Here is a 576716-nt window from a genome sequence, read left to right on the forward strand (position 1 = left end):
AGAAGCAGAGGTGACTCTTGGTCTTCCTTTCCTGGGGCAGTCCTCATGTGAGCCAGTTTCTTTGTAGCGCTTGATGGTTTTTGCAACTGCACTTGGGGACACTTTCAGAGTTTGCCCAATTTTTCGGACTGACTGACCTTCATTTCTTAAAGTAATGATGGCCACTCGTTTTTCTTTACTTAGCTGCTTTTTTCTTGCCATAATACAAATTCTAACAGTCTATTCAGTAGGACTATCAGCTGTGTATCCACCTGACTTCTGCACAACACCACTGATGGTGCCAACTCCATTTATAAGGCAAGAAATCCCACTTATTAAACCTGACAGGGCACACCTGTGAAGTGAAAACCATTTCCGGTGACTACCTCTTGAAGCTTATCAAGAGAATGCCAAGAGTGTGCAAAGCAGTCATCAAAGCAAAAGGTGGCTACTTTGAAGAACCAAGAATATAAGACATATTTTCAGTTGTTTCACACTTTTTTGTTAAGTATATAATTCCACATGTGTTAATTCATAGTTTTGATGCCTTCAGTGTGAATGTACAATTTTCATAGTCATGAAAATACAGAAAAATCTTTAAATGAGAAGGTTTGTCCAAACTTTTGGTCTGTACTGTATGCTCAGGTAAAACTTTTTACTTAAAGTGGTTTCTCATGAACAAAGGTTCATTAAAATCAATGGCTGTGTCTGACCATGTACGGAACATGGTCTGATCATACCACATCTCCGGGGCAAGGGAGGAAGCAAAAGAGAATACAGACATTACAGCAGGGGATCACAGAGGATTCATTTTGTGAGGTAAAACATTTTACTGCCTGTTTTTAAACAATATTTTACCTCACAAAATGAATCCTCTGTGATCCCCTGCTGTAATGTCTGTATTGTCTTTTGCTTCCTCCCCTGCCCAGGAGCTGTGGTATGTTCAGTAAATGGTCGGACGCAGCCATTCATTAAAATGAACTTTTGTTCATAGGAAAATCCCTTTAAAGGGAATCTGTCAGTAGGATCAACCCTCCTAAGGCATCTGTATGGGCATGTAGGTCATAGGAAGCTGAATGAAATGATACCTTGATACCTGCAAGTCTTATTACAGAGAAATACACATTTTCCCTCATATGTAAATAAGCTGCTAAGATCTATGGGCCGGACACTCATCTGTCTGCATGAGATTCTATGTAGAGAGCTTATTTTACATGAAGGGGTAGTTACAAGTGTGATATATAATGGCCGCGCTCTGCTCTCCTGATCTCACTGCAGAGCTGTGTGTGATTATAACTAACACATTTCTGCATTAAACACATCTGCGGGTTCCTCTCAGCTTCAGTTACAGGCAAACAGTGGTGCAATAGTGTTGCAATACAGCAGATCTATGAGAGCTGCAGCAAATATGTTTGTAAGAAGACAATGTTCAGTTCTACTGTACTGTGATAATTACATGTCTCACACTGATAACGCCCCCTTTTATTACAAAATAAGCTGTGGAGGCAGATTCTCATACAGAACTGTGTCCGGCCCATAGCTCTCAACAGCTCATTTACATTTAAGAAAAATGTGAATTTCTCTGGAATAAGACATCAGATCGCAAATATCAGGGTACCATTTTATTCCACTTTCTATTATCTATATGCTCAGATAGATGACTTAGGTGAGTCTATCCTACTAATAGATTCCCTTTAATAAAAGTAAGCTTATTTTTTAGTTAACAAATAATTTATACCCTTTAAATAACATTATATTACATGCATAATATATTCTCTGTCACATAAAATTAATTAAAAATGCTCATGCTTACAATGTGCTATCACCACAGCAGTCAGTTATGATAAGTGATATATGTTCTCTTTTCTGTACACTTTAGTGGAGTGGTACCTGGACTGTGCTTGTGGAAATGAAGAATCCCTTTTCAAGGTAAAAAGCCAAATGTCCACCACAGAGCCCTGATCTCAACATCGAGTCTGTCTGGGATTGTATGAAGAGACAGAAGGATTTGTGCAAGCTTACATCCATAGAAGATCAGTGGTTACTTCTCCAAGATATTTAGACCAACATCCCAGCAGAGTTCCTTCAAAAACTAAGTGCAACTATACTTAGACAAACTGATGCTTTGATTCTGTATTGAAGGCAAAGGGTGCTCGCACCAAATACTGATTTGAGTTAGCTTACTGTTTTGATGATTTACTTTGCATTATGAAAATTAATAAAAATAAACTATTAAAGTATAGAGAATATTTGGAATGACTCATAATCCAAAGCATACCACATTTTATGTAAAACATGATAGAGGCAGTGTGATGGCATGGGCATGCATGTCTTCCAACGGCTCTGGGTCACTAGCGTCTATTGATGATGTGATTGAAGACAGAAGCAGCCGGATGAATTCTGAAGTGTACAGGGCGATACTTTCTGCTCAGATTCATCCAAATGCAGCAAGGTTGATTGGACGGCTCTTCACAGTACAGATGGACAATGATCCAAAACATACTGCGAAAGCAACCCAGGAGTTTTTAAGGCAAAGAAATTAAATATTGTCCAATGGCTGAGTCAATCACTAGATCTCAACCACATCGAGCATGCATTTCATATACAAGAAACAACTGAAGTCAGCTGCAGTAAAGGCCGGCAAACCATCACAGAGGAGGAAACCCAGCGTTTGGTGACATCCATGTCTTCCAGATGTCAGGCAGTCGTTGCCTGCAAAGGATTCTCTACAAAATATTAAAAATAAAAATTTTATTTATGGTAGAGTTTATGGTAAAGTCCAATTACTTTTAAACCCCTGAAATGAGGAGGTTTCTAGAAAAATGGTTGCAATTCCTAAACGTTTCACAGTTTGTTTTAATTCAACCCCTTTCAGTAAATCTGAAGGGCTACACTTCAATTGCATCTTAGTTGTTTCATCTTAAATCGAAAATAGTGTCATGCAGAGCCCCAATCATGAAGATTCTGTCACTGTCCAACTAATTCTGGACCTAACTGTATATACAGTGGGGAAAATAAGTATTTGATACACTGTCAATTTTGCAAGTTTTCCCACCTACAAAAAATGGAGAGGTCTGTAATTTTTATCATAGGTACACTTCAACTGTGAGAGACAGAATCTAAACCCCCCCCCAAAAACAGAAAATCACATTGTATGATTTTTACATATTTAAATTGCATATTATTGCATGAAATAAGTATTTGATCACCTACCAACCTGCAAGAATTCTGGCTCTCACAGACTTGCTTGGTTTTCTTTAAGAAGCCCTTCTACTCTGCACTCATTACCTGTATTAATTGCACCTGTTTGAACTCATTACCTGTACAAAAGACACCTGTCCACACATTCAATCAATCACACTCCACCCGCTACACCATGGCCATATAAATATATGCAAGCATGATCCCCTAAAAATTGTGATGCCGTGTAAAATATAAAGAAAGAAAGAATGCAATCATTTTGAAATCTCTTATAGCCATGTTTTATTCACAAATGAACATAAAACACATATCAGAAGCTGAAAGTTAGACACTGATAGCAGCAACACATCTCAAAATAGTTGAGACAGATTAACAAAAGACTTGAAAAATAAGTGGTGCCAATGAAAAAACAGCTGAAGGGTAAATTTTCAACTAAGTCACATGACTATGTATAAAAAGAGCATGTTAGAGAGGGAGAATCTGTCACGCAGATGTCACACAATTTAGGAAAGACAAAGTGCGAAATGAAAGTATGAGGGGAAGGGAGCCCAGACACTAGGGAAAGGGAGAAGTGGAGACCTCCTAGACTGATCTGCAATCACCCTGCCTCCCCCTACCATCCCTATATTGGTTCCTCACCAATCACCACACAGGAACTTATCCCTGTATTTCCCTAGCGCTTGACCCTGAATAGGGAAGGGGGGATGAGCGCTAGTCGATCCCCACTGACAACTAAAGACAGCAAGGGGAGACAGACCTGGGGGAAGTAGCTTAGCTTGAGTCAACTTCAGAAAGATGGCACACACGTCTTCTTAGCACCAGAGAGGAAGTAAAAACTGCACTTGCTCCAAGCCTTCACAAGGGGTCATGTGAATATCACCGGCACCTCTGTGTAGCAACCAGGAAGCATTTAAATACCCAGACCTGATTGTCAATTAGAGCAGGAGGGAGGTAGCCGCTGGGTCCTAGAGTGAAACAGCTAAGAAGGTGTCTGAAATGCCAAACGAAGAGATCTCCTGCAACCAACTGCAGGGCCACTGTCTGTCACATCGGACACACCCGTGACAGAATCTCTTAGAAACAAAGATGGTCACAGTTTTACCAATCTGTAAACTGCATCTAAAAATTGTGTAACAATTTGAGAATAATATTCCTCAAAGTAAAATTGCAAACCCTAACATATAGTACAATCTACAGTACATAATATCAAAAGATTTAGAGATTCTGGAGAAATCCATAGGCACAATGGACAAAGTCAACAGTCAATACTGGATGCTCCTGATCTCTGGGCCCTCAGATGACACTGCATTAAAAACAGGCATGAATAGGTCATGCAAATCACTGCATAAGCACAGGAATACTTAATTCATTATCTGTTAAAACCTTTTCGCATGCAATCACAAATGCAAGTTAAAACTCTATTATTCAAAGAATAAGCCATATATCAATATAATCCTGAAATGCTGGCGTGTTCTCTGAGCCAAAGCTCATTTAAAATGTACTGAAGAAAAATGAAAAACGTTTCTGTCTGATGAATTGAGAATTGAAATTCTTTACGGAAACTACGGATACTACATCCTGCGGACTCAAGAGTAGGTAGATCATCCAGCTAATTATCAGCATGCATTTATGATGATATGGGGTTGGATTAGTGTCAATGACATAGACAACTTACACATCTTGAAAGGCACTATCAATGCTGAGCATTATATAGAAATTTTAGAACAGACAAGAATGGGACAACTTTGCTCTCCCAAAACTCCAGTAATTGGTCTCCTGGTAGACTCCATACTAAATAAGGAAGGAGTCACTGACTGTGGTGGCCCCTCCCCGGGCCATGGCGATTGGTGACCCCCCCTTCGCTGCCCCTTACTGACCAGTGATCCTGAAGCCCCCGGAAGGCTCCAATGAAGCGAAAGGGATGGCAGCTACAAGCCGTCCCATGGATACATAAACACCGGGACATCCCACTTTACTTCCTTTCTTTGCTGGTCCCAGAGTCGAACGTCCCACCCACCCTCCCTGATATGAAGACTGCAAGAAGGACAATCATAGACTTTTCAAGTCACAGCGGCCTGAAATAGAAAGGACATGTTGGAAAGTTACTCTTGTTGGCCAACTTGCCGGTGTGGAGACACAGGGCAAGCTGCAACAAGCGGAATTAGTTTTGGAAATAAAATGCCTTTCTAATGGAATGAGTTAAAGAGTTAATAAAGCTGTGACCGATCCTCACCCATCCAGTTGTAAGAGTTACATTATTGTATTGTTAAGGAAGGGGTGGTGGTAGGGGGGCTGAGCGTCTGGGTTTGGTTGGGGGTGCCCACAGTCTTACTTTGCAGATGTTTACAGACTGTGTAAGAAAAAGAGAATGCTACACTCAGAAAACATGACCCTGTTTTGAAGCTTTTTGAGATCTGTTGCTGCCATAAGTTTTGAAGTGAGTTAATTTTTTTAAATTAAATAGAAAACTGTCTAATGCTAAACTTCAGTTATTTGTTATATGTTCTGTTGTGAATAAAATATGGCTATAAGAGATTTCCAAATCACTGTTTTCTTTACATTTTACACAGCCTCCAAACTTTTTTTAAAATATACAATGGATATAAATAATCTACACACCCCTATTAAAATGCCATGTTTTTGTCATGTAAGATCATACCAAAAAGAATAATTTCAGAACTTTTTCCACCTTTAATGTCACCCAAAATCTGTACAAATCCATTGAGAAAAAAACTGAAATATTTTTTTTTTGAGTGGAATAAAAATAGCAAAAATAAAATAATTGTGGTTGTATAAGTATTTTTACCACCAGGGGGTCTACCTAGCACTATCGAAGTGCACCCTTACAAGGATAGACACCCTAATTTCCTAAACCAACACTAAAAGGGCCTAGCCACACCCTGCAAAAGATGAAAAATGTGTAATAAAAATGATGAAAAATGATGTATAATATATATGCGGTATTGGTCGATATTTTGTCCAAAATGCACATGCTCACAACCCACACCAAAGTTCCTCACTGTTTTGCGAGTCCATGCACTAAAATTTAAAGTACATAAAATAAAAAACATCACAAAAATAGACAGCCATATTACCAACAATACTAACCAAGACACAATATTAAGTGCACTGCATGATGTCGCAGGCCCCCACGACAAAGGCAGAGGCAGCAGAGGTGGAAAATACTGCAGAAATAAACACTCACATGCCTACCATTTACAGTACATCACAAACATAAATACACCCCTCACATTTTTGTAAATATTTTATTATATCTTTTCATGGGGCAACACTAAAGATCTGACACTTTGATACAAAGTGAAGTAGTCAGTGTACAGTTTGTATAACAGTGTAAATTTGTCTAAAACACTGGCAACAAAAGTGAGTACACCCCTAAGTGAAAATGGCCAGATTGTGTTCAAAGCATCAATATTTTGTGTGGTCACCATTATTTTCAAGCACTGCCTTAACTCTCTTGGGCGTGGAGTTCACTAGAGCTTCACAGGTTGCCACTGGAATCCTCTTCCACTCCTCCATGATGACATTAAGGAGCTGGTGGATGTTAGAGCCCTTGCTCTCCTCCACATTCCATTTGAGGATGCTCCGTAGATGCTCAATAGGTTTTAGGTCTGGAGACATGCTTGGCTAGTCGATCACCTCTACCCTCAGTTTCTTTAGCAAGGGAGTGGTCATCTTGGAGATGTGTTTGGGGTCGTTATCATGTTGGAATACCCCCCTGCGGCCCTGTTTCTGAAAGGAGGGGATCTTGCTTTGCTTCAGTATGTCACAGTTCATGTTGGCATTCATTGTTTCCTCAATGAACTGTAGCTCCCCACAGCCTACAGCACTCATGCAGCCCCAAACCGTGACACTCCCACCACCATGCTTGACTGTAGATGGGACACACTTGTCTTTGCACTCCTCACCTGGCCACCACCACACGCTTGACTCCATCTGAACCAAATAAGTTTATCTTGGTCTCATAAGAGCACAGGACGTGGTTCCAGTAATCTACGTCTGCTTGTCTTCAGCAAAGTGTTTGCGGGCTTTCTTGTGCATCATCTTTAGAAGAGGCTTCTTTTCTGGATGACAGCCATGCAGACCAATTTTATGCAGTGTGTGGCATAGGGTTTGAGGATTGACAGGCTGGCCCCCCACCCCATTAACCTCTGCAGAAACACGCTGAACACGTGCACTCAACTTCTTTGGTCGACCATAGCAAGGCCAGTTCTGAGTGGAACCTGTCTTGTTAAATCTCTGTATGGCCAGCGAGCTGCAGCTTAGTTTCAGGGTGTCGGCAATTTTCTTATGGCCTCGGCCATCTTTATGTAGAGCAACAATTCTATTTATCAGATACTCAAAGAATTCTTTGCCATGAAGTGTCATGTTGAACTTCCAGTGATTAGTATGAGAGAGTGTGAGAGCGATAACACCAAGTTTAACACACCTGCTCCCTATTCACATTTGAAACTTTGCAACACTAATGAGTCACATGACATCGGGGAGGGAAAATGGCTATTGGGCACAATTTGGCCATTTTCACTTCACAGGGGTGTACTCGCTTTTTTGCCAGCGGTTAAGACATTAATGGTTGTGTGTTGAGTTAGAGGGCACATCAAATTTACACTGTTATCCAGGCTGTACACTGACTACTTTACATTGTATCAAAGTGTCATATCTTCAGTGTTGTCCCATGTAAAGATCTAATAAAATATTTACAAAAATGTGAGGGGTGAACTCACTTTTGGGATATACTGTGTGTAGAAGGTGCCTGTCTTGTATTAAAAATGCACACAGATAAGGCTTCTATAGGGCACCAGTCACACAGATAATTGTAATTCACAGTGTCTGACTTACAGCCTACTCACAAGACAGGATCCATTATTTTGCCTTGGGGCTAGTTTTTGGCTGCCGAATCTGAGGCATTAGTCAAGGTGGAGGAAAAGTTCCAAATGTCAGTCATTTTTGGAACAAAAACTCTGCTAAAAAGCTGAAGATGAAGACGAATTTCACCTTTCAGCATGATGAAGACCCTAAGCATATCTCCAAATAAACAAAAGAATGGCTTCACCAGAAGAGGATCAAAGTTTTGGAATGGGCCAGTCAGAGACTAGACCTCAATCCATTTAAGAATTTGTGGGTTGACATGAAGAGGGCTGTAGACAAGAGATGCGTTTTCAATCTGACAGATTTGAAACACTACTCCAAGAAAGAGTAGGCAAAGATTACCAATACGAGAAGAGCCATGCAGATAGACTCCTACTCAAAAAGATTCCCAAAAAGAGGTGATTCATATTAAAGGGAGTATGCAAAATCAGAAAAACAACTTATAAGAAATAACTCCTCAAAGTACAAAAATCTGTAAAATAATCAATCTTTTGTAATACAAAGACAAATTATTTTAAAATTGATTAAAAAAGGTTAAACTGCAGACACAGACATTCTTGTGGTACATAGTAGTATATCAATATGCTTGTTTCCAAAAATGCTATATCTATGCCTAGAGTTATTATAACATTTCCATAGATTAAAGATAATTTTTAAAAAGTTATAGCCCACATGGAGAAATATATAAAATAAATTATTAAAAAGATTAAGTCATATAAACCTGACCCAATCTACTATATAATCGGCTTATCCCGTCTGTCTGTCCGTCCAGGAAATCCCGCGTCGCTGATTGGTCCGGCCGCGGCCAATCAGCGACACGGGATTTCAGAACAAGATGGCGGCCGTTAGCGGCTCATCTGCCACATGGAGGTCAGCGGCGATGCAGCCGGGAGATGACCGGCACTCCCTTCACACTTGCCGTCGGGAGATCAGCGGCCCTAGCCACTGATCTCCCAACGGTAGCCACATGGAGGTCAGCGGCGATGCAGCCAGAAGTACCCGCACAGGCAGCGTCGCTCCCCGGTCCTCACTAACATAGATCGCTGGTGGCCGCGACCAATCAGCGATATTGGCGCGAAATTTAAAACACCGCTGTCCTGACAGGTCGCGGCCGGCGGCCGCCACCAATCAGCAACGAGCGCAGTCCGGCCACGAATTGGTGCCGGATTTGAAACACGCTTCGCTAGTTGGTCGCACCCGCCCTGCCGCGACCAATCAGCGATTTTGGCTCGAAATTTAAAACACCGCTTCTCTGATTGGTCGCGGCCAGCCGGCTGCGACCAATCAGCGACTGGCGCAGCCCGGCCGCTAATTGGCGCCAGATTTGAAACACGCAGGCCACCATCGGGAGCTCAGCGGCGACGCAGCTGGGAGATGACCGGTGCTAGCCGGTCATCTCCCGGCTGCTCGCAGCAGAAGTACCCCGACCGGCAGCCTCGCTCCCCGGTCCTCCCTTCACACTTGCCGCGTGGTCAGCGATGTTGTCACAAGCAGTATTGACAACCTGACGTAATTACAAAATTCATTAGGGGCCCCGGGGGGATACATTGGGGGGTTAATTTAAAGTAGTGCACAACCCATTTAAACACTGCTTCGCTGATTAGTCGCGCCCGGTCGGCCACATACATATTCTAGAATACCCGATGCGTTAGAATCGGCCCACCATCTAGTAATCACTATAATCATAAATCCATATATTTGTATGTATTATTGTAATATCTCTCCCCAGTGGGGTGATTACAAACAAGCATCAATATATAGAAAGTAAACAGAAAAAGTACAAGTAATGATATTGTACAAATAAGTACAAAGATGCACACAACCAGTATAAACTAACATAAGTGCAATGAATGCAGGAAGTATATCAAGAACATACAAGCACCAAATGTTAAACAGGCATATTAACTATAGAAGAACATAGAGGAACATTAAAGAGAATATGTAGCAGAAATAAGCTCATAATAATTACCACCAGACCCCCTCTGATGGTAATTATTATAAGAAAATAATTTTGGTGAGTCCCAAAAATAAGTAGAATCCTCAATTTATTACAAAATAATTAAAAGATTATACAGGTTGGGAATACATCTCAATTATTATGTGCTTATCATGTGCTTATTTCTCCTACATATTCTCTTTAATGTTCCTCTATGTTCTTCTATAGTTACGCTATACTATAATTATATATTATATACCACCAGAATGTCTGCCTCTGCAGTTTAACATTTTTTAATGCATTTTTAAATTATTTGTGTATGTATTTAACAAAAACTAATTATAAGGCTGGAGTCACACAAGTGTATGTTGTCTCATACGAGAGAATCGGGCCAATTATGCAAATGACACTCGGGTCAAACTATGCTGCGAGTTTGAGCCGAGAGTCAGGGCACTGTGTCCCGATATTGACTGTGCTCTCGCATTAGAGAATCGCAGCACAGATGACATCCGAGTGCAGTACGATATTTCACATGCACCCATAGACTTGTATGGGTGAGTGCCGATCCTTGGATGCAATCACAGCATGTTGCAATTGTTCTCTTATGCTGAATCGGCATGAGAGAATAATCACAGATCTGAGCTGCCCCATAGAATAACACTGGTCCGAGTACTATGCAATGTTTAATACGTTAAACTTTGGGGAGTTATTTCTTTTATGTTGTTTCTCTTACCCAAAAAGCCTAAATGCTGTCATAAATGTAAGGGGTATTTCAAGAAGTGTTAGTTTAAGAGAAATCTGTCAGCAGGTTTTTGTAATCAGAGGACAGCATGATAAAGGGGTTAAAATATAGGGGTTAAAACACTGAATTCATGCAACTGCTAGACCAACCACGCCTCTCCTGTGATAGGCCGCTCACTGTTTATAAACAATGTACATACAGAGCCTGGTGTGGGCAGGGTTAGCTTTCTCAGCTCTGCTTCATGCTAAATCTAAAAACTATGATTGTGTCAGAACTGCTGTATCCAGTAACTAATAACCCACTAAGTGATACATCACTAGAACCAGGGTCTCTTTTCCTACCTTATGCTGCTTGTCAGATACAGTAGCAAAAACCTGGTGACAGATTCCTGTTAAGGGTTTTCATATTTATGCAACCGCATAATTTTACTTCTTTATTTTTTTTTCTTCACCCGAAAAGATTTCAGTTTGTTTTCCAATTGATTTGTATAGATTACGGGTGTCATTAAAGGTGTACAAAGTTCTGAAATGATTATTTTTGGCATTTAAACATGGGTGTGTAGACTTTTTAAATCTACTGTATGATTATGTATATGAGCAAATTCTCTATTTGGCAAATCTTCTACCCCAGAGATGTGGCTTCCAGTTCTAACTGTAAATTCAATCTGGATGTTGAAATAAATTCAGTTTGGCAATGGCTTCTTCCACAAACAGCCTTTTTTTAAATAAGGATGAGAGCTAAGCAGCACATTTTCTCATGCCACAATATTCAATTAGAAACATCTGTTTTATTTATACAATTGTTCAAATAGTTTAAAGGATAAAATCCAAAAAATAATACATAAACATTATAGCAAAAAATATACATATAATAAATTGGTTTTCTTTGCTTATATAAACGATGTATAATTTGTATTTATATTTATATATATCATATTTATATTAGTCACTTGTGTCCATGTGTGTGAATGTTTCAGCATGTATTCATTTTACAAGGTCCATGTCCAAACACTTGAGTCCTTCATTAGCTGAAAGTTTTATAGAAACTCTCAGTATTAAAAAGTTCTAGATGATAAATCTGTGTCACCGCTGAGGACAGAGCGCTGGCTTGATGCATTTTCCTCGATGAAGTACTAAATTAGCCGGGCAGTGACAACCCGCCACACAGGGTCTTGTACATGGACCAATTTCATTCCAGTTTTCACATGACTTTAGGCAACCAGGACCACAGGTGTCGTATACTGCTCCATGTTTGCACTGGGTTGCTGCAAGAAAGTAAATTGCTACAATTAGCAGGCAGAAAACAGACAGATATGTTGCAAATTGAAAATGTTGGAATTACCTTAAAGGAAACTCCATTAAAATGACCTTCCAATTTGTCATAGGTAATTGTAAAAAGATTTAATTTGTAATCTCAGGCTGATAGAAATCTCTGAGCAATGCCAAAGTGGTTAAATTCTTATTTAGCTACATGTTATACTAAAACTAAGGTGGCCTGAGATGAAATACTTCACTGCTCAACTCCTTTAAGCCTTATATCTTAAAAACACAATTTTTCTGTTATTTCATTACATGGATGCTATCAACATAATGTTACATCTAACAGATGAACAATTGGAAATCATCATTTAATCCTTAAATCCTAGTTTATACAAAATGCCAAATTAAAATTTCTCCTAACCGTGGTGTTTTCTTCCATCCAGATGAAACAAAAAAATGGTGGAAAGTCTATTTTCCCTATTCTCTCCATAAAACAAATATAATAAAAATCAAATTATAGGCACCCCAAAATGGTGAAAAAAAAGTACAATTCCTCCCCTCCAAAATACAAACCCTATACGACTACATTGCCAAAATATTTAAATAAAGTCATGTGTCTCGGAATGTGATGACACAATTTTTTTTCTATAATATATGCTATTATTCAACAAAAGTAAGAAAAAGTAGTAAAATAAAACCCTACATAAGCATGGTATTACTGTAATCGTATAAACTCATAGAAGAAAGTCAACATATTATTTTGATTGTCTTGTCCATGGTATAGAAAAAAACGAGATAAACAAGGTGAAATTGCATTTTCTCTATTCTCTGAAGAAAATGAACAAAAGGTAGTCAATAAATTATACATACCACAAATGAATACCCATAAAGTTGGAAGTCTTTCCTAAAGTCCCATTATAGCCTGGTTCTTAACCCCTTAATGACCCAGAGCCGTAGCCTTTTTATTTTTCGGTCAATATGGCCATATGAGGTCTTATTTTTTGTGGGACAAGTTGTACTTTTAAATGCCATCACTGGTTTTACCATATCGTGTACTGGAAAACGGGAAAAAAATTCCAAGTGAGGTGAAATTGCAAAAAAAATGCAATTCCACAGTTGTTTTTAGGTTTTTTTTTTAACCATATTCACTGAATGCTAACAGTGACCAGTCATTATTATTCTCCAGGTCATTACGAGTTCGTAGACACCAAACATGTATACCGTATATTCCGGCGTATAAGACGACCTGGTGTATAAGACGACCCCCCTACTTTCCTGTTAAAATATAGAGTTTAGGATATATTCACCGTATAAGACTACCCCTTTTCCAACGCATACCAAACACCGGTAAAAATTAAAAAAAAACAGATTTGAATTTAACATGGTCCTTTTTTAATTTAAATTCTTATGACATGCAGGTATATAGCAGGAAAACTGTCACTCATAAACATATTAAAATAGGGGGGACCCCACGTCATTTTTTGGGGGGGTCCCCCATTCTAATAGCTAGTAAAGGCTAGGTATTCAGCTGGGGGCTGATATTAGTAGCCTGGGAAGCTCCGTGGGTATTACCCCCTTCCCAGACTTCAAACATCTGCCCCAGCCGTCTGCTTAACCTCCGCTAGAGACTATAATGATGGTGGATCCCACGCCAATTTTCTTTTTAAAAAATCCTTTATTTTAACACTAAATGACAATTGAGGGGTTAATAAAGATGCAGTCCCTAAATTATTAATTTTGTAATTAATTTTTCCCAAAAATGTTGACGTGGGGCTTCGCCATATTTTTGTGTCCAGCCAGGTACAGCAGGCAGGAACGGGCTGCCCCCAACCACCAGCTGCCTATTTGTACCTGGCCGGACACAACAATATAGGGAAGCCCTTTTTTTTTTAATTATTTCATGAAATAATAAAAAAAAAAAATACGTGGGGCTTCGCCCTATTTTTGTGTCCAGCCAGGTACAACTAGGCAGCTGGGGGCTGGAATCTGCAGCGCAGGGAGGCCCAAGCTTTCTGGGCCCCCCCTGCTGCAAATTGCAGTCCGCAGCCGCCCCAGAAAATGGCGCGTTCATAGAAGCGCCATCTTCTGGCGCTGTACCCAACTCATCCAGGGCCCTGGTGCGGTGGCTCACTGGGTAATAAAGGGGTTAGGGCCAGCTTGGCATTATCAGCTGGCCCTAAGCCCGAAATTCATGGGGTCACGCCAATATTAGACATGACCGCCATGAATTTCTAGTAAAGTAATTAAAAAAAACACAACACCCAGAATAAAGTCCTTTAATTGAAATAAAGACACAATTTTTTAATGTTCTAAATTAAACCATACTTACCATCACGCCCATTCCAGCTGAAGCCAACGATCTCCTGCAATAAAAGTAAAATAATAAAGCAACCTCATCCTTACCTCTCCATGGTTCCCAGGACAGCTCCAGCTCTGCTACATTCACATGACAGGCTGGACCGCAGCAGAACGCTGCCGTTCAGCTTGCCATGCGGCAGACACTGAGAAGCGCAGGCATGCTTGTGCTCCTCAGTGTCTGACTGTGACGGCATCCAGATGAGCCGAGATCATGTCCAATGAACTCAGCTCACCTCATGCACGTCACTGACAGCGTGGGAAAATTCTCCTGCTCCCCGCATGCGCAGTAGAAGTTTCCCACGCTGTCAGTGACGGACGTCCAGGAGGTGAGCTGAGTTCATTGTCGGCTCATCTGGATGCCGTCACAGAGAGACACTGAGGAGCGCAAGCATGCCTGCGCTTCTCAGTGTCTGCGGGATGAGAGGCTGGATGGCAGCGTTCTGCTGCGGTCCAGCCTGTCATCTCGATGTAGCAGAGCTGAAGCTGTCCTGGGAACCATGGAAAGGTAAGGATGAGGTTGGTTTATTATTTTTCTTTTATTGCAGGAGATCGTTGGCTTCAGCTGGAATGGGCGTGATGGTAAGTATGGTTTAATTTAGAACAATAAAGAATTGTGTCTTTATTTCAATTAAAGGACTTTATTCTGGGTGTTTGTGTTTTTTTTAACTTTGACTATGGGGTTAGTAATGGGGGTGTCTTATAGACGCCTCTCCATTACTAACCTGGGCTTGATGTCAGCTGGCATTATAAGCTGACATCAACCCCAGCCCTATTACCCCACTGCCACCGCTACAGGGCAGCGTGGAAGAGCGAGGCTAAGTGCCAGAATTGGCGCATCCTATGGATGCGCCATTTCTGGGGCGGCTGACGGCTGGTGTTTCTAGCCTGGGAGGGGGCCAATATTCATGGCTCCCTTCCTGGGCTATTAATATCAGCCCCCAGCTGTCTGCCTAGCCTTTGCTAGCTATTAAATTAGGGGGGACCCCACGTCATTTTTTTTGGGGGGGTTCCCCATTTTAATAGCTAGTAAAGACTAGGTATTCAGCTGGGGGCTGATATTAGTAGCCTGGGAAGCTCCGTGGGTATTACCCCCTTCCCAGGCTTCAAACATCTGCCCCAGTCGTCTGCTTAACCTCCGCTAGAGCCTAAAATTAAGGGGACCCCCACGCCAATTTTTTTAATAATAAATCCTTTATTTTAATACTAAATGACAAGTACAGTAACCAACACTATCACTGTACTTCATATATATGTGACTGACATGTTTCTATCTATCTAATCTATGTGTGAAGCTCTATTCTGTCTGTTATAAATTACAGATGCTGAATTGCCGGCCGGCTTTTTTAAAGAGACAGTGCATGAAAACACTATTATTTGTTTTAATAAATCCTTTACACTAAATGACAAGTACAGTAAGCAATACTGTCACTGTACTTCATATATATGTGACTGACATGTTTCTATCTATCTAATCTATGTGTGAAGCTCTATTCTTTCTATTCTAAATTGTCGGGTGCCGGCTTATGCCGCTGCTGAATTGCCGGCTTTTTATATATTGTCACAGAAGCGATGCGAACTTCCCTGCTCCGGACACAGCGCAGCGCTTCTGTGACAAGTGAAAGCTGTTGGCACAGAAGTCCTGCGCTGTGTCCGGAGCTGGGAATACGCAGCGATGTGTCAGTTTCAGCACAGAAGCGCTGACTGTCTGGACCTACCGCCGCCGTATTTTAACTCCCTCCACCTTATATTAACTCCGACATGGCAGGGATACGGCCACGGCAGCTTATTAACACCCCCAGAGTATCCCCGCATGTCAATTTCTGAAAGTTCAAAAGCATTACCGGCGTATAAGACGACCCCAGACTAGACAGAAGATTTTTCAGTCTTCAAAAGTCGTCTTATACGCCGGAATATACGGTAGGTTCTTTTTTAGTTAAGTGGTGAAAAAAAATCCAAAGTTTGCTTAAAAAAAAAAAAGGCTCCATTTTCCGAGACCCGTAGCGTCTCCATTTTTCGAGATCAGGGGCCAAGTGAGGGCTTATTTTTTGTGTATTGAGCTGACATTTTTATTGATACTATTTTGGGGCAGAAGTAATGTTTTGATCGCCCATTATTGCATTTTATTTCAATGTTGCGATGACCAAAAAAATGTAATTCTGGCGTTTAGAATTTTTTTCTCATTACGCCGTTTACCGATCGGATTAATTCTTTTTTTATATTGATAGATCGGGCGATTCTGAACGCGGTGATACCAAATATGTGTATGTGGGTTTTAAAAACATTTTTTTTCCACTTTCCGCATGCTTCAATAGTCTCCATAAGAGACTAGAAGCAGCAACAGTCCGATCACCTCTGCTACATAGAGGTGATGAGCAGATCGTCTCTGTGTAGCAGAAATGCTCATGTGCTATGAGCGCCGACAACTAGGTGGCGCTCATAGCTAGCAAGACATGACAACCACAGGGGTCTGTTGTAGACCCCGGGTTGTCATGCCCACGCATCGGTGACCTGTGATCACGTGGTGTGGTCACCGATGGGCTGAGATGGAGTACCTCTGTGGCAACTGGACCCACAGGGGTGCCACATTATCAACAGCAGAAGGTATTTACAAGAAGTCTTAGGGACCTGGGGGGGATACATGGGAGGTAATCTAAAGTACAGCACAACCCCTTTAAGTGGGTAGAAGGGACTTGTAATACCTGACAGAGCCAATGGACAAGAGTGGCACTGTTTGCACAAAAAACATACTTTTTTTCTAATTCTAGGAAACCTATTAAAATATTATTTGCAAATATATTCCAGTTTGCTTTTGTGCTTTTTCCAGGCTTATACCACCATCATTAAAATAATTACATGAATCATAAAAAGTAATATAACTATCTTTTCTGATTCGATGATATAAGCTTTGTGTAACCAAATACTTCTATGTCAACATGTTCTGAATATTCTTCTTTCTTGAATTTAACAGCCACTGGGGCATAATAAAGAATAAATTGTTACTCAGGCACCCTGCCAAAGAGCACAGGGGATTCATCGGGGGACACAGAACAGTTGCAGGAGCTACAAGAGGTTAAGACACAAAGAGGCCAAAGCAAATGAAACATTTGAAAGTGTGATTTACGCAGGGCAAAGGCGGCGCTGATGTAAATACAATTCTGTGTATTTTACTCTCACAATGTCAACAAATTATATTTTACAGAGAAACGAGCAGACTGAATATGTGATGAGAGAATGCTTTCTGTCACAGTCACTTAATTGAATGCGTTCTCTCCAGTCACAGTGACACCATTTGTTCTACCTGGCACATACTTATTATAATGGTGATAAAGTATATTTGACATCATTTTGTATGTGTGAAGGGTCATTTCTTTTCAGCATTCCAGCTTAACCTATTAAATTATCAATATGGTTACAGGTGATGGGGATGAGATGACAGATAGCTGAATACAATATTTAGTTAAAAAGGACAAAACATAGGAAAAAATACATTAATGGTCCTAATTCATACCTAGCTTTGTTGCTACATTTTAAAACACAGAAAATAATTGTAAAGATGGAAGCATATTTTAGGCTTTGTTAACACGCTGCATCTTTAGGCTTTTAAAAACGCAATACATTTCAAGTTCCATTAAGAGAAAAATAACCAAGTACGGCTCAGGATACGGCAACACAAAATGAAAGGATTTCTTTAAATAAAAATGCTTTTGTTTTGCAAAAGTCATAAAAATGAAAATAATAAAACACTATAGACATTTGGAATCACAATAATTGTCTTAATGTGGAGAACAAATCTCTCATTTATAGAGCATAGTGGATAAATAAAAAATTAAGACAAAAAGTGGAATTGAAACTTTAAAACTTTTGAAATCATTTTTTGAGTATGTGTAGATAGTGTTTCTTTCAAAGTGGATTCCACTTGGGATTCTCCTGAAAACGTGGCGTAAAACCACTGAAAAAAATGGTGCACAGTAATTAAAAAAAAACATTTCTGTGCACATGTTCTATCTTTTGTTAGCTGTTTTAACTGCTCCAGGGTTTGGAAACCATGAAGTGGTTAAAAGTAGTAGCATGTTTATTTTTGAGTTGGCTCCCAGTGGAAGCCTCTCGCCACTTTAGATTAAAGAAAGGGGAAGAGATGCTGTCGGGAGAGCAAGGCAAGGCTACCAGCGGAGTGGCTTTACGAAGAAGACTTCTGACGTTTTCCTGAAGGCTATGCCACCAGAAAGATGTAATATGTACAGTCATGGCCAAAAGTATTGAGAATGAGACAAATAGTAATTTTTCCAAAGTTTACTGCTTCATTTTTTGTAATGGCAATTTGCATATACTCCTGAATGTCAAAGAGTGATCAGCTTAACAGCAATTACTGTACTTGCAAAGTCAATATTTGCCCAGAAAATGAACTTTAACCCCCAAAACACATTTCAACATCATTGCAGTCCTGCCTTAAAAGGAGCAGCTAACATCGTTTTAGTGATTGATCCATTAACACAGGTGTGGGTGTTGATGAGGACAGGGCTGGCGGTCAATCAGTCATGATTAAGTAAGAATGACATCACTGGACACTTTAAAAGGAGGCTGGTTCTGGGTATCATTGTTTCTCTTCAGTTAACCATGGTTATCTCTAAAGAAACACGTGCAGCCATCATTGCACTGCACAAAAATGGCCTAACAGGGAAGAGTATCACAGCTACAAAGATTGCACCTCAGTCAACAATCTATCGCATCATCAAGAACTTCAAGGAGAGAACTTCCATTGTTGTCAAAAAGGCTCCAGGGCGCCCAAGAAAGACCAGCAAGCACCAGGACCGTATCTTAAAACTGTTTCAGCTGCGGGATCGGACTACCAGCAGTGCCGAGCTTGCTCAGGAATGGCAGCAGGCTGGTGTGAGTGCTTCTGCATGCACTGTGAGGCGGAGACTCTTTGAGCAAGGGCTGGTTTCAAGGAGGGCAGCAAAGAAGCCACTGCTCTCCAGAAAAAACATCAGGGACCGACTGATATTCTGCAAAAGGTACAGGGAGTGGACTGCTGAGGGCTGGGGCAAAGTCATTTTCTCTGATGAATCCCCTTTTCGATTGTTTGGGACATCTGGAAAACAGCTTATTCGGAGAAGAAGAGGTGAGCGCTACCACCAGTCTTGTCTCATGCCAACTGTAAAGTATCCTGAAACCATTCATGTGTGGGGTTGCTTCTCAGCCAAGGGAATCGGCTCACTCACAGTCTTGCCTAAAAACACAGCCATGAATAAAGAATGGTACCAGAATGTCCTCCAAGAGCAACTTCTCCCAACCGTCCAAGAGCAGTTTGGCGCCCAAAAATGCCTTTTCCAGCATGATGGAGCACCTTCCCATAAAGCAAAGGTGATAACAAAATGGCTCATGGAACAAAACATAGAGATTTTGGGTCCATGGCCTGGAAACTCCCCAGATCTTAATCCCATTGAGAACTTGTGGTCAATCATCAAGAGACGGGTGGACAAATAAAAACCAACAAATTCTGGCAAAATGCAAGCATTGATTATGCAAGAATGGACTGCTATCAGTCAGGATTTGGTCCAAAAGTTGATTGAGAGCATGCCAGGGAGAATTACAGAGGTCTGGAAGAAGAAGGGGCAACACTGCAAATATTGACTTGCTGTATTAACTCATTCTAACTGTCAATATAACCTATTGGTACTCATAATATGATTGCAATTATATTTCTGTATGTGATATAAACATCAGACAAACACTAATAAAAACCAGAGGCCAGCAGATCATGTGAAAATATAATTTTGGTGTCATTCTCAAAACTTTTGGCCATGACTGTACATAGCATTTGGGCAGCTTTTTTGCTCCTTTTTTGTTTATCCTTTGGTATCGTTCAGGTGGGTGTATAATTGACCAGCTGTGCTCTCCGTGTATGCTGTGGACTGCATATTGAGAGCAAATGGACCCATTATAGTCAGAGCATTAATGAGCATGGCCGAGTTTTCCATATGGACCGATGGTCTAGTGTGGGAAAAAATCCTATAATGCATTACTTTGGTCTGTTTTAAGACCATAATGATGCATTAAATAAAGGGCAATTTCAACATCCGAATGCAGGGCAGACAAGCACACAGAGCCACACATGGATCTAGTCATGTCGGCAATTTGCTTGATTTTCAATAAGGCCCTGTGAACCCAGCCTCATTGAGATGCTTATTGGCCTCCTACACCAAGTGCTTGCAAATTTCAGAATTCTTTAGTGCTTCCCAGAAAATAAAAATGTACCACTGCAAAGAGGAAGGAAGAAGGGGATCCATTTACAGTGGTGGCCAAAAGGATTGGCACCCCTACAATTCTGTCAGATAATACTCAGTTTCTTCCTGAAAATGACTGCAATCACAAATTCTTTGGTATTATTATCTTCATTTAATTTGTCTTCAATGAAAAAACACAAAAAGAATTGTCCTAAAGCCAAATTGAATACAATCCCACACCAAACCTAAAAAAGGGGGTGGACAAAAGTATTGGCACTGTTTGAAAAATCATGTGATACTTCTCTAATTCGTGTAATTAACAGCACCTGTAACTTACCTGTGGCACCTAACAGGTGTGGACAATAACTAAATCACACTTGCAGCCAGTTAACATGGTTTAAAGTTGACTTAACCTATGTCCTGTGTCCTTGTGTGTACCACATTGAGCATGGAGAAAAGTAAGAAGAGCAAAGAACTGTCTGAGGACTTGAGAAACCAAATTGTGAGGAAGCATGAGCAATCTCAAGGCTACAAGTCCATCTCCAAAGACCTGAATGTCCTGTGTCTTCCGTGCGCAGTGTCATCAAGAAGTTTAAAGCCCATGGCACTGTGGCTAACCTCACTAGATGTGGACGGAAAAGAAAAATTGACGAGAGATTTCAATGCAAGATTGTGCGGATGGTGGATAAAGAACCTGGACTAACATCCAAACAAGTTCAAGCTGCCCTGCAGTCCGAGGGTACAACAGTGTCAACCCGTACTATCCGTCGGCGTCTGAATGAAAAGGGACTGTATGGTAGGATACCCAGGAAGACCCCACTTCTTACCCCGGGACATAAAAAAGCCAGGCTGGAGTTTGCCAAAACTTACCTGAGAAAGCCTAAAATGTTTTGGAAGAATGTTCTCTGGTCAGATGAGACAAAAGTAGAGCTTTTTGGGAAAAATCATCAACATAGAGTGTACAGGAAAAAAAGAGGCATTCAAAGAAAAGAACACGGTCCCTACAGTCAAACATGGTGGAGGTTCCCTGATGTTTTGGGGTTGCTTTGCTGCCTCTGGCACTGGACTGCTTGACCGTGTGCATGGCATTATGAAGTCTGAAGACTACCAACAAATTTTGCAGCATAATGTAGGGCCCAGTGTGAGAAAGCTGGGTCTCCCTCAGAGGTCATGGGTCTTCCAGCAGGACACTGACCCAAAACACACTTCCAAAAGCACTATAAAATGGTTTGAGAGAAAGCACTGGAGACTTCTAAGGTGGCCAGCAATGAGTCCAGACCTGAATCCCATAGAACACCTGTGGAGAGATCTCAAAATGGCAGTTTGGAGAAGGCACCCTTCAAATATCAGGGACCTGGAGCAGTTTGCCAAAGAAGAATGGTCTACAATTCCAGCAGAGCATTGTAAGAAACTCATTGATGGTTACCGGAAGAGGTTGTTCGCAGTTATTTTGACTAAAGGTTGTGCAACCAAGCATTAGGCTGAGGGTGCCAATACTTTTTTTCGGGCGCATTTTTGGAGTTTTGTGTGAAATGATCAATGATTTGATTTTTGCTTCATTCTCTTTTGTGTTTTTTCCTTGCAAGCAAATTAAATGAAGATAATAAAACCAAAGAATTTGTGATTGCAATCATTTTCAGGAAGAAACTGAGTATTATCTGACAGAATTGCAGGGGTGCCAATACTTTTGGCCACCACTGTATAGTGTACTAATTACCAATTTATGAAATAAAAAGGACAGCCCCACAGGGAAATTTTTTTAAATATCACCTATTAACAAAAGTGTCCAGAAAGTTAAATGAAATAAATGAACTGGAGAATAAGTTGGTATATATGTAAAACAGGAGCATGTTCACACTGGCCATTAAACAGACAAAACAGAAAAAACATAAAAGCCATCCCACCAGCATCAAGGTGTACTACAATAGGGATGGTCATAACCTCTAGTATTAAAACCTTACCATATATCAGTGACATCAATATGGATAAGGATAGAGCAGGACCAGGTCCTGAATATGGATACCCAGCAAATGGGAAGCTATTTAAACATTATGTCCAGCTCAAAGGAAGGGATGCCCCATCCTTACCTGCACTAAGTGCAGAAACCTGAAATTGAACTAAAAAAAATGAACTGGAGTATAAGTTGGTATACATGCAATGTGTAGAAGCATGTTCACACTGGCCATTAAACAGACAAAACCTAAGACAGGGACAAAATAAACATACAGTACAGACCAAAAGTTTGGACACACCTTCTCATTTAAAGATTTTTCTGTATTTTCATGACTATGAAAATTGTACATTCACACTGAAGGCATCAAAACTATGAATTAACACATGTGGAATTATATACTTATCAAAAAAGTGATATGAGGCCCAATGGGTTGCGGGATCCCACTCTGCATGTGGTAATCCCACAACCTGGAAGTGCAGGCCTGACTTTTGCTAGAATGTCAGGCACATTCGGGGGACAGTAGAGATACTTCTGGGCACTTTTGTTAATAGGTGATATTTAGAAAAATCACCACTATAGGGCTGCCTGCTCTTCTATTAAATAAAAATGCAGCCCTAGATTGGTGATTGACACGCTTCAAAATGGATCCCCTTCCTCCTCTTCTTTGCTGGGAAGCACTAAGCAAAGCAGATCTTTATAAATCCCTCTCTGGATCTCTCCATTTGATAGCTCTACCTACGTCTCCATTTAGTGATATATAAGTATTGGAATTTCATGGAATTGTATCATGTGGATCCTATACTAGATGATGAACCATCACAATCACAGATGTAAAGAAAAATGTTTGCCACAAGAATGTTCCAAATACTTGAATTCTTAATATGTAGTGTATCTGCAGTGATCTATTCTAACTCCTTCTCTCCATGTCCGTGCAATGAGGAGGCACTGGCGATTTGGGACCACCTTCTAATGATCATATAGGTTCTACCATTAACACATGTATAAACTACCTTGCGGATAGATAATAAATGAATGCCAATGTTCAATCATTTTAAGGAGGCAAACATAACAACATAAAGAATATTCTATATGTCATGATTCACAATGCATTTGATCTGGCATGTAAAGACATAAAGGAACTTGAAAGAAGCTGGAAATAATAAGCAGCTGGCATCATGTAGAGCTGTATGAACACGACAGAATTCTCCTACAGATAAATGATCAAACTACACAGCAATTATCGAGAAGCTAGAAGGACACACAGTCCAAAGAACAGGAAACACGCTTATTTGTCTCTCCCTAAATTGGTACCAGGCACTTTTTCATTCGCAGGCCGTGTTGTGCCAATGGACTAACATGTGTTGAAACTGTTTTCAAACTGAAATGAAAGAAATAAAAGGAAATCTTGAATCCATCACGGCTATGCCTCACCCAATTGTGTCTGTTTTTTTTTTTTTTGGAGTAATGAGAATCCTTCAAGCTGCTGTGTTTCAGCTGTCAGAATAAAGTCGGATGTGGTAAAAAGGAAATAAAGGCTTCAAGAAGACAGATGTTAGTGGCTGTGCATGTGCGATCAGACAGATGTGAAAAAATGGTTTTAGTCCTGTTAAAAACGGAGACGAAAGGGACCACTGGCACACTTAAGCACAAGCTGTTATTCAATTCCACTAAAATTAACACCTTCCAGCAATGAAAAATACCACTGCATAGCCAAATAAAACAAGCCATAAAAATTGTTGAAAAAGCTCAATATAGCTCTCGAGTGGCCTAGACTTTCTAGAAGTCACCTGATCTACAGAAGTGCTTATTACCCCACTTATGTTTCATTATACTATCCTTAGCTGACCTAACGCCTCTAAACCTCTCTATATCTGTTTTTGGTTTCTCATTGCAAAAGAACCAATCAAGAACAGAGGAAACCAGCTAAAGGAGAAAATGCGAGGCAAATAATATCTCATATAAGCTAATATATCCAAGATCCAAGACACCCCCACTAATTGTCCTCAGCGGCCATTCTGAAGCTTACCAGATCCCAGCTCTACTTCCTGGCCCTGTCTTGGCACATAAGAAGCACCCGCTCTGTCATTTACAGACCCCTATATAACAAATATAGCTCTTTTAACTCATCCCAAGAAAAAAACATCTCCATTAACAGAAAATTAAACAAGCTATAGCTAGATTAGAATATGGCAACAAAAAATCAAATTTTTTTTTACAAAAAAAATGTTTTTATTATGCAAAAGTAAACCATAAAAAGATCTAAAAAAAAACTTGGAATCCCCATAATCGTATTGATGTAAAGGATAAATGCATCATTGATACTACAAGGTGAACAAATACAAAATGAAGACATACTGTATATGCAGCTTTGGTTCATATCTATTATCAGGATGTTACATACTCTTAAAGAAGCACGTGCACTAAACTTTTTAGTGCCTAAACCTACATCAATCTATATGTATTGTAGTGTGAGTGTAATGCACACGCCCGGGCTGAGCGGCGTGTGCGTGTGATTGTAGTGATTCCACTGGACCGTGCCGGAGAGTGAATGCCTGGAGGGGCGTAACTAGGTATTCACCCGATCCGACCAGGGTCGCACGACGGCATACGACGCCAGTGCACCAAGGAGGAACCGGGCAGAGGGACCAGGTGCTACTCCAGGACAGACCCCGGACACGGCTGTTGACCCACACAGGGGAATACAGGAGCAGACTGGTAGGCTGGCACACAGACTGGTGGGTATAGGCTGGCTCGACTGGGATGCAGGCAGGCGGGTATGCAGGTAGGGGGGTACAGGCAAGCACAGCTAGAGTGCAGACAGGGAGGCACTAGCAGGTAGGAACACAGGCGGGATAGGACCCAGTACACACTGGGACTCAGGAACAATACAGGCAGAGGGGTACAGGCAAGCACAGCTAGAGTGCAGACAGGGAGGCACTAGCAGGTAGGGACACTGGCGGGATAGGACCCAGTACACATTGGGACTCAGAAACAGAACCACAGATGTGGCGGACAAACACAGCAGAGTGAGCCCGCCCAGAGAGGTGAGCGAGAGCAGGGCAGGACGAGGCCGCCTGGAGCGGTGAGCAAGAGTAGAGCAGGACAAGGCCGCCAGGAGCGGTGAGCAAAGGGTCAGAGCTGAGCGAGACTGCCGGAGCAGTGAGCAAGAGTAAAGCAGGACGAGGCCGTCTGGAGCGGTGAGCAAGAGAGGAGCAAGACTGCAGGAGCAGTGAGCAAAAGGATAAGAGCGGAGCGAGACTGCCGGAGCAGTGAGCAAAAGGGTCAGAGCGGAGCAAGGCTGCCGGAGAGCAGTGAGCAAAAGGGTCAGAGCGGAGCAAGGCTGCCGGAGCAGCGAGCAAAGGAGCCAGAGCAGGCTAGAACCGCCGGAGCGGTGAGCAAAGGAGTCAGAGCAGGCTAGAACCGCCGGAGCGGTGAGCAAAGGAGTCAGAGCAGGCTAGAACCGCCGGAGCGGTGAGCAAAGGAGCCAGAGCAGGCTAGAACCGCCGGAGCGGTGAGCAAAGGAGTCGGAGCAGGGGGGACAGGGCTCTGTTCACACGGAACAGACAGGAAGAGAAAGGCAGAGCCAGATACCCACAGGGTACTTGCAGTGAAGTAGCGAGTGGACCACAAACTCACAAACGGGAGTACAGAGACAACAAGCAGGAGTTAGGTACGAGTTCAGACTCTGCAGAAAAAGGAAGGGAACGGACATAGAGGCAAAACAGGTAAAGGATAGGAGAGAGTTCAGACTGGAACTGAGTGTACGGAGGAGACCGACACTGCAGCGGGATACAGGAGCGGGTCTGGGAATACTGCCCCCAGAGAGGCGGGACGAACAGGCAAGGAGCATGATCAGACAGGACAGACAAGATACAGGAGCGGGTCTAGGTAGTCGGCCCCTAGAAGGCGGGAGGAACAGGCTAGGAGCGTGTTCAGACAGGCCTAGAAATACAGCCTCCAGGATAGGCAGACAAGAGAACACAGAACGGGACCTGGCACCTTCAGAGTGCAAGCACACACTGAATGAAACACTATGCTCAGGCAGGGATTGATTGGAGCAGCTGAGCTATATACCAGGTGACAGACAGCAATAGGCTGAGGACGCACAAGGGGTGTGCCCACAGCAGGTACAAAAAGCAGGAAGTGATCGGGCGCCGCCCTTAAGCAGCAGAAACAGACACAAACAGACAGCATGGAGGGAAGCCAGAGAGACATTCTGGACTGGAGATCAAGTGCGCGCTCTTGCACAGTGGGAGATAGACCACCATGCAAGGACGCCGCCAGGTATGTTACAGTACCCCCCCCTTACGCCCCCTCTTCTTCAGGCCTGCCAGAATCTTCCGCAGGGAATTCGAGGACCAGTCGTTCACTTCAAGGAGATCACTTCCACTGTCCACAGGAAAAACTGATCCCATCTGGTTAGCTAGGATGCTACCTCCTATCCAGCCATCCTCAGCAACAGACGAAACGGGTGGAGTACCAGGAACAGCACACAGGGAAGTCTCTCTCCACATATTTTCAGGTGGCACCCCAGAGGGTACAGGAGACAACTGGAAGTCCTTCACCGGGTTGGAGGGGGACAGAGACTTGGGGGTAATCTCTGCTTCGAGGTACATCTTGTCAAGCTCACAGGAAGAAATAGATGGGTTATCAGGTACATAATGAGGAAAAGTCACTGTCTCTTTGTTATCTGGTGGTACCCCGGAGGATTCAGGAAATAACTGGAGGTCCTCCGCCGGGTAAGAAGAGTGCAGAGGCTCAGAGAAAACATCTGCTTCAGAGTACACTAGGTCGGACTCACTGGACGAAGCAGGCGAGGTATCGGGTACCGAGTATAGGAAAGTCTCTGTCCATTCACCACCAGGTGGCACCCCGAAGGGTTCTGGAGACAACTGGCGGTCCTCCACCTGGTCAGAGGGGTGTAGAGACTCATGGGTAACCTCTGCTTCAGAGTACACTAGGTCGGACTCACTGGACGAAGCAAGCGAGGTATCAGATCCAGGATATAGGAAAGTCTCTGTCCATTCACCACCAGGTGGCACCCCGAAGGGTTCTGGAGACAACTGGAGGTCCTCCGCCTGGTCAGAGGGGTGTAGAGACTCATGGGTAACCTCTGCTTCACAGTACACTAGGTCGGACTCACTGGACGAAGCAAGCGAGGTATCAGATCCAGGATATAGGAAAGTCTCTGTCCATTCACCACCAGGTGGCACCCCGAAGGGTTCTGGAGACAACTGGAGGTCCTCCGCCTGGTTGGAGGGGTGTAGAGACTCGGTGGTAACTACCACTTTGGGGTACCCATTGTCAGGCTCACAGGACGAAGCGGACAAAGTATCGAGTACCGGGTGTAGAGAAGTCTCTCTCCATTTGTCAGCGAGTGGTATCCCGGAGGATTCAGGAGGCAACAGGGGGTCCTCCGCCAGGTAGTAGAAGTGCACAGACTCTGAGGTAACCACAGCTTTGGAGCATCCTTGGACATGCACACCGGTTAAAGTGGGTGAAGCATCTGATGCCGGGTGCAGGAAGTTCTCCTGTGTGGAGTCTGGTTGGGCAGAAGTCTCTTCGGGCAGGAGAACTGGTGCACTACCCACGCACATTACCCGTTGGGGCTTCTCCAGGATACAGGGAGATGAAGCTTCAGTAGGGACTTCAAGGTTGGGGTCAGGAGGTCTCAGGGAGGACAGACCCTGGCGTGACGGCTTGCCTCTACGTCTAGCACGTCTGGACTGCCTCTTGAGGTTGGGAGAAGTATTCCGGAAAGCGTAGTCACCCTGTGAGGATTCTGGGTGGGCAGTAGTCTCATTGGGCTGGAGGACTATTGCGCTACCCACACACATTACCCATCGGGGCTGCTCCGGGATATTGGGAAGTGAAGCTTCAGCAGGAGCCTCCGGGTTAGGATCATCGAAGAACATTAGAAAAGCCACCAGGAAGGCCATTAGGTCCAGGAGGATCGGATCCTGTGTTTCAAATAGGGGGTTGATCCATTCCAAGGCATCACCCGCTAGGTAAGACATAATGAATGCCACCTTAACCCGATCGGTGGGAAAACATAGAGGGTAGAACTTGAAGTGTAGCATGCATTGCTCCACAAATGCACGACTTTGTCTTGGATCCCCATAGTAACGTAGCGGATCCGCAGGAACGAGAGCAGATAGATCCATTTGGACGGGTGCGTAATTCGCCTGGAACTCAGCTAGAGAAAAAAAAAAATTATTTATTTATTTAAATGCATGTATTCGCTGGAAAACTTCTCAGAGAGCGAAGGCCGTGGGGCTCAACGGGAACCATGGCCTGAGCATGATGTAATGCACACGCCCGGGCTGAGCGGCGTGTGCGTGTGATTGCAGTGATTCCACTGGACCGTGCCGGAGAGTGAATGCCTGGAGGGGCGTAACTAGGTATTCACCCGATCCGACCAGGGTCGCACGACGGCATACGACGCCAGTGCACCAAGGAGGAACCGAGCAGAGGGACCAGGTGCTACTCCAGGACAGACCCCGGACACGGCTGTTGACCCACACAGGGGAATACAGGAACAGACTGGGAGGCTGGCACACAGACTGGTGGGTATAGGCTGGCTCGACTGGGATGCAGGCAGGCGGGTATGCAGGCAGGGGGGTACAGGCAAGCACAGCTAGAGTGCAGACAGGGAGGCACTAGCAGGTAGGAACACAGGCGGGATAGGACCCAGTACACACTGGGACTCAGGAACAATACAGGCAGAGGGGTACAGCCAAGCACAGATAGAGTGCAGACAGGGAGGCACTAGCAGGTAGGGACACTGGCGGGATAGGACACAGTACACATTGGGACTCAGGAACAGAACCACAGATGTGGCGGACAAACACAGCAGAGTGAGGCCGCCCAGAGAGGTGAGCGAGAGCAGGGCAGGACGAGGCCGCCTGGAGTGGTGAGCAAGAGTAGAGCAGGACAAGGCCGCCAGGAGCGGTGAGCAAAGGGTCAGAGCTGAGCGAGACTGCCGGAGCAGTGAGCAAGAGTAAAGCAGGACAAGGCCGCCTGGAGCGGTGAGCAAGAGTGGAGCAAGACTGCCGGAGCAGTGAGCAAAAGGATAAGAGCGGAGCGAGACTGCCCGAGCAGTGAGCAAAAGGGTCAGAGAGGAGCAAGGCTGCCGGAGCAGTGAGCAAAAGGGTCAGAGCGGAGCAAGGCTGCCGGAGCAGCGAGCAAAGGAGCGAGAGCAGGCTAGAACCGCCGGAGCGGTGAGCAAAGGAGTCAGAGCAGGCTAGAACCGCCGGAGCGGTGAGCAAAGGAGTCAGAGCAGGCTAGAACCGCCGGAGTGGTGAGCAAAGGAGCCAGAGCAGGCTAGAACCGCCGGAGCGGTGAGCAAAGGAGTCGGAGCAGGGGGGACAGGGCTCTGTTCACACGGAACAGACAGGAAGAGAAAGGCAGAGCCAGATACCCACAGGGTACTTGCAGTGAAGTAGCGAGTGGACCACAAACTCACAAACGGGAGTACAGAGACAACAAGCAGGAGTTAGGTACGAGTTCAGACTCTGCAGAAAAAGGAAGGGAACGGATATAGAGGCAAAACAGGTAAAGGATAGGAGAGAGTTCAGACTGGAACTGAGTGTATGGAGGAGACCGACACTGCAGCGGGATACAGGAGCGGGTCTGGGAATACTGCCCCCAGAGAGGCGGGACGAACAGGCAAGGAGCGTGATCAGACAGGACAGACAAGATACAGGAGCGGGTCTAGGTAGTCGGCCCCTAGAAGGCAGGAGGCACAGGCTAGGAGCGTGTTCAGACAGGCCTAGAAATACAGCCTCCAGGATAGGCAGACAAGAGAACACAGAATGGGACCTGGCACCTTCAGAGTGCAAGCACACACTGAATGAAAAACTATGCTCAGGCAGGGATTGATTGGAGCAGCTGAGCTATATACCAGGTGACAGACAGCAATAGGCTGAGGACGCACAAGGGGTGTGCCCACAGCAGGTACAAAAAGCAGGAAGTGATCGGACGCCGCCCTTAAGCAGCAGAAACAGACACAAACAGACAGCATGGAGGGAAGCCAGAGAGACATTCTGGACTGGAGATCAAGTGCGCGCTCTTGCACAGTGGGAGATGGACCACCATGCAAGGACGCCGCCAGGTATGTTACAGTGAGTATGGTAATATACTTATTGATCGCCGTTTTACTTGGTTGCTATCACCGAGCCAATCCTCTTCCAGGTCACATGATGGCTGTTCTAACATGTCGGATCACACTGGATTCTCTGTGTGAGATGGAAGTCTCTTTTGACACTCCATAGGCTTACATAGGAAAAGTAATGTTCAGATCACACATAGACCCCAGTGTGATCTGGTCAATCAGAATAGAAGTCACATGAGTGAGAAGTGGTCTGGAGCTGCGCTGGAAACAGGGTAAGGGCTCACTCACACTGGTGTCAATTCTCTTGCTGCTTATGCTAACGACATTCACCTCAAACCCTGTCAGAATGTGATCTGAGTGTCATTTACTGTGATCCGATTGTCTCACATGCAAGAATTGTATCACAGGTGTGGAGAAGAGGGAGAACTTAATTTCTCCATCTTCTCCATTGTCTCTGTGAGCGTACATCGGACTGCACTAGGATGACAGCCAAGTTCAGTCCAATGTTTTACACGCACCTTGAATGGGTGTGTGTGAGCCGAGTCTCACAGCCACTCGCAGCATGCTGCAATTATTCTCTCATCCCAAATCGGCATGAGAGAATAATCTCAGATCTGTACTGCCCCGTAGTATAACACTGGGCCGAGTGCTATCCGATAAAACGGAGATGGAGCAAGTTGGAGCAAGTTCAGAGAAGAGCGACCAGAATGGTGACCGGTCTGCAAACCATGTCCTATGAGGAACGGTTACAGTATTTGGGAATGTTTAGCTTGCAAAAAAGAAGACTGAGAGGAGACTTAATAGCTGTCTACAAATATCTCAAGGGCTGTCACATTGTAGAAGGATCAACTTTATTCTCATTTGCACAAGGAAAGACTAGAAGCAATGGAATGAAACTGAATGGGAGGAGACACAGATTAGATATTAGAAAAAACCTTTTGACAGTTAGGGTGATCAATGAGTGGAACAGGCTGCCACGAGAGGTGGTGAGTTCCCCTTCAATGGACGTCTTCAAACAGAGGCTGGACAGACATCTGTCTGAGATGATTTAGTGAATCCTGCTTTAAGCAGGGGGTTGGACCAGATGACCCAGGAGGTCCCCTCCAACTCTACCATTTTATGATATGATTCTATGAAAACATCACATAGCACTCGGCCATGTTATACGCCAGTGTGAGCGAGCCCTAAGATGGCAATCAGTAAGTATATTTGTGTACTTATACTACAATACACATACACTTACACAGGTTTAGGCAATTAAACATTTAGCAGAAGGGCTTCTTGAACTAATACCTGAGCACTCCGTTTTGTGTTGCAATGTATCACCAATAGAGATCAGTGAATCGATTCGGTGAACTGAATTCACTTTAAATTTCACACAGGAACCCACTTTTTTTGAGATTTGAATACACCAATGAATAAAAATGGCAGCCTGTGTTGTAGTGATGACATCCCTGCTGCAGACAGACAACAAAGATCAGAGCATCAGCGGAGAGGCAGCGCTGGACCTGCGGAGGGTGAGTATACTGCAACGGGGTGTTATTTTCAATATCTGCAAGCCTATATAGAAATAAAAATGAATGCCAGACAACCCCTTGGACAAAAAAAAGAATTATTTTTAAATGCATCACATCCAGAGATACTTATATGTCAGATTATAACATCATTGTAGTCTGTAGGCAGAGCTATAAGCTATAATTGGAGAGGAATAGGTCATGAAGCAGTGGTATTTATTATCTGTACTGTACGTATTGCCTAATGTGATCTATCACGCCGGCATCACAAAGCTGCCGGACTGTAATAATAAATCAGATCTTGGCAAGCTGCAGAAAACCAATTAATTTCTTTACAATGTTTAACAATAGTCCAATTACTTCATGTGCTGCGATTTGACTTTTGAGGAAAACATGGTACAGTTCAGCACTGGCATTTATACAAAATAGTTAATTTGCGAAATAATCTGGAATATAAAGATATCTCTAAGTAAACATGAGAAATGATGTCTTTTCTGTGCCTATGAATACATTCAACATGCACAGAGAGAGAAAAGCAATTTACAACTGGTTTTACAAGCTACAAATAAAACATTTACACATTTCAATACTTGGACCCCTTCAGACAGCACTGCATTGTCTTTCAGTCTAACTACTATAGGGGTTATCCAACACTAAAAAAATAGAATAAAAACAGCTGCAAATGTTATAAAAAAAGAACCTGATGAACATTTATCTGCTTTCAACCATATTATGTAACTTTGTAGCTTAGTTTTTCGCCGCTGATCCAGTGCTAGTGTACCAGATTTTTTATTTTAGAACATCTGCACCTTATTTTTAGAATCCCATTTAGAATCACCCAACTCTCCAAACCGACAATTTTTATTTAAAAAACAAACAATAAAACGGGGAAATACTCAGTAAAAAATGAAAAGTACTTTCAAAAAATAAAAACCTATGTGTGAAAGTGTTTAGGCACCATTCATATTAAAAGGTACACCTTGATGTGGATGGATGGCTTTTGCGCTCTTTGATCACAAAGCGCTAAATACCTTATATTTTTAAAGTTTATAGCGGAGTTCATGTATTCATGACTGACGCACCGTGTATGTATATGTATATATGTTTGAAGCCACACTTAGGTTATATTCACACATTTGTGTGTGTGTTACCATCCGAGAGAAATGGACCGATTTTTTCCTCCAATGTCATCCTAGTCGTATCAATTTTTTTCTCATTCATTTTTGTTCCACTGAAGCAGGTAGACTGGGGTTAAAAACGGATGAAACTCAGATGGAACTCTGAGGTACAAGGTATGTTTTCTGTGTGTCATCTGGTTTACAGAGATCACCATAGACTTTAATGGCTGAGTCTGATCTGTAAAACGGATGAGAATAGGACCTGCTCTGGGTCTCATGGACCTGAGGTACAGACCTGTTTTTAAAACTGATGTGTGCATGGAACAGTGAATCTCTATGGGTCACTGTGATCTGTCTGAGAAAAAATGAACAGTCCTACAGATGTGACTAGAGCCTTTCTTTGTCATTGGACACTTTTACTGCCATACTAGCATTTTCACATTTCCCATGAGATGATCTGTTCTACCATGGTGGTGCCTGGGCACCAGAGACCTATGCGGGAAGTATCACGCTTGGTGCCATGAGCCTAGGAAAAGGCAGGTGTTTTTCCTGCTACAATAACCACAAAATTCTGTGGAGTTTCAAAACATCATCTGCACAGTTCTCTGTTTAGCACTGATCTCAATGTCACAGTCCTACTGCATTGTGCTTCATCTATCAGAGGTTATTCTTACTGTAAATATGACTCTTATTTGCCTTCTGGCAAGAAGTTAGCTCCCTATTATCCTCTTTAATATCCATTCCAATTCCATATGATCCCCTGATTTGCCTTTTTCGGGTAATGGAGGATGATGCCTGTGACCATCACATTAAGATTTTTTTGAGAGAGACCTTTTTTTTGCCCAGGAAATTATTGGCTCTGAGATGGATGGGTAACACACAGCCAACATTGCGTTCATGGATTGCTCTGGTTAACTCAGTAATTCCATTTGAAAACATTATGTACCAAAATAGAGGTTGTCCATTAAAATTCTCCAAAATATGGGACTATTGGAATTCTTCACGTCTTACAATCTCTACTTAGGAGAAAGGTTTGAGCTTGAAAGTAACTATACAGGAGATGTGCATATGAATAGCAAATCATGTGTTACAAGAGACAAATGTTACTTATGGAGGCAGATATCTAGATCCTTATACATTATGTTGTGAGATATTTTAAGCATGGAAAAGACAGCATAAGTTTGATAAGTTGTGGTTAAGAGTTTGGGCTGTATCCTAATCAGGAAAATATCCTAATTTTTTTTTTTTTTTCATCTTTTTCTCTGCATATAATTTCAGAAGATGTGACATTCCTAAGACAAGGAAACTATATATATGTATGTGGTAACACATTTGACATGTTTACTTGGATATGTTTTTCTTGATGTATATCTATGTCAATATGCTATATTTGGATGTTTTCCGATACCAAATACAATGTATAATTGTTTAAAAAATTGTTTAATAAACAAATCAAGTTTAAAAAAAAAAATATGATTCTTATTCTCATGAATAAGGCACTAAACCCTACACTGCCTTAGACTACCCTAAAATTAATATTATCTAAACAATCATGGACCACCGATCCCTTGCACTTGCATTTCATTAGCATAAAAATTTGCTGATTGATTTCTAAAAAAAGGAGGAATGGACTTATAATAAGAAGGTATGGACATTATCAACATTACAGGGACTTTACATAAAAGACATTAGTTTAGGGTCTAAAAACCTGCTGACAGATTCCCTTTAAATGGAAATAATCTTTATGTATTATAATTGCTGTGCATGAATTTTTACATTCCACCTGCTCAACAAAAATGTAGAAAGTAATTTGTTACCGATATTAATTACATTGCAGTACTAATTAATAGGCTACTTAGTTCTAGAAAGATTTTACTCCCTCCAGTGGTCAAAATAGGGTATAGCAATTACAATGACTAGGTTGCAAAATACCTGATATAGAAGTAATAATAATGATAATTAGAATACTCAAACTACAGCTAATATATACACTAATCTTCATTATTTCTAATTATGATCATTAAAAAAAACTACATTTCACAGCTCGCATGAAAAAGTATACTGGATATGTGCAAATTTATAGTATAGTTTTTATAAAGATCCCTAATCAAAGCTCAAAAAACTAAATATTAACAATAAAAATATAAAACAAAATTCAAAAGAAACGTTAGGAAAATATCAACATTTATATTGCTTTATTGTTGCTTTATTGCTATACTGTGAAGAAGGAGATTCAGAAATAATAAATGAAATTATATTTTTTAAACTGATGTTTGAAGTAAGCTACAGAATCCTGGATCATGACCTTCTTCTCAATATACATCATTCATAGAGCTGCTATAGATCCACACAGTGGTGTAGCTGCCATAAATGGAGAATGCAAGCACTGGACCCATAGCTACAATAATAAAATCCTGGCTGCCTGCTGCCACACCCGTTGAGATCAATGGATATGAAATAATCTCCTCTCAGTGGTGGCTGCTGCTAAGTAGCTTTATACTTGAAAAGGTAGCTACAACTTTCAACAAAGAAATAATACTTCTCCATCTTCAGACCAATATAATAGAAGAAATAACCAATGTTTTTAAGATACATTATGTCTAGGTACTAAAGATGAAAAGCATATCAAATAATAGAATGAAGTATTAGCATTGTTAAAGGGAACCTGTCATCAGAATGATGCTGCCTGAACCACGGACAGCATGAATCTGACACTGGCTGCACCACTGACGCCATGCATGTTTATGTCTGAAATGCTTCTGCCGTTTAAGAAAAATGAAAAGACGGTCAGGGACTATGTGTCTCGGTTGACTAGTTTTAGGAAATCCCTGTGGCTTCTCACTGACACTCTCCAGTTGACTCACAAGTCTCTTCTAATGTGTGTACATACGGAATAAGCTGTCAGTCAAAGGGAGAAGCCAGCCTAGAAACACACTGGTCTAATCAGCCAAGGCACAAAGGGGCTCATGAGTATGATTTACGCCATATAATAAATTTGGCGCATCTTCTTGGTGATGTGCACCTCATCAGAAATGCTACTCCAATCAGAGGGTGGAGTAGCATTTCTGGCATAAGACATGTCAACCTTTTTTGCTGATTTTCATGGACGGTCTTAACCAAGCCCCTCCACCCCATTTTGGTGGAGCTACTTCAAACTGAAGCCACAACCTTTTTCCACAACTCTACATTGCACAATAATGTTGAGACTTTTCAAGCCTTCACGCCAGTGTGCTGATGTAAGGCCACGGCCCCACGATCAGTATTTGGTCAGTATTTTTCCTCAGAAATGAGAGCCAAAACCAGGTGAGGAACAATCAGAGAAAAGGTATAATACACTGTGTGCAGAATTATTAGGCAAGTTATATTTTAGAGGATTATTTTTATTATTGATCAACAACTATGTTCTCAATCAACTCAAAAGACTCATAAATATCCAAGCTTAATATTTTTGGAAGCTGGAGTGGAGTTTTTTTAGATTTGGCTATCTTAGGAGGATATCTGTTTGTGCAGGTAACTATTACTGTGCAGAATTATTAGGCAACTTAATAAAAACCAAATATAATCTCATCTCACTTGTTTCTTTTCACCAGGTAAACCAATATCAGTGCACAAAATTTAGAAATAAACATTTCTAACATGCAAAAACAAAAAACAAAAAAATTAGTGATCAATATCGCCACCTTTCTTTATGATGAAACTCAATAGCCTTCCATCCATAGATTCTGTCAGTTTCTTGATCTGTTTTTGATTAACATTGCGTGCAGCAGTCACCACAGCCTCCCAGACACTGTTCCGAGAGGTGTACTGTTTTCCCTCCCTGTCGATCTCACATTTTATGATGGACCACAGGTTCTTTATGGGGTTCATCAGGAGAACAAGGGGGCCATGTCATTATTTTTTCTTCTTTTAGACCTTTACTGGCCAGCCACGCTGTGGAGTAGTTGGATGCATGTGATGGAGCATTGTCCTGCATGAAAATCATGTTTTTCTTGAACGATACCGACTTCTTCCTGTACCACTGCTTGAAGAAGTTGTCTTCCAGAAACTGGCAGTAGGTCTGGGAGTTGAGCTTCACTCCATCCTCAACCCGAAAAGGTCCCACAAGTTCATCTTTGATGATACCAGCCCATACCAGTAACCCACCTCCACCTTGCTGGCGTCTGAGTCGGAGTTGAGCTCTCTGCCCTTTACTGATCCAGCCTGTGGCCCATCACGAGTCACTCTCATTTTATCAGTCCATAAAACCTTTGAAAAATCAGTCTTAAGATATTTCTTGACCCATTCTTGACGTTTTATCTTATGTTTCTCGTTCAAAGGTGGTCGTTTTTCAGCCTTCCTTACTTTGGCCATGTCCCTGAGTATCGCACACCTTGTGCTTTTTGATAGTCCAGTAATGTTGCAGCTCTGAAATATGGAAAAACTGGTGGCGAATGGCATCTTGGCAGCTTCACACTTGATTTTCCTCAATTCATGGGCACTTATTTTGCGCCTTTTTTGGCCAACACGCTTCTTGTGACCCTGTTTGCTATTTGCCATGAAAAGCTTGATTGTTTGGTGATCACGCTTCAAAAGTTTCAAGACTGCTGCATCCCTCTGCAAGACATCTCACAATTTTGGACTTTTCAGAGCCTGTCAAATCTCTCTTCTGACCCATTTTGCCAAAGGAAAAGAAGTTGCCTAATAATTAAGCACACCTTTTGATGTCATTAGTCAACACCCCTCCTCATTACAGAGATGCACATCACCAGATTTACTTAATTGGTAGTTGGCTCTCAAGCCTATGCAGCTTGGAGTAGGACAACATGTATAAAAAGTATAATGTGATCAAAATACTCATTTGCCTAATAATTCTGCACACAGTGTAGAAATAAGTCACAAATTCTGCATTGATCACACCTCCTGGTTTTGGCTCCCACTCCTGAGAAAAATACTGACCGAATACTGACCAAATACTGATAGTGGGAACATGGCCTTAGAGCCACAGTCCCCAGCTGGCTTTCTAAACTATGTTTACTCTGAAATACCACAAGTATTTCAAAGTAAAGAAGACTGGGCTGTGATCGTGCAGACAGTGCCTGATTGATGCTGCTCATAGTTCAGGCAGCATGAGTCTGATGGCAGTTTCCCTTTAATGATTATTCACAATTTATTCTACAATTACTGTAGCTGATAACAATACCTGCACAGTTATTTTCAGGCTTCCAAGGAACCTTCACACCTTCTCGTTGACAGGCTCTGGCATAAGCTATTAATGATTCACAGTAGCAATTTTTATGCACCGGGCACTCACACATGTCTGTGACACACGATCTAAAGGAGGCAAAAGAAGTAAAAGTGAATAATTTGGTAAATGTCATGCATTCGATTTATAACAGAGGAGAGAGACACAAAGAATTAGCCACATTTATTGTCTCTATCACTGTAGCTGTAACTAAATATCAGAGCGAACAATGAGTTATTAAAGGTTATTCCCAATTTTGAACATTTATGGCAGATCCACAGTATATGACATACATGTTTTGTAGATGCAGGTCCCATCACAATAAGGCATTTTTGGCATTTTCCATGCATGTGCCATAACTCTCCAAGTTGTGGGCCTATACCTTTAGAAATATTCCATCAACTAGGGAGACATACCACAGTCTGTATGTAAAATATTGTGAAACAATAACAATAAAAAATTTGATAACATAAGTTGGTGCCTGATTCATGGACAGCTACCTTTTGTTAGAAAGATCCCCAAAAAATAGGGTAATGACAGCCATGCTGCTAAAATTCAACTGATCTGCAGGAAAAACATCAACAAGTGTTTAAATCTCCGGCATTAACAACCTATGGCCCTCACCGGAAGGAATGGGCTGTCCATGGACAGGCTGGAATTAAGGAAGGAAGGAAATTGTTGATTACTCCGCGCTGCTGGAAGAATGATAAGGATTCAGTATACAAGGAGCTGTATTTTTGCAGCTTTATTATTGACGCATTTCGAAGTATAACACACTTCTTCTTCAAGATACAACCACAACCATGTACAGGCTGGGACCTCCATGGACTGGCTGCATGGACAAGCAGGGTCCTCCAGAGAAGGAGACACTATTTTTAGCTACTCTCTGGTCCGACAAATTAATGAAGGTTTCAAATGAGGGACTCAGAACTGTCAAGCTTGAATGACCTAAGAGGATTTTTAAAGGGAATCTGTTAAAGGTTTTTTATCTAATCTGAGGGCAGCATGATGTAGGGGCTGAGACACTGATTTCAGGAATGTGTCACTTATTAGGCTGTGTGCTGCTGTTTATTCAATACAATCAGTGTTTTATCAGCTGGAGATTATCATTGCCGGACTAGCGGTCTCCTGGTCCAACCACACCCTCAGCACTGATTAGCAGTTTACTGTCAATAGGCAATATACATAGAGTGCCTGGTGTGGGCGGGGTTAACTTTCTGAGCTCTGCTACAAGCTAGATCTAAAAACTCTGATTGTATCACAACTGCTGCACCCAGTAAACTAAGTGACACATTGCTGGAATCAGGGTCTCTTTTCCTACAATACTCTGCTCTCAGATGAGGTAACCAAAACCTGCTGACAGATTCCCTTTAAAAACAAATATTCTGAATCACAGAAGTACTTTAATGAAAACTAAGCTCATGAATAAAAAATCGACTATACACCAAAGGAAAGATAATTGTTATCATAATTCTGCTGTAAGGAACTTTTTTTTGTATATTGTTTATTTATTATATGAACAAATAGAGCAAGAAAACAAGAAGGAACAAAACACGTATGAAGGTTACAAGACTCAAGATGCATTGTTTTTGGTAAGTCTGTAATTAAATGAATTTTTAGACAGACAGACAAACAGACAGACAGACAGACAGACAGACAGACAGACAGACAGATAGATAGATAGATAGATAGATAGATAGATAGATAGATAGATAGATGGATATATGGATATATAATAAGAGAACTGACCAGCACATCCTGAGGTGCCAGCTGCAGAAACTGCACAATATATATAAAGAAAGCGCAGCAGCACTCCATTATGGCCAAGATACATAAAGACAATAAAAACATTTGATCTAAACTGTGTTATTACTCAGTAAGCTTTAATTACAAAAAATGGAGGTTCTTAGCCCCTAAATTGGCCAATTCATGTGTGCCCATCAACCGCTGCAAGGCGACCTCCCGTCTGATGGGTACTACTCTGCCTACATGCCTCTCTTGGGCTATAAGCCTATAACTCTGGACAGAACATGTCACTTTTGGGCTAAAACACCTACAATTCAATAGGCTGGTACATGGGCGTACCCAGGATCAAAACTAGGGGGGGGGAAAGCCATGGTCACAGATACCGAAGAGAAATATATATACAGTATAGTACAATGCAAAGATTTCACTTCTTACATTACATGAATGATATCTATTGTAAATTCCACAATAGCTCAGAAACTGGCGAATCGCTCCACACAGTATACTGGCCCCCATAAAATGCCCCCTACAGGATACTGGTCCCCATATAACGCTCCATACAGGATACTGGCCCCCATATAAAGCTCTATACAGAATACTGGCCCCCATATAACGCTCCATACAGAATACTGGCTCCCATGTAACGCTCCATACAGGATACTGGCCCCCATATAATGCTCCATACAGGATACTGGCCCCCATATAATGCTCCATACAGAATACTGGCCCCCATAAAATGCTCCATACAGAATACTGGCCCCCATATAACGCTCCATACGGAATACTGGCCCCCATATAACACTCCATACAGGATACTGGCCCCCATATAACGCTCCATACAGAATACTGGCCCCCATATAACGCTCCATACAGAATACTGGCTCCCATATAACGCTCCATACAGAATACTGGCCCCCATATAACGCTCCATGCAGGCAGTTCCCCACACAAAATGCCTCATGCAGGCTGTTCCCCCCACATAATGCCCCACACAGGCTGTTCCCCCCCACATAATGCCCCATGCAGGCTGTTCCCCCCCATATAGCGCCCCATGTAGGATGTCACCCCCCCCTTATAATGCCCCATACAGGATGACACACACCCCCCTTCCTTATAATGGCCCATGCAGGATGTCACACACCCCCTCCCTTATAATGCCCCATGCAAGATGTCACCCCCCCCCTTATAATGCCCCATGCAGGATGTCACCCCCCCCTTATAATGCCCCATGCAGGATGTCACCGCCCCCCTTATAATGCCCCATGCAGGATGTCACCCCCCCTTATAATGCCCCATGCAGGATGTCAGACAGACCCCCTCCCTTATAATGCCCCATGCAGGATGTCACTCCCCCTTATAATGCCCCATGCAGGATGTCACCCCCCCTCCCTTATAATGCCCCATGCAGGATGTCACACACACCTCCTCCCTTATAATGCCCCATGTAGGATGTCACACACCCCCACCTCACCCCCTTCCCTTATACTGCCCCATGCCTCCATACAATAAAAAAAAAAATAAATCAAATACTCACCTCACGTCTCACCTGCTGCCGCTGCTCCGGACTCCAGCGTCGCCGGCCTCATCCCGCTCTGCGCTGTGACTGCTCAGTAGAGAGCACGGTGTAAAGACGTCACCGTGCCCTCTGACCTGAGACGTCACAGTGCAGCAGCCGCGGAGGATGCAGGAGCTGCTGAGGAGGCACGGGGAGGGGGAAGTATTGTGCCGGGTGCCGGGGCCCTGAGCAAGCGGGGGGGAGCGGGCGCTGACCGTGAGGGCCCCCCGCCTGCTTAGGGCCCCGGCATTTGCCCGGTTGCAGCCATTGGCCCTGGTGTGCGGCGTGCGGCCCCGCTTCTAGGGTAGAATAGAATATACATCACCTACTGGTTAAAGATAGATAGATAGATAGATAGATATGGACAGATAGATAGATAGATAGATAGATACATAGAGATATGGATAGATAGATACAGTGCCTACAAGTAGTATTCAACCCCCTGCAGATTTAGCTGGTTGACACATGCGGAATTAACTTGGCATTGTGACATTTGTACTGTAGATCAGCCTGGAAGTGGGAAATGCACTGCAGCAAATTTTTTTTTTTTTTTTAAACGTAAAAAGTTAATTCAGAGTGTCATTTATTATTCAACCCCTCAAACCACAAGAATTCTGTTTGGTCCCCCTAAAGTATTAAGAAGTAGTTCAGGCACCAAGAATAATGAGCTTCACATGTGTGGATTAAAGATCTCTTTTGCCAGCCTTTTCTGACTATTTAAGACCCTCCCCAAACTTGTGAAGAGCACTCAGACATGGTCAACATGGGAAAGACAAAGGAGCATTCCAAGGCCATCAGAGACAAGATCGTGGAGGGTCACAAAGCTGGCAAGGGGTACAAAACCCTTTCCAAGGAGTTGGGCCTACCTGTCTCCACTGTTGGGAGCATCATCCGTAAGTGGAAGACTTATGGAACTACTGTTAGCCTTCCACGGCCAGGACAGCCTTTGAAAGTGTCCTCCCATGCCGAGGCCAGGCTTGTCCGAAGAGTCAAGGCTAACCCAAGGACAACAAGGAAGGCGCTCCGGGAAGATCTCATGGCAGTGGGGACATTGGTTTCAGTCAATACCATAAGTAACGTACTCCACTGCAATGGTCTCCGTTCCAGACGAGCCCGTAAGGTACCTTTACTTTCAAAGCGTCATGTCAAGGCTCGTCTACAGTTTGCTCATGATCACTCTGAGACAGACTGGTTCAAGGTTCTATGGTCTGATGAGACCAAGATTGAGATCTTTGGTGCCAACCACACACGTGACGTTTGGAGACTGGATGGCACTGCATATGACCCCAAGAATACCATCCCTACAGTCAAGCATGGTGGTGGCAGCATCATGCTGTGGGGCTGTTTCTCTGCCAAGGGGCCTGGCCATCTGGTCCGCATCCATGGGAAGATGGATAGCACGGCCTACCTGGAGATTTTGGCCAAGAACCTCTGCTCCTCCATCAAGGATCTTAAGATAGGTCGTAATTTCATCTTCCAACAAGACAACGACCCAAAGCATACAGCCAAGAAAACCAAGGCCTGGTTCAATAGGGAAAAAGTCAAGGTGTTGGAGTGGCCTAGTCAGTCTCCTGACCTTAACCCAATTGAAAACTTGTGGAAGGAGCTCAAGAATAAAGTCCACATGAGACACCCAAAGAACCTAGATAACTTGGAGAAGATCTGCATGGAGGAGTGGGCCAAGATAACTCCACAGACCTGTGCCGACCTGATCAGGTCTTATAAAAGATGATTATTAGCTGTAATTGCAAACAAGGGTTATTCCACAAAATATTAAACATAGGGGTTGTATAATAATTGACCCACACTTTTTTGTTTAAAATTTAATAAAATTCAACTGAGCAACATAACTTTTTGGTTTGTAAGATTTATGCTTCTGTTCATAAAACCTACTCTCGTTTGCAGTTTGAAGGCTCTAACTTATTTGCATCTTATCAAACCAGCTAAATCTGCAGGGGGTTGAATACTACTTGTAGGCACTGTAGATACAGTAGTGGCCAAAAGTATTGGCACCCCTGCAATTCTGTCAGATAATACTCAGTTTCTTTCTGAAAATGATTGCAATCACAAATTCTTTGGTATTATTATCTTCATTTAATTTGCTTGCAAGGAAAAAACATAAAATAGAATGAAGCAAAAATCAAATCATTGATCATTTCACACAAAACTCCAAAAATGGGCCGGACAAAAGTATTGGCACCCTCAGCCTTGGTTGCACAACCTTTAGCCAAAATAACTGCGAACAACCGCTTCCGGTAACCATCAATGAGTTTCTTACAATGCTCTGCTGGAATTGTAGACCATTCTTCTTTGGCAAACTGCTCCAGGTCCCTGATATTTTAAGGGTGCCTTCTCCAAACTGCCATTTTGAGATCTCTCCACAGGTGTTCTATGGGATTCAGGTCTGGACTCATTGCTGGCCACCTTAGAAGTCTCCAGTGCTTTCTCTAAAACCATTTTATAGTGCTTTTGGAAGTGTGTTTTGGGTCATTGTCCTGCTGGAAGACCCATGACCTCTGAGGGAGACCCAGCTTTCTCACACTGGGTCCTACATTATGCTTCAAAATTTGTTGGTAGTCTTCAGACTTCATAATGCCATGCACACGGTCAAGCAGTCCAGTGCCAGAGGCAGCAAAGCAACCCCAAAACATCAGGGAACCTCCACCATGATTGACTGTAGGGACCGTGTTCTTTTCTTTGAATGCCTTTTTTTTTTCCTGTACACTCTATGTTGATGCTTTTTTCCAAAAAGCTCTACTTTTGTCTCATCTGACCAGAGAACATTCTTCCAAAACGTTTTAGGCTTTCTCAGGTAAGTTTTGGCAAACTCCAGCCTGGCATTTTTTATGTCCCGGGGTAAGAAGTGGGGTCTTCCAGGGTATCCTACCATACAGTCCCTTTTCATTCAGATGCCGACGGATAGTACGGGTTGACACTGTTGTACCCTCGGACTACAGGGCAGCTTGAACTTGTTTGGATGTTACTCGAGGTTCTTTATCCATCATCCGCACAATCTTGCGTTGCAATCTCTCGTCAATTTTTCTTTTCCGTCCACATCTAGGGAGGTTAGCCACAGTGCCATGGGCTTTAAACTTCTTGATGACACTGCGCACGGAAGACACAGGACATTCAGGTCTTTGGAGATGGACTTGTAGCCTTGAGATTGCTCATGCTTCCTCACAATTTGGTTTCTCAAGTCCTCAGACAGTTCTTTGGTCTTCTTTCTTTTCTCCATGCTCAATGTGGTACACACAAGGACACAGGACCGAGGTTGAGTCAACTTTAATCCATGTTAACTGGCTGCAAGTGTGATTTAGTTATTGCCAACATCTGTTAGGTGCCACAGGTAAGTTACAGGTGCTGTTAATTACATGAATTAGAGAAGCATCACATGATTTTTAAAACAGTGCCAATACTTTTGTCCACCCCCTTTATTAGGTTTGGTGTAGAATTATATCCAATTTGGCTTTAGGACAATTCTTTTTGTGTTTTTTCATTGAAGACAAATTAAATGAAGATAATAATACCAAAGAATTTGTGATTGCAATCATTTTCAGGAGTATTATCTGACAGAGTTGCACCGGTGCCAATACTTTTGGCCACCACTGTAGATAGATATGTGACATCCAATTACACTTGTAGTACAGAATGGATCGAAAGACCCCCCCAACCTACTGTCTCCCTCCCCACCATCCTGTAGAATGTAAGTCCACAAGGGCAGGGTCCTCTTCCCTCTGTACCGTTCTATCATTGTTAGTCATTTATTATAAGTGATATCTGTATTTTCTATGTAACCCCTTCTTATGTATAGCACCATGGAATCAATGGTGCTATAAAAATAAATAATAATAATAATAATGAAAAAAAAAATCATGGAACCAGTGGTACGGCTATTTCTCCAAAGTAACAAAATGATTAATTACTAAGGAGAGATAGGTTGTTGTTACTCAGGTATCTGTTACTCATATGTGTCAAAATATGCAACAACGGCTTGGTATATAACACTGTATAAGTCGACCATCTTCCCTTCAGCAGCCAGGGAAAGCTGTGTGACCGCTCACTGAGGAACAGAATTATTGCCTCTGTCAAAACAACAAAGAAAGCTCAAATCTAAAGATTGGACTAAGCAGAGGTTTAATTTAAAGGACTCTCAGACCCAGGGCCCACATATGTCTACAACGTCAGTATCTAGGACAATACCCATATCTAAATCAGCTATTTCATAGTTTTAAGATGGAAGAAGAGACAAGTCCATAAAGTTCAACCCATGACCTGACATATTCACCCAACAGTACGACTGATTATAGTAATGAAGGAATGCACACGATCAGTCGTACATTGCAGCAGAAACAGTATTCACCTTATGAGAACTAGAAGGAATATTCAGTACTTCAGTCACTGCTGCCCTCTAGTGGCTAAGACTGGTATTTGCCAGTAGTAATATTAGTCACCAACACCAAGATCTTCAGAATTTTTGCATTTTCTTGTCATCACACTGAAAGGCTTTTTAAAGTCGACATTGGCACATAAGGCCTTTTTTTCTTTTGCTGTATAAGGTGTATTTATAAATGTCACCATTTTTGATGGTGGGGATAATCTAACTAATTGACACCTTTTATTATGAGATAGAAAAAAACAGCTTTACTGACATTGATTTTGCATCTAAAATTTTACTCCAATCACAGTGTGAGGACTTTTAGTAATTTTCTATTGTCTTTATGATGATGACCACACTAAATATGCATATATTTGTTGCATGTTTTATTACTTTTGCGCAGTAATATTTTTTTCAATTACCACATGATAAGAGCTTTAGCTTTTTCGCTTTCTATCACTAAGGGCTTGGTTTTGTGCATTATTTTTAATACAACTTTTTTGAAGTCCATTATTAATGATTAGATTTTTATTGTTTTACGAGAGAATGGAAAAACAAACAATTGTGACGTTTTTAAGGACGCAGCCCAGAATTTATTTTAGCATTCACTTCTTGCTATCAGAGCAGGAATCATATATATTATCATATGGTAAAAGTGATGCATCATCTTCTACTACAGCTCCTCCTTTCAGTGTATCAGATGTCATCAGACTTGTCACCAATGCATGGATTTTTAAAGAGAATTTATCACCAGATTTTTGCTACCGCATCTGAGATCAGCATGATGTAGGGGCAGAGACCATGATTCCAGAGATGTGTCACTTACTTTTTTCTTGCTATAGCTTTGATAAAATCACTGTTTTCTCTATTGCAGGTCTATGAGTTCTCTGAATTCTGAGCTGTGTATAAACCCACCCACAACAAGTACACTGTGCATAGGCAGAAAGCTACCAATCAGTGGTGGGGGTGGAGTTACACAAAGCTCATGAATATGGAGGACTACATGGTAGCAGGTTTACTAGTCCTATAGTGATAACCTCCTGCTGATAAAACAGTGATTTTATCAAAATTACAGCAAGCAGCCCAATAAGTGACACATCGCTGGAATCAGGGTCTCTGTCTCTACATGATGCTGATCTCAGATTAGGTGGCAAAAACCTGGTGACAGATTTCCTTTAATTAGATGTATTCATGAAGAGTCATAATTTCAAGCTTGGAGATAACTGCATGACATATCTGGTGAGACAACAAATAACATTTGTAGACTGGTAATTAAAAGATAAATGCATTCTAAAGGTAAGAATAAGGAGGTAGAGCTATATTTTACAATATTCTGACTATTAGCATGAAATAGTTTACATATGATAAATAGCTGTGTATAGCAATACTATGATTTCAATTAAAGTTTGGCCGCATGGGGACAGTCGTATTATTAAAGTTTTTTGATTCCTTTTTCTAATATGAAGCAAAATAATTCCAGCGTCATTATACTCATAAAAATACAGAAGCAACACTTCAATGTGAATATATTACAATAGAAATGAGCTATGGACATCTCAGAGCTGGCGAGGTCCATTTGAAAGTTGTGTAAGCCCACCCACGTAGCGCTCCCTCTCATTCTGAGTCTACGGCTGCCAACATTTCTCTATTCCACACTCCCAGGGAGCATATGAAATTCTTACATTTCATCATATTGGTCCTTTAGTGACTATATAGTCAGTGAGGGTGTTTTTTTCTTTCTCTGTGGGGTTCTTTTTACTGATGACATAAATGTATTGTAACGATCTGTGGGACTTCAGTACTGAGACCACTAACATACAGCTTCTACTTATTTCTTTTTTTTTGGTAAACACAAATACTATAGAAATGAAAAAGGTCTTCATATGATATTATCGAACTATTAAATGTATCAGTGTCAATACTGAAACATTCAGGGTGGGGTCTCATATAGCACCCACCGTTCAGTCACGATACAGGACAAAGAAAGTCACTGCGGATTGACACTCAATTTCTAACAACCAGTTTGAAAGTTTCTGTGACTTTCATGAAGGAGGTTTGGTGTCGCACTGCTGCAGCGTCTCAGTCGCTAATAATAATAAGAATTCTTAATAATTATTAATACTTTCAACTCACCATGACTGTGGCAGCGATATTAAAAACTGAGAAATTCTATATTCATTTAACTCCATGCCGCTACTGCAATTTTTTGCCTTTATGACAGTACTAGTGTTGAGCATTCCGATACTGAAATATCGGGTATCGGCCGATATTCGCGGTATCAGAATTCCGATACTTAATTCCGATACTTTTACAATATCGAATACCGGAATTGGAAGTTCCCATAATGCCTGCGCTCTGCAGTGTCTCTGAAAGATGACAAGCTGGATGGCAGCGCTCAGCTGCGATCCATCCTGTCATCAGAATGCCATCCCAGCGTGGGAGAATTCTCCTGATTGTTTAAAAGCCGGCGGGCGGTAAAAAGCCACTGGCTTTTAAACAATCACACAGCCCCATACTGCTTCCCCGCAGCCTCCCACCCCGATCCTCCGCTCCCCTCGCCACCTCCCATCCCGATCGTAAGTTAGGACTGGGCGGGGAGCGCAGCACCAAGGAGCGGGGAGCGAAGGACCCGGGCGGGGAAGCGGGCAGTGAAAAGACTTCACCGCCGGCTTTCCCGTTCTGTGCTGCGCTTTCCCGCCGGTTATTTCAAATGAACAGCTGAGGTATCAGGTGATGCCGATCAGCTGTTCATTTGAAGTCGCCGCAGTGCCCTCGGAGGGTTCATGTGAGTTCATGCTTCACTGCATTGCATGAACTCACATGAACTTTCCCACGGTCGCACAGGTCAGCCTCACCTCCCAGACCGGTCATGATTGGTGTGTGTGGGTGTCTGTGCGGGTGTGCGCGGTGTGTGGGGTGTCTGTGCGGTGTCTGTGCGATGTCTGCGAGTGTGTGCGGTGTCTGTGCGATGTCTGCGGGTGTGTGCGTGCAGGCAGACATAGGCCGATGTGACACTACTACTCCCATCGGCCTATGTCTGTCCCCCGTCCACTCGTGCCAGCAGGATCAGCTCGATGGGAGCAGTAGTTCCCATCAGCCTGATCCTGTTATTTAAATTGCCCTACTGTGTCCCCAATAAATTTTAAATACATGTCATTGGTGGCCAGTGGTTACCTACAATAAATTAGTTCATACATTACCTGTCCCCGCCGATCGCCACCTAAAATAAAGTAAAAAATAAAAAACTACACCTATACTCACCTAGACACCTAATTCCCCGAAGCCATCGATCTCCTGTAATAAAATATAAAATAATAAACCACAACCTTATCCTTACCCCTCCGTAGTAGTCCACGAGTGTCCCACGATGATCTCCAGTTCAGAGCAGCCACATAGAATGTGACCGCTCTGAACCGCTGCCGCCGCTAGAATGACGGGGCCGTAAAGCAGCCCCGTCATTGCATAAGCGGGTTCGCCGGAGTTCAGGCAGCGCTGCTCCGGTTAGCTCCTTTACGGCCCTGCTGTATCGTGAGAAATTCCCACAGTACAGCAGTGCCGTAAAGGAGGTCTCCGGAGCTGCGCTGCCTGAGTGCACTCCGGTGACCTCAGTCAGTGGCTTCCGCTGCCGGGAGCGGACGTGTTCCCGGCAGCGTGAGCTTACAGTAGCCATGCACAGCTGTCACCATCTCCAGATGTGACAGCTGTGCATGGGAGATCAGCGCAGGAACGTGGACAGGTAACTATTTTTTTTTAGTAAACTAAGAATTAAATAAAATGGTGTGTTTTATTTCAAATAAATTATTTTTTTCTGGGTGTAGTGTGTTTTTTATTTTTAACACTTTGTAGGTTAGTAATGGGGGTGTCTTATAGACGCCCATCATTACTAACCTGGGCTTCATGGCAGCTGGCGCTGACATGAACCCCAGCCCCATTACCCCCTGCCACCGCACCAGGGCAGCGTGGAAGATCGAGGCTAAGTGCCAGAATTGGCACATCCTATGGATGCGCCATTTCTGGGGCGGCTGACGGCTGGTGTTTCTAGCCTGGGAGGGGGCCAATATTCATGGCACCCTTCCTGGGCTATTAATATCAGCCCCCAGCTGTCTGCCTAGCCTTTGCTAGCTATTAAAATAGGGGGGACCCCATGTCATTTTTTTGGGGGGGTCCCCCATTTTAATAGCTAGTAAAGGCTAGGTATTCAGCTGGGGGCTGATATTAGTAGTCTGGGAAGCTCCGTGGGTATTACCCCCTTCCCAGGCTTCAAACATCTGCCCCAGCCGTCTGCTTAACCTCCGCTAGAGACTAAAATTATGGGGCATCCCACGCCAATTTTTTTTTTAAATAAATCCTTTATTTTAACACTAAATGACATTTGAGGAGTTAATAAAGATGCAGTCCCTAAATTATTATTTATTTTTTAATTAATTTTTCCCAAAAATTTTGACGTGGGCTTTGCCATATTTTTGTATGCCAGCCAGGTACAGCATCCAGCTTCTATGAACGCGCCATTTTCCGGGGTGTCTGCGGACTGCAATTTGCAGTGGGGGGGAGGCCCAGAAAGCTTGGGTCTCCCTGCGCTGCAGATTCCATCCCCCAGCTGCCTAGTTGTACCTGGCTGGACACAAAAATAGGGAGAAGCCCCACGTATTTTTTTTTAAAATTATTTCATGAAATATTTTTTTTAAAAAAGGGCTTCCCGATATTGTTGTGTCCGGCCAGGTACAAATAGGCAGCTGGTGGTTGGGGGCAGCCCGTTCCTGCCTGCTGTACCTGGCTGGACACAAATATAGTGCGAAGCCCCACGTCAATTTTTTTTTAATTATTTCAGGAAATTCATGAAATAATTAAAAAAAAATTGACGTGGGGCTTCGCACTATATTTGTGTCCAGCCAGGTACAGCAGGCAGGAACGGACTGCCCCCAACCACCAGCTGCCTATTTGTACCTGGCCGGACACAACAATATAGGGAAGCCCTTTTTTTCTTAATTATTGCATGAATTTCATGAAATAATTTAAAAAAAAAATACGTGGAGCTTCGCCCTATTTTTGTGTCCAGCCAGGTACAACTAGGCAGCTGGGGGCTGGAATCTGCAGCGCAGGGAGGCCCAAGCTTTCTGGGCCCCACCCGCTGCAAATTGCAGTCCGCAGCCGCCCCGGAAAATGGCGCGTTCATAGAAGCGCCATCTTCTGGCGCTGTACCCAACTCATCCAGGGCCCTGGTGCGGTGGCTCACTGGGTAATAAAGGGGTTAAGGCCAGCTTGGCATTATCAGCTGGCCCTAAGCCCGAAATTCATGGGGTCACGCCAATATTAGACATGACCACCATGAATTTCTAGTAAAGTATGTAAAAAAAACACAACACCCAGAATAAAGTCCTTTAATTGAAATAAAGACACAATTCTTTATTGTTCTAAATTAAACTATACTTACCATCACGCCCATTCCAGCTGAAGCCAAAGATCTCCTGCAATAAAAGAAAAATAATAAAGCAACCTCATCCTTACCTTCCCATGGATCCCAGGACAGCTTCAGCTCTGCTACATCGAGATGACAGGCTGGACCGCAGCAGAACGCTGCCATCCAGCCTGTCATCCCGCAGACACTGAGAAGCGCAGGCATGCTTGCGCTCCTCAGTGTCTCTCTGTGACGTCATCCAGATGAGCCGAGTTCATGTCCAATGAACTCAGCTCACCTCATGCACGTCACTGACAGGGTGGGAAAATTCTCCTGCACTCAGCGCTTCAGCGTGAGAATTCTCCCACGCTGTCAGTGACGTGCATGAGGTGAGCTGAGTTCATTGGACATGACCTCACCTCATGCACGTCACTGACAGCATGGGAAAATTCTCACGCTGAAGCGCTGAGTGCAGGAGAATTCTCCCACGCTGTCAGTGACGTGCATGAGGTGAGCTGAGTTCATTGTCGGCTCATCTGGATGCCGTCACAGAGAGACACTGAGGAGCGCAAGCATGCCTGCTCTTCTCAGTGTCCGCGGGATGACAGGCTGGATGGCAGCGTTCTGCTGCGGTCCAGCCTGTCATCTCGATGTAGCAGAGCTGAAGCTGTCCTGGGAACCATGGAAAGGTAAGGATGAGGTTGCTTTATTATTTTTCTTTTATTGCAGGAGATCGTTGGCTTCAGCTGGAATGGGCGTGACGGTAAGTATGGTTTAGTTTAGAACAATAAAGAATTGTGTGTTTATTTCAATTAAAGGACTTTATTCTGGGTGTTTGTGTTTTTGTTTTTAACTTTGACTATGGGGTTAGTAATGGGGGTGTCTTATAGACGCCTCTCCATTACTAACCTGGGCTTGATGTCAGCTGGTATTATAAGCTGACATCAACCCCAACCCTTTTACCCCACTGCCACCGCTACAGGGCAGTGGGAAGAGCGAGGCTAAGTGCCAGAATTGGCGCATCCTATGGATGTGCCATTTCTGGGGCGGCTGACGGCTGGTGTTTCTAGCCTGGGAGGGGGCCAATATTCATGGCTCCCTTCCTGGGCTATTAATATCAGCCCCCAGCTGTCTGCCTAGCCTTTGCTAGCTATTAAATTAGGGGGGACCCCACGTCATTTTTTGGGGGGGGGTCCCCCATTTTAATAGCTAGTAAAGGCTAAGTATTCCGCTGGGGGCTGATATTAGCAGCCTGGGAAGCTCCGTGGGTATTACCCCCTTCCCAGGCTTCAAACATCTGTCCCAGCTGTCTGCTTAACCTCCGCTAGAGACTAAAATTAATGGGAACCCCACGCCAATTTTTTTTTTAATAAATCCTTTATTTTAACACTAAATGACAAGTACAGTAAGCAACACTGTCACTGTACTTCATATATATATGTGACTGACATGTTTCTATCTATCTAATCTATGTATGATTCTCTATTCCTTCTATTCTAAATTGTCGGGTACCGATGCTGAATTGCCGGCTGGCTTTCTTAAAGAGACGGTGCATGAAAACACTATTATTTTTTTAAATAAATCCTTTACACTAAATGACAAGTACAGTAAGCAACACTGTCACTGTACTTCATATATATGTGACTGACATGTTTCTATCTATCTAATCTATGTGTGAAGCTCTATTCTGTCTGTTATAAATTGTCGGGTACCGCTGCTGAATTGCCGGCCGGCTTTTTTAAAGAGACGGTGCATGAAAACACTAATATTTTTTTTTAATAAATCCTTTGCACTAAATGACAAGTACATTAAGCAACACTGTCACTGTACTTCATATATATGTGACTGACATGTTTCTATCTATCTAATCTATGTGTGATGTTCTATTCTTTCTGTTGTAAATTGTCAGGTACCGGTGTATGCGCTGATGAATTGCCGGCTTTTCGCATAATACATTCTACATTATTCTTAGTTGTTTTACTTCATGTAGAATTAACCTACAAGGAAAGAAAGGGTTTATTTTCATTCCGATATTTCTGTCCCATTGACTTGCATTGGTTTCCAGTATCGGAATCGGCGATATCCGATACTTTTTGAGTATCGGTCCGATCCAATCCGATACAATATTTCCTGATATCGGAAGGTATCGCTCAACACTAGACAGTACCCTTTTTTGTTCTTTATAGCCCTCTAATGATGAATAATGCTTTATTTGTCCATTGATATAGGTTTATTGGCCTTGTTTCTTGAGGCATGAGTTACTTTTTTAATTTATTCATTTTTTGGAGGGACTGAAAAAACACAGTTTTGGGTGTCATTTGCTGTATATGACATTCACTCTGTTGTGGGTCAGAATAAATATGGTGATATTAAATTTATATATGTTTTGTTCTGTGAAAACATCTTTTAAATCATCTTTTTTAGGTGTTGTCATATTCTGAGAGCCATAACTTTTTTTTTTTATTAGTGAAGCTTTTTTTAGGGTTCCTTTCTGCAGGGTGAGTTAATGGAGTTGTCAGTAGGAAAAAAAAACACTTTAAAGAAAGTCTGCGCGGCTGGATAAAAAGTTCTTTGTGCTGTAGTAGTCGAAAAAAGTTTTTTATTTAACTATGCATTTCAATGCTGACCTGGCGTGTTTTTCTAGTTAAAAATAAATGACTGCCTTTTCATTTTAACTTAAAAAAGATGCTAGTTTGGCATTGAAACGTGTAGTTAAATAAAAAAAACTTTTTTCAACTACTACACCACAAAGAACTGTTTATCCAGCCCCTCAATCTATCTTTAACCCCTTCCCGAAATATGACGTACAGTTACAACATATGTCAGGCTTCTGACTTTGATGCATGCTCGCAAGCCAAGTACACATCTTTCCCGGCAGATGATGGCTGAATTATTCAGCCATCATCTGCCTCTAGTAGTTGTAGGTGGAGCTTCACTTCACCCATGGCTGTTAACCTGTTAAATAACACTGTCAATCTCTTACGGCGGCATTTAACACGCGGTGGCAGGGAAGCACGTCATTCCACGCACCCATTGGCACGCCCGTGATGTGATTGCAGGGCACTGATTTATTGCCAAGGGGTCTGCTGAAGACCTCCATGTTTGTCATGATGATCCTTCTGTGAAAGCTGGTATTTACAGTAGATGGTGTTCACTGGAGACCGATATTTTCTCCATACATAGCAGTGCTGATTCATTACTATGTACAGAACAAGCGATCAGACGATCGCAGCTTTTAGGGCTCTAACAAATACAGTAAAAATTCTAAACAATGTTTTTAAAAAAATGAAAAAAGTACAAAAAATATTAAAAATAAAACAATTTAAAAAAAACATAAAAAGCACATATTTGGTATCGCTACATTCGTAAAAGTCAAGTGTATCAAAATATAAAATAAATTAATCCGATTGGTAAATGGCATGATGGGGAAAAAATGGAAGCACCAGAAATACATTTTTTTGCCCACCACAACATTGCAATAAAATGCAATAACGGGTGATCAAAACATTGTATCTACACCAACCTGGTACCAGTTAAAATGTGAACTCAGGGCACAAAAAATAAACTTTCACACGACCACAGAACACAAAAAAATAAAAACTGAAAATGGTGACACACGCCACGCCATTTTTTTTTACAAATCTCCAAACTTTTTTTAACCACATAAATAAAAAAGTTAAATAAAAAACTATACATATTTGCTATCTGTGTAATTGTACTGACCTAGATAATAATATTGCCTGGTTATTTTTACCATATAGTGAACATGGTAAATAATAACAAAAAAAAAACATCGTGGCATTACATGTTTTTTTCAATTTCAATGCACTTGGAATATTTGCCTGCTTTCCAGTGCATCACATGATAAAATGAATGGTGTCACTCAAATGTACAACTTGTCCCACAAAAAAACAAGCCTTCATACGGTTATGTGGATGGAAAAATAAAACAGTTATGGCTCTTGGAATAAGGGGAGGAAAGCACAAGAATGGAAAATAGCCTGGTCATGAATGGGTTAAAGTGTTTTTTTTTGTTGTTTTTTTTTTTTTTTTTGCTCATCAATTTTATCTTGATGTTATCTCCCAGCCAAAAGACAGCAATAAAGTTATTTTTAAGGAGGAAGGTGAAAAATACCATTTTTTATATATTTTGTGCGCTTTCTTTCCCTCTACAGTATATCCTAAAAGGGGTTGTCTGGGCATATAATATTGATTACTTACCCCCCGAATATGGAATCGGAAGCAGACCAGTGCATAAACTGTTATCAGCTCTGGGGTGTCCAGATTAAAGAATTGAATACTGATACTTTGAGGTCCAGTGGAAGTTGGAGCAGAGTAGCCCTTTATTGGGCTGCAGCACTCACATGGCATAACAATGATATGCAAGCACCAGGAGACCAGGCATCAACAACACTGTAACGGTGCTGGTGGGGAAGCTGAGCACCTGTTTTTTTTTCTATCTTTAAGTTGAATAATGCATTTAAGAATGAATTGTCCAAGTAGTGGAAAGTTCACTTTAATGTGTAGCAGCTACTGCTGGGTAATGCAAATCAGCTCATATTCAAATGATAGAAGCTGGTCTGCAGGTCTAATTCTGTCTAGATGTCACTGGCAATCAGTGGTAGAAAACAGCTCATACACATGAAATTGTTACACAGAGTCTATCTGACGCTGGTGAAGATGATGCCGATGGGTAAACTTTCCCAGAACAAAACATATATAAATGTATGCTTTATATTGTTCATGTTAAAACTACAAAATAAAAACAATTTAATAAATTATGCTTTTTGCTCCAGTGCAAAACAGTTTAAGACTCGCATGTGAAACACCAGTCCATGCAAATCCCTACGTTTGTATTTTCGAATCGATACTGACTTTTCGCTCAGTCTGCTTATTAGTGTACATAAACATCGCATTATGGTCTCCACATGCCACAAATTGTGTAGATCGGACATTGTGCACATATCATTCAAGGAATAATGACTTGTTTTGTTAGAAAGGAAACTGGTGTGAAGACCACCAATGGAGTAACACACTTCCTAATCAATTTACACGTCTATTTAGGGTTGTATTCCCAAATATGTGTGCTTGATGCCCCAAGAGAAAAATATATTACGTGAAGATGTCAAAACTAGGAAGACCCTACAAGCATCTGTAAAGAACACGGCAGGGAATGTGATGTCTGTCATGCACTGTAACTTATTGGCGGATATCAACTGGTCGGAAGTAGGCATTTACTGAGCTCATTGACACTACATTCATGGCATGAAATGAAGAGAATGAACACTTTGCTACAACACACAGAGCTGAATGTTAGGATGAAGTTCCTTTGTGTGTGCGTTCTTTGGACTCTTGTAGTGTAATAATAAACCAAAGCAATCTGGTCAATGAAAGTCTGGACCATGCTCAGCCAGCTCATACTGTGAGCAACTCAGCAGTGGTTTCTCAGAATGTGTTTAGCTTTCTTCATGACCAGAAGTCACTTCCTTACATATATGATTTTTTAAACAGTTGTTGAGTTCATGTTGTAACAAGCGAAACTATGAACGTTTAACAAATATATATATACAGTATATATATGTATACTGTATATCTGTATGTATATATATATACATATATAATTGCTGTGTAGGTTGAAAAAAAACATCTAACAAGGTCTTGTAGATAAAGTCTGCCTTTTTTAACTATGAATTCCAGACAATTTTGCCTTTTCAGTTAGTCCATGAAGAAATATTATTGGAACTTAAAAGTGTTGACTGGTGAAAACAAGTTGTCACCTGTCTACTGGACAAATGATAATGTGTTGATCGGTGGGGATCCAATTATTGGAACCCTCACCAATCAGCACAATGGGGAACTTTTACCCCCTTAGAATGGAATTGCAGTATGATCGACCACAGCACTAGTCATTCCCTATTGGTAAGTCAAGTGCTATGCTCAGCTTTTTACGGTAGCCCTATATAGAATGATTAGAGCAGTGGATGGGTGTTTGACTGCCAAGCCATTTTACAATGAGGATAAAAGTTCTCCATAGGGGGAAAAAATTCGCTGATCTACTTATCCGTGCAGTTCCCAGCAGTGGGACATCCACCGATTAGCAAGTTATCATCTATCCTGGGGACATCCCCTTTAATGGGATGGTTCAGGTAGGGTGATGAGGTGTGTTCCTTTTAAATAGACTGCTCACTGCATTGTATTACAGGCTCTCTGAAGTGAATGGAGAGCTGCAGACAACAAATTCTGAGATTTTTAGAAAATGGGTACATGAAAGCGCATCAATGTTTTTTCAGAGGGTCACAGAACATACAGTACACACTTACTAATCACATGTAGGACAAACTAGTCAAAAGGTACATTATTGGATCAGTATATTAATAGAAAAAGCAATAACTTAACATCAATAAAAGAAAACAAATGAATAGAAATAGTAAAAAATGTTGTAAATCTAAAACATCCTGTATCTTGTCCCAAGATCACTATCACCGTCACATCGTATCGCAGGAAAAAAATACATCCTAATGTCACTAATCAGATATAATGCACACAGTGATCTGTAATGGGGTAACATACAGTGAAGAAGCCACAGAAATGGGATATCGAACACAGATGGGCACAACAAGGATCTATGGAGCTCCATAGCAATTTCAAGATGTGGTTCTGACGCGTCCCCTGGGCCTGTGCTGTGCAGGGGGATACCCGGAGCCGGATCGCTGGGGGTTGTAGTCCTCCTTGGCGGTGACCCGGTCCGTGCCCAGGGCGGTCAAACCAGTGGCAGTCTTAAGTAATAACAATGTCCGACTACGCCACCCATGGATTGCGGTCAGTGGGGAGGCTGATGTACTTTGCGCAGCCGAGTATGGAATAACTCCCCACGGGAGAAGTATTGCCTCAGGGCAGCTAGTGTGGAAGATGGGAGTGATGGTGTGAGCGTCCCAGTAGTGATGGTGCTGGTGCGGCGATGAAACACAGAGACGTGTGGTGCAGTTCAGGGTCTTTACTGATGGTATAATGCAGACCCTCCCGGGAGTACTGGTTAACAGTAGGGGCCTGGTCAGTCTGTAAGCAAGTAGGATCTCCCCTGGCCAGGTGGAGTTGTAGGCCTCCCCGACTATCTGCACTCTTTCCTGGCTACCTTGCTCTATGCGGGTAGAAGTAGCCCACGTCCCTGAGTATACCGTGTGGTGCTCACCCGTATGGCCGGTGACTTGGGGCCTTCCGTTAGCCTCCGCTTCACGATGGCGGTGCTGGTCCCTTGCTTGTGACCGTGCCTCCGGGCTTCTATGGCCAGAGGACATGGAATCCCCTGCCGGTTGGATTCTGCTGCTGGACCTGGATGTCCCCACAGCCTCGGACTCCGTGTCCGGGTTTAGTCTCTTCAGCCAAGGCGAGCTTTCTAGCTTCCAGCCTCTGGCACTCGCTCCTGCTCCTACAGAGCTCCTGTTGTAACTCTCCCTGTGTCTGGAACTTTACTCTCTAATCCCGCCCCAGACCCAGTTTATAAGGGCAGATTCCTCCCCTCCCAGGCCTGTGTGTGCCGTGTGGCATGCTTAGGGCTCCTGACCAGAGAAACCTCCCACTTGCTCTCAGACATAATATTTCTATTACTATGGTAACCAGACCCCTGGGGTGCCACAGTTCCATTAAATTTCCCATAACTCCCTTCCGTCATTCATAGTTATTACTAACTGCACTTACTTCTGAGTGGAGATATCCTTCTTTATTTGTGGGGAAGAATATTAACTGCAAAGCTTACTATCCTAATAGTTATGCCCATGTATCGGTCTGTATCTCAATCAAAGCAGGGAGCTACACCCATTGATAGAATCAAAATACATCAATAGATGGTCTCCAGTCTGTAGTGCTACTTTATGGTGCGAGCAGTCATTTTATATTTTGGGAGGTCTGGTAGTAGGACATTATTTCCAGGTTAGAGGGTTTCTTTAACGATCATTCTCTCAATAATAGTTTCTCCAGGTGTGACAGTACATGATCAACATTGGCCAGTGCTCCATTAAAAGTAATAATAATTTTATGAAGACTTGTTCCATGTAAACATATTACAAATCTTTATTTCATATTAGAAATGTATTTTTATAACAATGATGTACTGCCACTACCAACACAACAGTTTCAGCTAGAGGAAGGAAAAGCACCTGGAGGTGTATCATATTTCCACTTAAGTTCCTTAAGACCTAAATCCAAATCCAAATTACATAACGCATGAAATACTTGAGGTCTGTTGTCTTAGCTTAGGCAGAGCTCCTGCAGGACCTTGGTCTACACAGGCAGTTTGGCAGGAATTCCATCCAATTCCTGAGGGACATTATGCACCAAACTGATGTGGAAGAAGAATTTCAGGATGAATTAAAGAGGCTGGATTTAAGTAGAGAAATGTATAATTTAGGCTTCGATAAAATCCCACTCACTTTGCACTTCGAATACATAAGTTAAAAACAGTTTAATTAGGTTTTACATTTGTATCTGTACAGTATATATTTTTCAATCCACTTGTGCCTTCAAACTGTCCCATGAAATGGAAACAATTGGTAACAGTCATTGAATACACAATGGATGACCAGATAATGCGCAGGTCAAAGCATCTGATCCTTCATGCTGCTACAGTCATTCCTCAGGTTTTTTTTTGCCCGCACTGAATTCATTAATGTATTTGCACCTTTTTTCTATGTCATATGTGCGTACCTGTTTTTTCTCTTTAAGGCGTTATACGCAGAGCTTAGTGATTCTAGATGTTTTCAGCTGACTCTTATGTGCAACTTTTGAAAATGTCACAAAACATGGCGCAACTCTACTCCAGTCCCTTACCTAGTGTGTTTTTGAGTACACCAGGATTTTTATCGTAATTTTTTGCAACAATTTGTGAAAAGTGCAACCTTTTGTTTTTTTGGATAAGAACAGTTCAGGACAGAAAAAATGATCAGCTTTGATTTTGCACCAAATTAATGAACCACGTGCACCCTTTTGAAGAATTTGGTTAAAAAGAACGGCAATTAATACCACAATACAAGAAAGGAAAGAAAATGCAAATGATGAATCGTGGTCTTCTTCTACAAGAACACAAACCACTCCTCTCATCCACTTTTAAAAACTGAAGGGGGGTAAACTTTTTTTCCATTGTCACCTAGCAATGGGCCTGTTATAAATACAAAATATGAATGGAAAATGGATGGAAAACTGTAAGACTTCCAGTGCGCAAAAAATAAAAACTGATGGCGGTTTCAACGGACATGTCTCTCTTTCTTTTCTGCAGTCTGGAAAAAAAACACAGAAATGTTAACAGCCTCATAGTCTGAAAAAAAACCCAGATAAAATACGTAAAAACACCTGCATAAATGCGCTTACAACGCATGTGCTTTTCTTAACTGCGGATTTTTCGCATTTAATGCAAGTCTATGGGAAATTCCTCACAGAAGACTGAGCATTCCCGCAAGAGAAATTGCCATATTGCGGCTTGGAAACCAGCACTGCAGGTGATTTTACGCAGTGTAAAAAAATAGCACAGTGGGCATGGGATTTCTATTAACCCTTTCCCGATCTTGGAAGTACTCAGTACGTCTTGGTTGGTAAGTACTTACCGACCTTGGACGTACTGATTACGTCCAGGTGATTTTGCGCGCATAGAGACTGTGCACTCGCGATCGTCACCTGACACTGACACCCATCACTCAGTGCCAGGAGCGATGCCCGTACTGCTCCAGGAACTTTAACCCCCTAAATGCTGCAGCCCTGCATAACTAACTTGTGTCTGTGTCTGTCAGTGCTACTGCATTGCTATGCCTTATAATAGCGATCAGACTGCAGAAAGTGAAAGTTCCATAGAGGGACAATGTAAAAAATGAAAAAAAAAAGTGAAAAAAAGTTGTAAAGATATTTAAAAAAAAAAATCACAAAATAATAAAAAAATAAAAAATATATTGTACCCATAAATAAATATTATTATGAAAAAAATAAATAAACAATAAAAGTACACATATTTAGTATCGCCGAGTCTGGAACGACCCGGTCTATAAAACTGTCACACTAGTTAACCAACCCCCTTAGTGAACATCATAAAAATAAAAAAAAGAATAAAGCAGCCTTTTCAATTTTACCACATGTGGAACGGCATAAAAAAAAAAGAAACCAATTCCGGAATTGCTGGGTTTTGTTCATTCTGCCTTCCAAAAATCGAAATAGAAAGCGATCAAAAAATGTCATGTGGCTGAAAATGATACCAATAAAAACGTCAACTCGTCCCGCAAAAAACAAGCCCTCACATGACTCTGTTAGCCAAAATATGGAAAAATTATAGCTCTCAAAATATGGCACTGCAAAAACTAGTTTTTGCAAAAAAAAAGCATGTTTTAGTGTGCGATAACTGCCAAATATAATATATATAAATCTAGTATTGCTGTAATCGCACCGATCTGAAGAATAAAGTCGTCTAATCACTTACACCGCAAGAGGAACGGCGTAAAAAATAAATTAAACCAATTCTTCACCCGCTGCTGATTTGTTCATTCTACATCCCAAAGATTGCAGTAAGGCTCGGTGCACGTCTATCCTGCGTTCTGCGCTGTGCGCTTACTCTGGAGTTTCCGTATAAATCTCTGAAATACGTGATTCAGACGGAAACCCGGAAGAAGATTCCCTATAATGAGGCAGATGGAGGCACCATAGATGCCGTCTGGCCTATGATCCGACGGTGTCCATCTTTTAAGGTGTTCATACAGTAAAAGGGCCATCGGCCACAGTTTTGTGCACCTCTGAAAAAAAGGACACAGCTGAACAGAGGCCAGACGGAGTCCAGAGTAACTCTGCTACCTCATTATAGTGATTGGATATCTCGGGGGTTTCATCTGAATTACGTCTCTCGGAGATTTAAATGGAAACCCTGATATCAGTGCTCAGCATAGAGCACCTGATAAATGGGAACATTTTACATAACATTTTGGATCACAATAAAAACTTAGACTCAATCCAACAAAAAAGCAAGTCCCCACTCAGGTCTGTCATCAGTTAATGGAAATATAGGGGGCCACATTACTGGTAGCACAAAGGCTCTGGAAAAGCTAGATGACCCTTGCCCCCAAAAGAAATTCAGCAAATTCTGTGCTCCCAAATCCAAATGTCCCCCTCCCTTCTGAGCCCCACAGTGTGCATAAACTGCAGTTAGCGTACACATGTTTGGCATTTCTGTAGCAATGAGAACCTGCCTAATTTATGGGTGCTTGTCTGGTGAAGTATGAGCTGGGCACAAAGTACTGATCACTACAACATACTGGTCATTACAACGTACTGGTCACTACAATGTCAGTTTGCAATTTTCACACAACATTCACTGCTGTTGGTTCCGGAAAACACCCATGTCGTTAAAATCATTGCCACACCTGTAGATAAATCCCCAAAGTGGTAAAATTTCCAAAGTGGGGTCACTTGAGGGGTGATTCTGCTGTTCTAGCACATACTATTCTCTGAAAATCTGCGCTCCAGGAGGATAATAGTGCTCCGTCCCTCCTGAGTCTCGCCGTGTGGCTAAGCATTACTGTACAGCCACATAAGGGGTATTTCTACATTCAACAAAAATTGTGTGACAAATGTTGGTGCCATTTTTACCCATTTCCCAGTGTTAAAATGTAAAATCTGGGGCTAAAACAAAGTTGTTGGTAAAAAATGTAATTATTATTTCTTCACCGCCCAATGGAATAAAATTCTGTGAGGCACATGTGGTGTAAACATGCTCATTGAATGCCTAGATGATTTCATTGAGAGGTGTAGTTTGCAAAATGGGGTCTCTTATGGGGGGTCTGCTGTTCTGGCTCCTTACAGGTTCTGCCAATGTGAGATGACACTGTCAAGCAAGTTCAACAAAATATGAACGCCAATATGGCGCACCTTCCCTTCTAAACTTTTCCCTGTGGCTCAAAAGCAGTTTTTGACCACATATTAGGTATTGGTGTACTCAGGAGTAAATGCACAATAAATTTTGGGATCCATTATCTCCTGCTATCCTTGTGAAAATTAAAAAAAGTGGAGGCTAAAACAACATTTTTGTGGGAAAAATTTCTTTTTCATTTTCACAGACCAAAGTTGTAAAATTCTGTGAAGCACATGTGGGTTCAAGGTGCTCACCACACATTTAGATAAATTCCTTGAGAGGTCTAGTTTCCAAAATTGGGTCACTTGTGGGGGGTTTCACTGTTTAGGCACATTACGGGCTCTCCAAACATAACATGGCATCCGCTAATTATTCCAGCAAATTTTGTATTCAAAAAGTCAAACACTTTTTCAAGCCCTGCTGTTCACCCAAACAGTAGTTTTCCTCCATATATTGGGTATAGGTGTACTTAGGAGAAATTTTACAATAAATTGCATGGTGCAATTTTTCCAGTTACTCTTATGGAAATGCTAAATTTGGGGCTAAAAAATATTTTTGTGGGAAATATGTGAAATTTTTATTTTCACGGCTTTTGTGAAGCTCCTGGGGGTTCAAGGTGCTCAACACACATCTAGATAGCTTCCACTTTGAGGTCTAGTTTCCAAAATGGTGCCACTTGTGGAAGGTTTCCACTGTTTAGGCACATCAGCAGCTCCCCAAATGCTACATGGCATCCGCTAATTATTCCAGCAAATTTTGCGTTCAAGTCAAGTGGCACTCTTTCCCTTCCGCACACAGCCGTGTGCCCAAACAATGGTTTTCCCCAAAATGTTGGGTATCGGCATGCTCAGGAGAAATTGCACAACATTGTGTGATTCATTTTTTCCTGGTACCCTTGCAAAAAAAATTGGGTCTAAATTAAAATTTTTGTGAAAAAAATTAAATGCTCATTTTTTTCTTTCACATTCTAAAAATTCCTGTGAAGCACTTGAAGGATTAATAACCTTCTTGAATGTGGTTTTGAGCACTTTGAGGGGTGCAGTTTTTACAATGGTGTCACTTTTGGGTATTTTCTGTCATACAAGCCCCATATACGACTTCAAATGTGATGTGGTCCCTAAAAATGGTTTTGCAGATTTTGTTGGAAAAATTAGAACTTGCTGGTCAACTTTTAACCCTTCTAACTTCCTAATAAAAAAAAATTTTGTTTAAAAAATTGTGCTGATGTAAAGTAGACATGTGGGAAATGTCATTTATTAACTATTTTGTGAGACATATCTCTCTGATTTAAAGGCATAAGAATTCAAAGTTTGAAAATTACTATATTTAATTAATTTTCGTCAAACTTCCGTTTTTTTTCACAAATAAACACATGTCATATTGAAGAAATTTTACAACTATCATGAAGTAAAATGTGTCACGAAAAAGCAGTCTCAGAATCAGTGGACTCCGTTGAAGCGTTCCAGAGTAATTACCTTATAAAGTGACACTGGTCAGAATTGTAAAATTTGGCCTAGCCATGAAGGTGCAAACAGGCTTGGGGGGTAAAGCGGTTAATCCCATCCACTGTGCTTGTACTGTAAAATGCAGCATTTTAGATGCAGAGAAAATATGCTGCATCCAGTGCGCTAGTGTTACTGGTCATGGGCACGCAGCCTTAGGGTAGGTTCACACGAGCATATAACAGTCATTCAGAGTTTCATCCAGAAAAGTGGGACGATTTTTTTCTCACTTGTCATCGGTGTGCAGTATGTATGCAATCTGTGTATTTAAAACAGCAGCTATTAATAATGTGCTAGACGATTTACAGTCTTCTAAATGTATCCATAAAAATCAAATGCTATATTGTGGCTCTGTATGGCATCCAATATTTTTCTCGCACCAATGTATTTGAATGGGTGAGTCTCATCCAATTGACGGGAGAAATTAGTACATGCTGCAAATTTTTTTACATTCAGATTCGGTCAGTGAAAAAAATTGTTAATTTGCACTGATCCATTGAATAATATTGGTCTGAATGCTGTCCATTTTTTTCACAGACAGAATTTGGACCGAAAATATGGTCGAGTGAACGAGACCTTTCAGTTTCATGTTCAAGTCAAATATTCAAAATATTCATGGATATATTTATATTCCGACTTGTTCCAATCGTGCTTCTACTTAATTTCCATCCCCTAAGCTCGATATCGCAAATCTTTTTTTTGCGCACGTGATAAACTGAACGACTTTTATCACATGAGAGAATCGTATCACAAGTGTGGAGAAGATGGAGAACTTAATTTGTCCATCTTCTCCATTCTCTGAGTCTGCTGATGTCGGACTGAACTCTGATTAATTTTGAGTGCAGTCCACTGTTTCACACGGTATGAGAAAAAATTTGCAGACCTGTTCTGCCCCACAGTATAACATTAGGTCAAGTGCTATCGGGCAAAACATTAGATAGCACTCGGCCAAGTTATATGTCAGTGTGAGAAAGCCCTTAGAGTTTAACCAGCAATGGATGCCTTTAAGCTGCTCATTGCCCTAGCATATCCAGTACCAGTTCACGAAAGTCAACTTCTTCTAAATCAATCATTAGTCATAATAAAAAACAGTTAAAGGGCGTCTGTCACCCCAAAATGCACATTAAAGCAATTAAATTGCTATATAGGGGGCTTAGCCTATATACAGGTGCATCTTACTAAATTAGAATATCATCAAAAAGTTAATTTATTTCAGTTCTTTAATACAAAAAGTGAAACTCATATATTATATAGAGTCATTACAAACAGAGTGATCTATTTCAAGTTTTATTTCTGTTAATGTTGATGATTATGGATTACAGCCAATGAAAACACAAAAGTCATTATCGCAGTAAATTAAAATAATTAACAAAAAATACCTGCAAAGGCTTCCTGAGCATTTAAAAAGGTCCCTTAGTCTGTTTCAGTAGGCTCCACAATCATGGGGAAGACTGCTGACTTGGCAGATGTCCAGAAGGCAGTTATTGACACATTCCACAAGGTCCCAGAGTTCCAATTTTCATTTTGAAATCAAGGTCCCAGAGTCTGGAGGAAGAGTGGAAAGGCACACAACGACTGTACCACACGACTGGCGTATAGCAAATGTGGTGCCAATATTCAAAAAGGGGACAAAAACTGAACTTGGAAATTATAGGCCAGTAAGCTTAACCTCTACTGTGGGTAAAATCCTGGAGGGTTTCCTAAGAGATGCTATAATAGAGTATCTGAAGAAGAATAACCTCATGACCCAATATCAACATGGGTTTACGAGGGACCGTTCCTGTCAAACTAATCTGATCAGTTTTTATGAGGAGGCAAGTTCTGGACTGGACAAAGGAAATGCAGTGGATGTTGTGTATATGGACTTTTCAAAAGCTTTTGATACGGTTCCACACAAAAGGTTGATACATAAAATGAGAACAATGGGGATAGGGGAAAATATATGTATGTGGGTTAAGAATTGGCTCAGTGATAGGAAACAAAGCGTGGTTATTAATGGAAAACACTCAGGCTGGGTCTCAGTTAACAGTGGGGTACCACAGGGGTCAGTATTGGACCCCCTTCTTTTTAACATATTTATTAATGACCTTGTAGGGGGCATACAGAGTAATATTTCAATATTTGCAGATGACACTAAACTCTGCAGGGTAATCAATACAGAGGAGGACAATTTTATATTACAGGAGGATCTATGTAAACTAGAAGCTTGGGCTGATAAATGGCAAATGAGCTTTAATGGGGATAAATGTAAGGTAATGCACTTGGGCAGAGGAAATAAAATGTATAATTATATGCTTAATTGTAAAACACTGGGCAAAACTGTAACTGAAAAAGACCTGGGTGTTAGGGTGGACGACAAGCTCACGTTTAGTGGCCAGTGTCAGGCAGCTGCTGCAAAGGCAAATAAAATAATGGGATGCATTAAAAGAGGCATAGATACTCATGAGGAGAACATAATTTTACCTCTATACAAGTCATTAGTGTGACCACACTTAGAATACTGTGTACAGTTTTGGTCTCCGGTGTATAAGAAAGACATAGCTGAACTAGAGCGGGTGCAGAGAAGAGCGACCAAGGTTATTAGAGGACTGGGGGGGTCTGCAATACCAAGACAGGTTATTACACTTGGGGTTATTTAGTGTGAAAAAAGAAGGCTTCGGGGTGATCTTATTACTATGTACAAGTATATGAGGAGACAGTACAAAGACCTTTCTACTGATCTTTTTACTCTGGGGCCAGAGACGGGGACAAGGGGGCATCTTCTACGTCTGGAGGAAAGAAGGTTTAATCATAATCACAGACGGGGATTCTTTACTGTAAGAGCAGTGAAACTATGGAACTCTCTGCCGCATGATGTTGTAATGAGTGATTCACTATTAAAATTTAAGAAGGGCATGGATGCCTTTCTTGAAAAGTATAATATTGCAGGTTATATATACTAGATTCCTTGATAGGGCGTTGATCCAGGGAACTAGTCAGATTGTCATATGGAGTCGGGAAGGAATTTTTTTCCCCAATGTGGAGCTTAGTGTTTGCCACATGGTTTTTTTTTGCCTTCCTCTGGATCAACATGTTAGGCTATGGGTTGAACTAGATGAACTTAGGCTTCCTTCAACCTTAAAAACTATGTTACTATGTTACAATCCAAGCTGCTTGAGGTCTAGTGTGAAGTTTCCACAATCAGAGATGGTTTGGGGAGCCATGTCATCTGCTGGTGTAGGTTCACTGTGTTTTATCAAGACGAAAGTCAGAGCAGCCACCTACCAGGAAATTTTAGAGCACTTCATGCTTCCCTCTGCCGACAAGCTTTTTGGAGATGGAAATTTCATTCTCCAGCAGGACTTGGCATCTGTCCACACTCCCAAAAGTACCAATACCTGGTTTAAAAACAACAGTATCACTGTGCTTGATTGGCCAGCAAACTCGCCTGACCTTAACCCCATAGAGAATCTATTGGGTATTGTCAAGAGGAACATGAGAGACACCAGACCCAACAATGCAGATGAGCTGAAGGCTGCTATCAAAGCAAGCTGGGTTTCCATAACACCTCAGCAATGCCTCAGGCTGATCGCCCCCATGCCACGCCGCATTGATGCAGTAATTGATGCAAAAGGAGCCCCGACCAAGTATTGAGTGTATTTACTGAACACACATTTCAGTAGGCCAACATTTCGGAGGTTAAAAACATTTTTCAAGCTGTTGTTAGAAAGTATTCAAATTTACTGAGATAATGATTTTTGTGTTTTCATTGGCTGTAAGCCATAATCATCAACATTAACAGAAATAAACACTTGAAATATATCACTTTGTTTGTAATGACTCTATATAATATATGAGTTTCACTTTTTGTATTGAAGAATTGAAATAAATTAACTTTTTGATGATGTTCTAATTTAGTGAGATGCACCTGTAGGTCATATAAGCAATATATGTTTAATTGGTCTAATTACTTTTAAAACTCCTTTTATTCAATATGCAATTTAGGGGACTTCGGTGAACCCTTGGTGTAGCCAAGAACTTAGAGTATTGTTATGTCCACCCTGCATACTGCGCAGTTTCCTGACTCTGATTGACAGTACTCAATTGGCTACAATAACGGCAACCTGTGCCCGAACCGCTGCCCTGTTCCTGTATACACTCACTGTGAAGGGGTCACGCTCACCAAAGGGGTCAGCGGTGCGCATACAGTGTGTGGGGGGGGGGGCCTCCCATTTATCTTTTCCTCCTGTTAGCTGTCGCCACTCCCTATGTCCAGAAGTGCCCTCACTACTTGCTACAACCTGTCAGCGTTGATATTAACCAATTCTGTGATGCACTGAACACAGGAGGAGTATGTAACTAATCCTCTCCGCAAAGATGAAAGGGGACCCGCCACCACTTTGTTTGTGCTTTGCTGACTCTTTCACAGTCCATGTGCATGTGCAGAGCCATGGTTAGGGCTCAGGCAACACTCACTCTGGCCAAGGAAGTGCTGTCAATCGGAGTCAGGGAAATGCACTATGCAAATTGAGGGGTGCACCGAGCCCTTGGCCACGCCAAAGGTGCACTAAAGCCCCCTCACTTTTATATGTAATAAAACAAGTTTTAACAGTAATGAATTATACAGCCTACATGATTTTTGTAGGTGCTAAGTCTTCTATATAACTGATTAATTTGCATTTTGGGGTTGACAGACTCCCTTTAATTAGGTTAAAATCAGTAAACAATGTACTATATTGTTAATTTTTAATTTATAAGGGAAAAAATTCATGCTGGTTCGTTCATCTCACATAGTATACAATATACTCAGCAGTAATGCCACCCTTGGGATCCGGACGCGCTTTCTGTCAACGCAGCTGCGCATCAATTATCATGAGGACAATAGGCTGAAGACTGACCTTTGGATCCATCCCTATGAATTCTCCATGGGCATTTATCGCATAGTGTTATAATATGACTCATAACACTAGGTAGTAGATGTCCTTGTCACATTTTTACACTTTTTTTTTCCTTTATGTGATTTCCTTTTTGCTTCAAGTACTGTATCTAGCATCTACTGTTGTACATGTAGTCATATTCTGTTTGGTATCCAAGTACCTTGTTTGTTCTTAGAAATTATCATTTAAATCTATATATATAATTTCCATGAAAAGGTTTCAGCAAAAAAAGTTTATTTGTTGTATAATAAAAGAATGATAAAACTTTCTGATATGGTTCATGTATCAGTTACTCTGGATTTTCAAGATCTCTGCTTGCTGCAATTCAAAATTCAATGGGTATCGTCATTCTCTTTTTACTTTCGGAGGTTGTAATTCTGTGCTGGGCATTTCATTCTGACTTTTAAATGCAATCTGCCATTAAGCTGTCCATTACATGACCAAAATGATTCTCACCTTTTAGAAATAAAAAACTGAAGATTCATATCTAATTACAACAAGCAGAGATTCTGAAATGAGTTTGTACACAAAGTATTTAAAAAAAAATCACCAAATTTATCACAATGGCTGGTGAATTTGATGCATCTTAATACACTTGACACCACCTAATAGTTGCCTTACTTTTGCACCACTTTTTTTAGCTAAAATTTTAAGCAATGTTTTTTCAGGCTATGTTCTCATGATGAGCTTTTAGTGAGTTTTTGATGTTGTAGATTTTCTGCACCTATTATGTAAATTCGGTTACTTGCGTTTTTTCATTGTGTTTTTGAGTGCAGTATTATTGCGTTTTTATTGCTGTTTTTTGTCTCATGTCATGTTTTAAATAAAGCTGCTTTGTTTTTGATACTTCCTGGTATTTAGGTTTGATAAAACTTTATTGATTCAGTTATATGAGGATTTTATAACTTTTTTATGTGTTACCACCACAGAAATGGACTAAAAATCTGTGTGTTTTTACCTACGGATTTTCAACATCTAATGCAAATCTATGGGAAAAATCTACACAGAAAACTCATCGTACATGCAAGAGAAATTGACATGTTGCGGATCTGAAACGCTCCATGGGTCAGGTAAATAAAAACATAGTGGGCACGAGATTTCTATAAATTCCATCAACCTTGATGGGACTGTAAGACGCTGCATTTTTGACGCAGTGAAAATATACAGCATCAAAAACTCACCAAAATCTCAATCTTAAGCATTTTTATAGCATTTTGATGCCATTTATTTTATTTTTATTTGTGTATAACCTTTTTTTTTCATGTATTAAATAGAGAAGCCTTTGAGAAAAATACCAGAGCATATTGCATTAAAAAATGCAAATAATCTGAAAAATGCCACCAAAATGCCACTTCTTACAGCAAAACTAAATAAAAAAAGTAAAAAAAATTTAGTTAAAATAAAAAATAGCATCATAGAGACATTTCATTCAAAACTGAAAAGTATTTATTGCAGAGAGGGAGGCTTCGCCTGGTGAGATTACTTTATATTTAGTTGATATCTTCTGCTCTCCAGCTAAGTGCATGGATATTAGCCATGATGGCTATGCCACCAGTACAGAAGCCATCTCAGATTTACTGTAACAAGTGATTACAGGTGAATCCCATCTACTGTACCGCCATGTTAGAAAGCAGAGCACAGGCCAGCTGCTTGCTACTAGATAGCTATTTTATTATAGCTGCTCTGGAATATATTATTGCATGTAATCGAATGTAAATTGAATTTCCCATAAAAGTTGCACAACAAAGCTTTTAAAAGCATTCCACTGATGCTGCTGAAAAAGATTCTTTAACCATTACTAAAATTGTGCATGCCAATTCATATGGTTATTCTATCAAGTATTCAAGAAAGAAGCCACCAGTACATTATATAAGAAACTAAAAAAGAACCTGGGTCTGAAAAGAATCATACGCTGCAAAGCCTGGATAGGAGCCAAAGGCTATCCCAGGTGAACACATCATTGTCCAAAACTATAGCCTGGTCAGATTCTTGTGAAAATCTCCCTCCAGCCTTATTTCTTATTTTATGCTGTACTCAGAGGGAAAGAGACACATCTGTGATTCTTCTGGCAGTGGGTCAGTATGTTACAGCTGTGATAACTCTTGATACAAAGAGAATTATGTGTTTCAGATTCAGTCCCAGGCTGCTGGAAGAAATTTTGTGAACACACACAAATGTGTGGAGGGCTGGGGAAACAGACTTGCTTAGGTCAACAGGTCTCGCGAAGAACCAGGTTTACATTCAAAGCAAGGCCTTCTACTTTGAATTCCCATCCAAGGCTTCTCATCACAATCTGAGAATATTTTTCTGGCAGTGATTTACATTTGTGCGTCATAGACTATAAAATCATTTTCTCATTATTGTGGTGAAGTGGGAAAAAAGCTGAATAGATTATAGATAAGCGGACAAATGTGGTGCGCGGCTGAGCGGTAATCACCGCGATACACAACAGATGTCACAAATCTCTAGAGACCATTAGATTCTATGCAAAAGACTGACCTAATGAATTTCATGGCTCACAATTATTGGGAATTGTTAGAAATATTTAGGGGTCAATCGATGATGAGCTATTGAAGAGTAAGGGGTCTATATTCTATTCTTGCACAGGTGACCTCTGCTGTCTAGGTCTGACCCAGGTATAAGTGGATGGTGTATTATTTTTGACTTGCCTCTAGTGTATAAATGATTTGTGTGTTCTGTGTATGATTGTTATGTGCAGCATTATTCCTAGGTGTGCTTATTCAGCTTGTGTCCTTGGAAAATGTGGACTTTGTGTGCTATATATGTTATTTGTAAGTGGTGTGCACGCAGTGTGTCCTGCGTGTGAGTGCCATTGGTGTCATGTGTGCAATGTATGAGCAGCTTCTGTGTAGGGTTCTCCAATGTGAGTAGCTGATAAGCAACATGTATTTTTCCTTATCTAGCTTTGCAACCATCATAGCTTTGGAGGCCAAACCATACTTCTTGCATAGCAGTCCATTACTGTCTGTGTCCTCTTCTAGTATTATGTACCCTCCTAATAGTTTTTATGGACAAAATGGCCTCAACATGCTGTAGTTTACAGTATAAAGGCTCATTCACATGTCTAATTTTTCCATGTATGAGAAAAACTGACTAATAGTGTTGAGCGAGCACTAAAATGCTCGGGTGCTCGAAGCTCGGGCCGAGATCACTGTGATACTCAGGTGCTCGACCCGAGCAACGAGCCCAATGTTAGTCTATGGGAGACTCGAGCATTTTTGCGGTGGCACCCCTGGCAGTCTTTTAAAAGCTTAACAAGTGCCCAAAACGATAGTGACAGTGCTCAACTGATATGGGGACAGCATGGGGATCGCCCCAGGAAGCATTTCTGACCCCCAGGTCACTGCTGTCAACAACGTGGTCAGAGGTATTAAGCCACTTTTACGGGCTCACAATAAAACGTTCAAAAACGAAAGTGAAACTTTTTTCCTGTGAAATATGTTAAGGAACATCCTTTCCAGGGAAAAGACTTGTGTATAAGTTAAAATAAATGACCAAAAGCAAAAATACTTCTCCACACCTTCGGCTATGTTCACAAGTAGCATTTTTTATGCATTTTTGCACTTTTGTATTGCTTTCAACTATGACAAATGCATTCACCGGGAAATGTCATTTTAACATTTTACAACCTTATCTGGCCATGTGCTGTGTGACACATGCATAAAGTGCTGAAAAGACATGGGAACAGCATGGGGAAGACCCCTGGAAGCATCTCTGACTCCCAGGTCACTGCCTAAAAGTGTGCCCATCAGAAGTGATCCTTGCCGCATCAGAAGATGCAGACTTGCAACTATCCCCATGCAAGTTCTAGTCCCAGGGCAGTGTTCAATTGTACCTCCCCCATTCCTTGCAATGCAAGCGCAAGTATGCAGCCTGCCACCCAACCACCCACAGGCTGCAATACCATACTGCTTGCTTGCTTGAACTTTAAATTGGGCCTTTTAGGCATGTGGAGGCGGAATCTGGCCACCACGTCATGGCTGTGTTGGCGGCCTGGAATCCATACTCAGTCCCCAGCTGCCCAGCGGCTGGGTGTCCATACTCGGTCCCCAGCCGCCCCGCGGCCGGGTGTCCACACACGGTCCCCAGCCGCCTGGGGCAGCCGGGTGTCCATAAACGGTCCCCAGCCGCCCCTATTTCTCCTTGGAACATCCCCACACACACTTTTCTTAGCCCGGCCTGCTTTAGGCAGCATTGGACGAGCCCACCAGAGAACCAGACTCCACCGGTGGGCCCTGACTTCTCCATCGGTGGAGTTGAGAGTGCCAAGGTGAGGAGCATGATGATGATGACAGAAGTTAGCATCTGCTATGTTTTCTTTTAATGCAAGTGTAAGTGTGCAGCCTGCCACCCACCTACCCCCAGACTGCAATTCCATACTGCTAGCTTGCACTTGAAATGGGGCCTTTTAGTTTGGAGGAGGCCGAAGCTGGCCACTACCTCATGGCTGCTTCGGCAGCGAGGTATCCATACTCAGTCCCCAGCCGCCCCTATTTGTCCTGGTGTGCCTTATACATAAGATTAAGCGCGTATACCAAAACATTACCTGTGCCCTCCCCTGTGCATTTAGTGGGAAGGAGAGCCTATTCCGCTGTAGTGTGTGCATGCCAAACCCCTGTTCATGGTACATGCGAAGATGCCTCCCACCTTGCACCTGTCGTTGCAGACTTGCAACTATCCCCATTCAAGTCCTTGTCCCAGGGCAGTGTTCAATTGTACCTCTCCCATTCCTTGCAAAGCAAGCGCAAGTATGCAGCCTGCCACCCACCCACCCCCAGGCTGCAATACCATACTGCTTGCTTGCTTGCACTTTAAATTGGGCCTTTTAGGCATGTGGAGGCGGAATCTGGCCACCACGCCATGGCTGTGTTGGCGGCCTGGTATTCATACTCAGTCCCCAGCCGCCTGGTGGCCGGGTGTCCCCGCTTGCTCCCCAGCCTCCAGGGGGTGGCCGGGTGTCCATACTCGGTCCCCAGCCACCCCTATTTGTCCCGGTAACCTTTCCCACACTTTTCTTAGCCTGGCCTGCTTTAGGGCAGCATTGGCCGAGCCCACCGGACTATCAGACTCCTCCGGTGGGCCCTGGCTTCTCCATCAGGGGAGTTGAGAGTGCCAAGATGAGGAGCATGATGAGGATGATAGAGGTTAGCATCTGCTTTGTTTTGTTGTAATGCAAGCGCATGTATGTAGTAGCGGCTAGGCCTGAGGTGGTCAGCGTTTTGGCGCATATCCTACCTCCTCCGTGGATTGCTGGATGTTTTCCTGCTACTATCCAAGTTCTATGACTCCCGTTAAAACAAAGCTTCAGGTGATAAATGATGGATGAGGTAGTGGCAAAGGAGAAAGAGCAGGAGGAACAGGGACCATTCACATCAATATCAGGCCAGTCAACCAGATATGTCTTGTAGGATATGTTTCTGTAACAAAAGGAGCGGTTCGGCTACACAGTTATAGGGCATACAGTGAGTGCAATGCCTACCAAAAATTTCGAGGCATTCCAATGCCCCTTGGAAATGACATGGAGGTCAGAGGGCGTTAACTAAACATTTTTTTCCATTTATAGCAACTGGGTCTCCTGTGCACTGTCCAAAAATTATGAGGAACTGCAATGCCCCTTACAAGAGCCATGTGTGGCACCCCAGGGGTCGGGTCACCACAGTAATAGAGATATTACATCGGAGAGCAAGTGGGAGGTTTCCTGGTCAGGATCCCTTAAACATGCAACATCCTCCTGCCCCAGTCCTGGGAGGGGAGAATTCTGCTCTTATAAACTGGATCTGGGGCGGGGTTGAGTGAGTCAGAGAACAGAGAACAGTCAGAGTCAGAGTGAGAGCAAGGGAAAGTAACAGCAAGGAGCTCTGTAGGAGCTAGGAGCTAAAGACCAGGGGCTGGAAGCTGAGCAGAGCTCGCCCTGGCAGAAGACAATAGGAACCGGACACAGGAGTCCGAGGCTGTGAGGACTTATATATCCAGCAGCAGAAACCAGCCGGCAGGGGATTTCAGGTCCTCTGGCCATAGAAGCCCGGAGGCTCAGTCACAAGCAAGGGACCAGCACCGCCGTCGTGGAGCGGAGGCTAACAGAAGGCCCCAAGTCACCAGCCATACGGGTGAGCACTACACGGTACACTCAGGGACGTGGGCTACTTCTATCCGCTTACAGCAAGGTAGCCAGGAAGAGTGCAGACAGACGGAGAGGCCTACAACTCCACCTGGCCAGGGGAACTCCTGCTTGCTCACAGACTGACCAGGCCTCTTATGCTAGCCAGTACTCCCGGGAGGGTCTACCTTATAATCATCAGTAAAGACCCTGAACTGCACTGCAAGGACTCTGAGTCGTTCCTGCTGCGCTCGTGCACCATCACCCCCATCATCCACACTCACTGCCCTGAGGCTATACTCCTCTCATGGGGAGTTATCCCATTCTCTACTGCGCACACAACACCAGCCTCAGCGGTCAGCCTTGCAGCGGTGGTACTCCCTGACCGCAATCCACGGGTGGCGCAGTCGGACAATTAACCTCAAAACCTAAGAAAGACTGCCACTGGTTTGACCAGCCTGAGCCATGGGACCGGGTCACCGCCACGGAGACTACAGACCCAAGAGACCCGGCACAGGGTATCCCACACACGTGTGCACATGGCCCAGGGGGCGCGTCACATGCAGTACACCATATTACAAACATAAGTCCCATTATTGGGGAGTGGGTCTCCCATAGTATTTGCTTATGCTTTCCAAGCAAAAGCTGCCAAAAATTAGGACGGAGCAACTTGCAATGCCCCTTACAAGAGCCATGCAGTACAGTATATTACAAACATAAGTCCCATTATTGGGGAGTGGGTGTCCCATGGTATTTGCTTATGCTTTCCAAGCAAAAGCTGCCAAAAATTAGGACGGAGCAACTTGCAATGCCCCTTACAAGAACCATGCAGTACAGCATATTACAAACATAAGTCCCATTATTGGGGAGTGGGTGTCCCATAGTATTTGCTTATGCCTTGCAAGCAAAAGCTGCCAAAAATTAGGACGGAGCAACTTGCAATGCCCCTTACAAGAGCCATGCAGTACAGCATATTACAAACATAAGTCCCATTATTGGGGAGTGGGTGTCCCATAGTATTTGCTTATGCTTTCCAAGCAAAAGCTGCCAAAAATTAGGACGGAGCAACTTGCAATGCCCCTTACAAGAGCCATGCAGTACAGCATATTACAAACATAAGTCCCATTATTGGGGAGTGGGTCTCCCATAGGATTTGCTTATGCTTTCCAAGCAAAAGCTGCCAAAAATTAGGACGGAGCAACTTGCAATGCCCCTTACAAGAGCCATGCAGTACAGCATATTACAAACATAAGTCCCATTATTGGGGAGTGGGTGTCCCATAGTATTTGCTTATGTCTTGTAAGCAAAAGCTGCCAAAAATAAGGACGGAGGAACTTGCAATGCTGGCACCCTGGTGGTATAGTGGTGGTGGAGGCTGAGGATAAGGAGAAGAAGATAAAACAGCCAAAACGAGGAAGCGTATACCCATGTGTGGGTGTGAAGCGCTGCATGTGAATACACCTCCCGAAATAACACAGTGGATTTGACTTTATGTTACTCTGCTGTCATTTGGTGGTGATGAGAAGTCTGGCCCAATCCAGCCCTTGTTCATTTTGATAAGGGTCAGCTTGTCAGCATTGTCAGTTGACAGGCGAGTGTGTTTATCAGTTATAATTCCCCCAGCGGCACTAAAAACACGCTCCGATAACACGCTAGCGGCAGGGCAGGCCAGGACCTCCAAGGCATACAGAGCGAGTTCATTCCAAGTGTCCAGCTTGGATACCCAATAATTAAAAGGCACAGAGGAATCACGGAGGACTCTGGTATGGTCGGAAAGGTACTCCCTCACCATCTTTTGAAACTTTCCACTCCTTGTGAGAGTACCCCACGCCTCAGGGCCTGTAAGCTGGGCGGGTGTCAGAAAACTGTCCCAGAATGTTGACTGTGTTCCCCTGCCTCTGCTGGATTGGAGTTGCATCTCTCTCGCCTGTACATCTTGGTTGGGCAACGAACTGTGACCTCTGCTGCTAGCGTGTTCAGATAGGATTTTTTTTAAGAGTTCTGCAGCAAGGGCCTTCTGGTACTGCCCCATTTTTGTAGACCTCTCCACCTCAGGAATAAGAGAGTGAAAGTTCTCCTTGTAGCGGGGGTCTACAAGTGTCACCAACCAGTAATGACTGTCACCCAACATTTTGACAACGCGAGGGTCACGGTTAAGGCAGCGTAACATAAAGTCAGCCATGCGTGCCAGACTGGTAACGGGCAAGATTTCCGTGTCCTCACCAAGATGACGACTGACCGTGCTCTCCTCCTCCTCTTCCTCCTCCCCCCTGTCCTCAGGCCACCCACGCTGAACCGACGCTTGCACAGGTACTACAGTCTACAACGCATGACAGCAGCTCCTGTTCTTCCTCCTCCTCCTCCTCCTCCTCCTCTCCCTCATTGTCCCCCAATGCACATTGGGATGAGATGAGGCTGGGCTGTGTATAATAGCCCGCTACAGCTTCTTGATCCATCTCATCATACTCTGGCTGCAATGCCTCCTCTTTAATTCTCTGCAGAGAGCGCTGCAAAAGACAGACAAGTGGGATGCTGACACTAATGATGGCGTCATCGCCACTCACCAACTTGGTGGCCTCCTCAAAGTTTGTCAGGATGGTACATATGTCAGACATCCAGGTCCACTCCTGAGGTCTTATGTGTGGAGTCTGACCTGAATATCGACGGCCTTGTTGCAGCTGGTACTCCACAACTGCTCTCTTCTGCTCACAAATCCTTTGCAACATGTGGAGGGTAGTGTTCCAACGTGTGGGGACATCACACACCAGTCGGTGTGCCGGAAGCTGCAAACGCTGCTGCAACACAGCAAGGGCGGCGGAAGCTGTAGCCAACTTGCGAAAATGAGCTGACAGGCGGCATACTTTCACGAGCAGATCTGGCAACACTGGGTACGATTTAAGAAACCGCTGAACCACGAGGTTAAGCACATGAGCCAGGCATGGTACGTGTGTGATCTCACCTCGCCTCAGAGCCGCCACCAGGTTACGGCCATTGTCACACACGACCATGCCGGGATGTAGGTTCAGCGGTCTCAGCCACAGATCTGCCTGCTCTTTCACAGCTGTCCACAACTCACAAGCAGTGTGAGGTTTATCACCTAAGCTTAAAAGTTTCAGCACAGCCTGTTGCCGCTTGGCGGAGGCAGTACTGCAATGCTTCCAGCTTGTAACTGATGTGGTGATATCTGAGATGGAGGCTGAACATGAGGAGGAGGAGGAGGAGGAGGATGCGCAGGAGCTGTACACTGTGGGGGCAACTCTGACTGACATAGGGCCCGCAATCCTCGGTGTGGGGAGGATGTGTTCCGTCCCAAGGTCCGACTTGGTCCCGGCTTCCACTATGCTTACCCAGTGTGCCGTCAGAGAGATGTACCGTCCCTGGCCACAAGCACTTGTCCACGTGTCCGTTGTCAGGTGGACTCTCCCAGTAACTGCGTTGTTGAGGGCACGGCAGATGCTTTGGGACACGTGCTTGTGTAGTGCGGGGATGGCACACCGGGCAAAATAGTGTCGGCTGGGGACCGAGTACCGAGGGACGGCCACCGCCATAAGATTGCGGAAGGATTCCGTCTCCACCAGCCTAAAAGGCAGCATTTCCAACACAAGCAGTCGTGAAATGTGCGAATTTAGGACTGTGGCCTGTGGGGCGTTAGCTGCGAATTTCCGCATTCATTCAAAGGTCTGGGATATGGACAATTGAACGCTGCGGTGGGACGTGGACGTGGACGTTGATGCTGTTTCTTGAGAAACTGCCATAACAAGTGAAGACTGAGAGGAGGGGGAATCTTTACATGCAGTATGGACAGGGGATTGCCTTGCACACACAACAGGGGGTTCTATTGCATGCACAACAGTGGAAGAAGCAGTGGTGACACCCGCTGACACTGGTCGTGGACCCTGGGTTTCGCCCCACAAAGTCGGGTGCTTTGCTGCCATGTGCCTGATCATGCTGGTGGTGGTCAGGCTGGTAGTTTTGTCACCCCTGCTGATGCTGGCATGGCAGGTGGAACATATGGCCTTTTTGGGGTTATCAGAAGAGTCTTTAAAAAAATTCCAGACTCTGGAAGACCTACCACTTGTACTGGCAACGTCCCTCGTGTTGGTGTTACGGGGAACGGTTGCCTGCCTTCTGTCTGCGGCCACCACACTGCTTCTTCCTGCTTGTTGGGGTACTCTGCCTCCCTCCCCCTGTGTGCTGCTGGCCTCACTCTGCATGTCCTCCTTCCACGTTGGGTCAGTTACTAGATCATCCACCACCTCCTCCTCTTCCACTTGCGCACCACGATCCTCCTCCTCACTTCCTGGCAATTGTGTCTCGTCATCGTCCACCTCTTGTGACTGATTGCCAACGTCGACTTCTTGTGGCCATGGCTGTTCAAATATTTGGGCATCGCAGCATGGGATCTCCTCTTCCACCACTTCAAGCGTATCAGGCGAGGGGCCCAAATATGGAAATGGACCAGTGAACAGCTCTTCAGAGTGTCCAAGTATGGGATCACTTGCTGTCTGACGACACTCGGCATGGTGGGAGGAAGGAGCATCAGGGTGAGGAGGAGTATGCGGTCGAGAATCACGGCTACTAAGAGTTGACCGTGTGGAATACAGACCGGAGGTGGTGGTGCCCAGGTAACTGGAAGTATTATCTGCTATCCAATTAATAACCTGTTCACACTGATCAGTTCTCAATACTGGTGTTGTTCTGTTCTTCCCTAGTAATTCGGTCAAGAAGTGGGAGCGAGAAGATGTGGCTGTTGGTTGTGGCACATTTTCACCTTGGCCACGGCCCCGTCCTCTGCACGAACCATCACCAGAACGTCCACTTCCACGTCCCTTGCCACGCGCCTTGCCCATTGTAAATGAAGTAAAATAGCTTACACTTGCACAATCAATGGAAAAAGGGTAATAAAGAGTAGATTAGAACCGTGGAAGAGGAAAACCACAGTTATTGTTTACTGTGGTATACCACACTTTTTTAAATAGAGATATTTGCAGCTGAACAGTGAGTGACACACTCAAACTGCTTTTTTTTTAGATACCAAAGGCCCAAAACTGGAGAGTACAGCGATTTGACCCGTGGAACTGCGAAACCACACTGGGATGTCGGGCCTACACAAGATTATTTTCAACAGATATATTTTTGTGTCACAACAGTCAGGAGACACAACTGTTTTTCTTTACGGAAAAAACTACCAAAAGCTGAATAATAGAGATTTTTTACCGTGGGATGGCAAAACCACAGTTATTGCTTACTGGGATATACCACACTTTTTTAAATAGAGATATTTGCGGCTGAACAGTGAGCGGCACACTCAAACTGCTTTTTTTTTAGATACCAAAGGCCCAAAACTGGATAGTACAGCGATTTGACCCGTGGAACTGCGAAACCACACTGTGATGTCGGGCCTGCACAAGACTATTTTCAACAGATATATTTTTGTGTCACAACAGTCAGGAGACACTACTGTTTTTCTTTACGGAAAAAACTACCAAAAGCTGAATAATAGAGATTTTTTACCGTGGGATGGCAAAACCACAGTTATTGTTTACTGGGGTATACCACACTTTTTTAAATAGAGATATTTGCGGCTGAACAGTGAGCGACACACTCAAACTGCTTTTTTTTTAGATACCAAAGGCCCAAAACTAAACAGTACAGCAATTTGACCCGTGGAACTGCGAAACCACACTGGGATGTCGGGCCTACACAAGACTATTTTCAACAGATATATTTTTGTGTCACAACAGTCAGGAGACACTACTGTTTTTCTTTACGGAAAAAACTACCAAAAGCTGAATAATAGAGATTTTTTACCGTGGGATGGCAAAACCACAATTATTGTTTACTGGGGTATACCACACTTTTTTAAATAGAGATATTTGCGGCTGAACAGTGAGCGACACACTCAAACTGCTTTTTTTTTAGATTCCAAAGGCCCAAAACTGGATAGTACAGCGATTTGACCCGTGGAACTGCGAAACCACACTGGGATGTCGGGCCTACACAAGACTATTTTCAACAGATATATTTTTGTGTCACAACAGTCAGGAGACACTACTGTTTTTCTTTACGGAAAAAACTACCAAAAGCTGAATAATAGAGATTTTTTACCGTGGGATGGCAAAACCACAGTTATTGTTTACTGGGGTATACCACACTTTTTTAAATAGAGATATTTGCGGCTGAACAGTGAGCGACACACTCAAACTCCTTTTTTTTAGATACAAAAGGCCCAAAACTGGATAGTACAGTGATTTGACCCGTGGAACTGCGAAACCACACTGGGATGTCGGGCCTACACAAGACTATTTTCCAACAGATATATTTTTGTGTCACAACAGTCAGGAGACACTACTGTTTTTCTTTATGGAAAAAACTACCAAAAGCTGAATAATAGAGATTTTTTACCGTGGGATGGCAAAACCACAGTTATTGTTTACTGGGGTATACCACACTTTTTTAAATAGAGATATTTGCGGCTGAACAGTGAGCGACACACTCAAACTGCTTTTTTTTTTAGATACCAAAGGCCCAAAACTGGATAGTACAGCGATTTGACCCGTGGAACTGCGAAACCACACTGGGATGTCGGGCCTACACAAGACTATTTTCAACAGTTATATTTTTGTGTCACAACAGTCAGGAGACACTACTGTTTTTCTTTACGGAAAAAACTACCAAAAGCTGAATAATAGAGATTTTTTACCGTGGGGTGGCAAAACCACAGTTATTGTTTACTGGGGTATACCACACTTTTTTAAATAGAGATATTTGCGGCTGAACAGTGAGCGACACACTCAAACTGCTTTTTTTTAGATACCAAAGGCCCAAAACTGGATAGTACAGCGATTTGACCCATGGAACTGCGAAACCACACTGGGATGTCGGGCCTACACAAGACTATTTTCAACAGATATATTTTTTTGTCATAACAGTCAGGAGACACTACTGTTTTTCTTTACGGAAAAAACTACCAAAAGCTGAATAATAGAGATTTTTTACCATGGGATGGCAAAACCACAGTTATTGTTTACTGGGGTATACCACACTTTTTTAAATAGAGATATTTGCGGCTGAACAGTGAGCGACACACTCAAACTGCTTTTTTTTTTAGATACCAAAGGCCCAAAACTGGATAGTACAGCGATTTGACCCGTGGAACTGCGAAACCACACTGGGATGTCGGGCCTACACAAGACTATTTTCAACAGATATATTTTTGTGTCACAACAGTCAGGAGACACTACTGTTTTTCTTTACGGAAAAAACTACCAAAAGCTGAATAATAGAGATTTTTTACCATGGGATGGCAAAACCACAGTTATTGTTTACTGGGGTATACCACACTTTTTTAAATAGAGATATTTGCGGCTGAACAGTGAGCGACACACTCAAACTGTTTTTTTTTTTTAGATCCAAATGGCCCAAAATGGATAATACAGAGGTTTGAACCGTGGAAGTGCAAAACAACGCTTCTGTTTCTCTAGCCTACACCAAACTATTTTCAACAGTTTTATTTGTGTCTGAAAAATCACACACGCTTTTTTTTGGGGGGGGGGGGACACACACCAAAAGGTTAATAAGACGGGTATTTGTACAGTGTGAAGGTGGAAAAAAAAGGAGGATTTAGATGAAAAAAAAAGGACTTTTCCTGGCCCCCGACACTTGGTGCTAAGTCCAGCAATTTCAGCAGCAGGAGCACACAGGACTGTAATGCAGCGTTTGCTGGTATAACCACTGTGTCTCCTATACAGCCTGTTTGTTTGTTCTGGCAGCCTTTACAGACCCTACACTAACTATTTTGCAGTTTATATCTCTCCCTAAAGCAGCAGCGCTGTCCCTACACTGTCTAATCCGGAGCGACTGTGTCCAAGATGGCGGCGCCCGGTTTTAAATACTCGAGGTGACGCTGTGCGGCCAGCCAATCACAGTAATGCCCACAACCAACATGGCTGCAGCATTACAGTGACTGGCTGGCGATCCCTGCATGTTCATTGGCTCTGTAAAGAGCGCCAAACATGCAGGGCGGAGACCCGAGCTCCCGCCCGAGTAACCCGGAAATGCTCGGTGCTCGCCGAACATCCCGAGTAGCGTGATGCTCGGGCGAGTACCGAGCAGTGTCGAGCATGTTCGCTCAACACTACTGACTAAATATTCTTTAATTCAAGGGTCATCTGTTTTTCTTGTTCGTGGAGAAAATTTAATAAAAAAGGTTCTCTACCGTCTCCATTCTGACAGTCGTTGAAAATCCAAGTAATCCGAGTGTGGTCCGATTTTTTCACTGAGCCATTGACTTGCATTGATTATTTTGATCCCACCCTCTGATCAAAATTGGACATGTCTCCGATATTTGTCACAGACAGCTTGGTCCAAGGAAAATATCTGACATGTGCACAGCCACATAAAAATATCATATATAGCCTTTGGCTCCTATCCAGTGAAAATCAGACGTGTGAATGAGCCCTAACTCCATTAAAAACCTGAAAATTTATGGACACACCATCAAAGTCCAATCTGCAGATGTCCAATTAGCAACATACCGAGTCAATTGTCATTAATTTACCTGTAGATATATTTTTCAATAATAATGATGGTTCTTATAGGCCTGGTCTTTCTTGTGATTTTTAGTTCCACAACATAAGCAGATGTACTAGTGGCAGGCAGATTCCTGTTTATACTGGAGGACTACAAATTTAGATTGTTATGTCATTATAAAGGATGCAATGAATTTCAAGCAAGGAAATTATTATTCATTGTTTGATAACTTGGCATATTTACGCTGGGTAAAGATGGTTAATGATCATTTGTACAAATAATCAATTTTCATTCTTTAGTTCTATACTTTGTTAGTGAATTAAATTGAGTGATGGATGTTTATTTTCTCAATGGCATCATAAACCAGCAAGGGGACAACTTATTGAGCCAATTAAAGGGGTTATCCATTCCTTATAGAAAACCTTAGTCCACGTTCACTTTGACAATCAATCAATAAGCCCAGAGGCTCTGAGAGGGACGTTCCGACTACACAAGCAGAGCCAATTGGCTGTCACGCTGTCGAAGTGATGACAGCACTGCAGCCAATGTCAGAGGGATCAGTGTCGGAGATTCAGCAATGGACCGGGGGAGGGGAAATTAAATGTGGTTTGTTATTTTATATCAACCTTCCATTGCGAATAGGGATTTTTGAAAGGGGACAACTCCTTTAAAGGGAATCTGTCAGTCCCAGAAATACTATTAACCTGATAACATAGGGGTAATCTGTAGGTTAATAGTGTTTAAATCCAGTAATTTAAACAGGATGTAAATGTAATTTACCTACAGATTACCCCCTTATCTGCTATTAAATAACGTGCAGGATCCCTTTAAGCACCCTGCATACAGCAGCCCATATCTCTGCTACTTGGAGCATATTTGAAGTTATACATGAAGTGACTTAAGTCAAGTAAGAAAATTAACAGGAACTGTCTCTTACCCCCTTGAAGTATAACAGGTACAAGGACACCATCTACATAGAATCTTATCATACCCGAAAGAAGAGGAAGCGACAGAAGACCAAATGGTAAAAATACATTTTTACCATTTGGGCTTCTATCGCTTCCCCTTCTTCCAGTTATGCATGTTTATTTGGAAGTGTCCCCACATATATTGGCCTTCTTGAGGTTTTCATAGAGTAGTAACTGTCATCTATCTCAGTAATGTAACAATCTGTCTACACTGAATATATATGTTACCCGTGTAGAGAGAATTTTGAGAATGAATGATCAGTCCTTGAGGAGAAATAAGCAGATTTATCTGATAAGATAGATTACAAAGTTGTCTATTTTCATATGCACTATTGAAATAAAAATGAAAATGCCGGTTACTCTTTAAGAACCCTACAGAATGTGTATATAAGTCGTTTAAGAAGAGAGAGCAGGCAAGTCTGGACTGATATTGCAGCATTATATTCTACATGTAAAGTTTATTCACTATAGATTAGCTCTGACTACCAAAGGCTTAGGGGAGCTGATATTCATCACAACTTGGAGCAGAAAGCATTTTTGGGGGGAATTCATTGTATTGCGGTGGGAATTTGTATAAACACATCACTTCAGTTTGTGGTTCTGCATATCATCAAACTGTAAGAAATGGAAAGCATAATATTTATAGATTTTCACTGATTTGTTGAATTTCATTTCTGCTAAATTATAAGCTTAGTTTAATATATTTAGAGCCTCTTTAAAATCTATAAACCATACTGAGAATTTAGAAAACCAGTACAATACTTAGCAAATTAGAAAAGAATCTATGTTATTATATTACTTCTTTACTGCTATAATTATAGGTATACACTATAAATTACACAATTCTGCACATTCACCCAAGACATCCCCATATCCAAAGTAAAGGATGCCGTTTTAGGATCTCATCCAAACTGGACGCTTACAACCAATTGTAATATCATCCCACAGAATCATCTCCTTGGCTAGTTATTACTTAGAACAAACTAACTTATTGTATTAGGAGTCATAATGCTCTGTATTCAAGCAGATCTAATCTATGTTAAATATGGCGGACACTGTTGTGTAGGATTCGTTGGAGCCATTAGTGTGTCCGAAATAAAGGATTGATTTCATGCGATGGTGAGTGCCACTCTTTTTCTTATCTTCATGAAGACTATTATAATTGCTTTCTCGGAGCTGAGTACCATGAGATCCCATTAGTCATGGGGTGTGTCCCAGTCACGAGAGAACAAGGTTTTTTTGATAGTGCCGGATCAATCTTATGCTACTTTCAATTGAAATGTTCAATTTCCCGGCAGCACTTCTTCAGGATAACAACGTATTAGACAGTGTGTATCATAACCAATAGAATATCCATATAAAACACAGAGATGGTGGGGCTGCCAGGGTGAAAGACATTTGTAGCGCATCTCATAGATGAGTATCTTGTTTGGAAATCGTCAACTATTCAGTCAAAATTTCGTTAGAGTATCTAGACAACCCCTCTAAACATAATTGATAGAGCATGTGAATTAAAAATGCAAAACCATAATAATAGATTTGTTATCTTAAGTACAAATGGGATTAGTTTACGCATATATAATTCTGAGGAACAGTCACATTGGAACTCAGTTTGTGATCGAGTTTTCTTGCTACTAATCCATTTCTTAGTAGGCAGCATCTAGTTACTGTATGTAACATTTGGGGATAGTTAGAAAGAAACATCCTCTTATTGTGTTTGTACTTTGCACGTTTTTACCATACCATCTGATGTTACCTAGTGGGAGGGCAAAGCATGGTGGTATGTTTTCTTAACATCTTTTTTTTGCCCTAATTGATACGATATGATTCACAGTAGATACAACATTCATTGTCAGGATGTGTCTTAAGTATTCACATCTGTTAGAGTGTTTCCTTTAATGCTCACTCACATTTAACTATCTGCTCCCATATGGTGATAATGTAAAAGCTTGTAGAACATCTTCACAAGTATTACATTGGAGAAATGTAATTTCAGACACAAAAAATACAGCAGCTGTTTCTACACTTCCCCTGTGTCTACTAAAACATTACGTGTGTGAATTACAGAACTAAACGTGTTCACATGAAGTCATGGTTGCCTATAACGACCGGAATGTGTTACACACTAGGACAGTATTCTAGTAGTAGACCTATATGACAGGTTTTCAGGTGCAGCTGATAATAACACAACCACTGCTGAACACAATATAATAGTGAAACAATAACAAACTGGACAGATTGTGAATTTCTACATACTAGGTACAGTGCATCCAGGTCTTCACTACTCCATTACTGCTGTACCACTCTGCTACCTTTAAGTGTCCACTAGTGCAGTTCCTCTGTTCAATTCTACTACCTCCAAGTCTTCTATTCAAGTTTCTCTACACCAGCTCATCTAAATCTCCCGTACTGCTGCATTACTAACTCATCGGCCCGGTGCACCAGCACCACCTGTCTGTGCCATGTAAGATCTGCTCAACAGGACCAAAGATTTTGTATATCCACTTTACCAGGTAAGACATAATAATGAGTGTTGTTACAGAGGTGTAGGGGTAAAATATAAAGTCAATGGATCAGTACACTGCTGTGTGCATGCTCATTAGCTGAGCACTTCAGCCTAGAAGTTTGAGTGATCGGCAGGAACGTGTTCAGTCTCGGGACCCGGCTCTCCACTGATTTACGACATAGATTTTTATGCAGAGCTTTTTAAAAAGTTTAATACAGCTTTATGTGTCTAGGATACAGAAGAATCTATTTGCTATCTCATCAGTGTCTTACACTTTACACCACAGAACACAAGCACACCATAGACTCAACAGGACGGCAGCACACAGAATGTACTCTACCTACAGTGAGGATTGTACATGGACATTTTGTACATTTTCACATATCAGGGTAAATGAGTATCAATTAACAGTATACTAGATAACCTCTTTATCACTATAGTTATACAGATGAGCTACTGTGCCATCTTTAATTCTGATGATTGGGTGATCCAGGTGGTCAGACTCCCACCTACAGAACACCTATGCTAGACCATCATTGTTTAGTCCTGCAAAAAAATCTTTAACTAGAATATATTTCTTCGTAGAATTGTCTTTGAAATCTAGTACAGCATAAATGATGCTGTCTCCTCTAATACTCTGAGGTTTACCAGAAGCAAGCTTCAGTAAGGAAATAGACGTCCATGAAGTAATTGGGCTGCAGTACTGCGCGTGTTTTGGAAGGACTGGTACTTGTTACCAAACGGAGCTAAATAAAACGAAGACATTTTCTTTTCCAAAGCAGTTAAACAAATAGCATTAATCAAATCCTAAGAATGATACCACTGATACAAACCTAGCATTTCATTAAAAGTTTGGATAATGATATGAGTTGTAGTATTTGTAATAATGGCAGTATTATACTGCATTTTTATAGCACGTTCCGCTTATATCCTGTGGCATTGAAAAACCATAACGGATTTCATTCTTTCATCTACCCATCATTATTTTGCTCCAAGAAAGCTAAGCATGTCCTTTTTATGGCAATAAAGGAAAAACTAGATTGTGCCAATGATGAAAATCTCGTAAGTCAGTGGCCAAGTAAGATTAATGTGAAAACAAGGAAGTATTCCTTGGGAAAGTGATGTAATAAATAACTACAGGTCCTAAAAGCAACGTGATACCCTACTGAATATTTTTGAGGTGAATTATTACGATGTGAAACATTTGCATCTCTAAAGCCAACACTAGACTTGTGGAAATCTGCCTAATAATGGAGGCCGTGAATGCTTCGTGGAAACACCAAAATCCTATTTCAAAACAGTTTTTCTCAGACAGAACATGGTTTTTGAAGTGGGGTTTAGGACTTCATAGTGTAACACAATACCGGCCATGAAAACTAGTACAGGAAAAGTTCTGAAATTAATAAAGAATGATAGATGTTTGAAAAGAAAGCCACTTAATGATTGTGCTGCTCACTAAAGAACTAGGCTTTGCCAGGACCTAAAATAAGACATCATTCTCATACAAAAACTCAAATAAAAAAGTGTCATAGTTTAATATGAATGTATGGTTTCTGCCACAGGCTTGTCATTATTCTCAAAATGGACATGTATGTGATTGTGATCACATAGTTGCCTGAAATCGGGTATGTACTTTCTTTCTGTATAGTTGAAATGAAATTTAGTTGATTAGTCTTTTTAAGACAGTTAAAACTACAGAATTTCATCATACTCCCACAAACTGTATGGAAGGAGGATATAATCTTGGTATACATTTACCAATTGAAGTGCATGAGCTTGTCCACATTTACTTAGGAGATTTTCCATTGGCATATCATTCTCTGTATAATTGTGAGATTAACAGATATGTTGTACAAAGTGCTTAAAGGAAATCTAGAATGTCCCCAGACACTAGTTTCCTACAGGTATATTTAGAGTTAATCCTGAGAAAAATAGGATTACAATGCTGTCTAGACTCCTTATTGAATGCATGGCCATATTACTGAAAATTTGGCCACAGGCAGAAAATGACCTTTATTCCTCCCTGGAGCTGCTGGCTTTCAGTCATAGAGGCATGTGACCATCACTCACTGCACTGTGAGGGACATCTGTAAGTATGCCCCGGTATTTTGATTGACAGCCCAGTCTGCATGAATGTGCTGGAGACAGCTGTTAATCAAAGTGCTGGGGAGTGCTTACAGCCATTGTTCACTGTCTACTAAGCGGTGACTATAGCTGCTCCGGGCACGCCTTCATGACTGAAAGCCAACAGCTCCGAAAAAGAATAACGTTCATTTATTCTCAGTGGTCGCATTTTCAGCAAGATGGCTCGATGGCTTTGTAATTCTATTAACCTGCAAATTAACCTTATAGATGCAGGTTATTAGTGCTTGGGGACATGACAGGTTCCTTTTAACATATATTCTTGCAGGAATAATCTATCAAAATTCAGTTGGTACAAGAAGTTCCTGTACCAACCACTTGTTGGCTGATTAATACCCATTCTTTCTTCAAAAAAACGTTCTACAGGAGCCAAGGTTTGTATATGGAATGAGGTACCCCCATAACATAAATTAATAGCAACATTAAAAGTCATATGGCAAGAAAAAGTATGGGTATATGTAACTTACCGATAGAACATGGCGTAGTCAACTGTTGAATGGCAGCTTTGAAAATCCCAGGACTTTAACCTCTGACATTCCCTGTGAGCTCGGAGTTTCACCTTAACTGTCCCTTGACATAACTCTGGTAAAGTCTTCCTACGAGGGCGGTTACAGAATTCATTAGATTCCACTCTCCATGAATCTCCAAAATCATCCACATCAAACTTGAAGTTCCCATCACTACCTATGAGATCATCTCGCTTATGTCCATTGTAGTTACCACATAGACCACATAGTTTCCCTTTGAGGTGAGGGGCTGCCATTACTTCCACAAAACTGTCTCCATCCCAAGAGATTTCCAGACCTAAATATAAAAAACATACGTAACAAGCATATTTATATGTAAATAATGAAACTATTAAGAAATAATCCAGAAATACTGAAACACAACAAATAAATCTGCAGTCTTCAGATCTCTGTGTATATTATGTCCTGTGTGTTACAGTTCTTTATTCTGCTATTTTTTGTCGTTATTATTAACCTAAAATATCAAAACACTGAACATACAGTATAAACAGACCTTTTACACAATGAGAATAAATGAGTTAACTGAGATTAGGAGAAAAAAATATTCTTTTGGTTTGAGTCTATTGGTTGTATCTAGGATTGCAGCTCAGTTTCGTAATTGTAATAATCTAATACCAACTAGAGCCCATGTGTGGTAGTTTCAGAACAAAAGTGCAGACCCTTTATAATCTCATACATCTTATTTACTGGTGTTCTAGTTATAATAAATTATTACTTATCTGCAGAATAGCTGAAACCAGCCACTGATCACTATAGTGGAGTTACTGTGTCACCCGTTGAAATTAGGTGGGGGGTCACAAATATCAGATGCCACTCTATTCAAAGTCTATGGGACTGACCAAGATAGCAGATTACAGAAAGTGTAGTCTATATACACTGATCTAGAAGTTTTCACTGGAGATTAGCAGATAAGACAAAGTACGAATTTGAACGTTTGCACGTATTTTCCCAGAAAATTCAATTCACAGAAAAGTAATTCTCCATGAATTTAATGTCCCTTGGTATGCCCTGGGGTCAGCCCAGACCCCAGAGCATAATAAATGTATAATGTAAAAAAACAAAAGTTCTTATACTCAGCTGACCACTCATCTCTCCAGCCCCTCTGATCCTCTGATCCTCACCATCACCCATCCAGTCCTTGCTGCATATTCTGATCACAACCGCAAGCGCAGAAATCCCCATGTTGTCACTATGTGACCTTGAACATACATGGGGATTTCAGCACTTGCAGTGACAGTAAGAAGATGCGACGAGGACTGGACGGGTGACAATGAAGAGCGGAGAGGTCAGAGATGTAAACGGTAAAGATTTTTAAAAATTTTTTTACCTTAAGATGGTCCTTTACAGTTTAGAAAATGGTAGCTAGTAGCTACCATTTTGCCAAATTTCCACAGAAATGAATTAAAAAAACAATCAGCATTTTGGTGAATGCAGATTTTTGTAATATTTAAGAAAATTCAATTGCACTTAAATATATTCACTCATCTCTAGTCATCACCTATCCTGGTATACCGCTTTAAATGTCCTGTTATGACATTTCAAAATTATTGGATGCATGTTTTAAATCTGTATGTAAATGCAGAAAAGTCATGTGCGCATCAATAGGAAGCACGATTTGTGACCCACACTCTCAAAGAGCCTGCATTCAATTAGATGCATTTATTTAATAGAGCAAATGTGTTATTTGTGGCTGAAGCTTTGTCATTACTTGTGAAGAACAGAAGTGGTTTGATGGCTGCCGAAGAATCTGACAGCACAAAAGAAGAGAATATCACAGTAATATTCCATCTTTGTAAGTTCATGCATAGTGCTTAGCTCGTAAGTCTGTAAGACTAGGTTTTTGACAATAATTAAAGATAATTTTCTATTCTTATTTGGCAAAAACAATAATAGAGGGAGACAATAACTAGATCTCATTATGCCAAGCCTTCTTAATCTTTAATGGGCACTGTGTAATGCTTTGCTACCCCTAAAAAGACGCAAAAGAGGAAGAAACACTTCTTGCCAGGTTCCCCAGAAAATTCAAACCATCGCTATTGGTGGAAGCAGTAGGTCAATCTGTGATCAGTTATTATCCTGGGACCCTTTGATCCAAAAAGGGATTGTTAAAAGCAGCTACAATATAATATTGGTAGCAGTCTGACCCCATACAATCCTATCGATCAGCTGTTCTCAGGCAGCCAGGTGTAAGCAATGGTGAAGTTGAACAGTATAACTCTGTCAACTATTTAGTCGCCTCTGCCAGGTACTCCAGATAGGCTCCTAAGATCTGTCACTAAACAGCTGAAGAATCTGAACCGAACAGCTCTGTTAATCATTTATATGCTGCTGTGGATTACAGCAGATCCACTACTAATTAAATGAGTGAACAATACCGGATCTCCTTACATGAAGTCGCCACCGGTACTGAGAACAACTGATCGGTGCCGGTGCTGTGTTTCAGACCACAAGCAATCTGATATTGATGGCCCATCTTAATAATGGATCATCAATGTTATTGTAGTGAAACGACCCTGTAACTTAAACCATCTAATTTACTTATGGCGGACACCAAGGAAATGATACTAACATAAGTTTATACGTTTTCTTAAAGGAAACCAATTTCAACATTTTTTTAAAGTGTTCCTTAATTTGAGAGCATGTGTTATGATTTAGTATTAAAAAATAACTGATGCATTATGCTACAAACAAAAATAATTCTATAAACTTGTTAGAAACATAAGATACATAAGAAAACCATCATTATTTGAAGTTGCTAAACAATGAGAAGCAAAACTATTAAAACATACATAGAAATAAATACCCATTCTGCAGTATCAGCATTGCTGTACAACAGACCATTTTTGTTAACATTCATTGCCAGATTAACTGGATCCTGTGACGTCTATTAATGCAGAATTTTTACTTTTTTAAAAACGAAGTAAATAATGTTCAGTGATAAAGTGCAGTACACAAGATGGGAATATTGAGGAATAAATACAAGCGAGGAACTTTGAGGTCAAAAATATATATAGAGTAATATAGAGTACATACTGTATAGAGTAAAAATATACAGTACAGACCAAAAGTTTGGACACACCTTCTCATTTAAAGATTTTTCTGTATTTTCATGACTATGAGAATTGTACATTCACACTGAAGGCATCAAAACTATGAATTAACACATGTGGAATTATATACTTAACAAAAAAGTGTGAAACAACTGAAAATATGTCTTATATTCTAGGTTCTTCAAAGTAGCCACCTTTTGCTTTGATGACTGCTTTGCACACTCTTGGCATTCTCTTGATGAGCTTCAAGAGGTAGTCACCGGAAATGGTTTTCACTTCACAGGTGTGCCCTGTCAGGTTTAATAAGTGGGATTTCTTGCCTTATAAATGGGGTTGGGACCATCAGTTGTGTTGTGTAGAAGTCTGGTGGATACACAGCAGATAGTCCTACTGAATAGACTGCTAGAATTTGTATTATGGCAAAAAAAAAGCAGCTAAGTAAAGAAAAACGAGTGGCCATCATTACTTTAAGAAATGAAGGTCAGTCAGTCCGAAAAATTGGGCTAACTTTGAAAGTGTCCCCAAGTGCAGTTGCAAAAACCATCAAGCGCTACGAAGAAACTGGCTCACATGAGGACTGCCCCAGGAAAGGAAGACCAAGAGTCACTTCTGCTTCTGAGGATAAGTTTATCCGAGTCACAAGCCTCAGAAATCGCAGGTTAACAGCAGCTCAGATTAGATACCAGGTCAATGCCACACAGAGTTCTAGCAGCAGACACATCTCTACAACAACTGTTAAGAGGAGACTTTGTGCAGCAGGCCTTCATGGTAAAATAGCTGCTAGGAAACCACTGCTAAGGACAGGCAACAAGCAGAAGAGACTTGTTTGGGCTAAAGAACACAAGGAATGGACATTAGACCAGTGGAAATCTGTGCTTTGGTCTGATGAGTCCAAATTTGAGATCTTTGGTTCCAACCACCGTGTCTTTGTGCGACGCAGAAAAGGTGAACGGATGGACTCTACATGCCTGGTTCCCATCGTGAAGCATGGAGGAGGAGGTGTGATGGTGTGGGGGTGCTTTGCTGGTGACACTGTTGGGGATTTATTCAAAATTGAAGGCATACTGAACCAGCATGGCTGCCACAGCATCTTGCAGCGGCATGCTATTAAATCCGGTTTGCGTTTAGTTGGACCATCATTTATTTTTCAACAGGACAATGACCCCAAACACACCTCCAGGCTGTGTAAGGGCTATTTGACCAAGAAGGAGATTGATGGGGTGCTACGCCAGATTATCTGGCCTCCACAGTCACCAGACCTGAACCCAATCGAGATGGTTTGGGGTGAGATGGACCGCAGAGTGAAGGCAAAAGGGCCAACAAGTGCTAAGCATCTCTGGGAACTCCTTCAAGATTGTTGGAAGACCATTTCCAGTGACTACCTCTTGAAGCTCATCAAGAGAATGCCAAGAGTGTGCAAAGCAGTCATCAAAGCAAAAGGTGGCTACTTTGAAGAACCTAGAATATAACACATATTTTCAGTTGTTTCACACTTTTTTGTTAACTATATAATTCCACATGTGTTAATTTATAGTTTTGATGCCTTCAGTGTGAATGTACAATTCTCATAGTCATGAAAATACACTTTAAATCCTGATATCTGTCCACGATACTTATTAAAGTAAAGCACTGTGTAAAACTAGAATTAACTGATAAAATTTCTTAGACATATTATGAGATTATATACATGTATGTTAATGGAGCAACTAGTGCCAAGCAGCTGCTGCCAAAGCAAATAAAGTAATGTAATGCATGCTTAAGGCCAAATTAGAAAATGCCTTGTATTCATGCCAGGTAACTAAACCAGATTGTAGAACATCAGTGGTCATGATGTCATGGTGTTCCTTCTTTGTCACTGGCAGCAAACATTTTAGCAAATTTCAGATTTGCTACATACGCTTTATACATACGTTTAATATTCACCCTTCCTCAAATCAATTATATATCATTCATTCCTTTAATTACATCCCTCAATGTCATTTGTCATTTGATAAGCATCCAGCCTTTTTATCAAGGTTACATTGTTATTTTCTTTTACTACCCTCTGAAATAGGGCATTATGCAGCTTTCATACTCTAACTGTTAAAAACCCTTTCTTATATTGATATGTGTATTAGTTAAGTAGGACATTTAAAGAGGACTTGTCAGCGGGTCAAAAGACGTCAGTTTTTGCTCTTATTTAAAGGGGTTGTCCACTGCTTTTACATTGATGCCCTATCGGTAGGATAGGGCATCAATATAGGATCAGCCGGGGTCCCGCACGCGGCAGCTGTTATCGGTGCCGGTGGCGGCAGCCGCCGGCCAGAGATGCTAACCTGCAGGGCTCCGCCGTCAAGTGGTAGTGGCCGCCGCGGTGTACTGCAGATCCGTCTCCCATTCAATTGAATGGAAGGCGGATGTGCAGTACACCGTGGCGGAGCCACGCAGGTGAGCACTTCTGGCCGGCGGCCGCTGCCACCGGCACCGATAACATCTGATCGGTGGGGGTGCCGCGAGCGGGACCCCGGCAGATCGTACATTGATGCCCTATCCTGTTTCAGAGATATTGGCCTTTTTACTTCATGATAATTTTATGGTCTTTACCAATGGGGTGTTGGTCACAGGATTCTCTGGGGTATGTCTTTTGGCTCCTCTGCATAATTAGTCTGTAACCAACACCCCCTTGCTAAAGAGCATTAAAATTAGCTATGAATAAAAAGGCCCATATCTCTGTAACCATATGGCAGATTGCAGTGGAATACTCAGGGGAGCAATGGGGATAATATAAGGGCACAAACTGGTCAGTTTTGACCAGGTGACTGTCCTCTTTAAAATTATATGTTCAGTGACATAAAATGTTGTTTGCATGTTTATCATATAGAACATAAGCTTACCAAAGTCCTGATTCAGGATCCCTCTCAGCCTGTGTTGGATTTCATTCAAAGGCAGAGAGCTTTGGCCCTCTCATTGTGTAAGTGACTTGATAAAAGAGGCTTGTTATGTGGCTCAGTTAATTAGTTATTTCAGACCCTTTTCCCACAATGGTTGATGCAGAGACAAATGGGATCCTGAATGACTTGCTTAGTTCATTACTAGGAGTAACAAAATATAACCATGGCTATATCTTTTTTCATAAATCAACAGTACACATGAAAATAAGAAACATTATAATATATCGTATTAGAGAAATTTGATGCTTTCTTCTCCTGAGTTTATCATTCATTCTCAAAATTCTCAATTCACAGGTAAATTCAGTCAATGCATATTTTATTGCTTCTGAGAAAGGAGATGACAGTTGGTGCTCATAAAGTTCTATGGAGAACTGTAACTGTTGTTTCAGGAGAGCTTGCAGCACAAGCTCAGTAAGCAAGCTCCTTGATCTGTTTTCAGCATCAGGCATGATGAAGAAGGGGTGTGGCTTAGCTAATAAATTAAGCCAGTAAAGCTTCCAACATAGTAACATGGGTGTAAAATCTTGACATGGGTGCAAATTTTATAATTAAAGAACACTATTATGTTTAAAAACAACACAACTTTTTCTGTCTTTGGACACCCCTTTTAGCAGTAATATTTTGCATACACTCCATATTGATAAAGATTTTTCTTAAAAAGTATCTGCCAGCAGGTTTTTTCTATATAATCTGAGGAAAGCACGAGGTAAGGGCTAAGAAACAGATGTCGGGGATGTGTCATTTACTAAACTGTGTGTTGTTGTTTCAATACAATGAATATTTTATCGGCAGGAGATTATCACTGCCTGGACTACAGCTCATGTGAGCCCTAGTCAGACCGTACCTCCTCTGATGAGCCTCTTAGTTTCAATAGACTATAAACACTGAGAGCCTGGTGTGGGCGGGGGAAGCTTTCGGAGCTCTGCTACATGCTACATCTAAAAACTCTGATTGTGTCACAACGGCTGCACCCAGTAAAATAAGTAACACATCACTGTAATCAGAGTCTCCTACAATATGCTGCTTTCAGGTAAGTTTGCAAAAATCTGGTGACAGATTCCCTTTAACATCCTGCTAACATTAGGAATGCTTCTACATTTTGCCAACAGACGAAGGTACAAATCATTGATATTAAATATGTGAATAAGGCTTGGCCTCCAGTTTGAAGTGTAAAGTGATGCAAGTCTTCGCTTCTCAACATAATGACATTGATGTGTAAACATTTCACAGACTTCATTATATATAATACTTATTGTATATCCATTATTGCTATTTGATCTGTATCTGCTGTAACTTCAATTGGAGTCTTTCTTTCTACAAAGTCCTCAAATGAACCAGTGACATCCTAAATTGCCGTCAGTACAAATATCTTTTTAAAATAAATAAACCAAGGATTTAAAAATCTAACAATTTGCCAGTGAATAATAATAAATCTTCTTTACAAATGTCTCTACATGCACTTATTGTTTTCTTAAAGGTTCCAACAGATATCTGTTTGTAGAACGGCTAAGACATATACTGTATACATCAGGCCAGAACACACAGATGTTTCTCATGCACGACAATGTGGATTGTTCCAAACTAAAATTACACTGTTTCTAATAACAAACATTCGGCTGCTGAATCTGATTATGAGATAAAAGGCACAATAATCCCTTCAATTTGTTTATGTTTAAAAAAAAGTATTATTCTGGGGTCTATCAGCACTCTCACTGGGCATATTTGAATAATCCCCTGTAGTCCAAGTGGAAACAGATTAAATGCTTGGTTTCTTTAATACTGGATGTTGTAGGTGTTCCAGCTCTGTAAATCTCCAAGGATCCCATTCAAGAAGCTGCAGATCCCACTGAGGCTCATGAAACACCACCATTAAAGTTGTTGGCAGGGTTCTAGAGGTGGTGGCCGTTATCACTCATTAATTAATAAGGCCCTTGGAACAGTTACCACTCTCTCAAGACAAATGTGCTTTGTTGCCAATGGCATGTCAAAGTGATTGATGCCTTTGAAAGCATTTTCAGAGCACATTATAAAGTTAATTTTTAAATGGCAAGTGAAACTTGGAACTAATTTGACTATGTTTGGCTTTGACACATTGTCTGATGTAATTGTTGATTCTGTAATTGTTGTCCCTTTTCTTTGCCCTTTGCTTGTGTTTGCTCAAGCATAGGATTTATTACAAGTAATGAGATGGGTGATAAGTGCTACTCTGCCAATGAGGCCTTAAATTAAGCAGAACTTCTAAGCAAGCTGTGCCTCTGTTTTATCAAATACATTTAATCAATACTTGCTAATAAGAAATGTCGTGCACAAAAGTAATACGTTTCATTCTTTCCTCCGAATTGACCCAAAAATTGTCTACAACAATCTCATGTCTATGAGAAAAACTTTGTGAAAAGTTGAGTTTCAACTAGAAATGAGCAGATCAATCCATGGAGGATTGAGTTTGAGTCCAATTTCCTGAAACTTGTGGCTCCACGCAAATTGAAGCATTATGGGATTCAAGAACTGCAAAAGAAAAAATTTGATAGCCACTATTTCCCAGACTGCTGAAGCATCAGTGAGGAGGCTAATGTCGTTTTGCGTGGCTGTGCTGGCTTACCCATAATGCCCTGCAGCTGTGACATCTAGCGGAATGTACATTGGTGGTCAGTCAGAGATCAACGTGAATAAGTTGGGCTCAAGAAAGGCAATTTGTACAACAGAGTTGGTTTCCATATCCAAATTTTCTTGGGTAAGTGGAATATACTTATCAAACTGAAAATTATCCCTCAATCGCATTTCTAGGAAAAATTTGGCAAAACAGGCAAATTCAAATTTCAAGCAATCCGCTCATCTGTGGTTTAAACCTTTTTAATATTATAGTTTATAGAGCTAAGCAGTGACATAGCTGCATACCCCCACTTCAACCCAATCAAAGAGTCACCTTTCTCAGGGTGTCTGAAAAAAATCTGTCTTATCAGCAAAGGATAATCCATCACTTATTTCACCGGTGAATTTCTCTGCAGGAAGCTGTATTCAGAGGTTGTCCTCTGTCCAGAATTCTCATTTTTTTGCAAGAATAGAGAGAGTCTATAAAGCGTCTCCCACTTTTATGCTTTTTGTTCTACAGTACACTTACAGCTCAATGAATTTTCAAGTGGTGATGCCACAAGAAAACTGAACACTTACTGCCAGTGTACTCCACATTACATATGACTAGATGCGGTCCCAGAAAATCACACTGCTAATTACTAAAGGACTCTTACAACAAATATAGATCATTCAAAGCAGCACTTTTACTTTTTAAAGGGGTTTTCCCTGGAACATTGTACATTTAAATCAATAGATCTTGGAATAATAATATGCTCCACAATTGGATGCAATAAAAAAAAAAATGTTCCTGTGCTGAGATAATCTTAAAAATGTGCCCCTGCTATGTACTGTGTAATGGCTGTGTCTGACTGTACAGGAACATAGTCTGAACATACCACATCTCCTGGGCAGGGGAGGAAGCAAAAGAGTATACAGACATTACAGCATGGTATTTCAGCTGATGGTTTTTGTAAGGAAAAACATTTCCTTGCCTGTTTAAGAACGTGTTTTACCTCACAGAAAGCAGCAGCTGCGATCCCATGTGATAATGTCTCTATACTCTTTTGCTTCCTTTAATAATAAGCAGTATCCTCTTGCTTGGTCCCCCGTCAATCAGATGTAATCTGTGGGAAAAATATTCCAAATGGCAACTAGAATGATAGCATTCATTATTATTATTATTTCAATATTAAGGGAAACTAAAGGAAGATATGCCAATTTAGAGAGTACTACTGTACTTTGAGGTATATACACTTAAACGTTTTTACTTGCTTTAAAATGTTATTTGTTATTGACATTTTAGGGATTGGTTTAAAATAGGGTCAGAAAGAGACAAGAGGAGACATAACATGGAAGCGATGCTGGGAGGCAGATAAATTGGGTAGCTTGGATTTCTGCCATGTTTCTCTATAATATGTGACTCACCCAGGGGGAATATAGGGACTCTGTACCCGGGCCTTTACCTCCTTGGGATGTCACGGCAGTCGGCTCCCGGGCCCGTCCTCTGGGGTCACTCTTTAAAAGGGGGTTTTTGTTAACAGTTTGTCTCGTGACGCCACCTGTGGTTCCCGGTAATGAGTACTGGCACTGCTGCAGACCTCCGGGGGTGATGGGATGGCAGCTGGGATGTTTCTGCTCCCCACAGGTGGAGCGGGCCCCCGGGACAGTGTAGGTGCAGATGGTGATGCTGGGCGTTGTAGTGCAGGCGTGGTAGCGTGATGGAAATAACTGACAGAGACAGTGGAGTGCAGTCATCCGAGTTTACTCACAGTTCTTTTTAGGTTCCTCGGGTACACTGTCCAGGTGTCAGACTCCCGCGTAGCACTGCGTTTGCCAGGCAGGGGTTCAGCACTCCTTCAGGTATTTTAGAAGCACTTAACGAGACCCCCTTCCTTTATGTTCCTTCCTCGGCCGACTTCCCGCGCTGGGTCTTCTCCCTCCTGCCCTGCGCTCCCCCACACACAGTCCCAATCGGGTACTCTCAGATCCCTCTGGGCAACCTGGAGTTCCCGGATCTACTTGGAGCCCTTCACAGCGACTAGGGTGAGGTTGTGCCAACTGCACCATGGAAGTGCAGAAGCTTCCGGTTTTTCCAGCCGAGACCTGCAGAAACACGGCTGGTCCAGGGACCGGTTCCCTTCCTGCGGCCTGATCCCTCTGACACCTGGCAGATTCGGGCATACGGGTGCCGTCCTGCACTCACCGTACCCCCTGGGATTCCTTCTGTTACCGGAGCCTTCCTCCCTGACTCCTGTCACACTCCTGGGCCTCCATCTTACTAGGCCCCACTCTGGAGCAGAGCTCCTGAAGAGACTCTGCTCCCCTCCTCTCCTTACTACTCACTTCACTGCACAGCACTGCCACCCTAAGATGGCTTCCCCTTTTTATACTCCTCCTATTCACGTGCTCCCCTGTTCTACGTCCTCGACCCACACCCACTACTGGTTCCCCCTCTCTTGGTTCCCCCCTACTCCAGCCAGGGACAGGGCAGCAGAAGAAGTGCATAATGCCCTTCCTGCTGGCCTGGAGTAGTGTAGTGTTGAATGCGGGTGTGGGGGTCCCGGGCAGTACTTCCTCCTTACCTGAGAGAAGGAGATGCCACACCTCAGGTGAGGTGCAGTACCACTGTGGTGACTGAACCCTCACGGGCACCACATATGCATATCAGTAATGTAAGTTTGTACACAGCTATAAGTCCTCAGATACCGAATTCAGGCAAAAAAATTCCCAATGGAGCCTGGAGTTTAAGGGGTATCATCTCTCCTTGTGGAGAGTGACATGCCTTATATGTCTGTGTAAGAAGACTTATAAGCCGTGAAATGCTCCTCAGGGAAATTAAATATGCAAATTCCCTCTTCAGAGAGAAAGCACTTAAACTCCAGTGCCACCTAGTGGAAGCCTAACTCAATGGAGCCTGAAAGACTTATGGCAGTCCTCAAATAGAGGTCAACAGATGAATGAATCCTAATTGTCACCATTAGGGAGGTTTCAAAAAGGAAAGAGGCAAGGGGGTAGATTGCAATACTGTTGACATTGGTGATTATCCTTAAAGGAAACCTAACAATGGATACATGCTGCCCGTGGATCAGACACTTGCTGTATAATTTCAGCAAGGTATGTTTGGCTCTGAAACACTGCGGTGTTTCAGAGAAAAACATACTTCAAAAGCCAGTTGGGGAACAATATGCATGGGAGACTAGTCAGAAAGATGACTGACATGACTCTCCCTATACAAGTACAGTGAGGCCTATCAGTCATTGGCAGCAGGTATAGAGAAGCGGCTGGGGACCTGCCTTTCTGACTAGCCTTTTGCACGGCTTGGTCCCCAGTGACTTTCCTTCTCTGAAACGCAGCAGCACTTGAGAGTAAAACATACATGGCTGAAATCATACAGCCAGAGCCTGATACATGCTGCTTGTAGATCGAGCTGCACGTATCAGCAGTCAAATTCCCTTTCTGGCCCCAAGATAAAAGCAGATGCCGAAATGCGCGTCGGGGTGGGCCCCATCACAGCAGGTGAAGATCTTTGTTGGAAGTTTAACTTCAATAACTTTATAAGTTACCATCATTGTATGTATATATAATGCATGTTATTGACTCCAGTTTGCCTCCTCCAATAAATTTACTGAACATTCTGTAATATATTTATACTTACCATGGCACATAGATTTGTTTTGTTTGGAATATTTGGTCTACCATTACAACATATTGGTAATCATAACTACATTATTTTTGTTATTGTCCTAAAATATATGCAATATAAAATTAATTTGGATTCCTCTATCCCTCCTGACAAGTTGGTCACCTCTTCCACAATGTGACCCATGTTTTTACCTACTCTTGTATTTAATAAAAGATTTTATTTTTATATATTATTGTGATGTTATCTATGGACATATGGTTGTTTCTTTGCCCTAAAAAGTTCTATATATTCAATCATTGCCCTGTCCTGATTATTACAATGACCAAATTAATTTAAACACCTCATGGGACATTACACACATTGCACAGTAGATTAAGTTTTTCTAAATTCTCATGATACTGAGGTATTGTTTTTTTCTGTGGTGTCTGTATTTTTCTTTTCTCTCTCTTTACACACATGGAGAGATTTTTCAGTCATTGTCAGCAGGTGTGGAGAAGTCACCTGGGCCCACGTTTCTGAAGAGTCTCCTACATTGTTTGTTTCCCGGTGTTTTTTGCAGCATGTTTTTCTCTGAAACTTCGCAGTATTTCAGAGTCAAACATACCTGGCTGAAATCATACAGCCAGTGTTTGATACATGGTTCGAGGAGCATGTATGAGCTTTCAGGTTCCCTTTAAGGCCCTCATAAACATTTAATGGGTGTCAGCTGAACGATGTTTCAGCCAATCATTCAGCCAACAGTTATCTTGGCCTTCTCTCATACACAAGAGAGCTCGTTCGGCTGAGCGCTTATGTGTTTTGCATGAGAAAGTCACCTAAAGACATCTCTGCCGGGGGCTTGCCTCCAGCAGAACAAAGCGATTGGCAATCTGAAATGAATACACAAATCAAAATTCAAATTAAAGGATTTTACTACAATTTGCAAACTATGTCAAAGAACTATGTTGCAGATACACCAAGTAGTATTTAAATTTGTTTCTTTAATTCTGTCTTGAATGTTTTTCCTATAGCATTTAACGCCTGTAAAGTACACAAAGATTTGTCTTTACTTAGGCCTATATACAAAAAACTTTAATGTATCAACTTAGAAGTTCTACTCAAAGACTGATGTACCGATAAAATAGATCTTGTCATTTGTGTGTTAATTGGCACAGAAAAGCATTATAGCTAATTAAATGTATATTAACTATTATGTGAACCTGTGTAAATGCATTATATGTAGTCATATTTTATTAATAGTTTAGTATCGATGACACTGCCGTCATTTTCTTATAAAATAACATCATCAGCTTTTCCTAACAGTTAACTCTATGATATATATTTCACATTATTTTCCTATACTAAGAAATTGTCCAAGTCTGTTCAGTTTTTCTCAGTTCCTTAGTTAATATGGAAAAGTTCTAATAAATTAATATTACACCTCCTTAGTTTGATGTTACAATTATTTTCGCAATCTAACACACAGGAGGCTGCTGTAGAGTGCTTAAAGCCTTGCCAATGCACAAATGCTCCCTACAAGTCTGACCCAGACATGGACAGAATATCTAGTAGAAAGTTCAGGGGGATCCGCATATTTTATTGGAAAAGCTCAAAAGGTTCCTTTGTGTTCATTACAGAACCCATTTTCACTGACATCTGTTATACCATTTTAACGCTGAGTTAAACAGTTTGTATCCACATTGCAGGTCAAGTCATAAAAATATGTGAGCAGACCCTTTACTTTTTAGCACAGATAATATGACTCCTGAGTGCGGGCAATGCTTTTAAATTCATTGCAGGAAAATTTACTTAAATGCATTTAAATTGTGTATACATCAAATTTAGTAACATTTATCAGAACAACTCTAGGGAAAATGTCCATGGTAACCAGCTTTCAGTTCTTATTTTCAGAAATTCTTTAGAGAATAAAAGCTGAAACTTGATTTGTTCCTTTGGACATACTGGAGCTGATTCATTAAGACTGCTGTTTTGCACTCTAGTCTTAAAAGAGGTTTTTCCACTACTAATTTCACCCCTTTTATATGTCTTAACTCTTCCTAACTATCAGTTTTCTAATATATTCCTATTACCTACCCTGCTCCTGTAACCTCATCTCTATGTGGGTGACATTGTCTTCTGTTGTGATTATGGCTCTGCTACTTCTGATCTGTAAACTGGAATCAGATGAACTGAGTAGCACATGTCATTGGTGGGGACGGGGCTACCTTTTTGAGTGACAATAGTAGTCTGAGCACATATGCTCAGATCAGACTTCATTCTCCTCTCTGCCTGGATCCTGCTGATGCTTTGGAGTGCTGTGTCTTCAGCTGACGATGTGCTGCTGATCAATAAAAAGCATATCACAGGGCTTGTCAGGTAAGGGGATGGAACTTCAAAGCTTCATTAGAGTCAGTCTGCACCACCACGATTGACTGAGCTCAGATAAGGCTTCACTCTCCTCTTTGCTTGGATATTGCTGAAGTTTTGAAGTGCCATCCCTTCAGCTGACAAGTCCTGTGATAGACTTTCTAACAAAAAGCAGAACATCACAGTACTTATCAGCTGAAGACACGGCACTCCAAAGCATCAGCAGGGTCCAGGCTGTGGAGGAGAGTGAAGTCTGGCCGAGCAAGAAAACTCAGTTTGCTGTTACTCATTGAGACTGAGAGGCAACCCTGCCCCACCAATGACCTGCACTACTCAATTTGTCCAATTCCAGTTTCCAGATAGGAAGTCTCAGAGCCAGAATCACAACAGATGACTATATCACCCACATAGAGATGAGCTTACTGGAGCAGGGCCTGTAATAGGAGTATATTCGAAAACTGATTGTTATAAAGATGAAATATGAAAGGGGTTGAAATCAGTAGTGGGAAACCTTTTTTAAAGACAGCACATGCCCTTTAATGAATTCAGCTCATCTAAACACTAGAGTACATTTCTGGCATAAGTTAAACCTTTAAAGTGACATAACATTTAAAGAATTTGCTAGGAGTAGCCACTCCACGCCCAGCCCATTTTCTGCCCTCTTCGGCCAAACTCATGAAATGCTAAAAGTTGCAAAAATGTTGCGCATCTTTAAGTAGTGTAAAAAAAAATTGTGACTTTTCAAAGTATTTTACACTTGAAATCTGGTAAAGCACTTTGATTAATAGGTCCCCCTGTATCATACATGGACAAAGAAAACACTACACAACTCAACAATAATATATGAATAGAAATAAAAATAATTCAAAAGTTAAAAACTTTTAGTCCACACCATTATGCATTATCAAATCTATTCTATATTCTCATCCATGTTAAAGGGATTGTCTAAGACTTTGTGGTTTACTATGTGCTTTCTTCCTTCCTTTTTTTCAGGAAAGTGGTGCTGTCCTTATGATAAACAGTTCAGACCAAAGGAAGGGTCGCACTGACTGCCCAATCTTTGCACTCCCCTATGCCGCAAGCAGAGACAGCTTTGTCTTTGCAGCATCAGAGGAGTGGAAGAGCATTGAATGTGGCTGAATCCAGTAACCAGGCCAGTTTCAAAGCAAACCAATGCTTGCAAGCTCTAAAGCAAAGACCTTGCCTATAAAACTGTCCATTTCTGATATACTGTGGACGTGACCAGCAACCTAGACAATGAGCAGTACACAGCTGAATTAACAATCTCTCCATTCTTGAAAACTGAAAGGAAATTTAATAAGAGGTAAAATAAAAAGTTGCTTGTTTTTTCAAACACTTTGCAATTTTACCCATTTAACAAGATGAGACATCCCCTTTAACAATTGATGAGATGACCTATCCATTGTACAGGTCATTAATATGAGATTGTTGAGAGCCCAACTCTCAGCTCCCTATTGATTTTCTTCAAATCTGCTCCAGAAATGGCAGATATATGAGATGTACGGCATGGAACAAAGCAGTACCGCACATTGCTTACTGGCTACTGCAAAATACTGTACAGTAGTATATCTCCCATTCATTAGAATGTGAGATAAACAATCATTGGAAAATCAATGGATCCAATCATTGGCAAAAAGCTTTCCCTGAATATGGGACATGCGGTGGAAAAAATATTTATTGAACACGTCACCAATTATCTAAGTAAATATTTTTCTAAAGGTACTATTGACATGAAATTCTCAACAAATGTTGGTAACAACCCATCCAATCCATACAAATCAAACAATAGATCTCCATAAATTAAGTTACATGGAATACTAATAATGAGAAATGACACAAGGAAAAAGTATTGAACACATGAATCAAGACAGGTGCAAAAAAACATGGAAAGTCATGACACCAGCTGAAATTTATCAATAATTGGAAAAAATCCTGCCACTCAGTGAAAAATAATATCAGCTAGTTCCACTGATGGCCTATAAAAAGGTGTCTCATTACCAAGGTGCCACACAAGAAACATTTCACGATGGGTAAAGCCAGTGAGATGACTCAATACTCTCTCAACCTTATTGTTGGAAAACATACTGATGGCATTGACAGAAGAATTTTTAAATTACTCAAGGTTCCAGTGAGCACTGTTGGGGTGATAATCTGATAGTGGAAAGAACATAATTTCACTATAAACCAGCCATGACCAGGTATTTCCCCGCAAGATTTCAGACAAAGGAGTGAAATGAATTATCAGCAGAGTTGTCCAAGAGCCAAGGACCACCTGTGGTGACCTGCAGAAAGACCTGGAATCAGTAGTGTCATGGAGAAAAGTAAAATGCTTTCAGAGATTAGAGAGAAGAGCTTGCACTCTTCTCTGTTCAGCTGACCCTCTCCTTTGGAATTAGGTAACCATAGAATCGCCAATGGCTAAACAAATGTGAGGCCCTGCTTCAGGAATGTGGAGCAGATTTCCGAAGATTTAGAAGCGTAAAGATTTAAGATTTTCCCTGTCTGCTCACCAGAAAAGTAAGAAGGGAGGTTTGCATGAACTGCGTCGATCCAATAGATAGGAAAATCATATTTTTGGAAACATGATGAAGTAGCAAATGCAAAGCATAGTTTCAAGTCGCAGCACGATGACCAGAATCCTGTCAATTGAATACAGACCTGATAGACGAGGCTACACCTGGCGTATTTGGTCTCTATGTAAAGATAAAATCATGATACAAAATATGACGTCAATATCGACCACATGCGACCCTCCGAAGCAAAGATATAGTCATTTTAGGAAATCTCATAATTTTCTGAAACTGAAAAGGAGTAATAATGGGAAGGGTTGTGGGTGTAACTTAGGAGCTAATAAAAGGCAACTGCCAACTTTTGGGCATGTCAGTACTTGGAGGCACAGTCCACTATGCGTGCTGTCTGTGTCTCACTTCATATACCTGAAGTCAGTGCTATGACGACAGGTCTAGTAAGTTTTCTTGGTTTATCCTTTTATTTTATGCAACTGTATATTCTGTATTGTTTTGTTCCCTTTTAAAATCTTTTCTATATATTTATAAACACTGCCTACCCTTCTGCATTAAATATAAAATGTAATAGTTCTGTTCCTTTTGTTCTGTAAACTGCGCCTGGAGCCATATGCTACCAGAACTAGAACCAGGCATCCAGTCAGCCTTTATAAAACTTGACTGGTCGTGGCAGCTAATAATCTTTCTTGGGTTATCGTGAAGTTAGCAGTGATTGTACGGGGGTATGGACATATATTCCATGTGTTGGAATCCGGAGGTGTATATATCATATGTGCACTGTTAGTATTCCAATAACTGGCAGCAGGTGCAATTGTTTCAAAGAAAACAGTAAGTAATGCACTCAACCTCCATGGCCTGTATGTATGCTCACCATGCAAGACTCCATTGCTGAGCAAAAAGCAAGTTCAAGCATATTTAAAGTTTGCTCAACAACATTTAGACAAGTCTGTGAAATACTGGAAGAATATAGTCTGGTCAGGTGAGACCAAAATTTAAATCTTTGGATGCCATAATACACACCATGTTAAAACACCATACCAACAGTGAAGGTTGGAGGTGGGAACATCTTGGTGTGGGGCTGTTTTTCAGCATATGGCACTGGCAGACTTCATGTAATTGATGGCAGGATGAATGGCCAAATGTACCGAGACATTCTTGATAAAAATCTGCAGCCATCTACCAGAATGATGAGGATGAAATGAGGGTGGACATTTCAGCAAGCCAATGATCCCCAACAAACAGCCAAGGAAACTCTAAACTGGTTTCAGAGAAGGAAAATAAAGCTGCTAGAATGGCCCAGCGAATCACCTGACTTAAATTCAATAGAAAATTTATCGAAGGAACCAAAGCTCAGAGTTCATAGAAGGGACCTTCAGAATTTGAAGAGTGTTTGTGTGGAAGAATGGGAAAAAAATCACACCTGAGTAATGCATGTGACTAGTTTCTCCATACAGTAGGCGTCTTGAAGCTATCACCACTAACAAATTATTTTATACGAAGTATTAAATATATTTCAGTAAGCAAGTTCAATACTTTTTTCCTGTGTCATTTCTCATTATTACACATAACTTAATTTATGGACATCTATGGTTTGATTTATTTGCCTTTGTGGATTGGATGGGTTGTTACCAACATCTGTTGAGAATTTCATTTCAATAGCATCTTTAGAAATACATTTACTTAGAAAATTGGTGACATGTTCAAAACTTATTTCACCCGCTCTAGCAGCCATGACGAAATTTACTAAGCTATGTACCTTCTTGTCCAATTTGGTAATTCTTGAATGTATTTTTAATTCCTAGAATTCCCGTAAATATATTTGTCTCTTCATTAAAAAGAAAACATTCAAACATTCAAACCCTAACTTTATTTCATTCATCAATGGAATATCTATAATTGGGCACAGTTATTTTCCTTTGTCTTTGACTTTGTTTCCCCCTGGATTCATCCTATTAGCGACTAAAATTTGCAGTTGTCTCCTACATATTGTGTGAAATAACAGATTTTTATTTCCGACAAAAAGGATCAATCTGAATTATATTCCACTGTTCACTGAGGATGAAAGCATGTAGGGCTGTAATGTAAATTTTCCCAGAACTAATACTTCATAATGTATCATTTTTGATTGACAATGTCTGTGCTATTTTCACAAGGAATATCAGTTTCCAGTTATTTCAGCACTGTGCGGCATTATCACACATTTCTGTTTAAGCGCTTAAGGCTCATACAAAATGCATGAGAATTATGTGCCATTGTAATCACCGGCTCTATTATTCACACTGAAAATATCAAAATCAAACATTCGCTTCCTTCCTGACATGAACACTAATTGGACATACTAACATGAATCCTTCTTTGGCAACCTCACCTTTCAATACGTCTACATTTCTCAACACATTTTCAATATGCAACTTCACGACTGATACATTGTAAAGCTAAAATTGGAAGATTCTCTGTAAATATGCTTTAATTTCTACAGTTTTCTTCTGTTAAAGATGTTGTCTACAACTTGGTCAGCCCCTTCTTAAACACTATATTACCCAGTGTAAAATAATAATATCACATACCTCCCGCATCAGCGTCATTACATTAATGCAGGCACCAGGTCTCCCCGGGCTCCTGTGATATTATTATGCCATGTGAGCACTGCAGCCAATCAACACTTACTAATGAGTTGCATTTCTAACACTGCCTTCGGACGTCCTAGATTCATCTGAAGGAAGTCTGAGCGAAGCAACCCATTAGTGACTAGAGATGAGCGGTGTTCGACTTGAACTGTTCACCAATCTCAAATTCGAGCTGTTTTTTTGTGCGGTGTCCGAGTCGTTCGACGAACGCGAACGATTTGCAAAAAATTCGGCTGTTCGAGGTTATGTTCGATAACGGTTCGTGCACCAAAAGCGTAACTGGATTTTTTCACATCATGCAGGGATTGTCTGCCACTCACTGTAATGCCACAGCCATGGTGGTTGTGGCATTACAGTGATTGCCCAAATTGATGGGAACAGTGCTCACAGTGAAACATGAAAAGCCGGCAATTCAGCAGCGGCATACACCGGTACCCGACAATTTAGAACAGAAAGAATAGAGCATCGCACATCGATTAGATAGATAGAAACATGTCAGTCACATATATAAGAAGTACAGTGACAGAGTTGGTTACTGTACTTGTCATACAGTGTTAAAGGATTTATGAAAAAAAAACAATAGTGTTTTCATGCACCGTCTCTTTAAAAAAGCCGGCCGGCAATTCAGCATCCGCTACCCGACAATTTAGAATAGAAAGAATAGAGCATCACACATAGATTAGATAGATAGAAACATGTCAGTCACATATATAATAAGTACAGTGATAGTGTTGATTACTGTACTTGTCATTTAGTGTTAAAATAAAGGATTTATTAAAAAAAAAATTGGCGTGAGGTTCCCCGTAATTTTAGTCTCCCGCGGAGTTATAGCAGACAGCTGGGGCAGATGTTTGAAGCCTGGGAAAGGGGTTAATACCACGGAGCTTCCCAGGCTACTAATATCAGCCCCCAGCTGAATACCTAGCCTTTACTAGCTATTAAAATGGGGGACCCCCCCAAAAAAATGACGTGGGGTCCCCCCTATTTTAATAGCTAGCAAAGGCTAGGCAGACAGCTGGGGGCTGATATTAATAGCCCAGGAAGGGTGCCATGAATATTGGCCCCCTCCCAGGCTAGAAACACCAGCCGTCAGCCGCCCCAGAAATGGCGCATCCATAGGATGGGCCAATTCTGGCACTTAGCCTCGCTCTTCCCACTGCCCTGTAGCGGTGGCAGTGGGGTAATAGGGCTGGGGTTGATGTCAGCTTATAATGCCAGCTGACATCAAGCCCAGGTTAGGAATGGAGAGGCGTCTATAAGACACCCCCATTACTAACCCCATAGTCAAAGTTAAAAAAAAAAAACACAAACACTCAGAATAAAGTCCTTTAATTGAAATAAACATACAGTTCTTTATTGTTCTAAATTAAACCATACTTACCATCACGCCCATTCCAGCTGAAGCCAATGTCTTCTGCAATAAAAGTAAAATAATAAAGCAACCTCATCCTTACCTTTCCATGGTTCCCAGGACGGCTCCAGCTCTGCTACATTCACATAACAGGCTGGATCGCAGCCGAAAGCTGCCATCCTGCTTGCCATGCTGCAGACACTGAGAAGTGCAGGCATGTTTGCGCTCCTCAGTGTCTGGCTGTGACGGCATCCAGATGAGCCGAGTTCATGTCCAATGAACACAGCTCACCTCATGCACGTCACTGACAGCGTGGTAGTATTCTCCTGCGCATGCGGTGAGCGTGAGAGAATTCTCCTGTGCTCACGGAAAGCGCAAGCGCAGGAGAATTTTCCCACGCTCAGCGCATGCGCAGGAGAATTCTCCCACGCTGTCAGTGACGTGATTGAGGTGAGCTGAGTTCATTGGACATGAACTTGACTCATCTGGATGCCGTCACAGCCAGACACTGAGGAGCGCAAGCATGCCTGCGCTTCTCAGTGTCTGCGGCATGGAAAGCTGGGTGGCAGCTTTCGGCTGCGATCCAGCCTGTAATGTGAATGTAGCAGAGCTGAAGCTGTCCTGGGAACCATGGAAAGGTAAGGATGATGTTGTTTTATTATTTTATTTTTATTGCAGGAGATCGTTGGCTTCAGCTGGAATGGGCGTGATGGTATGGTTTAATTTAGAACATTAAAGAATTGTGTGTTTATTTCAATTAAAGGACTTTATTCTGGGTGCTTGTGTTTTTTTTTTTAACTTTGACTATGGGGTTAGTAATGGGGGTGTCTTATAGATGCCTCTCCATTGCTAACCTGGGCTTGTTGTCAGCTGGCATTATAAGCTGACATCAACCCCAGCCCTATTACCCCACTGCCACCGCTACAGGGCTGCGGAAGAGCGAGGCTAAGTGCCAGAATAGGCACATCCTATGGATGCACCATTTCTGGGGCGGCTGACGGCTGGTGTTTCTAGCCTGGGAGGGGGCCAATATTCATGGCACCCTTCCTGGGCTATTAATATCAGCCCCCAGCTGTCTGCCTAGCCTTTGCTAGCTATTAAAATAGGGGGGACCCCACGTCATTTTTTTTGGGGTGGTCCCCCATTTTAATAGCTAGTAAAGGCTAGGTATTCAGCTGGGGGCTGATATTAGTAGCCTGGGAAGCTCCGTGGGTATTAACCCCTTCCCTGGCTTCAAACATCTGCCCCAGCCGTCTGCTTAACCTCCGCTAGAGACTAAAATTACGGGGAACCCCATGCCAATTTTTTTAAAAAAAAATCTTTTATTTTATCACTAAATAACAAGTACAGTAATCAACACTATCACTGTACTTATTATATACAGTATGTGACTGACATGTTTCTATCTATCTAATCTATGTGTGCTGCTCTATTCTTTCTATTTTAAATTGTTGGGTACCGATGCTGAATTGCCAGCCGGCTTTTTTAAAGAGACGGTGCATGAAAACACTATTATTTTTTTTAATAAATCCTTTAACACTATATGACAAGTACAGTAACCAACACTGTCACTGTACTTCTTATATATGTGACTGACATGTTTCTATCTATCTAATCGATGTGTGATGCTCTATTCTTTCTGTTCTAAATTGTCGGGTACCGGTGTATGCCGCTGCTGAATTGCCGGCCGGCTTTTTTAAAGAGAGTGTCTTCTGAGCAGTTTGTCAGCTTTTGGACACCTTTGAAGGTGTTTTCTATGTTTTTATTTGCCTGCCATTTGTTTTAACGGTGTTCGACGGTGTTCGACAGTGTTCTAAGGTGTTCGACGAACAGTTCCACGAACATCCCGGTGTTCGACGTACAGAACCCGAACACTATGGGGGTGGCTCAACACTATTAGTGACCGCTGACTGACTGCAGTGCCCATGTGGAAAAACAATGTCACGTGAGCCCAGGGAGACTCGGTGCTGTCATTGCTTCAACAGCGCCAATGTAGGAGGTGTATATCCGTTATTTTACACTGGCGAATACAGTATTTAAGAAGGGGTTATCTGAGTAGCGGACAACCCTTTTAAGATACCTATTCATTTCAACAGTGTCTGTCATGTACTGTACTTGTTTCTTCAAAGGTGGATGAGAGACAAGATCTGCAACATTACAGATGCCACGTGAGTTGTCACTCAGGTTATCTAGATGAATAAAGGGCAAATCTGTTTAGTTAGGAAGTGATGCATTGCCATTAGTGATGAGAGAGCATGCTCGCCACTGCTCGTAGCTCGCCGAGTACTTGCGCGATGCTCGGGCGGGAGCTCGAGTCCCCGTCCTGCATGTTTGGCGCTCTTTAGAGTGCCAATCATGCAGGGATTGTCTGCCACTCACTGTAATGCCACAGTCATGGTGGTTGTGGCATTACAGTGATTGCCCAAATCGATGGGAACAGTGCTCACAGTGAAACATGAAAAGCCGGCAATTCATCAGCGGCCTACACTGGTACCCGACAATTTAGAACAGAAAGAATAGAGCATCACACATAGATTAGATAGATAGAAACATGTCAGTCACATATATAATAAGTACAGTGACAGTGTTGGTTACTGTACTTGTCATTTAGTGCTAAAATAAAGGATTTATTAAAAAAAAAATTGGCGTGGGGTTCCCCGTAATTTTAGTCTCTAGCGGAGGTTAAGCAGACGACTGGGGCAGATGTTTGAAGCCTGGGAAGGGGGTAATACCCACGGAGCTTCCCAGGCTACTAATATCAGCCCCCAGCTGAATACCTAGCCTTTACTGGCTATTAAAATGGGGGACCCAAAAAAAAATGACTTCTGGGCCGTTGGTGACACAGCTGGGATGGATTTGCTCCCCACGGGTAGAGCGGGGCCCCAGGGCTACCGGTACGGTTTATGTAGGGGATTGTGGATGTTGGGGTGCAGGACTGAGGGTGCAGATAATGACCAGATGACACAGGAATGGTGGTTTCCTCTACCTTTACTTGATGCTTGATGGTGCAGACCGGGGCACTGGTAACAGATGGTAATGGAGATCTGAGCAGCCAAGAAGCAATTTGGAATCCACCTCGCCAGGTGGGTTATAGGCCTTCCTTCTGCGCTGTCCTCTTTGGCCCTGCTGTCTAAAGCTATGCTGCGGCCCTCTTTGCTGAGTGATCGTTAAATCCTAGCCCGTATGGCAGGCAGCTTGAGCCTTTTACAGGTGTCACTCCTTTGTGGCGGCTCCAGGCTCTAGTATGCTGCTGAGCCGCCAGGTGTTTGGTTGGGCCTGGAGACCTGCAGTCTCCTGCTCTCCGGATTTAGCTGCCGGGACTTCAGTACCCGAGCAACCATGGACTCCGGGGTCCGGTTTCTAGCTTTCTAGTGCTTTTCTCTGGGGCGAGCTTGGTCACAGCTCCCCTCCCCAGGTTCTCCCCCCGTCTTTCTCCCATCTCCAACTGACTATTCTCACTCCAACAGACTTTTCTAACCCCCACCTCCGGGCTCCAATTTAAAGGGGAAGCTCCCCTGAAACCGGGTTAGAGTTCCCCCTTCTGGTCTGGAGCCAGGAAAAGTGTTGGATGCTGGTGTTACCTGATGATCCCTCCTTGCTTCCAGGCATGGCATCAACCCCTGTGAGGGAGGCAATGCCAATGTGGCAACCGGAGTCCTGGGGTGCCACATAATTTTGAGAGAAAAGATTCACTATAACCTGTGTTTTAATAATTTAAGATTCTACTCTTTCTGGGACTTCCAGACCAGTAGGTGGTCCTATCAGTGACAGACAGCTATCTCTGTATACACACTTATACATGGAAGGCTGTCAATCATTGATAGGACTGCCCACTAGACCCAAAATCCCAGAAAGAGCAGAGGTTTAAATGACTAAATCACAGGTTATACTGTATCATTTCTCTATAACGCCTTGTGCAATTAGATTGGACTGTATTTTCATAGTGACAGGCTGTCTTTAAATATATTATCTCTGAAATACCAGAGGGTTTCAGATAAAATTATATGTGCCAACAAACAAAAGCCTAAAGAAATTAACTGGAATATACGTTGGTGTGCATTCAACGTGTATGCGCATGTTCACACTGGCCACTAAACAGACAAAACCTAAGTTAAAAATAAATTCAGCAAATACCCTTCGGCAAATAAATGAATAGCAACAGTGCATGGAAATAACATAGAGCACTTAGTTAACATAATTTTGCACTCTGTGCAAAGAAGGGGCGTGGCTTCCCTTTTCTTTGATCTGGACATTACGTTTATATACTTCCCCATAGCTCGATGTCCATTAGTTGGGGTATTGGTCTTGCTAGGCCCTTATTCACATTTACGTCCTTTGACATATGGTAACGTTTTAATACGAGAGGACTATCCCGAATAGAGCCACCTTGACGCAGTGGAATGGCTTTTAGTTGTTTTTTTTACACAAATTGTGTTAACTAAGAACCCTATGTTATATTCATGAACTATTGCTAATTATTTTAACTTGTTTTTATCTTAGGTTTTATCTATTTAGTGGCCAGTGTGAACATGTGCCTACATGTTGCATGCATACCAACTTATATTCCAGTTCATTTATACAGGCTCTTGTTTCAGGTTGTTGCACTCTGTGCAAAGAAGGGCATTGCTTTCCTTTTCTTTGAGCTGGACATTATGTCTGCATAGCACTCCATGGCTGTGTGTCCATTATTCGGGGTCTTGTCCTGCTCGGCCCTTATTCACATTTATGTAATTTAACATATGGTAAGATTTTAATACTAGAGGCTAGAACCGTCCCGGATAGGGTTACCGTGACGTGGTCGGATGGCTTTTATGTTTTTTTATCAAAATTATGTTAACTAAATACCCTATATTATTTTCATGCACTATGGCTATTTATTTATCTACTGGAGGGTATTGGCCTATTTTTTTTTTATTTTAGGTTTTGTCTGGCTGCAGTCAAGCAGACAGGCTTTAATTCACATTGCCCATGGTTTGGGCAGCATGAATGTAGTGACAGGTTCCCTTTAATTGTTCCAGTACTTGATTTAGTAATGAAGAACAAGGCACAGATTTCCAATCTTACACTAATATGAGTCAAACCTGGGTCATTGGGTATGAGCTCCATCAGCCTTAAAAAGTTACGAAGTCTCCATGACTACACAGCAGTGAAAGAAGAACAGTAACTTTTCTGTAATTCTATATTTTCTATACTACCATAATACTACATAATGGTTCCATGTGACTTTGAAATGATCATATTACATGAAAAAAATTGTCTTAATAATTTTACATGCTGTTTAATTCATCTACCAGTAAATAATGTTTGCCTAGCACAGTAATGCACTATGCAGACCAACTCTCTCAGGGATGTTCGCTATGTATTCGACACATGTTAATAAGACATTTCTCAGCATTCACCCAGTGTTTATCTACAACCAGGATATTACAGTCCCAAATCAGTTTTGTCAAAACAAATTTAAGCCCTTAACACATCTTCTAGGATTCAGTGGACCTGCTTGTCGGTTCACTATTGAGCTGATCCAGGAAATATACCAGATGTTCTTAACGTTACTTGTTCCTGTGTCCAACACGCTATCCAACAAAAACGAGTTTGCTCCAAACATACAAAGTAGCTGCCCCATTGGCTTCTTAGAAATGCCAGTTTTTCTTAGAAATAGATCAACATTTCGAGTAGGAGACTATATCCCATATAATTCAGACTCATGTGCCTGAGTGCATTTGGTAATTGTATAATAATCTATAATTGTAGAAAAAAACATAGACTGCACATCCAAGAATCATACATCCATTTCTTGCATGTCTACCATCTTAGACCTCAGTTCACATTGCTTGGTTTTTTGTCTTGTTTGCATTCTGTGCAATTTAAGGGTGTGGCATCCCCTTTGTTGAGCTGACTGGTATATATGTAGCTTACCACGGGCCTGGGTGGTCTGGAGTTGGGACCCGGTCCTATTTGTCTACCCTTTTATATGCATTACTTCAACTTTGATATACAGTAAGGTTTTTAATATAGGCAGTATAGGTACCGTCCCAATTTAGGGTCACCTTGCCGCTGGTGGGACGGCTTGTATACTTTTTTTGATCAAAAATAGTTCACTAAGTACCCTATATTTATTATGCAACTTTGCTTTACATTTATATATAATGATGGTAGGGTATGAGATATATTTTTGTCTATTGTCTTTTGTAGGTTTTGCTTCTTTTTGCTAGTGTGAACATGCTCCTATTTCTTGCATGTCTACCATCTTAGACCTCAGTTCACATTGCTTGGTTTTTTGTCTTGTTTGCATTCTGTGCAATTTAAGGGTGTGGCATCCCCTTTGTTGAGCTGACTGGTATATATGTAGCTTACCACGGGCCTGGGTGGTCTGGAGTTGGGACCCGGTCCTATTTGTCTACCCTTTTATATGCATTACTTCAACTTTGATATACAGTAAGGTTTTTAATATAGGCAGTATAGGTACCGTCCCAATTTAGGGTCACCTTGCCGCTGGTGGGACGGCTTGTATACTTTTTTTGATCAAAAATAGTTCACTAAGTACCCTATATTTATTATGCAACTTTGCTTTACATTTATATATAATGATGGTAGGGTATGAGATATATTTTTGTCTTTTGTCTTTTGTAGGTTTTGCTTCTTTTTGCTAGTGTGAACATGCTCCTATTTCTTGCATGTCTACCATCTTAGACCTCAGTTCACATTGCTTGGTTTTTTGTCTTGTTTGCATTCTGTGCAATTTAAGGGTGTGGCATCCCCTTTGTTGAGCTGACTGGTATATATGTAGCTTACCACGGGCCTGGGTGGTCTGGAGTTGGGACCCGGTCCTATTTGTCTACCCTTTTATATGCATTACTTCAACTTTGATATACAGTAAGGTTTTTAATATAGGCAGTATAGGTACCGTCCCAATTTAGGGTCACCTTGCCGCTGGTGGGACGGCTTGTATACTTTTTTTGATCAAAAATAGTTCACTAAGTACCCTATATTTATTATGCAACTTTGCTTTACATTTATATATAATGATGGTAGGGTATGAGATATATTTTTGTCTTTTGTCTTTTGTAGGTTTTGCTTCTTTTTGCTAGTGTGAACATGCTCCTATTTCTTGCATGTCTACCATCTTAGACCTCAGTTCACATTGCTTGGTTTTTTGTCTTGTTTGCATTCTGTGCAATTTAAGGGTGTGGCATCCCCTTTGTTGAGCTGACTGGTATATATGTAGCTTACCACGGGCCTGGGTGGTCTGGAGTTGGGACCCGGTCCTATTTGTCTACCCTTTTATATGCATTACTTCAACTTTGATATACAGTAAGGTTTTTAATATAGGCAGTATAGGTACCGTCCCAATTTAGGGTCACCTTGCCGCTGGTGGGACGGCTTGTATACTTTTTTTGATCAAAAATAGTTCACTAAGTACCCTATATTTATTATGCAACTTTGCTTTACATTTATATATAATGATGGTAGGGTATGAGATATATTTTTGTCTTTTGTCCTTTGTAGGTTTTGCTTCTTTTTGCTAGTGTGAACATGCTCCTATTTCTTGCATGTCTACCATCTTAGACCTCAGTTCACATTGCTTGGTTTTTTGTCTTGTTTGCATTCTGTGCAATTTAAGGGTGTGGCATCCCCTTTGTTGAGCTGACTGGTATATATGTAGCTTACCACGGGCCTGGGTGGTCTGGAGTTGGGACCCGGTCCTATTTGTCTACCCTTTTATATGCATTACTTCAACTTTGATATACAGTAAGGTTTTTAATATAGGCAGTATAGGTACCGTCCCAATTTAGGGTCACCTTGCCGCTGGTGGGACGGCTTGTATACTTTTTTTGATCAAAAATAGTTCACTAAGTACCCTATATTTATTATGCAACTGTGCTTTACATTTATATATAATGATGGTAGGGTATGAGATATATTTTTGTCTTTTGTCTTTTGTAGGTTTTGCTTCTTTTTGCTAGTGTGAACATGCTCCTATTTCTTGCATGTCTACCATCTTAGACCTCAGTTCACATTGCTTGGTTTTTTGTCTTGTTTGCATTCTGTGCAATTTAAGGGTGTGGCATCCCCTTTGTTGAGCTGACTGGTATATATGTAGCTTACCACGGGCCTGGGTGGTCTGGAGTTGGGACCCGGTCCTATTTGTCTACCCTTTTATATGCATTACTTCAACTTTGATATACAGTAAGGTTTTTAATATAGGCAGTATAGGTACCGTCCCAATTTAGGGTCACCTTGCCGCTGGTGGGACGGCTTGTATACTTTTTTTGATCAAAAATAGTTCACTAAGTACCCTATATTTATTATGCAACTTTGCTTTACATTTATATATAATGATGGTAGGGTATGAGATATATTTTTGTCTTTTGTCTTTTGTAGGTTTTGCTTCTTTTTGCTAGTGTGAACATGCTCCTATTTCTTGCATGTCTACCATCTTAGACCTCAGTTCACATTGCTTGGTTTTTTGTCTTGTTTGCATTCTGTGCAATTTAAGGGTGTGGCATCCCCTTTGTTGAGCTGACTGGTATATATGTAGCTTACCACGGGCCTGGGTGGTCTGGAGTTGGGACCCGGTCCTATTTGTCTACCCTTTTATATGCATTACTTCAACTTTGATATACAGTAAGGTTTTTAATATAGGCAGTATAGGTACCGTCCCAATTTAGGGTCACCTTGCCGCTGGTGGGACGGCTTGTATACTTTTTTTGATCAAAAATAGTTCACTAAGTACCCTATATTTATTATGCAACTTTGCTTTACATTTATATATAATGATGGTAGGGTATGAGATATATTTTTGTCTTTTGTCTTTTGTAGGTTTTGCTTCTTTTTGCTAGTGTGAACATGCTCCTATTTCTTGCATGTCTACCATCTTAGACCTCAGTTCACATTGCTTGGTTTTTTGTCTTGTTTGCATTCTGTGCAATTTAAGGGTGTGGCATCCCCTTTGTTGAGCTGACTGGTATATATGTAGCTTACCACGGGCCTGGGTGGTCTGGAGTTGGGACCCGGTCCTATTTGTCTACCCTTTTATATGCATTACTTCAACTTTGATATACAGTAAGGTTTTTAATATAGGCAGTATAGGTACCGTCCCAATTTAGGGTCACCTTGCCGCTGGTGGGATGGCTTGTATACTTTTTTTGATCAAAAATAGTTCACTAAGTACCCTATATTTATTATGCAACTTTGCTTTACATTTATATATAATGATGGTAGGGTATGAGATATTTTTTGTCTTTTGTCCTTTGTAGGTTTTGCTTCTTTTTGCTAGTGTGAACATGCTCCTATTTCTTGCATGTCTACCATCTTAGACCTCAGTTCACATTGCTTGGTTTTTTGTCTTGTTTGCATTCTGTGCAATTTAAGGGTGTGGCATCCCCTTTGTTGAGCTGACTGGTATATATGTAGCTTACCACGGGCCTGGGTGGTCTGGAGTTGGGACCCGGTCCTATTTGTCTACCCTTTTATATGCATTACTTCAACTTTGATATACAGTAAGGTTTTTAATATAGGCAGTATAGGTACCGTCCCAATTTAGGGTCACCTTGCCGCTGGTGGGACGGCTTGTATACTTTTTTTGATCAAAAATAGTTCACTAAGTACCCTATATTTATTATGCAACTTTGCTTTACATTTATATATAATGATGGTAGGGTATGAGATATATTTTTGTCTTTTGTCTTTTGTAGGTTTTGCTTCTTTTTGCTAGTGTGAACATGCTCCTATTTCTTGCATGTCTACCATCTTAGACCTCAGTTCACATTGCTTGGTTTTTTGTCTTGTTTGCATTCTGTGCAATTTAAGGGTGTGGCATCCCCTTTGTTGAGCTGACTGGTATATATGTAGCTTACCACGGGCCTGGGTGGTCTGGAGTTGGGACCCGGTCCTATTTGTCTACCCTTTTATATGCATTACTTCAACTTTGATATACAGTAAGGTTTTTAATATAGGCAGTATAGGTACCGTCCCAATTTAGGGTCACCTTGCCGCTGGTGGGACGGCTTGTATACTTTTTTTGATCAAAAATAGTTCACTAAGTACCCTATATTTATTATGCAACTTTGCTTTACATTTATATATAATGATGGTAGGGTATGAGATATATTTTTGTCTTTTGTCTTTTGTAGGTTTTGCTTCTTTTTGCTAGTGTGAACATGCTCCTATTTCTTGCATGTCTACCATCTTAGACCTCAGTTCACATTGCTTGGTTTTTTGTCTTGTTTGCATTCTGTGCAATTTAAGGGTGTGGCATCCCCTTTGTTGAGCTGACTGGTATATATGTAGCTTACCACGGGCCTGGGTGGTCTGGAGTTGGGACCCGGTCCTATTTGTCTACCCTTTTATATGCATTACTTCAACTTTGATATACAGTAAGGTTTTTAATATAGGCAGTATAGGTACCGTCCCAATTTAGGGTCACCTTGCCGCTGGTGGGATGGCTTGTATACTTTTTTTGATCAAAAATAGTTCACTAAGTACCCTATATTTATTATGCAACTTTGCTTTACATTTATATATAATGATGGTAGGGTATGAGATATATTTTTGTCTTTTGTCTTTTGTAGGTTTTGCTTCTTTTTGCTAGTGTGAACATGCTCCTATTTCTTGCATGTCTACCATCTTAGACCTCAGTTCACATTGCTTGGTTTTTTGTCTTGTTTGCATTCTGTGCAATTTAAGGGTGTGGCATCCCCTTTGTTGAGCTGACTGGTATATATGTAGCTTACCACGGGCCTGGGTGGTCTGGAGTTGGGACCCGGTCCTATTTGTCTACCCTTTTATATGCATTACTTCAACTTTGATATACAGTAAGGTTTTTAATATAGGCAGTATAGGTACCGTCCCAATTTAGGGTCACCTTGCCGCTGGTGGGACGGCTTGTATACTTTTTTTGATCAAAAATAGTTCACTAAGTACCCTATATTTATTATGCAACTTTGCTTTACATTTATATATAATGATGGTAGGGTATGAGATATATTTTTGTCTTTTGTCTTTTGTAGGTTTTGCTTCTTTTTGCTAGTGTGAACATGCTCCTATTTCTTGCATGTCTACCATCTTAGACCTCAGTTCACATTGCTTGGTTTTTTGTCTTGTTTGCATTCTGTGCAATTTAAGGGTGTGGCATCCCCTTTGTTGAGCTGACTGGTATATATGTAGCTTACCACGGGCCTGGGTGGTCTGGAGTTGGGACCCGCTCCTATTTGTCTACCCTTTTATATGCATTACTTCAACTTTGATATACAGTAAGGTTTTTAATATAGGCAGTATAGGTACCGTCCCAATTTAGGGTCACCTTGCCGCTGGTGGGACGGCTTGTATACTTTTTTTGATCAAAAATAGTTCACTAAGTACCCTATATTTATTATGCAACTTTGCTTTACATTTATATATAATGATGGTAGGGTATGAGATATATTTTTGTCTTTTGTCTTTTGTAGGTTTTGCTTCTTTTTGCTAGTGTGAACATGCTCCTATTTCTTGCATGTCTACCATCTTAGACCTCAGTTCACATTGCTTGGTTTTTTGTCTTGTTTGCATTCTGTGCAATTTAAGGGTGTGGCATCCCCTTTGTTGAGCTGACTGGTATATATGTAGCTTACCACGGGCCTGGGTGGTCTGGAGTTGGGACCCGGTCCTATTTGTCTACCCTTTTATATGCATTACTTCAACTTTGATATACAGTAAGGTTTTTAATATAGGCAGTATAGGTACCGTCCCAATTTAGGGTCACCTTGCCGCTGGTGGGATGGCTTGTATACTTTTTTTGATCAAAAATAGTTCACTAAGTACCCTATATTTATTATGCAACTTTGCTTTACATTTATATATAATGATGGTAGGGTATGAGATATATTTTTGTCTTTTGTCTTTTGTAGGTTTTGCTTCTTTTTGCTAGTGTGAACATGCTCCTATTTCTTGCATGTCTACCATCTTAGACCTCAGTTCACATTGCTTGGTTTTTTGTCTTGTTTGCATTCTGTGCAATTTAAGGGTGTGGCATCCCCTTTGTTGAGCTGACTGGTATATATGTAGCTTACCACGGGCCTGGGTGGTCTGGAGTTGGGACCCGGTCCTATTTGTCTACCCTTTTATATGCATTACTTCAACTTTGATATACAGTAAGGTTTTTAATATAGGCAGTATAGGTACCGTCCCAATTTAGGGTCACCTTGCCGCTGGTGGGACGGCTTGTATACTTTTTTTGATCAAAAATAGTTCACTAAGTACCCTATATTTATTATGCAACTTTGCTTTACATTTATATATAATGATGGTAGGGTATGAGACATATTTTTGTCTTTTGTAGGTTTTGCTTCTTTTTGCTAGTGTGAACATGCTCCTATTTCTTGCATGTCTACCATCTTAGACCTCAGTTCACATTGCTTGGTTTTTTGTCTTGTTTGCATTCTGTGCAATTTAAGGGTGTGGCATCCCCTTTGTTGAGCTGACTGGTATATATGTAGCTTACCACGGGCCTGGGTGGTCTGGAGTTGGGACCCGGTCCTATTTGTCTACCCTTTTATATGCATTACTTCAACTTTGATATACAGTAAGGTTTTTAATATAGGCAGTATAGGTACCGTCCCAATTTAGGGTCACCTTGCCGCTGGTGGGACGGCTTGTATACTTTTTTTGATCAAAAATAGTTCACTAAGTACCCTATATTTATTATGCAACTTTGCTTTACATTTATATATAATGATGGTAGGGTATGAGATATATTTTTGTCTTTTGTCTTTTGTAGGTTTTGCTTCTTTTTGCTAGTGTGAACATGCTCCTATTTCTTGCATGTCTACCATCTTAGACCTCAGTTCACATTGCTTGGTTTTTTGTCTTGTTTGCATTCTGTGCAATTTAAGGGTGTGGCATCCCCTTTGTTGAGCTGACTGGTATATATGTAGCTTACCACGGGCCTGGGTGGTCTGGAGTTGGGACCCGGTCCTATTTGTCTACCCTTTTATATGCATTACTTCAACTTTGATATACAGTAAGGTTTTTAATATAGGCAGTATAGGTACCGTCCCAATTTAGGGTCACCTTGCCGCTGGTGGGACGGCTTGTATACTTTTTTTGATCAAAAATAGTTCACTAAGTACCCTATATTTATTATGCAACTTTGCTTTACATTTATATATAATGATGGTAGGGTATGAGACATATTTTTGTCTTTTGTAGGTTTTGCTTCTTTTTGCTAGTGTGAACATGCTCCTATTTCTTGCATGTCTACCATCTTAGACCTCAGTTCACATTGCTTGGTTTTTTGTCTTGTTTGCATTCTGTGCAATTTAAGGGTGTGGCATCCCCTTTGTTGAGCTGACTGGTATATATGTAGCTTACCACGGGCCTGGGTGGTCTGGAGTTGGGACCCGGTCCTATTTGTCTACCCTTTTATATGCATTACTTCAACTTTGATATACAGTAAGGTTTTTAATATAGGCAGTATAGGTACCGTCCCAATTTAGGGTCACCTTGCCGCTGGTGGGACGGCTTGTATACTTTTTTTGATCAAAAATAGTTCACTAAGTACCCTATATTTATTATGCAACTTTGCTTTACATTTATATATAATGATGGTAGGGTATGAGATATATTTTTGTCTTTTGTCCTTTGTAGGTTTTGCTTCTTTTTGCTAGTGTGAACATGCTCCTATTTCTTGCATGTCTACCATCTTAGACCTCAGTTCACATTGCTTGGTTTTTTGTCTTGTTTGCATTCTGTGCAATTTAAGGGTGTGGCATCCCCTTTGTTGAGCTGACTGGTATATATGTAGCTTACCACGGGCCTGGGTGGTCTGGAGTTGGGACCCGGTCCTATTTGTCTACCCTTTTATATGCATTACTTCAACTTTGATATACAGTAAGGTTTTTAATATAGGCAGTATAGGTACCGTCCCAATTTAGGGTCACCTTGCCGCTGGTGGGACGGCTTGTATACTTTTTTTGATCAAAAATAGTTCACTAAGTACCCTATATTTATTATGCAACTTTGCTTTACATTTATATATAATGATGGTAGGGTATGAGACATATTTTTGTCTTTTGTAGGTTTTGCTTCTTTTTGCTAGTGTGAACATGCTCCTATTTCTTGCATGTCTACCATCTTAGACCTCAGTTCACATTGCTTGGTTTTTTGTCTTGTTTGCATTCTGTGCAATTTAAGGGTGTGGCATCCCCTTTGTTGAGCTGACTGGTATATATGTAGCTTACCACGGGCCTGGGTGGTCTGGAGTTGGGACCCGGTCCTATTTGTCTACCCTTTTATATGCATTACTTCAACTTTGATATACAGTAAGGTTTTTAATATAGGCAGTATAGGTACCGTCCCAATTTAGGGTCACCTTGCCGCTGGTGGGACGGCTTGTATACTTTTTTTGATCAAAAATAGTTCACTAAGTACCCTATATTTATTATGCAACTTTGCTTTACATTTATATATAATGATGGTAGGGTATGAGATATATTTTTGTCTTTTGTCCTTTGTAGGTTTTGCTTCTTTTTGCTAGTGTGAACATGCTCCTATTTCTTGCATGTCTACCATCTTAGACCTCAGTTCACATTGCTTGGTTTTTTGTCTTGTTTGCATTCTGTGCAATTTAAGGGTGTGGCATCCCCTTTGTTGAGCTGACTGGTATATATGTAGCTTACCACGGGCCTGGGTGGTCTGGAGTTGGGACCCGGTCCTATTTGTCTACCCTTTTATATGCATTACTTCAACTTTGATATACAGTAAGGTTTTTAATATAGGCAGTATAGGTACCGTCCCAATTTAGGGTCACCTTGCCGCTGGTGGGACGGCTTGTATACTTTTTTTGATCAAAAATAGTTCACTAAGTACCCTATATTTATTATGCAACTGTGCTTTACATTTATATATAATGATGGTAGGGTATGAGATATATTTTTGTCTTTTGTCTTTTGTAGGTTTTGCTTCTTTTTGCTAGTGTGAACATGCTCCTATTTCTTGCATGTCTACCATCTTAGACCTCAGTTCACATTGCTTGGTTTTTTGTCTTGTTTGCATTCTGTGCAATTTAAGGGTGTGGCATCCCCTTTGTTGAGCTGACTGGTATATATGTAGCTTACCACGGGCCTGGGTGGTCTGGAGTTGGGACCCGGTCCTATTTGTCTACCCTTTTATATGCATTACTTCAACTTTGATATACAGTAAGGTTTTTAATATAGGCAGTATAGGTACCGTCCCAATTTAGGGTCACCTTGCCGCTGGTGGGACGGCTTGTATACTTTTTTTGATCAAAAATAGTTCACTAAGTACCCTATATTTATTATGCAACTTTGCTTTACATTTATATATAATGATGGTAGGGTATGAGATATATTTTTGTCTTTTGTCTTTTGTAGGTTTTGCTTCTTTTTGCTAGTGTGAACATGCTCCTATTTCTTGCATGTCTACCATCTTAGACCTCAGTTCACATTGCTTGGTTTTTTGTCTTGTTTGCATTCTGTGCAATTTAAGGGTGTGGCATCCCCTTTGTTGAGCTGACTGGTATATATGTAGCTTACCACGGGCCTGGGTGGTCTGGAGTTGGGACCCGGTCCTATTTGTCTACCCTTTTATATGCATTACTTCAACTTTGATATACAGTAAGGTTTTTAATATAGGCAGTATAGGTACCGTCCCAATTTAGGGTCACCTTGCCGCTGGTGGGACGGCTTGTATACTTTTTTTGATCAAAAATAGTTCACTAAGTACCCTATATTTATTATGCAACTTTGCTTTACATTTATATATAATGATGGTAGGGTATGAGATATATTTTTGTCTTTTGTCTTTTGTAGGTTTTGCTTCTTTTTGCTAGTGTGAACATGCTCCTATTTCTTGCATGTCTACCATCTTAGACCTCAGTTCACATTGCTTGGTTTTTTGTCTTGTTTGCATTCTGTGCAATTTAAGGGTGTGGCATCCCCTTTGTTGAGCTGACTGGTATATATGTAGCTTACCACGGGCCTGGGTGGTCTGGAGTTGGGACCCGGTCCTATTTGTCTACCCTTTTATATGCATTACTTCAACTTTGATATACAGTAAGGTTTTTAATATAGGCAGTATAGGTACCGTCCCAATTTAGGGTCACCTTGCCGCTGGTGGGATGGCTTGTATACTTTTTTTGATCAAAAATAGTTCACTAAGTACCCTATATTTATTATGCAACTTTGCTTTACATTTATATATAATGATGGTAGGGTATGAGATATTTTTTGTCTTTTGTCCTTTGTAGGTTTTGCTTCTTTTTGCTAGTGTGAACATGCTCCTATTTCTTGCATGTCTACCATCTTAGACCTCAGTTCACATTGCTTGGTTTTTTGTCTTGTTTGCATTCTGTGCAATTTAAGGGTGTGGCATCCCCTTTGTTGAGCTGACTGGTATATATGTAGCTTACCACGGGCCTGGGTGGTCTGGAGTTGGGACCCGGTCCTATTTGTCTACCCTTTTATATGCATTACTTCAACTTTGATATACAGTAAGGTTTTTAATATAGGCAGTATAGGTACCGTCCCAATTTAGGGTCACCTTGCCGCTGGTGGGACGGCTTGTATACTTTTTTTGATCAAAAATAGTTCACTAAGTACCCTATATTTATTATGCAACTTTGCTTTACATTTATATATAATGATGGTAGGGTATGAGATATATTTTTGTCTTTTGTCTTTTGTAGGTTTTGCTTCTTTTTGCTAGTGTGAACATGCTCCTATTTCTTGCATGTCTACCATCTTAGACCTCAGTTCACATTGCTTGGTTTTTTGTCTTGTTTGCATTCTGTGCAATTTAAGGGTGTGGCATCCCCTTTGTTGAGCTGACTGGTATATATGTAGCTTACCACGGGCCTGGGTGGTCTGGAGTTGGGACCCGGTCCTATTTGTCTACCCTTTTATATGCATTACTTCAACTTTGATATACAGTAAGGTTTTTAATATAGGCAGTATAGGTACCGTCCCAATTTAGGGTCACCTTGCCGCTGGTGGGACGGCTTGTATACTTTTTTTGATCAAAAATAGTTCACTAAGTACCCTATATTTATTATGCAACTTTGCTTTACATTTATATATAATGATGGTAGGGTATGAGATATATTTTTGTCTTTTGTCTTTTGTAGGTTTTGCTTCTTTTTGCTAGTGTGAACATGCTCCTATTTCTTGCATGTCTACCATCTTAGACCTCAGTTCACATTGCTTGGTTTTTTGTCTTGTTTGCATTCTGTGCAATTTAAGGGTGTGGCATCCCCTTTGTTGAGCTGACTGGTATATATGTAGCTTACCACGGGCCTGGGTGGTCTGGAGTTGGGACCCGGTCCTATTTGTCTACCCTTTTATATGCATTACTTCAACTTTGATATACAGTAAGGTTTTTAATATAGGCAGTATAGGTACCGTCCCAATTTAGGGTCACCTTGCCGCTGGTGGGATGGCTTGTATACTTTTTTTGATCAAAAATAGTTCACTAAGTACCCTATATTTATTATGCAACTTTGCTTTACATTTATATATAATGATGGTAGGGTATGAGATATATTTTTGTCTTTTGTCTTTTGTAGGTTTTGCTTCTTTTTGCTAGTGTGAACATGCTCCTATTTCTTGCATGTCTACCATCTTAGACCTCAGTTCACATTGCTTGGTTTTTTGTCTTGTTTGCATTCTGTGCAATTTAAGGGTGTGGCATCCCCTTTGTTGAGCTGACTGGTATATATGTAGCTTACCACGGGCCTGGGTGGTCTGGAGTTGGGACCCGGTCCTATTTGTCTACCCTTTTATATGCATTACTTCAACTTTGATATACAGTAAGGTTTTTAATATAGGCAGTATAGGTACCGTCCCAATTTAGGGTCACCTTGCCGCTGGTGGGACGGCTTGTATACTTTTTTTGATCAAAAATAGTTCACTAAGTACCCTATATTTATTATGCAACTTTGCTTTACATTTATATATAATGATGGTAGGGTATGAGATATATTTTTGTCTTTTGTCTTTTGTAGGTTTTGCTTCTTTTTGCTAGTGTGAACATGCTCCTATTTCTTGCATGTCTACCATCTTAGACCTCAGTTCACATTGCTTGGTTTTTTGTCTTGTTTGCATTCTGTGCAATTTAAGGGTGTGGCATCCCCTTTGTTGAGCTGACTGGTATATATGTAGCTTACCACGGGCCTGGGTGGTCTGGAGTTGGGACCCGGTCCTATTTGTCTACCCTTTTATATGCATTACTTCAACTTTGATATACAGTAAGGTTTTTAATATAGGCAGTATAGGTACCGTCCCAATTTAGGGTCACCTTGCCGCTGGTGGGACGGCTTGTATACTTTTTTTGATCAAAAATAGTTCACTAAGTACCCTATATTTATTATGCAACTTTGCTTTACATTTATATATAATGATGGTAGGGTATGAGATATATTTTTGTCTTTTGTCTTTTGTAGGTTTTGCTTCTTTTTGCTAGTGTGAACATGCTCCTATTTCTTGCATGTCTACCATCTTAGACCTCAGTTCACATTGCTTGGTTTTTTGTCTTGTTTGCATTCTGTGCAATTTAAGGGTGTGGCATCCCCTTTGTTGAGCTGACTGGTATATATGTAGCTTACCACGGGCCTGGGTGGTCTGGAGTTGGGACCCGGTCCTATTTGTCTACCCTTTTATATGCATTACTTCAACTTTGATATACAGTAAGGTTTTTAATATAGGCAGTATAGGTACCGTCCCAATTTAGGGTCACCTTGCCGCTGGTGGGATGGCTTGTATACTTTTTTTGATCAAAAATAGTTCACTAAGTACCCTATATTTATTATGCAACTTTGCTTTACATTTATATATAATGATGGTAGGGTATGAGATATATTTTTGTCTTTTGTCTTTTGTAGGTTTTGCTTCTTTTTGCTAGTGTGAACATGCTCCTATTTCTTGCATGTCTACCATCTTAGACCTCAGTTCACATTGCTTGGTTTTTTGTCTTGTTTGCATTCTGTGCAATTTAAGGGTGTGGCATCCCCTTTGTTGAGCTGACTGGTATATATGTAGCTTACCACGGGCCTGGGTGGTCTGGAGTTGGGACCCGGTCCTATTTGTCTACCCTTTTATATGCATTACTTCAACTTTGATATACAGTAAGGTTTTTAATATAGGCAGTATAGGTACCGTCCCAATTTAGGGTCACCTTGCCGCTGGTGGGACGGCTTGTATACTTTTTTTGATCAAAAATAGTTCACTAAGTACCCTATATTTATTATGCAACTTTGCTTTACATTTATATATAATGATGGTAGGGTATGAGACATATTTTTGTCTTTTGTAGGTTTTGCTTCTTTTTGCTAGTGTGAACATGCTCCTATTTCTTGCATGTCTACCATCTTAGACCTCAGTTCACATTGCTTGGTTTTTTGTCTTGTTTGCATTCTGTGCAATTTAAGGGTGTGGCATCCCCTTTGTTGAGCTGACTGGTATATATGTAGCTTACCACGGGCCTGGGTGGTCTGGAGTTGGGACCCGGTCCTATTTGTCTACCCTTTTATATGCATTACTTCAACTTTGATATACAGTAAGGTTTTTAATATAGGCAGTATAGGTACCGTCCCAATTTAGGGTCACCTTGCCGCTGGTGGGACGGCTTGTATACTTTTTTTGATCAAAAATAGTTCACTAAGTACCCTATATTTATTATGCAACTTTGCTTTACATTTATATATAATGATGGTAGGGTATGAGATATATTTTTGTCTATTGTCTTTTGTAGGTTTTGCTTCTTTTTGCTAGTGTGAACATGCTCCTATTTCTTGCATGTCTACCATCTTAGACCTCAGTTCACATTGCTTGGTTTTTTGTCTTGTTTGCATTCTGTGCAATTTAAGGGTGTGGCATCCCCTTTGTTGAGCTGACTGGTATATATGTAGCTTACCACGGGCCTGGGTGGTCTGGAGTTGGGACCCGGTCCTATTTGTCTACCCTTTTATATGCATTACTTCAACTTTGATATACAGTAAGGTTTTTAATATAGGCAGTATAGGTACCGTCCCAATTTAGGGTCACCTTGCCGCTGGTGGGACGGCTTGTATACTTTTTTTGATCAAAAATAGTTCACTAAGTACCCTATATTTATTATGCAACTTTGCTTTACATTTATATATAATGATGGTAGGGTATGAGATATATTTTTGTCTTTTGTCTTTTGTAGGTTTTGCTTCTTTTTGCTAGTGTGAACATGCTCCTATTTCTTGCATGTCTACCATCTTAGACCTCAGTTCACATTGCTTGGTTTTTTGTCTTGTTTGCATTCTGTGCAATTTAAGGGTGTGGCATCCCCTTTGTTGAGCTGACTGGTATATATGTAGCTTACCACGGGCCTGGGTGGTCTGGAGTTGGGACCCGGTCCTATTTGTCTACCCTTTTATATGCATTACTTCAACTTTGATATACAGTAAGGTTTTTAATATAGGCAGTATAGGTACCGTCCCAATTTAGGGTCACCTTGCCGCTGGTGGGACGGCTTGTATACTTTTTTTGATCAAAAATAGTTCACTAAGTACCCTATATTTATTATGCAACTTTGCTTTACATTTATATATAATGATGGTAGGGTATGAGATATATTTTTGTCTTTTGTCTTTTGTAGGTTTTGCTTCTTTTTGCTAGTGTGAACATGCTCCTATTTCTTGCATGTCTACCATCTTAGACCTCAGTTCACATTGCTTGGTTTTTTGTCTTGTTTGCATTCTGTGCAATTTAAGGGTGTGGCATCCCCTTTGTTGAGCTGACTGGTATATATGTAGCTTACCACGGGCCTGGGTAGTCTGGAGTTGGGACCCGGTCCTATTTGTCTACCCTTTTATATGCATTACTTCAACTTTGATATACAGTAAGGTTTTTAATATAGGCAGTATAGGTACCGTCCCAATTTAGGGTCACCTTGCCGCTGGTGGGACGGCTTGTATACTTTTTTTGATCAAAAATAGTTCACTAAGTACCCTATATTTATTATGCAACTTTGCTTTACATTTATATATAATGATGGTAGGGTATGAGATATATTTTTGTCTATTGTCTTTTGTAGGTTTTGCTTCTTTTTGCTAGTGTGAACATGCTCCTATTTCTTGCATGTCTACCATCTTAGACCTCAGTTCACATTGCTTGGTTTTTTGTCTTGTTTGCATTCTGTGCAATTTAAGGGTGTGGCATCCCCTTTGTTGAGCTGACTGGTATATATGTAGCTTACCACGGGCCTGGGTGGTCTGGAGTTGGGACCCGGTCCTATTTGTCTACCCTTTTATATGCATTACTTCAACTTTGATATACAGTAAGGTTTTTAATATAGGCAGTATAGGTACCGTCCCAATTTAGGGTCACCTTGCCGCTGGTGGGACGGCTTGTATACTTTTTTTGATCAAAAATAGTTCACTAAGTACCCTATATTTATTATGCAACTTTGCTTTACATTTATATATAATGATGGTAGGGTATGAGATATATTTTTGTCTTTTGTCTTTTGTAGGTTTTGCTTCTTTTTGCTAGTGTGAACATGCTCCTATTTCTTGCATGTCTACCATCTTAGACCTCAGTTCACATTGCTTGGTTTTTTGTCTTGTTTGCATTCTGTGCAATTTAAGGGTGTGGCATCCCCTTTGTTGAGCTGACTGGTATATATGTAGCTTACCACGGGCCTGGGTGGTCTGGAGTTGGGACCCGGTCCTATTTGTCTACCCTTTTATATGCATTACTTCAACTTTGATATACAGTAAGGTTTTTAATATAGGCAGTATAGGTACCGTCCCAATTTAGGGTCACCTTGCCGCTGGTGGGACGGCTTGTATACTTTTTTTGATCAAAAATAGTTCACTAAGTACCCTATATTTATTATGCAACTTTGCTTTACATTTATATATAATGATGGTAGGGTATGAGATATATTTTTGTCTTTTGTCTTTTGTAGGTTTTGCTTCTTTTTGCTAGTGTGAACATGCTCCTATTTCTTGCATGTCTACCATCTTAGACCTCAGTTCACATTGCTTGGTTTTTTGTCTTGTTTGCATTCTGTGCAATTTAAGGGTGTGGCATCCCCTTTGTTGAGCTGACTGGTATATATGTAGCTTACCACGGGCCTGGGTGGTCTGGAGTTGGGACCCGGTCCTATTTGTCTACCCTTTTATATGCATTACTTCAACTTTGATATACAGTAAGGTTTTTAATATAGGCAGTATAGGTACCGTCCCAATTTAGGGTCACCTTGCCGCTGGTGGGACGGCTTGTATACTTTTTTTGATCAAAAATAGTTCACTAAGTACCCTATATTTATTTTGCAACTTTGCTTTACATTTATATATAATGATGGTAGGGTATGAGATATATTTTTGTCTTTTGTCTTTTGTAGGTTTTGCTTCTTTTTGCTAGTGTGAACATGCTCCTATTTCTTGCATGTCTACCATCTTAGACCTCAGTTCACATTGCTTGGTTAATAATCTATAATTGTAGAAAAAAACATAGACTGCACATCCAAGAATCATACATCCATCTATAGCCGTTAGATGATGAAAAAATTACAAAAACTGAACATGAGGTTCTTGATCACACTGTATGAAGCCCACTGCAACGTCACGGAAAACCTTTCAATGGGTCTCTAATTCCTAACCCAAAAGCTCAAGAGCAGGGGGAGTGACTTTGTGCCTCACAGCACCCATGCAGCAAGTCAAAGCCCCTACAGCTCCAGGCTGCTCCACCCCAAAGGCACACAACCATAGCAGCAATGGCCACCCCACAGCAACAACACAAATGAAAGGAGCTGAAAAACCCGCCACATGTTCTCAGTTTGGCAGTGCTGATCAGAATGTTAAATTAAGAACCTCATCTTCACTTTTGTAAATATTCACATAGCTGTATTTGATCAATATATGATTTTTGAATGTACTGTGCATGTCTTTTTTCTACAGTCATAGGTAATTGTATGACATTCTTTTGCTCTTTGGTGGTACAATGGTTTTATAATACAATGCTTCTATACTAACTGTAGATGTGTTTATCTAGTTTGGTAGACAGCAGAGATACAGTGCAAAGCACGATCTAGAATAGACACATCATGCGAAAATAGCATTACAACCTAAAACCATCTGTTAACTGCATGTACTCCACTGCTCCATTCATGGAGACTATACAGTCCTGGGCTATCTCTGCCAGCCCCATAGACAATAAGTAGTATCCTGCATGTAGGCCAATACTCTATTGAAATGGGGGGCTCCAGACTCCCATCCTCAGGATTATTGAAGGTCCCATTGGGAGGAGCCCGTGATCAGCATCTTATAACATATCTTATGGATAGATGATAAATTGTTATGGTGGGCTAACATCTTTATATCCATTTTCATTTGCTTCTAACATGCCTTCAGTATTACCTGGTTTTAAGTTTGGCCAAAAGAAGATGTACATATTATGCCATCTTAATATTGGGTCGCACTGTATTACTTGGGTATGGTAATTTACATTATTTTCTGCTATGTAAAGATTGACTTAGTCATAATTCTATCAATGAAAAGTTGTAATAAAACTTAGCATGGACTACTTTTTCATACCTGCTTTGGTAGTAACTTTTAGAAGGTAGCCATCGAGGTCAACGTGAAAGTGAGGAGTTTCATATGGAAGCGAAATCCGTGTTCCATTCCACTTGACTGTTAGATGCTGATGAAGACTAATAGTGCTTCCTCCCATTACTAGATCTACTGTCTTTGTCCATGAGAAAGAATGTGTCCGCCGAGCATCATTTTTTACAAGAACTTCAAAAGATGAGGTAGAAGATGAGCAGTCCCTGGTCAAGACATACTGACAAGTTCCTTGAAAGTTGAATGTTCGTCCATCAAAGGTATTGTAGTGGGGATCTCCAAATACAGTACATACCCCAGGTTCTGCAATATATGTAAATTATAGTTTATATTAATTTTTAATATTATAACATCAGTGGCTATACACAAATAATTTAATGCCAGGTATCTGTAATGAGAAAAATATTGGGAAGTTAGTAGGACCAAGGCCAATTGTACTGTTCAACTTAAAAGTGGACAACCTAGAAGAAGTACAGACATGGCTTGCTTTAGGTTAGTTGGTGCCCTATGCAACACATATTATTAACATCTCCTCACTTATGATGTAGTATATAGTTGCCAAATAATACAGAATTACAGTGGACCAACAACATTGTCAGATGGTTCCAAAATAAGGCTATATTCACATCAGGTAGAGTATGTAATGTTTGCATCCTTTAGGCAGGTATACATCATACAGCATTCCTTTTTTATTTTACTGCATATGAACATGTAGCCTGCTGGACTGCAAGTTTGACAACCTTCATTTTTTTCTAGACAAGCTATGTAAAGATCATAAAGTAAACATATTTATATGACTGCCTTCTTCACAGTTGCCTTTGCAGGATTTTGAACACCATCAATGGTGTAACAATTGCCATTGCAGAGCACATGACTGCGACGAACATTCAGTTGAAAAATATTGCAATGCAGATTTGCCCCATAATATCTATACTTGCCACCAACCTACGTCAGCTAAGTAAAACCCTGGCCACTGTCCTGAGCACACTGCAGCTACAGACGCAGTCTGAGCTAGAAGGAAGGATCCTACTCACCGACAGTCCTGAGGATGTCCCCTGGATGAGGAGAAGAAGGAGGACAACGCCACCCCGAAGGATGACAACGCCACCCCGTGGGAGGACCAACGACCTACGTCGCCCTCCAGGGGAATACATCTGCTACCATTGCCACAAGGCCGGCCACACCGCGCGGAACTGTCCTTTAAACGGGCAAACCCTGGGGCCGAGGGCCGACACCCAGGAGTAGACCAAGCAGGCCCATCAAGCTTGTACCACCGGTTTGTAGGAGGAAGGCCTTTCCTGTCCATCGTGTTGGACGGAATAGCAACACCAGCATTACTGGACACCGGTTCACAGGTAACCACCATACCTGATGTCCTCTACAAAAGGTACTGGTCCATAGATGAACTGCACCCGCCAGCCCCGAACCTCTCTGTGTATGCCTCTAACGGCCTTCCTCTTAACCTAGTAGGGGTTAAGGACGTGACAGCGAAGGTAGGGAGACTGGAACTAAAAGACCAAGGGCTGATTGTAGTGGAGTCTAACCCTGGTGATACGGACTTGTATTTGATACATGGTACAAATATTGTTGGTAACTGTTTGGGAGAAGTGTTGTTCTTACTCTAACAGATGGCTGACACTGCTAAACCAGGGCAGAGGAAGGTGCTCCAGAAAGAAATTCGAGCCCTCATGTACCAGAAACAGGTAAAACTAACAGGTGGTGAGATTGGTAATGTACGGGTGACAGACCCGATACCCATTGTGATTACTCCAATGAGTGAGATGCTGATTTGGTGTAGGGCAGAAATAGGTCTCAAGGGACAGAACTACCAGGTGGTAGTGGAGCCCATTAGCTCAGAGCACAGACCTACACTCCTAACTGCTAGAGGGGTAGCTAATGTATGCAATGGAAGGGTACCTGTACGCCTCCTAAATTGTGGGGAGGAGTAAGTTAAATTGCCATGATACGCCACTGTTGCCCGATTGTATACTGTGAATAATGATGCCATACACACAGTGGAATCCTTGACCCCACCAGATACAGTAGAGGACAATGACTCCGAAGCTCAGTTGGAGGATTGGTGTCAACAGCTCCATGTTGGAACTGACGCCACTCCTGTCCACCAAAAACACGGTGTCTACAGAGTGGTTCAGGAATATGAACAAGTGTTTAGTAAACACCCACTTGATTTTGGAAGGGTTAAAGGGGTACAACACCACATACCCACCGGTAACCATCCACCCATTAAAGAGCGTTACAGACCCATATCACCAGCACATTACCAAAAGCCAAGGAAATGTTGCATGACATGAAAAAGGCAGGGGTAATAAGGGATAGCTGTAGCCCCTGGGCAGCTCCTCTGGTCCTGGTCAGGAAAAAGGACGGTAGCATGAGGATGTGTGTAGATTATAGACAAATTAATGGAATAACACATAAAGATGCATACCCTTTGCCCCGTATAGAGGAATCCCTGGCTGCACTAAAATCTGCCAATTACTTCTCTACATTGGATCTCACTAGCGGGTACTGGCAAGTCTCTGTTGCTGAGGAAGACTGGGAGAAGACAGCCTTCACCACTCCGATGGGACTGTGTGAATTCAACAGCATGCCGTTTGGACTCTGCAATGCACCCGGAACGTTCCAGAGGTTGACGAAGTGTTGCTTGGGACACCGGAACTTTGAGACAGTGCTGCTGTACCTGGATGATGCTATTGTGCACTCGAGGACGTATGAAGACCATCTGAAGCATCTGGCAGAGGTACTTGAAGAATTGTCCGGGTATGGGATGAAACTAAAACCTTCTAAGTGCCACCTGCTCAAGCAGAAGGTTCAGTACCTGGGACACGTAGTCAGCTCAGAGGGAGTAGCACCAGACCCGGAGAAGGTCACTGCCATCCAGAAGTGGCCTGAACCGAGAAGCATCAAAGAAATATGGCAATTCCTGGGACTGGTCGTGTACTACAGGAGGTTCATAAAAGGACTATACGAAAAAGGTAGCATCTCTACAAGATCTCCTGGTAGGACAGTCCAAAAGAGGAGAAAGTCCCCCATTCCAGTGGGGCAAAGAGTAGACTGAGTCCTTTGCATCAATGAAGGAAGTCCTAACTGGTGAAGAAATCCTGGCTTACCCTGACTACAGCCAGCCTTTCCCGTTGTATACCGACGCCAGCAACGAGGGACTGGGAGCTGTGCTGTCCCAGAAGCAAAATGGCAGAGAAAAGGTAATTGTGTATGCCAGTAGGAAGCTTCGCCCTACTGAGAGTAACCCGGAGAATTACAGTTCCTTCAAGCTGGAGTTCCTGGCCTTGGTCTGGGCTATCACTGAAAGATTCAAGCATTACCTAGCCTCAACCAAATTCACAGCCTTTACCGACAATAATCCCTTGACACACTTGGAGACAGTCAGGTTGGGAGCCATGGAACAGCGTTGGGTGGCCAGACTGTCGAATTATTAGTTCACAATCAAGTACTGGGCCGGTCACAAGAATACCAATGCTGATGCCTTGTCAAGGATGCCCCACCAGTCGGACACCGAGGATGAAGTGGATGATCTTGAAGAAATTGAACTACCTGCTTTCCACAGAAATGGAATGGTCCACGAGCAGCACGCCTCCAGAAGATGTCATGTTAGGATGCCAAACCCTCTGCCTCATCACAGCTGGAAGAAGACCAAGGACAGTGACCCGGTTGTCAGCCTCATCAAAAGACTGAAAACCCTGCTGAAGGATCGGTTCTATTTGGCTGGAATGCGGAGTTCCATAGAAAGGTGGTGCCGGAATTGTGGACCCTGTAGCCTCAGAAGGAAAGACTACGGCAGCCAGAACGCACCCTTGCAGTTCATCAAAACAACCCAACCCCTGGAGATTGTCACTCTGGATCACGTCAAACTGTCACCCAGCAGATCAGGCTACTTCTATGCCCTGACCATGGTGGATCACTATTCCAGGTTCCTGGTGGTAGCCCCTGTCAAGGACCTGACAGCAGAAACTGCAGCAAGAACATTCCAAGCCTACTTCTGCAGACTCCATGGATATCCGGAAAAGGTGCTCACAGATCAAGGCCCTGCTTTCGAATCTGAGCTATTCAAGGAATTCTGCCACCTGTATGGATGCAAGAAGATCCGGACTACGCCATATCATCCGCAAACAAACGATATGTGTGAGAAAATGAACAACATTGTTATAGACCTGCTGAAAACCTTACCTTTGGAAGAAAGGAACCAGTGGCCAGAAAAGCTACCTGACCTAGTGGACCTGTATAACCACATACCCGTGAGTTCCACAAATTGCACCCCAGCGTACCTTATGAGAGCAAGACCTGGAAAATTGCCCATGGACCTGGAGCTCGGAGTGGTAGAACCGGCTGCAGATACGTCCACTGAAGACTGGGACACAAGTCGGCAAGAGCAGTACAGGAAGGTACAGGCCTGTGTCGAAGACAGTCTATACAAGGTGAAGGAAAGACAGGAAGAGCAGTATAACAAACATGCACCAGTAGAACCCTTGGCACCTGGAGAGATAGTACTAAAGCGGAAAAGAAGAGATCACAAGCTCGATGACCAGTGGGAAAGAGAGCCCTACACTGTGCTAAACTCCAGATTTGACAACAGTAAAACCTGCCTGATTAGTGAGGATGGAGGTAAGACAACCGCAACAGTCTCAAGAGACCACTTGAAGGTGTGCCCAGGTCTACTGAAGACAACGGAGGAAGAAGTACCTCCTATAACTCCGGAAGAACCCAAGGAAGATGTGCTTCACACAGTTATAGGAGATTTCCCTGGCCTCAACTTGATGGAGCAGTTATTATACCAGTAATACACTTCTATCAACCACAAGAAGAACCTGTGAGCGCCCTAGAGGAACCTGCTCAGGAACAGGAAGAGTCCCCAGTCAGAGGAGGAGCACCCGTTGAAGCAGAGCCATGAAGGCCCAGTAATCAGTGCACTTGCCTGTCACATAGAGAGATTGAGGCAGTTTTATAATCTACCAGCACGTACACCTGATAGGTTAGCAGAGAGTGCATGCACAGACACGAGTATCACCCCAGTGCTATGAAGGTTCATACGCAGCACACAAGGCCAAATCCCTGCCAGGTTTAAGGATTAAAATACAAAATGCCTAAAATATAAATAGTTACCCAGTTGGCTATTGCCTATTGTTTATTGTGTAAACTGAAATTAATGTGTGCCTGTAGTTACCCGTCAGGGTACAGAGACTTGTAGGCTGAGGACTGTGAGCAGCCAAAAACTGTACTTGTAAATAGTTGCACTCATCAAAAGTGACCCCCTTATTTGACCACTGAACAAAAACCAGTTTGGTGTGGCCGAAAAGTGGTCCAGCGCCTGGATCACTTATGCCCTGTAGCCACGGCCAGGGCCTACGTTGAGGGTTTTCAGGCGGGTCCCTCATGTTACTCATTTTACACTTTCTTCGGTGAAATGGACACCTGGTTACGGGACTTACTGTAACTTTATTATTGTTATTGTTATTATAATTTTTGTTGTTGTTGTAACCTGTTACAAAATGCTTCAGTCCAGGAGTACTGAATTGTACTAGTTGGGAATGTGGCACCCTGCTGTTCACAGGTACCACAGGACCCAAAAGGGTGCATGGATGGACTTCTCCACAAGAGGCCCTCGTTACAAACAAACACCTCCACCCTTCCACCTCATACCACCAGAAGGATCCCGTTAGGGATATATATATGGAGGGTGGAGCCAGGCAGTCTCAGTCAGAGTTAATTGAGTCAGAGTGTGCTGCCACTGAGAGCAGTGAAGATGCAGCACGCCTGCTGCTGTATTGAGGGCCCCCAATGTGGCCGGAGGCAAAGAGGAGAGGAGAAAGGAGTTGAGGGGGCAGAGGAGCATCATAGGCTCACCCCAAGACACGAACCGGACACCGGGTCTGCGCCTACAAGGTCCTTTATACCCAGTAGGGATCACCGGCATACCAGGAGGACTACAAGTCCCTGGTCGACCTGAAGCTAAACCCTTGACAGGACTAGGAACCACGAAGGCCCCGGCATCCAGGGATAGTGGTTGCCAGAAAAAGGTCCTACTACCAAGCGACAGGTGAAGGAACAGCACGACACAGAAGCTAGGCCCAGTTGCAGGCTGGCCAGGAGCTTAGAGAGAGGGAGACTCGGACCAGGAGGCCTTATATCCGCTCACTGGGGAGAAGTCCTGAAATGCACCCTTCCTACCGAGTACCCTGGACTGTACCTGACATCCGAACCAGTAAAGGTACTGAAGTGAATCCCCTGTCTCTGTCAGTGATTCCTGCTGTGCCATCTCTCCTGCCCTACAAGCCCCAGCATCACCACCATCTGTACACAATGCCCCGGGGGCCTGCTCCGCTTATGGGGAGCAAGAACATCCCAGCTGCCATCCCATCACCCCCAGAGGTCTGCAGCAGCGCCGGTAACCATTACTGGAAACCACAGGTGGCGTCACAAGACAAACTGTATACTAAAACCCCTTTTTAATGAGAGACCCAAAGTATGGGCCCGGGAGCCGACTGCTGTGACCTCCTAAACAAGGTAAAAGGCCTGGGTACAGAGTCCCCTATATTCCCCCTGGGTGAAACACATACAAGATACAAATATAAAATACAGTGGATAAACTAACAATGACAGAATGGTACAGAGGGAAGAGGGCCCTGCCCCTGAGGGCTTACGCTCTACAGAATAATGGGAAAAGAAAACAGTAGGTTAGGGGACTGTGAGGAAACTAGGGAGCAGTAGCGCAAATAGGGTGATACCTGTGATACAAAGGGTGAATAAACAGGGGGTGTCCATTTTCTCCTTTATTTCTATAGAGTCTAAATTTGACGGGCCAAATCTTGTGAAAGGGGGACATTTTGAGTTTTAATGTTCGCAGTATTTTTAGTCTAGTGTTAAAGACGGGCCCGTGCAAAATTTATCTCAAATTGGGTGAAAAATTTGGTTTTGTATTCAACGGGCTACCACACACAGCTTTTCTCCTTTATACAGTACAGACCAAATGTTTGGACACACCTTCTCATTTAAAGATTTTTCTGTATTCTCATGACTTTGAAAATTGTACATTCACACTGAAGGCATCAAAACTATGAATTAACACATGTGGAATTATATACTTAACAAAAAAGTGTGGAAAAACTGAAAATATGTCTTATATTCTAGGTTCTTCAAAGTAGCCACCTTTTGCTTTGATGACTGCTTTGCACACTCTTGGCATTCTCTTGATGAGCTTCAAGAGGTAGTCACCGGAAATGGTTTTCACTCCACAGGTGTGCCCTGTCAGGTTTAATAAGTGGGATTTCTTGCCTTATAAATGGGGTTGGGACCATCAGTTGTGTTGTGCAGAAGTCAGGTGGAAACACAGCTGACAGTCCTACTGAATAGACTGTTAGAATTTGCATTATGGCAAGAAAAAAGCACCTAAGTAAAGAAAAACGAGTGGCCATCATTACTTTAAGAAATGAAGGTCAGTCAGTGCGAAAAATTGGGAAACTTTGAAAGTGTCCCCAAGTGCAGTTGCAAAAACCATCAAGCGCTACAAAGAAACTGGCTCACATGAGGACCACCCCAGGAAAGGAAGACCAAGAGTCACCTCTGCTTCTGAGGATAAGTTTAATCAAGTCACCAGCCTCAGAAATTGCAGGTTAACAGCAGCTCAGATTAGAGACCAGGTCAATGCCACACAGAGTTCTAGCAGCAGATACATCTCTTCAACAACTGTTAAGAGGAGACTTTGTGCAACAGGCCTTCATGGTAAAATAGCTGCCAGGAAACCACTGCTAAGGACAGGCAACAAGCAGAAGAAACTTGTTTGGGCTAAAGAACACAAGGAATGGACATTAGACCAGTGGAAATCTGTGCTTTGGTCTGATGAGTCAAAATTTGAGATCTTTGGTTCCAACCACCGTGTCTTTGTGCGATGCACAAAAAGGTGAATGGATGGACTCTACATGCCTGGTTCCCACCGTGAAGCATGGAGGAGGAGGTGTGATGGTGTGGGGGTGCTTTGCTGGTGACACTGTTGGGGATTTATTCAAAATTGAAGGCATACTGAACCTGCATGGCTACCACAGCATCTTGAAGAGGCATGCTATTCCATCCGGTTTGCATTTAGTTGGACCATAATTTATATTTTAACAGGACAATGACCCCAAACACACCTCCAGGCTGTGTAAGGGCTATTTGACCAAGAATGAGAGTGATGGGGTGCTACGCCAGATAACCTGGCCTCCACAGTCACCAGACCTGAACCCAATCGAGATGGTTTGGGGTGAGCTGGACCTCAGAGTGAAGGCAAAAGGGCCAACAAGTGCTAAGCATCTCTGGGAACTCCTTCAAGATTGTTGGAAGACTATTTCCGGTGACTACCTCTTGAAGCTCATCAAGAGAATGCCAAGAGTGTGCAAAGCAGTCATCAAAGCAAAAGGTGGCTGCTTTGAAGAACCTAGAATATAAGACATATTTTCAGTTGTTTCACACTTTTTTGTTAAGTATATAATTCCACATGTGTTAATTCATAGTTTTGATGCCTTCAGTGTGAATGTACAATTTTCATAGTCATGAAAATACAGAAAAATCTTTAAATGAGAAGGTGTGTCCAAACCTTTGGTCTGTACTGTATATAGGTTACAACATATTAGTAAGTTTGTATTATTACAAAATAATGGTAAAGTAAAATTGAACTTACTCACTTTCAGTGCAAATTGGGCAACATCCCTTTCTGTTCAGTATTTTCCCCTGTAAAATAGAGACACATGGAGAAAAATAACAATAATAATAAAAAAATCCTCAATTTCACATACTTAAATAGCATCTTTTGATCTCAAGTTTTGCACATTTCCTTCAAAACACAATTGAACAAAAATTAAATAAGACATAAATATTGCAGCACAGCCTTTAAAGCTATTAGAGATACTATGCGATATGACGATGTAAAACACATATGGTACATAGTTAGCATGCCATTAGGACAAGCCGGGAGCATTTAGAAAACACATTTTCATCGAAGTTGGAAAGGATTGACATTTCCAAAACAAATCTTTAAATATGTTAGCATCTGCATCCTCTCAAATCCATTTTTACCATTGTAAATGAATTTCTATTTTTATATAAATACGTACTTTAATAATATTAATATTAAAATTAATGAAATAGTCAAAAAAAACATTTGAAGTGGCCTATTTGGTCACTCTATATCATACTGTACATACTGTACAGTACCCCTTTGTGACCCACCGCAGTGGGTCACAAAGGGGTAACTGTGGCACATGGGGAAACCAATGTTTATCTATGTATGGGGACATCACTTTTATTAGTCCTGTATTTGACATAACTGTTTTTTACTCCTTTTTACAACAGTAACACTAACCTGTGACATCATTATGCTTTGTACGTTTGTACAGTACTGTGGCATCAATATTTACATTATCCCTTTATTATGAGACTTTATTTCTTCTTGTGCTATGACATCACTTAGTCATTAGCTGTGATATCACTTTGCTTTCATCCCTGTTCAGTGACATCACTGTGAACATTATCCCAATACTATAGCATCACTGCGTGCAATAAGCTTTTCCTATAAATGTGTTTATTATGCATGTACAATTACATCATTGTTTTTGCTTTTCTTGTTTTGTTTTTTTACATCACTGTGTGTCATCTATAATACTTATTCTATTCCATGTGTTTTTATTAGAACTGTGTTGTGCGATTACTGTGTTTTTTTGTTTTTACTATGACATTATGTACAGTCATGGCCAAAAGTTTTGAGAATGACACCAAAATTATATTTTCACATGATCTGCTGGCCTCTGGTTTTTATTAGTGTTTGTCTGATGTTTATATCACATACAGAAATATAATTGCAATCATATTATGAGTACCAATAGGTTATATTGACAGTTAGAATGAGTTAATGCAGCAAGTCAATATTTGCAGTGTTGCCTCTTCTTCTTCAAGACCTCTGTAATTCTCCCTGATATGCTCTCAATCAACTTTTGGACCAAATCCTGACTGATAGCAGTCCATTCTTGCATAATCAATGCTTGCATTTTGCCAGAATTTGTTGGTTTTTGTTTGTCCACCCGTCTCTTGATGATTGACCACAAGTTCTCAATGGGATTAAGATCTGGGGAGTTTCCAGGCCGTGGACCCAAAATCTCTATGTTTTGTTCCATGAGACATTTAGTTATCACCTTTGCTTTATGGCAAGGTGCTTCATTGTTGGGCGCCAAACTGCTCTTGGACGGTTGGGAGAAGTTGCTCTTGGAGGACATTTTGGTACCATTCTTTATTCATGGCTGTGTTTTTAGGCAAGACTGTGAGCCGATTCCCTTGGCTGAGAAGCAACCCCACACATGAATGGTTTCAGGATGCTTTACAGTTGGCATGAGACAAGACTGGTGGTAGCGCTCACCTCTTCTTCTCCGATTAAGCTCTTTTCCAGATGTCCCAAACAATCGAAAAGGGGATTCATCAGAGAAAATGACTTTGCCCCAGTCCTCAGCAGTCCACTCCCTGTACCTTTTGCAGAATATCAGTCGGTCCCTGATGTTTTTTCTGGAGAGAAGTGGCTTCTTTGCTGCCCTCCTTGAAACCAGCCCTTGCTCAAAGAGTCTCCGCCTCACAGTGCGTGCAGAAGCACTCACACCAGCCTGCAGCCATTCCTGAGCAAGCTCGGCACTGCTGGTAGTCCGATCCCGCAGCTGAAACAGTTTTAAGATACGGTCCTGGCGCTTGCTGGTCTTTCTTGGGCGCCCTGGAGCCTTTTTGACAACAATGGAACCTCTCTCCTTGAAGTTCTTGATGATGCGATAGATTGTTGACTGAGGTGCAATCTTTGTAGCTGCGATACTCTTCCCTGTTAGGCCATTTTTGTGCAGCGCAATGATGGCTGCACGTGTTTCTTTAGAGATAACCATGGTTAACTGAAGAGAAACAATGATACCAAGAACCAGCCTCCTTTTAAAGTGTCCAGTGATGTCATTCTTACTTAATCATGACTGATTGATCGCCAGCCCTGTCCTCATCAACACCCATACCTGTGTTAATGGATCAATCACTAAAACGATGTTAGCTGCTCCTTTTAAGGCAGGACTGCAATGATGTTGAAATGTGTTTTGGGGGTTAAAGTTCATTTTCTGGGCAAATATTGACTTTGCAAGTACAGTAATTGCTGTTAAGCTGATCACTCTTTGACATTCAGGAGTATATGCAAATTGCCATTACAAAAAATGAAGCAGTAAACTTTGGAAAAATTACTATTTGTCTCATTCTCAATACTTTTGGCCATGACTGTATTTACTAATCCTACACTGTGATTTCAATATGTTTATTATCCATGCGCTGCAATATAATTTTGTGCATTATCCAGATGTTGTGACATCATTATGTGATAGGTGTAAATATAAGAGGAGTGGGGGTTGCAGATATACTACATCTAGCTTCCTAGTCAATTTGACTTTAAAGGGTATCTGTCAGCATATTTTTTCTATGGAATCTGAGAGTGGCATGATGTAGGGGCAGAGAGCCAGATTTTAGCTATGTATCACCTACTGGGCTGCTTGGTGTAGTTTTGATAGAATCCCTTTATTCTCTGCTGTAGATGTAGCAGTGCTCTGAATGCTGAGTTGTGTACAACTCCGATCACACACCAGATAGGCAGCTTCCTGTGCAAGCTGTCAATCAGTGGTGGGGCCAGGGTTACACAGTTTAGCTGGACTGCCTGGCATAAAACATCTAGCCCTGTATGGGTAATCCTTCCAATAAAACACTGATTGTATTAAAACTGCAGCAAGATGAAGTTAGGAAAAAGATCTTAATAATAATATCCTCCTAGATAAATGGAAAAAAAGCAGTGGAACTAGCATATAAATATTCTATTAGCGCAAACCTACATGAAAATTATTTTAAAATTTTATCTAGGTGGTTCGACACCCCCGCTAGACTTAAAAACACATATCCTGATCAATCCGATTTGTGCAGGAGGAATTGTGGTCAAAGAGGCAATCTTCACATATTCTGGGAATGTCCAAAACTTTTGATACTTAGGAGAGATGTCTCTTTACTATTGAATAAAATCAATGAATCTCCCGTAAAAAATTCTCCCCAGTTGGTTCTCCTTTTTCTGGAAGCAGATGACCTCCCTCAAAAAATTAGACAAGTTTCTTTACATATTTTTTCTGTTATAAAAACTCGTATTACTTCAAAGTGGAAATTGATGGATATTCCCTCTATTTCCAACATAATTAATATTATATTCTCCCATAATGCCTTTGAAATCTCATTAGCTTTAAGGAATAACTCTCTACCTAAATATAATTCCAAATGGTCCTCTTGGAACGCAATTTTTCCACCAAGCAAGAGAAGGCTCTTTATATGACGTTTCATTACTTTGCCAGAATTCTTCTAATCTAATCTTCATTCTATGTTGTTTTTGCACTTGGTATGTTAACTTTGTGGTGTTAAGATGATCTTTGTTTCCTTTTTTCTCTCTCCTCTTCCCCCTACCCCATGTTCTCTTTTCCTTTATTTGGTTGCCTTTCCTTTCTCTGCATCCCTTTCCTCATCCCTTGTCCCCTATACTGTAAAAATCCCCTAATAAAAAGAATTTTGGAAAAAAGAAAAAAACTGCAGAAAGCTGCTGAGCAAGTGACACATCTCTAGAATCAGGTTCTCTGCGCCTATATTATGCTGCTCTCAGATTAAACAGTAAAAACGGCTGACATATTTCTTTTAACTACGGATGAGCAGACCCGTGGATGTTCGAATCTGCCGCGTTCAGCTGAACTTTATAAAAAAGTTTGGTTTGGGTACCAGAACTTGATCCCGAATCTGGGGTGAAGGCCCAAACATCCAGCAGTTCCCATGCTGACCTCTGTGTGACAGTGTGAGAAACACTGGCTCTGACCAGTAGTAACCTTAGTGAAGTCACTGCCGGTCACAGCCACTGGGTATCGAGGTTTCTAAGCTCCCACATAGAGGACAGCATGTGAACCAGCAGCTGTTGTGACCAGCGGTGACTAGATTACCACCAGTCAGGTGCCGGCTGATGACTACTACTGTCATCAGCATCTCCTGCTCTTGCTGAAAGCAGGGAGAGCAGGCTACACTGATGAGAGTATTCATCAGTTGCTACAGCAAAAATTTAACGTTTATTCATTATATTAAAAAAATTTGAAAAAAGTGCAAGTGCTAACAAACAGACAAGGGTGGTATAATAAATGGTCAAACACAATGACCCTATGCTCATAGATATATTTTGATCTCTAAAGTACAAGGATATAACTATGCATACAATACGTTTTATGTCATAGTTTTGTCAGTATGTCGAGCACTTCTGACTACCTCCTTGACAACAGAGAAAAAAATCCCTTGTGATCAAACAACCAACTGGCCATTTAATTAGACCATCAATTGCATTTTATCTGTCCAAATCATAGACCCATAAAGCCAAGATCAATATTAGCTATCCTTTAGTCACATATCAATATATAGGAGTGCCAACATAAATATATCTCCATACAAAAAATGAGGAATTTAAATAGTTAATACCTATAAGAGCATATAACAGCAGTTCACATCAAGGTTAGATAGAAATCAATCCATCCACATATAGATTATCTAGAATCAATGATATTGCAGTAAAAAAAGTGTCTATGACTTGACCTTATCATGTTTCTAGGAATCCATCACCCACAAACCACATAGGTATGTATACTATTAATCCATAGAACACTTAAGTATCCATTACATCCATTTGAGCATAATACCCATATCACAAAATATTCAGTGGGCAGTCAAGGGAAAAAAATGCATTTTGACCTCCCCAGACTAAAAATAGCAGCCCACAGATGCCCCAGAAAAGGCACATGCATTAGATGCGCCAATTCTAGCACTTTGCCCAACTCTTCCCGCTTGCCCTGGTGCATTGGCAAGCAAGGTAATATTTTGAGGTTGATATCAGCTGTGTAATGTCTGCTGAGCTGACATCAAGCCCAGAGGTTAGTAATTGCGCAGAGTCTATCAGACACCCCTATTACTAACTCGTTAAGTGAGTAGTTAAAGCAAAGACACACAGGAAAAAAATACTTTATTTGAATAAAACTCCCCCACACTCCCTTGTTTACCCATTTATTAATTAAAAATAAATCCAGGAAGTTACGACGGTAATCCAGTTGTGAAATGTCCAACGACCCCCATCGAATCCTATGGAGTCTCATTGTGAGAAAGTTCTCAGAATAAGACTTCATAGTTCACTTACTGCCAGGCAAGGAAATTCTCACGCTCCAGCTTGGGACTGACCATGAGTAACCCTATTGAGCCTCGCTCTGAGAATGTTCAGATTTTAATAATTTTTCAAATTATTTAAAATGTAAAATTATTTAAAATGTTTTTTTTTAATTGATTCCCTTTTTTTCCCTTATCAATCCAGTGCGAATGCATCAATGGTTCCAACCATCGTTTATTTACAAATTATCAACATGTGACTGCTGCAGCCAGTCAGAGGCACTAGCGGTCGTATTCCACACTATTGACTCAGTTGACCCTCCAACGTTGAACCATGATTCCAATAAGCACATGACTGCTAAGGCCAGTGCACTTACTGGTATCACTGCTGTTAGTTTACTTAAAAAAATGAACTCTATTAGGAAACCTTTATTTTTTTTTTCAAAACTTTGATGCAATGCCTTAATTGAATATGATATTATTCTATTAGGCCATACTAAGGTATTTCTTAACATGCATTTTTTCTTGACAAAGTTTGAAAGCCTTTGTTAGGCCCCAACTGCCCATATTAAGTCAGCAATGCTATGGTTCATTGCAATCACCATTATTTGTCAGCACTGTGAAGAGCATCGTGATCACAGGCTGCTAATCAAATATTGTGGCTGTGATATTACTAAGCAAGTGTCAAGGTTTATGTTGGAATAAAAAAAGACCATAGAAAAGAAATACTTAACAGCTTTGAGAGAAGTAACAAGAAGGCAGTTATTGAAGTCCTTGTGGCACAAACTGTTGATACCAGAAATTATCAAATGTTTTGAAATTCAAATTTGGCAGATTTGATTTGCTGCAAATTGCAGGTACTCCAATTACTGTGAAAAGATGTGTGTTAAAGAAGTATCATAGGAGAGCATCAAACACAGAGTTCTGTATTTCAATCTCTTCAACACAAACACAACCTCAGTAATGTCAAAGTGACCTTACCATAGAAACTGATGGTAACCAGCAGCCCATTTAATGGCACAATGCACTGACACATTTTTCATGTGTTTTTTTTTTTATTAAAAAACAGTCCAAAAATTATCCCTTGTAGTCATATGTGATCATGAAGACTGTACTGTGCAGAACACTGGCTCAAACTGACAGTGTACATGTCGGAGGTAAAATCTTCCTACTGTGAGACGAGTGATATACCATATATTCCTAATGCCCTCTGCTTCATCCACACTAATATGCCTGACAGAGACAAAGGAGGCCAATTGCAATCTGTTTTTGGTAGTTCTATTGCCAAAATGGCTGGTGCCAGTGGTGGTGATGGTTCTACTGCTGCTGGAGGCTCCTTCATTATTAGCCATGGTATGGATTATTTTTTCCTTTCACACTACTCAGTCCATTGCCATTACCACTGGTTCTTGTACCCTACATTTTGTACAACATTACAACTTTCAACAATCTTTTCGACCCCAATTTTTCAACTCTTGGTAAAAAGGACATAACAACAAATGCAAGGTGTGTAGGTACATGTGCACATAGCAAATTGTGGCAGTAAGCCGCAGTATTGGTGCGGTGTGTCACACTGTCATTTAGACAGCTGCAGTTAAATGTTTGGATTTTAGGGAACTCTTTTGTATTTTTAAAATACAATTGTTCTACCCTCAAAAAAAAATGATTGCACCAGAGGTAGAGTTTCTTGTGACATGCAAGCACACCGTTTGATATTGATTTCAGATTTTTTTTTCCGTAAAAACTATTGTGCAGTCTTGCTTCTGCTTTTTTACTGGAGTAAAAATAAAAAATTGTGTAATTGCAATTCAAATTCATCAGGACTGATGCCATCTACATCTTATCACTGATCAATCACACTAAAGCCCCCATCTCACATAGCGAGATCGCTAGCGAGATCGCTGCTGTGTCACGGTTTTGGTGACGTAACAGCGACCTCACCAGCGATGTTGCTATGTGTGACACTTTGCAGCGATCAGGCCCCTGCTGGGAGGTCGCTGATCGCTGCAAAGTGTCCTGGACCATTTTTTGGTCGTTGCCCTCCCGCTGGTCAGCACACATCGCTGTGTGTGACCAGCGGGAGCAGCGATCAGGCTGGTAACCATGGTAAACATCGGGTTACTAGGGGCACACATGCACCTAGCAACCCGTTGTTTATCATGGTTACCACTCTGCTACAGTGAGTGGGAGGTTACCGCTCACTTTAGCAGGCTCGTAACCATGATAAACATCGGGTTACTAGGGGCACACGCGCACCTAGTAACCCGTTGTTTATCATGGTTACGAGCCTGCTAAAGTGAGCGGTAACCTCCCGCTCACTGTAGCAGAGTGGTAACCATGATAAACAACGGGTTACTAGGTGCGCGTGTGCCCCTAGTAACCCGATGTTTACCATAGTTACCAGCCTGCTCCTGCTTCAGCAGGCTCGTAACCAGGAGCAGGACATCGTGGAAAGATTCTTTCCACGATGTCGCTGCTCCCCTGATCGTTGGTGAGCCTGCCTGTTTGACAGCTCACCAGCGACAACATAGCGACGCAGCAACGATCCCTGACAGGTCGTATCGTTGTCGGGGTCGTTGCAGCGTCGCTAAGTGTGACGGGGCCTTTAGTCTGGCACTGCTACTACTACCTCTACTTTCTCTCCCCTATCAATTGAATCTCTGTATTATTTGCAGGCTACTGCACACATACAACACATTACTCTCTGGAGTATTTGTCAAATGTTTTAGGCTTTCTCTTCTTATCTTTCTCTATTGTTGAGCTGTGAGCTCTGCTGTACTCTCACCCTAAAATGGCTGCTGCATTTCCTGCCAAAGCTACTATACATGCTATAATAGTAAGAATAGTATACCATGTGATGTGATAGCTGCAAGACATTATACAGAAGCCTGTGTGGTCCCGCCTGAGATCATGTCAGCTTTCTGTTACTGATGCAATTTCTGATATGTGTAAAAAGTTGGCAGGCATTTTTTTGACAATTCAGAAGATTTGATTTGAAAATTGTTTGAATTTACTAGTACCTGCAAATGTCATAAAATTTGACTTCAATTTGATTTGCATTGAATCATTTCAATCATCTCTAGTTAATACAATTAGATATGACTTAGTACCACTGTGTCATGAAAGGTGTGCAACACAAAGGGAAGAGGTAAAGGGAGCCCAGACTCTTGGGAAAGGGGGGAAGTTGAGACCTCCTAGGTTGATCTAGCGTCATCCTGTCTCCCCTAACGACTCTGTATTGGCTCTTCGCCAATCGCCACACGCATGCCTCGCCCTGTCTTTCCCTGGCATATGGCTATGGCTAGGGAAAGGAGGAGATGAGCACAAGGTGATCTCCACTAAACACTATAGACAACAAGGGTACACAAACAGGGGGAAATTGCTTAGCTTTAGACGAATCCAGACAAATGCGCACAAGTCCTCAAGCTCCAGAGAGGACGCAATACTGCTCTTGCTAAAACCTTCACCAATAGTAATGAATATCACCAGCATCTCCCTCTGAAACACAGCAGGTATTTATACACCCAGGCAGGGTGTTAATTAGCCAGAGGAAGGTATCCGCTGGGTCCTAGAGACAGCCTCTAAGAAGATGTCTGTAATGCCAAATGTAGAGATCTCCTGCAACCAACTGTAGGGCGACTGTCTGTCACTTCTGACACACCCGTGACACACTGTGACAGAAAGTAGTTCCAATGGCTTGGATGCATATGAGTGTTTTTAGTTGTCAAATCATCAGACTAATGTATACTGATTAAAGATGAGAGATGGCAACCTATCAGAGAACAGCTTCCACGTCCTGACTTGCCACAGAATAATAATAAAAGGAAACTGACTGATCTCTTGTGCACTATACCACGATTTTTTGCTGGCACTCATTTCTCATTCATTGCTCATATAATCATAAAAAAAAATATTTTACAAGCGTTCATTATCGACTCCTCACATTTGAGCAGTTAACGATATGCAAATGCATAGTTTTGCAAGCTAATATTTAACAATAATGTCCCTTTAATCCTTAAAATGTCATACTGCTTTTGAAGATAATGTTTATATAGCTATAAATGCAGTAATTGCAGCAGCACCAATGCCATAAGTTCATCCGAGGATGGAATCTATGACCAACACCAGTGGTTTACTGAACACTGTGTTCATTGGCATCAATTCCAATGTTTATCTCAAGAAAAGGTAGTAGCCTATTATATTTTACATGTGTTGCAAATAGTCACTCGAAGGGATCCCTGAGGAGCATGATAAGTGATATCATCCAATTTTTTCCTTAAGACTCTTTCTAATCAGACCGTGTTTTATTCTGCTAAGTTTTATGAGCCTTTCGGTTTTATGTCTGAAAATATTTCAGGCAAGACTAATTAGGCTTTTGTTTGGTTGTGCAACAGAAACAGCTGTTGTTTTTTCTGTGCCTCATTTGGCACCAATGTTAAGAAGGCAACTTTAGAATTGTAATAAGGTACAGATGTGTATGGAAAGAAATACTTTCTACACCACACACTCAACAAACCTTGTCTGTATTTATAACCAACCTGAGGGTTGTCTTCCTGAAATCTCCGAGATCTGTCAGTCATTCATAAATTGTTATGGAAGAACCCCCACCCTCATTTCTCTAAATAGTAGAATCAATGACTAATAAGTGATAGCTTTCCATATTTTTTCTGTGAATGTTTCCAATCATCCTGTGTCTTTTTATGAGATTTCCAGTGTAAGTCTGAAGTGGTTTGAGCAATAGAAAGAATGGAAATCTGCTATTAATGGAGCTAAAAAAAATCTTTGTGTGTCTCTATTGACCTCAATGGAATCTAATGAAATGAGTTACCTTTTTACTCCTATTACGTTTAATCACCCTTACCTGCATATGTAGCATAACTTTTTTGAGTCATAAAATACATTATTATCCCGTTTATACCTAACAAAGTAAGTATCAATATGTTTTACTATCTAAAAGAGTGATAAGTTCTCATTATTCCTTTCTGAGGATACTACAAATAAACTTAAAGGGCATATTCAGCATGATACTATCACAAACACCATTGAGACTGTTATATATTTCTTACTAGAGATGAGATCAGGCAAAATATGAATTTGACCATTCATGCGCTTTTTATCCTGGGAAATTCAATTTGCAGAGAAATGATTCAATGTAGAGAAATGATTTAATGTCATTAATTATGCTCTGGGGTCTATAGAGACCCCAGAGTATAATAAATGTAATGTGTAAAAAAATTTTAAAAATCCTTTTACTCACCTTATGCTCACCTCTCTAACTCCTCCAACTGCTACGCTACTCACTGCCATCCATTAGGTCCTTGCGCATCTTCTGATCCCCTACTGCTCAAGCTGAAATGGGTTCTGCGCAAGTGCGTATAAGGCCATGGCATCATGACATCACGATGTGCATCCTGGCCTTCAGCGCAATGTGCAGATCCCTTCTGGGCCTCATGAAAGCTAGAAATCTTGGCTCAGCGTGAGATCAGAATATCCTGCGAAGACCAGATTGTTGGTGGTGACTAGCGGAGGGGCCGGAGAGGTGTGAGTGAGTTGAGTATAAGGATTTTTTTTAACCTTTTGATGATCCTTTATGGTTCAGAAAAATGCCAGCAAGGGGAAGTGAAATACAACAATATTTGCAGTTTGACAAATCCAGATTTTTGTAAAATTGGAGTAGAATTCTACTTGCATCTACTTGCTCTTCTCTATTTCTTACCATTCTTTTGTTTCTCATCATTATGAAGAAATTAAACTGAAGACTAAAACAAAGACTTCAATTTCAGCAAAAATATCTGGAGGTGGAATTTATAAAGATGTACAAGTTGAAATGGAGTGTAATTGTCAACTTCTTTTTCAATAATAGGCCCACCATAGAAAATGATTTTTAGCATCTTCTATCACAATACATATGTAGAACATAGGAATGTTGAATACACTTTAAGCTATCATGTTATCATCAAATAGACGTCATGTCTAGTGTTGAGCGATACCTTCCGATATCAGGAAATATCGTATCGGATATCGCCGATTCCGATACCGGAAACCAATGCAAGTCAATGGGACACAAATATCGGAATGAAAATAAACCCTTTCTTTCCTTATAGGTTAATTCTACATGAAGTAAAACAACTAAGAATAATGTAGAATGACATGAAAAGCCGGCAATTCATCAGCGGCATACACCGGTACCCGACAATTTACAACAGAAAGAATAGAGCTTCACACATAGATTAGATAGATAGAAACATGTCAGTCACATATATATGAAGTACAGTGACAGAGTTGCTTACTGTACTTGTCATTTAGTGTAAAGGATTTATTAAAAAAAATATTAGTGTTTTCGTGCACCGTCTCTTTAAAAAAGCCGGCCGGCAATTCAGCAGCGGTACCCGACAATTTATAACAGAAAGAATAGAGCTTCACACATAGATTAGATAGATAGAAACATGTCAGCCACATATATAAGAAGTACAGTGATAGTGTTGCTTACTGTACTTGTCATTTAGTGTAAAGGATTTATTTAAAAAAATAATAGTGTTTTCATGCACCGTCTCTTTAAGAAAGCCGGCCGGCAATTCAGCATCTGTACCCAACAATTTATAACAGAAAGAATAGAGAATCACACATAGATTAGATAGATAGAAACATGTCAGTCACATATATATGAAGTACAGTGACAGTGTTGATTACTGTACTTGTCATTTAGTGTTAAAATAAAGGATTTATTTAAAAAAAAATTGGCGTGGGGTTCCCCTTAATTTTAGGCTCTAGCGGAGGTTAAGCAGACAGCTGGGGCAAATGTTTGAAGCCTGGGAAGGGGGTAATACCCACGGAGCTTCCCAGGCTACTAATATCAGCCTCCAGCTGAATACCTATCCTTTACTAGCTATTAAAATGGGGGAACCCCCCCAAAAAAATAACATGGGGTCCCCCCTAATTTAATAGCTAGCACAGGCTAGGCAGACAGCTGGGGGCTGATATTAATAGCCCAGGAAGGGTGCCATGAATATTGGCCCGTTCCTGCCTGCTGTACCTGGCTGGACACAAAAATAGGGCGAAGCCCCACGTATTTTTTTTTTTAATTATTTCATGAAATTCATGGAATAATTAAGAAAAAAAGGGCTTCCCTATATTGTTGTGTCCGGCTAGGTACAAATAGGCAGCTGGTGGTTGGGGGCAGCCCGTTCCTGCCTGCTGTACCTGACTGGACACAAATATAGGGCGAAGCCCCACATAATTTTTTTTTAATTATTTCATGAATTTCCTGAAATAATTAAAAAAAAATTGACGTGGGGCTTTGCACTATATTTGGGTCCAGCCAGGTACAGCAGGCAGGAACGGGCTGCCCCCAACCACCAGCTGCCTATTTGTACCTGGTTGGACACAACAATATAGGGAAGCCCTTTTTTTCTTAATTATTCCATGAATTTCATGAAATAATTAAAAAAAAAAAAACGTGGAGCTTCTCCCTATTTTTGTGTCCAGCCAGGTACAACTAGGCAGCTGGGGGATGGAATCTGCAGCGCAGGGAGGCCCAAGCTTTCTGCGCCCCGCTGAAAATTGCAGTCCGCAGCCGCCCCGGAAAATGGCGCGTTCATAGAAGCTGGATGCTGTACCTGGCTGGCATACAAAAATATGGCGAAGCCCACGTCAAAAGTTTTGGGAAAAATTAATTAAAAAATAAATAATAATTTAGGGACTGCATCTTTATTAACTCCTCAAATGTCATTTAGTGTTAAAATAATGGATTTATTTTTAAAAAAAATGGCGTGGGATCCCCCATAATTTTAGTCTCTAGCGGAGGTTAAGCAGACGGCTGGGGCAGATGTTTGAAGCCTGGGAAGGGGGTAAAACCCACGGAGCTTCCCAGGCTACTAATATCAGCCCCCAGCTGAATACCTAGCCTTTACTAGCTATTAAAATGGGGGACCCCCCAAAAAAAATGACGTGGGGTCCCCCCTATTTTAATAGCTAGCAAAGGCTAGGCAGACAGCTGAGGGCTGATATTAATAGCCCAGGAAGGGTGCCATGAATATTGGCCCCCTCCCAGGCTAGAAACACCAGTCGTCAGCCGCCCCAGAAATGGCGCATCCATAGGATGCGCCAACTCTGGCACTTAGCCTCGCTCTTCCACGCTGCCCTGGTGCGGTGGCAGGGGGTAATAGTGGTGGGGTTCATGTCAGCGCCAGCTGCCATGAAGCCCAGGTTAGTAATGATGGGCGTCTATAAGACACCCCCATTACTAACCTACAAAGTGTTAAAAAGAAAAAACACACTACACCCAGAAAAAAATAATTTATTTGAAATAAAACACACAATTTTATTTAATTCTTAGTTTACTAAAAATAATAGTTACCTGTCCACGTTCCTGCGCTGATCTCCCATGCACAGCTGTCACATCTGGACATGGTGACAGCTGTGCATGGCTGCTGTAAGCTCACGCTGCCGGGAACACGTCCGCTCCCGGCAGCGGGAGCCACTGACTGAGGTCACCGGAGTGAATTCAGGCAGCGCAGCTCCGGAGACCTCCTTTACGGCACTGCTGTACCGTGGGAATTTCTCACGATACAGCAGGGCCGTAAAGGAGCTAACCGGAGCAGCGCTGCCTGAACTCCGGTGAACCCTTACGGCCCCGTCATTCTAGCGGCGGCAGCGGTTCAGAGCGGTCACAGTTTATGTGGCTGCTCTGAACTGGAGATCTTCGTGGGACACTCGTGGACTGCTACGGAGGGGTAAGGATAAGGTTGTGGTTTATTATTTTATATTTTATTACAGGAGATCGATGGCTTCGGGGAATTAGGTGTCTAGGTGAGTATAGGTGTAGTTTTTTATTTTTTACTTTATTTTAGGTGGCGATCGGCGGGGACAGGTAATGTATAAACTAATTTATTTTAGGTAACCACTGGCCACCAATGACATGTATCTAACATTTATTGGGGACACAGTAGGGCAGTTTAAATAGCAGGATCAGTCTGATGGGAACTACTGCTCCCATCGAGCTGATCCTGCTGGCAGGAGTGGACGGGGGACAGACATAGGCCGATGGGAGTAGTAGTGTCACATCGGCCTATGTCTGCCTGCACGCACACACCCCCACAGACACCGCACACACCCGCACACATCGCACAGACACCGCGCACACCCGCACAAACATCGCGCACACACCCCGCACACACACCCCGCACACACACTAATCATGACGGGCTGATGGTCTGGGAGGTGAGGCTGACCTGTGCGGCCGTGGGAAATTTCATGTGAGTTCATGCAGTCAAGCATGAACTCACATGAACCCTCTGAGGGCAACGCGGCGACTTCAAATGAACAGCTGATCGGCATCAGCTGATACCTCAGCTGTTCATTTGAAATAACCGGCGGGAAAGCGCAGCACAGAACGGGAAAGCCGGCGGTGAAGTCTTTTCACTGCCGGCTTCCCCGCCCGGGTCCTTCACTCCCCGCTCCTTGGAGCTGCGCTCCCCGCCCGGTCCTAACTTACGATCGGGATGGGAGGTGGCGAGGGGAGCGGAGGATCGGGGTGGGAGGCTGCGGGGAAGCAGTATGGGGCTGTGTGATTGTTTAAAAGCCGGCGGCTTTATACCGCCCGCCGGCTTTTAAACAATCAGGAGAATTCTCCCCCGCTGGGATGGCATTCTGATGACAGGCTGGATCGCGCTGCCATCCAACTTGTCATCCTTCAGAGACACTGCAGAGCGCAGGCATTATGGTAACTTCCGATTCCGGTATCCGATATTGTAAAAGTATCGGAATTAAGTATCGGAATTCCGATACCGCGAATATCGGCCGATACCCGATATTTCAGTATCGGAATGCTCAACACTAGTCATGTCATAAATAAATTCAATCCCATAAGAATTTTCACTGGCAACAATTTACTGGCCTTTTATCACTTTAAAGAGCAGGTATGTTTTGTTTCTTTATGCCCACAGCAAAATTAAATTTTTTTCAAATGCTGCTTTCTAAATGTGATTTTTTTATTATTATTTTTTAGTTTTTCCCTAATTTCACTTGTTTTTTTTTTGCAGGACATATAGGGCTTTGTTATAACTTATCTTTCAAACTCATATCTAATTTTGTAATGTAAAATTGTCGAAAAGTAGAATTTTTTTATGTATGTTCATCACCTATTTCTCTAGTGTATAATAATGCCATACATATAAGTGTATTATTTAATGTATACAGTAGCATAGCTATAGCACTGATAAAAAAAGACCCTATTTTACTTTTATGTGTATATTCCCCATAACTTTAGATATAACATCTGTATATTAATGAAAATTATCCAGACAAAGACATTTTTTAATGAAAGTGCAAAAGTATGGTAAAACAGGCAAAAATGTGTGCACAGGGGTAATGGTTGCTTGTTTGCATAACTTAATTCTGCAAACAAAACCAAAGAAAAAAAGAGGGCATATACCTTTTAGTAAGTAAATAAATAAATATTACTTAGTTAACACTGTTTTGATCGAAAAAGCATAAAAACCATCCGACCGTGAGAAGGTGCACCCAATATTAACTTAAAGTGGTATTCCCATCTCCAAGATCCTATCCCAATATGTAGTAGATGTAATAATAATAATATTAGCAAATACCTCCAATTAGAAATGTAGTATAGTTTTTTCTGATTTGCTATGCCTTTTTCCTCCTGTGCAGGCATTGCATGACCTTAGGTATCCATGGTTACGACCACTAACAAAGTGACAGTTAGTTAGCCAATTGGTAGTGGTTGTAACCATGGATAACTAAGGTCCTGCAATGCCTGCACATGAGGAAAGAGACATAGCAAATCCAAAATATTGGGATAGGATCTTGGAGATAGGAATACCCATTTAATTTTGCATAACAAGAATGTAATGTATGAACAATGGGCATATGATAAAATGTGTTCATGTCACGCACTATATATCAGAAATGCTGAGGTAATAAGATGCTGCCCACACCATTGTCCACGCTGTCTGTCTGATCTAATACTAGAGATACCTGGGGTGCTAAGGTAAGAATAGACTGCTCACACTGCTATCTACCTTGTCTGATCTACTACTAAAAATACCAGTGGTGCTAAGGTAAGAAGAGGTTGTTCACACCGCTGACCACCACGTGTTTTTGAATGTTGCATTGCTACTCTTAGCTGGAATTAGCTTCACTGTATTTCTATGGCTAAGCTGTGCATTCTCCGACAACCTCTCACTAAACAGATTCACCCCAAAATGGTTGTAATTAGTTGTACTATACTATATGATGTGATACCTGCTATGCAATACAGGATAGACAACCCAGTCATGCCCTAGGTTATGTGAAACTTCTCTGGCTGATGAATTTTTTGGTTTAAATTAATGGTGGACATTTTTGGTGATTTGTGCAAGTCAAATCGCAAATTGTTCCAGCAAATTTCCTACATTTTGACATGAATTTTTCTCAAATAAAATCAAGTCACTGATTTTTAATTATAAATCAATCTGGTCTGAATGAAGACACAGATCAGAGGCTGTTAAATACTTTCAGACCTGGACAATCACTTACCCCATTATCACTGTCAAACCGGGGACACTAAATATAAAGTAACCCTGCAAACTAGTGCACTTCAAAGTTTATGAAAACTGGTAAACCAGCTTTAAATGGGGCTAGATTTTGAAGTTCCTGGAGTTCCTGTTTTGAGTTCCTGTTTTGAGCTTCTGGAGTTCCTGTTTTGAACTCCTGGAGTTACTGTTTTGAGCTCCTGGAACTCCTGTTTTGAGTTCCTGGAGTTACTGTTTTTAGATCCTGGAGTTACTGTTTTGAGCTCCTGGAATTCCTGTTTTGAGTTCCTGGAGTTACTGTTTTGAGTTCCTGGAGTTACTGTTTTGAGCTCCTGGAGTTACTGTTTTGAGCTCCCGGAGTTACTGTTTTTAGCTCCAGGAGTTACTATTTTGAGCTCCTGGAGTTACTGTTTTGAGTTCCTGGAGTTACTGTTTTTAGCTCCTGGGGTTACTGTTTTGAGTTCCTGGAGTTGCTGTTTTGAGCTCCTGGAGTTACTGTTTTTAGCTCCTGGAGTTACTGTTTTGAGCTCCTGGAGTTACTGTTTTGAGCTCCTGGAGTTACTGTTTTGAGTTCCTGGAGTTGCTGTTTTGAGCTCCTGGAGTTACTGTTTTTAGCTCCTGGAGTTACTGTTTTGAGTTCCTGGAGTTACTGTTTTGAGCACCTGGAGTTACTGTTTTGAGCTCCTGGAGTTACTGTTTTGAGTTACTGTTTTGAGCTCCTGGAGTTACTGTTTTGAGTTCCTGGAGTTACTGTTTTGAGCTCATGGAGTTACTGTTTTGAGCTCCTGGAGTTACTGTTTTAAAGCCCTTCCAAGGATTCTGTGACTCTGGTAGGCCAGTCTAACATGGGGTATAAAGCCTGCATTGTCAAAAGACCTTGTAGATTCAAAAGTAATAAGCGGGGCACAGTAAAGTAAGAGCACAGTAAAAAATTACATTTACAGCAATTAGAGATTTAACGGAATATTCTAATAAAATGACACTAAAATGCTTACTTGGGGGCAGCTGTTGACTGGAATGCATTGCTTCTTGCGACACTCTGTCTTGCCTTTCACACAAGAACAGATGGTGCAGTTGAAAGAGGACCACATCTCTCCATCCTGCATAAAAAGCCAAAAAGTGTAGCCATCAGCTGGGGCTTTCATCAGCAAGTGATCCCAGTCATGTATCAAACTACAGGCAAACAAATCATTTCATCCCCAGAGGGCTTGAATTATTGTTTAATCTAAATTATGAGTTATGAATAAAGGCTTTTTGCAGTTTTTTTTTAAAGCAGATTATCCTAGAAGAATATGTGGTGGATTCTCATTGCTAATTTTTCTGGTGTAATTTATTCAGGATATGAGTAACTTTAGTTTAACTCCTTTGTATTTTATAGAAGCTATGGCCTATGATCACGAAAGAACAATTACATTCTACTCATGATTTAACATGGCTGCGAATAATATTATATACATTTTACTTTCCAAATTATACTCTTACTATGTTTTATTACAATAGTTTTAATTATTATTGCTTCCATAACACAAATTGGTGTGCATTAATCTACTGTATATGCAGTAAACAAATCTCTTCTCAATATTGTGTTCCATATTAACAGTAAGATTATACTTTTGGCATACATTTGATTGGCATACTTTTTTTTATGGTGTCAATGATAGTTTGGGGCAATAGCTTTCAAAGGTCGGCAAAAACATTATTTATATCGGATGTAAGATGGTAAATGGTAAACTAAACATACGCAATGGAATTAAAACATTAGGTCAACTCAAAGAATAATAGGAACCTGTCAGTTTAAAAAAAACTATTAACCTGCATATACAGGATTAATCTGCATGTTAATAGTGTTCTGAATCTGCCCGGTGCCAGCACTGAGAGCCCCGCTGCTGGGAGGAAATTAACTTTATTCCTCCTGGTAACATTCGGGTTTGAGTGACCACGCTCCCGGCACTGACTGACAGTCGTCCCTAATGCTATTCCTGCTGTCAGTCAATGCCGGGGACAAGGTAACAGCGACCACTCTCTCTATACAAAGATCGATGACTGAACCTGCGCCAGCATGCTCATTTCCTCATAGCACCAAGGCTCTAAGCGCGGGCACTGGGCAGATTCAGAACGCTATTAACCTGCAGATTAACCCTACATCTGTAGGTTAATAGCATTTACTCACGTGACAGGCTCCTTTTAAGAGGTAGAGTTGCAGGACCTGGTCCATCAGTCATGTCAGTAATCTATGACTCTAAAAACTGCCTCTTATCTTCTGGAATCCGTGACTCTTCTTTTGATATGTTGGAACTATGACATTTGATGTCGCACCAAGTCAGCTAATAAAAAAAAGCTACAGGTGCCGGGATGTATGAGGCAGTTCTCAGAACTCCCGTCCAGTGGCCAGAGTGCTAAAATTGCCAATGGACCAGGTCCTGTCCTGTGGGTCTATTTATACTATCTGTATTAGGAGGAAATCTAGACAGATGCGTTTGGATGATATTTAGGAAATTTTAGTGATTTTTAACGGGCACGTCTCCATTCATTTTAAGTCATGCAGACTTAAAGGGGTTTTCCCACAAACTAAAGTTCATGTTAAAAATTGTCAGTGTGTGACCTTGTATGGAACATACCACATCTCTTGGGCAGGGGAGGAAGCAAAACAGTGTGCAGATATTACAGCTGGGGATAACAGAGGATTCATTTTGTGAGGTAAAACTTTTCACTGCCTGTTTTTAAACAATATTTTACCTCACAAAATGAATCCTCTGTGATCCCCTGCTGTAATGTCTGTATTGTCTTTTGCTTCCACCGCTGCCCAGGAGCTGTGGTATGTTCCGTACACGCTCAGATTCAGAAATTTTTAAAATTAACTTTTGTTTGTGGGAAAACCCCTTTAAGTATAATTAAATTATTTATTTGTACAGAGAAAATTAATAAAAATATGAAACCTTTACCCTGAATATTTTGCTTCCTGACTTGCAGACTTTGACTTCTTCAGCAGGCACATAGGAGACACACTCTTCACAGCAGTGCTCCTCTTCATTGTTACAAGTTCCTGCAGAACACTTCTTTTTACAGACTACAGTGGAATCCTAAATTTAAAAAAAAATAGCAAGTTTCAAGTAAAGAATCCTTTCAAAGCAAAGGTAAAAATAACTCCATACACATTAGTTTGGTTGACAGCTATCGCTTCCAACTTTCACATACAGGAATGCTCAGATCTCTCTAAGAGAGAGCAGCAATGGCATATCTCAATGGCAAAATGCCAGTTCCTTAAATACAGCAGGCCAGTTTTTTCTTTTCCCTAACATCACCTATGAGGGAAGAGTTGGGTTGGCTGCCTACCTACACAGATAACACTGTTGGCCAATGCGACTAATATTTTTGGATTCGGCCGACTTGAGCCTACTTTGTATAAGGGCCTTACCATGGTAGTCTCCAATACAAACTAATCCACACACACGTCCATTCATCATTCTTAACACTTCTGTTTTCTTTTGTAGTAAAGGTGACACTGGATATGTGCAATTGCAACAGCTGCACTCCCTATGTATAATGCCACACTCATCTTTTTTAAAGTGGGTCAAACCCATTGATTTCGACAGGGTCGACTAACTATCTGATGTCATGATAATGATAATGAGATTCGGAATGAAAAGTCTGAAAGAAAATGGTTAATTCTTTCGGGAAAGAGGGATGTCTCCCAAAAATGTATGGACACATAGCCGTCAAAAGCATCAGAGAAATATCAACAGTATTATTCAACTTCAAAGCTACATTCTTGTAGGCTACAATTCAACCCATGGACTCTTGTCCATGGGTTGTGTCTGGTGCCACAGCTCAGTAATATTCTATTAAAAAAGATAATACAATACAATGCACAGTCTAAGTACAGGCCTTCTTTGTTTGATTTCTTACAATACTTAAGGAATAAGATAACAAACAGCATATTGATGCTATTATATATTCTATAGCAAATCTATATTTTCCTTTATCTTCTTTAAAACTGGTATTAAGAGACTGCAAAATTTGATACAAGTACTAATTGCTCAAAATGGGGCTACCTCTTTCCCCTGTCGTGATAATTTTTCAAGTGTGGGTGGAGCTTAAAAAGATCAGGGTTTCAATTAACTATAATATGCACCACACAACATGCATAACTTGTAAGTGAAATCTATACTAACTTGTGGCTGGTGTAGATTTCATTTTCTGAAGCAATGACAGACCAAAAATGTTCCAAATTTAATAAGAGGCATGTGCTTCCTAATTAATTTAGCACACCTTACTCCAGCAGGTTATAGGTTCCAGACTGTCATATTAGAGTCAGTCTTGATAAATTTCCCCTACATTATTTATTTTTCAATTTTTGACTTTTGATTTTTTTAATGCAGCGCGCTTTGAGTATGTTTTTTTCTGGCATTTTTTTCTATAGGCATCTGTATACGACTTGGAAAACATTTTAAATGTTACAAAATAAAAAGCTAAGCTACAGCCCAAAAATATTTGTAAAAAAATACTTTGGAAAAAAAAATACTTTGTTCCACAACAGGGTTTGGTAAATGGAAAAAGTTCTAGATGGAAAAAAGTTGTATGACTTGTCAGAAAGATTCATGGCTTGAAATGCCACACCATGAGCCAACATTATGAAGTCAACCAATAGGTGGTATAAACTTAGACAAAAGTGTTTAAAAATTCACTAAATTTATCAAACAAAATGATCGATTTTGATTCATTTGGAGCATTTTCCGACTATACAGTCTAAGTTTACAATGTCTAAAAATTAGCCAAGAATAGTGAATCTGTTCTAGTATCCATATAAAAAGTATATTTAAGCCTGTAGCATTCTGATCACTTTATATTATCCCCTAATATATGACACTGTCCCTGTTAAAGGCTACTAAGTTTTTTTTTACATAGTCAGCATCATACAAGTGGACAGCATTCTTGTTCCCATAAGAGTAAAACTTCATACTCATATCCTGTATAAATTACACCGGCTAATTAGCAATGAGAATACTCCACAGACTTTAATAAGATAATCTGTTACTTCTGCTTGAAACAAACTGGAAAAAAGACCGTATTCATAAGTCATAATTTGGGTTAAACAATGACACAAGCCTGCTGGGGATGAAATGATTTTATTCCTGTAGTTTGATACTTGACTGGGAGCACATGCTGTTGAAAGCCCCAGCTGAAGGCAGTTCCCAGAAGATCATTTCCTGTACTGCTCTATTCTATCCCTCAGTGAGTGAGATATTGAGTGACTACTACGGTATATGGAGCTCAGCATCTATAAAAACGCACCTTTACAAAAGTTACAGATTGGGACTATTATTTAGAAGTTGATGATACAGAAAATGATTCGCCATGCTTCACACATTCAGTTTAGTTTCACCTGCATAATAATAGTAATTATGGTCATAACAAATACTAATAAAAGTTAGATTCCTATAGACTCTTTTTCCCTTGGTGTCTTTTATGACATTTTTTCTTGGCCATGGCTGCGGTCAGATGTAACTTTGAAGTCTATAATGCAATATGAAATAAACTACATTCAGTGTTTTTTGTGCCACTTTAGCGGTGTTTTTAGGGTTAATTATGTGTGGTTTTTTTAACAGCAGCATACACTGGGTATCATTTTTGTAATAGACTTCCCTACAGCACGTAAAATATAACAGAAAATAACACTTGTAAAAAGTGCTATGAAAATATTATGAATTCATGACATTTTTGCACAGACAATAAAAAAATGCATAGGCACCTGGTTAGGGCTGAGTTATCAGATGTTTTGGATTCTTGAATAGATATGGATAGGCATACAAAAGTCAATTAAAGGGAAATTGTCAGCTGGATCAACCCTATCTATATGGGCATCTAGGTCATAGAAAGTTTAATCTTCCTCCAGAGCTTATTTTAAATAAAAGGCATTACCAATGTGAGATATAGTATGTACCTCAGGAGTGCAGAATGTCAGTCAATACATGTCTCACAGTGGCAATGCCCCCTTTCATTTAAAATAAGTTCAGGATGCAGATTCTCACGCAGATCTGTGTCTAGCCCATAGATACTTACAGCTCATTTATATATTAAAAAAACGTGGACTTCTCCGGAATAAGGCATCAGATCACAGATATCAACATATCAATTTATTCAACTTTCTATGACCTACATGTGCATGTACATGGTTTAGGAGTGTTGATCGTATTGACAGATTTCCTTTAAAAAATTCCATTCTCACATCCATGTTTCAAGTGAATGGGTCCTTTAAAAAAACATTTAATGAGATATAAGAGTAGACATTTCTTTTTTTTACATACAAGAAAAATGGATGACACACTGAAAAAATAGTGATGATCAGATCATTTGGGATTCAAATTTGTTGGCTTCTCTGAATTTTCCCAATGAATTTAATTGAAATTTAATTAAATATTCCCAATTTTTCTAATGGGTTCCTCAAAACCTCAAAGCATAACAAATGTAAGATGCAAAAAAAAAAAAAATAATAATAATACTCACCATTTTGTTCACTACTCTGGCAGCCTATCTTCTCACTGCTTGTTGCCAGTTATCTGGTCTTCGTCTTTTTGACATTTTGCGCCGTTACTACAGGTCAGGACTTCTGTGCATCATAAAGTCGCAGCGAACGTCATGACCTTACAATGCGCAGTGACCCCTAAAGCCTGATCATGGCTGGAAGTCTTGAACTATATTGAAGAGGCCTGAGATGTGGCACGCGACGGCAAAAAGAATAGGATTGGCCAGCGAGAAGCGAATAGGAGGGTGGCCAGAGAGGTGAACGGTGAAATATTAGTTTTCTTTTGTTTATGCTTTTTTTATTATTTGGTTAATTTGGGAATTTTTGGGGAATCATGAATCAAATTGCGAAATGTTAAAATTTTGTATGGAATCGTGAATTTCAGAAATCTCAACTCAAACTCGATCTACCAGAGAACGATCTGCTCATCTCTAGTAAAAACTGACACATTGACCAAACATTACTCAAAATATTATCCAGCACACTCGTGAAAATCGGTCTTCAGAAATTGAACAGAGCAATAATTGTTTAAATAAAACTGTATTATGTTAAAAAAGTCTCTTTTTTAAATACATATTTTCACACTGATGATAAAAACAACACGTCACTGAATCCTTCAGTTCCACTGAGTTCAGTCTCCAATATTTTTGGCTTAAGTTGCATCTGGACAAATGACACATACAATGCGAGGCATCCAAAGCGAAAGTTCATACTTGGCTGCAGGTGCGCTACTTACCCTGCAGGTGCATGTTGTGCAGCTGTCGTGCATAAAACTGGAATGATTGTCGTAGACATCACTTCGAAAGAGGCAACTGCCAGAAGGCAGGTCAAACACTTTTCTTTGGCCTAAAATGAGGCAATAAAATATATGAAATTACAACACAAATAAATGAATGCAACTATATCAAAAAGCTTTTCTAAAGCCATAAGAAAATGAGACTCATGAAACAAAGATGGAAAAAATCAGTCTGTAAAAAAAAAAGTACTACCTCAAAAAATCTTTAGGCTAAGTTCTCAGGATGAGTATTTGGGGTGTTTTTGATACTGCAGATTTTCTGCAGCATTTCTGCACAAATTAGCTACATTTCTTGAGGGTTTTTTTACATTGGTTTTTATTGCATTTTTTCTGCTGCTTTTTTGTAATATGTTTTAGATAAAACTTTTTTTTATTTTTTTCTGTTACTCATCTTTGATAAAAGTTTATTGATAATATCATTTGCGGATTTCATGCGTTTTTAGTGCATTTCTCTGGCAAAATTGCAAATGTGTTTTTTTACCTTCGGATTTTCACAATCTCATTCAAGTCTATGGGGAAAATCCACGAATAATATGCATATTTACCGAAAGAACAATTTAAATGTTGCGGATTCAAAAAGCACCACAGTTCAGTTTACACTACATAAAAAAGCACAGGGTCATGAGATTTCTTTAACTCTTTTTCACTTTGACGAAACTATAATATGCTGAGGTTTTTTAGACAACAAAAATACGCAGCATCAAAAACTCACCAAAAATTCATCATCTGAACTTAACCTTAGAATTAATTTCAATGTTTCTACTGCTCAATTCACATTAACATTACTGCACTTGTATTCCACTCTGTGTTTAAGAGACAGATTCAAAAAGGGTAAAAAGAAAAATGTTGCCTTTTTGACTAGTTAAATGGTATCACACAGCTGCGTTTCACAATCCGAATATGTAATACAATTTATGTACTAGCCATGGGTCTCTTGACCAGAAATCAACAGTCTCTTAATATGCTGATGAAGGTGTTGAGTTTGGGTCAGGAGATCCGTGGCAAGTCCATAGATCATGGCTTACATTCAGCCTCGGAGACACAGATGTGTGTGTTGAACCTTAAGGATCATATACGTGACAGACGTGTATGTTCAGAGCTGTTTCCAGTACACACAGAGATCCCTACAATCTATATTAGAGAGCTGTAGACACTTTTTGTGATGCCAATTGCAGCCTCTCTATGACACCATATTGTGGAGATATTCCCACAGATAAAAACTATGTATGCTTCCTTTGGAAATTGGAGACATGTATTTACAGTAGCGCCAATATAGAGTTTTATAGGCACCAAATTTCAGTTGTGTACAAATCAAAGCTTGTACAAATCCATAATACTGCCTTGTACATTAACTAGAATGTCGCACCATCAGTGTTTTACTTAAAAATGTATTGGCCAGATGTTTCATGTGTGTGAATGGTAATTTATGAGCCATGCTCATTTTTAAGATTCTGCTGATGCTAAAACATGCAAAGTATATGCCACATGTGTATTTTTCCATATACCATAGAACCAAGTGTATAGATTAGCAAAATATGAATGCTGCTTATTATAGTCTTGCAAGTCAACACAGTAGATGAAGGCTCTCTGCTAGACACCTCTGTACTCCTTCCGTTGTAGTCTGTTGAGGTATCACGGGTCATTAACTTTTTATTTTCACTCATTAGAGCTGTCATATATGACATACTGATGATTTCAAAGGAAGAAAAGAGGAAACGGTAGTTGTGGTTGTGCTTCGATGAACCGGACACTATAAAAAGATCTGCTCCAAAAGCTGGACACCTGGTAGATTTGCTTTTCTCTTGCACACATGTACATATTTATTATGTGAGAGTGGACATTTCTTTATTTTACATACAAGAAAAATGGATGACACACTGATGGTAAAAAATAGTGATGATCAGATCATTTGGGATTCAAATTTGTTGGCTTCTCTGAATTTTCCCATCTTATACTGGCATTGGAGTGATGTATTCCTTTGTATTCTACAAAGTATCTCAGAGCGAGAGTAACTGAATATTAAGTTTTCACATGGTTCTAAAACATATCCCTTTATAACTTATAGCATTCTTACATTATTAAAGGCACAATTATTAAAGAGACGAATCAAAATGGTCCAAAACCAGATGTCTTAATCCCAAATGAATTATGTGTTAGATAACCAATAGCAGGCAGTTTAGAAAATGTAACTCTTTAAGATGCATAACAAACATTTGGCTACATGATATCAAATGAGCAATACTCTAGGAGATGCTCTTCAATTCTGTGCAATTATTTAACAGTGAGTAAACCACCTATTCACGATATGCAATAGAGTTGTCTTTGTCCAATAGTGATACAATAGAATAAGGATGAGCGAATCTAACAAAATTCAAATTCACAAAATCGCGCAAATTTTATAAAGAATTTCGATTTGCAGTGAAGCTAGAATCCATAAACTTAATGTTCACTATTGTGTTCTAGGGTCTCTCAAGACCCCAGAGCAAGAAAAACATAAGAGGTAAAATGATTAAAAACTCATACTCACTGCCCACCTCTCTGGCCCACCCTTGCTGCTTCCTGACCACTGTCTGGTATTCAGTGCCTCCATTGCGTTGCAACTCCAGTCCAGTGTTCACTGTAGGCCAGGATTTCTGGTCGAGAGCAAGCCCTGAAGGACATTGTGCATGCACAGTGACATTTGGTACTTGCTCATGGCCATAAGTCCCTGCCCAAAATGAACACCAGGCCAGAGATTTGGTATAACAGACGTGTAGAGAGCCGAACATGGAGCAGGGAAGTGGAGAGGTGAGTGGTGAGGTACGTTTTTTTCTTTTTAACCTTTTGCCAGCCCTCTACTATTGAGCAAAATGGTGGCCACAGTTGGCCATAATTTTGCTGAATTCGCGTGGAGCGAATTACAAAAAAAAATCTGTTTTCTCCAGAATGTGGATTTTTATAAAATTCAAGTAAAATTTAATTCCTCTCTAGGAAATTTGCTTCTCCCTAAAAGAGAAGCTCAGTGCAGGACATGTATGCTGAAATTTGAATAGTAGTACTTTACATAAAAAAATTGGTCTAAAATATAGGCAAATAATAAAAACCACCAATAAGCAGCTGAACTGGAGAAAAAGATATAAATACAATTAGTAAAATATGCACATTTCGAGTGCTATAATTGTGTGCTTGTGGTAAGGTAAGACAATTCTTGACAATCATAGGTAATGACAATGGGAATGATTGTTCCACCTCCAACTCAGTTTTTCCTACTGACAATGAACTTATCTGTTACAGATGAATGAACCAATCCAATGTGAACTGATTTTTCATAAATACATTTCATATAATTCGCTTGTCAGGCAAACCTGAACAATATGCTATTTACTTCTGCAGAAAAAATGCCCAGCACCATTTTACACATTGCCGATGATTGTGTGAAGCCCAGCTGTGCTTGGTATCACAGATCCTAGAAGGGTGTATTGAAGGATTCCTCCAAAAGAGGCCCCCATAACCATTCACACATCTCTACCTTCCACCTCAGACTACCAGAGGGAGCCCGTTAGGGATAGATAAATAGGGAAGGTGGAGCCAGGCAGCTCAGTTCCTCTGGAGAGTTCAGCAAGTACAAACCTGAATGCAGAGTCGAGCTCAGTTAGTCTAGACTGGAATTGACAGAGAGCAAGCCTGTTGAGAGTGTTCCTGCAGTAGAAGCCTGAGAGAGGTCAGTCTGCGGTGGAGCATGTTCTAGACTCAGTTGTAGCTCAGAGAGGTGAGCTTTAGGTGTGCCGGCGCCATAAGATCGGTGAAGCGCGGCAAGCTGACGTTAGTGTGAGTAGCCTATTGAGGGCCCGAGTAGGCCGAAGGCAAGTAGAGAGAGTTCATACACTGCCCTGAGGCCTAGCTCCTCCTGTGGGGAGCTATAACATCCAGCTGCCTTATCACCAGCCTCAGTGGACTGCGCAGCGCTGGTGATCATCACCAGAAGCCACAGGTGGCGTCACGAACTCTTTTATAAACTTAACAAATCACCAACCCCTTTTTAAAGGAGAGGCCCAGGGTAAGGGCCCGGGAGCCGACCACCGCGACATCCCTAAAGGCCAGGCTAAAGGCCCGGGTACCGAGTCATCCCCATCTCCCCCTGGGCTAGTCATCTCTCCTGGGGTCACGAACAGGATTGCGTGCCCGCTGCAACGACGCCGTGTTTTGCCAGTTGCCACCGGGTACTGTGCGCCATTATTCTGAACTGTGTACGTAAAGTTGTGGTGAAGGTTGCCGCCATTGTTGGGCCGCTGAGCGAGAAGAAGGGCGTAACCGCGGGAAAATAAGGGGCGTACCTGCAAAAGAGCGCGAAGTCCCGGACACGCCCCACGCCTCGACGTCAAATCAGGAAGCGCCAGGTCCTGTACGGAGCTTCGCTGAACGCTCTGACGTAGGACGCAAGCGACGCAAGGTCCTGAAGATAACCGTCACCTGCGGAGCTGCAGCCTACCGGAAGAAAAAACAGAAGGTAGGCCACGGTTAACTAGGGGGGCGCTAAGATGTCCGACGAGCAGCAGAACACCGACCTGCCGGTCAACATCCCTGAAGTTCAACCCGCGCCCAATGATGAGCAGGCCGAAGCCGCCGCCCCACCAGCAGCGCCTGTAACACCCGTCATTCCTTTGACTCTACTGTACATTCCTGGAGCAAAGTGGCTCCCCCAGTATAACGGCAAACCAGATACCCTGTCTGGATTCAAACGGAAGATATGTGGTATCTTAGACATGTACTCAATGACCGGCAAACAAAGAGCTGCTGTTGTATTAGGCCAACTGACTGGTGCTGCGGAACGGGAAGTGGAAACATGGTCAGCTGCAGACCAGGAGTCAGTGTCCGCAATATTCCAAAAACTACAGACTGTATTTGAGGACCTTACTGAGGCGGACCTCCGGATGAGGTTCTACAGCTGCTCCCAACAACCAGAGGACAATGTTCGGGACTACGCCTGGCGTCTCCAAGGGGCCCTGCGGGCTCTGAACCAGGTTAGTCCAACCAGCGTTGAGAATGAGAACAAAATGCTGAAGGAACAGTTTGTCCGGGGACAGAAGTCTCCAGAGGAGAGCAGGACTGTGCGTTGGTGGTCCCTGGATCATCCGGATGCCACTTTTGACAATCTTAAGGACATGGCTATAAAAGGACTGCAGCCCCTGGAAACAAATGCCATCCAACGTTACCAGGGTGGGGCTACTCCAGTGCCTGCTACACCCACCTTATCCCCAGTGGCTGCTGAAGTTAAAGTCCCAGCAACGTCCCCTAAAGAACTGGACAGTCTGCGCTCTGAGGTGCGTCAGTTGAGCAAAACTCTGACCACCGTGCTGAGTGCTCTGCAGCTGCGGACGGAGCCCGAGGAAGGAGGGAAGATCCTGCTAGCCGATAGCCCTGAGGATGTCCCCTGGATGTGCAGGAGGAGGAGGCCAACACCGCCCTCGCCAAGGACCAGTGACCAGCGTTGTCCACCAAGGGACCCGAACTGGTACCACTGCCGCAAGCCCGGACACCTCGCCCAGAAGTGTCCTTTAAACGAGAAAACCCTGGGTCCGAGGGCCGACACCCAGGAGTAGACTCACCAGGCCCATCAGACTGGTACAACAGGTTCGTCGGAGGAAGACCTTTCCTGTCCATTGTACTGGACGGGATCCTGACGAACGCCCTGCTGGATACAGGATCTCAGGTAACCATCATGCCTGACATTCTCTACAAGAGGTTCTGGTCCATGGACGACCTACGTCCGCCAGCTCCAAATTTGACTGTATATGCCTCAAATGGACTCCCCCTTAACCTACTCGGGGTTAAGAATGTGACTGTAAAGGTGGGGAGAGTGGAGCTGAAGGACCAGGGACTAATTGTACTAGAGACCAATCCTGATGACACTAATCCGTATATGGTACTTGGCACTAACATTGTTGGTAACTGTTTAGGAGAGGTTGTGTTCTTACTCCAACAGATTGCTGACACTGCCAAACCAGGAGAGAGGAGGGCGCTACAGAAGGAGATCCGAGTCCTGATGTATCAACAGCAAGTAAGGCTAACAGACGGTGAAATCGGTAACGTGAGGGTAACAGACCCCATACCCATTGTCATCCCCCCAATGCTCATCTGGTGTAGAGCTGCCATAGGTCTTAGAGGACAGAGCTACCAGGCGGTAGTAGAACCCCTTTGCTCCGAGCATAGACCCACGCTCTTAACCGCCAGGGGAGTGGTAGATGTACGTAATGGGAGGGTGCCCGTCCGTCTTCTCAACTTAGGGGAAGATGAGGTCAGACTGCCACGTTATGCCACTGTTGCCAAATTACATGCTGTTAATAATAACTGCATCCATGAGGCGGAGTCCTTAACCTCACCAGATGAAGTAGAGGATAATGACCCTGCAACCCAGGTGGAGGATTGGTGTCAACAGCTCCATGTTGGGACAGACACCACTCCTGCCCATCAAAAACAGGGTGTACACCGGGTGGTTCAGGAATACTCGCAAGTGTTCAGTAAACATCCACTTGACTTTGGGAGGGTTAAGGGGGTTCAACATCATATCCCCACAGCCGATCATTCCCCAATCAAAGAACGTTATAGGCCTATACCCCCAGCTCACTACCAGAAGGCAAAAGAAATGTTGCATGACATGAGGAAGGCGGGAGTGATAAGGGATAGTTGTAGTCCCTGGGCGGCTCCCCTAGTGCTGGTTAGGAAAAAGGACGGGAGCATGAGAATCTGTGTAGATTACCGTCAAGTAAATCGTATTACACATAAGGATGCATACCCTTTAACACGCATAGAGGAGTCCCTAGTTGCCTTGAAGTCTGCAAATTACTTTTCCACCCTTGACCTCACTAGTGGGTACTGGCAAGTAGCTGTGGCTGAGGAGGATCTGGAGAAGACGGCCTTCACCACCCCGATGGGACTCTGCGAGTTCAACAGCATGCGTTTGGACTCTGCAATGCCCCCGGAACGTTCCAGAGATTGATGGAGTGCTGCCTGGGACACCGCAACTTCGAGACTGTGTTACTTTACCTGGATGATGTAATTGTGTACTCCAGAACGTACGAGGACCACTTGAAACACCTGGCAGAGGTATTTGAGTCACTGTCCCGGTACGGGATGAAGTTGAAGCCCTCAAAGCGCCACCTGCTCAAGAAGAAGGTACAGTACCTGGGACACATTGTCAGTCCAGAAGGCGTAGCACCAGACCTGGAGAAAGTCACAGCCATCCAGAAGTGGCCGGAGCCGAAGAACCTCAAGGAGGTGCGTCAGTTCTTGGGACTAGAAGGATACTACCGGACGTTCGTAAAGGACTGCACAAAGAAAGCAGCTCCTCTGCAAGACCTCCTGGTAGGGCAGTCCCCCAAAGACAAAAACCCTCCATTCCACTGGGGTAAGGAGCAAGCAGAGTCGTTTCAGGAGATGAAGGAGATCCTGACAGGTGATGAGATCCTAGCCTACCCTGACTACAGCCAACCGTTCCTGCTGTATACGGATGCCAGCAACGAAGGCCTGGGCGCTGTCTTAAGTCAGAAGCAGAATGGGCAAGAGAAAGTCATCGCATACGCAAGCAGGAAGCTCCGCCCGACTGAGAGGAACCCAGAGAACTATAGCAGTTTCAAGTTGGAGTTCCTGGCCTTAGTCTGGGCCATCACTGAAAGATTCAAGCACTATCTGGCTTCCAGCAAGTTCACTGCCATTACTGATAACAACCCCTTGACCCATCTTGAAACAGCTAAGTTGGGGGCTCTGGAACAACGATGGATGGCTCGGCTGTCAAACTACCAATTTACAATTAAATACCGGGCGGGCCGCAAGAACGCCAACACCGATGCCCTGTCTAGGATGCCTCACCAGTCAGACACAGAAGAAGAAGTGGATGACCTGGAAGAGATAGAGCTACCTGCCTTTCACCGGAGTGGGATGATCCACGAGCAACGAGCTTCCAGGAAGCAGCGTGGAAAGACGTTAAACCCCCTGCCTCACCACAGCTGGAAAGAGACCCAGGACAGCGACCCGGTTGTCAGCCGCATCAAACAGCTGATAACCCAAGAAGGTGCCTCCCTGGAAAAAGAAGCGTCTCTGCAAGCAAAGCAGCTGTGGAACGAGAGAAGCCGGCTGTTTATCTACCGTGAGAAGCTGTGCCGGAGGTACGTCAATCCAAAAACCCATGAGATGGTATGGCAAATAGTGGTCCCCAAGACAGACATCCAAATGGTATTGGAAGCTTACCACGATCAGGCGGGGCACTTTGGCTGGAAAAAACTAGAGACCCTGCTGAAGTGTCGATTCTACTGGGTAGGAATGCGCAGCTCCATTGAAAGTTGGTGCCGGGACTGTGGACCCTGCGGCTTAAGAAGGAAAGACTTCAGCAGCTAGAAGGCACCCCTGCAGCCCATCAAGACGACTCGGCCCCTGGAGATCATGGCCCTGGACCATGTCAAGCTCTCCCCCAGCAGGTCAGGGTACTCCTATGCTCTGACCATGGTAGATCACTACTCACGTTTCCTGGTGGTCGCCCCCATCAAAGACCTGATGGCAGAGACAGCAGCAAAAACGTTCCAAGCGTATTTCTGCAGACCCCATGGATACCCTGAGCAGGTGCTGATGGACCAAGGCCCGGCCTTTGAGGCTGAGTTGTTCAAGGAGTTCTGCCATCTCTACGGGTGTAAAAAGATAAGAACTACGCCTTACCACCCACAAACAAACGGTCTCTGCGAAAAGATGAACAACATCATCATCGACCTGCTAAAGACCATACCACTTGAGGAGAGAAACCAGTGGCCAGACATACTACCAGACCTAGTGGATCTGTACAATCATATACCAGTCAGTTCCACAAATTGCACTCCGGCATATCTCATGCGGGCAAGGCCAGGAAAGCTGCCCATGGATCTGGAGCTTGGTGTTGTTGAACCTGAAGCTGATATGACCACTGAGGACTGGGACAAGACCAGACAAGAGCAGTACAGAAGGGTACAAGCTTGTGTCTAGGACAGTCTTACTCGGGTGAGAGAAAAGCAGGAAATGCACTACAACAAAAACGCACCAGCAGAACCTTTCACACCAGGTGAAACAGTACTAAAAAGGAAAAGATGTAACCACAAACTTGATGAGCAGTGGGAAAAAGAACCCTACACTGTGTTATCGTCAAGATTTGACAACAAAAAGACATGCATAATCAGTCGTGATGGAGGAAAAACATCTGCTACAGTGTCCAGGGACCACTTAAAGTTGTGTCCAGAATTACTGAAACCCCAAGAAAAAGTGCCTCTCACAATCCAGGAAGAACCTAAAGAAGCGGTGATACACAATGAACTTGGAGACTTCCCAGCTGATTGGCCTCAGATAGGAGGTGCAGTAATCATTCCAGTACTCCAATTCAATGAACAGCCAGAAAACTCTCCACAGCAAGTTGTACCTGTAAGTGCTGCAGAAGAGCCAACTCAAGAAGGATACCCGGCAGGAGCAGAGCAAGAAGGCCCAGCCAATGGTAGACTTGCCAGTCCAAGAGAGAGGTTAAGGCAGTTTTACAACATGCTTACACGTAGAACTGATAGAGTAACTGAGGAAACAGACACTGACACTCCACCAACCACAGCACTACGAAGATCAGTACGCAGCACAAGAGGTAAACCTCCTGCTAGGTACACTGAGTAAAGTAGCAAAATTTCAGAGAGTGTAGATAGTTACCCCTGGGGTATTGTATATTAAATTGTGATGTACTGCATAGTAGTATAATTTCATGCATGCTAATCAATTTGTGCTTTTTCCTACTAATTCTTTATGCCTACATAATGAACTTCGTGGCTGAGGACTGTGTGCAGCCCAAAAACTTTTATTGTATATAATTGCGCTCCCTGGAGTGCCCTTTAGGTGACCTCAGAAGGAAAACCTGTCTGGAGTGGCTCTCTTGGAGGTCCAACTCGGGATCTTCATGCCCTGCAGCCACCCCAGGGCCTACGTAGAGGGTTTAGGACAGGTCCCTCAAAACCACCAAAGTACTCTACCTTGTAAGATGGACATCCTGTACGGGAACCTTACCACAAGAGACTTGGATTCTGAGGACACACTGTATTTGTTTTATTGTTATGCAACATTTAAGATTAGTGCCTCCCATAAAGAAAAAGATTGTTCTTGTATTGCTTATGTTCATGTTGTTACTGTTTTTATAAAATGTACTTCAGCCCGGGAGTGCTGAGTTTAACTAGGGGGGAATGTGAAGCCCAGCTGTGCTTGGTATCACAGAACCTAGAAGGGTGTATTGAAGGATTCCTCCACAAGAGGCCCCCATAACCATTCACACATCTCCACCTTCCACCTCAGACCACCAGAGGGAGCCCGTTAGGGATAGATAAATAGGGAAGGTGTAGCCAGGCAGCTCAGTTCCTCTGGAGAGTTCAGCAAGTACAAACCTGAATGCAGAGTCGAGCTCAGTTAGTCTAGACTGGAACTGACAGAGAGCAAACCTGCTGAGAGAGTTCCTGCAGTAGAAGCCTGAGAGAGGTCAGTCTGTGGTGGAGCGTGTTCTAGACTCAGTTGTAGCTCAGAGAGGTGAGCTTTAAGTGTGCCGGCTCCATAAGATCGGTGAAGCGCGGCAAGCTGCCGTTAGTGTGAGAAGCCTATTGAGGGCCCGAGTAGGCCGAAGGCGAGTAGAGAGAGTTAGTTCATAGGGGGCAGAGGAGCTTAACTTGCTCACCCCGAAGAAGCAGTTACCGGACACCGGGTCCGAAGCTTACCGGAATCTCCATGACCCAGTAAGATAAACTGGAATCCCTGGAGAACTACAAGTCCCAGGATCGCTAAAGTGCTGATACGTGCCAGAGTCAGGAGACACATAGGCCCCGTAAGTCGGGAGCGTGTAATCCAACAGAAGGCCCTACCACAAGGTCAGCCAGCGCAGGACAGAGACAAAGTTAGGCCCAGCTCCAGGCAAGTCAGAAACTTACTACGCTGAGTCAAGAAGCAGGAGGCCCAAAACCCGCTCATTGGGGAGGATCCGGATATACACCCTTCACCCTACAGTGCTCCGGGGAGTGCCTGAATTTCCATCAGTAAAAGGTACTGAAGTGACTATCGCGTCTGTCCCTGTTCTTGCTCTGACCCGGCGGGGGTCTCTTCGTCTTGCTTTCCCCGTTCATACACTGCCCTGAGGTCTAGCTCCACCTGTGGGGAGCTATACCATCCAGCTGCCTTATCACCAGCCTCAGTGGACTGCGCAGCGCTGGTGATCATCACCAGAAGCCACAGGTGGCGACACAAACTATTTTATAAACTTAACAAATCACCAACCCCTTTTTAAAGGAGAGGCCCAGGGTACGGGCCTGGGAGCCGACCACCGCGACATCCCTAAAGGCCAGGCTAAAGGCCCGGGTACCGAGTCATCCCCATCTCCCCCTGGGCTAGTCAATTGCATCAGTCAGAGAGGACTCACATGACCTCAGGCATAGCCGCGCAGTCTTCTTCACAATGCAACTATCACATCACATGGTATAGTGCAGCCAATCAGAAGGAACTATCCAAGCCACTATGAAAGCTTATCTATACAATGCAGCAGCCATTTTAGGGTATTATATGTTATAGAGAGGACCTCAGAGCTCCCAGCTCTGCATTAAAGGAGGAAAGAGAAAGGGCTAAAACATTGGAGAACTACTCTGGACAGAGTATTGTACACAACTACAGTGCTGAAGATGGAACATAAGAGTAGTAATCTGTGAATAATACATAGACTCAATTGATGGAGCTGAATCCTGCTAAGCTCTATGGGACAGGAAGTATCCTTTCCCTACATGAGTTATCTTGCTCTTCATCTCCTGATACAGCTGCTCAACTCCTCACCCTGCCAGGGACTTTGCAGAGTAGAATTTTAGTTGTAATGATGACTCATGCAGGGAAAAAGAGTCTTCCTGTTTCTACATAGAGCTTAGAAGGATTCATCTAGTCTATTTTTAATCATGTGATATCACAGACCTAATAGAAAAGAGAACAATTAACTGGGTAGAAGGGCAAAATGAGCAATTGAATGTACAGTACACTGCAGTGTATAAATATTATGACTGCAATATGTTAAAAGGATAAAAATTTTGATGGGAGTGCTTCTCTAAATTTGAAAGGATTTGAGGATCTCTGCCAACCACTAAGCATTGCAGTACTTATAGGATCACAACATTCTGCAATTCAACAATCGATCGAACATGATCAAAATGGTTTAAGATAAATAGATATCAGATGGTGACTCTACTGTATTCAGCTCGGAACCAAATCCATCATACACATAAACTCTAGCCTCGGCATAGAGCTCTTGTCTTGAGTTTATCTAGATTTGTAGATTGTAAGCTTGTGAGCAAGGACCTCACGCCTAATTTAACTGTTTAAACTGTCTTACATTGTATTGAATTTATTGCCTGTACATGTCCCCGATTAATTGTGAAGTGCTGTGGAATATGTTGGCACTATATAAATAAAAATTATTATTATTATCTACTCAAAGAACAAAAGTACAGTCCTTCAAACTGCCCAGCTTTTCTCTACCCTAAATCATCTGTTGGGGGGAAAGTGAGGAGGACCACAACACTTTAGATGGTCAGCTGATCCTGAAAAATCTGCTGGTTTAGCTGACTTTAATTGAATGTGTATGGTGGTCTTTAGACCTTTATTACAAGTAGGTTTATCAGGTCTAAAGGGGTTGTCTGGTCTAAATTGATGTCTGTATTCCCTCTGTATGAATGGAGACTTATGAATCCACCCCAGCGCAGGCACTGTGCACTGCAAGGATTCACCGATTTCTGAGCCGGGAACAGCGGTGATGTATGCATTATGCATATTCCTGGGTAGAACCCATCTAGTAGGAGCAACCTCGCTCCATACACTTGTATAGAGCGAAACCATGCCCAGTCTAGTGACGCGGCCATCCAGTGGGCATAGCCTTTCTCAATACAAGTGTATGGAGCGAGGTTGCGCCCACTAGGCGGGCTCTGTCCAGAAGTATGTATATCTCCTACATCATCGCCGTTGCAGGCTTAGAAGCTGGCTAATCCTCAGAGCATTCGTTGGGGGAATTCATTAGTCTGCAGTCACACAAAGTGACTGCAGACTTTTCATTTTAGACTGGAAAACCCCTTTAATCCATTAAATCTAGACACTGAACCATGTTACAGATGCAACCAATTAATTGTATTACTTATAACAATATCTTTTTCTAAAACAACATTTTGTCTGTGCTCATGTCTGGACTAAATGCAAAAAAAAAACTGAAAAAAGAGAAGATTAAGGAAAATCTAGGTTTATTATTGTATGTGTGAGTGAATAGCACATTGTATACCTGGAGAGCCTAGGAGCAAAATCAACCCACACCTATTTTAAAACCAGCAGGAGACTGTGAGAATCAACCGCCTGCCTTACACTTAATGACAACAGACAGCCTGTAATATTCATCTTTGTTAGGATTCTTGCACCCATGTTTAAAACAATCCACATGAAAATCAAGCCACAATCATAAATCACATGAATCATTATTACATATGTGTATGAGGGGGGCTATTATTCAGTGACACAAAGAGACTTGTGTTATGAGAGACAAATCCATCAAAAAAATGTGTAATGGATCCTTGTTGTTTATCCCAGCAGTAAACACAGTTCTGGCCATTTGGATTGTATTGCAAAAATGTAAGTGGTTGTTTTAACTGGTTAGCTTCATTTATCATAAAAGTCAGCTTTTCCAGACCTCTGCCAGACCAACGGGCCTAAGTCATTTGACATAAAAAAGGCTAACACTTAGCACAAGCCTATAAAATGAAATCAGGCCAGTTATTGCCTTCCATAAAAAGTTTGGCAAGATTGCGGGTGCACAGAAGAGAGGTCCCGTATTCCCCATTATCAACACTGGAGGAGGACTTGAATAAAGTGCTGAAGGTGCATGTGCCTTGCCGCTCCATTCAAAGTCCATGGCATTGACCAACATACCTAAGACTCTAGAGGAGGTAGAAAAATATCATGCTCTTTTTATGTAATTGGAGGAATAAAGAGGTACAGTAAACTTTATGGGTGCTGTATTATAACTCTGTATAACTCAAGGTTCATTTATTTATTTTATTTATTATGCTTGCTTATATAGCGTCGTCATGCTCCACGTCGCTTTACAGACTTCATCATCATGGTCTCCCCTGGGGGCTCACAATCTAAATTCCCCATCAGTATGACTTAGGATGACTGCTCAACAATACAGAACTCATAGGTTCATTTGCTTTTTATGTCCTTGCACAGGAGATACATTCCTGAGTAAGCAAATAATTTTATATAAAGTGAGATCACAGTGATTTCACTGTTGATGCGATGCAAAAAACTTTCATAATTTTGCAGAAAGTCAAAGATATTTCTTTAAAATGTTAAAAAATGCTTGTTTAATGCATAATGATTAGTGTTGAGCGATACCTTCCGATATCAGGAAATATCGTATCGGATTGGATCGGGCCGATACCCAAAAAGTATCGGATATCGCCGATTCCGATACCGGAAACCAATGCAAGTCAATGGGACACAAATATCGGAATGAAAATAAACCCTTTCTTTCCTTGTAGGTTAATTCTACATGAAGTAAAACAACTAAGAATAATGTAGAATGACATGAAAAGCCGGCAATTCAGCAGCGGCATACACCGGTACCCGACAATTTACAACAGAAAGAATAGAGCTTCACACATAGATTAGATAGATAGAAACATGTCAGTCACATATATATGAAGTACAGTGACAGTGTTGCTTACTGTACTTGTCATTTAGTGTAAAGGATTTATTAAAAAAAATATTAGTGTTTTCGTGCACCGTCTCTTTAAAAAAGCCGGCCGGCAATTCAGCAGCGGTACCCGACAATTTATAACAGACAAAATAGAGCTTCACACATAGATTAGATAGATAGAAACATGTCAGCCACATATATAAGAAGTACAGTGACAGTGTTGCTTACTGTACTTGTCATTTAGTGTAAAGGATTTATTTAAAAAAATAATAGTGTTTTCATGCACCGTCTCTTTAAGAAAGCCGGCCGGCAATTCAGCATCTGTACCCGACAAATTACAACAGAAAGAATAGAGAATCACACATAGATTAGATAGATAGAAACATGTCAGTCACATATATATGAAGTACAGTGACAGTGTTGATTACTGTACTTGTCATTTAGTGCTAAAATAAAGGATTTATTTAAAAAAAAATTGGCGTGGGGTTCCCCTTAATTTTAGGCTCTAGCGGAGGTTAAGCAGACAGCTGGGGCAAATGTTTGAAGCCTGGGAAGGGGGTAATACCCACGGAGCTTCCCAGGCTACTAATATCAGCCCCCAGCTGAATACCTAGCCTTTACTAGCTATTAAAATGGGGGAACCCCCCCAAAAAAATAACGTGGGGTCCCCCCTAATTTAATAGCTAGCACAGGCTAGGCAGACAGCTGGGGGCTGATATTAATAGCCCAGGAAGGGTGCCATGAATATTGGCCCCCTCCCAGGCTAGAAACACCAGCCGTCAGCCACCCCAGAAATGGCGCATCCATAGGATGCGCCAATTCTGGCACTTAGCCTCACTCTTCCACGCTGCCCTGGTGCGGTGGCAGGGGGTAATAGGGTTGGGGTTGATGTCAGCTTATAATGCCAGCTGACATCAAGCCCAGGTTAGTAATGGAGAGGCGTCTATAAGACACCCCCATTACTAACCCCATAGTCAAAGTTAAAAGAAAACACAAACACCCAGAATAAAGTCCTTTAATTGAAATAAAGACACAATTCTTTATTGTTCTAAATTAAACCATACTTACCATCACGCCCATTCCAGCTGAAGCCAACGATCTCCTGCAATAAAAGTAAAATAATAAAGCAACCTCATCCTTACCTTTCCATGGTTCCCAGGACAGCTTCAGCTCTGCTACATCGAGATGACAGGCTGGACCGCAGCAGAACGCTGCCATCCAGCCTGTCATCCCGCAGACACTGAGAAGCGCAGGCATGCTTGCGCTCCTCAGTGTCTCTCTGTGACGTCATCCAGATGAGCCGAGTTCATGTCCAATGAACTCAGCTCACCTCATGCACGTCACTGACAGCGTGGGAAAATTCTCCTGCACTCAGCGCTTCAGCGTGAGAATTCTCCCACGCTGTCAGTGACATACATGAGGTGAGGTCATGTCCAATGAACTCAGCTCACCTCATGCACGTCACTGACAGCGTGGGAAAATTCTCACGCTGAAGTGCTGAGTGCAGGAGAATTTTCCCACGCTGTCAGTGACGTACATGAGGTGAGCTGAGTTCATTGGACATGACCTCGGCTCATCTGGAAGCCGTCACAGCCAGACACTGAGGAGTGGAAGTATGCCTGCGCTTCTCAGTGTCTGCGGGATGACAGGATGGATGGCAGCGTTCTGCTGCGGTCCAGCCTGTCATCTCGATGTAGCAGAGCTGAAGCTGTCGTGGGAGCCATGGAAAGGTAAGGATGAGGTTGCTTTATTATTTTACTTTTATTGCAGGAGATCGTTGGCTTCAGCTGGAATGGGCGTGATGGTAAGTATGGTTTAATTTAGAACAATAAAGAATTGTGTGTTTATTTCAATTAAAGGACTTTTTTCTGGGTGTTGTGTTTTTTTAAATACTTTACTAGAAATTCATGGTGGTCATGTCTAATATTGGCGTGACCCCATGAATTTCGGGCTTAGGGCCAGCTGATAATGCCAAGCTGGCCTTAACCCCTTTATTACCCAGTGAGCCACCGCACCAGGGCCCTGGATGAGTTGGGTACAGCGCCAGAAGATGGCGCTTCTATGAACGCGCCATTTTCTGGGGCGGCTGCGGACTGCAATTTGCAGCGGGGATGGCCCAGAAAGCTTGGGTCTCCCTGCGCTGCGGATTCCAGCCCCCAGCTGCCTAGTTGTATCTGGCTGGGCACAAAAATAGGGCGAAGCCCCACGCATTTTTTTTTTAAATTATTTCATGAAATTCATGGAATAATTAAGAAAAAAAGGGCTTCCCTATATTGTTGTGTCCAACCAGGTACAAATAGGCAGCTGGTGGTTGGGGGCAGCCCATTCCTGCCTGCTGTACCTGGCTGGACACAAATATAGTGCGAAGCCCCACGTCAATTTTTTTTTAATTATTTCATGAAATAATTTTTTTAAAAAAGGGCTTCCCTATATTGTTGTGTCCGGCCAGGTACAAATAGGCAGCTGGTGGTTGGGGGCAGCCTGTTCCTGCCTGCTGTACCTGGCTGGACACAAATATAGGGCGAAGCCCCACGTCAATTTTTTTTAAAATAAATCCTTTATTTTAACACTAAATGACATTTGAGGAGTTAATAAAGATGCAGTCCCTAAATTATTATTTATTTTTTAATTAATTTTTCCCAAAACTTTTGACGTGGGCTTCACCATATTTTTGTATGCCAGCCAGGTACAGCATCTAGCTTCTATGAACGCGCCATTTTCCGGGGTGGCTGCGGACTGCAATTTTCAGCGGGGGGGGGGGGGGGCAGAAAGCTTGGGCCTCCCTGCGCTGCAGATTCCATCCCCCAGCTGCCTAGTTGTACCTGGCTGGACACAAAAATAGGGAGAAGCTTCACGTATTTTTTTTTTTTAATTATTTCATGAAATTCATGAAATAATTAAGAAAAAAGGGCTTCCCTATATTGTTGTGTCCAACCAGGTACAAATAGGCAGCTGGTGGTTGGGGGCAGCCCGTTCCTGCCTGCTGTACCTGGCTGGACACAAATATAGTGCGAAGCCCCACGTCAATTTTTTTTAAATCATTTCAGGAAATTCATGAAATAATTAAAAAAAATTGATGTGGGGCTTCGTCCTATATTTGTGTCCAGTCAGGTACAGCAGGCAGGAACGGGCTGCCCCCAACCACCAGCTGCCTATTTGTACCTAGCCGGACACAACAATATAGGGAAGCCCTTTTTTTCTTAATTATTCCATGAATTTCATGAATTTAAAAAAAAAAAACGTGGAGCTTCGCCCTATTTTTGTGTCCAGCCAGGTACAACTAGGCAGCTGGGGGCTGGAATCTGCAGCGCAGGGAGGCCCAAGCTTTCTGGGCCCCACCCGCTGCAAATTGCAGTCCGCAGCCGCCCCGGAAAATGGCGCGTTCATAGAAGCGCCATCTTCTGGCGCTGTACCCAACTCATCCAGGGCCCTGGTGCGGTGGCTCACTGGGTAATAAAGGGGTTAAGGCCAGCTTGGCATTATCAGCTGGCCCTAAGCCCGAAATTCATGGGGTCACGCCAATATTAGACATGACCACCATGAATTTCTAGTAAAGTATTTAAAAAAAACACAAACACCCAGAAAAAAGTCCTTTAATTGAAATAAACACACAATTCTTTATTGTTCTAAATTAAACCATACTTACCATCACGCCCATTCCAGCTGAAGCCAACGATCTCCTGCAATAAAAGAAAAATAATAAAGCAACCTCATCCTTACCTTTCCATGGCTCCCACGACGGCTCCAGCTCTGCTACATCGAGATGACAGGCTGGACCGCAGCAGAACGCTGCCATCCAGCCTGTCATCCCGCAGACACTGAGAAGCGCAGGCATACTTCCACTCCTCAGTGTCTGGCTGTGACGGCATCCAGATGAGCCGACAATGAACTCGGCTCACCTCATGTACGTCACTGACAGCGTGGGAGAATTCTCCTGCACTCAGCGCTTCAGCGTGAGAATTTTCCCACGCTGTCAGTGACGTGCATGAGGTGAGGTCATGTCCAATGAACTCGGCGCACCTCATGCACGTCACTGACAGCGTGGGAAAATTCTCACGCTGAAGCGCTGAGTGCAGGAGAATTTTCCCACGCTGTCAGTGACGTGCATGAGGTGAGCTGAGTTCATTGGACATGACCTCGGCTCATCTGGATGCCGTCACAGCGAGACACTGAGGAGCGCAAGCATGCCTGCGCTTCTCAGTGTCTGCGGGATGACAGGCTGGATGGCAGCGTTCTGCTGCGGTCCAGCCTGTCATCTCGATGTAGCAGAGCTGAAGCTGTCCTGGGAACCATGGAAAGGTAAGGATGAGGTTGCTTTATTATTTTACTTTTATTGCAGGAGATCGTTGGCTTCAGCTGGAATGGGCGTGACTGTAAGTATGGTTTAATTTAGAACAATAAAGAATTGTGTCTTTATTTCAATTAAAGGACTTTTTTCTGGGTGTTTGTGTTTTTTTTAAATACTTTACTAGAAATTCATGGTGGTCATGTCTAATATTGGCGTGACCCCATGAATTTTGGGCTTAGGGCCAGCTGATAATGCCAAGCTGGCCTTAACCCCTTTATTACCCAGTGAGCCACCGCACCAGGGCCCTGGATGAGTTGGGTACAGCGCCAGAAGATGGCGCTTCTATGAATGCGCCATTTTCCGGGGCGGCTGCGGACTGCAATTTGCAGCGGGTGGGGCCCAGAAAGCTTGGGCCTCCCTGCGCTGCGGATTCCAGCCCCCAGCTGCCTTGTTGTACCTGGCTGGACACAAAAATAGGGCGAAGCCCCACGTATTTTTTTTTTTAATTATTTCATGAAATTCATGGAATAATTAAGAAAAAAAGGGCTTCCCTATATTGTTGTGTCCGGCTAGGTACAAATAGGCAGCTGGTGGTTGGGGGCAGCCCGTTCCTGCCTGCTGTACCTGACTGGACACAAATATAGGGCGAAGCCCCACATAATTTTTTTTTAATTATTTCATGAATTTCCTGAAATAATTAAAAAAAAATTGACGTGGGGCTTTGCACTATATTTGGGTCCAGCCAGGTACAGCAGGCAGGAACGGGCTGCCCCCAACCACCAGCTGCCTATTTGTACCTGGTTGGACACAACAATATAGGGAAGCCCTTTTTTTCTTAATTATTCCATGAATTTCATGAAATAATTAAAAAAAAAAAAACGTGGAGCTTCTCCCTATTTTTGTGTCCAGCCAGGTACAACTAGGCAGCTGGGGGATGGAATCTGCAGCGCAGGGAGGCCCAAGCTTTCTGCCCCCCGCTGAAAATTGCAGTCCGCAGCCGCCCCGGAAAATGGCGCGTTCATAGAAGCTGGATGCTGTACCTGGCTGGCATACAAAAATATGGCGAAGCCCACGTCAAAAGTTTTGGGAAAAATTAATTAAAAAATAAATAATAATTTAGGGACTGCATCTTTATTAACTCCTCAAATGTCATTTAGTGTTAAAATAATGGATTTATTTTAAAAAAAAATGGCGTGGGATCCCCCATAATTTTAGTCTCTAGCGGAGGTTAAGCAGACGGCTGGGGCAGATGTTTGAAGCCTGGGAAGGGGGTAAAACCCACGGAGCTTCCCAGGCTACTAATATCAGCCCCCAGCTGAATACCTAGCCTTTACTAGCTATTAAAATGGGGGACCCCCCCAAAAAAAATGACGTGGGGTCCCCCCTATTTTAATAGCTAGCAAAGGCTAGGCAGACAGCTGGGGGCTGATATTAATAGCCCAGGAAGGGTGCCATGAATATTGGCCCCCTCCCAGGCTACAAACACCAGTCGTCAGCCACCCCAGAAATGGCGCATCCATAGGATGCGCCAACTCTGGCACTTAGCCTCGCTCTTCCACGCTGCCCTGGTGCGGTGGCAGGGGGTAATAGTGGTGGGGTTCATGTCAGCGCCAGCTGCCATGAAGCCCAGGTTAGTAATGATGGGCGTCTATAAGACACCCCCATTACTAACCTACAAAGTGTTAAAAAGAAAAAACACACTACACCCAGAAAAAAATAATTTATTTGAAATAAAACACACAATTTTATTTAATTCTTAGTTTACTAAAAATAATAGTTACCTGTCCACGTTCCTGCGCTGATCTCCCATGCACAGCTGTCACATCTGGAGATGGTGACAGCTGTGCATGGCTGCTGTAAGCTCACGCTGCCGGGAACACGTCCGCTCCCGGCAGCGGGAGCCACTGACTGAGGTCATCGGAGTGCATTCAGGCAGCGCAGCTCCGGAGACCTCCTTTACGGCACTGCTGTACCGTGGGAATTTCTCACGATACAGCAGGGCCGTAAAGGAGCTAACCGGAGCAGCGCTGCCTGAACTCCGGTGAACCCTTACGGCCCCGTCATTCTAGCGGCGGCAGCGGTTCAGAGCGGTCACATTCTATGTGGCTGCTCTGAACTGGAGATCTTCGTGGGACACTCGTGGACTGCTACGGAGGGGTAAGGATAAGGTTGTGGTTTATTATTTTATATTTTATTACAGGAGATCGATGGCTTCGGGGAATTAGGTGTCTAGGTGAGTATAGGTGTAGTTTTTTATTTTTTACTTTATTTTAGGTGGCGATCGGCGGGGACAGGTAATGTATGAACTAATTTATTGTAGGTAACCACTGGCCACCAATGACATGTATTTAACATTTATTGGGGACACAGTAGGGCAATTTAAATAGCAGGATCAGTCTGATGGGAACTCATGCTCCCATCGAGCTGATCCTGCTGGCAGGAGTGGACGGGGGACAGACATAGGCCGATGGGAGTAGTAGTGTCACATCGGCCTATGTCTGCCTGCACGCACACACCCGCACAGACACCGCACACACCCGCACACATCGCACAGACACCGCGCACACCCGCACAAACATCGCGCACACACCCCGCACACACACCCCGCACACACACTAATCATGACGGGCTGATGGTCTGGGAGGTGAGGCTGACCTGTGCGGCTGTGGGAAAGTTCATGTGAGTTCATGCAGTCAAGCATGAACTCACATGAACCCTCTGAGGGCACCGCGGCGACTTCAAATGAACAGCTGATCGGCATCAGCTGATACCTCAGCTGTTCATTTGAAATAACCGGCGGGAAAGCGCAGCACAGAACGGGAAAGCCGGCGGTGAAGTCTTTTCACTGCCGGCTTCCCCGCCCGGGTCCTTCACTCCCCGCTCCTTGGAGCTGCGCTCCCCACCCGGTCCTAACTTACGATCGGGTGGGAAGGTGGCGAGGGGAGCGGAGGATCGGGGTGGGAGGCTGCGGGGAAGCAGTATGGGGCTGTGTGATTGTTTAAAAGCCGGCGGCTTTATACCGCCCGCCGGCTTTTAAACAATCAGGAGAATTCTCCCCCGCTGGGATGGCATTCTGATGACAGGCTGGATCGCGCTGCCATCCAACTTGTCATCCTTCACAGACACTGCAGAGCGCAGGCATTATGGGAACTTCCGATTCCGGTATCCGATATTGTAAAAGTATCGGAATTAAGTATCGGAATTCCGATACCGCGAATATCGGCCGATACCCGATATTACAGTATCGGAATGCTCAACACTAATAACGATACAGTCTATGTATAATCTTATCCCAATCTTAACCCAAAAGGCCGATCCTTTTCTCTACTGACTTTGTTGTTGGGGAACAATTGAGAGGCTCCATATTTAAAGGGGTTGTTCAGGACTTTTTTATTGATACCCTTATCCTTTCCCCCATTGATCAACTGTTCCCAGTGCGGTCGGCAGGGGTATCTGCTCAGCTATGGAGCTGCACAGCTCTGTCAACTGTATAGTGGCAAGGTACTGTACATTCACCCTGTAATGATGCATAGTACCCGGCCACGGTCATGGATCTGTGCTACGCAACTCCACAACTGAGCACTTATGCCTGTCGTTGGCATCAGAAACAAGTGATCGGCAGTGTTGTCACACCCCTCGCCAAATCAGATATTGATCACCTATACTAAAGATAGGCCATAGTCCTGGAAAACTCTTTAATAGACTGTGAGCCAATCTCACCAATATTAGTATGATCTGCCAATATTAATCTAATATATATTGGCAGCATTAGAGCTGTGTCTCTCCACTTCCCATGGTCTACTACTACTGCTTGCCTCTTTCCTATTCTCTATATTTTATGACAGACAAAATATTTAACACGGTATATAACTAAGTATAATACTTATGTCAATTTAGGATTAAGTTTAGTGTGTGTCTTAAGTATAAAATAGGATCAAAAAGTCACCAATCCCTCTAATGTAGTGTCTTGCCCTTCTTCTGTTTAACTTGAAAAGAATTCAAAAACTTTCTAGAATGCAATTATGTGTCAATACTAAGCTGTATTTGTATTACTTAACATCTTGTAAATGACAAACTAAACACACAGATATGAGAGAAATGTTCATAAACACACAGTAAATATTCCCACTGTTTACAAGGATCATATCACACAGGAATTATTTATTCTTTTTGGCAACAGACTTGACATTGACTCCTAGATAGTAATGTTCAATGATGTTAGTACAGACGTTAGTGATTGAGCTTTACGAGGAAGGGTATTGCCCGCTAGAAGTGTTGTACTGTCACTTTTAGCAGCGTTATTGGCATTTACTTTAAAGAATACCTAAGATCTGTTCATACCCTTTAACTTAACACAATAATCGAATTAAATAATTATTATGAAGAGCATATGTAAATTCCAAAAATGCCTCGATTTATCATATATGTACTATATGCTGATGGAGTACAAATCTTCAACATTTATTGATATATCCATAACTATTTCATCCTGTTTATAATACTCATACATATTCCACAGTTCTTTAAAGAGATTGCCAGTACTTATTACTCCTTGATCCCAAACACACAAGGTGCAATTAATTAATTAATCTATTAGTATATTTTTGGATGGGCAACATACTGTTATGCAGAGATTTTATCCACAATCAGATTTAATCCCAGGACCCATATTACAATCCCAGTGCAGGAAATGCATTAGTGAAGGCGTTTTCCCCAGCATATAAGGGTTATCTTCTTGAGATAACCATTTTAATATTTAATAAGACTGCGAAATTTTGCAGATATTTGCTAAAAATTTGTTGCCATATTGCTTCTAAAAAGTTTAAGAAAACTCTGGTAAAAAAATTGGTCAACTTGGAATGTCCAACTTTGATAAAATTTTAAAAAAACTGTTGTTAGACACAACATTAGCACACTGCTTATTGATGCATATAATATTATGCAATCATTTCATCTGCTCATGGTCAAGGACAAAATTACTTTTACGTTTTATCTAAGCAGGGTATATGTTTGATGTGCTACATGTGGTGATGCTTGAGGTTGGCAGCACCATCTAAATACTTAAACATTTTAAAGAGTATCCACTCACCTATGCATTTTGGGCAACACTGTCCAGTAGGAATATGACTTAGATGCTGTGGGCATGACAGAATTGGGCAGACTTCTTTAATGCACTGTGTTCTGCCTCCCTGAAGGAAAATAGTGGAGATTAGAAAAAGAAAAACTGCAAGTCTATCCTAACAACAAAGCTTTGTGTGAAAATATACAGCACTGCTTCTCTCACAAAAACAAACTTAAAAACAATATTTTCCCAGAATCAAGTATATAAAAGTGAATCTGTTAACAGGATCAACCGTACTAAGCCGTCTATATGGGCATATAGGTCATAGGAAGCTGAATAAAATGATACCTAGATCTACGATCTGATGTATTATTTCAGAGAAATCCACATTTTTCTTATACGTAAATGAGCTGTTCAGGGCTATGGGCTATGGGCGGATACAGATCTGCATGAGAATCGGCCTTCAGAGATTATTATAAATGAAAGGGGAGTTACCAGTGTGAACCAAGCAATGACTGGCACTTTTTTTCTCATACTCACACATAGCTCTTCAGTTAAATCAGACCTAACACAGTACAGTAGAGCTAACACAGTGCAGCAGAAGTAAACTTTGTCTCATTACAAACATTTGCAGCAGCAGATGTCCTCTCATAGTGCTGGCAGCTCTGCTGCAGACCTGTGCCTGATTATAACCAGCACGGTACAGCAGAGTTGAACTTGTTTCATTACAAACAAAATAAGTGCATTTGCAGTTGTCTTCACAGTGCCATCAGCTCTGCTGTACTGCCCTTTCCCCACACTGTTTGCCTGTAAGAAGGAAGTGGACAGAAGTGTGAGAGGACTGCAGCTGCAAATGTTTTTATAATGACACAAAGTTTACTCTCGCTGCACTTACTTAGCTCTGCTGTACTGTGTTAGTTCTGATCTTACAGTAGAGCTTATTATTATGTGAGCAAAGTGTCCGTCACAACTTGGTTCACACTGTTAATACCCCCATTTATTTAAAATAATCTCTGGAGGCAGATTCTCAGGGAGATCAGTGTCCGGCTCATAGGTCTTAATAGCTCACTTATAAGAAAAACGTGGATTTCTCTGGAATAAGACATCAGATGCAAATATGAAGATATCACTTTATTCAGCTTCCTATGACCTACATGCCCATATAGATGGCTAAGGAAGGCTGATCCTACTGACAGATTCCTTTAAAGGTTATACAAGTCACATGAAATGCAAATTCTAAAAATAGATCATATTTAGTACCATTATTACTAATACTCTGGAATTTCAATGGAGGCTCATGAATATAATTACAGTCTAGGAGTCTCTGTCAATACACTTTGATACACTACAATGTTTAGCATTGTAGTAATATAAAAAAAAATCACTGTATGGTGGTCAAAACTCTTCATGTTTAAGAAAATAAAAAGTCCAATTTTAATGGTTTAAAGATTTAAAAAAAGGAAAATAACATGGTTAAAAGATAATTTGTGACTTTTTTTAAGGACTATTCTCAAGAACCTCTCCAGGAGTGCACCACTGTCAAGCTTCCTGCTTACTGGGAAACAGTGTTCTCCTGCAGATTGGCGTGGTTCAGACTATTCTATATTCAATAACATGAACATCACAACACAATATAAAAAGTCTAAGAATCTGTGTTTCTACTAAGGTTGGTAAGTGTAAGTGTCTTGATTTAAATGGATGCTGAAAATACTAAAAGTTAACATAATGAACCCTGAGTTCGCTATTATTTTAAATTAAAACTTAAAAAAAAGAAAAGAAACCCGTCAGTCATGTCAAGCTGCATGCGTTGCAAATCTGAAATACAGGCCGGCTCCCTAATTAAAGAAAGCTATTTTTACTTTGAAATACCATATTGTCTGAGAGAAAACATAGCTTGTAAAATGAGCAAAGCACAGACAGTGGAATCTGCAGACATGGAGAAGTCTTCATTGGGCAGTGTCCTTTAGCGTTCCAACATGACTTGATTGGCAGGTGTCCCCCAAAACGCAGATAGAGAGACCGATCAATAAAGATGAGCTGGATGGAGAGGATCTCCAGTTGTCCTAAAAGCTGTGAGAGGAGGCCTGTCTAGATTTCATGTTCACTTTAAATACCAACTAGTCTAAAAATGCCCTTAGATAAAATTGGAGTTTTCCAGTGGCATCGAGAAAATTAATTCAACTTATCTAAATAGTATACAACACACAGAAAGAAATGGCTGTTAAAAACCAGCTTTCATCTTTTGTGTAGTGTAAGGTAGAGTTGGACTGGAGTTTAATCACATTTTACACTATAGCAGTGTGCGGTATGACATCATAAAGTATTCCATACTGACTTGTATGTTAACAAAAGTTAAGTAACCAGTCTAGAATGGATAATGAGAAACACATGAGAAATTTCTAATGTCACTAATTTAGAAGAGCTTGAACCTCTACCAAGGGTAGCAGTATTTCCACAACTACCTAAATGTAATACATGAAGTTTCTGCAAAAGCCCTCATAAAGCTGTCATGAATCAACATTGAACTTTCATTGAAATGGTGAAAAACGAGGTGCGAAAGTTGAAGGCAAAGTTGAGAAAGACCAGATGTTGATGGAACTAAGAGTTAATAATCAGAACCCCCCAGTCATTAGAAGCTCTCTTAGAAGAGCAGAGAAAATGCTTATCTGAATTAACGAACAGTCTACTTCGTACAGCTCCAGAAAGTGTTTCTTATTTCAACTGCAAGTGCTGTTAATGGGTTATGAAAACTATCTTTTGGAGATAGGTTACATCTGCGAGTGCTGACCATGGCTAACCTGAAACAAATTAAGATGACACCTCCATACTCTATCACAATAAACACTTGCACTATTGGGACAAGCCTAGTCTAAATAAGACTCACTCTTGTTTATGACTCTGGGAATGCTATGTTCTCTATAAACACGATAGGTTTAGCAGAGAATGAAGGGCCAGGCAGAGTCTCCATTCAGTCTATGAATAAATAAACTCAGTCAAGGCCATGAGAAACAACTTTTGTCATGCACATTTCCATATGAATTATGGATAACTGCAATCTATTACCACAATGAGGTAATGGCTTTACATTTGGATGGATTGTAGTCTCTTGCCGTGTTTGTTAGTACAGGATTAGAATCCTTTTCAGAATTTGTAAAACACAGAATAACTGCCTTGATCTTATCATGTAGAGCTGATGGATCTGTAAAGCACTTGAGGCCAAACATCACCGGGGAGATTAACAACTAAGGGTTTGTTCTCTAGACTGTCGTAAAGGACACCAAGGTCAATGTTTTTCATTATCCCCTAGATAAAACATATTTCCCTGATGTCCAGATTTCTCTGTGGAATGAGTTATATATTGGGTTCAAAAATATCAATCAAGTTCAATCTTTTGATTCTGAGGGAGGTTAATATCATATTTGAATATATCAATTTTCCAAACAGTGAAAATAGGACAGAAACCTGGATTGTAGTCACACAATATAAAACATTGGATGTGGTTGTAGCTGACAATGTACATCAAGAAGAACAATGAAGGTTACTTTTAAATCGTGAAAAATTGGCACCATGTTTCAACACCATGTTAATTCTTCATCAGGCGATAAAATGACTATGTTAGTTAAATAGAGTGAAGGCTGGCAAATGGCCTAAAGTAGCAATGGAATCACAAAAAAAGTGATCCCACTCCAGTCTGTCTTTTTCCCCTTAACACATGTGTAATCATTGCTATATTATGCTAAATGTGTAATGTACCGTATTTAATATTACTTAGGCGAAACAAGTGCTTGTGTTTTTAATGTTTTTTTTTTACAAACATTGTATTGTTTTGTATTCTGTATTTTAGATTTTATGATTACTATTTTACTTAGTTGCATAAGCAAATTAAGCAAAAGGGTTTTTTAGCACCCTTTTGTTAATTTAGTCCTATAGTCACTATATGAATATGGGCTGATGAAGGTAGCAACACTATGTGGACATGGGTTGCCAATTTTTCACCAAGAAAGATTAAATCTGTGAATTGTACATATAATAGATTTTCTTATTGTTCACAAACTCCTACAAATCTCTTTCATGTACATACTTGTAAAGATAGTAACACATGTGCCTACCCTGTTAGTGATGTCAAACCAAGCGTGATGAATGGTAATCCTCACAAGAGTTTAGGTAATTTAATCTTACACAAGATAAAAGATTTGACACTGCTACCTTCAGAACTAGTGAAGTCATGAAAAAGGCAGTGACATCATTAGCTCCAAACATCTGGGGTGATCTCCAGGGGATGGTGCCATTTTGAACTGTATCATGTGAAAGTCCCTATCAGATGTTCATGCCAGCCAGTCGGTGGGGTGAGAATTCAGTAGCAAATGTTGATGTACGATGCTGGCCCTGTAGGTGAATTTAGGGCATTATAACCCAAGGGAACACATGGAGCAGTGTAACTTTTCAAAGTGCATTATTATTATCCAGGACAAAAAGAAGGAACTATTACGTTCTAAAATCAAGATTCTTCTATTCTAGGGAGCACAATAGGGGAATTATTATTTTCCATGGGGCATACAGGAATCCTTACTAATGTCTAGATGGCACAAAAGCGAACTATTACTGTGTGATGCACTAAAAGGGATACTATTACTATTTAGGGGAACTAAGAAGAACACTATTACTGTGTGAGGCACAAGAACATGACACTTTCACTGTTTAAGCTACAAAAGGTGCCACTTACAGTGTGATGACCTATTACATTCTATTTACAACAATCACATGTAGGAATCATATGTATCTGGTGCTGTATATTTGGGCGCTGACTGTGTAGGAGGGAGTGGTGGTGATCAGTGTAACGACAATTTTTGAATATTGAGGCACTGTGCCAGACAGCAGGTGCAGCAAAGAGACAAAAGATGGAGCAACAGGCACTAAATTAGGAGTATCAGCAGAATGGGGAGTAGATGTGAATTGAGAGTAAATGGGAATGTTGCTGGAAATGCGATAAATCAAATGTGTCTGTATTGTAAGTTCTGCATGCAGGTTATGGCTGAAAGATGGCTGTCTTGGCCAGTTGGAAAAGATGGGAAAAATGTATAAATCCAATCAGAAATGATGTCAACTGTTAGTTATTATATATAACTTTAGTGTAATAATATATATGGTCAGTAGAATTGGTATCTACTAGAGATGAGCAAAATGATTCACAGGATCCTCAACAAGTGACCATGTCAGTACTCTGCGGCAGATGGACCAGAGCACTGCAGACTTCTTATGACTTACGTATATGACTTATTTTGACAGTAATATTGGTCTTCTTTACAGTATTTTGTTTTAGTTAATACCAGTTTGGTGGTACAATTTAGTCATTATTTAGTAATTGGTATATAGTGGGATTATTGGCAGTATTTGTCTTAGTACAATGTATTTTGAAAGGTAGAAGCATGGTAATATTATTTATTTTATTCACTATGAAGTGGTAAGGGTTGTGATTATGGAGTGGGGGTATTATTTGGTCCATGTACCAGTATTATTGGTAATATTTTGATTTAGTGTGTTTTGTTCACAACAACACTTGGGTAATATTAGCCCTGATAAACCAGCAACAGTATATTATGTTAACTATACACATCTATAATTTTATTTTAATTGAAGGGGGGAAGTTTGAGGTATTCCTAGGGGATGTTGCCCTTGATTTTTTAAGACGAAAACAATGCCCCTGGTAGTATAATACCCTTTTTGAATTTAAAATACTTTATTACAATTAACTATGGTGCATGCATAAGCATAATATTTAATGAGACAAACACTCAGTAAAACCTCACAGAGTCCGAGAATCTCATGTCCCCTGTTTGAAGAATATAAATACTCTTGAAGAGTGAAGACAGAAATGGCCTAATGTGCTCACATTTCATTTATTTTACTTGCTTACATAGCGCCATCATATTCCATAGCGCTTTATAGACATTCTCAGCACTGTCCCCATTGGGACTCAAAATCTAAATTCCCAATCCGTATGTTTTTTGAGGGTGGGAGGAAACTGGAGAAAACCCATGCAAACCCAGGACCCCAGCACTGCAAAGCCACCGCACAGCTCACATAACATATATCCTGTCGACATGCTATAAAAATATTTGTAAAAGGATTATTTAATAAATCATTCAATATTGTTTCCTGCATGTTCATTCACTAAAAATTGAAACATTATTAATATACAATATATGAAGATGTCTGTAAAGCGCTATGGAGTATGATAACACTATGTAAGCGAGTAAACTAAATAAATAAAATACAAATACAAAACAGGTGAAGCAAAAGATTTTAAGCATTTAAGAACAGATGTGAGCTGTGCGTCTTACAATTAGAGCTTAAGACATTTTTTTTCTCTCCTTGCATTCCAAAACCTAACCCAAGGAAATGAAAACAGCCCACCAGATACAACCTCTAACATATTAGAAGCAATTTGTTTGGCTTTAGCAACACTTGGCAAATGTTTGCTTCCCCAATTTTTCATGCAAGACTTAAAAATCCAAAATAAGCCAATCTGAAATTGAATCCTGACCTCCAATATATCACAAGGTACTGACTTTCAGAAGCCAACATCGTAATCAGGAAGAAGTTTAGTTCTCTCCTGAGCTCCACAATCACTAACGGACAAACTTTCCAGTCTTTCTATTGAGTAGAGGAGCAGGTGGAAACAGACCTATAAATTAGCCAATTCTTGCTGTAAACAGGTTCTGCTCTACAGGGAGAATTTCAATTTCTGCCATTTCAGGAACATTATGACAGCTTTATGTATTTTAGAACATAACTGACATAACTTTAGTTTTATGAGAAGTGCTGGATTCTGTCCATGTGAAACAGTGGTGTTAATGGACAGGAGCTCTCAGAGTAAAAGGTTTTCAGTTTCTATAGCTAAAATGAAGACCATTACAATTGTGACACATTCTTTATTAATCTCTGTTATGATGTAACTACTTGATTTATGTTCTATTTTGTATTATTTAAGTATGTTTCACAAATTATTATTACCGTACTCATACATGAAAATAGTCCCTTGTCGGGAGCCACATATTTAATATCATCAATGTGATCACCATTTCTGCTTCCACAGGGTTTTCCCAACTTATGAATGGTAAATTTGCTAATTCTGATTTTCAGCCACATTGTCACCTGTGATTTTTTTAAAGGTTATGACTTAGTAACAACTGAAAGGATTTTTTTCTCATTTTGCAGTATTACATAACTCGAGACCTTAGATTTAGTAGAACTATTTGGATTTGGGGGTTAACCTTGAGTGATACTGCATTAACAATATTGGGATGTATGTTAAATTGATTTCAAGAATTTTACAAATTTAAACTTGAAAGTCTTAGTTATTTTTTTATTTTACGTCATTCCCTGCTTCTGTGAAATATTTCTAAAATCCCGGAATTCTAATAAAGGGAAACTGTCAGCACAAAATGACTGTTCAAACTAAGTACAGGTGCTCTGTGCACCATGGTGTGGCCAAACATTTAAGTGTACCTTCCCACTTGCTTGTTCTCTATCTGTCTCTACCCTTTTCTGGCTCTATGAACCCCTTGAGAAAGGCTTTGCACCAAAACGCACATCGGGGTGACGTGCTCCATGTGGGAGGTCTGCAGTTAACTGAATGAATACATAACACAATAGGAAAAGGAGTGTTACATATAATAATGCATTACCTGATATATTGGAGGCATACTGTGTGTTTGAGCAATTTTGATGACTATTGCATAGACTCTGTTTACACTAATATTTGGAAGTACATATAAGACAGTATCCCTGCGTATGTTGTCATCTTTGCACATTTTATCCCTTTATGTTTGTCCTGTGCACCCTCATTATTTTCCGTGTGTGTTATATTTAAAAAATAAAGATTTCTATTCTTTTCATATAATTATGGACTTTGATGATCGTCATTTTTGGCTGTATAGCCTCCTCTTTCTGGCTCTATGAAGCCAGAGCTGTCAATCAAAGAAGGGGAGTGGACATAGAGGGAAAAGAAGAAGGGGAGAAGGTGAGCTTCAATAACTGGCCATGCCATGGTGCACCGAGTGCCTGTACTTGGTTTGAACACTGATTCTGTCCTTTTAATTTACAGTATCTTTTAAATGTGATATAAAATGTAATTGATTACATTGATTTCAATGGCCACTGCAACCAACTTCATTTCTCCGTTAGTTAAGCTGCAGAAGAACATTTGTTGCCCTCCAATTTACTCACTAGGGATCAATGAGTGATATCTCTAACAAAAAGGGAATGTCCAATGTGGGGAAATCATTTAATGAAAGGTTAAACATACATAAAGGAATTGATAATATTCTTGGTTATAAAGTATTAATGAAACTAAATCTCTGTCATTTATTCCAGATAATATATTTCAACTCCTTCATGCTGTTTCTGCTAAGAAGATTAGCATGCAATTTACATGGGTACTGTCTTCACTTGATCCAATTGGAAGTGACATGTCGAAATACCTGTTTTTCATAATGATCCATGTTATTTTACAAAGCAATCTATACTAATCTGTATTTGTTTGGCTTCAATAAGTGAAATCTCTCATTGATTTATTTTTTTCTTTCATTTTCCACCTTCTTACTCCCAGAAAGATGTTGATCTCATGGCCACAGCCAAGTATTCTATTTCTTTCCATAAATAAGTTATAGTCACACACACAGGCACATTTATTTTAGGATTTTGTGCTTTTAGGTGGCTCGGTGCTCTGTTTACACAGCAGTGGCGAGACACACATCACCGTCATCTGGTGAGAATTATAAAGAATTTACAATATGTGTTTCAAATTAACAGAAGAAAGATAAATGTGCTCCTTTTTATGGTGTTACAGCTGACTAGTACGGAGCAGACCTAATTCATTGGGCTACCGAAGCGTTCAGTAACTAGACCAGGAATTCCTGCTTTAAAAACTCACACACAAATACACACGTATCATTGCCACGACAGGAAAACTGCCATTGTGTCATTAAGATTTCTTCCAAAAATATGCCCTTGATTTGTATGGACGGCAGGTTTGGATAATATGATGTCTTCCTGATTAATGAGCTCTCATCTACAACTCAAAGAAGGGAAATGTTTCATTGGAAAATGTGAAGAGATTAAGTGTTCCAGCGGAAGATTTATTTTTCTGTCCTGTAGCTAGATGTATGCCTGCCTTTGTTTTGACTCTCAATTCGAAGAGACCTGTAAAGTCCTGTGCTAGGTGTGAGACGGAGGTCAGATATACGGGAGACAGCCTCAGCTGTATATTACAAATGGTCCTATCGCAGGTGCAGGTGTAAGTATGGAATCATTTGTATTACTGTTATTGGTAAGAGTAAGGCTGGGATCACATGGCAATATTGGCTGCTTGACATACTGTAAAATCCCAGGCATGTCAAGTAACTAATAGATTTGTGTGATTTATCTGCAAATTGCGGTTACATTGTGACTATTTCACAGTTGAGATTTGGCTGTAAAAAAAGCAGACAGGTCGCTTGTGGCATACATGGTTGTCTATGATGACAAGCTCACATGTGACTTTTGAATTATAATCATAAAGACAACAGGCTTGGACTTTTGGCACCGGTTATGTAGCAGTCACATTATGTTGCCTTTTTTAATGTGACATTACAGCCTTCATTCTGGGTGCATGAACCCAGTATCCACCACCTCCCTCACAGAGTGCCTGCTTAGATGGGTACTACAAGAGTAAAGCTATATGCAGTCAGATATAGAGATTACTAAGCCAGCTTCTACACTGCATAGACTTTTTTTTTCAATCCCTATGATCACTTGGGTTCCTCAGAGTTTTTGCATATTACTCATAAAAACTCAGGCTTAGGTTAGCGTGCTTCCAGCATTAAAAATGTAAAGGGGGTCTTTTGCTACCAGGACAACCACTGTTTTAATTAAATAGTTCCTGTTAAAACTTAAAAAAACATTTACTCACCTCCCACACAGATGCCACTCCAGCAATCTCAGCACACGGTCTCTCAGGGATTGCATGACATTATTATGCAACATAAGCCATGCAGCCAATCAGCAGCCTCTGCTGGGCTGCTACACTCCCTTCTTCCACTTGTTCGGGGTTCATCTGAGAGAAGAGTGCAACAGCCCAATAGTGGACGCTGATTGGCTGCAGGGTTCACGTGGCATAACAATGTTATGCCTCAGTAGACCAAGCACTGTCAGTTGAAACGGCAGTGCTGCAGGAAGTGAGTATATGTTATTTTTACTTTACAATGGGAAAAGCTTTATTTAAAAAGGGGTTGTCCAGGTATCGGACAACCACATTAACTACTCACAGATAAACAAATGTGTTTGTCTGTATATTACTTTGTCAAGATGTTTTAGAACAGACTCACAGTGGAGAAAGCAGAGATTGTCTATTACTATTACTGCCTTCCTGACCTCTGCTTATATACTTCAGGAAGAGGTGATGAATGATGATGTATCCTCGTGGTCAAGTGATTATTGGATGCCAGAAGGCTGCACAAGATATTTTTGCAATTCCTGAACAAAACATGAATCGTACTAAGAACACAAATGCTACTTTTAGAAATGATCAAATCTTTTGAATTTTAACTGTTTGTACAATTTAAAAAAAAAATAGTTTTGAAGCGAAATGATTCACTGTAAATCACAATACTGCAAAGTCTCCCATTGCCCTGAAAAGACATAGGTAATGCTCTGAGGTTTCATAGGACTGTATGCACACTTTTTCAAACTCTTTAACACAAACAGAGACTTAGTAATGTCAAAGTGAGCTCACCATTGAATTGAATGGTAACCCTGTAGTAACCAACAGACCATTTAATAACACAGTGCACGGACAGACTTTTAGTGTTTTTTTTTTATTTTAAAAATGGCCCAAAATGATCCCTTTACGTAATTTGTGACCATGTAGACAAACAGAATATTGACAAAAATAGGGTCACAGTCAAAAACATCATCCTGCTGTGACTGAGATGAGTGATGTGCCATATATTCCATGATGCCATCCACACAAATATGCCTAACAGAGGCAAAGGAAGATATTCATGACCTGTGTTTGGTAGCACTACTGTTCGCACCACTGATGCCGTTGTTGATGATTTTGCTGCTGCTAGCGACTCTCACATTCTTAGCCGCGGTATGGGATTTTGTATTCTTTTACACCACGTCCATTAATTTATACCCTGTCCATTACCACTTTTTCATTTACTATATATTTTGTACAACACTATAAATTTTTGACAAGCCTACCCCAATTTTTCAACCCTTACCCAAAAGGACATAACAAGAAATGTAAGGTTGTAGGTACTCAGACACAAAGTTAAATATGGCAGCAGGTGACAGTATAGGCATGGAATTTTTTCAACATGGAGTTTTCAAATTGGGCAAGAAAAACAGGTGTGCAAATATAGAAATGCACAATAATTCAATGTCTATATTTTTTAAACATTTTTATTTTCAATTTTTTTTTTAACAAAATTCACCTCCTTGCCCAAAAATGACAAAATAAATGCTAGATAGATACACAACCAAAAGCCAGCAAAAGCAACAGGGTACTGGACTAAATAGCATGTAAAGATGTGAAATCTGACTAGTAAAAGAGATACACAAAATAAAATTTGCTTGTGACACACACACTTTGTGACATAGGCAGTTTCAGTTATATGTCTGGACTTTTTTTTTTTTTTTGTATTTTCTAAAAAAAACAAAAAAAAAACAATTGTTCCCCACTTCACAGAAAGAATTGCACAATAAATGCAACAAATCTGTACAAATGTTCTTGTGACTGGCAAGCACACTGTCTCAGACATACCCTGTTTTCAGATTTTTTTCTGTAAAAAATATTGTACTGCCTTACTGATACTTTATCTTTAGTTTTCTATGAATTAAGAAAAAATATGTAAATGTAATGCAAATGCTGCAGGACAGACACCATATACCATATCACTGAGCAGTCACACTGAGTCTGGCATTGCTGATGGCACCTCTCATAGCTTTCTCTTCCCCATCAATTGAATCGATGTAACATTTGCAGACTACCACTCTCATATTCTCCAATGCTGTAGTTGTACAACACATTATTGTCTGGAGTATTTGTCCAATGTTTCTAGGATTTCTCCTCCTATCTCTGTTGCTGAACTGTGATCTCAGACATCCTCTTAATATTCAAATAAAACAGGAAAAAGAGTAGTAATTCCAGGATGCTGCCACAGAGAGAAAACAAGGGTGCATGTTCTCTGGATCCTTATTCATACATACAATGCGTTTCAAGACAGGTTGACTCCTTCATCAGGTGTGGCTTGTGTTTGTGGTCCTGTCTCAGGTAAATCCCCATCTGACTTTGCTTAGCCTTTTCCTTAACCAGTGGTCTCCACTCTAGCATGTGACTGTATGGCTATTACACTTTCATATTTTACCAAACAGGTTCCCTCTGTATACAGTCATGGCCAAAAGTGTTGGCATCAATGAAATTGTTCCAGAAAATGAAGTATTTCTCCCAAAAAATTATTTCAATTACACATGTTTTGTTATGCACGTTTATTTTCTTTGTGTATATTGGAACAACACAAAAAAAACAGAGAAAAAGGCAAATTGGACATAATTTTACACAAACCCCCCAAAAAATGGTCTGGACAAAATTATTGGTACCGTCAATTGAATATTTGGCTGCACACCCTTTGGAAAAAATACAGTTATTGTAATCAATCACGTCCTATAACCATCATAACAAGCGTCTTACACCTCTCAACTGTAATTTTGGACCACACTTCTTTTGCAAACTGCTCCAGGTCTCTCACATTTGAAGGGTGCCTTCTCCCAACAGCAATTTTAAGATCTCTCCACAGGTGTTCAATGGAATTTAGATCCAGACTCATTTCTGGCCACTTCAGAACTCTCCAGCGCTTTGTTTCCATCCATTTCTGGGTGCTTCTTGAACTATGTTTGGGATCATTGTCCTGCTGGATGCATGACTTAGAATGCAAACCCTTCTGACACTGGGTACTACATTATGACCCAAAATCCATTGGTAATCTTCAGATTTCATGATGCCTTGCACACACAGTCAAGGCACCCAGTGCCAGAGGCAGCAAAACAACCCAAAAACATCTTTGAACCTCCACCATATTTGAATGTAAGTACTGTGTTCTTATCTTTGTAGGGTTCATTATGCTTTTGTTAAACAGTAGAATGATGAGCTTTACCAAATTACCAAAAAGTTCTATCTTGGTCTCAACTGTCCACAACACGCTTTCACAGAAGAATTTTGGCTTACTCATGTACATTTTGGCAAACTGCAGTCTAGCTTTTTTATGTCTCTGTGTCAGCAGTGAGGTCTTCCCGGGTCTCCTGCCATAGCGTTTCATTTCATTCATATGTCAACGGATAGTTTAAACTGACATTGATGCACCCTGAGCCTGCAGGACAGCTTGAATTTTTTTAGAACTTGATTGGGGCTGCTTATTCACCATCCAGACTGTCCTGCATTGCAACCTCTCATCAGTTTTTCTCTGCCATCCACATCCAGGGAGAAGGGAGATTTGCTACAGTATCATGGGTTGTGAACTTCTTGATTATGTTGCGCACTGTGGAGAAAGGAACATCAAGATCTCTGGAGATAGACTTGTAACCTTGAGATTGTTTAAACTTTTCAACTATTTTGGTTCTTAAATACTCGACAGTTCTCTTCTCTTCTTTCTGTTCTCCATGCTTAGTGTGGCATAAACAAACACAAAGAAAAGATTGAGTCAACTGCTTGCCTTTTAATCTGGTTTCAGGTTTGATTTTCATATTGCCCACACCTGTTACTGTGCACAGGTGAGTTTGAACAGGCATCACATGCTGGAAACAAAGTTGTTTACCCACAATTTTGGAAAGGTGACAACAATTTTGTCCGGACCATTTTTGGGGTTTTGTGTTAAATTATGTTCAACTTGACTTTTTTTCTCAGTTTTTTTGTGTTGTTCCAATACACAAAAAGGAAAAAACATGAGTATAACAAAACGAGTAATTTAATAATTTTCTGGGTGAAATACTTCATTTACTGGAACAATTTCAATTATTTGATCTCACATCAGATTCCCTTGTTTTGGTTTTCCAGTTTACTACCGATTGGTCCAATTATTGTGCAGGTATATGTGTATGGAATATTTTCAGCCTATATTTAGTCCTGCACATGCATTGACATAATTACATAAAGGTTCCATACACACATATATATTCTGCTTGTTCCTTGTCTTTTGTATCTACTTATGTCGGATGCAATTACTATTTATTGGTATTAAAAATATAAAAAAAAAGAAATAAAAAAAAAACTAAACAAAAGCAACATCAAAATACTTATACTAGTAATCGAATAAGACTAATAGTAATAATAATAATACTACTAATAATGTGCTTTTATTTATGGTTCCATTCTGTTGTATATTAAAATGTACACTGTAAATAATATTATAATAAAAAAAAATGATTTCTTTTTTTTACATTCATTTAACTTCTTCTTGTTGAAAGGTAGGATCCTGTAGGAGAAACTTTTCTCTTTTGCTTTGTTTGCTATGGAACAATAAAGCTAAGTCACACTCCAGAATATTTTTCCAGATAAAATAGAGGAGTGTAAAAAATGAATGGATACTTTTTTTCTATGCCATATTTCTTAAAGATTACTTTCTGAAATTTCAGAAGTTTTTTTATTATTATTTTTTATTTCCACATTCAGTATCCCTTTAATAGGGCTAATACTAAATTAAGCATGATAGTATTTCTAATGTTTTTACACAAGGAAGTTATTTTGGGATAGCTATTGGAAATACAGATTGTAAGATAATAACGGGATGCAATTAATTACATGGATTATGGGCAAAAATGTGGTCAAGTGAGTTAACATATTTCATGTGACTTATTACAGATATTTTTTTATTTAAGTTTCCATATTAATTTCCATTGTTCTCTACTTTAATTATTACTTAAAATAATATTTGTGGTTTCTAACAGCAGACTTTGTATTAATTACAGAAAATTACTTCTCGAAAAGCAGTAATTTACTAAATTTTCCGGTCCATGTTTAACCAAAGGAGCATGGAAAAAGAATGGTACCTGTGTAACTTTTTCTTTAAGTTCTCAATAAATAAACACGACCTTTGACTTCTAAATTCTTTGGAACACCATAATAATAGTACACATACAGAAGATATCAATACATGTAGAAAATATATGTACATAAAAAAGAAGCTAAAAATAATAAATAAAACCCATTTTTCTTATCTAAATGTTACAATGATTCTGGAGATTTTATTCAACTATGCACCATTTAATAAGTGAATACGCCCCAAAACAACTATCTCAGTAAACACTAATACTTGCAAAACAAAAGTTTTAGTCTTTAACTTTTATAGCTGAAAGATGCCTAACCATCGAGGGCTGATAAGTGTGCAGATTACCCTCCCATATGCATAGTAATAATAAAATGTGAGAGAAATATTGCTAGCCAGACATCTGTGATCACTGAAGGGTATTACATGATGACTATACAGATGAATTGTCATTCATTTACTACATGGATGGCCTAAATCAGTCGGAGAAGTTGGTTTTAGAGAGTAGATCTCCATTTTGACTGCCCTCTATGATGACTACATGCCCTAACAGGGTGTATGGACAGGGGTAGTTTTATTAAGAGTCCCAAAAGAGATGTGGCATACAAAAATTTCACTAAATGTTGACCCAAAAAATCCTTAATTACCATTTAAAAGGAAATTCAGTGAAATTGTCACTCTATGTGATTGCAGACTTTTAAATCCTCATATTGTGTGCACTGTGCACTGTGAGGATTATCGATGGGTGAGCAGTGATGTAGCCACAAGTATGCGATATACAAATGCTGGCCACATTCCGACTACACTTGCATTGAGCAAGGCCACATCCATCTAGTAGGAATGTGGCTGGCAGTATGCATATTGCATGCTTGCGGTCAAAATCTGCCTACTCTATGTGCCAGCACCGAGCATCCTCACAGCGCGCAATGTGCATGATGTAAAGATTCACAAGCCTGCAGTCACAAAGGTTACTAAATTGTGTCAGATGCCCTACAGACAGAAACAGAACAGTGAGGAGGAAAAGGAGAGTGACATGGTTAAGCTCTGGTGACATAAATCTCTTTATATATTACAGTTTCATTATTATATAATACATAATATGATCAATGAAAAGACGGAAACAATGTGGGGGGATATTATTTACATTTTCTGTGCATTTTCTGTGTTTGTTTAAAAACCCAAGACTCTTCAGATGGGAAAACTTAAATTACAACATGAAAAAAAACAGGTTGACAAATGGTAGTTCCAAAAACAAAAGACCAGAACAATTCCTTCATGGAGCCATAATACTTAAGTTAATGTTACTTCAAACCCATGACATAATATCAAAGCTAACTAAATCTGTTGATAAGCTTAACACTCTCTATATCTCTGAACAACTCAGTATATACAGTGTTCAGTAATATGTATATACAAACACAGTAGATGTGAATATATATATATATATATATACAGTATATATATATATATATATATATATATATGTATATACAGTCATAGCCAAAAAGGTTGCCACCCTCAAAATTGTTCCAGAAATTAAAGTATTTCTCCCAGAAAATTATTGCAATTACACTTTTTGTTATATACATGTTTACAGTGGCTACGGAAAGTAATCAGACCCCTTTACATTTTTCACTCTTTGTTTCATTGCAGCCATTTGGTAAATTCTAAAAAGTTCATCTTTTTCTCATTATTGTACACTCTGCACCCCATCTTAACTGAAAAAAACAGAAATCTAGAAATTTTTGCAAATTTATTGAAAAAGAAAAGCTGAAATATCACATGGTCATAAGTATTCAGACCCTTTGCTCAGACACTAATCTTTAAGTCACATGCTGTGCATTTCCTTGTGATCCTCTTTGAGATGGTTCTACTCCTTCATTGGAGTCCAGCTGTGTTTAATTAAACTGATAGGACTTGATTTGGAAAGGCATACACTGGTCTATATAAGACCTCACAGCTCACAGTGCATGTCAGACAAAATGAGAATCATGAGTTCAAAGGCATTGCCCAAGGAGCTCAGAGACAGAATTGTGGCAAGGCACCGATCTGGCCAACATAACAAAAGAATTTCTGCAGTACTCAAGGCTCTTTAGAGCACAGTGGCCTCCATAATCCTTAAATGGAAGAAGTTTGGGACCAACAGAAGTCTTCCTAGACCTGGCCGTCCAGCCAAACTGAGCAATCATGGGAGAAGAGCCTTGGTGAGAGAGGTAAAGAAGAACCCCAAGATCACTGTGGCTGAGCTCTAGAGATGCAGTAGGGAGATGGGAGAAAGTTCCACAAAGTCAACTATCACTGCAGCCCTCCACCATTCGGGCCTTTATGGCAGAGTGCCCCGACGGAAGCCTCTCCTCAGTGCAAGACATATGAAAGCCCACATAGAGTTTGCTCAAAAACACATGAAGGACTCCCAGACTATGAGAAATAAGATTCTCTAGTCTGATGAGACGAAGATAGAACTTTTTGGTGATAATTCTAAGCGGTATGTGTGGAGAAAACCAGGCACTGCTCATCACCTGCCCAATACAATCCCAACAGTGAAACATGGTGGTGGCAACATCATGCTATGGGGGTGTTTTTCAGTTGCAGGGACAGGACGACTGGTTGCAATTGAAGGAAACATTAATGCAGCCAAGTACAGAGATATCCTGGATGAAAATCTCTTCCAGAATGTTCTGGACCTCAGACTTGGCCAAAGGTTCATTTTCCAACAAGACAATGACCCTAAGCACACAGCTAAACTAACAAAGGAGTGGCTTCAGAACAACTCTGTGACCATTCTTGACTGGCCCAGCCAGAACCCTGACCTAAACCCAATTGAGCATCTCTGGAGAGACCTGAAAATGGCTGTCCACCAACATTCACCATCCAACCTGATGGAACTGGAGAGGATCTGCAAGGAGGAATGGCAGAGAATCCCAAAATCCAGGTGTGAAAAACTTGTTGCATCATTCCCAAGAAGACTCATGGTTGTACTAGCTCAAAAGGGTGCTTCTAATCAATACTGAGCAAAGGATCTGAATACTTATGAACATGTGATATTTCAGTTTTACTTTTTTAATAAATTTGCAAAAATTTCTACATTTCTGGTTATTTTCAGTCAAGATGGGGTGCAGAGTGTACATTAATGAGAAAAAAATGAACTTTTTAGAATTTACCAAATGGCTGCAATGAAACAAAGAGTGAAAAATTTAAAGGGGTCTGATTACTTTCCGCACCCACTGTATTTCCTTTGTGTAAGGCAAATTGGATCTAATTTCACACAAAACCCCAAAAATGGTTGGCACCTTTCCAAAGTTGGGGGTAAACAACTTTGTTTCAAACATGTGATGCTTGATCAAACTCATCTGTGGCAAGTAACAGGTGTTAGGCAATATGCAAATCACACCTGAAACCAGATAAAAAGGGGAGAAATTTACTTAATCTTTGCATTGTGTGTCTGTTGTGCCACATTAAGCATGAAGAAGAGAAAGAGGAGAAGAGAACTGTCTGAGGACTTGAGAAACAAAATAGTTGAAAAGTTTCAATAATCTCAAGGTTACAAGTCCATTTCCAGAGATCATGATGTTCCTTTGTCCACGTGCGCAACATAATTAAGAAGTTTACAACTCATGGCACTGTAGCTAATCTCCCTGGACGTAGACTGCAGAAAAAAGTGATATGTATATACTATAAATACAGTACTTGTAAATGTTTTAGGCAGGTGTGGAAAAATGCTTCAAACTGGGTACTTTAAAAAAATAGGAGTGTTAGTAGTTTATTCAAAATTGAAGGCATACTGAACCAGCATGGCTACCACAGCATCTTGCAGCGCCATGCTATTCCATCCGGTTTGCGTTTAGTTGGACCATCATTTATTTTTCATCAGGACAATGACCCCAAACACACCTCCAGGCTGTGTAAGGGCTATTTGGCCAAGAAGGAGAGTGATGGGGTGCTATGCCAGATGACCTGGCCTCCACAGTCACCAGACCTGAAGCCAATCGAGATGGTTTGGGGTGAGCTGGACCGCAGAGTGAAGGCAAAAGGGCCAACAAGTGCTAAGCATCTCTGGGAACTCCTTCAAGATTGTTGGAAGACCATTTACGGTGACTACCTCTTGAAGCTCATCAAGAGAATGCCAAGAGTGTGCAAAGCAGTCATCATAGCAAAAGGTGGCTTTATTTGAAGAACCTAGAATATAACACATATTTTCAGTTGTTTCACACTTTTTTGTTAAGTATATAATTCCACATGTGTTAACTCATAGTTTTGATGCCTTCAGTGTGAATGTACAATTTTCATAGTCATGAAAATACAGAAAAATCTTTAAATGAGGTGTGTTCAAACTTTTGGTCTGTACTGTATTTATCAATTAACATAAAGAAACAAAGTCATTTAACAAAAAGCAAAGTGAATGAACAAAAGAAAAATCTAAGTCAAACCAATACTTGAGTGAGTAACCTTTACCTCCAAAACATAATAAATTCTTCTAGGTATACATTCAGAAAGTCATTCACTTCTTCTTTGAAGGATTTTCATTCATTCTTCCTTGGAAAATTCTTCAAGTTCTGTGAGATTCCTGGGTTGTCTTGCATGCACTGCTATTTTGACGTCTAGGCACAGATTTTCGATGACGTTCAGATGAGGGGACTGTGAAGGTCAATGTAAAACCTTTAGCTTGCACGTTTTGAGATAGTCTATTGTGGATTTTGACAGGTGTTTAGGATCATTATCCATTTGTAGAAGTCATTCTCTTTTCAACTTCAGCTTTTTAACACATGGTGTTATGTTTGCATAAAGAATTTGATGAAATTTCATTGAATCCATTCTTCCCTTTACCCGTGAAAGGTTTCCCATGCCATTGGCTGCAACACAACCCCAAAGCATAATTGATCCACCCCCATGCTTAATGGTTGGTGAGATGTTCTTTTCCTGAAATTCTGTGCCCTTTTTTTATACACACATACTTTTGATCATTGTGGCCAAATAGTTCTATTTTAACCTAATCGGTCCACAGGACTTGTTTCCAAAATGCATCAGGCTTGTTTATATGTTCTTTTGCATATTTCTGTCTCTGAACAGTAGAACAATGAACCACAACTCTAGAGTCTGTTAAATCTTTCTGAAGGTCTTTTGCAGTCAAACAGGAGTTCTGATTTGCCTCGTTAGCAATCCTACATGCAGCTCTCACTGAAATTTTGCTTCATCTTCCAGACCTTACCTTGACCTCTACTGTTCCTGTTTACTGAAATTTCTTAATTACATTTTGAACTGAGGAAAGGGCAACTTGAAAACTCTTTGCTATCTTCTTATAGCCTTCTCCTGCTTTGTGGACCTCCACCATTTTCATTTTCAGAGAGCTAGGCAGCAGCTTAGAAGAATCCATGGCTGCCGTTTTTTGGCATAAGGTTAGAGGAGACTGGGTTTTTATAAAGCTGGGAATTTTGCATCACCTGGCCTTTCCTAACGATGATCGTGAACAAGCCATAACCCTAGCAGGCTAATTAAGGTCTGAAACCTTGGTCAAAGGTATCTGAGCACATAAATCTCCAAGGGTGCCCAAACTTTTGCAGCTTTTTTGTGATCTATTGCCAAGAGTGTGCAAAGCAGTCATCAAAGCAAAAGGTGGCTACTTTGAAGAACCTAGAATATAAGACATATTTTCAGTTGTTTCACACTTTTTGTTAAGTATATAATTCCACATGTGTTAATTCATAGTTTTGATGCCTTCAGTGTGAATGTACAATTTTCACAGTCATGAAAATACAGAAAAATCTTAAAATGAAAGGTGTGTCCAAACTTTTGGTCTGTACTGTACGTGCAAATACAAGTTTTAATATTAATTTTCCTAAATTAAGCTTCAAGGTTTACTCTCATAAGGTTAAATTCTCATTTAATCACTATGGTTGCTAAGGATATGTAAAAAGTGACTTCACCTCAAGTGACATGTAATTTAAGAACTCCTTAGCTGGCTTAATGGGAAACATGGCCCCAAATTTGAGATCCAAGGTCTAATGCTTATTGGGTTGAATTTCAATCTAAATTTGGCTTTTGATATCAGTATTGCTAACATCATCAATGAGAAACATTGCTTACCTCCTAGTCCTCAGCTATAATACTTTGGTTTATTTCAGAGCTTAAATCTTGCGGGAATTCTTTTAATCCAGTCTTAGGGAATTGTAAATGAAAATCTCTTGTTAAAATGTCCTTGTTTAATTCTGCAGAATAAAACCATCTGCTCTGACGAAGATTTGTAAGTGTAACACATCAGCATTGTCTACATACATTTTTGTACTGTTACAATTCAAAATTCAAGATTATAACATAGGCAGTCCTCACTGACAAGTTTTTTCACTGTTTATGGGGTAGCGTGTAACTTGGCTATTTTCATTTTTTACTAGAACAAATGGAGAATTAAGAGGTACAAACATGAACTAATGGTCTATCTCATGCTTTTTGACTAGCTATAAGTATAAACAATAGAATAACCTAAAGTATACAAATGGATTTAGGATCCTGGTATTTAGGCTCTCCGAAACCACTCAAAAAGACCACCTCTTTTAACAGCAACCACTTTTTTGAGTTCCTGACCAGATCTCATTTATATTAGATTCTTGAAGAAGACTAATATTTAATGGTGACCACTTGTGAAGAAGTTTCATTGAAAAGCAGAAGTTCTAATTGGGCCTCTCCTCCACACACACACACAAAAATAATATTTGAAACAAGAGCATATCTCACAACTTTGCAGCCTTTATAAAGTAATTTTGTTCCTATTGAAGTCCATTATTGTTTCCATGTACTATTATAAACTTTCCATAGTTCCCATTATGTATGATGCCAAACAAAAGTGCTCCTCAAATACAGTATGATACTCCACAGTAAACTTCTCCATATTACCTTCCACACGCATAGTATTATGACCCAACAACCTCCCCTCCCCAGCAAAGTATGATATCCCCACAGTGACCACAACACAGTATAATGACCCCCACAGTCTCCCACAAACAGTATAATTGTACCCACAGTCGCCACACAGAGTATTATGGCCCCAACACAGCCTTCAACACAATATGATGGCCCTCCATACACTATAATGGCCTTCCATACTGTATAATGGCCCCCACACCTCTCCACACAGAATGATGGTCCCCACAAAGCCATTCACACTGTATAATGACCTGCATACAGTTAATGGCCCCACTTGCCCTCCAAACAGTATAATGGATCCCCAGATAACCCTCCACACAGTATGACGGACCACAAACAACCTTCCACACTGTATAATGGCCCACATACAGTATACTAAAGAGTATCTAAAGAGTATAATGGCCTCCACATAGCTCTCTAAAGAGTATAAAGGCCTTCCATACTTTAAAATGGCCCCCACATCTCACCACACAGAATAATGCCTCTCACACAAGTCTTCACCCGTTACAATGGTCTTCACACAGTATAATGACCCCCACTAGGTCTCCAACAATGGCTCCCCAGATAACCCTCCAAACAGTATAATGGCCCCCTCACAACCGTCCACACATTATGATGGATCCCACATAACCCTCCACACTGTATAATAGCCTGCATACAGTATAATGACCCCCCAGAAAGCTTTCCAAACAGTATAATTTTACAGACAAAGCCCTCCACACAGTATGATGGACCAAAAACAAACCCCCACACTGTATATTGGCCCGGATATAGTATACTGGAATCCGCTAGCTTTCTAAATAGTATAAGGTCTTCCCCCATAGCACTCCAAACAGTATAATGTCCCCCACATAGCCCTCCAAGCCGCATAACGGCCCTGATATAGCCCTCCAAACAGTATAATAAACATCCCCATAACTCTCCAAACAGTATGACGGCCCTTCACATAGCCCTCCAAACAGTATTATGGCACAACACATAGCCCTCCAAACAGTATAATGGCCCTCACATAGCCCTCCAAAGAGTATAATGACCTCCACATAGCCGTCCAAACAGTATAATGGTCCCCAACTTTGCCCTCCAAGCAGTAAAAAGGCCCTCACATAGCCTTCCAAACAATATGATGGCCCCCACATAGGCTTCCAAACTGTTTAATGGTCCCTACATAGCCCTCCAAACAGCAGCACAGCTCCCATTTACACAGGATGATGTCCTGCCAAAAATGATGGCCAAAACAAAAAGATCACTTCTCCCAGTAAACAAGCCTTTTGCTCATTCATTGGGTAATTATCAGCTTGCTTATACTGTTTGACTTTCAGGAAATGAGCATTCCTAGTAACAGTCTTCCCAATACTTGTGAAGTGTAAATGCACCCTAAGGGTATGTGCCCACGATGCAGATTTTAAGCAGAAATTTCCTGAGCGCTTTTTCCTCTCCCTGGCAGAAAAAACGCAGGCAGATTTTACATGCATTTTTTCTGCCACGGGGAAGCGTTTTTTAGCGTTTTTACATACGTTTATGCATGCGATTTTTCAATTTTGAGCATCACTTGGAAAAGGGCTTGACAAGTTGGTCACACAATATAAATCCATGCAACTGGCATGGATTTATATTGTGTGACCGAGATTTCTGCTTAAAATACTGCACCTATAGTAAAAAAAAAAGAATTCTAAAGTAAAAAATAAAAAAAAATATTCATACCTCTCCGGCGGCCCCCGGTTTTCTCCCAGTGGCATCTTCTCTCCTCGGCACCGCGCGGTGTTCTGCTAGGACCTGCGGTGACATCATTTAGTCAGCTGATGGTCACGTGACCATCACCTGACCACTGACGTCAGCGGTCGCGTGACCATCAGCTGACTAAATGATGTCTAAATTACGTCAACGCAGGTCCTGGCAGAACATTGCGGGCTGCCGAGGAGAGAGGACGCCGCCGGGAGCAGACCGGGGGCCGCCGAGAGGTGAGTATGAATATTTTTTTTTATTTTTTACTTTAGAATTCTTTTTTAACTTGCAGGTACCATGGTAACCGGGATGGAGGAGAGTCTGCTTTTCTCCAGACCTGAGTACCATCCGTGCATTGAACCGCATAACACCCGCATGTATACAGGTATACATGCGGATGTTATGCGGTTCAATGCAAGTCAATGGCGGCGATTTCGCCCCGAAATCGCACAATAAATGGTTATGCTGTGGATTTTTCCGCAATGATAATCTGCAGCGGAAATTTCTGCAGCATGTGCACAGCACATGCGGAGTTTCATTGGGAAACATGGCAGACATCTTAACAAGCAATTTTAATGTGTTTCCATGGCAGAAATACCGCCACGGAAAGGCATTAAATCTGCATCGTGGGCACACAGCCTTAGTCTACAGTGCTTAAGTACGGGGCAGAAGTGTCCTAAAATCACAATGCCCATCAAGTGAGTCATTGTGCCTAAAATATAAGCCAAGACAAAAATAACATAAGATGAGTCAAAGAAACGTAGACAATAACCAGTACTGTGAATATGACATCATCACTTAAAGGGGTTTCCCAGTCTTCTGCAAAAAAACAATAATGAGACTTGAACTTTCGTCACACATTCTTCAAGAAACAAGAATGGTGCCTGATATGGAAGTTATATAAAGCTCTTCAAGGCACTTATTCAATGTGATATGGTCTCTTCTGTATGTAATATATGCTACATACCAACATTATAGTAATAGATCATAAATGCTATAAGCCACAGCATACATTACATAGTATCATGTAAAGAAACACACACACTGAAAAAGCAAGCCCCTTTTGGGCCATTTCCCTAGACTGAAATAGTTTAGAATGATCTCAATGTCTTAAGTCTGTAGGCTGAATAGGGGACTATGACTTAAGCCTAGTATTTGAGCTATTGGCAATGTTACCTTTTCAAGAACAGGATGTAGGTACTCATGCTCGGAGTCTGTTCTACTAACTTTTGCTTGATTTTATGGATTTGGACATTTTCTGAATGATATGAAATCCTTTTAACAAAGATTTATTGCTAGTCTAGAATTACTAAGTCCCTGTTGCTGAGGACTATGATGGAGCCTTTTTGCTCTGCCAAACACTTTCCTTTAGGCACTTAAGCGAATTGCTCTTTGCTTTGTTAACCTGTTAAAGTCCTGAGCTTTGAAATAATGCTTTCCATCTGTTTAGTCTAAAACTCTTGTTAGACTGTTTTTTTTCTAACATAAGGTGGTAGCAGAGAATCTGTCATGTCACACATAAAAAACAAACTTCATTATGATCTAGTAGCAATGGGTATAATTATGCAAAAGAAAAATTGGGAAAAGTATTCCAGCTCCTAGTTAAAGATCACTTTGCTTTATTAAATATTTAAAAAATTCCTCCAAGAGTACATGACAAGGAACAGAAAACAGAAAGCTACGCGTTTCGAATGCTGTCCGGCGTTCTTTCTCAAAGCTTGACAAAGAACACTGGATAACGTTTGAAACGCATAGCCTTGTCATGTACTCTTGGAGGATTTTTTAAAAATATGATCTTTAACCAGGAGCTGGAATACTTTTCCCAATCTTTCTCTTATCCACATGACTGGTCAGATTGTGGTTCTGAGCATACTAGATTCTCATCCAACAATTGGCATCTTTTATATATTTTTGGGCATAATTATGCAAAAGCCACAGGCACTCAAGTGCTAACTTTCAAAAGATCTATACTGTATATATTATTAAATGATAAAAAAGATGATTGTACATCCCTAAACGACATATTATTTTCCAGCTGAAAAAATAATTTAAAGTGATGATAGCAAGAGGGGACAAAGTGGTCATTTAGCATGAGCAAGGTTTCTCCATGTTGTAATGTTTGTGGCAGCATTTTCAGACTGGCCATCCAGACTTGTGTAAAGAAACATAAGCAAGTTTGAGGATAGTGAATACAATCGGAGGCATTGGAAACTAGGGAATAAGAACTGAAAAACAAATCAAACTAAAGTCCAGCAATGGAAGCCAATCACATCCTCCTATAATGTGGTGGAGCCCTGCCAAGAGTGGTCTAAATGGAAAAGTGGATTAATAGCAAAGCGAGGCACTTACATATATAAGCCCGGGCTTGTTTGTTAAACAATGGGACAGTGCTAAACTGACAGGAAGATTGTAAGTCCATAGACCAACTGCAGCCGACAGTCAAGACAAATAGAAACTCCTTTTAGAGATTTGTAGGTGTAAATCTAAGAACAGAGTTGATTTAGTCATAAAACATGCAGATTCTAATTAATTGTATCAGAAAAGTATCAGTTGTGTCCTAACACAAACGTGGCCAAAGCTATACAGAATTGGGACATGAAGAACTGCATTAAGCAGTATAGCATCCGTGGAGCTCAGATAAATCTAACTGAAGCTTTTATCACTGAGCATCAAGAACATGACGACATTTTTATCAATTGCAATTCCACTGCTTTTTTATACATTTTTTTTTAAATCTAAAATAAAAAAATAAGAAACTTTACAAAAAGTCTTGGATAAAAAATGTTATACTGTGTTGTGTCTGCAGCTCACATGCTGACGAATTTGTTTCTATGGCTACCAATGGTATTGTCCAATGTAACTTTATATCAATTGTAAGGTGAAATAGTCACAACATGGCACAGTCTAAGGGCTACGAGTTGTGCAGCAGTCACTTGATAATGTCCTGTACACAGGGACATGGCATACTATTGCAATGAACATTAACCCTGCTGCTTACATGTGATGGCAGGATGCTACAAATAGGGGGATATTTAAACAATAAATGATAGCCATAGGCTGCTCAGGCGTGGCAAGTTGTCCATGATGCATTAGCAATCTACAAGTTGATTCCTTTTCAGAACTGTTCTGCAATATTCCTAGAATGCAGGATCAATGTCTGGAAGTATTAGCTACATTATTTTTATTTATTTGTAGAGCACCATTGATTCCATGGTGCTGTACATGAGAAGGGGTTACATACAGTGTAGAAACATAAAACACGGTGAACAAGCTGACAATGACAGACTGAAGGAGTGGCTGAGGAGGACCACTGGGAAAGACCAAAGGATGTTTGGAGGCTGCAGGCTACCGGGTGTCAGTGGGGATGTTGAAGTCACCCATGACAATGGTGGGAATGTATGCAGAGAAGAAGTGTAGAAGTCAAGTGGAGAAGTGGTCAATAAAGGCATTACATTAATTAGATGCTCCAAATGTGAGATTTTATATTAAATTTCATTGCATTCTACTTTCGAAATAGAGTAATTCACAATAGAAAACAACATAATCTACAAAAAATAACTGCTATGTATATCTAAAGTTAAATGTATGGAGTATTTTGTTTTTTGTTTTTACTTAATATGTGCTGAGAATTACAAGGAGTGCTATATACTCACTATATTCTTACTTATGTTTTCTAAACATAACTAAATGCTCTGGCTTCAATCTTATGACTTAAAGCATGATTGCAGATTTAAGAGAGCACATTTTGATCAGGAGTTTCTAAATTTAATTTAACAGCAATAAAAATATGACTCCCTGCAGGATTAGGCAACTAGCCAATGCTTTTCTCATGGGAATCGAGCAGCGATGTTAGTCAAACACTAGATGGCGCCAGTTACTAAGGACTAGTGAGTTACCAGCAGCAAATAATTCCATGGGACACGTTCACATAATAACACATAGGAGCTGTGCTGTAAGGTTTACTCAGGGCACATGTGGCTGCCTAAACCAATTGTAATAGATTCTGTTCAATGTTTAAACTGAAGCAGCATGATATAGAAAATAATGAATATTGAAAGAAGGAAATGCAAATGGCACTGGGTTGTAAACAAATCCAAATGAACACAGGATACAGAATATATACAGTATGTATATATTTTTGTATATATATATATATATATATATATATATATATATATATATATATATATATATATACATACATGTATCTATACAGTATATCATATACCTATATTTTTATATATGTTTATTCTCATGTGTACATACAGTAGAGACCAAAAGTTTGGACACACCTTCTCATTTATAGATTTTTCTGTATTTTCATTACTTTGAAAATTGTACATTCACACTGAAGGCATCAAAACTATGAATTAACACATGTGGAATTATATACTTAGCAAAAAAGTGTGAAACAACTGAAAATATGTCTTATATGCTAGGTTCTTCAAAGTAGCCACCTTTTGCTTTGATGACTGCTTTGCACACTCTTGGCATTCTCTTGATGAGCTTCAAGAGGTAGTCACCAGAAATGGTTTTCACTTCACAGGTGTGCCCTGTCAAGTTTAATAAGTGGAATTTCTTGCCTTATAAATGGGGTTGGGACCATCAGTTGTGTTGTGCAGAAGTCTGGTGGATACACAGTTGTAGTCCTACTGAATAGACTGTTAGAATTTGTATTATGGCAAGAATAAAGCAGCTAAGTAAAGAAAAACGAGTGGCCATCATTACTTTAAGAAATGAAGGTCAGTCAGTGCAAAGAATTGGGAAAACTTTGAAAGTGTCCCCAAGTGCAGTTGCAAAAACCATCAAGCGCTACAAAGAAACTGGCTCACAAGAGGACCGCCCCAGGAAAGGAAGACCAAGAGTCACCTCTGCTTCTGAGGATAAGTTTATCCAAGTCACTAGCCTCAGAAATAGCAGGTTAACAGCAGCTCAGATTAGAGACCAAGTCAATGCCACACAGAGTTCTAGCAGCAGACACATCTCTACAACCACTGTTAAGAGGAGACTTTGTGCAGCAGGCCTTCATGGTAAAATAGCTGCTAGGAAACCACTGCTAAGGACAGGCAACAAGCAAAAGAGACATGTTTGGGCAAAAGAACACAAGGAATGGACATTAGACCAGTGGAAATCTGTGCTTTGGTCTGATGAGTCCAAATTTGAGATTTTTGGTTCCAACCACCATGTCTTTGTGCGACGCAGAAAAGGTGAACGGATGGACTCTACATGCCTGGTTCCCACCGTGAAGCATGGAGGAGGAGGTGTGATGGTGTGGGGGTGCTTTGCTGGTGACACTGTTGGGGATTTATTCAAAATTGAAGGCATACTGAACCAGCATGGCTACCACAGCATCTTGCAGCAGCATGCTATTCCTTGCGGTTTGCGTTTTGTTGGACCATCATTTATTTTTCAACAGGACAATGACCCCAAACACACCTCCAGGCTGTGTAAGGACTATTTGACCAAGAAGGAGAGTGATAGGGTGCTACGCCAGATGACCTGGCCTCCACAGTCACCAGACCTGAACACAATCGAGATGGTTTGGGGTGAGCTGGACCGCAGTGAAGGCAAAAGGGCCAACAAGTGCTAAGCATCTCTGGGAACTCCTTCAAGATTGTTGGAAGACCATTTCCGGTGACTACCTCTTGAAGCTCATCAAGAGAATGCCAAGAGTGTGCAAAGCAGTCATCAAAGCAAAAAGTGGCTACTTTGAAGAACCTAGAATATAAGACATATTTTCAGTTGTTTCACACTTTTTTGTTAAGTATATAATTCCACATGTGTTAATTCATAGTTTTGATGCCTTCAGTGTGAATATACAATTTTCATAGTCATGAAAATACAGAAAAATCTTTAAATGAGAAGGTGTGTCCAAACTTTTGGTCTGTACTGTATATAACACACAAACATATACACACACACACACATATATATATAACTTGCAGCAACATGCGTATAAAGAAAGGGAGACTTCCTCTGGGAATGGATTTTTTTAAAAAAACTTCTTTCTATAAACACTTTATAGTAGTTGAAAATATTCAAGTCTCCACCGAATGAAGATAAAAATATACCTTTATATTGTAAAATGGTATTCCTATTTATGGAGAGAATTGAACTATAATGTATTCCCAATTATCGCCTGAGATCAGGAAGGGGGTGGGCACCTGAGGAAGGTTCCTCCTCTGACCCTTTAATCTCACTCCATGGATGAACCTAGGGATAGGGAATTCCATGGAAGGGTGTTTGGGTTAAGTATTAATATATTATCTCTCCGTTCATTTATAATTATGAACATAGGAATTATCGTATGGACACCGCCCTTATAATATAAATAAACTAAGAATTGTAAATAGGATGGTGTCCTTGATAATATTGATATTAGAAGTGTGCGCGTCTTTGTAGTTTATGGCTTAAAGGAGAGGATAGGACAAACTATATTAATTAAGCGCACATTCTATTCATATTTGAAAATAATCTTGTGTGGTATATGACAACTAGAAAGATGGCGACCGTAGTGTCACAAGTGTAAAGCGCATGCCCGGTGATGTCACGATATGGGCGGACTAAGTTCACTCCGGTCATGTGACAAAACAATGTGGGCCTCATGGGAGACATGTGCAGAGCGAATCCTGAGACGCCGAGAATAGCCTGGAGGAAGTAGGAAGTATGTTTATGCATGATTGCTGCTGGGTGAGTCTCACCCTCATATGTATTATTTATAATGTACACCTGGCGCTAATAATTATCAATCAAAGCACTTGTCACTTTATGAGAGTTATGGATCATATTATTGAAGATGATAATGTATTTTCTAAACGTATCACTAAGTATGTAATTTGAACGTTATTTTGAGACATGCACTTTTGCACTTTTCTTGTGAAATCATGGTTTTGTATAAATTAATTGCAATTATGGAATCACTGTTTGTAACTATATATATTGCGCCTTATGCACTTGAACTCTGCTTGAAAAAGGTTCTGTGAACCGAAACGTTGCTTTCTGGGCTCAATAAAGTCCATTTTTTTCTAAAAAATTATTTGGAGTGCTGCCTTTTTATATACCTTTTATATATATATATATATATATATATATATATATATATATATATATATATATATATATATACATATATATATATGTGTGTGTGTGTGTGATTGTGTTTGTGCGTGTATGTATGTGTGTGATACAGATATATATATATATATATATATACATGAAAATAAATTTACAAGTATAGGTATATAATATACTGTATACATACTGTACATGCATAGTATACATATAGATATTTTTTTTTTATTTCTTTTTCCATGTGGAGTGACAAATAAAGGACAAGGGTGTTGTCTACTCAATCTCTTATTGCCAAGGGACGCTGTGGTAACATATGAACAGATCAGGCCCTAAGACATATGGATAGAAAAATGTGAAACATGGAAGAAAGAGATGTACATTGCAAATTAAATTATTATTAATGTATTAAATATGTTAAATAAATCTTATATAGCTTATTATCTATTATTCTAATTAACATAATCATTTAATTATTTGCAATAATATGCTAACCGTATATTGTATACTCTTATAGTATGAATGAATGTATAATAATAAAAATAATAATAATAAACTACATAGTGGAGAATCTAAGTCCCTTAAATATTTTTTGGGTTGTTTTTTTAGATACCATTTTCCGGCACAGCTTCCTGTACAAAAATCAGACAGTTTGAAACGATACTAAGAGTGAGAGACATACTTAGGTGAATGTGAAGTAATGAATGACCCTTTATTAATTGTTCTGGTTTAGTGGTACACTGACAAAACTATAGGGCCTTTCTTCAATCTAGTTATCATGTTTTTCTTTCCCAATTGGTAATACATTAAGGAACATTTTGGTTAGCGGCAGACAGGAAACAGACAGAAAAAAATGGAAAGGAAGGAAATAAGAAGGTCAGTAAGTTAATTTCCAAGTACCCTATAAAATGAGTAAAAAAACTTTAAACACGTTCCCTCCATGTGACGGTGATATGTATACAGATTAGGAAGCAAGTAGCTGTAATTATGTTTACTTATAATAATAATAATAAAAGACATCATATTAATGCACGGCATATATACAAGACAAGGCAGGTGAAGCTTTCCAAATTGTAGAATATTGTTTAATCTATTCAGGGGATTCCACAGTCCACCTCAACCCAATTTACCAGAAACGGTAGTAGTTACAAGCCAATCTCAGAAGAATAGATGAAAATAGTTTTAGAATTTATTAGGAAAACTGCAGAGTTGTTTCCTTATAGAATCATTAAAGTTATGATGCAATCACCACAATGTTACCCCCATATGCCACTGATGGCATGTCACCTTAGACTAAAACATACACAAGGCTACAGTTTTAGATAATAGACAAGCAAACTTTGTTTCATGGATGGTCCCTATATAAATCATTATAACCATCAGTGTCTGAACACGCTCCATATAACTCTGCCTTTTTTGCTAGACGTCACAGGACAGATCCTGCATATGCTGCTGTTTATGTTTAATATTCGGATACCTGGGACTTGTTATCCCTCTTCCAGTTCTTTGTGTCTTGCAACAGAGGGCTGGTTCAGTGTAGTTAGCTCTCCGCCGGGAGCCGTGGGGGCTCCTCCATATTTACACTCCCAGCAGTCAGTCTCAGGCTGACTGCTGGGAGTTATACTTATTCTTGTTCACTGCTGCATCTCTGCTCTGACTCAACCTGTTCATAACCATCTGACCATCTGAGACTTCACCTTGTGTTTTCACTACCCAACTGTTTCTCGATTTCGTTCCTGACCTTGACCTCTTGGTTCTGACCTGCATTCTGACTATTCTCTGCCAGCCCGCTCCACTGGCCAGCAGCCACTCTGTTGTGATTCATGTACAGGGCCTAAAGGGTAAAGGCCAGGGTTCCCCTGTCACCTGCTAGATGGAGTTTATCATCTGTGAAAGCCCTTTTAAGAGATGTCAGTCTTCCACTGTCAGTGCATCATTACAATCATGAGTTTCAGCTGAATACCATATGATATCCTTATGGTGTCAATCTCTCTCAAGGCACCAGCCCAAAACTGCAGGTAAAATCGGCTTCTAGGAGGTTGGCCCACTCTAAAAAGAGGCTAATAATATAAAATAATATAAAATAGTCAAACTGTCAGTCTAACACATAACTATCAGGACTAGATGGAGAATAGCCTTCTCAGAGGTGGTCTTTTGGGGAGGTTTTGCTGCATCAGATTAGAGAAGATAACTCATGTATCGTATGCATGCAGTTAAAGCAATTCCCCAATATAACAATATGCATGGATTTACAGCAATGACCAAGATCCATGGGGAAATTAAGTTAATTACTGTTGCCCTGAGACTGAGCTGCAGAGTACGTGCAGCTCATATTCTTCATACAGCACAGCAGACACGGGCTATTATAAAGCAGTCAGCTATTACAGGTGAGCTGCTGGGAACCCATACGGTATTACATTACACTGTTCCACAATAGGGTCCTTCCTGCTACTAAGTGAAATGATTCTGATAGTTTAGCGTACTAGAATTTAGACCCAGTACTATAGGCTCTCATGCACATTAGATTAAAGTTAGGTTGGCCAAACTCATCAATTAATGTGCATGGGACCCCTCATGTCCCTCAACTAAAAGAGGATGTTGGTGAAAAGAAGGATCAGGCAGACTGAATTCAAGTGCTCAATACTATTGTTTTTCCAGGAGATAAGCCACTGCTAAACATGTCTTGCAGAGACTTTTTCTCATAGAGAACACATGAGCGCTTGACTTAATAGAATGTTTATATGTATAGGGGAGTCAGGGGAGATAGCTGTCAGGCAATGCATCAAGTGAGATGCGGTCAGGCAAGTTATCGAAGATGTATGGGCACAATATTACTAAGATTTCTTCATTGGGGTGGATCTATCACATGAATCTTTTGAATGGTGCCCAATGAACCCCGCTGACTACAGTGGGATCTGATGATTTTTACATTATTTTATGGAATCAATGACTAAGGTTATTAATTGAGCTTCCAACACAGATGTGAATTAAGTTTTAGCTTTACTAAGTATTCTAGTATTTTACATTTCTGGCCTAATCTTTAGATTGCCAAAAGTCCTAATTCAAGGAGTAGCAGAACCAAAGGACAGCAACAATTGCTTGATCACTACAGCTCCTTTACGCAGTACCTGACATGGTGCTGTCTATATGAGCAAGCTCTTTCTGATAGCAGTCAGCTGGGACCAGATAACCCATCTCAATGTGCTGAGCTGTAATATGGATTATGTAGTAGGTAGCTGAAATGGCTGCAGTATAGCAGGAGTTGTGATACTCCAGCAAGCATCAATCTATTTGTTCTGCAGGTTGTCAGGGTGATCATTCTGGTGGTTAAATCCCCAATAATCAAATGTTGATAGCTTATCCTAAAGAAATATTGGAATATCATTATTGAGAAAACATATACCGTACATATAAAGTAGCTACACTATATTCCAGATTGTCATGTAACAGCCATAGCATTGGACACAGAAAATTCTAATTGAATGGATTTACAAAGGTCTGAAAACAGATTACCAGAATTATGTTTCTATATATGATCACCTTAAAGAGGATCTGTTACCAGGTTAAAAATAACCAGTTTTTGCTCTTATCCTATTACCATTGCTCCCTTGAGTATTCCGTTTTTTTATTTTATTCAAATCTGCCATACAGTTCCAGAGATTTGGGTTATTTTTTTTATTGCTGCTTTTTAAGGTTTTTACTAAGGGGGCAGTGCTCACAGGATAATATTACAGAGCAGCCTAAACACATGCTCCCTTATAAAGACTATTAAAGAGGTTGTCCACTACAATCTTTATTGTGCACAATGATTTAAACCCCTGAAATAAGTATTTTTTCAAATGCAATATTTTTTCATATTTACCTGTGAGCGGCGCTATCTTTGCTTGCTCAATGCCGATCACGTGACCCCCGGCTGCAGTCTCAGGTGATGTCACATCAACTTCCGGATTCTGGAAGTTGCATCACCAAGGCATGATCCAGTCTCACGCACACTGTGACCTCTCCCCCTGATTGACCGGGCTGTGGGCGGTGTTTCACTGCACATCACAGCCCAGTATGGAGCGCGCGCTGTAGAAGATTTTCCTCTCTCCTTCTCTGCTTTCATTGGTAAAGCCTCGCAAGCATGTGCCAATGAAAGTAGAGAAGGAGAGAGGAAAAGCTTCTACAGCACACTCGGTCAATCGAGGGAGAGGCCATATTGTGTTTGAGACTGGATCACGCCTCGGTGATGCAACCTCAACTTCCACAGTCCGGAAGTTGACGTGACATCACCGGAGACTGCAGCCGGTGGTCGCGTGATCGGCACTGAGCGAGCAGAGATAGCTCTGCTCACAGGTAAATATGAAAAAAAGAATGTATCTGAAAAAATACTTATTTCAGTGTTTTAAATCGATGTGCACAATAAAGATTGTAGTGGGCCACTTCTGTAATATCAGCAACAAATAAAAAAGACCCATGCCTCTGGAACTGTATGGCATATTAAAAAACATGTCAATACTTAGGGGAGTAGGAAGAAAAATGAGAGCAAAAACTGTCCACTTTTGACTTGGTGACACATCTTCTTTAAAAAGTGTTTTCTTGTTTGCGCTGCTGAATTTTTAAGACTAAAACCTTCTGTCTGCAGTCCGTTAAGTTGCCAGAAACAACCACTGTAATATTTTTCAACCCGCACCAGTAAACTTATCAGACATGAGATTTAGTGTAGTAGAAGATTTTAACTTTTGCAGTAATACGTACATGACTATTTTTATGGTTCCAGAAATGTTTCATGAAAGGTCAATAAACACTGGCTGGGTCCCTCATGTAGACAGTCTCAGGTCTTTAATAGATTGAACCATTTACTCTCTGCATGATGCCATGCACCTCCCTAAATGCTTTGCATGCCAAAGTTCCCATGGCCCATGGTCCACAAAACAATGGAGTACAAAATCTTTTTTTTGTAATTCAAGGAGCTTAGTTATGAGTTTAAATGCTCCCTTTTAACTTGTCCTTTTCCATGGTTACTATTGTCAAGACATCATTTTCTCGTCATGGCTTTCCTTAGCGCACGCTACTTCAAAAGGAAATATTTATGGTTATAAGAATCTAAATCTTCTATAATAACATAGTCTTAGATAAAGACCTTTTATAGACTGCTCTCTGGGGTGCCTGTCACTATTTGGCCCCAAGGAGGGCACTATAACAACAGGAGACAAACTAACATTTGTGTTACAAATTTTGATGTCTGGGAACTTTTAATTGCAGGTGCCATTATTTGTTTTAAGATACAATGGCTTGTTACATAAGCACAAACAATGGACTGAGCATGTTCAATGCAAATGCCACTAATTCTATTCACCAGCTCTTTTTTTAGAGAGGGATACTTAGGATTCAGGGCAAAAGACTGACTTTTTTATGAAGGTCCATGTCCCTTAGCAGTCTGCAGTCATTTACATATTAGACTTGCACCAGTCTAAACTAGCACCAGGCTTGCTCTGTGCCTTTTCATTTTCTACTCAGTGAATTATATTTATTCCTCTTGTATACAATGAAATGTTTCAGTCAAAATGAACTAAGAGCAGGATTCATGAAACAGTTTGTATCAGAATTCTCGCGTAAAACTGTTCGAAATGTTGTCAACTTTTTGCACAAGCTTTTGCTCATGCTTCTTAATGTACCCTTCATCAAGGCTGGGGTTCTAAATGCCAATCTTGATTAATTACGGCTACATTTTAATTGAAACTCGAAATACATTTTACAATTACACCCCCACCTTTTGTCTCCATCCGCCATTTGACCAGTGTTTTTACTGTGTTTGCTAAATTTCTATGATTATAGGTGTTTGCACATTTCTGTATTTTATTATGGATGTTTTCATATTTGTTTGTTAATTGGAAACTGTCACCAGGTTTTTGCCACCTCATCAGAGAGCAGCATAATGTAGGAAAAGAGACCCTGATTCCAACTGTGATTCCACTTAGTTTACTGGATGCAACAAATAAAATCACAGTTTTTCCTGCTGCAGATGTAGCAGTGCTCCAAATGCTAAGCCCTGTATAACCTCGCCCACATCACTGATTGGCAGGTTTATGTGTACACTGTCCATTGACAGAAAGCTGCTAATCAGTGTTAGGGCTCTTTCACACGTCAGCGTGTCCAGTATGTTTGATGACAGTTTCCACACGTATCGGAGACACTGACGCATGTTCATGTTCAAACGAATGGGTCTACGCACATGTCAGTGTGTTTCCACGAACCGTGTGTCCCTGTGATCAACATGTAGACATGTCCATTTTTGTCCGGCAGCACAGATCACACAGACTCATTCAGGTCAATGCTTCCGTGCAAACACGTACCGCACATGGATGACATCCGTGTGCCATCCGTGTGACACGTACCGGTGCTTGGGAATCAGTGGTACAGTTAGCGCTGTTCCCAAGCGCTGAGTGCTGAACACTGCCCTCTTCATAGTCTCCTGCCGGCACTGCGATCAGCACCAGCAGGGGATAATGATGAGAGTAGTAGTCTGCTCCCGGTATCTCCACCTGTAAAAATAAGAATAAACTTAAAAACTCCATATACTCACCTGTCCTAAGTGTCCCCCGCTGTAATCCATGCGACCACTCACACCAAGGAGCCGGGGAGAATGACTCCTGCAGCGATCGGCCCCAGAGCTGCGCTGAGCTCACTGTGTGACAGGACAATGCTCACTGACCTCAGCTCGGGGCCCGCTCGCTGCAGGAGTCATTCTCCCCGGCTCCTTGGTGTGAGCGGTCGCATGGATTACAGTGGGGGACACTTAGGACAGGTGAGTATATGGATTTTTTTATTTTATTCTTATTTTTACAGGTGGAGATACCGGGAGCAGACTACTACTCTCATCATTATCCCCTGCTGGTGCTGATCGCAGTGCCGGCAGTGGACTATGATGAGGGCAGTGTTCAGCACCGGGCACTTGGGAACAGTGCTAACTGCACACTGATTCCCAGGTGCCGGTATGTGTGCTCCTGATGTGGCACATGGGCGGCAAACGTGTGCCACACAGGTGCACAAGGACACACGGACATGGATATCTCCGATGCAGTTTTTTCCGGTACCGGAAACATCAGGATGTGTGAAAGAGCCTGTAAGGGTATGGTTACAAAGAGCAGTTGACTAGGAGGCAGGAAACACCTAGTGCAGTAGTGTTAATCTCCAGCTGATAAACACTGATTTTATTTAAACAACAGCAATTAGCCCAGTAAGTGACACATCACTGGAATCCAGCTCTCAGCCTGTACATCATGGTGCCCTCAGATTACAAAGCAAAAACCTACTGGCAGATTTTCTTCAATAGTAATTTTCACATTAGGTATTGTTCCTCTAATGAACAGTTCCAGCCACAGTCACCCAGCTTGTATACAGAGGTACGCTGAATTGCTTTCATCATCATTTTTACATTTTTATTTCCTATTCTAGGCTTCAGCAAACATTTTTCTAGTGTTTTTTAGTGTTTTTTGTTGCATTTATTTTTGATACTTGTGTTTTGTGGTGGCATTTTGGTGCTTCACATTATACAGTATATCATGAGATTCATTGATCACGTGATTCCATGATTCTGCTTATATTTACATAATTTGCAATGTGAAAAAAGCACCGTAAAAATATGTCACATAAAGGCCTTCTTCAGATGTCAGCTTTTCTCATACAAGTTCTATCTGTGTTTTTCACATATACAACCCCTGGCAAAAATTATGGAATCACCGGGCTCGGAGGATGTTCATTCAGTTGTTTAATGTTGTTGAAAAAAAGCAGATCACAGACATGGCACAAAACTAAAGTCATTTCAATTGGCAACTTTAGGGCTTTAAGAAACACTAAAAGAAATCAAGATAAAATATTTGGTACTTAGTAAGGGTCATTTTTTTTCAGACCAAGCCGAGGTAAAAAAATTATGGAATCACGCAATTCTGAGGGAAAAAATTATGGAATCATGAAAAACAAACACACAAAATAACACTCCAATACATCACTAGTATTTTGTTCCACCACCTCTGGCTGGCTTTAATAACAGCTTGCAGTCTCTGAGGCATGGACTTAATGAGTGACAAACAGTACTCTTCATCAATCTGGCTCCAACTTTCTCTGATTGTTGTTGCCAAATCAGCTTTGCAGGTTGGAGCCTTGTCATGGACCATTTTCTTCAACTTCCACCAAAGATTTTCAATTGGATTGAGATCCGGACTATTTGCAGGCCATGACATTGACCTTATGTGTCTTCTTTCAAGGAATGTTTTCACAGTTTTTGCTCTATGGCAGGATGCATTATCATCTTGAAAAAATGATATCATCATCCCCAAACATCCTTTCAATTGATGGGATAAGAAAACTGTCCAAAATATCAATGTAAACTTGGGCATTTATTGAAGATGTAATGACAGCCATCTCCCCAGTGCCTTTGCCTGACATGCAGCCCCATATCATCAATGACTGTGGAAATTTGCATGTTCTCTTCATGCAGTCATCTTTATAAATCTCATTGGAACGGCACCAAACAAAAGTTCCAACATCATCACCTTGCCCAATGCAAATTCGCGATTCATCACTGAATATGACTTTCATCCAGTCATCCACAGTCCACAATTGCTTTTCCTTAGCCCATTGTAACCTTATTTTTTCTTTTTAGATGTTAATGATGGCTTATGTTTAGCTTTTCTGTATGTAAATCACATTTCCTTTAGTTGGTTTCTTACAGTTCGGTCACAGACATTGACTCCAGTTTCCTCCTGTGATGAACCTGTAGCCGCCATCTTGGTAATGATAAATCATATCCAGGGATGGCCACACTTCAGCAGCCCCCACCCTTGGGACCTTCTGTTAAAACGTCAACTAGATAGTTTCCCCCCATCCAGGCTCCTGTAAGATAAGAAGCCTACTTAACACTTGAATGCTAGGAGCTTCAAAGACTTCGAGAGGAAACACAGCCAGCAGGGGGGGGTGCTTCGTCTATCTGTACCTGACCATTTGTCCCATAGGACTAGTTTCTTTGTCTGTCACAAGCATGGAGGCATAAGATATAGAAACATGAAAAGTACACGCATGTTGCATGGGATGGGCCAATAAAAAAATATCACGGCGTCCCGGAGCCATTGCGCACACAAGCCTCCGCGGTAGACGTTTGTACGTGCTCTGGAAGCCAAGATATAGCGCGGAGCCATTCCTGAGGACCGTATGGTATCATAATTGATATCAAAAGGTCGGTTACGGCGGCCCGAATCCATGGGAACCCCTGGGGGTATCATGAGACCATCCCAGAAGAAGTTATTGGGTTCCATAGAATTTGGGCTTCTGATCGAAGTTAGACCTGAGGGTGGAGACTGAGCCAGCTGACCTCACCAGCAGTGGGCGGGACGGGGCAGGTAAGATAGCAGGACAGACAAGAGATAAGTCAGTCTTGACCCAAGAGTGGGGTGCTGAACATCTGAGCACCAGCTGAGGCCCCCAAGGGGAGGAGCAGTTTGACCATGCGGTGGTAGGCCTCAGCCTGTAACAAAGAACCGTGCCTGCGATCGCAGAATCCTCTCCCTGCGTCACAAGAAAATCAAGAAACCGGTAACTGATATGCTGTGGTGATTCTGTGTGTTGTATTCCATTGTTGTATAGTTTAGCCTGACCTTATACCTGTGTATATTTAGTTGTATATCGTGTATCTAGTGTATTATTATAATCAATTACCTCAAGTAATTGTGGGCCTGCCTTTTATTCTGCATAACGAACGCACGTCCGTGTGAGCTCGGCTCAAGCCAAAAACGCTACCCAGGGTTGGTTCCTGACCCGATATAGGCCCATTCACGGACTGGGCGTATATCTAAAATAGGGACTGGTGGCAGCATACCAACTGGGGATTGGGGAAGGCTAGTAGTGACGGTCGGAGGTTCAGATATATATATTCCTGGCGCGGCCAAGGAAGATATATATACCGCCCTCACTACAGAGGGCCCCGATACCCAGTAGGTTACAGGACAGTCTCTCTGGCGACCGCTTATCCTAGGTGCAGTTCCTTGACTGACCTGAGGCTAAGAGGGCGCTAGCGAGTTGTGCTGTGTAGTGACGTTGAAGGGATAACACACTACCGTGTTCCCTGCGCTGGTTGCAGCTACCTGGCACTACTTTCTCTAGGTGCAGTACCTTGACTGACCTGAGAGGTAAGGGGGCGCCAGAGAGCTGCCCCCACCGGCCGGCTTTCATCACACCTCCCATTCGTTCCTCATTTGTTTTGTTGTGCATTTCCTGTTTTGGAGACATATTTCTTTAAGTTTCCGGTCTTAATGCTTTGATGTCTTCCTTGGTCTACCAGTATGTTTGCCTTTAACAACCTTCCCATGTTGTTTGTATTTGGTCCAGATTTTAGACACAGCTGACTGTGACCAGCCAACATGTTTTGCAACATTGCGTGATGATTTACCTTCTTTTAAGAGTTTGATAATCCTCTCCTTTGTTTCAATTGACATCTCTCCTGTTGGAGCCATGATTCATGTCAGTCCACTTGGTGCAACAGCTCTCCAAGGTGTGATCACTCCTTTTTAGATGCAGACTAACGAGCAGATCTAATTTGATGCAGGTGTTAGTTTTGGAAATTAAAATTTACAGGGTGGTTCCATAATTTTTTTCTCAGAATTGAGTGATTCCATCATTTTTTCCCTCTGCTTGGTCTGAAAAAAATTACCCTTACTGAGTACCACATTTCTAATCTTGATTTCTTTTAGTGTTTCTTAAAGCCCTAAAGTTGGCATTTGAAATTACTTTAGTTTTGTGCCATGTCTGTGATCTGCTTTTTTTCAACAACATTAAACAACTGAATGAACATCCTCTGAGCCCGGTGATTCCATAATTTTTGCCAGGGGTTGTAGAACTTGTATGTATTTTAGTTTATGGTGCTATTTACATGTCCATTTATTTTTGCAGACTAAGCAGCCAGCACAAAATCCCTGAGACTTGTAAGACTTTGATCCAAGTCTTGGATCAATCACTACTTAGTCTATGGGTCTGTGAAAAAAATTAGACAGCACTCAGATGCCATCCATATGCTGCCCATTTTATGCAGACTGTTTGATATGAGGATATTTAGAAACCTCCATTATTTTTTTTTTTTCATCTTAAAAAAAATTGACAAAACTCTGACCAAAGTCTGATAAAAAAAAGCACTGATTAAAGTTGGACTGTAATTTTTCGTAAAAGAAAATTCAGTGACGTCTGAAAGAGGCTTTACGTGTACTTTTTTATTTCAGAACAAAGTAAAAACAATGGAGGTCTTTGGGAGAGAGATGACACAAACAGCCAGAGCAAACGTCAACATTTTGGCATGGTGTGCTACTTAAAAAGAGTCACTGACTTCAAAAATGCAAGTGAAGTAAAGAAAAACCCCACAATGGAATTCATTTTGAATATCAGGCTACAGCAAAAAGTAAGGTAGAACTTAGTAAAAAATAAAGCATTTTTCAATAAACAGCTGTGTGAGAGCCTCAGTCATGTCACTGTGCCTAGTATAAGCATTTCGTAACCCTGAATTAGGAGCTCCTAGTTGTTATCTCAAACAAGGCATGCACTTCTTCCCTTACATGGGGTTTGCACAGCACAATTTCGACCTTTAAATATTACCAGCTATAAAATCACTGCACCCGAGAACCAAGCATTTTGCTCATTTGATGGGTATTTGCTGGCATGTTTAGTGGGGACCTATTGTCACCAGGAACGTTTCTTATCTGCCCATCTAAATGGACCCTTAAAGTTTTTCCAGTTTCTGCCACCAACTAATAGAAGCACTAATAAAAGCATATTCTTGATCCCGTGCCTATATTATTAATGTTTGTGATGGAAATGTTACCCTTTTATAATGATTCAGTGCCATTTCCATCAATCAGAAAGATTGGCACATTGCCTGTATTTCGGTCTCATCAGATATGACGAGGCTTAGGAGACCTTTGTACAGGAGATGGACACTTCAAAGGCTAGCTTCCCTTTAATAATTTAGACAATTCATCACATAGCTTGCATGTGTTTATTTTCTGAAATATACATTCAGTAAATTGCTGTTTGGCTCCCATACAGGTAGTACATTAGATGATCCACCAGGTACCGGGGCTAAGGGGAGAATTCTACCTTTTCACCCCTGCCATAGCTACAATTGAAACCAGAAGTTTACATACACTATATAAAAAGACACATATGCATGTTTTTCTCAATATCTGACATGAAATCATAATAAACCTTTCCCGTTTTAGGTCAATTAGGATTACCAGAATTTTTAATATCTGCCAAATGCCAGAATAGTGAGAGAGAGGATGTTTTAAGACATTTTTATTACTTACTGTAAAGTCAAAAGTTTACATACACTAAGATTACTATGCCTTTAAACAATTCTGGACTGCCCATACGATGATGTCATGTGTTTGGAAGTTTCTGTTTTTTTGGCACCATCTGAGTTAATTAGAGACATACCTGTGGATGTATTTTAATGCACACGTGAAACACACTGCTTCTTTGTGCAGCATCATGGGAAAGTCTAAAGAAATCAGCCAAGATATCAGGAAGAGAATTGTGGACTTGCACAAATCTGGCTCATCTTTGGGTACGATTCCAAAATACCTGAAGGTGCCTCGTTCATCTGTACAAACAATTATATGCAAGTTCAAACAAGATGGGAATGTCCAGCCATCATACCGCTCAGGAAGGAGACGGGTTCTGTGTCCCAGAGATGAACGCGTTTTGGTCTGACATGTGCATATCAACCCAAGGACAAAAGCAAAAGACCTTGTGAAGATGATGGTGGAAGCTGGTAAGATTGTATTAATAACAACAGTGAAACAAGTACTGTATCAACATGGGCTGAAAGGCCACTCTGCCAGGAAGAAGCCATTACTCCAAAAGAAACCAGATTAATGTTTGCAAATGCACACAGGAACAAAGACCTTAATGTTTGGAGACATGTCCTGTGATTTGATGAAACTAAAATTTTACTTTTTGGGCATAATGACCATCGTTACATTTGGAGGAAAAGGGAGAAGCTTGGAAGCCTAAGAACACCATCCCAACTGTGAAACACGGGGGTGGCAACATCATGTTGTGGGGTTGTTTTGCTGCAGGAGGGACTGGTGCACTTCACAAAATAGATGGCATCATGAGAAAAGAAGATTATGTGGAAAAACTGAAGCAACATCTCAAGACATAAGCCAGGAAGTTAAAGCTTGGGCAGAAATGGGTCTTCCAAATGGACAATGACCCGAAGCATACTGCCAAAATGGTAATAAAGTGGCTTAAGGATAACAAAGTCAATCTTTTGGAGTGACCATCACAAAGCCCTGATCTCAAACCTATTGAAAATTCATGGGCAAAACTGAAAAGGCAGGTGCGAGCAAGGCGACCCACAAACCTGGATCAGTTAAACCAGTTTTGTCAGGAGGAATGGACCCAAATTCCGACCAACTATTGTGACAAGCTTGTGGAAGGATTTCCCAAATGTTTGACCCAAGTCATTCAGATTGAAGGCAATGGTACCAAATACTAATATATGTAAACTTTTGACTTTGCAGTAAGTAATAAAAATGCCTTAAAACATTCTCTCTCTCTCATTATTCTGGCATTTGGCAAATATTAAAAATTATGGTAATCCTAATTGACCTAAAACAGGAAAGGTTTATTCTGATTTCATATCAGATATTGAGAAAAACATGTGTATATGTCTTTTTATATAGTGTATGTAAACTTCTGGTTTCAACTGTACACCCTGGCAATGTTTCTTGGAGCAGTGTCTAAAACAATGCACACATAGGCAGATTATAATGAGGGCAATCTGGGCACATATCGGCAGTCAGAGGCGGGGGGGCCCCCGGACCGCTCCCCCAGCAGCGGCGCACAGCTGCTACTTCTTCTTCGGCCGGGCCAACACTGCACCTGTTAACTTCCCTGTGTGCTGGCCTGGCCGCATCACTGCTAGGATACAAGGCCCTGTGTGCGGCCGTGTCTGCTAGTGTGACGTCACGCAGTGCGCACTGCACTGCTGCACCGGAGAGGAGCTGGAGGACTGGAGCCGAGCAGGGGGATTTTGAGTGTGTGTGCGTGTGTGTGTTGTGTGTGAGAGTGAGTGTATGTGTGTGTGTGTGAGAGTGTGTGCGAGTGTGTGTGTGTTTGTGAGTGATTGAGTGAGTGTGTGTGTGTGCAAGCAGATATCATTGTGTGATGTATGTTTATATGTATTTTTGTGTTTCAAATGTGTTTATGCGTGTATGTATATGTCTGTATATGTTTGTGTGTGTGCGTGACTGCATGCGGCCTCCCGCTGTGTATAGATGGCTACATGCGGCCTCCTGCTGTGTATAGATGGCTACGTGTGGCCTCCCGCTGTATATAGATGGCTACGTGCAGCCTCCTGCTGTGTATAGATGGCTACGTGTGGTCTACTGCTGTGTATAGATGGCTACGTGCGGCCTACTGCTGTGTATAGATGGCTACATGCGGCCTCCTGCTGTGTATAGATGGCTACGTGCAGCCCCCTCCTGTGTATAAATGGCTAAGTGCGGCCTCCTGCTGTGTATAGATGGCTACGTGCGGCCTCCTGCTGTGTATAGATGGCTACGTGCGGCCTCCTGCTGTGTATAGATGGCACAGTGCAGCCCCCTGCTGTGTATAGATGGCTACGTGCGGCCTCCTGCTGCGTATAGATGGCTACGTGCGGCCTCCTGCTGTGTATAGATGGCTACGTATGGCCTCCCACTGTATATAGATGGCTACGTGCAGCCTTCTGTGTATAGATGGCTAAGTGCAGCCTCCTGCTGTGTATAGATGGCTACATGCGGCCTCCTGCTATGTATAGATGGCTACATGCGGCCTCCTGCTGTGTATAGATGGCTACGTGCAGCCTCCTGCTGTGTTTAAATGGCTAAGTGCGGCCTCCTGCTGTGTATAGATGGCTACGTGCGGCCTCCTGCTGTGTATAGATGGCTACGTGCGGCCTCCTGCTGTGTATAGATGGCTACATGCGGCCTCCCGCTGTGTATAGATGGCTATGTGTGGCCTCCCGCTTTGTACAGATGGCTACGTGCGGTCTCCCGCTGTGTATAGATGGTGCCGTGCGGCCTCCTGCTGTGTATAGATGGCTATGTGCAGTCTCCTGCTATGTATAGATGGCTACATGTGCTCAATATTAAGCCATACAATTATTGTAAGGCTATGTGCCCACGATGCAGAAATGCTCCGGATTTTTTTTGAGCGTTTCTGCTCTCCCTGCCAGAAAAAATGCATGCGGATTGTACATGCATTTTTCCTGCCAGGGACAGCCGGATGTGAAGCGTTCTTCACATGCATTTCCGTAATGGGGGTTGACAAGCGCTTTCCAAGCGATTTTAGCATCACATGGAAAAGTACTTGACAACTTGGTCACGCTATATAAATTCATGCAACCGGCATGTATTTATATAGTGTGACTGTAAAAGAATGGTAAAAAATAAAAAATACATATATACTTACCTTCTGATGGCCTGCCGATGTCAGGGGTCGCGTGACCCGTCACATGACAAAATCACATCACGACAGGTCCTTTAGTCTACCACGAGCTGCCAGCAAGCCAGGACGCATCGGATAAAGACACCAGGGGCCATCAGAAGGTAAGTATAATATTTATTTTTTATTTTATTCTTTTTTTACAGGTTCTATGGTACCCGAGTCCGGAGGAGAGTCTCCTCTTCTCCAGATCCGGGTACCATCCGCACATTGAAACGCATGGAATCCGCATGTACAAATGCAGTGATGTGGATTCCATGCGTTCCAATGCAAGTCAATGGCGGCGAAAACGCCACGCTTCTGCAAAATAATTGGTAGTGCTGCGGATTTTTCTGCAGCGGAAATTTGCGCAGCATGTGCAAAGCACATGCGGATTATCATTGGGGAACATGGCAGACCTTCTACCAAGTATTTTTTAAGCGTTTCTGCTGCGGAATTCCCGCTGCGTAAACGCTAGTGCTGAGCGAACATGCTCGACATTGCTCGGTACTCGCCCGAGCATCACACTACTCGGGATGTTCGGTGAGCACCGAGCATTTCCGGGTTACTCGGGCGGGAGCTCGGGTCTCCGCCCTGCATGTTTGGCGCTCTTTACAGAGCCAATGAACATGCAGGGATTGCCAGCCAGTCACTGTAATGCCGCAGCCATGTTGTTTGTGGGCATTACAGTGATTGGCTGGCCGCACAGCGTCACCTCGAGTATTTAAAACCGGGCACAGCCATCTTGGACACAGTCTCTCCGGATCAGACAGTGTAGGGACAGCGCTGCTGATTTAGGGAGAGATATATCCTGCAAAATAGTTAGTGTAGGGTCTGTAAAGGCTGCCAGATCAAACAAACAGTCCTTCTCAGGACTAATATCCATCCCACGTATATCAGGCAGGCAGGCTGTATAGGAGACGCAGTGGTTATACCAGCAAACGCTGCATTACAGTCCTGTGTGCTGCTCCTGTTGCTGAAATTGCTGGACTTAGCTCCAGGTCCCGGGGGCCAGGAAAAATCCTTTTTTTTTTATCTAAATCCTCCTTCACAATGTACAAATACCCATCTTATTAACCTTTTGGTGCCTCCCCCCCCAAAAAAAAAGTGTGCCCCTGATTTTTCAGACACAAATATATCTGTTGAAAATAGTCTGGTGTAGGCCCGAGAAATACAAGTGTGGTTTTGCAGTTCCACAGTACAAACCTCTGTATTATCCACTTTTGGGCCATTTGTATCTAAAAAAAACAGTTTGAGTGTGTCGCTCACTGTTCAGCCGCAAATATATATATATTTTAAAAAGCCTGGTATACACCAGTAAATTATAACTGTGGTTTTGCTGTTCCACGGTAAAAAATCTCTATTATTCAGGTTTTGGTAGTATTTTCCGTAAAGAAAAACAGTAGTGTCTCCTGACTGTTGTGACACAAAAATATATCTGTTGAAAATAGTCTTGTGTAGGCCCGACATCCCAGTGTGGTTTCGCAGTTCCACGGGTCAAATCGCTGTACTATCCAGTTTTGGGCCTTTGGTATCTAAAAAAAAAGCAGTTTGAGTGTGTCACTCACTGTTCAGCCGCAAATATCTCTATTTAAAAAAGTGTGGTATACCCCAGTAAACAATAACTGTGGTTTTCCTCTTCCACGGTTCTAATCTACTCTTTATTACCCTTTTTCCATTGATAGTGCAAGTGTAAGCTATTTTACTTCATTTACAATGGGCAAGGCGCGTGGCAAGGGACGTGGAAGTGGACGTTCTGGTGATGGTTCGTGCAGAGGACGGGGCCGTGGCCAAGGTGAAAATGTGCCACAACCAACAGCCACATCTTCTCGCTCCCACTTCTTGACCGAATTACTAGGGAAGCACAGAACAACACCAGTATTGAGAACTGATCAGTGTGAACAGGTTATTAATTGGATAGCAGACAATACTTCCAGTTACCTGGGCACCACCACCTCCGGTCTGTCTTCCACACGGTCAACTCTTAGTAGCCGTGAGTCTCAACCGCATACTCCTCCTCACCCTGATGCTCCTTCCTCCCACCATGCCGAGTGTCGTCAGACAGCAAGTGATCCCACACTTGGACACTCTGAAGAGCTGTTCACTGGTCCATTTCCATATTTGGGCCCCTCGCCTGATACGCTTGAAGTGGTGGAAGAGGAGATCCCATGTTGCGATGCCCAAATATTTGAACAGCCACAGCCACAGGAAGTCGACGATGGCAATCTGTCACAAGAGGTGGACGATGACGAGACACAATTGCCAGGAAGTGAGGAGGAGGATCGTGGTGCGCAAGTGGAAGAGGAGGAAGTAGTGGATGATCTAGTAACTGACCCAACGTGGAAGGAGGACATGCAGAGTGAGGCCAGCAGCACACAGGGGGAGGGAGGCAGAGTACCCCAACATGCAGGAAGAAGCAGTGTGGTGGCCGCAGACAGAAGGCAGGCAACCGTTCCCCGTAACACCAACACGAGGGACGTTGCCAGTACAAGCGGTAGGTCTTCCAGAGTCTGGAATTTTTTAAAGACTCTTCTGATAACCCCAAAAAGACCGTATGTTCCACCTGCCATGCCAGCATCAGCAGGGGTGACAAAACTACCTGCCTGACCACCACCAGCATGATCAGGCACATGGCAGCAAAGCACCCGACTTTGTGGGGCGAAACCCAGGGTCCACGACCAGTGTCAGCGGGTGTCACCACTGCTTCTTCCACTGTTGTGCGTGCAATAGAACCCCCTGTTGTGTGTGCAAGGCAATCCCCTGTCCATACTGCATGTAAAGATGCCCCCTCCTCTCAGTCTTCACTTGTTATGGCAGTTTCTCAAGAAACAGCATCAACGTCCACGTCCACGTCCCACCGCAGCGTTCAATTGTCCATATCCCAGACCTTTGAACGAAAGCGGAAATTTGCAGCTAACGCCCCACAGGCCACAGTCCTAAATTCACACATTTCACGACTGCTTGCATTGGAAATGCTGCCTTTTAGGCTGGTGGAGACGGAATCCTTCCGCAATCTTATGGCGGTGGCCGTCCCTCGGTACTCGGTCCCCAGCCGACACTATTTTGCCCGGTGTGCCATCCCCGCACTACACAAGCACGTGTCCCAAAGCATCTGCAGTGCCCTCAACAACGCAGTTACTGGGAAAGTCCACCTGACAACGGACACGTGGACAAGTGCTTGTGGCCAGGGACGGTACATCTCTCTGACGGCACACTGGGTAAACATAGTGGAAGCCGGGACCCAGTCGGACCTTGGGACGGAACACATCCTCCCCACACCGAGGATTGCGGGCCCTATGTCAGTCAGAGTTGCCCCCACAGTGTACAGCTCCTGCGCATCCTCCTCCTCCTCCTCCTCATGTTCAGCCTCCATCTCAGATATCACCACATCAGTTACAAGCTGGAAGCATTGCAGTACTGCCTCTGCCAAGCGGCAACAGGCTGTGCTGAAACTCATAAGCTTAGGTGATAAACCTCACACTGCTTGTGAGTTGTGGACAGCTGTAAAAGAGCAGGCAGATCTGTGGCTGAGACCGCTGAACCTACATCCCGGCATGGTCGTGTGTGACAATGGCCGTAACCTGGTGGCGGCTCTGAGGCGAGGTGAGATCACACACGTACCATGCCTGGCTCATGTGCTTAACCTCGTGGTTCAGCGGTTTCTTAAATCGTACCCCGAGTTGCCAGATCTGCTCGTGAAAGTACGCCGCCTGTCAGCTCATTTTCGCAAGTCGGCTACAGCTTCCGCCGCCCTTGCTGTGTTGCAGCAGCGTTTGCAGCTTCCGGCACACCGACTGGTGTGTGATGTCCCCACACGTTGGAACTCTACCCTCCACATGTTGCAAAGTATTTGTGAGCAGAAGAGAGCAGTTGTGGAGTACCAGCTGCAACAAGGCCGTCGATATTCAGGTCAGACTCCACACATAAGACCTCAGGAGTGGACCTGGATGTCTGACATATGTACCATCCTGACAAACTTTGAGGAGGACACCAAGATGGTGAGTGGCGATGACGCCATCATTAGTGTCAGCATCCCACTTGTCTGTCTTTTGCAACGCTCTCTGCAGAGAATTAAAGAGGAGGCATTGCAGCCAGAGTATGATGAGATGGATCAAGAAGCCGTAGCGGGCAATTACACACAGCCCAGCCTCGTCTCATGCCAACGTGCATTGGGGGACAATGAGGGAGAGGAGGAGGAGGAGGAGGAAGATCAGGAGCTGCTATCATGCGTTGTAGACGGTAGTACCTGTACAAGTGTCATACCGTCGGTTCAGCGTGGGTGGCCTGAGGACAGGGGGGAGGAGGAAGAGGAGGAGGAGAGCATGGTCAGTCGTCATCTTGGTGAGGACACGGAAATCTTGTCCGCTACCGGTCTGGCACGCATGGCTGACTTAATGTTACGCTGCCTTAACCGTGACCCTCGTGTTGTCAAAATGTTGGGTGACAGTCATTACTGGTTGGTGACACTTGTAGACCCCCGCTACAAGGAGAACTTTCACTCTCTTATTCCTGAGGTGGAGAGGTCTACAAAAATGGGGCAATACCAGAAGGCCCTTGCTGCAGAACTCTTAAAAAAATTCCCATCTGAACACGCTTGCGGCAGAGGTCACAGTTCGTTGCCCAACCAAGGCGTACAGGCGAGAGAGATGCAACTCCAATCCAGCAGAGGCAGGGGAACACTGTCAACGTTCTGGGACAGTTTTCTGACACCCGCCCAGCTTACAGGCCCTGAGGCGCGGGGTACTCTTACAAGGAGTGGAAAGTTTCAAAAGATGGTGAGGGAGTACCTTGCCGATCATACCAGCGTCCTCCGTGATTCCTCTGTGCCTTTTAATTATTGTGTATCCAAGCTGGACACTTGGAATGAACTCGCTCTGTACGCCTTGGAGGTCCTGGCCTGCCATGCCGCTAGCGTGTTATCGGAGCATGTTTTTAGTGCCGCTGGGGGAATTATAACTGATAAGCGCACTCGCCTGTCAACTGACAATGCTGACAAGCTGACCCTTATCAAAATGAACAAGTGCTGGATTGGGCCAGACTTCTCATCACCACCAAATGACAGCAGAGTAACATAAAGTCAAATCCACTGTGTTATTTCGGGAGGTGTATTCACATGCACCGCTTCACACCCACACATGGGTATATGCTTCCTCGTTTCGGCTGTTTAATCTTCTTCTCCTTATACTCAGCCTCCACCACCACTATACCACCAGGGTGCCAGCATTGCAAGTTCCTCCGTCCTAATTTTTGGCAGCTTTTGCTGGGAAAGCATAAGCAAATACCATGGGACACCCACTGCCCAATAATGGGACTTATGTTTGTAATATTCTGTACTGCATGGCTCTTGTAAGGGGCATTGCAAGTTGCTCCGTCCTAATTTTTGGCAGCTTGTGCTGGGAAAGCATAAGCAAATACTATGGGAGACCCACTCCCCAATAATGGGACTTATGTTTGTAATATGCTGTACTGCATGGCTCTTGTAAGGGGCATTGCAAGTTGCTCCGTCCTAATTTTTGGCAGCTTTTGCTGGGAAAGAATAAGCAAATACTATGGGAGACCCACTCCCCAATAATGGGACTTATGTTTGTAATATGCTGTACTGCATGTGACGCGCCCCCTGGGCCGTGTGTACACGTGTGTGGGATACCCGGTGCCGGGTCTCGGGGGTCTGTAGTCTCCGTGGCGGTGACCCGGTCCCGTGGCTCAGGCTGGTCAAACCAGTGGCAGTCTTTCTTAGGTTTTGAGGTTAATTGTCCGACTGCACCACCCGTGGATTGCGGTCAGGGAGTACCACCGCTGCGAGGCAGACCGCTGAGGCTGGTGTTGTGTGCGCAGCATAGAATGGGATAACTCCCCTCGGGAGGAGTATAGCCTCAGGGCAGTGAGTGTGGATGATGGGGGTGATGGTGCACGAGCGCAGCAGGAACGACTCAGAGTCTTTGCAGTGCAGTTCAGGGTCTTTACTGATGATTATAAGGTAGACCCTCCCGGGAGTACTGGCTAGCATAAGAGACCTGGTCAGTCTGTGAGCAAGCAGGAGTTCCCCTGGCCAGGTGGAGTTGTAGGCCTCCCCGTCTGTCTGCACTCTTTCTGGCTACCTTGCTGTAAGCGGGTAGAAGTAGCCCACGTCCCTGAGTGTACCGTGTAGTGCTCACCCGTATGGCTGGTGACTTGGGGCTTTCTGTTAGCCTCCGCTCCACGACGGTGGTGCTGGTCCCTTGCTTGTGACTGAGCCTCCGGGCTTCTATGGCCAGAGGACCTGAAATCCCCTGCCGGCTGGTTTCTGCTGCTGGATATATAAGTCCTCACAGCTTCGGACTCCTGTGTCGGGTTCCTATTGTCTTCTGCCAGGGCGAGCTCTGCTCAGCTTCCAGCCCCTGGTCTTTAGCTCCTAGCTCCTACAGAGCTCCTTGCTGTTACTTTCCCTTGCTCTCACTCTGACTCTGACTGTTCTCTGACTCACTCAACCCCGCTCCAGATCCAGTTTATAAGGGCAGAATTCTCCCCTCCCAGGACTGGGGCAGGAGGATGTTGCATGTTTAAGGGATCCTGACCAGGAAACCTCCCACTTGCTCTCCGACGTAATATCTCTATTAACCCCTGGGGTGCCACACATGGCTCTTGTAAGGGGCATTGCAGTTCCTCATAATTTTTGGAAAGCCTTCCATTCACTGCTTAGGCCAACAGTGCACGGGAGACCCAGTTGCTATAAATCGAAGAAAAGGTTTACTTAACGCCCTCTGACCTCCATGTCATTTCCAAGGGGCATTGGAGTGGCTCGAAATTTTTGGTAGGCATTGCACTCACTGTATGTCCTATAACTGTGTAGCCGAACCGCTCCTTTTGTTACAGAAACATATCCTACAAGACATATCTGGTTGACTGGCCTGATATTGATGTGAATGGTCCCTGTTCCTCCTGCTCTTTCTCCTTAGCCACTACCTCATCCATCATTTATCACCTGAAGCTTTGTTTTAACGGGAGTCATAGAACTTGGAAAGTAGCAGGAAAACATCCAGCAATCCTCGGAGGAGGTAGGATATGCGCCAAAACATGGACCACCTCAGGCCTAGCCGCTACTACATACATGCGCTTGCATTCCAAGAAAACAAAGCAGATGCTAACTTCTATCATCATCATCATCATGCTCCTCACCTAGGCACTCTCAACTCCCCTGATGGAGAAGCCAGGGCCCACCGGAGGAGTCTTGTTCTCTGGTGGGCTCGTCCAATGTTGCCCTAAAGCAGGCCAGGCTAAGAAAAGTGTGGGGGAAGGTGACAGGAGAAATCAGGGCGGCTGGGCACCGAGTATGGACACCCGGCCGCCACCTGGCGGCTGGGGACCGAGCGTGGACACCCGGCCGCCGGGCGGCTGGGGACAGAGTATGGATACCTTGCTGCCGAAGCGGCAATGAGGTAGTGGCCAGCTTCGGCCTCCTCCAAACTAAAAGGCCCCATTTCAAGTGAAAGCTAGCAGTATGGTATTGCAGCCTGCGGGTGGGTGGGTGGTTGGCTGCATATTTTCGCTTGCATTGCAAGGAATGGGGGAGGTGCAATTGAACACTGCCCTGGGACAAGGACTTGCACGGGGATAGTTGCAAGTCTGCATCTTCTGATGCGGCAAGGATCACTTCTGATGGGCACACTTTTAGACAGTGACCTGGGGGTCAGAGATGCTTCCAGGGGTCTTCCCCATGCTGATCCCTTGTCTTTTCAGCACTGTATGCATGTGTCACACAGCACATGGCCAGATAAGGTTGTAAAATGTTAAAATGACATTTCCCGGTGAACGCATTTGTCACGGTTGAAAGCAATACAAAAGTGCAAAAACGCATGAAAAATGCTACTTGTGAACATAGCCCAAGGTGTGGAGGAGTATTTTTGTTTTTGGTTATTTATTTTACCTTATACACAAGTTTTTACCCTGGAAAGGAAATTCCTTAACGTCCTTTCGTTTTTGAACGTTTTATTGTGAGCCCGCAAAAGTGGCTTAATACCTCTGACCATGTTGTTGACAGCAGTGACCTGGGGGTCAGAAATGCTTCCATGGGCGATCCCCATGCTGCCCCCATGTCTTTTGAGCACTATCACTATCGTTTTGGGCACTTTTTAGGTTTCTACATACTGCCGGGGGTGCTGCCGCAAAAATGCTCGGGTCTCTCATAGACTAACATTGGGCTCGTTGCTCGGGTCGAGCACCCGAGTATCACGGTAAGCTCGGCCCGAGCTTCGAGCACCCGAGCATCTTAGTGATCGCTCAACACTATCTGTCATCATCTTGGTGAGGACACGGAAGTCTTGCCCGTTACCAGTCTGGCACCCATGGCTGACTTTATGTTATGCTGCCTTAACCGTGACCCTCGCATTGTCAAAATGTTGGGTGACAGTCATTACTGGTTGATGACACTTTTAGACCCCCTCTACAAGGAGAACTTTCACTCTCTTATTCCTGAGTTGGAGAGGTCTACAAAAATGGGGCAGTACCAGAAGGCCCTTGCTGCAGAACTATTAAAAAAATTCCCATCTGAACACGGTAGCGGCAGAGGTCACAGTTCGCTGCCCAACTAAGGCATACAGGCGAGAGAGACGCAACTCCAATCCAGCAGAGGCAGGGGAACACTGTCAATGTTCTAGGAGAGTTTTCTGAGACCTGCCCAGCTTACAGGCCCTGAGGCGCAGGGTACTCTCACAAGGAGTGGAAAGTTTCAAAAGATGGTGAGGGAGTACCAGCGTCCTCCGTGATTCCTCTGTGCCTTTTAATTATTGGGTATCCAAGCTGGACACTTGGAATGAACTCACTCTGTACGCCTTGGAGGTCCTGGCCTGCCCTGCCGCTAGCGTGTTATCGGAGCGTGTTTTTAGTGCCGCTGGGGGAATTATAACTGATAAGTGCACTCGCCTGTCAACTGACAATGCTGACAAGCTGACCCTTATCAAAATGAACAAGGGCTGGATTGGGCCAGACTTCTCATCACCACCAAATGACAGCAGAGTAACATAAAGTCAAATCCACTATGTTATTTCGGGAGGTGTATTCCCATGCATCGCTTCAGACCCACACATGGGTATACGCTTCCTCATTTCGGCTGTTTTTTGCTATTCTCCTTATCCTCAGCCTCCACGACCACTATACCACCAGGGTGACCGTGGTCCATGTTGCCAGCATTGCAAGTTCCTCTGTCCTAATTTTTGGCAGCTTTTGCTTGGAAGGCATAGGCAAAGACTATGGGAGACCCACTCCCCAATAATGGGAATGTTTTTAATATGCTGTACTGCATGGCTCTTGTAAGGGACATTGCAAGTTCCCCCTTCCTAATTTTTGGCAGCTTTTGCTTGGAAGGCATAGGCAAAGACTATGGGAGACCCACTCCCCAATAATGGGAATAATGTTTTTAATATGCTGTACTGCATGGCTCATGTACGGGGCATTAAAATCGTCTTGTTAAGCTACTGTGACCTCCACGTCTCTTCCAAGGGTCATTAATATTGTCTTTTTATTCCACTGCGACCTCCACCACTCTTCCAAGGGGCATTAAAAGCGTCTTGTTAAGCTACTGTGACCTCCACGTCTCTTCCACAGGGCATTGATATTGTCTTTTTATTCCACTGTAACCTCCACCACTCTTCCAAGGGGCATTGATATTGTCTTTTTATTCCACTGCGACCTCCACCACTCTTCCAAGGGGCATTAAAACCGTCTTGTTAAGCTACTGTGACCTCCACGTCTCTTCCACGGGGCATTGATATTGTCTTTTCATTCCACTGTAACCTCCACCACTCTTCCAAGGGGCATTAAAACCATCTTGTTAAGCTACTGTGACCTCCACATCTCTTCCAAGGGGCATTAAAACTGTCTTGTTAAACCACTCTGAACTCCACGTCTCTTCTAAGGGGCATTAAAACCATCTTGTTAAACCATTCTGAACTCCACAGCTCTTCCAAGGGGCATTGACATGTTGTTTTTAATTACCTCTAACCTCCACGACTCTTGCAACAGGCATTGCATTTCCTCCTAATTTTTGTCAGCTTTAGCTTTTCAATGCATAGGCGAACACTAAGGGAGACCCACTCCCCAATAATGGGTAGAAGGTTTTTAATACGCTGTAATCCACGTCTGTTTCAAGGGGCATTGCAGTGCCTAATAATTTTTGGAAAGCCTTCCATTCCCTGCTTAGGCCAACAGTGTACAGGAGACCCAGTTGCTATAAATGGAAAAAACGGTTTAGTTAAGGCCCTCTGACATCCATGTCACTTCCAAGGGGCATTGGAGTGCCTCGAAATTTTTGGTAGGCATTGCATTCACTGTATGCCTTATAACTGTGTAGCTGAACCGCTCCTTTTGGTACAGAAACATATCCTACAAGACATGTGTGGTTGGCTGGCCTGATATTGATGTGAATGGTCCCTGTTCCTCCTGCTCTTTCTCCTTTGCCACTACCTCATCCATCATTCATCACCTGAAGCTTTGTTTTAACGGGAGTCATAGAACTGGGATAGTATCAGGAAAACATCCAGCAATCCTCGAAGGAGGTAGAATATGCGCAAAAACGCTGACCACCTCAGGCCTAGCTGCTAATACATACATGCGCTTGCATTCCAAGGAACAGAAAGCTAAGGAGGTGGATGGCCTCATGATCATGAATAATTTACTCGTTGTGTAGGAAGCCGACCACTGCTGCTGTCTACCTTCTGAACTTTGTGTTGAAGCCTGATTGACCCAGGACCCGCAATCCTCTATGTCTGGAGGACGTGTTGCATCCCAGTGTCCAACTGTGTCCCGGCTTCCACAATATTAACCCAGTGTGAAGGCGTCAGTGAGATGGACCATTCCTGGCCACATTCACTTGTCCACGTGTTTGTGGTTAGGCTGTCCTTCCCACTAAATGCACTGGGGAGGGCACAGGTAATGTTTTGGTATGTGTGCTTGTGTATAAGGCGCACCGGGACAAATAGGGGCGGCTGGGGACCGTTTATGGACACTCGGCCACCCCCACGCGGCTGGGGACTGTGTGTGGGCACCCGGCCGCGGGGCGGCTGGGGACTGAGTATGGACACCCGGCCGCCCCCTGGCGGCTGGGGACCAAGCGTGGACACCCGGCCGCCGGGCGGCTGGGGACTGAGTATGAATACCAGGCTACCGACGCAGCCATGACGTGGTGGCCAGATTCCACCTCCACATGCCTAAAAGGCCCAATTTCAAGTGCAAGCAAGCTAGCAGTATGATATTGCAGCCTGGGGGTGGGTGGGTGGCAGGCTGCATACTTGCGCTTGTATTGCAAGTTATGGGGGAGGTACAATTGAACACTGCCCTGGGACAAGGACTTGCACGGGGATAGTTGCAAGTCTGCATCTTCTGATGCGGCAAGGATCACTTCTGATGGGCACACTTTTAGGCAGTGACCTGGGTGTCAGAGATGCTTCCAGGGGTCTTCCCCATGCTGTTCCCATGTCTTTTTAGCACTGTATGCATGTGTCACACAGCACATGGCCAGATAAGGTTGTAAAATGTTAAAATGACATTTCCCGGTGAATGCATTTGTCACGGTTGAAAGCAATACAAACGTGCAAAAACACATAAAAAATGCTACTTGTGAACATAGCCCAAGGTGTGGAGGAGTATTTTTGTTTTTGGTTATTTATTTTACCTTATACACAAGTCTTTACCCTGGAAAGGATATTCCTTAACCCCTTTCCGACCTGGTCAGTGATAGTACGCACCAGGTCGGGAAGGCCGGTTCAGGGGGGGCTCCGGCGGTGAGCCCGCACTGAAGCGAGCACATGTCAGCTGATTATTGGAATCGCAATCCACCCGCGGCTGTTAACATGTTAAATCTCTGACAGTGGCATTTAACTCGCGCTTCCGGGAGTCCTAAGCCCCGCCCATCAGTGACCCCGTCACGTGATCGCGGGTCACCAATGGGTGGGCATGACAACTCAGGGTCTGCAGCAGACGCCTGTGGTTGTCATGTCTCAATTGCTATGAGCGCCACCTAGTGGTCAGCGCTCATAGCAAGTGAGCATTTCTCCTGCATACAAGCGATCTGCTCATCGCTTGTATGCAGTAGAAGCAATCAGACAACTGCTGCTTCTAGTCTCCTCTGGAGACTATAGAAGCAAGCAGAAAGTGTAAAATTAAAGTTTTTAAAAAAATAAAAAATAAAAAAAATATATAAAAGTTTAAGTCACCCCCCTTTCGCCCCATTCAAAATAATATATATATATATATTAAAAAAAAAACACATACACATATTTGGTATCGCCGCATTCAGAATCGCCCGATCTATCAATATAAGAGAAGAATTAATACAATCAGTAAACGGTGTAACGAGAAAAAAATTTTAAACGCCAGAATTAAGTTTTTTTGGTCGCTACAACTTTGCAATAAAATGCTATAACGGGCGATCAAAACATCGGATCTACCCCAAAATGGTATCAATAAAAACGTCAGCCCGGCACGCAAAAAATAAGCCCTCACCTGGCCCCAGATCCCGAAAAATGGAGAAGCTACGGGTCTTGGAAAATGGCGTCATTTTTTTTTGTTTTTTTAGCAAGCTTTGGATTTTTTTTTCACCACTTAAATAAAAAAGAACCTATACATGTTTGGTGTCTATGAACTCGTAACGACCTGGAAAATAATGATGGCAGGTCAGTGTTAGCAATCTGTAAACGTGGTAAAAAAAGGACCCAAAAAACAACTGTGGAATTGCATTTTTTTTGCAGTTTCACTGCACTTGGAATTTTTTTCCCATTTTCCAGCACACGATATGGTAAAACCAGTGATGATGTTTAAAAGTACAACTCGTCCCGCAAAAAATAAGCCCTCACATGGCCATATTGAACGAAAATTAAAAAAGTTCTGGCTCTGGGAAGAAGGGGAGCAAAAGAGGAAAACACAAAAACAGAAAGACCCATGGTCGTTAAAGGGTTAACATATTTCACAGGAAAGCACTTTCACTTTCGTTTTTGAACGTTTTATTCTGAGCCTGTAAAAGTGGCTTAATACCTCTGACCACGTTGTTGACAGCAGTGACCTGGGGGTCAGAAATGCTTCCTGGGGCGATCACCATGCTGTCCCCATGTCATTTGAGCACTGTCTCTATCGTTTTGGGCACTTTTTAGGCTTTCTACAGACTGCCGGGGGAGCCGCCGCAAAAATGTTCGGGTCTCCCATAGACTAACATTGGGCTCGTTGCTCGGGTCGAGCACCCGAGTATCACAGTGAGCTCGGCCCGAGCTTCGAGCACCCGAGCATTTTAGTGCTCGCTCAACACTAGTAACCGCTTAAAAAACGCATAGTGGGCACACAGCCTAAAAAAAATTATTATAATTAACATATTAATATTGTGCCAAATTAATTTCACGCAAACTATCACATGGTCTATCACAGGGGATCATGTGACATGTGATACATCAGGTGTGTGTGTGGGGGGGGGGGCACGCCTTTTAAACTACCCGGGGCCCTAGCTACTCTTAATCCACCCCTGAATGCACATATTGTATCATTTCTGTTTCTATTTTGACATAAAATAGGGTAAAATAAGCATTCTATTGTAAAGTTAAAACTGAGCTACAATACTGCTAGACTAGTTCATTGCACTAAAGCTCACTACTTGCGCAAGTCAAGCATACAACCATTTTGGATCACCCTAATTCCATCTATTTCATTTGAACTTCATTCATCAATCACATCCCCAAATGTATTCAGTATGGCAGTGGGAGATCAGAGCTGGAGAAAAGTGAGTTAAGACAAGATTGTCATCATTATCCCTGCTCCCTTAGGAAAACAAAAGGGTCTGCAGGCTCAAAGGGGGAAATGTGGTTTCTTCTTTCTATGTAGCACAGGGAATATCAACTGTAAATACAATTGAAATGTTTTGTTCCACTAATTAAACTGACTGCTTTTTGTTGTCAATGTTTATATATTATATTGTTATATATTATTATACATACTGTTTATAAGCAAAGATATCAAGTATATATAAACATACAATGCTCAGCATAAATGAGTACTCATCAACAGATTTGTCAGAAAACCTTTAGTTTCCTTTCAGAATCAACATTTTCTATGGGTTTAACATATTATAAAATACTCCCAAATATGGGCCATTGATTGCAACCAAGATTTGTTATTTTGCACACCCAAAAAAGTAATTTTACAAACAATGTTCATTCAAAACGATGTTGCAAAAATGAGTACACCCCAATGAAAGTCTCAGGTGCAAAGCTAAAGTTTAGACTACAAAATTCAAATAACAAGAATTCAACAACAGGCAAGTCTAATTATTCATTACACAGGTGTCCAGCAGACAGTTAACTATAAAATAAAAAAGATTGGATTCTTTTTTCTTGAATGTTATTGTGAAGCTCATGAAGAGATTGGTTTTTGGAAGCACAATTGAATAGTGTTAACGGAATTTTTTGAATAATTAGTTGTCAATAAAAGGGCATTACTTAACAAAGAAAACCCCTTCCCATTTTATGTTTTCAGCAATGGTACCACATGAAAGAGAAATTACATAATATATGAGACAAAAAATATTTCTTTACACAAGAAAGATGAAGGCTTCAACAATATTGGCAAAGTTTTACTTATCAGTCAGAATACTGCAGCAAAAGTGATAAGAAAACTTAACAAAGATGGGACTACAACCATCCCAGTGTCCAGGCCAACCACGGATGTTAACATCTAAAAAAAATGGAGTTAAATGGGTTAAATCTGCACTGCCGGTGCATGATGATGGAAAAGGAGTGAGAAATCCAGGAATGCGGTTTATTAGTCAACGCATTTCAATGTGCTACGCTTCTTCATCAGGACTTCATCATAAAGAAGTGTGGCACTTCGAAAGGCATTAACTAATAAACCGCATTCCTTGATTTCTGACACCATTTCCATCATCGTTCATCGGCAGCGCAGATTTAATCCATTTCACTCCATTCTTTGATGTTCTCCAAGCCGTAGGTCTGTAGCAGTCTTGAGCCTTTTTAGTGGTTGTTGTGATCACACAAGTCTACCAGGTGAGCACAATTGCCCACAATCTACCCATTTTACCTAGATAAGACCCTATTGCGTTTATTTCAGCTTTCTACCCTAGCACCAATAAAGAAGCATCTTCGATGAGAAGGGTTGAAGAAATTCGACATGCAAGTTTACTGCAGTTAGCTAAAGAAGTAGAAAGCCAAACTGTGGTGAGTATTTCCAATAACATAATAGGAATGGCATCCACAAAGAAAGCCTCTCCAAAAGCCCATGCACAAAAAAACCCCTCCAATAATCTGTCATGGCCCATGCTGAAAAATACGAAGACTACTGGCGAGGGTAAGGTTGCACAAAGAAATCACAGGCGCCTCATATCAGAAGTTCTAACTTGGCCCCTCCCCAACAAAAAAATAATAATATTCAGCAGGGTCACAGAAGGACATATCTAACAACTTTGCAGCCCTTACAGGGTAATTTTGCCCCTATTGAAGCCCCTAAGTATTTCCACGCACTAAGATTGTGACAATGGTGAGTGTAGACCCACTGCACCACAGGGCAGTCTTACCTTGGAGGGGCATTGCTAAGTGACTACCTGGTTTTCGCTAGAGCGGTAAGGATAGGCTTGAGCATCAGGTAGTCACCAGGTGCCACTCCAGGGCAGTTCCTGGATCTGCAGCAGCTTAGCCATGTGTCAAATCAGATATGGGGAGCACATGAGGGTGAAGACAAAAGCGTAGTCAGTCGGTCTGAGGTCAGGGCAGGCAGCATAGGTTTACAATACAAAGCCGGGTCAGGAGTGGAGAAGTTAGACATAACGGGTAGACGAGCTAGGTCAGAAACACAAGAGACAAGAAAAAAACACTAGACTGAACACTGGAGGCTGACAGAAACAGGAACCTAACTTCAGGCAGGGAACAGGAGGAGGAGCAGCCTAATATATCCCTGCTGACAGAGGATAGACTGGGGAAACCAAACCAGACAGAATACAGCAGGGTTAAATTCCTGCAGGATCTTGCGCACCTATCTATAGCCAGGTGGAGACAGCAAGAATATGCAGCGGAGTTGGAAGTGCTGTATGAGGTATGACAATAAAAACCTTTTCATGACCTTTATAAAGTATGATGCCAAAAAATGTGCCCCTCAAATACAGCAAGATACTTCCACAGTGAATACCTCCACAGTACCCTCCACACGCACAGTATGATGATCCTAAAGTATCCCCCTGCAAAGTATGTTACTCTCACACTGATGCCAACACAGTGTGATAGTCCAGACACAGCCCTCCACACAATATTATGCCCTCACCAGCCCTCCATACAGTATGATGGCCCACAATACAGTATAATGGCCCCCACAACCCTCCACATAGTATGATGACCCCGACAATCCTTCACACAGTATGATGGCCCTTACACAACCTTCCAAACGCACACATTATAATAGCCCCCACTTGCCCTCCAAACAGTATAATGACCCCCACACAACCCTTCAAGTAATATAATGCCCCCCCTCATAGTCCTCCAGATAATATGATGGCCCCCACATAGCACTCCAAATAGTATGATGGCCCCCTCACAGCCCTCCAAATAGTACTATGGCCACCCAAATATTATCATGGTCCCCCAAATAGCCCTCCAAATATAGTAATAGCCCCCACATAGCACTCCAAATAGTTTGATGGCACCCACAAAGTAACCATTGATTTAAAAAACAAAAACTCACCTTTCCCTATTCTCCCATTGTCCGATCTCGGCAGCATGTGGTCTGACAATCTGCACTGCTTGGCACAGCGGTCGTGATCTAATAATGTCATCATTCTGAAATGTCATGCGCACAAGGAGAATAATGGAGGAGGCCTGTTTCATCATTGATTTCAATGGTATCGGCATCATGCTGGCACTGGGCCTCCCAGGTCACTGGCCCCATAGTGGCTGCATGGTTTGCTGCTATTAGAGGTAAGTGATGAGACCAAAAATAATTTTTTTGGAACTGATGACTTATATAGTTTATGGCGTTGCAAAGGTGAGTAGTACAAAGGAAAATGCTTGTTGTTAACAGTGAAACATGGTGGTTACAGTGTCCTTATGTGGGGCTGCATAAGTGCTGCTCATGTCGGGAAGCTACATTTCATTGATGGTGTTATGAGTTTACAAATGTACTGCTCTATATTGAAAGAGCATCACTCCATGCCCTTGGTAGACACTTTTCCAACTTGACAATGATCCAAAACACACACCTAAGGCCAATGTTGCATTTCTGAAGAACAGTGTGAAAGTAATTCAATGACCAAGTATGTCTCCTAATCTAACGCCTATGGGGAATTCTGAAGAGACAATTTGACCATCACTTTCCTTCCAGCATCCAGGCTCTAAAAAAGGTAATTATTGAATTATGTGTAAGGATAGAAGTTTCAACTTGCAATATGTCGCCAACTTGCTTTTCTATACCTAAAAGACTTTGTGCTGCCCTTAAAATCCATGGAGATCATACAAAATACTAGATGTACTTGTTTATGATGTGGAGTGTATTCATTTTTGCATCAACTAATTTGAGTAAGGTCTCCTGCAGTTCAGCGTATGAGAAATCCTCCAATTTTCATCCAGAAAACTTGGACGATTTATTTCTAATTTTCATCCATGTGCCAACCTTGTGTCCGTTTTTTACGTCTGTGTGACACCCATGTGCAAGTTGTTTTCATACACCTACACTAGAAAATGTAAATGATCACACGATCAAATACAGTTTCCTAGGCTAATAATAGAAATGTATCCGTAAAAATCGGATGCCACTCGGATGTTCCATGTGGGATCCGATTTTTATTATGTATCAATAGACTTCAATAAGTGAGTCTCATTCCAAAGCTTGGAAGAAAGTAATGCATACTGCAATTTTTTTCTCACAGAAGATCGGACCGAAGAAAAAATAATTTCGCAAATTCAGCTTGTTTGCAGTTATGGTAAGTGCACACAGTGTCTTTTTTAGGCGAATTCCACCTGGAACCCTCCTAAAAAAGTGCTAAAACCTCCCAAAAAATTTACATACTGTATCTGTCATATATAAGCTTGCAATTCTGCAAGTTGACATTGATATGCCAAATCCAAAAGGTGTGTAATGTGCGCTCTGTTAGGATTTTGCTCTGCTTGCTAGATCGTGCAGTCGTCACATGATCACTCGCATGCGATTTGCCGGCTCATGGTCATGTGCAGAGTGAAGTCTTCTCCTGCTTCTCTTATCGTTCTAATTTTCAGTTGAGAGAAGCTGGAGGAGACGTAAGTCGGAACATGACCACAAGTCTGCAAATCGCATGTGAGCGATCACGTCACAACCGCTCGAATCGGCAAGTAGAGTGAAAGCGTATTTTATACACCTACTTCTGGATTCAGCATGTCAGTGTCGACTTTCAGAAGTACAAACACAGGAGCCACCTCTCAGTCTCAGGGAGCTGAGCAGGGAGAAACCAAAGGGGATCATACCATTGTACTAGTAATCCCGGTTGCATTGTCCCCAGCTGTATATTATTTGTATGTTTTCTAAGAATAAAACATACATGGCTGTAATCATGGAGCCAATGTGTGATTCCTGTTGCTCGGGGGTCAGGCAGCAGGAATCAGCAGCCAGGTTCCTTTATCTTGTGGCATCTCTGCTATCTCCAGATCACCATGTAATGGTTCAATGTGGGAATAAAAGCCATTCTATCAATTTAATGCTATGATAGCAGCTGAGGTGTATTGTGATGTTCTGCAGCAGCTGAGGTATATTATGAGGTTCTGAAGCAGCTGAGATGTATTATGAGGATTTGCAGCAGCTGAGGTGTATTACGAGGGTCTGCAGCAGCTGAGCTGTATATTATGAGGCTTTGTAACAGCTCAGGTGTGAATTATGAGGTTCTGCCAGGGTTGCCAACCTTCCAGAAATTTCTGGATAGTACGTAAAAATAGGGCACTTTTTGTATGTGTATTCTGTGTATATACATACAGTATGTGTGTGTAACATACAGTGTTTATGTCACACGTGTTTAAATCTTGGCAACACAGACAAGCATTCATAGGTGTAAAGATGTCGGCAATCACCAAAAGAATGAGTAAAATGCTGCTCAATCATCGGGTGATTGGATTGTTTAAGACGGAACAAAAATCATTGTTCTCAGCAGCACATCGCCCGGTGTAATCTGCAGATGTGCTGCTGATAACATGATCCTGTATAGGGACAGATTGATCTACCAGTGATCGTTCTGTCCCCATCATTCTTTGTCAGCCAGTGTAAAGAGGCCAGTAAAAAAGCGCGAAACAACTTAAATATTGTTGATCACACTCGTTTAATGGCCAGAACTCAGCACATGTAAATTTACCCTAAATGTTTCTGGGTGATTTTGCAATATCTTAGAATTTGGGGATCCACTTTAAACTTTTGCCCAGGGCCATACTTTGTCTAAGACCAACCCTGCAAACAAGACACTTCAAGAAAATCACTGCATCTATAAGATACTGCGTGCAAATACCCTAAAAGAGAACCCATCAGCTGATTCATGCTGCCAGGACCATGCGCAGTGTGACTCTGTCTCTCATGGTGCAGCAGTGTAAGTTTTACTCTGAAGTATTTCAAAGAAAAAATAGTATGGAGAGCTGGCCAGGAACTATGTACCTTGAGTGGCTAGTCTGAGGCAAGTCCTTGACGAATTCTCTGTGCCCTGTTTCTCTCGTCTAACAGGCCTCTTCCTATGTGTGTGTATGGGAGGAGACTTGTTGGTCATGGGGAGAGGATTGGTAAGTTGTCGCAAGGGACCGGCCTCGGACTCATCATCCAAGATGCAAACTTCACAGTCAGCTTTTCAAATTATGTTTTCTCTAAAAAAACACAGCATTTTAGAGTAAAACAAATAAGGCTGAAATGACGCAGCTAATATCTAATTCATGCTGCCCTTTAAAAACATTATCCTGTGAGTAAATTTTCTTGGGGGGGGGGTTGAAATGATAGCTTTAAGCTGGTCTGGAGATCACATGGGCAAGGCCATGAAGAGTCCTTCATGAGGGAATATTACATTGGTCTGCCCTGCTCCCGGGATTATAGTGTGAGGTGGCATAATGTACAGTAGATGGACCTCTCCAGGTACACTAACAGCATGGCATTAGATGGATTTGTTTATAGAATCAGTGATATAGCCATTTTTCCAAGTGTCCTATGAGTCATTTTCAACACAACAACATCCAACTGACCACATGTTGTTCATGCTGCCGTGAGCATTTTGTGTGGCCTAAACGTGCCATCATGACCTGCAACGTCTCCAGACTTGTCTCTCATCAATCAAATCTGGGAAGTCATTGGTTGGCAATTGCAAAAGGAGCTGCCAGTAGTGGATCATGCCCAGCTTGCCATGTCAATACTTTGTGGCTGCTGGACCAGAGCATTGCCAACCTCCTACTTCCAGTATCTGAAGCGTTTCTTCTGATCAGCAGGTTCTGGTCCGGTTGCCACAGGGTATCGATGTGGCTATTGGACCTAGGTTCTGCTAATCATTCTGCTGAACTCTAACATATATGTAGTTGTGTCCCTGGCAGCACTGATGTCAGGTATGTTATACAGCTTTTTTCACCCATTATTGTTGCTTTAAGCATAATGATCTGTGTCAGTGAAGTAAAAAATAGAAATATTCTAAGTCCTTTGAAGTTTAAAATCAACACACCAGCAATATGCAATGATTTCGTGGAGAAGAAAGCATGTGTGGTCCTTGACAACCAAATACTACTGGGTCTGCTGACAGCCTTTTGACACTGTATCAACAAAAAGGTTTCATGTGTACAAGGAATTCTTGAAGAAACAGACGCTTCTAACTATGTAATCGAGGTAATTCAAAAGAACAAAGAAAGTGGAAAATACGATCTCAGCAAAAAAAAAATAGAAAAAAGCAGGTAAAAATAATATGATTTCTGTTTAATGATAAACCAGCAGAAAAAACTCTCCATAGTTTGGAGCCTATGAAGTGTTTGTCTTGATAATCTCTTCCTCATGATACTTCCGAGAGATTTAGAAACTGTTCAAAACAGAGGTTTCATAAATGCAACAGATTCACCAAGTAAATCCTATTAAAGGAGCATTTCCATCATGAAAGTGATGGCTGTGGGATATGCCATCACTTTATGATCACTAGGAGTTCAACCAGTGGGATATTCGCAGATTCTGAGACTGAAGGGGCCACCAAGATGATTTAGCACTTCACTCCCTTCTCACTTTTCCCTGCACCCCTCCAATCATGAAGTGATACATATTCCATTGACATTTACTGATTCAAAATAAACCATGAGATGTCATTTGTGTTAGTTTAACGGAGACTGCAGATGAATATATTATATTGCTGTAAAGTGGTTTTCTTACTTTCTGCAGGAGGTCACCACTCCCCAGGCTTTCTTCTTGCCTGCTTGACTGACAGTTTGTATCAGTGGCATCATTGTGCCGTTGGCCCGAACAGTAGAGATTAGCAAATAAATTCAACTGGAATTGAACTCTACTTGAATTTTATAAATATCCACATTTGCCAAAATGTGGATTTTTTGCAATTCACTTCAATGCAGATTCACCATAATGACGGACGCTGGCTGCCATTATTCTGAATCATAACGAGCCATCAAAAGGTTGAAAAAATCTAAAAAATGTCGGGAGAGGTGAGCGGTGGGTGGGTATGATGACTTATTTTTTACATATTACTTTATGTTCTGGGATCAGGAAAGACCTCAGAGTATAATAAGGGACATAAGCTTCATGGAAAATAACTTTTTTGCTAATTTAATTTCCTGGGAAAAAACATGCAAACAAGTAAAATCGAATTTTCTCTGATCTGCCTATCTTTACCGAATTGTACTTTTTTACTTTGCCTCTGCAGTGTCGGAGGAGCGAAAGAGCACTGTAGCTAGCAGGATCATCAGCTAAAAGTGCACTCCAGCAATCCAGTCTCAGAGCAGCAGTTACAAGCTATTTTGTAAAGAGCTTGTAAGCACTGAGCATTTTTACCTATCTTTGCTAGTCTGCATCTTCTTGATAAAGGAGAGGATATTTAATAACAAGTAAATTGCAATGTTGCAATTTTATCTATTAACAAACACTCTCTAAGCAATGAATAACATCCTAAGTTAAACATTCAAAAAATGCCCAGGTATCTTTTTTAGTCCAGGCACTTTTTATTCTTTCAATTTATTTCTGTTGTAAAGTATGAACACCAAAAGAATGGACATGTAACCTCTTTTAAATGCTTGCCATTTTTGAAAGCCTGATATGTTTCAAAAACACTCAAAAGCCTGAACATATAAACAGCAGGTCGTTTTTCCAAAGAAAAGAATAGGAAGATTATTTTGAGCTTTTTGCGACCCTTTTTTCAGTGTTTTTCAGAGTGGGCCATTTCAAAAAATGCAAAAAAAATGTAGTGTGAACATAACCTTAAAGTAATTTTTTGTTTTAGCTTGTATTGAAATATCCTATTAGGGGATGCTGAGTTTATGAAAAGCGGGGTGAGCTGTTTATAGAAGGCTGTAAAGACTGCTGTCTCTGGAATGCCGTGTACATGTAAGTACTACATACATGAAAAAAGAGTACTCCCAATCATGAATGCTGCATACTCTACAGGCATACATTTGGCTTATATATGTTGTCATACCTTTGACATAACTATACTTTGAATACAACAATATACCAAAAAGCATGCCCTGCCCATTTGTATAGGGCTTGTCCCCAATATACAGCAATTGAATCTCAAATAGTATACATAATTCACGACTAAACCCCTTAAACTGAGGTAGACCACAAACTAAATTCTGTAAATAATTGCAGTACCCTTGCAGACTTCAGGCTAGAACCCCTAAAAATAAAATCAGCAGACCGTATCTCCTTAATAAAAACTCAATACAAGTCCCTCCTAATAAAGACTGCAAACCAGATCTGTGCTGTCCAGCCATCCTCTTCAGAGTTTACAGCTCTATTATATACTGTAATATGTCTTATTCTTTCTGTAATATTATGCTGGTTGTACAGTGTTTAATTTCCTTTGCTGTCATCTACTGGTCATTGTTATAATATATGTTCTCATGTATTGTAGCTGTAATTTCCTACCATGCCCTTCTCTCTGTAACTTCTACTATCTTGTTCCCCCACATCCTGTTCTTTCAAGTCAGTGCCATCTTGGCAGCTACATGCATCAGAGCTGGAGAGTGGATTTTCCTGTTACCTTTATCCTCTATACTCCAACCTCCATCTTCTACCTCATCCTCATCCCTTCATCTTCTGTGACTTCTCTACCTCATAATTTACCAAGATACAGTCAACAAAATACCTAAACATTCATCCACTGCATCTTCCTTCTTTGATCATCTACATGCAGTTGGTCAGGTAAAAGAGGAGAGGATACCAAGTAACCGATCTACCATTTCTTGAACAGAGATCCGTAGACAAATTCCTTCATAAACATCTCACCTACATACAGGGTGGGCCATTTACGTGGATACACCGAAATTAAATGGGAACGGTTGGTGCTAGCATTTCTTCTGTGGTGTTGCTATCAGTGTGTCAAGAGTGGGAGAAGAGGGTTGCATTGACAATCCAACACAATGGGCAGCACTTTGAACACATTTTATAAGTGGACATAAACTTGTAAAAAACTCATGAAAGAATAAAGTTATGTTAAAACCAAGCATACCATTATTTTTCTTATGAAATTCTCAATAAGTTTAATGTATCACATGACCCTCTTCCCATTGAAAAGAATAAAGTTGGATCCAAAATGGCCAACTTCAAAATGGCCGCCATGGTCACCACTCATCCTCAAAAGTTTTCCCCCTTCCATATACTAATGTGCTACAAACAGGAAGTTGATATCACCAACCATTCCCTTTTAATTTAGGTGTTTCCATATAAATGGCCCACCTTGTATATCTGTGGCAGAGTAAGATCACTCTTATTACCGACCCCCTTAATAAATACTCTATTAATGGGTTATATATTGAGGATTATTTAATATAAAGACCCCATAACAAACCCTTCTTAACACTGACCACTCTTAATACAGATGTTAGATTAATAATGATCCCCAATAAGCATTTTTTTGTATACAGGACCCTCTTAATACAGTTCCCCATATCAAACTTCCCCTTTCTCTGGACCTCAAGATCAGACCCCTCTTTTCCACAGTCACAAAACCAAACTTGTCCTTGTCACAGATCCCAGACCAGACTCCTTTTTTGTAAAGACCCCGTACTTAACTCTTCCCGTGCCTGCACTAACTTTAACTCCAGCATGCCTGGCATCATGGCATTATCAGTGACGAGAGCAAGCAAGCATACGGGAGTGAGGGAAATTAAAGAGATAAGTACATTTAAAATATGTGTTGAGAAGGAAAAATGCCTACTCCTTCGAGATATGCAAATAGCCTTGTCAGAAAGAAAGATGACAGGAACTCTAGTACCACCTATTGGAGGTAGCAATCCTAAAGATAATATAGTGTTTTGGCGTGTTTGCCCCCCATCAGTGCAAAGCAGGAGTACCAGTTTGGGTGGGTGAGAGGCCTCTGACAGGGGGTTCAAAGGATAGGTTTTTTCTGTGGAGAGAACCAAGTCGGCATAGGGAGACATAGATTTGGGGATTTTTTTATGTGTAGACAGTAGATATATGCAGCTATAAAAGGATGTAGTTACATATAGCTTCGGCAAGAGCAGTGCTGAGAACAGGTGAGGCATGGCTTAATATGTATAACCTTTTGGATGGGGCTTATTGCTGCCAGGTTGCAATGTCTGCTTTGTCTTTGGCTTCTATCTTCAACTATCATGAATTATAAAAGCATTTTTCATATCAAGGTATATAGAAAGCTTGTCTATTTTTTTGGAGGGTGATGAATTTTAGATCTTTTTCAATACTTGTGGAAGAGCAGATGTTTCCTTAGAAGTTAAAAATACTGCTGGCAATGATAATTTCAAGTTTGACTTTTTGATATTTTTCCTCTAATCATGGTAATAACCAGTTAATGAAAAATATGATCATGAAAAAATGCACACAGCCATGTAAGTCATGTATGGTGAGCTGAAGTGGTTGACTGCTCCTAGTTAGCTTTAAACCACAACTGACAGATAACACCCTGACATAAAGCAGACAGACTGGAAAAATATCTGATGTTTAATTCCTGCTGTTTTTATGGTCATGTCTATACCTAAGCAATAAATTAGACACAAACTATTTGCATTGCTTGTCTCATATAAAAAAGTAAAGCATAACATGCGTTAAAAGGTACGACTTATGTTCAATTTTATCTTTGACATCTTCAAGGGGATGTGTGAAATTTTTAACCAAGTGTTCTCTTCCAAATATTTGTCCATGTTCTGGCATACTAGTGTTTAAGAGACTACAGTTACCTTTACAATCCCTTAGCTTTGATTGCTGAGAAACATTGACATTGAGCCAAAAAGTCCATTATATTGAAGATTGCAAAGTCACAATGTTTCTAGATGGTTGAGATTTGTTACAGTTTTTTTGTGCAATGGGTTTTTATTAAAGGGAACCTAAATATGCAGTGCAATCTGCAGGAACCATGTTATAGAGGACGGGTAGCTGAGTAGATTCATATGTTTTGTTATATATATATAAAATATATATATAGAGAGAGAGAGCGAGAGAGACAGACAGAAAATTCGGTAGCTTAAAATGTACCGGTAACTGTAATATCAAGAGAACTTTCAGCAGAATCCCTATGTTTGCATCTAGCTTCTCCTCCCTACTCCTCTCCCCATAGAACTTTATGAACACTAACTGTCAGTAATAGCAAAGTCTGTATTTACTGAAGACAGGTTTTACCAGTGAATTGAGTACATTGAGAATAAAAGATCGGTTCAGCATGAGAGAGAAGAGACTTCTCTGATAAAATATCTTACAAAGTTTCTTATTTTCAAGCTTATTACTGATATATGGATAAAAAAATAAAATAAAACAACGGTTACAATTTAATTGCCAAAAGGACACTCTTTAGCATCCAGTGTATATAATGGGAGCTTTACAAAGCATTCTCCACACACTGAAAGAGCAATGTGAATTCACTCATCATCATGAGACCCTTCCAACACACAGGGACTTTTTTTTGTAAGTAAAACATAATGATTGTATGATGAAAAAGTTCTGTATCGTTCAATTATGTTGGTGTTTTAGATGCTCATAGTTTTCAGAAATCACTGAATGTACATGCACTTTTATTATAGAAAGGATATAGTGGTCGTCTATTAGAAGCCATTACTTACAGGAGATGTCCACTGCTCGGACAACCCCTTCTCAATCCGTATGTTTCCCCCTTTTAAAGTAACAACACTTATACCCACTTCCGGTGCCATTCCAGTGGTGTCGGCACTGTCTCTCTTGGCGGTCATGTAACAGAGTGATGTCACGCGAACCCTGAAGCGCTGTCTTCACTTTCTACATTCGGACAAATATACGGAGGAAAAGAGAGCGGCTGCTGCTCTCTCTTCCTCCGGATGTATATGATACAACCCTTTGAGATAATGCTTGTAGAAAATCCCCAAGCTCCAATTTAAAAAGCTGTGCAGAGCCAAGTATATCATATATATACTAAATAGAGATGAGTAGATCTTTTGAAATTCACTTTGCCAAAGTTTCCCAAAATGTTTGGTCCATGGCCAATAATTTTGCGCAATCTCCATACTGGAAAGCTTCTAATTGCTCAGAAATTACATGTGGGTGAGAAAAGAGCGGGAACCCAGCTTATCACAAGAGCTTACCCTCCATAGGTGAGAGTGTGAGGACCCCGCTGACCATAAGGGCTTACACTTTAAAGGACAGAGACAGGACTACACTGACCATAAGAGCTTACACTCTACAGGAGAGAGAGAGAGAGGGGATCTCACTGATCATAACAGTTTACACTTTACAGGAGAGAAAAAGAGGACCCCATTGACCATAAAAGCTTATATTTTATAGTAGAGAGAGAGAGGGGATCCCACTGATCGTAACAGCTTACACTTTACAGGAGAGAAAAAGAGGACCCCATTGATCATAAGAGCTGACACTCTACAGGAGAGAGAGGACCCCGCTGATTATGGGAGCTTTCACTCTATAGGAGAGAGAGGACCCTGCTGATCATAAGAGTTATACTTTATAGTAGAGAGAGAGAGGACCGCACTGATCATAAGAGCTTGAACTTTACAGGAGAGAGAAAGAGGACCCCATTGACCATAAGAGCTTATACGTTATAGTAGAGAGAGAGAGAGGACCACACTGATCATAAGAGCTTGAACTTTACAGGAGAGAGAAAGAGGACCCCATTGACCATAAGAGTTTATACTTTATAGTAGAGAGAGAGAGAGAGAGAGAGGACCCCACTGATCATAAGAGCTTGAACTTTTCAGGAGAGAGAAAGAGGACACCACTGACCATAAGAGTTTATACTTTATAGTAGAGAGAGAGAGGGGACCCCACTGATCATAAGAGCTTGAACTTTACAGGTGAGAGAAAGAGGACCCCATTGACCATACGAGTTTATACTTTATAGTAGAGAGAAAGAACCCCGATGACCATAAAAGCTCACACTGCACAAGAGAGAGAGAGGACCTTGCTGACCATAAAAGCTTACACTCTAAAGAAGAGAGGCTTACCCAGTAACTCTGGAGATGGATACGATACCCTAGTTACTGATCACCACTGTACAAGGTATGATAATCTTTAAGCTAGACCCATGCGTTAATGCAAAATGATGTTATCCTGCGCTCTGGTGAGTCATCAGTGTGGGAAATTGTGCCAGGGAAGTGTTTTTATCAAATTGCGAATCGATTCTCAAAGTGTTTGAATAAGAATGACACCACGAATTTCAGGCAATTTGACTAGAGCCCAATTCTCTTTGCATCGATCTATTTATCTCTAGTACTGAGTGTAGCCTGTTCAGTTGCAGAGGGCATTCTGGGTAGGCTTTACCAGAATACTAGCACTCTACAGTGTGAAATAATTGGTAGCCACTCTAACTAATGGATCACCATGCTGATGACAGTCCCATGTCTGTAGATTTATCTGGTTATGTGCATATACTATTTTGCCAATCATTTTATAACTAAATTCTGCTAAAATTGGCATTTAGCAATTTTATCACAGCGTCTAATCAAATGTTATATACATGGGCATACATTTCTATTGATAAATCTGAACTACTGAAAATGCGGATAGATAAAAACAGGAAAAGCAAAGGAAATATTCTGCAATAATAGCAACAGATGAGAGAATGATACAGGACATGGGAACATTTATACTATATAAAGTGCAAATCTTAAAAATTCATGAAGTTTACATCATAAAAGAATATCTGCATATAGAATTTTCCAGTGAAGACCCTCGGCATGCTGTCAGCGGCCCATGTAAATTACTGTGATACAGCAGAGCTGCAGTTTTCTTCTCTTTTCATGTCTACACGGTATGTCTTTTATGAGATAAGAGGCTATTCCCAGAAACCCACTCATCTGTTCGGCTGCTATTTTTATGTCTTATAGAAACGTGAATAAATTCACATGTCTAAAGTCAAGTTTATGGTAAATATGCGTTTGTGATGCTTCTTGTCACGACCAATGGTATATGTTAATATATGACTCCGAGATGTAATCACGAACATATTTCCATTTCAGGAAAAGATAAATATGCAGCAGAACTTTTATAAATTCTTCTAAAGTTCTAATGTCAGCTTACTGGCAGGAATAATGGTAAAATACCATGTGGGTTAGAGGAAAACTTCTGTGCTGATCGCATCTACAGAAATCAGTTATTTCTTACACCTTATCTTCTTTCACACCTTTCTTACAAGTGAATGAGATATTAAAGAGATATCAAATAGACGATAGATAGATAGATAGATAGATAGATAGATAGATAGATAGATAGATAGATATGAGAAAGATAGATATATAATAGACAGATGGATAGATATCTGATAAATAATAGATAGATGATAGATATTAGAAAGATAGATACAGACATATAGATATATGGATAGACAGATAGATAGATAGATAGATAGATAGATAGATAGATAGATAGATAGATAGATAGATAGATAGATAGATAGATGGGTAGATAGATAGACAGACAGACAGACAGTGCCTGTCGGGCTGAGCTGGGCAGATTCCCTCTACACCTAGCAGTTTGAAGAGGGCGCTGCCATTCCAGGCTCATCTACACAGTAGCAATCCAAGCTCCCATGACCATAAAGCCCTGCTACATATAAATGGTTCACACGAACCAGGACCACCGAAACAACTCACCCAAACCCAAACGGACCAAAACACCAATCACATCAGCCTGACAAAAGCCAAACTCAGGAAGATGGTAGATGAGGACCAGGAGAGGTATGTCAGTGACTGGAGGAACGATATTACCACCTCGCAGAAACTGAGTATGTACTGGAGTCTACAGAGAGAATACAGATTGGCTCCATATCTGGAGAACTCCTGGACCTCAGAGACCGCCAGATCCTGATCCGGTATTGACACAGTGCCCACAATCTGGCCATCAAATCCGGACGGCACAGACAGAGCTAGAAACCCAAGGAGAACAGACTGTGCCCACACTGTGACTTGGAGGCCATGGAGGATCAGACCCACTTCCTGCTACACTGCACCAAATACTCACCAGTGAGGGACACTCACTTCAGAAGACGTTCCAATCTCTTCAGCTCCAAGAAGGAGGAAGAGAAAACATATATCCTACTGGGGAAAAAAAAGCGCAGTAGAGATAGCAGCGCAGTATGTGAGCGCATGCCATAGGCTAGGAGAAAGAGAACTATGATATGTCATGGACTTCTATAGCCTCCACCCCAGATATGCCCCATCCATTGTTCCCACAGTCCCAACCCATCATCCCTAGAGTCCCTATCCCTACGTTACACTTGCTTTGGTAGAACTAATGTGTATTTAATCTTGCCAATAAAGCTTCTTTGAATTTGAATTTGATAGTTAAATAGATAAATAAATATGGGGTAGATAGATAGGAAGATAGATAGATAGAATAAACTAATACAGGCATATGGATATATAATGCTGGTTCTTTAGTGCAGTTATATAACCGTTCCCCCTGCTATAACCACAACTTACGATGCAGGAGCACTTAAGGCATTTGTTCCCTTCCGGCTGAAATTCATCTCCTTCTTTATAGTGTCGGCCTTCATATACACAACCTGAAACAGACAGAGGAAGTGGTTAGGAAAGTGAAAGGCTCCACAGTACACAAGGCATCTTTTGATCATTGTTATATGTTATCACCACTTCCTTAGGAACATCATACAATTAAATTGATCTCGGGGACAAAAGTAGTTGTTATCTGTACATGCAAATTATATGGCTCCGTATATCTTAAGTATCTGGGTGGTCTCTTGTCATTGTAAGGATGCAGTAACAGGGTTGTAACAAACCACAAAAACGATTACAATAATTGAACTACTGGCCCAATCTATTCTACAATCTGTAGGTGCCTTTAACACTGCTTTTACACTGGTCAATAGATAATCCTTCAGATATTAACGTTAATGATCCATCGTTCATGATAATTGTGCACTATAACTGGACTGAGCAACTGAACGATGTATCATTTAGGTGAGCGAAAAAAATTCTCATTCATCTTTTGAAAACTGTACAATGTAAATGGAAATTACTCATTCGCTCAACGATTAGCCCGGAAATAAGGAGGAATGGAAGTTCAAGTCTTAAATAGGTATGACTTTCAGTGATTGGTTGATCATGTTGAAATAAAACCGTAAAATTGATTATCGAACATTTTAGCGCTAACTCAATTAATTTTTTTTGTACAGTATTAACAGAAATGTTTGAACAATACTTTATAAATTCAAGTTTTTGAAATAAATAGTATCACTTATGGGATTTGAATGTTGAATATATCAACACTTAAGATGATCTTTGTGTACATAATGCACCATGTTAGATATTATGAAGTAATAATTGCTATTCAACCATTTCATTCACAATAGCCATTCTGTATAAACACTTCTCTAACATCGTCTGACAAAATCCAAGGTCAGGCAACAAAGCTCAGAGTAAGTCAAAGGCAAAGGGGCAATACAAACAAACAGGCAAAAGGCAAAGTCCGAGGTCAGGCAACAAAGATCAGAACAGCAGAACACAGAGCACAAGGAACACACACTACTGAGCAAAGCTATGATTGGCAATAATCTGACTATAGTTAGCTAGCTAAATAGTCAGGCAATCACCCTGAAAGAGTGACACCTGGAGGAAACTCAGCAGGTCCAGATTTCTTGGGCTGCTGGACAATCCATAATTTGAATGGGAATAGCCTGGTATGCCCTAGCCCTTGGTTGGGCACTTGGGCTATCCCATTCACAAAGCTGACAGCTCAGCAAGTCTCTGAAATCCATAGGGTGGCTGAGCTGTCACTCACTGTGTCCATAGGACACCATGAGTATCAGAATCATGACATATAACAATTAAAGAAGCACTCCCATCTATATTTATTATCCTTTAAAAGTTTTCAGGGTTGTTCACAATTAGACAAGAAAAGTAAACAATCCTTGTTCATGAGTTGTCTAATATTGTATCTGAGCTTCATTCTTGTAAATGAAGCTGAGCTGCAATATCAAGCAACCTACGTACATAATTGGTGATTTTTTTTTTAGTTGTCCACACTTAGTTTTGGATACTGCATATTTCTTGGAAAGTGTCCAAATATGAAAGAATGTATGAGGTTACAGTGAAAACTGTTTGTTCGCGTTTCAAACAGTCTTGTTCTTAGTCATGGCAAGCCAAGATTTAAAATAATTTTTGAATAAAGAATATTTTTGCATTCAGAAGTGCTGGATTGCATATTTAAAGAGATCATTGGATCTTATGGATTTCTTCTTCAGTTGCCTGCTCACCGACAGGCACCTTGCATTTCATTTGTTATGAGATGAGCGCATGATATGGAAAGGTGAGATGCATATTCCTCTTTCTCATTCTTAGAGAAATATAGGGTTTGGTGTGATGTCTAGATTAATTTTGGGCCTTATCGGGGGTTCATGTTTAAAGTGTACTTATCTTTTTTCCTTTTAATTACTACTAGCTAAAGTGTCCTGCAGATTAGTGGAGGTCTTAGGACCTGGATCTCCAACCATCTCTCAAAAAGCCACTCGGAAATGCACAGCTCATCAGACACAGAGCAGTTTACAGTCTCATAGACTTTCTTTTGAGCCTGTACATCATTTTCTGTGCATACTGTGTCATAAGCTCAGGACTTGGATCTCCACCAATTTACTGCCCATGTTAGGTAGTACCTGTTATTTAAAAATAATGTAAAGTATAGTAAATCTTTAATATAGGTTTATGCCTTAAATCTACATTTATTTGAGGTCTGAAATTTTTTGTGTTGCTATACACAGGAATTGTAATTAAATCCAGACACCGATAGGCTAGTATTGGGGTGCAGAAGGGAAATGCCAAAATTGTCTGAACAATAAACTCTTCAGGGTCAAGAAAAGTCATTATGGAGATTCTGTCTGTGACCCCATCTGATAGACAGACTGCAGCATGATAATATGCTGTAAATCACTGTATGGACTTGATATTATTATTGAATTTAAAGGAGTAAAGAGATGTTTTAACAATCAAAATGTAGCAAATTTTATTTTACTCTTCTAGAATACAGTCCTAGAATCGAGTGCGCATACTATGTTAAATTTAGTAGGGAATCCATATTTTCGACACACATTTTTGTAGTGATAATATTGTTAACTAGCTGCTTGCACGTAATTAAAGAATGAAGTTTAGTATATATGCAATAATCGGAATATTTTTTTTATCTGACACCCGACTTCTTATCAAGCAATTATTCCGCAATGAGGACAGAATTCAGTTATATAATATTATCTGACCTTCATCACACTTTTCAGGGTATATCATGCATGTAATAAGAATTACCTGGACATGTGGGACAGCATAATCTTGGCACCTTTACAGGGTTCTTACAGTGAACTAGACATTGCACGTGAGATTCTGTGATAACCCCTTCCTGAAAGACGAACAACACAATTATATTTAATTTCTTTAATGTGGCTAAGGAATATGGTGCAATAAGTAGAAAAAAAGTAATGTAAAGTCTTCTCATCAACCCTACCTGATCATTTTAAATAAATGAAGCAAATAGCAAACATTTATTTCTTTAATGGGGAACTATCATCAGAAAATGACATTGTTTAAATCGTCTTTTTGTGTTAAATGTATTTTTTGAAATGGTGGCAATATTTTGTTCCATACCACAATCTGTATAAAAAAACAAAAAATATACAAATCTTGCAGTTTTACATTGACTAGTTTTTGGACTCTAATGCCCTGGTGTTTCAGGAAACAACTGATGTACATAGTCACAATAAGCAGTCTCTGACCCTGTATGTTTTATTGAAGCATCGAATGAGCATGTACAAAGGTCATTGAGACGTGAGGAGGAGCAGGGTCATCTGTGACATCTCCTGTTGTGAAGGTGGATTCTGTGTTATCAGCAGTGTATAGAGGTTTTACCTGTCATTGTATTAATTCATCTGCTAATAAGGAAACCGCTGAAAACTCATCCAAAAAGGTTAGGAAGTGTAGAAAAACCCTAGTGGCCAATGTGAAAATTGCTACATTACTAATTTTGTTTTTTTAAGATTATGATATGAAAAAAACATTGTCAATGATTAAAAAATATATGTAACACAAAAACGTGTTTTAAACAATAGGAAAATTTCTGATTATACCTTTCAGGAGTCCCTGTTCACAGGGACACTCATCAGAAGTCATTATAGCATTATAAACGCAATATAACCTGGAAAACTAAAGGATTTGGTCAATCGAAATAGAACTTGCCAGATCCTTCTCTCTGCTGATATCATCAGTCAGGGGAGAATCAGGAGGCTCCATACGTAGTCGACTATTGTCCGATCCCGCTGATATCCTGCTGATTAGACATAAGTCTAATTTGCATGGGGGTTTTAGGACTGGAGCAGTGGAACTTCATGGACACCAAAAAATGAAGACTTTTAGTTAGTTGATTTTATATGTACCCTTTGAAAGTAATTTATGACCATTAAAACAAGTAGAACATATACTTTAAAAGTACTAATGAAAAATTAGCATGTCTATATACTTGAAAGTTGGAAGTGATTTGAGGAGATACTGAATGCAGAACACTAAATAATGAATACCCCCTAGCAGCAGATGGCTCAAATAAGAGATATAATAGTAAGAATCTGTTTGGTGGAGACTTTTATCTGCGATTCCAATCTTAATGTACCTAGAAATGGTCATTACCTAGGGGGCTAGCTAATCAGCTAATAGTAATCACACTAGTTAACAATAAACTATAGTATCTCTACAGAAATGTCTACTAATTTTCCAACCAAACACATTGCAGGAATTTATAGCAATAAAGGTGCGGAAACAGGAAAAGCACAATAAAGTCAGAAAGGACTTCCTACATTGTCACTTTGCAGCCAACAATGCAGTTTACATAGCAAGCTCTGTAGAAGACAATGTAAATTCAACATAGTTTTAGATGAGAGAAAACTACTTTTTCTCTAGATGTTTTGGCATTACTTAACACATGCAATGTAATAAAATATGAAAATCTCTGTGTGCTGCACTACTACTGCAAACTGGTAAAATAGGGGTAAATAGAACAAAATGAAATCTTACCTGACACTGACGGGTGATGCAGGGATGCTCAGGTTCTTGCCACTTCATGGAGCTATTGTAATGATTACCATGAAGACTACAACCTTGTGAAAACAAAATGCAAAAAAAGTCTATGAATCACTGAAAACAAGGCACAACCTTAGTTTTATTTATATATATACTGTGTATATATACTGTGATGAAAGCCGGCCGGTGGGTGCAGCTCTCTGGCGCCCCCTTACCTCTCAGGTCAGTCAAGGTACTGCACCTAGAGAAAGTAGTGCCAGGAAGCTGCAACCAGCGCAGGGAACACGGTAGTGTGTTATCCCTTCAACGTCACTAAACCGTAACGTCACTACACAGCACAACTCGCTAGCGCCCTCTTAGCCTCAGGTCAGTCAAGGAACTGCACCTAGGATAAGCGGTCGCCAGGGAGACTGTCCTGTAACCTACTGGGTATCGGGGCCCTCTGTAGTGAGGGCGGTATATATATCTTCCTTGGCCGCGCCAGGAATATATATATCTGAACCTCCGACCGTCACTACCAGCCTTCCCCAATCCCCAGTTGGTATGCTGCCACCAGTCCCTATTTTAGATATACGCCCAGTCCGTGAATGGGCCTATATCGGGTCAGGAACCAACCCTGGGTAGCGTTTTTGGCTTGAGCCGAGCTCACACGGACGTGCGTTCGTTATGCAGAATAAAAGGCAGGCCCACAATTACTTGAGGTAATTGATTATAATAATACACTAGATACACGATATACAACTAAATATACACAGGTATAAGGTCAGGCTAAACTATACAACAATGGAATACAACACACAGAATCACCACAGCATATCAGTTACCGGTTTCTTGATTTTCTTGTGACGCAGGGAGAGGATTCTGCGATCGCAGGCACGGTTCTTTGTTACAGGCTGAGGCCTACCACCGCATGGTCAAACTGCTCCTCCCCTTGGTGGCCTCAGCTGGTGCTCAGATGTTCAGCACACCACTCTTGGGTCAAGACTGACTTGTCTCTTGTCTGTCCTGCTATCTTACCTGCCCTGTCCCGCCCACTGCTGGTGAGGTCAGCTGACTCAGTCTCCACCCTCAGGTCTAACTTCGATCAGAAGCCCAAATTCTATGGAACCCAATAACTTCTTCTGGGATGGTCTCATGATACCCCCAGGGGTTCCCATGGATTCGGGCCGCCGTAACCGACCTTTTGATATCAATTATGATACCATACGGTCCTCAGGAATGGCTCCGCGCTATATCTTGGCTTCCAGAGCACGTACAAACGTCTACCGCGGAGGCTTGTGTGCGCAATGGCTCCGGGACGCCGTGATATTTTTTTATTGGCCCATCCCATGCAACATGCGTGTACTTTTCATGTTTCTATATCTTATGCCTCCATGCTTGTGACAGACAAAGAAACTAGTCCTATGGGACAAATGGTCAGGTACAGATAGACGAAGCACCCCCCCCTGCTGGCTGTGTTTCCTCTCGAAGTCTTTGAAGCTCCTAGCATTCAAGTGTTAAGTAGGCTTCTTATCTTACAGGAGCCTGGATGGGGGGAAACTATCTAGTTGACGTTTTAACAGAAGGTCCCAAGGGTGGGGGCTGCTGAAGTGTGGCCATCCCTGGATATGATTTATCATTACCAAGATGGCGGCTACAGGTTCATCACACCTCCCCCTATACGAGGGCGCGAGGGGGTAGCACATTCCTGTGTTCCCCCGTGCGTCCTTCTGCACCCTCCCCTTGCCGGGATAACCCGTCAGCGTTACCGTGGTCACGGCCTCTTCTGTGGCGAATGGAGAAGTGGTACTGCTGGAGAGCGAGGCTCCAGCGTAGCAACCTGCCATTCGACCCAGAGACCGTGTGTAACCAGCTGAGGGGGTTGTGGTCCGTCTCCACGGTGAAATGGCTCCCGTACAAGTAGGGCTGCAGACGCTGCAGGGCCCATACAATTGCCAGGCATTCTTTTTCCACCGTGGAGTAAGCCACCTCCCGGGGCAGTAGCTTCCTGCTCAGGTACAAGACAGGATGTTCCTGGCCTGTCGTGTTGACCTGACTTAGCACAGCACCGAGGCCAAAGTCACTGGCGTCGGTCTGTACCACAAACGGCCGGTCGAAGTCGGCAGCTTGCAGTACAGGGGAGCTACTTAGGGCGGCCTTGAGTGCCCCGAAAGCTGTCTCGCAGGCGACTGTCCAGTCGACTGCGACGGGCAGCTTCTTCTTGGTGAGGTCCGTCAGGGGCTTGGCCAGGGTGCTATAGTGTGGGACGAACCTCCTATAGTACCCGGCGGTCCCCAAGAAGGACATCACCTGCTTTTTGGTCCTAGGAGTGGGCCAGGATGCGATGGCATCCACTTTCCCCGGTTCTGGCTTCAGAACCCCCCCGCCTACCCGGTGACCCAGGTAGAGGACCTCACTCATGCCCAGCTGGCACTTTTCCGGCTTGATGGTCAAGCCTGCCCGGTGGATCCGACCGAGCACCTGCCGCAGGTGCTCTAGGTGATCCTCCCAAGTGGGACTGAAGACTGCAATATCGTCCAAGTACGCAGCCGCGTACCCTTCAAGTCCCTCAAGCAGCGTATTGACCATCCGCTGAAAAGTGGCAGGGGCATTCTTCATGCCGAATGGCATCACTGTGGACTCGTACAGTCCAAAAGGGGTGATAAAGGCAGAGCGTTCCCTTGCCGCGGGGGTCAGAGGAATCTGCCAGTACCCCCGGCTCAGATCCATGATGGTCAGGTACTTAGCCCCGGCCATCCGATCGAGCAGGTCATCGATGCGTGGTATGGGGAACGCATCGGTGGCCGTTACAGCGTTGAGCCCCCGGTAGTCCACGCAGAACCGTGTAGTTCGGTCCTTCTTTGGTACGAGGACTACAGGCGAGGCCCACGCGCTGCTGGATGCCTGGATCACCCCCAGCTTCAGCATCTCGTCTATCTCTTGGCGCATGTTTCCCTGCACCTCGAAAGAGACCCGATATGCTGAACGCCGGATCGGCGGGTGATCGCCAGTGTCCACGTCGTGGACAGCCATCTCAGTCCTTCCGGGCAGGCTGCTGAACAGCCCCCGGAAGGGGTGCAGGGTGGTCCCCAGCTGGGACCGTTGGTCCTCCGTGAGCTGGTGGCCAACCCCCACATCCTCGATGGACCCACCCGCCTTGGCTTGGGTGAGCAGATCCAGGAGGGTTTCTACCTCTCCTTCCTCGGGAAGGTTGCACACTGGGTGGGCAGTCGCTTCCCGCTCATGATGAGCCTTCATCATGTTCACGTGGAAGGCCTTCCTCCTTCCACGGGCGTGATCCAGGGTGACCAGATAGGTGACGGCATTGAGTTTCTGGTGCACGAAGTAGGGACCTTCCCAGGCTGCCTGAAGCTTGTTCTGTGGTACGGGGACCAGTACCCACACCTTTTGACCCACCTGGTAGGTCCTCTCACAAGCATTCTGGTCGTACCACCGCTTCTGGTCGGCCTGGGCCTGGGCCATATTGTCCTGCACCAGCTTTGCCAAGGCCATCATCCTGTCCCGGTGGCGCACGACATACTCGATGACCGACACCTCGGGGGTGGCCAAATCCCCTTCCCATGCTTCCTTCACCAGAGCCAGGGGGCCCCGTACCCGTCGCCCGTACAGGAGCTCAAAGGGGGAGAACCCCGTTGAGGCCTGCGGAACCTCCCGGTAAGCAAATAGGAGGTGTGGGAGGTAACGCTCCCAGTCTCTCCCGTGGGAGTCGACCAACATCTTAAGCATCTGCTTTAAGGTGCCATTGAACCGCTCACACAGGCCATTAGTCTGTGGGTGATACGGGCTGGCCACCAGATGTTGCACCTGCATTTGCTTACAGAGGGACTCCATCAGCCGCGACATGAACTGGGTCCCTCGGTCGGTGAGCATTTCTTGGGGGAAACCCACTCTGGAGAAGATCTCCAGTAAGGCGGTAGCCACCTTGTCGGCCCGAATGGACGACAAAGCTACTGCTTCCGGGTACCGGGTGGCATAGTCCACTACCGTGAGTATGAAGCATTTCCCGGAGTGGCTGGGAGTGGACAGAGGTCCAATAAGATCCACAGCGACCCTCGAGAAAGGCTCTTCGATGATTGGCAGAGTTACCAGTGGGGCTTTGGGGCGCGGCCCCGCCTTCCCCACCCTCTGACAGGTGTCACACGAACGGCAGTAGGCACCCACCGCGGCTCCCATCCCAGGCCAGTAGAAATGCTGAGCTATCCTGGCCTTGGTTTTAGCGATCCCTAGGTGTCCGGCCATCGGAATCTCGTGTGCGATCCGCAACAATTCCGCCCTGAACGGATAGGGTACCACTAACTGTCGGTCCCTGGGCCACGCCTCCGGTGAACCCTGCTGGACCGTTACCCGGTACAGCCGTCCCTGGTCCCAGACCACACGCTCGCAGTCTGACTCCATGGGAGGCTGTGCCGCCTGTTCCTTGAGAGCTTTCAGGCTGTCGTCTGCTTCCAACGCAGCCTGAAATTCCTGACTTGATGTGGCCAGAATCGACGAAACTGCCACATCCTCCGTCAGCCCCTCCGGGCATGTCACCTGGCCGCTGTCTGACCCGGCAGACACTTGGTCAGAAGTGGGGAAGCCGTCGGACCTCTGCAAGGCTCCTTGGGCTCCGACGCTCCCACTCCTGGTGACAGCGGCTATGACCGCTGTGACCGTGGGTAGTGCCTGCTTCCCCTCTGTTTCTGACCAAGCCGCCCGATCAGGCAGGCTTCCTAGGCCTTTGGACATCTCGGATGTGGGGAACTCCTGCCCTGGGGTCTTACCTGGCGGCTCCTCTCTTGGGACACCCCCACCTCCCATGGCCTGTTCCTCCCCCTGCAGTGGGCCTATACTCAGCAGCCTGGATACCCCTGGGAGCCCTACACTGCCGGTAGCTGCCCCCCTCTCCATCCCTGAGCTTCCCTCTACAGAATCCTGCCCGCCCCCTCCCTCACCGGAGGACAAGAGGTCACGGCACGCCGGCTGAGCACCTCTGCGGGCATCCCCACACTCCCCACCTGCTTTCACTAACCCTGTTTGTGTTGTGTCTGTGCAGGTGTTACCCTCAGGTTTCACTCCCTCCTCCTCAGCAGGACACACACTACATACAACATGGTTGGCATTAGCAGCAGACAAATCAATACACTCTTGGGGGGCCGAACTTGGGGGTTCAGAGGGTACATACTGCGATACTAGACGCCCCAAGTCGGTCCCTAATAAAACATTTGCGGGAATATTTGGCGTTACTCCCACCTCCCGCATCCCCCTTCCGGCACCCCAGTCCAAATACACCATGGCAACGGGAAGTGCCGGCTCCACGCCTCCAACCCCGGAGACGGAAAGAGTCTTTCCTGGTACCAAGTCCTGGGGGGACACCACCTCAGGCCGTACCAGTGTTCGTTCAGCGCCCGTGTCCCGCAGTCCCATGACCGCAGAACGGCCTATGGTGACGGGTTGGATGTTGTCCAGGGACCCACCACCACCCCCTCCCACACACAAAACATTGGGCGCTCTCTGGGACTGGGATGGGGTCTTTTGGCGCTGGGGACACTCAGCCCTAAAGTGTCCTGGTTTGTTGCATAGATGACAACGTCTTACGTCTGGTCCTTGCCTGGAGAGGGCAACAGGGGGATACACCCCTTGTGTTCTAGGGGCCGGGGAAACAGGGGCATGACTGGGCTTACCCCCTCTCCAGGTGCTGCTGGCAGACTTCTTCAGCTCAGGCGCCCTGTTATTGGCATACTCGTCTGCCAGGGCGGCTGTAGCAGAAGCCCCTGTTGGTTTTCGGTCACGGAGGAACTGTCGGAGGTCCTCTGGGCAGTTCCACAAGAACTGCTCCGTGACGAACAGTTCCTGGACCTCCTGGCGGGTAGTAAGCGCTAGACCCGAGGTCCAGTGCTCTGCGGCTCTCAACAGCGCCCGCATATGATCGGTCCAGGTGTCCTTGGGGCCACGCAGCAGGCTCCGGAACTTCTGGCGGTACGACTCGGGAGTGAGGTTGTACTGCCGGATCAGGGCCCGCTTGATGCAGTCGTAGTTCTGTACCTCCCCGGCAGGTAAGTCCCCCAAGGCATCCAGGGACTTACCCCTCAAACGGGGGGTCAGGTATCTGGCCCACTGATCCCGGGCCAGATGGTGCTGAAGACAGGTCCGTTCAAATGCCACCAGAAAGGAGTCCAGGTCCCCATCCTTCTCCAGTAGAGGGAAGTCCTCAGCTCGGACTTTGGACGACTTGGTCTCCTGATGGGTTGGTTGCTCTAGCGGAAGCCCCCGCTGGGCCAGGTCCAGTTGGTGCTGGCGCTCCGCAGCTCGCTCTGCACGCTCCGCAGCCTCCCGGCGCTCTGCAGCTTCACGCTCCGCAGCCTCCCGGCGCTCCGCAGCTTCGCGCTCCTCCTCCGCTGCCTTCTCTGATGCTGCCAGGAGGGTTTTGTAGACGGCATCGCCATGAGACTGGAGACTTGCCATAGCCGCTTGTAAAAGGGCTTGTGATCTGGACAGGCTGGGCTGGGTAGGTGGTGGGCAGCCCACTGCGGGACCGTATACTGGGGACTGGCTCCCTGAGGTGCCCGGGCTGGACTCCTCCTCGCCATGAGTAACAATGTCCTCCCCTCCTGCCACACGGACCGTAGCATTAGCCTCCTGCAGGGTCTTGCTCCTGGTGCCGTCTGCCATCTTGGTAACCGACACCGCTGCAACCCTGAGTTTGCACACACCTTGTTATACTTTTAGCCTGACCGTCTAACGTTGGGCTGACCTTAAGACTCCAGCAGTGGAAGTTACCACTGGCAGTCTTTAGTGCCTGGGAGTAGGGGTCCCACAACACTATTATTCTGCAATCCCACCGCTCTGCCACCAATGTGATGAAAGCCGGCCGGTGGGTGCAGCTCTCTGGCGCCCCCTTACCTCTCAGGTCAGTCAAGGTACTGCACCTAGAGAAAGTAGTGCCAGGAAGCTGCAACCAGCGCAGGGAACACGGTAGTGTGTTATCCCTTCAACGTCACTAAACCGTAACGTCACTACACAGCACAACTCGCTAGCGCCCTCTTAGCCTCAGGTCAGTCAAGGAACTGCACCTAGGATAAGCGGTCGCCAGGGAGACTGTCCTGTAACCTACTGGGTATCGGGGCCCTCTGTAGTGAGGGCGGTATATATATCTTCCTTGGCCGCGCCAGGAATATATATATCTGAACCTCCGACCGTCACTACCAGCCTTCCCCAATCCCCAGTTGGTATGCTGCCACCAGTCCCTATTTTAGATATACGCCCAGTCCGTGAATGGGCCTATATCGGGTCAGGAACCAACCCTGGGTAGCGTTTTTGGCTTGAGCCGAGCTCACACGGACGTGCGTTCGTTATGCAGAATAAAAGGCAGGCCCACAATTACTTGAGGTAATTGATTATAATAATACACTAGATACACGATATACAACTAAATATACACAGGTATAAGGTCAGGCTAAACTATACAACAATGGAATACAACACACAGAATCACCACAGCATATCAGTTACCGGTTTCTTGATTTTCTTGTGACGCAGGGAGAGGATTCTGCGATCGCAGGCACGGTTCTTTGTTACAGGCTGAGGCCTACCACCGCATGGTCAAACTGCTCCTCCCCTTGGTGGCCTCAGCTGGTGCTCAGATGTTCAGCACACCACTCTTGGGTCAAGACTGACTTGTCTCTTGTCTGTCCTGCTATCTTACCTGCCCTGTCCCGCCCACTGCTGGTGAGGTCAGCTGACTCAGTCTCCACCCTCAGGTCTAACTTCGATCAGAAGCCCAAATTCTATGGAACCCAATAACTTCTTCTGGGATGGTCTCATGATACCCCCAGGGGTTCCCATGGATTCGGGCCGCCGTAACCGACCTTTTGATATCAATTATGATACCATACGGTCCTCAGGAATGGCTCCGCGCTATATCTTGGCTTCCAGAGCACGTACAAACGTCTACCGCGGAGGCTTGTGTGCGCAATGGCTCCGGGACGCCGTGATATTTTTTTATTGGCCCATCCCATGCAACATGCGTGTACTTTTCATGTTTCTATATCTTATGCCTCCATGCTTGTGACAGACAAAGAAACTAGTCCTATGGGACAAATGGTCAGGTACAGATAGACGAAGCACCCCCCCCCTGCTGGCTGTGTTTCCTCTCGAAGTCTTTGAAGCTCCTAGCATTCAAGTGTTAAGTAGGCTTCTTATCTTACAGGAGCCTGGATGGGGGGAAACTATCTAGTTGACGTTTTAACAGAAGGTCCCAAGGGTGGGGGCTGCTGAAGTGTGGCCATCCCTGGATATGATTTATCATTACCAAGATGGCGGCTACAGGTTCATCACATATACATATATATATATATATATATATATATATTTATATTTAATGACTGAGTATAGAAAACATGTCACATGAGTTTCTAAGACAGAAACTAAAGATTTGCCGATGACCAGTCTAATAGTGTAAAGGCTCATCTGTTTTGAGTGCCAAAGATGTCAGAGTGATCATCCCATATTTTCTGGTAAATATAATGTGACACTGGCTAGTCACTTCTCACGGACCAGCCGTGAAACAAGGGAGTAGAGGAGTCCAGGGTCAAATACCAGTGGTGTACATCAAAGGCAAAGGGGCAAGACAAACGAATCGAATAGTCAAATGAAAAAATCCAAGGTCAGGCAACAAAGATCAGAGTAAGGCTATGAGCCCACGATGCAGAAATGCTCAGGATTTTTTCCTGAGCATTTCTGCATCTCCCTGGCAGAAAAAAACGCATGCGGATTGTACATTCGTTTTCCTGCCAGGGACATGCGGAAGTGAAGCGTTCTTCACTTGCATTTCCGCATGCGGGTTGACAAGCGCTTTCCAATCGATTTTAGCATCACTTGGAAAGTGCTTGTCAACTTGGTCACACTATATTAATCCATGCAAACAGCATGGATTTATATAGTGTGACCGAGAGAATGTAAAAAAAAAAAATGTATACTTACCCTCCGATGGCCCGCGCTGTCTTGCTTCACCGTCCCGGCTGCCGGCAGCGGTGGATTGAAGTATCTGCTGACGTCAGCGTCCCGTGACCCGTCACATGACTCTGACGTTAGCGCAGGTCCTTCATTCCATCGCGAAGTGCCGGGAAGCAAGGAGGAGCGCACCGCGGGCCGCCGGAAGGTAAGTATACATTTATTTTTTATTTTATTCTTTTTTTACAGCTTTTTAATGGTACCTGGGTGTGGATAAGACTCTCCTCTCCTCTACACCCGGGTACCATCCGCACATTAGAACGCGCCAATTACGCAAGTACAGATGCAGTTTTGCGGAATTGGCGGCAAAAACGCAGCACTTCCGCAAAATAATTGATAGTGCTGCGTTTTTTTCCGCAATGATAATCCGCAGTGGAAATTTCCGCAGCATGTGCACAGCACATGCGGATTATCATTGGGGACATGGCAGGCCTTCTACCATGCGTTTTTTAAGCGTTTCTGCAGCGTTTTTGCCACTGCGGAAATGCTTAAAAAAGGCATTGTGGGCACACAGCCTAAGTCAAAGGCAAAGGGGCAATACAAATGAATAGGCAAAATGCAAAGTCCAAAGTCAGGCAGCAAAGATCAGAACAGCAGAACACAGAGCACAAAGAACACACACTATTGAGCAAAGCTACAATTGGCAATGGTCTGACCATTGTCAGCTAGCTAAATAGCCTGGAGAAAACTCAGCAGGCCTGGATTTATAGGGCTGATGTACAATTCATAATTTGCATGGGGATAGCCTGGCATACTCCAGCCCTTGGTTGGGCGCCCGGGCTATCCCATTCACAAAGTTGACAGGCCAGCACGCTTCTGAAATCCAGAGGGCAGCTCAGCTGTCACTCACTGTGTCACTAGGACACAGTGAGTGACAGAATAGTGACATATAACAGTTAAAAAAGCACTCCCATCTACATGTTTTATTAAATGTGTGTATGTGCATGTAATCTAGCGTGAGTGTATTAATATACCCACTTACTGCCGCTCTCTCCTGTGTCCAGCGCCATTCTTCTCTTCTTCTGAGTGATGTCACCGCTCTGCAGACTAAGCTGGGTCATGCTGCACTATATGTGACTAGGAAGTGATTTTTACTATGTGAGTCTAAGGAGCATCAAAGCAAGGCTCAGAATGAAGCTCCATAGGCTTTCATCACAATAGAGAATTCCAGCTCATGGCAGGTGACTAAATTAATACCCTCACACTACATAATATGCACATATGCAAACTACCTTCACATCTGATATGGCTGCAGTGCCCTTTCCACATTTTTAGCCCAAAGCACAGATCAACTTCTAGGAATCATTTTGTGTTTGGCTTCTATTCAGATGAACAAAACTTGTAAACTGATGTATACAGATCACCCTTTTAAACTTTGCAACAGTCAAGATTCATAGAAATAAGATGAGTGCAGAAAAGAAGAACAGTGATCTGAGCTAATGAAAAAGAGCTTTACAATCTAGTCACAAATATATGAAAAATGCTTTAAATAATTGTCAAAATTAGATGATAAACATCCATCTGACAAATAAGCTATGATTTGGTTAACAGTAACTTTGTGTAGAAGGCAAGGGGACAACTCCTTTAAAATTACAAATAACTTAGAAAATAAAAAAAAGTAAATAAAAATCCTAGCATTTCCCTGTTTACTGTGATTGTATTATGTTTCATATTGCATAAGAATTCTTCTCTGTGTGTCCCAGAAGATCAGATGCACTCCCTTTCTTGCTCCAACAAACCTCTGTCTGGCAGTAAGACAACTACCTACAGCAAGAGCTCCACCTCCTTAGGCTCTGCTTTATAGCAATATGGGGGATCCTTAGGAAACTAACTCCTGTGTTCTCTGACGGATTTTTACAACACTATTTTTTTTTTGAGAAGCAGCAGAAAATTAACTGCGGGAAAGTTTTCACCAGCTTATTTTTGTTTCTAGATTTAGGCTGAGTTCACACGATGCGTTTTTCGTGCGTTTCCGCGGCGTTTATGCAGTTGCGTAAACGCCGCGGAAAAGCATGAAAAACGCATGGTAGAAGGGCAGCAATGTTCCCCAATGGAAATCCGCATATGCTGTGCCCATGATGCGGATTTTTCCGCAGCGTAAACGCTGCGGTCAAAAATCCGCAGCATGTCAATTAATTTTGCGGAAACGCTGCTCTTTTGCCGCCATTGACTTGCATTAGACCGCATGGAATCCGCATCACTGTATATGTTGATGCGCTTTTCATGCGGTCTAATGTGCGGATGGTACCCGGGTGTGGATGAGAGGACTCGCATCCAGACCCAGGTACCATTAAAAAAAAAGAATAAAATAAAAAATACATATTATTCTCACCTTCTGACGGCCCGCGCTGCGTCCTGCCGGCTTCCCGCGCACTTCGCGGTTGAATGAAGGACCTTCGCTGACGTCAGAGTCATGTGACGGGTCACGTGACGCTGACGTCGGAAGGTCCTACAGTCTTCACTGCCGGCAGCCGGGACCGATGAAGCCGGACACCGGGGGCCATCAGATGGTAACGTATAGATTTATTTTTTATTTTTTGACATCACACACTATATAAATCCATGCCGGCTGCATGGATTTATATAGTGTGAAGTTGACAAGCACTTTCCAAGTGATGCTAAAATCGCTTGGGAAGCGCTTGTCAACCCGCATGCGGAAATGAAAGTGAAGACCGCTTCATTTCCGCATGTCCCTGGCAGGAAACCGCATGTACAATCCGCATGCGTTTTTTCCTGCCAGAGAGATGCAGAAACGCTCAGGAAAAAATCCTGAGCATTTCTGCATCGTGTGCACATACCCTTAATGTTCTTTCAATGTGGAAAAATCTGCATAAGTTGAACCTAGCTATTATTTAAAAAAATAAATAAGTAATAATAATAATAATTATTCTAATAATAATTTCCATCATTTAACATTGTACATGTACTGCATCTACTGTAGTAAAAGACGCTTTGTAATGCCCCAGGTAAATAAATGCTAAGGCAGTCAATATTCATATTAGTGGAAAAGATATTTCTAGGATCTGTATGTTTAGACTTTTGAGATAAGGCAGAGGTCTGCAAATAGATTTATGAAAATGCAACCTCAGTTGAGGTTATTATTTACTACTCTGTGAGGTCAGGAATACTACAGTAACTAATGGAAAATATTATCCATTAAACCAGCACAATGTAAAACATCTGAGACATAATACTTAAGTAGAGATCATTGTGTTTCATGTTTCTTTGCCTTATTTTACAAACCACAGCCTATGTATGTCATGCCATTGCCATTTGAAAAAAAAAATCCCTTAAAATAGCAAACATAATTTTTCAGAAATATAAACCATGTATGGAAATAAAGGAATTACATATTCTGTTTTTATTAAATAATTGAACAGAACTCAAAAAAATATAATGTCACTAAATAGGAGAAACTTGACACAAAATAAATGTTTGCTTGTGGTTATATATACGTATTTATTTCTTACTTTATTACTTAATTCATATTAGATTTTTGTCTTCATTAGATTATTTAAGGGGACTAGAAATCAATCATTAATTCATAAATCAATAATTGAAAACAAGTTCTGGCAATGTACTAGGTAATTTTTTTAAGTATCACTGCCACTGGTACCGTCTGCCTGGCATGGGCCAATAACCCTAGCTAAGATGCTAATGAGATCTGTTACACTGGGGTGTTATGATACACTGTCTGTGACAAAAAAGTGTTTCTGGTAAGAAGACAAAACTTTTAGGATTACTACATCCAATAGGTGGCACTAGAGATAACGTCTTCTTCCTCTCTGAGAAGGCAATTTGCATATTTAATTTCCCAGAGGAGCACGCATGGCTATAAGCCTCCTCACACTAGCATGCCAGGATAAGGCATGTCACTCTTCACAAGGAGAAACGTTACCCTTTAGATCCCACTAAGAAGCTTCTCATATAGCCAAATCAAATCTAATACTTTGCACTGATGAGGGGTAATATACCAAACCAAGAAATAAGTTTATATTCTACTGTATTCCACATATTGTAGCAGTTAAGGTCTGACTCCACCACTGATAATGTACATACACAACAAGGGGTTAATTGTAAAGATGATCACATGAACTAAAAAAGGACCACATTCTGTATGATGTACATTGTAGAGATGAGTCATCTCATAAGCACAAAGCAGACTAAACCACAAGCTGAATGTATACAGCATTGCAGACCCGTCCATAGATATTTGCTACTAGGATACCCTTCCCTTCCTCTTCTTTTTTTTTTACATTTAACAATTATGCTTGACATGAGAAGTAAACTGTGTGAAGAAACATCTGCCACAAATGGTTTATATAACATTTGATAAATTCATCCTTAGAGACAGATCTGACGGGGGCCAACACAAAACACATAGAATGATGCCGAAGGGACTTATTCCATCACAATCCTATGTGTCTTCTGGACTCGTGGAGGTGCTGATTTCAGGCACTTGTGATTACAGTAATCTGTGATGTAAAGGTAGTGAAATGCTGAAATGTAATAAGCTCGTTAATTAACACCATTACACTGCCTTAACAGTTCACTAAGACACTTGAGTGTAAAGCCAGACATATTTTAGCCTATTATATGCATTGCGTAAAACTTTGTGAATGTCAATAAAATATCTCGGTGCATTAAACACTTTGAGCTTCAATTTTATTGAAATCTAGGAATTTTTAGATATTTCTGGATGTATTTATTTATTTGTAGGATTAGAAGGTTATGTCACACAAATAATGCATACGTGTGCACAAACCCCAGGAATATATGAACAATCTTAATAAGTTTCCACGACATGTATACCACAGCTGATCTATTCCACTGACAGTATCCCTATCTGCTTTATTGTTCTCTGTTGGACTGTGCCCAACTCGTCACTCAGTGCACACATAGGATACATCTGGCCACACACAATGCAATATTTCAAGCTAATGCATCAACGGAGCCAAGCTAAGAGGAGCTATTGGAAGCTTTCAAAAACCAACAGAAAACAGCTCTCAACTTCTAGCAGGCTTTATAACATGCAAATCAGATCAGCTGATGATCATCACTATCCAGACATCAATGACACATCTCGAAGAAGCTTTACCAAGATGAATTACATTTTTTCTATTTCCCAGAATTGATTACAGTGGTATACAGTGAATTTGGTGCCAACAATGTCTGAACGGTTTTATATTACGTTTATGGTGCTGATTAAGAATATGACTTTGGTTTTGCCAAATTGGCTCTAGTTTCTGAGATATTTAATAGTTAATTAATTACATTAGAATTCTGGCTTCAAAACGTCGCTTTTATAGCATTGTAAGCCTACAAATTGAAATATAAAATAATTATATGGGATCTTTCATCACCTAAGACACTGTTAACTCCTTTCTGAAGTGGAGCGTAATAGTACGCCCCACGTCAGATTCCCCTGTTTGGTGCGAACTTCGACGCTGAGCCGGCACCTTTCCGGGCACATGTCAGCTGATCTACACAGCTGACATGTGCCCGCAACAGCCGCGGTTGGAATGGCGATCCACCCACGGCTGTTAACCAGTTAAATGCCACTTTCAATCACTGAAAGCAGCATTTAACTCGCGCTTCCAGTAAGTGCGTCATAGGCCCTGCTCATCGGCAACCCCGTCACATGATCGCGGGTCGCCGATGAGTTGGCATGACAAATCGGGGTCTGCAGGAGACCCCTGTGGTTGGTGGTCACTGCCAGATTGCTATGAGCGCCGCCCAGTGGTCAGTGCTCATAGCAAGTGAGCAAATCTGCTACACACAGGCGATCTGATCATCATCATCAGTACAGAAGATCAGACAAGTTCTGTTTCTAGTCCCATTCAAAATAAAACAATAAAAAAACATACATACATATATTTGGTATCGCCGCATTCAGAATCGCTCGATCTATCGATATAAAAAAAATTAATCCTATCGATAAACGGCATAGCAAGAAAAAAATTAAAAACGCCAGAATTACGTTTTTTTTGGTCAACGGGCGATTAAAACATCAGAACTACCCCAATATGGTGTAAATAAAAACATCAGCTCAGGGCGCAAAAAACAAGCCCTCACCTGGCCCCAGATCATGAAAAATGGAGACACTACGGGTCTCAGAAAATGGCACCATTTTTTTTTAGCAAACTTTGGATTTTTTTTTTCACCACTTAAATAAAAAGAACCTATATATTTTTTGGTATCTACGAACTCATAATGATCTGGAGAATCACAATGGCAGGTCAATTTTAGCATTCAATGAACGTGGTAAAAAACAAGCAAACCCAAGAACGACTGCGGAATTGCACTTTTTTTTGCAATTTCACCGCACTTGGAATTTTTTTCCCGTTTTCCCGTAACCAATATGGTAAAACCAGTGACATAATTCAAAAGTACAACTTGTCCTGCAAAAAACAAGACCTCACACGGCCATATTGACAGAAAAATAAAACAGTTATAGCTCTGGGAAGAAGGGGAGCAAAAAATGAAAACGCAAAAATGGAAAATGCTCCGGTCATGAACGGGTTAGAGTCAAAAGTCAGACCAAAAGCTATTTCATTTGTTATCACGTACAAGTCGCATTGGGGGAATGCATTATTTTCATGGATAAACTATCTCAAAAACTATAACCAATTCAGCAAAAGTAACGGTATTTTTTAACTTAGCACCTTCAGAATACCCTAAATCCATTCAAAACATTGGCACCTGAACAACAACAATAAAACAATAATAATAATAATATTGCAATAATAATCATCATAAAAACACAGAAAATATGAAAATCTTTACACTATACTTTCTACAGATTCCAATATTTATTTTGCACTGATGAAGGGTAACACCCAAAGCATGTGTCTACAAATTGACATTCTGATTTGCCCTTTATCTTGTCATATGGCAAATCTTGCTAAAGGGTCAATATTGACTTTCAGGATTGCTACTTTCAGTAGTTGGCACTACAGTTGAAGTCTTCTTCCCAAATTGCATGGCCCATAAGTCTCCTTACACTGGCATGTCAGGCAAGTCACTCTCCACAAGGAGAAACGTTACCCCTTATACTACTTTTTTTGGATTACAAATTCTAATTAAAAATACTGATATATGTCATTAATAAAGATGCAATAATAGCAAAAAAACCCTTTGGGTCCACACCTTGGGTTCACCAACAACCAGTCCCTCCCTATATGATTATCGTTTCTGCAAAAATCTATTCAAGACATTGCGACATTTTGCTACAAAGGGGTTGTCCACTACTTTTCTATGGATGGCCTATCCCTAGTGTTAAGGGGACGGTTGCAAACAACTTTATTATAATGGAACGCAAACGACCCTGGGGTCCACGATGCAGCCTGGTGGACTGCGGCCGAACACCTTCCGGGTGAGAAGGTAAAACAACCAACTTAAATAACAATCCCCTCCGTGTTACAGCACACCGGAGCGGGAATAGGGATTCGCACTATCTCCGTTAACTGTACGAGAGATGTGTGATAAATAAAGTAAATCTGTAGTCCTGCTGCAGCACAGGGACTACACAGTTGGCGCTAGGATGCGTGTGTGACTCACGCCGGAGTATAAGTGCTCTCAGCCGGCGTGCTACCGGACTGAGGAGAATCTCTCCACGTGGCTTACAGGCGGTACTGGGAATCCGGCGTCTGCAGACTGCTCGGGGTGTATGGCGACCCCTTAGTCGGAGCCAGACTGTCAGATGAAGCTACCTGCCTATTTCCACTAACCTGCCTATTTCCACTAAACCTGCCTATTTCCACTAAAGCACCCGTGAAGCTCAAACGACCCAGCGTCCACACAACACCATCACTGCTCAATGATCAGAGCGCGCCGCCATGTTTGTGGGCGGGCTTTTTAAAGATTAAGCCTGCCCACCGTTGCACCATTGGTGACGTCACCCGTAACCAATCAGGCGGTGCCAGGTCACCGGATCAGCTGACTCCCAAACCACCAATCACGGTCTGCCATGTCATGGGCATGCTCAGTGCAGAGAATCCTGGACTTAGGCTGTAGCAGCCCTGTTTCCCTCCGCAACCTACGATTCATGTTGCTAGGGATAAAGACCCGGGAAACAACTCGTCCATCTCGTGCACTAGCTAGGTGTTGGGACTGACGAAAATGCTGAGCAGCATCAGCCCCAGCTGGACCAGACTGGGAGACCACAGAATCCCCTGATGGCTCTGAACACATTTCAAATCCAGCAAGTGCCTAACACCTAGCATAGGTTATCAAAATCTGATCAGTTGGGGTGCGACATCCAGCATCCTCACCGATCAGCTGTTCCTGCTCGAGGTGGCCAGATGTGATCAGTTGCAGAGCTGTAACAGGGTACTGCACACCCCCTACTGTTTGAATGAATGGGAGTGGATCTGCAGTGCTCTGCTGTGGCCACTATACAGCTGGCGGAGCTGTGCTGTGCAACTCTGCTAATGATCACATCTGGCCACTGCTGACACTGGAAACAGATGTTGAGTGAGGGGTGCCACACCTCCATCTGATCTCAAGGATGGGCCATTAGTATTTAAGTAGTGGACAACCTCTTTAAAAGTCTTGGTATTGTATAATACATAGGTGGGAGTCTCTTGTCAAGCACATAAATATACAAAATTATGTGTTAAAAATTATTTTATTGAGATCAAATTCAAAACTGCACCTTTACAACGTTCACAGCAAGCTCCTCTCTGTTTTATGACCAGAGCACAATCCTTCGAAACCACCGGGCATTTTTCTCTCTTGCAAGTTACTTCTTGATTCTATAATGACATGGAAAAAAATTATTTATGTACATAGTTTTGCCAAAAAGAAGTAATATTTAATATAAAAAAACATATAGATAAATAGAGTGGAGCTCTAATAGAAATATGTTGAGTCGTGCATGTGCACCCACCTCTCCATTTATGACAGTGCATAATCGAGCCCTGTTTTCAAGATAGAGGCTATCTTACAGTTTGTGGCATATCACATCCTAACCACTCATGTAACAGATAGAAACATATTGATTAAGGGGAACCTGTTGTTTCATTCATACTGCCCAAACTGTGAGCAGCATGAATCAGAGCCTGGATACACAATCGCAGACAGGTATATTTTTCTCTGAAACACTTAAGATGTTTCAAAGAAAATATAGTTAGAAAATCTTTCCGGCTCTTCCCAGCACCACTTCAGGTGATTGATCTCGAGTGTAAAGAGCTGACCAGTGGTGGTAGTGGACTAGTCTTGCCTCTAGCTAAGGTTATTAGCCAGATGTTTAAAGTAGATTTTCTTAGAAAAATTGGAGCATTTAGAGAAAAATATATCTTACTGCAATCGTTCAGCATGGTACTGATTCATGCTGCCAGCAGATTGGGCAGCTTAAATCACATGATAGATTCACTTTAAAAGGGCTATCCAGAAATTAAAAAAGTACTGACAGGGATTGTGGTGAAATAAAAAAAAAGCACTTAGTAAAAAAGGTAAATCCACCAATGCTCCAGTGCCACTACTCAGGTTATCCCACAGGTCATGTTGATTTGACTTGCAATTGTGATGACAGTGTGGGGCAGAGCTGATATAACTGTGGGAGAAGAGCTGCAGCTGCAGATATGTTTGTAATGACATTTAACACTGCTGTATCCCCTCCCCTCACACTAACTGCCATAAGATGAAAGCTGGAAGTGTTTGTAATCACACTCAGCTCTGCTGTACCCCCTCTCCCTCACACTGACGTCCATGAGAAAAAATCTAGAAATGTTTGTAATCACACTTAGCTCTTACATAGTGCCTATAGAGATCAGGGCTTGTTCTTTTTTCTTCTTCATGTTGCATACTGCTTATGTTTGGTCAACTTCATTGAAAGGGTCAAACTAAACACCCACAGAGAAGAATCTCTGGTAACGTGTAGTTCTGCAGTTGCAAATATGATTGTAATGACATTCTGGAATGCTGTATCCCCCTCACACTAACTGCCGTAAAATGAAAGCTGGATGTGTTTGTCATCACACTCAGTTTTGCTGTACTCCCTAACTCACACTGACTTCCATGAGAGGAGATCTGGAAATGTTTGTAATCACACTCAGCTCTTACATAGTAGCTGCAGAGATCATGACTGAGAGCAGGGCTTGTGCTTTTTCCCCCTGCATGTTGATCCTGCTTATGATTGGTCAACGTCATCGAGTGGACAAAGTACACACATCCAGAGAAGAATCTCTGGAAATGCCCAGTTGGGCTTATCATAAATTAGAATCTAAATTTACAAACTATATTTCCTCAACAGAGATGAAAAATGTAAAATTAAAAACAACATTTTATTCAGTTCTGCAGCTACTATTGCATGATATGGCCAGTTTAACATGCTCTAACTGATGAAAGATTCTGTTTAATTATTCTATTTATTCAGTCATGCTAGCCTGCTTCAGTGAAGTCCATATATTTTTCTTTGCATAATATTTTTTCAATTGTGACCACAAGCAGGAACAATAAATCTAGCATATCATTTACTAATGCACCTTAAAGTCAACATATTTTTGCAAAGTGTTCAGCCTGTTCCCTACTCTGTTATCATGGCACTGTAATTCATTTTTAAAAGTGACATCTAGATCTGAATGAGGAATTAAATCAGAACAGCACAGAAGTGGAAAGAGTGACATCTCACATGGGAACAGCAAGAGTTTATTATTTCAGCCGCCTAATTCAATCCTCCTTAGCCCTGCAAAAGGAAATGAAGTTCCGCACTTTCAAGGAAATGTACGATTCATTAACAACCAGAAGATACTTGTATGTACAGGCATCTGACTTTCATGTCTAGAAAACTCTCACTTATATTTATGTAACAGAAGCGTATAGATAAATAGAGGGCAGATAGATAGACAGATATAGATAGCTAGATAGATAGATAGGCAGATGTTAATATTTATTTTATTCATAAGACTGAATCACATTCATCCTCATAACAACATTTGAAACCAATGAGAGAAAAGAAGCAAAGGGTGGGACAGGCACCAAGCATAGTAAATAATCAAATATAGAGACAGTGTGTTGAAAACATTGTAGAAATTTTATTATAGAAAAGACATACAGCACCACTTAGTTAAAAAGTACAGTTAAAAAACAAATAAGACAAGAAAAAACGCATGGACAAAAATAACCCTCTAGAAAGTTCTAACATGTGAATCCAATATAGTTTGCATACTGATATATACATCAGAGAATATATGGCACAAATATAATGTGAGATCCAATGATCCTGGTAGTATAAACAAACTGCTATAATAAGCCCTCTGGATGATCTGTATGACGTAGGTATAGTATAATATAAGATTCAATAATCCTAATAATGTGAGCAGATTACTATGATGATCCCTCTAAATAATGAATAGAAATATCACTGTAATAGTGAATTCTAACCTCAGGGAAGAATATACCCTCCCAGAAATAAATGCATGTCTATCAGATAAGAATCTAACAGAGAGGCTACATGAATCAATCAAAAAGTATGAGACTAACCATGGAGGGTTCACACTGGAATACAGGGGATGTCGCCGATGCGTAACCCTACGCGTCAGGAAGCCAGGACCCAATGGCGTAACGCGTAGGGTTACGCATCGGCGACATCCCCTGTATTCCAGTGTGAACCCTCCATGGTTAGTCTCATACTTTTTGATTGATTCATGTAGCCTCTCTGTTAGATTCTTATCTGATAGACATGCATTTATTTCTGGGAGGGTATATTCTTCCCTGAGGTTAGAATTCACTATTACAGTGATATTTCTATTCATTATTTAGAGGGATCATCATAGTAATCTGCTCACATTATTAGGATTATTGAATCTTATATTATACTATACCTACGTCATACAGATCATCCAGAGGGCTTATTATAGCAGTTTGTTTATACTACCAGGATCATTGGATCTCACATTATATTTGTGCCATATATTCTCTGATGTATATATCAGTATGCAAACTATATTGGATTCACATGTTAGAACTTTCTAGAGGGTTATTTTTGTCCATGCGTTTTTTCTTGTCTTATTTGTTTTTTAACTGTACTTTTTAACTAAGTGGTGCTGTATGTCTTTTCTATAATAAAATTTCTACAATGTTTTCAACACACTGTCTCTATATTTGATTATTTACTATGCTTGGTGCCTTTCCCACCCTTTGCTTCTTTTCTCTCATTTATTTCTCAGGGATTTTGGCACAGGTGTATGTCTTATCATAAGGTGGTGCTGGGTCTTATATATTTTTAACATTTGAAACCAACACTTCACAATGTTATTATGGCCATATGGATAGTGATTAATAATTCTTTGCTAGTTAATAAAGATATAATTCTGATTAGTTTAGTCCACTAAACCATCAGATTAATTACATTATCATAAAACCAAACACTACATTTTGTAGTTATCATGTAAGCTAATGGTAAATCCCTAACATATATTTGTAAATAAAATCTGGTACTTTATTAGAAAATTATGCTAAAGGACTTGTTGACTACTCGAACACGCCCTTTTCAATCACTATATTCCAGTGTACGAAATAAAAATACCTATACTCACCTCGAAGGCTGGTGCTGTTCCTGCGATGTTGGTGCCTGGTCTCCTGGGGCACTAGACACTATTACTCCATTTGAGCCCTCTCTGATGGATTTCTTCTTTTCTTCAGACTAATGATTGCCTGTTTCTCTTCTATTGACATCACCTTTGACAGCATGCTGTGGGTTCACAGCAAGAACTTCCAAATGCAAATGCTACACCTGGAATCAGCTCCAAACCTTTTAACTGCTTAATTGATGATGGATCAAGGAAACAATAAGCCACAAAACCCAATACTGAGCTTTTGGGATAATTATCCAATTGGTCCCTTTAAAAAGAGGTCACTACATATTAAAGAGCTGAAATTCCTAAACCCTTACACACATGTGAATACTCTCAAATTAAAGCTGAAAGTATGTACTTTAAGCCCATATTGCTGCTATAACTGTACCTTGAATATGTTTTGGTAAATAGACAAAATGCCAAAACTTGTTTCACTGTCCAAATATTTCTTGACCTAACTGTATATGAAATATGAGCATCAAATAATTTGGTCCAAAATCTGATAAATTAGTCAGAGACCAAATTCATTCAGCAAACATAAAGTTTTTATTGATAAAATACACAGACAAAAAATAAATAAAGGATAAAAAGCACCTCCATACTGTGAGGGATCGACCATTGCATATATGTGCCTAATATGGTATGTATTTTGTATAAAGTAAATACTATACTGCCATATAGTGCTAAAATGCAAACTGTGAGTTGAAATACCCTAACAGTGCAAAAGGCAAAATATAAGGTAACAAGATGGTAAACATACCACGCCCCCTGAGGAAGTCACCATGATGAAACGTGTGTAGGGGTTGAGGGACGCTGCATAACTTCTGTGCCTGCAATACAGCTGCTCTGTGGTATGTTTACCATCTTGTTACCTTATATTTTGCCTTTTGAACTGTTAGGGTATTTTGGACCGAATTATTTGATGCTCATGGTTATGTTGGTTCAGCAACTATATCTGAAATTATAGGACAATACATGCTTTTTGATTATATGTATATGAAATATGAGTGATTCTAGAAGACCCATATACATAGGTACAGTACAGACCAAAAGTTTCGACACACCTTCTCATTTAAAGATTTTTCTGTATTTTCATGACTATGAAAATTGTACATTCACACTGAAGGCATCAAAACTATGAATTAACACATGTGGAATTATATACTTAACAAAAAAGTATGAAACAACTGAAACTAAGTCTAATATTGTTTGGACTAAAGAACACAAGGAATGGACATTAGACCAGTGGAAATCTGTGCTTTGGTCTGGTGAGTCCAAATTTGAGATCTTTGGTTCCAACCACCATGTCTTTGTACAAAGCAGAAAAGGTGAACGGATGGACTCTACACGACTGGTTCCCACCGTGAAGCATGGAGGAGGAGGTGTGATGGTGAGGGGGTGCTTTGCTGGTGACACTGTTGGGGATTTATTCAAAATTGACGGCATACTGAACCAGCATGGCTACCACAGCATCTTGCAGGGGCATGCTATTCCATCCAGTTTGCGTTTAGTTGGACCATCATTTATTTTTCAACAGGACAATGACCCCAAACACACCTCCAGGCTGTGCATGGGCTATTTGACCAAGAAGGAGAGTGATGGGGTGCTACGCCAGATGACCTGACCTCCACAGTCACCAGACCTGAACTCAATCGAGATGGTTTGGGGTGAGCTGGACCGCAGAGTGAAGGCAAAAGGGCCAACAAGTGCTAAGCATCTCTGGGAACTCCTTCAAGATTGTTGGAAGACCATTTCCGGTGACTACCTCTTGAAGCTCATCAAGAGAATGCCAAGAATGTGCAAAGCAGTCATCAAAGCAAAATGTGGCTACTTTGAAGAACCTAGAATATAAGACATATTTTCAGTTGTTTCACACTTTTTTGTTAAGTATATAATTCCACATGTGTTAATTCATAGTTTTGATGCCTTCAGTGTGAGTGTACAATTTTCATAGTCATGAAAATACAGAAAAATCTTTAAATGAGGTGTGTCCAAACTTTTGGTCTGTATTGTATATTTGGCGAGATTGGTGTACTTGCTTTAAAAATTCATGGTAGTATGGTAGTATGTTTCCTTTTAGAAAGTTTAAATGGTTTGTCTAGTTTCATGGTCTAAATACATTATCTGAATTAATCTCTATTATTGTATTTAACTATTTGTTGTCACTCCTGTGCCACTTAAGCCGCCGTCACACTAAGCGAGATCGCTAGCGAGATCGCTGCTGAGTCACAAGTTTTGTGACACAACAGCGACCTCAGCAGCGATCTCGCTACGTTTGACAATAAGCAGTGACCAGGCCCCTGCTGTGAGATCGCTGGTCGTGTCAGAATGGTCTGGACATTTCTTTGATCGTTGAGGTCCCGCTGGGTAGCATGTATCGCTGTGTTTGACACCTTACCAACGACCTTGTTGACGACTCAGACACAGAAACACATAGGCGTGCATCGTTATACAGATCGTTACGGGTCGCTGCATCGCTGCTGCGTCGTTGGGAAGATCTGACTGTTTGACATCTCACCAGCGACCACATAACAACGCAGCAACGATCCGTGACAGGTCGTATCGTTTTCGGGATCGCTGTAGCGTCGCTTAGTGTCACGGGGCCTTTATCCACTGGGTTTTGTTGTTATGGCTATAGCGGTAACGTCATGTCTACAACATGTGACTGTGGCTTCCAATAAATAGACTCTGCGGTTTCTTACCAGCTACCTTGCAACCAGCTTGCAACTAGTGATATAAGCTAAAGCAAAGTAACGGAAATTCTTGAGCAACTACAAAAACTGTCCATGCAGCCAATACGCAAAATACAAGAGGACCCAACAAGAGAGTAAGGTCAGGCTTACACCAGCAAACTGGTGGTGTTAATTGACCACCAATCAGCAACGCGTTTGTCGTTTGTTGTCCATTTAATAGTCTGTTTACACAGACTAACCGCACCTCAGATGTACACTGAAGGATCAGTAATAGATCAGTTTGTATAGGCTGCCATTGTTCTCGGCAACTCAGGTCTTGTTTGCACAAAACGATGCTCTGTCAAAAATATGATTTTTTAAGCAATCTAAATATCATTTCACCCGACAAACAATATTTTTAGCGTTTCTCAGGGGATCAGCAGCTTGTTTACACTGCTCAATTTTTGGGGAAAAAAGTGCTCCTAAGAATTCTTGTTCATGATAATCGGCCAGTGTAAGTCCAACTTTACAGCCATGACACTTTGTTCTAGCGATTAGAGGGGTACACTGCACTCAGACCTCTACTGACCAGACATTAATGGTATAAACCAGAAACATACGACCATTCTACGAAATTACATAAATACTTAATAGGAAGGATATTTTACCTGGTGATATTATTATATCTACTGGATCTTTCTGTAGATCTTTACTCACTTTGCCTGTCTCTTCTCTCTGCGCTATCATTTACCATTTCACTGCCTGCCCATAGCGCTGAATGCGTGGGACCGATGCATGTGTTTTATTGTAAGAGTAAAGCCCAGACCATATATAATTGTAACCAGACAAATATCGTTATATTCAACACAACATTCTGAACAGGAAGAAAAAACAACACCTGGTTTATCTTACAAACGAATCCAAAGGAAAACACTGAAAGTGAAGCAGGAGATTTTGATAAATAACCACAAAGGCTCCTAACAATACAAGTCATTGAACAGTCATCCCGTTTATCAAACTGCAGACTATTTCCACATCGCTGCAATGAAATAACATCTGACATATAGACGTATCACCTTCCTTATTTCACTTTTAGTGGTCACAGCAGGAAGGTTGTCAGTTAAAAGCCCGGCTTGAGAGATTTATAATGCAGCTACACATATGCAACAAATGCAAACATTCTGAGTGTGTACATTTTGCACCGGCTTAAATTTCATTGCGTGTACAGGTTCTATGCTCTTATGTGCTTTTATGTTATTCTTTCTCAAAGCACGAAATTGGGCTCAAACAGGATTGGTCATTTGGGAGATTTAAAAAGAAAGAACAGTTACAAATTAAGTCGCTAACCCGCAGTTCTGTGAAATAATGGCCATTGGTTCCATTTACTCAACCACTCAAGCTCATACACAATAATATTTTCCACCAACTTTTTAATATTGAAATGATCTTTGAATAGTAATAATGATAAAGACTCATTAGCCATGGTGACGCATGACTGGAGCAGTGAGTAAAGGGGGCTACCTGACCATTCACTTCAATAGCTAAGTTGGCCCCTACTCTGTCTATACATCAGAATTGCTGTCTTATATCAAGTACAGGCCAAGAAGCATAGCAGCGGGAGGATGGGAAGTAAGAAAATAATACTGCGTTATCTACATTAGTATTTAAGATTCATCTAACCATATTTTAGGGGACAGTTAACTGATTTAATATACAAAAGCTACAGAAAGCAACAATCATAGCACATTCACCTATCGATTATTAATTTCATAAGCGGATATGCACCATTTTAATCTCAGTAGGATCAACATTTTGTGCCGATTCATTTCTTAGGGCCATTTAGGAGGGCAGATATTTGGGAAATTAGTTTTCTTAGGCACGTCCGTTCCAAATTATCAGTCTTTCTAAACAGGCCAGCAAACATGCGACAAACTAGCCAAAAGCTCATTCGTCAGGTGCAATCATTTTTAGGCAGGCTTAAAACATAATTGTTATAAACAGCACATCGACCTATGTAAGCAAGCAATGCCATGCTAATCACATGGTTTTTTATGTGCACAGAACAATTGTATTTATAGTTAATCTGTGTGTATAGGATTCTGGTTGTCCTACAGACCAGTAAATGATAGCCGATCAGCTTGCATATAGTCAATTGAGATTTTATTTTGTTTGGGTAGTGTACATGGTCCCTTAAAGTGGATATGTGATTTCACAATACAAATGTCATGCATTATTGTACTACTCTTGTAGATAAAAGTCTGCAGTCACACCCTGTGACTACAGACTTCTGAATCCTTACAGCGTGTACACAGCACACTGTCAGGATTCTCTGCTGTTTGCTTTGAAAGTGGATGATTTGAATACTTCCAGCGACATTCTGAGTACACATTCTTGACTTTGCTCAATATACTTGTATTGAACAAGGCTGAGCACGAATAGTTTGCACGTGACCGTATGTATGCAAATCACATACTTGTGGTCACGTGACCATGCACTCTCACTGGCAACTCCGGAGAAACTTGACAGCAGGTGGTGCGCATGAGTTAAGGATTCAGATGTCCGCAGACTTTTATCAAAAGTCAAGCCCTTTAAGATGAACATTTTAAGAGTCAAACTAGAGTTCAAATGATATAAGCCCTGTTTTAATATCAGCTAAAAAAAAATTAAAAATGAATTATACAACCATTTGCACATGAGCTTTCAAAGTAAGTACATCAACCTCATCAGGTCTAAAAGATCTTTGTAAAGAGAACCTGTCATGCTCCCAAATGCTATTAACCTGCAGGTATAGGGTTAATCCTCACGCTCATAGTGTTAAGAACATGTCCAGCTTCCATACTGAAAGCATTGCTACTGAGAAAAAATTGCTACCAGGAGTCCCCGACTTTTAGTTATAAAGGCGATACCGGAGTCCCTTCAGTCACCGCTCACAGCATTGTGACCGGTGGCTCTAAGCATCAAAGTGCGGGGTTTGTGCCTACAGCCACCGCTCAGTATATTGTGCGGTGCTGAGAGGGATCAGTATAATTGCTACGTGCACCGCTCCTAGGACTGAAAGCCAGCAGCTTCCGGGAAGAAAGAATTTCATTTTCTAACGATAGCTGCACTTTAATAAGGGTGGTCAGAAAGCATTGTAATGCTATTTACCTCCAGATTGACCCTATATCTGCATTTTCGAGGCAACAGATTTGTCTTTAATACCTGGCATTTAAAACTTGCAACTTTGCAGCTGCTCAAAATTTTAGCAACCTTTAGCATTTTTATAACATCTACGATAATTTTATTCAAAATTGATGGATCTTATCAGGAAGAGCATGGCTTTGCGCAACCCAATAGATTTACTTCACAAAGGCATCAATTATGGCAAAGTGTACTCCAATCTATGACTGGAGTGAATTTTCTCACTCTGGAGCACATAAATTTTATTTAGACATTCCATTTGTTTCGTTTTTAGGAACAGACAAACTGAATTAGGCCATGTTCACACTCAGTATTTGGTCAGTATTTTTGATAAGTATTTGTCAGCCAAAACCAGGAGTGGAACAATCAGAGGAGAAGTATAACAGAAACACATCACCACTTCTGTATTTATCACCCACTCCTGGTTTTGGCTTACAAATACTGATGTAAAATACTGACCAAATACTGTTAGTGTGAGTGTGACCTGTAAGTTGAAAAACTGATCAGTTGCATAAATGATGCAGACGGAAGCAGAGGGGCCTCATTGATTATTATGGGGTCTGTTTGGCTTCTATTATGTGTCTTTTTTCAGAAGGGAAGATAAAGTGCATCTTGCTGAGCGTTTCATTCAGTTCTAATAACTGACACTGATATTAATTCAGTTTTGTCTCTTCCAAAAACATATGAAAATGTAAGCCGAAGAACTGTGATTTGTTGGTCTTCTTGTGATAGTATAATTATAATATATTATAGATAACATTGTAATAAAACCCATTCTATTCCCCATTTATGTTGCACTGTGGCTGGCAACATGAAAATGTGGGAGGTCTTCGCTGTCTGCTGAACAAACTGTCTTACAACAGAACAATTGTTCATGGTTACTTGGGTTCTCATTAGTATGAGTCATGAGGAAGGAAAATACTGTAAAAATATTGTTTTATGTCATGAAAGATGCCTCATATTCTGTGCACCCAAAGAGAATCCTCCAGTATCACAACAGGATTTACAGAGGATCATTTTTATTTGCAACCAGGTGGACAGTGTGTTATTTCCTTGAAAAACATGCTGGAGACATAAGAAAAGCAGTGTAGAACTTAAGCAGCTGCATCGTCCTGAACCACTGGAATATCCGAAGTGCCAGATACCAGCTGTGCCGCTGGACAAAGCCATTGTATGTATCCTCTGGAAATATAGATTAGCTGTCACCTGTACCCCGCACTGACAATATGGACATAAGGGAATCATTCTAATGCTAACAGCTATCAATAACACAACAGCGACTTACTGATACTTATCAGAAAAGAGAAAGCAAAATCTCAGGATCATCTTACCAATTATACAGGATTTCAATTAATTATATTGAAATTATGTAAGATTTTCTATAAAATGTTAGGTCTTTTACTCTAGCTCTACAGCTTTCAAACGTAAGCAGTAAATAGTAAAATTAAAATGAACTAGATTGGCTTTATAAGAAAAAGGTTTGTGAAGATAATCAAAGAAGATGGATAGAAATGAGATAGATGATAGATAGACAAATAGATAGATAGATAGAGATATACATTAGATAGATAAAAGATTGATAGAATGATTGATGGATAGAAATTAGATTGATATGAGATAGATAAATAAAAATATATATAGAATAATAGATATGATAGGTAGGTAGGTAGATAGATAGATAGAGAGATAGATGTAGATAGATATATAGATAGATATGATAGATAAATTATATATTAAATGAATTACAGTAAACAGATATAATGCTTATAGATATGAAGAGATGAAATAAACAGTGGAGACTCTTGAAAGCATAGAACAACATAATAAACACCACAATGCTCATAATCTCTGGGATGATGATGGATACTAGAGATGAGCTGATATGACAAAATTTGAATTCACCAAATCGAGTGGGTTGTGCTGGGAAATTAGATTTTTAGGATAGTTATTCTCTGCAAGTGGAATCGTGCTCTGAGGTAATTCCAGACCCGAGAGCAGAATGAACGTACAGTAAAATGTAGAAAATAAATAAAACTACTTATGCTCAGGCCTCTTCTCCCTAGTCTGGGACTTCCAGTTTTGAGGAGGCCCAGGCCTTTTCCACACAAGCATACATAAGGTCATGATATCACGACATATGCCGTGACCTTACAAACGCCCTCTTCATGCTAGACTGGGTCTTCAGGCTCTGAGTAGGCCCGGGGATTCAGTGCCTGGCAGTGGTCATAAACTGATGTGCCGAGGACTGAACGGGCTTGAGAGATGAGCGGTATTTATAAGGAACATCACGTAGAAGCGAGTAAATTTTGGTGAAAGCAAATTTTTGTTATATTTGACTAGAATTCCATTTCACTTAAAGCGAATCTGTCAGCAGGTTTTTAATATGTAATCTGAAGACAGCAGCAGATAGAGGCAGAGACACAGAGTTGAATGATATGCAATTTATTACCCTGTGTGGTGTTGTTTACTTATAGTGAAGGTTTTATCACTTGTGATTAGCATTGACTGACTACACTAGTCCAACTCCGCCCCACACTAGTCGGACTCCGCCCCTTCTGAGGTAAGCAGCTCACTGTTAATAGCCATTGTATATACAGAGCCTGGTGTGGGCGGGGTTAGCTTTTTCAGCTCTGCTTTATTCCTAAACCTAAAAGCTCTGATTGTGTCAGAATTGCTGCACCCAGTAATCTAAGTGATTCAGGGTCTCTTTTCCTACATTATGCTGTTCTCAGATGAGGTAGCAAAAACCTGCTGACAGATCCCCTTTAAATATATTCGCTCATCCGTAGTGGATACTTTGCTTAAGTCATAAAAATGAAAAATAAAAATCTATTTATACAAAAAGTAAAAATTAGTTTTGATTTTTCAAACCTATTGCCTACAGGTATTCACTGAATAGTCAGTCTTCTCTGTAGATTCCCTATTACATTATAAAGCACGTGCAGCTTTTTAATACATTAATCATTTTTTTGTAAAAAAGACTTTGCCGACTACAATATCTGTCCTATGCTCTTATCAAACACTACAGAGTTGAAATATTTAGAGGTTCTATGTTTTGAAGCTGCAGTTTGTGGCAAGGAGATATTAATAGGTTATGACAGCAAGTATAATTTTGGCTATCAACCACACATATTGCGCACCTGGAACAATTGAAATGCCCTTCTGGAACAAATCTGCAATGATTACCATTGTAGACCTATTAAACTAAGCAACTGCAGGCATCCCAGCTATGAATAACTTCAAGTTCTGAAAGCCTCAGCATTCAGGATCACAGTCTAAAAGCAGAACTAATACATAAATATAAGAGAGGCGAGCTTACCGGGGGTGGAATACATAGTGGAAATTTCAAATGTGCTTGGATTACTTCAAATTAATGCAGCATGAATCATTTGATATCAGGAAATCATGTTTATAGCCAATAATAAAAGACTTTTATTTTTTTGTCAAGGAGATCAAAAGTCTGCTTTAATCAGCGTTATGAAATCCTAGAAACCCATATGCTGGTGAGAGAATCATATCAAGTTTACATACAGGGCTGCACTTACCAGAGCATCAGTATTCCTAAAGGCTGCCACTGATTGTCCTGCACATTCTCTACATAAAGTATGTACAAGAGAACCAAGAATGGATTGTAGGATAATTATGGTGGTAAGATTGTAACTTATACAGAGCAATGTTTCAGAAAATGTATAACTCTTGCCTTCTGAGTTTAGGGTCTTGTTGTACAGCCACAGTTTGAAGCAGTTTTTGTTTTTTTTCAAAACTGTGGGCGAAGGATCAAACATGCTAAGGAGAACAGATAAAACCCAATCACCTATTAGAAAAGTTAAAACAGTCTACCATTAGTTTACCAGTGGTCACAGATGGAAACATGTCTTAGAATCAATGACAGATGGTAAGATAGCTATGGGTCTTCTAGACTCACTCATATTTCAGAAAAAAGTTAGGTCAAGAAACATTTGGACAGTGTAAGGCGGCGGTGTTCACACCATGCAGTAACTGAGGCAGTGACCCAAAACAAGTCCAACATAAACAGATTTTATTCAGCAACTCACGGGTAAACAGAAAGTCCTCCGGTTCGCAGCCGGGTTGACATGAGTCCATAAACAACGGTTGCCGGGGACAACGGCCACGCCAGGCCGCTCAGAGCCTGACAGGTGCAGAGCCTTCCTAGGCAGTGGTTCAGCCACACACAGTCCTGCTGAGCTAATCTGCTGTGCGCCTAGCAGGTTGCAACATAGAACAACACTAATAGTTAGTGCAGGAGTTTTAAAGGACCTGTGGCAAGAGCCACTGGAAAACCCGGGTTGGAGGGAGGAGGCCGCCCCACTGCCTCCTGTGACCTCCTCCAAGAAATGAAGGCCCTGCCGGGTTTTACTTCATCTGCCTTAGCCAGGTAGTCTGACCAGGTCATTGCTTACCTTCATTCCTGCATTGCAGTCGCAGCTGTGTGTGTGACTGCAATGCACTCCAATGGATTTAATAGGTCTCTGTACATATTCTGGGGGATATATAACGTCCCTCGTATACGATCCCGGTCACTGCCTCACATATCCCCCCCCTCTGTTCAAACTTGTGGGGTTGAACATTTGCCACCATACAGGGTGCCCGGGACAGGGCTTCCGCGTTTGCTTGCAACTTCCCAGGGCGATGTTCTACAGAGAAACTGAAATTTTGCAGAGACAGGAACCACCTGGTGACTCGCGCATTCCTCTCCTTGGCATTCCTCATCCATACCAAGGGTGAGTGGTCCGTCACCAAGCGGAACTGATGCCCGAGTAAATAATAACGTAGTGATTCCAAGGCCCACTTAATAGCCAAACACTCCTTCTCTACCACGCTATAGTTTTTCTCTCCCGGGACTAGTTTTCTACTCAAGTAGGTGACCGGGTGCTCTTCACCATTCACTTTTTGTGACAATACCGCCCCTAGGCCTACCTCCGAGGGATCTGTCTGTACAATGAAGGTTTCCCTGAAGTTGGGGCTGATGAGGACCGACTGTCCACACAGGGCCAACTTCATAGACTGAAAAGCTTCTTCTGCCTGAGGGTTCCACCGAACCATTACCGATTTTTTTCCCTTCAAGAGATCGGTCAGGGCCGCCTTTTGCCCAGCAAAATTAGGTATAAACCGGCGGTAATACCCAAGGATGCCAAGGAACGCCCTCACCTGTTTTGTACTTGACGGTTTAGGCCAGTTTTTATAGCCTCAACTTTATTGATTTGGGGCTTGATAGCTCCTCGGCCTATCACATACCCCAAATATCGGGCTTCCTCTAGCCCTATCGCACATTTTTTGGGGTTTGCCGTTAACCCTGCGGCTCTGAGAGAATCCAGCACTGCCTGTACCTGTGATAGGTGCGTATGCCAGTTGGTGCTAAAGATGATAATATCATCTAGATACGCGGACGCGTACTCCTGATGAGGCTTGAGCACCATGTCCATCAACCTCTGAAATGTAGCCGGGGCCCCATGTAACCCAAAAGGTAAGACCACATAGTGGTATAGACCCTCTGGAGTTACGAAGGCGGTCTTTTCCTTCGCCGAATCTGTGAGAGGTACCTGCCAGTAACCCTTGGTGAGATCGAGCGTGGTAAAGTACTGGGCCTGCCCCAGTCTCTCAATCAGCTCGTCCAACTGGGGCATTGGATAAAGGTCGAACTTTGACACTTCATTCAATTTCCGGAAATCGTGACAGAAGCGTAATGATCCGTCTGGTTTTGGAATCAGTACGATGGGGCTAGCCCACTCACTCCGTGATTCCTCTATGACGCCTAACTGAAGCATTTGTTTTAACTCAGCCATGATGGCTTGCCTCCGGGCCTCGGGTACCCGGTATGGTCTTATTCGTACCCGTACCTCAGGTTCGGTGACAATGTCATGTTGGATAACCGTAGTCCTACCTGGTAGCTCTGAGAACACGTCGGTATTGTGCTGCACCAGCGAGCGAGCCTCCCGTCGCTGCTGTTTAGTGAGGGCATCACTTATCCTGACCTCCCCCTCGGATGCTTCCCTGGCTGAAGGTGGAGAATTCTCTGGTGTTATGCCCGGGGTGACGTCTGTAACTAAACACTCTCGATCTTTCCAAGGCTTTAGCAGGTTTACATGGTAAAGCTGCTCAGGTTTCCTCCTTCCGGGCTGATACACCCGGTAATTTACCTCCCCCACTTTTTCTCGAATCTCATATGGTCCTTGCCACTTGGCCATGAACTTACTCTCGGCTGTGGGTACCAGTACTAACACCCGATCACCCTTGTTAAAAGTTCTGACTCTGGCTCTTTTATTATATGTGCAACTCTGAGCTGCCTGGGCATCTAACAAATGCTCTTTCACGATGGGCATGACCGCCGCGATCCAGTCCTGCATACTAGCCACGTGTTCAATTATACTCCTATGCGGAGTTGGCTCTTGTTCCCATGTCTCTTTGGCTACGTTCAGCAGACCCCTAGGGTGTCTGCCGTACAATAACTTAAAGGGAGGGAACCCTGTGGAAGCCTGGGGTACCTCACGGACGGCGAACATCAAATAGGGTAACAACATGTCCCAATCCCTTCCATCCTTAGAAACCACCTTTTTTAACATGGACTTGAGGGTTTTATTGAACCGTTCTACTAGCCCGTCGGTTCGAGGGTGGTACACTGAGGTGCGCAATTGTTTAATTTTTAGCAATTTGCATAGTTCCCTTGTCACTTTGGACATAAAGGGGGTCCCCTGATCCGTCAGGGTAGTCCAAGGCGACAGAACATGGCAAACAGCTCCCGTGCAATCAGTTTTGCCGAGGTGTGGCGTAGTGGTATAGCTTCCGGGTACCGAATGGCATAGTCGACGACTACCAGTATATATTGGTGTCTACGGGCGGATTTTACAATGGGTCCAACCAAATCCATTGCAATCCGTTCAAAAGGCACCTCTATCACTGGCAGAGGTACCAATGGGCTATGGAAGCTTGCAGTGGGTGAGGTCAACTGACATTCGGGGCAGGATTCGCAATACCTTTTGACTTCCGCGTAAACCCCAGGCCAAAAGAACCGCTGTAAGATATGGTCTAGCGTCTTTTTCACCCCTAAGTGTCCACCCAGCAGGTGTGAGTGTGCCATATCCAGAATTTCTCGACGGTACGACTGAGGTGCCACTAATTGTTCTACAACCTCATCCCTGATCTTATCTGTGCTGTAGAGTAACTCACCGTTGATTACCATGCGTGGAAATACAGTATCTGCACCGGGCTGTTGAGCTACGCCATTTATCTCTAACACCCTTTCCCGCGCCTGAGTCAGGGTGGGATCCCGTAGCTGAGCTGTCCCAAACGTGCCCCGGGACACTTTCAGCTCGGGGATCGATGAGGTCTCCTCGACCTCTCCTGCCAACACCTCTAAGGGAAACCTATCGGGGTCATACTCTGTCCCTAGGTTGGACACCCCTATGGCAGGTTCGTCGGGTACAGTGTCTGTAATACATTTTACCGGGGGAGAGTGGATTTTGTTTTTCCACAGAGTCCAGAACAGGGGCAAGTCTCTCCCCAACACAGTCCCATAGGGAAGAGTTTTTACCACTCCCACCACATGTTTTATGTCTCCACATGACGTGGACAAGACTACCTCCTCAGTTGGGTACTCTCGGAGGTTCCCATGGATACACACAACCCCGACGGGCCGTCCACCGGGGTTGTCTCCTGCCACCAGCGACCCATGTACCAGAGTCACGAGGCTCCCTGAGTCCAGGAGAGCCTCCGTGGGGTACCCATTAACCAGTACCTGACATATTTGGAGTTCATTGTCCCGGGGTTCGGGGCTCGCTGTGCAGACGGTCTGGGAGTACATTGAGACACGGCGGCTATAACCGCAGTCCATGGGTTCCGTAGTCAGGGGACAATTAGCAATCACATGTCCCGGCCCCTGACACCGCCAGCACCTAAGGGTGGTGGTACTGTTTGGTCTTATGACAGATTGGGAGGGAATCGGTCTCCTGCCACTCTCACTCCGGGGTTCCCCTTCAGCACGGGTATGGTGCTGACTGTCCCCAGCAGAGGGACGCGACCCCTTTCCCTATTCCTGGGTTGGCAGGGATTGACGTGACAACCGAGAGGGGGCGGAGTCTCGAATGAAGTCCTGAGTGGCTGAGTAGCGCTCGACCAAACTGACCACCTGGTCGAGGGTGCCGGGGTCCCCTTGCCCCACCCAACGTTGGATAGCGACTGGCAGAGTCCTCACCAGCCGGTCAACCACCACCCTCTCCACTATCTGGGCTGGGGACAAAGTCTCAGGTTGGAGCCACCGTTTTACCAGCTGCAGGAGGTCATAAGCCTGAGACCGGGCAGGTCGGGTCTCCACATAGGCCCACGAAAACACACGCTGAACCCTCACATATGTATTGACCCCCAGCCGGGCAAGGATCTCACCTTTGAGCCTCTGGTAGTCCCGGGCGTCCTCCCGACTGAGGTCGAAACAGGCCTTCTGGGCATCGCCAACCAAAAACGGCGCCACCACTTCCGCCCACTGGTCGGCTGGTAGGTTTTCCTGCTCTGCTGTGCGTTCGTAGATGGTAAGGAAGGCATCCACGTCGTCCTCCGGTCCCATCTTCCTCAACGCTGAGCGAACCTTGTCCCGGGCCTCTCGACGTTCCGGTGCTGGTGCAGTCGGCGTCTCCCGCAGAGCTGTGAGCTGCTGCATGATCAGCTCATTGGTTTGCTGTTGCTGCCGCTGCGTATGGACCACTTGCCTTAATAGCTCCTCCATTTTATCCACAGGTTTAGGCTGAAAGGTGGCCGGCCGGATTGTGGCCATGCAGCTGCCGGTGGGGGTATGCCTTAGTCACAATGCCCGCATTCTCCACCATATGTAAGGCGGCGGTGTTCACACCATGCAGTAACTGAGGCAGTGACCCAAAACAAGTCCAACATAAACAGCTTTTATTCAGCAACTCACGGGTAAACAGAAAGTCCTTCGGTTCGCAGCCGGGTTGACATGAGTCCATAAACAACGGCTGCCGGGGACAACGGCCACGACGGGCCGCTCAGAGCCTGACAGGTGCAGAGCCTTCCTAGGCAGTGGTTCAGCCACACACAGTCCTGCTGAGCTAACCTGCTGTGCTCCTAGCAGGTTGCAACATAGAACAACACTAATAGTTAGTGCAGGAGTTTTAAAGGACCTGTGGCAAGAGCCACTGGAAAACCCGGGTTGAAGGGAGGAGGCCGCCCCACTGCCTCCTGTGATCTCCTCCAAGAAATGAAGGCCCTGCCGGGTTTTACTTAATCTGCCTTAGCCAGGTAGTCTGACCAGGTCATTGCTTACCTTCATTCCTGCATTGCAGCCGCAGCTGTGTGTGTGGCTGCAATGCACTCCAATGGATTTAATAGGTCTCTGTACACATTCTGGGGGATATATAACGTCCCTCGAATACGATCCCGGTCACTGCCTCACAACAGTTATAAAATAAATATGGGCTTAAAGTGCAGACTCTCAGCTTTCATTGGAGGGTATTCACTAGAGATGAGCGGTGTTCGACTAGAACTGTTCGCCAATCTCAAATTCGAGCTGTTTTGGGCGGTGTTCGAGTTGTTCGACGAACCCGAACGATTTGCAAAAAATTCGGCTGTTCGAGGTTATGTTCGATAACTGTTCGTGCACCAAAAGCTTGTCCTGCATGTCTGGCGCTATTTAGAGCACCAATCATGCAGGGATTGTCTGTCACTCACTGTAATGCCACAGCCATGGTGGTTGTGGCATTACAGTGATTGCCCAAATGGATGGGAACAGTGTCAACAGTGAAACATGAAAAGCCGGCAATTCAGCAGCGGCATACACCTGTACCCGACAATTTAGAACCGAAAGAATAGAGCTTCACACATAGATTAGATAGATATAAACATGTCAGCCACATATATACGAAGTACAGTGAAAGTGCTGCTTACTGTACTTGTCATTTAGCGTAAAGGATTTATAAAAAAAAATAATAGTGTTTTCATGCACCGTCTCTTTAAAAAAGCCGGCCGGCAATTCAGCAGCGGTACCCGACAATTTATAACAGACAGAATAGAGCATCACACATAGATTAGATAGATAGAAACATGTCAGTCACATATATATGAAGTACAGTGATAGTGTTGGTTACTGTACTTGTCATTTAGTATTAAAATAAAGGATTTATTATTAAAAAAAATGGCGTGGGGTTCCCCTTAATTTTAGGCTCTAGCGGAGGTTAAGCAGACGGCTGGGGCAGATGTTTGAAGCCTGGGAAGGGGGTAATACCCACGGAGCTTCCCAGGCTACTAATATCAGCCCCCAGCTGAATACATAGCCTTTACTAGCTATTAAAATGGGGGACCCCCCAAAAAAAATGACGTGGGGTCCCCCCTAATTTAATAGCTAGCAAAGGCTAGGCAGACAGCTGGGGGCTGATATTAATAGCCCAGGAAGGGAGCCATGAATATTGGCCCCCTCCCAGGCTAGAAACACCAACCGTCAGCCGCCCCAGAAATGGCGCATTCATAGGATGCGCCAATTCTGGCACTTAGCCTCGCTCTTCCACGCTGCCCTGGTGCGGTGGCAGGGGGTAATAGGGTTGGGGTTGATGTCAGCTTATAATGCCAGCTGACATCAAGCCCAGGTTAGTAATGGAGAGGCGTCTATAAGACACCCCCATTACTAACCCCATAGTCAAAGTTAAAAAAAACACAAACACCCAGAATAAAGTCCTTTAATTGAAATAAAGACACAATCCTTTATTGTTCTAAATTAAACCATACTTACCGTCACGCCCATTCCAGCTGAAGCCAACGATCTCCTGCAATAAAAGAAAAATAATAAAGCAACCTCATCCTTACCTTTCCATGGTTCCCACGACAGCTTCAGCTCTGCTACATCGAGATGACAGGCTGGACCGCAGCAGAACGCTGCCATCCAGCCTCTCATCCCGCAGACACTGAGAAGCGCAGGCTTACTTGCGCTGCTCAGCGTCTCTCTGTGACGACATCCAGATGAGCCGAGTTCATGTCCAATGAACTCAGCTCACCTCCTGCACGTCACTGACAGCGTGGGAGAATTCTCCTGCACTCAGTGCTTCAGCGTGAGAATTCTCCCGCTGAAGCGCTGAGTGCAGGAGAATTTTCCCACGCTGTCAGTGACGTGCATAAGGTGAGCTCATGTCCAATGTACTCAGCTCACCTCCTGCACGTCACTGACAGCGTGGGAGAATTCTCCTGCACTCAGCGCTTCAGTGTGAGAATTCTCCCACGCTGAAGCGGTGAGTGCAGGAGAATTTTCCCACGCTGTCAGTGACGTGCATGAGGTGAGCCGAGTTCATTGGACATTAACTCGGCTCATCTGGATGCCCTCACAGAGAGACACTGTGGAGCGCAAGCAAGCCTGCGCTTCTCAGTGTCTGCGGGATGACAGGCAGGATGGCAGCGTTCTGCTGCGGTCCAGCCTGTCATCTCGATGTAGCAGAGCTGAAGCTGTCATGGGAACCATGGAAAGGTAAGGATGATGTTGCTTTATTATTTTTCTTTTATTTCAGGAGATCGTTGGCTTCAGCTGGAATGGGCGTGATGGTAAGTATGGTTTAATTTAGAACAATAAAGAATTGTGTGTTTATTTAAATTAAAGGACTTTTTTCTGGGTGTTGTGTTTTTTTTAAATACTTTACTAGAAATTCATGGTGGTCATGTCTAATATTGGCGTGACCCCATGAATTTCGGGCTTAGGGCCAGCTGATAATGCCAAGCTGGCCCTAACCCCTTTATTACCCAGTGAGCCACCGCATCAGGGCCCTGGATGAGTTGGGTACAGCGCCAGAAGATGGCGCTTCTATGAACGCGCCATTTTCCGGGGTGGCTGCGGACTGCAATTTGCAGCGGGGGTGGCCCAGAAAGCTTGGGCCTCCCTGCGCTGCGGATTCCAGCCCCCAGCTGCCTAGTTGTACCTGGCTGGACACAAAAACAGGGCGAAGCCCCACGTCAATTTTCTTTAAATTATTTCATGAAATAATTAAGAAAAAAAGGGCTTCCCTATATTGTTGTGTCCGGCCAGGTACAAATAGGCAGCTGGTGGTTGGGGGCAGCCCGTTCCTGCCTGCTGTACCTGACTGGACACAAATATAGTGCGAAGCCCCACGTCAATTTTTTTTAAATTATTTCATGAAATAATTAAGAAAAAAGGGCTTCCCTATATTGTTGTGTCCGGCCAGGTACAAATAGGCAGCTGGTGGATGGGGGCAGCCCGTTCCTGCCTGCTGTACCTGGCTGGACACAAATATAGTGCGAAGCCCCACGTCAATTTTTTTTAAATTATTTCATGAATTTCCTGAAATAATTTAAAAAAATTGAAGTGGGGCTTCGCACTATATTTGTGTCCAGCCAGGTACAGCAGGCAGGAACGGGCTGCCCCCATCCACCAGCTGCCTATTTGTACCTGGCCGGACACAACAATATAGGGAAGCCCTTTTTTTCTTAATTATTTCATGAATTTCATGAAATAATTAAAAAAAATTGAAGTGGGGCCCCCCATCCACCAGCTGCCTATTTGTACCTGGCCGGACACAACAATATAGGGAAGCCCTTTTTTTCTTAATTATTTCATGAATTTCATGAAATAATTAAAAAAAATTGAAGTGGGGCTTCGCACTATATTTGTGTCCAGCCAGGTACAGCAGGCAGGAACGGGCTGCCCCCATCCACCAGCTGCCTATTTGCACCTGGCCGGACACAACAATATAGGGAAGCCCTTTTTTTCTTAATTATTTCATGAATTTCATGAAATAATTAAAAAAAATTGAAGTGGGGCTTCGCACTATATTTGTGTCCAGCCAGGTACAGCAGGCAGGAACGGGCTGCCCCCAACCACCAGCTGCCTATTTGTACCTGGCCGGACACAACAATATAGGGAAGGCCTTTTTTTCTTAATTATTTCATGAATTTCATGAAATAATTAAAAAAAAAGTACGTGGGGCTTCGCCCTATTTTTGTGTCCAGCCAGGTACAACTAGGCAGCTGGGGGCTGGAATCTGCAGCGCAGGGAGGCCCAAGCTTTCTGGGCCCCCCCCCGCTACAAATTGCAGTCCGCAGCCACCCCGGAAAATGGCGCGTTCATAGAAGCGCCATCTTCTGGCGCTGTACCCAACTCATCCAGGGCCCTGGTGCGGTGGCTCACTGGGTAATAAAGGGGTTAGGGCCAGCTTGGTATTATCAGCTGGCCCCAAGCCCAAAATTCATGGGGTCACGCCAGTATTAGACATGACCGCCATGAATTTCTAGTAAAGTATTTAAAAAAAACACAACACCCAGAATAAAGTCCTTTAATTGAAATAAAGACACAATTCTTTATTGTTCTAAATTAAACCATACTTACCATCACACCCATTCCAGCTGAAGCCAACGATCTCCTGCAATAAAAGAAAAATAATAAACCAACCTCATCCTTACCTTTCCATGGTTCCCACGACAGCTTCAGCTCTGCTACATCGAGATGACTGGCTGGACCGCAGCAGAACGCTGCCATCCAGTCTGTCATCCCGCAGACACTGAGAAGCGCAGGCATGCTTGCGCTCCTCACTGTCTCGCTGTGACGGCATCCAGATGAGCCGAGGTCATGTCCAATGAACTCGGCTCACCTCATGCACGTCACTGACAGCGTGGGAAAATTCTCACGCTGAAGTGCTGAGTGCAGGAGAATACTCCCACGCTGTCAGTGATGTGCATGAGGTGAGCTCATGTCCAATGAACTCAGCTCACCTCCTGCACGTCACTGACAGCGTGGGAAAATTCTCCTGCAATCAGCGCTTCAGCGTGAGAATTTTCCCACGCTGTCAGTGACGTGCATGAGGTGAGCCGAGTTCATTGGACATGAACTCGGCTCATCTGGATGTCGTCACAGAGAGACGCTGAGCAGCGCAAGCAAGCCTGCGCTTCTCAGTGTCTGCGGGATGACAGGCTGGATGGCAGCGTTCTGCTGCGGTCCAGCCTGTCATCTCGATGTAGCAGAGCTGAAGCTGTCGTGGGAACCATGGAAAGGTAAGGATGAGGTTGCTTTATTATTTTTCTTTTATTGCAGGAGATCGTTGGCTTCAGCTGGAATGGGCGTGATGGTAAGTATGGTTTAATTTAGAACAATAAAGGATTGTGTCTTTATTTCAATTAAAGGACTTTATTCTGGGTGTTTGTGTTTTTTTTAACTTTGACTATGGGGTTAGTAATGGGGGTGTCTTATAGACGCCTCTCCATTACTAACCTGGGCTTGATGTCAGCTGGCATTATAAGCTGACATCAACCCCAACCCTATTACCCCCTGCCACCGCACCAGGGCAGCGTGGAAGAGCGAGGCTAAGTGCCAGAATTGGCGCATCCTATGAATGCGCCATTTCTGGGGCGGCTGACGGCTGGTGTTTCTAGCCTGGGAGGGGGCCAATATTCATGGCTCCCTTCCTGGGCTATTAATATCAGCCCCCAGCTGTCTGCCTAGCCTTTGCTAGCTATTAAATTAGGGGGGACCCCACGTCATTTTTTTTGGGGGGTCCCCCATTTTAATAGCTAGTAAAGGCTATGTATTCAGCTGGAGGCTGATATTAGTAGCCTGGGAAGCTCCGTGGGTATTACCCCCTTCCCAGGCTTCAAACATCTGCCCCAGCCGTCTGCTTAACCTCCGCTAGAGCCTAAAATTAAGGGGAACCCCACGCCAATTTTTTTAATAATAAATCCTTTATTTTAATACTAAATGACAAGTACATTAACCAACACTATCACTGTACTTCATATATATGTGACTGACATGTTTCTATCTATCTAATCTATGTGTGATGCTCTATCTTTCTGTTCTAAATTGTCGGGTACCGCTGCTGAATTGCCGGCCGGCTTTTTTAAAGAGACAGTGCATGAAAACACTATTATTTTTTTAAATAAATCCTTTACACTAAATGACAAGTACAGTAAGCAACACTATCACTGTACTTATTATATATGTGACTGACATGTTTCTATCTATCTAATCTATGTGTGAAGCTCTATTCTTTCTGTTCTAAATTGTCGGGTACAGATGCTGAATTGCCGGCCGGCTTTTTTAAAGAGACGGTGCATGAAAACACTAATATTTTTTTTAATAAATCCTTTACACTAAATGACAAGTGCAGTAACCAACACTGTCACTGTGCTTCTTATATGTGTGACTGACATGTTTCTATCTATCTAATCTATGTGTGATGCTCTATTCCTTCTTGTCTAAATTGTCGGGTACCGGTGTATGCCGCTGCTGAATTTGCCGGCCGGCTTTTTTAAAGAGAGTGTCTTCTGAGCAGTTTGTCAGCTTTTGGACACCTTTGCAGGTGTTTTCTATGTGTTTCTATGTGTTTTTGTTTGCCTGCCATTGGTTTTAACGGTGTTCGACGGTGTTCTAAGGTGTTCGACGAACAGTTCGACGAACAGTTCCTCGAACATCCCGGTGTTCGACGAACCGAACCAAACCCGAACACTACGGGGGTGGCTCAACACTAGTATTCACATCCTAATTGGAGTAAGGGTTTAAAAGTTCCAGCTCTTTAATATGTAGCTGCCTCTTTTTAAAAGTACCAAAAGTAATTGGACAATTATCTCAAAAGCTCTTAAACCATTTCACAAGATTTGATGTAAGTTTAAATCATGGTCGGGAAGGGGTTCCCGCAAAATGATGTAAATGTACGTCATGGTGATTGCGCGGGCACAGAAGCAGTGCCTGCACCGTCCTGGGCCATTTAACTCCCTACATGCTGCAATCAATATTCTATTCTATCACTATTGACTGCAGCATTTAGATGGATAGGAGAGGGATGGGGCTCTCTCCCTTCATATCGGCGCTACCGCGACATCATTGCAAGGACCCGATCGTTGCTATCTATGGCTACCTCGGAAAAGAAGGACACAACTGAACAGAGGACAGATGGAGTCCAGAGAAACTCTGCTGCCTCATTATAGTATGGATCCCTCAGGGGTTTTGTCTGAATCACGTCATTCAGAGATTTAGATGGAAACCCCAATGTAGGTGCTCAGCGTAGAGTACAAGATAAATGTGATCCAAAATATGATGTAAAATGTTCCCAAGAAAAGCTTCAACTCAATCCATGAAAAAAAGTCCCCACACAGGACTATTACTGGTAGCACAAAGGCTCTGTAAAAGTACTATGGCTCCTTGCCCTCCAAAAGAAATCTAACTAATTTTGAGCTGTCAAGTTCAAATGCCACCCTCATTTCTAAGCCCCAGTGTGCCTAAACCACCTTAAGCATCCACATGTTTGACATTTTTGTAGTGATGAGAGCCAGCTTCATTTATGGGTGCATGTCTCCAGAAGCACGAGCTGGGCATAACGTACTGGGCATTACAATGTACTGGGCACTACAACGTACTGGACACTGCAATTTACAGGCACTACAATGGCAGACTTGCAATTTTCTGGAAAACACCCATGGAGTCAAAATCATCACTACACCTGTAGATAAATTCCCAGAGGGGTATAATTTCCAAAATGGGTTCACTTAAGGGATGATTCTGCTCCTCTACCACTTAGGGGCTCTGTATATGGAGTCAGCAAACTATTCTACGATAATTTGTTCTTCAAGAGTCAAATAGCGCTGAGTCCCTCCCGAGTCTCGCCGTGTGGCTAAGCAGAGTACAGCCACATATGGCGTATTTCCACATTCAGCAGAAATTGTGTGACAAATTTTGTTGTCATTTTTACCCATTTCCCAGAGTGAAAATGTAAAATCTGGGGCTAAAACAAATTTTTTGTGGCAAAAATGTTATTGTTTTTTCTTCACTGCCCAATGGTATAAAATTCTGTGACACATCCGTTGTGTCAATATGATCACTGTACCCTTAGATGAATTTATAGAGCGGTGTAGTTTGTAAAATGGGCTCACTTATGGAGAGTTCTGCTGTTCTGGCACCTCAGGGGCTTTTCCAGGGGGTCATGGCACCCGCAAACCATAACAGTAAAATCTGCACTATAATATGGTGCTCTTTCCCTTCTGAGCTTTGCACTGTGCTTGAAAAGTATTTCACAAATATAGGTAGGGTATTGGCGCACTCAGGAGAAATTGCACAACAAACTATGAGGTCCATGTTTTCCTATTAGCCCTCATAAAAATTAAAAATTTGAGGCTAAAACAACATTTTAGTGGCAAAAATACAATTTGATGAGGATGAGGAGTCTATATTATAAGGATCTTTATTTTGGGGGATTGTGGGGGACCATCATAATATATAGGCAGCTGTAGGTTGGACCATACATAATGTTATATTGCAATATATTGCAATATTTTTATTAATGCGGTATTATTATTATTCAATCTCATATAGCTGTATTATTGGTATTATTAGAAATATTTGTCTAGAAGTAATTCTCAATTTCCTCCAGGCAGGGTAATATTAGTTATAGATATCCCCATCTGGGGCGCCGAGGTAGGGACAGCATGGGCCTGTCTGCATTCAAATGCCAGTGCTGAATTTCAGTCCCTGTCCATCCCTGTGTGAGGCATATGTGGTGTCAACATGCTCACTGCACCCCTAGATTAATTCATTTGGGGTATAGTTTGTAAAATGAGGTCAATTATGGGGGTTCCGCTGTTCTGGCACCTTAGGGGTTTTGCCAATGAGACATGGCACCCTCGCTGGAAAAATGAGACATTGCTGATAAACGTTTAACCCTTCTAACTTAATTTTTCAAAAATGATGCTGATGTAAAGTAGACATGTGGCAAATGTTATTTATAAACTATTTTATTTGATGAAACTATCTGGTCTAATAGCATAAGAATTAAAAGATTGAAAATTGAAACATTTTCACAATTTTAGCCAAAACTCTGATAGTTTCACAAATAAACATAAAAAATATTAACATAAATTTACCACAAACAAGTACAATATGTCATGAAAAAACATATCCCTGGGATATGTTGAAGCATTTCAGAGATATTACCACATAAAGTGATGGTCAGAATTGTAAAATCTGGCCTCTTCTGGAAGATGAAAACAGGCTCAGGGGGGAAGGGGTTAATGGGCTGCATGGGCTATTTCCTCATTAATCTATCATCAATTATGCTGGTAAAAGGTCTGGAGCTGTTTCCAGGCGTGGCATTTGTATTTGCAAGCTGGTGTTGTGAACCTACAACATACTGTCAAAGGAGTTCTCAATGGAATAGAAACAGACCATCAATTAGCTGAAAAAAAAGAAGAAATCCAGCAGAGCAATAGCAGAAATGTTTTAAAAAAATGTAGTTCTGTGATGACAGAAAATCAGGTAAGTATAAAACTTCACATTTATTTAAGCATATTAATAGTCCAACATATCAGCATGACACAGTATAGCACTACAGAAAAAAACAATGCGTTTCGGCTAGCATGCCTTAGTCATGGTCTGTCCTCCATACAGTATAATGCACAGCCCAAGTCAGGGGCTGTAGTCTCTTTGCAGGACTTATTCCATCTTATCCTGTTTTATAGCTGTCCTCTCTCTTCAAACTCCCCTCCCTTATTTTCATACTTCTCTATCTTATTTATTGTAAATGTACAACTCTATAAATATTGTCTAATAAAGTTTATATATTTTATGACATAAAATCCCTTTTTGTCATTTTGGGCTACTTATAAGTGGGTAGAGATTGTAGTTATAATTAGGGGTGGTTTTCCCTTAGACTTAATCTCCTTTTCCCAAAATGGACCATATGTCGGTTTTTCTAGTTATATAGGGATTACGGACCATATATCATATGGTTGGCAAAGGATTCTTCCTACAGCGTATTAAAATTAACATTTTATTTTGGCAAAATTAATTTGTTCTGTTACTTTTGAGCCCATGAAATGAGGAGACTTTATAGAAAAGTGGTTGCAATTCCTAAACGTTTCACGGGATATTTTTGATTAACCCCTTTGATTAAACCTGAAAGTCTACACTTCAGTTGCATCTCACTTTTCTCATTTTAAATCAAAATATTGGCATGCAGAACCCATATCATGAGGATTTGTCACTGTCCAAACATTTGTAGACCTAACTGTATATATGTGCAGTAGCTGTACTATTATCACTACGACAAAATAGAAGGATGATGTTCATCACCGTGAAAGTTTACACCAGTCAAAGCTTTGTGCACAAATGTTGTATCTCCCATTGTAATGTTAATAGAATATGTGGTCCTAAAGGTTGTGGTTTTTAACTAATCCTTATGCCTTGAAATGATTCACCCCATTCCTATTTCTACACAATGGTATAAATCTAGAAAAATTGCACATTCCTATGATTTTTCACACTCTGCCTTGTAAACAAGTTAACAAGGTATTCAATATAATATTTAAAAAAGTACACAAATACAATACTACCTATTTAAAGGGAATCTGTTAGTAAGATCAATGCTCCTATATGGGCATGCAAGTCAAAGAAAATTTAATAAAATGACACCTTAATTAAAGGCAAACTAATATCTTATTCCAGAAAAATCCAAATTTTTCTTGTATGTAAATTGTTATGTTCTGCTACCAGAGCTAAGGAAAGAGAGGAGATCTGTCCCTACGATAGAACTCAGCTTGATCCCTACGATGTAACAGGGGACCTGATCCTGCGATCAGACCTGCTAAAGTCCTCAGCTAGTCTGTATGGAGACCTATAGATGTGGGGAAGGAATCCCTACAAGTACTAGGGACTGGGAGCAAAATGGACACCTCCTAACAGAAATAGTAGCAGACAGACGAACAAATAATATATATAGAACACAGAGGTCCGAAGACCAAGCAAACTAACAGAGTTAGATACTGAGCACCGGCTAGCTAAAGAGTAGTAATACAATGAAGTCCAGCAAAGCCAGAAGGGCGGAGCAGGACTAAATAGGCCAACAAGGTCATGTGACCAGCAATAGAAAAAACCTAAGAGCAAGGTTCTAACAGTACCCCCACTTCTAAGAGGATCCTCCGGATCCCCTAGGACCAGGCTTATCAGGAAATCTCCTGTGAAACGCTCTGATAAGTCTGGACGCGGAAACATCATCCGACCTCACCCATGAGTTATCCTCGGGTCCGAAACCTTTCCAGGCCACGAGATACTGCAAACTACCTCTATACCGTCTAGAATTAAGGATGCGAGAAATTTCATATTCCCCGTCCTCCACCACTGGAGGAACAGAGGCAGAGGCGTCACAATCCGACACAACAGCTTTTTTCAACAGAGAGACATGAAACACCGGATTAATTCTCCAGGAGGTAGGAACCTCCAACCTAACAGCAGATTGGTTGACAACCTGAAGCACCTTAAAGGGCCCTACAAACTTGGGACCCAATTTCTTAGAAGGAATCCTCAACCGCAGATTCCTAGAGGACAACCAAACCATGTCACCAACAGCGAACAAAACCTCCTGTCATTTCCTATCAAAGTAGTCTTTAGATTTTCTGTTAGCCTCCTGAAGATTACCATGCACATCCGTCCAAACTCTCTCCAAATCGCCGGAAAAATTCTCCTCCTCAGGCACGGCAGATACCAACTTGGAGAACGACCCAAACGACGGATGTCTCCCAGAACAACAAAAAAAAGGCGAACAACCAGCAGAAGAAGATGTATGATTGTTCAAAGCAAATTCAGCAAGTGGCAGAAACTCAGACCACCCCTCTTGATTGTCTGCCACAAAACAACGCAAGAACTGCTCAACATCCTGGTTTTTCCTTTCTGTCTGGCCATTAGATTCAGGATGATATCCGGATGAGAACGACAAATGAACTCCCAACCTGTCACAAAAGGCGAGCCAAAAACGAGCCACGAACTGAGGTCCCCTATCAGAAACAATGTCAGTAGGAACGCCATGAAGTCTGACAATTTCCTTGACAAAGGCCTTAGCGAGAGTCTTAGCGCAGGGCAGTTTGACGAAGGGAACCAAGTGACACATCTTGCTAAAACGGTCCACGACCACCCAGATGACAGTAAAACCCTCAGAGGGGGGAAGGTCAGTTATAAAGTCCATAGCCAAATGTGTCCAAGGAGCACTGGGAACCTCCAGAGGGCAAAGCAACCCCGCAGCAGGAGTATGTGAGGACTTAGATCTAGCACATATAGTACATTGACGCACCCACTTAATGACTTCGTTCTGCCATCCAGGCCACCAAAAACTGCGACCCACCAGTCTCTTGGTCTCAGAGATTCCGGGATGACCTGCCAACCGAGATTCGTGACACTCAACAAACAAATCTCTCCTAAAGGTCCCAGGCACAAACAACCTCCCATGGGGAGTGTTAGATGGGGCATTCTCCTGTGCTTTAAGAATCTCATCTTCCAAAACGGAGTCCAAAGCAGCTATCACAACACCTTCTTGTAAAATGTTCTCCTCTTTCTCAGCACCGACTATGGGAGAAAAACTGCGAGACAAGGCATCCGCCTTAACATTCTTAGTACCTGGGATGTAAGTAACGGAAAAATTAAACCGCGAGAAAAACAGTGCCCACCTAGCCTGACGGGCATTCAGGCACTTGGCAGCATCAAGATATATCAGATTTTTATGATCCGTAAAAACCTAAACGGGAAATTCAGCACCTTCTAAGAGGTGGCGCCAGTGTTCAAATGCGAGTTTAATAGCCAATAATTCCCGATTACCAATATCGTAATTCAGTTCAGTCTCCGAAAATTTTTTTGAAAAAAAGGCACAGGGATGTACTCCATCCCCGTTATCCTGAGACAATACTGCGCCAACCCCCACAGAGGAAGCATCAACCTCAACCAAAAACGGCTTAGTCACATCAGGCTGCATAAGGATGGGAGCAGAGGTGAACCTCTCCTTGAGATACACAAAAGCTTCAATGGCCTCAGAAGTCCACTGAACCGCATCAGCACCTTTCCTGGTGAGATCGGTCAGAGGTTTGACAATAATAGAAAAATTTTTAATGAATTTTCTATAATAATTGGCGAAACCCAAAAACCTCTGTATCGACTTCAAACCAATAGGCCTAGGCCATTCCTGCACAGCTTGAACTTTCACTGGGTCCATCTCAAAACCTTCGCTGGAGATAATGTAGCCCCAAAAACTAATTCTCTGTACAGCGAACTCACATTTCTCCAGCTTAGCAAAAAGTGAATTGTCCATTAATAACTGTAATACCTCACGTATGCTCCGCCAATGAGACTCCAGATCCGGCGAATAAATCAAAATGTCATCCAAATACACAACCACATTTTTGCCGATCAAAGGTCTAAGGATGTCATTAATAAGATTCTGAAAAAATGCAGGAGCATTAGTAAGACCAAAAGGCATAACCAAATTCTCAAAATGACCCACAGGAGTGTTAAAAGCAGTCTTCCATTCGTCACCCTCCTTCATGCGCAACAGATTGTATGCCCCCCGAAGGTCAATTTTAGAGAACCACTTGGCCCCCACTAACTGGTTAAACAGATCAGGAATCAATGGCAGTGGGTAAGGATTGCGTACAGTAATTTTGTTAATCTCATGAAAATCCAGACAAGGACGTAAACCGCCGTCCTTTTTTTTTACAAAAAAAAATCCAACCGCCACAGGAGACTTAGAGGGCCTAATGTGACCGGCGGCCAAACTTGTCTGTATGTATTCCTCCAAAGCCTTTCTCTCAGGAATAGTAAGATTAAATAAACGACTCTTAGGAAGAGTCGCTCCAGGGACAAATTCAATAGTACAATCATAGTCTCTATGGGGAGGCAAAACCTGCGATTCCTTCTCAGAAAAAACTCTCCAAAAATCCTGAATAGGAACAGGCAATTCCCCCCTATCCACAGCTGCAATGCGCCCGTTACAACACTTGTCATAACATTTATGGCTCCAGGATTTAATTTCATTGGTAGACCAATCCAGTACAGGATTGTGCAATTTTAACCAGGGCAATCCCAACACCAGCGGAGAAGGCAAGTTATTCAAAACTACCAAATCCAATTTCTCATGGTGAACACCATTAATAGTGAGGGGAAATTCACAGACCTTGAGAGTAACATTCTTCAAAGGGGAGCCATCCACAGAAACCACAGCAATGGGGGATGACAAAGGTTCGGGTTTTAAATTGAGTTTTTCCAAGAATCCCCCATCAATTACATTCAGAGTAGACCCACAATCGACAAACACCCGAAATTCCATTAATTTTTCCTGAGCAATAGTGGAAGCAGCTAAAAATACACCCTTGGAATTTAAACAGGCAATACGGGCATGACTGACCATTTGTTTTTCTTTCTTCATACGAAGCACACAGCTTTTAATGAAATGACCAGAATTTCCGCAATAGAAACACAAACCTTCAGAAAATCTGCGGTCTTTTTCTTGAGAGCGAGGTGCCATCGCTCCAATCTCCATCGGCTCTCCACTGTTAGTACACACATTCCTATGACCAGAAACTGACATAGCAGAGGATGTGCTCTCATTAACCCTTGCACGCAGTCTCCTATCCACCCGTATAGCTAATTGCATAGCCTGTTGCAAATCTTCAGGTGTGGGATAAGCAATTAGCAGGTCTTTAACCCTTTCACTAAGCCCTGCCAGAAACAGACTCTTCAGAGCAGAATCGTTCCACCCTATTTGAGTAGACCACCGACGGAAATGAGTACAATATTTTTCCACATTACCTGATCCCTGTCTCAAACGTCTCAACTCAGTCTCAGCAGATGAGACACGGTCAGGATCATCATATAATAGCCCCAAAGCAGAAAAAAAACTATCCACTGATCTAAGGCATGTATCACTAGGTAGCAAAGAAAAGGCCCACTTCTGAGGTTCTTTGCGCAAAAGTGACATTATGAACCCTACGCGCTGGGATTCATCCCCAGAGGACCTGGGTCTCAAACGAAAATACAATAAGCAAGCATTTTTAAATGAAAAAAATTCTTGGTGTTCACCAAAAAATAAATCAGGCAAACGTACCTTAGGCTCCAAGAAATGTTCTCCAGAACAGTTACTCACGTGCTAATGGAGCTCGGCCACCTCCAGAGAGAGTCCCTGCAGGCGTTTAGCCAAATCCTGAACCGACACCATGATGGAACAGAAAAATCTTTCCTTAGAGAATTTGCGGGCTGGACTTACTGTTATGTTCTGCTACCAGAGCTAAGGAAAGAGAGGAGATCTGTCCCTACGATAGAACTCAGCTTGATCCCTACGATGTAACAGGGGACCTGATCCTGCGATCAGACCTGCTAAAGTCCTCAGCTAGTCTGTATGGAGACCTATAGATGTGGGGAAGGAATCCCTACAAGTACTAGGGACTGGGAGCAAAATGGACACCTCCTAACAGAAATAGTAGCAGACAGATGAACAAATAATATATATAGAACACAGAGGTCCGAAGACCAAGCAAACTAACAGAGTTAGATACTGAGCACCGGCTAGCTAAAGAGTAGTAAAACAATGAAGTCCAGCAAAGCCAGAAGGGCGGAGCAGGACTAAATAGGCCAACAAGGTCATGTGACCAGCAATAGAAAAAACCTAAGAGCAAGGTTCTAACATAAATGACGTGTTCCAGGACTATGGGCCGGACACTGATCTGCTTGAGAATCCGCCTCCAGAGATTATTTTAAATGAAAAGAGGCATTACCAGTGTGAGAGATGTAGTTACTGAGAGTCTGCTCTTCTGATCTACATGTCTCACACTGGTAACGCATTCTTTCATTTAATATAAGCTGTGGAGTCAGAGCCTCAGAGAGATCTGTGTCCGGCTCATAGTTCCCAAAAGCTCATATACTTATAAGAAAAACATGGATTTCTCTGGAGTAAGACATCGGATTGCAGATATGAAAGTATAATTTTACTCAACTTCATAATAGAGTTTAGGAGGGTTTATCCTACTGACAGATTCCCTTTAAAAACAACTAAACTTGTGATATTTTTCAGAATTGGACCCAGCATTGAAAGTTATGACACTTTGCAATGAACTTCATTAGTTGATATGGCTTCCATTATGTAGAAAAATCATATCAAACTGACCTCCGGGCTTTTCCTCAGTGTAGTTGCCTGCCTGTTTGTATTGACTCATAATCCGTACTCCGTTTGTCTTTATTTGGAGTACAGATTCTGTCTGTGCAGTGGATGGCACCTTAGAATCAGGCTCGCTCCCAAGCCTGGTACTTTGATCGTGTGATAAGCTTCATAACTTAGGGGCAAGAGTGTAGTAGGGAAAAGGAGATGTTGTTTGCTTATCCCACAATGAAGGATCCAGAATGCCTAGGAAAAATCATGTGACCTTACAAGTAGGCTTTTCTAAAATGTAAGCCTACTCCCGAGGTGCTGCCCCCTCCACAGTCACAATTTGTATTCCAGGTACATCCACATTGAGTATAGATCATAAGTCAATATAAGAGAAGGCAGGCAATTACACTAAGGAAAACCAGGGGTTTGGAGGCCACTTTGACATGATGTTTTTTTTCTGCAGAAATAAAGTCAAATTGCCTAATGCATTGCAAAGTGTTACAATTTTTAATGCTGGATACAATTCAGAAAAAAAAATGTATACTTAGTTACTTTTTAAAATATGGCCTGAAACCTCACTCTCTTGTCTAATGTTTGCTCTATTACCAAATATTGATTGTTTTGGGGACTGAGAACGATTCTAAATTTTAGAGTATCTACATACGGAGCTTTTAACATGGATTTTGGGAGTGGATTCTGCGTCAAAATCTACATGAAAAAAAATAGTTACATTACTCTTTGAATAAGATTCCCAACTCATTTCAATGGGAAAAAACTTCTGTAGTGCCTTTAGTGCAGTTTTTTGTACCTGGAAACAGGAGCATTTTTTCAATTTTTGAGACGATTCGTATGATTAATAAATCAAGTGATGCAGAAAAAGCTCCAAAAGAAAACAAAAAACTTCCAAAAAGTTTTTTGAAGTGGTTTTGAAGGGTATTTTCCAGCAAGAAAAAATCCATATAAAATAAAATCCATGCAATCACTCCCTAAGGGTAAGTGCATATGATGTCTTTAAGATGCCGACAGACCCACCCACCTTTTTTTCCTGAAGCTGCTTGCCTAGCGGTTTTGTCATCATTTTTGTGGCGGCTCCACCGCCAGAGTCTTTAGTCCGTTATTTAAACTGTGACTAGAATGAATATGCTTCTCTCTTAACTGCTGAAACCGTTAAAAGAAGTAACAAATGACTGAACATGTGCACAGCATTGTCGTTTTTACATTGCTGTGCATTATGTTAATTTTTAGCAGCCGTTTTGTGGCGCTTTTTCAGGTGAGTTCCAGGCGGAATCTGCCTGAAAAAAAGATGTTTTGTACATATACCATAATAGTGACCCTATAGAAAATGAAGATGAAACTCCAAATTTGTGTTCTCAACAATATATGGCATATATTAAGGTTTTATGATATTAAATGAGCTGCAGATTTATGAAAATCAGGCTGAAACTGAAAAATCCAAATCTATTCACAAATTCCTTCTTCTTTAGGATTGTACTCCAGAAATTATTACTGTTAAGTTATGGCAGGCTCCAGATATCATGCTTGAGATTCACTATAATCAAACAATGATGTTCCCTCCTAGACTCCCTTTTCTCTGAACTGTTATCATCTTTTTATTCTCACCTCTTGCAAATGAACATTTTTATGTCATACAAAACTAAAGTGTTCGACCACTCTTACAAATTGAACATTATACATTACTATATTCTACACTTTTCAAGGTATTTCCGTGAAAGCTTAGAACCTGATAGACATCAGGTGACCACAGGGCAGGACAACCTGGCTACAGGCAGTTTTATTACATGCAGGTTCCTATGAATTCATTAGATTGTTCGCAGTTTGCACTATGCATTCCATAGTGGCAGAAACCAGAAGCAGTGTAGTTTCCGTGATGGTCTATCTCAAAGAATTAGTAAGCAAGGTTGCACGCTCTGCTGAAGACCCTTAAATCTTCCCTTCCAATTTGCAAATGTTCGAGTGGTTAAATCTGTTGAGTTAATGTAGGGCCATATGGCAATTTCACTTCTGTCATTAACAACAGCTTGCCAGTGTGAGCAAATAGCAATTAGAGAGTACAGCTAATTAGAAATCCTATGGTTGGGATTGGAGGAAGCAAGAAAAAAATAATATGGTTTTGTTTTCAAACTTATGTTTACATTGCTCATATTTCTCTCTTGGGCATAAAAGCTATTTGTTTGTAGGAAAGAAGCAGAGCCCGTGAGTGTGAGAATGAGGTCTAAACCTGAATGCTGGAAAACACAATCATCCAACAGGCAGCTGAACAGCCTTCAGCTGTAAGAAACATGTTGGCAATTTAAATTCATACATTTGCTGCCCATATGAGTGCTGAATAAATTATGTGTCCTCTCGTACAAATAATGTAATCAGATCTGCTCCTGTTTGCAAGAAATATTTTAAAATAAATCAAATAAATACATTGAGAATGGTCTTGTTTTTTTATGTGGGTTAATTTCCTTGTAAAACTAGTATTATAGGTCCAAGAAACTAGCATCATAGAAATAAAAGATATTATGAAACCTCTTTTGAAATAAGTGTCCAAAAGGAGCAATTAAAAGGAATCGGACAGCAGCAGCACTTTGAACACATTTTATAAGTGGTCATAAACTTGTAAAAAACTCATGAAAGAATAAACCCTCTTCCCATCGAAAAAAAAAAAAAAGAGTTGGATCCAAAATCGCCAACTTCAAAATGGCCACCCTGGTCACCGTCCATCTGGAAAAGTTTTTCCCCTCCCATATACTAATGTGCCACAAACAGGAAGTTGATATCACCAACTATTCCCATTTAATTTAGGTATATTCATATAAATGGCCCACCCTGTATATTGTATACATTGTATTGAAAACTACCAGTTGTATCCACTGTAATCCAGCATTATGCCTCGGATACCACAAATTCCACAATCCACTCAGTAAGATAAATGAGGTGGAAGGATATAATTTACCATGACACTTGGTCTATTTCTTCATTTGCTTTCTAGAATATTGCTTCCTTCATGTCCTTTTTTTTCTTTCTAGACTATTAAAGATAGTTCTGTATTGTTCGGACAGCAGCCAGTACCATAGAAACACATACACAAATATAAAATGCACAGATGTTCAATTCTGTTTATGTTAATTCATTTTAGAGGAAAATCTGCTCTACAGTAATATTTATTCATATCTTAGCTTTAGACCCCACTTGATGCGTAAATTTCATGAATGATGATGTTTATTTTAAAGGGCGCAAAGCGTCGTTTCACTAAAGTATAACTTCAAAACATCACAACATACTGATGGATTCTATTCCTTCTCCATATGGACATAACTAGAAAATATTGCTAGTTCTTGGTATTTTATCAGAGTCTAATAATGTCAGCTCTTTTGGAGATTGTGACAAAGATTCTACATGTTGTTTCCTAGATCATGTCATTTCACATAAAGAAGGGCTTTACCTTTTTTGGGTTCATGATTCTATGACCCAACTCTCCATAAAGGTAAAATTAAAATGTTTCTATTGAAACAAAAAATTAAATCCCCATGACGGACTCATCATACAACTCAATCATGTAGTTATTTTTTTCTGGTCTGTTATTTTTTAATCTGTAAATTTCTTGCTAAAACAAGAATCGATACCTCCAAGTGAAATAGTAAAGCCACCTTGAACTTGAGAAATGGGCATCATCATCTAAAGAGATTTTTAAGCAACAAAGTACTGTATTTGATATAAAGGTGGCCATATACATCAGAGCAAAGTCAGTCAAACACGCAAATTTTGACAGGAGTGGCCAACTATCCTATGTTTATAGGGGCTCTTCCCTGACATGCAATATTATTTCATAGAAAGAAGGATCAGTCATGTTGACTTTCAACTCCTGATCCTTTTGTTTTCAAGGTAGATCAACTGCCACCAAAACTGTACGTCAGAAGCTAAAGATCCCCATATACATTAGATAAAAGTAAACCAAAACCAACGATTTCGGTGGGCTTGACCAATCATCTAATGTCTGTGGGACCTTCCAAATGTTCACCTAAGATCAGATGATTGGAATTTAATCGCACAACACTTTTGTTCGGTAGAAAAATAAGGTGCTAACAAATGATACAAGAAGGGTAGTTCTCATACAGAACAATGGAGTTTTCGGCCAAGCTAAGCATTCCTGTGTTTGGTGGAGTTGGGAGAAATAGCTGTGAGCAAAACGATTGTTCAGCCAACAGATATCTAATATATATTTCAAGCTTTACTCACCACTTCCCACTGAAACACATGTACATTTGAGGTGAACTGAGCGTGAATTTTTATGGTGTGGTTGGGAGGAACAACTGTCAACCAACAATTATGAAACATGTATGGGCATATCTTAGCTTTAGACCCCACTTGATGCGTAAATTTCATGAATGATGATGTTTATTTTAAAGGGCGCAAAGCGTCGTTTCACTAAAGTATAACTTCAAAACATCACAACATACTGATGGATTCTATTCCTTCTCCATATGGACATAACTAGAAAATATTGCTAGTTCTTGGTATTTTATCAGAGTCTAATAATGTCAGCTCTTTTGGAGATTGTGACAAAGATTCTACATGTTGTTTCCTAGATCATGTCATTTCACATAAAGAAGGGCTTTACCTTTTTTGGGTTCATGATTCTATGACCCAACTCTCCATAAAGGTAAAATTAAAATGTTTCTATTGAAACAAAAAATTAAATCCCCATGACGGACTCATCATACAACTCAATCATATAGTTATTTTTTTCTGGTCTGTTATTTTTTAATCTGTAAATTTCTTGCTAAAACAAGAATCGATACCTCCAAGTGAAATAGTAAAGCCACCTTGAACTTGAGAAATGGGCATCATCATCTAAAGAGATTTTTAAGCAACAAAGTACTGTATTTGATATAAAGGTGGCCATATACATCAGAGCAAAGTCAGTCAAACACGCAAATTTTGACAGGAGTGGCCAACTATCCTATGTTTATAGGGGCTCTTCCCTGACATGCAATATTATTTCATAGAAAGAAGGAACAGTCATGTTGACTTTCAACTCCTGATCCTTTTGTTTTCAAGGTAGATCAACTGCCACCAAAACTGTACGTCAGAAGCTAAAGATCCCCATATACATTAGATAAAAGTAAACCAAAACCAACGATTTCGGTGGGCTTGACCAATCATCTAATGTCTGTGGGACCTTCCAAATGTTCACCTAAGATCAGATGATTGGAATTTAATCGCACAACTCTTTTGTTCGGTAGAAAAATAAGGTGCTAACAAATGATACAGGAAGTGTAGTTCTCATACAGAACAATGGAGTTTTCGGCCAAGCCAAGCATTCCTGTGTTTGGTGGAGTTGGGAGAAATAGCTGTGAGCAAAACGATTGTTCAGCCAACAGATATCTAATATATATTTCAAGCTTTACTCACCACTTCCCACTGAAACACATGTACATTTGAGGTGAACTGAGCGTGAATTTTTATGGTGTGGTTGAGAGGAACAACTGTCAATCAACAATTATGAAACATGTATGGGCACCCAAGATGGATGTCATCATAAGACAAATATATTTTTTAAGAATTTTTGGTGATTTTTCAATTTTCCAAGTCACTATATTAATACAACTGTAAAAATCTTGCAGTTTACATGGAATTCAATGATCATCTACTGACTATTGTCTCCTTGTCTCCTATGGCCCATGTTGCTATTTTAAACCTGTTAACACTACAGTAGTTCTGACAAAATGGCTTTCCCAATAATCATATACAAAAAATAGAAATGAAAAATTTAAAGTCAGTAAATAAAACAGATTAGAAAAAAGCTAACATATTCCCTATAAAGAGGACCTGTCACCAGGTTAGAAGTGGCCAGTTTTTGCTTTTATTTTATTCTCGCTGCTCCTGTTATTATTCTATTTTCATTGGGGGGTGCTTATGTTTTGTTTTGACAGGTCCTGTTTAATAATTTCCCTGCCAAGGACATATCTCCTATGTTCTAACAGGATGCCAACTTTATAGCCAAGTACATATGACACACATCCAGGCTACTAATGGCCAGATCCCAAACTGGACCACCACTACAGCAGTGATCCATGATTCATTTATTACAGATTAACTCTCACTCCTGACTCTTATTTAACCTGTGATATCTTGGGCTAAGTCAATAATATAAGTTTTTAAGTGAGGCATTGATTACAACTAAGGCAGCAATCCATGCTGAGATCTATGCTGTCATCCTCCTCCTGCCCTATGTTACATTAGGCTTTGTGTGAATTACACTGGCAAAGTAAAGAAAAATGATTGGAAAAATAAAAAAATCAAATAAAAAAAAAATTAAATTGCCTTTTTTTATATACATTTTCTATTACTGAGTTTTTAATGACTGTATCAGTAATTTGTTCTTTTGCTCTCCCGGTTAATATTATTTATTTAAAAAAAAAGCCAGAATTGTTATATTTTGGTAACTTTGTCTTTAAAATTTTGAATAAAAAGAAAAAAATGAAAAAAATCACTAGCCTAAAAATTATACCAGCTAAAATTACAGTTCATCTCGCAAGAAACAATCTCCATCACAAAAAAAAAGTAATCGCTTTCAGAATACGGTTACACAAATTTATATTTACTCTTTTAATGGGATTTTATTGTGGGAAAGTAATACACCATGAATAAACTATACACAGATCACTGTGTCCATAATGATCCAAACTTTAAAATGAGAGTGCAATTTAACCCAACAAATAAAACACCATAAAAAATGTGAAAGCCAAAATTGCTTTTTTAAGATCTTTTTATTTAAAAAATGTAATAGAAAGCAATCAAAAAGTCTCATGAATCCCAAAATGGTACTAATAAACAAAAAAATTGGCTGTTAAAATATGACAACACATAACAATATATATTTTTAAATTGGATGCTATTAAAAAAATAGATAGATAGATAGATAGATAGATAGATAGATAGATAGATAGATAGATAGATAGATATCACTGTGTCTGTAACAACCCAAAGTATAAAATGAGCATTAGACATCTTTTGAAATTCAAATTTGCCGGCTTTGTTAAAATTTTACCCAAAGAATATTATTTGTGCCGGATAAATTTGCACAAATCTCAATACTGGAAAGCTTGTAATTGCTTGGAAAATACAACTGGGGGAGAGGAAAGAGAGAACCTTGCTGACCATAAGAGCTTAAACTCTACAGGAGAAAGAGAGGTCCTTGCTGACCAAAACAGCTTAAACTCTACCAGAGAGAGAGAGTTAGCCAGTGCCTCTGGAAATGGAAAACAACTGTGCCATACAAATTATGCTGCACTGAGAGCCACTGATCTGTGATGGCCCAGGTACTGACCACCACTGTACAAGGTGTGATAATCCATAAGATATTACAGCTGCAGGGCGTTATGGAGAGGTCCACGCAGCAACACAATTCTACCAGGCAATTATTTAATTTTGCAAACCGCAATTTGAATCTCATAATGTTTAATTCACATGAAACCACGAATTTCAGCAATGTTACTTGAACTCGATCCTTCATGGATAGATCCATTCATCTCTAATGAACATGAAGTCTATCCAGCCAATGAACACCATAGAAATATGTCAGAATTGCTATTTTTATGTCATGTTGTCTCACTAAAGATGATCTAAAAATAAGCCCTCATACAGTTTCATAAAAAGGTTATGTCCCCTAGAATCTGGCAACACAAAAATATTTTAGTTTTTTACAAGGTATTTTTAATGCGTTAACATAGTGAAACATACATAAAACTATAATATTTTGGTATCTCGGAATAGTGACCCAGAGAATGAAGTAAATATGTTACTGATACCATGCAGTCAGCGCCATAAAAAAATAAACCCTGGCTGGGAAAATAATTGAAATTTTCACTTTTTGCCATTTGCCACACAATAATTTCTTGAACGCATGAAGAAACTTTTCAGTTTAAATTAGTCACTACACTCCTTGATGAAAGATTTGTGGGGTACAGCTTAAAAAATGTGGTCACATCTGGGGAGTTACCTCCCTACTAATATCTCAGGGCTCTGCAAATCCAACATACTGTCAGGAAACTATTTCAGCACATGTGAGATCTAAATGGTGCTTTCTTTTCTGAGCCTTGCCATGTACCCAAACAATAGTGTAAAACCATATGTAGGGAATTTCCATACTCTGGAAAAATTGTGTAAAAAAACTGTGGAGCATTTTTTTTCCTATTACTGATTTGAAAATGAAAAATGTTGGTCTAAAGCTACATTCTATTTGAAAAAAAATAATTTTCCATTTATTCATTCCACTTAGTATTAAATCATGTTAAGCACTTGAAGGGTTAACAAGCTTACTAAACAATAACTGAAGTGTATAAAAAATAATACATTATGGGAAACGCCTATTACTACCTATTTTGTGATATGATCTGTTTTAAGTACAGACCCATTACACATTTTAACACTGCAATTTGTTTCAGTTTTCTTTAAAATTTCATTTTTTTTTTGTTTAATAAAATTCAAAAGATATTGATCTAAATTTACTATTAACATAAAATGTGGAATTAATAAAAAAAAAACAATATTAGCACTAAGGGGATATGTAAAGGTATTCCAAAAAAAATTACTGTGTTAAGTGACACATGACAGATTTCAATTTTTCCAATGTAAAACCAGATTTTAAGTATCTCCAATCCGGATAGTTTTATAAAGATATGTAAAAATTAGGCATAGGATTAGTAGTGTGTATGGACGCTGCACATTTAAACTTTTATTTTAAGGAGGCATTGTGTATCTAATTTTCTGTCTTAATTACACTTTTGACTACTAACATTAAATATTCCATAAATAATTAATTTTGATGCAAAATTGCATGAAGGTGTCTGCATATAATATCCAGAGGAATGGAATTTTGACAATTCGCCAGGTGTCTACTGTTGGAAAATATATAGGTATGGGGTCTTAATATAAATTTTTTTTGTATTTTAGTTTTTACTTGTACTTGTATTTTTTACTTGTTACTTGTAACAATAGGAAAAACTATCCAGGCTATCAGAGGTGCAGAATGCCGAAAAAAACTCTAGGAGCAAAAATGGTTGAGATCCTCTGCGATCATTTCATTTGGAGTCTGATGCCTAGTAATACTCAGAATAAATACATCAGAGATTTGATTATTTCTGTATAATACTTTAATTATGAGCTGATTGAATATCATTGCTAAAAAACTGTAGCACCTGTCACCAGTCAAGAGATGTTTATAAAGAAAGGGAGGTCTTTGGTAAACGTCGTCTATTAAGAAAGGCAAAGTCTTAATAAGAATTTAAAAAAACTATGAAGGAAGGCATAAAATTAGCATTCTAATAATCACATTTTGTCAATTAAATTCTTAACACATTTATTTAGCTTCCAATGCTAATACAGATATTCATTTAGAAATGCTGCATATTAAACTATGGATATGAAAGATTCAGTTATTTTTCATCGTAAACCGAACATTGAGAATGAAGATACAGAGGTCCTAATAATAATTACATTCGTAGCCTTGTATTGAGTTCTCTGAAATGTATAATCTTACAAGTTCCTATTAGGAATCATGTGCTGAAAAGCTTGTCAAAGAAGAAATTATAGAGAACAATGTCTTAGCTTTTGACCTTGTACATTTAGTGTAATATTATCTTAACTGTGTGCCATGTAATGAATATGTTCTAGTTGACCTAAGGCAAACTGCTTATTTGATGCTAACGTTCACAAGAACTATTGCCTCATGTACATCTTTATTTCACAAGAACGTTTAACAAGTGAAAATGAAAAATCTAGAAAATCTCGACTTCACAGGTTTTACTTAATTTTCAATCTACTATAGTTGCTATATTACATTTGATTCTCATGGAAGCTAGTTATCACTCCGATCTACTATGTGGAACCAGTTTTACAGGGCAGTTCATAAGTTTAAAAATAAGAAAAAAATGTCGCTGTGTTTAGGCTAATGTACCCTTAGTCTAACCCTTGAGGTGTGCAGTCTATAGTGTATATGGTGCACCAAGAGGTCAAAGCCAGTAGGTCCTGTTCAAAGGGTAATGACCAAGACCGTAATGGCAGAAGAAAATGCATCAATCAGTTAATAAGGTGTGCAATCCATGTATTTTTGTACAGTTATGTTGGTTAACAGGTCATTGCTGGACTGTAGAGAGAAATTTTCAACCTTTGGAGTAAAAACATAATAGTCCAGGAATATCTCATATTTGACCATTCATCAATTGCGAAATGAAAGGCTTAGTGGCTGTGTAGGAAAAAGATGGAATAGGGGACAAATTGTTAAACCAGCGCTATGTCCCCTTCACTCTGCAGATAGCTGGGAGTTGCAAGGGAGTTCAGAAGGTGATAGAATATCCTATATCCTAGAAATCTGGTATTACTTGGGATGGGATACTGGTGGTGCTTAATAACTGTATAGTGAGCAAAACTAGTGCATTCATTCTGAAAGTCCTTCCTCAAAGTCTTTCTCTTACATAGAAGACAATAGTTAAAGTGGTCACAAAATACATGTAAAGTAATAGAGCAGATACTCATCATCCTTGGGTCCAGAGCTGGTTCTCAGCCTCTGCTCCGGTATCTGTGTTTTGGTTGCTTTGGTGACATTTAGACTACAGCACACTGAGTTCAGTAGCTAATATCGTCTATATCAAGCTATACATATTTAGCTTAGTGATTGGCTGCAGCAGTGATGTGGTCTGCAGTTGTAGCATCACCTCTACAGCCAAAACAAGGAAACCACAGAGTAGAGCCAGTCCTGGACTTGGGGTAGATGAGTACCTGTTCTGTTGGGGAATCCCTTTTGCTAAGGTGGAAATCCACTTTAACTCATACAGCCGCTCACACTTGGCAGCAGATAATGCAAGGTGAATACCCTTTTACTGATAAATACCTCTGGTACAAAATTTTGCTTGTTTTTGTTAATCCATATGTGGTTCACAAAAATGGCTGTGCACACTTGCTCGACTATTTTGGAAACTCCTGTAAATGTAAATGGAGAAACACAAGCAGCACCACTTTATGCACAATGGCCATTCCAGGGTTAAAGGGGTTATCTGGGACTATTTAATATTTTTACTATATACCTATGCCTAAGAATTAACAGGTAAGTAATCACCAATTACCTGCTTGTTGTGTCCGGCGCCAATCTCTGTCAGTACCAAGCCTTCACAGACAGCTCCTGCCAGTGATTCAGTACCTTCCACTGTCGTCACATTGAGAGGGGGAGACTGCAGAGGTCATAGTGATTGACAGCCGGCTCCCCTCTGCCTAACAGTGTGAATGAGGCTGTCAATCAGCAGGACTCTGGCAGCAGTCACACTCCATCAACAGAGCAGAGTGGAAGAGGAAGAGCTGATCAGTTGATGTTGAGAGGCTGAATTGACGATAGAAGCTGTCTGTGATTGCTCTGAGCCAGGCTGGATAGCCAGCAACTACCTGCCTGTTAGTTTTTAGGCACATAGTAAAACAGAAATGTCCTCGATAACACCTTTAAGACCCACAGCTATTATACATGTATGGCATATCAATACGTTTATGGCATTTATGGCACATAAGTGTCTGGTATTGGAAAACCATTCTAATGTATTAAAGACTGCAGGGACAATTCTGCCTTTAAGTTTTTATAACTGTGACAACAGATGTGGACTATGGACTATAATATATCTTTGTATTATACAGTTTATCCTACAATCAAAATTGTAGTTGTGTCACCCTTTTAAAATATACAATTCTTCCGGTTGCAAAATCTAAAATAAAACCCAACACCCAAACTGCACCTGTAACGCTCGTTTCTCAGAGTTTTAGGTAATACCTATGGTAAATGCCCATTTCTGACCATTTTTTATTTTCTTTCTTTTAATTTTAAGACACTGATGAATACAGGAGATAAAGGTCATGAACCTGAAATAGGAAGAAATTGGAAATAGAGGTCAGAAGTAAAAGTGACTTATAAAGACAAATATGTCTAGAAGAGATTCCAGCAATCTCAGAAAAGAAAATGAAATGTGAACTTCCAGCGGTATCCAAAGACTTTTGTTCCTTTGTATGTGAAGCCACTGAAATGTGTCAATATTTGATGGCTGCAGAGTGAAGTTCTGTTTATTTTGTGTACAGAGAGATTGTCAAGAAATAGCCTAAACCAAGTCCCGAAATAAATGAAAAAAAATGTGTAGACGACCCATCAGAAGTTCATGCTACCTAAATTCTGGCCAGCATGAGCTAAGTTATGAAGTGGACTAAATAAAATCCTCCAGAAAGGCTCACGTGCACCCTAATCAAATCTGAGCGCAGTGAGGGGGCGCTTGGCTTATCATTGGCTCAGATTTTCCTCTATCCACCAGTCTGAATGACAGGTTCCCTATGCACACTTCGAGGATGAGACTACACAGCGACTTTCACAGCGACACGGTTGGAAGTTTTGTGATTTGTGCCTGACCGAAAGTTGTCATGTAGACTTAGCAGAGCATTATTTCATGTAATTTATATAGCGGTTCTTTCATTCTTATACTAATAAGGCAAATCCTGCTACTTAGTGTGACTTGGCCTGTCGTATGTAAATAGTAAGCCCTCACTTGCTGGCTTTTCTCTCCATCTGTGCCAGTCTGTCACTCATTTAGCTATTTATTGTTATAGTTTATTATGTTTATTGTGTAATGATATGTTCTTACACCCTTGTCATATGTACAGTGTCTGTAGTGCGCTGTAGTCTTGTGGTTTCTGCGGTAGCAACAAAAACTGGGGGCAGCAGCAGAGAGCTGGCATTGGTGCACCAGCACATGGCTGGCATTGGTGCAGCAGCAGAGAGCTGGTATTGGTGCAGCAGAGAGCTGGCATTGGTGCAGCAGCACATGGCTGGCATTGGTGCAGCAGCACATGGCTGGCATTGGTGCAGCAGCAGAGAGCTGGTATTGGTGCAGCAGAGAGCTGGCATTAGTGCAGCAGAGAGCTGGCACTGGTGCAGCAGCAGAAAGCTGGCATTGGTGCAGCAGAGAGCTGGCATTGCTGCAGCAGCAAGCTGGCACTGGTGCAGCAGCAGAAAGCTGGCATTGGTGCAGCAGCAGAGACCTGGCACTGGTGCAGCAGCATAAAGTTGGCATTGGTGCAGCAGCACAGAGCTGGCATTGGTGCAGCAGCATAAAGTTGGCACTGGTGCAGCAGCACAGAGCTGGCATTGGTGCAGCAGCAGAGAGCTGGCATTGGTACAGCAGAGAGCTGGCACTGATGCAGTAGCAGAAAACTGGCATTGGTGCAGCAGAGAGCTGGCATTGGTGCAGCAGCAGAAAGCTGGCATTGGTGCAGCAGCACAGAGCTGGCATTGGTGCAGCAGCACAGAGCTGGCATTGGTGCAGCAGCACAGAGCTGGCATTGGTGCAGCAGCAGAGAGCTGGCATTGGTACAGCAGAAAGCTGGCACTGATGCAGTAGCAGAAAACTGGCATTGGTGCAGCAGAGAGCTGGCACTGGTGCAGCAGCACAGATCTGGCATTGGTGCAGCAGCAGAGGGCTGGCATTGGTGCAGCAGAGAGATGGCACTGGTGCAGCAGCAGAAAGTTGGCATTGGTGCAGCAGAGAGCTGGCACTGGTGCAGCAGCACAGAGCTGGCATTACTGCAGCAACACAGAGCTGGCATTGGTGCAGCAGCAGAATGCTAGCATTGGTGCAGCAGCACAGAGCTAGCATTGGTGCAGCAGCAGAGAGCTGGCATTGGTGCAGCAGCACAGAGCTGGCATTGTTGCAGCAGCAGAGAGCTGGCATTGGTGCAGCAGAGATCTGGCATTGGTGCAGCAGCGGAAAGCAGGAATTGGTGCAGCAGCAGAGAGCTGGCACAGGTGCAGCAGCACAGAGATGGCATTGGTGCAGCAGCAGAGAGCTGGCATTGTTGCAGCAGCAGAGAGCTGGCATTGGTGCAGCAGAGAGCTGGCATTGGTGCAGCAGAGATCTGGCATTGGTGCAGCAGAGATCTGGCATTGGTGCAGCAGCACACAGCTGGCATTGGTGCAGCAGAGAGCTGGTATTGGTGCAGCAGCACAGAGCTGGCACTGATGCAGCAGCAGTGAGCTGGCATTGGTGAGGCAGCAGAGAGCTGACAGTGGTGTAGCAGCAGCAGAGAGCTGGCATTGGTGCAGCAGCAGAGAGCAGGAATTGGTGCAGCAGCAGAGAGCTGGCACAGGTGCAGCAGCACAGAGATGGCATTGGTGTAGCAGCAGAGAGCTGGCATTCGTGCAGCAGCACAGAGCTGGCATTCATGCAGCAGCACAGAGCTGGCATTGGTGCAGCAGCAGAGAGCTGGCATTGGTGCAGCAGCAGAGAGCTGGCATTGGTGCAGCAGCACAGAGCTGGCATTGTTGCAGCAGCACAGAGCTGGCATTTGGTGCAGCAACAAAGATCTGGCATTGGTGCAGCAGAGAGCTGGCATGGGTGCAGTAGCAGAGAGCCGGCACTGGTGCAGCAGCACAGAGTTGGCATTGGAGCTGCAGCACAGAGCTGGCATTGATGCCGCAGCAGAGAGCTGGCATTGGTGCAGCAGCAGAAAGCTGGCATTGGTGCAGCAGTAGAGTGCTTTCACTAGTGTAGCAGCAGAGAGCAGGCATTGGTGCAGAAGCAGAGAGCAGGCATTGATGCAGCAGCAGAGAGCTGGCATTGGTGCAGCAGAGAGCTGGCACTGGTGCAGCAGCAGAAAGCTGGCATTGATGAAGCAGCAAAGAGCTGCCACTGGTGCAGCAGTACACAGCTGGCATTGGTGCAGCAGCACAGAGCTGGCATTGGTGCAGCAGCAGAGGGCTGGCATTTGTGCAGCAGAGAGCTGGCACTGGTGCAGCAGCAGAAAGCTGGCATTGGTGCAGCAACACAGAGCTGGCATTGCTGCAGAAGCAGAGAGCTGGCATTGGTGCAGCAGCAGAGAGCTGGCATTGGAGCAGCAGAGAGCTAGCACTGGTGCAGCAGCACAAAACTAGCATTGGTGCAGCAGAGAGCTGGCATTGGTGCAGCAGCACAGAGCTGGCATTGGTGCAGCAGCACAGAGCAGGCATTGGTGCAGCAGCAGAGAGCTGGCATTCATGCGGCAGCAGAGAGCTGGCATTGGTGCAGCAGCGAGCTGGCATTGGAGCAGCAGCAGAGAGCTGGCATTGGTGCAGCAGCAGAGAGCTGGCATTGGTGCAGGAGCAGAGATCTGGCAGTGGTGCAGCAGCATAGAGCTGGCATTGGTGCAGCAGCACATAGCTGGCATTGGTGTAGCAGCACAGAGCTGGCACTGGTGCAGCAGCAGAGAGCTGGCACTGGTGCAGCAGCAGATAGATGTCATTGATGCAGCAGCAGGGAGCTGGAATTGGTGCAGCAGCAGAGCTGGCACTGGTGCAGCAGCAGTGAGCTGGCATTGGTGCAGCATCACAGAGCTGGCATTGGTGCAGCAGCAGAGAGCTGGCACTGGTTCAGCAGCACAGAGCTGGCACTGGTGCAGCAGCAGAGAGCTGGCACTGATGCAGCAGAGAGCTGGCACTGATGCAGCAGAAGAGAGCTGACATTGGTGTAGCAGCAGAGAGCTGGCACTGATGCAGCAACACTGAGATATCATTGGTGCAGCAGCAGAGAGCTGGCATTGGTGCAGCAGCAGAGAGCTGGCACTGGTGCAGCAGCACAGATCTGGCTTTGGTGCAGCAGCACGGAACTGGCATCGGTGCAGTAGCACAGAGCTGGCATTGGTGTAGCAGCAGAGAGCTGGCACTGGTGCAGCAGCAAATAGTTGTCATTGGTGCAGCAGCAGGGAGCTGGAATTGGTGCAGCAGCAGAGCTGGCACTGGTGCAGCAGCAGAGAGCTGGCAATGGTGCAGCAGCACAGAGCTGTCATTGGTGCTGCAGCAGAGAGCTGGCACTGGTGCAGCAGCACAGATCTGGCATTGGTGCAGCAGCAGAGAGCTGGCATTGGTGCAGCAGCAGAGAGCTGGCATTCGTGCGGCAGCAGAGAGCTGGTTTCGTGCAGCATCGAGCTGTCATTGTTGCAGCAGCAGAGAGCTGGCATTGGTGCAGCAGCAGAGAGCTGGCATTCGTGCAGCAGCAGAGAGCTGGTTTCGTGCAGCATCAAGCTGTCATTGTTACAGCAGCAGAGAGCTGGCATTGGTGCAGCAGCAGAGAGCTGGCATTGGTGCAGGAGCAGAGATCTGGCAGTGGTGCAGCAGCATAGAGCTGGCATTGGTGCAGCAGCACATAGCTGGCATTGGTGTAGCAGCACAGAGCTGGCACTGGTGCAGCAGCAGAGAGCTGGCACTGGTGCAGCAGCAGATAGATGTCATTGATGCAGCAGCAGGGAGCTGGAATTGGTGCAGCAGCAGAGCTGGCACTGGTGCAGCAGCAGTGAGCTGGCATTGGTGCAGCATCACAGAGCTGGCATTGGTGCAGCAGCACAGAGCTGGCACTGGTGCAGCAGCACAGAGCTGGCACTGGTGCAGCAGCAGAGAGCTGGCACTGATGCAGCAGAGAGCTGGCACTGATGCAGCAGAAGAGAGCTGACATTGGTGTAGCAGCAGAGAGCTGGCACTGATGCAGCAACACTGAGATATCATTGGTGCAGCAGCAGAGAGCTGGCATTGGTGCAGCAGCAGAGAGCTGGCACTGGTGCAGCAGCACAGATCTGGCTTTGGTGCAGCAGCACGGAGCTGGCATCGGTGCAGTAGCACAGAGCTGGCATTGGTGTAGCAGCAGAGAGCTGGCACTGGTGCAGCAGCAAATAGATGTCATTGGTGCAGCAGCAGGGAGCTGGAATTGGTGCAGCAGCAGAGCTGGCACTGGTGCAGCAGCAGAGAGCTGGCATTGGTGCAGCAGCACAGAGCTGTCATTGGTGCTGCAGCAGAGAGCTGGCACTGGTGCAGCAGCACAGATCTGGCATTGGTGCAGCAGCAGAGAGCTGGCATTGGTGCAGCAGCAGAGAGCTGGCATTCGTGCGGCAGCAGAGAGCTGGTTTCGTGCAGCATCGAGCTGTCATTGTTGCAGCAGCAGAGAGCTGGCATTGGTGCAGCACCAGAGAGCTGGCATTGGTGCAGCAGCAGAGAGCTGGCATTGGTGCAGCAGCAGAGAGCTGGCAGGGGTGCGGCAGCATAGAGCTGGCATTGGTGCAGCAGCACATAGCTGGCATTGGTTCAGCAGCACAGAGCTGGCACTGGTGCAGCACAGAGCTGGCACTGGTGCAGCAGCAGATAGATGTCATTGGTGCAGCAGCAGGGAGCTGGAATTGGTGCAGCAGCACAGAGCTGGCATTGGTGCAGCAGCAGAGAGCTGGCATTGGTGCAGCAGCACAGAGCTGGCACTGGTGCAGCAGTAGAGAGCTGACACTGATGCAGCAGAAGAGAGCTGATATTGGTGTAGCAGCAGAGAGCTGGCACTGATCCAGCAACACTGAGATGTCATTGGTGCAGCAGCAGAGAGCTGGCATTGGTGCAGCAGCAGAGAGCTGGCATTGGTGCAGCACCAGAGAGCTGGCATTGGTGCAGCAGCAGAGAGCTGGCATTGGTGCAGCAGCCCAGATCTGGCAGTGGTGCAGCAGCATAGAGCTGGCAATGGTGCAGCAGCACATAGCTGGCATTGGTGCAGCAGCAAAGAGCTGGCACTGGTGCAGCAGAGAGCTGGCGCCGGTGCAGCAGCAGATAGATGTCATTGGTGCAGCAGCAGGGAGCTGGAATTGGTGCAGCAGCAGAGCTGGCACTGGTGCAGCAGCAGAGAGCTGGCATTGGTGCAGCAGCACAGAGCTGGCATAGGTGCAGCAGCAGAGAGCTGGCATTGGTGCAGCAGCACAGAGCTGGCACTGGTGCAGCAGCAGAGAGCTGGCACTGATGCAGCAGAAGAGAGCTGACATTGGTGTAGCAGCAGAGAGCTGGCACTGATGCAGCAACACTGAGATGTCATTGGTGCAGCAGCAGAGAGCTGGCATTGGTGCAGCAGCAGAGAGCTGTCACTGGTGCAACAGCACATAGCTGGCATTGGTGCAGCAGGACATAGCTGGCATTGGTGCAGCAGCACAGAGCTGGCACTGGTGCAGCAGCAGAGAGCTGGCACTGGTGCAGCAGCAGATAGAAGTTATTGGTGCAGCAGCATGGAGCTGGAATTGGTGCAGCAGCAGAGCTGGCACTGGTGCAGCAGAGAGCTGGCATTGGTGCAGCAGCACAGAGCTGGCATTGGTGCAGCAGCAGAGAGCTGGCATTGGTGCAGCAGCACAGAGTTGGCACTGGTGCAGCAGCAGAGAGCTGGCACTGATGCAGCAGAGAGCTGGCACTGATGCAGCAGAAGAGAACAGACATTGGTGTAGCAGCAGAGAGCTGGCACTGATGCAGCAACACTGAGATGTCATTGGTGCAGCAGCAGAGAGCTGGCATTGGTGCAGCAGCAGAGAGCTGGCACTGGTGCAGCAGCACAGATCTGGCTTTGGTGCAGCAGCAAAGAGCTGGCATTGGTGCAGCAGCAGAGATCTGGCATTGGTGAAGCAGCAGAGAGCTGGCATTGGTGCAGTAGCACAGAGCTGGCATTGGTGTAGCAGAAGAGAGCTGGCACTGGTGCAGCAGCAGATAGATGTCATTGGTGCAGCAGCAGGGAGCTGGAATTGGTGCAGCAGCAGAGCTGGCACTGGTGCAGCAGCAGGGAGCTGGCATTGGTGCAGCAGCACCGAGCTGTCATTGGTGCAGCAGCAGAGAGCTGGCACTGGTGCAGCAGCACAGATCTGGCATTGGTGCAGCATCAGAGAGCTGGCATTGGTGCAGCAGCAGAGCTGGCACTGGTGCAGCAGCAGAGAGCTGGTATCGGTGCAGCAGCAGAGAGCTGGCATTGGTGCAGCAGCACAGAGCTGGCACTGGTGCAGCAGCAGAGAGCTGGCACTGGTGCAGCAGCAGATAGATATCATTGATGCAGCAGCAGGGAGCTGGAATTGGTGCAGCAGCAGAGCTGGCACTGGTGCAGCAGCAGTGAGCTGGCATTGGTGCAGCAGCACCGAGCTGGCATTGGTGCAGCAGCAGAGAGCTGGCACTGGTGTAGCAGCACAGAGCTGGCACTGGTGCAGCAGCAGAGAGCTGGCACTGATGCAGCAGAGACCTGGCACTGATGCAGCAGAAGAGAGCTGACATTGGTGTAGCAGCAGAGAGCTGGCACTGATGCAGCAACACTGAGATGTCATTGGTGCAGCAGCAGAGAGCTGGCATTGGTGCAGCAGCAGACAGCTGGCACTGGTGCAGCAGCACAGATCTGGCTTTGGTGCAGCAGCACAGAGCTGGCATCGGTGCAGTAGCACAGAGCTGGCATTGGTGTAGCAGCAGAGAGCTGGCACTGGTGCAGCAGCAGATAGATGTCATTGGTGCAGCAGCAGGGAGCTGGAATTGGTGCAGCAGCAGAGCTGGCACTGGTGCAGCAGCAGAGCTGGCACTGGTGCAGCAGCACAGATCTGGCATTGGTGCAGCAGCAGAGAGCTGGCATTGGTGCAGCAGCAGAGAGCTGGCATTCGTGCGGCAGTAGAGAGCTGGTTTCGTGCAGCAGCGAGCTGGCATTGGTGCAGCAGCAGAGAGCTGGCATTGGTGCAGAACCAGAGAACTGGCATTGGTGCAGCAGCAGAGACCTGGCATTGGTGAAGCAGCAGAGAGCTGGCAGTGGTGCAGCAGCATAGAGCTGGCATTGGTGCAGCAGCAGAGAGCTGGCATTGGTGCAGCAGCACAGAGCTGGCACTGGTGCAGCAGAGAGCTGGCACTGGTGCAGCAGCAGATAGATGTCATTGGTGCAGCAGCAGGGAGCTGGAATTGGTGCAGCAGCAGAGCTGGCACTGGTGCAGCAGCAGAGAGCTGGCATTGGTGCAGCAGCACAGAGCTGGCAATGGTGCAGCAGCAGAGAGCTTGCATTGGTGCAGCAGCACAGAGCTGGCACTGGTGCAGCAGCAGAGAGCTGACACTGATGCAGCAGAAGAGAGCTGATATTGGTGTAGCAGCAGAGAGCTGGCACTGATCCAGCAACACTGAGATGTCATTGGTGCAGCAGCAGAGAGCTGGCACTGGTGCAGCAGCAGATAGATGTCATTGGTGCAGCAGCAGGGAGCTGGAATTGGTGCAGCAGCAGAGCGTGCAGCAGCAGAGAGCTGGCATTGGTGCAGCAGCACAGAGCTGGCATTGGTGCAGCAGCAGAAAGCTGGCATTGGTGCAGCAGCACAGAGCTGGCACTGGTGCAGCAGCAGAGAGCTGATATTGGTGCAGCAGCAGAGAGCTGGCATTGGTGCAGCAGCAGAGAGCTGGTATTGGTGCAGCACCAGAGAGCTGGCATTGGTGCAGCAGCAGAGAGCTGGCATTGGTGCAGCAGCCCAGAGCTGGCAGTGGTGCAGCAGCATAGAGCTGGCATTGGTGCAGCAGCACATAGCTGGCATTGGTCCAGCAGCACAGAGCTGGCACTGGTGCAGCAGAGAGCTGGCACTGGTGCAGCAGCAGATAGATGTCATTGGTGCAGCAGCAGGGAGCTGGAATTGGTGCAGCAGCAGAGCTGTCACTGGTGCAGCAGCAGAGAGCTGGCATTGGTGCAGCAGCACAGAGCTGGCATTGGTGCAGCAGCAGAGAGCTGGCATTGGTGCAGCAGCACAGAGCTGGCACTGGTGCAGCAGCAGAGAGCTGACACTGATGCAGCAGAAGAGAGCTGATATTGGTGTAGCAGCAGAGAGCTGGCACTGATCCAGCAACACTGAGATGTCATTGGTGCAGCAGCAGAGAGCTGGCATTGGTGCAGCAGCAGAGAGCTGGCATTGGTGCAGCACCAGAGAGCTGGCATTGGTGCAGCAGCAGAGAACTGGCATTGGTGCAGCAGCCCAGAGCTGGCAGTGGTGCAGCAGCATAGAGCTGGCATTGGTGCAGCAGCACATAGCTGGCATTGGTGCAGCAGCACAGAGCTGGCACTGGTGCAGCAGAGAGCTGGCACTGTTGCAGCAGCAGATAGATGTCATTGGTGCAGCAGCAGGGAGCTGGAATTGGTGCAGCAGCAGAGCTGGCACTGGTGCAGCAGCAGAGAGCTGCCATTGGTGCTTCAGCACAGAGCTGGCATCGGTGCAGCAGCAGAGAGCTGGCATTGGTGCAGAAGAACAGAGCTGGCACTGGTGCAGCAGCAGAGAGCTGGCACTGATGCAGCAGAAGAGAGCTGACATTGGTGTAGCAGCAGAGAGCTGGCACTGATGCAGCAAAACTGAGATGTCATTGGTGCAGCAGCAGATAGCTGGCACTGGTGCAGCAGCAGATAGAAGTTATTGGTGCAGCAGCAGAGAGCTGGCATTGGTGCAGCAGCACAGAGCTGGCATTGGTGCAGCAGCAGAGAGCTGGCATTGGTGCAGCAGCACAGAGCTGGCACTGGTGCAACAGCAGAGAGCTGGCACTGATGCAGCAGAGAGCTGGCACTGATGCAGCAGAAGAGAACTGACATTGGTGTAGCAGCAGAGAGCTGGCACTGATGCAGCAACACTGAGATATCATTGGTGCAGCAGCAGAGAGCTGACATTGGTGCAGCAGCAGAGAGCTGGCACTGGTGCAGCAGCACAGTTCTGGCTTTGGTGCAGCAGCACAGAGCTGGCATTGGTGCAGCAGCACAGATCTGGCATTGGTGTAGCAGCAGAGAGCTGGCACTGGTGCAGCAGCAGATAGATGTCATTGGTGCAGCAGCAGGGAGCTGGAATTGGTGCAGCAGCAGAGCTGGCACTGGTGCAGCAGCAGAGAGCTGGCATTGGTGCAGCAGCACAGAGCTGTCATTGGTGCAGCAGCAGAGAGCTGGCACTGGTGCAGCAGCACAGATCTGGCATTGGTGCAGCATCAGAGAGCTGGCATTGGTGCAGCAGCACAGAGCTGGCATTGGTGCAGCAGCACATAGATGGCATTGCTGCAGCAGCACAGAGCTGGCACTGGTGCAGCAGAGAGCTGGCAATGGTGCAGCAGCAGATAGATGTCATTGGTGCAGCAGCAGGGAGCTGGAATTGGTGCAGCAGCAGAGCTGGCACTGGTGCAGCAGCAGAGAGCTGGCATTGGTGCAGCAGCACAGAGCTGGCATCGGTGCAGCAGCAGAGAGCTGGCATTGGTGCAGCAGCACAGAGCTGGCACTGGTGCAGCAGTAGAGAGCTGGCACTGATGCAGCAGAAGAGAGCTGACATTGGTGTAGCAGCAGAGAGCTGGCACTGATGCAGCAACACTGAAATGTCATTGGTGCAGCAGCAGAGAGCTGGCATTGGTGCAGCAGCAGAGAGCTGGCACTGGTGCAACAGCACATAGCTGGCATTGGTGCAACAGCACATAGCTGGCATTGGTGCAGCAGCACAGAGCTGGCACTGGTGCAGCAGCAGAGAGCTGGCACTGGTGCAGCAGCAGATAGATGTTATTGGTGCAGCAGCAGGGAGCTGGAATTGGTGCAGCAGCAGAGCTGGCACTGGTGCAGCAGCAGAGAGCTGGCATTGGTGCAGCAGCACAGAGCTGGCATTGGTGCAGCAGCAGAGAGCTGGCATTGGTGCAGCAGCACAGAGCTGGCACTGGTGCAGCAGCAGAGAGCTGGCACTGATGCAGGAGAGAGCTGGCACTGATGCAGCAGAAGAGAACTGACATTGGTGTAGAAGCAGAGAGCTGGCACTGATGCAGCAACACTGAGATGTCATTGGTGCAGCAGCAGAGAGCTGGCATTGGTGCAGCAGCAGAGAGCTGGCACTGGTGCAGCAGCACAGATCTGGCTTTGGTGCAGCAGCACAGAGCTGGCATTGGTGCAGCAGCAGAGAGATGGCATTGGTGAAGCAGCAGAGAGCTGGCATTGGTGCAGTAGCACAGAGCTGGCATTGGTGTAGCAGCAGAGAGCTGGCACTGGTGCAGCAGCAGATAGATGTCATTGGTGCAGCAGCAGGGAGCTGGAATTGGTGCAGCAGCAGAGAGCTGGCATTGGTGCAGCAGCACAGAGCTGTCATTGGTGCAGCAGCAGAGAGCTGGCACTGGTGCAGCAGCACAGATCTGGCATTGGTGCAGCATCAGAGAGCTGCCATTGGTGCAGCAGCACAGAGCTGGCATTGGTGCAGCAGCAGAGAGCTGGCATTCGTGCGGCAGCAGAGAGCTGGCATTGGTGCAGCAGCGAGCTGGCATTGGTGCAGCGGCAGAGAGCTGGCATTGGTGCAGCACCAGAGAGCTGGCATTGGTGCAGCAGCAGAGAGCTGGCATTGGTGCAGCAGCAGAGAGCTGGCAGTGGTGCAGCAGCAAAGAGCTGGCATTGGTGCAGCAGCACATAGCTAGCATTGGTGCAGCAGCACAGAGCTGGCACTGGTGCAGCAGAGAGCTGGCACTGGTGCAGCAGCAGATATATGTCATTGGTGCAGCAGCAGGGAGCTGGAATTGGTGCAGCAGCAGAGCTGGCACTGTTGCAGCAGCAGAGAGCTGGCATTGGTGCAGCAGCACAGAGCAGGCATTGGTGCAGCAGCACAGAGCTGGCATTGGTGCAGCAGCACAGAGCTGGCACTGGTGCAGCAGCAGAGAGCTGGCACTGATGCAGCAGAAGAGAGCTGATATTGGTGTAGCAGCAGAGAGATGGCACTGATCCAGCAACACTGAGATGTCATTGGTGCAGTAGCAGAGAGCTGGCATTGGTGCAGCACCAGAGAGCTGACATTGGTGCAGCAGCAGAGAGCTGGCATTGGTGCAGCAGCACAGAGCTGGCAATGGTGCAGCATCATAGAGCTGGCATTGGTGCAGCAGCACATAGCTGGCATTGGTGCAGCAGCACAGAGCTGGCACTGGTGCAGCAGCAGAGAGCTGGCACTGATGCAGCAGAAGAGAGCTGAAATTGGTGTAGCAGCAGAGAGCTGGCACTGATGCAGCAAAACTGAGATGTCATTGGTGCAGCAGCAGAGAGCTGGCATTGGTGCAGCAGCAGAGAGCTGGCACTGGTGCAACAGCACATAGCTGGCATTGGTGCAGCAGCACATAGCTGGCATTGGTGCAGCAGCACAGAGCTGGCACTGGTGCAGCAGCAGAGAGCTGGCACTGGTGCAGCAGCAGATAGAAGTTATTGGTGCAGCAGCAGGGAGCTGGAATTGGTGCAGCAGCAGAGCTGGCACTGGTGCAGCAGCAGAGAGCTGGCATTGGTGCAGCAGCACAGAGCTGGCATTGGTGCAGCAGCAGAGAGCTGGCATTGGTGCAGCAGCACATAGCTGGCACTGGTGCAGCAGCAGAGAGCTGGCACTGATGCAGCAGCGAGCTGGCACTGATGCAGCAGAAGAGAACTGACATTGGTGTAGCAGCAGAGAGCTGGCACTGATGCAGCAACACTGAGATGTCATTGGTGCAGCAGCAGAGAGCTGGCATTGGTGCAGCAGCAGAGAGCTGGCACTGGTGCAGCAGCACAGATCTTGCTTTGGTGCAGCAGCACAGAGCTGGCATTGGTGCTGCAGCAGAGATCTGGCATTGGTAAAGCAGCAAAGAGCTGGCATTGGTGCAGTAGCACAGAGCTGGCATTGGTGTAGCAGCATAGAGCTGGCACTGGTGCAGCAGCAGATAGATGTCATTGGTGCAGCAGCAGGGAGCTGGAATTGGTGCAGCAGCAGAGCTGGCACTGGTGCAGCAGCAGAGAGCTGGCATTGGTGCAGCAGCACAGAGCTGTCATTGGTGCAGCAGCAGAGAGCTGGCACTGGTGCAGCAGCACAGATCTGGCATTGGTGCAGCATCAGAGAGCTGGCATTGGTGCAGCAGCACAGAGCTGGCATTGGTGCAGCAGCACAGAGCTGGCACTGGTGCAACAGGGAGCTGGCACTGGTGCAGCAGCAGATAGATGTCATTGGTGCAGCAGCAGGGAGCTGGAATTGGTGCAGCAGCAGAGCTGGAACTGGTGCAGCAGCAGAGAGCTGGCATTGGTGCAGCAGCACAGAGCTGGCATCGTTGCAGCAGCAGAGAGCTGGCATTGGTGCAGCAGCACAGAGCTGGCAATGGTGCAGCAGCAGAGAGCTGGCACTGATGCAGCAGAAGAGAGCTGACATTGGTGTAGCAGCAGAGAGCTGGCAGTGATGCAACACTGAGATGTCATTGGTGCAGCAGCAGAGAGCTGGCATTGATGCAGCAGCAGAGAGCTGGCACTGGTGCAACAGCACATAGCTGGCATTGGTGCAGGAGCACATAGCTGGCATTGGTGCAGCAGCACAGAGCTGGCACTGGTGCAGCAGCACAGAGCTGGCACTGGTGCAGCAGCAGAGAGCTGGCACTGGTGCAGCAGCAGATAGATGTTATTGGTGCAGCAGCAGGGAGCTGGAATTGGTGCAGCAGCAGAGCTGGCACTGGTGCAGCAGCAGAGAGCTGGCATTGGTGCAGCAGCACAGAGCTGGCATTGGTGCAGCAGCAGAGAGCTGGCATTGGTGCAGCAGCACCGAGCTGGCACTGGTGCAGCAGCAGAGAGCTGGCACTGATGCAGCAGACAGCTGGCACTGATGCAGCAGAAGAGAACTGACATTGGTGTAGCAGCAGAGAGCTGGCACTGATGCAACACTGAGATGTCATTGGTGCAGCTGCAGAGAACTGGCATTGGTGTAGCAGCAGAGAGCTGGCACTGGTGCAGCAGCACAGATCTGGCTTTGGTGCAGCAGCACAGAGCTGGCATTGGTGCAGCAGCAGAGATCTGGCATTGGTGAAGCAGCAGAGAGCTGGCATTGGTGCAGTAGCACAGAGCTGGCCTTGGTGTAGCAGCAGAGAGCTGGCACTGGTGCAGCAGCAGATAGATGTCATTGGTGCAGCAGCAGGGAGCTGGAATGGGTGCAGCAGCAGAGAGCTGGCATTGGTGCAGCAGCAGAGAGCTGGCATTGGTGCAGCACCAGAGAGCTGGCATTGGTGCAGCAGCAGAGAACTGGCATTGGTGCAGCAGCCCAGAGCTGGAAGTGGTGCAGCAGCATAGAGCTGGCATTGGTGCAGCAGCACATAGCTGGCATTGGTGCAGCAGCACAGAGCTGGCACTGGTGCAGCAGAGAGCTGGCACTGTTGCAGCAGCAGATAGATGTCATTGGTGCAGCAGCAGGGAGCTGGAATTGGTGCAGCAGCAGAGCTGGCACTGGTGCAGCAGCAGAGAGCTGCCATTGGTGCTTCAGCACAGAGCTGGCATCGGTGCAGCAGCAGAGAGCTGGCATTGGTGCAGAAGAACAGAGCTGGCACTGGTGCAGCAGCAGAGAGCTGGCACTGATGCAGCAGAAGAGAGCTGACATTGGTGTAGCAGCAGAGAGCTGGCACTGATGCAGCAAAACTGAGATGTCATTGGTGCAGCAGCAGATAGCTGGCACTGGTGCAGCAGCAGATAGAAGTTATTGGTGCAGCAGCAGAGAGCTGGCATTGGTGCAGCAGCACAGAGCTGGCATTGGTGCAGCAGCAGAGAGCTGGCATTGGTGCAGCAGCACAGAGCTGGCACTGGTGCAACAGCAGAGAGCTGGCACTGATGCAGCAGAGAGCTGGCACTGATGCAGCAGAAGAGAACTGACATTGGTGTAGCAGCAGAGAGCTGGCACTGATGCAGCAACACTGAGATATCATTGGTGCAGCAGCAGAGAGCTGACATTGGTGCAGCAGCAGAGAGCTGGCACTGGTGCAGCAGCACAGTTCTGGCTTTGGTGCAGCAGCACAGAGCTGGCATTGGTGCAGCAGCACAGATCTGGCATTGGTGTAGCAGCAGAGAGCTGGCACTGGTGCAGCAGCAGATAGATGTCATTGGTGCAGCAGCAGGGAGCTGGAATTGGTGCAGCAGCAGAGCTGGCACTGGTGCAGCAGCAGAGAGCTGGCATTGGTGCAGCAGCACAGAGCTGTCATTGGTGCAGCAGCAGAGAGCTGGCACTGGTGCAGCAGCACAGATCTGGCATTGGTGCAGCATCAGAGAGCTGGCATTGGTGCAGCAGCACAGAGCTGGCATTGGTGCAGCAGCACATAGATGGCATTGCTGCAGCAGCACAGAGCTGGCACTGGTGCAGCAGAGAGCTGGCAATGGTGCAGCAGCAGATAGATGTCATTGGTGCAGCAGCAGGGAGCTGGAATTGGTGCAGCAGCAGAGCTGGCACTGGTGCAGCAGCAGAGAGCTGGCATTGGTGCAGCAGCACAGAGCTGGCATCGGTGCAGCAGCAGAGAGCTGGCATTGGTGCAGCAGCACAGAGCTGGCACTGGTGCAGCAGTAGAGAGCTGGCACTGATGCAGCAGAAGAGAGCTGACATTGGTGTAGCAGCAGAGAGCTGGCACTGATGCAGCAACACTGAAATGTCATTGGTGCAGCAGCAGAGAGCTGGCATTGGTGCAGCAGCAGAGAGCTGGCACTGGTGCAACAGCACATAGCTGGCATTGGTGCAACAGCACATAGCTGGCATTGGTGCAGCAGCACAGAGCTGGCACTGGTGCAGCAGCAGAGAGCTGGCACTGGTGCAGCAGCAGATAGATGTTATTGGTGCAGCAGCAGGGAGCTGGAATTGGTGCAGCAGCAGAGCTGGCACTGGTGCAGCAGCAGAGAGCTGGCATTGGTGCAGCAGCACAGAGCTGGCATTGGTGCAGCAGCAGAGAGCTGGCATTGGTGCAGCAGCACAGAGCTGGCACTGGTGCAGCAGCAGAGAGCTGGCACTGATGCAGGAGAGAGCTGGCACTGATGCAGCAGAAGAGAACTGACATTGGTGTAGAAGCAGAGAGCTGGCACTGATGCAGCAACACTGAGATGTCATTGGTGCAGCAGCAGAGAGCTGGCATTGGTGCAGCAGCAGAGAGCTGGCACTGGTGCAGCAGCACAGATCTGGCTTTGGTGCAGCAGCACAGAGCTGGCATTGGTGCAGCAGCAGAGAGATGGCATTGGTGAAGCAGCAGAGAGCTGGCATTGGTGCAGTAGCACAGAGCTGGCATTGGTGTAGCAGCAGAGAGCTGGCACTGGTGCAGCAGCAGATAGATGTCATTGGTGCAGCAGCAGGGAGCTGGAATTGGTGCAGCAGCAGAGAGCTGGCATTGGTGCAGCAGCACAGAGCTGTCATTGGTGCAGCAGCAGAGAGCTGGCACTGGTGCAGCAGCACAGATCTGGCATTGGTGCAGCATCAGAGAGCTGCCATTGGTGCAGCAGCACAGAGCTGGCATTGGTGCAGCAGCAGAGAGCTGGCATTCGTGCGGCAGCAGAGAGCTGGCATTGGTGCAGCAGCGAGCTGGCATTGGTGCAGCGGCAGAGAGCTGGCATTGGTGCAGCACCAGAGAGCTGGCATTGGTGCAGCAGCAGAGAGCTGGCATTGGTGCAGCAGCAGAGAGCTGGCAGTGGTGCAGCAGCAAAGAGCTGGCATTGGTGCAGCAGCACATAGCTAGCATTGGTGCAGCAGCACAGAGCTGGCACTGGTGCAGCAGAGAGCTGGCACTGGTGCAGCAGCAGATATATGTCATTGGTGCAGCAGCAGGGAGCTGGAATTGGTGCAGCAGCAGAGCTGGCACTGTTGCAGCAGCAGAGAGCTGGCATTGGTGCAGCAGCACAGAGCAGGCATTGGTGCAGCAGCACAGAGCTGGCATTGGTGCAGCAGCACAGAGCTGGCACTGGTGCAGCAGCAGAGAGCTGGCACTGATGCAGCAGAAGAGAGCTTATATTGGTGTAGCAGCAGAGAGATGGCACTGATCCAGCAACACTGAGATGTCATTGGTGCAGTAGCAGAGAGCTGGCATTGGTGCAGCACCAGAGAGCTGACATTGGTGCAGCAGCAGAGAGCTGGCATTGGTGCAGCAGCACAGAGCTGGCAATGGTGCAGCATCATAGAGCTGGCATTGGTGCAGCAGCACATAGCTGGCATTGGTGCAGCAGCACAGAGCTGGCACTGGTGCAGCAGCAGAGAGCTGGCACTGATGCAGCAGAAGAGAGCTGAAATTGGTGTAGCAGCAGAGAGCTGGCACTGATGCAGCAAAACTGAGATGTCATTGGTGCAGCAGCAGAGAGCTGGCATTGGTGGAGCAGCAGAGAGCTGGCACTGGTGCAACAGCACATAGCTGGCATTGGTGCAGCAGCACATAGCTGGCATTGGTGCAGCAGCACAGAGCTGGCACTGGTGCAGCAGCAGAGAGCTGGCACTGGTGCAGCAGCAGATAGAAGTTATTGGTGCAGCAGCAGGGAGCTGGAATTGGTGCAGCAGCAGAGCTGGCACTGGTGCAGCAGCAGAGAGCTGGCATTGGTGCAGCAGCACAGAGCTGGCATTGGTGCAGCAGCAGAGAGCTGGCATTGGTGCAGCAGCACATAGCTGGCACTGGTGCAGCAGCAGAGAGCTGGCACTGATGCAGCAGCGAGCTGGCACTGATGCAGCAGAAGAGAACTGACATTGGTGTAGCAGCAGAGAGCTGGCACTGATGCAGCAACACTGAGATGTCATTGGTGCAGCAGCAGAGAGCTGGCATTGGTGCAGCAGCAGAGAGCTGGCACTGGTGCAGCAGCACAGATCTTGCTTTGGTGCAGCAGCACAGAGCTGGCATTGGTGCTGCAGCAGAGATCTGGCATTGGTGAAGCAGCAAAGAGCTGGCATTGGTGCAGTAGCACAGAGCTGGCATTGGTGTAGCAGCATAGAGCTGGCACTGGTGCAGCAGCAGATAGATGTCATTGGTGCAGCAGCAGGGAGCTGGAATTGGTGCAGCAGCAGAGCTGGCACTGGTGCAGCAGCAGAGAGCTGGCATTGGTGCAGCAGCACAGAGCTGTCATTGGTGCAGCAGCAGAGAGCTGGCACTGGTGCAGCAGCACAGATCTGGCATTGGTGCAGCATCAGAGAGCTGGCATTGGTGCAGCAGCACAGAGCTGGCATTGGTGCAGCAGCACTGAGCTGGCACTGGTGCAACAGGGAGCTGGCACTGGTGCAGCAGCAGATAGATGTCATTGGTGCAGCAGCAGGGAGCTGGAATTGGTGCAGCAGCAGAGCTGGAACTGGTGCAGCAGCAGAGAGCTGGCATTGGTGCAGCAGCACAGAGCTGGCATCGTTGCAGCAGCAGAGAGCTGGCATTGGTGCAGCAGCACAGAGCTGGCAATGGTGCAGCAGCAGAGAGCTGGCACTGATGCAGCAGAAGAGAGCTGACATTGGTGTAGCAGCAGAGAGCTGGCAGTGATGCAACACTGAGATGTCATTGGTGCAGCAGCAGAGAGCTGGCATTGATGCAGCAGCAGAGAGCTGGCACTGGTGCAACAGCACATAGCTGGCATTGGTGCAGGAGCACATAGCTGGCATTGGTGCAGCAGCACAGAGCTGGCACTGGTGCAGCAGCACAGAGCTGGCACTGGTGCAGCAGCAGAGAGCTGGCACTGGTGCAGCAGCAGATAGATGTTATTGGTGCAGCAGCAGGGAGCTGGAATTGGTGCAGCAGCAGAGCTGGCACTGGTGCAGCAGCAGAGAGCTGGCATTGGTGCAGCAGCACAGAGCTGGCATTGGTGCAGCAGCAGAGAGCTGGCATTGGTGCAGCAGCACCGAGCTGGCACTGGTGCAGCAGCAGAGAGCTGGCACTGATGCAGCAGAGAGCTGGCACTGATGCAGCAGAAGAGAACTGACATTGGTGTAGCAGCAGAGAGCTGGCACTGATGCAACACTGAGATGTCATTGGTGCAGCTGCAGAGAACTGGCATTGGTGTAGCAGCAGAGAGCTGGCACTGGTGCAGCAGCACAGATCTGGCTTTGGTGCAGCAGCACAGAGCTGGCATTGGTGCAGCAGCAGAGATCTGGCATTGGTGAAGCAGCAGAGAGCTGGCATTGGTGCAGTAGCACAGAGCTGGCCTTGGTGTAGCAGCAGAGAGCTGGCACTGGTGCAGCAGCAGATAGATGTCATTGGTGCAGCAGCAGGGAGCTGGAATGGGTGCAGCAGCAGAGCTGGCACTGGTGCAGCAGCAGAGAGCTGGCATTGGTGCAGCAGCACAGAGCTGTCATTGGTGCAGCAGCAGAGAGCTGGTGCAGCAGCACAGATCTGGCATTGGTGCAGCATCAGAGAGCTGGCATTGGTGCAGCAGCACAGAGCTGGCATTGGTGCAGCAGCAGAGAGCTGGCATTCGTGCGGCAGCAGAGAGCTGGCATTGGTGCAGCAGCGAGCTGGCATTGGTGCAGCAGCAGAGAGCTGGCATTGGTGCAGCACCAGAGAGCTGGCATTGGTGCAGCAGCAGAGAGCTGGCAGTGGTGCAGCAGCATAGAGCTGGCATTGGTGCAGCAGCACATAACTAGCATTGGTGCAGCAGCACAGAGCTGGCACTGGTGCAGCAGAGAGCTGGCACTGGTGCAGCAGCAGATATATTTCATTGGTGCAGCAGCAGAGCTGGCACTGGTGCAGCAGCAGAGAGCTGGCATTGGTGCAGCAGCACAGAGCAGGCATTGGTGCAGCAGAACAGAGCTGGCATTGGTGCAGCAGCACAGAGCAGGCATTGGTGCAGCAGCACAGAGCTGGCACTGGTGCAGCAGCAGAGAGCTGGCACTGATGCATCAGAAGAGAGCTGATATTGGTGTAGCAGCAGAGAGATGGCACTGATCCAGCAACACTGAGATGTCATTGGTGCAGTAGCAGGGAGCTGGAATTGGTGCAGCAGCAGAGCTGGCACTGGTGCAGCAGCAGTGAGCTGGCATTGGTGCAGCAGCACAGAGCTGGCATTGGTGCAGCAGCAGAGAGCTGGCATTGTTGCAGCAGCACCGAGCTGGCACTGGTGCAGCAGCAGAGAGCTGGCACTGATGCAGCAGAGAGCTGGCACTGATGCAGCAGAAGAGAACTGACATTGGTATAGCAGCAGAGAGCTGGCACTGATGCAACACTGAGATGTCATTGGTGCAGCTGCAGAGAGCTGGCATTGGTGCAGCAGCAGAGAGCTGGCACTGGTGCATCAGCACAGATCTGGCTTTTGTGCAGCAGCACAGAGCTGGCATTGGTGCAGCAGCAGAGATCTGGCATTGGTGAAGCAGCAGAGAGCTGGCATTGGTGCAGTAGCACAGAGCTGGCATTGGTGTAGCAGCAGAGAGCTGGCACTGGTGCAGCAGCAGATAGATGTCATTGGTGCAGCAGCAGGGAGCTGGAATTGGTGCAGCAGCAGAGCTGGCACTGGTGCAGCAGCAGAGAGCTGGCACTGGTGCAGCAGCAGATAGATGTTATTGGTGCAGCAGCAGGGAGCTGGAATTGGTGCAGCAGCAGAGCTGGCACTGGTGCAGCAGCAGAGAGCTGGCATTGGTGCAGCAGCACAGAGCTGGCATTGGTGCAGCAGCAGAGAGCTGGCATTGGTGCAGCAGCACCGAGCTGGCACTGGTGCAGCAGCAGAGAGCTGGCACTGATGCAGCAGAGAGCTGGCACTGATGCAGCAGAAGAGAACTGACATTGGTGTAGCAGCAGAGAGCTGGCACTGATGCAACACTGAGATGTCATTGGTGCAGCTGCAGAGAACTGGCATTGGTGTAGCAGCAGAGAGCTGGCACTGGTGCAGCAGCACAGATCTGGCTTTGGTGCAGCAGCACAGAGCTGGCATTGGTGCAGCAGCAGAGATCTGGCATTGGTGAAGCAGCAGAGAGCTGGCATTGGTGCAGTGGCACAGAGCTGGCCTTGGTGTAGCAGCAGAGAGCTGGCACTGGTGCAGCAGCAGATAGATGTCATTGGTGCAGCAGCAGGGAGCTGGAATGGGTGCAGCAGCAGAGCTGGCACTGGTGCAGCAGCAGAGAGCTGGCATTGGTGCAGCAGCACAGAGCTGTCATTGGTGCAGCAGCAGAGAGCTGGTGCAGCAGCACAGATCTGGCATTGGTGCAGCATCAGAGAGCTGGCATTGGTGCCGCAGCACAGAGCTGGCATTGGTGCAGCAGCAGAGAGCTGGCATTCGTGCGGCAGCAGAGAGCTGGCATTGGTGCAGCAGCGAGCTGGCATTGGTGCAGCAGCAGAGAGCTGGCATTGGTGCAGCACCAGAGAGCTGGCATTGGTGCAGCAGCAGAGAGCTGGCAGTGGTGCAGCAGCATAGAGCTGGCATTGGTGCAGCAGCACATAACTAGCATTGGTGCAGCAGCACAGAGCTGGCACTGGTGCAGCAGAGAGCTGGCACTGGTGCAGCAGCAGATATATTTCATTGGTGCAGCAGCAGAGCTGGCACTGGTGCAGCAGCAGAGAGCTGGCATTGGTGCAGCAGCACAGAGCAGGCGTTGGTGCAGCAGCACAGAGCTGGCATTGGTGCAGCAGCACAGAGCAGGCATTGGTGCAGCAGCACAGAGCTGGCATTGGTGCAGCAGCACAGAGCTGGCACTGGTGCAGCAGCAGAGAGCTGGCACTGATGCATCAGAAGAGAGCTGATATTGGTGTAGCAGCAGAGAGATGGCACTGATCCAGCAACACTGAGATGTCATTGGTGCAGTAGCAGGGAGCTGGAATTGGTGCAGCAGCAGAGCTGGCACTGGTGCAGCAGCAGTGAGCTGGCATTGGTGCAGCAGCACAGAGCTGGCATTGGTGCAGCAGCAGAGAGCTGGCATTGTTGCAGCAGCACCGAGCTGGCACTGGTGCAGCAGCAGAGAGCTGGCACTGATGCAGCAGAGAGCTGGCACTGATGCAGCAGAAGAGAACTGACATTGGTATAGCAGCAGAGAGCTGGCACTGATGCAACACTGAGATGTCATTGGTGCAGCTGCAGAGAGCTGGCATTGGTGCAGCAGCAGAGAGCTGGCACTGGTGCAGCAGCACAGATCTGGCTTTTGTGCAGCAGCACAGAGCTGGCATTGGTGCAGCAGCAGAGATCTGGCATTGGTGAAGCAGCAGAGAGCTGGCATTGGTGCAGTAGCACAGAGCTGGCATTGGTGTAGCAGCAGAGAGCTGGCACTGGTGCAGCAGCAGATAGATGTCATTGGTGCAGCAGCAGGGAGCTGGAATTGGTGCAGCAGCAGAGCTGGCACTGGTGCAGCAGCAGAGAGCTGGCATTGGTGCAGCAGCACAGAGCTGTCATTGGTGCAGCAGCAGAGAGCTGGTGCAGCAGCACAGATCTGGCATTGGTGCAGCATCAGAGAGCTGGCATTGGTGCAGCAGCACAGAGCTGGCATTGGTGCAGCAGCAGAGAGCTGGCAGTGGTGCAGCAGCATAGAGCTGGCATTGGTGCAGCAGCACATAACTAGCATTGGTGCAGCAGCACAGAGCTGGCACTGGTGCAGCAGAGAGCTGGCACTGGTGCAGCAGCAGATAGATTTCATTGGTGCAGCAGCAGGGAGGTGGAATTGGTGCAGCAGCAGAGCTGGCACTGGTGCAGCAGCAGAGAGCTGGCATTGGTGCAGCAGCACAGAGCAGGCATTGGTGCAGCAGCACAGAGCTGGCATTGGTGCAGCAGCACAGAGCTGGCACTGGTGCAGCAGCAGAGAGCTGGCACTGATGCAGCAGAAGAGAGCTGATATTGGTGTAGCAGCAGAGAGATGGCACTGATCCAGCAACACTGAGATGTCATTGGTGCAGTAGCAGAGAGCTGGCATTGGTGCAGCAGCAGAGAGCTGGCATTGGTGCAGCACCAGAGAGCTGGCATTGGTGCAGCAGCAGAGAGCTGGCATTGGTGCAGCAGCACAGAGCTGGCAGTGGTGCAGCATCATAGAGCTGGCATTGGTGCAGCAGCACATAGCTGGAATTGGTGCAGCAGCAGAGCTGGCACTGGTGCAGCAGCAGAGAGCTGGCATTGGTGCAGCAGCACAGAGCTGGCATCGGTGCAGCAGCAGAGAGCTGGCATTGGTGCAGCAGCACAGAGCTGGCACTGGTGCAGCAGCAGAGAGCTGGCACTGATGCAGCAGAAGAGAGCTGACATTGGTGTAGCAGCAGAGAGCTGGCACTGATGCAGCAACACTGAGATGTCATTGGTGCAGCAGCAGAGAGCTGGCATTGGTGCAGCAGCAGAGAGCTGGCACTGGTGTAGCAGCACAGATCTGGCTTTGGTGCAGCAGCACAGAGCTGGCATTGGTGCAGCAGCAGAGATCTGGCATTGGTGCAGCAGCAGAGAGCTGGCATTGGTGCAGTAGCACAGAGCTGGTAGTGGTTCAGCAGCGGGCAAGTAATGCTTAGTTTGCTTTTTTAACTTTGGCAGGTTTGGGAAGTAAAAAAATATATTTAAAAGTTCACTGGCACTGGTGCAGCAGCACAGATCTGGCTTTGGTGCAGCAGCAGAGAGCTGGCATTGATGCAGCAGCACAGAGCTGTCATTGGTGCAGCAGCAGAGAGCTGGCACTGGTGCAGCAGCACAGATCTGGCACTGGTGCAGCAGCACAGATCTGGCATCGGTGTAGCAGCAGAGAGCTGGCACTGATGCAGCAACACTGAGATGTCATTGGTGCAGCAGCAGAGAGCTGGCATTGGTGCAGCAGCAGAGAGCTGGCATTGGTGCAGCAGCAGAGAGCTGGCATTGGTGCAGCAGCACAGAGCTGGCAGTGGTGCAGCATCATAGAGCTGGCATTGGTGCAGCAGCACATAGCTGGAATTGGTGCAGCAGCAGAGCTGGCACTGGTGCAGCAGCAGAGAGCTGGCATTGGTGCAGCAGCACAGAGCTGGCATCGGTGCAGCAGCAGAGAGCTGGCATTGGTGCAGCAGCACAGAGCTGGCACTGGTGCAGCAGCAGAGAGCTGGCACTGATGCAGCAGAAGAGAGCTGACATTGGTGTAGCAGCAGAGAGCTGGCACTGATGCAGCAACACTGAGATGTCATTGGTGCAGCAGCAGAGAGCTGGCATTGGTGCAGCAGCAGAGAGCTGGCACTGGTGCAGCAGCACAGATCTGGCTTTGGTGCAGCAGCACAGAGCTGGCATTGGTGCAGCAGCAGAGATCTGGCATTGGTGCAGCAGCAGAGAGCTGGCATTGGTGCAGTAGCACAGAGCTGGTAGTGGTTCAGCAGCGGGCAAGTAATGCTTAGTTTGCTTTTTTAACTTTGGCAGGTTTGGGAAGTAAAAAAATATATTTAAAAGTTCACTGGCACTGGTGCAGCAGCACAGATCTGGCTTTGGTGCAGCAGCAGAGAGCTGGCATTGGTGCAGCAGCACAGAGCTGTCATTGGTGCAGCAGCAGAGAGCTGGCACTGGTGCAGCAGCACAGATCTGGCACTGGTGCAGCAGCACAGATCTGGCATCGGTGTAGCAGCAGAGAGCTGGCACTGATGCAGCAACACTGAGATGTCATTGGTGCAGCAGCAGAGAGCTGGCACTGGTGCAGCAGCACAGATCTGGCATTGGTGCAGCAGCACAGAGCTGGCATTGATGCCGCAGCACAGAGCTGGCACTGGTGCAGCAGCAGAGAGCTGGCATTGGTGCAGCAGCACAGATCTGGCATTGGTGCAGCAGCAGTGAGCTGGCACTGGTGCAGCAGTACAGAGCTGGCATTGGTGCAGCAGCACAGAGCTGGTAGTGGTTCAGCAGCGGGCAAGTAATGCTTAGTTTGCTTTTTTAACTTTGGCAGGTTTGGGAAGTAAAAAAATATATTTAAAAGTTCAGAATAAAATCATGAAACACAGTATTCAGTTATATTTTGCAAAATGTCATAGGATGTTTGCAGGGTCACATTACATGTGTGGTGGGTACTCCTGTTGCTGGCACCATATATACACTATAAATGACACATCTATGAGCTATATTAGGTATACTCAACTAATGGTGCATGGTATTTGGCATCCATACATAGTTAAAGGGAATCTCTGAACAGCTTCTGGTTATGTAATCCGAGAGCAGCATGGTGCAGGGGCTGAGACCTTCATTCCAGGGACATGTCACTTACTAGGCTGTGTGTTGTAATAAAATCAGTGTTTTATCAGCAAGAAATTATTTCTAGAAGACTAGGTGTTTTGTGCCATTTAGTCCAGCTGCTCTCTGCAATCAAGCTCCAAAAACTGATTAGCAGCTTTCTGGCAATATATAGTATACACAGGAAGCAGCCGATCAGAGGTGTTGGCTGGGCTCCACAGGGCTCAGTATTCAGAGAACTGATAGACCTGCTGCAGAGAAAACTGTGATTTTATCCCAACAGCTGCATCCAGTAATCTAAGTGACACAGATCTGGTACATTGCTGGAATCAGGCCCTCTGCCCCTACGTCATGCTTCTCTCAGAAGAAGTAGCAGAAACATACATAATGTGTATATATATATATATATATATATGATTTATATATACATAATATATATGTATAATCATAAAATAAAAAAATATTTTCTCTATACGACATTTGCTATATGGGCTAAACTTATAGGTATGGCATGATGCAAGTAACTCTGATTCTGCAAATTAATGTGAATTGAAAGATCGCATTTTGCAAATTCATAAACAACTCTTTTAATGAAATAACATATTTCCAAATATAATATTGTATGTTTTCTCAAATATGTTTTTGGTAAAATAAAGAATACGGTTTAGGTTCTCTCTTTGCACCTTACATTACCAATATACCTACGGTTCACAAAATAACAAGGCTTTTGAAACCAACAGATACAATGGAAACATAACCGCATAAGTGGTTTTTATGTGTTTAGCAGTTAAGCACTCAGCAAGTCCAAAAACACAAACAACTAAAAATAACAGTCATCCAAGCATGAGGAGGAGAGATTCCCTTTCTTGCTTCAGGTTTGCTAAGTGAAAAATGATCTTTTATGCAAAGCTATCATTACTGGTCTATATGCAGAGGGTTTGCTTACACTCTGCATTGTAATTATGGACAAAAGGTTTACTCCCCGCCTATTGCTTTGAACTGAAGGATGCTGTTACTCATTGCTCTCCACTCCACTCATTTTACAAACAGATCCATCACTGAGAGATTTGCTTTGATTTTCTGATTTTGTTTAGATGCTAAGGTTGAAACTGAAGAGGGCAAAATGAGAGTTAAATAAATATAGTGAGCACAGAGGTTTCATTTAGCATATTGTCTACTGTGTTCTGAGCCTGGAAGTTGACGTTTTGTAGATTAAGGGCAAAAGTATGGCACAAAAGTATTTGGCTAACTTTCTAAAAGGAATTGTTCATGATTAAAAAATGGCTTAAGTGCAGAATATTTGATTAATTAGAAAAAAAAAGGAAATACTCACCAGATCAACCATTTCCAGAAGTACCAGTGCTGACACTCAACTAGTCCCTGTAGTAATGATGAGCCATACATCCACATGATAGTTGTAGCAAATCATTGGCCTGAGCAGTACAGAAGGCCAGTGACGGGCTGCAATGGAAACACTAGGAACAGCCAGAGTGGCGGCACTGAAACTGTGGGGGTGTGAACAGTAAAATGTTGAATTTTATGTAGATTTATATATATATCTATATATAGATATATATATACACACATATATATATATATATATATATGTTTATATATATACAGTACAGACCAAAAGTTTGGACACACATTCTCATTTAAAGATTTTTCTGTATTTTCATGACTTTGAAAATTGTACATTCACACTGAAGGCATCAAAACTATGAATTAACACGTGGAATTATATACTTAGCAAAAAAGTGTGAAACAACTGAAAATATGTCTTATATTCTAGGTTCTTCAAAGTAGCCACCTTTTGCTTTGATGACTGCTTTGCACACTCTTGGCATTCTCTTGATGAGCTTCAAGAGACATGTGTTAATTCATAGTTTTGATGCCTTCAGTGTGAATGTACAATTTTCATAGTCATGAAAATACAGAAAAATCTTTAAATGAGAAGGTGTGTCCAAACTTTTGGTCTGTACTGTATATATATATATATATATATATATATGTGTGTATATATATATATATATATATATATATATATATATATATATATACCGTATTTTTCCTGTAGATCACAGCCTCAGGAAGATGGTCGCGGCCACCGGAAGTCGCACACGCTGCTCTGCCACATCGCCGGACGCCGCTCACAGCCTGGCACAGGCCCTGGCTCCTCTGCTTCACTGCTGGATGCCGCTCACAGGCCCAGGCTCCAGCAAATCCACAGGCCCCAGGCAGGTCCACAGGACCCAGCAAGTCCACAGGCCCCTGCCGGTCCACAGGCCCCAGCCAGACACCGGCATCTCACCTCTTCTGCTGCCGCCGGGTTCCTGAGGCAGGGAACGGAGGGAACTGCGATCCTGCTCCACCATCACCGCAACTCACAGCTGCTGGAGCACCGGCTTCATGTATCCAGGGTCCGCAGCATTCCTCCACTTCCGCCGGGCCGGTTTCCTGAAGGACCCTGCCTCCTGCTCCACCATCCCCCAGGTAAGACAACTAATCAGACTATAAGACGGACCTCATCTTCTAAAAAATATTTTTTTCCCTATTTTTCACCCCAAAATTTGGGGTGTGTCCGGTTCATCTTATAGTCTGAAAAATACGGTATACACACATAGATATATATATATATATTTATATGTAATTAGATATATCTAATTACATATCTATCTAGATAGATAGATAGATGGATAGATAGATAGATAGATAGATGTATAGATATATATATGCATGTATATATACAGTATACAGTGGTGGCCAAAAGTTTTGGCACCCCTGCAATTCTGTCAGATAATACTCAGTTTCTTCCTGAAAATGATTGCAATCATAAATTCTTTGGTATTATTATCTTCATTTAATTTGTCTTCAATGAAAAAACACAAAAAGAATTGTCCTAAAGCCAAATTGGATATAATTCCACACCAAACCTAAAAAAGGGGGTGGACAAAAGTATTGGCACTGTTTGAAAAATCATGTGATGCTTCTCTAATTCGTGTAATTAACAGCACCTGTAACTTACCTGTGGCACCTAACAGGTGTTGGCAATAACTAAATCACACTTGCAGCCAGTTAACATGAATTAAAGTTGACTCAACCTCTGTCCTGTGTCCTTGTGTGTATCACATTGAGCATGGAGAAAAGAAAGAAGACCAAAGAACTGTCTGAGGACTTGAGAAACCAAATTGTGAGGAAGCATGAACAATCTCAAGGCTACAAGTCCATCTCCAAAGACCTGAATGTTCCTGTGTCTTCCGTGTGCAGTGTCATCAATAAGTTTAAAGCCCATGGCACTGTGGCAAACCTCCCTAGATGTGGACGGAAAAGAAAAATTGACGAGAGATTTCAACGCAAGATTGTGCGGATGGTGGATAAAGAACCTCGACTAACATCCAAACAAGTTCAAGCTGCCCTGCAGTCCGAGGGTGCAACAGTGTCAACCCGGACTATTCGTCGGCTTCTGAATGAAAATGGACTGTATGGTAAGATACCCAGGAAGACCCCACTTCTTACCCCGAGACATAAAAAAGCCAGGCTGGAGTTTGCCAAAACTTACCTGAGAAAGCCTAAAACGTTTTGGAAGAATGTTCTCTGGTCAGATGAGACAAAAGTAGAGCTTTTTGGGAAAAAGCATCAACATAGAGTGTACAGGAAAAAAAAAGAGGCATTCAAAGAAAAGAACACGGTCCCTACAGTCAAACATGGCGGAAGTTCCCTGATGTTTTGGGGTTGCTTTGCTGCCTCTGGCACTGGACTGCTTGACCATGTGCATGGCATTATGAAGTCTGAAGACAACCAACAAATTTTGCAGCATAATGTAGGGCCCCGTGTGAGAAAGCTGGATCTCCCTCAGAGGTCATGGGTCTTCGAGCAGGACAATGACCCAAAACACACTTCCAAAAGCACTATAAAATGGTTTGAGAGAAAGCACTGGAGACTTCTAAGGTGGCCAGCAATGAGTACAGACCTGAATCCCATAGAACACCTGTGGAGAGATCTCAAAATGGCAGTTTGGAGAAGGCACCCTTCAAATATCAGGGACCTGGAGCAGTTTGCCAAAGAAGAATGGTCTACAATTCCAGCAGAGCATTGTAAGAAACTCATTGATGGTTACCGGAAGCGGTTGTTTGCAGTTATTTTGGCTAAAGGTTGTGCAACCAAGTATTAGGCTGAGGGTGCCAATGCTTTTGTCTGGCCCATTTTTGGAGTTTTGTGTGAAATAATCAATGATTTGATTTTTGCTTCATTCTCTTTTGTGTTTTTTCCTTGCAAGCAAATTAAATGAAGATAATAATGCCAAAGAATTTGTGATTGCAATCATTTTCAGGAAGAAACTGAGTATTATCTGACAGAATTGCAGGGGTGCCAATACTTTTGGCCAGCACTGTATATGGTTGGCAGAGAAATGGAGACAGGGCTCTGAAAGATAGATCTGTTTATAAATCAGGTGGTTGTTGGCATAAGGTTAATAATGTTGATGTTTTGCATGATCTTACGTCCTCTTCACATACTATTTCTAGAAGGATTAATGCCAGAAGTGGAAGGAGATCTGAGTATTATCTGACAGAATTGCAGGGGTGCCAATACTTTTGGCCACCACTGTATATATATATATATATATATATATATATATATATATATATATATCAAAAAATGTTTGTGCAAATTTTTAGGTCTCACCCCTGGGAATAATTCCCTTTGGTGTGACTGCAGCATACACAAAATTTCGTAACATTGCAACATTGGATACTGTTGGCTCAATCATCACAAAACTAACAATTATTTGTAATAAATGTCTTGCAGCAAAGTAAATGTACAATTTTACAGTCATTTCACGGTTTCACTTTTTTAACGAAACACAGCTTATTTGGCTCAGGATAGTCATGGAAATGATTCTCCACAAACTGGAGAATAAACTGTTTCTTGTCTTCTTGAGTGCTCAGTGACAAATTGTATGTACTCATGAGTAGTGTTGAGCGAATTTGTTCGTCATTTCAAATTCGGGTTCGTGTTTGGGGTTCTGGCTTGTATGCGCCAAAAAATGGGCTCCGCCAGTGAACATCCCCGATTTGCAGATATCATCATGACAGCGTAGGAAATCAGGGAAGTTCATGGCCGGAGCCGATTTTTTTGTGCGAACAAGCCGGAACCCCGAAAACGAACCCGAATTTGAAATGCCGAACAAATGAGTGCAATGGAGCGTTCGGCGGCATCATTCACAATTTTTAATCCGGCAACTTTTGAGGATGCATCAATGTAACTTGCATACGTATTCCACAGACAAGGATCTTGAGGAAGAAAATCTTGGTTTATTTCCAGTGCAACAAACAAATTTTTGTGTTGGACGACATGAAGTCATGAAGCTTGCTGTGTGACATAAAGTCTTCGTCAGGCTGCACGCAAGTTGAGAAGACATTGTTGTCTTCCTTCTGCAGAGCCAGTACCATCTCAACTTTTTCAACTTTTAACCTTACTGTCAAAAAAAGCCAGACCCACCATAATCTCACTGAGGTACCACTGGTGTCTGTTGAAAGTTTTTATTGCTGCCCCAGCAACAGACGCGTTGATTCCTTTGTATGCTACAAAGTCCTTGCAGTAATGTCAAGTCATTACGTGGCGATGTGGCTGGGACCTGACAGACATACCAAGCCTTCAAGTATAAGCGGACAGTAAGTGCAAAATTGAACAAGATTTTTTAACTCTGTCAAAGTTAAACAAAATTGGTGGCAAAACATGAAGATCTTCAGAGCGTATATCACTTTGGCCATCCATCGGGCCTGATGGTAGATGCCTGGCGTGTTGATGTTTATGTCTGGGTTTGCCGGAGAACCAAAGAACAGGAGTGCCAGTATTAACAAATCCTTGTAATCATCTCTTGGATGGCATTGTGCAAGCTGGTTGGTGAAAAATTCAACTAGACACTCCTTAAAGGGGTATTCCCATCTCCAAGATCCTATCCCAATATGTAGTAAGTGTAATAATAATAATATTAGTAAATATCTCCAATTAGAAATGTACTATAGTATTTTTGATTCGCTATCTCTCTTACCTCATGTGAAGGCATCGCAGGACCTTAGGTATCCATGGTTACGTCCACTAGCAACTAGCTAACTAACTGTGACTTTATCAGTGGACGTAACCATGGATACCTAAGGTCCTGTGATGCCTGCACATGGGGTAAGAGATAGCAAATCAAAAATACTATAGTACATTTCTAATTGGAGGTACTTGCTAATATTATTATTATTACACCTACTACATATTGGGATAGGGTCTTGGAGGTGGGACTACCCCTTTAAGTGGACCTAGCTCAGTTGAAACTACAGTGGGTAAAAAAAATATTTAGTCAGCCACCAATTATGCAAGTTCTCCCCCTTAAAAGGATGAGAGAGGCCTGTAATTGACATCATAGGTAGACCTCGACTATGAGAGATAAAATGAGAAAACAAATCCTGAAAATCACATTGTCTGATTTAGAAAGAATTTTTTTTCAAATTTTGGTGGAAAATAAGTATTTGGTCAATTACAAATAAGCAAGATTTCTGGCTCTTACAGACCTGTAACTTCTTCTTTAAGAGGCTCCTCTGTCCTCCACCCATTACCTGTAGTACTGGCACCTGTTTGAACTTGTTATCAGTATTAAAGACTCCTGTCCGCAACCTCAAACAGTCAAACTCCAAACTCCACTATGGTGAAGACCAAACAGCTGTCGAAGGACACCAGAAACAAAATTGTAGCACTGTACCAGGCGAGGAAGACTAAATCTGCAATAGGCAAACAGCTTGGTGTAAAGAAATCAACTGTGGGAGCAATAATTAGAAAATGGAAGACATACAAGACCACTGATAATCTTCCTCGATCCGGAGCTCCACACAAGATCTCACCCCGTGGGGTCAAAATGATCTCAAAAACGTTGAGCAAAAATCCCAGGACCACACGGGGAGACCTAGTGAATGACCTGCAGAGAGCTGGGACCAACGTTACACAGGCTACCAGCAGTAACACATTGCGCCACCAGGGACTCGGATCCTGCAGTGCCAGACGTGTCCACCTGCTTAAGCCATTACATGTCCGGGCCCGTCTGAAGTTTGCTAGAGAGCATTTAGATGATCCAGAAGAGTATTGGGAGAATGTCATATGGTCAGATGAAACCAAAGTAAAACTGTTTGGTAGAAACACAACTCATCGCGTTTGGAGGAGAAAGAATGCTGAGTTGCATCCAAAAAACACCATACCTACTGTGAAACATGGGGGTGGCAACATCATGCTTTGGGGCTGTTCCTCTGCCAAGGGACCAGGACGACTGATCCGTGTACATGAAAGAATGAATGGGGCCATGTATCATGAGGTTTTGAGTTCAAACCTCCATCTATCAGCAAGGGCATTGAAGATGAAACATGGCTGGGTCTTTCAGCATGACAATGATCCCAAGCACACCGCCAGGGCAATGAAGGAGTGGCTTTGTAAGAAGCATTTCAAGTTCCTGGAGTGGCCTAGCCAGTCTCCAGATATAAACCCTATAGAAAACCTTTGGAGGGAGTTGAAAGTTCGTGTTGCCCAGCGACAGCCCCAAAACATCACTGCTCTTGAGGAGATTTGCGTGGAGGAATGGGCCACCATACCAGCAACAGTGTGTGCCAACCTTGTGAAGACTTACAGAAAACGTTTGACTTCTGTCATTGCCAACAAAGGATATATAACAAAGTATTGAGATAAACTTTTGTAATTGACAAAATACTTATTTTCCATCAAAATTTGAAAAAAAATTCCCTCCAAATCAGACAATGTGATTTTCAGGATTTGTTTTCTCATTTTGTCTCTCATAGTTGAGGTCTAACTATGATGTCAATTACTGGCAACTTTGTACAGTGTTGAATGTATATACACTGCTCAAAAAAATAAAGGGAACACTCAAATAATACATCCTAGATCTGAATGAATGAAATATTCTCATTGGATACTTTGTTCTGGACAAAGTTGAATGTGCTGACAACAAAATCACACAAAAATCATCAATTCATTAACCAATGGAGGCCTGGATTTGGAGTCACCCTGAAAATTAAAGTGGAAAAACACACTACAGGCTGACCCAACTTTGATGTAATGTCCTTAAAACAAGTCAAAATGAGGCTCAGTATTGTGTGTGACCTATATGTGCCTGATTGACCTGTCTACAATGCCTGGGCATGCTCCTGATGAGGGTGCGAATGGTCTCCTGTGGGATCTCCTCCCAGACCTGGACTAAAGCATCTGCCAACTCCTGGACAGTCTGTGGTGCCACGTGATGTTGGTGGATGGAGCGAGACATGATGTCCCTGGTGTGCTCAATCGGATTCAGGTCTGGGGAACGGGCGGGCCAGTCCTTAGCTTCAATGCCTTCATCTTGCAGGAACTGCTGACACACTCCAGCCACATGAGGTCTGGCATTGTCCTGCATTAGGAGGAACCCAGGGCCAATCGCACCAGCATATGGTCTCACAAGGGGTCTGAGGATCTCATCTCGGTACCTAATGGCAGTCAGGCTACCTCTGGCAAGCACACGGAGGGCTGTGCAGCCCTCCAAAGAAATGCCACCCCACACCATTACTGACCCACTGCCAAACCGGTCATGCTGAAGGATGTTGCAGGCAGCAGATCAGACTCTACGGCTGTCACATGTGCTCAGTGTGAACCTGCTTTCATCCGTGAAGAGCACAGGGCGTCAGTGGCGACTTTGCCAATCCTGGTGTTCTGTGGCAAATGCCAAGCGTCCTGCACGGTGTTGGGCTGTGAGCACAACCCCCATCTGTGACGTCGGGCCCTCATGCCACCCTCATGGAGTCAGTTTCTAACCGTTTGTGCAAACACATGCACATTTGTGGCCTGCTGGAGGTCATTTTGCAGGGCTCTGGCAGTGCTCCTGCTGTTCCTCCTTGCACAAAGGAGGAGGTAACGGTCCTGCTGCTGGGTTGTTGCCCTCCTATGGCTCCTTCCACATCTCCTGGTATCTGCTACATGCTCTGGACACTGTGCTGACAGACACAGCTACCCTTTTTGACACAGCTCGCACTGATGTGCCATCCTGGATGAACTGCACTACCTGAACAACTTCTGTGGGTTGCACTGTAGACACTGCCTCATGCTACTGTACCTCTAGGGGTGAGATCAATGGCAAAATGAAAAAGTGACCAAAACAACAGCCAAAAAGGATGAGAACAGAGAAATGGTCTGTGGTCACCACCTGCAGAACCACTCCTTTATTGATTCACAATCAGTTTTGCTTCATAACTGGACAAGTAGATTTCACAGAAGTGTTATTGACTTCGAGTTACATTTTGTTGTTTAAGTCTTCCCTTTTTTTGGGCAGTGTATATACACATATATACACATATATATATATACATATATTCTCAACTTACATACATTAAGCCATTTTTTATAAAAAAATTCAGACAACCAAATTAAACTTATGAATTCTTCTCTAATGCTTTTCTGTCATTAAGATATTCCCTTCTGAAGGGACACTGAAGAGAAAACACTATGTCATGAGCAGTTGTGTCCTGGTTTAGATATAAATATTTTAATGCAAAAATGGTAATAGTTGTGTAAATTCAGGGGGCTAACATTTCAAATTGTACGTTTATAGCTATTTGCAAAATTTCTATTTATAAAATTGTTAATAAGGTGAAGATTAACTGTCCCTTACTGATGTTACTGTTTGTTTTAGATACAGTGTCAAAGGGGAACAGTGGATGCAGTCAAATAAGCAAAGTATACAAATTTACAAAGTAATATTAGCTATTGCCACTAGATGGCTCTGTTGTACAGAAACTAGGAGGAGGTGGCTGCAAGAAGAGAGTCAGAATGTGACTGAAGCCACATCTAATGCTAGGAGAACCTGCTCAGATTGTGTGAGTTGTGCAGCCCTGAATCAAGCTAATGTGAAGGCTGTCAGTGGGCTGAGGGAAAAGTAAGGTGCTGAGCACACGAGTAAGCAAATAATTATATTAATAATAGTAATAATAATAATACTGAGCCTGAAAATTCTGTGTATGTGCATTAAGACCGCATGAGAAGTTTGAGAAATTCACTCAAGTGACTGGATGCTTTGCAACATTCCAATGTGTGTACCACCTAGTGCTATCTGCTACCATCCAGCTTATTGTGCCACCCCATGTGATGTGCCACAGCTGCTACAATTCCTACAGGGAATACACTACCCATGCTTTACCTTCCTGGCTCTGATATTGGCTTTGGCACTTTATGTAAAAATTTTCTTACATCTTTGCTGAGTTTTGTTGCCACTGGAGAGCATATGTAGATGCAAGTGCCCAAGAACACTTTCAGCTTTCACTAGATATTTTTAAATGAACAGCGGCTTTCGCTGTAATTACAGATGGGAAAGTATTAACAACAGCTGAAATACAAGAAACTTGCCAGAGGGAGTCACTGTTTCGAATATCAGATCCTGTTAATGTTTGATACATTACTCTGCCTGCTGTAATCCGGGAAAGTATAGTAATGTGAGCAGTACATGGGAGCTCTCCCTAGGAATTGCTCAAGCAAACATACTCACTCAGCAATTCTACGACATTACCGGCACACTTCCTATTAACAACCTGCATGACTATTTCATGACACAGCATGGACCATTAGTTCAACATTCCCAACGTCAGATTTTTAGAACTGGTAGTTTCCATGTTTTTTTTTATTTAATACTACTACTACTTCTACTGACGTACTTGGTTAATACTTAATTTTGCTATCTATCTATCTATCTATCTATCTACAGTACAGACCAAAAGTTTGGACACACCTTCTCATTTAAAGATTTTTCTGTATTTTCATGACTATGAAAATTGTACATTCACACTGAAGTCATCAAAACTATGAATTAACACATGTGGAATTATATACTTAACAAAAAAGTGTGAAACAGCTGAAAATATGTCTTATATTCTAGGTTCTTCAAAGTAGCCACCTTTTGCTTTGATGACTGCTTTGTGCACTCTTGGCTTTCTCTTGATGAGCTTCAAGAGGTAGTCATCGGAAATGGTCTTCCAACAATCTTGAAAGAGTTCCTAGAGATGCTTAGCACTTGTTGGCCCTTTTGCCTTCACTCTGCGGTCAAGCTCACCCCAAACCATCTCGATTGGGTTCAGGTCTGGTGACTGTGGAGGCCAGGTAATCTGGCATAGCACCCCATCACACTCCTCCTTGGTCAAATAGCCCTTACACAGCCTGGAGGTGTGTTTGAGGTCATTGTCCTATTGAAAAATATATGATGGTCCAACTAAATGCAAAACGGATGGAATAGCATGCTGCTGCAAGATGCTGTGGTAGCCATGCTTGTTTAGTATGCCTTCAATTTTAAATAAATCTCCAACAGTGTCACCAGCAAAGCACCCCCACACCATCACACCTCCTCCTCCATGCTTCACGGTGGGAACCAGGCATGTAGAGTCCATCCGTTCACCTTTTCTGCGTCGCACAAAGACACGGTGGTTGGAACTAAAGATCTCAAATTTGGACTCATCAGACCAAAGCACAGATTTCCACTGGTCTAATGTCCATTCCTTGTGTTCTTTAGCCCAAACTAGTCTCTTCTGCTTGTTGCCTGTCCTTAGCAGTGGTTTCCTAGCAGCTATTTTTCCATGAAGGCCTGCTGCACAAAGTCTCCTCTTAACAGTTGTTGAAGAGATGTGTCTGCTGCTAGAACTCTGTGTGGCATTGACCTGGTCTCTAATCTGAGCTGCTGTTAACCTGCGATTTCTGAGGCTGGTGACTCGGATAAACTGATCCTCAGAAGCAGAGGTGACTCTTGGTCTTCCTTTCCTGGGGCGGTCCTCATGTGAGCCAGTTTCTTTGTAGCGCTTGATGGTTTTTGCAACTGCACTTGGGGACACTTTCAAAGTTTTCCCAACTTTTTGGACTGACTCACCTTCATTTCTAAAAGTAATGATGGCCACTCGTTTTTCTTTACTTAGAATTTGTATTATGGCAAGAAAAAAGCAGCTAACAGTCTATTCAGTACGGACTATCAGCTGTGTATCCACCAGACTTCTGCACAATACAACTGATGGCCCCAACCCCATTTATAAGGCAAGAAATCCCACTTAGTAAACCTGACAGGGCACACCTGTGAAGTGAAAACCATTTCCGGTGACTACCTCTTGAAGCTCATCAAGAGAATGCCAAGAGTGTGCAAAGCAGTCATCAAAGCAAAAGGTGGCTACTTTGAAGAACCTAGAATATAAGACATATTTTCAGTTGTTTCACACTTTTTTGTTAAGTATATAATTCCACATGTGTTAATTCATAGTTTTGATGCCTTCAGTGTGAATGTACAATTTTCATAGTCATGAAAATACAGAAAAATCTTTAAATGAGAAGGTGTGTCCAAACTTTTGGTCTGTACTGTATATATATATATATATATATATATATATATATATACATATATATATATATATATATACATCATGTATGGAATCATGTGAGAACTACAAAGAGGTGATGGGTTTAGTACGTTAAAATTAATGTTGATGTTAATAAAATGACAAAATGACAGACAACACTAATGTTGAGTGAAGCGCCCCCACTGCCGTGGGGTACTCGGCTGCCGGGCCTCTGGTTGCCGGGGGATATCACGGTGGCTGGCTCAGTCCGTGACCCAGGGCGGTCAGTGAAATGGGGGAATACTTTTATATGGGGTTTTTGGGATTTTTCGTGACGCCACCTGTGGTGTCTGGTGAGGATCACCAGCGCTGCAACAGTCCTCTGAGGTAGATGGTAGAGCAGCTTGTGATGGAATGGCCCCCCACAGGTGAAGCGGGCCTCAGAGCAGCGTGGGGGATGTACTGGATGGTGGTGCAGGGGAGAGATGGCAGGACGGTCCCGGAGGAAGGATGGACACTCACACAGGGGTAAGCTTCAGTACCTTTACTGGTGATGCTGCAGGCACGGTCCAGGGTACTCCAGGTGAAGGGCGCACTTCTGGACTCTCCCCAGTGAGCGGGTATAGGGCCTCCTGATCCGTTGCTTTACTCTTTCGGCTTCTGGCCTGCCTGGAGCTTGGCCTAGCTTCGTTACTGTCTCTCTCTGCACCAGCTGACCTGGTGGTAGGGCCTTCTCTTTGAAGGCCCTGGACGCTGAGACCTCCGTGACTCCTAGACCTGGTACTACAATCAGCATTAGGTGGACCTGGGACTTGTAGTTCTCCAGGGGTTCCCGTGGCTCCTACTGGGTATAAGGAGTCCCTGTAGGCGCGGACCCGGTGTCCAGTATATAAATCGGGGTGAGCTTACTATGCTCCTCTCCCCCCTTAGTTCCACTCTCCTTTTCACCTCGCCGTCGACCACACTCGGGGCCCTCACTACTTGGCAGCTGGCGTGCTGCATCTTCGCTGTTCTCTGAGCTTCGGCACGCTCTCTGCTCACTGTGAGCTGTGTTCCTCTCTGAACACTGAACTGAAACTCTGACTAGACTGAATACTCACTGAGCTGCCTAGCTGCACCTGCCCTTTATATATCCCTAACGGGCTCCCTCTGCTGGTCTGAGGTGGAAGGTGGAGGTGTATGAATGTAGTGAGGACCTCTTGTGGAGAAGTCCATCCATGCACCCTTCTGGGTACTGTGGCACCAATGCACAGCAGGGCGCCACATTGAGACTCTCAGGTGAAATAATTAAATATCTTGACTAGAGTTGAGTAGACTAAAATAATTCTTAGGACTTGGTCCAGACGGTACGTCAGTAGCCCATGGCCTCCGGACCAGTTCCCTGCAAACTTTCTTCTATCAGTCGGCATTCCCAATGTCTCTTCTGAATAGTAATCCCGGTGCCATGTTATCTGTGCTTGACGCCATGACATAATGACGTTTAAGGACCTATTAATCAGTTTAGGTGGCGGGTATGCCGGCAGGTAGTAGGTTTGTTGGACTCTAGTCCGGTGGCCACAGACTACCGACAAGGGTCTTCCAAATCTTTTTGCTGAACTGTAATCTTGTCCAACCAATGGCTGCCTTTAACGTCTATGACAAAATGTTAGGAAGCTAAAAAAATATTCCTTGATGTTTTTTCTGAATTCAATAGCTATGAGTGATATATTGATGACACAACCCCTTAGACTTCATAAATGTGGCTACCACAAAAATATAGCTGTGTTCCTTTATTTTACACCTGAATTACCATTTCTAACTTGACCAAATGGGCATGTTATCTACATGGAGAGAAATAAATGACTATCACTTATTTTAGGGAATACAAAGTATTAGACCAGTTGATATTTTTCCTGACAACAAACATCAGGGGCAGCCAGGTTATCCTGATGGATAGACACATATCTGTGGCCAGCTTAACATTGATGTTTAACATTGTAAGCAAAAAAAGAATAATGCCACAAACTGCCACGGTGAGTTAGTAGTGATTAACAAGATGTCATTAATCTAAATTCAGTTCTTGCGTGCAGAATTCGGTTTCAATACTGCATTTTAAACTACAGGGTCCTTTATAGTTCAGTTGGTCAAAGAACAGAAAGGCATGGGCTCTCTAACAGGCAATTATTTCAAAGATATAGATATATATATATATATACATACAGGGGCGTGCGATCCATAGTGACAGACCACGCTGCCGCTATGGAGCCCGGGAGACAGGGGGGACCAAGAGAAAGGTGGCAGAAGGATCCACTTCTGCGAAAGTAGTGTGTCCGACACTGCGCACTGAGGATGACTCACTGCTCTGTCAGAGCAGAAGAGGAGGCTCCGCCCATGAGCTCCAGCAGAGCAGAGAGGCAGCATACAGCATGGCCACTGCTCTCCCTGCCTCCTCCCTTTCCCTGCTCTTTGTATTATTCCTCCGTCCCCCCCACCCCCCGCTCTGTATGTTACTGCTCAGGTCTCCCCCTCCTGCTCTGCAATTACATGAAGAGAGCTCTGCAGTCGGGCCCCAGGAGGTGGGGAGGCTGCACCACAGAGAAGATGGAAGTACAGTCTTCAGAGAGAAGAAGCTGCTGAATTCATCATGTGCAATCATCTGCAGGACGGGTAAGTCCATGTGTAATGTGTGGGTATATATGTATATGTATCTATGACTAATATGTTTGTATAGAGGTGTTAAATATGTCAGGTCCATGTATTTGTGTACATATGTGTATGTGATGCAGGTGTATTTATCCATCGTCCGCTATGTCGTCCATCCATGTATTCTCATGGGTTCATATGCAGAATTTCAACTCCATTACAAGTTTGAGAAAGACCCGGTGTGGAGGGGCTGAAGTGCCACATGTGAACATATAGGTGAATAAATACATTTAAAGGGGTTGTCCACTACTAGGACAATCCCTTCTTGAACTGAATGTTTGTCCCCGGCAAAACAAAAAAGCCTATACTCACTGCCTGTGCCGGCACAGTTCCAGTAGTGTCAGCACTTGAAGTCCTGGGGCTCTCATGCAGTTGTTGTGACACCGGTGCCCAATCCGCGCTGGCATCACTGTCTCTGCCTTCGGACAAATCAAACATAACGAGGAAGTCTGGGCTGCAGCTGATTTCTGACTTCATGTTCAATTCGACAATAGGCGGGGTCAGTGACGCCAGTGCTGACTGGGCACTGGTGTCACAATAACCGCAGGAGAGCCCCAGGACTGCGAGTGCAGACCCTTCTGGAACTGTGCCGGCACTGGAGGTGAGTATAAGCTTTATTATTTTATCGGGGCAAAACATTTAGTTCAAGAAGAGGTTGTCCAAGTAGTGGACAACCCATTTAATAATGTCTGTGGTGTTAATGATGGCTGTGGTATTTCCTTTGGTGAATGTGGGAACTATGCGGATTTATCGCATCTAAAAACTAGCGTCTTCGCTACATAAACTAACATGCTTCGGCCCGTAAACACCACTGGTTGCCATATGTGCCAGTGACCAGCGCTATCGCTGCTCATTCAGTCCGAACCATGTGACCCTGTCTGCAGCCGCCGCTAATGTCCGTTGATGTCACGTCAACTTTCAGATTTCCTTGATTGACCCAGGCGTGACCCAGTCGCATGCACCCCCTCTAATTGACGAGGCTGTGTGACGCCATGACCCAGCCTACTCTACCGAGAGGGAAGGTCGGGCCCATTTAGGACTTTTGCTATGGGGCCCCATGGTTTCTATGTACGCCCCTGTATATATGTATATATACAGTACAGACCAAAAGTTTGGACACACATTCTCATTTAAAGATTTTTCTGTATTTTCATGACTTTGAAAATTGTACATTCACACTGAAGGCATCAAAACTATGAATTAACACATGTGGAATTATATACTTAACAAAAAAGCGTGAAACAACTAAAAATATGTCTTATATTCTAGGTTCTTCAAAGTAGCCACCTTTTGCTTTGATGACTGCTTTGCACACTCTTGGCATTCTCTTGATAAGCTTCAAGAGGTAGTCACCGGAAATGGTTTTCACTTTACAGGTGTGCCCTGTCAGGTTTAATGAGTGGGATTTCTTGCCTTATAAATAGGGTTGGGACAATCAGTTGTGTTGTGCAGAAGTCTGGTGGATACACAGCTGATAGTCCTACTGAATAGACTGTTAGAATTTGTATTATGGCAAGAAAAAAGCAGCTAAGTAAAGAAAAACGAGTGGCCATCATTACTTTAAGAAATGAAGGTCAGTCAGTCCGAAAAATTGGGCAAACTTTGAAAGTGTCCCCAAGTGCAGTTGCAAAAACCATCAAGCGCTACAAAGAAACTGGCTCACATGAGGACTGCCCCAGGAAAGGAAGACCAAGAGTCACCTCTGCTTCTGAGGATAAGTTTATAAGTTTATCCAAGTCACCAGCATCAGAAATCGCAGGTTAACAGCAGCTCAGATTAGAGACCAGGTCAATGCCACACAAAGTTCTAGCAGCAGACACATCTCTACAACAACTGTTAAGAGGAGACTTTGTGCAGCCGGCCTTCATGGTAAAATAGCTGCTAGGAAACCACTGCTAAGGACAGGCAACAAGCAGAAGAGACACGTTTGAGCTAAAGAACACAAGGAATGGACATTAGACCAGTGGAAATCTGTGCTTTCGTCTGATGAGTCCAAATTTGAGATCTTTGGTTCCAACCACCGTGTCTTTGTGCGACGCAGAAAATGTGGATGGATGGACTCTACATGCCTGGTTCCCACCGTGAAGCATGGAGGAGGAGGTGTGATGGTGTGGGGGTGCTTTGCTGGTGACACTGTTGGGGATTTATTCAAACTTGAAGGCATACTGAACCAGCATGGTTACCACAGCATCTTGCAGCGGCATGCTATTCCATCCGGTTTGCGTTTAGTTGGACCATCATTTATTTTTCAACAGGACAATGACCCCAAACATACCTCCAGGCTGTGTAAGGGCTATTTGACCAAGAGGGAGAGTGATGGGGTGCTACGCCAGATGACCTAGCCTCCACAGTCACCAGACCTGAACCCAATCGAGATGGTTTGGGGTGAGTTGGATCGCAGAGTGAAGGCAAAAGGGCCAACAAGTGCTAAGCATCTCTGGGAACTCCTTGAAGATTGTTGGAAGACCATTTCCGATGACTACCTCTTGAAGCTCATCAAGAGAATGCCAAAAGTGTGCAAAGCAGTCATCAAAGCAAAATGTGGCTACTTTGAAGAACCTAGAATATAAGACATATTTTCAGTTGTTTCAAACTTTTTTGTTAAGTATATAATTCCACATATGTTAATTCATAGTTTTGATGCCTTCAGTGTGAATGTACAATTTTCATAGTCATGAAAATACAGAAAAATCTTTAAATGAGAAGGTGTGTCCAAACTTTTGGTCTGTACTGTACACTGCTCAAAAAATAAAGGGAACACTTAAACAACAGAATATAGCTCCAAGTAAATCAAGCTTCTGTGAAATCAAACTGTCCACTTACGAAGCAACACTGATTGACAATCAATTTCACATGCTGTTGTGCAAATGGAATAGACAATAGATGGAAATTATTTGCAATTATCAAGACACACTCAATAAAGGAGTGGTTCTGCAGGTGGGGACCACAGACCACATCTCAGTACCAATGCTTTCTGGCTGATGTTTTGGTTACTTTTGAATGTTGGTTGTGCTTTCACACTCGTGGTAGCAGGAGATGGACTATACAACCCACAGAAGTTGCTCAGGTAGTGCAGCTCATTCAGGATGGCACATCAATGCAAGCTGTGGCAAGAAGGTTTGCAGTGTCTGTCACCTGTCAGCGTAGTGTCCAGAGGCTGGAGGCGCTACCAGGAGACAGGCCAGTACACCAGGAGACGTGGAGGGGGCCATAGGAGGGCAACAACCCAGCAGCGGGACTGTTACCTCCGCCTTTGTGCAAGGAGGAACAGGAGGAGCACTGCCAGAGCCCTGCAAAATGACCTCCAGCAGGCCACAAATGTGCATGTGTCTGCACAAAAGGTCTGAAACCGGCACCATAAGGGTGGTATGAGGGCCCGATGTCCACATATGGGGGTTGTGCTCACAGCCCAACACCGTGCAGTATGCTTGGCAATTGCCACAGAACACCAGGATTGGCAAAGTCGCCACTGGCACCCTGTGCTCTTCACAGATAAAAGCAGGTTCACACTGAGCACATGTGACAGACGTGACATAGTCTGAAGACGCTGTGGAGAGCGATCTGCTGCCTGCAACATCCTTCAGAATGACTGTTTTGTCAGTGGGTCAGTAAAGGTGCGGGGTAGCATTTCTTTGGAGGGCCGCACAGCCCTCCATGTGCTCGCCAGAGGTAGCCTGACTGCCATTAGGTACCAAAATGAGATCCTCAGACCCCTTGTGAGACCATATGCTGGTGCAGTTGGCCCTGGGTTCCTCCTAATGCAGGACAATGCCAGACCTCATGTGGCTGGAGTGTGTCAGCAGTTCCTGCCAGATGAAGGCATTGAAGCTATGGACTGGCCCGCCCGTTCCCCAGACCTGAATCTGATGGAGCACATCTGGGACATCATGTCTCGCTCCAACCACCAATGTCACGTTGCACCACAGACTGTCCAGGAGTTGGCGGATGCTTTAGTCCAGGTCTGGGAGGAGATCCCACAGGAGACCATCCGCAGCCTCATCAGGAGCATGCCCAGGCATTGTAGGGAGGTCATACAGGCACGTGGAGGCCGCACACAATACTGAGCCTCATTTTGACTTGTTTTAAGGACATTACATCAAAGTTGGATCAGCCTGTAGTGTGTTTGTCCACTTTAATTTTGGGGGTGACTCCAAGTCCAGGCCTCCATTGGTTAACAAATTTGATTTCCATTGATGATTTTTGTGTGATTTTGTTGTCAGCACATTCAACTTTGTACAGAACAAAGTATTCAATGAGAATATTTCATTCATTCAGACCTAGGATGTGTTATTTGAGTATTCCCTTTATTTTTTTGAGCAGTGTATATATATATACAGTACAGACCGAAAGTTTGGGCACACCTTCTCATTTAAAGATTTTTCTGTATTTTCATGACTTTGAAAATTGTACATTCACACTGAATGCATCAAAACTATGAATTAACACATGTGGAATTATATACTTAACAAAAAAGTGTGAAACAACTGAAAATATGTCTTATATTCTAGGTTCTTCAAAGTAGCCACCTTTTGCTTTGATGACTGCTTTGCACACTCTTGACATTCTCTTGATGAGCTTCAAGAGGTAGTCACCGAAAATGGTTTTCACTTCACAGGTGTGCCCTGTCAGGTTTAATAAGTGGGAATGCTTGCCTTATAAATGGGGTTAAGGACCATCAGTTGTGTTGTGCAGAAGTCTGGTGGATACACAGCTGATAGTTCTACTGAATAGACTGTTAGAATTTGCATTATCGCAAGAAAAAAGCAGCTAAGTAAAGAAAAACGAGTGGTCATCATTGCTTTAAGAAATGAAGGTCAGTCAGTGCGAAAAATTGGGCAAACTTTGAAAGTGTCCCCAAGTGCAGTTGCAAAAACCATCAAGCGCTACAAAGAAACTGGCTCACATAAGGACTGCCCCAGGAAAGGAAGACCAAGAGTCACCTCTGCTTCTGAGGATAAGTTTATCCGAGTCACCAGCGTCAGAAATCACCGGTTAACAGCAGCTCAGTTTAGAGACCAGGTCAATGCCACACAGAGTTCTAGCAGCAGACACATCTCTTCAACAACTGTTAAGAGGAGACTTTGTGCAGCAGGCCTTCATGGTAAAATAGCGGCTAGGAAACCACTGCTAAGGACAGGCAACAAGCAGAAGAGACTTGTTTGGGCTAAAGAACACAAGGAATTGACATTAGACCAGTGGAAATCTGTGCTTCGGTCTGATGAGTCCAAATTTGAGATCTTTGGTTTCAACCACCGAGTCTTTGTGTGAGGCAGAAAAGGTGAACGGATGGACTCTACATGCCTGGTTCCCACCGTAAACCATGGAGGAGGAGGTGTGATGGTGTGGGGGTGCTTTGCTGGTGACACTGTTGGGGATTTATTCAAAATTGAAGGCATACTGAACCAGCATGGCTGCTACAGCATCTTGCAGCGGCATGCTATTCCATCCGGTTTGCGTTTAATTGGACCATCATTTATTTTTCAACAGGACAATGACCCCAAACACACCTCCAGGCTCTGTAAGGGCTATTTGACCAAGAAGGAGAGTGATGGGGTGCTACGCCAGATGACCTGGCCTCCACAGTCACCAGACCTGAACCCAATTGACATGGTTTGGGGTGAACTGGACCGCAGAGTGAAGGCAAAAGGGCCAACTTGTGCTAAGCATCTCTGGGAACTCCTTGAAGATTGTTGGAAGACCATTTCCGGTGACTACCTCTTGAAGCTCATCAAGAGAATGTCAAGAATGTGCAAAGCAGTCATCAAAGCAAAAGGTGGCTACTTTGAAGAACCTAGAATATAAGACATATTTTCAGTTGTTTCACACTTTTTTGTTAAGTATATAATTCCACATGTGTTATTTCATAGTTTTGGTGCCTTCAGTGTGAATGTACAATTTTCATAGTCATGAAAATACAGAAAAATCTTTAAATGAGAAGGTGTGTCCAAACTTTTGGTCTGTACTGTATATATATATATATATATATATATATATATATATATATACACAGTGGTGTGAAAAAGTGTTTACCCTCTTCCTGATTTCTTATTCTTTTGCATGTTTGTCACACTTAAATGTATCAGATCACAAAACTAATTTAAATACTAGACATAGAACAAAAGTAAGCACAAAATGCGGTTTTTAAATTAAGGGCTTTATTATTAAGGGAAAATGAAAACCAAGCCAGCAGGGCCCTGTGTGAAAAAGTGATTGCCCCCTAAACCTAATAACTGGTTGGGCCACCCTTAGCAGCAACAACTGCAATCAAGAGTTTGCGATAATTTGCAATGAGTCTTTTACAACACTCTGGAGGAATTTTGGCCCACTCATCTTGGCAAAATTGTTGTAATTCTTACCATTGAAGGGTTTTCGAGCATCAAGCGCCTTTATAAGGTCATGCCACAACATCTCAATTGGATTAAGGTCAGGACTTTGACTAGGCCACTCCAAAGTCTTAATTTTGTTTTTCTTAAGCCATTCAGAGTTGGACTTGCTGGTGTGTTTTGGATCATTGTCCTGCTGCATAACCCAAGTGCGCTTAGGCTTGAGGTTACGAACAGATGGCTGTACATTCTCCTTCAAGATTTTTTGGCAGACAATAGAATTCATGGTTCCATTTACAACAGCAAGTCTTCCAGGTCCTGAAGCAGCAAAACAGCCTCAGACCATCACACTGCCACTACATTTTACTGTTGGTATGATGTTCCTTTTCTGAAATTCTGTGTTACTTCTATGCCAGATGTAATGGGACATACACCTTTCAAAAATTTTGACTTTTGTTTCGTCAGACCACTGAGTATTCTCCCAAAAGTCTTGGCAATTACTTTGTTTATCATTTGTTCCTGAATTTGATTGGATCACAGCATGATGTCTAGCTTTTGAGGATCTTTTGGTCTACTTCGCTTTGTCAGGCATGTTCTATTTAAGTGATTTCTTGATTGAGAATAGGTGTGGCAGTAATCAGGCCTGTGTGTGGCTAGGGAAATTGGACTCAGCTTCCCAAAGATGTGATAAACCACAGATAATTTATGTTTTAAGGGTGGGGGCAATCACTTTTTCACACAGGACCCTGGAGGTTTGGATTTCTTTTTCCCTTAAAAATAAAGACCTTCATTTAAAAACTGCATTTTGTGTTTACTTTATTTAATATTTAAATTTGTTTTGTGATCTGAAACATCTAAGTGTGACAAACATGCAAAAGGATAAGAAATCAGGAAGGGGACAAACACTTTTTCACATCACTGTAGAGTAGATAGATAGATAGATAGATAGATAGATAGATAGATAGATAGATAGATAGATAGATGAGCGACAGGTAGAACTACTGAAATTATTCAACTTTATATATTTACATACTTTCTTTGGCATATACTTTACATGTAATGTTAAAATAAACTACAATCAATATTGCAAGTGCTATAATTATTATTATTATTCACATTTATAAACTAGATTATGTAAATATTTATTAATAAAAGATCAATATAGTGTAAATAGTTTTATTGAAAGCAATAAATATCAGCACGTTTTGATAGGTAAGGACATTAACCTCAAGGTCTTCATGTAACACTTCATACAGGTTTTCTTTTGACTGGAGCATAGGTGATTGTGTACACAAGCATTTTACAATAAGCACCTAACACACAGAAATCAGTGTCTGCCTGCCAAGTATTGTTATGTCATCTTCCACTTGAAACCCAATCTCCGTTGAAATATATTACAACTTGTACTATTTTAGAGCCTGGCATAGTGAGACATAATTGGAAGGCAATAAAGTGAAAGTACTCACTTAAGCACCAAGTTTCAACCGTAAGGGAAAAGGAGGGCAAGCTTTCATCTGAAAGTAACTACGTGCTCTAATAATATGCTTGTGAGGTAAAGAAGAGATGCCTTGTTACATTCTTATGTCTCTTTCTGGAATAGCACAGCCACATGTAGATAACACACTGTTCTACAGAAACTATAGCTGTAGCGTCTTGTTCCAGGTCATATGTACTGAACACCTAGACATTTCCTACTGGGATCATCTATTTTATTTATATTTATACTGAAAGTTAAGAAGAAAAATAATCACATTAAAAGAAAAAAATAAAATTCCATAGTACATATTCATTAGCCATCTATAATATTCCCTTGTTAATACCTACAAGCCTATAATATTAATTCCAAAACCCTGCTGGGGGGTCAAAAATCTAATAACCAAAACCCACTTAAAGAATAAATCTTATTAGATAAATATTAAAAACACCAAAGATCTAAAATAATGTTATGTACAAGCAATCATCCCTAAGGAAGTGAGCTCATCCTCAGACGTCGCTTAAAGATACAGGTGCTGGGGCAGGAACGCACGCTGCGCTCCACCTCTCCATACTGTGCCCACGGGAGTGATACAGCACCTATTGTCAGTGCATCCCCTCTGTACAACTGCCGCTTATTGCTAGTGCCCTAATTACACCCGCCCCCTGATGAACTTCAACGCCTTTGGGGGAAACGCGTCAGCACAATGGATTTTAGCTAACTAGCAGAGAAATGTAGCTAAGTACTTACGTATTCTAATTCAGTATGTGGCATATTTTATGTATGGGACATTTATCTCTAGGGTTTAGCCAATGACTCAGGAGCAGTTGCATCTTCTACTATATTTTTGCAACACATTAATTTTTTGCATACTGGATTTATCGATCATCCAATATGCTTAAGGTTCATGACAGAACAAAGTGACCACATAATTGTACTCATATTCGGATACGAATAATACCCTTGACTGTACTTGTAAGAGTGTATGTATACAGTATATCACTCCATAGATTTACACCGACGGCTACTGTGTATGCATAGGAGAGAACGTACTTGATCTAGTAGGTCTTTAACTGTTTTGATGCATTGGTTATCATTACTTATTAACACCATGCCCCCAGATTTTTTTCCTCTCTGGATAATAATTCCTTGTGTTAATGGTTAGGGCATGCAATATGGCTTTTTTGGGCCAGTCTATGTTAAGCGGGGGTGCCATATTGTCCACAAAAAGGCCTATTTGGGTGGACTAGGGACTGGACATATATATCAACAATATCCAGTCCCCTCTCTGTAAGTGTAGCTGTATGTTTTCCATTCCTGTCCCCAAAATGTGCAGAATTCACATATTATTATTATTTAAGATCTTTGAAATTTTTAATGAATATATAATAAAGATTTATTTTTTTGTGGGGTTTTGGTTTGGGTTGTGACCTACAAACCTACTAGACAACACCCAAATGGGTTAGGTTAGCCGCCTAACAATATAAATCCATAATGTACATTCTTTCATGCTGATTAGTATCCTTAATATAGATCATCATTATTCAGGTGGGTTTCTCTCTCCACATTGTTCACCAGGTAAAGCTCCGTACTCTTAATAGTATCTTTGCCTGGAATTACAAATCATTAATTTTGTTCAACTTAGGTGCATAGGACTGAGATGTAATATCAAGGCATAATGAAGGGAAGTGGTGCTGCTCACATGGTCCTTCAAACAGGTTAAAGTTGTTCCCCCTACTGATGTAACATTAATGGCCTATAAATTACTTATTGTTAATATATTTTTTATATATCTGAGCAAAAATCCCAACTAGAGGTCAAACTGCTGATGAAAAAATATCGCAAAACCCTGTGTGGATAAAAGACCATTACGTACAACAGACCACTTTGGAACATAATTACTGAAAAGTATCATACTGGGGTTATATACAAGACATCTACCCAGAATCGGCTACATTTTTGCATCATTTGAGAGAAAGTCATGATTATCTAGCTGGAATGTTCTAGTTTTCCAAAAGTATGCACCATTTTTACGCCAGTAGGTCATGCCACAAATGGTTTACATTCTACTCAATACGATAAGAATATTGGTAGAGTTGTACAAAAAGATAAGCAAGGCCCTGGCTCATCAGTAGTCTGTGGATGCCGGGCCAGAGCCCTACAACCCTCCTGTCATCTGCTGGTATCCCTGGTGCCCAGTGTCACTATTGCAGCTCGCATGACATCGCGCCAGGCCTACTAATCACTAGAAGTGCTCGTGATGATGGCTCATAGGAGCCGGACCACTGACTTTCACATGGCCACTAGAACAGGATCTTTTTGCTAAACTCTACGTATTAGATAAATCTGATTCGTGCAGCTAAAAGACTATGAAATATAACTTGTCTATTGGGGTGATATTATCAATGGTGTGAATTCAGCATATTAAACAATAGGATTTTACGTCAAGTAATGGCCAAAAACAGCAGGACAAAAATGAAGGTCAGTTTATAGAATCCTACCGCTATCAAAATCTAAAGTTCATAATTCAATAAATCCATTGCCAAGTTTCACAAAAGTGTTTATTCAGTCACAAAAGGTAGATAAATGCAATTGATACACATTGTATAAAGTGGAAATTGGTTCTATGCCTAAACTCAAGGTGAATATTTGTTAAAATATGCTTTGTCCTTTCAGACAGGTGCACAGATTTGATGTATTTGGTTGTAGGCATTTACTGTTCATGAATGATCCTTGTACCTGCCTTTTAGCTTACTCTGGGAACATGTGGTGTGGTATGGTGGAATATGGATGTCTGGTAAGAGCGAGTCCCCCAGTCTCTGCTTTCTCCTCAAGGGTCCCTCTTTTTGACCTGATAAGTACATTTGCATTAATAAATGTTCTTTCCCCCAGAAAAGCATCTTTGGTCCTGTATATTAAAACCTAATTTGTATAATAAATGTCGATCTTTACATGATTTTTGTAGTAATGTATATTGAAAACTATTCAAGCCCATGGACATAAAAATTAGATCTTTCACAAAATGAAAAGGAAATATCACCTTCACCATCTATTTATCAAAACGAATGCAAAAACAAGGCAGAATAGAAGCTCTGCACATGACATCCGATCAGATTATTTTTTTTTTCCAAAGGGCTTCAGAAAAATGAGAGCTGGAAATAATTCTGGTTTCTTTGGGCAACTTATCAACTTTTTCCCAGCTTGATAAATCCCACCCAATGGGCCTACGACTAGTAAAACGAAAACTGAAGCAACTGCCTATAACGACTAATCACATGAAAAATGAGAGCTGTGATCCAAACTGCTCCAGCTTTTTATTGCACTACTTTTCCTCTGTGTATTTCTCAGCATTTACTTCAATGACTGGACTAAGTCATCCCCAAGTACCAGAAATAAGAATCGCAGACGATGACTTCTAATAGGCAAAACAAATATTCACAATGGGAATGACTTTGTTTAAAATTGATCATGACAAATCCAAGTGCCCAAAGATGAGTCCTACATTTACTGATCCAGTAACATTATTCTGTTGGCATACCACAGAAATGAAACAATCAGTCAATCCTTTCTTTCCATTGTTTGGACAATGCACATGTCAGAGATGATAAAGACAAGCCCTATTGTGAATATTGCCTACTGTTGCAGTAATAAGCCTTTTATGAAATCAAAAAGGATAACTGATCCTTGCAATGTCTACGCAGCCAGATTACAAATCAGATGTTTTCCGACCACATTGTGTGCATTGGATTTTCACCAATCCCATCCACCCCAGCAGTAATCAACTATCGCAGTAATTTAGAATAAGAAAATGCCCTGTAAATGGTAAGTATGATAATAACCTTATGTTCCAAAGTCTATGGAGATTTCAAATGAGATCAATTAAAGAATAATCATATCTACAGAAAAAGGCAACATTTGGATGTATATTTTTAACACAAGCCAAGAGAATCCAAAAAAAAGAGAAAAAGATATTGTACAAATATAGGCCACAATAACAGTGTTTAGGTGTTGAAATTTGGTGTCTACTCCTGATACAAATGCACTAATAGCTATGGTCTATCTTATACACAGCTACATTGCTACATAAATATGAACTACACAATTTATTGTCATGTGATTGCCATCTGTGATTATTGCAATTCTATAATATTAATCGACATACTCAGCATAAACAACAGAAACGAATACAATGGCACATGATTTCCCCAAATAATTAAGGCAATGCAAAACACTAGAATGCAATATATAATACTACTGTGTAAAGAAGAAAAAACAGCCCAATGATCAAATCACATGCAAAGGCGATTTTAGCACAGGTTCATTAAATTAATATTTGGCTGCAGCCATAATAGAAAACTCCTGTATTTCTATACAAATAAAAAATCTAGAAAGTTTTTCATAGGCTAACAATACAAGCAAGAATACAAGTAAAGTAGAAATTTAGTTAGGAATGTAATGTAATATGTTAGAACGACAAAAGGAATCACTTTGGTTCTTAAGAGAACCATCATTATATATATACATATATATATATATATATATATATATAATAGCATGTGATTATTTATATAAGTCAGAAGGTCAATACATCTTCATTATTTATGAATGTAAATGTAAATGTGTAAGATACTGGTTGTCAGGAATGTGCTGTCAGTCTCTTAGGGCTTGTCCTTAGATCATTAGCAATGGAATTGATTAGTTTATTTTAAGTGACGTCTACAAGACAAGTACACAGTTAACATAAAGATCAGGCACAAAAACAGCTTAGAGCTAAAATGTGTTATCAGAACCTTATTTACACCAATCTCCAGATAACCATCTCCAATCCCTATCGCAATGGTTAAATCTGTCTAGTCCTATCAGGACGGCACTCACCATGTACACACAGCAGATTTACATTAAGCCGGTAGAAATAGATCAAATGTCAGGAAAGGTAAGTTGACTTATCTCACTTAATGGGCAAGTTTTGGTAATAAGTTATATTATTTAATGTTATAAGAACAAAATAAAAATGTAATTATTATGGGACAGTGGTAGGATCACACAGGTAGTAAATGAGCATAGACATTTATATGTAAAAATGTTTTATCTGCTATTTGTATACATTTATTGTTATTACTACTGTACTATATATATATATATATATATATATATATATAATTTATATGATGCCTGTTGTAATAGTAGATAGCATAATGATGTACTACATGATCTACATACAGCACAGCCAGTGAGTTAAATAGCAGACAGAGGTATAGGATTACAGCGGGGGCATTACTGTGACCCACCAGTATGATAAATCCTGCACTTACCTGGCACACGCAGGAGATACAGGGGTTGTCAGTGATGAATGGAATTTGTAGGGCCTCTCCTTCATTTTCACATTTTGCCACAGAGCCTTGGAGAATAAGCCAAAATAATATATATTATTTTCTCTGTAAACCTCCATAATACACAGCAGAGGTGTGTGATCCCACATGGAGGGGATTTTAATACCCCTAGCATTGTTACTATCTGACACCAGGTATCTAGCTCTTTGTATGTAAAAGCTCTTGTATGCCAACATGTTTAGAAGAAACCTGGAGACACAGATATTCAAGTCCTGTATCCATGAAGCAGCGCCTATCCTAACACTGGACTCACAGAAGCCACCTTTGCATCCTGAGATGTTTCACCATGAGTTATTACACATGGTAGTCATTGATTTATCATCACTTCTCTGGGTGATGTGCTGCAGTCCTCTTCTCCAGCAGTACAACATGCATGCCTGTAATAACTAGGACAAGTTGACTGATCTACACTAACTTTCAATTACATGAAAAAAAAACACATCCTGTAAAAGAAAAAACAAGCTCTCCAGTTATTACATGTTGCTCTTTGTTCATATATCTTTATATGTAGTTAAAAGACAGGCAATTTTGGCCATAGCTGATCTACTGACATGAGACATCTTGATCTATCTTTATCAAAAGACTCATTTTTCAAAAGAAGCACTAAGGATGTATGTACCCCATAACAAGCCCTTCACTACTCCTCCCATGTCCTATGATCAACTTAGCTTTATCTACATCTGCCATCACTTTTCTTTTTAACTCAACCCCTGCTATAGACTACAGGAAGGATCAGCTTTATTCTTGTATGTACCAGGTGTCAGGAAAGTATGTCCTTCCAGCAGGGACAGGGGTCACCTGCCTCCACACATGGAATTGTATTCTGCACTAATTCTTTATAAAATATCCCTTCCCTGAATTAAAGAAAGGCAGCGAAATGCAGAGGGTTTGGAGATCAACTCTCCTGCCATGAGTGTTAAAGACACCTGCCTTATTGCTATTGTATAGTGATGGAACTACAGAATGTGTCATTTACCAAATATATATATACACATGTATATGTGTGTATATGCACATACATATGTGCACTTTTACCTTTCAAGAATGAAGAACACACTGACACTTGCAGAGAAGTTGGAGTGTGTATCAAGTGCATCCTAATCTATCTATCTATCTATCTATCTATCTATCTATGCTTGTGTGTGCGTGTATGTATATAGATCAGGTGCTTCCTTACCTGTCAAAAATGAAGATCCCACTGACATGTGCAAAAAAGTTGTAAATATAAATATCCATCCAGGGAGTGTGGTAATCCCAGGGGAGCTGGCACACATTGGCAGAGGCACGCTGCTGGCCAAGCAGAAGTTCATTGTCCCAATAGATCCAGTCTGCAGACAGGAGTCAGACGTATTGGGGCTTCTTACCGATATGCAGCACTGGAGTGAATGATGTCAGAAAGTGTTTCCAGGAGGGTCGCTCCGCTGGAGCTGCTGCTGGTGTGTATAAGGTCAAGGGCTAATCATAGGAAGGCTGCTTCTGATGGAGTGTGTGAGGTCAGGGACTGATCACTGGGGGGTCCCACTGCTGGTGCTACAGCTAGATTGTGAGGACATGCCCTGATCACAGCTGGGTGCCTTTGTTGCTTCCTCTGGTGTGTAAAGTATAAGGAGAACAGGAGTTGATGTGACGAAGGTCCCTCTTCAAGGACTGGTTCTGGAATATATGAGAACAGGGGCTGATATCAGTAGGGTCCTTCTTGTGCTGCTCCTGACCTCAGGTGGGTCTCTAAGCTGATGCTGCTGAAGTCTGTGAGGAAGAGGGTTAATCTCGGGAGAGTTCCTCTGCTGGTGCTACTGCAGGATTTAGGAAGGATATTCTGCTCGAGCTGCTCTTGACCTCAGGAAGGTCCCACCGCTGATGCTGCTTCTGGAGTCTAAAGCACAAGCCTGACCTCAGGAGGGTCCTTCTGCTGGTGCTGCTGCTGGATAAGAATGAGGGCAGATCTTCAGTGGACTCACTGCTGGTACTAAGTGTATGAAGAGGGGGTTGATATTAGGAGGGTCCCTCTGCTGGAGTGTTGGAAGTCAGGAGGATCCTTCTGCTGGGGTGCATAAGGACAGGGCAGATCTCAGGAGGGTCCCTCTGCTGGTCCTGCCGCTGGAAAGGATAAGGACAGTGCTGATGTCAGGAGGGTTCCTCTGCTGCTGGAGATGATAAGGACAGGGCTGATCTCAGGAGGGTTCCTCTGCTGGTGCTGCTGCTGGATAGGAAAAGGACAGGGCTGATCTCAGGAGGGTCCCTCTGCTGGTGCTGCTGCTGGATAGGAAAAGGACAGGGCTGATCTCAGGAGGGTCCCTCTGCTGGTGCTGCTGCTGGAGTGTTGGAAGACAGAACTGATGTCAGGAGGATCCTTGCGCTGCTGCTGCTATTGGAGTATATGAGGACAGAGCTGATCACAGGAATGTCCCTCTGCTGGAGTAGATGAGGAAAGGGTGATCACAGGAGGGTCCCTCTGCTGCTGTTGGATATACTGCTGCTACTATTACTCCTTTGCTTGGCTTCCGTTTCCTTTATTTTCTTCCCCTGCACCCCTCCTCCTGTTTTTTCACTACACAAGCTGCCTAAACCCTGAGTCCCGATCAGTGTGATACACGAGGTAGCTGCTGGCAAGTGGGGATATGTATATGTGTTTGTGCAGACAGTCAGTACTGATCTACTGATCCCTGATCCTATCATCATCAGATAAGGAGCTGACACTGGATCCTCCGCTGATCACTGCTATTGATTGCCTGCTGCCAATAACTGTAAGCTCAGATCAATACATCATTGTTACATCACATCTACTTAATAACGAGGACCTGAGCCCAGCACCAGCAGTGTCCACAGATGGCTGCCTCACATGTCTGTGCCTTGTATCCTGACATGCCCTTGCTTTATCTAATCTTTCCTCCTACATGGTCTCCATTATGTCTTCCCAGGGCTCTCACTCCCTATATGTGCCCTATATATCACAGTAGCACAACAGACACAACCCACACCCCCTGGCAGAGGCTGGGTGCTAGCTGACCATTATTACCAGCCCCTGTCTGTCTCTAGCCTCCGGGGTGCTCTATTTTCTGGAGGTTATTAGACCACTTACCTCTATCTGTGGCTCTCCCTCATGTCCCCAGAGCTCTCAGTCCCTACATCTGCTATATATATATATATATATATATATATATATATATATATATATATATATTTCCTGGGTGCTAGCTGACCCTCATTACCAGCCCCTGTCTGTCTCTAGCCTCCGGGGTGCTCTATTTTCTGGAGGTTATTAGACCACTTACCTCTATCTGTGGCTCTCCCTCATGTCCCCCGAGCTCTCAGTCCCTACATCTGCAATATATATATATATATTTCCTGGGTGCTAGCTGACCCTCATTACCAGCCCCTAGCTGTCTCTAGCCTCCGGGGTGCTGTGTTCTGGAGGTTATTAGACCACTTACCTCTATCTGCAGCCCTCCGTTTCCCCTCCGTTGCCACTGATTGCAGGCAGATAGAGGCTGTCCCTACATAAGCCGGGCAGCAGCATTCTGGATTGCCAGCATTATTGCCGGATGATAATGAAGCAGTGCTCTGGTCTTTGCATTGACATGAAGGCATTGTTATTGGGCTGTCAGCACTGGATGGGTTCATCACTGTGTGTTAGATACACTGTAACTATGATCGATCGATGCGATTGCCTTTCAGGTTACTTTCTATCTAATGTAATATTGGCAGCAGCGATCAGATGCAGCAGAACTTCTGGAACTGCACGAAACCCCTGGTTACCTTTTCTCCTAGCGATCAAATAACAAACACAGCTCTGCCACATCTGAGAATAAGAAAACGCAACATCCCAGTATGAATAGATCGTGTGCCTACAGAATAGACCATTGCTGCCATGTATTGAATCAGGGATCGATGCTTTGTACGCGTCCGTGTGTGCTGGGAACTGTGCACACAGCTGGATGGAGCCCAGAGCTCTCCTCGGGTCCTGGACGCGATCGGCGACGTGATTGTGTGACTTGTAAGGAGCGAGAGGCAGCGGCGACAGTGCTGTGCGATGAGCTGATCGGGGTGAGATAAGGAGGCTGCAGCCGCGGAGATGAGACAGTCTGATGCCGGCTGAGCTCTCCTCCTGCCCGGCCTTCATCTCACCCGTCGCCCCCTCCCACTGGCATCAAGTCACTCAAAAGAAGTCATTAGTCTTCTGCTGAAAAGGTATGGAGCACATCCCACTCATTCATGCCTTCTGTCTCCACCCAGGCCAGTCTGCAGACACGGGGGAGGAGTGTGCCCACCTTCTATTCATCAGCTCCTGGATGGGGGGATAAATCCCTGCAGACAGAGGAGGGGGCTCGCTGCCTGCCCATGCTGATAGCTCTGATACAGTTTCACCCTAGCTCTATAATATGCACAAAGGCTCATCCACTAGAATAGTTTTGCAGTAGTTGTGTGAAAGCAGCTGATCATTGCAGATCCTATTCATATCCAATGGCCAGAAGTTCTAGTAATCAGAAAACACACCAATGGGGGGCGCTCTCTTACCTAGCCTGGCCATAGATGTAACCAATATGCCAACAATTCCACAATAATTCACCATTAGTGTTGAGCGATACCTTCCGATATCAGGAAATATCGTATCGGATTGGATCGGGCCGATACCCAAAAAGTATCGGATATCGCCGATTCCGATACCGGAAACCAATGCAAGTCAATGGGACACAAATATCGGAATGAAAATAAACCCTTTCTTTCCTTGTAGGTTAATTCTACATGAAGTAAAACAACTAAGAATAATGTAGAATGACATGAAAAGCCGGCAATTCATCAGCGGCATTCACCGGTACCCGACAATTTACAACAGAAAGAATAGAGCTTCACACATAGATTAGATAGATAGAAACATGTCAGTCACACATATAAGAAGCACAGTGACAGTGTTGGTTACTGTACTTGTCATTTAGTGTAAAGGATTTATTAAAAAAAATATTAGTGTTTTCGTGCACCGTCTCTTTAAAAAAGCCGGCCGGCAATTCAGCATCTGTACCCGACAATTTATAACAGACAGAATAGAGCTTCACACATAGATTAGATAGATAGAAACATGTCAGTCACATATATAAGAAGTACAGTGACAGTGTTGCTTACAGAACTTGTCATTTAGTGTAAAGGATTTATTTAAAAAAATAATAGTGTTTTCATGCACCGTCTCTTTAAGAAAGCCGGCCGGCAATTCAGCATCTGTACCCGACAATTTAGAATAGAAGGAATAGAGAATCACACATAGATTAGATAGATAGAAACATGTCAGTCACATATATATGAAGTACAGTGACAGTGTTGATTACTGTACTTGTCATTTAGTGTTAAAATAAAGGATTTATTTAAAAAAAAATTGGCGTGGGGTTCCCCTTAATTTTAGGCTCTAGCGGAGGTTAAGCAGACAGCTGGGGCAAATGTTTGAAGCCTGGGAAGGGGGTAATACCCACGGAGCTTCCCAGGCTACTAATATCAGCCCCCAGCTGAATACCTAGCCTTTACTAGCTATTAAAATGGGGGACCCCCCCAAAAAAATGACGTGGGGTCCCCCCTAATTTAATAGCTAGCACAGGCTAGGCAGACAGCTGGGGGCTGATATTAATAGCCCAGGAAGGGTGCCATGAATATTGGCCCCCTCCCAGGCTAGAAACACCAGCCGTCAGCCGCCCCAGAAATGGCGCATCCATAGGATGCGCCAATTCTGGCACTTAGCCTCGCTCTTCCACGCTGCCCTGGTGCGGTGGCAGGGGGTAATAGGGTTGGGGTTGATGTCAGCTTATAATGCCAGCTGACATCAAGCCCAGGTTAGTAATGGAGAGGCGTCTATAAGACACCCCCATTACTAACCCCATAGTCAAAGTTAAAAGAAAACACAAACACCCAGAGTAAAGTCCTTTAATTGAAATAAAGACACAATTCTTTATTGTTCTAAATTAAACCATACTTACCATCACGCCCATTCCAGCTGAAGCCAACGATCTCCTGCAATAAAAGAAAAATAATAAAGCAACCTCATCCTTACCTTTCGATGGTTCCCAGGACAGCTCCAGCTCTGCTACATCGAGATGACAGGCTGGACCGCAGCAGAAAGCTGCCATCCAGCCTGTCATCCCGCAGACACTGAGAAGCGCAGGCATGCTTGCGCTCCTCAGTGTCTCTCTGTGACGTCATCCAGATGAGCCGAGTTCATGTCCAATGAACTCAGCTCACCTCATGCACGTCACTGACAGCGTGGGAAAATTCTCCTGCACTCAGCGCTTCAGCGTGAGAATTCTCCCACGCTGTCAGTGACATACATGAGGTGAGGTCATGTCCAATGAACTCAGCTCACCTCATGCACGTCACTGACAGCGTGGGAAAATTCTCACGCTGAAGTGCTGAGTGCAGGAGAATTTTCCCACGCTGTCAGTGACGTACATGAAGTGAGCGGAGTTCATTGGACATGACCTCGGCTCATCTGGATGCCGTCACAGCCAGACACTGAGGAGTGGAAGTATGCCTGCGCTTCTCAGTGTCTGCGGGATGACAGGATGGATGGCAGCGTTCTGCTGCGGTCCAGCCTGTCATCTCGATGTAGCAGAGCTGAAGCTGTCGTGGGAGCCATGGAAAGGTAAGGATGAGGTTGCTTTATTATTTTACTTTTATTGCAGGAGATCGTTGGCTTCAGCTGGAATGGGCGTGGTGGTAAGTATGGTTTAATTTAGAACAATAAAGAATTGTGTGTTTATTTCAATTAAAGGACTTTTTTCTGGGTGTTGTGTTTTTTTAAATACTTTACTAGAAATTCATGGTGGTCATGTCTAATATTGGCGTGACCCCATGAATTTTGGGCTTAGGGCCAGCTGATAATGCCAAGCTGGCCTTAACCCCTTTATTACCCAGTGAGCCACCGCACCAGGGCCCTGGATGAGTTGGGTACAGCGCCAGAAGATGGCGCTTCTATGAACGCGCCATTTTCTGGGGCGGCTGCGGACTGCAATTTGCAGCGGGGGTGGCCCAGAAAGCTTGGGTCTCCCTGCGCTGCGGATTCCAGCCCCCAGCTGCCTAGTTGTATCTGGCTGGGCACAAAAATAGGGCGAAGCCCCACGCATTTTTTTTAAAAATTATTTCATGAAATTCATGGAATAATTAAGAAAAAAAGGGCTTCCCTATATTGTTGTGTCCAACCAGGTACAAATAGGCAGCTGGTGGTTGGGGGCAGCCCATTCCTGCCAGCTGTACCTGGCTGGACACAAATATAGTGCGAAGCCCCACGTCAATTTTTTTTTAATTATTTCATGAAATAATTTTTTTAAAAAAGGGCTTCCCTATATTGTTGTGTCCGGCCAGGTACAAATAGGCAGCTGGTGGTTGGGGGCAGCCTGTTCCTGCCTGCTGTACCTGGCTGGACACAAATATAGGGCGAAGCCCCACGTCAATTTTTTTTAAAATAAGTCCTTTATTTTAACACTAAATGACATTTGAGGAGTTAATAAAGATGCAGTCCCTAAATTATTATTTATTTTTTAATTAATTTTTCCCAAAACTTTTGACGTGGGCTTCGCCATATTTTTGTATGCCAGCCAGGTACAGCATCCAGCTTCTATGAACGCGCCATTTTCCGGGGTGGCTGCGCACTGCAATTTTCAGCGGGGGGAGGGGGGGGGCAGAAAGCTTGGGCCTCCCTGCGCTGCAGATTCCATCCCCCAGCTGCCTAGTTGTACCTGGCTGGACACAAAAATAGGGAGAAGCTTCACGTATTTTTTTTTTTTAATTATTTCATGAAATTCATGAAATAATTAAGAAAAAAAGGGCTTCCCTATATTGTTGTGTCCAACCAGGTACAAATAGGCAGCTGGTGGTTGGGGGCAGCCCGTTCCTGCCTGCTGTACCTGGCTGGACACAAATATAGTGCGAAGCCCCACGTCAATTTTTTTTAAATCATTTCAGGAAATTCATGAAATAATTTAAAAAAATTGATGTGGGGCTTCGCCCTATATTTGTGTCCAGTCAGGTACAGCAGGCAGGAACGGGCTGCCCCCAACCACCAGCAGCCTATTTGTACCTAGCCGGACACAACAATATAGGGAAGCCCTTTTTTTCTGAATTATTCCATGAATTTCATGAATTTAAAAAAAAAAAAACGTGGAGCTTCGCCCTATTTTTGTGTCCAGCCAGGTACAACTAGGCAGCTGGGGGCTGGAATCTGCAGCGCAGGGAGGCCCAAGCTTTCTGGGCCCCACCCGCTGCAAATTGCAGTCCGCAGCCGCCCCGGAAAATGGCGCGTTCATAGAAGCGCCATCTTCTGGCGCTGTACCCAACTCATCCAGGGCCCTGATGCGGTGGCTCACTGGGTAATAAAGGGGTTAAGGCCAGCTTGGCATTATCAGCTGGCCCTAAGCCCGAAATTCATGGGGTCACGCCAATATTAGACATGACCACCATGAATTTCTAGTAAAGTATTTAAAAAAAACACAAACACCCAGAAAAAAGTCCTTTAATTGAAATAAACACACAATTCTTTATTGTTCTAAATTAAACCATACTTACCATCACGCCCATTCCAGCTGAAGCCAACGATCTCCTGAAATAAAAGAAAAATAATAAACCAACATCATCCTTACCTTTCCATGGCTCCCACGACGGCTCCAGCTCTGCTACATCGAGATGACAGGCTGGACCGCAGCAGAACGCTGCCATCCAGCCTGTCATCCCGCAGACACTGAGAAGCGCAGGCATACTTCCACTCCTCAGTGTCTGGCTGTGACGGCATCCAGATGAGCCGACAATGAACTCGGCTCACCTCATGTACGTCACTGACAGCGTGGGAGAATTCTCCTGCACTCAGCGCTTCAGCGTGAGAATTTTCCCACGCTGTCAGTGACGTGCATGAGGTGAGGTCATGTCCCATGAACTCGGCGCACCTCATGCACGTCACTGACAGCGTGGGAGAATTCTCACGCTGAAGCGCTGAGTGCAGGAGAATTTTCCCACGCTGTCAGTGACGTGCATGAGGTGAGCTGAGTTCATTGGACATGACCTCGGCTCATCTGGATGACGTCACAGAAAGACACTGAGGAGCGCAAGCATGCCTGCGCTTCTCAGTGTCCGCGGGATGACAGGCTGGATGGCAGCGTTCTGCTGCGGTCCAGCCTGTCATCTCGATGTAGCAGAGCTGAAGCTGTCCTGGGAACCATGGAAAGGTAAGGATGAGGTTGCTTTATTATTTTACTTTTATTGCAGGAGATCGTTGGCTTCAGCTGGAATGGGTGTGGCGGTAAGTATGGTTTAATTTAGAACAATAAAGAATTGTGTCTTTATTTCAATTAAAGGACTTTTTTCTGGGTGTTTGTGTTTTTTTTAAATACTTTACTAGAAATTCATGGCGGTCATGTCTAATATTGGCGTGACCCCATGAATTTCGGGCTTAGGGCCAGCTGATAATGCCAAGCTGGCCTTAACCCCTTTATTACCCAGTGAGCCACCGCACCAGGGCCCTGGATGAGTTGGGTACAGCGCCAGAAGATGGCGCTTCTATGAACGCGCCATTTTCCGGGGCGGCTGCGGACTGCAATTTGCAGCGGGTGGGACCCAGAAAGCTTGGGTCTCCCTGCGCTGCAGATTCCAGCCCCCAGCTGCCTAGTTGTACCTGGCTGGACACAAAAATAGGGCGAAGCGCCACACATTTTTTTTTTTAATTATTTCATGAAATTCATGGAATAATTAAGAAAAAAAGGGCTTCCCTATATTGTTGTGTCCGGCTAGGTACAAATAGGCAGCTGGTGGTTGGGGGCAGCCCGTTCCTGCCTGCTGTACCTGGCTGGACACAATTATAGGGCGAAGCCCCACATAATTTTTTTTTAATTATTTCATGAATTTCCTGAAATAATTAAAAAAAAATTGACGTGGGGCTTCACACTATATTTGTGTCCAGCCAGGTACAGCAGGCAGGAACGGGCTGCCCCCAACCACCAGCTGCCTATTTGTACCTAGCCGGACACAACAATATAGGGAAGCCCTTTTTTTCTTAATTATTCCATGAATTTCATGAAATAATTAAAAAAAAAAAAACGTGGAGCTTCTCCCTATTTTTGTGTCCAGCCAGGTACAACTAGGCAGCTGGGGGATGGAATCTGCAGCGCAGGGAGGCCCAAGCTTTTTGCCCTCCCCCCCCCCGCTGAAAATTGCAGTCCGCGGCCGCCCCGGAAAATGGCGCGTTCATAGAAGCTGGATGCTGTACCTGGCTGGCATACAAAAATATGGCGAAGCCCACGTCAAAAGTTTTGGGAAAAATTTATTAAAAAATAAATAATAATTTAGGGACTGAATCTTTATTAAGTCCTCAAATGTCATTTAGTGTTAAAATAAAGGATTTATTTTAAAAAAAAATGGCGTGGGATCCCCCATAATTTTAGTCTCTAGCGGAGGTTAAGCAGACGGCTGGGGCAGATGTTTGAAGCCTGGGAAGGGGGTAAAACCCACGGAGCTTCCCAGGCTACTAATATCAGCCCCCAGCTGAATACCTAGCCTTTACTAGCTATTAAAATGGGGGACCCCCCAAAAAAAAATGACGTGGGGTCCCCTCTATTTTAATAGCTAGCAAAGGCTAGGCAGACAGCTGGGGGCTGATATTAATAGCTCAGGAAGGGTGCCATGAATATTGGCCCCCTCCCAGGCTAGAAACACCAGCCGTCAGCCGCCCCAGAAATGGCGCATCCATAGGATGCGCCAATTCTGGCACTTAGCCTCGCTCTTCCACGCTGCCCTGGTGCGGTGGCAGGGGGTAATAGTGGTGGGGTTCATGTCAGCGCCAGCTGCCATGAAGCCCAGGTTAGTAATGATGGCCGTCTATATGACACCCCCATTACTAACCTACAAAGTGTTAAAAAGAAAAAACACACTACACCCAGAAAAAAATAATTTATTTGAAATAAAACACCATTTTATTTAATTCTTAGTTTACTAAAAAAAAAATAGTTACCTGTCCACGTTCCTGCGCTGATCTCCCATGCACAGCTGTCACATCTGGAGATGGTGACAGCTGTGCATGGCTGCTGTAAGCTCACGCTGCCGGGAACACGTCCGCTCCCGGCAGCGGGAGCCACTGACTGAGGTCACCGGAGTGCATTCAGGCAGCGCAGCTCCGGAGACCTCCTTTACGGCAGTGCTGTACCGTGGGAATTTCTCACGATACAGCAGTGCCGTAAAGGAGCTAACCGGAGCAGCGCTGCCTGAACTCCGGTGAACCCTTACGGCCCCGTCATTCTAGCGGCGGCAGCGGTTCAGAGCGGTCACATTCTATGTGGCTGCTCTGAACTGGAGATCTTCGTGGGACACTCGTGGACTACTACGGAGGGGTAAGGATAAGGTTGTGGTTTATTATTTTATATTTTATTACAGGAGATCGATGGCTTCGGGGAATTAGGTGTCTTGGTGAGTATAGGTGTAGTTTTTTATTTTTTACTTTATTTTAGGTGGCGATCGGCGGGGACAGGTAATGTATGAACTAATTTCTTTTAGGTAACCACTGGCCACCAATGACATGTATTTAACATTTATTGGGGACACAGTAGGGCAATTTAAATAGCAGGATCAGGCTGATGGGAACTACTGCTCCCATCGAGCTGATCCTGCTGGCAGGAGTGGACGGGGGACAGACATAGGCCGATGGGAGTAGTAGTGTCACATCGGCCTATGTCTGCCCGCACACACACCCGCACACACACCCGCACACACACACCCCGCACACACACCCGCACACACACCCCGCACACACACACACCCCGCACACACTAATCATGACGGGTCTGGGAGGTGAGGCTGACCTGTGCGGCCGTGGGAAAGTTGATGTGAGTTCATGCAGTCAAGCATGAACTCACATGAACCCTCTGAGGGCACCGCGGCTACTTCAAATGAACAGCTGATCGGCATCACCTGATACCTCAGCTGTTCATTTGAAATAACCGGCGGGAAAGCGCAGCACAGAACGGGAAAGCCGGCGGTGAAGTCTTTTCACTGCCGGCTTCCCCGCCCGGGTCCTTCGCTCCTTGGTGCTGCGCTCCCCGCCCGGTCCTAATTTACGATCGGGATGGGAGGTGGCGAGGGGAGCGGAGGATCGGAGTGGGAGGCTGCGGGGAAGCAGTATGGGGCTGCGTGATTGTTTAAAAGCCGGCGGCTTTTTACCGCGCGCCGGCTTTTAAACAATCAGGAGAATTCTCCCACGCTGGGATGGCATTCTGATGACAAGCTGGATCGCAGCTGAGCGCTGCCATCCAGCTTGTCATCCTTCAGAGACACTGCAGAGCGCAGGCATTATGGGAACTTCCGATTCCGGTATTCGATATTATAAAAGTATCGGAATTAAGTATCGGAATTCCGATACAGTGAATATCGGCCGATACCCGATATTTCAGTATCGGAATGCTCAACACTATTCACCATTGATCCAGCCTCAGGCTATGTTCACATCATGCTTTGCCCTCATGATTCTGCCGGACTTCCATCTGATGCCCTGGAAAATGGGATTAGGGACATTCAGTGACAGGGCCATTTACTGTAATGATGCAGATGGAGTCACTGTGTGCGCTGTCTGATATCGTTTTCAGCTGTATTTGAGGCGGGCACCAGACGTGGTTGACTGGGTCTTGGGGCCCATCTTAATTAGGTGGATATGGCCAAAAATAATGACAGAGCACACATTGACTCCTTCTGCATCATTACAGTCAGTAGTCCCATCAAAGCATATGCCCAAATCCCGTTTTCCAGAACTTCAGATGGAAGTCCCTATGGAGCCACTTACGTAAGAGTAAAACAAAGTGTAAAGCCTGCCTAAAGGTAATGGCAACGTCTTTTACAGTAGGATTCCGCTTAGAAAGCCACCTGAAGAAGCGCTAGCTAAATGCACAAAAGAATTATCATGCATTTCTATGTAGACGCGATATGCTGTTTATATGTTCAGCCTTTTGAGGGTCTTTTATCCAATTTAGTTTTCTAAAGACATCAAGCGGCTTAAAGAAATGACCTGAGGATTCTTTAGATTGCGTCAACTCTGAAGAAGCTCTATATCAGGGATGGACATACTATGGGTGAAACCTGTGCAGCTGCATAGGGGCCCAGGAGGTAAGGGGGCCCACTTCTACCTCCAAAGCAAGTGGGATGAATTGTTCATTATGAATTGCTTTTGGACTGCAAAGCTACCATGTATTGTTCTTGCTCAAGGGACCTCTTTTGGCTGTGTCCACCACTGCTGTATACAATATAATAGGAGTTAGTAGGAAGGTGTAAAGAATAGATGCCCGAGCGTCTTTATGACTGTTTTGTCAGTGTTTTTGCTTGAAACACAGCTAGAAGTTTGTTCACGGTTTAATGGAATTCAAAATACGTCCAGAAAATGCCAACAAACATGATGGTAAAACACAGCAAAAAAATCAATTGGTGGTCAAAAACATCGCAAAAGCACTCAGAAAAGGACCCCCCAAAAATCACTAAAATATACACTGCAGGAAAAAAAATCCCAGCTTTTTCTGAAGCATCGTCTTCTTGAAAGATTTGGAGGGTTCACCTGCCTGGAAAAGACGCCATATGCAGATATCCTACGTCACAAAACTGCCCATTAATTAGGCACCACGTTATTAGTATTCATCAAAATGACTTTCCTGATGGAATTTTTTTTCCCATTGTTACTTTATTTAAATTGCATTTTATGCATTTCTCAATATCTGTAGCATTTATTCACTTATCACTTTTATTTTTGGATATTTTTATTTTAATATTCTATTTACACATCGATTATCATTACTATACGATTCTATGATGGAATCAGGGCAGGTTTTAGACAAAGTGGGGCCCCAAATGCTCATATATTGCACCGTTACACAGAAACATTTATAGCGCATTTACATGTGCTGAGTTCCGCCCGTTAAACGAGAGCGATCGACAATATTCAAGCTGTTCTGCGCCTGTTTCCCGGCCTCATTATACAGTCTGGTGAAGAATGATCGGCACAGAACGATCAATAGCCGATTAATCTGTCCCCATACAGGATCATGTTATCAGCAGCACATCTGCCGTTTACACTGGGCGATTGTCTGCTGAGAACAATGATGTTTGTTCCGCCATAAACAATCCAATCACCCGATGAAGGAGCAGCATTTTGCTCGTTCGTTGGGTGATTGCCGACATGTTTACACCTATGAACTCTCATCTGCGCTGCCAGGAATTGTAAATGTGGATGTCACACACACACACTAGTCATAGGAAGTTGAATAAAATGATACCTTGACATTTGTACTCTGATGTCTTATTCCAGAGAAACCATGTTTTTATTAATATGTAAATGAGCTGTTAAGGCATATGAGCCGGACACTGATCTCCCTGAGAATCTACCTCCAGAGATTATTTTAAAAGAAAGGGAGCATTACCAGTGTGAGACATGTAAATCAAGAGAGCAGACTGTCAGTCATTACATGTCTCACACTGGTAATGCACCTTTCATTTAAAATAGCTCTAAAAGCTGATTTTCAGGGAGATCTGTGTCCCGCCCATAGATCTTTATAGCTCATTTACATATTGAGAAAAATGTGCATTTCTCTGGAATATGACATCGGATCGCAGATATCAAGATATCATATTATTTAGCTTCCTATTACATATATGCCTATATAGATGGCTTGGGAAGGTTGTCCGAACAAGCCCTAACTGTGGTGATATACACTGATGAGTTCCAGTCCTCTGTCCTCTGCAGAAATTCCCTATTCATATGAGTGGAACTGATTTTCAAAACTTTTTGCATCAATCGTGAGTACAGTAATAATTTCCTAAAAATATTCTTTCATTGTAAAGATGTATCTGGCATATTTTCTTCTTTTACGAGTGGGGTAATGACAGTGTTCAGTTGTCATTTGCCCCTGAGATAATTGCACTGATTGTAGGATGTTATCTGTCCACATGTGTGATAAAGTTGACAAATGGACAAATGTCTGACAAATCTTTTACGCATCAAATTACACTGTTCTAACTATAAGTGTCAGTGTAGCCTGTAACATCCAATCAAATAGTTCTTTATTTTTAAACACACATCTTTATATACTAGAATCCTGTTGTTTTCTGTTTTCGTCCCAACAACTAGTGTTTATCTACGTTTTATTTGTACCCTGCCCTCAATCGCTCGGTGTCACCATCGTTGTTGGCTTCTATGAGAAACTTTTTTTTTACACTTTTTTATTGTCATGTTTAGGAATGAGTGGACCCATGGAAGTTTGGGTTCTGTTACCAGACCCAAACTTTATTCAAAAGTTTGGTTCAGGTACCAGAACTGTACCCGAATTTGAGCCAGAACCCAAACTCCATTGAAAACAATGGGGACCCGGACTTTTGAAATATTTCTCTCTCTCTCCCTCTCTCTCCTGCTCTCCCTCTCTCCCTCCCTACCTCCATACCCCTTCCCTTTCTCTCTCTCTCTGTAACTGACTTCTCCCAGAACTCTGAACATTGTAACGGACTTCCAGGAAAAGTCCATGTTCGGCGTTTAGCACCGGACAGAAACTGTCTAGTACGACCGCCGAACATTTAAGTTGGGGTCCGCTCATCCCTAGTCATGTTACAAGATCCATAACTTTTTTTTTCTTTGTGACAAAGTGGTATGAGGCCTTATATTTGGGATGAGTAGTATTTATCTGTGAATACATTTTAGAATACATAAACTAACAAACTTTTATTAACTCTTAATTGGGAGAAATATAGATAAAATAGCAATTCTGCTACAGTTTTTTTGTGCTTTAGATATTAAGCTTTTCACTGTGCTGCACAATTAAACTATTAACTTTATTCTGTAGGACAGTATGATTATGACGTTACCAAATTAATATATATTATTGTATTGTAAAATAAAAACACATTTTGAAAGAAATCACTTGTTTTGTGGTGTTATTCTGAGAGCCCTGGTTTTACAATTTTCTATCAGTGGAGTTGTATGAGGGCTCGTTTTTTGCATGACTAGATGTTGTTTTGCATTGGTGCCATGTTTTAATACATACCACTTTTGATAGCTTATTGTTACACTTTATAGGAGGCAAAATGAAGAAAATGCATGAATTCTAAATTTATTTTATTTTTAATTTTGTTAACACCATTCACTGTTAAGTACAATTGACATTTTATTTTTATTTTGCAGTGAAATACGATCATGAGAATATCAGATTTATATTTGTTTTATGCTTTGCTAATTTTGCTTAAAAATCATCTTTTTTAGGCCTAATTCAGACATTTGTTTTGCACATATGTGTTGTATCCATTTTTCTTCACCAATTCAACATGCACCCATTATAATCTTTGGTGCTGTTCACGTGTCTGTGTTTTTTCATGGACCGTGTGTTTGTGCAAAACTCATGGAAACGTTCATTCTTTTCTGGTATCATGGATGAAAAAGGCCAATATAAGTCTATGGTCCATGAATGACGTGTACATCCGTGTGCCATCAGAGTTGAATACTTGACTTTTTATTTTTTCTCTACAGCTTATCAAAAATCACAGACAGACAATATTTTTTACGGACACACTGAAAAATCATAATGACTATGATTATAAGTGATCCATGTCTACAGCCCAGAATTGTGATATGATAACATCAGCTGCATTCTGTAATCTGTAAAATGATAATTACTGTCAGAATAATCTGCATTAGGTTCTTTAGCTTCAAAACAATCACGGAGGCCTTATATATTTGTTATGAACAGGGCAAAAGAGTGTCCTATTTTTACGGACTGTCCTGGAATTTCTGGATGGTTGGCAGCCCTGTGTGCCATCTGTGTGCTGTCTGTATTCAACATTATAAAGTATAGGAGAAGCTTTGTCAATGACACACTCATGATAAAAACAGACACACGGACCATACACTGATGACACACTGATGGTGAAAATGAACACAGGGGCCGTACAGTGAGGACACACTGATGGTAAAAACAGACAGACGGACCAGACATTGATGACACACTGATGGTAAAAACAGACACACGGACCAGACACTGATGACACACTGATGGTGAAACCAGACACACGGACCAGACACTGATGACACACTGATGGTAAAAACAGACACACGGACCAGACACTGATGACACACTGATGGTGAAACCAGACACACGGACCAGACACTGATGACACACTGATGGTAAAAACAGACACACGGACAAGACACTGATGACACACTGATGGTAAAAACAGACACACGGACAAGACACTGATGACACACTGATGGTAAAAACAGACACACGGACCATACACTGATGACACACTGATGGTAAAAACAGACACACGGACCATACACTGATGACACACTGATGGTAAAAACAGACACACGGACCAGACACTGATGATGCACTGATGGTAAAAACTGACACATGGACAATACACTGATGACACACTGATGGTAAAAAACAGACACACGGACCAGACACTGATGACACACTGATGGTAAAAACAGACACACGGACCATACACTGATGACACACTGATGGTAAAAACAGACACACGGACCAGACACTGATGACACACTGATGGTAAAAACAGACACACGGACCAGACACTGATGACACACTGATGGTAAAAACTGACACATGGACCATACACTTATGACACACTGATGGTAAAAACAGACACACGGACCATACACTGATGACACACTGATGATGAAAATGAACACAGGGGCCGTACAGTGAGGACACACTGATGGTAAAAACAGACACACGGACCAGACACTGATGACACACTGATGGTAAAAACAGACACACGGACCAGGCACTGATGATGTACTGATGGTAAAAACTGACACATGGACCATACGCTGATGACACACTGATGGTAAAAACAGACACACGGACCATACACTGATGACACACTGATGGTAAAAACAGACACACGGACCAGACACTGATGACACACTGATGGTAAAAACAGACACACGGACCAGACACTTATGACACACTGACGGTAAAAACAGACACACGGACCAGACACTGATGATGCACTGATGGTAAAAACTGACACGGACCATACACTGATGACACACTGATGGTAATAACAGACACACGGACCATACACTGATGACACACTGATGGTAAACACAGACACACGGACCAGACAATGATGACACACTGAGGGTGAAAATGAACACATGGACCAGACACTGATGACACACTGATGGTAAAAACTGACACATAGATCATACACTGATGACACACTGATGGTAAAAACTGACATATAGACCATACACTGATGACACACTGATGGTAAAAACTGACACATAGACCATACACTGATGACACACTGATGGTAAAAACAGACACACGGGCCATACACTGAGGACATACTGATGGTGAAAATGGACACACAGAAGACAGATTAATGGTACAAACAGACACACAGGCCATACAGTGAGGACACACTGATGGTGAAAATGGACACATGGACCGTACACTGATGACACACTGATGGTAAAAACGGACACACGGGCCATACAGTGAGGACACACTGATGGTGAAAACGGACACACATATGACACACTGTTTGTAAAAACAGACAAATGGACAATACGCTGATGGGACAAACAGACGGAACCTGCAAAGATGACACTATTATTATTATTAGGGGCCTTCAGCTCGATCTTGAGCCATGGCTACTTGATGAATGAACGCTCTGTAGGAAGATCGATCTTATGCAAGCCTAGATAGATCCACCATGGTCTTCTCTGCCATTATCTTGATTGTATCAAGCCATTGGTTTGCTGGTCTTCCTTTTCACCTTGTTCCTTCTATTCTTCCGACCATGATGTCCTTCTCTAGTGATTGCTCTCTTCGTATGATTTGTCCAAAGTAGGAAAGTCTTGCTTGATGATCCTTGCATCGAGTGACATGTCTGGTTTTATTTGTTCCAAAATTGATTTGTTTATTCTCGTCATCTATGGTATTGATAACATCCTTCTCCAGAACCACATTTCGAAGACGTTGATTCTTCTTCTGTCTTGTTTCTTTATCATCCAGTTATCACATTCATATGTTACTTCAGAAAAGACCAAACTATGTATGAGCCGTGTCTTCGGCGCCATGGAAATGTTCCTAGATTTGAAGACCTTGTCCAGTTACTTCATTGTTGATTTGCTCATAGCTATTCTCCCATTCACTTCCGGTGTCATCGCTGCATCTTGAGTTATCATCGATCCAAGTAGGTTGAAATCCTTTACAACTTCCAGTTCGTCCCATCCATCTGAAATGTGTTCCGGTCGTACCTGGCAGTAGTCAATATCTTTGTCTTCCTTGTGTTGAGTAGCAGTTCCATGTACAAGCTTTCCATCTTGACACTCCATAATAAGTCTTTCATTCCATCTATGCTTGTTGCTATTAATTTTACACACTGATGGTAAAAAAGACACATGGACGATGCACTGATGAACACGAATTACACATTGATCCAAAACACTGATGACAATGCTACTATGTTATCACGTACATATTTTAACGCGGACATATGAATGAGCTTCACCATATTTTGGTACTCAAAACTTTTTAACTTTTTTGTAGACAAAGTGCTATGAGGGCTTGTATTTTCGTGAGAAAGCTAGTACCATTTTTTGGTACATACAACTTTTTGATCACTTTTTAACACATTTTTGGGGAGGAGGAATAAACAAAAAACAATAATTCTGAAATTTGTATTATTTATTTTATTAAAGGAGCTCACTGTGCATAGTTTAGTATCATTGATATAAGTTTATTCTGTGGGTCAGTATGATTATAGCACTACCCAATTTATATTTTATAACAACATTTGCACAAGAAAATCTCTTTTTAAAATAAAAAGAACATTTTTGTCGTCATATTTCGAGGTCCCTAACTTTTTCATTTTTTTGAGTACAGAGCTGTATAAGGGCTTTTTTTGCATAACAAACTGAAGTTTTGATTGGTATCATTTTCTGATACAATTGTCTTTTTGATCACTTTTGATCTATTTTTTTCTGAGGCAAGATAAACAAAAATAGCAATTCCGTCATAGTTTTTCATAGTTTTGATGTCATTCACAGTGTGTGATAAGTAATAATATAATTTTATAGTTCAGTTTAGTCCAATGCAATATCAAATAAGTGTTGTTTTTGTGGGGGGTAATTGTTTCCACACAAATAAATACTTTCTTGAACATTAAAACAGGGATTTGGGATTCATTGCATTTACATATTTTTTTACACTTAAAAACATTTATTTATTTATTAATTTTTACAATACTTACTAGTCCCATAACTTGAACATGCTTTCATTGCATTGATAATACACTGTGCTAATTTTTGTTAGAGAATACTTTACATAAATACATGGCACGGAGTGGCTGCTGGCCGGCGTTAAGCAAAACGAGGGTCCACAAGCCGGGTCAAAACTAGAAAGGGAAGATTTTGGACAAAGTTGGAGATCAGAGGTGAGAGAGTGGAATCAAAGGCAGAATCGCAAGGCAATCAGAGGCAATCAGACAGTCCAGGATCACCATTGGGAATCAAGTAAGCTAGGTCAAGTAGCAGGGTATAACAGGAAACTAGAATAGGGTCATAAATGCTTATAACTCACAATTCCCAGCAAACTGCTGGGAGTTTAAATAGGGTGTGGCCTCACCCAATGTTCACAGCTGAGTGCTAATTGCATCTATTGATCAGCTACTTTGCAGTACCACACTTCTAAAGCCATATGGCTACCACGCTGAATGCCTGGCTACCGGGAGAAAATTAACTTTATACCTCCTGATAGCCTCGGGCTTACAGTTATAGATGCATAGCCAGCGCAGTTTCAGTCACTGCACTGTTCATAGTTAGCGGCGGCTATCCCCACATCCTGACACTGACTGACCGTCGGCAAAGCAGTGCATTAGTACAGAACAGGCTGTCCATTAGTGCCAGGGCATGGTTATAGCCGATGCTCACTATATACTGAAAGGTGACTGAAGCTGCACCTCTATGTCTGAAAGCTGGCAGCTCCTGGGAGGAATAAAGTTAATTTTCTCCCAGCAGCTGAGCTCTCAGTGCTGCAGCTGCACAGCTTTAGAACACTATTAACCCTTCAGATTAACCCCATGTCTGCAGGATAATAGCTTTTTGGGGCATGACAGCTTCCCTTTAAAATGTTGTGCACCAATACCATCTGGGCCAAAATATGGGGTAGTATTATTTTTGAGGACACAAGTTATCTGGCAATATTGTTTATAGGGGTGAAGCCTTTTAGACACTACACTTTGGGAGGAATTATAGTAATAGTAAGTGGAGAGTTTGTGTAGGTTGGAAAAAGTTGGGCTGGTGCTGAATATGTGAGAAGTCAAATGTGTCAAAAAAAAAATGGGAAAAGTGAATAAATCTAATCAGAAAGGATGTCACGTGTGAGTCACTTGATTTACCTTGACTGTAATCATTTATATTGTCAGCAAAAGTTGTATCTTTATTATTATTATTATTTCTTTTAGCATTATTATATATCTAGCATTATATGCTCACTATATTGTGATAATATTGGTCTCGGTCTTACATGAGTATCTTTTTCAGTAATTGTATTGCTGAGATGCCTTCGATACTGTAATCAGGGAGGAGGAGCGTTAGTTGGTTATTAGTTGACAATATAATTGAACAGCAGGGAATCAATCCTGCGTTTTCTGCAGGATTTCTGCATGACTGGCTGTTTCAGAACCATGCAGAAAATGCTGCTGACTAAGGCTATGTGCACACGACGTCTCGTCTGAAAAAGCAGTAACTAAATGCTAGAAAGAATGACCATGTACACTGCAATGTAAACAGAACTTGCTGTGAATATGCTCAGTTTTTCTAGCTTATTCTAACATCTTCAAGTTTCCAAAACACAAAGCGACTAAAAGAACTGAGCTGACCATTCTTCAGGAGGCTTCTGCTAAGAAGCCACTCACTAATTTATTCAGTACAGGATAAAAAAAACCTGGAAGCCAAAGACCACCAAAAAGACGTTCAAAAAGATGCTCGGGACAAAAGACATCAACGTGTCTTTCTTCTGAAAACCTCGCCTGTTTCGCACACATAGAAAAGCTGTGGTGTGTACATGCCCTGAGCAAGTTAGTTTATACATGGTGCTGAAGTGGGACCACAAATATGGCACATTAGAACAGAGAAAAAGCAGCCGACATGAGCCAGCCATACATGTACATTCCTGCACATGGACTGTTCCCTTTACTAAAATTCCATCTGCTCCGAGGATCTATCACTGAGCACTTCAGCTATATAGAGGCCAGAGCTGAGTTCAACTGTATGACATGTTGCAGTTAGTGTTGCAGTTAGTGTTGCTCGAGCAGTAAAATGCCTGAGTGCTTGGTACTCGAATCAAGCACATGGGATGCTCAGACGTGTCCAATTCGAGTAGCGAGCATAATGGAAGTGAATGGCAAACTTGAGCATTTTTCCAGAGGGCAAAAAAAATTCTCTCTGTTTCACTATCAAGCTTCCTCCCTTCCCCTCTCTCTCTCTCTCTGCGATCGGCTCAAATACTTCACTTACGGGGATTCGAGCACCACAGGAAACTCAGCACTGCTCACTACTTGACCGAGCACGCCAATGCTTAATGGGGTTTTCCCATGAACGAAAGTTAATTTTAATCACTAGATCTTGAAATAATATTAACTTTCACAATTGGATGTATTTAAATAAAATGAGCCTGTGCTTAGATAATCTTATAAATGTGCCCCTGTATGATGGCTGTGTCTGACAGTGTATGGAACATGGTCTGATCATACCATATCTCCTGGGCAGGGGAGGAAGCAAAAGAGTATACAGACAGGACAGCATGGGATCACAGCTGATTCTTTTTGTGAGGTAAAACATTTCTCTGCCTGTTTTTAAACAATGTTTTACTTCAAAGAAAGAATCAGCCGTGATGCCCTGCTGTAATGTCTGTATACTCTTTTCCTTCCTCCTCTGCCCAGGAGATGTGGTATGATCAGACCATGTTCCTGCACGGTCAGACGCAGCCATTACACAGTACACAGCAGGGTTTCATTTCTAAGATTATCTCAGCACAGGAACATTTTATTTAAACACATCCAATTGTGAAACTTCTTATTATTCCAAGGTCTATTGATTAAAATTAACTTTTGTTCATGGTAAAACCCCTTTAATTGAGTATTGAGCAGTGCTGAGCATGCTCGCCCATCACTAGCTGCAGTCAGTAGAGTTGCTTTAGTTGTTTGTGCTACTTTGCACTAGATTGGTAGCAGGTAAATGAAACAATACAAGTAAAAGGTCGTATACAGAGGAGCTTCTATGCCTTTGTTGAAGATTTCTAAGGCATAATATATAAATAGCTGAGAAATTATAGGGTCTTATCCGGTAATAATTATCAGAGATGGTATCAATATATGCTGGCCTGATCCCAGGTTGTGTGGCTGCTGCAGATCCACGTGTGATTTCACCAGACTAATATAAAAAAATGGAAATTTTCGTGGTCTATATCCACGCTGCCAGCTGATGAAGAAACTTTAAGTGTCAGAGATAATGTAAAATAAAGCTTTTTTATTTTTCTATGCGTTTCGAAGTGTAACCCACTTCTACTTCAGGAAACAAAAAGAAGAAGTTTCCTGAAGAAGAAGTGGGTTGCACTTCAAAACGCGTAAAAAAAACCCCAGAAACATTATTTTACATTAACTCTGGCACTTGACGTTTCTTCATCTGCTGGCAGCATGGATATAGACCACGAACTTTCCATTTTTTATAAGGCATAATATGGCTGTCAAGCAACCCTTCAGTGGAAAGTATCAAGTTAAACATGAATTAAATAATAGAGGAAAATATTTGAGGCAGTAAAAAACAACAAGTTTTTGTGGAAACGGCTTCAGAAAATGTTCTGTCTTTTATTTTGCATTTTTCTTTTGTTTTGGTTTGGCTTTTTTTGTAAGAGTTTTTGTTTAATGAAGCACTTCCCGAATCTCCTTTTTATGAGTTTTTGAAGCGTTATGGAAGATTTTTTTCCTGAATCCTTTTCTGCAGCCTTTTGATTGGTCAGTGTCTAGTGTGGAACGGATTCCATCAGGAGCCACTTCAAAGGAGTGACATGCGTACTTTCTTCTTTTACCACTAGCTATGTGCATATGAAGTTTTTTGGGGAGTTTTTGGAGCAGAAAATGAGCAGAAACACCAAGATTTTGAGCAGGCTTGAGAATATGAGCAGGAAATGGAGAGTTTGCTCTCAGTTTCTGATCTAAAAACTCAGCAAAATGACTCCATGTGCATATATGAAATTATACATATGAACGGCAGTGTGGTTTTACAATATAAATGAATAGGAATAGTCTTTCAGGTGTTTTTTGAGTGATTTTTTAGCATTGGCTCCAAACATCTATCAAAAAATCTCTTGTCTACATACTCTTGGGCCATGTTCACACATAGTGTAAATACTGCGTTCAGAAAATTTGCACAAAATAGTGGATGTGATTTTATGAAAATTCATGCCCACTATGAGATTAAAGATGCTGTTGAAGTGTGCTTTGTGGTGCATTGTTTTCTCTATTGGCTGTTATGATTTCTTTCCAAGCTTCTATGATTTTTTACACATATAAAAAACACAGTTGCTTTATCAGTGAAAAACAAATCGCTGCTGAAAATCCACCAAAAACACATTTACCAAAGGGGAAAAATGCAGCAAAAAAATGTAATTTAAAACACAATAATCAGAAAAGACTATAATTGCATATTTTGATGCAGACACATAAAGTAACATAAAAATAACCCAGCATTTACACCACGTGTTCCTTCCTACTTATCCCTAAGCCCTCATTCAGACGTCAGTGATTTTTCACACATGTAAAAAAACGGTTTGCTTTTCCTCAGTGTTTCAACTTTTACCATCAGTCTTTCATCAGTGATTTTTATGAAAAAAGAAACGAATTGCAAAGTTTTTCTATGCATTTCAATGTTAATCACAGACAGCACATGGACGGCATAAGGATGGTATCCATGTGCTGTCCGTGATTTTCATGAACCCATAGACTTGAATGGGTAATTTGATTTGTGATGCACATCTAAAACACACGTGCCTCAATGATAATTCATTGTCCGCCATTTTCTGAGACCTGTAAATTGATTTTTCTGTTGATAAAGCTGTGTGACTGCTTATTTTTTGCATGGGGAGCTGATTTTTTTTTATTTTGATAACACTCTAGTGTACATACAAACTTTTGATCACTTTTTATTACATTTTTTAACCCCTTTATCCCCGAGGGTGGTTTGACCAGGCCAATTTTTACAATTCTGACCACTGTCACTTTATGAGGTAATTACTCTGGAACGCTTCAACGGATCCCTCTGATTCTGAGACTGTTTTTTCATGACATATTGTACTTCATGATTGTGGTAAAATTTCTTCGATATCACTTGCGTTTATTTGTGAAAAAAACAGAAATTTGGCGAAAATTTTGAAAATTTTGCAATTTTCAAAATTTTAATTTTTATGCCCCTAAATCAGAGAGATATGTCACACAAAATAGTTAATAAATAACATTTCCACATGTGTACTTTACATCAGCACAATTTTGGAACCAAAATTTTTTTTTGTTAGGAAGCTATAAGGGTTAAAAGTTGACCAGCGATTTCTCATTTTTCCAACAAAATTTACAAAACCATTTTTTTAGGGACCACATCACATTTGAAGTCACTTTAAGAGGTCTTTATAACAGAAAATACCCAAAAGTGACACCATTCTAAAAACTGCACCCCTCAAGGTGCTCAAAACCACATTCAAGAACTTTATTAACCCTTCAGGTGCTTCACAGGAATTTTTGGAATGTGGAAGAAAAAAATGAACATTTAACTTTTTTCACAAAAATGTTACTTTAGACCCAATTTTTTTAATTTTCACAGGGGTAACAAGAAAAAATGGACCCCCAAAATTTGTTGTGCAATTTACCCTGGGCACGCATATACCCCATATGTGGGGAAAAACCACTGTTTGGGCGCACGGCAGGGCTCGGAAGGGAAGGAGCGCCATTTTACTTTTTGATTGTAAAATTTGCTTGAATAATTAGCGGACGCCATGTTGCTTTTGGAGATCCCCTGATGTGCCTAAACAGTGGAAAATGCCCACAAGTGACCCTATTTTGGAAACTAGACCCCTCAAGGCACCTATCTAGATGCATAGTGAGCACTTGGAACCCCTAGGTGCTTCACAAATTGATTAGTAAAAATGAAAAAGTATTTTTTTTTCCACTTTTTTATTTTTATGAATCAATTTGTGAAGCACCTGGGGGTTCCAAGTGCTCACTATGCATCTAGATAGTTGCCTTGGGGGGTCTAGTTTCCAAAATGGGGTCACTTGTGGGAGAGCTCCAATGTTTAGGCACACAGGGGCTCTCCAAACGCAACATGGCATCCGCTAACAATTTGAGCCGATTTTCCATTCAGTTTGTTAGCAGACTCCATGTCGTGTTTGGAGAGCCCCTGATGTGCCTAAACAGTGGAGCTCCCCCACAAGTGACCCAATTTTGGAAACTATACCCCTCAAGGATTTTATTAAGGGGTATAGTGAACATTTTGAACCCAGAGGTACGACACAGAATTTGATAACATTAGGTCATCATATTGAATAAGTTGTCATTAGTCTTGAGCGCAAGTGCTCGCTACTTGAGTTTGCATCGGGTACTCAGGTATGCACCATGTACTGCGTGTGCTCGAGTGACATGCTCGAGTCATTGCCCCGCATGTTTCACGGTTATTAGACACCAAAAAAAAAACATGCGGGGATCGCTCGTGCATGGCAGGCAATCCCCGCAAAGTTTTTTGGCCGCAAAGCATATGGGGCGGAGACTCGAGCATGTCACTGAAATACCCACTATACTCAATGCATACCAGAGCACCCGATGCAAACTCAAGTAGCGAGCACTTGCTCTCAACACTAGTCGCCATATCGTCATCTTTTTTTCTTACGTTTGAAAAAAATCCCAATCCCAACCCTAACCCCAACCCCAGCCCTAACCCTAGCACAACCCTAACCCGAGAGTTTATTTTTTACACCGTTCCTCGTGTGGTATAAGTGATTAGACGACTTTATTCTTCGGGTCGGTGCGATTACAGTAATACAAGAATCATATGGGGTTTTTATGATTGACAGCTGTCACACACTAAAAGACGCATTTTTTGTAAAATCTAGTTTTTGCATCGCCATATTTTGAGAGCTATAATTTTTCCATATTTTGGGAGACAGAGTCATGCGACAGCTTTTTTTTTGCGGGATGAGTTGACGTTTTTATTGGTGCCATTTTCAGGCACGTGACATTTTTTGATCGCTTTCTATTCCGATTTTTGGGAGGCAAAATAAACAAAAAACAACAATTTAGGAATTGTTTTTTTTTTTTTTTTTATTCTGTTCCGCATGTGGTAAAATTGATAAGGTAGCTTTATTCTTTGGGTCAGTGCATTTACAGCGGTACCACATTTATATTGTTTTTCTATGTTTTGGCGCTTTTACACAATAAAAGCTATTTTATAGAAAAAATTATTTTTTTGCATTGCTTTATTCTGAGAGCTATAACTTTTTGATTTTTCGGATGATGGAGCTGTATGGTGACTTGGTTTTTGCGGCACAAGATGATGTTTTCAGTGGTACCATTTTTATTTATATTCGTCTTTTTAATCAAGTGTTATTCCATTTTTTGTTTGGCGGTATGATGATAAAGCATTGTTTTTTGCTTTTTTTTTTTTTTTTTTTTTTACCGTGTTCACTGAAGGGATTAACTAGTGGGACAGTTTTATAGGTCAGGTCGTTCCGGACGCGGCGATACCAAATATGTGTACTTTTATTGTTTGTTTGCTTTTTTTTCATAATAAAATTTATTGATGGGTACATTATATTTTTATTTTTGGTGGATTATTTTTTTCTTTTTTTTTAAATATTTTTACAATTTTTATTTTATTTTTTTTTTCACTTTCTGAGAGTTTTTACACTTTTTTACGTTGTCCCACTCTGGGACTTTAACTTTTTTTATTCTGATTGCCTGCACAGCATAGGGATGGAGCACCATCCCTGTGCCATGCAGGCAGTCAGCGCTGCACAGTGAGAACATTGTGTGGTCGTGCACTGCGCATGACCAAACAATGTTTCTGCTGCCTGGTGACCCAGATGTTGTCATGACGACATCAGGTCGTCATAGCAACACCCGGGAAGCCGTGGCAGACAGCGCTGGAGCCCGGAAGAGGAGGTGAGTATTGCGATCACTTCCCCTTGCCTCCGCAATGCTGCGATCGACTTCGATCGCAGCATTGCGGGGGTTAATGTGCCGAGAGCGGTGCGGGACCACTCCCTGCACATAGTGCCGGGTGTCAGCTGTGGCAATCAGCTGACACCCGGCGGCGATTGCGCCCGCACAGCCTGTGTGCGCGCGCGATCGCGATGACGTACTAATATTGGTCAGGCTCTTAAAGCCCAGGGCACTGACGCGTATTAATACGTCATGGGCTGTAAAGGGGTTAAAGGCGGTGTGGTGCCTGAAAAACAGCAAATCTGACTTTACGATCTTTTTTCCTATATGTGGCATTTACAGTATGGGTTTATCTATTGTTATATTTTGAGATATCAGACTTTTACATAATTGGCGATACCAAATATGTTTACAGTATTTAATATTTTTATTTAAAGAAGCACTTCTCCTCCCATCAAAGTTTTTATCCTTCTAATATATTCCAGTCATCATATTATATAGCATTGTCTACTTACAATTGCTCATTTTGCCCTTATACCCAGTTAATTCTCCTCTTTTCTCTGCTTTATGTTTCTTCAACTCCTGACCCAGCTGCTCCATCCTCCCTCTGTCAGGGACTTTTGCAGTAACTGATGAGTCACACAGGGTAAATTGACCTCCGGGTTCTACATAGAGCTTAGAAGGAGTTAGTTTGTCAGTTTTTAATCATTGCATAGACCTAATGGAAAAGAGAAGAATTATCTAGGTAGAAGGGCAAAATGAACAATTGTAAGTATACAGTGCTATATAATATGATGACTGCAATATATTAAGAGCATACTTTTTTATGGAAGTGCTTCTTTAAAGATTTTGAAAGTATTTAACTCATTATTCTCATGTTTTTCTGCAATTTTTTATTGTTTTATGTTATGCATCTAGATCATTTTGCATTTCTTATGTTATGTGTGTTTTAATATAGGTAATAAAAGAAAATAGTAATAAATAATATGTAGCAAATATTAAACTGAAATATTGGATATTATTAGATATTTTTATAAATAAATAACTAACACTTTTCATATCTAAGATGAAAAATATATCCTGTTTTTGTGATTTAATTAGGCTATAGCTGGAAACTGCTGACAATAATCTAGAGGTCTAATAGGTGGCCATTCACCTTTGATAGTTGAATGATTGCTCATTTGTCCCACAGTTATTACTCCAGCCCTCCTTATGCATATGCATGCTTGTTTTGGTTTAGCGTACATGTGTTTTTGATTTGGAAAGGGAAGTAGGACCCTGCTAGACAGGGACATATCTCCATTTACAAAGGATTGGGCATGTTAACTTTGACATGCCCAATTCTTTTTTCCCCTGACATTGGTACATTGAACGTCAGTTGAACACATTAATGGAAGGCTCTTTTACAAGGACAAATACAACCTATGTGGGGAAAAATGGTCAGGGAGATGACCTGCCAACAAAGATGATTTAAAGACATGCGTAAAACCGTCCAATCAGCTGACTGATTGCTGCCATTTTTACACGTACCAATGATTGGGAACAATATTACAAATTCTCATTTAGGTGATTTTTGGCCAGGATAATTGTCAATTGCTGAAATTAATTAAATAAATTAGAGAGCTCATGAGTTTATATAACTGTGTCAGCTTTTTAGACTCGGGATTTTCACCAGAATGGTTTCATACATAGAGATTAAGCTAGGATCTAGAAAATGAGGGAAAATTACAACAAAAGCCCTTTTTTCACTATACAAAAATGAATCTCTTATTTTCTTAAAACTGAAAAAAAAAACAGATGCTGTTATAGCAGTACGCAATACATTTATTATTGAATTTCAGCAGCTGTGGCATTATCTGAAGAGCTAGAGAGATACTGAGAGTTGTAGTCTACCGACATCTGGAAATTGTCAGACCTAAGGATCAGTATTGTTGCTGTTACCAGGGAATATAAGCAGAATGAATCATTTTTTATTATATCGCTCATTAATATTGCTGCCAGGTGCAATTTTTCACAAAAGTAAAATGGCTATATTCAGCAAAACATGACATTCAATAATGAAGTCAAATGTAACCAGCATGGAAACATCTGCACCCAGGACCATATTTGGATTGGTTTTCTCCTGTTTTGCTGCTTTGTCCAACTTTTTTTGTCTGACTTCTCCCCAATGTTCTTATTCATGTTGAATAGGTCTATAGGGACCTAAATGACACAAAACAAAAAGTAAACATGGCATCGCAGACAAAACAAGTAGAACAGCTGGATTCTGTTTGTAAGCCTAATTTTTCTCTACTTCTGCAAAGTAATTTGACCTCCCAGGGTCACATAACATGTTTGGTGTTATTGTGAGTTTAAGTAGGTTTATATTAGTTTTTGTCTCAATTTGGCCCTTTCACTATGGATGTTTTGACACAATCAATGATGTAGGTATCGGTCTGGTCATATGAATAGAATGTAAAGTAGAGAGGAGAAAAATAGCTGTTCAAAGTGATTTTCAAACAATGGAGGTTCAACTTATCTCCGGTAATTGAAGTTAAATGTTTAAAGACTCCCTAATCACATTAGACTAACGTTGGCCGAACCTCCTGATATTGACAGGTTCGGTCAATAGTCTGATGGTCAAGGGACCCACCGAAAAATGATTGTCGAGGGAAATAAGGATCCAGCATGACTGATTTCAGATTGCTGATCCTTATGTTTTCCAACAAACTACCACCAGATAAGGCTTACAGCGTCTCACAGAGAACACTGGAGCACTGGGTAGACCATGGTCTCCTTTGAATGGACTGCCGGCCAAAATATCCAAAGTGTATGGGATGGGGCGTTAACTCTATATTTTATGTATTCTCAAACTGTGAGAGGAAGCTTTGTTAAAGAAGACCTGTCAGCAGGATTTTGCTAAGCAAAGTACACAAATGGTCGACATCGGTACTGCAATACTGATTAAACTGATACATGTGTTAAAGAAATCTGTGTTGTGGTTTTTGTGTAATCATTGTTTGAAATTTTTTTGGAATGATACATTCATGAATCAGGGCGAGACTGGGGATAGGGTCTTATCTTGGTGCTCCTATTTTAAATATTGCACCGGCGCCTACAATAGGTCTCAAATAAAATGGCGCCATGGTCAGAGCATGCACAAATCATGTGCAGATTGCGAACTCGAATCGATGATTTGTGGATGTGACCGCATATGCGCCAACAGCGGCTCCATTTTATTGGAGATGTAATGTAGGCGACGATGTGATATTTAAAATAGTAGGCAGGTCACTGACAGATCAGTAATGGATCAGTGACCTGTCATACATAAACAGGAGGTAGATCAAGGGCCGGAGCACCAAGATATGACCCTACACACAGTCCCGCCTCAATGCACAAATACAGTGGGGAAAATAAGTATTTGACATACAATGTGATTTTCTGGATTTTGTTTTTAGATTCTGTCTCTCACAGGTGAAGTGTTCCTACAATAAAAATTGCAGATGTGTCCATTCTTTGTAGGTGGGAAAACATGCAAAATCGGCAGTGTTTCAAATACTTAATTTCCCCACTGGATATCATCAAAACAAAACTACAAACAATGATTACACAAAAACTACAAAACAGATTTCTTCACAGGTATCATTTTAATCAGTATTACAGCGCCAAGATGGCCATGTCTGCACTTTATTTAGCAAAATCATCCTGACAGGTTCTCTTTAAGAAGAGAATAGAGTAGACCGCGCAGTACTAATGGAACATTGAAGACATCATCCTAGTGGTCTCATCTCTTGCATCACGCTTGAATAACATACAAGGTACTATCAAAAAGTAAATGGTAAATTAGCCATTATCATTGTTGTGTATATACAGTTGTGTCCCCAATAATTTACAACATTGCATGCTGGTATAAGAACTTGTTCCTAGAAGAGTGGTGCTGAACAGGGCTGACAAAATATGACTCTCTTACAGTCATCGGCTGCAGAGACAAAGCAGAAGCTTGGAGAGTCGAGGAAGGATGAGATCGTAGCCTGAGCATACATGGTCTTTAATTGACAAATATATGACAAATTGTGGAGCCAACTGTATTGAAAAATGTAGTCAACTGCACACTGCAATACACCAGGCGGCACAGTATACACTTGTTTGCAGTATCATTCTTATTCATCTTGTGAAGACTGTGCACACAGTTTTGAAGCCGTATGAGCTTTCAGCTGTTCGTATGCATACACCATTTAAAGAGAGGAAACAAATATTATTTTGTGCCTGTCCATACCTCTTTTGTGAAAAGAAAGGCAGCAGAAATATATGGCTATATATATATTTGACTTGGTCTCCAGACTCCTGGGACCTGCGAGATGCATTGTTAATAGTGTGACGTTATACCCTGTAGCTAGCATCTTATGTTAGATTTCATGTTAGGAGATGAGCACAGTTGACTTTGATTTAATGATCTCCACCCTATACTTTTTGGCTGCTAACTGCACTTGTGTAAATGCTGAAACACAAATGTAATCTACTCATACAACCAGTAGGTGGCAGCAAGATTTGAAAAACTAAAGTCAAAATCACGACAAGGATTATTGTGCCTTGTTTAGTTTTTAATTCAGTTCTCATGATAACACACACACACTTACACACATACACTTACTCACTTTTGCCTTTACGATTTAGGTAAAAATAGAATAATGCAATAATAATCAGAATTAAAAGAGTAGCTATTTTTTCAGTACATTAGATAGAGCTGCTAAATATGACAACATATGTGTGATTTCCATTAATGTCATGGCTTAGAGTAGAATGATCACTTCTCAACTGTGCTGCCCATTCAGGAATTAGGTATCTATAATTGCTTATTCGTGGAGAACCCCCTAAAGAGATTTTCTTGTAAGGGGCTTGATCTGTAAGCAGTGCACCCATACTCTCCCCTTACAAGCTGAAATGTGATGCTATGTTAAATGCTCTATAGACAAAAATGATGTTGTGCTTTTACTATGTGAAATATAGTAATGTGTTGAAACTTTATTCTGGAATTTACATTCTAGACTTATTTCTGGCACATATGGTACGAACTAGTAAACCAGTGCGTCAATGGCTTAACCATTTCTGCATAGGTTCGTACAGTCACTGATTAGCTGCTATCACCTCTGGCTGTATATAACCAGTATATGAAGTAGAAAGCCGGGGATCTATACATTGTTTAGTGACTGACATTTAATTACAAAGTAACATTTTAAAACCCAGAACATAATAAATGCAAAGTGTAAAAACTAAAAATTAGTAATCACCGGGTCCCTCACCTTTCCCGCTGACACTTCAGTCCACTGTCTGGTCCGCTGCTCCATTCAGTCTCTTCTTTTATCTTTCTTCCAAGGCACAATGTCCCCTTCGACCATCTTCACCCTGTGACAGGGCGCTAAGGAGTTGCTGATGTCGGGGATGTGAGAGTAGTAGGTCTGATATAATTGGCGAGGTATTAATTTTTTTAACCCCTTTTTCAGCCCTTTACAATTCAGTTAACACAGAAGAATGGCCTTTTACATTGTCTCTTCACTATATATTATTTCTGATAAGGCATCTCAGGATTAAACCAGGGTGTTGTTTTACATTAGGTCAATGCAGGTAGGAAATTAGAACTTCAGTTTGATATTTCTATTGCCTGTTTCTTTAGTGTCCTTAATCACTGCATTTCCGATCTTTTATGTTTATATTTCTCTAGCTTAGTTAAGAAGGAACACCTAAAATTCTGTGTAACAAACTTTAGAAAGGGGTTCTCCTGAAATAGAAAAAAAATATCTAAAATAAGTGTAATTCTAATTCTAAATAAATTACCAAATACTTTTAATTATAAAATCACAATTGTTTTTTCGAAGGAGGTAATCACTATAGAATAAAAATGTCCGCTGTCTCGTTAAAGTGACAGAAACCTGTCCTAGAAAGTTACGACAGGTGCCTGTGAGCATGTGCAGTAGCAAGCTCAACTGCTGTGACCTGAACATATCTATACCATATACTGTCATTCAGCAGTGTGAGCAGGCTATTCTTACATCATCCCCCTGGTATCTCCAGTATTAGATCAGAAAGTCAGGGTGGACAGCAGTGTGAGCAGCTTCTTCTTACATCAACTCCCCTTGTATCTCTGGTAGCAGAAAGAAAGGGTGGGTAGCAGTGTGAGCAGCCTCTTCTAACATCAGCCACCTTATATCTTTAGTATTACATCTGATTATCTACTGGAAGTACATCTTCCTACACATCAAGAGGACTGAGCTTCTACTGCAAATGCTTACCGGCACCTGTCCAATTAATATTCCAGACAGGTTTTCATCAGTGTAACACGGCGGTTGGTTTATTTTTATAGTAATTACTAGTGTTGAGCGAACATGCTCGACACTGCTGGGTACTCGCCCAAGCATCACGCTACTCGGGATGCTCGGCGAGCACCGAGCATTTCCGGGTTACTTGGGCGGTAGCTCGGGTCTCCGCCCTGCATGTTTGGTGCTCTTTACAGAGCCAATGAACATGCAGGGATTGCCAGCCAGTCACTGTAATGCTGCAGCCATGTTGGTTGTGGGCATTACAGTGATTGGCTGGCAGCACAGCGTCACCTCGAGTATTGAAAACGGGGCGCCGCCATCTTGGACACAGTCGCTCCGGATTAGACAGTGTAGGGACAGCGCTGCTGATTTAGGGAGAGATATAAACTGCGAAATAGTTAGTGTAGGGTCTGTAAAGGCTGCCAGAACAAACAAGCAGTCCTTTTCAGGACTAATATCCATCCCAGATAGCAGGCAGGCAGGCTGTACAGGAGACACAGTGGTTATACCAGCAAATGCTGCATTACAGTCCTGTGTGCTCCTGTTGCTGAAATTGCTGGACTTAGCACCAGGTGTCGGGGGCCAGGAAAAATCCTTTTTTTTTCATCTAAATCCTCCTTTTTTTTTCCTCCTTCACACTGTACAAATACCCGTCTTATTAACCTTTTGGTGTGTCCCCCCCCTCCCCAAAAAAAGCATGTCTCTGATTTTTCAGACTCAAATATAACTGTTGAAAATAGTCTGGTGTAGGCTAGAGAAACAGAAGTGTTGTTTTGCACTTCCACGGTTCAAACCTCTGTATTATCCATTTTGGGCCATTTGTATCTAAAAAAAAAAACAGTTTGAGTGTGTCGCTCACTGTTCAGCCGCAAATATCTCTATTTAAAAAGTGTGGTATACCCCAGTAAACAATAACTGTGGTTTTGCCATCCCACAGTAAAAAATCTCTATTATTCAGGTTTTGGTAGTTTTTTCCATAAAGAAAAACAGTAGTGTCTCCTGACTGTTGGGACACAAAAATATATCTGTTGAAAATAGTCTTGTGTAGGCCCGACATCCCAGTGTGGTTTCGCAGTTCCACGGGTCAAATCGCTGTACTATCCAGTTTTGGGCCTTTAGTATCTAAAAAAAAAGCAGTTTGAGTGTGTCACTCACTGTTCAGCCGCAAATATCTCTATTTAAAAAAGTGTGGTATACCCCAGTAAACAATAACTGTGGTTTTGCCATCCCACGGTAAAAAATCTCTATTATTCAGGTTTTGGTAGTTTTTTCCGTAAAGAAAAACAGTAGTGTCTCCTGACTGTTGTGACACAAAAATATATCTGTTGAAAATAGTCTTGTGTAGGCCCGACATCCCAGTGTGGTTTCGCAGTTCCACGGGTCAAATCGCTGTACTATCCAGTTTTGGGCCTTTGGTATCTAAAAAAAAAGCATTTTGAGTGTGTCGCTCACTGTTCAGCCGCAAATATCTCTATTTAAAAAAGTGTGGTATACCCCAGTAAACAATAACTGTGGTTTTGCCATCCCACGGTAAAAAATCTCTATTATTCAGGTTTTGGTAGTTTTTTCCGTAAAGAAAAACAGTAGTGTCTCCTGACTGTTGTGCCACAAAAATATATCTGTTGAAAATAGTCTTGTGTAGGCCCGACATCCCAGTGTGGTTTCGCAGTTCCACGGGTCAAATCGCTGTACTATCCAGTTTTGGGCCTTTGGTATCTAAAAAAAAAGCATTTTGAGTGTGTCGCTCACTGTTCAGCCGCAAATATCTCTATTTAAAAAAGTGTGGTATACCCCAGTAAACAATAACTGTGGTTTTGCCATCCCACGGTAAAAAATCTCTATTATTCAGGTTTTGGTAGTTTTTTCCGTAAAGGAAAACAGTAGTGTCTCCTGACTGTTGTGCCACAAAAATATATCTGTTGAAAATAGTCTTGTGTAGGCCCGACATCCCAGTGTGGTTTCGCAGTTCCACGGGTCAAATCGCTGTACTATCCAGTTTTGGGCCTTTGGTATCTAAAAAAAAAGCATTTTGAGTGTGTCGCTCACTGTTCAGCCGCAAATATCTCTATTTAAAAAAGTGTGGTATACCCCAGTAAACAATAACTGTGGTTTTGCCATCCCACGGTAAAAAATCTCTATTATTCAGGTTTTGGTAGTTTTTTCCGTAAAGGAAAACAGTAGTGTCTCCTGACTGTTGTGACACAAAAATATATCTGTTGAAAATAGTCTTGTGTAGGCCCGACATCCCAGTGTGGTTTCGCAGTTCCACGGGTCAAATCGCTGTACTATCCAGTTTTGGGCCTTTGGTATCTAAAAAAAAAGCAGTTTGAGTGTGTCGCTCACTGTTCAGCCGCAAATATCTCTATTTAAAAAAGTGTGGTATACCCCAGTAAACAATAACTGTGGTTTTGCCATCCCACGGTAAAAAATCTCTATTATTCAGGTTTTGGTAGTTTTTTCCATAAAGAAAAACAGTAGTGTCTCCTGACTGTTGTGACACAAAAATATATCTGTTGAAAATAGTCTTGTGTAGGCCCGACATCCCAATGTGGTTTCGCAGTTCCACGGGTCAAATCGCTGTACTATCCAGTTTTGGGCCTTTGGTATCTAAAAAAAAAGCAGTTTGAATGTGTCGCTCACTGTTCAGCCACAAATATCTCTATTTAAAAAAGTGTGGTATACCCCAGTAAACAATAACTGTGGTTTTCCTCTTCCACGGTTCTAATCTACTCTTTATTACCCTTTTTCCATTGATAGTGCAAGTGTAAGCTTTTTTACTTCATTTACAATGGGCAAGGCGCATGGCAAGGGACGTGGAAGTGGACATTCTGGTGATGGTTCGTGCAGAGGACGGGGCAGTGGCCAAGGTGAAAATGTGCCACAACCAACAGCCACATCTTCTCGCTCCCACTTCTTGACCAAATTACTAGGGAAGCACAGAACAACACCAGTATTGAGAACTGATCAGTGTGAACAGGTTATTAATTGGATAGCAGATAATACTTCCAGTTACCTGGGCACCACCACCTCCGGTCTGTCTTCCACACGGTCAACTCTTAGTAGCCGTGAGTCTCAACCGCATACTCCTCCTCACCCTGATGCTCCTTCCTCCCACCATGCCGAGTGTCGTCAGACAGCAAGTGATCCCACACTTGGACACTCTGAAGAGCTGTTCACTGGTCCATTTCCATATTTGGGCCCCTCGCCTGATACGCTTGAAGTGGTGGAAGAGGAGATCCCATATTGCGATGCCCAAATATTTGAACAGCCACGGCCACAGGAAGTCGACGTTGGCAATCTGTCACAAGAGGTGGACGATGACGAGACACAATTGCCAGGAAGTGAGGAGAAGGATCGTGGTGCGCAAGTGGAAGAGGTGGAGGAGGTGGATGATCTAGTAACTGACCCAACGTGGAAGGAGGACATGCAGAGTGAGGCCAGCAGCACACAGGGGGAGGGAGGCAGTGTACCCCAACAGGCAGGAAGAAGCAGTGTGGTGGCCGCAGACAGAAGACAGGCAACCGTTCCCCGTAACACCAACACGAGGGACGTTGCCAGTACAAGCGGTAGGTCTTCCAGAGTCTGGAATTTTTTTAAAGACTCTGCTGATAACCCCAAAAAGGCCATATGTTCCACCTGCCATGCCAGCATCAGCAGGGGTGACAAAACTACCAGCCTGACCACCACCAGCATGATCAGGCACATGGCAGCAAAGCACCCGACTTTGTGGGGCGAAACCCAGGGTCCACGACCAGTGTCAGCGGGTGTCACCACTGCTTCTTCCACTGTTGTGCATGCAATAGAACCCCCTGTTGTGTGTGCAAGGCAATCCCCTGTCCATACTGCATGTAAAGATGCCCCCTCCTCTCAGTCTTCACTTGTTATGGCAGTTTCTCAAGAAACAGAATCAACGTCCACGTCCCACCGCAGTATTCAATTGTCCATATCCCAGACCTTTGAACGAAAGCGGAAATTCGCAGCTAACGCCCCACAGGCCACAGTCCTAAATTCGCACATTTCACGACTGCTTGCATTGGAAATGCTGCCTTTTAGGCTGGTGGAGAAGGAATCCTTCCGCAATCTTATGGCGGTGGCCGTCCCTCGGTACTCGGTCCCCAGCCGACACTATTTTGCCCGGTGTGCCATCCCCGCACTACACAGGCACGTGTCCCAAAGCATCTGCCGTGCCCTCAACAACGCAGTTACTGGGAGAGTCCACCTGACAACGGACACGTGGACGAGTGCTTGTGGCCAGGGACGGTACATCTCTCTGACGGCACACTGGGTAAACATAGTGGAAGCCGGGACCCAGTCGGACCTTGGGACGGAACACATCCTCCCCACACCGAGGATTGCGGGCCCTATGTCAGTCAGAGTTGCCCCCACAGTGTACAGCTCCTGCGCATCCTCCTCCTCCTCCTCCTCATGTTCAGCCTCCTTCTCAGATATCACCACATCAGTTACAAGCTGGAAGCATTGCAGTACTGCCTCCGCCAAGCGGCAACAGGCTGTGCTGAATCTCATAAGCTTAGGTGATAAACCTCACACTGCTTGTGAGTTGTAGACTGCTGTGAAAGAGCAGGCAGATCTGTGGCTGAGACCGCTGAACCTACATCCCGGCATGGTCGTGTGTGACAATGGCCGTAACCTGGTGGCGGCTCTGAGGCGAGGTGAGATCACACACGTACAATGCCTGGCTCATGTGCTTAACCTCGTGGTTCAGCGGTTTCTTAAATCGTACCCCGAGTTGCCAGATCTGCTCGTGAAAGTACGCCGCCTGTCAGCTCATTTTCGCAAGTCGGCTACAGCTTCCGCCGCCCTTGCTGTGTTGCAGCAGCGTTTGCAGCTTCCGGCACACCGACTGGTGTGTGATGTCCCCACACGTTGGAACACTACCCTCCACATGTTGCAAAGGATTTGTGAGCAGAAGAGAGCAGTTGTGGAGTACCAGCTGCAACAAGGCCGTCGATATTCAGGTCAGACTCCACACATAAGACCTCAGGAGTGGACCTGGATGTCTGACATATGTACCATCCTGACAAACTTTGAGAAGGCCACCAAGATGGTGAGTGGCGATGACGCCATCATTAGTGTCAGCTTTCCACTTGTCTGTCTTTTGCAAAGCTCTCTGCAGAGAATTAAAGAGGAGGCATTGCAGCCAGAGTATGATGAGATGGATCAAGAAGCCGTAGCGGGCGATTACACACAGCCCAGCCTCATCTCATCCCAACGTGCATTGGGGGACAATGAGGGAGAGGAGGAGGAGGAGGAGGAGGAGGAAGAACAGGAGCTGCTATCATGCGTTGTAGACGGTAGTACCTGTACAAGTGTCATACCGTCGGTTCAGCGTGGGTGGCCTGAGGACAGGGGGGAGGAGGAAGAGGAGGAGGAGGAGAGCATGGTCAGTCGTCATCTTGATGAGGACACGGAAATCTTGTCCATTACCAGTCTGGCACGCATGGCTGACTTTATGTTACGCTGCCTTGACCGTGACCCTCGCGTTGTCATAATGTTGGGTGACAGTCATTACTGGTTGGTGACACTTGTAGACCCCCGCTACAAGGAAAACTTTCACTCTTTTATTCCTGAGGTGGAGAGGTCTACAAAAATGGGGCAATACCAGAAGGCCCTTGCTGCAGAACTCTTAAAAAAATTCCCATCTGAACACGCTAGCGGCAGAGGTCACAGTTCATTGCCCAACCAAGGCGTACAGGCGAGAGAGATGCAACTCCAATCCAGCAGAGGCAGGGGAACACTGTCAACATTCTGGGACAGTTTTCTGACACCCGCCCAGCTTACAGGCCCTGAGGCGCGGGGTACTCTCACAAGGAGTGGAAAGTTTCAAAAGATGGTGAGGGAGTACTTTGCCGATCGTACCAGCGTCCTCCGTGATTCCTCTGTGCCTTTTAATTATTGGGTATCCAAGCTGGACACTTGGAATGAACTCGCTCTGTACGCCTTGGAGGTCCTGGCCTGCCCTGCCGCTAGCGTGTTATCGGAGCGTGTTTTTAGTGCCGCTGGGGGAATTATAACTGATAAGCGCACTCGCCTGTCAACTGACAATGCTGACAAGCTGACCCTTATCAATATGAACAAGGGCTGGATTGGGCCAGACTTCTCATCATCACCAAATGACAGCAGAGTAACATAAAGTCAAATCCACTGTGTTATTTCGGGAGGTGTATTCACATGCACCGCTTCACACCCACACATGGGTATACGCTTCCTCGTTTCGGCTGTTTAATCTTCTTCTCCTTATCCTCAGCCTCCACCACCACTATACCACCAGGGTGCCAGCATTGCAAGTTCCTCCGTCCTTATTTTTGGCAGCTTTTGCTTGCAAGGCATAAGCAAATACTATGGGACACCCACTCCCCAATAATAGGACTTATGTTTGTAATATGCTGTACTGCATGGCTCTTGTAAGGGGCATTGCAAGTTGCTCCGTCCTAATTTTTGGCAGCTTTTGCTTGGAAAGCATAAGCAAATACTATGGGACACCCACTCCCCAATAATGGGAATAATGTTTGTAATATGCTGTACTGCATGGCTCTTGTAAGGGGCATTGCAAGTTGCTCCGTCCTAATTTTGGGCAGCTTTTGCTGGGAAAGCATAAGCAAATACTATGGGACACCCACTCCCCAATAATGGGACTTATGTTTGTAATATGCTGTACTGCATGGCTCTTGTAAGGGGCATTGCAAGTTGCTCCGTCCTAATTTTTGGCAGCTTTTGCTTGGAAAGCATAAGCAAATACCATGGGACACCCACTCCCCAATAATGGGACTTATGTTTGTAATATGCTGTACTGCATGTGACGCGCCCCCTGGGCCGTGTGTACACGTGTGTGGGATACCCGGTGCCGGGTCTCTGGGGTCTGTAGTCTCCGTGGCGGTGACCCGGTCCCCTGGCTCAGGCTGGTCAAACCAGTGGCAGTCTTTCTTAGGTTTTGATTGCGGTCAGGGAGTACCACCGCTGCGAGGCAGACCGCTGAGGCTGGTGTTGTGTGCGCAGCATAGAATGGGATAACTCCCCTCGGGAGGAGTATAGCCTCAGGGCAGTGAGTGTGGATGATGGGGGTGATGGTGCACGAGCGCAGCAGGAATGACTCAGAGTCTTTGCAGTGCAGTTCAGGGTCTTTACTGATGATTATAAGGTAGACCCTCCCGGGAGTACTGGCTAGCATAAGGGGCCTGGTCAGTCTGTGAGCAAGCAGGAGTTCCCCTGGCCAGGTGGAGTTGTAGGCCTCCCCATCTGTCTGCACTCTTCCTGGCTACCTGGCTGTAAGCGGGTAGAAGTAGCCCACATCCCTGAGTGTACAGTGTAGTGCTCACCCGTATGGCTGGTGACTTGGGGCCTTCTGTTAGCCTCCGCTCCACGACGGCGGTGCTGGTCCCTTGCTTGTGACTGAGCCTCCGGGCTTCTATGGCCAGAGGACCTGAAATCCCCTGCCGGCTGGTTTCTGCTGCTGGATATATAAGTCCTCACAGCTTCGGACTCCTGTGTCCGGTTCCTATTGTCTTCTGCCAGGGCGAGCTCTGCTCAGCTTCCAGCCCCTGGTCTTTAGCTCCTAGCTCCTACAGAGCTCCTTGCTGTTACTTTCCCTTGCTCTCACTCTGACTCTGACTGTTCTCTGACTCACTGAACCCCGCCCCAGATCCAGTTTATAAGGGCAGAATTCTCCCCTCCCAGGATTGGGGCAGGAGGATGTTGCATGTTTAAGGGATCCTGACCAGGAAACCTCCCACTTGCTCTCCGACGTAATATCTCTATTACTGTGGTGACTGTGTGGGGTGCCACACATGGCTCTTGTAAGGGGCATTGCAGTTCCTCATAATTTTTGGAAAGCCTTCCATTCACTGCTTAGGCCAACAGTGCACGGGAGACCCAGTTGCTATAAATGGAAAAAAAGGTTTAGTTACCGCCCTCTGACCTCCATGTCATTTTCAAGGGGCATTGGAGTGGCTCGAAATTTTTGGTAGGCATTGCACTCACTGTATGCCCTATAACTGTGTAGCCGAACCACTCCTTTTGTTACAGAAACATATCCTACAAGACATATCTGGTTGACTGGCCTGATATTGATGTGAATGGTCCCTGTTCCTCCTGCTCTTTCTCCTTTGCCACTACCTCATCCATCATTTATCACCTGAAGCTTTGTTTTAACGGGAGTCATAGAACTTGGATAGTAGCAGGAAAACATCCATCAATCCTCGGAGGAGGTAGGATATGCGCCAAAACGCTGACCACCTCAGGCCTAGCCGCTACTACATACATGCGCTTGCATTACAACAAAACAAAGCAGATGCTAACTTCTATCATCCTCATCATGCTCCTCACCTTGGCACTCTCAAATCCCCTGATGGAGAAGCTAGGGCCCACCGGAGGAGTCTGATAGTCCGGTGGGCTCGGCCAATGCTGCCGTAAAGCAGGCCAGGCTAAGAAAAGTGTGGGAAAGGTTACCGGGACAAATAGGGGAGGCTGGGGAGCAAGCGGGGACACCTGGCCACCAGGCGGCTGGGGACTGAGTATGGATACCAGACCGCCGACACAGCCTGGGGGTGGGTGGGTGGCAGGCTGCATACTTGCGCTTGCATTGCAAGGAATGGGAGAGGTACAATTGAACACTGCCCTGGGACAAGGACTTGAATGGGGATAGTTGCAAGTCTGCAATGACAGGTGCAAGATGGGAGGCAACTTCGCATGTAACATGAACAGGGGTTTGGCATGCACACACTACAGCGGAATAGGCTCTCCTTCCCACTAAATGCACTGGGGAGGGCACAGGTAATGTTTTGGTATATGCGCTTAATCTTATGTATAAGGCACACCAGGACAAATATGGGCGGCTGGAGACTGAGTATGGATACCTCGCTGCCAAAGCAGCCATGAGGTAGTGGCCAGCTTCGGCCTCCTCCAAACTAAAAGGCCCCATTTCAAGTGAAAGCTAGCAGTATGGAATTGCAGTCTGGGGGTGGGTGGGTGGCAGGCTGCACACTTACACTTGCATTAAAAGAAAACATAGCAGATGCTAACTTCTGTCATGATCATCATGCTCCTCACCTTGGCACTCTCAACTCCACCGATGGAGAAGTCAGGGCCCACCGGAGGAGTCTGGTTCTCTGGTGGGCTCGTCCAATGCTGCCTAAAGCAGGCCGGGCTAAGAAAAGTGTGGGGGGGGATGTTCCAAGGAGAAATAGGGGCGGCTGGGGACTGTTTATGGACACCCGGCTGCCCCCAGGCGGCTGGGGACCGTGTGTGGACACCCGGCCACGGGGCGGCTGGGGACCGAGTATGGACACCCGGCCGCCGGGCGGCTGGGGACTGAGTATGGATTCCAGGCCGCCAACACAGCCATGACGTGGTGGCCAGATTCCGCCTCCACATGCCTAAAAGGCCCAATTTCAAGTTCAAGCAAGCAAGCAAGCAGTATGGTATTGCAGCCTGGGGGTGGGTGGGTGGCAGGCTGCATACTTGAGCTTGTATTGCAAGGAATGGGGGAGGTACAATTGAACACTGCCCTGGGACTAGAACTTGCATGGGGATAGTTGCAAGTCTGCATCTTCTGATGCGGTAAGAATCACTTATGATGGGCACACTTTTAGACAGTGACCTGGGAGTCAGAGATGCTTCCAGGGGTCTTCCCCATGCTGTTACCTTGTCTTTTCAGCACTTTATGCATGTGTCACACAGCACATGGCCAGATAAGGTTGTAAAATGCTAAAATGACATTTCATGGTGAATGCATTTGTCATAGTTGAAAGCAATACAAAAGTGCAAAAACGCATAAAAAATGCTACTTGTGAACATAGCCGAAGGTGTGGAGGAGTATTTTTGTTTTTGGTCATTTATTTTAACTTATACACAAGTCTTAACCCTGGAAAGGATGTTCCTTAACACATTTTTCACAGGAAAAAAGTTTCACTTTCGTTTTTGAACTTTTTATTGTGAGCCTGTAAAAGTGGCTTAATACCTCTGACCACGTTGTTGACAGCAGTGACCTGGGGGTCTGAAATGCTTCCTGGGGCGATCCCCATGCTGTCCCCATGTCATTTGAGCACTATCACTATCGTTTTGGGCACTTGTTAGGCTTTTAAAAGACTGCCGGGGGTGCCACCGCAAAAATGCTCGCGTCTCCCATAGACTAACATTGGGCTCGTTGCTCGGGTCGAGCACCCGAGTATCACGGCAAGCTCGGCCCGAGCTTAGAGCACCCGAGCATTTTAGTGCTCGCTCAACACTAGTAATTACCTCTCTAGGCAAAATAATTGTAACTTACTAATTAAAAGTGTTTAAGAATGTATTTGTAATAACATTTCCTTTAGTTATTAAATTTAAAGAACCCATTTAATAGAGGACTGATATATGAGACTTAACTATCATGTTATTATACTTGTACTGAGATACTATACTGCGAACCATACAGGAACCACAATACTGATGAGGTGTAGTCAATATCATAAATAAACATACAACCATACAAACAATACAATTACATTCAAGTACCTTATAGGTTACATCTTCTCTGATTGAAGTCATTATTAGTGTTGAGCCACCCCCGTAGTGTTCGAGTTCGGTTCGGTTCGTCGAACACCGTTAAAACCAATGGCAGGCAAACAAAAACACATAGAAACACATAGAAAACACCTCCAAAGGTGTCCAAAAGCTGACAAACTGCTCAGAAGACACAACTAACACATGGAAAAGTGACAAGTACATATAGTCATGCGAAAAGAAAAGAGGTGGAGGAGTAAAAGGAGGGGGAGACACAGATATAGGCATGTCATGCCCTTCTAAAACCAAAAAAGTGCAAAGCCGACACGGCCAGTCCTTTCCTGCCCGTGCGACCTCCGTGTCGCCGGGTTTGTGCCAGAGCCGCTGTGGACCCTGACGGCCAGCCCCCCTCTCCCAATACTGGTGCCTGTCCGCTGGTGGGTCGAGCGAGCCCCCCTGCGGTGGAGGCAGGTCTAATCTTTTTAATTTAAATTGTCTCTCTAATTTGAATGAGTACACTTTAAATCCTTTTACAAGGATCTATTGAAGGGCAAGTCTCATGACAGCAGCCGTGGTAATTCCAGCTCCAGTAGCGTCCACTAAAGCTGCTGCAGTTAAAAAGCTTTTATAAGGATCGAGCTTGGCGGTCCACCACAAGGCGTCCTATCACCAGTCCCAGCCCCTATGCCTTGGGGTGCCTCCCTGATGCTCTCCACTGAGTGTCCCGGGGGCCCGAAGCATTTCCTTTGAAAAAATTAAGTGTCCAAACTACAGGTGGTGTAGCTTGCTTAACAGCTGGGATAATCCGCTGACTAGCAGACACTGCTACTAGGCACAAAGTATTTCCTGGGCTAGATGCAGTTAAACATTTGTAATGAGATACTCTCGTTGGATGCTGAGAAAGCATTCCATAGAGTCTCCTGGCACGCATATATTATTCTCTTAAAAAGCTTGGGGTAGGGGTCTAGGGGACCCTTTTATAGCCAAAATCACGGCCCTGTATCGCAATACATCACCTAGGCTGAAGATAAATGGAACATTTTCATCACCTTTCATAATCACCAATGGGACAAGGCAGGAATGTCCTCTGTCCCCTCTCTTATACATTCTAGTGACGGAGCACCTGCTCTCATCAATTCGCCATAACCCCAATATTAGGTGGATTGAGGTGGGAGGCACCGAGTACAAGTGCTTTGCATTTGATGATGATGTCCTAGTATATATCACTCAATCACATATATCCATCCCTGCTGTTATGGCTGAAATAGATTACTTTGTTACATGGTCAAATTTTAAAATCAATGCAGCGAAGTCTGAGGCCCTCGATGTCTCCCTCCCAAAATCCAAACAGGATTCCATCCAGTCCAACTTTCCCTTTGCCTGGCCCTAACAGGGTATCAAATACTTAGGAATTCGTATTCATAGAGACCTCTCCCGTCTATGTTATCTTAATTTTGGGCCCTTTATTGAACAACTCCATACAGACCATGGTTGGCAAGTTAGAACTGTAAGATTCACTACGTGAACCACTGGTGTTTTGTGGAAAAGCACATGTACACTGTGTTCCAAATTATTATGCAAAAAGTGTTTAGGAGTGATAAGGGAAGAATTTGTTTGTTTGTCAGTTAAACTCATTGATGGTGATGTGTGTCAGGGCTCTTTATATCACTGTAAGCAATTGCAGACACCTGTGCTAATTAGTTTGGCAGGTGTGTCCAATGAAAGGCAAGACTACTTAAGAAGGCTGTCCCACATTATTAAGCAGCCTACATTTTCTGCCAAAATGGGAAAGAAAAAGGATGTGTTGGCTGCTGAGAAGCAACAAATTGTGGAGTGTTTAGGTCAAGGCATGACTACAATCAACATTGCCAAGACACTTCATCCTGATCATCGCACAATCAAGAAGTATGTAGCTGATTTACAGTACACACGTGTGCGTGCTGATAAGGGAAAATTGAGGACTATTTCCTACAGGCAATTACGTCAGGTTAAAAGAGCAGCGACAAAAACCCTTGTCATAGCAGCAGACAAGTTTTTGAAGCTGCTGGTGCCTCCAAAGTCCCCCGAACAACAAGATGCAGGGTCCTTCAGAGGTTTGCAGCTGTGCGTAAGCCATCCTGTCGACCTCCGCTATCCACTGTACACAAGCAGAAACGGCTCCAGTGGGCCAAACATTACATGAAGACTGACTTCAAAACTGTTTTGTTCACCGATGAGTGCCGTGTAACGCTCGATGGTCCAGATGGATGGACTGGAGAATGGCTGGCTGATGGACACCCCATGCAAACACGGCTACGGCGCCAACAAGGAGGAGGTGGAGTAATGTTTTGGGCTGGAATCATGGGGAGAGAGATTGTCGGCCCCTTTAGGATCCCTGAAGGGGTAAACATGAACTCCATAATGTATGTGGAGTTTCTCAAACAGCACTTCCTGCCATGGTTCAAGAAGAAGAACCGTGTATTCCGCAGCAAGATCATTTTCATGTATGGCAATGCACCGTCTCATGCTGCACATAACACATCTGCATCTCTGGCTGATATGGGCATAAAAGGGTACAAACTTATGGTGTGACCCCCATGCTCCCCTGACCTCAACCCCATTGAGAACCTCTGGAGCATCATCAAAAGGAGTGTCTATGATGGCGGGAGGCAGTTCACATCTAAGCAACAGCTCTGGGAGGGTATTCTGTCCTCATGCAAAACAATTGAAGCAGAAACCATCCAAAACCTGACAAATTCAATGGACGAGAGAGTTCAGAAGCTCCTTTCGAACAAAGGAAATGAAAAGGTTGATCGAAGAATGTGGGGGATCTAAGAGTGTGGCAACCCAGTAGTCAGGATTATTTCGAATTCTGACAATCTGAGGGTCATGTTGCAGGTAGTGCAGCAAGAAGGCACTCATGTGTCTTGCGCACCTAGGAGCCCCAAAATTATTTTCCGGGCTAGATGCAGCTAAAAATTATTATTAATTTGAAAGCTGGTGGAGCTTAGTATAGATGGCCTAATAGAATCAGTACTGCAAACTGCTACAAGGCCCAAATTATTTTCCAGCCAAGATACAGATAAACATGATTAGTAATTTTAAATCTGGTGGAGATTAGTATAGATGGCCTAATAGAATCAGTACTGCACACTGCTACAAGGCCCAAATTATTTTCCAGCCAAGATACAGATAAACATGATTAGTAATTTGAATGCTTAAAACGGTTGGTGAGGTGATTTTAACAAATCATCAAGCTTTTACTCTCCCCAGGATGACATAGGGGTAGAAAAGTCATTTCGGATCCATGATTTGTTCATCTTTATGAACGAGAGTCTGTCTACATTATCAGTGGAGAGTCGCGTGCGCTTATCTGTCAGCACACCACCAGCAGCGCTTAACACACATTCAGACAGAACGCTGGCTGCGGGGCATGACAAGATCTCCAAGGCGTAAGTGGCGAGCTCCGGCCATTTATCCAGATTGGAAGCCCAAAAAGAGCAAGGGTCCAGTGTCACAGTCATGGCTTCAATGTTTACTTGGAGATACTCCTGTACCATCGTCTCTAGGCGTTGACTATGTGTCAGACTTCTTGTCTCCTGTGGCCTTGCAAAGGATGGGCTAAAAAAGTGGTGAAATGATTCCGCAAAATTGATGTTACCAGCAGATAGTGTGTTTCTGTTACGTTTTGAGTGCTGAACACTCGACGGTCCCACGGTTGGCAAGTTGGAACTGTGAGATTCACTACGTGCACCACTAGTGTTTTGGGGAAAAGCACATGTAAGATTCTGCAACAGTCTCTGCTGATACTCCTGCATGCGTGCATCTCTTTCTATGGCAGGAATAATTTCTGCAAATTTACTTTTGTACCAGGGATCTAACAGTGTGGCAACCCAGTACTCAGGATTATTTCTAATTCTCACAATTCGAGGGTCATGTTGCAGGTAGTGCAGCAAGAAGGCACTCATGTGTCTTGCGCATCCAGGAGCACAAAGTCCCTGTTGTGTTTGTGGCGAGGTAACAATCATGCTTCCTTCCTCTGCCCTCTCCCCCCAACCTCGCACAACAGAAATGTGATCAAGGTCTCCCTCATCTGATGAGTCTTCCATCAGTTCGTCCTCCACTTCTTCCTGGGCTCCTGCACCTTCCTCACTAGTTTGGCTGCTACCATGCGCCCTGGTAAAACCATCTCCCCCACCCTCACATGCCTGCCGCCTTGGTGCTGCCGACCGTCTGGACCTTGCAGATGTTAGCCCTTCCACATACAACTCCTCCTCCTCTACTTCCTCCACCTCCTCTTGTCCCACCACCTGACTCTGAATTCTGTTTAATGTGTGCTCCAGCATGTAAATCACCGGAATAGTCATGCTGATAATGGCATCGTCAGCACTAAACATCTTTGTCGCCATTTCAAAACTGTGCAGAAGGGTGCATTGGTCCCTGATCTGAGACCACTCCTCCAGCTTGATTTGTCCCACCTCTGGATCTCGTTGGCCCAGGCTATATGTCACAACGTATTGCACCAGGGCTTGTCGGTGCTGCCACAGTCACTGCAACATGTGCAGAGTTGAATTCCACCGGGTAGGCACATCGCATTTTAGCCGGTGAAGTGGCAGGTCCAATGACTTCTGTAGAGCTGTAAGTCGCTGAGCTGCGGGATGCGAACGGCGGAAGTGAGCACACAGCGACCGTGCCCTCTGCAGAAGGCCATCTAGTCCGGGATAGTGGTCTAAAAATTGCAGGACTACCAGGTTCAACACGTGAGCCATACAAGGCCGCACCCAGGTTTGCAGCATTGTCGCACACGGCCTTCCCTGACTTCAGGTCCAGTGGAGACAACCATTCATGAATCTGGTTCTCCAGAGCTGACCACAACTCCTCAGCTGTGTAACTCACATTTCCCAGACATTTCAAAGTAAAAAACGCCTGATGATGTTGAGCCCTGCTGCCAGGATAGTAAGGGGGTGTACAGGATCCCTTCTGCGCAGTTAGAAAGCTTGTGGCATGACCAGACAGGCTTTGGGTGCAGGTGGAGGACCGAGAGGAGGTTGAGGAGGCAGAAGCCGTGGAGGAACTTTGAGATAAAGAGGATTGACGCACAACTCGTGGGGACGGCAAGACTTGGACTACAGCCCCTTGTCCTGCTGTCACCATAGTTACCCAGTGCCCAGTCAGCGACATGTAATGCCCCTGTCCATGCCTACTCGTCCAAGTGTCTGTGGTGAAATGCACCCTGTCACACACAGAGTTTCTCAAAGAAGCGGTGATGTTGTGTGCGACATGCTGGTGGAGTGCAGGCACACCTTTCTTTGAGCATCTGGTACTGGGGCACTGCGACCGACATAAGGTCTCAAAAATCCTCTGTGTCCACCAGGCGGAAAGGCAGCATTTCTGTAGCCAAGATCTTGCAGATGGTGAAATTCAACCTCTTAGCTTTCTCATGGCTAGGAGGAAATGGTCTTTTACTTGTCCACATCTGAGGGACCGAGGGCTGGCTGTTGTGCTTAGACAGGGTTGAGAAGGGTGTCCAAGCCAAACTGCCGGTCTGTGAGGAAGATGCAGGCGGACTTGTTAGGTTGCCTTGATCCAAAGGTGGTGCTATCGATGTCGGATAGCGCTGAACACCAGCTGGTGTTTCCACCTCCAAAGAAAATGATGACCTGCCAATCACTCTGGCTGTTGCGGGTAAAGAGGTGGCAGGTCTGCGTCCCAGAATAGGTGTGACTGCTGTCCCCCCAGTCACAGAGGATGAAGAGGCCGCGGATGCACAAGATGTGGCAGACGGAGGTTGGCCCGGCCGGCTAGGCCGCATTGTAGCACAGTGAGCTTCCCACTGCAATTTATGCTTCACATCCATGTGCCGGTTCATGCATGAAGTACTCAAACTATGTATTTTTTGGCCTCTGCTTAGCTTTTGCTGACAAATGTTACAGATAACACGAGTTGGGTCATCTTTATCAATCTGAAAAAATGCCCAGGCTATGCAAGGCTTAGCACCCATGCGACCTGAAGAGCCACCACGACTTGTGGTCAGAGGCAGAGTTGTGTTTGAGGATGCAGTTGTTGACGTGCTTCCAGTACTACGTCTCTGTCCAGGAAGGCGCAACCTGACCTCGTCGTCACTAGCATCCTCCTCCACCTCCTCTGCTGACCTCATCGACCAGCTGACTGTGGGTTGACAGTAAGTGGGATCTCCAACCTCGTCATCATCACCCTGTGTGTTATCACACCCGTCGTCCTCAGAGCCAACCTCTTCCTGCACTGACAAAAAACTAAAGTTGTCGCTCCAATCAGGTATTTGAGTATCATCATCATCTTCCTCATTGTCTCCACCAACAGGAGTTACAGTTTGGGAACGAGGGTCTACATTATGGTCAGAACCTTCTGCGTCTGGTCCTGGATCCGACTCATAAAGATTCTGGGCATCAGTGCAGATCATTTCCTCGTCTGGATTCACATAAGCTCTGGAGCCGACCTCTGATTCCCAGTCTATAGTATGAGTAAACAGCTCTGCAGACTCAACCATCTGTATTACCCCATACTCAGACGGGCAGCTGGAGACTTGGGAGCTGTGAGAAAGCAAGTGCGACTGGGGTGACACCTCAGAGGACTGGAGTATTTGTGATGTTGAAGTTGAGGTGGAGGAGAGCCCAATTAAAGGAGCACTTGATATCCATTGAAGCACCTGCTGGTTTTGTGCCTCATCTGGAATTTGTAGCGATTGGCGTGGCCGAAAGAAAGGGATCTTATCACATTGTCCGCTAAAAGAAGTAGACATCTTAGTTTGGCTGGAAGATGGTCTTTCTTCTGCAGATGTTACTGTTGCTTTAACACCTACCCCACGGACACAACTTTTTTTTCCCTTCCCAACTCGCCTATTCCCCTTTCCACCAGCAGCAGGCCTTTTTCAACTCATTTTGGTGGTTAACTAATTCACAACTCTGGAGTTGTTTGCACAAAAAACAATGAATGGGAACCGAGCAGATCAGAGTGGCCAAACTGTGGTATTAGCCCAAAAGTATTGGCTGGGTTAGATGCAGATAAAAATTGTATTGAATTTGCAACCTGGTGGAGGTTAGTATAGATGGACTAATAGAACAAGTCCCACACACTGCTACAAGCCGAAATATTTTTTCAGAGCTAGATGCAGAAAAATATATATTGAATTTGCAACCTGGTGGAGGTTAATATAGATGGACTAATAGAACAAGTCCCACACACTGCTACAAGCCAAAATTTTTTTCAGAGCTAGATGTAGAAAGAAATTGTATTGCATTTGAAACCTGGTGGAGGTTAGTATAGATGGAATAATAGAACAAGTCCCACACACTGCTACAAGCCAAAATATTTTTTCAGAGCTAGATGCACAAAAAAATTATATTGATTTTGCAACCTGGTGGAGGTTAGTATAGATGGACTAATAGCACAAGTCCCACATACTGCTACAAGCCGAAATATTTTTTCAGAGCTAGATGCAGAAAAAAATTATATTGAATTTGCAACCTGGTGGAGGTTAGTATAGATGGACTAATAGAACAAGTCCCAGACACTGCTACAAGCCAAAATATTTTTTCAGAGCTAGATGCAGAAAAAAATTATATTGAATTTGCAACCTGGTGGAGGTTAGTATAGATGGACTAATAGAACAAGTCCCACACACTGCTACAAGCAGAAATATTTTTTCAGAGCTAGATGCAGAAAAAAATTATATTGAATTTGCAACCTGGTGGAGGTTAGTATAGATGGACTAATAGAACAAGTCCCACACACTGCTACAAGCCAAAATATTTTTTCAGAGCTAGATGCAGAAAAAAATTATATTGAATTTGCAACCTGGTGGAGGTTAGTATAGATGGACTAATAGAACAAGTCCCACACACTGCTACAGGCCAAAATATTTTTTCAGAGCTAGATGCAGAAAAAAATTGTATTGAATTTGCAACCTGGTGGAGGTTAGTATAGATGGACTAATAGAACAAGTCCCACACACTGCTACAAGCCGAAATATTTTTTCAGAGCTAGATGCAGAAAAAAATTATATTGAATTTGCAACCTGGTGGAGGTTAGTATAGATGGACTAATAGAACAAGTCCCACACACAGCTACAAACAAAATATTTTTTCAGAGCTAGATGCAGAAAAAAATTGTATTGAATTTGAAACCTGGTGGAGGTTAGTATAGATGGACTAATAGATCAAGTCCCACACACTGCTATAAGCCGAAATATTTTTTCAGAGCTAGATGCCGAATAAAATGATATTGAATTTGCAACCTGGTGGAGGTTAGTATAGATGGACTAATAGAACAAGTCCCACACACTGCTACAAGCAGAAATACTTTTTCAGAGCTAGATGCAGAAAAAAATTATTTTGAATTTGCAACCTGGTGGAGGTTAGTATAGATGGACTAATAGAACAAGTCCCACACACTGCTACAAACCAAAATATTTTTTCAGAGCTAGATGCAGAAAAAAATTATATTGAATTTGCAACCTGGTGGAGGTTAGTATAGATGGACTAATAGAACAAGTCCCACACACTGCTACAAGCTGAAATATTTTTTCAGAGCTACATGCAGAAAAAAATTGTATTGAATTTGAAACTTGGTGGAGGTTAGTATAGATGGACTAATAGAACAAGTCCCACACACTGCTACAAGCCAAAATATTTTTTCAGAGCTAGATGCAGAAAAAAATTGTATTGAATTTGAAACCTGGTGGAGGTTAGTATAGATGGACTAATAGAACAAGTCCCACACACTGCTATAAGCCGAAATATTTTTTCAGAGCTAGATGCAGAAAAAAGTTGTATTGAATTTGAAACCTGGTGGAGGTTAGTATAGATGGACTAATAGAACAAGTCCCACACACTGCTACAAGCCGAAATATTTTTTCAGAGCTAGATGCAGAAAAAAATTACATTGAATTTGCAACCTGGTAGAGGTTAGTATAGATGGACTAATAGAATGATGCTATGCCCAAAAGGTTTTACTTCACTATGTGCAGTAAAAAAATTTGTATTCTATACACAGGTGGTGCAGCTTGCAGCACAGATAGGCTACTCCACTGACTAACACACACTACTAGAGGCCAAAAATGATTTGCTTTGCTAGATTTAGCCAAATGCTGTGAAAAAAACTTGCACAGCACTGGCACAGAACTGCCTGGCAAAAAGTGATAGGAACTGATGTAACCCAGCCCTGAAAAGGACTGCAATTACAATTAGTCTTTACTCCCAACCTATCTATTTAAGAGCACAGACCTGCCTGATAAAAGTCGTAGGAAATGATGTAACCTAGTCCTTAAAAGGACTGCAATCACAACTATTCCCCACTCCCAAGCTATCTGTAGATTTGTGCGAAAATTGGCTTGAAATTAACAAAGTATAGCGCACACAGCAACAGCGGTGCCGTCTAACACGCAGCTTCAGCAGTGAGAAAATGGTGGCGACGTGGAAAATGGCTGGGTCTTATAGGGCAAGGACATGTGACATACACAGCCAATGACACATGCCCTTGCTTGTGTGAAAAAAAGCAGTTCGCTCCGTGTGTGCGCTGCTGATAGGCTGACAGATTGCACTTCCCCACTGTAAATGCGGGAAAAAGAAAAAAAAAATGGAGATCTTCATTATTTCTGCATAGATCCATCCCCTGCCCCTCCCCCCGCCCCGCTGTACACTCAAACTGCGTATTAACATTAATTTTCAGCATTACTGAGAAAAAATCCAGTTATGATTTTGGTGCACGAATAGTTATCGAACATAACCTCGAACAGCCAAATTTTTTTCAAATTGTTCGTGTTCGCTGAACGGCTCGAACACCGCCCAAAACAGCTCGAATTTGAGATTGGCGAACAGTTTGAGTCGAACACCGCTCATCTCTAGTCATTATCTTTCTTTTCTTCTCCATATTGTTCAGATACCCTGATGAATTTTCACATCCACAGCTTGTATCTACAGACTTCTATCTTCTCCATTCTTCTGCAGAGCATCCCGACATAGTAACCATAATTTAACAGTATCACTATAATGCTCCTGAATACAAATATCTGCCCTATGCTGTGCTTTTGAATAATTGCCCCTCATTTTGCAAACTTTACACCACACATTCCATCTTATGGTACATGGCCTCTAAACTTTCCTCTTTCCGTACTGGGCCTCTCTTCACACTATCCCCTCACAATGTGTTCTCCCTAATACTGCCCAGTCTGTATACTGTTCTCCCTCCCAACAGTCCCCCCTCTGCATACTGTCCCCTTAAAACTGTTCACTCACACTGTACCCTCTCAATACTGCCCCAACACCACCCAGTTTCTATACTGTACCCCGTCACACTTTTCTTCCATACTGTCTATACTTGCTTAACTCTTAAGTCCTGTTCAGACTTAGCATTGTCACACTACAATAATAAACTGAAGAGTGCCCTAGATGAAGCAACACCTTCTACACACAGAAAGACCCAACACAAACAATGGCAGCCCTGGCACACAATGCAAACATGTTTTCTTCAGCATTGCTCAAGGTGTGCTGAGCGTCAGTGGAGAAAATCTCTTTTAGCAGAGGATTTCATCCACTATAAATTCATGCTCCAAACCTATAACTCTGCCCTTCATCTGGCCAAACAATCCTACTTCACCACCCTCATCACTTCACTATCCAACAATCCAAAACGAATTTTTGAAACCTTAAACTTCCTCTTGAGCCCTAAAGCACAGGCCCCCATCACCAACCTCAGGAGTGAGGATCTGGCCACATATTTCCTAGAAAAAAGAAACCACATACATCAGGACATCGAAGCCCAATCTCCTCAGTGCCTGAATCCCATTCCTGCCACACTTCAAGCTCAATAGCCATCTTTGAGCCTGTTACAGAAGAAGAAGTTACCCAGCTCTTCATTTCTACTCGACCTACAACCTGCAACAGTGACCCCATTCCTTCACATCTCCTGCAGTCTCTCTCACCGGTAGTCACCACTCACCTGATTAAAATATTTAACCTCTCTCTTTCTTCAGGTATCTTTCCCTCCTCATTTAAACATGCCATAATAACCCCTTTACCTAAAAAGCTATCCCTGGACCAGAACCGCACTGCTAACTACAGACCGGTCTCTAATCTTCCCTTCATCTCTAAACTCCTGGAATGCTTGGTCCACTCCCGTCTAATCTGATATCTCTCAGATAACTCTCTTCTCAACCCTCTACAATCTGGTTTCCACTTTTTACACTCCACTGAAACTGCCCTCACTAAAGTCTCTAATGATAACTAACAGCTAAATCCAAAGGTCACTGGTCCCTACTGATTCTCCTGGATCTCTCTGCCGCATTTGACACTGTGGATCACCAGCTCCTCTTCACTATGCTCTGCTCTATAGGCCTCAAGGAAACCGTTCTCTACCGGTTCTTCTCCTACCTCTGTGACCGCTCCTTTACTGTATCTTTTGCCGGCTCCTCTTCCTCTCCTCGTCCCCTTACTATCGGGGCTCCGCAGGGCTCAGTCCTAGGCCCCCTTCTCTTCTCTCTATACACTGCCCCTATTGGACAAACAATCAGCAGATTTGGGTTCCATTATCATCTCTATGCTGACGACACCCAATTATACACTTCTTCCCCTGACATCACTCCTACCCTAAAACAAAATACCAAGGACTGTCTGTCTGCTGTCTCTAACATCATGTCCTCCCTCTATCTTAAACTGAATCTCTCCAAAACTGAACTTTTTCTGTTTTTCCCCTTTACTAACCTAACTCTACCTAACATCGAAATTACCATGGAGGGTTCAACCATACAGTAACTCCCAAGCAGCACGCCCGCTGCCTTGGGGTCATATTCGACACTAACCTTTCCTTTACTCCCTATATCTGATCACTCACTCGCTCTTGTCACCTGCATCTTAAAAACAATTCCAGAATCCGACCTTTTCTCACCTTTGAAACTGCCAAAGCTCTTACTGTCGCTCTTATTCACTCTCATCTGGACTGCTCTCTTCTGATTGGTCTCCCTCTTACCAAACTTTCTCCTCTCCAATCCGTCCTGAATGCGGCAGCCAGGGTCGTATTTCCGTCCAGCCGCTTCACAAATGCCTCCACCTTGTGCCAGTCATTACACTGGTTGCCAATTCACTACAGGGTCCAAAATAAACTTATCGCTCTCACCCACAAAGCTCTTCACAGTTCTGCACCGCCTTATATCTCCTCTCTCATCTTTGTCTATCGCCCTACACGTGCCCTCCGTTCTACAAATGACCTAAGACTAACATCCCCGATAATCCGAACCTCGAACCTCCATCTCCAAGACTTCTCTCGTGCTGCGCCAGTTCTCTGGAATGCACTACCCCTAAACGATCCGACTGATGCCTAGCCCCCATGTCTTTAAGCGCACTTTAAAAACCCATCTCTTTAAACAAGCCTACCACTTCAACTACTCAGTAAGCTAACTTTCCCCTGTCCCCTCCTTCTAAATATTATTCAGAATCTGCACTCTAGTAGTCATCTGTCTCCACACCCTCCATGCACACAATAACTGCACTCGATACTTGAGTATTGCACTTAAACATACTGGCTGATGACCGGATCATGTAACTTTATATTAAAATCCCTATTTATTATAATTGCCAGACCTGAAATAACAAGCACTTTTCACCTATTGTGTCTACCTATTGTGTCCTCCCATTTCCTTGTAGAATGTAGGCTTGCGAGCAGGGACCTCACTCCTAATGTAACTGTTTAAAATATCTTAAATTGTATTGAATTTATTGTCTATACATGTCCCTGCTTAATTGTATTGTGCTGCGGAATATGTTGGTGCTATATAAATAAAAATTATTATTATTATTAACTCACCCCCATACTGTCACTTCACACTATTCCCCAATATTCTGCCCTCAAACTAGTCCCCCCATACTGTCCCCTTATACTATTCCATACAATTCTATACTATTCTATACTATTCATACTATACTGTCTCCTCACATTTTTCTCACCCTGTAGTGTCCCTCAACCTTCCCCCCCATTGTTCCCTCACAATTTTCTTCCCTCATACTGTCCCCTCAACCTTCCCCCTATACTATCTCCCTCAATATTTCCCTCTCAGATTTTTTCCCCATACTTTCACCTTATAAATTTCTCTCCCAAACTCTCCTCTCACACTATTCCCCTATACTATCCCCTCATTCATTTCTCCCCTATACTATTCCCCCATCCTGTCCCCAAACTTTCCCAATTTTGTCCCCTTACACTTTTCTCCCACCATACTGTCCCCATACACTTTTCCCCATACTGACTCCTCACACTTTCCTTCAGTGTCTATACACTCTTTTCCCTTAGTACTGTCTCCTCACACTATTGCCCCTCAATATTGTATGTTCACACATTTCTCCCCACATATTTTCACTTCACACTTTTCTCCCTATATAGTCCCCTCAAATTATCCCCCATATTGTCGCCTTATTTTCCCCTCTATATTGTCTCCTTGCATTTTTCTCCCCCCATACTTTAACCTCATATGTTTCCCACATACTGTCCCCTCACATTTACCCTCATACTATCCCCTAACACATTTCTTCCTCCATACTGCTCCCTCACACTTGTCCCCCATATTGTCCTCTTTCCCATACAATCCCCTCACACTTTTGCCCATACGGTCTCCTCACACTGCCCCCCATACTGTCCACTCACACTTTTGTACTCTATACTGCCCACTTACACTACTTTTCTCCTTACTTTCCTTTCACAGTATTCCCTCCAAACTATCTTCTCATACTATTCCTCCTCAAACCGTCCCCTCAAGCCCCCATATTTCCATACTTTCTTTTCCCTCACTTTTTTGCACTATACTGTCCTCACTCTTTTCTCCCCCAATACTCTCCCTTCACGTTTTTCTTCCCCATACTGTCTGCTCACACTTTCTCCCACACTCTTCCCTCACAGTTTCATCCTTCCTTACTGCCTCCTCACACTTTTTTAACCTCATACTATGCCCTCACACTTTTCCCCTCATAGTATTCCATTACACCATTCACAAATTCAATAACATACCTTTTTTTTGCTTCATTGGAACTCTAAGGAACAAAAGAACTAAAGAATTATGTCAGCAGAATGATCAGGTGATGTAATGCTGCTGACATCACCCTGACCCAGAAGTGCCGGCAGTCAGAACTTAAATTGAACTCTCACCTGAAAAATGTGAGTACAATTGATTGCATGGAGCCACTATTCTACAGGTACTCTGAGTCAGTTTGACAACCAGCCAGGAGGATGGTGAATCTCACTACCAAGGGCCGCAAAATGCTGCTGCCTAGGAGACACCTCAGACTGCTGAATGAGGCTTCCCAGTTGCACTCTCCTGTTCTCAGGGCATATTCCCTGCCTGCCTTCCTCTTAATATGCCCCTGCCAAGATTTAAACCTAAAAAATCTTTCTTTACTAAAGAACATGATTTGTACAAAAAATAGTTTGTAAATGAATAATGTGCGTATATAGTTAATTGTATACCCTGAATATATTTGAGCTCATAAGGATCATTTAGGCGAATAAGCTCTTCATCATTTCATGATGCCTTGCACACAGTAAGGGCACCAAGTGTCAGAGGCAGCAAGACAACCCCAAAACATCTTTGAACCTCCACCATATTTGACTGTAGGTACTGTGTTATTTTGTTTGTAGGCCTCATTCCGTTTTTGGTAAACAGTAGAATGATGTGGTTTACCAAAAAACTGTATCTTGGTCGCATCTGTCCACAAGACGTTTTCCCAGAAGGAGTTTGGCTTACTCACGTACATTTTGGCAAACTGCAGTCTAGCTTTTTTATGTCTCTGTGTCAGCAGTGGAGTCCTCCTGGGTCTCCTGCCATAGCGTTCATTTCATTCAAATGTCAATGGATAGTTCGTGCTGACACTGATGCACCCTGAGCCTGCAGAACAGCTTGACTTTCTTTGGAACTTGATTGAGGCTGCTTATCCATCATTTGGACTATCATGCTTTGCAACCTTTCATCAATTTTTATCTTCCATTTGTATCCAGGGTTATTAACTACAGTGCCAGAGGTTGTAAGCTTCTTGATTATGTTGCGCATTGTTGACAAAGGAACATCAAGATCTCTGGAGATGGACTTATAACCTTGAGATTTCAATAATTTTGGCTCATAAGTCCTCAGACAGTTCTTTTCTCCTCTTTCTGTTCTCCATGTTCAGTGTGGCACACTCAGAAACACAATGCAAAGATTGAGCCAACTTCTCCCTTTTTTATCTGGTTTCAGGTGTGATTTTCATATTTCCCACATCTATTACTTGCCACAGGTGAGTTTGAACGAGCATCACATATTTGAAAAAAGTTATTTACCCACAATTTTGGAAAGGTGCCAACAATTTTGTCCTTGGGATTTTGTGTGAAATTTTGTCCAATTTGCCTTTTTTTTCTTGTATTTTTCAAATACACACAAAGGAAATAAACTTATATAACAAAACATGTGTAATTGCAATAATTTTCATGGAGAAATACTTCATTTTTTGGAACAATTTCAAGAGTGCCAACAATTTTGCACATGACTGTAGTTGAGTTCAGGAGGGAGGGGAGTTTCATACAAACGATCATTTATGTGACTGTTCATTAGAGATGAGCGTTGTTCTACTCGAACTGTTCGCCAATCTCAAATTCGAGCTGTTTTGGGCGGTGTTCGAGCCGTTCGGCAAACACGAACAATTTGAGAAAAATTCGGCTGTTCGAGGTTATGTTCGATAACTGTTCGTGCACCAAAATCATAACTGGATTTTTTCTCAGTAATGATGAAAATTAATGTTAATACGCAGTTTGAGTGTACAGCGGGGTGGGGGGAGGGGCAGGGGATGGATCTCTGCAGGAACAATGAAGATCTCCATTTTTTTTTTCTCTTTCCCGCATTTACAGTGGGGAGGTGCAATCTGTCAGCCTATCAGCAGCGCACACACGGAGCGAAGTGCTTTTTTTCACACAAGCAAGGGCATGTGTCATTGGCAGTGTATGTCACATGTCCTTGCCCTATAAGACCAAGCCATTTTCCCCGTCGCCACCATTTTCTCACTGCTGCAGCTGCGTGTTAGACGGCACCGCTGTTGCTGTGTGCGCTATACCTTGTTAATTTCAAGCCAATTTTCGCACAAATCTACAGATAGCTTGGGAGTAGGGAATAGTTGTGATTGCAGTCCTTTTAAGGACTAGGTTACAGCATTTCCTACGACTTTTATCAGGCAGGTCTGTGCTCTTCAATAGATAGATTGTGGGAGTAAAGACTAATTGTAATTGGAGTCCTTTTCAGGACTAGGTTACATCAGTTCTATCAGTTTTTGCCAGGCAGTTCTGTGCCAGTGCTGTGCAAGTTTTTTTCACAGCATTTGGCTGAATCTAGCAAAGCTAATCCTTTTTGGCCTATTGCAGAGTGTGTTAGTCAGTGGAGTAGTCTATCTGTGTTGCAAGATATACCACCTGTGTATAGAATACCAATTTTTTTACTGCACCTAGTGAAGTAAAATCTTTTGGGCATAGCATCATTCTATTAGTCCATCTATACTGACCTCCATCAGGTTGCAAATTGAATATAATTTTTTTCTGCATCTAGCTCTGAAAAAATATTGGGCTTCTAGCTGTGTGTGGGACTTGTTGTATTAGTCCATCTATACTGACCTCCATCAGGTTGCAAACTGCATATATTTTTTTCTTCATCTACCTCTGAAAAAATATTGGGCTTCTACCTGTGTGTGGGACTTTTTCTATTAATCCATCTATACAGACCTCCATCAGGTTGCAAACTGAATATATTTTTTTCTGCATCTACCTCTGAAAAAATATTGGGCTTCTAGCTGTGTGTGGGACTTGTTGTATTAGTCTATCTATACTGACCTCCATCAGGTTGCAAACTGAATATATTTTTTTCTGCATCTACCTCTGAAAAAATATTGGGCTTCTAGCTGTGTGTGGGACTTGTTGTATTAGTCCATCTATACAGACCTCCATCAGGTTGCAAACTGAATATATTTTTTTCTGCATCTACCTCTGAAAAAATATTGGGCTTCTAGCTGTGTGTGGGACTTGTTGTATTAGTCCATCTATACTGACCTCCATCAGGTTGCAAACTGAATATATTTTTTTCTGCATCTACCTCTGAAAAAATATTGGGCTTCTAGCTGTGTGTGGGACTTGTTCTATTAATCCATCTATACAGACCTCCATCAGGTTGCAAACTGAATATATTTTTTTCTGCATCTAGCTCTGAAAAAATATTGGGCTTCTAGCTGTGTGTGGGACTTGTTGTATTAGTCCATCTATACTGACCTCCATCAGGTTGCAAACTGAATATATTTTTTTCTGCATCTACCTCTGAAAAAATATTGGGCTTCTAGCTGTGTGTGGGACTTGTTCTATTAATCCATCTATACTGACCTCCATCAGGTTGCAAACTGAATATATTTTTTTCTGCATCTACCTCTGAAAAAATATTTGGCCTTCTAGCAGTGTGTGGGACTTTCTCTATTAGTCCATCTATACTGACCTCCATCAGGTTGCAAATTAAAAATAATTTTTATCTGCATCTAGCTCTGAAAAAATATTTGGCCTTCTAGCAGTGTGTGGGACTTTCTCTATTAGTCCATCTATACTGACCTCCATCAGGTTGCAAATTAAAAATAATTTTTATCTGCATCTAGCTCTGAAAAAATATTTGGCCTTCTAGCAGTGTGTGGGACTTTCTCTATTAGTCCATCTATACTGACCTCCAACAGGTTGCAAATTGAATATATTTTTTTTCTGTATCTAACCCAGCCAATAGTTTTGGCCTAATACCACAGTTTGGCCACTCAGCTCTGCTCGGTTCCCATCCATTGTTTTTTTGTGCAAACAACTCCAGAGTTGTTAATTAGTTAACCACCAAAATGAGTGGAAAAAGGCCTGCTGCTGGTGGAAAGGGGAATAGGCGTGTTGGGAAGGGGAAAAAAGGTTGTGTCCGTGGGTTAGGTGTTAAAGCAACAGTAACATCTGCAGAAGAAAGACCATCTTCCAGCCAAACTAAAATGTCTACTTCTTTTAGCGGACAATGTGATAAGATCCCTTTCTTACGGCCACGCCAATCGCTACAAATTCCAGATGAGGCACAAAAACAGCAGGTGCTTCAACGGATATCAAGTGCTCCTTTAAGTGGGCTCTCCTCCACATCAACTTCAACATCACAAATACTCCAGTCCTCAAAGGTGTCACCCCAATCGCACTTGCTTCCTCACAGCTCCCAAATCTCCAGCTGCCCGTCTGAGTATGAGGTAGAACAGATGGTTGAGTCTGTAGAGCTGTTTACTCATACTATAGCCTGGGAATCAGAGGTCGACTCCAGCGCTTCTGTGAATCCAGACGAGGAAATGATCTGCACTGATGCCCAGAATCTTTATGAGTCGGATCCAGGACCAGACGCAGAAGGTTCTGACCATAATGTAGACCCTCATTCCCAAACTGTAACTCCTGTTGGTGGAGACTCAAATACCTGATTGGAGCGACAACTTTAGTTTTTTGTCAAGGCAGGAACAGGTTGGCTCTGAGGACGACGGGTGTGATAACGCACAGGGTGATGATGATGAGGTTGGAGATCCCACTTACTGTCAACCCACAGTCAGCCAAGAGATGAGGTCAGCAGAGGAGGTGGAGGAAGATGCTAGTGACGACGAGGTCAGGTTGCGCCTTCCTGGACAGAGACGTAGTACTGGAAGCACGTCAACAACTGCATCCTCAAACACAACTCTGCCTCTCACCACAAGTCGTGGTGGCTCTTCAGGTCGCATGGGTGCTAAGCCTTGCATAGCCTGGGCATTTTTTCAGATCGATAAAGATGACCCAACTCGTGTTATCTGTAACATTTGTCAGCAAAAGCTAAGTAGAGGCCAAAAAATACATAGTTTGAGTACTTCATGCATGAACCGGCACATGGACATGAAGCATAAGTTGCAGTGGGAAGCTCAGTGTGCTACAATGCGGCCTAGCCGGCCGGGCCAACCACCGTCTGCCATATCTTGTGCATCCGCGGCCTCTTCATCCTCTGTGACTGGGGGGACAGCAGTCACACCTGTTTTGGGGCGCAGACCAGCCACCTCTTTACCCGCAACAGCCAGCGTGATTGGCAGTCATCATTTTCTTTGGAGGTGGTAACACCAGCTAGTGTTGAGCGCTGTCCGACATCGATAGCACCACCTTTGGATCAAGGCAACCTAACATGTCCGCCTGCATCTTCCTCACAGACCGGCAGTTTGCCGGGGACACCCTTATCAACCCCGTCTAAGCACAATAGCCAGCCCTCGGTCCCTCAGATGTGGACAAGTAAAAGACCATTTCCTCCTAGCCATGAGAAAGCTAAGAGGTTGAATTTCACCATCTGCAAGTTCTTGGCTACAGAAATGCTGCCTTTCCGCCTGGTGGACACAGAGGATTTTCGAGACCTTATGTCCGTCGCAGTGCCCCAGTACCAGATGCCCAGTCGGCACTACTTCTCAAAGAAAGGTGTGCCTGCGCTCCACCAGCATGTCGCACACAACATCACCGCTTCTTTGAGAAACTCTGTGTGTGACAGGGTGCATTTCACCACAGACACTTGGACGAGTAGGCATGGACAGGGGCGTTACATGTCGCTGACTGGGCACTGGGTAACTATGGTGACAGCAGGACAAGGGGCTGCTGTCCAAGTCTTGCCGTCCCCACGAGTTGTGCGTCAATCCTCTTTATGTCAAAGTTCCTCCACTGCTTCTGCCTCCTCAACCTTCTCTCGGTCTTCCACCTGCAACCAAAGCCTGTCTGGTCATGCCACAAGCTTTCTAACTGCGCAGAAGGGATCCTGAACACCTCCTTACTATGCTGGCAGTAGGGCTCAACGTCATCAGGCGGTTTTTACATTGAAATGTCTGGGAAATGTGAGTCACACAGCTGAGGAGTTGTGGTCAGCTCTGGAGAACCAATTTCATGAATGGTTGTCTCCACTGGACCTGAAACCAGGGAAGGCCGTGTGCGACAATGCTACAAACCTGGGTGCGGCCCTTCGCCGGGGCAATGTCACACACGTGCCTTGTATGGCTCACGTGTTGAACCTGGTTGTCCAGCAATTTTTAGCCCACTATCCCAGACTAGATGGCCTTCTGCAGAGGGCACGGTCGCTGTGTGCTCACTTTCGCCGTTCGCATCCCGCAGCTCAGCGACTTACATCTCTACAGAAGTCGTTGGGCCTGCCACTTCACCGGCTAAAATGCGATGTGCCTACCCGGTGGAATTCAACTCTGCACATGTTGCAGCGACTGTGGCAGCACCGACAAGCCCTGGTGCAATACGTTCTGACGTATAGCCTGGGCCAACGAGATCCAGAGGTGGGGCAAATCACGCTGGAGGAGTGGTCTCAGATCAGGGACCTATGCACCCTTCTGCACAGTTTTGAAATGGCGACGAAGATGTTTAGTGCTGACGATGCCATTATCAGCATGACTATTCCGGTGATTTACATGCTGGAGCACATGTTAAACAGAATTCGGAGTCAGGTGGTGGCACAAGAGGAGGTGGAGGAAGTAGAGGAGGAGGAGTTGAATGCGGAAGGGCTAACATCTGCAAGGTCCAGACGGTCGGCAGCACCAAGGCGGCAGGCATGTGAGGGTGGGGGAGATGGTTTTACCAGGGCGCATGGTAGCAGCCAAACTAGTGAGGAAGGTGCAGGAGCCCAGGAAGAAGTGGAGGACGAACTGATGGAAGACTCATCAGATGAGGGAGACCTTGATCACATTTCTGTTGTGCGAGGTTGGGGGGAGAGGACAGAGGAAGGAAGCATGATTGTTACCTCGCCACCAACACAACAGGGACTTGGTGCTCCTGGATGCGCAACACACATGAGTGCCTTCTTGCTGCACTACCTGCAACATGACCCTCGAATTGTGAGAATTAGAAATAATCCTGACTACTGGGTTGCCACACTGTTAGATCCCCGGTACAAAAGTAAATTTGCAGAAATTATTCCTGCCATAGAAAGGGATGCACGCATGCAGGAGGATCAGCAGAGACTGTTGCAGAATCTTACATGTGCTTTTCCACAAAATACCAGTGGTGCACGTAGTGAATCTCACAGTTCCAACTTGCCAACCGTGGAACCGTCAAGTGTTCAGCACTCAAACCGTAACAGAACCACAGTATCTGCTGGTAACATCAATTTTGCGGAATCATTTCACCACTTTTTTAGCCCATCCTTTGCAAGGCCACAGGAGACAAGAAGTCTGACACATAGTCAACGCCTAGAGACGATGGTACAGGAGTATCTCCAAGTAAACATTGAAGCCACGACTGTGTCACTGGACCCTTGCTCTTTTTGGGCTTCCAATCTGGATAAATGGCCGGAGCTAGCCACTTACGCCTTGGAGATCTTGTCATGCCCCGCAGCCAGCGTTCTGTCTGAACGTGTGTTCAGCGCTGCTGGTGGTGTGCTGACAGATAAGCGCACGCGGCTCTCCACTGATAATGTAGACAGACTCACGTTCATAAAGATGAACAAATCATGGATCCGAAACGACTTTTCTACCCCTGTGTCATCCTGGGGAGAGTAAAAGCTTGATGATTGGTTAAAATCACCCTACCAACCGTTTTAAACTTTCAAATTACTAATCATGTTTATCTGTATCTTGGCTGGAAAATAATTTGGGCTTTGTAGCAGTGTGCAGCACTGATTCTATTAGGCCATCTATAATAAGCTCCACCAGATTTAAAATTACTAATCATGTTTATCTGTATCTTGACTGGAAAATAATTTGGGCTTTGTAGCAGTGTGCAGCACTGATCCTATTAGGCCATCTATACTAAAGCTTCACCAGATTTAAAATTAATAATAATTTTTAGCTGCATCTAGCCCGGAAAATAATTTTGGGGCTCCGAGATGCGCAAGACACATAAGTGCCTTCTTGCTGCACTACCTGCAGCATGACCCACATATTGTCAGAATTCGAAGTAATCATGACTACTGGGTTGCCACACTCTTAGATCCCCCAAACTTTTCGATCAACCTTTTCATTTTAATAAAGACCAAAAAAATGGTCATTTTTGAAATTATAAGCATTAGCAGGTTGTTAGAAACTGAAATCAAACAGTTTTCAACTCAAAACTTTATTCTAGGTGATGTTACATTTTCACATAAGACCCCTTGTTCGAAAGGAGCTTCTGAACTCTCTCGTCCATTGAATTTGTCAGGTTTTGGATGGTTTCTGCTTCAATTGTTTTGCATGAGGACAGAATACCCTCCCAGAGCTGTTGCTTAGATGTGAACTGCCTCCCGCCATCATAGACACTCCTTTTAATGATGCTCCAAAGGTTCTGAGTGGGGTAGAGGTCAGGGGAGCATGGGGGTCACACCATAAGTTTGTCCCCTTTTATGCCCATATCAGCCAGAGATGCAGATGTTTTATGTGCAGCATGAGATGGTGCATTATCATGCAGAAAAATGATCTTGCTGTGAAATACACGGTTCTTCTTCTTGAACCATGGCAGGAAGTGCTGTTTGAGAAAATCCACATACATTATGGAGTTCATCTTTAGCGCCTTCAGGGATCCTAAAGGGGCCGACAATCTCTCTCCCCATGATTCCAGCCCAAAACATTACTCCACCTCCTCCTTGTTGGCGCTGTAGCCGTGTTTGCGTGGGGTGTCCATCAACCAGCCATCCTCCACTCCATCCATCTGGACCATCGAGCGCTGCACGGCACTCATCCGTGAACAAAACAGTTTTGAAATCAGTCTTCATGTAATGTTTGGCCCACTGGAGCCGTTTCTGCTTGTGTGAAGTGGATAGAGGAGGTCGACAGGATGGCGTATGCGCAGCTGCAAACCTCTGAAGGACCCTGCATCTTGTTGTTCGGGGGACGTTGGAGGCACAAGCAGCTTCAAAAACTTGTCTGCTGCTATGACAAGGCTTTTTTGCCGCTGCTCTTTCAACCTGACGTAATTGCCTGTAGGAAAGAGTCCTCAATTTGCCCTTATCAGCACGCACACGTGTGTACTGTGAATCAGCTACATACTTCTTGATTGCCAAGACACTTCATCCTGATCATCGCACAATGTTGATTGTAGTCATGCCTTGACCTAAACACTCCACAATTTGTTGCTTCTCAGCAGCCGACACATCCTTTTTCTTTCCCATTTTGGCAGAAAATGTAGGCTGCTAAATAATGTGAGACAGCCTTCTTAAGTAGTCTTGCCTTTCTTTAGACACACCTGCCAAACTAATTAGCACAGGTGTCTGCAATTGCTTACAGTGATATAAAGAGCCCTGACACACATCACCATCAATCATCACCATCAATGAGTTTAACTGACAAACAAATTCTTCCCTTATCACTCCTAAACACTTTTTGCATAATAATTTGGAACACAGTGTACATGTGCTTTTCCACAAAACACCAGTGGTTCACGTAGTGAATCTTACAGTTCTAACTTGCCAACCGTGGTCTGTATGGAGTTGTTCAATAAAGGGCCCAAAATTAAGATAACATAGATGGGAGAGGTCTCTATGAATAGGAATTCCTAAGTATTTGATACCCTGTGAGGGCCAGGCAAAGGGAAAGTTGGACTGGATGGAATCCTATATGGATTTGGGGAGGGAGACATCGAGGGCCTCAGACTTCGCTGCATTGATTTTAAAATTTGACCATGTAACAAAGTGATCTATTTCAGCCATAACAGCATGGATGGACATATGTGATTGAGTGATATATACTAGGACATCATCAGCAAATAGAGAGCACTTGTACTCGGTGCCTCCCACCTCAATCCACCTAATATTGGGGTTATGGCGAATTGATGAGAGCAGGTGCTCCGTCACTAGGATGTATAAGAGAGGGGACAGAGAACATCCCTGCCTTGTCCCATTGGTGATTGTGAAAGGTGATGAAAATGTTCTGACGCGCCCCCTGGGCCTTGGGACACCCGGAGCCGGACCCTTTTTGGTGGATGCTGGTGGTTGTAGTCTCCGTGGCGGCAACCCGGTTCCGTGGCTCAGGGCGGTCAAACCAGTGGCGGAACTATTTATGTGGTTTTGATGTTTAAATGTCCGACTACGCCACCCGTGGATTGCGGTCAGAGTGAACCACCGCTCCAGGGCAGACCGCTGAGGCTGGTGTTGTGGGTGCAGCAGAGCGTAGCATAACTCCCCACGGGAGGAGTATAGCCTCAGGGCAGTGTATGCGGAGGATGGGGGTGATGGTGCAGGGCAGCAGCAGTAATGACACGGAGTCAGTGATGCAGTCCAGGGCCTTTACTCACAGTTCTTATTATCCAGACCACGTCTGCAGGTAACGGCTGCCCACGTCGTACTGTGCTCACCAGGTGAGGGGCTCAGACAACTCCCAGATAACTTTGGAGTGCTTCACAGGACCCCCTTTGTGTGTCCTTTGTCTGGCCTTTCTTACCAACCCTTCTGTCCGGCTGCCTCGGGCCTCCTCTTGGTAAACTTGGCGCCAGTTTCCCTGACCCTATGTGGTGCCTTCCTAGCGGGTGTAGCGAGGGGCTGCGCCACATAAAATGTCACAGCCTCCTGTTTCTAGCTGAGGGTCGTTTCCTGCCTCCACTAGTTTCGGGGACCGGTCTCCCCCTTTGGCCTGACCCCTCCACGCAGGTGGATTCGGGCGTGCGGTGGCGACTCGCCCGTCCGCACCCCTGAGATCCCTTCGTTCCTCGTTCCTGGAGCCTTCTACGTTCCTCTTCCTTCCTTCTCCCTCTTCCAGGCCTGGGCCTCTGTTACTAGGCCCGCCTCCGGAGCAGAGCTCATGCAGAGCCCCTGCTCCCTGCCACTTCTGCTCAGACTTCTCTTCACTGAACTAAGATGGTGCCCACCTTTTATACTCCCTTCTCAATGCACCCAGGAACTGCTTCCTCCCTGCTCCTGCACTACAGGGTTCCCCTTCCTCAGTGTTCCCTCCCCCCACTCCAGCCAGGGACAGGGACTGTCGTGCCCATCTCAGGGGCATATTGGTCGCCCTGCCCCACCGCAATGTGGTGTAATGCATGCAGGTGTCGGGTCCTGATCCACACTACATCCTTACCTGAGAGTGAGATATCACACCTCTGGGTGAGGTGCAATACCTCTGTAGCAACCGAGCCCTCAGGGTGCTACAGTTCCATTTATCTTCAGCCTAGGTGACGTATTGCGATACAGGGCCGTGATTTTGGCTATAAAAGGGTCCCCTAGACCCCTACCCCAAGCTTTTTAAGAGAATCATATATGGCGTGCCAGGAGACTCTATGGAATGCTTTCTCAGCATCCAACGAGAGTATCTCATTACAAATTTTTAACTGCATCTAGCCCAGGAAATACTTTGTGCCTAGTAGCAGGGTCTGCTAGTCAGCGGATTATCCCGGCTGTTAAGCAAGCTACACCACCTGTAGTTTGGACACTTCATTTTTTCAAAGGAAATGCTTCGGGACCACGGGATACTCAGTGAAGAGCATCAGGAGGCACCCCAAGGCATAGGGGCTCGGACTGGCAGTAGGATGCCTTGCGGTGGACAGCCGAGCTCGATCCTTATAAAAGCTTTTTAACTGCAGCAGCTTTAGTGGACGCTACTGGAGCTGGAATTACGCGGCTGCTGGCATGAGACTTGCCCTCCAATAGATCCTTGTAAATGGATTTAAAGTGTATTTATTCAAATTAGAGAGACAATTTAAATTAAAAAGCTTAGAGCTGCCTCCACCACAGGGGGGCTCGCTCGACCCACCAGCGGACAGGCACCAGTATTGGGAGAGGGGGGCTGGCCGTCAGGGTTCACCGCGGCTCTGGCACAAACCCGGCGACACGGAGGTGGCACGGGCAGGAGCGGACTGAACGTGTCGGCTTCTCACTTTTTGGATTTTCGAAGGGCATGACATGCCTATATCTGTGTCTCCCCCTCCTTTTACTCCTCCACCTCTTTTCTTTTCGCATGACTATATGTACTTGTCACTTTTCCATGTGTTATTTGTGTCTTCTAAGCAGTTTGTCAGCTTTTGGACACCTTTGAAGGTGTTTTCTATGTGTTTCTATGTGTTTTTGTTTGCCTGCCATTGGTTTTAACGGTGTTCGAAGGTGTTCGACGAACAGTTCGGCGAACACACGGGTGTTCGACGAACCGAACCGAACTCGAACACTACGGGGGTGGCTCAACACTACTGTTCATCACTACTTCCTCTTGTATGTTTTACAATGTTGTCAGCAACACATCCCACAGGAGGATAAGTTGCCCACAAACAATTATCTTTTTAATGCAGACACCCCTACAAGGTAACAACATTATGCTAAAAATAAGCCCTAGTGAGAAAAATACCAGGTAAAAAAAAAAGTTAAAACAAAAGACAGGAAAGAAATATTCCAACAAAATAAACAAGTAACAATACAAAGTCAAATAGTGAAATATACCTGGTGAAATAGAATTGAAATAGAAGAAAATAATAATGTGTCAGTAGAAGAAAATAATAATGTATTAGTAGAAAAAAACAATAATGCAGTATCGGATATATTAGTATTACAAATTCTGCAAATTCTGAGGAAGCTGAAAACTATAGAGATTAAGAAATGTCAGCACTCACAACACTGCTACAATAATAATTTAGTTTAGTTCCATAAAACATGGATAAATATGACAAGTTGATCACAAGCTGGCTCAGGCTTTGTAGAGGAAGTCATGTCTTACCATCTGTTAGAATTACGTGAGAGCGTTAACAAGCATGCTGAAAAGGGATATCCAGGGTTTACCAAGCTTTCGGATTTTAACAGACTTTGACTCCTCAGCTAAATCTTTCAGAGTAAACAATTACAAATGTATAGCAGAAACAGAAACATATTATTGTGAGTTTAAGCACTCTATTAGACACAGAGTAAGCATGTAGAATCATATATTTTAGGGGTCAGCACCTTCACCAGCATGGTATTATCTTTTAGCAGTAGTTTACTGCCACAAAGAAAGATACTTAAACTGAAGTTAACAAGAGCTTAAGTAGTAAGAATGATCTGGATAATGCTTAGACAGATATTATTATTATTATTATTAAGCTTCTGTGAAGAATATTCAAGATATTCCCATGTCTGTCATTGTGCCCTGTTTGGCGGGGGATTACAGAGGTCTACAAATGCAAAACTGAAACCCACACTTCTGCAGCTAAAGAAGAAGGGAGGGGGGCTGAGGGTCAGTGAGTGACAAAACCCCCACCCTCAGCTGTGGAACTGCCACAGTAAGACCCTCTGTGGACTTCCAAGCCGTGCGGCTTCCTTTGTCTCCGATATGATAATTCAACACCGAGTTATGGGAATACGATACATCCCAGTGATACACTAAATATATTTTTGGAAACACACGAACCGGATGAATGTCACCCTGGTTTTCAGCACAGTCCAGCATGTAGGGAAAGGGAGATACACAGCACAGCCTTGCGGGAGCCCCTAGGGCCCCGGTGCTTGGTATCCACGGTTAGCAGGGGCTCGGCTGGATCCGATGACACCAGAACCGGCTCCCTAGGACTGTAAATTAAGAAGGTATAGCCCATTTTAGCATTTAGAGTTTGTAGCTGAGAGAGACCAGGGGTGGAGATTTACGTACAACCAGGGGGCAGTAAGGGGAGTGACCCAGGGAGGTTAAGCGCCCCAGCAGCCCAGGCTCCATGGTCTTTCTCCTTGGGAGGTTGTGACATCACGTCGTGTGGGAGAAGTCCTGCAACAAAGAGAAGGGGCCCCACAAGCCTCCCATGTGGCAGCCCTTCCCCCGAAAGCCAGGTCATCCATCTTACTGGTAATTGACTCTTAATAACTGGTTTATATCTTTCGTGCCCCTACTATTGTGTTTGCAACTCTGACCATTGTGTATGTATAACCCTTATGTATATAGTGTTTTGTCTAGTGTGCCCCTAAGGTGCTTAAATATATAATTTAACCTTGGGCTGCTCTTTTATCTCAATCCATGAACTCTCACGTCCGTTGCTCGGTCCAACGAGCACGCTACCGGGCTGGTTTCTAGCTTGATATAATTCCGTTATATCTAATAGAAACTGGTGGCAGTTCTTCTAGGCCGACCAGGCTCTTCTTCTCTGGAGCTTGTGAAGGAGCCTCTCAGCCTGTCAGGGGTGTGAGCGAGTGTGGTGCCATGTCAGTGACTGAGTGGGCCACCTCTTCTCACTCCCTGGGACTTCCTGTACCCATGTGGACAAGGGGTATCTGTGTAGAACTATACCAATCTGACCTTACGCATCCTTGAGGAGGTCACATTGGTGCAAAAGGCAGATCCATATCACGTGATCCAGCTGACGTAATGGTGACGTCAGGTGGGTGGCGGGCTGTGGATCCATCACATGTGGTGGCAGCGGTGGGATTTTGAGGGGTCTCTCAGCTGCCATATCACAGTTTCTATGTCAACCTATAATCATGTCAAATTTCTCAATTTATTAAGTACCAAGTATAAGCACCACATGCAGAAATTCACGCACTTACATGCCTTGTAATTCTATCAATGAGGTTATTAATAGTTGTGTAAAAAAATGTTCTGCCATGATGAATGCACTTGAGCATGCAAATGATCAAGATCCGCTTGGCCGTACCAAGGGGGCACTATTACTTTCTATGGCACTGGTGTTTTGTGTAGAGGTGGGGGAATGTGAGGAGAATGCTGGAAAAGCCAACAATGTCTGTGTGTTACATTCTGCAGAGATGACATCATTGATTGCAGGAATGGTGATAACAGTCTGTGCTGATTGAAAAATGAAAATGGAAAGTAAATGACTACAATCAGAGAAAATGTCCCTGGTGAGTCATTGTAAGGTATACACATACAGTCCTGCTCATCATTATTGGCACCCATGAAGTTTAAGCACATAATGTGGAATATCTCCTGAAAAAAATGAACCAAGTGAAACATTTTTTTGTATAGAGCACTCGTGTTAAATACAAAAGAGCAAATGATAAACAATAATTTAAAACAAAAAACAATGGGAGGGAAAAATAGAAAGACCTAAAGCTTGCTGTTTCACTGATATTGGCACCCTTTACATTAATTTAGTATGGAAACATATTGTGACTCGCCTGTGGTAAATCACAAAATAAATTCACCTGTGATTAATTGTCAGTGCCCATGTGACATGAATTAGCCAATGATTGATGACTTCAGTATTTTAAAAAGCCACATGGTAGGCCATGTTCCTTTGTCACAATGGTGAAGACAAAGGAGCTGTCTGATTACATCAGAACTGCTATTATTAGCAAACACAAAACTTCCAATGGGTATAAGTATATTTCCAAAGACCTTGGCATTCCAGTTTCAACAGTGCACAATGCTATTAAAAAGTTTGCCAAGCATGGAACCATCAAGAACCTCCCTGGACATGGGGGAAAGAGGAAAATTGACAAGAGATGTCTTCAAAGGTTGGTGCGACTGGTGGAAAAAACACCACGTCAAACATCCAAAGACCTGAAGGATAACCTGGAACAGTCTGGGGTTATGGTTTCAAGTACCATATGCTGCACACTAAACCAAGCAGAGCTTTATGGGCGAAGGCCAATGAAGAAACCATTGCTGAATAAAAGACACAAAAAGGAACGACTGATCTTTGCTGAAGATTACCTTTGCAAACCACAATCCTTCTGGGAAAAAGTTCTGTGGACAGATGAAGCAAAAATAGAGCTTTTTGGCAATGCAAAGCAACAGTTTGTTTGCAGATGGCACAATAAAACTTATAAGGAAAAGAGCACCTTTCCAACAGTTAAGCATGGTGGAGGATCCATAATGCTGTGGGGCTGCTTTGCTGCATCTGGTATTGAAGGCCTTGACCATATCACAGGAATCATGAAATCAGTAAATTATCAAGAGATTTTAGAGTGCAATGTCCTACCCAGTATAAGAAAACTTTGCTTGAGTCGAAGATCATGGTTCCTCTAGCAAGACAATGACCCAAAGCACACATCCAAAAGTAAACAAGAATGGTTGAAAAAGAAAAAATGGACTGTCTTAAAATGGCCAGCAATGAGTCCTGACATCAATCACATTGAAAATCTTTGGGGTGAACTGAAATCTGCTATTGGGAAAAAGAACCCTGCAAACATTCAAGAGCTTGAACAAACTGCAAAGGAAGAGTGGGAGAAAATTCCTGCTGAGAAGTGCAAGAAGCTTATAGATGGCTACAAGAAACGTTTAGAGGCTCTCTTCAATGCCAAAGGATGTGCAACCAAGTATTAGTTAGGGGTGCCTTTATTGCTGCGCATGCTGTTTATTCTGTTTTGTCTTTGAAATTGCAACATTGAAGTTGAAAAACAATGTTTTATTTTGTATTACTTTGGACCACTAATTAAAAAGTCCTGAGGATATAACTTTGGTACAAATGAAGGGGTACCAATAATGGTGAGCAGCACAGTATATCTGCATATTTTTCTGAACACTCTGTGCATATATGGTCTGAATGGCCTCAGTGCAAAGCTGATAAATACTATGAGTTGGTCTCTGTATGGTGATATTATTAGTCCCAGTACAATAGGCTTATTTAATGATCAGTATGGTGGTATTATAACTACTGTATATGTTGGTAACATGGGGTAAAGTCTGGCGGTATTATTAATCTGTTTTATTGAAGTATTGATGGTAATATTGGTCTTGATACAGTTGTGTCTGGTGATAATCAGTAAGGTAACATTATTCTTTCAATATGTGATGGTATTATGTGGTCATTGTGTGGTATTGCTATTTACTCATATACATTTATCGATATTCGTAATATTGCTGGGACGTGGACATGGAAAATTAAATTTTGTTCATTAAAATTATGTTTTAGCCCCAATTTTTTCCTTTCACACCGGGTAATTTAAGAAAATGGATCCCAGAATTTGAAAAGCAGTTTATCTTCAATGTGGCAATACCCAATATGTAGTCAGACAATGTTGTTTGGGCACACAGCTGGGTCCGGAATGGAAGAAACCTAATTTGGCTTTTTGGCATGCAAATTTGGCAGGAATAGTTTTTGGAGTGCCCTACATACCAGAAAAGCACAAAACCCCCAAATCGATCCAATTTCAGAATTCAATGTTGGTATTCATCTGGGCATGTAATGAGCATTTTTATCACATACTGTAGGTGTTTTGATAATTTCTTTACCATTAGGCAGTGTGAAAATAAAAAAATACATTTCTTACAATGATAAGTAGATTTAGCTTAAAATGTTTAAATCCTATCTTGTCTAATGAGAAATAAAATACCACCTAATTTATTGTGCTGTTTCTCCCAAGTACGACAATTCTCTATATATCTATATCTATATTGGTCACATCTTGCTGTTTGGGCTAACGTCAGGAATCAGAAAAAAAAGAGCACCATTTGGCTTTTGGGGGTACACTTTTTCAAGGAATAGTTTTTGGGTGCCATTTTCAGAGCCCTCCTTAAGTGCCAAAACAGCAGAAATCCCCAAAACGTGACCCCATTTTGCAAATTACATACAGGGAATTCATCCACAACTGTAGTGACTATTTAGACCACCTGACCAGTAGATGTTGCTGTGTGAAAATTGGCAAATGCATAGTGCCCAGCTTATTCTCCTGGAAACATGTATCCCATAAATTGTTATATGGGTTTTCCAGGACTTAATTGATGGACTATATAATATTTTTTATCTCTTTTTTTTTAGATTTTTTGGTAGCTGGGTGGACAAAAACCAGCAAATCATGATTTTTTTACGTCATTTACTGTGTGGTAAAAGTGATAAGAAAACTTTATTCTATGTTTCAGTACGATTACATTCATACAACCATTTTATAGGTTTTTATATGTTTTGCTACTTTTGCGCACTAAAAATTATTATTGCACCAAATCATTTGATTTGCATTGCCATATTCTGAGAGCTATAACAATAACATTCTGAGAGCTACAATATAGTCATACGTGGGCAACTTTATTGTGGAGCAAAATTACATTTTCAGTGATACCATTTGTTTCATTTGACTTTTGATCACTTTTTATTCCATTTTTTGTGTCAGCATGATGAAAAAGCATTATTTTTGGAGTGTTTTTATTCAATTTTTTACAGTGTTTACAGTACAGGTTAAATAATAGAACAGTTTTATAACTCGGGTCATTTTGGATGCTGCAATACCAATTATGTGCACTTTTTTGTTTTCTTTTGCTTTTACACAAAAACACCATTTTTTGTGGCAAATAGAGATGGGTGAATATTTTGAAATTCAAATTTGCCTGAATTGACATATTTTTCCAAAAAATCTCAATACTGCAAAGCCTCTAATTGCCCAGAAAGACGTGTGGATAAGGGCCCATAAACATGTCAATGATTTTTCTTTTTTGCAAAAATGGTCTATGTTTCAGCAGAGTCTGATCAGTGTGCCAGGTTTTACCATCAGTTTGGTCAGAGTTTAATCCGTTTTCTCAGATTGAAAATAAATAATAATAAAGGTTTCTCAAACTTCTTCTAATAAACAGTCCATGAAAAATGGAGTGTTGTCCAATTTTTTTCACAAACCCATAGACTTGAATTGGCGAGTTTGATCCGAGACTTGGATAAAAATCGACCATGTCTCCAAAATTTTTTGCTGACACATAGTCTGCAAAATTACATGTGAACAGCTCCATAGAATATAGTAGATATGAGTTATATCTGTCTACACCATGAAAAGAACTCGTACAAGAAATACTGTCTTAACAGTCTGATGGCTCCTAACACTGTATAGAACCCCCCTTTACAGTTCTTTAATACAATTACAGCCTTAGTTATGTCTAAGTGACCTCAACAGAAATCTGGTGAAAAGAAAACAGATAACCATTAGTAACCAACAGCCCATTTAACAACACTGTATATTTTTTTAAATATATTTTTTGTTTAAATAGTTCCAGTGTACCTATATAATATTGCACTATTACAACAAGGAACAACCTTGTTAGGTAGACAGTTACATTGAAATTTTTGGAATGTGGAGAATTTTGTTTTGTCATTAAAAAAAAAACCTTTACAAAACAAACAATGTAAAAGAAATGCAAAAAATTGCTTATAGTTTGTCGATCTCACAATCCTGGAAGCATACTTTCTCTGACATACAAGCCTTGGTTTCAGTATTTCTCTTCCATAGCAAAATTAGAACAGAGGGGTACTAATTTATCCTCCATGTTTGAACAAAAATATACTGTTATTCAGGTGCTGTTACTGCAGTATATCACAGATCAATTCACAATCATACTAACTATGCAGGTCCAGCACCTCCATATAACTGGAAGCGTGGCATTATTATTCACAGACTGAGACTACCAATTCCATTTTCAGTATTCTTCAGTGCTGCAGTAGTACACCGCTATAAGATTTAGGCTTTAGTTGCTATCCTTATATGTAATTATGATGCTGTGCGCGATGACCTCTCTGATACCTAAGCGGTAAAATCCCCAAAATAGCCACTTGTTTCCCAGTGTTCACCTTTTATAGTCCCTGTGATAGTCCCCCTGACCATGTGATAGCTACAAAGTAATTTGGGTTAACCCTTCATGACTGTGTTTGACGTTTTCCCTCTCTCTGGCTGATGCAATCATCAGCAGTGTGTGAAATGGTGCTGGGCATTTCTTTTTTTTGTGATCTTTACAAATTGTTAGAATACCTCAGGACCTGTAAATTTCAGGAAATTTGACTCAAGGTCGATTTGCGGTAGATTAATCTACTCATCTGTAGTAATAAAACATTTCCTTATTTTTTTAAACAATATTTAGCATTTTTTTAACATTTTAACAAAACAAACTTTATTGGACTTTTATTTACTTTTCTAGTTAGTCCCCCGTGTTACTTAACCTTTCACTAGTCCAATCGCTGGTCTAATTTTCTGCAACACTTTAACAGGCCACTACAGCTGGTTGATCCCTGAGGTCATTCATTTGTTTTGTTGCCATGACTTGGTCTTGGAGCCCCCTCCCTCAAATATCCATCTAAGAGGTGCAAGTGACGCGCCCCCTGGGACATATTCCTTTTTTTGAGGGGAATACCCGGCACCGGATCAGATGGGGGGTTGTAGTCTCCGAGCGGCTGTGACCCGGTCCCGTGCCCAGGGTGTCAAGCTCAGTGTGATGTGGCAGTTCTACAGATGTTACTAAAGTTCTTTTGTGTCGACTACGCCACCCGTTGTGATGCGGTCACTGTGGCCGCCGCTGCAGCAGGGTCCACTGAGGCTGATGGTGGGTGCGCAGCTTGGTGAGATAACCCCCAACGGGAGGGGTATAGCCTCAGAGGGGACAGGCGCAGAGGATGGGGGTTGTGGTGGTGTAGTGCAGACGGCAGTGAAGACAGAGTCGGGTTGTGCAGTTAAGGGTGTTTACTTACTGCAGATGTTGTACTGGTCACTCCAGCTGCTAGTGACCACCCGAGCCGTGCTGCGTCCACCAGGTCCTGGATCCAGCCAACCCCCAAACAAGTCCGGAGCGTGGCCCTGAGCTCTCCCTTTGTCCTTTCTTCAGCCGTCCCCACCAGTGATCCACCTAGGTCCAGCTCCCTCGGGCCTTCTGTTGGGACACCCTTGGCCCTGGGTTCCCTGACCCTTCATGTGGTGTGCCTTCGGGGTGGATGTGATGGGTGACCGTGGCAGACGCTGCCCACGGTCTCCGGTCTCTGGCTGGGGAGTGTTTTTACCCCCACCAGCTTGGGTTCCGGTACCCTGATGCTGACTCCTCACCCGGTGCTCTGATTTGGGTTCTTGGGTCCCTTCTCTACTGTGCTCTGGGTCTTTCTCTTTTCTCCTCTCTCACTCTGGGTCTTGGTCTTTCTTCTCTCCTCTCCTAACTTGTTTTCTGCAGCTGATCCTCTCTGCATCTGACTCTCTGCGTCTGACCCTGATTCTAGTTGGTGCCCACCTTATATACACCCTCTATGTGTGAGCTCAGGTGACCAGCACCCAATGAGCTCCTATCTTTACCCAGGCTGCTCCCCCTATCTGCCCCTACACTACATGGGATGTTCCACCCCCCTCCCACTCCAGCCAGGAACAGACTCGGTCGTACCTGCACATTTCTAAGTGGGAGTACCGTCGGCCTGTTCCTCGGAAATGGGATGTATGTAGTGCATGCAGCCTACCGAGCTCAGTTCCACACTCCATTCCTACCCGGGAGTGGAATATCACACCTCTGGGTTGAGGTGCAATACCCCTGTAGCAGCCGAATCCTCAGGGTGCTACATTCCCCCCTGGTAAATCACAGCACGTCCTCGGGCTGTAAAGACAAAAACACCAAAACATACAAAATTTTTCATATAAACATATAAAACATATAAAAAACATTATATAAATAACATATCTTAGCAGATAAAACTTTCTCGTCGTCTCCTGTTTCCGGTTCCTCCTCCGGACACTGTGCACCGTGTGTCCGGGAAAAGTGCGACAGTCTCTTAGAAAATCTGGTTTTCTATAAAACCGGTAGGGGGCGCTTTAGGACGCGCAACTATATACAGGGGAAGTTGGCCGCTCTCAGTCCTCGGCCAGGTAGAGGGAAGGGAATGGCTGCTCACAGTCCTCAGCCTGTAGGATGAAGGGGTTAACGGGTAAACAGTTCACTGGTCCCAACGGGGACTATTTTAGCAGCAACGGTTCACTGTGCCCCGACGGGCAACTATATACAGTCTCTATTCCCGTCCTCAACGACGGCTCCCTCCTGCTTTTTCTTGATATGGTGTTGCTTCAGACCCGTCCGGGTCCTCTGGCTCCTCCTCCCCGTACCGCAACTCCTCCTCCGTCAAGCGGTGTACGTGGAGGGCGTAAGGTCCTTTGGCACACTTGTGCCGGGTGAAAGTGACCTCGTCTCCGACGTAGAGGTCACGGCCTTTGTGACCTTCCGGCAGGTGGGACTCGACGTCTCTGCGGGTCACAAAAACGTCACCGCGGTTGTTACGGTCCCGAATAAAGCCCCACCCATGCTGCGGGTTGAACTTTATCACCGTCCCGATGGTGCGGGGACAGTGCGCTGCACGGGGGTTCCTCCTAGTCCGGCTCTTCTGCTCCGCGCTCCGGATTTGGGCCTGTTGTTCTCTGACCCGCCTCTCCTCCCGTTCTCTCGTAAACTCTGCTAGCTGCTGACGACAACACTCAGTACGCTCAGCGGCGACTGCCCGAGTTTCTCCGGTGAACCCCATCAAATCTTCTCCCGTGGGGTCCCACACGAATTGGGCTTCTTCTAAAGGAGGCGAGACCCGAGTCACGGGCTTCGGAGCCGGGATCAGGGGCTCACACAAGGGCCCTATTCTTTGTTGCCGCTCCAGCTCATGGTATCCTTCGGGCCAGATGAAGGGCCGCCCGTCCGGCCATGTGAGCTGGCTGAAGAGGTCCTCCCCCAGGTGTGGCACCCTTGGTATTGCGGGCGCGGGCGCGGTGGTGGTGGCGCCCGGGTTGCCCAGGCCTTGCGGCCAGGCCTGGGGCACCTGGAAGGTGAAGGGCACCGTTAGGACGGCGGCACCCTGGGCTACCTGGCCTTGCGGCCAGGCCGGAGGCTCCACGGAGGTAGGGGGCGCTGTTGGTGATGCGGCGCCCGGGGGTACTAGGCCTTGCGACCAGGCTGGTGGTAATTCCTGCTTTGTCACGCTCCGGATCGAGGCGCGTGACGTCACAGGGGTCGCTGCGGCGGCTTCCGGTCGGGGCCTAGTCCATAGCGGTGACATGGCGGCTACGGGCACAGCAGGGGGACTTTCGGGCTCTGCGACGGGGAGCTGGGGCAGGTAAGCGGTGTCACGGCTTGGGGTATAGGCGTCCCCTTTACCTGCCTCCATGCGTTCGGCTCCCTCCTCGGCGCCGTCTCCGGCCTTGGGTCCTCCCGCGCCATCCTCAGAGGCGGTCTGCTTCCTCTTCCAGGGTAGCGTGCTCCGTTGACTGGTCTCTGCTTGCTGGGCCATCTCCCGGCTCCACTCCGCCAGTATCTCACGCTGTACCCGGGCCATCCTCCGTGCGAGGCCCTCCAGGGCAGTTTGTGCACACTCCCGGTCTCGGGGGAGCTGCGCTAAGATCTCCGCTAGACCTAGCGGGGTTGTGGACTCTAGCAGGCTCCTGACCATCGGGTCGGTGCTGCTCTGCTCTGCTTCCGGCAGGCTCCTGGCCAGCGGGCCGGTGCTGCTCTGCCCTCCTTCCTCGGTCTCTAGCAGACTCCTGGCCAGCGGGCCGGTGCTGTTCTGCTTTCCCTCCATCTCCGGGTGAGCTCCTCCGCTACTCCTCGTTAGACCTCTTGTCTCCGGGTGCGCTCGCTCCAGACTGCTCCAGGCGACACCCATCTTTGTTCTCTTCTTCTGTCTCCGCCCACATCGAGGGTGGTCCCGGGGCAACTCGGTGACTGTCAGCTCCAGGGGTAGTTCTTTCACGCTGACAGACACCTCTAGCATCACAGTCTCTGTTGGTGGGGGCGGTTTCCACTTTTGGCGCCATTTTCTGTCCTGGCCCACGATGGGAGGTGGCCTCTTGCCCTCCTTTGGCACGCCCATAATGGCGTCCGCTGCTCTTCCAAGGCGGGAAATCTGCGGTTTTGGCGGGAAGCGTCGCCCAGTGGCGGGAAACTCTGCAGATGGCGGGAACAAGTTGGAAATGGCGGACAATCGGCGGGAAACGACTGGTGATGGAGTCCGATGGCGTGGACCCTCCGGAACCGGCGGGAGACTTCTTTCTGAGGTAAACTTGCACTTTTCTTCAGGCACGCAGTACCCGGGTGTTGCGGGCACGTAATCCTGCCGACTACGCCAAAGTTGACGCGCCCCCTGGGACATATTCCTTTTTTTGAGGGGAATACCCGGCACCGGATCAGATGGGGGGTTGTAGTCTCCGAGCGGCTGTGACCCGGTCCCGTGCCCAGGGCGTCAAGCTCAGTGTGATGTGGCAGTTCTACAGATGTTACTGTTCTTTTGTGTCGACTACGCCACCCGTTGTGATGCGGTCACTGTGGCCGCCGCTGCAGCAGGGTCCGCTGAGGCTGATGGTGGGTGCGCAGCTTGGTGAGATAACCCCCAACGGGAGGGGTATAGCCTCAGAGGGGACAGGCGCAGAGGATGGGGGTTGTGGTGGTGTAGTGCAGACGGCAGTGAAGACAGAGTCGGGTTGTGCAGTTAAGGGTGTTTACTTACTGCAGATGTTGTACTGGTCACTCCAGCTGCTAGTGACCACCCGAGCCGTGCTGCGTCCACCAGGTCCTGGATCCAGCCAACCCCCAAACAAGTCCGGAGCGTGGCCCTGAGCTCTCCCTTTGTCCTTTCTTCAGCCGTCCTCACCAGTGATCCACCTAGGTCCAGCTCCCTCGGGCCTTCTGTTGGGACACCCTTGGCCCTGGGTTCCCTGACCCTTCATGTGGTGTGCCTTCGGGGTGGATGTGATGGGTGACCGTGGCAGACGCTGCCCACGGTCTCCGGTCTCTGGCTGGGGAGTGTTTTTACCCCCATCAGCTTGGGTTCCGGTACCCTGATGCTGACTCCTCACCCGGTGCTCTGATTTGGGTTCTTGGGTCCCTTCTCTACTGTGCTCTGGGTCTTTCTCTTTTCTCCTCTCTCACTCTGGGTCTTGGTCTTTCTTCTCTCCTCTCCTAACTTGTTTTCTGCAGCTGATCCTCTCTGCATCTGACTCTCTGCGTCTGACCCTGATTCTAGTTGGTGCCCACCTTATATACACCCTCTATGTGTGAGCTCAGGTGACCAGCACCCAATGAGCTCCTATCTTTACCCAGGCTGCTCCCCCTATCTGCCCCTACACTACATGGGATGTTCCACCCCCCTCCCACTCCAGCCAGGAACAGACTCGGTCGTACCTGCACATTTCTAAGTGGGAGTACCGTCGGCCTGTTCCTCGGAAATGGGATGTATGTAGTGCATGCAGCCTACCGAGCTCAGTTCCACACTCCATTCCTACCCGGGAGTGGAATATCACACCTCTGGGTTGAGGTGCAATACCCCTGTAGCAGCCGAATCCTCAGGGTGCTACACAAGCACTGATCACAACTGTTGCAGCAGGGTGTCTGCGATAACATTCAGTGGACACTCACTGATGATAAAGCTGGAGCCGGCTTCATCTTACAGGTATGGTTGTTTGTGGGAACTCATGTACATGTATGGCAGATTTTGGTAAGGGGTTAAACTTGCCAGTGAGTATTACTTATGAAAAGATGGGTCAGAATAATAGCATGTACAACAATGCTGATGTAATTCACTGCTACAGGTACAAAAGAGGAAGTAGATTCTGGGTCTCATTTCCTGGAGACAGGAAAGAAGTTAAAGGGATTGTTCCATTTACACTGAAATGGGCATTCCATCTTCTGTGGCAGAGCCACTAAGCTCACTGCGCTACTGTTGACATGTCACGGTGAGTGCCAGACACCAGGAGCAGCCGCTTATTTTTTAACAAACTGCATCTGAGGCTGAACATTATCTGAAAAGGAAGAACCCCTTTAAGTTTTAGAGCTGATAACAGAGGAGGCACTACACAAAGAAACAGAGAGTAGCCAGTCTAAATAATGCTGGAATCTAGGGGGTACAGTCTCTGTATATGTGAGAAGGAAACTGCTTCTTCCTCACCTAGGGATCCCTCTGATCCTAGGTGACCCAAGCTGATATTGGATTAAGCAATTCTAGTGTCCAGTAAAGAAGGAGTGTCGCTCCTCATCCTCTGACATGAACTTGATATCAGATAGCTGTAGAGGAATATTGCCCTGATGATCAGTCTGCACCTATGTGTGGTGGCATCCCTACTAAGCAGGGGGAGCATAAAGGGTTTCTCTGGTGTGAGAAGAAAACTGCAGACTGCCAAGACGTGATAGTGTGTGACATGTACATTGTCACGATTCCCCAGTATCCCCCTTGGGGGTGGGCAGTCTTGTCACCACATCAATGCAATTTGCATCCTTGCAGTCACGTGACCACTAAACTCCTGTGCTTCTCTCAAGTCTTTTCTATCTGTCATATGACTGTCCACCCGCACAGGAAATGCAGGGGAATAAAGACAGTGTGCACATCACATTCTATCAGGATTTGACAGTCTGCAGACATTTCTTTTGAGACCGGGCAGCCTCATTGACAGGAATAACTATTTGGGGGCACAATGTAGGGCTCTAAGCAAACTCTGAAGAACTTAATTTTCTTCTCTTAAGATGAACTTAAATGGCAACATATGTCCCCCAACATGAAGATGATATAATTAAAGGTGAACAGATCTTTTACAATTCAGTGTCTTTGACTAATTTTTCCTCAAATTTCCATTTGCAGAGAATACATTTGCATAAATTTCAAAACTGGAAAACTGGTAATTGCTCATGTAATACACGTGGGGAGAGGAGTGAGACACTACCTCACTGACCAAGAGGACTTACACTTTGTAGGAGAGAGATGACCCAACTGACCCTTGGAACTTACATTTTGCTGCTGAGAGAGACTCACCACAAAGAGAGAAGATTGCACGGATCATAGGAGCTTACACTCTACAGGAGAGAGGACCCTGCTGACCATAAGAGCTTACACTCTAAAGGAAAGAGGACACTGCTGACCATAAGAGCTTAAATTCTACAGAAGAGAGTGACTTACTCAGTGACTCTGGAGATGGAAAATAACTCTGCCGTGCAAACTGTGCTCTGCTGGAAACCGCTGATCTGTGATGGCCGAGGTACGGACCACCGCTATAGAAGGTATGAGAAATCCATAAAATGTCATAGCTGCAGGGCATTATGGGTAGGCCTGCACGGCAATGAAAAATGAAGTTTACCTGCTCTCTGATGCTTCAGATGTGTGGGAAATGGTCCAGTTTTTTTTGTTTTGTGAACCGCGAATCAACTTTCAAAATGTTTGAATTCCCGTGAAACTATGAATTTTTGGAAATTTGACTTGAATCTCTGCAGATTGATCCGTTCAACTCTACATCAAATAAATCACATTGGTGTGTTTGTGACGCGCCCCCTGGGGCCGTGGGGTACTCGGGAGCCTGGCTGGTCCTGTATCGTGGTAGTCACGGTGGCAGTGACCCGGTCCATGGCCCAGGGCAGTCAAATAAAGAACAGTGAAAGTTAGTTTGGGGAAATAAAGATTTGGGGATAATGTTCGTAACGCCACCCGTGGTATGCGGCTATATGGGGCCGCCACTGCGGTGCAGATCCACTGGGGCTGATGGTGATGCAGGAAAGATGGTTCAGCTCTCCACGGGCAGAGCTAAGCTCCAGGGCAGTATATGGTGGATTTTAGAGGTAGATGTTGCTAGTGTAGTGCAAGGCAGGTGGTGGCGCAGCAATTATTCAAGGACACAGTGGGGTGCAGTCTTCAAGTATTTACTCACAGTTGTCAAGCTGCTCCAGGTTACAATGGCCAGATTATAACCACCCATGACGTCCTGTGTCCTCCGGGGAAGTGATCCAGCCAACTCTCAGATAACGTAGAAGCACTTGCACGGGACCCCTTCCTGTGTACCTCTCCAGGTCGTTTCCCTCTGCGCTGACTCTCGCCCTCCTGCCCTGTGCCTCACACACAGTGTCCCGAGCCAGTGGCCACAGGCCTTGTCGGGCGACGTCTGGTCTGTCCCCTTGGTCCTATATGGCCACCTTTTCAGTGATTATATGTGGATTTTGGCTACGGCACATAAAGATACCGCAACCTCCAGTTTTCTAGCTGAGCCTTAAAGTACTCCACTAGTCTGGGGCTGGTCCCCTCCTGTGGCTTCCCGCACTCGCCGTGCCCCTAGGATCCCTTCTGTCTCTGGAGCCTTTCCCACTGCTCCCGTCTTCTCTCCTCACTCTCCTGCTGCTGGACCCCTCTAACAGGGCCCTACTCTTCACTCTCCACTGAACTCCTGCTCCAAGCACTGGAGCCAGGAAAATGGACCCTTCTAAACTCCTTCTAGATGTTTCTACCTGTCTTTTTTACTGTTCTGTCAGAGCTCCCATAAACTAATTCCTCCACCGACCTCCTCTACTTAGTTCCACCCTCCTGACAGGGACCAGGCCTGTGCTCTCCCTTAGGAGCTATCTGGACCTTCCCTCAGGAGTGGTGTAGTGTTGGATGTGAGTATTTGGGTCCCGGGTAGTACTCCCTCCTTACCTGAGAGTGGGGTACCACACATCTGGCTGAGATGCAGTACCTCTGTGGCAACTGGACCCGCAGCGGCACCACATTTGCAGCTCACATTTAGCTTAAAGGGAAGTCACAGTCTAGATATGCCCGAGGAATCCACTGATATAGTTAGATCCAAATCTATTAAAGAAAACACTCACGAGGCAGTAGCAAATACATGTATACTTTATTCTTACATATACAGCATGTACAGCAGCAATATGCTTTACACATAGAGAGGAATAAAGGATACATTTATTTGCTACTTCCTGGGGAGTACTGTCTTCAATCGATTTACATCTAATGTTAGTCAGTAGATCACGTTGCAATCGACCATAACTGTGACACAGCCGTTGCAAAAAATCCAAAAATATTGTACTTTTGGTTTTAAATTGTAAGTGGCATCTATGCAAGTTCTGTGCAACTGTGACATACGAGCTGTCTGAGATTTGGCTGCTTGTTTTCCGGCCTATTACAGCGCTGAAATAGTTGTGCACCAGCAAGTTACACACAAGTTGTACAAATTATTTTGGTTGCGTGACTTATCTGACGTATTGTTGTGGAATTCAGCACTAGCTCTAGCCAGATGCATAACAGGAAGCTAAAGAGGCCAATAAACCCATTGAGACCACTGGGTAATGCTTTTTATTTAACTTCTCTTTTTGGGACAGAACAAAAAAACTGAATTTAAAACACAGGTGTGAACAGGTCTTATGCTTAATTTAATTTTAGATCAGAAGAATAGATTTTGTCTTTATATATTTTTAACAATATACTAATATACTGCAAATTAAAAAAATGTGGATGTCTCATAGCTAATATTTGATATCTTGTGGGCAGCACAGCGGCTCAGTGGTTGGCAGTGTTGCTTTACAGCACTAACCGCCAGGAATTATATCTGCAAGGAGTTTGTATGTTCTCCCCGTGTTTGTGTGGATTTCCTCCGAGTTCTCCGGTTTCCTCCCACACTCCAAAGACATACTGATAGGGAATCTAGATTGTGATCATGTCTGTTAAGCTTGGTTGAATATAATAGTGCTATATACTGTAAGTGAGTAAAATAAATAAATTATACGGTTTTGACATCTGCACCAGGCTACTGTTTTTGCATGGAGGATTCTTGCACTGGTCGAAGTGACGTCTCATGCTACAAGAATACACATTATTCATTATGTTTTGGGTGCACTGGATTCAATTTTGTATCTGTAAGTTGAAATTAAATGTGTATCTTGGAATTTTAGATAATGATACATATAAAATGCTGACATTTAATACAAGTTCTTGGATATACTGTGAAGAATAAAATATCTTAGCCACGCCAGTGCATCTGACCGCCAAGCCAGTTGAATGCACCATGTCTAATTCTTCAGTATGCTTTAAAATGGTAATATTTTGGTCATGGCTGAAAATGTATTTATATAACACTTTTGACTTTAAGAAATTTCATGCATGGTATTTTTCTGTTCTCAGATGGAACTCTGCATTTTCCTTTTACAATAACTCTTTGTGTATGTGTTAAACAGGACACTTATCAAAGTCTGCTCATTCTGACAAGAAACAAGACTATGGAAGTGGACACAAATGACATATAAAGAAAACACTTTGTGTGACACAAGATTTAATTAAATTCAGACCACTGAGATATAAATTTCAATTAAGAAGGATTACAGCAAATCCTATTATGACACAAGATCTAGAGATGATTTTGTGGAAACATCACAAATTGTTAATTATCTCTTCTGCTAACACTTGATATAGGTTGAGAACTGCAGTATTTTGACATACAAGACGAGAATAAAGGCATTTTGCGGCACTTCCATCAAATGAATAAAAAATACTTTATTATAAATCCAGAAATACGAGCAAATGCATGTGAATGTGAATTAAAAACTGACACTTTTCTGGCAAAAACAGTCGCCCTTATTTATAGTATGAAGTAGTTAATCATGGACGACTCATTTTAAAGTAATGGGAACCAATAGACGAATAGACAATGGACTATTCAGAAAACAATGCAGAAATTAGTTAAAAATTATGCAAAAAACAATGTTGCTACCTTAAATAACAACTAATAAATGTAAAAAAGATAATTTTTGAAATTTATACTGTGTGGAAACTTGATATTAAGAGTCAGTACCCATAGGGCTTCCCATAAGGTAAGCTGTCTGTCAACTCCTCCCCCTGTCCGGGCAGGTAACTCTCTCAATACTAAAGAACTGCAAATTAGTAAAATCCCCACTGTGTTTGGTAACAATATGTTTAGTTGCTACAGGATATGCATATGACCCATTTTCTTATAAATATTGGACAAATGCTATATAATGCGCTTTTTCAATTTCCTGATGGTACACCCTACATACCTAGCATGGCAGAGATCACATTTGATGCAGTATACAATATGGTGTGAGTTGCAATTAATAAATTAATTAATAGTGCTACTCAAACCAGAGGGCACACACACATACCAAATCTCCTTCAAGGTATAATCCTAGCTAATCACTGATGATACCTATCAGGGAGATATTGATGTCAGGAAAATGTTCTTCCATATTTCCCTGACATGGATATTGACTATTTCTCCCTTTTGTCAGTACCAAGCTGTCTCCATAAAAATCTCAGCACAAAGCCCCAATTAACACAGCCATAAGTAAGAGCTTGCACAAACAAATGTCAGCCAAGAGGTGCCACCAAGCTACTTAGAATGCGAACCTCTTGTCCCTGGCACACGCAGGGGGTAATTAGTGGCAGGATTGCAATAATTTGTAACTGGGAATGTTTGCTTTCCAGGGCTTAAAAAAGAGATCTCCAGCCACATTGACTCCGATATGAAATATGGAATAACTGATGTCCCATAATGGGACCCATATTTTTGGTGGCAGGGACAGCTAAGAAACAAGATGCTCAGTTTTTCATAGGCGTAGGCCCCTCTGGAGAGCTTTAGCACAAAAACCTCAGAATAGCAAACTGCAACTATGCGATGTGTGGTCTCTAAATGAAGGTAAAATCATAATGGAAAAAATGGTGTCGGCTGCAAGCTTCTGCGATCAACAAGCGATGAGCTATCGCAGAAGTTAGTGTTTTTAATAAAAATGTACAGGCTGGAGACCAGCCCACATGATGTCACCACAAGTGGCGTGTGGGCAAATCTCCCCTTAGGTATAAGAGAACCCATGGAGAATACAGGAGCACTCATTGCCAGGGAACTATAAGGATTGTAAGCAACGGGTCGCATTCGATAGTGCTCAAATCAACTGGGGAGCCCCTCCTCCACCTTTGCTCGTTCGTCCCTGTGAACTGTACAGTGTAAGTTGTCTTCTTTTATCCTGTTTATTTTATGTAACTGCTTATGTATTTTAATGTCTCCTTTGTAACATTCTTTTGTATATATTTTCCCTAAACGCTGCCTCCCTTTTGGATTAAATATAAAATGTAATAGTTCTGTTTCTTTTGTCCTGTAATTGTTCCCTCACCCGAAAACACATACGCTACCAAAATGCAGGTGTCCGCCCAGGCCTGCATTATATTTAAAATCTGGACGGTGGTCGCAGAGAATAATATTAATAATTGGACTATCGTGCAGCCGACAGCAACCATATGGGGCGTACACACATATTCCTGGAGCTGGAATTCAGAGGTGTGACGCCATATGCTTTCTGTGTGCTCACCAATGCCCAAGGAGTGAGTAGTCTGGATCATGTGCTCACGATTCCGGACGAAATACTGACAGCGTGACGGCACGGTGAGATATTGCGTGATCTCCCCGGTGTCGTCCCTGTGGGAATCCCTGACAATACCGTAAAGGAGATTTTGAAAGGGAGGGAGGCAAATTTCACACATCAGGTTTTTTCTCACTTTAAAAACAATTTGTATTTTTTCCGTGTGCTGGATCCTTTTTTTGGCCAAGCCAGATGTTTCAGTCTGTGTTAAATGTATTTTTCTTATAGGGAAAAAAATCTTAACTTCTATGAGTAATTAAGCAGTAAAATAAAATCAGCACTTGGATTACAAGCATATGCTGTATTTTTCATGGTGCCATTGATATTAATTGTAACAGTATTCTATAAAGCAAAATAACGGTGCTGAGATATTCTGCTGTCCTCTCTTAGTCTGAAGTCTGTACTGTTTATGACAGTGTAACAACCAAGTACTGTAAGTTTATTTAGTCATTTGACTAGCATGGGATGAAATGAAATTATATTATAATTATTGTCTGACCCCTGTATAACTTATACAGTTGTACCAATTTTTACCATGAGACACGTTTTGTTATACACTTGTTTATTTCTTTTGTGTGTGTTGGAGCAACACAAAAAAGACAAAAAAGGCAAACTGGACATACTGTAATTTCAAACAAAACCCCAAAAATGGGCTGGACAAAATTGTTGGCACCTTCCCAAAAGGTAAACAACTTTGTGCATGTTCTGTGTTGGATCTGATTTTTTTGAGCACCTTGACAGGGCAAGTCTTATACGATACTCTGAAGGCAATAATGCATGCTGCGATTTTTCACTCATCTGAAATGCCCTATTAAATTATTGGCCAGGGTTAAAAAAAAGTTTGGATGCTTTTTTTGGGAAATCATCCCATACCTATTCACTTAACTCCTTCAGGACATAGCCAATTTTGTGTATGTGTATTTGTGTAATGAGGATGGGTGTGGTTTAGGATACCAATACCCTTTATCGACGTGTGCAGAATTATTAGGTAGCTTTTCTTCTCAGGCAAATGGGCCAAAAAATAGATTAACCTGAGGCTGAAAAGTCATAAATTGTTACAAGTCTTAAGGATGGATACAGCACTCTTGAAATTGCTAAGATATTGGAGCGTGATCACAGAACCATCAAAAGTTTTGTTTCAAATAGTCAACAGGTTAAAAAAAAAGCCGCACATTAACTGTCAAAAATTTTAGAAGAATAAAATGTGCAGCAACCAGGAAGCCATTATCCTCCAGTGCTGACATATTCCAGAACTGCAATCTCGCTGAAGTACCCAGATGTACAAGGTGTTCAGTGCTCAGAGACATGGCCAAGGTAAGGAAGGCTGAAACCGCCGCTGAACAAGATACATAACAAGCATTAACCCGTTTACAACCCAAGGTGGTTTGCACATTAATGACCAGGCCAATTTTTACAATTCTGACCATTGTCACTTTATGAGGTAATTACTCTGGAATTCTTCAACGGATCCGCCTGATTCTGAGACTTTTTTCGTGACATATTGAACTTCGTGATTGTGGTAAAATTTCTTCAATATCACTTGCGTTTATTTGTGAAAAAAAAACGGAAATTTGGTGAAAATTTTGAAAATTTTGCAATTTTAAAAATTTTAATTTTTATGCCCTTAAATCAGAGAGATATGTCACACAAAATAGTTAATAAATAACATTTCCCACATGTCTACTTTACATCAGCACAATTTTGGAACCAACATTTTCTTTAATTCGGGAGCTCTAAGGGTTAAAAGTTGACGAGCGATTTCTCATTTTTCCAACAAAATTTACAAAACCATTTTTTTAGGGACCACATCACATTTGAAGTCACTTTGAGGGGTCTTTATGGCAAAAAATACCCAAAAGTTACACCATTCTAAAAATTAAACCCCTCAAGGTGCTCAAAACCACATTCAAGAACTTTATTAACCCTTCAGGTGCTTCACAGGAATTTTTGGAATGTGGAAGAAAAAATGAACAAAAATGTTACTTTAGACCCAATTTTTTTTATTTTCGCAAGGGTAACAGGAAAAAATGGACCCCAAAATTAGTTTTGCAATTTCCCCATATGTGGGGAAAAACCACTGTTTGGGCGCACGGAATGGTTCAGAAGGGAAGGAGCGCCATTTAACTTTTTTTATGTAAAATTTGCTTGAATAATTTGCGGACGCCATGTTGCATTTGGGGAGCCCCTGATGTGCCTAAAAGGTGGAAACCCCCAACAAGTGACAGAATTTTGGAAACTAGACCCCTCAGGGAACTTATCTAGATGTGTGGTGAGCACCCTGAACCCCCCAGGTTTTTCACAGAAGTTTATAACATTGAACCGTAAAAATAAAATTTACACATTTTTTCAACAAAAATGTATTTCAGCCCCCAATTTTGCATTTTCATAAGGGTAACAGGAGAAATTGCACCATGCAATTTGTTGTGCAATTTCTTCTGAGTAAGCAGATACCCAATATGTGGGGGAAAACCACTGCTTGGGCGCACGGCAGGGTTCGGAAGGAAAGGAGCGCCATTTGACTTTTTAATTGTAAAATTTGCTTGAATAATTAGCAGAAACCATGTTGTGTTTGGAGAGCCCCTGATGTGCCTAAACAGTGGAAACCCCCCACAAGTGACAACATTTTGGAAACTACACCCCTCAGGGAACTTATCTAGATGTGTGGTGAGCACCCTGAACCCCCCAGGTGCTTCACAGAAGTTTATAACATTGAACCGTAAAAATAAAATTTTCACATTTTTCCCACAAAAATGTTTTTCAGCCCCCAATTTTGCATTTTCAGAAGGGTAACAGGAGAAATTGCACCATGCAATTTGTTGTGCAATTTCCCCTGAGTAAGCAGATGCCCCATGTGTGGGGGAAAACCACTGCTTGGGCATAGGGCAGGATTTGGAAGGGAAGGAGCACCATTTGACTTTTTGAATGTAAAATTTGCTTGAATAATTAGCGGATGTGCCCCTGATATGCCTAAACAGTGGAAACCCGCTCAAGCGACACCATTTTGGAAACTAGACCCCTCAGGGAAGTTATCTAGATGTGTGGTGAGCACCCTGAACCCCCAAGTCCTTTACAGAAGTTTATAACATGGAGCCGTGAAAATAAAAAAATCAAACTTTTTCCACAAAAATTATGTTTTATCCCCATTTTTTTTTATTTTCACAAGGGTAAAAGGAGAAAATGGACCCTAAAAACTTTTGTGCAATTTCTCATGAGTACACCTATACCCCATATGTGGGGAAAATACAGTGTTTGGGCACACGGCAGAGTTCAGAAGGGAAGGAGCAATGTGTGACTTTTTGAACGCAAAATTGGCTGGAATCGAGAGTGGATGCCATGTCGCGTTTGGAGAGCCCCTGATGTGCCTAAATAGTGGAAACCCCCCACAAGTGACCTCATTTTTGAAACTACACCCTTCAAGGATTTTATCATGGGATATAGTGAACATTTTGAACCCAGAGGTACGACACAGAATTTGATAACATTAGGTCATCATATTGAATAAGTTGTCATTAGTCTTGAGCGCAAGTGCTCGCTAATTGAGTTTGCATCGGGTACTCAGGTATGCACCATGTATCACCGGTGCTCGAGTGACATGCTCGAGTCCCCGTCCGCATGTTTCATGTTATTAGATACCCCCAAAAAACCATGCTGGGATCGCTTGTGTATGGCAGGCAATCCCCGCAAGGTTTTTTTGGCCGCGAAGCATATGGCGCGCAGACTCAAGCACCCGCGATACTCAATGCATACCCGAGCACCTGATGGAAACTCAAGTAGCGAGCACTTGCGCTCAACCCTAGTTGCCATATCGTCATCTTTTTTTTTTTTACTTTTGAAAAAAATCCCAACCCTAACCCTAGCCCAACCCTAACCCTGGCCCAACCCTAACCCTAGCCCAACCCTAACCCTAATCCAACCCTAGCACAATCCTAACCCCAACCCTAACCCTAACCCTAGTACAACCCTAACCCTAACCTGAGAGTTTATTTTTTACGCCGTTCCTCATGCGGTATAAGTGATTAGACGACTTTATTCTTCGGGTCGGTGCGACTACAGAGATACCAGAATCATATCGGGTTTTTATGATTGACAGCTGTCACACACTAAAAGATGCATTTTTTGTAAAATCTAGTTTTTTCATCGCCATATTTTGAGAGCTATAATTTTTCCTTATTTTGCCCGACAGAGTCATGACGGTTTGCTTTTTGCGGGATGAGTTGACGTTTTTATTGGTGCCATTTTCAGGCACGTGACATTTTTTGATCGCTTTCTATTCCGATTTTTGGGAGGCAGAATAAACAAACACCAACAATTCAGGAATTGTTTTTTTTTTTTTTTTTTATTCTGTTCCGCGTGTGGTAATACTGATAAGGCAGCTTTATTCATCGGGTCAGTATGTTTACAGCGGTACCACATTTATATCGTTTTTCTATGTTTTGGCGCTTTTACATGATAAAATCAATTTTATAGAAAAAATTATTTTTTTGCATCGCCTTGTTAGGTGTTGGTCTGGTGCTGGATTTGAAATGGGTCCAGGACCTTCTGTGGTCTCCCATGTTAGTCCAGCTGGGGCTGATGCGGCTCAGCATCACCATCAGCCTCAACACCTAGCTGGTTCACGAGCACTGTTTATCTCCCAGGTAGTTGTGCCTAGCAATGTTAAGCCTGGGTTGCAGAGGGAGACAGGGCTTGTGGAATCTAAGTCCAGGATTTGCCGCACTGAGCATGTCCGTGACCTGGCGGATCATGATTGGTGGGTTGGCACCCACCTGACCCGGTGACCTGGCTCCGCCTGATTGGTCCACGGGTAACGTCACCAATGGCGCGTCGGTGGGCAGGGCTTAGTCTTTAAAAGGCCCGCCCACAAACATGGCGACGCGCTCAGATCATTTGAGCATGATGCTGTTGTGTGGACATCTGTGCTCCACGTGTAGTTTTTGCTAGGCAGGTTAGCTCCATAGAGGCAGGCTAGTGAAAGTAGGCAGGTAGCTTCGCCTTGCAGTCTGGCTCTGTCAGAGGGGGTCGCCTTACACCCCGAGCAGCCTGCGGACTCCTGTGAACCACGTGGAGAAACACTCCTTTGTCCGGTAGCACGCCAGCAGAGGGCACGTACCCGTCGGCGTGAGTCACACACGCATCTTAGCGCCAACTCCTACTGCGTAGCGCCAGTATCGAAGACAGGGCTATTGCTTTTCCCTCGGTCGCACGTCTCCCTGCGGTTATTGGAGATTGTGTGAACCGCTGTAATCCGCTCCGTGTGCTTTAACACGGAGTGGTTTATCGGTTAAGTAGGTGCTATCCCGGACGCTCTACTCCCGTGCAGTTAACGGAGATAGAGCGAACCGCTATACCCGTTCCAGTGTGCTGAAACACGGAGGGGTTTAACATTTAAGTTTGTCGCTTTCCTTTCCACCTGGAAAGTGTTCGGCAGCAGTCCAGGCTGCATTGCGGACCCCGGGGTCGGTTGCGTTCCATTTATTAAAGTTGTTTGCAACCGCCCTCCTAACAGCCTTATTCTGAGAGCTATAACTTTTTTCTTTTTCCTTTTTCGGCTGATGGAGCTGTATGGCAGCTTGTTTTTTGTGGAACGAGATGACGTTTTCAGCGGTACCATTTTTTTTATATTCGTCTATTTGATCGTGTGTTATTCTATTTTTTGTTTGGCGGTAAGATGATAAAGAATTGTTTTATGCTTCTTTTTTTTTTTTTTTTACCGTGTTCACTGAAGGGGTTAACTAGACAATTTTATAGGTCAGGTTGTTCCGGATGTGGCAATACCAAATATGCGTACTTTTATTGTTTTTTTGTTTTTTTTCATAATATTATTTATTGATGGGTACATTATATTTTTATTTTTGGTGGATTATTATTTTTTTTTTAAAATATTTTTACAATTTTTTTTTTTTTCACTTTCTGACATTTTTTTTAGTTTTATACTTTGTCCCACTGTGGGACTTGCACTTTTTTTTATTTTGATCGCCTGCATAGCAGAGAAATGGAGCACCATCCCTGTGCTATGCAGGCTGTCAGCGCTGCACAGGGAGAAGATAGTTTGGTCATGCACTGCGCATGACTAAAATATCTTCCTGCTCTCTGGTGACCCAGATGTTGTCATGACGACATCGGGTCGTCATGGCAAAATCCGGGAAGCAACGGCAGACAGCGCTGGAGGCCGGAAGAGGAGGTGAGTATTGCGATCGCAGCATTACGGGGGTTAATGTGCCGAGAGCGATGCGGGACCGCTCCCTGCACATAGCACCGGGTGTCAGCTGTGACAATCAGCTGACACCCGGCGGCGATCACGTCCGCACAGCCTGTGTGCGCGCGCGATCGCAAAGACATACTAATACGTATCAGGCTCTTAAAGCCCAGGGCGCAAATACATATTAATACGTCTTGGGCTTTAAAGGGGTTAAGACTTTGTCAAGAAACAATTGAAGACAGATTTTTCAAATGTTTTATGGACTGATGATATGAGAGTGACTCTTGATGGACCAGATGGATGGGCCCATGGCTGGATTGGTAATGGGCACAGACCCCCACTTTGACTCAGATGCCAGCAAAGTGGACATGAGGTACTGCTATGGGCTGGTATTATTAAAGATGAGCTAGTTGGACCTTTTGGGGTTTAAGATGGATTCAAAATCAACTCCCAAACCTACTGCCAGTTTTTAGAAGACACTTTCTTTAAGTAATTTTGCAGGAAAAAGTCAGCATCTTTCAAGAAAACCATGATTTTTATGCAGGACAATTCTTCATCACATGCATCGAAGTCTCCACTGCTTGGCTGACATTAAAGGCCTTAAAGATGAAAGAATAATGACATCCCCCTTTCTCACCTGATCTAAACCCTATTGAGAAGTTGTGGGCCCTTCTTAAACGGGCAATTTACGGTGAAGGAAAACCATACACCTCTCTTAACAGTGTAGGCTGTGGATGCTGTGGTTGGTGCTGCCCAAAAAGTTGATCGTAAATAGATTAAGAAACTGACAGACTCCATGGATGGAAGGCTTATGACTCTTGAAAAGAAGGGGGGGCTATATTAGTTAGTAATATTTTTTTAAAATATCAGAAACGTATATTTTGAGTAGTTTGTTTATTATTCTCACTTTAACAGATGAAAATTAACAATTGAGATAGGAATATGTACATTTTTCATTTAGTTGCATAATAATTCTGAACACTAATAGTTGCCCAATAATTATGCACACACAGATATTCAAAACCTCACTTTTACTTTTTTAGATATCCAGGTTTATTAACCTTTTGGATTGACCGACAGCACTGTAGTTGTTGTATAGTAAAATTAATTATGAAAAGCACAAATTACCTTATTGTGCATACAGTTAGGGTTACAATGATATCAAATGAAATTTGGAAAAGAAATTGTTAAAACGACTTGTGTCGCCATTTTTTGAAGCCTATAACTTTTTTATTTTTCTATAAGTATAGCTGTATGAGGGCTTGTTTTTTGCATGGCGAGCAGATGTTTTTCTTTATACCTTATTCCAGTACTTACTGATTTTTTTGTAGAGGTGCAATGACAAAGAAAAGGCAATTATAACGTTTCTCATTGTCTCTACATGTCTATAGCACAACTACTGATATAGGCATTGATGTTGGCTCGACCTTAAGCGGATCAATTTTTTTTCATTACGGCATTTACCGTACAGATTAAGCAATTTTATATTTTGAGAAATTCGACTATTATACAGGGTGGGCCATTGATATGGATACACCTAAATTAAATGGAAATGGTTGGTGATATCAACTTCCTGTTTGTGGCACATTAGTATATGGGAGGGGGAAAACTTTTCCAGATGGGTGGTGACCATGGTGGCCATTTTGAAGTCAGCCATTTTGGATCCAACTTTATTTTTTTCAATGGGAAGAGGATCATGTGAGACATCAAACTTATTGAGAATTTCATAAGAAAAATAATGGTGTGCTTCATTTTAACCCCTTCGCAACCTTGGATTTTGTCGTTTTTGCTTTTTCGTTTTTTGCTCCCCTTGTTCCCAGAGCCATAGCGTTTATATGTTTTGGACAATATGGCTATGCGAGGGCTTATTTTTTGCGGGACAAGTTGTACTTTTCAATGCCATTACTAGTTTTACCATATCGTGTACGGGAAAACGGGGAAAAAAATCCAAGTGCGGTAAAATTGCAAAAAAAGTGCAATACCACAGTTGTTTTTTATTTATTTTTTTTTACCACGTTCACTGAATGCTAAAACTGACCTGATATTCTTATTCTCCAGGTCATTACGAGTTCGTAGACACCAAACATTTATAAGTTATTTTATATTTAAGTGGTGAAAAAAAATTCCAAAATTTGGTAAAAAAAACTAAAAAAAAATAGCGCCATTTTACGAGACCTGTAGCGTCTTCATTTTTCGTGATCTGGGGCTAAGTGAGGGCTTATTTTTTGCGCGCCAGGCTGACATTTTTATTGATAACATTTTGGGGTAGATCCGATGTTTTGATCGCCCGTTATTGCATTTTATTGCAATTTTGCGTCAGCCAAATAACGTAATTCTGGCGTTTAGAATGTTTTTCTCGTTACACCGTTTACCGATCGGATTAATTCTTTTTTTATATTGATAGATCGGGCGTTTCTGAACGCGGCGATACCAAATATGTGTATGTGGGTTTTTTTTTATATTTTATTTTGAATGGGGCGAAAGGGGGGTGATTTAAACTTTTATATATTTTTGATTTTTTTTATATTTTTAAAAACATTTTTTTTTCACTTACTGCATGCTTCAATAGTCTCCATAGGAGACTAGAAGCAGCAGTTGTCTGATCGTCTCTGCTACATACAGGGGACGAGCAGATCCCCTGCATGCAGCAGAAATGGTCCTGTGCTATGAGCGCCGACCACTAGGTGGTGCTCATAGCGACCAGATCATGTCAACCACAGGCATCTGCTGCAGACCCTGGGTTGTCATGCACACCCTGGGTTGTCATGCACACCCATCGGCGACCCGCGATCACGTGGCGGGGTCGCCGATGGGCGGGGCTTATGACGCGCAACCCGGAAGCGCGCGTTAAATGTCGCTGTCGGAGATTGACAGCGGCATTTGACATGTTAACAGCCGCGGGTGGATCGCGATTCCACCCACGGCTGTTGCGGGCACATGTCAGCTGTAAGAATCAGCTGACATGTGCTCGGTTCAGTAAGGGCTCAGCGCAGCAGCCCTCACTGAACCGGGGGTACGCAAATGTGCGTACTAAGACGTCATGGGTTGGAAAGGGGTTAACGTAACTTTATTCTTTCATGAGTTTTTTACAAGTTTATGACCACTTATAAAATGTGTTCAAAGTGCTGCCCATTGTGTTGGATTGTCAATGCAACCCTCTTCTTCCACTCTTAACACACTGATAGCAACACTGCAGAAGAAATGCTAGCACAGGCTTCCAGTATCCGTTGTTTCAGATGCTGCACATCTCGTATCTTGATGGTATGGTGTGGTATATGGGGTACAAAGATAGTGGGGCCATTCTTCATCAATGGAAGTCTCAATGCCACTGGATATCTGAAATTGCTACATGATGATGTGTTGCCCTCTTTATGAACTGAAGATGGCACGTTCCCTGAGTTTTTCCAACAAGATGGTGCACCACCACATTATGAGTGTCAGGTCCGAGCACTCCTACATGAAAAGTTTCCTGGAAAGTGGATTGGTCATCGTGGGACAGTTGAATCGCCACCAAGGTCTCCCGATCTGACCCCCTTAGACTTTGATCTATGGGGTCATCTGAAGGCAATTGTCTATGCTGTGAAGATACGAGATGTGCAGCATCTGAAACAATGGATACTGGAAGCCTGTGCTAGCATTTCTTCTGCGGTGTTGCTATCAGTGTATTAAGAGTGGGAGAAGAGGGTTACATTGACAATCCAACACAATGGGCAGCACTTTGAACACATTTTATAAGTGGTCATAAACTTGTAAAAAACTCATGAAAGAATACAGTTACGTTAAAACCAAGCTCGCCATTATTTTTCTTATGAAATTCTCAATAAGTTTGATGTGTCACATGATCCTCTTCCCATTGAAAAAAATAAAGTTGGATCCAAAATGGCCAACTTCAAAATCGCCGCCATGGTCACCACCCATCTGGAAAGTTTTCCCCCTCCCATATACTAATGTGCCACAAACAAGAAGTTGATATCATCAACTATTCCCATTTAATTTAGGTGTATCCATATAAATGGCCCACCCTGTAGATTCTGAAATACCAAATAATTATATATTTTTTATTTATTACATTTCATTATTTTTATCTGAGTTTTTATTTTTTACAATTGTTTTGTTTTAGTTTTCACTTTCTTTTTTAGTCCCCTTAGGTGACTTAAATGTAATCATTTTATTGCATTATTGGGATAATGCTGTATATAGTAAATATGACTGTCTCCTATAACATGGATGTCACAGGAAAAATAACATGAGAAGCTCTTGGTTCTCATAACAACCTCTCAGTTCCATTCAATCTAGTCACCCAAATCAACGTCCGAGCTGGATCGTGGCACTTTAATGCCACTGTCAGTTATTGACAGTGGCATTTCAGAGGTTAACAGCAGTGATCAGCGGTTGCGCTGGCCATTGCTGTTAAAGGCAGATGAAAGCTATATAAAATCAGACTATGCAAATAAAGGAGAAAAATTCAATCATGATTTAGGCCCATAGTCTTTCTTTATTTCTTAGCATTAATAATTATAATACATTTTTAATGAACAGTATGTTATTTGTATTATCTGTTCAAAGCACAAGTTAATAAATATGAATAAAGATTTATAGATTGGCTTGATATGCTTCAGAATTTCCAGTTTGCTTCTTGTGATTTTTGTATATTGGACTCTGCAACAAAATATCATGATCGTCTACTAACATAAATATCATAGCTTTCACTAGGCCGTCATAATATTTATGCTTGCTTAGTAATAAGCAGAACTCTTCAACAATATCTGCAACATATTAATTTATTCCAAGACCTTCAATGATCACACATGACAGAAAATATTTCAGAGACTTCTGTTGTGGTAGAATTGTGGCAACTTTCACCCTATGCATTGCGAGGAGAGAAATGCACAGTGAAAAGCTGAACAAATAGTTAACATACTGTAATTTTAAGGTTTTTCAGCTCAAGTTAATTTTTGCACTGAAATTCACCAAAGTTCACCATCCAACCTCACGGAACTGGAGAGGATCTGCAAGGAAGAATGGCAGAGGATCCCCAAATCCAGGTGTGAAAAACTTGTTGCATCATTCCCAAGAAGACTCATGGCTGTACTAGCTCAAAAGGGTGCTTCTACTCAATACTGAGCAATGGGTCTGAATACTTATGACCATGTGATATTTCAGTTTTTCTTTTTTAATAAATTTGCAAAAATTTGTACATTTCTGTTTTTTTCTGTCAAGATGGGGTGCAGAGTGTACTTTAATGAGAAAAAATGAGCTTTTTAGAATTTACCAAATGGCTGCAATGAAGCAAAGAGTGAAAAATTTAAAGGGGTCTGAATACTTTCTGTATCCACTGTATATATTTTTCAGGCATTTAGAGGCTTTGCAGTATTGGGATTTATGACAAATGTATTTGTCAAATCAAATTTTTGGGGGAAAATTCGGCGTAGCTGGCGAATTTAATTCTCAAATGATCCACTCATTTATATTCCTTTGTTCGTGTAATATATTTTCCATAATCATTACAGTCTGTAAAAAAACTAATAAATCAAAACAATTATTGCAAGACGTTAGCTTTACAATATTACGTTAAACAACATTTTCCATTTCTCAATTCTATAAAATAAGTTAAGACAAGAAAAGCCAATTTCAAACCTATGAAAGGTTGTTAAACAGTGTAAGCTCAGTATAAGTAGTATTTATACACAAATCAGTGAAATTTAGGTAATCAATCAGCCAGTGGTACAACTAAATTACACTCAAGAATCACTGACATTACAATGCTACTGTGTATTATAGACTAAACTTTACTGCAGGGCAATTCACTGCTTGGAGGGAACAGACACGTAATGTGTAGCACATTCAGGAGTAACATATTTAAGTTTTGCTCGTTTATTTTTGCATTTTGTTTGCACTTACAACTGGAACAGATGAAAGAAAGGTTGAAAAAAATGTGGTTGTTGAAAGGCAGCTCAAATCACTTAAGCGCAGAGCATTTCACGCTCACACACAATGACTGTTCTTAGCATCAGTAAGCAGTGCCAGGTAGAAGAGCTGTATTTTGTCAGTCACGGTTGAAAGTAGCTATGGAACAGAAGTTAGTCTGTGACTTCAGTATAGCTACATAATATCACTGTACAACAACTAGGTAATGAGTTAAAAGCTAGTCATGTCCAAGAATGATCAAATATTCAATTTGTACTTGCAGTAAACTACTTCAAAGTTTTTATGATACCTATTCTTTCTACAGTAACTAGTTATGCTCTGGAGTATAACATTTGTAATATTAAAGGGGTTTTCCCACAAACAAAAGTTCATTATAATCAATGGCTGTGTCTGACCGTACAGGAACATGGTCTGATCATACCACATCTCCTGGACAGGAGAGGAAGAAAGAGTATACAGACATTCCAGCAGGGGATCACAGATAATTCTTTCTTTGAAGTAAAACATTGTTTAAAAACAGACAGGGAAATTTTTTACATCACAAAAAGAATCAGCTGTGATTCCTTGTTGTAATGTCTGTATACTCTTTTCCTTCCTCCCCTGCCCAGGAGATGCGATATGATCAGACCATGTTCCGTACATGGTCAGACACAGCCATTGATTAAAATGAACTTTTGTTCATGGGAAAACCCCTTTAAAGTGGTTCTGTAACCAGATTTCAAAATATAAAATGCATATATTAATAAAAAGATCTCTTGGACCTAATTATGCTGGTGTACTTTTTTTAATATACAGGGGTGGTCCAAAAGTAGGTGGCCAGAAAATAATAACATTTATTTTGATTTATATATAAAATTATATTTACTAACATAAGCATAACATTGACAATTACATTTTATTCTGAACAATAATACAAAAGCCCTTAAATTTTATCAACGCAGGTGCTCAAACTGTTTTCCATTACAATTTGCACAGCTTTGAAGTCTGCCTCTTACGCGTCGACAAACTTTTTTGCACAAATCTCTTTGGGTATTAATTTCTTGAAATGCATCTCTTATGTAATTTTTCAAATCACTGACACTTTTTGGTTTTCGACTATAAACTTTGTCCTTGAAAAATAAAAAATCCATTGGGGTCAAGTCTGATGCCGGCCAATCAAGTGGGCCTCTTCGGCCAATCCATTTATTAGGAAATGTTTTATCAAGATACTCGCGGACTACTCTTGAAAAATGTGGAGGGGCCCCATCTTGTTGGAAATAATGGTCATTTGAATTAGACTGTTGCTGTAACTGGGGAACAACTTGATTCATTAGAATTTCGAGATACTTACAGTGGTGGCCAAAAGTATTGGCACCCCTGCAATTCTGTCAGATAATACTCAGTTTGTTCCTGAAAATGATTGCAATCACAAATTCTTTGGTATTATTATCTTCATTTAATTTGTCTTCAATGAAAAAACACAAAAAGAATTGTCCTAAACCCAAATTGGATACAGTTCCACACCAAACCTAAAAATGGGGGTGGACAAAAGTATTTGCACTGTTTGAAAAATCACGTGATGATTCTCTAATTCGTGTAATTAACTGCACCTGTAACTTACCTGTGGCACCTAACAGGTGTTGGCAATAACTAAATCACACTTGCAGCCAGTTAACATGGATTAAAGTTGACTCAGCCTCTGTCCTGTGTCCTTGTGTGTATCACATTGAGAATGGAGAAAAGAAAGAAGACCAAAGAACTGTCTGAGGACTTGAGAAACCAAATTGTGAGGAAGCATGAGCAATCTCAAGGCTACAAGTCCATCTCCAAAGACCTGAATGTTCCTGTGTCTTCCATGCGCAGTGTCATCAAGAAGTTTAAAGCCCATGGCACTGTGGCTAACCTCCCTAGATGTGGACGGAAAAGAAAAATTGACGAGAGATTTCAACGCAAGATTGTGCGGATGGTGGATAAAGAACCTCGACTAACATCCAAACAAGTTCAAGCTGCCCTGCAGTCCGAGTGTACAACAGTGTCAACCCGTACTATCCGTCGGCGTCTGAATGTAAAGGGACTGTATGGTAGGATACCCAGGAAGACCCCACTTCTTACCCCGAGACATAAAAAAGCCAGGCTGCAGTTTGCCAAAAATTACCTGAGAAAGCCTAAAACGTTTTGGAAGAATGTTCTCTGGTCAGATGAGACAAAAGTAGAGCTTTTTGGGAAAAAGCATCAATATAGAATGTTCAGGAAAAAAAAAGAGGCATTCAAAGAAAAGAACACGGTCCCTACAGTCAAACAGGGCGGAGGTTCCCTGATGTTTTGGATTTGCTTTGCTGCCTCTGGCACTGGACTGCTTGACCGTGTGCATGGCATTATGAAGTCTGAAGACTACCAACAAATTTTGCAGCATAATGTAGAGCCCAGTGTGAGAAAGCTGGGTCTCCCTCAGAGGTCATGGGTCTTCCAGCAGGACAATGACCCAAATCACACTTCCAAGAGCACTATAAAATGGTTTGAGAGAAATCACTGGAGACTTCTAAGGTGGCCAGCAATGAGTCCGGACCTGAATCCCATAGAACACCTGTGGAGAGATCTCAAAATGGCAGTTTGGAGAAGGCACCCTTCAAATATCAGGGGAGCAGTTTGCCAAAGAAGAATGGTCTACAATTCCAGCAGAGCATTGTAAGAAACTCATTGATGGTTACCGGAAGCGGTTGTTCGCAGTTATTTTGGCTAAAGGTTGTGCAACCAAGTATTAGGTTGAGGGTGCCAATACTTTTGTCTGACCAATTTTTGGAGTTTTGTGTGAAATGATCAATGATTTGATTTTTGCTTCATTCTCTTTTGTGTTTTTTCCTTGCAAGCAAATTAAATGAAGAAAATAATACCAAAGAATTTGTGATTGCAATCATTTTCAGGAAGAAACTAAGTATTATCTGACAGAATTTCAGGGGTGCCAATACATTTGGCCACCACTGTATCTCCTGTGACTGTTCCATCTAAAAATATTGGTCCTAAAACACCAAAACTTGAAATACCACCACAAGCATTGACAAGGCTCATTTAGTTGTTGCTCTAATGTTAAATGCATGTTCTCATTATACCAGTAAATACAATTATGTCTGTTAATATAGCCGGATAATTTGAAATAAGCTTCATCACTCCACATAAAGTTATCTAAAATTACTGGATTTTCTTCAATTTCGTTAAGCATAATCTCACTAAATTGCAGCTGCCTGTCTGGATCATCCTCCAATAAACCATGAATTACACGTGGACGATAAGCTTTCCACCCAATAGATTTCAGGATTAGCATGATAGAAGCTCGTGAAATTCCCAATTCCAAAGAGGCTCTTCTGGTGGACTTTTTTGGACTCTGAACAAATGTTTCAGCAACAAGTTGTGTATTATCTTCTGTACAGACTGTTTTGGTCGACAAGTTTTTGGAGCATTAAGGATTGAGCCTGTGGCATTGAATTTGTCACGAATGCGGTAAATGGTTTGTCTCTTTGGGGCTTGAGTACCAAATGCTTTAACCCAATTTGCGCTAACGGTTTCAGCATTTTGAGATTTCCAATACTCTGTTAAAATACATTTTCTTTGATCTGTATTTAAATTATTTGCCATTATGTGTTATCTGAATTATCTGAAAAGAAAACAGATTTGGGGGAGATCTATCTGTGAAAACTAGATCTGTGAAACTGGCTCAGATGCCCTTAGCAGCCAATCAGATTCCACCTTTCATTTTCCAAAGAGTCTGTGAGGAATGAAAAGTGGAATCTGATTGGTTGCTAAGGGCAACTGAGCCAGTTTCACTTTACACCGTGTTTGATAAATCTCCCCCTTCGTAACCTTATTACACTTTCTGTCCACCTACTTTTGGACCACCCTGTATATCAGAATGGCTGTATAATCCCATGGAAAGGTTATAACTTTACATTTTGGAAATACCCCTTTAAAGGATAGCATAAAGAGTTAAACTTCTTGAATAGTAGGCAAGACTGATCTCATTTACAACCTGCTGTAAAGTGAAAAGGTAATCTGGATTAACATCTGTTTTCTCAAAATGCCTAAATAAACATGGCTTGGCCAGACAGGAGTAATGATGAGCAAAAGATAGAGAAAAAGTATAGAATCAGCAATTCAGTGACTCAGTGAATCAAAGTCTGACATATTGATAAGAAGATAGATGTGCAGTGGATTTATTGCCATGTTTGCAGCGAAAACCTCAGTGGAAAAATCCTGTGTGGACCCAAACTAAAGCTGGCTATACACGTTAAATCAATATAGACAGATGCATTGTCGATCTAACGTTTCTTGAGGGCAACTCACCTGTTCTACATTTGTCATTGTTCAGACATGACATTTAAAAAGTACATTTTAATCCTTTGATTTCAATAAAAATATATCCTGACCGGTATATCCCAACTCAGATTTTCCTTCTTCAGTAAAGATTCATGGTAAGATGTTCTAAGCTTTTATATTTAAGGGAGAATCAGAAGAAATCGCTACTTGAAGGAGCATTCTATCTATCAACAGACATCTTACGTTTTAGCCAATATATGCTCCACCAGGGGTCTGAAACAAACAGGACTCAGGCTGTGATTTCCCATCTACTTGACATTGCAGCAATATACAGCATAGCCATAATGCCAGAAGAATATTACCAATATTACCATTATGTATGATAGAACCTCAATTATTGGCATGTTCCATTTCAAGATTTAGAGGCTTATTTCATAGTTTTTCTGGGCCCTTGGGTAATAGAATCATAGTGAGCCCCTTATGTCTTAAATTCTTTCATCAATATTGGTCCTCGTTACAGTTTTGCCTTTTCAAGGGACTTGTTTTTGTTGTAAAAATGACATAAATACTATATATTTTCTGTCACATCTCCAAAGAATGCCAAAAAAACATCCACCATGAGGGGAAAAGGAGAAAACCAGCTGTATGCGGTAAAGTCTGTAATTTAATCCTTTTGTTAATGGAAATTTGAATGCTTTAGTTGTTGAAAGGGCCAGAAGAATAATTTTACTTTTACCTTTCCAAATTCATAACCATAACAGCCAAAGCATCAGCATGTATAAGGTCTTGTTTTTTAAAGTACAGTATTTTAACCCCTTAAGCCCCGCGGGTGGTTTGCACGTTATTGACCGGGCCAATTTTTACAATTCTGACCACTGTCACTTTATGAGGTAATTACTCTGGAACGCTTCAACGGATCCCCCTGATTCTGAGACTGTTTTTTCGTGACATATTGTACTTCATGATTGTGGAAAAACTTCTTAGATATCACTTGCGTTTATTTGTGAAAAAAACGGAAATTTGGTGAAAATTTTGCAATTTTCAAAATTTGAATTTTTAAGCCCTGAAATCAGAGCGATATGTCACACAAAAGAGTTAATAAATAACATTTCCCCCATGTCTACTTTATATCAGCACAATGTTGGAACCAAAATTTTTTTTTGTTAGGGAGCTATAAGGGTTACAAGTTGACCAGCGATTTCTCATTTTTCCAACAAAATTTACAAAACCATTTTTTTAGGGACCACATCACATTTGAAGTCACTTTGAGAGGTCTTTATGACAGAAAATACCCAAAAGTGACACCATTCTAAAAACTGCACCCCTCAAGGTGCTCAAAACCACATTCAAGAACTTTATTAACCCTTCAGGTGCTTCATAGGAATTTTTTGAATGTGGAAGAAAAAAATGAACATTTAACTTTTTTCACAAAAATGTTACTTTAGACCCAATTTTTTTTATTTTCACAGGGGTAACAAGAAAAAATGGACCGCAAAATTTGTTGTGCAATTTCCCCTGGGCACGCAGATACCCAATATTTGGGGATAAAACACTGTTTGGGCGCATTGTAGGGCTCGGAAGGGAAGGAGCATCATTTGACTTTTTGATTGTAAAATTTGCTTGAATAATTAGCGGACACCATGTTGCGTTTAGAGAGCCCCTGTGTGCCCAAACATTGGAGCTCCCCCACAAGTGACCCCATTTTGGAAACTAGACCCCCCAAGGCACCTATCTAGATGCATAGTGAGCAGTTGCAACCCCCAGGTGCTTCACAAATTGATTCGTAAAAATGAAAAAGTGAAAAAAAAAACACTTTTTCATTGTTACGAATCAATTTGTGAAGCACCTGGGGGTTCCAACTGCTCACTATGCATCTAGATAGGTGCCTTGGGGGGTTTAGTTTCCAAAATGGGGTCACTTGTGGGGGAGCTCCAATGTTTGGGCACACAGGGACTCTCTAAATGCAACATGGTATCCGCTAACAAATTGAATGGAAAATCGGCTCAAATTGTTAGCGGACACCACATTGCGTTTGGAGAGCCCCTCTGTGCCCAAACTTTGGAGCTCCCCCACAAGTGACCCCATTTTGGAAACTAGACCCCCCAAGGCACCTTTCTAGATGCATAGTGAGCACTTGGAACCCCCAGGTGCTTCACAAATTGATTCATAATAATGAAAAAGTGAAAAAAAAAACACTTTTTCATTTTTACGAATCAATTTGTGAAGCACCTAGGGGTTCCAAGTGCTCACTATGCATCTAGATAGGTGCCTTGGGGGGTCTAGTTTCCAAAATGGGGTCACTTGTGGGGGAGCTCCAATGTTTGGGTACACAGGGACTCTCTAAATGCAACATGGTATCCGCTCACAAATTGAATGGAAAATTGGCTCAAATTGTTAGTGGACACCACATTGCGTTTGGAGAGCCCCTCTGTGCCCAAACTTTGGAGCTCCCCCACAAGTGACCCCATTTTGGAAACTAGACCCCCCAAGGCACCTTTCTAGATGCATAGTGAGCACTTGGAACCCCCAGGTGCTTCACAAATTGATTCGTAATAATAAAAAAGTGAAAAAAAAAACACTTTTTCATTTTTACGAATCAATTTGTGAAGCACCTAGGGGTTCCAAGTGCTCACTATGCATCTAGATAGGTGCCTTGGGGGGTCTAGTTTCCAAAATGGGGTCACTTGTGGGGGAGCTCCAATGTTTGGGCACACAGGGACTCTCTAAATGCAACATGGTATCCGCTAACAAATTGAATGGAAAATCGGCTCAAATTGTTAGCGGACACCACATTGCGTTTGGAGAGCCCCTCTGTGCCCAAACTTTGGAGCTCCCCCACAAGTGACCCCATTTTGGAAACTAGACCCCCCAAGGCACCTTTCTAGATGCATAGTGAGCATTTGGAACCCCCAGGTGCTTCACAAATTGATTCGTAATAATGAAAAAGTGAAAAAAAAAACACTTTTTCATTTTTATGAATCAATTTGTGAAGCACCTGGGGTTCCAAGTGCTCACTATTCATCTAGATAGGTGCCTTGGGGGGTCTAGTTTCCAAAATGGGGTCACGTGTGGGGGAGCTCCAATGTTTGGGCACACAGGGACTCTCCAAATGCAACATGATATCCGCTAACAATTTGAGCCGACAATTTGTTAGCGGATATCATGTTGCATTTGGAGAGTCCCTGTGTGCCCATACATTGGAGCTCCCCCACAAGTGACCACATTTTGGAAACTAGACCCCCCAAGGCACCTATCTAGATTCATAGTGAGCACTTGGAACCCCCAGGTGCTTCACAAATTGATTCATAAAAATGAAAAAGTGTTTTTTTTTTCAATTTTTCATTATTACGAATCAATTTGTGAAGCACCTGGGGGTTCCAAGTGCTCACTATGCATCTAGAAAGGTGCCTTGGGGGGTCTAGTTTCCAAAATGGGGTCACTTGTGGGGGAGCTCCAAAGTTTGTGCACAGAGGGGCTCTCCAAACGCAATGTGGTGTCCGCTAACAATTTGAGCCGATTTTCCATTCAATTTGTTAGCGGATACCATGTTGCATTTAGAGAGTCCCTGCGTGCCCAAACATTGGAGCTCCCCCACAAGTGACCCCATTTTGGAAACTAGACCCCCCAAGGCACCTATCTAGATTCATAGTGAGCACTTGGAACCCCAGGTGCTTCACAAATTGATTCATAAAAATGAAAAAGTGTTTTTTTTTTCACTTTTTCATTTTTACGAATCAATTTGTGAAGCACCTGGGGATTCCAAGTGCTCAGTATGCATCTAGATAGGTGCCTTGGGGGGTCTAGTTTCCAAAATGGGGTCACTTGTGGGGGAGCTCCAATGTTTGGGCACACAGGGGCTCTCCAAACGCAACATGGCGTCCGCTAACAATTTGAGCCGATTTTCCATTCAATTTGTTAGCGGACACCATGTCGCGTTTGGAGAGCCCGTGATGTGCCTAAACAGTGGAGCTCCCCCACAAGTGTCCCCATTTTGGAAACTATACCCCTCAAGGATTTTATTAAGGTGTATAGCGAACATTTTGAACCCAGAGGTACGGCACAGAATTTGTTTACATTAGGTCATCATATTGAATAAGTTGTCATTATTCTTGAGCGCAAGTGCTCGCTACTTGAGTTTGCATCGGGTACTCAAGTATGCACCATGTACAGCGTGTGCTCGAGTGACATGCTCGAGTCCCTGCTCCGCATGTTTCACGGTTATTAGACACCCAAAAAAAAACATGCGGGGATCGCTCGTGCATGGCAGGCAATCCCCGTAAAGTTTTTTGGCCGCGAAGCATATGGGGCAGAGACTCGAGCATGTCACTCAAATACCCACGATACTCAATGCATACCAGAGCACCCGATGCAAACTCAAGTAGTGAGCACTTGCTCTCAACACTAGTCGCCATATCGTCATCTTTTTTTCTTACTTTTGAAAAAAATCCCAACCCCAGCCCTAGCCCTAGCACAACCCTAGCCCTAGCACAACCCTAACCCTAGCACAACCCTAGCCCCAGCACAACCCTAGCCCCAGCACAACCCTAGCCCCAGCACAACCCTAGCCCCAAACCCAGCCCTAACCCTAGCCCAATCCTAACCCAAGAGTTTATTTTTGACGCCGTTCCTTGTGCGGTATAAGTGATTAGACGACTTTATTCTTCGGGTCGGTGTGATTACAGCAATGCCAGAATCATATGGGGTTTTTATGACTGACAGCTGTCACACACTAAAAGACGCATTTTTTGTAAAATCTAGTTTTTGCATCGCCATATTTTGAGAGCTATAATTTTTCCAGATTTTGGCAGACAGTCATGTGATGGCTCGTTTTTTGCGGGATGACTTGACGTTGTTATTGGTGCCATTTTCAGGCACGTGACATTTTTTGATCGCTTTCTATTCCGATTTTTGGGAGGCAGAATAAACAAAAACCAACAATTCAGGAATTGTTTTTTTTTTTTTTTTTTATTCTGTTCCGCGTGTGGTAAAATTGATGAGGTAGCTTTATTCTTCGGGTCAGTACGTTTACAGCGGTACCACATTTGTATCATTTTTCTATGTTTTGGCGCTTATACACAATAAAAGCTATTTTATAGAAAAAAATATTTTTTAGTATCGCTTTATTCTGAGAGCTATAACTTTTTCATTTTTCGGCTGATGGAGGTGTATGGTGGCTTGTTTTTTGCGTGACGAGATGATGTTTTCAGCGGTATCATTTTTATTTATATGCGTCTTTTTAATCGCGTGTTATTCCACTTTTTGTTTGGCGGTATGGTGATAAAGCATTGTTTTTTGCTTCGTTTTTTTTTTTTTTTTTTACCGTGTTCACTGAAGGGGTTAACTAGTGGGACAGTTTTATAGGTCAGGTTGTTCCGGACGCGGCGATACCAAATATGTGTACTTTTATTGTTTTTTTTTTATTTTTTTTATAATAATATTTATTGATGGGTACATTATATTTTTATTTTTGGTGTATTATTTTTTTTATTTTTTTATAATATTTTTGCACATTTTTTTTTTTTTTTTTTTCCACTTTCACACAGTTTATACACTTTATTACTTTGTCCCACTCTGGGACTTTCACTTTTTTTTTTCTTATCGCCTGCATGGCACAGGAATGGAGCACCATCCCTATGCCATGAAAGCTGTCAGAAGTGCACAGTGTGAAGATTGCTTGGAGATGCACTGCACATGTCCAAGCAATCTTCCTGCTCTCTGGTGACCCGGATGTTGTCATGACGACATCGGGTCGTCATGGCAATGTGACACCCCAGGGGTCTGGTTGCCACAGTGATAGAGATATTACGTCTGAGAGCAGGTGGGAGGTCCTTTGGTCAGGGATCCTGTGCATGCCACACCTCCTGCCCAGTCTTGGGAGGGGAAGGACTTCCCCTATATAAACCCGGGGCTGAGGCAGGGTTAGTGAGAAAGAAGACAGAACAAGAGTAGAGAAGAGAAGCAGCATAGCAAGAAACATCAGGAGCTCTGTGGGGAGCAGTGTAACAACGAGTCAGGGGCTGGCAGCTGCAGAGCTCGCCCTGACTGAGAAGATTTCTTACCGGACCCGGAGTCCGAGGCTGTGGGGACTAACTCCTACCCAGCAGCAGAAACCGTCCGGCAGAGGATTTCAGGTCCTCTGGCCCAGAAGCCCGAAGGCACGGTCACACGTGTGGGACCAGCACCGCCATCGTGGAGCGGAAGCCATTAGAAGGCCCCGAGTCACCGGCCATACGGGTGAGCACCACACGGTACACTCAGGGACGTGGGCTACTTATTCCCGCCTCTAGCAAGGTAGCCAGAAGAGTACAGTTAGTTGGGAAGGCCTACAACTCCGCCTGGCCAGGGGAGATCCCATCTGCTCAAGGACTGACCAGGCCCCTATCACTAGCAAGTACTCCGGGAGGGTCTATCTTTGTCACCAGTAAAGACCCTGAACTACACCGCACCGTCTCTGAGTGGTTCCTGCTACCCCCATCATCCACGTCGGCTGCCCTGAGGCCATACCCCTCCCGTTGGGGGTTATACCATCCACGCTGCACCATCCTTCCACCGGCCTCAGCGGTCTGCCCTGCAGCGGCAGCTCCATAGCTGCATTCAACGGGTGGCGTAGTCACCAACCATCTACTGCTAGTACATCGCCGCTCAGTTTGACTCCCTGGGCACGGACCGGGTCGCCGCCACGAGACTACAACCCTCAAGAGATCCGGCTCCGGGTAAGCTCCCGCGTGCGCAACGCAGCGCGACACAGGCCCAGGGGCGCGTCAGCAACACCCGGGAAGCCTTTGCAGACTGCGCTGGAAGCCGGAAGAGGAGGTGAGTATCGCCGATCACCTCCCCTTGCCCCCGCAATGCCGCAATCGACTTAGATCGCGGCATCGCGGGGGTTAATGTGCTGGGAGCGGTGCAGGACCGCTCCCTGCACATAGTACCGGGTGTCAGCTGTGACAATCAGCTGACACCCGGCGGCGATCGCGCCCGCACAGCCTGTGTGCGCGCGCGATCGCAATGACGTACTAATACGGGTCTGGCTCTTAAGTCCCAGGGCACAGACGCGTATTAGTACGTCAGATGTTATTAAGGGGTTAACATTTCTTTTAAAATTATTTTCGTTAAAGTTTTTATTTTTCAAAAAATACAGTTCATCACATAACAAGCAAGAGAGGAACACTATAGCATAGATATTTTCAGTGTAGTTAGACTGAAAATTAGATAATGAAAAAATAAAATATTGAAATGATGACAGCTAACAAGGTCACTCAATTGTTTAGAGGTGGGTAAATTTATTCGAGTGCAATTGAATTATGCTCATGTTTTACAAAACTTTGTATTTTCCAGAATGTAGATTTCTTTTGCAATTCACTCTGCACACATTCAGTAAAACAGAGGCTAGCAGACTGCCATTTTGTTAAACCCTAAAAGGATATCAAAAGGTTAAAAACATACAAAAAAAATAACATTCACCTCACTGCTCACCGTTTTGATAACTTCCACTGCTCATTCTCCCCTTTACAGTCCTCAGCACCTCTTCTTACTATTTCTGCATTCTGAAACCTCTAGCATCTTCATACTAGGCCAGGACTTTTGCATGCACAGGGACATCCCGAGCCTAAACATGGCTGGACACATCCATGGCATGGGGGGAAGATCTCCAGGGATTCAGCTCGCAGTGGTGGTAAGAAGAGGCACTGAGGATTGTATGGTGGACATCCACACAATTTGATAAATTCGAACCTCACCAAATCCACTCATCTCTAGTGCTGATCCATCAAAAATCTCCTGATGTGAGAAGGATTTGACATTGGCTAGAGATATTAACTATTTAAGAATACTTATGTATGTATCTAATTTTTTATGCTAAGCATTACTTAACGTGTAATAGATCAGTGGGGGCACAAGTCCAAAAACCCTCACCAATCACTCACATAGTCACTTTTCTCAGCAAGCCAAAGAGTTGAGTTTCAAACTGAGCGTTTGCATGGAGAGCTGTATGGGCTCAATAGCAAGGCTATGATGTTGTACACAAAGTAAAATATGACTTATACTTCCTATTGAGTTTATATGCTGCCAGGCATCTTATTGAGTCATTTATGGGAGTATTAAGACTAGTGATAAGCGAACATGCTCTCCACTGCTCGGTACTCGTCCGAGCATCACTGTCCTCGACAAGCTCAGCACTCGGCGAGTATTTCTGGGTGTCTCGGACGGGAACTCGGGTCCCCTCCCTGCACGTTTGGCGCTCTTTAGAGAGCCAATGAACATGCAGGGATTGCCTGCCACGCACTGTAATGCCATTGCATGTTGGTTGTGGGCATTACAGTGATTGGTTGGCCACACCGCATCATCTGGTCTATATAAGACTTGTCACCACTGTGCTCGTCACACACTACCCTGGAATCAGGCAGAGTAGGGAGGGCTGCTGCTGCGTCAGGGAGCGATTTTCTGGTTTATAGTTAGTATAGGTATTCCACAACATATATATATATATATATATATATATACAGTACAGACCAAAAGTTTGGACACACCTTCTCATTTAAAGATTTTTCTGTATTTTCATGACTATGAAAATTGTACATTCACACTGAAGGCATCAAAACTATGAATTAACACATGTGGAATTATATACTTAACAAAAAAGTGTGAAACTACTGAAAATATGTCTTATATTCTAGGTTCTTCAAAGTAGCCACCTTTTGCTTTGATGACTGCTTTGCACACTCTTGGCATTCTCTTGATGAGCTTCAAGAGGTAGTCACCGGAAATGGTCTTCCAACAATCTTGAAGGAGTTCCCAGAGATGCTTAGCACTTGTTGGCCCTTTTGCCTTCACTCTGCGGTCCAGCTCACCCCAAACCATCTCGATTGGGTTCAGGTCTGGTGACTGTGGAGTCCAGGTCATCTGGCGTAGCACCCCATCACTCTCCCACTTGGTCAACTAGCCCTTACACAGCCTGGAGGTGTGTTTGGGGTCATTGTCCTGTTGAAAAATAAATGAGGGTCCAACTAAACGCAAACCGGATGGAATAGCATGCCGCTGCAAGATGCTGTGGTAGCCATGCTGGTTCAGTATGCCTTCAATTTTGAATAAATCCCCAACAGTGTCACCAGCAAACCACCCCCACACCATCACACCTCCTCCTCCATGCTTCACGGTGGGAACCAGGCATGTAGAGTCCATCCGTTCACCTTTTCTGCGTTGCACAAAGACATGGTGGTTGGAACCAAAGATCTCAAATTTGAACTCATCAGACCAAAGCACAGATTTCCACTGGTCTAATGTCCATTCCTTGTGTTTTTTAGCCCAAACAAGTCTCTTCTTCTTGTTGCCTGTCCTTAGCAGTGGTTTCCTAGCAGCTATTTTACCATGAAGGCCTGCTGCACAAAGTCTCCTCTTAACAGTTGTTGTAGAGATGTGTCTGCTGCTAGAACTCTGTGTGGCATTGACCTGGTCTCTAATCTGAGCTGCTGTTAACCTGCGATTTCTGAGGCTGGTGACTCAGATAAACTTATTCTCAGAAGCAGAGGTGACTCTTGGTCTTCCTTTCCTGGGGCGGTCCTCATGTGAGCCAGTTTCTTTGTAGCGCTTGATGGTTTTTGCAACTGCACTTGGGGACACTTTCAAAGTTTGCCCAATTTTTCGGACTGACTGACCTTCATTTCTTAAAGTAATGATGGCCACTCGTTTTTCTTTACTTAGCTGCTTTTTTCTTGCCATAATACAAATTCTAACAGTCTATTCAGTAGGACTATCAGCTGTATATCCACCAGACTTCTGCACAACACAACTGATGGTCCCAACCCCATTTATAAGGCAAAAAATCCCACTTATTAAACCTGACAGGGCACACCTGTGAAGTGAAAACCATTTCCGGTGACTACCTCTTGAAGCTCATCAAGAGAATGCCAAGAGTGTGCAAAGCAGTCATCAAAGCAAAAGGTGGCTACTTTGAAGAACCTAGAATATAAGACATATTTTCAGTTGTTTCACACTTTTTTGTTAAGTATATAATTCCACATGTGTTAATTCATAGTTTTGATGCCTTCAGTGTGAATGTAAAATTTTAAAAGTCATGAAAATACAGAAAAATCTTTAAATGAGAAGGTGTGTCCAAACTTTAGGTCTGTACTGTATATATATATACAGGGTGGTCCAAAAGTAGGTGGACAGAAAGTGTAATAAGGTTATGAAGGGGGAGATTTATCAAACACTAAATTGCAGCCGCCTGTCTGGATCATCCTCCAATAAACCATGAATTAGATGTGGACGATAACCTTTCCACCCAATAGATTTCAGGATTCGCATGATAGAAGCTCGTGAAATTCCCAATTCAAAAGAGGCTCTTCTGGTGGACTTTTTTGGACTCTGAACAAATGTTTCAGCAGCAAGTTGTTTATTATTGTTATGTTCTGCTACCAGAGCTAAGGAAAGAGAGGAGATCTGTCCCTACGATAGAACTCAGCTGAATCCCTACGATGTAACAGGGGACCTGATCCTGCGATCAGACCTGCTAAAGTCCTAAGCTAGTCTGTACGGAGACCTATAGATGTGGGGAAGGAATCCCTACAAGTACTAAGGACTGGGAGGAAAATGGGACACCTCCTAACAGAAATAGTAGCAGACAGACAAACAAACAAAATATATAGATCACAGAGGTCCGTAGACCAAGCAAACTAACAGAGTAAGATACAGAGCACAGGCTAGCTAGAAAGTAGTTATACAATGAAGTCCAGCAAAGCCAGAAGGGCGGAGCAGGATTAAATAGGCCAACAAGGTCATGTGACCAGCAAAGGAAAAAACCTAAGAGCAAGGTTCTAACAGTACCCCCCCTTCTAAGAGGATCCTCCGGATCCCCTAGGACCCGGCTTATCAGGAAATCTCCTGTGAAATGCTCTGATAAGTCTGGACGCGGAAACATCATCTGACCTCACCCAAGAGTTATCCTCGGGTCCGAAACCTTTCCAGGCCACAAGATACTGCAAACTACCTCTATACCGTCTAGAGTTAAGGATGCGAGAAATTTCATATTCCCCATCCTCCACCACCGGAGGAACAGAGGCAGAGGCGTCACAATCCGATACAACAGCTTTTTTTAACAGAGAGACATGAAATACCGGATTAATTCTCCAGGAGGTAGGAACCTCCAACCTAACAGCAGATTGGTTGACAACCTGAAGCACCTTAAAGGGCCCTACAAACTTGGGACCCAATTTCTTAGAAGGAATCCTCAACCGCAGATTCCTAGAGGACAACCAAACCATGTCACCAACAGCGAACAAAACCTCCTGTCATTTCCTATCAAAGTAGTCTTTAGATTTTCTGTTGGCCTCCTGAAGATTACCACGCACATCCGTCCAAACTCTCTCCAAATCACCGGAAAAATTCTCCTCCTCAGGCACGGCAGATCCCAACTTGGAGAACGACCCAAACGACGGATGTCTCCCAGAACAACAAAAAAAAGGCGAACAACCAGCAGAAGAAGATGTATGATTGTTCAGAGCAAATTCAGCAAGTGGCAGAAACTCAGACCACCCCTCTTGATTGTCTGCCACAAAACAACTCAAGAACTGCTCAACATCCTGGTTTTTCCTTTCTGTCTAGCCATTAGATTCAGGATGATATCCGGACGAGAGCGACAAATGAACTCCCAACCTGTCACAAAAGGCACGCCAAAAACGAGCCACGAACTGAGGACCCCTATCAGAAACAATGTCAGTAGGAACGCCATGAAGTCTGACAATTTCCTTGACAAAGGCCTTAGCGAGAGTTTTAGCGCAGGGCAGTTTGACGAAGGGAACCAAGTGACACATCTTGCTAAAACGGTCCACGACCACCCAGATGACAGTAAAACCCTCAGAGGGGGGAAGGTCAGTTATAAAGTCCATAGCCAAATGTGTCCAAGGAGCACTGGGAACCTCCAAAGGACAAAGCAACCCCGCAGCAGGAGTATGTGAGGACTTAGATCTAGCACATATAGTACATTGACGCACCCACTTAATGACTTCCTTCTGCCATCCAGGCCACCAAAAACTGCGACCCACCAGTCTCTTGGTCTCAGAGATTCCGGGATGACCTGCCAACCGAGATTCGTGACACTCAACAAACAAATCTCTCCTAAAGGTCCTAGGCACAAACAACCTCCCATGGGGAGTGTTAGATGGGGCATTCTCCTGTGCTTTAAGAATCTCATCTTCCAAAACGGAGTCCAAAGCAGCTATCACAACACCTTCTTGTAAAATGTTCTCCTCTTTCTCAGCACCGACTATGGGAGAAAAACTGCGAGACAAGGCATCCGCCTTAACATTCTTAGTACCAGGGATGTAAGTAACGGAGAAATTAAACCGCGAGAAAAACAGTGCCCACCTAGCCTGACGGGCATTCAGGCGCTTGGCAGCATCAAGATATATCAGATTTTTATGATCCGTAAGAACCTGAATGGGAAATTCCGCACCTTCCAAGAAGTGGCGCCAGTGTTCAAATGCGAGTTTAATAGCCAATAATTCCCGATTACCAATATCGTAATTCAGTTCAGTCTCCGAAAATTTTTTTGAAAAAAAGGCACAGGGATGTAATCCATCCCCGTTATCCTGAGACAATACTGCGCCAACCCCCACAGAGGAAGCATCAACCTCAACCAAAAACGGCTTAGTGACATCAGGCTGCATAAGGATGGGAGCAGAGGTGAACCTCTCCTTGAGATACACAAAAGCTTCAATGGCCTCAGAAGACCACTGAACCGCATCAGCACCTTTCCTGGTGAGATCGGTCAGAGGTTTGACAATACTAGAAAAATTTTTTATGAATTATCTGTAATAATTGGCGAAACCTAAAAACCTCTGTATCGATTTCAAACCAATAGGCCTAGGCCATTCCTGTACAGCTTGAACTTTAACCGGGTCCATCTCAAAACCTTCGCTGGAGATAATGTAACCCAAAAAACTAATTCTCTGTGCAGCGAACTCACATTTCTCCAGCTTAGCAAAAAGCGAATAGTCCATTAATAACTGTAATACCTCACGTACGCTCCGCCAATGAGACTCCAGATCCGGCGAATAAATCAAAATGTCATCCAAATACACAACCACATTTTTGCCGATCAAAGGTCTAAGGATGTCATTAATAAGATTCTGGAAAAATGCAGGAGCATTAGTAAGACCAAAAGGCATAACCAGATTCTCAAAATGACCCACAGGAGTGTTAAAAGCAGTCTTCCATTCGTCACCCTCCTTCATGCGCAACAGATTGTATGCCCCCTTAAGGTCAATTTTAGAGAACCACTTGGCCCCCATTAACTGGTTAAACAGATCAGGAATCAATGGCAGTGGGTAAGGATTGCGTACAGTAATTTTGTTAATCTCACGAAAATCCAGACAAGGACGTAAACTGCCGTCTTTTTTTTTTACAAAAAAAAATCCTACCGCCACAGGAGACTTAGAGGGCCTAATGTGACCGGCGGCCAAACTTGTCTGTATGTATTCCTCCAAAGCCTTCCTCTCAGGAATAGTAAGGTTAAATAAACGACTTTTAGGAAGAGTCGCTCCAGGGACAAATTCAATAGAACAATCATAGTCTCTATGGGGAGGCAAAACCTGCGATTCCTTCTCAGAAAAAACTCTCCAAAAATCCTGAATAGGAACAGGCAATTCTCCCCTATCCAAAGCTGCAATACGCCCGTTACAACACTTGTCATAACATTTATGGCTCCAGGATTTAATTTCACTGGTAGACCAATCCAGTACAGGATTGTGAAATTTTAACCAGGGCAATCCCAATATTACTGGAGAAGGCAAGTTATTCAAAACTACCAAATCCAATTTCTCATGGTGAACACCATTAATAGTGAGAGGAAATTCACAGACCTTAAGAGTAATATTCTTCAAAGGGGAACCATCCACAGAAACCACAGCAATGGGGGATGATAAAGGTTCGGGTTTTAAATTGAGTCTTTCCAAGAATCCCCCATCAATTACATTCAGAGTAGACCCACAATCAACAAACACCCGAAATTCCATTAATTTTTCCTGAGCAATCGTGGAAGCAGCTAAAAATACACCCTTGGAATTTAAACAGGCAATACGGGCATGACTGACCATTTTTTTTTCTTTCTTCATACGAAGCTCACAGCCTTTAATCAAATGACCAGATTTTCCGCAATAGAAACACAAGCCTTCCGAAAATCTACGGTCTTTTTCTTGAGAGCGAGGTGCCACCGATCCAATCTCCATCGGTTCACCACTGTTAGTACACACATTCTCATAACCAGAAACTGACATAGCAGAGGATTTGCTCTCATTAACCCTTGCACGCAGTCTCCTATCCACCCGTATAGCTAATTGCATAGCCTGTTGCAAATCTTCAGGTGTAGGATAAGCAATTAGCAGGTCTTTAACCCTTTCATTGAGCCCAGCAAGAAATAGACTTTTCAGAGCAGAATCGTTCCACCCTGTTTGAGTAGACCAACGACGGAAATGAGTACAATATTTTTCCACATTACCTGATCCCTGTTTCAAACGTCTCAACTCAGTCTCAGCTGATGCGACACGGTCAGGATCATCATATAATAGTCCCAAAGCAGAAAAAAAACTATCCACTGATCTGAAGCATGTATCACTAGGTTGCAAAGAAAAGGCCCACTCCTGAGGCTCTTTGCGCAAAAGTGACATTATGAACCCTATGCGCTGGGATTCATCCCCAGAGGACTTGGGTCTCAAACGAAAATACAATAAGCAAGCATTTTTAAATGAAAAAAATTCTCGGTGTTCACCAAAAAATAAATCTGGCAAACATACCTTAGGCTCCAAGAAATGTGCTCCAGGACAGTTACTCACGTGCTGACGGAGCTCGGCCACCTCCAGAGAGAGTCCCTGCAGGCGATGAGCCAAATCCTGAACCGACACCACGATGGAACAGAAAAATCTTTCCTTATAGAATTTGCAGGCTGGACTTACTGTTATGTTCTGCTACCAGAGCTAAGGAAAGAGAGGAGATCTGTCCCTACGATAGAACTCAGCTGAATCCCTACGATGTAACAGGGGACCTGATCCTGCGATCAGACCTGCTAAAGTCCTAAGCTAGTCTGTACGGAGACCTATAGATGTGGGGAAGGAATCCCTACAAGTACTAAGGACTGGGAGGAAAATGGGACACCTCCTAACAGAAATAGTAGCAGACAGACAAACAAACAAAATATATAGAACACAGAGGTCCGTAGACCAAGCAAACTAACAGAGTAAGATACAGAGCACAGGCTAGCTAGAAAGTAGTTATATAATGAAGTCCAGCAAAGCCAGAAGGGCGGAGCAGGATTAAATAGGCCAACAAGGTCATGTGACCAGCAAAGGAAAAAACCTAAGAGCAAGGTTCTAACAATTATCTTCTGTACAGACTGTTTTGGGTCGACCAGTTTTTGGAGCATTAAGGATTGAGCCAGTGGCATTGAATTTGTTTCAACCCAATTTGCTCTAACTGTTTCAGCATTTTGAGATTTCCAATACTCTGATAAAATTCATTTTCTTTTATCTGTATTTAAATTATTTGCCATTGTGTGTTATCTGAATTATCTGAAAAGAAAACAGATTTGAAGGAGATCTATATGTGAAAACTAGATCTGTGAAACTGGCTCAGTTGTCCTTAGCAACCAATCCGATTCCACCTTTCATTTTCCAAAGAGTCTGTGAGGAATGAAAAGTGGAATCTGATTAGTTGCTAAGGGCAACTGAGCCAGTTTCACTTTACTCCATGTTTGATAAATCTCCCCCTTCATAACCTTATTACACTTTCTGTCCACCTACTTTTGGACCACCCTGTATATCCAACTGAACTAACAGTCCTTCTGAGGACTAATCCAGCTGCATAAAATCAGTGCTAGGCAGGCAGGCAGTGTATGTGGCAGACTGCAGTGTATGATAATGTAATAATTACAGATATTTGTAGACATAGCCCCAGATATCAGGGGCCAGTGACATTTTTTTTTATCTTAATCCTGGATATTTGCTTAAAAAGCAATACCATTTTTCTGCTCCATTTGCTTGTTCTCACTGCAGAATAAAGCCAGATCTGTTCCACATTTCAGCGATAAAAATCCCGAAATTTGAACTGAACGTGGAAAATATTGGCCTCCTTTTCCATTCTGTTGCAGTGTGTTGGTCAAGCTATTCACACTAGGTGTCTGTGAAGCATAGTATTAGTAAATTACAAGCCTGTTATTTAAAACCGTGGTTCTCTGGCAGACATATCACCTATAACACTGTTACAAAATCAGACATTTCTTCTATTTTCATTCCGTTGCAGTGTGTCGGTCATGCTATTCACACTAGGTATCTGTGAAGAATAGTATTAGTAAATTATAGGCCTGCTATTTAAAACCGTGGTTCTCTATCAGACATATCACCTATAAGAGTGTTCCAAAATCAGCCATTTCTTCCATTTCCATTCTATTGCAGTGTGTCGGTCAAGCTATTCACACTAGGTCTGTGTAGAATAATATTAGTAAATTAGAGGCCTGCTATTTAAAATCGTGGTTCTCTGTCAGACGTATCACATATAACTGTGTTCCAAAATCAGCCATTTCTCGTGAACATGGAAAATATTGACCTCAATTAAAAATGGGCAAGGTGCGTGGCAAGGGGCGGGGAAGTGGACGTGATGGTAATAGTGCATGCAGAGGCCAAGGACGTGGCCATGGGCAAGCTGAAATTGTGCCACAACAAACATCACATCTTGTCACTTGACCTTCTTGGCCCAATTACTAGGGGGCCACAGAACACCACTATTGAACACAGAGCAGTGTCAAAAGGTTGTTGGTTGGATAGCAGATAATGCTTCCAGTCACTTTGCCACTGCCACCACCACCCTGTCTTCCACACGGTCAAGTCTCAGTAGCTGTGAGTCTGGTCCGCATATTCCTCACCCTAATCTCCCTTCATCCCACCATGCCGAGTGCCCGGAGACAACTGATCCCACACTTGGACACTCTGAAGAGCTGTTCACTTTTCCATTTGTAGATTCGGGCCTCTCGCCCGGCCAGCTTCAAGCGAGTCAAGAGGAGGACGCGTGTTACCTAAGTTAAGCAACGAAGACAGAGAACAGCAAGATGAACCGCTTTCAGTAGCGGAATTTGGAGAGGCTTTGGCATCCATGGCAGGGGACAGGGCACCAGGGGCAGACAGCATCCCAGCTGAAGTATACAAAAACCTCAATGAGGAAATAGTAACTAAATTGTTAGGGGTATTTGATGAAGCATTGGAGAGGGGAGTGTTACCCGCATCTATGAGGGAGGCCATTGTTGTGGTCATTCCCAAAGCTGAAAAAGATCCACAGCTCCCAGAGTCATATAGACCAATATCACTTTTGACGGTAGATATCAAAATACTGGCCAAGGCTCTGGCGAACAGACTAATCCGGGTAATAGACAAGGTAGTCCACTGGGACCAATCTGGCTTCATGCCAAATAAATCCACTGCTGTCAATTTAAGGAGGCTGTACTTAAACATTAAATTCCAGCTGAAAATGCGGCTAAGAGAGTGGTGGTATCTCTGGATGCACATAACGCCTTTGACAGCGTGGAATGGAACTACCTGTGGTTGGTGATGAGTCGCTTTGGGTTCGGGCCAGTATTTACCTCTTGGGTAAAATTACTGTACTCTCCAACAGCCAGAAGTAAAGTGAATAACAAACTGTCGGAAAGATTCCCTCTGTTTAGAGGTACGAGACAGGGGTGTCCATTATCCCCGCTGCTATTTGACCTAGCTGTGGAACCATTAGCTGCCAAAATAAGAAGATCGCAGGAAGTGAAGGGGTTTGTATATGGGAAAACAGAGGGGAAGATAGCTTTATATGCTGACGATATTCTACTATTTTTGGAAAATCCTGGGGAAGCCTTGAGAAATGTAGTGACACTAATTGAGGGATTTGGACAGATATCCAGATTACTTATTAACTGGGATAAGTCGTGTGTTCTGCCGATAGATGGAAAGGGTGACTGTACCGGGGAGGTGGAAATATTCACCAAATTAAAGGTGGTCCAACAATTTAAGTACTTAGAGATTTATATAGCTCTTCCATTGATGACATTTGAGGAGCTAAATATATGCCCTTTATTACAAAGACTGCGCACTAAAATCACAGAGTGGAATAAGTTACATTTATCGGTGGTGGGCAGAGTGAACCTCCTCAAAATGATTGTGATGCCGCAACTGTTATATGTGCTGCATAATTCCCCCATCTGGATCCCAATGAGCATGTTCCGCAGGATAAAATCACTATTTGGAGAATTAGTGTAAGGCTGCGTGCCCACTATGCGTTTTTCAAGCATTTCTGCTGCTGAATTTCCGCAGCAAAAACGCTTAAAAAACGCTTGGTAATACGTGCCCCATGGTCCCCAATGATAATCCGCATGTGCTGTGCACATGCTGTGGAAATTTCGGCTGTGGATTATCATTGCGGAACAATCCGCAGCATGTCCATTAATTTTGCGGACACGCAGCGTAATCGCCGCCATTGACTTGCATTGGACCGCGTGACATCCGCATCACTGCATCTGCACAAGTGGATATCACACTGTTCAATGTGCGGATGGTACCCAGGTCTGGAGGAGAGGAGACTCTCATCCAGACCTGGGTACCATAGAAACTGTAAAAAAAAGAATTTAAAATAAAAAATAAAGATTATACTTACCTTCCTCAGCGATGCATGCGATGTGTTGGGCGGCTCGCGGTGGTGTGAGGACCTGACATGACGTCATTGAGTCATGTGATAGGTCACGCGACCACTGACGTCGGCGGTTGCGTGACCTGTCACATGACTCAATGACGTCATCGCAGGTCCTTCACACCACCACTAGACACCGGGGAGACCGAACGGAGTGGAGAAGGAGACCACGGGCCATCGGAAGGTAAGTATAATCTTTATTTTTTATTTTTTACCATTCTTATTCTTTTTTTTAACTATTACTTGGTCACACTATATAAATCCATGCCGTTTGCATGGATTTATATAGTGTGACCAAGTTGTCAAGCACTTTTCCAAGTGATGCTAAAATCGCTTGGAAAAGCGCTTGATAACCCACATGCAGAAATGCATGCAAAAACGCTTCAAACGATTCTACCTGGCGGGAAAAACACATGTAAAATCCGCATGCGTTTTTCCTGCCATGGAGAAGCGTAAAAAATCCGCAGCATTTCTGCATCGTGGGCACATTGCCTGAGGTAAGAAGAGTCCCAGACTTAAACAGGAAACACTGCAGAGACCAAAAGAGGAGGGAGGCCTACCGCTCCCTAATCCCTGGTTATACTTTCTTTCTGCACAAAGCCAACACATCAAGGGCTGGGGAGAGACTATGGGAAAGGGACAGGTACCTGTCAATTTGGAGCACTTAATTAAGATTTTGCCATTAAGTATGGGACTGAAGGTGGGAATCTTCAAGAAATGGGGATCACATTACCATACCATAAAACTAATACATGAAATGTGGCAGAAGATCAAGCAGATTATTGGAGTAACTCACTTCACTAAGTTTTCACCTATCTGGGATATCATCTATTTTCAGGAGTTCAGTATTATGAAGGGGTTTGGTGAGTGGAAAGAAATGGGTATTGGCCTGATCTATCAGTTGATTTACAGAGGGAAGCTTAAATTATATAGAATATTGCAGGAAGATTTTCAATTCCCAAGGCTAAACCTCTTTAAATATAGACAGGTTCAGCATGCATTTCAGACCAAAAGCAGAAGAGGGCCTATTGGAATACAAATAGATCTGATGTTAGATTTTATACTTAAAAACAGAGGAACGAAAGGGGCAATATCTGAAGTGTATAGAGACCTGCTGCACGCCTTTCTTGGAGGACACCCTATCAAACCTAGAAGGAAGTGGGAGACAGACTTGGGAGAGATAAACGAGGATAGGTGGGAGTCTATTCTAGAATATATACCCAAGTTATCCATGAGTGAGCCAGGGAGAACATTACAGCTGTATGTGATCCACAGGGTGTATAGAACCCCTGATATGTTATTTAAAGCAGGGTTGAAGTCTATCTCCGACTGCCCAAGGTGCTCGCAATCTCAGGCAGACATATTGCATATGCTTTGGCATTGTCCTAGATTGTCCTCTTTTTGGATCGTAATGTTGAACCATATTGGAGTGGTGTATAGGTGTATTGTCCCTAGGAACCCACTGACATGTATATTAGGGTACGTTGAGGAAATAAAAACAGACAACATGACCAAAATAGCAATTGCGAGATTATTGTTTATTGCCAGAAAATTGATTGCAAAATATTGGATTAGAGAGGAGCTCCCGTCCAGACGTGAATTCATTGCCCAAACGAATTATATAATTCAACTTGAAAAAAGTATTTACACCAAGAGGAATAAGCAGGAACACTTCCATAAATTATGGCAGCCATGGTTGGATAGGATTAATTAGAGTAACACCTATATATACTACTGTAGAGTAAAACTCTTGGTAAACTGCATGGCGAAGTGGAGAGGGAAGAAGGAAAGAAGAAAAGGGGAAGAGACGGAAAGGGAGTAGGGAAGAAAAGGAAAGGAAAGAAGTAAAATAAAATAAAATAAAAAAAAAAAGTGAAAGAAAGGTCTCCATGGGGGAAGGGGTATGGAAAGGAGGGGAACTTACTGTAATATTGTAAAACGAGTATTGTCATGTAATATCTGTTCTAAGTTTTGATATGTTTAATAAAAATGTATCTGATTTAAAAAAAAAAAGAGAATGCGTGTAGCGATGCCCAAATATTGGAGCAGCCCTGCCGCTAATGTTTTTTTCAGAGCAGGTTTAGTGCCCCTGGTGGAATTATAACTGACAGGCGCATCCTCCTGTCAACTGAAAATATTGACAGGCTGACTCTTGTAAAAATGAACAAGGGCTAGATTGGGCCAGACTTCTCAACACCACCGAATGATAGCAGCGTAACATAAACTCAAATACAGTGTCTTTTTTTTGGAAGGTCTAACTCTATTCCCATGCACCTCTGTCTTCACACCCAGAAATGAGTATATACTTCCTGATTTTGTCTATTTGCTCTTGTCCTCCTCCTTCTCCACATCCTCATCCTCCACCACCATATCACCACCATATCAACCATATCAACATATCTACGTCTCTTGCAAGGGACATTGGAGTTCCTCCAAATTTTTGGCAGCCGTTGCTTCACTGCATAGGCAAACAGTATGGGAGACAAACTTCCTAATAAATGGAGCATTGTTTTCAGGAGGCCCTCCGACCTCTACGTCTCTTGCAAGGGACATTGGAGTTCCTCCAAATTTTTGGCATCCGTTGCTTCACTGCATAGGCAAACAGTATGGCAGACCCACTTCCTAATAATGGGAACATTGTTTTCAGGAGGCCTTCAGACCTTTACATCTCTTGCAAGGGGCATTGGAGTTCCTCCAAATTTTTGGCAGCCATTGCTTCACTGCATAGGCAAACAGTATGGGAGACCCACTTCCTAATAATGGGAACATTGTTTTCAGGAGGCCCTCCAACCTCTACGTCTCTTGCAAGGGGCATTGGAGTGCCTTCAAATTTTTGACAGCCATTGCAGTCACTGCATAGGCAAACAGTATGAGAGACCGTCTCCTTTCTAATGGGAACATGTCGTTACTGTGGCCCAGCTCTATGTGTCTTTAAATTGTTAGTAGGGTTTTTCCTAAATTTTGGCAGCCGTTGCACTCACTGCATACCCTATAACTGAATAGTAGACCCTCTCCTTTCTAATGGGAACATGTCGTACTCGTTACTGTGGCCAAGCTCTATGTGTCTTTAAATTGTTAGTGAGGTTTTTCCTAAATTTTGGCAGCCGTTGGACTCACTGCATACCCTATAACTAAGCAGCAGACCCTCTCCTTTCTAATGGGAACATGTCGTTACTGTGGCACAGCTCTAAGTGTGTTTAAATTGTTAGTAGGGTTTTTCTGTCCCAATATTTGCTGTACATACCTTTTGTTGAATAGAAGGTGTCGTGTGAATGATTGAAAATTGAAGATTTAGCATCAATCAGACTCAATTCACACATTCCCTTTTGATAAGTTTGTGAATGATAGCATTAAAAGCATTTTAAAGGGAATCTGTCAGCAACTTTAACCCCCTGTAACATTGCAACTGCTCATGTAGGTCACTGAAAGTTAAATATATTGATATGTTTCTATTTGCTGACCTTTGCATTATTCTGGAAAAAGGGCATCTACAGTCATGGCCAAAAGTTTTGAGAATGACACCAAAATTATATTTTCACATGATCTGCTGGCCTCTGGTTTTTATTAGTGTTTGTCTGATGTTTATATCACATACAGAAATATAATTGCAATCATATTATGAGTACCAATAGGTTATATTGACAGTTAGAATGAGTTAATGCAGCAAGTCAATATTTGCAGTGTTGCCCCTTCTTCTTCAAGACCTCTGTATTTCTCCCTGGCATGCTCTCAATCAACTTTTGGACCAAATCCTGACTGATAGCAGTCCATTCTTGCATAATCAATGCTTGCATTTTGCCAGAATTTGTTGGTTTTTGTTTGTCCACCCGTCTCTTGATGATTGACCACAAGTTCTCAATGGGATTAAGATCTGGGGAGTTTCAAGGCCATGGACCCAAAATCTCTATGTTTTGTTCCATGAGCCATTTAGTTATCACCTTTGCTTTATGGCAAGGTGCTCCATCATGCTGGAAAAGGCATTGTTGGGCGCCAAACTGCTCTTGGACGGTTGGGAGAAGTTTCTCTTGGAGGACATTCTGGTACCATTCTTTATTCATGGCTGTGTGTTTAGGCAAGACTGTGAGTGAGCCGATTCCCTTGGCTGAGAAGCAACCCCACACATGAATGGTTTCAGGATGCTTTACAGTTGGCATGAGACAAGACTCGTGGTGGCGCTCACCTCTTCTTCTCCGAATAAGCTGTTTTCCAGATGTCCCAAACAATCGAAAAGGGGATTCATCAGAGAAAATGACTTTGCCCCAGTCCTCAGCAGTCCACTCCCTGTACCTTTTGCAGAATATCATTCGGTCCCTGATGTTTTTTCTGGAGAGAAGTGGCTTCTTTGCTGACCTCCTTGAAACTAGACCTTGCTCAAAGAGTCTCCGCCTCACAGTGCGTGCAGAAGCACTCACACCAGCCTGCTGTCATTCCTGAGCAAGCTCGGCACTGCTGGTAGTCCGATCCCGCAGCTGAAACAGTTTTAAGATACGGTCCTGGTGCTTGCTGGTCTTTCTTGGGCGCCCTGGAGCCTTTTTGACAACAATGGAAGCTCTCTCCTTGAAGTTCTTGATGATGCGATAGATTGTTGACTGAGGTGCAATCTTTGTAGCTGCGATACTCTTCCCTGTTAGGCCATTTTTGTGCAGTGCAATGATGGCTGCACGTGTTTCTTTAGAGATAACCATGGTTAACTGAAGAGAAACAATGATACCGAGAACCAGCCTCCTTTTAAAGTGACCAGTGATGTCATTCTTACTTAATCAAGACTGATTGATCGCCAGCCCTGTCCTCATCAACACCCACACCTGTGTTAATGGATCAATCCCTAAAATGATGTTAGCTGCTCCTTTTAAGGCAGGACTGCAATGATGTTGAAATGTGTTTTGGGGGTTAAAGTTCATTTTCTGGGCAAATATTGACTTTGCAAGTACAGTAATTGCTGTTAAGCTGATCACTCTTTGACATTCAGGAGTATATGCAAATTGCCATTACAAAAAATTAAGCAGTAAACTTTGGAAAAATTACTATTTGTCTCATTCTCAATACTTTTGGTAATGACTATACACCCTCAGCTATGGACAGCCATATCCACAAGATTATTTTTGCAGCTTAAGGATTGTGATTGATTACTGGGACCATTCACAGTCCATACTGGGATTGTATTCATCTCTGTTCCGGGGTCCTAACCAAGAAAGACTGAATCTGTTCCGGGGTCCTAACCAAGAAAGACTGAATCTATTCCTATTCCTTGAAAAAGACCAGATCATCTCAAGTCCAGAATGCATTATATTGTATTTCATTGCATTGCTGTTTTTATGTCTTGCAGGTCCTGGATTGCCAAGGACAACAATTATTAATGAAGGGGAGTGTGAAAAAAAATGGAGAAGTGGGTCAGCACCACTCCTCAAGACCTGTCATTATTATAATGCATTGACCTGTTTCATATGTGTATTTTATCTACCTTGAGGCCTATTAGTTAGCCTGCGGACAGGGTTAACTATTGGGCCAGTCATTGGTGGGAGATGTTAAGTTGGCATAGAAATTAGTTCCTGTTTTCTATTCACTTGTTGGAAAGTACTGAAAGAAAGGGTACTGATTTGGGCAGACCAGCATTGCTTAAGGGTGTTTTGTGTGAAGTTAGAGGACTATACTCAGGTACCGAGTTCTGAAGTAGCCAAGGGGCAGAAGTAGTTTTTTTCAGCAGGCAAGTGGGGTGCCTACAGTGAGTGTTATCTATACTAGATAAGAAGGGTTAGTATCAGCCAGATTGGACTGGCCAGGCTGGGACATGTGGCACACCTGAATTCGTGTGACTCAAATGAATTTAAAGTTAAGAATATTTGTGAGGTGCCGAATGACACACCTCAATCCATGCAGCCCTCACAAGGAAACAAAAGGAAAGATGGTGATCCTCATAGCAATCTACTCTTTCAGTGTAACAAGTGCCATCAGATATGTGCGCCACATACAACCGTCAATGTTATACCACTGAATTGTACAGAAGATGTATTTCTTAAGTACCATTTCTGCTACCAGATGTGCATATGTTTTACAAGTTTGGTCAGTAAAGAAAAGTTTATTTTCTTGGTAGCGCCTTTCTCATTCATCTCTGCTTTGTCGGTTCCTGGCCTGCCATGGCAGGAGGCAGGCAGTATGCGGTCTGCTGGTGCTTTTGCAAGAGATAATAACACACCCACCCAACGAGTCTGTAGTGATTAGGGACACTGAAACATAATTGCACAGCCAAAAGCAATGCAAGAGCTTTTAAAGGGGTTGTTTCCTTTCAATTACATTTCTCCCATGGCTATAGTTTGCTATAAAAAAGCAAACCTTGCTGTGACCACCTTCCCTGGGTTCACTGGCAGGTCTCTGCCGCTGCTCATGGTGTCCGACATTAGCTGCTGCACTGACATCACCTTTTCAGTGCAGCAGCAGATCAGTCAGATTAGCAGCTCTAGTGGGGCGTTCCCATGTAGACAGACGTGACACAATCACCTAAGACAATTCCGGGTACTAGGAAAAGTGGCAGAGATCCGCTGAAGATCAGTACAGCACTATTTGAGTTTTGCAGCAAGCTGCAGCCAAGATAGAAATTTAATTGAAAGACAACAACACCTTTAACCGCTATTTTTTGGAAACTACACTGATTGATTCAGACACTAAACTAGGAGGAGAGCATTTTGAAGACATTGCCATGGGTGCCAGTAGAGCTTGTCCGCTTGGCCTGCCCCTTGCTGTCCAAATTAGCCAATGTAGGCTATTTTCAGCCAATTGTAGGTGATACCTCATTACAGAAACAAGCATGAGGGATCCAGACTGAAGTTGATATGCATTGTTATATTTTTTCAGTTGTTAGGTGTTGATGTTGGAAAACTATCCAATCTGTGGCCAATAGATCTGTATCATATCAACAAAAGTCCAGGCCATTGATCAAGGCAGATCTTTACAGATAAACCATGAAAGTGAAAAAAATGTCAGTCTGTAATCTCTAATATATGATCAACTTTACTACAAATTCTGTAATATATATCTAATATAACTGACAACAGTTCCCTCTTAACTTTTTATATAAACTACTATTCAGTTAGTACATGGCAGTGTATTTTGTACACTTCCATATGAATAAAAAAGGCTTTTGTTTGAGACATGCAAATCATTATTAGCTGCGTTTAGCATCATCTGCTAGTGTCCATGCCAACCGACATAAATCATTTCAGAAAAACTTGTAATGCAAAATTAGCCAAGGAGCAATTTTATCTGAACCAGGAGGATTGTTTTTTAAAATTGTTTTTAATTAAATAAAATTCAATCAAATCAAAATTTTGCTGCTATTTCTTCAGCTTTGATGTAAAGCACACAACCCTTTTGATCACCTGTATTTGATTTTTAGATTCCCGTTTACATATGACAATACTAACGTAATCTTACTGGAGTAATCATATAAATAAAACACAATCGGGCAGGACTGATTTTATAAAAATAGTGTCCAAACTGGTCTCCTAACATGAACTTACCACCTCATAGGCCTATAAGACTATTAGTTTTGGTCAGGAGACCAGCAGTCAGGTCGCAAACAGTGCACTTACAATTGCTCATTTTACCTTTCTTCCCAGCTAATTCTTCTCTTTTCTCTTGTCTATGCAGAGACAGCAGATCTCTTTTCCCTGCATGAATCACCCCCCTCTTCAACTCCTGACCCAGCAGCTCTGCTCCTCCCCCTGCCAGGGACTTTGGCAGTATCTCATGACTCATGCAGGGAAAAGAGGCTTCCTGTTTCCACATAGAGCTTAGAAGGATTCAGCTAATCAATTTTTAATCATGTGATGTCATAGAGTTAATGGAATACAGAAGAATTAACTGGGTAGAAAGGCAAACTTCTGTTGAGGGGAAAGTAGGGACACCTACAGTGGGTACGGAAAGTATTCAGACCCCTTTAAATTTTGCACTCTTTGTTTCATTGAAGCCATTTGGTAAATTCTAAAAAGTTCATTTTTTTTTCTCATTAAAGTACACTCTGCACCCCATCTTGACTGAACAAAAAACTGAAATGTAGAAATTTTTGCAAATTTATTAAAACAGAGAAACTGAAATATCTCATGGTCATAAGTATTCAGACCCTTTGCTCAGACACTCATATTTAAGTTATATGCTGTCCATTTCCTTGTGATCCTCCTTGAAATGGTTCTACTCCTTCATTGGAGTCCAGCTGTGTTTAATTAAACTGATAGGACTTGACTTGGAAAGGCACACACCTGTCTATATAAGACCTCACAGCTCACAGTGCATGCCAGACCAAATGAGAATCATAAGCTCAAAGGAACTGCCCAAGGAGCTCAGAGACAGAATTGTGGCAAGGCACAGATCTGGCCAAAGTTAAAAAAGAATTTCTGCATTACTCAAGGTTCCTTAGAGCACAGTTGCCTCCATAATCCTTAAATGGAAGAAGTTTGGGACCACCAGAAGTCTTCCTAGAACTGGCCGTGCAGCCAAACTGAGCAATGGTGGGAGAAGAGCCTTGGTGAGAGAGGTAAAGAAGAACTCCAAGATCATTGTGGCTAAGCTCCAGAGATACAGGGAGATGGGAGAAAGTTCCACAAAGTCAACTATCACCGCAGCCCTCCACCAGTCGGGCCTTTATGGCAGAGTGGCCTGAATGAAGCCTCTCCTCAGTGCAAGACATATGAAAGCCCGCATAAAGTTTGCTCAAAAACACATGAAGGACTCCCAGACTATGAGAAATAAGATTCTCTGGTTTGATGAGACCAAGATAGAACTTTTTGGTGATAATTCTAAGTGGTATGTGTGGAGAAAACCAGGCCCTGCTCATCACCTGCCCAATACAATCCTAACAGTGAAACATGGTGGTGGCTGCAACATGCTATGGGGGTGTTTTTCAGCTGCGGGGACAGAACGACTGGTTGCAATTGAAGGAAACATGAATGCGGCCAAGTATAGAGATATCCTAAATGAAAACCTCTTCCAGAATGCTCTGGACCTCAGACTTGGCCGAAGGTTCACCTTCCAACAAGACAATGACCCTAAGCACACAGCTAAAATAACAAAGGAGTGGCTTCAGAACAACTTTGTGACCATGCTTGACTGGCCCAACCAGAGCCCTGACCTAAACCCAATTGAGCATCTCTGGAGAGACCTGAAAATGGCCATCTAACCTGACTGGAACTGGAGAGGATCTGCAAGGAAGAATGGCAGAGGATCCCCAAATCCAGGTGTGAAAAACTTGTTGCATCATTCACAAGAAGTCTCATGGCTGTACTAGCTCAAAAGGGTGCTTTTACTAAATACTGAGCAAAGGGTCTGAATACTTATGACCATGTGATATTTCAGTTTTTCTTTTTTAATAAATTTGCAAAAATTTCTACATTTCTGTTTTTTTTTCAGTCAAGATGGGGTGCAGAGTGTACTTTAATGAGAAAAAATGAACTTTTTAGAATTTACCAAATAGCTGCAATGAAACAAAGAGTGAAAGATTTAAAGGGGTCTGAATACTTTCCGTACCCACTGTATATATTCTTTAGATTCTTGAAGAATTCTAAAGGTTGATGTGCATGGCCACCATAACTTTATGCATCACAAATTAAAATACATTTTCTTACGGTCATGAATTTGTGTCTATTTTCAAATTAAACAATAGCGCACAATATCTTGACTATTGAAATATTTATTTTGTTTCACATTTTATTATGAAAATAATCTGCATTTCATCCTAGTTTAAGCTGATGTTCTCCAAAATTATCTCAGAACTTGGAATCAAATTATACAAATTCTGACTTTATGGCTGAAGCCTCCCTGGTCTCTTCTTTCATAGGCCCTCTTCATATCATTGTCTGTGGCAACCACAACTGCTAAAAAGGTTTTCCCTATGATACAAAAGACCTTAAAGTGTAACTATCATTTTCTAAAAAATTTTATATGTTGCAGGCGCTGCATAGTGTTTTCTATTGGTGAGGTCCTCTTCCTGGGACCCTCACCAATCTGTTAAAAGCCTATGGGAGTGCGCAGCTCATGTGAGCACAGAGTAATAGTAAGTCTACGGATCTTTTCAACCTTTGAACCTTAAATACAGTGGCTTGTGAAAGTATTCGCCCACTTGGCATTTTTCTTTTTTTGCTACCTCACAACCTGGAATTTCACTGGTATTTTTGAGGGTTTGCATCAATTCATGTCAAGAACATGCCCACAACTGTGAACATTTGGTTTTCTTTTTATTGTGAAGTAAACAACAAATAGGACAAAATAACTGAAAGCTTAAGTGTGCATAACTACTAACCCCCTAAAGTCAGTACTTTGCAGAGTTTCCTTTTGCTGCAATTATAGCTGCAAGTCACTTGGATAAGTCTCTATGAGCTTTCCACAGGGATTTTTGCCCATTGTCCAAAGCAAAACTGCTCCAGCTCCTTCAAGTTAGATATTTTCCTCTGATGAACAGCAATCTTCAAGTCTGACCACAGATTCTCAATTGGATTGAGGTCTGGGCTTTGACTAGACCACTCCAAAACATTTACACGTTTCCCCTTAAACCACATGAGTGTTGCTTTAGCAGTCTGCTTTGGGTCATTGTCTTGTTGGAAGGTGAACCTCCGTCCCAGTCTCAAATCACTGACAGATGAAACCGATTTTGCTCGAGAATATCCCGGTATTTTGCACCATCCATCTTCACCTCAACTCGGACCATTTTTACTGTCCCTGAAAAACAACCCCACAGCATGAAACTGCCACCACCATGTTTCACTGTAGGGATGGCGTTTTTTGGGTGTTCAGCTTTGTTGGTTTGGCGCCAGACATAGCGCTTACCTTGGTGGCCAAAAAGTTTGATTTTGATTTCACCTGACCACAGCACCTTCCTCCATACATTTGGGGAGTCTCCTACATGTTTTTTCTGCCCACTCTCCCATAAAGGCCACCTCTTTGGAATGTCCGGCTTATTGTAGTCACATGGACAGATAATCGAGTCTCTGCTTGGAAACTCTACAGCTTCTTCAGGGTTACCATTGGTCTCTTTGCTGCCTCTCTGATTAATGCCCTTCTTACCCGGGCTGAGAGTTTTGGTGGGTGGCCCTCTCTTGGCTGGTTTGTTGTGGTACTATATTCTTTCCATTTGATGGCGATTTTGCCGCCAAATTTAAACACGCTCTCCGGTCCTCACTAACACGGTTCGCTGATTGGTCGCGGCCGCCGGCCACGACCAATCAGCGATATTGGCGCCAAATTTAAACACCGCTCTGCACAGAGGTCAGCGGCGAAGCAGCCGGGAGATGACCGGCGCTAGCCTGTCATCTCCCTGCTGCTCGCAGCATAAGTACCCCGACCGGAGGCACCGCTGACCTCCATGCGGCTATCGTCGGGAGATCAGCAGCTAGGGCTAGGGCCGCTGATCTCCCGAAGGCAAGTATGAAGGGAGGACTGGGGAGCGGTACCACCGGTCAGGATACTTCTGCTGCGAGCAGCCGGTCATCTCCTGGCTACTCGCAGCGGAAGTACCCGCACAGGCAGCACCGCTCCCCGGTCCTCACTAATACGATTCGCTGATTGGTTGCGGCCGCCAGCCGCGACCAATCAGCGATATTGGTGCCAAATTTAAACACCGCTTTGCTGATTGGTCGCGACCGGCCGCATATATATTCTAGAATGCCCGATGTGTATCTAGTATAATATATACCTGAAAACTTTAATGAAAAGACAATATGTAGCTCTGAAAAGGACTTTTGTTTTTAGGTTGCAACAGCAGTATACCTATAGAAGGACTGTAAGGCAATAAACCCTGCCTATATGCCTCTAATCCAAAACTATCCCTCCTCCACTAGATATTCCTACACTGAATGCAGGTAACAGCAGATGATTTTATTAATTAAACTGTATAAGTTTCTGAACAATGTAAATGATACAACGTGCCATCGCTGAAAAATCAAGGTTTGAATCCACATTTTAATTATCATGGAAGTGCATTGCCGGTATGCCAATGCATTTGGTAGGGGATTCATTGAAACATCCCTAATGCACTTTTGGACTAATTTGCATGTCTTGATTTATTGCAAGACAGATGTAATTTTATTTGTTGTTCTACTGCCTATACAGCTACACTACTACTTTGATTAGTAAAATTGTACTGACAAGCTATGTTTAACAAACTAGTTCATTGATGTTCTTAGATGCGTTGTCCAAAAAGTATTTACTGATGTCCTATGCTTAGGATAGATTATCATTATTAGGTCAGTGGGGGTCCGTCACTCAGCACCACCACCAATTAGCTATTTGCAAATCCCATGGTGGGCTGATATACAAAGTGTACAGGGTTGGAATAGTGATAGTTATTCATGGGTACTGCAGATCAGCTCCTATTGAAGTAAATGGGAGCTGATTGGCTCTGTACTCTGTGTATATCTGGTCGGAGTGGATGCTGCTGATCATGGGAGGGCCTCACAAATCTGATATCCGTGACTTATACTAAGGATAGGCTATGAATATCAGTTTCCCAGACAAACTATTTAATTTTAAAATGCAAAGTGCAATCAAAAACTTTTGCTCATGGGCAGCATGTTTTAAACACCTAGGCGCATGATTTCAGCCAGGTATGTTTAACTCAGGAACGCAGCACATTTCAGAGATAAGCATACTTTAAAAGCTGCCGGGGACCGAGCTGCACAGGGACTAGTCAAAAAGGCAGGCCCCCACTGACTTCTTCCCGCTAACTCCCTTTGAGTGACAGGTCTCTCCCTGGACAGATCTATCAGCCATAGGCAGCGGGAGGGGAGAAGCCTCAGGATACCTCCTTTACCGACTAGCCATAAATGCGGCTTGCCCACGGTGGCTTTTATATATGTTTTTCTCTAAAATGTCACAGAGTTTCAGAATCAATCACTGGTGGCTGATATCGTACAGCCAGTGCCTGATACATGCTGCCTGGGGATCGGGCAGCATGTATCAGCTGTCAGGTTCTCGTTAAGCAGTTTAGCAGTTTAGTAAAGAAATGATTAATTGTTTCAGTTTCATGGAGAACCTCTTTAACAAAATAAATCCTAGAATTGGAAAAGAAATAATATTTAAGAACAGTGAAATAGTTAAATATCAAAAGTTCTCTATCAAAATCTACCCGGATGGTTTAAATTTGTTGCATTTAATGTAACAAGTGATACCAACCATTATATTATTCCTTTTAAGTAGGTTTAAGCAAACTTTAAACAAGAATCTACAGTATAGTGTAAATCGGAACAAATGACTCTTTTATACAATGTATGAATGGGCAAGCTGTCTTCATTCATAGAGAGGCACAGTAGTTTCAGCAGTCTGTGTTCTTAAATCGGCAACTTGTGTGTGTGTCGGCCGGCTGACTTTTGATTACTCTTATTAGTGATGTGAATAAACATGACCCAGGTTTTGTTAAATTAGGGTTCTTTTAGTTCGTTCAGGGGTTATGTCAACTAAAAGGTGCTCCAGTGATCACTGTATAAACATTGAAGGGTCACAGAAGTAGAAATTTCACCACAGAAGCTTGGGTGTCAAAAGAATTGACTACACGACTACAGCAAATACATTCATATATCTAAAAGAGAACTAAAAGCAGCATTTGAACATTATACCCTAGAGAAGTAATAAAAGAGTGGTAATTTTATAAAAAGTAAACATATTTTTCCCAAAATAGAATATCACTGGATCAGTATTGTACATGCGACTAGAAATCTATGACTAATATTTATTACAATTATTATTCTTCATATGGACCTACACAGGTAATAATGATGTATTATTATCATTTATTATTATTATGATTATTATTAATAATACTCATTAGTAACAAAATAATTAGACTTTTGTAAAATTTGCATCTCACATATTAACAGTAAGTCTAGTTTTCTTTAGTGGAGCCAAATGGTTGAAATAAAGATCTGAATTAAATTATGTGAATGTGCTGCAAATTCAGCATTCAGTTAATGTGTCACTTATCTCTCAATATAAATAATTCTAATAATTGTATATAATGAATCAGAAGAAAATATTTTATCTAGGTAGAATTGTAGGTGGCTTTTAACACCGACAAGCCCTCGTTCATCAAGGCTGGCGTTTTGTTTGCCAGTCTTGAAGTTTGCCATGGAGAAAGAAGCATGTGTCTCTTAAAGAATATTACGCATCTTTCAAGTGCTGTGCACCACTGCAAAAAATAGTACACTAGTCATGGACTGGCCAAGTTCTACCCGATTTAAAAAAAACTGATGGAGCTGGCCCAGATAGGCATAAAAACACCAAAAATACACAACATGTTTGTACAACCTTGAGTTGCACAGAAAGTTTGCAACATTTTCTTCCAGAAAATTCTTCTTGATGAATCGACCCCATAGTGTTCTAGTTGGCAGAAAAAAAGATGAACTCTTTTACCTTTTTTTAACCACCATGAAAATTAAATAAGCCACCAAAGATGTCACCATAAATCCAATCACGTACCCTATCACCAACAAAAAATACATACTAGTTAGGAAGAAGAAGAGAAGAAAGAGCTTTATGCGTGGGATTGATACCCCCATTAATCCTGTACTTCTACAGTCTCCTTGCTAGTCTGTGCTAGAAGGTACAACACCTTTGTCTTAGTCAATTTAACTTTCTTTGGAACTGCTGCGGAGAACCTGTTCATGTTTGTAGAGTCTAAATGCATATAATGAAGTGCAGCACATTACCTAAAACCAGGGCTTGCACTGGGTGCTGTTCTCAATTCGGAACTAAAATACAAAGAAATTAAATATGGAATTTTTTGTTTCATAAAAAAACTGTAAAACATGGAAATAAATAAAAAATAATTATATAGATAAATAAAACACTCAAAAAGTGGTAAGGTGAGTATGAGGGCTCACTAACACAAGTGTATAACACGGCCTGGTGCTACCCGATGTTTTGTCGGATAGCACTCGCTCAATGATATACTATGGGGTAGTGCTGACTAGGGGCCATGAGCACCCATGCCAGTCTATTGGTGCACTTGGATGTCATCCAAGTGCAGTCCGATTACTGCGAACACAGACAATAAAGAAGAGGAAGAAATTAAGTTCCCGTCTTCTCCACGCATGTGCTGTGATTTTCTTATGTGAGAGAATCGGATCACAGAAATATGACACTCAGATCAAACTCCGATCAGGGTTTGAGCAAAGTGTCAGCATAATCAGCCCGATTCTCTCGCATGAGAGAACATACAGCATCTGACTGGAGCCTTAGAGTTGGGCAAATTTTTCAAATGGAATTGAATTATTCTCCAGAAAGCAGATTTTTTTGTAATCTGTTCCATGTAGATTCAGCAAGATGGTGGCTGGCTGGCTGCCATTTTGACAAATCGCAAAGGGCGAGCAAAAATATAACAAAGAAAATAAAAAATTGAAAAATGTACTTCTCAGCTCTCATCCACCTCCGCTGTACAGTTCCCTTTTTACCTCTACTCAATGCTGAAACACTAGGCTTCATCACTCTAGTCCGAGACTTCCGGCTATGATTAGGCCTGGGATTGGACTGTTCATGCGCATCGTAAGGTCGAGGCACATATTCTGATGTCCAGCCGTGGCTAGGCATGAGTGCAATAAGTTCGAGCTGACGTTGTGATAGACACTGTGACCTTATGTCGCATACTGTAGGCTGTGACTTCCGGCTGCCACTAGGGCCTAGTCTCAGCCAGAAGTACCGGCTAAGTGTGAAGACGCCAAGAGTTTCAGTGTGAGTAAGAAGAGTCGCCAAGAACCAAACAGGGAACATTGAGTAGCAAGGGTGCCAGTGAGGTGAGTATTGGTTGTTTTTTTTTTTTCTTCTACATCTTACGTTTACTATGCTCTGGGGTCTCTTCAGATCTTCAGACTCCAAAGCATAGTAAGGGACATTAAATTTGCAGAGCATAAATTCACTGTAGATCAAATTTCCTGTTAAAATCTGGTAGATTTGGCAACTGTGAATCTCGTCAGATGCCCACATCCCTAATGAGTGTTATTGCCAGGGTATTATCTACTGTATGGGGCATCATTGAATTTGAAAACCGCTGTTTAAAAATGTTTTGTTTCCCATATTTTATGAGCACTTGACTTGCAGAGAATTTCAATAGAATTTTAATAAAATAGCGAATTTGTTCAGAAAGAGAATTTTTGTGAATTTTTCAAAAAGACAAAATATCATAAATTCTCTTGTGCAAGTTCGTTACCTTCATTGTCGTCAGTGAGAGTTAAACTGTGCACAATACAAACATCAAGTTCTCTAGAGCTAGACGTTTTGCAAACATATCAATTACTAAATGGCTTGTAAACTTATATTTCAAAGTATAATGGTCCTTTCTTAAATACACATCAATACATTCATTGTGGAGATGTGAGAAAGTATGGTGTCTGAGCACTAAAAGCTGTACTTTAAAGGCTGAGGTTTTTTTTTTAATCAAGCATATGCCGTATGTATCCAGTATTCACAGTCTGATTATGTAAAGCATGCACACGTTTGTGTCTGGAAGGCACCACAAAGAACATACTTTCAAGCTTTTGCATATTTTACTTTCACCATCTGCCGTCACTTTAATGGAAGCTGAATGGTTTTGTTGATGCAACATATCCTCAAACTGGCACTGCAAGTAGCACCTTGAGCCAGTTACACATCAGTGCCAACCGGGAAATGATCTTTGCCATTAAATCTGAATGGAATTGTTGGATTCAGGTATGTTATATTAGGGTGGACCTTCATGGGCCAATGCAGGTAATATGACCTAAATGAGAGGTGCCTCAATTTTCAACTATTTTATATTATGCAAATTAAAAAGAACTTGATGTTTCTCATACAAGGCAAATGGACGTAATATGTGTTTAAACCCACCCTTGCATGTTCATTTGCATAGGAATTATGACATGGTGGGAAAATGTTCAGGTTAGAATTTAAAACTTTTGAAGGTAAAACTCCTTTGTCCTTAGGAGACCTTTAAATTTTCAAGTCGTGCATACAGGAAAATCAATCCTTTTACAGCTTATATAAAAAAGGACCAGACTTTACTGCAAATATATAAATTTGAAGACAGACAAGAAAATGTACACATATATTGCACATCCTGTTTATGGCATTTTTGGGGCAGTTTAGCCTATAAACTTATAGAAACTGCTTAGTAAGCATGTTATATTTCCGTAAAAGAAAAATGAAAATTTCATTAATCAGTAAAGCATATTTCTACCTTAGTTGATAGAGAAGTAAAATGTTTTCCACTGGCAGATACTACCAACTAGCAAGCAGCTTTTCTAATATGACTGGAGACACAGATGTGGTGACATCATTAGTCTCATCATTGGTATCCTGAGACCAGGAACAGGAAAAATCACTGCATTGAATAAGCAGTAAAATCCACTCTATTCCTTATCACTAGAAATGAGCAGGTCAGACACAATTCAAATTTGCCTATTCGTGGGGATTTAACTGGGAAATTCAATTTGCAGAGAAGTTATTCTCTGCGAATTTAATGCCCCTTATTATGCTCTGAGGTCTCTCTCCAGACACTAGACCATAATAAATGTAAGATGTAAAAGACTCTGTGGTCCCTCTGCTGCTCACTTCCACCCATCCGATCCTTGAGGCATTTTCCAATTTCCAATTTGGATATTAATCACACTGTGCCCGACTTCCGGCTGTCATTGCACCTGAGAGGGTTATGTGCAAGCAGGTAGGTCAAAGGCATCATAACATCACGACGTACATTGTGACCTTCATGTTCGCATACACAGAACCCTATGGGTGACATGACAGCCAGAAGTCTTGCACAGTGTTAGAGGCTTGAAGTTTCATCACAAGTGGCCGAGGTCATACAATGCGGTGATGACGTGTGTCAATGAGTAGCAGATTTTTTTTTACCTTTTGATTGCCCATTCTAGTTAGGCAAAATGGCGGGCAGCGGATGTCATTTTGGTGAGTCCTTGTGAATTACAAAAAATTTGCATTTTAGCAAATGTGGATTTTCATAAAATTTGAGTAGATTTCCATTCTGCTCAAATGTATTCACTCATTTCTACTTATCACTTAAAGCCAAGTGGAAGGACCTATATCTGGAATTCATGGGAGAGGTTCCCGACAAGTGCATGGGAGGTCAATGGCATCACAAGGTCACGATGTGCGCCATGACCTTCCTCCGTCTGATGATCCCATCATGACTGACAAGGGTTCAGAAGATACGGCGAGGACAAGTGCCAGAGAGTAGTGAATGGGCCGGAGAAGTGAGCAGTGAGAAACTGTATGTATAAGGATTTTATGCATTTTTTAACATTTTCTGGCCGATTACAGTTCAGGAAAATGACGACCAACTGCAGCCATTGTTATAAATAATCAACATTTAAGCAAAAGCTAATTTTTGTAAAATTTGAGTAGAATTCAATTCCACTCAAATGTATTTGTCCATTTCTATTTATCACTTAAAACCAAGTGGAAGGGCCTATAGCTGCCTTTCATGGACAACATGAATTATTAAAAAAATTGTCAGACATATATTTATTTTACAACCGCTGCATGACCACTTGTATTTAGTATAAATAACTCTCAACAAAGTATATTTGTGTTATTTTTTTAATTAAAAAAAAAAATGGTTATCTTGTGCCAATCATTTTGGAATATGTTGAGCCATCAGAAAAGGTAAGGACTATGTTAGGAGGGCAGTTACAGACAACTTTATTATAATGGAACGCAACCGACCCCGGGGTCCGCGATGCAGCCTGGAGGACTGCTGCTGAACAGTTTCCGGGTGGAAAGTAAAGCAACCAACTTAAATGGTAAACCCTTCCGTGCTACTGCACACAGGAATGGGTATAGCGGTTCGCTCTATCTCCGTTAGCAGCACGAGAGATAGGCGGAGAAAAACTATCTGTAGTCCTGTTACATCACAGGGACTACAGTGGTGGCGCTAGGATGCGTGTGTGACTACGCCGACTGGTACACGTGCCTCCAGCCGGCGTGCTACCGGACTGAAGGGTACAACTCCATGTGGCTGACAGGCGATAGCCGTGGATAGGACGTCTGCAGGCTGCTCGGGGTGTTAGGCGACCGCTTTGGCAAAGCCAGACTGCTAGACGAAACTACCTGCCTCTATGGAACTAGCCTGCCTCTATGGAACTAGCCTGCCTGACAGAAACTACGTGGATCACAGTCGTCCACACACAACAACACTTGCTCAATGATCAGAGGGCGCCGCCATGTTTGTGGGCGGGCCTTTTAAAGACTAAGCCCTGCCCACCGACGCGCCATTGGTGACGCCACCCGTGGACCAATTAGGCGGTGCCAGGTCACCGAGTCAGGTGGGTGCCAAACCACCAATCACGATCCGCCAGGTCACGTGCATGCTCAGTGCGGCGAATCCTGGACTTAGACTCCAAACGCCCTGTCTCCCTCTGCAACCCATGCTTAACATTGCTAGGTACCAACACATGGGAGACAATCTGTACGTCTCGTGGACCAGTTAGGCGTTGGGGCTGATGACGATGCTGAGCAGCATCAGCCCCGGCTGGACCAAAGTGAGAGACCACAGAAGGTCCTGGACCCATTTCGAATCCAGCCACAGACCAACATCTAACATTATCCCCCCCTTCTAACAACCCCCTCCACTTGAGGCTCATTTTCCTCCATGCTCAGGGGGGCAAAAATGTGGACCACCGTGTCACAGAGGGGATTCACAGAACCGTGACCCCTCCAGTGTACAGGACACCCTTTTTTAAAGCGGGGGGCAGGACGACGAGAGGTGACAACCGACTCTCTATGTGTGGAATCCGTCACAGATGACAGATGGGGGAGACCCGCCGGACTTTGGCGGAAAGATTTATCTCCCGCACAGACGGAACACGCGAGGACAAAGTCCTTAACGTCCTGGCGCCACCGGGGCCTCCAATAGGACCGTTGAAGGGACTAAGTGGTACATTTGACCCCCAGATGAGCTCTGATCTTAGGGGCATGAGCCCAGGAGAGCACCATATTCTGTAGATTAGGGGAAACAAACATCCTCCCCGATGGAACCTGGTTAGAGGACACAGCAGCCACCCTCTCTACCTGAGAGTTCCTTTTGACATAGTCTGACAAGACCCGGGTCCTGGGGACAGACAAAGAATCTGTACCGGAAGCCACAACAGTAGAGGGATCAGAGACTACCCTCCGGGTGACTGAGACCATACACTAAGATGCACAATTCTCACTCCAGGAAGAAATTTCCCCCGTATGCCAGTCAATGTGTGGAGTATGACAACGTAACCAGGGGAGACCCAATAACACCTCGTCTAATCCACTGGGAACAATAAGAAATGAGATGACCTCCCGGTGGCCTGAGGAAATTACATGGTGAGGGGAATCGACTGGTGGGTGATTTGCGCGTCCAGGAGTGAACCATTGACAACATTAATGTTCATGGGTCTTGACACTAACTCTAAAGGGATGGCATGCCTCTGGGCAAACGTAGATGATAAAAAATTGCCATCAGCACCAGAGTCCACCCATGCCTTGGCAGTAACTGCAGATGTACCAAAGGACAATGACACATTATATAATAATTTGGAGGAAGAAGTCCCAGAATTTAATACACCTCCTCCAACGGTGGTAAGACCAACTCGTTTACCCGACTGCTTGGAACCCTTATTAACGGGGGACTCCAAGAGATGAGCAGGTCGGGAACGAGAAGAGATAGACTCAGTTCGAGATATATCCATAGCCTCAGGCTCCGGGACGGGAGTCTCAGGTTTGGAAATGAGTCTAGAAAAGGATGGTGCCAACTGATACTGAGGTCTGGCGACCTCCAGCTCTAACTTGTGTTCCGCATGATGCAAATCTATACGGTTAGTGAGAGCTATTAACTCCTCCAGGGAGGTTGGGATCTCTCTGGTAGATAGAGCATTTTTAACATGACCAGCCAGACCCCTCCAGAACACCGGGATAAGCGACCGCTCAGACCAATCCAGTTCCGCCGCTAGGGTTCTAAACTGGATGGCATAGTGGCTGGCGGTGGCCGAACCCTGAATCAACGCAAGAAGTTTAAGAGCTGTATCATGCGTGACCTGAGGACCAAGGAATATAATTTTTAGGGTCTTAAGGAAAAGACCCGCATTTGCTACAACTGGATCATTCCGCTCCCATAGAGGAGTAGCCCACTCCAGAGCCCTGTGGGAGAGTACTGAGATGACATAACCCACTTTGGCTCTTTCGGAGGGTAACCGTGCTTCCATCATCTCCAAGTGAATGGAGCATAAATTAATAAAACCCCTGCAAAATTTACTGTCCCCAGAAAATTTTTCCGGGAGAGCAAAATGGGATAATGGGGCACTTGCAGTGGTTGCAGCATTCACCGCAGCCGAGTTAATAATATTGGCTGCTAAAGAAGCCGCCTGGGTAGCTACTGCAGTGATATCAGCGACCGGGACAGCCTGTTCCAGAGATTTAAGTCTGGCCTCAATTTGCTGTATATGCTGCAGCAATTGCTGGTTGTCGGCCATGTTCGGCAAGACCCTGGCGCTCTGATACTGTTAGGAGGGCGGTTGCAGACAACTTTATTATAATGGAACGCAACCGACCCTGGGGTCCGTGATGCAGCCTGGAGGACTGCTGCTGAACGCTTTCCGGGTGGAAAGTAAAGCAACCAACTTAAATGGATATAGCGGTTCACTCTATCTCCGTTAGCAGCACGAGAGATAGGCGGAGAAAAACTATCTGTAGTCCTGTTACATCACAGGGACTACAGTGGTGGCGCTAGGATGCGTGTGTGACTACGCCGACGGGTACACGTGCCTCCAGCCGGCGTGCTACCGGACTGAAGGGTACATCTCCATGTGGCTGACAGGCGATAGCCGTGGATAGGACGTCTGCAGGCTGCTCGGGGTGTTAGGCGACCCTTTGGCAGAGCCAGACTGCTAGACGAAACTACCTGCCTCTATGGAACTAGCCTGCCTGACAGAAACTACGTGGATCACAGTCGTCCACACACAGCAACACTTGCTCAATGATCAGAGCACGCTGCCATGTTTGTGGGCGGGCCTTTTAAAGACTAAGCCCTGCTCACCGACGCGCCATTGGTGACACCACCTGTGGACCAATCAGGTGGTGCCAGGTCACCGAGTCAGGTGGGTGCCAAACCACCAATCACGATCCGCCAGGTCACGGGCATGCTCAGTGCGGCGAATCCTGGACTTAGACTCCAAACGCCCTGTCTCTCTCTGCAACCCATGCTTAACATTGCTAGGTACCAATACATGGGAGACAATCTGTAGGTCTCGTGGACCAGCTAGGTGTTAGAGCTGATGATGATGCTGAGCAGCATCAGCCCTGGCAGGACAGAAATGGGAGAACACAGAAGGTCCTGGACCCATTTCAAATCCAGCCACAGACCGACGCCTAACAGACTGGGAGGTAAATATTTGTACCTCCCTCTACTCATTAGCAGCAGGGTAAAACAATTTAAAGTACCACCTCTCTAGATGCTGGTGTTGCAAATGACCTGTATTGACTAGTGTTGAGCCACCCCCGTAGTGTTCGAGTTCGGTTCGGTTCGTCGAACACCGTTAAAACCAATGGCAGGCAAACAGAAACACATAGAAAACACCTTCAAAGGTGTCCAAAAGCTGACAAACTGCTCAGAAGACATAACTAACACATGGAAAAGTGACAAGTACATATAGTCATGCGAAAATAAAAGAGGTGGAGGAGTAAAAGGAGGGGGAGACACAGATATAGGCATGTCATGCCCTTCTAAAATCCAAAAAGTGAGAAGCCGACACAGCCAGTCCGCTCCTGCCCGTGCCACCTCCGTGTCGCCGGGTTTGTGCCAGAGCCGCGGTGAACCCTGACGGCCAGCCCCCCTCTCCCAATACTGGTGCCTGTCCGCTGGTGGGTCGAGAGAGCCCCCCTGTGGTGGAGGCAGCTCTAAGCTTTTTAATTTAAATTGTCTCTCTAATTTGAATGAATACACTTTAAATCCATTTACAAGGATCTATTGGAGGGCAAGTCTCATGCCAGCAGCCGCGGTAATTCCAGCTCCAGTAGCGTCCACTAAAGCTGCTGCAGTTAAAAAGCTTTTATAAGGATCGAGCTCGGCTGTCCACCGCAAGGCATCCTACTGCCAGTCCCAGCCCCTATGCCTTGGGGTGCCTCCTGATGCTCTTCACTAAGTATCCCATGGTCCCGATGCATTTCCTTTGAAAAAATTAAGCGTCTAAACTACAGGTGGTGCAGCTTGCTTAACAGCCGGGATAATCCGCTCACTAGCAGACACTGCTACTAGGCACAAAGTATTTCCTGGGCTAGATGCAGTTAAAAATTTGTAATTAGATACTCTCGTTGGATGCTGAGAAAGCATTCCATAGAGTCTCCTGGCACGCCATATATGATTCTCTTAAAAAGCTTGGGGTAGGGGTCTAGGGGACCCTTTTATAGCCAAAATCACGGTCCTGTATCGCAATACGTCACCTAGGCTGAAGATAAATGGAACTGTAGCACCCTGAGGGCTCGGTTGCTACAGACGTATTGCACCTCACCCAGAGGTGTGATATCTCACTCTCAGGTAAGGATGGAGTGTGGATCAGGACCCGACACCTGCATGCATTACACCACATTGCCGTGGGGCAGGGCGACCAATATGCCCCTGAGATGGGCACGACAGTCCCTGTCCCTGGCTGGAGTGGGGGGAGGGAACACTGAGGAAGGGGAACCCTGTAGTGCAGGAGCAGGGAGGAAGCAGTTCCTGGGTGCATTGAGAAGAGAGTATAAAAGGTGGGCACCATCTTAGTTCAGTGCAGAGAAGTCTGAGCAGAAGTGGCAGGGAGCAGGGGCTCTGCATGAGCTCTGCTCCGGAGGCGGGCCTAGTAACAGAGGCCCAGGCCTGGAAGAGGGAGAAGGAAGGAAGAGGAGCGGAGAAGGCTCCAGGAACGAGGAATGAAGGGATCCCAGGGGTGCGGACGGGCGAGTCGCCACCGCACGCCCGAATCCACCTGCGTGGAGGGGTCAGGCCAAAGGGGGAGACCGGTCCCCGAACTAGTGGAGGCAGGAAACGACCCTCAGCTAGAAACCGGAGGCTCTGACATTTTATGTGGCGCAGCCCCTCGCTACACCCGCTAGGAAGGCACCACATAGGGTCAGGGAAACTGGCGCCAAGTTTACCAAGAGGAGGCCCGAGGCAGCCGGACAGAAGTGTTCGTAAGAAAGGCCAGACAAAGGACACACAAAGGGGGTCCTGTGAAGTGCTCCAAAGTTATCTGGGAGTTGTCTGAGCCCCTCACCTGGTGAGCACAGTACGACGTGGGCAGCCGTTACCTGCAGACGTGGTCTGGATAATAAGAACTGTGAGTAAAGGCCCTGAACTGCATCACTGACTCCGTGTCGTTACTGCTGCTGCCCTGCACCATCACCCCCATCCTCCGCATACACTGCCCTGAGGCTATACTCCTCCCGTGGGGAGTTATGCTACGCTCTGCTGCACCCACAACACCAGCCTCAGTGGTCTGCCCTGTAGCGGCGGTTCACTCTGACCGCAATCCACGGGTGGCGTAGTCGGACATTTAAACATGAAAACCACATAAATAGTTCCGCCACTGGTTTGACCGCCCTGAGCCACGGAACTGGGTCGCCGCCACGAAGACTACAACCACCAGCATCCACCAAAAAGGGTCCGGCTCCGGGTGTCCCAAGGCCCAAGGGGTGCGTCAGAACATTTTCATCACCTTTCACAATCACCAATGGGACAAGGCAGTGATGTCCTCTGTCCCCTCTCTTATACATCCTAGTGACGGAGCACCTGCTCTCATCAATTCGCCATAACCCCAATATTAGGTGGATTGAGGTGGGAGGCACCGAGTACAAGTGCTCTCTATTTGCTGATGATGTCCTAGTATATATCACTCAATCACATATATCCATCCATGCTGTTATGGCTGAAATAGATCACTTTGTTACATGGTAAAATTTTAAAATCAATGCAGCGAAGTCTGAGGCCCTCGATGTCTCCCTCCCCAAATCCATATAGGATTCCATCCAGTCCAACTTTCCCTTTGCCTGGCCCTCACAGGGTATCAAATACTTAGGAATTCCTATTCATAGAGACCTCTCCCATCTATGTTATCTTAATTTTGGGCCCTTTATTGAACAACTCCATACAGACCACGGTTGGCAAGTTAGAACTGTAAGATTCACTACGTGAACCACTGGTGTTTTGTGGAAAAGCACATGTACACTGCGTTCCAAATTATTATACAAAAAGTGTTTAGGAGTGATAAGGGAAGAATTTGTTTGTTTGTCAGTTAAACTCATTGATGGTGATGTGTGTCAGGGCTCTTTATATCACTGTAAGCAATTGCAGACACCTGTGCTAATTAGTTTGGCAGGTGTGTCCAATGAAAGGCAAGACTACTTAAGAAGGCTCTCTCACATTATTAAGCAGCCTACATTTTCTGCCAAAATGGGAAAGAAAAAGGATGTGTCGGCTGCTGAGAAGCAACAAATTGTGGAGTGTTTAGGTCAAGGCATGACTACAATCAACATTGTGCGATGATCAGGATGAAGTGTCTTGGCAATCAAGAAGTATGTAGCTGATTCACAGTACACACGTGTGCGTGCTGATAAGGGCAAATTGAGGACTCTTTCCTACAGGCAATTACGTCAGGTTGAAAGAGCAGCGGCAAAAAAGCCTTGTCATAGCAGCAGACAAGTTTTTGAAGCTGCTTGTGCCTCCAACGTCCCCCGAACAACAAGATGCAGGGTCCTTCAGAGGTTTGCAGCTGTGCATGTGCCATCCTGTCGACCTCCTCTATCCACTTCACACAAGCAGAAACGGCTCCAGTGGGCCAAACATTACATGAAGACTGATTTCAAAACTGTTTTGTTCACGGATGAGTGCCGTGCAGCGCTCGATGGTCCAGATGGATGGAGTGGAGGATGGCTGGTTGATGGACACCCCACGCAAACACGGCTACAGCGCCAACAAGGAGGAGGTGGAGTAATGTTTTGGGCTGGAATCATGGGGAGAGAGATTGTCGGCCCCTTTAGGATCCCTGAAGGCGCTAAAGATGAACTCCATAATGTATGTGGATTTTCTCAAACAGCACTTCCTGCCATGGTTCAAGAAGAAGAACCGTGTATTTCACAGCAAGATCATTTTTCTGCATGATAATGCACCATCTCATGCTGCACATAAAACATCTGCATCTCTGGCTGATATGGGCATGAAAGGGGACAAACTTATGGTGTGACCCCCATGCTCCCCTGACCTCTACCCCATTCAGAACCTTTGGAGCATCATTAAAAGGAGTGTCTATGATGGCGGGAGGCAGTTCACATCTAAGCAACAGCTCTGGGAGGGTATTCTGTCCTCATGCAAAACAATTGAAGCAGAAACCATCCAAAACCTGACAAATTCAATGGACGAGAGAGTTCAGAAGCTCCTTTCGAACAAGGGGTCCTATGTGAAAATGTAACATCACCTAGAATAAAGTTTTGAGTTGAAAACTGTTTGATTTCAGTTTCTAACAACCTGCTAATGCTTATAATTTCAAAAATGACCATTTTTTTGGTCTTTATTAAAATGAAAAGGTTGATCGAAAAGTTTGGGGGATCTAAGAGTGTGGCAACCCAGTAGTCATGATTACTTCGAATTCTGACAATATGAGGGTCATGCTGCAGGTAGTGCAGCAAGAAGGCACTTATGTGCCTTGCGCATCTCGGAGCCCCAAAATTATTTTCCGGGCTAGATGCAGCTAAAAATTATTTTTAATTTTAAATCTGGTGAAGCTTTAGTATAGATGGCCTAATAGGATCAGTGCTGCACACTGCTACAAAGCCCAAATTATTTTCCAGTCAAGATACAGATAAACATGATTAGTAATTTGAAAGCTTAAAACAGTTGGTAGGGTGATTTTAACCAATCATCAAGCTTTTACTCTCCCCAGGATGACACAGGGGTAGAAAAGTCGTTTCGGATCCATGATTTGTTCATCTTTATGAACGTGAGTCTGTCTACATTATCAGTGGAGAGCCGCGTGCGCTTATCTGTCAGCACACCACCAGCAGCGCTGAACACACGTTCAGACAGAACGCTGGCTGCGGGGCATGACAAGATCTCCAAGGCGTAAGTGGCAAGCTCCGGCCATTTATCCAGATTGGAAGCCCAAAAAGAGCAAGGGTCCAGTGACACAGTCGTGGCTTCAATGTTTACTTGGAGATACTCCTGTACCATCGTCTCTAGGCGTTGACTATGTGTCAGACTTCTTGTCTCCTGTGGCCTTGCAAAGGATGGGCTAAAAAAGTGGTGAAATGATTCCGCAAAATTGATGTTACCAGCAGATACTGTGGTTCTGTTACGGTTTGAGTGCTGAACACTTGACGGTCCCACGGTTGGCAAGTTGGAACTGTGAGATTCACTACGTGCACCACTGGTATTTTGTGGAAAAGCACATGTAAGATTCTGCAACAGTCTCTGCTGATACTCCTGCATGCGTGCATCCCTTTCTATGGCAGGAATAATTTCTGCAAATTTACTTTTGTACCGGGGATCTAACAGTGTGGCAACCCAGTAGTCAGGATTATTTCTAATTCTCACAATTCGAGGGTCATGTTGCAGGTAGTGCAGCAAGAAGGCACTCATGTGTGTTGCGCATCCAGGAGCACCAAGTCCCTGTTGTGTTGGTGGCGAGGTAACAATCATGCTTCCTTCCTCTGTCCTCTCCCCCCAACCTCGCACAACAGAAATGTGATCAAGGTCTCCCTCATCTGATGAGTCTTCCATCAGTTCGTCCTCCACTTCTTCCTGGGCTCCTGCACCTTCCTCACTAGTTTGGCTGCTACCATGCGCCCTGGTAAAACCATCTCCCCCACCCTCACATGCCTGCCGCCTTGGTGCTGCCGACCGTCTGGACCTTGCAGATGTTAGCCCTTCCGCATACAACTCCTCCTCCTCTACTTCCTCCACCTCCTCTTGTGCCACCACCTGACTCCGAATTCTGTTTAACATGTGCTCCAGCATGTAAATCACCGGAATAGTCATGCTGATAATGGCATCGTCAGCACTAAACATCTTCGTCGCCATTTCAAAACTGTGCAGAAGGGTGCATAGGTCCCTGATCTGAGACCACTCCTCCAGCGTGATTTGCCCCACCTCTGAATCTCGTTGGCCCAGGCTATACGTCAGAACGTATTGCACCAGGGCTTGTCGGTGCTGCCACAGTCGCTGCAACATGTGCAGAGTTGAATTCCACCGGGTAGGCACATCGCATTTTAGCCGGTGAAGTGGCAGGCCCAACGACTTCTGTAGAGATGTAAGTCGCTGAGCTGCGGGATGCGAACGGCGGAAGTGAGCACACAGCGACCGTGCCCTCTGCAGAAGGCAATCTAGTCTGGAATAGTGGGCTAAAAATTGCTGGACAACCAGGTTCAACACGTGAGCCATACAAGGCACGTGTGTGACATTGCCCCGGCGAAGGGCCGCACCCAGGTTTGCAGCATTGTCGCACACGGCCTTCCCTGGTTTCAGGTCCAGTGGAGACAACCATTCATGAAATTGGTTCTCCAGAGCTGACCACAACTCCTCAGCTGTGTGACTCACATTTCCCAGACATTTCAAAGTAAAAACCGCCTGATGACGTTGAGCCCTACTGCCAGCATAGTAAGGAGGTGTGCAGGATCCCTTCTGCGCAGTTAGAAAGCTTGTGGCATGACCAGACAGGCTTTGGGTGCAGGTGGAAGACCGAGAGGAGGTTGAGGAGGCAGAAGCAGTGGAGGAACTTTGACATAAAGAGGATTGACGCACAACTCGTGGGGACTGCAAGACTTGGACAGCAGCCCCTTGTCCTGCTGTCACCATAGTTACCCAGTGCCCAGTCAGCGACATGTAACGCCCCTGTCCATGCCTACTCGTCCAAGTGTCTGTGGTGAAATGCACCCTGTCACACACAGAGTTTCTCAAAGAAGCGGTGATGTTGTGTGCGACATGCTGGTGGAGCGCAGGCACACCTTTCTTTGAGAAGTAGTGCCGACTGGGCATCTGGTACTGGGGCACTGCGACGGACATAAGGTCTCGAAAATCCTCTGTGTCCACCAGGCGGAAAGGCAGCATTTCTGTAGCCAAGAGCTTGCAGATGGTGAAATTCAACCTCTTAGCTTTCTCATGGCTAGGAGGAAATGGTCTTTTACTTGTCCACATCTGAGGGACCGAGGGCTGGCTATTGTGCTTAGACGGGGTTGATAAGGGTGTCTCCGGCAAACTGCCGGTCTGTGAGGAAGATGCAGGCGGACATGTTAGGTTGCCTTGATCCAAAGGTGGTGCTATCGATGTCGGACAGCGCTCAACACCAGCTGGTGTTACCACCTCCAAAGAAAATGAGGACCTGCCAATCACGCTGGCTGTTGCGGGTAAAGAGGTGGCAGGTCTGCGCCCAAAAACAGGTGTGACTGCTGTCCCCCCAGGCACAGAGGATGAAGAGGCCGCGGATGCACAAGATATGGCAGACGGTGATTGGCCCGGCCGGCTAGGCCGCATTGTAGCACACTGAGCTTCCCACTGCAACTTATGCTTCATGTCCATGTGCCGGTTCATGCATGAAGTACTCAAACTATGTATTTTTTGGCCTCTACTTAGCTTTTGCTGACAAATGTTACAGATAACACGAGTTCGGTCATCTTTATCGATCTGAAAAAATGCCCAGGCTATGCAAGGCTTAGCACCCATGCGACCTGAAGAGCCACCACGACTTGTGGTGAGAGGCAGAGTTGTGTTTGAGGATGCAGTTGTTGACGTGCTTCCAGTACTACGTCTCTGTCCAGGAAGGCGCAACCTGACCTCGTCCTCACTAGCATCTTCCTCCACCTCCTCTGCTGACCTCATCTCTTGGCTGACTGTGGGTTGACAGTAAGTGGGATCTCCGACCTCATCATCATCACCCTGTGAGTTATCACACCCGTCGTCCTCAGAGCCAACCTGTTCCTGCCCTGACAAAAAACTAAAGTTGTCACTCCAATCAGGTGTTTGAGTCTTATCATCGTCTTCCTCATTGTCTCCACCAACAGGAGTTACAGTTTGGGAATGAGGGTCTACATTATGGTCAGAACCTTCTGCGTCTGGTCCTGGATCCGACTCATAAAGATTCTGGGCATCAGTGCAGATCATTTCCTCGTCTGGATTCACAGAAGCGCTGGAGTCGACCTCTGATTCCCAGGCTATAGTATGAGTAAACAGCTCTGCAGACTCAACCATCTGTTCTACCTCATACTCAGACGGGCAGCTGGAGATTTGGGAGCTGTGAGGAAGCAAGTGCGATTTGGGTGACACCTTTGAGGACTGGAGTATTTGTGATGTTGAAGTTGATGTGGAGGAGAGCCCACTTAAAGGAGCACTTGATATCCGTTGAAGCACCTGCTGTTTTTGTGCCTCATCTGGAATTTGTAGCGATTGGCGTGGCCGTAAGAAAGGGATCTTATCACATTGTCCGCTAAAAGAAGTAGACATTTTAGTTTGGCTGGAAGATGGTCTTTCTTCTGCAGATGTTACTGTTGCTTTAACACCTACCCCACGGACACAACCTTTTTTCCCCTTCCCAACACGCCTATTCCCCTTTCCACCAACAGCAGGCCTTTTTCCACTCATTTTGGTGGTTAACTAATTCACAACTCTGGAGTTGTTTGCACAAAAAAACAATGGATGGTAACCGAGCAGAGCTGAGTGGCCAAACTGTGGTATTAGGCCAAAACTATTGGCTGGGTTAGATGCAGAAAAAAATTATTTTGAATTTGCAATCTGATGGAGGTCAGTATAGATGGACTAATACAAATAGTCCCACACACTGCTAGAAGCCCAAATATTTTTTCAGAGGTACTGTAGATGCAGATAAAAATTATTTTTAATTTGCAACCTGATGGAGGTCAGTATAGATGGACTAATAGACCAAGTCCCACACACTGCTAGAAGCCCAAATATTTTTTCAGAGCTAGATGCAGAAAAAAATTATTTTTAATTTGCAACCTGATGGAGGTCAGTATAGATGGACTAATAGACCAAGTCCCACACACCGCTAGAAGCCCAACTATTTTTTCAGAGCTAGATGCAGAAAAAAATTATATTCAATTTGCAACCTGCTGGAGGTCAGTATAGAAGGACTAATAGAACAAGTCCCACACACTGCTAGAAGCCCAAATATTTTTTCAGAGCTAAATGAAGAAAAAAAATATTTTTAATTTGCAACCTGATGGAGGTCAGTATAGATGGACTAATAGACCAAGTCCCACACACTGCTAGAAGCCCAAATATTTTTTCAGAGCTAGATGCAGAAAAAAATTATTTTTAATTTGCAACCTGATGGAGGTCAGTATAGATGGACTAATAGACCAAGTCCCACACACCGCTAGAAGCCCAAATATTTTTTCAGAGCTAGATGCAGAAAAAAATTATTTTTAATTTGCAACCTGATGGAGGTCAGTATAGATGGACTAATAGACCAAGTCCCACACACTGCTAGAAGCCCAAATATTTTTTCAGAGCTAGATGCAGAAAAAAATTATTTTTAATTTGCAACCTGATGGAGGTCAGTATAGATGGACTAATAGACCAAGTCCCACACACCGCTAGAAGCCCAAATATTTTTTCAGAGCTAGATGCAGAAAAAAATTATTTTTAATTTGCAACCTGATGGAGGTCAGTATAGATGCACTAATAGACCAAGTCCCACACACTGCTAGAAGCCCAAATATTTTTTCAGAGCTAGATGCAGAAAAAAAATATTTTTAATTTGCAACCTGATGGAGGTCAGTATAGATGGACTAATAGACCAAGTCCCACACACCGCTAGAAGCCCAAATATTTTTTCAGAGCTAGATGCAGAAAAAAATTATTTTTAATTTGCAACCTGATGGAGGTCAGTATAGATGGACTAATAGACCAAGTCCCACACACCGCTAGAAGCCCAAATATTTTTTCAGAGCTAGATGCAGAAAAAAATTATTTTTAATTTGCAACCTGATGGAGGTCAGTATAGATGGACTAATAGACCAAGTCCCACACACTGCTAGAAGCCCAAATATTTTTTCAGAGCTAGATGCAGAAAAAAATTATTTTTAATTTGCAACCTGATGGAGGTCAGTATAGATGGACTAATAGACCAAGTCCCACACACCGCTAGAAGCCCAACTATTTTTTCAGAGCTAGATGCAGAAAAAAATTATATTCAATTTGCAACCTGCTGGAGGTCAGTATAGAAGGACTAATAGAACAAGTCCCACACACTGCTAGAAGCCCAAATATTTTTTCAGAGCTAAATGAAGAAAAAAATTATTTTTAATTTGCAACCTGATGGAGGTCAGTATAGATGGACTAATAAACCAAGTCCCACACACTGCTAGAAGCCCAAATATTTTTTCAGAGCTAGATGCAGAAAAAAATTATTTTTAATTTGCAACCTGATGGAGGTCAGTATAGATGGACTAATAGACCAAGTCCCACACACTGCTAGAAGCCCAAATATTTTTTCAGAGCTAGATGCAGAAAAAAATTATTTTTAATTTGCAACCTGATGGAGGTCAGTATAGATGGACTAATAGACCAAGTCCCACACACTGCTAGAAGCCCAAATATTTTTTCAGAGCTAGATGCTGAAAAAAATTATTTTTAATTTGCAACCTGATGGAGGTCAGTATAGATGGACTAATAGACCAAGTCCCACACACCGCTAGAAGCCCAACTATTTTTTCAGAGCTAGATGCAGAAAAAAATTATATTCAATTTGCAACCTGCTGGAGGTCAGTATAGAAGGACTAATAGAACAAGTCCCACACACTGCTAGAAGCCCAAATATTTTTTCAGAGCTAAATGAAGAAAAAAAATATTTTTAATTTGCAACCTGATGGAGGTCAGTATAGATGGACTAATAGACCAAGTCCCACACACTGCTAGAAGCCCAAATATTTTTTCAGAGCTAGATGCAGAAAAAAATTATATTCAGTTTGCAACCTGATGGAGGTCAGTATAGATGGACTAATAGAATGATGCTATGCCCAAAAGATTTTACTTCACTAGGTGCAGTAAAAAAATTGGTATTCTATACACAGGTGTTATATCTTGCAACACAGATAGGCTACTCCACTGACTAACACACTCTGCAATAGGCCAAAAAGGATTAGCTTTGCTAGATTCAGCCAAATGCTGTGAAAAAAACTTGCACAGCACTGGCACAGACCTGCCTGGCAAAAACTGATAGGAACTCATGTAACCTAGTCCTGAAAAGGACTCCAATTACAATTAGTCTTTACTCCCACAACCTATCTATTTAAGAGCACAGACCTCCCTGATAAAAGTCGTAGGAAATGCTGTAACCTAGTCCTTAAAAGGACTGCAATCACAACTATTCCCTACTCCCAAGCTATCTGTATATTTGTGCGAAAATTGGCTTGAAATTAACAAGGTATAGTGCACACAGCAACAGCGGTGCCGTCTAACACGCAGCTGCAGCAGTGAGAAAATGGTGGCGACGGGGAAAATGGCTTGGTCTTATAGGGCAAGGACATGTGACATACACTGCCAATGACACATGCCCTTGCTTGTGTGAAAAAAAGCACTTCGCTCCGTGTGTGCGCTGCTGATAGGCTGACAGATTGCACCTCCCCACTGCAAATGCGGGAAAGAGAAAAAAAAATGGAGATCTTCTTTGTTCCTGCAGAGATCCATCCCCTGCCCCTCCCCCCACCCCGCTGTACACTCAAACTGCGTATTAACATTAATTTTCATCATTACTGAGAAAAAATCCAGTTATGATTTTGGTGCACGAACAGTTATCGAACATAACTTCGAACAGCCGAATTTTTCTCAAATTGTTCGTGTTCGCCGAACGGCTCGAACACCGCCCAAAACAGCTCGAATTTGAGATTGGCGAACAGTTCGAGTAGAACAACGCTCATCTCTAGTATTGACGCAAAAAAGTAATGCATGACAGAGCTTTTTTATGTCGAAATTCTATACGAATCTGACAGAAAAAAATAATTGTAGCATGTTACATCAAAAGTGCTTCTAGAGAGATTATCACTGTACATAAAGGTGCATCTCACTAAATTAGAATATCATCAAAAAGTTTATTTATTTCAGTTCTTCAATACAAAAAGTAAAACTCATATATTATATAGAGTCATTACAAACAGAGTGATCTATTTCAAGTGTTTATTTCTGTTAATGTTGATGATTATGGCTTACAGCCAATGAAAACACAAAAGTCATTTTCTCAGTAAATTAAATTAATTAACAAAAAACACCTGAAAATACTTCCTAAGCATTTAAAAAGGTCCCTTAGTCTGTTTCAGTAGGCTCCACAATCAGGGGGAAGACTGCTGACTTGACAGATGTCCAGAAGGCAGTCATTGACACACTCCACAAGGTCCCAGAGTTCCAATTTTCATTTGGATATCAAGTTCCCAGAGTCTGGAGGAAGAGTGGAAAGGCTCACAATCCCAGCTGCTTGAGGTCTAGTGTGAAATTTTCATAATCAGTGATGGTTTTGGGAGCCATGTCATCTGCTGGTATAGGTCCACTGTGTTTTATCAAGACCAAAATCAGCGCAGCCGTCTACCAGGAAATTTTAGAGCACTTCATGCTTCCCTCTGGCGACAAGCTTTTTGGAGATGGAAATTTCATTCTCCAGCAGGACTTGACACCTGTCCACAATGCCAAAAGTACCAATAACTGATTTAAAAACAACAGTATCACTGTGCTTGATTGGCCAGAAAACTCGCCTGACCTTAATCCCATAGAGAATCTATGGGGTATTGTCAAGAGGAAGATGAGAGACACCAGACCCAACAATGGAGATGAGCTGAAGGCTGCTATCAAAGCAACCTGGGCTTCCATAACACCTCAGCAGTGCCACAGGCTGGTCACCTCCATGCCACGCTGCATTGTTGCAGTAATTGATGCAAAAGGAGCCCGGACCAAGTATTGAGTGCATTTATTGAACATACATTTCAGTAGGCCAACATTTCAGATTTTAAAATCATTTTTCAAGCTGTTATTATATAGTATTCTAATTTACTGAGATAATGACTTTTGTGTTTTCATTAGCTGTAAACCATAATCATCAACATTAACAGAAATAAACACTTGAAATAGATCACTCTGTTTGTAATGACTCTATATAATATATGAGTTTCACTTTTTGTATTGAAGAACTGAAATACATGAACTTTTTGATGATATTCTAATTTAATGAGATGCACTTGTACATCTCCATTTAGAGGCTGTCCAAAGGAGCAATATGGCTTCCAGTTACCGCCATTCAAGCGCGGTGCCATGTGCAAAAGACATAATCACAGAATATAATGTCTATAGTCAGTATTTTTCATCCATATAAAAAACCTAAAATCAGAGAGACATATTTAACCCCTTCACCTCCGAGCCAGTTTGCACCTTCATGACCAGGCCAAATTTAAGAATTCTGACCAGTGTCAATTTATATGGTAATAACTGGAACGCTTCAAAGGATCCTGGTGATTCTGAAACCGTTTTTTCGGAACATATTGTACTTCATGATAGTGGTAACATTTCTCCGATATGACTTGCGTTTCTTTATGAATAAAGCGGAAATTTGGCTAAAATTTTAAAAATGTTACAGTTTTCAAACATTTTTTATTTTTATGCCCTTAATCAGAGAGCTATGTCGCACAAAATAGTTAATAAATAACATTTCACAAATTTCTACTTTACATCAGCACAATTTTTGAAACATTTTTTTTTTTATTAGAAACTTATAAGGGTTAAAAGTTGACCAGCGATTTCTCATGTTTCCAACAAAATTTACAAAACCATTTTTTAGGGACCATATCACATTTGAAGTGACTTTGAGGGGCCTATGTGACAGAAAATACCCCAAAGTGACACTATTCTTAAAACTTCACCCCTCCAGGTGCTCAAAACCACATTCAAGAAGTTTATTAACCCTTCAGGTGCTTCATAGGAATTAATGGAATATGGAAGGAAAAATTAACCTTAATCATTTTTTTCACAAAAATTTTACTTTAGACCCAAAGTTTTCAAAATTTGTTTTGCAATTTCTCCTGAGTACGCTATTACCTCTTATGTGGGGGAAAACCAATGTTTGGGCGCACGGCAGAGCTTGGAAGGGAAAGAGCGCCATTTGACTTTTTGAATGCTAAATTTGCTTGAATAATTAGCGGCCATCATGTTGTGTTTTGAGGGGCCCTTATATGCCTAAACAGTGGAAACCCCCCACCAGTGACACCATTTTGGAAACTAGACTCCTCAAAGAACTTATCTAGATGTGTGGTGGGCACCTTGAACCCACAGGTGCTTCACAGAAGTTTATATCATAGAGCCGTGAAAATAAAAAAATCTAATTTTCTCACAAATATATTTTTAGCCCCAAATTGTGCATTTTCACAAGCGTAACAAGAAAAATTGCAAATAAAATTTATTGTGCATTTTCTCCTGAGTACGCTGATGCCAAATATGTGAAGGAAAAGTACTGGTTGGGCGTATTTTACCCCAAATTTTGCATTTTCACAAAGGTAACAGGAAAAAATGCACTATAAAATTTTTTGTGCAATTTCTCCTGAGTACGTCGATATCCAATATATGAAGGAAAATAACTGGTTGGGCGCACGGACCGTGCTTTTATCTGCGCCTAAAAAGACTGACACCACCGGATCACAGGTCAGACGGCGTCCACAGTGCCTCCATCTGCCTCATTATAGGGAATCTTCCTCTGGGGGTTCCGTCTGAATCACGTGTTTCAAAGATTTACACGTAATAACCTGCTAATGCTTATAATTTCAAAAATGACCATTTTTTTGTTCTTTATTAAAATGAAAAGGTTGAAAACTCTGCTGTGGCTATGTGCAGCCTCCCGCTGTGTATAGATGGCGCCGTGCAGCCTCCTGCTGTGTATAGATGGCTACGTGCGGCCTCCTGCTGTCTCATGATGGCTACGTGCGGCCTCCCACTGTATTTAGATGGCTACGTGCAGCCTCCTGCTGTGTATAGATGGCTACATGCGGCCTCCCGCTGTATATAGATGGCTACGTGCGGCCTCCTGCTGTGTATAGATGGCTACGTGCGGCCTCCCGCTGTGTATAGATGGCTACGTGCGGCCTCCTGCTGTGTATAGATGGCTACGTGCGGCCTCCTGCTGTGTATAGATGGCTACGTGTGGCCTCCTGCTGTGTATTGATGGCACCGTGCGGCCTCCTGCTGTGTATAGAAGGCACCGTGCGGCCTCCCGCTGTGTATAGATGGCGCCGTGCGGCCTGCCGCCGTGTATAGAAGGCTACGTGCGGCCTCCTGCTGTGTATTGATGGCACCGTGCGGCCTCCCGCTGTGTATAGATGGCGCAGTGCGGCCTCCCGCTGTGTATAGATGGTGCCGTGTGGCCTCCCGCCGTGTGTAGATGGCTACGTGTGCTCAATATTGAGTCATACAATTAATGTAAGGCTATGTGCCCACGATGCAGAAATGCTCCGGATTTTTTTTGAGCGTTTCTGCATCTCCCTGGCCGAAAAAACACATGCAGATTGTACATGCGTTTTTCCTGCCAGGGACATGCGTTCTTCACATGCATTTCGGCATGCGGGTTGACAATCGCTTTTTCAAGCGATTTTAGCATCACTTGGAAAGTGCTTGACAACTTGGTCACACTATATAAATCCATGCAACTAGCATGGATTTATATAGTGTGACCGTAAAAGAATGGTAAAAAATAAAAAATAAATATATAATTACCTTCTGATGGCCTGCCGACGTCAGTGGTCGCGTGACCCGTCACATGACTAAATGACGTGATGGCAGGTCCTTTTCAGACCATCGCGAGCTGCCGGCAAGCCAGGACACATTGGATAAAGACACATCGGGCCATCAGAAGGTAAGTATAATATTTATTTTTTATTTTATTCTTTTTTTACAGGTTCTAAGGTACCGGGGTCCGGAGGAGAGTCTCCTCTTCTCCAAACCCGGGAACCATCCGCACATTGAAACGCATTGAATCCGCATGTATAGATGCAGTGATGCGGATTACATGCGTTCCAATGCAAATCAATGGTGGCGAAAACAGCGCTTCCGCAAAATAATTGGTAATGCTGCGAATTTTTCCGCAATGATAATCCGCAGCAGAAATTTCCACAGCATGCGCACAGCACATGCGGATTATCATTGGGGAACATGGCAGACCTTCTACCAAGCGTTTTTAAGGCATTTCTGCAGCGGAATTGCCGCTGCGGAAACACTTAAAAAATGCATAGTGGGCACACAGCCTAAAAAAAATTATTATAATATTGTGCCAAATTAATTTCACTGAACTATCACATGATCTATCACAGGGGATCATGTGACATGTGATACATCAGGTGTGTGTGTGTGTGTGGGGGGGGGGCCCGCGCCTTCTAAACTGCACGGGGCCCTTGCTACTCTTAATCCACCCCTGGCTGTCACACACTAAAAGACGCTTTTTATTGTAAAAACTATTTTTTGCTTTGCCATATTTTGAGAGCTATAATTTTTCCATATTTCTGCCGACAGTCATGTTGTTTTTTGCGAGATGAGTTGACGGGTTTTTTTGTACCATTTTTGGGCACATGACATTTTTTGATTGCTTTCTATTCTGATTTTTGGGAGGAAGAATGAACAAAAAACAGCAATTCAGAATTTTTTTTTTAATGCCGTTCTGTGTGTTGTAATATTGATAAGGCAGCTTTATTCTTCAGATCGGTGTAATTACAGTGATACCACATTTATATAGTTTTTTTATGTTTTTGTGCTTTTACACAATAAAAGCTATTTTCTAGAAAAAATAATTATTTTTGCATCGCTTTATTCTGAGACCTATAATTTTTTTATTTTTCCATTGATTGAGCTGTATGGTAGCTTGTTTTTTGCGGAACAAAGATGATGTTTTCAGAGATACCATATTTATTTACATTTGTCGCATTTTATTCCACTTTTTGCTCGGTGGTATAATGATAAAGCATAGTTTTTTGCCTTGTTTTTATTTCATTTTTTTATGGTTTTCACTGAAGGGATTAACTAGTGGGACAGTTTTATAGGTTGGGTTGTTCCAGACACAACAGTACAACAATACCAAATATGTATACTTTTTTTGTTTATTTTTTTCATAAAAATATTTATTTATGGGTACAACATATTTTAGTTTTTTATTATTATTTTGTAATTTTTTATTTATTTTTACAAATTTTTTCACTTTTTTTCACTTTTTTCCTTTGTCCCACTATGGGACTTTCACTTTTCTTAGCCTGATTGCTTACAAAGCATAGGGATGCAGGAGCATTCCTATGGCTTATAAACTGTCAGCGCCGCACTGACAGGCAAACTAATTAGATCATGCACTGAGCATAATCTAGCAGATTTGCTTGGTCTGGTGACCCAGATGTCATCATGATGACATCAGGTCACCATGGCAATTATTGTGCCTCCGCTGATCCAAGAGAAGAGGGGCGTCATACCTCTGACTGGTAGCTTAATGCTGCGATCGATAACAATAGCAGCATTTAGCAAGTTAAAGTGCCAAGAGCAGTGCGGGCACCACTCCTGACACTGAGTGCCAGGTGTCAGAATCAGCTGACATCCGGAGGCAATCGCCCACGCACAACCCCCTGTGTGTGGGCGATCGCCATGATGTATATATATTGCATTGGTCGGGAAGTTCTTCCCGACCATGACATATATATACTGAAAATGTCAGGTAGGAGTTAATTACATTCTATTGGAGTCTTTGGCCCCAATTCATCAAAGCTTATACACAAGTATAAGTTTTGAAAAGTCACATAATTTAGGCGCAACAGTTAGTTGTGCTAAAATGATGTGACTTTTGGGGTTCTCATGCCATATTTGCCCAGCTCCAACAAAGTGGGCAGAGCTGGGATGAGACGGGGCCTGGTGACCACTGCTTATCAAAATCATGATGGGTGGCAGCATTCACCATGCCATGAATCTTACTTCAGCAGAGACTGGAGTAGGATTTTTGCTTAGGTGCCCACAGAAGTGTACGCTATTCATCTGGTGCTCCTGTGGTGCCCCTGAGGGTTCAGTCGCCACAGGGGTACTGCACTAGAGATGAGCGTTGTTCTGCTCGAACTGTTCGCCAATCTCAAATTCGAGCTGTTTTGGGCGGTGTTCGAGCCGTTCGGCGAACACGAACAATTTGAGAAAAATTCGGCTGTTCGAGGTTATGTTCGATAACTGTTCGTGCACCAAAATCATAACTGGATTTTTTCTCAGTAATGATGAAAATTAATGTTAATACGCAGTTTGAGTGTACAGCGGGGTGGGGGGAGGGGCAGGGGATGGATCTCTGCAGGAACAATGAAGATCTCCATTTTTTTTTTCTCTTTCCCGCATTTACAGTGGGAAGGTGCAATCTGTCAGCCTATCAGCAGCGCACACACGGAGCGAAGTGCTTTTTTTCACACAAGCAAGGGCATGTGTCATTGGCAGTGTATGTCACATGTCCTTGCCCTATAAGACCAAGCCATTTTCCCCGTCGCCACCATTTTCTCACTGCTGCAGCTGCATGTTAGACGGCACCGCTGTTGCTGTGTGCACTATACCTTGTTAATTTCAAGCCAATTTTCGCACAAATCTACAGATAGCTTGGGAGTAGGGAATAGTTGTGATTGCAGTCCTTTTAAGGACTAGGTTACAGCATTTCCTACGACTTTTATCAGGCAGGTCTGTGCTCTTAAATAGATAGATTGTGGGAGTAAAGACTAATTGTAATTGGAGTCCTTTTCAGGACTAGGTTACATCAGTTCCTATCAGTTTTTGCCAGGCAGGTCTGTGCCAGTGCTGTGCAAGTTTTTTTCACAGCATTTGGCTGAATCTAGCAAAGCTAATCCTTTTTGGCCTATTGCCGAGTGTGTTAGTCAGTGGAGTAGCCTATCTGTGTTGCAAGATATACCACCTGTGTATAGAATACCAATTTTTTTACTGCACCTAGTGAAGTAAAATCTTTTGGGCATAGCATCATTCTATTAGTCCATCTATACTGACCTCCATCAGGTTGCAAATTGAATATAATTTTTTTCTGCATCTAGCTCTGAAAAAATATTGGGCTTCTAGCTGTGTGTGGGACTTGTTGTATTAGTCCATCTATACTGACCTCCATCAGGTTGCAAACTGAATATATTTTTTTCTGCATCTACCTCTGAAAAAATATTGGGCTTCTAGCTGTGTGTGGGACTTGTTCTATTAATCCATCTATACAGACCTCCATGAGGTTGCAAACTGAATATATTTTTTTCTGCATCTACCTCTGAAAAAATATTGGGCTTCTAGCTGTGTGTGGGACTTGTTGTATTAGTCCATCTATACTGACCTCCATCAGGTTGCAAACTGAATATATTTTTTTCTGCATCTACCTCTGAAAAAATATTGGGCTTCTAGCTGTGTGTGGGAGTTGTTCTATTAATCCATCTATACCAGGGGTCTCAAACACGCGGCCCGCGGGCCGCATGCGGCCCCTGAGGCTGCTTTATGCGGCCCGCAGCCACAGACCCCTTGACGATCCCGACCTGGTCCAGGAGGAGCCGCCGACAGCAGCGCTGAATTGCCACACAGAGACTGTTTCCCAGCACTGCATTTCCAATGCCAGCCGCTGGCCAATCAGAGGCCAGCAGCTGATATCTGCGTGTCGGCGCAGCGAGTATGACGTCATTGCCATATGCAGATGTCAGCTGCTGGCCTCTGATTGCCCGGCGGCTGACATTGAAAATGCTGTGCTGGGAGACAGTCTCTGTGCGGCAATGCAGCGCTGCTGTCGGCGGCTCCTCCTGGACCAGGTCGGTATCGTCAAGGGGTCGGACTCTGTGGTGCCTGCGGGCCACATCTGCAGGAAGGCCGCCGAGGGAACGGAGGACAGGTGAGAATCATCTTTTTTTTTTTCTATTTTATGTGTGTGAAGAACAGCACAGGGGGCACAGAGCCACAACATGGGGACCTGGATGGGGCACAGAGCCACAAGAGGGGACCTGGATGGGGCACAGAGCCACAAGAGGGGACCTGGATGGGGCACATAGCCACAAGAGGGGACCTGGATGGGGCACATAGCCACAGGATGGGGACCTGGATGGGGCACAGAGCCTCAAGATGTGGACCTGGATGGGGCACATAGCCTCAAGATGTGGACCTGGATGGGGCACATAGCCACAAGATGGGGACCTGGATGGGGCACAGAGCCACAAGATGGGGACCAGAGCCACAACATGGGGACCTGGATGGGGCACATAGCCACAAGATGGGGACCTGGATGGGGCACATAGCCACAAGATGGGGACCTGGATGGGGCACATAGCCACAAGATGGGGACCTGGATGGGGAACATTGCCACAGGATGGGGACCTGGATGGGGCACATAGCCCCAAGATGGGGACCTGGATGAGGCACATTAGTACAAGATGGGCGCCAGGATGGGGAACGTTGCCACAGGATGGGGACCTGGATGGGGCACATAGCCACAAGATGGGGACCTGGATGGGGCACAGAGCCTCAAGATTAGAGATGAGCGTTGTTCTACTCAAACTGTTCGCGAATCTCAAATTCGAGCTGTTTTGGGCGGTGTTCGAGCCGTTCGGCGAACACGAACAGTTTGAGAAAAATTCGGCTGTTCGAGGTTATGTTCGATAACTGTTCGTGCACCAAAATCATAACTGGATTTTTTCTCAGTAATGATGAAAATTAATGTTAATACGCAGTTTGAGTGTACAGCGGGGTGGGGGGAGGGGCAGGAGATGGATCTCTGCAGGAACAATGAAGATCTCCATTTTTTTTTCTCTTTCCCGCATTTACAGTGGGGAGGTGCAATCTGTCAGCCTATCAGCAGCGCACACACGGAGTGAAGTGCTTTTTTTCACACAAGCAAGGGCATGTGTCATTAGCAGTGTATGTCACATGTCCTTGCCCTATAAGACCAAGCCATTTTCCCCGTCGCCACCATTTTCTCACTGCTGCAGCTGCGTGTTAGACGGCACCGCTGTTGCTGTGTGCGCTATACCTTGTTAATTTCAAGCCAATTTTCGCACAAATATACAGATAGCTTGGGAGTAGAGAATAGTTGTGATTGCAGTCCTTTTAAGGACTAGGTTACAGCATTTCCTACGACTTTTATCAGGCAGGTCTGTGCTCTTAAATAGATAGGTTGTGGGAGTAAAGACTAATTGTAATTGGAGTCCTTTTCAGGACTAGGTTACATCAGTTCCTATCAGTTTTTGCCAGGCAGGTCTGTGCCAGTGCTGTGCAAGTTTTTTTCACAGCATTTGGCTGAATCTAGCAAAGCTAATCCTTTTTGGCCTATTGCAGAGTGTGTTAGTCAGTGGAGTAGCCTATCTGTGTTGCAAGATATACCACCTGTGTACAGAATACCAATTTTTTTACTGCACCTAGTGAAGTAAAATCTTTTGGGCATAGCATCATTCTATTAGTCCATCTATACTGACCTCCATCAGGTTGCAAACTGAATCTAATTTTTTTCTGCATCTAGCTCTGAAAAAATATTTGGCCTTCTAGCAGTGTGTCGGACTTTCTCTATTAGTCCATCTATACTGACCTCCATCAGGTTGCAAATTCAAAATAATTTTTATCTGCATCTACAGTACCTCTGAAAAAATATTTGGGCTTCTAGCTGTGTGTGGGACTTGTTGTATTAGTCCATCTATACTGACCTCCATCAGGTTGCAAACTGAATATATTTTTTTCTGCATCTACCTCTGAAAAAATATTGGGCTTCTAGCTGTGTGTGGGACTTGTTGTATTAGTCCATCTATACTGACCTCCATCAGGTTGCAAACTGAATATATTTTTTTCTTCATCTACCTCTGAAAAAATATTGGGCTTCTAGCTGTGTGTGGGACTTGTTGTATTAGTCCATCTATACTGACCTCCATCAGGTTGCAAACTGAATATAATTTTTTTCTGCATCTAGCTCTGAAAAAATATTTGGCCTTCTAGTAGTGTGTCGGACTTTCTCTATTAGTCCATCTATACTGACCTCCATCAGGTTGCAAATTAAAAATAATTTTTATCTGCATCTACAGTACCTCTGAAAAAATATTTGGCCTTCTAGCAGTGTGTCGGACTTTCTCTATTAGTCCATCTATACTGACCTCCATCAGGTTGCAAATTCAAAATAATTTTTATCTGCATCTACAGTACCTCTGAAAAAATATTTGGGCTTCTAGCTGTGTGTGGGACTTGTTGTATTAGTCCATCTATACTGACCTCCATCAGGTTGCAAACTGAATATAATTTTTTTCTGCATCTAGCTCTGAAAAAATATTTGGCCTTCTAGTAGTGTGTCGGACTTTCTCTATTAGTCCATCTATACTGACCTCCATCAGGTTGCAAATTCAAAATAATTTTTATCTGCATCTACAGTACCTCTGAAAAAATATTTGGGCTTCTAGCTGTGTGTGGTACTTGTTGTATTAGTCCATCTATACTGACCTCCATCAGGTTGCAAACTGAATATATTTTTTTCTGCATCTACCTCTGAAAAAATATTGGGCTTCTAGCTGTGTGTGGGACTTGTTGTATTAGTCCATCTATACTGACCTCCATCAGGTTGCAAACTGAATATATTTTTTTCTGCATCTACCTCTGAAAAAATATTGGGCTTCTAGCTGTGTGTGGGACTTGTTGTATTAGTCCATCTATACTGACCTCCATCAGGTTGCAAATTGAATATAATTTTTTTCTGCATCTAACCCAGCCAATAGTTTTGGCCTAATACCACAGTTTGGCCACTCAGCTCTGCTCGGTTACCATCCATTGTTTTTTTGTGCAAACAACTCCAGAGTTGTGAATTAGTTAACCACCATAATGAGTGGAAAAAGGCCTGCTGCTGGTGGAAAGGGGAATAAGCGTGTTGGGAAGGGGAAAAAAGGTTGTGTCCGTGGGGTAGGTGTTAAAGCAACAGTAACATCTGCAGAAGAAAGACCATCTTCCAGCCAAACTAAAATGTCTACTTCTTTTAGCGGACAATGTGATAAGATCCCTTTCTTACGGCCACGCCAATCGCTACAAATTCCAGATGAGGCACAAAAACAGCAGGTGCTTCAACGGATATCAAGTGCTCCTTTAAGTGGGCTCTCCTCCACATCAACTTCAACATCACAAATACTCCAGTCCTCAAAGGTGTCACCCAAATCGCACTTGCTTCCTCACAGCTCCCAAATCTCCAGCTGCCCGTCTGAGTATGAGGTAGAACAGATGGTTGAGTCTGCAGAGCTGTTTACTCATACTATAGCCTGGGAATCAGAGGTCGACTCCAGCGCTTCTGTGAATCCAGACGAGGAAATGATCTGCACTGATGCCCAGAATCTTTATGAGTCGGATCCAGGACCAGACGCAGAAGGTTCTGACCATAATGTAGACCCTCATTCCCAAACTGTAACTCCTGTTGGTGGAGACAATGAGGAAGACGATGATAAGACTCAAATACCTGATTGGAGCGACAACTTTAGTTTTTTGTCAGGGCAGGAACAGGTTGGCTCTGAGGACGACGGGTGTGATAACACACAGGGTGATGATGATGAGGTTGGAGATCCCACTTACTGTCAACCCACAGTCAGCCAAGAGATGAGGTCAGCAGAGGAGGTGGAGGAAGATGCTAGTGACGACGAGGTCAGGTTGCGCCTTCCTGGACAGAGACGTAGTACTGGAAGCACGTCAACAACTGCATCCTCAAACACAACTCTGCCTCTCACCACAAGTCGTGGTGGCTCTTCAGGTCGCATGGGTGCTAAGCCTTGCATAGCCTGGGCATTTTTTCAGATCGATAAAGATGACCCAACTCGTGTTATCTGTAACATTTGTCAGCAAAAGCTAAGTAGAGGCCAAAAAATACATAGTTTGAGTACTTCATGCATGAACCGGCACATGGACATGAAGCATAAGTTGCAGTGGGAAGCTCAGTGTGCTACAATGCGGCCTAGCCGGCCGGGCCAACCACCGTCTGCCATATCTTGTGCATCCGCGGCCTCTTCATCCTCTGTGACTGGGGGGACAGCAGTCACACCTGTTTTGGGGCGCAGACCTGCCACCTCTTTACCCGCAACAGCCAGCGTGATTGGCAGGTCATCATTTTCTTTGGAGGTGGTAACACCAGCTGGTGTTGAGCGCTGTCCGACATCGATAGCACCACCTTTGGATCAAGGCAACCTAACATGTCCGCCTGCATCTTCCTCACAGACCGGCAGTTTGCCGGGGACACCCTTATCAACCCCGTCTAAGCACAATAGCCAGCCCTCGGTCCCTCAGATGTGGACAAGTAAAAGACCATTTCCTCCTAGCCATGAGAAAGCTAAGAGGTTGAATTTCACCATCTGCAAGCTCTTGGCTACAGAAATGCTGCCTTTCCGCCTGGTGGACACAGAGGATTTTCGAGACCTTATGTCCGTCGCAGTGCCCCAGTACCAGATGCCCAGTCGGCACTACTTCTCAAAGAAAGGTGTGCCTGCGCTCCACCAGCATGTCGCACACAACATCACCGCTTCTTTGAGAAACTCTGTGTGTGACAGGGTGCATTTCACCACAGACACTTGGACGAGTAGGCATGGACAGGGGCGTTACATGTCGCTGACTGGGCACTGGGTAACTATGGTGACAGCAGGACAAGGGGCTGCTGTCCAAGTCTTGCCGTCCCCACGAGTTGTGCGTCAATCCTCTTTATGTCAAAGTTCCTCCACTGCTTCTGCCTCCTCAACCTCCTCTCGGTCTTCCACCTGCACCCAAAGCCTGCCTGGTCATGCCACAAGCTTTCTAACTGCGCAGAAGGGATCCTGCACACCTCCTTACTATGCTGGCAGTAGGGCTCAACGTCATCAGGCGGTTTTTACTTTGAAATGTCTGGGAAATGTGAGTCACACAGCTGAGGAGTTGTGGTCAGCTCTGGAGAACCAATTTCATGAATGGTTGTCTCCACTGGACCTGAAACCAGGGAAGGCCGTGTGCGACAATGCTGCAAACCTGGGTGCGGCCCTTCGCTGGGGCAATGTCACACACGTGCCTTGTATGGCTCACGTTTTGAACCTGGTTGTCCAGCAATTTTTAGCCCACTATCCCAGACTAGATGGCCTTCTGCAGAGGGCACTGTCGCTGTGTGCTCACTTCCGCCGTTTGCATCCCGCAGCTCAGCGACTTACATCTCTACAGAAGTCGTTGGGCCTGCCACTTCACCGGCTAAAATGCGATGTGCCTACCCGGTGGAATTCAACTCTGCACATGTTGCAGCGACTGTGGCAGCACCGACAAGCCCTGGTGCAATACGTTCTGACGTATAGCCTGGGCCAACGAGATTCAGAGGTGGGGCAAATCACGCTGGAGGAGTGGTCTCAGATCAGGGACCTATGCACCCTTCTGCACAGTTTTGAAATGGCGACGAAGATGTTTAGTGCTGACGATGCCATTATCAGCATGACTATTCCGGTGATTTACATGCTGGAGCACATGTTAAACAGAATTCGGAGTCAGGTGGTGGCACAAGAGGAGGTGGAGGAAGTATAGGAGGAGGAATTGTATGCGGAAGGGCTAACATCTGCAAGGTCCAGACGGTCGGCAGCACCAAGGCGGCAGGCATGTAAGGGTGGGGGAGATGGTTTTACCAGGGCGCATGGTAGCAGCCAAACTAGTGAGGAAGGTGCAGGAGCCCAGGAAGAAGTGGAGGACGAACTGATGGAAGACTCATCAGATGAGGGAGACCTTGATCACATTTCTGTTGTGCGAGGTTGGGTGGAGAGGACAGAGGAAGGAAGCATGATTGTTACCTCGCCACCAACACAACAGGGACTTGGTGCTCCCGGATGCGCAACACACATGAGTGCCTTCTTGCTGCACTACCTGCAACATGACCCTCGAATTGTGAGAATTAGAAATAATCCTGACTACTGGGTTGCCACACTGTTAGATCCCCGGTACAAAAGTAAATTTGCAGAAATTATTCCTGCCATAGAAAGGGATGCACGCATGCAGGAGTATCAGCAGAGACTGTTGCAGAATCTTACATCTGCTTTTCCACAAAATACCAGTGGTGCACGTAGTGAATCTCACAGTTCCAACTTGCCAACCGTGGGACCGTCAAGTGTTCAGCACTCAAACCGTAACAGAACCACAGTATCTGCTGGTAACATCAATTTTGCGGAATCATTTCACCACTTTTTTAGCCCATCCTTTGCAAGGCCACAGGAGACAAGAAGTCTGACACATAGTCAACGCCTAGAGACGATGGTACAGGAGTATCTCCAAGTAAACATTGAAGCCATGACTGTGTCACTGGACCCTTGCTCTTTTTGGGCTTCCAATCTGGATAAATGGCCGGAGCTAGCCACTTACGCCTTGGAGATCTTGTCATGCCCCGCAGCTAGCGTTCTGTCTGAACGTGTGTTCAGCGCTGCTGGTGGTGTGATGACAGATAAGCGCACGCGGCTCTCCACTGATAATGTAGACAGACTCACGTTCATAAAGATGAACAAATCATGGATCCGAAACGACTTTTCTACCCCTGTGTCATCCTGGGGAGAGTAAAAGCTTGATGATTGGTTAAAATCACCCTACCAACCGTTTTAAGCTTTCAAATTACTAATCATGTTTATCTGTATCTTGGCTGGAAAATAATTTGGGCTTTGTAGCAGTGTGCAGCACTGATTCTATTAGGCCATCTATAATAAGCTCCACCAGATTTAAAATTACTAATCATGTTTATCTGTATCTTGACTGGAAAATAATTTGGGCTTTGTAGCAGTGTGCAGCACTGATCCTATTAGGCCATCTATACTAAAGCTTCACCAGATTTAAAATTATTAATAATTTTTAGCTGCATCTAGCCCGGAAAATAATTTTGGGGCTCCGAGATGCGCAAGACACATAAGTGCCTTCTTGCTGCACTAACTGCAGCATGACCCTCATATTGTCAGAATTCGAAGTAATCATGACTACTGGGTTGCCACACTCTTAGATCCCCAAACTTTTCGATCAACCTTTTCATTTTAATAAAGACCAAAAAAATGGTCATTTTTGAAATTATAAGCATTATCAGGTTGTTAGAAACTGAAATCAAACAGTTTTCAACTCAAAACTTTATTCTAGGTGATGTTACATTTTCACATAGGACCCCTTGTTCGAAAGGAGCTTCTGAACTCTCTCGTCCATTGAATTTGTCAGGTTTTGGATGGTTTCTGCTTCAATTGTTTTGCATGAGGACAGAATACCCTCCCAGAGCTGTTGCTTAGATGTGAACCGCCTCCCGCCATCATAGACACTCCTTTTAATGATGCTCCAAAGGTTCTGAATGGGGTTGAGGTCAGGGGAGCATGGGGGTCACACCATAAGTTTGTCCCCTTTTATGCCCATATCAGCCAGAGATGCAGATGTTTTATGTGCAGCATGAGATGGTGCATTATCATGCAAAAAAATGATCTTGCTGTGAAATACACGGTTCTTCTTCTTGAACCATGGCAGGAAGTGCTGTTTGAGAAAATCCACATACATTATGGAGTTCATCTTTAGCGCCTTCAGGGATCCTAAAGGGGCCGACAATCTCTCTCCCCATGATTCCATCCCAAAACATTACTCCACCTCCTCCTTGTTGGCACTGTAGCCGTGTTTGCGTGGGGTGTCCATCAACCAGCCATCCTCCACTCCATCCATCTGGACCATCGAGCGCTGCACGGCACTCATCCGTGAACAAAACAGTTTTGAAATCAGTCTTCATGTAATGTTTGGCCCACTGGAGCCGTTTCTGCTTGTGTGAAGTGGATAGAGGAGGTCGACAGGATGGCGTATGCACAGCTGCAAACCTCTGAAGGACCCTGCATCTTGTTGTTCGGGGGATGTTGGAGGCACCAGCAGCTTCAAAAACTTGTCTGCTGCTATGACAAGGCTTTTTTGCCGCTGCTCTTTCAACCTGACGTAATTGCCTGTAGGAAAGAGTCCTCAATTTGCCCTTATCAGCACGCACACGTGTGTACTGTGAATCAGCTACATACTTCTTGATTGCCAAGACACTTCATCCTGATCATCGCACAATGTTGATTGTAGTCATGCCTTGACCTAAACACTCCACAATTTGTTGCTTCTCAGCAGCCGACACATCCTTTTTCTTTCACATTTTGGCAGAAAATGTAGGCTGCTTAATAATGTGAGACAGCCTTCTTAAGTAGTCTTGCCTTTCATTGGACACACCTGCCAAACTAATTAGCACAGGTGTCTGCAATTGCTTACAGTGATATAAAGAGCCCTGACACACATCACCATCAATGAGTTTAACTGACAAACAAACAAATTCTTCCCTTATCACTCCTAAACACTTTTTGCATAATAATTTGGAACACAGTGTACATGTGCTTTTCCACAAAACACCAGTGGTTCACGTAGTGAATCTTACAGTTCTAACTTGCCAACCGTGGTCTGTATGGAGTTGTTCAATAAAGGGCCCAAAATTAAGATAACATAGATGGGAGAGGTCTCTATGAATAGGAATTCCTAAGTATTTGATACCCTGTGAGGGCCAGGCAAAGGGAAAGTTGGACTGGATGGAATCCTATATGGATTTGGGGAGGGAGACATCGAGGGCCTCAGACTTTGCTGCATTGATTTTAAAATTTGACCATGTAACAAAGTGATCTATTTCAGCCATAACAGCATGGATGGATATATGTGATTGAGTGATATATACTAGGACATCATCAGCAAATAGAGAGCACTTGTACTCGGTGCCTCCCACCTCAATCCACCTAATATTGGGGTTATGGCGAATTGATGAGAGCAGGTGCTCCGTCACTAGGATGTATAAGAGAGGGGACAGAGAACATCCCTGCCTTGTCCCATTGGTGATTGTGAAAGGTGATGAAAATGTTCTGACGCGCCCCCTGGGCCTTGGGACACCCGGAGCCGGACCCTTTTTGGTGGATGCTGGTGGTTGTAGTCTCCATGGCGGCGACCCGGTTCCGTGGCTCAGGGCGGTTAAACCAGTTGCGGAACTATTTATGTGGTTTTGATGTTTAAATGTCCGACTACGCCACCCGTGGATTGCGGTCAGAGTGAACCGCCGCTCCAGGGCAGACCGCTGAGGCTGGTGTTGTGGGTGCAGCAGAGCGTAGCATAACCTCCCCACGGGAGGAGTATAGCCTCAGGGCAGTGTATGCGGAGGATAGGGGTGATGGTGCAGGGCAGCAGCAGTAACGACACGTAGTCAGTGATGCAGTCCAGGGCCTTTACTCACAGTTCTTATTATCCAGACCACGTCTGCAGGTAACGGCTGCCCACGTCGTACTGTGCTCACCAGGTGAGGGGCTCAGACAACTCCCAGATAACTTTGGAGCGCTTCACAGGACCCCCTTTGTGTGTCCTTTGTCTGGCCTTTCTTACCAACCCTTCTGTCCGGCTGCCTCGGGCCTCCTCTTGGTAAACTTGGCGCCAGTTTACCTGACCCTATGTGGTGCCTTCCTAGCGGGTGTAGCGAGGGGCTGCGCCACATAAAATGTCACAGCCTCCTGTTTCTAGCTGAGGGTCGTTTCCTGCCTCCACTAGTTTCGGGGACCGGTCTCCCCCTTTGGCCTGACCCCTCCACGCAGGTGGATTCGGGCGTGCGGTGGCGACTCGCCCGTCCGCACCCCTGGGATCCCTTCGTTCCTCGTTCCTGGAGCCTTCTCCGCTCCTCTTCCTTCCTTCTCCCTCTTCCAGGCCTGGGCCTCTGTTACTAGGCCCGCCTCCGGAGCAGAGCTCATGCAGAGCCCCTGCTCCCTGCCACTTCTGCTCAGACTTCTCTGCACTGAACTAAGATGGTGCCCACCTTTTATACTCCCTTCTCAATGCACCCAGGAACTGCTTCCTCCCTGCTCCTGCACTACAGGGTTCCCCTTCCTCAGTGTTCCCTCCCCCCACTCCAGCCAGGGACAGGGACTGTCGTGCCCATCTCAGGGGCATATTGGTCGCCCTGCCCCACGGCAATGTGGTGTAATGCATGCAGGTGTCGGGTCCTGATCCACACTACATCCTTACCTGAGAGTGAGATATCACACCTCTGGGTGAGGTGCAATACCTCTGTAGCAACCGAGCCCTCAGGGTGCTACAGTTCCATTTATCTTCAGCCTAGGTGACGTATTGCGATACAGGGCCGTGATTTTGGCTATAAAAGGGTCCCCTAGACCCCTACCCCAAGCTTTTTAAGAGAATCATATATGGCGTGCCAGGAGACTCTATGGAATGCTTTCTCAGCATCCAACGAGAGTATCTAATTACAAATTTTTAACTGCATCTAGCCCAGGAAATACTTTGTGCCTAGTAGCAGTGTCTGCTAGTCAGCGGATTATCCCGGCTGTTAAGCAAGCTACACCACCTGTAGTTTGGACACTTAATTTTTTCAAAGGAAATGCTTCGGGACCATGGGATACTCAGTGAAGAGCATCAGGAGGCACCCCAAGGCATAGGGGCTGGGACTGGCAGTAGGATGCCTTGCGGTGGACAGCCGAGCTCGATCCTTATAAAAGCTTTTTAGCTGCAGCAGCTTTAGTGGACGCTACTGGAGCTGGAATTACGCGGCTGCTGGCATGAGACTTGCCCTCCAATAGATCCTTGTAAATGGATTTAAAGTGTATTCATTCAAATTAGAGAGACAATTTAAATTAAAAAGCTTAGAGCTGCCTCCACCACAGGGGGCTCGCTCGACCCACCAGCGGACAGACACCAGTATTGGGAGAGGGGGGCTGGCCGTCAGGGTTCACCGCGGCTCTGGCACAAACACGGTGACACGGAGGTCACACGGGCAGGAACGGATTGGCCATGTCGGCTTCGCACTTTTTTGGTTTTAGAAGGGCATGACATGCCTATATCTGTGTCTCCCCCCTCCTTTTACTCCTCCACCTCTTTTCTTTTCGCATGACTATATGTACTTGTCACTTTTCCATGTGTTAGTTGTGTCTTCTGAGCAGTTTGTCAGCTTTTGGACACCTTTGAAGGTGTTTTCTATGTGTTTCTATGTGTTTTTGTTTGCCTGCCATTGGTTTTAACGGTGTTCGAAGGTGTTCGACGAACAGTTCGACGAACAGTTCGGTGAACACACGGGTGTTCGACGAACCGAACCGAACTCGAACACTACGGGGGTGGCTCAACACTATACTGCTACTCAGTAGAGGTGTGATATCTCCTCTTCCGGGTAAGGATGGAGCACTTCTCAGGACCCTACTTCACCATTCAACACTACACCACTCCTGTCCTGAAGGGGGCCTAAATGCACCAGGGTGCTACCCCGGCCCGGGATAGAGGAGATGGGGGGAACCAAAAGATAGGGGGAACCATGTAGTGGGTGAGGGTGGAGGACACATTTTTAGGTTACACTTATTCATTCATATTTAAACTTCAGCCATCTTAAGTTGAAAGTCTTTGATTGTGATCTTCATTGCTGAATGTGGCTTTCTGATAGAACCTGCAGCCTATTGAAGATACATGGTCCTCGTCCTCTGGCCTTGAGGCGAGGAGCGGGCTAGAGTTAACGGCTTTCTCTACCTGGTCAAGGTCCCTACCTAAGAAGGCCTGGAGGGGAGTAGAGGAGACCAGCTCCACAGGGAGACTCCTGCTGCAAGAGGGGTGACCGGCCCCCGATATCTGACTCTGTTACTTCATGTCTCAGTCAGAAAAGCCCGGAGGCTTAGTGGATCCCAGGAGGGATACAGACGGAGCGGCATACGCCACCTGTACCTCTCTACCTGCGTTTATCCAGTGGAACCTGGCCTTACACCTAGTTCTAACCACACAAACAGTCAAGTGAAGACTCAGTTGGAGAACTCACCTAGGAGAGGAACACACACACCAGAGGGGTCTCGACAGGTGCTCCTGATCTATCTGGAAAGTGCTGGACCCCCCTTCCTGGTGGCTGCAGCACGCTATGAGGAGCAGAGGGAAGCTTTACGGCTGAAACTTCATCATGTGAGTAAAAACCCTGGATGACTTCACACCCCGCTTCAGCCTGTTATTTCCTGCGCGGCACTGCACCCACCATTTCCTTCCTCACACTGCCCTGAGGCCTGCTCCGCCTGCGGGGAGCCGTCCCATCTTAGCTGTCCGTAACACCGGCCTCAGTGGACTGAAACAGCGCCGGTGTCCGTCACCGGGAACCGTAGGTGGCGTAGTCAGAAAATTACCACTCAACCCTGGAAGCCCATTACATCTTTTATTGTGACCGCCCTGGGCATGGACCGGGTCCGGGCCACGACTGCAACCCCCAAAATCTGACCTGGCTCCGAGTAACCCCACTTCCCAGGGTGAGGGCTGTGAGTGTCACACTCCTGATTCATAAAGAGACATAGTTCTCTTCTTTAATCAGAAGCATCTGACTTCATCATCAAGACCGATGTGAACAATGGCAGTATTGATGTATATCGGGCTCTTTTTGTCTTTGTGAATGACAGTTTTATGGGATGTGGCAAATTCAGCATAATAAATGAGGAGTCGTTAGAAATGTTGGTGATGTATAGATTGACTTACTGCCCCTATACTTATTAGACTAAAGTCATTTACACCTACCAGTATAGATGGGATCAGCTGAAGGACAAGGAAGAGAAAGATCTGGCCTGTCAAATTTTAATAGCTGATCCTTTTGTTCTGCTTATAGAAAAGCCACTAACAGAGGAGTCTGGAAGCAGCTCTCAAAGAAAACACAGTAACGCTTGATTGATCTAAGCGTTCCGGTGTGTGAGACAATTGGCAGAGATAGCTGTCTGTCAAACGATTGTGTATTAGAGACTTAAGTCTTCACTTACTTGCTATATCCAGTTGTCTTGGTCTATTTTCATCAACATGTCTAAATGGTACCCTCAATTCTTCTTTCACTTGTGTATTATGTCTTTTATATTTAATTGCTTAGGCATCATTTTTTTTTCACATTAAGGACACCATACACATCCGATAGCTTAGCAGCCAAAGGGTCATTTAAGCATCCAACTACTCCATACCCAGAAGCACTCAGCTCAGCATGTGGCATATTACAGCCCCCATACATATTATATAGCTCTTGGTTGAACGATTGCTCGCCCAACAGCTCTATCCCAACATAGTAATACTCGGCTCAACCAGGTGCTTGCTGTGTTCTCAGCTGTCTATCTCACTGCTGAGCAAAAGGATCAATCATTGAAATTCCAAATGCCTGATCCTTCTCTCCTAACATTATCCATCATAGGAGAGTCGAGTGGCCTCCTTATACATTAGACTGTTGGACGACCTCACCAATATCAGCGAGTTTGGACGACTTTAGCCTCATATGCAAGAAAGCCTTTAGTCTCTGTCCTTAATGGGGCTTACACCTTAATTTCTATATTTTCCATCCTTATCTACACACTTACTAAGGTCAACTGTTTAACTGGATAAAGAAGAAACATGTATCATGCCATAGAAAAAATACACAACCAAATTAGTGTCTGTCTATACCTGTCATACTATTTTTCTCCAAACTGGGAGGATAATGCTTCTCTATCTGTTGAACACATTGATATTTCTGCAATAACTTTTATTTGTGTCCTTAGAAATATATATTTTTGAAACTTACAAATAAATTTATGCCTCACTTCATTTTAAGCTAAGCTTTCTTGGCCAATGCTGAATAATTGGCTGAGTTTGTTGGATAATGTTGTGTATCAGAATACCAGCATACAACAAACCTTGCCAAGACCTTTTAAGCACTCACATTGTCTTCAGCTCCAAACTTCTGTGTTTCACATGTTGAGTCAGAAGTATATTTTTATAGTAAAAAGAGGCAAACAAATACATGTGTATAGCTTTTAATGAAATCGCAGAGGGAATGTGTTCTGTCAATCTCCATCTTGAGGGACCTAGTAGAAATACTAAATACTGGATTACTGTAAAGTGCAGCTGTTTGCATCAGGTCATACTTAGCTCATAAGTATTGAGAAGGGACACATTGTACTTCGTAGCTGCACCAAGGGATATTAACGTTCAACAATATCTATTATTGATTGCGTGTAATTCTAATGATGACAATAAATTATGGTTTTATTGGATGAGTTATCATATTGTGCTTATATTTTGACATTTTTGGACAGTTATATAAAAATATTGCAAATATAATATTAATAGAGGAAAATTGAGAAAATTAAGAATATTAGCTATCTCCGGTTGTTCCAACAAGCACTCTTTATAGGGGGTTATCCAGTAAAAAAATGACATTATAATGAAATTTGCTTAAAAGAGTAAGTCATACAACTCTCTAATATACTTTAACTTTCCAAGGTAGCCTGATATTCAAATCCTAGCACTTTTACTCAACACAGGAAAGCAAATTATTGTTGTGTTGGCATGTCATCAAGGCTGTGTGCAAAGGGGGTTAACTAAATAGCTCATCTCAGTAGCAACACCAACTGTCTTCTCTGTCACAAAAGAGACAGAGGACTGGTATATCTATTGAAAGGGGACAGTCAACAAGTCCCTACAACAGTGATGATGTGCCGACATAGGAAATGTTGTCCTATGATGAGTACAAGCAACAACAAAGGACTGGAACTGATATCTGAAAATTAGGTTACCTTAAATAATTGAAGTGTATTAGTAAGTTGAATATATTATTACTTTAAGCACATTTCAGAATATAATTTTTATAATGTTTTAATTTTAGAAGTAATAATACTAGAAACTCTACATAATTTCTTAAGACTCAGCCCGATTCATTAAGACTGGTGTTGCATACGTGAACCTTAATGAATGGAGCAGCTTCAGTATGATCCTCCTAATTCATTAATTAGGTACATCACTGAAGTGACTTGTGCCACCACAAGAAAGATACTACAGACTGGGAGTAAAGTACATTTTTGAAGTAAGTTATGTCAATATCTTTTCATGAATTTGATGGGTGGGCACAATCCATGCTTTGCCCATGCTCTGGACTGAGATTATTAGTATAGCTGCCAGGGACTGGCATGAAAATGCCAAAACGCTCAATATTTTTGTGCAACTTCTGAGTTGCACAAAAATATTGCAGCTTGTTAAGTGCTGAATTCTGGCATAAACACCTTCATTAATCAGCCTTATAGGTTTATCTATTGGTCTGAAATTTGCATTTCTTAAAGTTACCTTTTTGTATCTTGTGGTATTTAATGACATTTATTGCGCAACGTTTATCAAGTTGGCGCACGAGCTACATGAATTTTGGGCAAAGTCAACATTTTTCTTTTTTTCTTTCTCTCTTTAAAAATGTTTGAGACTTTTAGAGCAAAGCGTCGCATCCTTTTCAAAATGTCACAAAAATTAACCCAAATTTTTGGGCATGCATAAAATCATCCCAGTGGGAGACACGAATACATTAGCAACAATTTTTTTGATTTTTTGAAGAGTCGCAAAATGATGAATCAGATGAAAACAACTGGAAACCCTAAATTTTGACCTCGGTGGTGAACTATAAAAAAAAAACAGGTAAACACATAAAATAGTCTTTAAAAAAAGGTGCAAATGGAAAGATAAATTTGATGCAAACTAAAAAAAAAGGTGTAGAACTTCAAAAACTTAGGAAAAAGGCTCAAATGCAATAATAAATTGGGCCCTGTATATTTAGTATATGAGTCATATAGTGTTTTGCAGATTATCTATGTACATGTTTTGGTCACCTTATTATATACACTTTTTTTTTACTAGTTGGCCCCTTTGTCCTCAGAACAGTCTGAAATATTCATGGCTGGAATCAGCAAAGTGCTTGAATTTCTTATCCATGTTGACAAGATAGCATTGCTGATTTAGTGGCTGCTCGTTTATGCTTAATCCATTAATAATGCAGCAAGCGTTCATCAGGTAATGCTTTGCTAATATTCATCCAGTTAGTCAAGTCCAGTTAGTCAATTTAACCTGTTTCTTGTTTTTAACTTGCAGAAAAACTGTGGCTTTCTGCAACTGTATTTTATATACTTCAAACTGCGGACAAGCTATGCATTTAGGGACACTCCCCTACATTCTAATACTGTGGTATCACTATTCCCAGTAACCGTAATTGAAGATTCCAAGTGATCAGCCATTTCTAAGATATTCAAGTCATATATCTGGCAGAAAGATCACCCATCCTGTCTTTCTCCATAATTATCATTGTGTGTGACATCAACATTATCCTTCCACATTGGCCTGCCAACTCCCTTTTCCCAACTATTGTTGCCTTTAATTTTTTGTAGAAAACCATTATGCCCGCACCACTCACTATTGGACAAGGAAAGGTTACGTTTGATGCTGGCCAATGCCAGCATCAGGACGTTCTTTGAAGGTTGAGTTAGAGCACCTTGTTTCCTTGACACACTACTGCAATCCTTGTCCCACCCAGCTGCCTCCGGTTCGTGAAAGTACTGTGTCTCCAGGATCTGGGTGAGAAAAAAGTAGAGTGCCCACAGACCAGATTAAATTATAATTAATCAATTGTCCCTGATTTCCTGCCCCTCACAGGACTGATATGATAATGATATTTTCCCCCTCCAGCCAGTTCTGTACTGGGGCTTATTTCAACAAGAATGACATGACTTCAATAAGGAGTGATATTTAGCTTCTATGAAAGGTATGTCAGCCCCTGCTTGTTTAAGGCCCATTGTTCTTGTACTGCAACTTGCATCTGTAATGGGGATGTGAGGGTGATAAGTTATTTTTTTTAGAGTTATAACAATTAACCTCGTTTTACACTATTCAGTTTCTCTTTGTGAAGAGTACGGAGATATAAAAAGAGTCATTGAGATGTTGCAATATCACAAACACAATTACATCATCTGGGTTGACCTTAAAATGGTATGCTTAGAGAAGCATTGGGTGGAGAGGAATTGGCCTCCAAGATCTGACCTTAAACATAGTGATCCAAATATTCTACATGACCACTTGTTGGCAGAAAGAACATTATATTCCCACCTCTACATATGGAAGTGGGTCTCATGAAGCAATTTGTTAATTTGTTAAAGCTTTGCCAACTAAAGGAGAGTGTTTTAACTACCTCATTTTGGCATTTCCTAGCCTGTCATTTGAAAAGATGTGTTTGATGGTCTACAGGCTCTGCAGCTCATTAAGATGAACATTTAATAGGGACAATGTCAGAAGTACAAAAGAATGCTTGGTTATTATTCAAAGACCATGTCAAGGAATTTCTTGGAAATACATGAACAAACAATTACACCAAAATTGTCTAGAAACTATTGGAGAGCTTCAAAATGCTTGGTTGCAACATCAGCATCAAGGTGCATTTTCTGCATAGTCATCTTGCAAACTTCCCTGAAAACCTTGGTGCAGTCAGTGATGAGCAAGGCGAATGTTTTCACCAAGATTTGAAGGTCATGGAGGGATAGTATCAGGGTAGATGAGAAGTGGCTGGCTATTGTTGGAGGATCAGGTGAGATTGTCCACAGATTGTCCACAGATTGAAGACTCCAGGAAAAGCTATAAGTGTAAATTTTTTACTTTAACTACTACCTAACTTTACTACTTGTGCATAATTTGACTTACACTAACAATATATTCTTTGTATTAAAAAATAGCTTTAAATAAAAATTACATTCAGGTTATTTTTTGCATTATTTTCCATTTTATGTACATTTTGTTTGGTTTTCGAGACAAAGAGAAGGTATCATATAGCTTAAAAGGTGTGATAGAGAAAAACTGGGGTCACTTTTGGATTCAGAAGTTAGTCATTATCTATTATGTATATATGTGATGAGTTGTGATTTTAGAAAAGCATCATTAACATTAAGGTCAAATTTCTAAAATGTGAGTAATATTAATAATCAGTAAGTATACCTGAATAAAACACATTAGGAGCAGACATGCAGACACATCGATATTTATAAATTTGCACTCACAAATTATTAAGGCTTTCTTCATCTGATCCTTGATCATTGAGGTGGTGCTGTTTGTGGTTTGTCAATGAAAATGTGAAGTATTACTGGAGTGGACATGTTTCAAAGATTGCAACAGCACATATTCATCCACCAGAGCACAACACTTAATCCTCCTCTAAAGCTTCTTGAATTTGTTTTCCAATATTTCATTGTGGTTTTGGCTATACAGTTTGGCCCACGTTGTAGACATTGAGCCCACTAAGCAAAGTCAACCTTTATCCATCGAAAATGTAACACACTAAAGTGTGATATTTGGGTTTGTTCAAGACTTGTACTGTTTTATTATATAAGTCCATGGTATTAGTATAGTATTTATAAAAACAGAACTACGTTTTAGACTATACAGACAAGTGCACTCAGAGTCTATTACGGCTCTTTGCTGGCTAAGTTTCTTACTCGGTAAAATAAAAATATTTA

The 576716-nt window shown here is 43.0% G+C and overlaps 1 protein-coding gene across 3 annotated transcripts; it reads right to left on the reverse strand.

Moving 5' to 3' along the window:
- Positions 1–11512: 11512 nt before the first annotated feature.
- On the reverse strand, positions 11513–394783 carry BMPER (BMP binding endothelial regulator). 3 transcript variants are annotated; one of them, XM_073678266.1, is made up of 16 exons: positions 394050–394182; positions 391796–393030; positions 390541–390626; positions 291056–291155; positions 273406–273488; positions 271654–271744; positions 268822–268904; positions 192492–192591; positions 168330–168439; positions 164013–164150; positions 162066–162170; positions 144004–144049; positions 135287–135616; positions 90603–90939; positions 38465–38595; positions 11513–12009 (listed from the first exon to the last, which is right to left on the reverse strand). In XM_073678266.1, the coding sequence occupies exons 2-16, from the start codon at positions 391926–391928 to the stop codon at positions 11828–11830; spliced, it is 2055 nt and encodes a 684-aa protein (XP_073534367.1). In that variant the 5' UTR covers positions 391929–393030; positions 394050–394182; the 3' UTR covers positions 11513–11827. The 3 variants fall into 3 exon arrangements, with proteins under 3 accessions (XP_073534367.1, XP_073534365.1, XP_073534366.1); XM_073678264.1 differs by lacking the exon at positions 391796–393030 and having other exon boundaries at positions 394050–394783; XM_073678265.1 differs by lacking the exon at positions 394050–394182 and having other exon boundaries at positions 391796–393768.
- Between the last annotated feature and the right edge of the window lie 181933 nt (positions 394784–576716).

The sequence above is a fragment of the Phyllobates terribilis genome, unplaced genomic scaffold (assembly GCF_046119375.1).
Source record: "Phyllobates terribilis strain yellow unplaced genomic scaffold, ASM4611937v1 Scaffold_4__5_contigs__length_816908805, whole genome shotgun sequence".
NCBI lineage: Eukaryota > Metazoa > Chordata > Amphibia > Anura > Dendrobatidae > Phyllobates > Phyllobates terribilis.

Coding starts and splice junctions, on each gene's coding strand:
- BMPER (XM_073678264.1), bottom strand. CDS start 394,239: ATGAACCCATCCAGTGCTGACAGCCCAATAACAATGCCTTCATGTCAA. Junction 164,151..168,329: donor GCACAACATGCACCTGCAGG/GTAAGTAGCGCA, acceptor TTTTAAATTTAG/GATTCCACTGTAGTCTGTAA. Junction 144,050..162,065: donor CAGTCAACAGCTGCCCCCAA/GTAAGCATTTTA, acceptor TCTATTTTACAG/GGGAAAATACTGAACAGAAA.